The sequence below is a fragment of the Hemiscyllium ocellatum genome, chromosome 34 (genome assembly GCF_020745735.1).
Source record: "Hemiscyllium ocellatum isolate sHemOce1 chromosome 34, sHemOce1.pat.X.cur, whole genome shotgun sequence".
NCBI lineage: Eukaryota > Metazoa > Chordata > Chondrichthyes > Orectolobiformes > Hemiscylliidae > Hemiscyllium > Hemiscyllium ocellatum.
The window spans coordinates 32,950,565-33,356,851 of NC_083434.1; the positions used below are offsets into that span (position 1 = coordinate 32,950,565).

Sequence of the window (406,287 nt, forward strand, 5' to 3'; positions counted from 1 at the left end):
TCTAAAAAGAGAGGCATGTTATTAGAACCTTTTGCCTTGCACTTGTTAGGACAAATGCAAGAATGCCGAATTTCAAATGATCACAATAATGTATACTCCAGGAGAAAAAGGAACAGGTTGCTTTTTGAATTACCTAGGAATTTAGAATGGCAGTTGCCTTCTCCATGGCAAGGCCTCAGCCAATCATAGAAATATCAAAAATAGATGCAGGAGTAGGCCATTCAGCCCTTCAAGCCTGCTCCACCATTCAATATGATCATGGCTAATCATTCAACTCAGTGTCGTATTCCCGCTTTCTCCCTACAACTTTTGATCCCTTTAGTCCTCAGAACTATATCTAATTCCTTCCTGAAAATATTCAATGATTTGACCTCAACCACTTTCAGTGTCAATCTGAAAGAACTCAACAAGGTTATTGCAGATTAGATTCCCTACAGTGTGGAAACAGGCCCTTCAGCCTAACAAGTTCACACCAACCCTCTGAAGGGTAACCCACCTGGACCCATTTCCCCCTGAATAATGTACCTAACAATATGGGCAATTTAGAATGGCCAACTCATCCAACCTGCACACCTTTGGACTGTGGAAGGAAACCCATGCAGACATGGGGACAATATGCAAACTCCACACAGATGTTTGCCCGAGGCTGGAATTGAACCTGGGTTCCTGGCGCTGTGAGGTAGCAGTGCTAACCACTGTGCCAGCAACATGTCCTTTACAGCTATGCTACAGGGCAAAAGTTCTACCTGTGTAGTTAATGCACTGCAGTGAATAATGAGGAAAAAGACTGCATCAAGCTAAATTAAAAGGCTCATAAAACTGTAATGGAAGATTAAAATCCAGTCAGCTGGGTGAGCTTTGAAAAGAAGCTACAAATGGCTATAAGGTAGGAGATCAGAAATTGAATAAGAAAGACCCTGAGAAACGATTTGCTCGGCTGGGACGACCTCTTGAAAAAGATGGTACAATCCTAAAATCTGAGCTATGTCATTTAGGAGGAGAGTCTGAGAATATCTCTTTACAGAAAACATGGTGAAAATCTGGAACTGTCCTCCAAAGAATAGACAACAGACAATAGATGCAGGAGTAGGCCATTCTGTCCTTCGAGCCTGCACCACCATTCAATATGATCATGGCTGATCATCCTTAATCAGTATCCTGTTCCTGCCTTATCTCCATAACCCTTGATTCCATTATCCTTGAGAGCTCTATCCAACTCTTTCTTAAATGAATGTAGAGACTGGGCCTCCACTGCCTTCTGGAGCAGAGCATTACACACAGCCACCACTCTGTAGGTGAAGAAGTTTCTCCTCATCTCTGTCCTAAATGGCCTACCCCTTATTTTTAAGCTGTGTCCTCTGGTTCGGCACTCACCCATCAGCTGAAACATGTTTCCTGCCTCCAGAGTGTCCAATCCTTTAATAATCTTATGTGTCTCAATCAGATCCCCTCTCAGTCTTCTAAACTCAAGGGTATACAAGCCCAGTTGCTCCAGTCTTTTAGCGTAAGGTAGTCCCGCCATTCCAGGAATTGACCTTGTGAACCTACGCTGCACTCCCTCAATAGCCAGAATGTCTTTCCTCAAATTTGGAGACCAGAACTGCACACAGTACTCCAGGTGTGGTCTCACCAGGGCCCTGTACAGCTGCAGGAGAACCTCTTTGCTTCTATACTCAATCCCTCTTGTTATGAAGGTCAGCATGCTATTAGCCTTCTTCATTACCTGCTGTACCTGCATGCTTACCTTCATTGACTGGTGTACAGGAACACCTAGATCTCTTTGTGCTGCCCCTTTACCTAAATTGATTCCATTTAGGTAGTAATCTGTCTTCCTGTTCTTGCCATAAAAGTGGATAACCCATACATTTATCCACATTAAACTGCATCTGCCATGCATCTGACCACTCACCTAACCTGTCCAGGTCACCCTGTAATCTCCTAACATCCTCCTCACACTTCACCCTGCCACCTAGCTTTGTATCATCAGCAAATTTTGCTAACGTTAGTACTAATACCATCTTCTATATCATTAACATATATTGTAAAAAGCTGTGGTCTCAGCATGGATCCCTGTGGTACCCCACTGGTCACTGCCTGCCATTCCGAAGTGAAGCCGTTTATCACTACTCTTTGTTTCCTATCAGCCAACCAACTTTCAAGCCAATAGTACTTTGCCCCCAATACCATGCGCCCTAATTGTGCTCACTAACCTCCTAAGTGGGACTTTATCAAAAGCTTTCTGAAAGTCCAGGTACACTACATCTACTGGATCGCCCTAGTCCATCTTCAGAGTTACATCCTCAAAAAAATTCCAGATGATTAGTCAAGCATGATATCCCCTTCATAAATCCATGCTGACTCTGACCTATCCTGTTACTACTATCCAGATGTGTCGTAATTTCATCCTTTATAATAGACTCCAGCATCTTTCCCACCACTGAGGTCAGTCTAACTGGTCTATAATTTCCTGCTTTCTCTCTCCCAGCTTTCTTAAAAAGTGGCACAACACTAGCCACCCTTCAATCTGCAGGTACTATCGAATTCTGGAAAATAATCACCAACGCATCCACGATTTCTCGAGCCAACTCCTTCAGTACCCTGGGATGTAGACCATCAGGCCCCGGGGACTTACCAACCTTCAGACCTAACAGTCTCTCCAACACCAATTCCTGGCAAATATAAATTCCCTTAAGTTCAGGTTCTTCAGCTACTGTTACCTCAGGGAGATTGCTATAGGTTCAATTGATTGAAATGTTTGGACTCCCAAGAGATATGGAGTAAACATGGCAAAATCGGTTTGTCAGAACCAGGCAGCTCCATGTTAATTTGCCAGATTTGGTTTTCATTAATTATTTGTGCTGAATTTCCATAGGAAAAATTGTACCCCCTCTATGTTGCTTCTTATCAAGTAAGATCTGTTCATTATCAGTATGCACCAGAAGCAATTCCTGTCAGCTTGTACCTTTCTTAACATCACAAAGCTCTCTGACATTATTTCTACCAAACTGATATTACACCTGATAAAGCTACAGACATGTGGTTTCAGTAGAAGTTAGTTTGTTATATTTTGTGCAAATATGCACTGAAGTGAAAGTTCTGTTTTAAATGGGCAGTTTTCCGAGCAAAGAAGAAACCAATAGGAAACTATTGTGTAGGTTTGCCCTGAAGGTAAAGCCACCATAGTCCCACTCTCTCACTGGAGAGATATGACTGGTGATGGTTTATTCTGAGGTCACCACACCTCAGGCAAGGGGTGAAGCTGAGACTATAAGATTTTCATGTTAACTGCAGCTAGTAGTACTGAATTAAACCCATTCTATTGGCATCAATGCTACATTATAAGCCTGCTGTCCAGCCCACTGAGCTAAACAACACTGCATATATCACTTGGGGGATGAAGCTAAAATTGTGCCAAACATGTCACCTCAATCAGGACAATTGGGTGTAAAAAGCAAAATCATTTAACAAATGCAAACTAAGATCAGCTGAAGAAATGGACAGTGATGACATGACATTGTTAACAGAGGAGTGTACAAGAATTACATCTCAGCAGAACAGAAATAAGTCAAAGAAAAAGAAAGGAAAATCTGTCAAAAAGACCGAAATATAAAACCATAAAGAAACATGGCTATAAAGGATGGAATTGCTCTACAGTAAGTAAGAAGTAAAGTCAGCATATACTTGCCAGACTCTAGGGGTTGCTCTCTCATTAGAGAGAGAGAGAGAGAGGGGCTGGGGGGGTGCGTGGGGGAGGGGAGATGATTGGGTGTAGTTTAACCAGAGGGTCATCAGGCCTCAGGTGAGGGGTGAAGTTGACAAAGTTCAAATAGGAAACAGCACACTGTTGCAGCAATTGGGGACAATCTTCCCTTCTGAAGAAATGGTAACTTTGATTTCTGTCCACAGATACTGCCAGACCTGCTGAGCTTTCCCAGCAATGTCTGTTTTCGTTCCTGTCTGCTGTGCCCAAATCAAGGCGCTTGAGAATTACTCTCCCTGAACTCATTGACTTTAATTTTACTCATGCTCCAAATCACAAAGTCCAACCTTTATCGATCAGAGCAATAATACAACAGGCTACTGTCCATCGTGAGGAAATTCAGAAGCATAGATAGTTTAGTGGAGCAGGCAGACAGATTGCAGGCAACATTAAATCTGTTGAGTAATGCATTTGAGAGCACAAACAGAGAATGAGAATGTTCATTAAATACATTAGACTGATGAGAGACCCAGGAGTTCAGTGATTAAAAAGTAACAAGAAAAGACAACAGCCTCTTGGATTTTGTGAACCGAAGTGTAGATTCCTTTTTTTATTGATTCATGGGAATTCATGGGAGTTGCTAACTAAGCCAACATTTATTACTCATCCCTAATCACCCAAAGTGTAGTTCAGTGCCAACCACATTGCTGTGGTTCTGGAGTCACACCTAGGCCTGACCATTTACTCAGATTTCTCACATTGCATCATGAGCTTATATGAGGTAAATGGAATTTGGAGGTGTAAAGTCCTGGTGGAACTAAAGTGAAGCATCAGTGAGATGCTTATTAGTAAATGCTAACTGATATTTCAAAAGGAGATTGAAGTGTTGTAGCTATAGTGACAGTGCCAAAACATTTCAACTGAGAGAGAGAGACAGGGCGGCACGGTGGCACAGTGGTTAGCACTGTTGCCTCACAGCGCCTGAGACCCGGGTTCAATTCCCGACTCAGGCGACTGACTGTGTGGAGTTTGCACGTTCTCCCCGTGTCTGCGTGGGTTTCCTCCGGGTGCTCCGGTTTCCTCCCACAGTCCAAAGATGTGCGGGTCAGGTGAATTGGCCATGCTAAATTGCCCGTAGTGTTAGGTAAGGGTATGGGTGGGTTGCGCTTTGGCGGGTCGGTGTGGCCTTGTTGGGCCGAAGGGCCTGTTTCCACACTGTAAGTAATCTAATCTAATCTTAATTATAACATTTTACAAACTTCCACAGACTTGTATATACGAGAAAACCATCAGTGATTTATATTTCTCAAAGTGTGGAAACAGGCCCTTTGGCCCAACAAGTCCACACTGACCCTCTGAAGAGCAACCCACTCAGATCCCTACACCAAACACTATGGGCAATTTAGCATGGCCAACTCACCTAACCTGCCATTTTTGGACTGTGGGAGGAAACCCACACAGAGAGAACATGCAAGCTCCACACAGATAGTTGGCTGAGGTGGGAATGGAACCCAGGTCTCTAGCACTGTGCAGCAGCAGTGCTAACCACTGTGCCACCCTGCTGCCTGTGATTGCATGCAGCTTTTTGTTATGCTAGGTTGGTTTAAACAGCTGAATTTCAGAGACCAGACCCAGACTATCAGAAACGCACAAAAGGTTTGCCTGAGCATCCGGATATTCATTACTTTTTCGAAATAACTGATCACCTGCTCGATTGTCTGATCTTTGCTGCCAAATTCACAATGTTTATTTGTGAAAGATTCAGATGTTTCAAATGTCTGTAGTTTCAGCTATTGGAACTTAAAAGGGTATGGCTGATTTTATTGTCCTGCAATAGAAAATCTTTTTTGTTATTAAAAGCTCTTTTGTACATCTATCTTCACTGCAGGTTTCATGGCTTCTCTACAGTGTGTCGTGAATCTTTTGAAATTCCTTTTAATGATTCAGTCATGTAAATGATCTAAAGCGCAGTGAATGATGGCTCTTTATAAGTCTAGCTTGATTCTGTGAAAAATTGCAGGGAATAGGTTGTACCTATCTCTGCAAAGGACTCAACTAGGGAAAGTTAGATGCAGCTTTGTGACTTGAGATCCCCAACACAACTCATAGGCTTGAAAATCAGAAACTCCTGGGAATGTGGTTGAGGATCCCTGAATCAGGTCTAGCCCACCAGTTTCAAAAGTCGTTCTGACTCAGAGAAAGTTCAAGTCAAATTTGCCATAAAAGGGAGAATTCAACTGACTGTGACATCGATCAACCTTAGTAATATGTACTTCAGAGGTAATCAGCACTAAATGCGGTCTATAAGTCAAGCAGTTCAGTGGACTGTAAGCACAATGGATTTAAGGGTGAGAAAGAGGGAGGAAAGGAGAGATGCTAGCGAAGAGGTAAGAGAACAGTAAAGAAGGAGATGGGGGGCACAGTCGAGGGGAAGAGGAAAAAGGAATAGCAAGAGTATAGAAAATCAAAGAAGGAAGATCAAGATGGGCAAAGAAACCATGAGGAAATGATTCAGTGGCCTCCCACTTCACCATACAAGAGTTTTTAAAAAAAGTTCAGCATGAGCTGCGGGCATCGCTGCCCAAGCCATCATTTATTGCCCATCCTTAATTTCCCAGGATTAAGAGTCAACCACATTGCTGTGGGTCAGGAGTCACATGTAGGCTAGACCAGGAAATGATGGCAGTTTCCTGTCACACCTCCCTGGCAACCAGCATTTCCCCATCGGCAGCACAAGAGTTCCAGGGCTCAGTGTGCAGACAGAGACTTGAACCACAACCATTAAAAATGACTGACTGAGCGAGTCAATGAAGGCTTTTTAACTGTAATGCCTCCCTTGGATGGGACACACCACATTGCTTAACAACTGAGCCAACTGCAAAAATCGATGCAAGTCAACCTTTCTAGTTTACTGCAGGTCCACTCTCAACCCAAGCAATACATGAACCTTCTGTAGGTCTTCTCTGTTTCACACTTGCACCAACCAAAAAGCAGCCCACATTCCAAGTCAGCAGGAGGAGCTTAGGAGAAAGTACCGGGGAGATGAGGAAAATGCAATAATAACTCAAGGCAGGAACTTTCTAGACATAATGCAAACAAAGTGAAAATAAATAGAGAAAATAATGAAACTAAAGATGTCAGTTTCCAGGTTGCTGGTTTTTGCTCCTAGATTTTAAGAGAAGTCTATGAAAATAATGTAGGCCTGAATTTTACACTGGCAAAGGTCACCACCACAATTCCTCACCCTTGTTGTAGATGTCAGGCTGACACTCACTGCACCCTGATCTGCCGATAACCGTTAGATGGCTCCCTCCATCTGTTTATTTTTCTTTGAGACCGCTTTTGGCACTAATCAATGATTATTTGCCCAAGTGCTGATAATGTCTGATATTGATACCTCACAAATTTGGTCGATTGAGATTTTGATTGTGTTGCAGGAAAAGCAGATTTTTTTTCTCAAAAATGAATGGGTGATTTTGAAGCATTTCCGGACTTGCCATTATAACTCAAGGTTCATTGCTTTCGAGAGTGTAGACTGGGTGAATGGACTTGGAAATGCCATACGTTGGCATGGAGAGTATACGCGACCAATGGAGCATGCATATGGTCATGGATTTGTATATAGTCCAAAAGGAACCATTGAGGGTGGGTGATAGCATGAATTGCTACAGACCATATAAGGGGCCATGGGGATTTTGTGAGTGTGTGGATGGTATGAACTACCATGGAGGAGTCATGGAGCGTGTGTGTGTGTGTGTGTGTGTGTGTGTGTGTGTGTGTGTGTATAGGAGCAGGAGTTGGCATAAGCTTGTATGGAAACCATATGGTGTTATTGTTAAGGGCGTTTGAACTTACTTTTCCAGATGCACAAGTCCTTGAGCAGCTGGGATCAACTCCACAACAATGTTGGATCCTGGAGATCTGAAACCCCACAATGAACTGGCCAGCTCAGATTTGCGGGGTGGGTAAACATCACCTACCCCCTTATCCTGTGCTACCAAACAGTGAGGGCACCAAAAATGGGGCAGAAACCTCTTTGCAACCTCACAACAATCTATGTTCTTGCTATTTACCCTATCAAAACAATTAATTATATTAAAGACTCTCATCTCATCACCTCATAGTTATTATGTTCTCAAGGAAGTGGATCCAGTTAATTCAACATTTCCATCTGGGGATAATCTCTCAGTTCTGGTACCATTCTGTTAAATCTCTGATATACCTTCACTAGCTGAGAGAGAGCCAGTTAACTCAGTTGGCTGCATAGCTGGTGTGTAGTGCTAACAGTGTGGGCTCAGTTCCCACACAGACCAGGGTTACCATGAAGTTCTTGCCTTCTAACATCTCCCTTCATCTGAGGTATGAGTGACCCTCAGGTTAAGCCACCACCAGTCCTCCACCCCTCTCTCTAATGAGAGTATAGTCTTATAAATCACTGGGACTATGATAACTTGACATTCACCAGCATATCTATGCTCTTATCATTGCATAGAAACCACAACTGATCACAGTACAATTGAACCAAAGTTCTGTCAGGCAGTGAGTCTCAACCTGTTTTGGCATGCCCCCCCCCCCCCCCCCCCCCACCACCCCCCCTCAGGAGCTCTTCTCAGGTTCCAGGGCCCCACTTTCAATCAGGGATACAACACAAACAGATAGACAGAAATTAATTTATTGTTGAACACCAGGAAAACTTGAACATTCTGCCATACTGGACAAAACTTTAAAAAGACTGTATGAAATTACACATCTCTCAGGCCTTAGGCCATCCTTGAGGTTGGTGCTTTTCTACAAGTTTCATGATATCAGGTTCCAAATTGGACAATGACAATTGGAGGTCACTTCTTGTTGCAATATCAATTCTGTTCCTGTATTTTGTCAAGGGAACTACCCAGGAGGGAAGCTATTGACTCCAAAGAAGGTTGTTGATTGGATATTTCATTAGTTCAGTTACCAGAGCCTCCATAAACCCCAGGGGTTCCCCTTCCCACAGTTTTCAGTCTGTAACCCCCTTCAAATGTGCCAGGGCCCCTAAGGGGCCATTTAGTGCCCACTGAGAATGGCTGTTCTATACAAATGAAATGCGTCTTGTTTTTTTTTCTATTCATCAAGAAATGAAACTTTTTTTTAATGGCCTTATTAGCCCATGTTGCTATTTTTAATGAGCTCCCAGCTCCATCTATTCTACTATTCAAGTTCTGCATTTGTTTCCAAGAACTATGTACCCTCCTTTTCAGCAAATGTACATCTCAGTTTCTATATTGTCAACAGCTATTGCACTGAACTGTCAGGCAACTCTTTAAGTAAATCATGGTTGAAATAAATGCGTCAGTTCCAGACTTAGGTTTCAGTTGATTTTATGCTTTGACAAAGTTGGAAAGCAGCAAACATTTTGAATACACAAGAGAACAGAGTATATATACATATCTATTTACAGGCATTTCCACATTTTACTCAAACATTTGAATACTGAGCTAGATGAAAGTGGATGAGTCATGATCAGCAGAAGATTGCGAACGAATTGAGGAGGTAAAATCCCTGAAAGGAAGAGCTGTTTTATATCTCAGTGATGGGGGCAAACAGCTTTTTAGAAGGCTTTGGAGATAGAATCGAAATTTTTCACCCAGAAATGCATAAATGACTGGGTTTAGACAGCAGTGTACAAATGCAATGGATCCAGTTACTTGCTGGGCAATCAGTAGACATATTCGGAACTCACAGCCAGTTAAAACATTCTGTTCTCTCAATGACTCCAGCAACATCACAATGTTGTATGGTGTCCAAAATACAAAAAACACAATGACCACAGTAAATATTAATTTGATAGCCCTGTGTTTCTTATAGCTTCTGTTTTTTTGCAGGGTTTGAATTATTCTTGTGTAACAGAAAACCATGATAGCCAATGGAACACAAAAACCCAAAACAATGGCTTTGGAAAGGTTGAAGAGATTCCAATTTGAAACATTGCCCTGTGGAAAGAAAGTATGACAAACATATCTTTCCCCATCAGATTGGATTGTGCTAAATATCATTGTGGGAAGAGAGGCAAACAAAGCTACACACCACATCACTACACTCGAAATGATCCCATTTCGAACAGTCCTAGTCCTGACCGAGAATACAGCGTGAACGATTGCAAGGTAGCGGTCTACAGTTATCAAGATTATGAACATTGTGCCACCAATGTAGCCCAGCTCATAAGCAGCAGAAACAATCTTGCAAAAGGCTTCTCCAAAAATCCATTGTTTTGCAGCATAATATGCCCAGAAAGGAAGTGTGCTCACAAACAGCAAGTCACACAATGACAAATTTAAAAGGTAAATATCTGTCAATTTCTTAAGACGTCTATGTTTTAAAACAGCCCACAACACAAGCGTGTTCCCTAGTAGACCAAAGAGAAACACGAGGGAGTACAGGACTGGTAGGAAGGTTGCACCAAATGTTTTTGCAGATTGCGTATCACATGGGGCATACTGTTCTCCATAGTCGTAATTGTAGTCACTGAACGTGCTGAACAGATTCTCAGTTGTGTTCATCCTGTGATCCATCTTTCCATAAACTAGAGGGAAACAAAGAGCAGTAAGTGATAGTTATCACTGAATTAGTTCAAAGGCAGTTGAGGTTTCAGAGCGATGTTACTATTTGGTGAATCTTCAATTCGTCCTGGCTAGTAACAGTGATAACCAGGAATATGATGTTTCAATATATTTTAGTTAGAAAGGCTAACGCACTGAAATGGGAGAATTAATTCTTCAGATGCGTTACAGTAATAACGTTCACTAATTAATAAGGTCTTTGAAAAACTTCCAGACAAAAAAAATCAAAATAAAGTTACTTACAAGCAGCACTTAATTTCCTCTCAGACAGGCAATTATATATTCTCTCAATATCCACAGAAATGATGGCCAGAGCACTAAATGCTGCAGGGTTTCACTAGAAAGATGATATTAGTTTAAAATGACAAAGAGGAAGTGCAACATTTCCTGTCTGACTGATTTGCCAATCACCTTATAATGTTTACCCACTTGTTATGAAACCCCCCCTCAGCCACTTAAAAAAAATCTCTTTATTTCTCTTTAAAATTTCATGATTTTTATGGCTTCACCTTCTCCAATTCAATGAGAACAGGACAGCTTCCCTGATCTATCCAAATGTCTGTACTTGCTCATCCCTGAATCATAAGGTAAATCTTTGCTTTGCCCATTCCCAGGACTTTCTCCCTCCCTTCCCATTCCAATCTTACAGCCAGGCTCCCCAAAGGTTCAAATATGAAGCCATGTTTCCCATGGATTTGGAATAGCTTCTTGATTTTGTTCTCTTTGCCTCTGTTTACAAAGCTCCAAATCCCACATACATTCTCACCTGCTTCCTTCAGTTGTCCAGGCATCTTCAAACATTGGTGCACAAGCACCTCCAGGCCTCTGTCTGCTTGCAGCCCTAGAATGGTACTATTTAATATCGTCAGAGAAATAATTGTGGAAGGAATTAAATGAGAACACCCAGCCATGATGAAACTGGGCTAGAGATGTGCGGGTGAAAGGAAACCTGTCCTTCCACATGAGATGAAGCGGAAGGTAAAATTTTAGAACTTTTATTTAGAATGTTTCAGATATGGAAGGTGGGGTCAGTGGTTTACAAATTGCCACTTTTGCAGTGTATCGTGTGCTTTGTGCCTTAAATAATGGATGAATTAATGCAGATTATTATGTAATGGCTGGAGAACAATTTTCTCACTTTTTGAATTGGTATTTGTGACTAGAATGCAGGCTGCATGAAGGATTCGGATATCTGGTTACTTTGATGTGAAAAATCATACAACACCAGATTATAGTGCCAACAGGTTTATTCGGAAGCACTAGCTTATTCCAAGAATAAGATTGTAAGACACAGAATTTATAGCAAAAGTTTACAATATGATGTAACTGAAATTATATATTGAAAAAGACCTGGATTGTTTGTTAAGTCTCTCATCTTTTAGAATGACCGTGTTGGTTTCAATTCTTTCATACGTAAATCGCAAAACTTTTTAAAGTTACATTCTCAAGTGAACTTTAACAATTGGTGTACAAATTCACCTCACAAACCTGTATGTGTATGTGTGCATGTGCATGTGTTTGGACACAACTACATATATAAGTTTGTGGTGTGTATTTGTACTTGCAGAAATAAATTTTGCTTTGTTCAAATACTGTTTGAGTCAATGTAAGATTCTGTAAATCTATTTCTTAGATTAGAATCAGTGTGACCATTGTGGCACGGACAGTCTCACACAGGGCAACTCATACCTTCAATGCATTATCTGGGCCGACATGACACTAATTGTTAAAGTTCACTTGAGGATGTACCTTTTAAAAACGTTTTGCGATTCATATATGAAAGAACTGAAACCAACATGGGCATTCTAAAAGAAGAGAGACTTAACAACAATCCATGTCTTTTTCAATATATAATTTCAGTTCCATCACATTGTAAACTTTTGCTGTAAATTCTGTTTGTTACAATCTTATTCTTCACAATCCCCTGATGAAGGAGCAGCACTCTGAAAGCTAATGCTTTCAAACAAACCTGTTGGACTATAATCTGGTGTTGTGTGATTTTTAACTTTGTACAGCCAAGTCCAATACCAGCACCTCCAAATCATGGTCACTTTGAGTAATTGCTGTCTCTTTTAGCACTCATCCTCAGTTTCCTCAACTTCCTTCCCACCTCAGCAGGAAAACTTCAGAGGTTTGACCATTAGGAGGTTTTAAACTGAAGGCATTATAAAGATTCATTGCACCAATGTCAGGGTAGGATTTGAACAGGAAAGAGCTGACATGTGGATCGTATGTAACCCCTGAACTGTTGGTAAATGGGTGTAAGTGGATGCTCTTAGCACAGTGGCTCTCGCCTTTTTACAATCTTCATGCCAGGCCACGGTCACATCATTATTCCAAGGCAGCACTCTCCTTATTCTTTAATATTCCCTCAGGAATGTGGGGGTTAGGGTAGCATTGATTGCTCATTTCTTGCACTGGAGAAGGTGGGGGAAAGTCACTTTCACGAGCTACTGAAGTCCATGTTCATGTATGTTCACCCACACTGCTGTTAGGGAGGGAGTTCCTGGATTTTGACCCAGAGATGGTGAAGGAACAGAGATTTGTTGTTTCAAGTAACGTTATTGGGTTGGCTTGGAGGGTAATTCACAGGAGGTCATGTTCCCATGTAACATCTGCCCTTGTCCTTCCAGTAGGTAGAGCTCATAGGATTGGAATATCTTGCTGAAGAAGCCGTGGGTGAGGAGTTGCAGGGCATCTTGTAGATGATGCATACTGCTGCCAGTCTGCACCCAAGGGTGAAGGGAGTAAATAACGAAAGGGGTGAAAGCTGTCAAGTCTCTGGGGTATTTTTGGAGTTCACTGATCCAGGCCAGTGCTGAGTACATAGAACATTACAGCGCAGCACAGGCTCTTTGGCCCCCAATGTTGCATTGACCTGTGGAACCAATCTGAAGCCCATCAAACCTACACTATTGCATTTTCACCCGTATGTGTATCCAGTGACCATTTAAATGCCCTTAAAGTTGGTGAGTCTACTACTGTTACAGGCAGTGCATTCCATGGCCTACAACTCTCTGAGGAAATAAACTACCTCTGACATCTGTCCTATACCTGCCTCCCCTCAACTTAAAGACATGTCCCCTCATGCTAGCCATCACCATCTGAGGAAATCTTATTTCACCATAATCCTGATTTATGTCTTGTGAATGGAAGAAATGCTCTGTGGGATTCAGGCTGTGAGTCAATTGCCACAAAGTTACCAGCATCTGACCTACTTTAATGACCAGAGCATGTATGGAGATGGTCCTGTTGAGTTTCTGTGAATGTTGCCATTTATCAACCCAATCCCAAATGTTGCTCACATGCATAAAGCCATGCTGACTATCTCTAAACTGTCCTTGCCTCTCCAAATGCATGCAAATCCTATCTCTCAGAGTCCCCTCCAACAACTAATGCACCACTGATGCCAGACTCACCAGTCAAAAACTTCTCCTCGCAACCTTTCTAAAAAAACCATAACATTAACCATCGTCCACTTCTCTAGCACCTCACCCATAGCTGTATCTCTGTTCTGGACCCCACACTTTCTTCCTTAGCTTTCAACAACATCCTTGGATATCCCTGATCATGTCCTGGGGTTTCATCCACGTTTATATATCTTAAAACCTCCAGCACTTCCTTTTCTGTAATGTGGATAAACGCTCCAAAAATGGCATCACTAAAACCTATACAACTGCAACGTGATGACCTAACTCCGATACTCAATGGTCTGAACAGTGAAGGCAAGCGTGCTAAACACTTTATTTGCAACCCTGTCTACCTGTCACACAACTTTCAAAGAACTATGTACCTGAATCATAGGTCTCCCTATTCAACACACTTCCCATTAACTGTATAATCCTACCCTTGTTTGCCTTAGCACAATGCCTCTTCCTGGGTAATTAGGGATGAGTAAGAAATGTTGGCCAAGTTAGTAATGCCCACATCCCATGAATGAATAAATGGAAATGATTACGTAAAAACAAAGACTGCAGATGCTGGAAACCAGATTCTGGATTAGTGATGCTGGAAGAGCACAGCAGTTCAGGCAGCATCCGAGGAGCAGTAAAGTCGATGTTTCGTGCAAAAGCTCTTCATCAAGCCCTTCCTGATGAAGGGCTTTTGCCCGAAACGTCAATTTTACTGCTCCTCAGAATCTGCCTGAACTGCTGTGCTCTTCCAGCATCACTAATCCAGAAAATGGAAATGATTGACCATGTTAAGCTTCAGACAGGGAGCCACACCAACCTGACCTGCTTTGTGCCAGGAATTTGGCATCTCTATTTTCTGCCCCTGAACGCTTGTTGAATTATAATATTTATATCACCTCTCCTCACTTTTCCTTCCAAATTTCATCAGTTCGTCTGTAATATATCTGTCCATTTCACTAGTTTGCCTGTGTCTAGGGAGGGAAATCTAGGGTTTTAACCCACTGAAGGAACAGTGATATATTTCTAAGTCAGCATGTTAAGCAGCTATCTATCTGTTGCCCTTGTCCTTTTACATGGAAGTAGTCATGTATTTGGAAGATGCTGTCCAAGGGTCTTTGGTGAATTCCTGCAGCGCATCTTGGAATTGGTATATATTTACACATGTAAGCTTACTAGTTACCTGGGAAAAGTTAAATGATTAAAACCTACTCCATCTCATGTGTCATTACTAAATTAAATTAACCCGCCCATCTCATATCCTACCCACCTGACATCATACACACCAACCCACTTGGCTCACTACTATCCATCGCCCTACGAGCATCCAACATCCCCACCTACCTGCAGAATTCAGCCATTGCTATTGAAAAAGGGGTCAGTTGTTACGAGAGAAGAATGCCACTTTACATACCTTCCCTTCTGCGTGTCACCTCTCAGTTTTGCTATCATTCTATTCAATCTTTGCACCTTTACCAGTGACTCTGTAACTTTGTCATCTTACGGAGATGAAAGCTGTTCACAAGGATGGATAAGCCAAAGATGGATACAAGTACAATATGGTTCCAATGATGCTGGAAATGTTGAAAATACTCCACAGGTCTAGCAGCATGTGGGGATATAGAATCAGAGTTCACTTTCATGTTGTGATATTTCTTCAAAATTGGAAGAAGTTAGAAATGTACTGTAGATTCTGGCATTTAAGAGGATTTCATTTTATTGACACCAAAATGCCTGTTTAGGCTCTCACATGGTGTATAAATCAACTCCATATTTGATCCGCTAATAAACACATGTTTTGTTCAATATTGACATTAGTTGATCTTTATCTTTCAGCTCAGAAACACAGATCATGTTTAGGGTTGTACTACCTTTATAAATCAATTTATGGCATCAATCAGGCCAGGGGGCTGATGCTGGAGTTGATAAAGCATGGCGCTGGAAAAAGTACAGCAGGTCAGGCAGCATCTGAGAAGCAAGAGAGTCGATGTTTCACCCAATCCTGAAGAAGGGTTGTGCCTGAAACGTCGACTCTTCTCAGATGCTGCCTGACCTGCTGTGCTTTTCCTAGCACCACACTTTATCAAATCTGAGTCTCCAGCATCTGCAGTCCTTACTTTCTCCCGGGTAGGTGATGTCAAACATCAATAGGAGTGTACAACACAGAACAGGTAGCACGTGATGATAAATGAATCTTCCTATGTAAGGAGGTTCAAACCTAGTATCAGGTTAACCTTGACATCTGCTAATTTCTCAAATATAACTGATTTATGAACACATTGCTTTTACTATATTCTTTCATGGTATGTGGGTATCACTGGCAAGGTCAGCATTTATTGCCCATCCCTGAATACCCTTAAACTGAATAGAGTTCTTGGCTATTTCAGAGAGAACCACATTGCTGTGGATCTGGAGTCAAACGCAAGCCAGGTAAGGGTAGCAGATTTCCTTCCCTAAAGGGAATTAGCAAACCAGCTATGTTTTTATGATTAATTCTACTTCATGACACTATTAACAAAATAGCTTTCAATTTCAAATGTATCAATCTCATTTGAATTCCACCAACCACCATATTAGGCATTAAATCTATATCTCGAGAGCAGGAGTCTACCCTCAGGGTATCTACCCCTGTGATAATACCACAATGCCACCTTCACTTATTGTTGGCTAAGTACTGATGTGACAAAGGAAGAAGGAAGAATCCACCCTGGAGCAAATGCTCCAGACAAAATATGTCATGTGAAAGCAGCCTCTGGACTCATCTTCAGAACAGTGTACAGTACATGAGTGAGTCTTCCAAAGTAATAAGAAATGTTACATGTACAATATGTAAGGTATATGACAAATATAAAGTATTTTGGATGACTGGATTTTGAACTAGTGACATATGGAATTTGATGTATGTGAAGAGGATTATTAATTAACTTGTAAGCATTTCCATAGCCATATTGATTAATTTTTATAAAGCAATCTGAAAGAAGTAATTTTCAGAGATTAATGGGAACTTGTTTTCATAAGAAGAGCTGCTACAAGCAAGTAAAGTAAACAGAAGTGAATTAGGCCTGTTGTTTACAAAGTTCAGGACAATGCATTTTTTTGTTGGTTCAGGGGAAGCACAGATTGCTTGGAAAATGCTTTTGGATTTCATTTTGGCAAGTTCATAGTTGTTTTGGAACATAGAACATAAACAATACAGCACAGTCCAGGTCCTTTGGCCCTTGATGTTGTGTCAACCTTTATCTTATTGTAGGATGAAACTAACGTACATACTCTTCATGTGCCTATCCAAGAGTCGCTTAAATGTCCCTAATGTATTTGACTCTACTACCATCACTGGCAGTGCATTCCACTCACTCACCACTCTCTGTGTAAAGAACCTACCTCTGACAGCTCTCCGTAACCTTCCTCCAATCACCTTAAAATTATGTCCCCTCGTGATAGACATTTCCGCCTTCAGAAAAAGTCTCTGTTCATTCTATCTATGCCTCATTTTGTACTCCGCTATCAAATCACCTTTCATTCTTCTTCACTCCAATGAGAAAAGCCTTAGCTCCCTTGATCTTTCTTCAGAAGATATGCCCTCCAGTACAGGCAACATCCTGGTAAATCTCCTCTGCACCCTCTGTAAATCTTCCACATCCTTCCTATAATGAGGTGATCAGAGCTGAACACAATATTCCAAGTTGGTCTAACCAGGGCTCTATAGAGCTGCAGCATAACCTTGTGGCTCTTACATTCAATCCTTCTGCTAATGAAAGCCAACACACCATATGCCTTCTTAACAACCCTATCATCCTGGGTGGTAACTGTCATGGACCAGAGCAGACACCCTCAAAACATTTCAAGAAGTTAGTCCAAACCCTTCCTTTGCTAGCTGTTTTAAGCAGGTGTAAAGCAGTTATTCCAGGAGAAATGCCACAAGTCAAGCCACTTAGTTTTATACAAAACAATTTATTTACAGAATTACTGAATGAAACGCAAGCAATAGAAAACAGAATACAGAATAACTTATCCTATCCGAAATAGATTATCCCAACTTAATGATGCTGTTCCAAATACTTGCAACAATCCTCTTAAACATCTCTTGGCACATACAATAAAATCAAACACAGGGTCTTACAGGAGAGGAGTCATATAGAGAGCACCAGCCTGGACCTGCTTCTTTGAGTTCAGCAGTTTTTCCACACTACCTCTAAAATCCAAACCACACCAGAGAAAGGCTGAGCTGGGAGCACTGGCAACTCCCCTTTCATTGTACAAGTGTTCTTTTTATAAAAAACTTGAAAGCCTTCTGCCTGAGGCAGTATCTGTTAGCAATTATCAAATTGGTCCTAAAACCCTTCAACCTCCAGACTTTTCAGAGTCTGTGTCATTTATGACCTCTCTGAAAAAAAAAGTCAAGGACTGGATAACCTTGTTAAAGGAAGAGCTTCATCACACAACTTTGAGGGATCTGTGGATGTGGACCCCAAAATCCCTCTGTTCCTCCACTCTGCCAAGAATCCCAACCCTGTTCTACATTCAAATTTGACCTTCCAAAATGAATTAGTTCACAGTTTTCGACATTGAGCTTCATCTGCCCAGCTCTGCATCCTGTCAATGCCCCATTGCAACCTACAACAGCCCTCCACACTATCCACAACTCCACTCACCTTCGTGTCCATGGCAAACTTACTAACGCACCCTTCCACTTCCTCATCCAAGTCACTTATAAAAGTCACAAAGAGCAGAGGTCCCAGAACAGATTCCTGCAGAACACCACTGGTCACCAATCTCCAGGCTGAATAGTTTCCATCTACTACCTCTGTCTTCTACGGACCAGTGAATTCTGCATCCAGAGAGACAGGTTTCCCTGTATCCAATGCCTCCTTTCTTTCTGAATGAGCCTATCATGGGCATCTTTATTAAAAACCTTGCTAAATTCCATGTACACCACATCTATTGCTCTACATTGATTAATATGTTTTGTCACATCCTCAAATAATTCAGTAAGGTTTGTGAGACATGATCTGCCTCTCAGAAAGCCATGCTGACTATCGCAAATCAAAATATGGTTTTCCAAGTTATCATAAATCCTGCCTCTCAGAATCCTCTCCAGTAATTTGCCCACCACATACATAATATTGACTGGTCTGTGATTCCCTGGATTATCCTTATTCCCTTTCTTGAACAAGGGAATCACATTCTCCACCCTCCAATCATCTGGCACTATTCCAGTTGACACTGAAGACGCAAAGATCAAAGCCAAAGGCACAGTAGAAATCTCTCCCCTTGCTTCCTGTAGTAACCTAAGGTATATCCCATCTGGCCCAGGGGTTTTCTCTTTCCTCATATTTTCCAATGTTTTCAGTACATCCTCCTTCTTAACATCAAGTTGTTTGATCATATCAGTCTGTTTAATGCTGTCCTCAGAAACATCAAGGTCCCTCTCAGTAGTGAATACTGAAATAAAGTATACAATAAGGACCTCCTCTACTTCCTCTGACTCCAGGCACACGGTTCCTCCACTATCCCTGATCGCTTGCAATCCTCTTATTCCTCACATAAGTATAAAATGCCTTAGGGTTTTCCTTAATCTGACCCATTAAAGCTTTCTCATGCCCCTTCTAGCTCTCCTAAGTCCATTCTTCAGTTCCTTCCTGGCTACCTTGCAACCCTCCGGAGCCCTGTCTGATCCTTGCCACCTCAACCATAAGTAAGCTTCTTTCTTCCTCTTGACTAGATGTTCTACGTCCCTTGTCACTCAAGGATCTTTCACTCTACCATCCCTTCCTTGCCTCCGTGGGACAAACCTGTCCAGCACTTTCAGCAAGAGCTCCCTAAACAACGTCCACATTTCTGTTTTGCATTTTCCTGAGAACATCTGTTCCCAATCTAGGCGATCCAATTCCTGCTTATTAGCATTGTAATTCCCCCTCCTCCAATTAAATACTTGCCCATATCGTCTGCTCCTATCCCCCTCCATAAGTATAGTAAAGGTCAGGGAGTTGTGATTGACATGCTGTCCCCTGAGATCTGACACCTGGCATGGTTTGTTGCCAAGCACCAAATCCAATATGGCCTCCCCTCTAGTCGGCCTATCTACATATTGCATCAGGAACCCTTCCTGGACACACATGACAAAAACTGCTCCATCCAAACTATTGGAACTAAGGAGGTTCAAATCAATATGAGGGAAGTCAAAGTCACCCATGACAACAACCCTGTTATTTCTGCACCTTTCCACAAACTGCCTCCCAATCTGCTCCTCGGTGTTTCTGTTGATATTGAGGTACCTGTAGAAAACTCCCAATAAAGTAACTGCTCCTTTCCTGTTTCTGACTTCTACCCATACTGCCAAGCAGATAAACCCTCCTCGATGACCTCCCTTTCTGCAGCTGTTACACTATCTCTGATTAGCAATGCCACTCCTGCACCTCTTTTACCTCCCTCCTCTTTCTTTTTGAACCATTTAAACCCTTGAACATCCAATAACTATTCCAGCCCCTGTAACATCCAAGTCTCTGTAATGGCCGCAACATCATAGCCAAGTACTGATCCATGTTCTAAGTCCATCACCCTTATCCCTAACATTTCTCGCATTAAAATAGACACACTTCAACCTTTCACACTGACTGCAACTTTGCCCTGTTAAGTGCCTATCCCTCCTCACAGACTCTCTGCACGCTGTATTTGCCTGTTCACCAGCTACCCCATCCTCTAATCCGTAGCTCCATTTCCCAACTCCCTGCCAATCCAGTTTAAGCCCTCCCGAAGTACTCTAGCAAACCTCCCGCCCAGGGATATTGGTGCCCCTCCAGTTCAGGTGTAACCCGTCCTTCTTGTACAGGTCCCACCTTCTCCAGAAGGTATCCCAATGATCCACGTATCTGAATCCCTCCCTCCTACACCAGCCCTGTAGCCCTATGTTCATCTGCACTTGCTCTCTGTTCCTAGCCTCACTAGCCCGTCACACTGGGAGCAATCCTGTGATTACTACTCTGTTCATTCTGCCTTTTAGTTTCCAACCTGTACTCACTTTTCAGGTCCTCATCCCTTTCCCTACCTTTGTCATTTGATACTGGTATGTACCATAACTTCTGGCTGCTCTCCCTCTCCCTTAAGAATCCTGTAGACTCGATCCGAGACATCCCAGACTCTTGACTGAAGTTTGTTGTGTAAGACAGTTGGTCCTAAAGAAAGGAAAAACATTAGAAATACTAACAAATAGGTTACTTCAATGTAGGGAGTTTGGTTTTAGTTAATTCTTTGAAGCTGAGAAAGTCTATGTTCAGTTTTATGAAGGTGTGAAGACTCAAGAAACAGGCAAGAGGATTCTCCAAACTGTGGATTGAAACCACAGGTGTGTTCAGCTGGCTGTGTGAGAAAGAAGGAATTCTATCCGGTATTTGAATATTATCAAGAAATGCTGCTGGGATTATAGTATTGCAGTTTTCTATATGCTTCAGAATCTTTAAACTTGTGTTAGATGAAAATAATTGCTTTATTCTAACTGATTTTCATTTCTTCTGGATACTTCTGTTTCTTATTCAAAGGTTTAGCAGTTGACCTATACTGAATCTACTGCAACAGCTTTTAAGGAATGAAATGGGAATGATGGTGGGGGATAAAAGGGAAGGTCTGTCATAAGGTGGAAGCTTGGGGATGGCAAATGTCATAAGTTTAAATGGTGCAAGGCCAAAGAGTGCATGAATGGGAGATGTGTCCGGGGAAGATGTGAATGGCAGAAAGATGAATGACTGTAGATCAAAAAGAAAAGCCAAATTAAAAGCAAAAGCTGCACAGAGCATGAGATAACTTTGGGGTCATTGCAATCTAGAGCCCAGAAGGCTTTAAAATGTCCATACAAATGCTGACATCCTGCCCCTTGAGCTTGTGTTGAGCTTCACTGGACAGAGATGTCAATGTGAGAGCAAAGTGGGGAATTAGAATGGCAGGCCACTGGAGATTTGAGATCATGTTTGCAGACTGCATGGATGTACATTGCGAGTAGATTATTCAGTCCACCTGTGGAGACCACACTGTGAGCAGCAGCTATATTATATTCCTTGAAAGCATTACCCCACAAATCATTGTGAGCAGCTGGAAGAAGTATTTGGGGCCTTGGATAGTGAGAAAAGAGAAGGCAGCATGGAAAGTGCCATATTTCCCATATTTAAATAGAACATTGTCGTGAAAAAGAGTTGGAATTTTGGAGGTGTAGAGAAGTGGAGCAGGACATTATGGAGGGAATGATATCATTTGAACATTGAGAAGGTGAGGAAGATTTGTTAAGTAGCAGCGTCATGCTAAAGGTGGAGGATAGTCCATTGTAAACAGAGGTTGGTGGAGTAAAGATGAGAATAAGGGGAACTGTGTTACATTGCTGGGAATGGCAGGGAAGGTGAGAACAATAGATTAGACAGATGGCCTTTCAGCCATACTGAAGGACAGTGTTCATACTTAAAAAAACTGATTTGCTTCTCTGACGCTTTTACGATGTTATTTGCCCATGCCATTACTTTTAGCTCCAGCTTACTCTGTCAGTGTATGCAGTTTGAACACTTATTTCTGAGAAGTATGTGGCCTATCTATTCCTCTAAATAAAATGTACCAGACCGCAACTATCTGTTTTGTCATTGTATTTATCTAGTAGCGATAATCAAATATACCATATGAACAACAAAGGATGGGTCAGATTACAGGATGAAACCTATTGTTCCTGTAACCCACAGTTCCAGAGAAAACACATCAATTTTGTCACATGTAGGGAAAGGATTTGATATCCAAGAGCACATTGGATCACCTAGTCCTCAGTACAGGAGCAGATCACAATTGACTGGAGCTACTAAATTTGTCATTCCAAATTACAAGTTTGAATTTTGGCAAAATTGATTTCAACTGCTCCCTTTAGGCTGAAGGATAAAGTTCAAATCGGCCCGATTGGATCTTTTATTTTACTAGATTGATTACACAATAAGAGTATAAATTTTAGCCGATCCAATGTTTGGCAGAATCATTCAGCACAGGTGAAGGCCATTCGATCCACTATACCTATGACAACTCTTTGGTAGAACTTTTCCCATAATCCCACCCTCCTGACATTCCTTTTCTATTTCAAGTAGTTGTACAATTCCCTTTGGAAAGTTACTCCTGAATTTGGTTCCAACTCCCCCTCGGGCGGATCACAACTCAATGCCATATTTTTGACAGTTATATCTGTGTTATCAACCCTACCTGATTGACCCCCATCTCCTCTGTCAGCCATCTTCATATTTTGAACGTCTATTAAAATTTCATCTCGGCTGTCTCTGGTGCAAGGAGAGCAAACAGAGTCGCTGCATTCTCTCTGTTGACATGCGGCCCTCGACCCCTGGTCCTGTACTAGTCAATCTCTTCTGCTGCCTCTCGGAGGCCTGGCCATCCTTTCTAAAGTGTGGCACTTAGAACTGAATACAGCAGTGCCCTTGGGGCCGACGCAGTCTGAAACGTTTACCATAACATACCGGCTGAATAGTTTCCCTAAATACTAGGGGTCAGTTAGCTCAGTTAGCTGGACGGTAGGGGTAAAATTCAGAGTGACACCAACAGTGACTGGCTGAGGTTATCATGGCAACCCTGCTTTCTGAATCTTGCTCGAGGTATAGTGACCCTGGAGTTAAACTCACCACCCATCCTCTCTCCCTCTCTATTGAGAAGGTAATCCTGTAGACCTCTGGGACTGTGGCAACTTTATCCAAAATGTTCCTTTGTGTACGTACCAGGTTATTGATTCTTTTAGTGTGTAAGTGTTGCTCCTCTTGTTGTATCTCAGTTTGGTCTCCATGCTGGCAGGGTCACATCCATAGTTTAGCTCCATTAGACTGAAGCAAGCAACCAAACAATTCTCTTTTTGCTTCTTTCAGGAGGTACTGATTGGACAGTTGAACAAAGCTACTACTTGGCATCTGGGGCTTTGCAAATGGAATCGGCGAGAGCAAAGCCAAGAAGCTACTCAAACCAATCAGAAATGTGACTTCAGCCATCGCTGGAACTGAACACCTTTGGGTAGATTTGATGGCTTTAAAATTGGAGTGGAGGTGGGAACTGAGGGTAGGCGACCTCATGGTTCAGGGATGGGCAACTACAGTCATTTGGATAGATTAGGGAAGCTGTCCCGTTCTCATTAAATCAGAGAAGGTGATGCTATTTAAAATCATGACAGGATAAAAGAGGTTGAAATAAAAAGAAAGTTTTCTTTAGTGGCTAAGAGGGGTTTCAGAACAAGTAGGTAAACATTTTAAGGTGATTGGCAAATCAGTCAGACAGGAAATGTTACACTTCCGCTTTGTCATTTTAAATTAATATCATCTTTCTAGTGAAACACTGCAGCATTTAGTGCTCAGGCCATGATTTCTGTGGATATTGAGAGAATATATAATTGCCTGTCTGAGAGGAAATTAAGTATTGGTCGTAAGTAACTTTATTTTGATTTTTTTTGTCTGGAAGTTTTTGAATGAACTCATTAATTAAGGAACATTATTAATATTATGAATGAATTCTCCCATTTCAGTGCGTTAGCCTTTCTAACTAAAATATATTGAAACATCATATTCCTGGTTATCACTGTTACTAGCCAGGACGAATTGAAGATTCACCAAATAGTAACATTGCTCTGAAACCTCAACTGCCTTTGAACTAATTCAGTGATAACTATCACTTACTGCTCTTTGTTTCCCTCTAGTTTATGGAAAGATGGATCACAGGATGAACACAACTGAAAATCTGTTCAGCACGTTCAGTGACTACAATTACGACGAACAGTATGTTCCATGTGATACACAATCTGCAAATGTTTTTGGTGCAACCTTCCTACCAGTCCTGTACTCCCTGGTGTTTCTCTTTGGTCTACCTGGGAACACACTTGTGTTGTGGGTTGTTTTAAAACATAGACGTCTTACAAAATTGACAGATATTTATCTTTTCAATTTGTCGTTATGTGACTTGCTGTTTGTGAGCACACTTCCTTTCTGGGCATATTCTGCTGCAAATCAATGGATTTTTGGAGAAGCCTTTTGCAAGATTGTTTCTGCTGCTTATGAGCTGGGCTACAATGGTGGCACAATGTTCATAATCTTGATAACTGTAGACCGCTACCTTGCAATCGTTCACGCTGTATTCTCGGTCAGGACTAGGACTGTTCGAAATGGGATCATTTCAAGTATAGTGATGTGGTGTGTAGCTTTGGTTGTCTCATCTCCCACAATAATATTTAACAAAATTGAAAGAGTTGGGGAAAGATTTGTTTGCCATACTTTCTTTCCACAGGGCAATGTTTCAAATTGGAAACTCTTTATCCTTTTCAAATCCATTGTTTTGGGTTTTTGTGTTCCATTGGCTTTTATAGTTTTCTGTTATACAAGAATAATTCAAACCCTGCATAAAAACAGAAGCTATAAGAAACACAGGGCTATAAAAGTTATATTTACTGTGGTTATTGTGTTTCTTGTATTTTGGACACCATACAACATTGTGATGTTGCTGGAGTCATTGAGAGAACAGAATGTTTTAACTGGCTGTGAGTTCCGAAAACGTCTACTGATTGCCCAGCAAGTAACTGAATCCATCACATTTGTACATTGCTGTTTAAACCCAGTCATTTATGCATTTCTGGGTGAAAGATTTCGATTCTATCTTTGCAGACTTCTTTACAGTTGTTTGCCTCCATCACTTAGATATAAAGTCAGTGACCAATCTCCTTTGGCTTCTCGTGTTTTACCTGTTTCTGTCCGCTCACAATTCTCTGGGGACCATGACTCCTCCACACTTTTGTAGTTCAGTATTTCAGGTGCTATATTGCAATATCGACTTACAATACATTTACAGGGAATCTTTAAGTCTTTCTCTTTTGAATGAATTCTCTCTAAAGTTGTTTCTGTTTATGGAACCATTTTTGTCCTTTAAAGAGCTATTTATCATGTTAACGTCCCTATTTATCATTTTAACTTCCCTTACTTCATGTCATGTCGTGCATTACTGTGTCTGTCAGCTCATTACATCATCAGCAATGCCCCCTAGTTGTGCTATGAAAGATGGCACCATTGTATCGTTAAGATCGTTTTTCTGAATTGTTCTCTGCTCAGTGAATGAAATAAACTTTATTTTAAACTTTTCTTTAAAGAATTCTCTGTGTTTGTATCTGCACTAATAGAGGTGCTGTTGTGAATTTAATTTGAAAAAATAAGTATCTGCTGCCTTTTACTCTGCAGTATTTTACCAGTGCAGGCACAATAGATGTGGAGCTATACTTCAAATTTCTTTATAGAGTGCTTTTCATTCAAGAAAGCTGCTTTCATCATTGAAACTTCCTGTGTATTGTTTCAGTCATTTCAGCCAGGAATACACAGTGCAGCCCATATAAGGCACAATATTTCAACCTTTTAGAGGCAAAGAGTTTCTGAATGAACCTTACTCTGGCTTGAACACTGCTTCACGTGGGAAAACATGTCTTGCTTAAAGTTGTTTCACATAAGATTAGAATTTTTAATGATGGCATCCTTGATTTAAAGTGAGGTCACTATGTATATATACAACCTATCTCAAAGTTGAGCTAAATTGTGTAACTCTTAAGTCATGTGTGAAGATAAACATGACCAACAATATTCAGAGGAAGCACGATTATCCGGCATTTGATTAACTGTATCTTGGATTATCCGGACAAGATTGCAAGGTCCCAATGCTTAGCTAACAATGTTATCCGGCATTCAATTATCCGAACAAATTACTGCCCACCCGTGTCCTTTGGATAATCGAGGTTCCTGTGTAGACAGGGTGGTTACACAGGCATTTGACTAACACGCTTGCCTTCATTGCTCAGTCATTTGAGTATAGGCGTTGGGAAGTCATGCTGAATTTGCATAGGACATTGCTGAGGCTGCTTGTGGAATACTGTGCCTAGTTCTGGTCACCCAGCTATAGGAGGGATTTTACTCAGCTGGAAAGCATTCAGAAGAGATTTACCAGGACGTTGCCAGTTATGGAAGGTTTGAGTTATAAAGAAAGGTTGGATAGGCTGGGACTTTTTTCACTGGAAGAAAATAGTTTGAGAGGTGACCTTATAGAAGGTTATAAAATCAGGAGGGTAAATATAGAGTTAATGGTAGTTGTCTTTTCCATAGGATGAATTTCAAGATTAGGGGGCACATACTTAAGGTGAGAGGAGAGAGATTTTAAAAAGATATGAGGGACATTCTTCTACACAGTGTGGTTCACATGTAGAATGAACATCCTGAGGAAGTGGCAAATGTGGGTACAGTTACAAATTTGAAATATTTTTGGGTAGGTACATGAATAGGAAAGGTTTCACAGGATATGGGCCAGAAGCAGGCAGGTGGGACAAGTTCAGTTTGGGATTATGGTCGGCACGGACTGGTTGGACGATACGTTGTCTGTTTCTGTGCTGTATGACTCAATGACTCAATCTTCAAACATTTGTGTACAAACTGCTCCATGTCTCTATCCACTTGCAGCCCCAGACTGGTACCATTTAATATCATCAGAGAAATAATTGTGGAAGGAATTAAAGGAGTACTCCCAGTCATGGTGTGTGCGGGTGAAAAGAAACCTGTCCTTCAAAGTGAGAAGAAGTTGAAGGTAAAAGTTTAGAACCTTTATTTAAAATGTTTCAGACACGGAAGGTGGGGTCAGTGGTTTACAATTTACCACTTTTGCAGCGTATGGTATGCTTTGTGCCTTAAATAATGAATGAATTAATGCAGATTATTATGTTATGGCAGGAGAATTAATTATCTCACTCCTCTGAATTGGCCTTTATAACTAAAATGCAGACTGCATGAAGGAATGGATATCTGGTCGCTTTGAGTAATTGCTGGCTCTTTTAGCACTCTTCCTCAGTTTCCTCAACTTCCTTCCCACATCAGCAGGAGAACTTCAGAGGTTTGACCATTAGGAGGTTTTTAACTGAAGGCATTATAAAGACTCATTGCACCAATGCTGGGGGTAGGATTTGAACAGGAAAGAGCTGACATGTGGATTGTATGTAACCCTGAACTATTGGTAAATGGGTGTAAATGGATGCCCGTTAGCACAATGGCTCTCACTTTTTACAATCTTCATGCCAGGCTGCGGTCACATCATTATTCCAAGGCATCACTCTCCTTATCCTTTAATATTCCCTCAGGAATGTGGGGGTTAGTGCAGCATTAATTGCTCATTTCTTGCACTGGAGAAGATGGAGAGAAATGACTTTCGTGAGCTACTGAAGTCCATGTTCATGTATGTTCACCCACACTGCTGTTAGGGAGGGAGTTCCTGGATTTTGACCCAGAGACTGTGAAGGAACAGAGATTTGTTGTTTCAAGTAACGTTATTGGGTTGGATTGGAGGGTAATTCACAGGAGGTCATGTTCCCATGTAATGTCTGCCCTTGTCCTTCCAGTAGGTAGAGCTCACAGGATTGGAATATCTTGCTGAAGAAGCCCTGGGTGAGGAGTTGCAGGGCATCTTGTAGATGGTACATACTGCTGCCAGTCTGCACCCCAAAGGTGAAGGGAGTAAATAACGAAGGGGATGAATGCTGTCGAGTCTCTGGGGTATTTTTGGAGTTCACCACAATCCTGCCCTGTGTCTTGTAGTTGGGAGAAAGGCTCTAGGGGATTCAGGATGTGAGTTAATTGGCACCAAATTGCCAGCATCTGACCTACTTAATGGCCTGAGCATTTATGGAGCCAGTCTTGTTGAATTTCTGGTCGATGATGATGCCCAAGGTGTTGGTGATCAGGAATTCAGTATGGCAAAGGCAATGGCATTCAATGCCAAGAAGAGGTGGGTAGATTCACTCTGTTGCTGGCAATTGTTATTGTTCAACATGTGCGTGTGTGAATGTTGCCAGTGATTAGCCCAATCTTTAATTGTAGCTCACATCTCACTGCCTGCACGCACAAACAGCTTCAGTGTCTGAGGAGTTGTGGAAGGAGCTGAGCATTCTGTAATGAACAACTCACATTCCCTATGGCGGAGGCAAGATCATTGATGAAAGAGTTGAAGATTGGTGTGCCGAGGGTTCTACCTGGAGGACTTCCAGCAACAATAAGGTGCGACATCTTCCTCAGTAACAAGTTTGTGTTTTTTGTACTCGGTATGACTAGTTCATGGAGGGTCATTGATTTATCCCCATTGGCCTCAGTTGTAGAGACTTAGAACTTTACAGATGGAAACAGATCCTTCCCTGAGATTTATCCGCCTTTATCCAATGCGTTCATGTCAACTAGGTTTCCCAAACTAAATCAATCCCATTTACAAGCATTTGGCCCATATCCCTCTAACCATTCCTATTTATGAACCTGTCCAAATGTCTTTTTTAATGCTGTAACTATACCAGCATCTCCCATTTCCTCTGGCACTTCACTCCACAAAGAAACCACCCTCTGTGTGAAAGAATTGCCCCTCAGGTCCCTTTTAAATCTCTCTCCTCTCACCTTAAAGCCATGCCCCCTAATCTTGCAGTCCTCCATCCTAAGAAAAAGATACCCAACCACTAAAGCTATCTATAGCCCTCATGATCTTATAGACTTTGAAAAGGTCGTGCCTCAATCTCCTACACTCCAGTGGGAAAATTCCCAGCCTATCCAACTTTCCTGTATAACTCATACCTTCCATACTCGGGCACATCCTAGTAAATCTCTCCTGAACCCTCTCCAGCTTAATAAACTCCTTCCTATAATAGGCGACCAGAACTGGACACAGTACTCCAGAAGAGGCCTCACCAATATCCTGTGCAACCTGAACGTGACGTCCCAACTCCTGTACACAAAGGTCTGAGCTATGAAGGCAAGCTTGCTAAACACCTTCTTAACTACCCCATCTACCTGTGACACAAACTTCAAAAAATTATGTGCCTGAACCCCTGGGCCCCTCTGTTCTACAATACTACTCAATGCCCTACCATTAATTGTGTACGTCCAACCCTGGTTTGTTATACCAAAAGGCAATACCTAGCATTTATCCAGATTGAACCCCATCTTCCTTTTTTCAGCCCATTGACCTATTGGATCAAGGTCCCTTTGTAATCTTAGAAAACCTTCTCACTGTCTTCTATGATGTCCTCCACAAACTTACTAACCATGCCTTCTGTCTTCTCATACAAATCATTATCTTCATTTCTTTTGGGCACTTCTGTATCCTCATTAAAATCAAATCTTCGGCAATGCATGTTTGTGCTCCCGACGACTGATAAAAGTGAGAGAAATAAAAAGAAAATAAGAAATAAAAACAAACAGGAGTGTCAGACATCACAAAAAAAAAGAACTGTCACACATCCTGTTAAGGAGGAAAAAGGGTAGTGTTCCATGGTTACGTCCGTGCCCGGGTGTCTCTGGAGAAGGAGCACGCAGTGTCTACCAACACCTTCAAGCTGTTCAGGGAGAGGTGGGCACTGCAGGGAGTGGAATGCTTTACTTCCTTGCTCAACTCAGTTTTGATTTAATCCCTACCATCCCCTTCACTGTTTGATCACACAGCATTGCCTTTTGATGAAAAGGACACTGTAATTGGCCACCCTGGTGTTTCCTTTCTTCCTGGTGGTGGAAACTGAATAAAGATGTGCATACCTGTTGTCTTTCACTGTATCTCACACTGGCACCCATACAACGTGGGTGCTGGGAAAAATATAATCACAAGAAAAGAAAGAAGAAAAAAGATATAAAAGGTGAGTGTTCCGTGATTACGTCAGAGCCCGGATGTCTCTGAAGAAGGAGTACGCAGTGTCTACCAACACCTTTGAGCTGTTCAGGGAGAGGTGGGCACCGCAGGGAGTGGAGTGCTTTATTTCCCCCCCAACTCCATTTTGATTTAACCCCTGCCTTCTCCTTCATTGTTTTGATCATGCAGCATTGCCCTCTGAGAAGAGCACTACTTGTCACTGGCCACTCGAGTGTTCCCTTTCCTCCTGGTGGTGGGATACAAATAAAGATTTACACACCTGTTGTTCTTCACCTACACCTGTACACACACATGACATGGGTGCTGGGGAAAAATAAGCACGACTTCAGTTAGGTGGTAGTGTGGATTAAACAAAAAGGGGAGTGAGGTGGGAGGGACGGGTGGTATCCTGGGTTGCCAGGGGTGTATGTGTATTACACACTTTTATTGTTCAGTTTATTAAACTGTTTGTATGTGATTGCGTTCACTGTTTTCACTTTGATATGATACGATGGGATTAGAGGTTCATCCTCATTTCCCTGCAAGCTGGTTGTATGGTGGGGTTTGGGGTCTGACTTTGCTGCCCCATTCCACTGTAAATTGCTGTTTCTGTTGTACGGCTGTTCGTGATAACTGTTTGTTTGTGATTTGTACTGGTTAATAAAATAAAACAAAATATAAAGAGTGAGTGTCAGAGATACTGGTACCTGACTCTGAATGAGGCAGTACTAAAGTCAAGGTCAGTTCTTGTGTAAATAAAGGATGACTTGCTGATAGAATTCTGGCCTCTGTGGAGTTATTTCAGAGAACCTTCTGGAAGTGGCAGGTTCAACAGTAGATTACTTGAAACTTTAGACTAAAACTAAACTGAGTGAGTTAGCAGATAAATTGAAGGCAGAAATAAAAGCAGGATCTCATAAGGATGGGAGGCTTCAATTGAGAAAAACATCAAAATGAAACAATGTGAATTAGAAAAGAAAAATAGAAGACAAGAGACGTGGAGTTAAGAAAACTGGAAATTGAGAAGGAGGGAAAAGATAACAAAGGTAATAGAAATAGACTTTTTAAAAGTTTGTACTCGAGAAAAGATAGTGAAATTAAAGAATATGAGTTGGCTATGAGACAGCTTAGAACAAATAAGGGTAGAAGAGATGATTTTAGAGATAGATTGAAGGACACTAACGTAATAAAGGAGCAAGATTAGAACCAAAAAGTTAATTTGATTCAATTTTAATAACTCTGGACATAAAAAAGTCAATTGCTTAGAATAAACTATAAGGAGAGAGATGGCTTAGAAGAGTCGTGAAAATTCTTTCTTAAGTACTGGACTGACATGGTGAATCAGACTACTGGACTTTCTGAGTATTTTATCTCTTAAGGTATGGTATTTTCATAGCTTTAAAATGACCAAATAAAAATATGAGAGTTTGGATATGGGCTAAATGCTGGCAAATGGGACTAAATCAGTTTAGGATATCTGGTTGGCATGGACGAGTGGGGCCAAAGGGTTTGCTTCTGTGCAGTACATCTCCAAGATTCTATGTCAATTGAGCGACAGGGTGAATAGCGCAGTTGCAGTGGGATTCATGAAACAAATTTCCTACAGAAGGCATTGGTCTTTTTGGAAATAACCTGGCAGCTTCAAGAATATTAGCCTCACCGAGGATGGGGAAACAATCAATGAAAGCAAATGAAACAATGTTAGAACGGGATTATTCTGGATTGGTTAGTGACTGTGTCATAGCTAGATCTTAGGCCCATTGAGTTAGACAGGAAGAAAAGGAGGCTATAAAACAGGGAGGTGATCTCAGTACTGTAAAGGAGGGTTGTTGGAATTAACTCCTGTTGCAAATCTTTACAATCGTTTTACATGGGAACATAAACTATTGTTTACCATTTTGTGTAATAAATGCTTGTTAAAATCAAATTTGTACATTGCATTTATATTTCAGTGAAAAACCACCTTGTTAAAACTGCAAAAAAGACTGAAAATTATCTGTTTTGTCAATATTATCTGGGATGTGACTTGTTCAGGAATAACATTGGCTGGGATCATAACAAGGCATCAGCAAGTTAATGCATCCAATCAAACCCTGAAATGATCAAAGATTGGAGCAGCTGTTGTATGAAATGAATATATCTTGTGTTGTGATAGAAGACCAAGGTTCTCAGAATCCCTACAGTGTGGAAAGGGGCCATTTGGCCCATCATGTCTGTACCAACCTTCCAACGAGCAACCCACCCAGCCCTTTACCGTATCCTCACATTTGGCATGGCAAATCCACATGGCCTGCATGTCTTCAGATGATGGGACGTAACTGAAGCACCCAATGGAACCCCATGCAGGAACAGGGAGAACGTGCAAGCTTCACACAGACAGTCACCCAAGGCTGGAATTGAACCCTGGCCTCTGGCACTGGAAGGCAACAGTGCTTACCACGGAGCCAGCATGCTACCCTAAGAGGTGAATGGACAATGGAGTGCAAACCCTTCATGAATTGTGGCAATGCAAGTACTGCCCTGCTCAATGTTTTATGTGGTTTTAATCATCAAATTGTGGGCTGTTATAGGTACACCAACCATCATCACTGTTCAAGCAATTCAGAGCATCTGGTTCAATGGATGCGGAGGAAGGTGATTTATTGTAGAGGGACTATTCAGAAACTGAAAGCTCCACATTAGACCCAGCATCGGATCCTTACCATAGGGACCATGCCTAAGAAACCCAACATGAATCAATGAATTCTTCATGTGTAATGCTGAAGACAATGGATTTAATGGTTTTGAAAATATTATAATTGTGGTTCAAATTATCTTTGTACAATTATTTCATTAAATAAACCATGACAGACTCATTTAATTTGATGACCCATTATTTCTTTTTAAATTTTTCTGGTGGCCAATTGCACCAACACAGGAGGGTCATATGTTGCAAGCTATGTATAAGGCAAGCTCCATTTTTGAAGGATATTTCAAAGCTTCATTTTGGCTTGCGAGGGTAAAGTGACGACTGCAGATGCTGGAGATCAGAGTCGAGAGTGTGGTGCTGGAAAAGCACAGCAGCTCAGGCAGCATCTGAGGAGCAGGAGAGTCTATGTTTCGAGCATAAGCCCTTCATCAACTGTCTGACCTGCTGTGCTTTTCCAGCACCACACTCCCACAATCTACTGTCACAGCTTTTAAGAAATGAAATGGGAATGATGATGGAGGAAATAAGGGAAGGTCTGTGATAAGGTGGGAGATGGGAGCTAGCAAATGTCAAAAGATTAAGTGGTGCAAGGCCAAAGGGAGAAAGAATGGGAGAAGTGATGAAACAAGAGGAGCTGTGAATGGTAGAAAGATGAATGACTGCCAATCCAAAAGAAAAACAAGTTCAAAGCAAAAGCTGCTAACAGCATGAGGCAAATTTGATTTTATTTATTATTGTCACATGTACCTGGGTACCCTGAAAAGTTTTGTGTGCAGTATAGGCAGATCATGCCATACAAAGTGGATCAGGCTATATAATAGAGTGACGAACACAAGATTACGGCAGGACAGAAGATGCATAAACGGCAAGATCAACATTACATTTAAAATTTGAGAGGTCCATTCAGAAGTTTAATAACAGCAGGGAAGAAACTATTCTTGAATCTGTGCGTCTATGTGTTCAAACTTTTGCAACTTGACGGAAATATTTGGAAGAGTTTCTAACTGGGTAGAGAGGGATCTTCGATGATGGGGTCTGAGGCAGTGAGAGGTACACATGGGGTCAATGGATGAAAGGTTGGTTTATGTGATCGACTGAGCTGTGTTCACAACTCTCTGTAGTTTCTTCCAGTCCTGGGCAGAGCAGTTGTTGCACCAAGTCATGATGCATCTAGACTGAATGGTACATCTATGAAAATCAATGAGTCTTTATAGTCATGTCAAATTTCCTCTGCCTTCTGAGGAAATGGTGGCATTGTGCTTTCTTGACCATCAATCAGCATGGGCAGACCAGGGCAGATTATTAGTGAACATTGCTCAGTTAGAACTTGATGCTTTCGACCATCTCCACATCAGCCACCACCAATGTACATAGGAGGTCCCCCTGCACCTTGCTTCCTGAAGTCAATGACTAGCTCTTTCCATTTTTTGACATTGAGGGAAAGATTATTATCTTTGCATCATTTCACCAAGCATTCTTATCTCTCCTGTCTTCTGCATCATTATGGTTTGAGATCCAGCCTACAATATTGGAGTCATCAGCAAACTTGCAGATGGAGTAAGAATGAAATTTGACCACACAGTTGTGAGTGTACAGGGAGTACAGAGAGGAAGGGGCTGATTATACACCTTGTGGGCCCTCACTGGGTTGAGCTCTCGAAAATCATGACTTTATGTGAAACAACGTTATGAAAACATGCTCTCCCACTGGAATCAATGTTAAAGTCAGAGTTAAGTGCATGAAGAACATCTTTGCTCCAAAATGCTGATACAAACGTTGAAATACAGTGCCATATATGGGCATCACTGTGTTGTTATGACATGGTGGTGAACCCTTTTGTTAATTAAAACAAACACCAGAAGAGCTCACCTTGCCTCATAATCTGTTAAAGTATGAATAACAGAGAACTCCCAAATTCCACTATTTAAAGAGAACAATATCAACTCACTTTTTTGCTCTAAAAGTGAATATTACATAATAACTATTCACAACTCTAAGCCCCCCTTTCTCTTAACTGCTGATTATCTGCCTCCAACTCTATAACAATACGCTGTTCCAATAAAACACTTATTAAAATTGCATCAACTTAATTTAAAAACCACACAGCTGCTGTCGTCTTTAGTGTCTTTCTTCTTCAGGCTGAAGATCTCCCTGCATCATTTTCTCTATTATAGAAAGGTTTCAACATATTCACATAACATACCCAATACAGTTTTTTTTTCTATCTGGTATCTTTACCAGATAGTTTACCTGAAGAAAGTGAGGACTGCAGATGCTGGAGATCTGCAGTATTCCTGAGGGTTATTATCTTAAAGATTGAATCCTAAGATGAAAATGGAGACCACGGCAGGTTAGTGCAGAGGGGAAATGGGCTGAAGATTGTGCATCAGATTGTGTTTCCAGTAACATACAGACAGAAAATGTTACAGGTTTCACATGAATTACCAGTAGGAGGTCACCCAGGTGTGAGGAAGAATCAAACTAAGGTACAAAAGCACTTCTATTGGCCTGGACTGCACAAGGATGTGGCTAAATGTTGCCGTACATGTCACATGTACCAAATGGTAGGTAAGCCACGGGTGGTAATTAACCCAGCATTTTTGTTACCAATTCCCACATTTGAAGAACCTTTCATGTGGGTTATGATTGATTGTGTAGGTCCCCTCCCTAAAACTAAAAGCGGTGATCCGTACTTGCTAACCATAATGGATGTGTGTACCAGATTCCCAAAGACAAGTCCATTACTGAGTATTAAGGCAAAAAGGGGGGGCAGAGAAGTTAATAGCTTTCTTTACGTGATATGGGCTACCCAGAGAGATTCAGTCAGACCAGGGGTTTAATTTTACTGCTATGCTGTTTAAGGAGTTCATACATAGCTTAGGCATAAAGCACTTTAAATCAAGTGTCTACCATCCTTAATCCCAGTGAGTTTTGGAAACGTGGTATCAGAGTGTACTGTCAGGATTATCTGAATGACTGGGATAACAATATCCCATTCGTATGAACAAGAGATTCGATGGTTCGGGCATAAGCCCTTCTGAAGAAGGGCTTATGCCCGAAACGTCGAATCTCCTGTTCCTTGGATGCTGCCTGACCTGCTGCGCTTTATCCAGCAACACATTTTCAGCTCAGATAGTTTACCTGACTCAACTTTTTTCTCAATTGGATAAGGACCAGTAAACCTGGCTTTGAAGGAATCTCCTACCATTGGTAACAATACTAATCCATCATTCCCAAGGGAAAACATCTGAATTTTAGAGTTTTTATCTGCCACCAGCTTCATTCTATGCTATTCCTTCTTTAGGTGATGTTTAGCTAACTCACCTCTCAATTTAATCTCTCCCTCATCTCAGACACATAATCCAAGTGTGAGATCGCCAACTTCACTCCTGTCAATTTTTCTTTAATTAATTTCAAAGGCCGTCTGAAATTAACTCAAAGGGAGTGAACTGAGTAGATTCATTTGGGACATCTCTAATGGCAAACAATACGAATGGGATATTGTTATCCCAGTCATTCAGATAATCCTGACAGTACACTCTGATACCACGTTTCCAAAACTCACTGGGATTAAGGATGGTAGACACTTGATTTAAAGTGCTTTATGCCTAAGCTATGTATGAACTCCTTAAACAGCATAGCAGTAAAATTAAACCCCTGGTCTGACTGAATCTCTCTGGGTAGCCCATATCACGTAAAGAAAGCTATTAACTTCTCTGCCCCCCCTTTTTGCCTTAATACTCAGTAATGGACTTGTCTTTGGGAATCTGGTACACACATCCATTATGGTTAGCAAGTACGGATCACCGCTTTTAGTTTTAGGGAGGGGACCTACACAATCAATCATAACCCACATGAAAGGTTCTTCAAATGTGGGAATTGGTAACAAAAATGCTGGGTTAATTACCACCCGTGGCTTACCTACCATTTGGTACATGTGACATGTACGGCAACATTTAGCCACATCCTTGTGCAGTCCAGGCCAATAGAAGTGCTTTTGTACCTTAGTTTGATTCTTCCTCACACCTGGGTGACCTCCTACTGGTAATTCATGTGAAACCTGTAACATTTTCTGTCTGTATGTTACTGGAAACACAATCTGATGCACAATCTTCAGCCCATTTCCCCTCTGCACTAACCTGCCGTGGTCTCCATTTTCATCTTAGGATTCAATCTTTAAGATAATAACCCTCAGGAATACATTCTGATTCCTTTTTTGAGTGTGCATATATGTATTATTGTCTTGTCTTTCTGTTGCATGTCCCTTAGCCTTTCAGGACTAAACACTTCTGTCTGACCCTCTGTCTGTTCAGGTTTTTCCTACACCATTACATCAAACAAGGTATCTGCTAACTGAACTTCAACTCCTTTATCTTTCGCTTTAGCTTTTGCTTCTTGCTGTGACTTATTATCTTGTTATCACACAGTCTGGGAAAGTTCCAGAATATTTTTCTTTTAACTCGTCAGTTCCTGGCTTTGCTTTGGCTTCTCCACAACAAGTAGTGTCACTCACGCTGCTAAATTGTTCCCAAAAAACAAACTGCATTTATGGAACTGAAATTCTGTCAATCACTCCCTCTGTTACTTCCCCAGTCTTGGTTTGGCACTCCAACCTAGTCTTACACAGCGGAATGTTAAATTTATGTCCATCTATTCCACGAATTTCCACTCTCACAGGTCACATGTCAGAAAGGGTGCAAATATGTTTATCTCTTACTATTAGAGACTGATTAGATCCAGTATCTCTCAAAAGTATAACTTCTTTCCCTTTTCCCCATGTTCTTGCTAAGTAAACTTTACCCACAGAGGTGAAATCTTCATAAAGATCGGGCACTAACTCAATACCCAGCCCCTGCCTAGGCTGTGTACTCTCCTGTAGCTCCTCAACGTTTCTTGGGGTTTCCTTTAATACTTTCACTAATCCCACTGTGTCAGCCTCTTTTACCATAGCTTTTCCCATAGTGCCTTTCTTCAATGACCAGCAATGTGATTTTACATGTCCCACCTTACACCTGAGGCTTTTCACCTTCTTTTCCCCCTCTTTGGCTTCTTTTTACACCTCTGGTAAAGTATTAACAGTGTGCTCTACTCTTTGTTTTGTAGTGTAGGGTCTCCCCTTCTCCCAATTTCTCTCTTTCACAGGATGGAATTCTTGCCAGATGCTAAATTTCGCCTTATGCACCAATATGTATTCATCTGCCATCCCTGCTGCTCTTCTCACTTTTTGAACTTTCTGTTCCTCCACATGAATTCTTATCATCTCTGGAAGTGAGATTTTAAACCCCTCCAGCCAAATAATCTCTTAGAACCTCAGAGGTTTTAGCTATTTTTAAGGCCCACACCCATCTATCAATATTACTATGTTTAATTCTTGCAAACTCAATATAAATCTCTCCTGGTTTCTTCTTTCTATGTCCGAACTGCTTCTGGTACCATAAGCACTCAGAATAGCCTTTTTGACATAATCTCTTGACCTGCCATCTGACAGCGCTGCATATACCTCACTATCAGCTTTACCCACAAGTTTTCTGGTCATTCCATCTGCCCAGTCAATTCTTCAAATGAAATAAGGAAGGTTTCAACATCTTTCTTCTCAAAATATGCCAAAGTTTTAACATATTTGTACACATCACTATGTTCTCTCTTCACCTCCATCCTGTTAACTTGATTTTCGCGACTAATTCGCAACTTCTGAAGTTCAAATTTTCTCTCTCTCTGTTTTTTCTGCTCAGCTAAGAACCTTCTCTCCCTTTCTTTTTCCTCTTTATCTCTCTCTCTCTTTCTCTCTCTCTTTCTTCTCTCTCTCTCTCTTTCTCTCTCTCTTTCTTCTCTCTCTTTCTCTTTCTTCTAACATGGCTCTTCTCTGCCTTTTTTCGTCTTCTAAATCTATTTTCCTAAGTTGCAATTTTAGTTGTTTTTCTAACTCTACTGCACTTGCCTGTTTCTCTGATGCACCTAAGTGCTTGACCAACTCCATTACAATCTCAGTTTTCCTTTCATCCCTGGTTAAACCCAATTCTAACCTATTTGCTAATTCTGAAAGGATGTCCTTCCTTTGTCTTTCTAAACTTTCTTGGCAAATTTGGGAAGCATCCTCAAACCCCAGAAACTTTTTAGCAATCATAAGAGCCATTTCCTTCATATTTAATTTAACCAACCACAAGTAACTGAAACTAAACACATTTTTTCACATTTGTTTTATTTAAAGATCCGGGACACTAATCCGCAAGTGATTAAATCAGCTGGGACCTTTTGTATCCCAAAACCATTCAAATCTCACACTGGATCTGTCTAAACACATCCAAATCTATCCAAATTTCAGAACTGAGCCCCAAAACAGATACAACACGGCAGTGAACCCTTCTGTTAATTAAACCAAACACCCAGAAAAGCTCACCTCGCCTCATAATCTGTTAAAATGAGTGACAGAGAACTCCCAAACTCTACTATGTAAAGAAAATAATAGCAATTTATTTTTTCCTCAAAAGGTGAACATTAAACAACAACTATTCACAAAGTGGGGGGGGGGGGGGGGGGGGGGGGGGGGGGAGGCTTACCCCCTTTCTCTTAACGGCTTACTATCTTCAAAGTTTGGGAGAAGATTTGTAGCTCGGGTGCTCATTGTTGTGTTTCTGTTCGCCGAGCTGGGCATTTGTGTTGCAAACGTTTCGTCCTCTGTCTAGGTGACATCCTCAGTGCTTGGGAGCCTCCTGTGCAGCACTTCTGTGATGTTTCCTCCGGCATTTATAATGGCTCGTCTCTGCCGCTTCCGGTTGTCAGTTCCAGCTGTCGGCTGCAGTGGCCGGTATATTGGGTCCAGGTCAATGTGTTTGTTGATAGAATCTGTGGATGAGTGCCAATATACCGGCCACTGCAGCGGACAGCTGGAACTGACAACCGGAAGCGGCAGAGACGAGCCATTATAAATGCCGGAGGAAACATCACAGAAGCGCTTCACAGGAGGCTCCCAAGCACTGAGGATGTCACCGAGACAGGGGACGAAACGTTTGCAACACAAATTCCCAGCTCGGCAAACAGAACCACAACGGCTTACTATCTGCTTCCAACTCGATAACAATATGCTGTTCCAATAAGACACTTCGTAAAATTACATCAACTTAATTTTAAAACCACACAACCTTGGTGTCTTTCTTCTTTCAGCTAAAGATTTCCGTGGGTCAGCTTCTTTCTTTTTACTGCAAATGTGTTTCATATGAAAAGGTACCTTTGATAGAGAGTGTTTCCTAATTTCTTGGGTCTCCCTCAACAACAGTTGCTCTGTCTCCAATTTTCAAAACACCTGCATTTTTATACTCCCAACATTGGATCGTCTCATCGGTTCGATGTTGGCAAAACAATAAATTTAAACTCAATTGGATTTTAGTATCCTGGGACATAATTTAAACCAATTGGTTAAATTTGATTTGTTGTCAAAACAGTAACTGAAACCAAGGTATCCATTTCACAGTTAAACCATACATATTTTCGATTTTCTAGTACACTCTGGGAATGCCATCTAGTCATATACATAGGTGCTTGTAATCTCTCAGTTCAGAACTGTGTTCACTCTGTATTAAAGGGACAGTACACAACTTCATAACAGTGTACTCCTGACTGAAATGAATGGCAAAACAAAACACAGGAAATTTCAATGATGAATGTAGTTCTCTTGCTTGCAGAAAAGTCGACATAGAATTTAACAGTATACGTATAATACAGGCTCCTGATCTATTGTACCTGGTAAGAAAAACTACACAGTAAAATGCAACAGATAATTAATTACCTAAATTACATTCACAATAACACCTCTACTAGAGCAGGTACAAACATAGAGAATTATTTAAAGAAAAGTTTAAAATGAAGTTTACTTCATTCACGGAGCATAGAACAATTCAGAAAAATTACGATCTTAACTGTAGGACTCAGACGCAATGGTACCATCTTTAGCAGCACAGTCAGGGCGCATTGATGTAATGAGAGGGCAAAAGTGAGGACTGCAGATCCTGGAGATTAGAGTCTAGATTAGAGTGGTGCTGAAAAAGCACAGCAGGTCTGGCAGCATCCAAGGAACAGGAAAATCGATTTCCTGATGAAGGGCTTTTTCCCAAAATGTCGATTTTCCTGCTCTTTGGATGCTGCCTGACCTGCTGTGCTTTTCCAGCACCACCTCTAATCTAGACATTGATATAATGAGATGAGAGGCACAATAATGCATGAAATGACATGAAGTAAGGGACGTTAAAATGATAAGTGGCCCTTCAAATGAAAAAAATATGGTCGAGAGAAAGAAAGAACTTTAAATTGGAAAGTTCCATGAGCGAATGACTTAAATGAAGGACTCACTAGATGTCGATAAAGTGTGGTGCTGGAAAAAGCACAGCAGGTCAGGCAGCATCTGAGGAGCAGGGGAGTCAATGTTTCAGGCATTACCCTTCGTATGGGCAACTCCATATTGCAACATAGCACCTGAGAGACTGAGCTACAGAACTGTGGAAGGGTCATGGTCCCCAGAGGATGATGAACGGATAGAAGCAGGTAAAGCATGAGAAGTCAAATGAGATTGGTCACTGATTTTATATCTAAGTGATGGGGGCAAACAGCTGTAAAGAAGTCTGCGAAGATAGAATCGAAATCTTTCACCCAGAAATGCATAAATGACTGGGTTTAAACAGCAGTGTACAAATGTGATGGATTCAGTTACTTGCTGGGCAATCAGTAGACGTTTTCGGAACTCACAGCCAGTTAAAACATTCTGTTCTCTCAATGACTCCAGCAACATCACAATGTTGTATGGTGTCCAAAATACAAAAAACACAATGACCACAGTAAATATTAATTTGATAGCCCTGTGTTTCTTATAGCTTCTGTTCTTACGCAGGGTTTGAATTATTCTTGTGTAACAGAAAACTATGATAGCCAATGGAACACAAAAACCCAAAACAATGGCTTTGGAAAGGTTGAAGAGATTCCAATTTGAAACATTGCCCTGTGGAAAGAAAGTATGACAAACATATCTTTCCCCATCAGATTGGATTGTGCTAAATATCATTATGGGAAGAGAGGCAAACAAAGCTACACACCACATCACTACACTCGAAATGATCCCATTTCGAACAGTCCTAGTCCTGACCGAGAATACAGCGTGAACGATTGCAAGGTAGCGGTCTACAGTTATCAAGATTATGAACATTGTGCCACCAATGTAGCCCAGCTCATAAGCAGCAGAAACAATCTTGCAAAAGGCTTCTCCAAAAATCCATTGTTTTGCAGCAGAATATGCCCAGAAAGGAAGTGTGCTCACAAACAGCAAGTCACACAACGACAAACTGAAAAGATAAATGTCTGTCATATTCTTCAAACATTTGTGTTTTAGAAGAGCCCACAACACAAGTGTGTTCCCAGATAGACCAAAGAAAAACACAAGGGAGTACAGGACTGGTAGGAAGGTTGCACCAAAAACATTTGCAGATCCCATATCACATGGAGGAACGTGTTCTTTATAGTCATAAAAGAAGTAATTGGATGTACTGCTTGGCGTTTCCATTATGTTCATCACGTAATGCACCTTTCAGTAGACTAGAAAGGTAAAAAATAGCAGTCAGTGATGGTCATTATTGAATTAGTGCACAATTGAAATTACAGAGCTATGTTACACAATTGAGTTCAAACCTATTTGTTTCTGCTAGTAACAGTTTTAACCAACAATATTATGCAATGCTAACAAAAGCCGAAATTGCTGCAGATGTTCAGCATGTCTGGCAGTATCTGTGGAGAGACAAATACTGTTAATGTTTCGAATCCATTGACTCTTCCCCAGATTTTTCAGTAGTTTCTCATCACCTTGACCAACACCCAGAAAGTGGTTTAATCCATCCTCTAGCTTCATTTCATTAACAATAAAACAGTGACTGATGATTAATTTAGAACTGGTTACAAACAAAAATTGTAATTAAATTATTTGCCATGAACACTTACGGTTAATTGTATGAGAGAGAAGTACGCTTTCAGTCTCCACATAAATTACTGCTTCAGAGTTGCTGTTGGTCACATTTCCTGTCACTGGCTTGTACGTCAAATTGTAGAGTAAAAATTGAGGTCTGCAGATGCTGGAGATCAGAGCTGAAAATGTGTTGCTGTTTAAAGCACAGCAGGTTAGGCAGCATCCAAGGAACAGGAAATTCGACGTTTCGGGCCAGAGCCCTTCATCAGGAATGAGGAGAATGTGCCAGGCAGGCTAAGACAAAAGGTAGGGAGGAGGGACTTGGGGGAGGGGCAATGGAGATGAGAACATAACAACACGACGGCTGGAGGAGGAGCGCCTCATCTTCCGCCTGGGAACCCTCCAACCACAAGGAATGAACTCAGATTTCTCCAGTTTCCTCATTTCACCTCCCCCCACCTTGTCTCAGTCGGTTCCCTCAACTCAACACCGCTCTCCTAACCTGCAATCCTCTTCCTGACCTCTCCGCCCCCACCCCACTCCGGCCTATCACCGTCACCTTAACCTCCTTCCACCTATCACATCTCCATCTTACCTCATTACACATTATTGTTCCTAAAATAACCTAACCCTAGGTAGGTTCTGCAATAAGCAAAGAATGAAGCTTATGAAGCTTCTGAAGAAGGGCTTATGCCCGAAACGTCGAATCTCCTGTTCCTTGGATGCTGCCTGACCTGCTGCGCTTTATCCAGCAACACATTTTCAGCTCAGATAGTTTACCTGACTCAACTTTTTTCTCAATTGGATAAGGACCAGTAAACCTGGCTTTGAAGGAATCTCCTACCATTGGTAACAATACTAATCCATCATTCCCAAGGGAAAACATCTGAATTGTAGAGTTTTTATCTGCCACCTGCTTCATTCTATGCTATTCCTTCTTCAGGTGATGTTTAGCTAACTCACCTCTCAATTTAATCTCTCCCTCATCTCAGACACATAATCCAAGTGTGAGATCGCCAACTTCACTCCTGTCAATTTTTCTTTAATTAATTTCAAAGGCCATCTGAATATTAACTCAAAGGGAGTGAACTGAGTAGATTCATTTGGGACATCTCTAATGGCAAACAATACGAATGGGATATTTTTATCCCAGTCATTCAGATAATCCTGACAGTACACTCTGATACCACGTTTCCAAAACTCACTGGGATTAAGGATGGTAGACACTTGATTTAAAGTGCTTTATGCCTAAGCTATGTATGAACTCCTTAAACAGCATAGCAGTAAAATTAAACCCCTGGTCTGACTGAATCTCTCTGGGTAGCCCATATCACGTAAAGAAAGCCATTAACTTCTCTGCCCCCCCTTTTTGCCTTAATACTCAGTAATGGACTTGCCTTTGGGAATCTGGTACACACATCCATTATGGTTAGCAAGTACGGATCACCGCTTTTAGTTTTAGGGAGGGGACCTACACAATCAATCATAACCCACATGAAAGGTTCTTCAAATGTGGGAATTGGTAACAAAAATGCTGGGTTAATTACCACCCGTGGCTTACCTACCATTTGGCACATGTGACATGTACGGCAACATTTAGCCACATCCTTGTGCAGTCCAGGCCAATAGAAGTGCTTTTGTACCTTAGTCTGATTCTTCCTCACACCTGGGTGACCTCCTACTGGTAATTCATGTGAAACCTGAAACATTTTCTGTCTGTATGTTACCGGAAACACAATCTGGTGCACAATCTTCAGCCCATTTCCCCTCTGCACTAACCTGCCGTGGTCTCCATTTTCATCTTAGGATTCAATCTTTTAAGATAATAACCCTCAGGAATACATTCTGATTCCTTTTTTGAGTGTGCATATATGTATTATTGTCTTGTCTTTCTGTTGCAAGTCTCTTAGCCTTTCAGGACTAAACACTTCTGTCTGACCCTCTGTCTGTTCAGGTTTTTCCTGCACCATTACATCAAACAAGGTATCAAACAGACAAAATATAACGGAGAAACATTAGGGAATAAAATCAGAAAAATCCATGGGATTAGATTTGAAACAGGACCTTTGGCCCAACAAGTCCATACCGACCCATACCCAACACTACGGGCAATTTAGCATGGCCAATTCACCTGACCCGCACATCTTTGGACTGTGGGAGGAAACCAGAGCACCTGGAGGAAACCCACACAGACACAGGGCGAACATGCAAACTCCACACAGTCGCCTGAAGCAGGAATTGAACAGGGTCTCTGGCACTGTGAGGCAGCAGTGCTAACCACTGTGCCACTGTGCCGCCCACACCCTTGATAGCCTACACCCTTGGGCTGTAAAAGCGATGTCTCCAGCTATGATTTTCCAAAATTGTTCAGACTCAGGAATGGTCCCTTTAGGTTGAAAGTTGACAAATGTTATATTGTTATCCAGGAAAGAAAGTGGATGAAAACGTTAAACTGCAGGCAAGTTAGTTTAATATCAACAGTTGGGAAAATGTTAGAATCTATTATTAAACAAGGCTTCACAATGCAGTTACATAAACAGAGTATGATTTGGAAGAATTAACATGGTTTTACTAAAAGGCAAAAGTGAGGACTGCAGATGCTGGAGATTAGAGTCGAGACTGTGGTGATGGAAAAGCACAGCAGATCAGGCAGCATCCGAGGAGCAGGAAAATCGATGGTTCAGGAAAACATCTGAAACCTGATTTCAGATGAAGGGCTTTTAACCGAAATGTCTGACCCATGGTTTTACTAAAAGAGAGTCCTGTTTGACGAGTTTGTTGAGGTTCTTTGAGGATATAACTAGAAAGGGAGGTAAAGCAAGACCAGATGTGGTATACTTGGATGTTTGAAATGCATTCAACGTAGAGCCACAAAAAAGGATCCATGAAGTTCAGTGTAATGTATAACACAGTTCGAGGATGAGTTAACAGACAGGAAGCAGAGAGTAGGCATAAATGGGACATTTTCAAGTTAGCAGCCCAGAGCTGTTCACATGCGCTGCAAGGATCAGAGCTCAGAAATTCATAATCTATGTTAATGACAACAATCAGAGATTAATGCATCTGAGTTTGTGAATGATACAATGCTAAATGGACAGCATCAGAGTCCCAGGTTCAGTTCCAGCCTCGGGTGACTGTGTGGAGTTTGCACATTCTCCCCGTGTCTGCGTGGTTTTCCTCCGGGTGCTTCGCTTTCCTCCCACAGTCCAAAGATGGGCAGGTCAGGTGAATTGGCCATGCTAAATTGCCCATAGTGTAGGTGCATTAGTCAGAGAGAAATGGGTCTGGGTGGGTTACTCTTTGGAGGGTCAGTGTGGATTGGTTGGGCCAAAGGGCCTGTTTCCACACTGTAGGGAATCTAATCTAATCTAAACTGTAAGGCGGAAACAATGGCGTTGCAAAGAGATTGTACAGCAAGTCTGGCAGCATCTATGGAAAAAGGAACAGTGATACAGAAAAACCCATTCTGATGAAGAGTCATATCAAACTTGAAAGATTAACTGTTTCTATGTCCAGGACCAGGACCTGCTGAATCTCTGCAGCATTTCCTGTATTTGTTCAGATTTCCATCATCTGCAATATTTTGCTTTCACGCAAAGAGAAATTACCTAAATTACATTCACAGCAACACCTCTACTAGAGCAGGTACAAACATAGAAAATTATTTAAAGAAAAGTTTAAAATGAAGTTTACTTCTTTCACAGAGCATAGAACAATTCAGAAAAATTATGATCTTAACTGTAGGACTCAGACGCAATGGTACCATCTTTAGCAGCACAATCAGGGCGCATTGATGTAATGAGAGGGCAAAAGTGAGGACTGCAGATCCTGGAGATTAGAGTCTAGATTAGAGTGGTGCTGAAAAAGCACAGCAGGTCTGGCAGCATCCAAGGAACAGGAAAATCGATTTCCTGATGAAGGGCTTTTTCCCAAAATGTCGATTTTCCTTCTCCTTGGATGCTGCCTGACCTGCTGTGCTTTTCCAGCACCACCTCTAATCTAGACATTGATATAATGAGATGAGAGGCACAATAATGCATGAAATGACATGAAGTAAGGGACGTTAAAATGATAAGTGGCCCTTCAAATGAAAAAAATATGGTCGAGAGAAAGAAAGAACTTTAAATTGGAAAGATCCATGAGAGAATGACTTAAATGAAGGACTCACTAGATGACGATACAGTGTGGTGCTGGAAAAAGCACAGCAGGTCAGGCAGCATCTGAGGAGCAGGGGAGTCAATGTTTCAGGCATTACCCTTCGTATGGGCAACTCCGTATTGCAACATAGCACCTGAGAGACTGAGCTACAGAACTGTGGAAGAGTCATGGTCCCCAGAGGATGATGAACGGATAGAAGCAGGTAAAGCATGAGAAGTCAAATGAGATTGGTCACTGATTTTATATCTAAGTGATGGGGGCAAACAGCTGTAAAGAAGTCTGCGAAGATAGAATCGAAATCTTTCACCCAGAAATGCATAAATGACTGGGTTTAAACAGCAGTGTACAAATGTAATGGATTCAGTTACTTGCTGGGCAATCAGTAGACGTATTCGGAACTCACAGCCAGTTAAAACATTCTGTTCTCTCAATGACTCCAGCAACATCACAATGTTGTATGGTGTCCAAAATACAAAAAACACAATGACCACAGTAAATATAACTTTTATAGCCCTGTGTTTCTTATAGCTTCTGTTCTTACGCAGGGTTTGAATTATTCTTGTATAACAGAAAACTATAAAAGCCAATGGAACACAAAAACCCAAAACAATGGATTTGAAAAGGACAAAGAGTTTCCAATTTGAAACATTGCCCTGTGGAAAGAAAGTATGGCAAACAAATCTTTCCCCATCAGATTGGATTGTGTTAAATATCATTGTGGGAAGAGAGGCAAACAAAGCTACACACCACATCACTACACTCGAAATGATCCCATTTCGAACAGTCCTAGTCCTGACCGAGAATACAGCGTGAACGATTGCAAGGTAGCGGTCTACAGTTATCAAGATAATGAACATTGTGCCACCATTGTAGCCCAGCTCATAAGCAGCAGAAACAATCTTGCAAAAGGCTTCTCCAAAAATCCATTGTTTTGCAGCAGAATATGCCCAGAAAGGAAGTGTGCTCACAAACAGCAAGTCACACAACGACAAACTGAAAAGATAAATGTCTGTCATATTCTTCAAACGTTTGTGTTTTAGAAGAGCCCACAACACAAGTGTGTTCCCAGGTAGACCAAAGAAAAACACGAGGGAGTACAGGACTGGTAGGAAGGTTGCACCAAAAACATTTGCAGATCCCATATCACATGGAGGAACGTATTCTTCATAGTCATAATAGAAGTAATTGGATGTACTGCTTGGCGTTTCCATTATGTTCATCACGTAACGCACCTTTCAGTAGACTGGAAAGGTAAAAAATAGCAGTCAGTGATGGTCATTATTGAATTAGTGCACAATTGAAATTACAGAGCTATGTTACACAATTGAGTTCAAACCTATTTGTTTCTGCTAGTAACAGTTTTAACCAACAATATTATGCAATGCTAACAAAAGCCGAAATTGCTGCAGGTGTTCAGCATGTCTGGCAGTATCTGTGGAGAGACAAATACTGTTAATGTTTCAAATCCATTGACTCTTCGTCAGATATTTCAGTAGTTTCTCATCACCTTGACCAACACCCAGAAAGTGGTTTAATCCATCCTTTAGTTTCATTTCATTGATAATAAAACAGTGACTGATGATTAATTTAGAACTGGTTACAAACAAAAATTGTAATTAAATTATTTGCCATGAACACTTACGGTTAATTGTATGAGAGAGAAGTACGCTTTCAGTCTGCACATAAATTACTGCTTCAGGGCTGCTGTTGGTCACATTTCCTGTCACTGGCTTTTATGTCAAATTGCTGATTTTATCTATATCTTGTATGATCAGATATATTTGATCACAATTGAACCTTCTGTTTCTATCTATAATGTGATCTGCCATTTAGCTGACATCCTCCACCCACCCACACCTTGAATCTAAGGTTTTAACTAACCCTGAGGTGAAGCTCTCTTGTAAAACTTGATCATTTATAATTGTTAGAAATCTCACTGATTTGAGTTTCTTATCAGCTTTTATTCTCTATCCCTGACTGCCCTTGAGAAGGTAATGTTGAGTTGCAAGTTCCAAATCGGACAACTGATTTGGGGCAGCATGGTGGCACAACAATTAGCACCAGAGACCTGGGTTCAATTCCTACCTCAGGTGACTCTCTGTGTGGAGTTTGCACATTCTCTGGTTTCTTCCCACAATCCAAAAATGTGCAGATTAGGTGAATTGACCATGCTAAATTGCCCGTAGCGTTAGGTGAAAGGGTAAATGTATGGGGGTGGGTTGTGGGTCAGTGTGGACTCGTTGGACCAAAGGGCCTGTTTCCACACCATAAATAATCTAATCTAAAAACCAACTTTCTATTCATACTGCTGCAATTTCCCAGAAAAACGTATGTTATTATTAGATTCCCTACAGTGTGGAAACATTTTTTTTTCAATGCTTATTAAGTGCATCTAATGGGTTACTTTGTGCAAAAAGGATTGCTGCCTCATAGCGCCAGGGTATCAGGTTCAATTTCAGCCTTGGGTGACTGTCTGAATGGAGGTTGCACATTCTCTCTGTGTCTGTGTGGGGTTTTGGCTGGCTACTTCAGTTTCATTCCACTGTCAAAGGATGTGCAGGTTAGATGGATTGACCATGATATAATGCCCCAATATGTCCAGGGATGTGCAGGCTAGGTGGATTTGTCATGGAAAATGCGGGTTACAGGCATATGGTAAGGGGTCTAGATGGGATGCTCTTCAGAGAGTTAGTGTCGAGTTGATGGTTTGAATGGTCTCTTCCCACACTCTAGGGATTCTACTTAATGATTCTATACATTGCCTTGCACAGCAGAGTTGTGAACCCTAAACTTGTATCTTGAAGTGGATACACGTTAATCTCTTACTGAATCTTAAATGTGGTGCTGGGGTAGTCTCCCAACCTCTAGGTTCAAGTCTCACCTATGTTATATTTGTTGAAAATGTGTTGCTGGAAAAGCGCAGCAGGTCAGGCAGCGTCCAATATGTTATATTTGTTATATTTGTGTCATCAGCCAGCTGGAAGTTGCAAGCATTTCTTCACAACTTCTCAATTTTTATGATTGCTGTGCTCCAAATGCACATTTCATCTTGATAGTTTTCTTCAGTGTTCTGCTTTGAAAATAGAAACAATTTGAGCCTTTGACCAGCATTTAGATAATGAGCAGTCAATTCTGCAGTCATCATAGATGCATACATGGAAATGCATAAACACTTAAACGCTTCGTCTCTTTGAATATTAACAAATACAAGTTTCACACCATTTTTAAAAAAATTTGCTTTCTTGTTCCACTGCCCAAAGATTAATACCATCCCATTAGCTACAGTCAACATTATAATAACCTAGACAGGGGTCAAAACATCTGCAAATCAACTTCCTAGCTTGGCGAACATACCCACAACCACAGCAACATTATCGTCCATCCACTATCTTGCTGCCTATTCAATTAATCTATTTCTCTTTGCGTGAAAGCAAAATATTGCAGATGATGGAAATCTGAACAAACACAGGAAATGCTGCAGAGATTCAGCAGGTCCTGGTCCTGGACATAGAAACAGTTAATCTTTCAAGTTTGATATGACTCTTCATCAGAATGGGTTTTTCTGTATCACTGTTCCTTTTTCCATAGATGCTGCCAGACTTGCTGTATAATCTCTTTGCAACGCCGTTGTTTCCGCCTTACAGTTTAGATTAGATTAGATTCCCTACAGTGTGGAAACAGGCCCTTTGGCCCAACCAATCCACACTGACCCTCCAAAGAGTAACCCACCCAGACCCATTTCTCTCTGACTAATGCACCTACACTATGGGCAATTTAACATGGCCAATTCACCTGACCTGCCCATCTTTGGACTGTGGGAGGAAACCAAAGCAACCGAAGGAAACCCACGCAGACATGGGGAGAATGTGCAAACTCCACACAATCACCCGAGGCTGGAACTGAACCTGGGACTCTGGTGCTGTCCATTTAGCATTGTATCATTCACAAACTCAGATGCATTAATCTCTGATTGTTGTCATTAACATAGATTATGAATTTCTGAGCTCTGATCCTTGCAGCGCATGTGAACAGCTCTGGGCTGCTAACTTGAAAATGTCCCATTTATGCCTACTCTCTGCTTCCTGTCTGTTAACTCATCCTCGAACTGTGTTATACATTACACTGAACTTCATGGATCCTTTTTTGTGGCTCTACGTTGAATGCATTTCAAACATCCAAGTATACCACATCTGGTCTTGCTTTACCTCCCTTTCTAGTTATATCCTCAAAGAACCTCAACAAACTTGTCAAACGGGACTTTCTTTTAGTAAAACCATGGGTCAGACATTTCGGTTAAAAGCCCTTCATCTGGAATCAGGTTTCAGGCTTTTTCCTGAACCATCGATTTTCCTGCTCCTCGGATGCTGCCTGATCTGCTGTGCTTTTCCAGCACCACAGTCTCGACTCTAATCTCCAGCATCTGCAATCCTCACTTTTGCCTTTTAGTAAAACCATGTTAATTCTTCCAAATCATACTCTGTTTATGTAATTGCATTGTGAAGCCTTGTTTAATAATAGATTCTATTGTTTAATAATATATCCCAACTGTTGATATTAAACTAACTTGCCTGCAGTTTAACGTTTTCATCCACTTTCTTTCCTGGATAATAATATAACATTTGTCAACTTTCAACCTAATGGGACCATTCCTGAGTCTGAACAATTTTGGAAAATCATAGCTGGAGACATCGCTTTTACAGCCCAAGGGTGTAGGCTATCAAGGGTGTGGGTGGCACAGTGGCACAGTGGTTAGCACTGCTGCCTCACAGTGCCAGAGACCCGGGTTCAATTTCCGCCTCAGGCGACTGACTGTGTGGAGTTTGCATGTTTGTTTCTTTCAAAAAAAGGGAGAACAAGCAAACTTCTATTTGTTTATACAATTTGGTATGAAAGTTATTTGAAGGTTGATTCTCGTTCAAGGAACACCATAGATGTTTTCACCCTGAAAATGTAATATGCTCAAGGTTTGACGGATATTTGATGTTGACAGGAGACATTGTAGGGAGGCTGGTGCCAACCAACATCATAAAGAGAATGTGGAAAACGAACAGAGAGAAACCAAAGTTTGAACCTGTTTTGAACTGTGTTTGTTTATCAGAAGGATTGGGGATGCCACAACTATAGGATTGTAAGATGTTTGATTGCTCCCTGGTTATCCTTCCATTATCAACATATTGCTTGGTGAATATAATTTTGATTACAAGAATTAAATGAATATTCCCCAGAGCCTGCAGAAAGCTATTTGCATTGACCTGTGTCTTTAGAAATTAAGAATACAATTCCATGTGATACTATGCATCTTGGAACCTGTTCTTAGTGAGCTGGCCAGTTACATACTTCATTTTCCTTTTAATTTATCCCTTAACTGTATCTGTTTGTGTCTGAGTAGAGGCTTGAATCAAAGAAGATTGGGTTTAAATCATAAAAATTAGTTTGATTATCTTGTTTAACTTTGCTCTGAAAACATTACTCTATTAATAATAAATTGTTAGTTCTTTTCTTTATGCTGTTAACTTTGTATCTGGTATTAGTTATTCACAAAGTCTGGTTAGGAACCATTCGGGTCAATTTTAAGGGTCACTGAATGTTTTAATTTTGCTGCACTGTAGATATAGGAATAGAGAGACTGATTTGCTTTTGGCTGTCTGTTTGGTTCACAACAGTCCATTGCAGAACCTACCTAGGGTTAGGATATTTTAGGAACAATAATGTGTAATGAGGTAAGATTAATAAGAGATCTTGCAATTAAGAATCCTGTGGGTATAGTGATCACACCATGATAGAATGTTACATTCATTTTGAGGAAGATAGCTCATGTGTTAACTTAATGCTCTCAATGTGAATAAGGGAAATCACAGCAATACGAAAAAAGATTTATCTACGGTGGTCTTTGGAGATAGACTAAGACGAAGATCTATGAGCAGTGATTGACATTTAAGCACATATTTTATTTAAGCAGACATTATATATAAATTTATTCCAGTCAAAAAGAAGAAATTGAAGAGAAGAATGAACCATCTGCATGTAAAATGTGGTTAAGGAGAGTATCCAATCAAATAAAAGGTGTTATCCAAATCAACAAAAATTAAGATAGCCAAAGGACTAGAATTATTTTATAGGAACCAGCAGATGATGATGGTGAAGGTTGCTATGAAAAGTAAGTTGGCAAAAAATGTAAAAACAAACAAACAGAGCTCCTACAGATTTATATAATCCAAAGCTAAAGTATTTTTTGCACACTCAGAAGATGCAACTCGGAAGTTGATAATGGGGAGTAGAGAAATGGCAGATAATTTAAAACAGTATATTGCTTTTGTCTTCATGATGGAGGACAATATAAACAGATAACAGAGAAGCAAAGTACTAATGGGAGGAAAGATCTTGTAATGGTCCTCAATATGAGAACAACATATATAACAAGGTAATGGGAGATAAGTTGCTAGGATCTGATGAGCTGCATGCAGTGGTTTTCCAGGAAGTGATTGTCGTGACAGTGGAGATACTGGGTTAAAATATTCCAGAATTTACAGGATTGCTCATGTGATGCCCCTTGTTCGACAAGGGAGTGAGACAGAGATCAGGAAACTACAGTTGGATTAACATCGTTTATTGGGAAAATGCTAGAGTCCATAATTAAGGAAGAAATAAGAGGCTATTTAGAAAAACTTAACACAACAAAATAAAGTAAATGTGGTTTTGCTAAAGGGAAATCCTATATGACATTTTGCTAGCGTTCTTTGAGGATATAACAAACGAAGTTCATAAGGGGAACTTGATTTGGATTTTCAGAAAGGCATTCAATAAGGTGTCACATAGAAAGTTATTGGACAGGATAGGAGTTCACCATATTGAGATTAATGTATTAGCATGGATTAAGAACTAGTTAAATTGCAGAGGACAAAGAAGTTGCATTGATGGATTTTTTTTCAGTTTGGTTGGGCATAAGTTGTCGAGTGCCATCAGGATCATTCCTAGGAGGGGGCAGAACATCATGTCTCCAAATTTTCTGATGATACAAAAGTAGATGGGACAGCACGTTGTGATGAAGACATAAGGAATCTGAAGGGGATACAGATAGATTCAGGACATTTGCAAAATTTAGGCAAATGGACTTTAATGTAGGAAAGCATGAGGTCATGTATTTTGTAGAGAAAATCAAAAGTCATGCTATTAATTAAATGGGGAGAGACTCCAAAACATATGTCACAGAGGAATTTGGGTTTTCTTGTGCATGAAACACAAAGAGTTAGCACACAAGTACAGTAAGTAATTCTGAAGGCAAATTAAATTTTGAACTTCAATGCTCGGGGGTGGGGTCGGCAGTGGAGATTAAAAATACCAAAGTCTAGTTGTAAGTACACAGGATGTTGGTGAGGCCGCACCTTGATTTTTGGTCTCTGTATTTTGTTTTATTTGTTTAAGAGGTATGGGCATTGCCAGCATTTATAACCCATCGTTAATTGCCCAAAGGGCATTCAAAAGACAAGCAATTGCTGTGGTTCTAGAGTCACATGTAGGCCAGACCAGGTAAGGATGGCAGATTCCCTTTCCCAAAGGATATGAGAGAACCAGATGGTATTTTGCAACAACTGACAGTGGTTACATTGTTCCCATTCACCAACCTTTTGTTTCAGATTTTTATTGAATTCAAATGTCACCATGTGCCATGGTGGGATTCAAATTCATATTCCCAGAAGGATAGTCTAGGCTTCTGATTGGCTAATCCAGTGACACTGCTTAGAAATGACGCCCTGGCATTTTAAACTTTGCCAAGATGATTCCCCAGGCTAATTCTTGGGATGAAGAAGTTGACTTAGCAAGATTACGTAAGGCCTGGTCTTATGCCTTACATCCTTATTTCTAAGAAGGTTGCAGGACTAGAGAGCAGGTGTACATAAATCTCTGATGGTTAAGAGAGAAGATAATAAAAGATGTGGTTTCATGGGATTTATCAATAAGGCTACTTCAAGCAGAAGAGTAGAATTAAAATGACTCCCCTAATTCCCCCATTCAGGATGGTGAGAGCATGAGTGACTGCCCTTGATACCTGCATTTGACCAGGTGTGGTATCAAAGAGCCCTAGCAAAACTAGATTTAGGGGCAAACTCTCCACTGGTTGGAGATTTGTTTCAGCTGCAGGATATTTCTGCAGGAGTTCCTCAGGATAGTATCCTTGGCCCAACCATCTTTAGCTGCTTCACCAAAGACCTCCCCTCCATCAAAGTCAGAAGTGTGGATATTTGCCAGTGGTTGCACAATGTTCAGCATCATTCACGACTCCTCAGATACTGAAACAGACCGTGTTCAAATGCAACATGATCTGGAGAATATCTAGTCTTGGACTGTGTTGCAGGGATAAATATCAAATTGAGCTTTGTGTTCAATAGTAGAAGTGAGCTTTATTTAGAGCTCCATTGCCACACATGTGGGAGAAGCCAGAGGCTGTTCCAAATCTGGCTTTCATGTGAAGCCCAGATACCCTCTTAATTACAGCTCAAATCAGACATCAGTGACACTCAAGTTCCCCAGATGAATACATTTTTATACATTTTGTGTTATAATAATTACATGTGATATCAATATCATTGTTGACCATGTTCCCAAATCTATACATCTAATCCAGTAAACATGTAATCAGTGATGGACAACTCTATGGACAACTCTAGGTCCTGGACATAATCTCATGAAATTTACCAGACACTGTCATCATCTGTCTTTGGGATCCTACAAGGAATCAGACAGTTATACTCCTTCCCAGACATTTACTGGCTGCATCACATTAATTATCAATAAACAGATACTTATCACTAAGAACTCTTTCAAATTCTCGACTATATTTGAGTATGAAAGATTAGGAAGGATATTAATTTCTACCAATTGTTAAAAGTCTTTAAAATCAATTCATATATAAAATTGTTACAACTCTGTGACACTGACAGATTGGAACAACGCCTCTCTCACTTCAGCCTGAGAGATCAAATAACTAGTTCTTCTGACCCACAGCTGCCATTTATGAATCCTGCTATGAGGCTATAAGTGAATTTGAAATCAGAATTTAATTTCTAAATAAACCTTTACTGATTTTACTCTAACCACTTTCCATTTCTAATTTTCTTTTCTTAATATAAAGCATCGATACAAGTTTCACTAATAAGGGTAAAATTCAATCATTTATAACTTTACCAAGTCATTAAACAAAACTTGTTTAGATTCCGCAAGTAATTAGGGGATGTAACTACATCAGATCACTCTGTATTTTGTAACCTGTTTCTGTCACTCTCCCCTCGATCTTTGGATGTAAGAATCTGCACTTAAGCTGTAATTGTTTATCTTCCCATGTTTTACAATCTCTTTTGTTCTCTAAATATGTTTACATCTTTTGTTGCTTTATCTTCCCTAATAATTTAATGGCCTTCTTTACTGCCTACAAACACTTGCTGAAGGAATTTAACTAATCCTTTCACATTAATTTGGCGTTTGCATTTCTAATGTACAATTACCTAAAAAGTTCAGAATAGGATCAGACTTTTCCTTCTACTCTTCAAAGGGTTGGTGTGGACTTGGGCCTGTTTCCATATTGTAGTTCTCCAGTTGCCCTTGAGAAGGTGGTGAGCTGTCTCTTGAACTGCTGCAGTCCATGACACATAGATGTTAGGGAGGGAGTTCCAGTACTTTGACCCAGCAACTGTGAAGGAACAGCGATATATTTCCAAGTCAGGAAGATGAGTGGCTTGGAGGGGAACTTGCAGATGGTGGTGTTCCCATGTATCTGCTGCCCTTGTCCTTCTAGATGGACATGTAATGAGTTGAGCAAATGCTGTCCAAGGATCTTTGGTGAATTTCTGCTGTGTATTTCGTAGACACTACACACTGCTGCTATTGAGCACTGGTGGGTGGAGGGAGTGGATTCTTGAGAATGTGGTACCAGTCAAGCGCGCTGCTTTGTCCTTGATGGTATCAAGCTGTTAAAGTGTTGTTGGAGTTGTACCCATCCAGACAAGTGGGGAATATTCCTTCACATTTGTGACTTGCATCTTGTAGGTGGTGGACAAGCTTTGGGGAGAAAGGAGGTCGTTAACTTGCCACAGTATTCCTAGCCCTGTCATGTTGCAGTTGTATAAGACTCTGGTGCGGCCTCATCTGGAGTATTGTGTGCAGTTTTGGTCGCCATACTATAGGAAGGATGTGGAGGCACTGGAACGGGTGCAGAGGAGGTTTACCAGGATGTTGCCTGGAATGGTAGGAAGATCGTATGAGGAAAGCTTGAGGGACTTGGGGCTGTTCTCATTGGAGAAAAGAAGGTGTAGGGGAGATTTGATAGAGGTGTACAAGATGATTAGGCGTTTAGATAGGGTTGACAGTGAGAACCTTTTTCCGCGTATGGAGTCAGCTGTTACTAGGGGACACAGCTTTAAATTAAGGGGAAGTTGGTATAGGACAGATGTTGGGGGTAGATTCTTTACTCAGCGGGTTGTGAGTTCATGGAATGCCCTGCCAGTATCAGTGGTGGACTCTCCCTCTTTATGGTCATTCAAGGGGGCATTGGATAAGCATATGAAGGTTATTGGGCTAGTGTAGGTTAGGTAGGCTTCGGTCGGCGCAACATCGAGGGCCGAAGGGCCTGTATTGCACTGTATTTTTCTATGTTCTATGAAGCTTGACATTCACACATACTCCAGCCATGATTACCACCATTCACACTCATTCATACCCAATCTCCTACATCCTCACTCATGAAGTATATAACTTGTAACATCGCGCGGGAAATGTTAGAGCGATCGAGATTCGGGCCTCGGTTGGTGTCCGCCGGCGTTACATACTTCAATAAAGTTACCAATTGTCGAACCGCACTCTGGGCTCGGACTGAGATCATTTCATCCGCGCTAACAATTGCCCCCGACGCTGCTCAGTCCTTACGCCGGGCGAGTAGCTGTAAGAGCTCGAGCAGCTGCCCGCAACTGAGCTGATCCCTGTCGGGGTGGGGAAGGCTTTGGGCTAGGGCTGCGGGGTTTGTGGGGTTTTTGCGGCCGTGGGTCGCCGTTGGTTCCCTGCTTGGGGGTTCCCTGTTCGCTGGGGCGCGAGGGGCGCCGACGGTGGGCATGCCGTGGTGGGGAACGGCCCCGGTGCTGACCCGGGTTGTCCCTGCACTGGCCTGGGCTGCCCCCCTCCCAAGTCGGGTTCTCCGGGGCGTCGGAAGGAGAGCGGGCAGTTAAACGTGTGGTGACCCGTCTGACTGCAGCGGTAGCAAACGAGCGGCTCGAGAGTCGAAAGTGCCGCAACGGTGGCCGGGGCTTGGTTATCGAGGGACATGGCCCAATTCTCGAGCTCCGTGAAAGAGATGTAGGGTACCAGGCCTGTCCGGAGGACAGCCTGGTGTGTGGGGCCTAACCCGTCCTTATATAGCTGGATAAATGCAGGGTTCTGCCTGTCAGTATCGAGGATCCCGCTATGTGCCTGGAAGGCCTCGAACTTACGGCCCCCATATTCCTGAGCACCCTCGCTGGGTTTATGGGTGACGGTCACAATGGCGTTCCAGTCGATGGCGTGTGGCCGAGAGCCTCGCCGACATCGGCCTTCAAGTCTGCAAGGGCGGCCTCCTGCTCGCGACGGCTGTCGCTGAGGTCGGCGCACTTGGACCCATTCTGGTGCGCGGGTTGGAGCCTGGACCACAGGTTCTCCGGGAGTTTGGTCCGGACCAGACCGGCCACGTCCCTATTGTGGAGGTTGTGGCAGATCTGCATCTCCCTAAGCCGCAACCAAAATTCAGCATTGTTGTGGCGGGGCTTAAGGGTGGGGAGCCTGTCCAGGAGTTTCATGGTATCACCCGGGGTTAAGGAGACGTATGTCATTTTAAGGCGGGGGTTGTGGGTTTGGGACGCTGGTCTCCCCCTCTCCCCAACCCCGGGGGTATATTCTATTTTAACAGGGGTGACGCGAACTAGGCTCGTGTGTGATTCCCGGGGGGCCTGTGTTGTCCACAAGCCCCTCCCAGACCCAGGTGGGGGACGGCGGGGCGCTTGGAGGCTCAGATAATGTCGGTAGGATTGTACGGTTGGCAAGCGCCTGGGCTTCGAGGTGTTCTGAGGCCTGTTTCTGCTTATCTTGCACGTATAGTTGGACCTTGCTAGTGAGCCTAACATGTGCCTGAAGCACAAGGACGCAGGCTTTCTCGTATCTATCCCTTTTCTGGCGGGCCCACCACTCCCGCTGGGCATCCAGCGGATCGGGAGACCGCCAGCCCGATTGGAGCATAGTTTTGATGACCTTTTTATTCTCGTCGGTTATGAAATGAGTAAGGGAGCCTTCTGGCCCCCATTCTAAATCGCCGGCCGCGCAGCCAGCCATGGTGGGGTTGGCGCAGCGGGCGTAATGGAAAGAGGACTTGAAAATAACAAAGCTACCAGAGTAGGAGCGCAAGAGATGTAACTGGCGCTAACTTATTCAACTCCCAGTCGGGGAGACCACTCCCTGAAATTGGACCCTAGCCCCCCGGGTCGGCGAAGGCAGGTGTGGGTTAGGTACAAACGGGGCGCGTGTCTATACCCGATCGCGTGACCCCGGGTTACTGTGAGTCTCACTCTCACCGCCTAACGCCCAACGACTGTGCGTGACCCGCAAACACCGAGCGTGAACCGGGGGCCCGTGTGCAAAGGGGGGGGGAAACAGCGTGAGTGCCGACCACTAAAAAACAAAAATGAAATAAAAAGGGCAAGGTGCGGGCCTGTACCAGGGCGCGCAACTTAAAAAAAAACCCGTGAGTCTTTCTCTCACCGTCTGAAGTTCAGCGGCTGTGTGTACCCGCCGGCACTGGACGTGAACCAGGGGCCCGTGTGCGGGGGGGGGGGGGGGCGTGAACTCAGACCTCTCTGCTCTAATCCCACAGAGGCCACCACCCGGGACTGCGGAGGCAATGGGCGAAAGCTTGGCCCAGAGGCTCCGCTCGTCGGGCTGGTTTGGAGGACTTCCCGTCTTGTCGCGCGCGTAGGCCTTCCAGACCCTACCACGGACTCAAGGAATGGCGCCAAAATAAAAACCGGGCTCAACATACAATGGGATCCCCTAAACTCCCACTGCAGAGGTTATCCAGGAAGGCTTTGTTTGTTGGTGTTTTACACAGGGGGTCAATCTGTCGGGGTCTCGTACATAAAGTCGTCGGTCCAGGGAAATTCAGTCCATCAGTCACTAGAATTTGTGGGCGGCACGGTGGCACAGTGGTTAGCACTGCTGCCTCACAGCGCCTGAAGACCCGGGTTCAATTCCCGACTCAGGCGACTGACTGTGTGGAGTTTGCACGTTCTCCCCGTGTCTGCGTGGGTTTCCTCCGGGTGCTCCGGTTTCCTCCCACAGTCCAAAGATGTGCGGGTCAGGTGAATTGGCCATGCTAAATTGCCCGTAGTGTTAGGTAAGGGGTAATGTAGGGGTATGGGTGGGTTTCGCTTCGGCGGGTCGGTGTGGACTTGTTGGGCCGAAGGGCCTGTTTCCACACTGTAAGTCTAATCTAAGTCTAATCTAAAAAAACACGTCAACAATAAATGACAGTAAACGAAAATTAAAACAGTCTCATGCACACCTTCACCAGTGCTTCGCGACCCCAATCGCCCACCCATGAAGGATCACTCACACAGGCACACACACTTTTAAAGAGTACTCTATCGTTACCTGACTGCCGGACCCACCCTGTTCACAGGTTCAGATAACGGCCGGCAGCAGAGTCCCTTGCGGGGCTCTGGGGAACTTTTACGGGAGAGGTAAAAGAGTAAAGATACTCACCCAGAGCCTTCGCAGAGATCCAGCAGCCATCGTTATCCCGGATGAGCCCCCAATTGTTAGCGCGGATGAAATGATCTCAGTCCGAGCCCAGAGTGCGGTTCGACAATCGGTAACTTTATTGAAGTATGTAACGCCGGCGGAGACCAACCGAGGTTTGAATCTCGATCGCTCTAATGTTTCCCGTGCGATGTTACAAGTTATATACTTCATGAGTGAGGATGTAGAAGATTGGGTATGAATGAGTGTGAATGGTGGTAATCATGGCTGGAGTATGTGTGAATGTCAAGCTTCCTGCCATCCTCGGAGAGTCGGCAGCATACACAAAAGGTGTGCTGTTTATCTTTATATAAATGGGTCCTGGTGCTATCTGCTTGTCTCTCCGTGAGGGCTGGAGGCTAGCACCCCCCTTTGTTACTTCCAAAGTGTCTGTTAGGTTCATCCTGTTTGTTTGGTGTTTGCCTTTTGTGTCGGACTGTTTTGCATGATCAGGTTATGGGTGTGTGTCAGTTGGGACCTTGACGAGATTATAACCTTGACGGTCCCCTTCTCCCAATCACATGGTCGGGCTGGCAGCTGCTGTCTTAAAATGAATACTGTTTGCTTTAAAATGGATGCTGCTGGTTTTCCCGATGTGGGCCTTGCTCCACGGTAAACACGGGGTGGTTTATGCCCGCCTTCAGTTGTTATTCTTATTCAGAAGAATTTCCCTTTCAAAATCCTAAATCAGATAAAAGACAAATCTGGACAATATATTCTGATTAAAGCTCTTATAAATGGAGAGGAATGTGGGATTTTAAATTTGTTTTGCCCCCCCCGGCACATCCTTCTAAATTTATAAAGGAAGCCTTCTCAAAATTGATGGCTCTCGGTGCCCGTCATACAATTGTAGGGGGACACTTTAATTGTATTATGGATCTGGAAATAGATAGGATTCTCAAGATACTGCGGGAGTATCTCCCAGATCTAGACAATTGGTGGATTTGAACAAAGAATTAGGACTAGTAGATGTATGGAGATGTCTTCATCCACAGGGCAGAGATTTTTCTTTTTACTCCAATCCACATAAATGCCATGCCAGAATCGATATGTTTTTGCCCCCTCGATTTTTTAAAATTCCATATCATCCTGTAAAATAGGCAGTATAGCAATTTCTGATCATGCTGCTGTATAAATGGAAATCAAGGCGAGGAATAATGAGACATCCCCCCGGCATTGGCTTATGGACCCCTTCCTGATGAAAGATAGTAAATTTGTAAAGTACTTCTCTCAAGAATTTAAAACTTTTTTAGAAATTAATTCGGGTACGGCTAGCAACCCATCAATGATGTGGGAGACCATCAAAGCTTACGCGCGAGGTTTGATCATCTCATACTCAGCGACCCAGAGAACAATAGTATCTGCTCGAAGCTCGCTTAAAAGCGGCTGAAACAGCATATGCTGACAGACCTTCTATTATTAAATTACAAAGGATTACGGCCCTTAGCACAGCTCTAAACACCACGCTTACCTAAACGGCTAAGAGGGAACTATTATTTGCAAAACAAAGGTTATATGAATTTGGCGGTTGAAAATGTGTTGCTGGTTAAAGCACAGCAGGTCAGGCAGCATCCAAGGAATAGGAAATTCGACGTTTCGGGCATAAGCCCTTCATCATTCCTGATGAAGGGCTTATGCCCGAAACGTCGAATTTCCTATTCCTTGGATGCTGCCTGACCTGCTGTGCTTTAACCAGCAACACATTTTCAACTGTGATCTCCAGCATCTGCAGACCTCATTTTTTATATGAATTTGGCGATAAACCTGGCCCTACTTAACATTTCTTGCAAAGAAAAAGAAAGCCCCTCAAACTATCAGGTCTATCAAGGAAAGTAAGGGTATTTTTACTCATGATCATAAAAGGATTAACGCAATCTTTAGAAAATTTTATTCTGATTTATATAAATTGCAGGATTGCAAAGACAGGACTATGAGGATGCAGTCATTTTTTAAAAACCTGACCTTTCCGGACCTAACTCCGGATTGTTCCCCCAACAATCCAAGAAACACTTGACACAATCAGGCATCTTCAGAGCGGTAAGACACCTGGCCCAGATGGCTTTCAAGCTGAATTCTATAAAAACTTTACAGGAATATTGGCTGGTCCACTTATGGACATGTATAACTATTCATACAGTCAGGGCTGTCTCCCGCCTTCGCTGAAAGAGGCGAATATTTCTCTTAACCTCAAAAAAGGAAAGGACCCAGAAGATTGCGTGTCATACAGACCAATATCCTTGCTAAATGTGGATTTTAAAATCCTCTCTAAAATGTTAGCATTGAGGCTAGAAAGGGTATTGCCACATATTATAAAGGAGGATCAGACAGGGTTTATTAAGGGCTGTAGATCATCCAATAATGTCAGAAGGGTTTTGAATGTGATTCAAGCCTGCCATCAGGGAAAGATACAGGAATAGTAGTCTCATTAGACACGGAAAGTTGAATGGTCATATTTGTTTTACACATTGGAAAAGTTTGGTTTTGGAAGAGTGTTTACCAAATGGGTCTCAACATTAAATAGTAATCCCAAAGCAGTTGTGATTACCAATGGATTAGGCTCGGATAGCTTCAGTGTAGATAGGGGCTGCCGTCAAGGATGTCCTCTCTCGCCATTGCTATTTACGCTAATAATTGAGCCACTAGCAGAAGTTATAAGGTCTGACCCTAATATAACGACCCCGAAGATTGGTATAGGTAAACATAAAACTACCCTTTATGCAGATGATGTTCTTCTATTTCTCAGTAATCCCCTGATGTTCATGCCTCATTTAATCCAAGTTATTAATACTTTAGTGTATTTTCAGGCTATAAAATTAATTTCTCAAAATCAGAGGCTATGCCAATGGGTGGCCTTGCTAGTATAGCCCACTTATTGGATGGATCCCACTTTCCCTTTCGGTGGTCCCTGGAGGGTTTCTTATATTTAGGTATTTTTATTACCCCAGTATTTGGTCAATTATACATGGCTAACTTTGTGCATTTACTGGAAAGGATAATGCAGGACCTCCAGCGATGGGGAGACCTTCCAATTTCTTGGTTGGGTAGAATAGCATTAATTAAAATGAATGTCCTGCCCCGATTCCTATACCCTATTAGAATATTTCTGGTGATGCTGCCGAGGCTGGCACTATGTAAATTATATGGCTGGCTGGGTTCCTTTATCTGGAATCATAGACAACCCCTCATTAAGCTGAAGAAGCTACGGCTTCCACAGGCAAGGGGAGGACTGGACTTCCCAGATTTTAGGAAAAATCGGTTAAGTTCCCTATTAAATTACACAGCTGATTGGGTCTTATCTGACCTGCAATCAATCTGGCTGGACATCGAGGCTTCTCAAGTAAAATACTCAGTTATTAACCTTTTATTTTCAGACAAGAAGAAAATCATCACGGATCAATGTAAAAACCTATAATACTAAACACAATTATAGCTTGGAATATAACGTGGCAAAATGAACGCAATTCACATAAAACATTCCCCTAAGTTCCGCTAGTGGGAGAATGGGGGTTTCAACTGAGGCTTACAGATGCCACTTTCAAACTCTGGAGATCCAGGGGTATCTCTTTTTAGGGGATCTGTTTAAGGAAGGGGTCCTGATGCCTTTTGAACAGCTGCGTCAGAAATTTGGATTACCTAATGATGATCTCTTTCGATACTTCCAAATTCGAGATTACATACAGAAGAAGACTATGTTATTAGATAGTCTTTATAAATCAGGTAGAGAACATAGAGTGCTATGGCCAATGGGGGTATCTTCCGTCAGTACTATTTATCACTTATTACATGGTGAAGTATCGGGAGATATGGACAACCTGCTCAAAACATGGGATCAGGATTTGGGACTAGAAATCTCTATAGAAACGTGGAATGACAGTTGGGAAAACGGGAGAAGAATCACCATCTGCAACAGAACTCAGGCCATTCAGTTGAAGATACTTCATAGGGCCCATATAGCACCAGATCGACTGGCAAAATTTAAGGCGGGGGCATCTCCAATGTCTCCCAAATGTAAAATAGAGGTGGGCACTCTTGAACATTGCTTATGGACCTGGCATAAGATCCGTACATATTGGACTAAAGTAGCAAGTGCTCTGACAGAAATCTTAGGACCGGAAATTAAAGTGGACCCTATATCACTCCTTTTGGGCTTTTCGAACTTACCCTCCCTGGATATGCACGGGAAGAGATTATTTTCTATTCTCTCTTTCTGTGCAAGGAAAAATATTTTGGTGAACTGGGTGGCTGAGGGCCCCCCTGGACTTTCAAATTGGCACAGATTAATTATGGAATGTATTTCCCCTTAACTTCCTTACAAATATGGTACACCAAAAGACCGCATTATTCCATAAAATATGGCAGTCCTTCTTGAATTATATAAATACAGATATTTCGGCCATCCTAACAAGGACTTTTATTAAATTAAGATGGTGAACCTGGCTGGTCCGGGGCCCGTTAGGAGAGGAATCCTACACGAAAACAGGTTTTGTTACATTTGATGTTAATACATTCCGAGCATATATCTCACGACCCAATTTCTGTGTTATCCGTTGGGTTTTTTTTCTCTTATTTGAATAATGTAAGAGACTTAATTATACATTCTGATTAGTTGTAGGTTAGATTAGTAGTTAGTTGAGTTTTGTTTTTTTTCTCGGTATTTCTCTTTTGTTAAATTTTGGTTATTATTTATTTAAGATTTAATTGTATATCAATGTTTATATTTGGGGTTTCTTTATTTGTAAACTTGTAAAAATATGTTAAATTTTCAATAAAGATATCTACATAAAAAAAAGAAAAGTTTCACAGAGGTGTGAATAGATGGGGGTTTTCACATTTCCCGATGATTTTGAGTCTTAGTTTTTGTCCCACCATGGAATGCAGCGTAATGATTTATAGTCACTAGTCTGTCTGGTGTCTATCTTGTTAAGAAACACAATTGTCTGCAGGGGTCCTCTGACCTTTAACTTATCTAAGAGTTATGATGAGGAGGTGCCAGTGTTGAACTGAGGTGGACAAAGTTAAAAGCTGAAAATGTGTTGCTGGTTAAAGCACAGCAGGTTAGGCAGCATCCAAGGAACAGGAAATTTGACGTTTCGGGCCAGAGCCCTTCATTAGGAATGAGGAGAGTGTGCCAGGCAGGCTAAGATAAAAGGTAGGGAGGAGGGACTTGGGGGAGAGGCGATGGAGATGTGATAGGTGGAAGGAGGTCAAGGTGAGGGTGATAGGCCAGAGTGGGGGTGGGGGCGGAGAGGTCAGGAAGAAGATTGCAGGTTAGGAGGGTGGTACTGAGTTGAGGGAACCGACTGAGACAAGGTGGGGGGAGGGGAAATGAGGAAACTGGAGAAATCTGAGTTCATTCCTTGTGGTTGAAGGGTTCCCAGGCGGAAGATGAGGCGCTCTTCCTCCAGCCGTCGTGTTGTTATGTTCTGCCAATGGAGGAGTCTAAGGAGCTGCATGTCCTCGGTGGAGTGGGAGGGAGAGTTAAAGTGTTGAGCCACGGGGTGGTTGGGTTGGCTGGTCCGGGCGTCCCTGAGGACAAAGTTAAAAACCTAGCTACCTGACCAAGGAGCAGTGCTCCGAAAGCTAGTACTTCTAAATAAACCTGTTGGACTAGAATCTAGTGTTGTGTGATTCTTAACTTTGATCTTATATGGAATAGGACCATTAGAAATTGCACTTTCAGGGATTAAAAAATGCTTGTAACAGGGTAATGAGTACAAAAGAGTGGGAATCGGTGAAGTGCTCCATCAGAGAGTTAACACTGGGATAACAAGTTGCAACCATTCTATGATTCTATCTATTAAGTTAAACCTGTCATGGGGTCATACTGCACAGAAGAGGCCCTTCACGGTTGCACAGGCTCGTCTACACTAATCTCACTGTCACGTTTTTACATATTTCACTCGTCTGTCTATGTCCCGGAATCATAGAATCCCTACAGTGTGGAAGCAGGCAATTCAGCCCATCATGTCCACAACAACCTTCCGAAGAGCATCCCACCCAGACTCATGCCTGTAACCCTGCATTTCCCATGGCAAACTCACCTAGTCTATACAACCCCAGACAGTATGGGCATTTTAAGCACAGCCAGTCCACCCAACCTGCACATCCTTTGGCTGGGGGATGAAATCAGAGCAACCCCATGCAAACACAGGGAGAATGTGAAAACTCCACACAGTTACGCAAGGCTGGAATTGAACCCAGGGTCCCTGGTACTGTGAGGTAGCAGTGCTCACCACTGAGCCACTGTGCTGTCCTGTAGAGGTCTATTAACATTCTTCTTTTTTACTGAACTCCCAAGTTATGTCCCATTTACCAGGTCCTTAACATTTATCAGAAGCGACCCCAGGAGCAACACTGTGTACTGCTCTCCAGTCTGAAAAAATAACTGCTGTCTGCTTTCTGTCTCTTCAGCTCATTTTGTACTCACACCGCCAGAGCCATGGGTTTCAATTTTGCAAAGAGAATTACGTACTTTACAAAACACCTTTTAAAAGTCTATGCAGATGTCATCCACATGATCTGCGTCATTCTCTCCTTTCATGTCCCTGAACATTCTGACATGGTAAGTGTATGTCTACTTCTGCCGACTGACACCAGCTTTTTTTTTATATCTCAAGGTGAGAAATCAGATTAAAAATTACCGAGGTAGAAAATTCCCCTCCCCCAGACAACTGACAAGAATAGAGTGAGTGCAAAGTTATCAGCCTCGGCTTGTTCTTCCTGCTGATAACTTGATGATTTGAGAAGGTGTTTTCACCCATAGACATGGACCGCCAGTACTGTAATGAGCAAAGTAATTGTTCATGTCTGAAGACACCTTCTCTCTTTAATGAAACTTGACTATACCTTCCATTAACATTCTCACGCACATTAGAGCAGTACATCTGTTATCACTGAAATCTGCAACCACACCCCCCAATCCTCCAGCTCACTATTATCTTCCCACCACTGACTATGACATCATGTTCCACTCATTTTGCCTCCATTTTAAAATCTTTATTGCCTACCATCGAACTGAACTCCATGTCAAGCTTGAGACATTCTCACTGTGATCCTCTCTCAATCTTTCCAAAATGACTTATCAACCTCGCTGTGTAAACCTCGACCTCAGCACACCTTGCCCATTCCTCGCTTGAGTTCGTGACCTTCCCAAAGATCTCTCAAAACACAATCAAGGCCGAAGCCTTCCCTAATGACTTGCTGATTCCCCTCACAACTAAGCCCACTTCCAACCCCACTCCCTTCTGTAATGTCTCTCAAAGAAAATATATTACTCAAATTACTCACAGCAGCACATGACTATCTTTCTGCAGTAGTTGATTCACTTTGAAATATTTGAGTTCTTTCATATAAGGAGCACAAAACGTTATCATATTGCAGAGCATACAGTGAGCAACTAAGAAAACAAAGAGCAGCGTTTCCTTTATTGGTGAACATTGGAATGCAGGAATAAAGAAGCCATTCTACAAAGTGCTTTGGCGAAAACATGCAACTTATCATTTTGCCTGAATGTCTAATCTTTTACATCCTGTCTCACCTAGCAAAGACTAATTCGCCGAAAAATATCGCACTCAAATGCTGCAGACCTGTCTTCCTGAACCAATCACACGTCTTTCATCACAACAACCACACTGAAATCTAACCAATCCTGTTGAACATTATTTATTTACAGCCTGTCTACAAGAAGCAGGACAAATGCAATCTGGACCTAACATCTCTCTCTCTCTGACTAACTGCCAACAAAATGAATGAAGCAGCCCTTACTCATCAATAATCCAGTCACTGACACTCGGTTTGCTTTCTGCTCGGCCTACTCAACTCCAGAGCTCATGAGAGACCTTGGCACAAACATGGAAGAAAGAGTTACATTCAAGCTTCTAGCTGCTCTCAAGAGTGATGAGGACAATGCTGCAATTCTTCAATTCAATTCAACAGCTGCCTGGAAAGCAGACTTCCAGAAGTGTTGTCAAACAAAGAGACCTTGGGGTGTAGGTTCATAGTTCCTTGAAGGTGGTGTCACAGGTAGACAGAGTAATGAAAAAGGCAAATGGTATGCTTGCTTTTATTGGTCAGTGCATTGAGGGTAGAATGGAGGAGGTCATCTTGCAGCTGTACAGGACATTGGATAGGCCACGTTTGGAATACTGCATTCAGTTCTGGCCTCCTTGCTGTAGGAAAGATGTTGTGAAACTTGAAACAATGCAGAGAGGATTAACAAGGGAGTTGCCGGGGTTGGCAGGTTTGAGCTATAAGGAGAGGCTGAATAGGCTCAGGCTATTTTCTCTGGAGGGTCAGAGGCTGAGGATTATTGAGGTTTATAAAATCATGAGGGCATGGATAGAGGGAATAGCCAAGTTTTTTTTCATGGGGTGGGGAAGTCCAGAAGTAGAGGACATAGGTAAAAGATGAGAGGGGAAAGACTTAAAAGTGACATAAGGGGCAGGCAACATATTTTTGCAGAGGGTGGTGCATGTATGGAATGAGCTACCAGAGGAAGTGGTGGAGGCTAGTGCAATTACAAAATTTAAAAGGCATCTGGATGTACATGAACAAGATGGGTTGAGAGGGATATGGGCCAAATGCTAGCAAATGGGACTAGATTAATTTAGGATATCTGATCATCATGGATGAGTTGGACTGAGGAGTCTGTTTCCATGCTGTAAGACTCCATGATTCTAAGAGATATCACGAGAGTGGTCTGCATTTGATCAGGCAGCAATGGCTAAGGAAAATGATTAGGAATTTGGAAAAGACAGTGTTGTGTAACTGATACTGGAATATCTACTCTGATAACAAACTATGATGGACTTGTGGCTACAAAGATATGGGAGGAATATTCCAATTTCAGAGGAAGAAATTATTTGTGTTCAGTTTTGGTCACAAACTGCGTGTGGTGTAGTAAGCAGATATGTGGTCCCCATGAACAATTTTGATTATGTTACAGGTAGGATGACTCTAACTGTAAAATAATATAAATGCACACTTTTAATAGTTCATAAACAAACTGCAAAAAAGTTTGCAAAATGACTTCTGTTCAATGGATATAATGGCCAGGCTGCTCCAAGTTCCACACAGGCCCCCAGAGGAATGAAAGGGAACACCCGACTCGATATATAGCTATAGTCTTTTAGCTTTGATTGATAAATTTATCTTTAATCAACTTAAGTTGTTCTCTCACCTCACATTTATGTATCAGTTTGAAAGGACTGAAACCTGTGGATTCATCAGGGACATCCAAAATATAACAGTGGGAATTCCTTTTTCCCAATGACTAAGACATTTCTGAGAAGAGGCTTTGATCACAGTTTTTAATGCCATCGTTCCAACACTCCCTTGAGATTGTTGAACGTAAGTGAAAGATGGAAGCAGTTTTCTTCCCAAACGACTGATTATTTCTTTGAATATTTGTGATATAAAAATTGATCCTTGATCTGATTGTATTTCTTCAACAAATCCATAATTTTTTAAAAATGGTAACCTTTCCACCACTGTTGTTTTCAGTATTTTCCCTCAAAGACACTGTCTTAGGATATATTGTTGCAACATCCATAATTGTTAAAAGGTGTTAATTTCAACTCTTATTTTAAGTAGAGGCCCTGTTGGAGAACTTTGCCCAGTAGGTTAGAGATCACAAAACACAGCTCAAAGTACAATTGATAAACCGTTTATTGCAAGCGATATCACTGGAGGAGAAAATAGACTAGCTGAGACCGAACTGATAGTCTGCACAGAGAATTTGATTTCTCCTCCCAGAGCTGAGGATGAGACCAATTTTATAGCTCGGGAATTCTGGGTGCCCTGGTACAATTTGGCCAATTTGCTTTTGTGGGCCTATCGTGGATTAGCAAATCTTTTCCCACAATTCCCCCATTTTTTTGTTTTGCTTAGGGGAGGGACGAGAAGGGGGCAATGTAGCCAGTGCCAGGGGGATTGTCAGATGATTGGGGGGGGGAGCTCCGTATCGGACAGGTAGCTCTCAGTGTCCAAGACCGGCCCAGCAGAGGCTATCCCCGGGGCAGGGCTGTTCTCCCAGTGGACCTGTGCTAGCTGAGTGTTTTAATCTCTTTCCATCACTATTTTCCTTTGTTTCTCTCTTTCTGAATCAAGCTTTCTTATTTCCAATTTTCTATTTCTTCTTTTCTCCTCATTTTCACTCCATTTTTCCTCTGTTTTCATTAAAATTTAATCTTTCCTTTTTTTTCTTTCCTCTAATTCACATGTTTTCACTTCATTTTTCTCTCTCTAAGTCAGTTTTATTTTCAATTCAGACTGTCTCCTAGCCAATTCTGGGTGCAAACTCTCAATTGCAGATTCTGTCCTAATTCAAAATGCTGAATAATCATTTTATACATCTTATTCTTACTAGGTCTCATTTCAATTTCAACCTTAAATTTACCTGCTTTCTCTCAGTTTAGTCTTGGTTAACATTTCAAGTGATATTACGTGATTAAGCATTATGCCTTCTACTCTCATCAATATTCAATTCCACCTTGAATATCCAACTCATGCAAAAACTTCACAACATAGACATTTACACTTGTGTTCAGAACCTCAACATACACTATTCATGAAAAGAGTCACATATCCCTCTTAAGTTCAATGAATTCAAATCCCTCATTGTTATGATATGAACAGATGATGCTCCTAGACGATCGAGATCTCAGAATGAAACCTGGATTGATAGATTGTGTGCTTTGTTTTGTTTCGTTAATTAATGTGCTGGTTCGTCACTGAAACATATTCATAAGAGGCTACAGATTTTCTCCAACAGTAGAACAGTTTATTGAACAAAAGAAGGATTTTTTGAAAACCATGCTTTCTAAATAGAAGGTGGTCAGCAAGATCTAAAATGCCCAACAGACCAAAATTCAAAACAGCTTCCTGACACTATGCATTTCAGAGACACAAGTTCAGAGAAATCACACATCTGTTTCAACTCTTTAGACTTCTACCAACTGATCCCTTCCAGATTCTTGCCCATAGACTGCGGAGACAGTTCAGTGAGTCCTTTCCAAATTTGTTGACATGAAGTGTTTCTCAAATCTGATGGCTTAAAATTCCTCAATTCTAATAACTGCAGATTTCTCACCAAACCCTTCCGGTTTAGAAGTCTCACAAACTAAAACTTTCTGCTGAGGTGACTTGCTCCCTCAACCCTTTAGAGAGACACACAAATAGCTTCTAAACTTAACGCTGGTAATTTCAGGGCTGATTTTTTGAAAGAATCAATTTATTCATCCTAGATTTTTCTGAACTGGAAACAAAGCTTTATATTCTACCAAACCTATCATAAATACAGCAATATAAACATCTTTGCATTAATACCACAGAGATCCACAATCACTACAAGAATGCTGTCATTGTCCAGCAGAAATTCCCCACCAGATGGCAACTAGACCTTTCAATTTTGTTGCTGTCAGTGGGTTAAGCCATGAAACCTGTAGTTTTGACAAAGATATGAATAATGCTGCTTTAGTTTTAGTCTGATTCTGCAGCTTTTGTCTGATTTTGATAACAGTATTAAAACACTAACCACTTTGGTTTTGTCCTTCAATAACCTCTGCTATCAATTCATTTATATGGAACCAACTGTATTGTTACACTAAAGTAAAACAAAGAACTGCTGATGCTGAAAATCTGAAAGAAAAAAAACTGCTTGAGAAACACAGCAGATCTGGCAGAATCTGCAGAAAGAGAAACAGAGTTAACATTTTGATTCCACTGACCTTTCGTCAGAACAAATTCAAAATGTTAATGCTGCTTTATCTCCACAGATGCTACCAGACCTACTGAGTTTCTTCAGCAATTTCTGTGTTGTAATACACTGGTCAAAGCCAAGGTAGAAAGTCGAGACAGACAAAATTTGAAATTCAAAGTCAGACGGAAACTGCATTACAATCATCATGGGACAGACACTCACCCAAGAGAATCACACTTCACCTTTTATGGTTATTAACCTATCTATAAATCCCAATAACCATGAAGAGACTGGGTTTTAACAATAATTGGACTTATAAGGACTCATAAAGACAATTTTCATGTTGCTAGAATTTCACCACAGCTTTCCAACTATGTTCTGCACTCAACTGGAACAGAAGTCAAAATTATTTTCTTCTCTGAGAGGACTGTTGTGATTTTCTCGAGGGCTGTATTTTGATTTGGGGGTTGGGGTATTTTTTTTGTTTTTAAGGCATTCATTTCTCATTCTCATTTAATCGTTTATTGGATGAAGCAATCACACAGTGCCAATACCAGAAGTATTTGTGCTGGCCAGCAGAGTATTTGGACTGACACAGAATCTGAATTAGAAGAGTTCATTGATAGCTTGACTATCTCCCAGTAAAAGTAAAGGATGACAAGGAAAGCATTATTTTCTTCGACATCACAGTATTTAGACTGGCACAAGACAACAGACACAAGTTAGCAACAAATGTGTTTGCTTCAAAATAACTGACAAATCTCTACACAAAAGTCATCACGTTAACACATCATTCTTGACAGGGTTCAGGAAAGATTTACAAGGATGCTACCAGGGTTGGAGGATTTGAGCTATAGGGAGAGGCTGGGCCTGTTTTCTTTAGTGCGTCAGAGGTTGAAAGGTGACTGTATAGAGGTTTATAAAATCTTGAGGAGCATGGATAGGGTAAATAGACAAGGTTTTTATCCCAAGATAGAGGAGACCTAAACTAGAGGGCATAGGTTTAAAATGAGAGGAGAAAGATTTAAAAAGGACCTAAGGGGGAACTTTTTCATGCAGGCTATAGTATATGTATGGAATGAGTTGCCAGAGGAAGTGGTGGAGGCTGGTACAATAACAACATTTAAAAGGCATCTGGATGGGTATATGAAAAGGAAAGATTTAGAGGGATTTGAGACAAAAGCTGGCAAATGGGACTAGATTAATTAAGGATATCTGGTTAGCATGGATGAGTTGGACTGAAGGATCTATATTTGTGTTAATCTATGACTGTATTTGCAAACTGATGAGGACCGAGCTCATGCTGTTGGTGTGCCTGACACACTGTGTGTTTAACTCTTATACCTAGCAAGAAACTGCGAGACAACTCTTAATAATTGTGAATGATAATATTTATTGACTTAACATCATTAATATTATAATAAAACACTCCACAAGCTAACAATTTACTCTATAAATCTAATCAACTGTCATGTGCTTTAACTTCACTCTGGATGATCATGCTCGAAACGTCAAATTCTCTATTCCTGAGATGCTGCCTAACCTGCTGTGCTTTGACCAGCAACACATTTGCAGCTGTGATCATATCCCACCCATAGATCATGACCCTGATCCACATGGCGATGATTGTCTGGTCTTCTCCTGGTAGTCCCGGGGTGTCTTCTCTTCTCTGTGTTTGATCTTGAGTTACCACTCCTGAGAGTATTTCCACTATAAGAATCCAGTGATTCTTATACATAGGAGTCTTTGACCCCTTTTGGAAGGGTCTTCCATGTCCACCAATAGATTGATCAAAGCTTGATCACCCTGAGTGATCAAACTCAGCAGGTATTGACATGTCAATGGTAGACCAGCAGGAGACTGGAAGAACATAGCAAGCCAGGCAGCATCAGGAGGTGGAGTAGTCAATGTTTCGGATATAATCCTTCTTCAGGACTGGGGGTGGGTGTAAGGGGAGCTGCAGATAAAGGAGATGGCAGGGGGCAGGATGGTGAAGTGGGGATAGGTGAAGACAGGTAGAGGGTATGACCTGGCTGGCCAATGGGAGGAATGAATCTATTAGGTGGCTGGGAGGAATAGAAGGGAGGAGGAGGGGCTGGGTAGGGAATTGGGGGTAGGAAAGGGAGGTTATTTGAAATTGGAGAACTCAAATAAGAGTGTGAGGCACCAATTTGTCTGTTAAACAGCTCAATGTTTCTGATTGTCCTGGGGACGGCATTCAGGCCAATTCCGTCCCATTCAAATTCAAGTGTATTTTATGGTCTGCAATTGCTGGGTCAATTGCATACTATCTGTTTGTAGCTGCAGCGCGTCTGGATTCTGCAGTTGTTTATTCCAGGGTCTTTGAGCACAGTCACATTTGGCTAAGGCTTGCCTCAATTTCCCAGCATGTCTCACTTATTGTCCATTTTCATAAATCCATAATTTTGAGCAGTCTGTCTGGCCATACACAAGGCTGAACATTTTAACTAGGCAATTACAACCAAACTTACCACATCTCTGATCTCAATCCCAGATTTAAATTTAACAATTTCCACAATATTTGTTACTCCCTTTCATGACCTCCTTAGATGCACTGTCCAAACCTATGACCTCTTCCTTCTCAATGTGCAGAGGCAGCAGATACAAAGGAACACTACCACCCGCAAGTTCCCCTCCAAGCCATTCACCATCCTGACTGTCATACCATCACATCACTGTTCCTTCACCATTACTGCTCAAAATCCTTGAATTCCCTCTGGAAGAGATTTGTGGTCAACTTATAGCACATCGAATGCAGTAGTTCAAAAAGGCAGCTTACCACCCACCACCTTCTCAGCCCAGTCACTGAGGTCCACATCCTATGAATAAATACATAAACATGCCCTAGCTAATTCAACAAGAAGCTCAAGATTCCATATTCAGATTTATGGTTTTCCTGGTTTGAGTTGGCTGAAAATTCATTTGTTGGCACAAAATTGTTTCTCTGTCTTTTGCAGCCTTCATCTCCTACTCATTTCCTCTTGCAGTCTTTTCCTCACAGCCCCCTTCTGCACTTTGACCTCCCCCTACACACTGCTCAGCATGGAACTCCCCAGTACCCATTGGAACTTAGATCGAGAGTTGACCTTTTTGAAAGATAAGTGATTCTGAGAGAACTCGATAGGGTAAACGTTGAAAAGCTGTTTCCAAGTGTGCGGGAGATTAGAGCTAAAGCAAACAGTTTAGAAAGAAAGGATCTTCATGAAAAGCTGGAGATGAGGAGAAAAAATTTCTCTGAGGATTGTTAGCCTTTGGAATTCTCTTTCCCAGAGAGTGGTGCAGGCAGAATCATTAAAATTTATTTAAAAACAGAGATAGTCCATCTCTTCCCTTTCCCCCTCTTTCAGCTCTTTCTTCATGCTCCCCCCCCCACTCTCTTTTCAGCCTCCCCATTTTCAGCTCTTTCTTCATACTTGCCCCCCACTCCCTTTTCAATCTCCCCATTTTCAGCTCTTTCCTGCCCCCTCCCCTTTCATGCCCCTTTTGCTCTCTCCCCCTTCCTACACCCCTATCAACTGCCTTCTTCTCTCCCATCTTTTTCTCCCTTCTTCCTTCCCCCATTAGACCACCTCCTTTCCCCCTTGCAACCATCTTGTTTTATCTCCAACCTTTTCAGCTTCTCTTTCATTTCTCCCCTTACAGCCTCTTCTTTTCCCTCTCCCTCTCCATCTTTCAGCCCCTTCTTTCAAAACTCCTTCTTTCCTCCTGTGTTTCAGTCCCCACTTCCCTCTTGCCCTCCTGTCACCCCCTTCCTCTCCGCCTCCCCTCTAACACAACCTCCTTTCCGCTTCCCACCTCCCCTCCTCCTTATCTCTCTTGTTCAGATATAGCCTCACCCTGCAGTAACCATTCCCGCCACCCCTGATAAACAGCCCCCACTCCTGCCCCCTCCCACCCAACTCCATACCAGCCATGGGGCACTGTCTGCAGTCCAACCCTGTGCAACGGTCATACTATGTAAATGCACTCACTATTTCAAGCAAACTTTAGAATTGCCATGGACCAAAAAATGAATTTATCCCATCGTTTCCTTTAAATGATGACTTTCTGACAAACTCTTCTGCAATGGGCCTTTCACTGGCAGACAATGAGTCACACTTCCTTTCTGGATAAAGCAGTCAGTGTTGCAATCAATGGGATTCAAGATTCGTATCTGAGGATGCAATTCTTTTATTAGATAAGATGAGTTCCAAGTGCCCCTTATGTTGCTACCAATAATTCAAGAGTCCACGTCCTATTATTAACGGATTGAATCCAATTGTCAAAAGTGGATGGATGTGAATTCTGTATCCGGTCACTAATTTTAATTCCAATGACTCATATGTGTCAAGTGTCAATTTCACATATCATTTCCTGATATTTTTCTCCAATTTAGATCTTTTACCAATTGCATTTTGCAAAAGAGTTGTGCAAAAAAAAAAAATTTGGTTCATTTTTCTTGGAACTGCCTAGGAGGTCTGCTGTTTTCAGGATTAGAGCTGAAAATGTGTTGCTGGTTAAAGCACAGCAGGTTAGGCAGCATCCAAGGAATAGGAAATTCGACGTTTCGGGCCAGAGCCCTTCATCAGGATTATGCTTGGAAACCCAACAGAAACTTACAAATAATTTTGCAGCCGTTCAACAAGTGCTCAGGAATCTGCCCACTCTAGCATGGCCCTCACTCCCTGAAACTGCCGGCTGGGGCTCTCAAACTATTCTGCAAGTGTCCTTCAAGTGTCAAAAAGTGTGGCACTGGAAAAGCACGGTCGTTCAGGCAGGATCTGAGGAGTCGACATTTCGAGCATAAACTCTTCATCAGGAATCCTTCATTTGTCCAAGAGGGGAAAGAAAGAGCACTAGATTTCCTCTCAATTTAAATCATTTCGATAATATAAAATTGAGACCAGTCTTTTTGCCTGGAGAGCAACTCAGTCCCAAGCCTTTTCTGCTGATTTTCTGCTCGTAATAAATCTCCCTGGACATCTGAATCTGACATAGCCCTTCTGGTTATCTGGTCAGTGATACTGAAATTAACTAATATATCATTCCTAAACTTGCTGCTTATTAAACTTATAGAGGATAGAGTCATAGAGGTCCGCAGCATGGAAACAGACCCTTCAACCATCTGGCCCAGTTTTTTCAATTAGACTAGTCCCATCAGCCTGCATTGGTCCCTATCCCTCCATACCTATCCCATCCATATACCTGTCTAAATGTTTCTTAAATAGAAAAATTGTTCACACCCCCACCACCACTTCTGGCAGTCTGTTCCAGACACTCCACCACCCTCTGTGTTAAAAAAAATCCACCTGGACTCTTTTGTATCTCTTCCCTCTCCCTTTAACCCTTTGCCCTCTGATTTTAAACTTAATAAACTATTTGAAAATTACTTATGAATAGTCAACTGCCTACATTAGGTAACTACAGTCACAAAGTCCCCCCAAGATCTGGCAAGACCCAATATTATCCCACTTTCCAACTGTCCAGGTTCTGCAACCTCTCTATTTCTCAATGAGGAAATATTTATCCTCCCTTCCTGTACATATAGTGACGGCTCCAGTTATCCAGCTGAACTGTGCTGCCTGTGGCAATGAGGCCATTTCTCAATTTTGACAACATGGAGCAGAGTCATTTGGCACAGCCACAGAGTATCTTGTGCAATATCAGCCAGAGGGGAGTATCAGCTCCCATTTATCAAGGACAATCCAACAAAGAACTGATGCTGCTGGAGATCTGAAACAAAGACTGAACTTGCTGGAGAAACTCAACAGATCTAGCAGCATCTGTGGGAAGGAAGCTTTAAAAGAACGAATTCTAAAATATATTCTTAGGCTAGTGGCTGGCTCCTTCTATTGAGGAAACAAAGATAGTCTTCCTCTCAAGGTAATGTTCTTGATCAGGAAGCTGTCTTGGTTGTGTAACCCGAGCCCATGGTCTCGGGAGACAGGTGTACTTTCTATCAGGTCTGGGTTTCCTTTGTGCACTCCTGTCCTGAGAGATAACTGCCCCTTGGAAAATGTATTGTCTTCCAGCCCCATTCCACTCAATCTGCGTCTCCACTGATCAATAACCGTGTTAATTCCAGTGCTTCCTACCGGGTCCTGAAAGATTCAAGTGCTCACAATGTTTGTTTGTTCTTCTTTACCTTTTGTTCTTCGTCCATTCTTTTCCTGGCCATCATCTTTTGCTCTCTGTTGTGGCAAAAGAGGAGGGTACATTGGTGTGAACATTGTCCACTTTCCATTAAAGAGGCAGGACGCTGCATTGGTTTGAAGGGTTTCTACCGAGACTATTATAGGATGGAGCCGATGGCCTCATACTAACCTCAGCATCTCCCATGATGAAAGCAGAGGGTAGCCATCAGCTACATGGCCTGCCTCCTGTAGAGAGGGAACTTCTTGCTGGCTGCAATGTTTTCCCATGTTCCCCGACACACACAAAACGTATGCACACGTCTCTCCTGTGATAGGACTAACTGAATTAGGGGAAAGGTGACATAGAAGCAGGCATGAACATATAGTCAAATGAGGGACTTATTCCTTCGAGCCTGTTCCATCATTCAATAAGATCGTAGATGATCTGGTTAACAAAGTTATTAATGTTGTATTATTGCTTTCAAAGTGGTTTTACTTACTTATAAGTCATCACATGACCAGAGTCCACAGTTTCTCTGCACTGTAGTACCCAGGGTCAAAGTTGTGTCTATAGATTACTAGATGCTGTTGATATGTAGGTTAATTTGATCTTAGAGTAGGATAAAAGATTGGAAAAATGAGAAAAAAGGGCCAAAGAGCTATACTATTAGTTTTAGATGTAAATAAACCCTGAAGAAATCTTCAAATAAATGTGATTCAGATATTCCATTTGTGTTCCGTACCGAGTGCACAAGGAACTGTCATATGGTGTACAGTGATGACTGTCTCTTTAAAGAAAAAGAGAACAAAGAAAGGTTGAAGACGAACTGAAGCAGCGAAAACACCCCACAGCAATCCAGAAATCCCCGCGCTCCAGAAAGCAGAAGAAAATAAGGCTTTCGTGACATACTGAGAACTTCTGCACTTGCCAGGTCCTTGCAGGCTGTCAATTGAGTCAGGATCATGCTATTTAAAATATAAAGGGTCATCAGACACCATGCCGTGTGGGAGCTGAATATGACCACAACAGCACAGACACTGACCCAATGGAGAATCTGCATTCTCCCTCATCATTTGCTTCCAAGAGGCAAATCCAGGTTGTTGTGTTAAACTGAAACACAACAGTGTTTAACACACTGTAGTATAACAGGCACAAATGGCAGCAGGGGGATTTGAACCCATGCCTCCTAAGAGACTAGAACCTTAATCCAGTGCCTTAGACCATTCAGCCACACTGCATCAGCGATCAGATCAATTTTCCTTTGTGTGAATCCAAGGAAAGCAATGGGACCAGACGGAGTACCAGGCCGTGCACTCAGAACATGTGCAGATCAACTGGCAGAGGTCTTCTCGGACATCTTCGACCTCTCCCTGCAGCAGGCCACTGTCCCTGCCTGTTTTAAGAGGACCAACATCATCCCTAAGAAGGCTTATGCAGCATGTCTCAATGACTACCACCCAGTGGCTCTAACTCAGTGGCTCTTTCTGGGCGGCACGGTGGCACAGTGGTTAGCACTGCTGCCTCACAGCGCCTGAGACCCGGGTTCAATTCCCGACTCAGGCGACTGACTGTGTGGAGTTTGCACGTTCTCCCCGTGTCTGCGTGGGTTTCCTCCGGATGCTCCGGTTTCCTCCCACAGTCCAAAGATGTGCGGGTCAGGTGAATTGGCCATGCTAAATTGCCCGTAGTGTTAGGTAAGGGGTAAATGTAAGGGTATGGGTGGGTTGCGCTTCGGCGGGTCGGTGTGGACTTGTTGGGCCGAAGGGCCTGTTTCCACACTGTAAGTAATCTAATCTAATCTCAGTGGTCATGAAGTGCTTTGAAAGGCTGGTCATGGCATTAATCAACTCCAGCCTCCCCACTACTCTTGACTCATTCCAATTTGCCTACCAGACAAACAGATCCATGTCAGATGCCGTATCACTTGTGCTTCATTCCTCCCCGGAAATCTTGACACCAAGAACAGCTATGTAAGAATCCTACTCATCGACTACAGTTCAGCCTTCAATACTATTATCCCCTCAAGACATCCTGCCTGTTTTCTTATTTTTAAGTAAGTAAAACCACTTTGAAAGCAATAATACAACATTAAAACTTAGTGATCTCAGCCTAAGCCCCACTCTCTGCAACTGGATCCTCAGTTTCCTGTCCCATAGGCCACAATCAGTGAAGATTGGGGACAATATTTCTTCCTCACTAACACTCAACATTGGAGCCCCCAGGGGTGTGTACTCAGCCCCGAATGTACTCACTGTATACCCATGACTGCGTCACCAAATACCAGACTAATGCCATTTACAAGTTCACTAATGACACCACCATAGTCAATCGAATCTCAGATGGCAATGAAACAGACTACCAACAGGAGGTGGAAGACCTGGAAAAATGGTGCACTGAGAACAACCTAGCTCTCAATGCTGGCAAAACCAAGGAACTCATTATTGATTTTCGGTGGGATGTTACTCATGCCCCTGTACGCATTAACAGCACAGAGGTGGAACGAGGGAGAGTGTCAAGCTCCTGGGAGTGGTCATCCATAACAAGCTTTCTTAGACTCTTCATGTGGATGTGCTGGTTGCAAAGGCTCAACAACGTCTCTTCTTTCTCAGGCAGCCGAAGAAATTTGGCATGACTCTTGCCAATTTTTATAGGTGTACCATCGAAAACATTCTGTCTGGATGTATCACCACCTGATATGGCAAATGTAACATTCAAGATCAGAAATGGTTACAGAGAGTGGTGAATTCGGCCTGGACAATCACATAGGCTAACCTCCCATCTATAGAATCCATCTACCAGGCCCCCTGTCAAGAAAAGGCCGCCACCCTTCTCAAAGATCCATCCCACCCTGGCAATGTTTTTCTACAACTTCTACCATTGGGGAGAAGGTACAGAAGCCTGAACATACACATCAGCTGGTTTTGCAGCAGTTTCTATCCTACTGTTGTTAGAATACTGAATGGACTCACAAATTCACAAGCAGGGGCCTGTACCTGTATTTTTGTTTTTGCCACTGTTTACCTATTATTTACTTATCTTTGCTACCTAACTGTGTAATCTGCCTGTATCGCTCATAAGACAAAGGTTTTCAATGTGCCTCAATACACGTGACAATAAATTCAATTCAATCAAGTTCAATTCAAAGGAAACAAAAATGTGCAAATTTAATTGGGATAACAGCAACTTTTAACAGCAAATAGAAAAAAAAGTTCTAAGTGTAGTGCTGAAGGCACACAAAATTCAGAAGAAAACAAATTAAGAATCAGACAGCAGGTAGCACACTGAATACTTTGTTACAATTACAAATGAAATGTCCCCGTAACAGGAAAGGTTAAACCACCACTAGTCATCTCTCTCTGATGGAAGCGCTGTGGTGAAAGAATTGTGGTGACTGTCTTTGTCGAGTTTGCACACCCTCCCTCTGTCTGCTCTGGAATATTCCACAGTCCAAAGATGTGTAGGTTAGGTGGATTGACCATGCTAAATCATTCATTAGTATCCAGGGATGTGCAAGCTAGGTGGATTATCCATAAGAAAAGCAAGGTTACAGGGATGAGTGGGTCTGGGTGGGATGTTCTTCAGAGGGTTGGTGTAGACTCAATGGGACACACTACCCTTTGTGAGAAAAATTTCCCTCACCCATCTCTTATAAAAATGTGCCCCCCACACCTTGAACCTGTATCCCCTAGTAATTGGCTCCCCCATCCTGGAAAAAGTCTCATTGTTTCCTCTCTATCCATGCCATTCACAATCTTATAAATTTGTATTAAATCATTCTCAACCTCTTGCATTCCAGTGAAAACAAACCCAGTCTATCCAACCTTTCTTCATTGCTAAAATCCCCCACATCAGGCAACATCCTGGTAAACCTTTTCTGTACCCTTTCCAAAGCATCCACATCTTTCTTGTAGTGTGGTGACCAGAACAGTACACAATATTCAAAGTGTGGCTCAGCTAAAGTACTATAAATCTGCAGCAGAACTTGTCTATTCTTATACTCAATGCCCCTTCCAATGAAGGCAAGCCTGCCATAGGCCTTTTTTACTCCCTTATCTACCTGAATTGTCAGTGAGCTGTGGATTTGCACACTTAGATCCCTCTGCATATATACTCCTAAGGGTTTTGCCATTCATAGTATAATTTCCACTTGTACTTCCAAAATGCATCACCTCACATTTGTCTGGATTAAACTTGACCTGCCATTTTTCTGCCCATGCCTCTGACTGATCTATACCCAGCTGTATTCTCTGACAATCCTCCTCACTGTCCGCAACTCCACCAATCTTTGTATCGTCTACAAATCTACTAATTAGACCAACTACGTTTTCTTCCAAATCATTTACGTGGACCACAAACAGTAAAGATCCCAGCACTGATCTCTGTTAACACTACTGACCACTGACCTCGATTCTGAAACCACCCTTCCACCACTATCTCCTATGACTAAGCCAGTTCTGTATCCTTCTTGCCAGCTTACCCCAATACCGCGTGACTTAATCTTTTGTACCAGTCTGCCATAAGGGACCTTGTCAAAGGCTTTACGGAAATCCAATATCAACTGTTTTTCCCTCATCTATCAACTTTGGCACCTTCTCAAAAAACTTGATCAAATTAGTGAGGTACAACCCCCCCAGCACAAAACTATGCTGTCTATTACTGGTAAATCCTCTTGCTTCCATAGATCTGGTCTCTGAGAATCGTTTCCAATAATTTCCCTACCACCAACATGAGACTCACAGGCCTGGAATTTCCCAGATTATCCTTGTTACCCTTCGTAAATAATGCTACTACATTGGCTATTCTCCAGTCCTCTGGGACTTCACTTGTGGCCACAAGGATACCAAGATGTCTGTCAACGTTCCAGCAATTTGTTCTCTTGCCTCGCACAATATTCTGGGATACATCCCATCAGGACTCAGGGATTTATCTACCCGAGTACTTTTTAAGACACTCAACACCTCTTCCTTTTTAATAGCAACTTTGTCTAGAAATTCGACAATCTCTTACCAGAGATCATCCTGCACCAATTCCTTCTTTTCGGTGAATATTGACACAAAGTATTCATTTAGGACCTCAACTCCTTCCTCTGGCTCGACACATCGATTCTTTTCTTAGAGCTTGAGTGAGCCAACCCTTTCCCTGTCTACCTTCATGCTTTCTATATATGTATAAACATATATATGTGATTCTCCTTAATCCTGCTTGCTAATGACCTATCATGACTCCTTTTAGCAATCCTAACGTCTTGTTTAAATTCCTTTCTACTTTCCTTATATACTTTAAGGGCTTTGGCAGTTCCCATCCTCTTAGCCCTTATGTATGCTTCCTTTTCCTTTTGACCAAGGTCATAACATCCTTGGTCATTCAAGGTTCACGTAACCTGCCATACTGACTCTTCATTCTTGCAGGAACATGCTGCTCCTGAACTCTTATCAACTACCATTTGAAATACTCCCACATGTCCAACGTGGATTTTCCCTCAAACAGGCACCTCCAATCAAAATTCTCCAGCTCCTGCCTAATATTGTTGTCATTCGCTTTCCCCCAATTTAACACCTTCACCCAAGGACTGCTGTTATCCCTATCCATTAGTATCTTAAAATTCACAGTATTATTGTCACTACTCATGAAATGCTCCCCCACTGAAACTTCAGTCACCTGGCCGGGCTCATTTCCTAAAACCAGGTCCAGTTTAAACCCTTGCCTGGTTGGACTATTTAAATACTGTGTCAGGAAACCTCCTGAATGGTCTTTACAAATTCTGCCCCATCCAAGCCCCTAGCATGAAGTAAGTCCCAGTCAACACAGAGGAAGTTAAAGTCACACACTACAACAGCCCTGATGTTTTTACATCTTTCCAAAATCTGTCCACATATTCTGTCTATCTCCTGCTGGTTTCTGGGAGGTCTGTAGTGTTTGAAATAGGTGATTGCCTCAACACCTATGAAAAAAATTTCAAAAGGACCGCTTGGAAATAAAGAAAGGTTACATCATTAATTTACTGAGAGCAGATGGCAGAAATTCTTTTCCTGAAATTGTGATTGAGAAAATTACTTAAAGTTTAAGTACATATGAGAAATTCAGGGGGGTAAATACAATTACATTTTTAATTTTATTTTGTAACAAGAGCCAACGGAGACAGTCTTGTTGGTTTTAAGTTAAAAATCACACAACACCAGGTTATAGTCCAACAGGTTTAATTGGAAGCACACTAGCTTTCAGAGCACAACTCCTTCACTGGGTAATTCTACCATCTGATGAAGGAGCAATGCTCCGAAAGCTAGTGTGCTTCCAATTAAACCTGTTGGACTATAACCTGGTGTTGTGTGATTTTTAACTTTGTACACCCCGGTCCAACACTGGCATCTCCAAATCATGTTGGTTTTAATTTGCATCAAATAAAAGGGGAAAGTTTATTTGGGAAGAAATTAATGACAACTGATGAAGCCTATCAGCCCAATTGCACTCCTGAGGCTGAACAAAAATGAAAAGCTCAGGCCTTTTGTTGTCAATTTTAAATGTGGATTCCTGATGAAGGGCTTATGCTCGAAACGTCGAATTCTCTATTCCTGAGATGCTGCCTGGCCTGCTGTGCTTTGACCAGCAACACATTTGCAGCTGTGATCTCCAGCATCTGCAGACCTCATTTTTTACTCGAAAATTTTAAATGTGGGATAACTTTGCAGAAAAAGAAAAGTCAAGTATAACTTAGCAAATTACTTTTGAGAAAATTGTATGCTTTTTTTTGAATCTTGGCAGAATTTTGGTAATGTTTAAAATCACACAATAATATTTGATTTCAGTTTTAAAGGCATTGTGAAAACATGATTTTAAAAAAACAAATAATCTGGACAGTAAGGTTTCTCCAAAGCTTCTGGATCAGATAGAATAGCAATTGATGGATTGGCTCATTTAGAATTAATGAACAGTGATTGGGAAAAAGTGACAACGCACCATATGAAAATGGAAATTATTCTCTTGGGGTGTAGTTACTTGGAATATATCAAGTGAAAGGAAAATACTCATGAAATTAAATCATTAGATTAGATTAGATTACTTACAGTGTGGAAACAGGCCCTTCGGCCTAACAAGTCCACACCGACCCGCCGAAGCGCAACCCACCCATACCCCTACATTTACCCCTTACCTAACACTACGGGCAATTTTAGCATGGCCAATTCACCTGACCTGCACATTTTTGGACTGTGGGAGGAAACCGGAGCACCCGGAGGAAACCCACGCAGACACGGGGAGAACGTGCAAACTCCACACAGTCACCTGAGGCAGGAATTGAACCCAGGTCTCTGGCACTGTGAGGCAGCAGTGCTAACCACTCTGCCACCGTGCCACCATTAGATTACTTACAATGTGGAAACAGGCCCTTCGGCCCAACAAGTCCACACCAATCCACCGAAGCGCAACCCACAGACCCATTCCCTTACATTTACCCCTTTACCTAACACTACGGGCAATTTAGCATGGCCAATTCACCTAACCTGCACATTTTTGGACTTTAGGAGGAAACCCATGCAGACACGGGGAGAATGTGCAAACTCCACACAGTCAGTCGCCTGAGGTGGGAATTGAACCCGGGTCTCTGACGCCGTGAGGCAGCAGTGCTACCAGTGTGCCACCGTGCCACCCACTCAATCATATCAGCTTTCTCTTGGAGATACGTAAGCTTTTGCCTATGAATTTTCTACAAGAGCTGAGTTGGATGATTTGGCCATTACCAGAATGTTGGGACCAGGCAGGAAGGATACATATTCTGGATCAGTGGTGACTGATGACACTGCCAGTTCGCAAGGCGGCCAGGTCTGTCAATCAAAAGTTGGCGCAGAGGCAGAGCGGAAGAATCGGACATCGCACAGAGCCGTGGCAATAGGGGACTCCATCGTGAGAGGAACTGACCGGGGTTTTTGTGGCAGCAGACGGGATTTAAGGATGGGGTGTTGCCTTCCTGGTGCCAGGGTGAAAGACATCGCGGACAGAGTGCAGGAAATCCTCAAGGACGAGGGTGAAGAGCCAGAGGTGGTGGTACATGTCGGCACAAATAATGTCGGAAAGAAGAGGAGGAACATACTACAGCGGGACTTCGGAGAACTAGGAAGAAGGCTGAAAAGCAGAAGGTCCAAGGTGGTTATCTCCGGTTTGCTTCCAGTTCCTCCGGCTGGTGAGGTCAGAAACAGGGAGATAATGGACTTGAATGTGCGGTTGGAGAACTGGTGCAGGAAGCAAGGATTTAAGTTCTTGAATCACTGGGGTATATTTTGTGGTAAGCATAAATTCTACAAGAGAGACGGTTTGCACCTTAATAGGTTAGGGACCAGCATTCTGGCAGGCAGGTTTTCTACTGCAACACCGCTACATTTAAACTAAGTAGCGCGGGGGAGGGGACAAACTGGATGTTTAAAAAGGAAAATGAAGGGAAAGTTAGAACAGGAGAAGTCAAGAAAGACAACTGTATCAATGAAGCAGAAAATTCGGAAAGGGATCATGCTGTAAGGTTGAGTGAAATAGGGATTGATGGGAAGGGTGAGAGCAGTAACAAATTAAAAATACTGTAAATGAACGCACAAAGCATTAGACATAAGATGGATGAGCTTGAGGCTCTTTTGAAAATTGGCAGATACGATATTGTGGGGATAACTGAGACGTGGCTTCAAATGGACAGGGCCTGGGAAATGAATATTCAAGGCTACACGTGCTATCGTAAGGACAGACTGACGGGCAGAGGGGGTGGGGTGGCCTTGTTGGTAAGGGAGGATATTCAGTCCCTTGCGCGGAGGGACCTAAAGTCAGGGGATGTAGAGTCAGTGTGGATAGAGCTGAGAAATTCTAAGGGTAAAAAGACCCTCTTGGGAGTCATCTACAGGCCCCCAAACAGTAGTCTGGATGTCGGATGTAAGTTGAATCAGGAGCTGAAATTGGCTTGTGGTAAAGATGTTACTCCAGTTGTTATGGGGGATTTCAACATGCAGGTAGACTGGGAGAATCAGGATGGTATTGGACCTCAAGAAAGAGACTTTGTGGAGTGCCTCAGAGATGGATTCTTAGAGCAGCTGGTGCTGGAGCCGACCAGGGAGAAGGCAATTCTGGATCTGGTATTGTGTAACAAACCAGAATTGGTCAGAGATCTCGAAGTGAAGGAGCCATTGGGAAGTAGTGACCATAATACATTAAGCTTCAATCTGCAATTTGAGAGGGAGAGGGTACAGTCGGAAGTGACAGTACTTCTGTTGAATAAAGGGAACTATGGAGCTATGAGGGAGGAGCTGGCCAAAGTTCAATGGTGCAATACCTTAGCAGGGATGACCGTGGAGGAACAATGGCGGATATTTCTGTGTATAATGCAGGATCAGTTCATTCCAAAAAGGAAGAAAGATCCCAGGAGGAGGCATGGGCAGCCATGGCTGATGAGGGAAGTTAAGAAACATATAAAGTTAAAAGAGAAAAAGTATAACATAGCAAAGATAAGTGGGAAAACAGAGGACTGGGAAGCTTTTAAAGAACAACAGAGGATTACTAAGAAGGAAATACGCAGAGAAAAAATGAGGTATGAAGGTAAACTGGCCAATAATATAAAGGAGGATAGTAAAAGTTTTTTTAAGTATGTGCAAGGCAAAAAAATAGTTAGGACTAAAATTGGGCCCTTGAAGATAGAAACAGGGGAATATATTACGGGGAACAAAGAAATGACGGAAGAATTAAATGGGTACTTCAGATCTGTGTTCACTGGGGAAGACACAAGCAATCTCCCTGAGGTAACAGTAGCTGAAGGACCTGAACTTAAGGGAATCTATATTTGCCAGGATTTGGTGTTGGAGAGACTGTTAGGTCTGAAGGTGATAAGTCTCCGGGATCTGATGCTCTACATCCCAGGGTACTGAAGGAGGTGGCTCGGGAAATCGTGGATGCGTTGGTGATTATTTTCCAGAGTTCGATAGATTTGGGGTCGGTTCCTGAGGATTGGAGGGTGGCTAATGTTATACCACTTTTTAAGAAAGCTGGGAGAGAGAAAGCAGGAAATTATAGACCAGTTAGTCTGACCTCAGTGGTGGGAAAGATGCTGGAGTCTATTATAAAGGATGAAATTACGGCACATCTGGATAGTAGTAACAGGATAGGTCAGAGTCAGCATGGATTTATGAAGGGGAAATCATGCTTGACTAATCTACTGGAATTTTTTGAGGATGTAACTCTGAAGATGGACGAGGGCGATCCAGTAGATGTAGCGTACCTGGACTTTCAGAAAGCTTTTGATAAAGTCCCACACAGGAGGTTAGTGAGTAAACTTAGGGCGCATGATATTGGGGGCAAAGTGCTAGATTGGATTGAAAATTGGTTGGCTGATAGGAAACAAAGGGTAGTGATAAACGGCTCCATTTCGGAATGGCAGGCAGAGACCAGTGGGGTACCGCAGGGATCCGTGCTGGGACCACAGCTTTTTACAATATATGTTCATGATATAGAAGATGGTATCAGCAATAACATTAGCAAATTTGCTGATGATACAAAACTGGGTGGCAGGGTGAAATGTGATGAGGATGTTAGGAGATTACAGGGTGACCTGGACAAGTTAGGTGAGTGGGCAGATGCATGGCAGATGCAGTTTAATGTGGATAAATGTATGGTTATCCACTTTGGTGGCAAGAACAGGAAGACAGATTACTACCTCAATGGAATTAATTTAGGTAAAGGGGCAGTACAGAGAGATCTGGGTGTTCTTGTACACCAGTCAATGAAGGCTAGCATGCAGGTACAGCAGGTAGTGAAGAAGGCTAATAGCATGCTAGCCTTCATAACAAGAGGAATTGAGTATAGAAGCAAAGAGGTGCTTCTGCAGCTGTACAGGGCCCTGGTGAGACCACACCTGGAGTACTGTGTGCAGTTCTGGGGTCTCCAAATTTGAGGAAAGACATTCTGGCTATTGAGGGAGTGCAGCGTAGGTTCACGAGGTCAATTCCTGGAATGGAGGGATTACCTTATACTGAAAGACTGAAGTGACTGGGCTTGTATACCCTTGAGTTTAGAAGACTGAGAGAGGATCTGATTGAGACATATAAGATTATGAAAGGATTGGACACTCTGGCAGCAGGAAACATGTTTCCGCTGATGGGTGAGTGCCGAACCAGAGGACACAGCTTAAAAATACGGGGTAGACCATTTAGGATAGAGATGAGGAGAAACTTCTTCACCCAGAGAGTGGTGGCTGTGTGGAATGCTCTGCCCCAGGGGGCAGTGGAGGCCCAGTCTCTGGATGCATTTAAGAAAGAGTTGGATAGAGCTCTCAAAGATAGTGGAATCAAGGGTTATGGAGATAAGGCAGGAAGCGGATACTGATTAGGAATGATCAGCCATGATCATATTGAATGGTGGTGCAGCTCGAAGAGCTGAATGGCCTACTCCTGCACCTATTGTCTATTGTCTATTGTCTATTGGTGCTGGAAGAGCACAGAAGTTCAGGCAGCAGCCAACGAATCCTCTTGCAAGGATGCCTGCCTTGAAGACGTTTTCCTCCTCTTTCTACAAGAATCTCAGGGAGTCCCTCTCCCACTGCAACTCCCAGGCCATTTCCTCTGCCCTGAAGCTCTTCAACCATGTCATGGATTTCGCTGCTCATTGGATGCTGCCTGAACTGCTGTGCTCTTCCAGCACCACTGATCCAGAATCTGGTTTCCAGCATTTGCAGTCATTGTTTTTACCAGGGAGGATACATATGCATCCCCACCAATTTCGGGTATTTTGAAAAGGTCATCTGGAGGTTAAGAGTGCATGGCATGATCTTGGGATACCTATTTAAGTGTGCAGAAACAATTATTACAACTGAAATAACTAACTTGAGGAGATGCACGGTGAAATTGCATTGAAGAATGGGCCTCAGACATGTACATCTACTTAACAAAATGGTTATTGTGGCCTGGAAGAGCACAAAATTATAGTTCAAGTGATGAAGCTCATAATCCACAGAGAAACTGACTTTAAAACAATGAAAGTGGTATTGATGAGAAGGTAAAAACTAAAGTAAAATGTATCAGGACAGTCAGAGACTAAGAAGGAAATACTTAAGAAATCCACAAGATGGGTTGAGATGAAGGGTAAACTGAAGAATCATTTCTATCCAACTGCAATCCATCACTGAATGTAATATAGCCAGCTACAAAATGAGCCAATGAAGAGAGGAGAATTCCAACAATCCAAGGCAATGGTTGGTCCGAATCTATCTAGGTCAGAGACCTTGGGGCTAGACCAATGGCCAAAAAGGGGAAACTGTTATATTTTGAGGTTCCTGAAAAACTGAAGTTCCCTAATATTTACTATCTAGCATGAAATTTCTTTCTAACAGCTTCTACAGCATCACTTTTTCAAACTCTAGCATATGAAAACAAAGTCAAGAATTACAAAATACTGAGGTCACGATGCCCAACAATTCATCTGGTGCCAAATGCATCCTATCATCAGTGTGTCATTTTTTTAAAAATAAGCTACGAAAGAATAGCAAAGTTACCCTCATACTAGGACTGGCAAGGGGATAATGATCATTCAGTGTCATGAGTGTCTGTACCATGGCCATTGCTTAAAAGGGTTCAGATGATTGATGAACACAGAGAAAATAACCTGCCCCCCTGAAATGTGAGGCAACAATAAATGCCAGGCTCTGAGAGAGCAGGACAGGAGACACCAGAGAGAAGACTGGAAAGGCTACGTCGATTCCACACTGGGGTAACCACACTCGGGTAACAACACTGGAGCCAAGACAGTTCAGAAGCCAGATTCTACACCCGAGCCAGGTCAAATCCAACTGGAGTATTCATAGAATCCCTACAGCGTGGAAGCAGGCCATTCGGTCCATCGAGTCCACACCGACCCTTTGAAGAACATCCCACCCAGACCCAGACCCCTATCCTATCCCTCTAATTCTGCCTTTCCCATGGCTAATCCACCTCGCCTGCATATCCCTTGGATGCTGTGGGCAATTTAGCATGGCCAACCATCTAACTTGCACACCTTTAAACTGCGGGAGGCAACCTATGGGAAACACGCGTAGACATGGTGAGAACGTGCAAACCCCACACAGACAGTCACCCGAAACTGGAATCAAACCCAGATCCCTGCTTTGCTATTTGGGATTGCAAGATTCCAAACCGACCGGCTGGCAAAAAAAAACAGTTGTCATGGAAACCAATCACAAATTACTGGAGATGATTGACAGAAGCACCCACCTGACCCCTGGTAAAGATACAGGGAGCACAACTTTGACATCTGCTCCAACTTGCTACAAGAGTGGCCACCTGACATACACTTTGCCAAGCCCAGACAAGGATGCAAACATTGCATCGGATCCACAAGCAGACAGCACAAACACAAGATGGCTGACATGGGGGCTCCAAATGGTTCTATTTCATCAATGTGAACAATATCAATTAGAAACTGCTGATAAGCAACAAGTGGAGGTATTGTGGAGAGCACTCATAGAGGGATGGCCTGAGGATAGTAGCCCTACTCCTTGCTCTAGGCAGCCCAGCTACAAGACTCATCAGCTCCAAAGATGAATCAGAGTAACATCTCGGAACAGGTTGATTAAAAAAATATCTGGAGGGGTGGCCTGACATGATAAATGGAATGCCCATCACCCTATTTTAAACAATACTTTTATTCACAGTTATGATTTATGGTGTAAATTTGATTTTAATTTCTCCAACTGTTTTTACTACCTGGAATACACGGCAACACTTTCTGCAACAGATGGATGATGGGATTTTCTAACAGAGTTTATGTGGGAGTCTTTTCTGCAATCTTATGAATTCATTTTGTGAGGTAAGGAAGATGCAGTAGCACATTTGAGTTGTCAGTGTTTAACATAAGCATTGGAGTAAATTATCTTTATACGTAAATTATGCAGGGAAATATTTACATTTTGGATTTCTTTTAACTCATCAGCCTGAAAACCAAAGGTTGTTCTTTAACAATTATCTAGTTTTTAGTCATTTCCTCATTCTATGATGATGGGCTGTATCTTGCTGAGCTAAGAAAATGAATGTTTTGCAAGTTTCACATTGAAAGTGCACTGACTAGAAGAAGAGATACTTGAAAATGTTTGTGTTTTAAGAGGTAAGGCATTTGACCATATGTAATTAAGATATTGCTATATTTAATATGGTTTCATTGCTATTTATTAAAGTGATGTATTGAACAAGTGTTAAATTAGAAGGAAGGCCATCATTCACGGCTGTAGATGTAATGTACAAGAGGAGGTATTTGCTGTGAGTTGTATGTGCATACTTAAAGTAAAGAATCTGACAGGAAGTGACTATCTTCAACACTTTTGTCTGTGTATTTTGAAAAAGATAGTTTTTGCACAAGTTATGCATGTATTATAGGAGAAAAAGACTCTCCAAGCTTAGATATGAAATGTCTTAACAAGGATTTTAGAGGGAGGGACAATATATAAACCATGTTTGCAGATTCTTAATAAATGTGCTCATTTACTTCATGATAGAAGGAACCTGACAAGGTTTTACATATATTTTAGGAAACAAAGTACTTGGAGAGGGGTTTATGTGTGCATTAGTTGAGAGGGCATTTAAAAATGATTCCTAGACATAACTTAGAAGGGAAGATAATGTCATCCTCTTTGTAATGGCTTTTTTAAAATAAGGGATTATTGCAGGGTTTATGCAAGGTCATCAGAAGGGAAGATAATTTTCAAGGTTTGTCAATAGACTTTGGAAGTGAGAACACATAACAAAATATATATGTACATGTTATAATAATTTCAAGATAAGGTATTACATTAAAGGTTATTTTTCAAGATAGAAGGTCACAATATTGGGGCAAATGTATTAGTATGGATTGAGAATTGGTTAACACACAGAAGACAAGAGTTGGGATTTTGGGGTCTTTCTCAGGTTGGAAAGGCATAACTAGTGGAGTGCAACAAGGATTGATTCTCATGCCTCAATTATTTATGATTTAAAATCTGATTGAAGATTTGTAGCTCGGGTATCCGTTGTTGTGGTTCTGCTGCAAACGTTTCGTTCCCTGGCTAGGGAACATCATCAGTGCGGTGGGAGCCTCGTGTGAAGCGCTGCTTTGATGTTTCTTCCGGTATTTATATTGGTTTGTTCTTGCCGCTTCCGGGTGTCAGTTTCAGCTGCAGTGATTTGTATCTGGGGTCCAGGTCGATGTGTCTGTTGATGAATCATCAATGCCACACTCACAGGAATCCGATTCACACGAGAAGAAGAAAAGGATAGCCAACTCCCATTCCTAGACGTGTTAGTAGAGAGAACACCCAACGGAGAATTCACCACAAGGGTACACAGGAAACCAACACACACAGACCAAGTCTTAAACTATGAAAGTAACCACCCCAACACACACAAACGAAGCTGCATCAGGACACTATTCAAAAGGGCCACAACACACTGCAGTACACCAGAACTGCGAAAAGAGGAAGAGGAACATCTATACAAGGTATTCGCCAAAAACGGATACCCACGCAACTTTATCACCAGATGCCTAAGAGATAGACCACGGAACGAGGACATGCCACAACCAAAAGGACTAGCCACTCTACCATACGTCAGGAGTGTATCAGAACTGACAGCCAGACTACTGCGACCCTTAGGACTCATAACAGCACACAAGCCAACATCCACGCTCAGACAACAACTCACTAGAACAAAGGACCCAATACCCAGCATGAGCCAAACTAACGTAGTTTACAAAATACCATGCAAGGACTGCACAAAACACTATATAGGACAAACAGGAAGACAGCTAACAATCCGCATCCACGAACATCAGCTAGCCACAAAACGACACGACCAGCTATCTCTAGTAGCCATACACTCAGACAACCAGCAACATGAATTTGACTGGGAAAACACCACTATCATAGGACAAGCCAGACAGAGAACAGCCAGAGAATTCCTAGAAGCATGGCATTCATCCCCAAACTCCATCAATAGACACATTGACCTGGACACCATATACAAACCACTACAGCTGAAACTGACACCCGGAAACGGCAAGAACATCCATCAACAGACACATCGACCTGGACCCCAGATACAAATCACTGCAGCTGAAACTGACACCCGGAAGCGGCAAGAACAAACCAATCTAAATACCGGAAGAAACATCAAAGCAGCGCTTCACACGAGGCTCCCACCGCACTGATGATGTTCCCTAGCCAGGGAACGAAACGTTTGCAGCAAAAACTTACAGCTCGGCGAGCAGAACCACAACATCAATTATTTATGGTCTATATTAATAACTTGAAAGAGGGGCAGTGTATAATGTATCCAAATTTGCCGAAGATAGAAAAAATAGATGAGGGGACATGTTCTGATGAGGACTGAGGAATCTATAAGGCGGGAGTGCTCAAGGATCTGACAGATGGAATTTAATGTAGGAAAGTGTGAAGTCATGTGCTTTGGTAGGAAAGGTATTATTTAAAATGAAGAGAGACTCCAAGTTAAGTGCAGTGCGATGGGACCTGGGTGTGCTTGTGCATGAAACACAAAGGTTGCACGCAGGTGCATATGAATCTAAATGTAATTTTTGCAATTTTAGAGTGAGTTTAAAAAGAAGGAAGCATTGTTACAACCTTCAGGGTGTTAGTAAGTACACAGCAGAAGTAATCTATACCGTTTAGTTTCCCTGTGATAAGAAAAAGTGTATGGAAATTGAAGGCTGTTCAAAAGACACTCATGAGGCTGATTCATGAGGTGAAGAAATTGACTTATGAATGACAGCTAATCAAGTTGAGCCATTACTCATTAGAGTTTAAAAGAATGAGGGGCGCACTTGTTGAAACTGCAGGATTCTAAAGAGTTCATAGAATCCCTACAGTGTGGAAACAGGCCATTCAGCCCATCAAGTCCATGCTGACCCTCTGATGAGCATCCCACCCAAACCCACACCCCTACCCTGCCCCTGTAACTCTGCATTTCCCAGGGCTAACCCACCTAGGCTGCACATCCCAGACACTACAGGGCAATTTAGCATGTCCCATCCATTCAACCTGCACATCTTTAATTTGTCAGAAGAAACCAGAATACCCAGAGGAAGGCCACGTAGACACAGGGAGAATGTGCAAACTCCACACAGACAGTCACCTCAGGATGGAGTTGAACTCAAAAATGTGCAGGTTAGGTGAATTGGCCATGCTAGGTGCATTAGCCAGAGGGAAATGTGTCTGGGTGGGTTACTCTTCGGAGAGTTAGTATGGACTTTTTGGGCTGAAGGGCCTGTTTCCACACTGTAGGGAATCTAATCTAAAAAAATCTCAGGTCCTTGGTTGAGGAGTTATTTCCACTAGTGCAGGAGCTTCAAGCTAGGGGATATAATCACAGAGTAAAGGGACACTCATTTAAACCTGAAATGTCAAGGACCTTCAATTCAAATAGTCCACACCAACCATGTACCCAAATTAAACTGGTCCTCACTGCCTGGACTTGGCCTATATCCCTCCAAATCTTCCCTATGCATGTACTTATCCAAATGTTGCAACTGTACCTGCATCCACCATTTCCTTTGGGTGTTCATTCCCCACACAAACCACTCTCTGTGTAAAATGTTTCCCCTATTGTCTTTTTAAAATCTCTCCCTTCTCACCCTAAAATATGCCCCCTTGTCTTGAAATCCCCACCCTAGGGAAAAGACCTCTGCCATTCACCTTTTCTATACCCACATGATTGTACAAACCTCTATAAGGTCACCCCTCAACATCCTATGCTCTAGGGAAAAATGTTTCAGCCTAACCAATGTCACTCTATAACTCAAACCCTCCATTCCTGGCAATATCATGGTAAATCTCTTCTGAATCTCTCCAGCTTAATAATATTACTCCTACAACAGGGCAACCAAACTTGACATAGTACTTCAGAAAAGGCCTGACCAACGTTTTGTACAACCTCAATGTGACATCCTAACTCCTTTACTCAAAGCTCTGAGAAATGAAGGTAAGGTTCCTTAACTATCTCTATGTGAAGCAAATTTCAAAACCTCATGTACCTGAACCCCCAGGACTCTCTGATGATAGTGAGTGTCTGAAATTCTCTGTCCCAGATAGATCCTTGTGGAAGCTAGATCATTGAAAGTATTTGAAAATGAGTTGGATTGATTTTTGAAAAATCAGGGAGTTGAGGTCTATGAGGGTCCGACATAAAGGGAGAGTTGTGGTCTGGGGCAGATCAGCATGCTCTTATAGAATGGACAAGTTAAAAATCACACAACACCAGGATATAGTCCAACAGGTTTAATTTCAATGTGCTGCTCAGGTAGTTGTGGCGAATAAGACATAGAATTTATAACAAAAGATTACAGTGTCATAATATGATATATTGAACAAACCTAGATTGCTGTTAAGTCTTTCATTTTTTGGATTGGGTTGCAGGTTTCAGTTCATTAATATGTAAATCCCAGAACTTCTTTTAAGTCACATTAATTGTTGGACACCGTTCTCAAATTAAGGCAATTGGTTTAGGTGTGGTTCTGTATGTTTACTCATTGTGGAATTGGAGGCTTCCTGATTTATGTCAAGTCATCTAACCAAGATGACATTGCTTCCGATTACATATGCAAATGACATCGAAATTTAGCTCAGAGCACAAGCACCAGCACCGTTACACCCCTTGATCATGTTCTTATGGATGGATTGGGAGGAAGGCTAATCAAGTCACTTGCTCTAAATTCTGTGTGTTATGGTCCTGCTCCACAGCTACCTGATGGAGGAGCAATGCTCCAAAAGCTAGTGCTTCCAAATACACCTGTTCGATTATAACCTGGTGTTTTATGTTTTTTAAATTTGTCCCCACCCCAGTTCAATGCTGCCTCCTCCATCTTATAGAATGGGTGAGTCATAGGGGTCCAAAAGGCCACCTCTTCCGATTTCTTCTATCCTTATAACTGGTAGATAGTTAAGATGTACATAGAGATGTTAGAGGAAAAATACTTGTTAATGGCTGTAGATGCATCTTGTGTTGGATGATACCTGTCAGGATTTACTTACGTATTTCAAAGGAAATGCACTGAGTTAAATGTATACAATACTTCATTGTATCTATCCTTTAGGAAGTAAGATGCTTTAAATACTTTGAGGCACCATGTTAGAGGGGAACATGTTTGATGTTTGCACATGTTCTTTAGGAGGGAAGGCTCAGGTATTGCCTCTATATTCATTCAGAAAGGATGGAATATGGTAAGGTGTGTTCATGTATTTTATAAAGCAAGCCGACTGGCCAATTGTACCAGGTATGTGTGTGATTTAGAGGAATGCCAGTTCATAGAAACCTCTACAGTGTGGAATGGCCATTCACTCCTTCAGCCTGACCCTCCAAAGAGCAACCAGCCCCCTATCCTATCCCTACATTTCCCACAGCTAATCTACTTAGCCTGCACATCTTTGGATTGAGGGAGGAAACCGGAGTACCCAGAGTAAACCCGCAAAGACACAGCGAGAATGTGCTAACTCTACACAGTCAGTCATCCGAGGGTGGAATCGAGCCCAGGTCCCTCGTGCTGTGAGGCAGCAATACTAACTACTGAACCATCATGCCACCCTTGGTGGATTCTGTCTTTGTACTTTACAATATTAGGAGTAAGCTAAAGTTTATCCATATATTTAATTGTGTACATTAGATGAACAAGGCACTTGGAAAGGATTTCGATGTACTCTAAAATGGAGGAATCCTAACTAAATGTTTACACATGCTCAAGAAGCACAGTTAACAAATAAATTAGCATTTGACTCACAAAATGTTTTAGATTGGAAGCTCTTGATCAAGGCTTGCATCTATATTTTAGAAATGAAGTATTAGTCAAGACCAGAATATGCTATTTCAAATCACTTTTAAAAGGAGGACATTTGGGAATATTTCTTTATGAACTTTCAAAGGAACTTAATACACTCTGACAGATGGGGATGTATTTACTGTGATTTGCAAGTGTGTGATTGTAAAAAAGGTAGTTGGAAAGGGTTAGTATAACATAGGAAGAAGGGAAGTTAAGTGAAATTACTTGGCAAGTTTTTTAAAAATACTTTGTGGAAAGGGTAATCTCCAGTTAGTGTCACTACGTACTTCAGAAGCAATCATATTTGACAGTTGTAAAAGTAGATAGGAAATAAAGCTAAAAATCACACAATACCAGGTTGTAGTCCAACAGGTTTAATTGGAAGCACTAGCTATCGGAGCACTGCTCCTTCACGAAGTGGCACAAGACCTGATGAAAGAGCAGTGCTCCGAAAGCTAGTACTTCCAAGTAAACCTGTTGGACCATAACCTGGCGTTGTGTGAGTTTTAACTTTGTATACCCCAGTCCAACACCTGCACCTCCAAAAGATAGGAAATATATATTCTGCAAATATGGTTCAATTTCTGTGGCTTGTAAAAACATTTAAGCGAGACAAAGATGCAGGTTTATGGTCTATAATATAAAGATGACTGCTTATTTTCTGTGGTAATGACCTGATTACAAGGAGGTTATGGTGCCATTGTTTGGTCGCCCAAATATTGAACACCATTGATTTAAGATAAATGAAACTATACATAGTTTCCTTTTGTATTTTTCATTTAAAAAGTGATGTTTATCTAAAAGTTATCTATCCCTTTTTTAACTTGTTGATAGAAACATGGCTCATTTCCTGATCCCACCAGTGGAAGGATACATTTTGCATAGTAAGCGCAAAATAAAAAATTTGCAAGTCTCACGTTATAGGATTTCAGCAGTTTCAGCATTTCTGAAGGGAAGTTATTTTGAACACACTTAAAATTATAATTCCCAGAAATCAGGGGTTGTGTGTGGAGGGGAAACTAAAACTGGTCAAAGGAAAACCAGGAAGGCTGAAGAAGCTGTGATTCAGTCAAAACTGCTAGTAGGACATAACTCTTTTCTTCGGGCTCCAGATATTGAAAACAAAATTCCACAAACAGATTTGTTTTCCATTCTCATCCAGGAATGATCACACAAAGCTGTGCTTGAAAAATCCAGCTATGTCAACAGCAGAACCTAAAATCCATACTGACTTCGATGAATATTATGGCTACTATGACGATTATGGAAACGATTCGGAATTAATTTACTTATGTGAGAATCATGAACCCAATGCATTTGGAGCCATACTGACACCAGTTTTGTTCAGCCTCGCCTTTATTATCAGCCTGGCAGGGAACGCCCTAGTTTTGTGGGTCCTGGTGAGATATGAGAGGCTGAGGACTGTGACGGACATCTTCATTCTGAATCTGATCACTTCTGATTTACTCTTCACCTTCTCGCTCCCTTTCTGGGCTGTGGATCACACAAGAGGATGGATCTTTGGCAAGGCCATGTGCAAAATCATGAGTTCAATTTTCTTCATTGGCTACTACAGTGGGATGATGTTGCTGACACTGATGACCATCGATCGATATTTTATTGTAGTCCATCCTCTGCCTGCTGTCAGAATCAGGAAGGTCTCCTATGCCATAGCAGCCACTTCAGTCGTTTGGGGAATTAGTCTGGCAGCAACAGTCCCTGAGATGATCTTCTCTGATATTGTTGGTGATGAGGAGAACAGACTGTACTGTATCAGTGACTATCCACCTGAGAATGCTCAAATATGGGAACTGTTCGGCTATTACCTGCAAAATATCTTGTTCTTCCTCATCCCCTTTGTTGTTATTGTGTTCTGTTATTGGAGAATTCTCAACACTGTCATTAGATGTAAAGCCAGGAAGAAGCACAAGACAGTGAAACTTATCTTGTGGATTGTGGTGGTGTTCTTTGTGTGCTGGACACCTTACAATGTGGTCATCCTCTTGTTCTCTTTGGTAACATTGAAAGTCCCGGCGTTCGAAACCTGTGAGATGAACATCCACTTGACTTACATGTTTTACATTTCCCGGGACCTGGCTTATTGTCACTGCTGTCTCAACCCCTTCTTTTATGCTTTTGTGGGGACAAAGTTCAGAAACCATTTAACTTTGATCTTCAGGAAGTATTTTCCTCAGATGGGGATCCATAAGCCACCGAGACACAGACGCAGAAGTCATTATCTGAGCAGTTCAACTGACTATTCCAATGCATCTTCCACATTTAACACATATCTTTAACTTGTTCATAGACTAGTGCAAATTGAAACAAGAGATTTCAATTGTTTGCGCCCATTGATAAATCCAAACAATTCATTTTGTGTGAGGTAGATTAAACTGTTTATGATGTGAATTAACTAGGAGAAAGTGAGCACTGCAGATGCTGCAGAGCAGAGTCGAGAGCGTGGTGCTGGAAAAACACAGCAGGCCAGGCAGCATCCGAGGAGCAGGAGAATCGATGTTTCAGGCATAGAGCCAGAATTTCTGGGGAAAGATTTATGCCCGAAACATCAATTCTCCAGCTCCTCGGATGTGCCTGACCTGCTGTGCTTTTCCAGCACCACACTCTCAGCTAGTGTGGATTAATTCCAATCTAACCAATACAACATACAAATCGCAACCGCGGCAACATGAATATATCCAGCACCATTCACAAGGCAACATGCATTTATAAAGCATCTTCAAAGTTTGAGGCATTTTGCAAGTACACTACTAATCATTTTTAAAAATCATACAACACCAAATATAAACACAGGCTTATTTGGAAGCACTAGTTTTCAGAGCATTGCTCCTTCATTTTTAACTTTGTACACCTCAGTCCAACACCAGCACCTCCAAATTAATCATAATTTAACATAAAATCAAGTCAGCAAATATCATGATAGGTTACCAAAGACTTGATCAAAGAGATGGGTTTTAAGAAGCATCTTAAAGTAGGAGTGAGGACAAGAAACCCAGAGGGGAATGGGAGGAAATTCTAGAGTTTACAATCCAGGCCAAGAGTGAATGGAGCTCCCAATGACAACACGAAGGGAGGGAAGAACACAAGCTGAATCCAATCTTCTACATGGGGTAGGTCCAATCAAACCCTGTAAGCTGTGAGAATACAATTCACAATTCAAGGTCATTCCATTCAAATCCTTTACAGTGATAAGTGAGGTGATAAGGGTCCCAGCTCCATTCTAAAATCTTGAATGCATGATCTGGATTGATTCTTCACTGTAGTACTGAGGGAGCTGTCTGAATTATCATTATATATCATCAAGAGCAGGATTTTAAACACCTGGGACTCTGCTAATACCTAGTCTATACACTAAACCACATCCACTTATAACAGCGGACTACTTGCAAAAACTCAAACAATTCCATATCCAACCAAGGTCTACCTTTCTCCATTCACAGGACTTAAACTTTGAGTCCTGTCAAACACCTCCTGAAAGATTAAACATAGTCAAGTTATCTTTATCCATCAACTTAGTTACTGGCTTAGAAAATTCAACAGGTTGGTGAGAAATGGTTTTCTTTACCAAATGCCATGTTGTGGTTCTTTAATAACACAACCAGAGTATCATACCGTGCATCTCTAGCTCCTCTGCTTCATTTTAAACAGTCTGACCCCTTGCATTTTTCCACCTAGCCTGACAGAAGCTTTTGGAGTTCATTGACTTTCACATCCTGTAATCTGACACAGAGTTAGGATCAGAACTAATTGAGTCCACGAACAGCAGAATCCACCTTTGCAAACATCCCCACTGAATTCAAACAAATTAGATTTATCACAACAGCATAAGATGTTAAAAATTACTATTGTTCAATTAACTTTACTGTTTGTAGCACACTGGTTTGATAGGCCTTTTTGAATCTTAACCCATAATTATAAACCTTATTATCCTGCAGGTTGAGGAGGTAGCATTTTAAAGGCTATGGTAATCTCACTTAGCACTGATTCTACACATATGTTCAAAGGGTGTCAGAATGGTTTAAACCCCAAACTAGAGACTTTAGAAGATAATTTGAAGTGATGCTTCGGTACTATGCTTGAGCAGTGCTACATTGTTATCTCATTGCTCATATTAAAATGCACTTTATGTTATTAAACTGTAGACTAATCTACTCTTGTCACTTTACTTAGATGTTATATCATTCAGCAACATTTTCTGAACTATACAACATTTTGTTAACCATTTATTGTCTCATTAATTGGTCTCTATCTGAACAACTGTACAGTTTCTTATTAATTTGTTGGTAGAAGACATGTTATTAATTATCATAAACTCTTAAATTGTTAGCTAACTCATTGCATATTATCTCATGATATTTGATTGAGCCAATCATTATTGTACTAACTGCATTTTTCATTCAGCTGTATATTGTCTCATTAAAATTCCTATTTGTGTACTAATCATTTTCCTTATTCAACAATGCATTATACCATTAACTTATCACTATCTCAGTTATCAGATAGCCCATCAAGCTGGACATTATCTTAACAGTTGTGTGTTTTTTCAACTTCATCAAATTGCTCCTTATCTTATACATCAACACATCATAACATTACTTCTTATGTGTTGAATTATTTTTACATTATCTCACCAACAGCAACAATAATAATAATAAATACACCTTGACACAAAATCATAGCATAAGAAAATATCCCTTGGTGCTTCATAAGAAGGTAATGAATTTAAGCTTGGCACCAAATCAACAAAGAAGACAGCATGAAGATTACCATGACTGCTTCACTCTTATCTTTGTACTGATGTGCTGGGTTCCCCCATCACTGATCTGTGCTCTATCTCCACATTCTCCAGCAGACTGCTCCCCACCACCTCTGGAAGGTTATTTGTCTCTGCCTCCACTTCCACCTCCATCTATCTGCTGTTGAAGTCCTCTCACAGGTTTTTAAGATCATCAGCCAGAAGCACAGGGTGGATGATCCATCTTGGCTCTTCCACCGGGACCCTGCATCACAGATACCAGCTTTCAGCTAAATGGATCCACTCTTCGTGATATCAAGAAATGGTTAGAGCCACTGGATAGTGCAAGGTCTATGGACTCTGATAACATTCTTGCAACAATGCTGAAGACTTATGCTCCAGAACTTGTAGCACCCATAGCTGTCTGTTTCAGTACAATAAACAACACTGGCATCTACCCGATAATGTAGAAAATTACCTAGCTATGTCCTCTACACAAAAAGCATAAATCCAATCTAATCTAATTACCTCCCCATTAGTCTACTCTCAATCATCAGTAAAGTGATGAGAGGTGTCTCAATAATGCATTCAAGCAGCACCTGCTCAGCAATAACCTGCTCAGTGATGCCCAGTTTGGGTTCTGGCAGGGCCACTCAGCTCCTGACCTCATTACAGCCTTGGCTCAAATATGGGCAAAAAGAGCGGAATTCCAGAGTTGAGGTGAGAGTGACAGCCCTTGACATCAGAGGAAAACATGGGAAGATAGTTGTGATTATGGAGGTCAGGGTCATGATCATCTCTGCAGGAATTCCTCGGGGTAATGTCCTAGGTCCAACCTACTTCATCAATGTCCTTCCCTCTAACATGAGGTCAGAAAGTCGGGATGTCTGTCGATGATTGCACAATATTCAACATCACTTGAGACCCTTCAGATACTGAAGCAGTCCATGTTCAAATGTAACAAGACTTGGACGATATCCAGATTTGGGCTGATAAGTGACATATTACACTCATGCCACACAAATGCCAGGCAATGGCCATCTCCAATAGGAGGCAATCAAATCAATGCCCCTTGATATTTAATGGTGTTATTACTTTATCCCCTGCTTCAACATACTAGGTGTTACCATTGACAATACATTGAACTAAGCTCGTCAAACAAACACAATGGCTTCAAGAGCAGATCAGGGGGTAGGAATCTTGCAGCAAGTTACTACTGAATCCTGTCCATCATTTACTAGGTACATGTCAGGGGTGTGATGGCATGCTCCAATTTGCCAGGATGAATGCAGCGAATACCACTGCAATTTCTCCTCCAAGCGACTCATCATTTTGACTTGGAAATGCATCATTGTTCCTTCATTGTCCCTGGATCAAAATCCCGGTCTACATATAACATGTGGACTGCAGTGGTTCAACAAGGCAGCTCACCCAACCAGGGCCTGGCAATAAATGCTGTTCGAGGCAGCAACACCAATATAACTTTTAAAAAAGACTTCTTCATTTGACGCAAACGAAAGAGGAATGGTATAGCATGCAGTGATGACGTTGTTCAGAATGACTCATATCTGAACAAGCTGACTGCCTTCGAAATGCATTCTTTTAGTTCTGGAGAACTTTCGATAGATCATAACCCTTGCAGATGAGGGACCAGATCAGCTCATCCTTGTTTATCTATCAACATTCTGGACTAAGAAGAATCTTCTGAGGTCAGTCTTTAAATTTGCTATTTATTGGTTCTAACTTGATGATCATTGTCTCCTCCCTATTACCTGCCAGATTAGTCTGTTCACAGCACATTCTGTGGCAGTCTCTATCCAGATGATTCCAGAGACGACTATTTCAAGCTGAAATTAGCCCACCCCAAACCCCACCCCTTCCCAACCCTACTCATGGGCGTCGTTTAGATGGTGTGTGGCTGTGAGAATGGTTGACTGTTTGAAACTGGTTTAGATCAAAACAGTATGTCAGAATTTTTATCTGCAAAAGTTGAGAGAGAGAACTGGCAACAGAGTGAAGTGTTGTGCAGAGAAAGATTCAAGTATATAGGAGGAACACCAATTATGGGGGGGAAATACAGTTACTGAGGAGAAATACAGGTACAGAGCAGGATACAGATAGAGATACAAGAGTGGGAGAAGGTACAAGTCCTAAGGAAAATAAACAGGAAGTTACAGGTTTGTAGGGAGATACAGCCATGCAGAAAAATACAGCCACGCACAAAGATACAGGCATGCAGGAAGATACAGGCATGCAGGAAGATACAGGCATGCAGGAAGATACAGGCATGCAGAAAAATACAGCCATGCACAAAGATACAGGCATGCAGGAAGATACAGGCATGCAGGGAGATACAGGCATGCAGGAAGATACAGGCGTGCAGGGAGATACAGGCTGCAGGGAGATACAGGTATGCAGGGAGATACAGCCACGCAGAAAGATACAGGCTGCAGGAAGATACAGGTATGCAGGGAGATACAGGTGTAGAGGGGGATACAGATAGAGGAAGAATACATGTACAGAGGAGAAATATAAGTACACAGGAGGGCACCGGCACCGAGGGAAATATAGGGGCAGGGCGGGATGCATGGATGGAGGAGGATATAGCAACATAAAAGGATACAGATACAGAAGGAGATACAGCTACAAATAGTTTAACAGATCCTGAAAGGAATATAAATACAGAAGGGAAAAAGGCATATGGCAAATTAATGTAAGATTAGAAATTAAATTATTTATTCTTCCTTTAACACTTATTATCTGATAGACTGAGGAAATACTGAGCTGGAAGTTAAAATTCATGAATAAAATACAAGGACATAAATATAACTTTATACTAATATTAAGCGATGAGAGTCCTTTTGACTAATTGAATAAAAACTATATTAATAAAATCAAACACAGTTAAATCCAACTTATCATACGCCTTGGCATTTCGAGCAAGCCTTCTGGCTGTCTTCGCAGTAATTTATGATGTTTGCCTCTCAGCCTCTTTTTGTCATCTAACTCATCAAAGTGCTGTCAGAGCCCTCAGCACCAGAGGGAGTGCATGGCACCAGTCTGAATTCAGCTAGCACCTAGGTCTGGTCTTTGCCCTCTGATGTGGTTCTTTGGGCATTTTTCCATATTGGGACTGGGTTAGAAGGACTGTTGTCCTGAACTTTCTATATCTCTATTTTCTACTTTGTTTCTACGATTTGTGATGTTGGACTTTTTATTTCTTTATTTTTCTGATTTTGTTCCCAAAGAACTTGCACTGAAGATTCTGTACCTAGATACCTTTTGCCCAAGATAGTGCCATAAGTGACGACTTGTAAACTTTTCACTCTACTCATTTGAGTACTTGTGACAATAAAGCAAATCCTAATTCTAATAGGAGGAACCTCGTCTATCCAGGTGTCTAAATCAGCACAATCTCCATCTCCGCACTCTATTGTCACCTGCCAGCACTCAGCCCAAATCCCTCCAACCCCTTCCTATTCATGTACCCACCCCGATGCCTTTTAAATGTTGCCATTGTACCAGCCTCCACCACTTCCTCTGGCAGCTCATTCAATGCATGTACTACCCTGTGTGTGAAAACGTTGCCCCTTGGGTCTCTTTTATATCTTTCCCCTCTCACCCTAAACCTATGCCCTCTAATTCTGGACTCCCCGACCCCAGGGAAAAGACTTTGTCTATTTATCCTATCCATGCCCCTCATGATTTTATAAACCTCTATAAGGTTACTCCTCAACCTCCGATGCTCCAGGGAAAACAGCCCCAGCCTGTTCAGCCTCCCCCATAGCTCAAATCCTCCAACCCTGGCAACATCCTTGTAGATCTTTTCTGAAACTTTTCAAGTTTCACAACATCTTTCTGATAGGAAGGAGACCAGAATTGCACGCAATATTTCAACAGTGGCCTAGTCAATATCCTGTACAACTGCAACATGACCTCCCAATTCCTGTGACCAATAAAAGGAAGCATACCAAACGCCTTCTTCATTATCCTGTCTACCTGTGACTCCGCTTTCAAGGAGCTATGAACCTGTACTCCAAGGTCTCTTTGTTCAGCAACACTCCCTAGGACCTTACCATCAAGCGTATAAGTCTTGCTAAGATTTGCTTTCCCAAAATGCAGCACCTCGCAGTTACCTGAATTAAACTCCATCTGCCACTTCTCAGCCCATTGGTCCAGCTGATCAAGATCTTGTTGTAATCTGAGGTAACCCTCTTCACTGTCCACTACAACTCCAACTTTGGTGTCATTGCAAACTTACTAACTGTACCTCTTATGCTCACATCCAAATCATTGATGTAAATGACAAAATGTAGAGGACCCAGCACAGGTCCTTGTGCCTGTCCACTGATCACAGGCCTCCAGTCTGAAAAACAACCCTCCACCACCACCCTCTGTCTTCTACCTTTGAGGGATTCTGGGTAATCCAAGATGGAGGACAGGAAAAATTTCTGGCTGTAACAGCTGCTCCTTTTTGAGGTATTTAGGTGTAACTAACTGAAGAAGTTAGCAAAGATTGATAAGTGCAGAGCTGTAGACACTATTAACTTGGACTTTCATAAAGCCTTCTACAATGTTCCGTGTCGTGGACCTATTAGTATAGTTAGGTCACATGGGATTCAGGGTGAGCTTGGGAGTTGGATGCAGAATTGGCTTAATGGCAGGAGACAGGGTGTGGTGGTGGAAGGTTGTTTTTCTGACTGGAGGCCTGTCACCAGTGTTCCACAGGGAGTGGTTCTGGGTCCACTTTTGTTTCCATTTGCATAAACGATTTGGATGCGAATATTGAAGGCATGGTTAGTAGGTTTGTGAGCAACACCAAAATTGGTGGCATAGTAGACAGTAAAGAAGGTTTTCTAAGATTACAAAGGGATCTTGATCAAATGGGTCAATGGGCTAAAAAATGGCTGATGGAGTTCAACCTGAATAAATGTGCGATATTGTATTTTGGTACAACAAACAAGGGTAGGGCTTATACAATTAATGGTACGGCCTTGGATATTATTGTAGAACAGAGGGACCCAGGTGTTCCAATACATAATTCTTTGAAATTTGTATCATATATAAGCAAGGTGGCTAAAAAGGTGCTTAGCATACTTATTTTCATTGCTCAGTCCTTTGAGCATAGGCGATGAGAAACCATGTTGTACAGGACATTAGTGAGGCCTCTTCTGGAATATTGTGTCGAGTTCAGGTCTCACAGTTATAGGGAAAACATTTGCCACCCTCCAATCGTCTGATACTAATCCAGTGGACAGTGATGATGCAAAAATCATCACTAAAGGCTCAGCAATCTCTTCCTTCACTTCCCATAGAAATCTAGGATATATCTCACCTGGCACAGACAATGTATCCATCATCACCTTTTTCAAAATTTCCAGCACATCCTCCTTCTTGACATCAACCTGTTTGATCACATCAGTCTGTTTCATGCTGTCCTCACAAACGACAAGGTCCCTCTCACCAGTGAATATCGATGCAAAGTATCCATTAAGGACCTCCCCTACCTCCTCCGACTCCAGACGCAAGTTTCCTCCACTATCCCTGATCGGCCCTACCCTCTCTCTGGTCATCCCCTTATTCCTCACATAAGTGTAGAATGCCTTAGGGTTTTCCTTAATCTTACCCGCTAATATTTTTTCATGTCCCCTTCTAATTCTCCTAAGTCCATTCTTCCGTTCCTTCCTGGTTACCTTGCAACCCTCTAGAGCCCTGTCTGATCCTTGTCTCCTCTATCTTAAGTAAACTCCCTTATTCTTCTTGACTAGATGTTCCACATTCCTTGTCACCCAAGGTTCCTTCATCCTACCATCCTTTTCTTGCCTCAGCAGGACAAACCTATCCCTCACTCATAGCAAGTGCTCCCTAAACATCCTCCACATTTCTGTTGTGCATTTCCCTGAGAATATCTGCTTCTAATTTATGCTCCACAGTTCCTTCTTAATAGCATTATTATTCCCACTTCCCCAATTAACTACTTTCCCATACAATCTGCTCCTATCCCCTCTCTGTGTATATAGTAAAGATCAGGGAGTTGTGATCACTATCACCGAAATGCTGTCTCCTGAGATTTGCCAAGCACCAAATCGAATATGGCCTCCGCTCTAGTTGACCAATCTACATATTGAGTCAGGAATCCTTCGTGGATACACCTGACAAAATCTTCTCCATCCAAACTATTTTAGCTAAGGAGGTTCAAATCAATGTCAAGTAAGTTAAAGTCACCGATGACAACAACCCTGTTACTTCTGCACCTTTCCAAAACTTGCCTCCCAATCTGTTCCTCTGTGTTTCAGATGCTGTTGGGGGGTCTGTAGAAAACTCCCAATAAAGTAACTGCTCCTTTCCTGTTTCTGACTTCTACCCATACTGCCAAGCAGATAAACCCTCCTCGATGACCTCCCTTTCTGCAGCTGTTACACTATCTCTGATTAGCAATGCCACTCCTGCACCTCTTTTACCTCCCTCCTCTTTCCTTTTGAAACATCTAAATCCTTGAACATCCAATAACTATTCCAGTCCCTGTAACATCCAAGTCTCTGTAATGGCCGCAACATCGTGGCTCCAAGTACTGATCCATGCTCTAAGTTCATCACCTTTATCCCTGACACTTTTTGCATTAAAATAAACACACTTCAACCTTTCACACTGACTGCAACTTTGCTCTATCAAGTGACTATCCCTCCTCACAGACTCTTGCACGCTGCATTTGCCTGTTCACCACCTATCCCATCCTTTGATCCGTAGCTCCATTTCCCAACCCCCTACCAGTCTAGTTTAAACCCTCCCAAAGTACTCTAGCAAACCTCCCGCCCAGGATATTGATGACCCTCCAGTTCAGGTACAACCCGTCCTCCTTGTACAGGACCCACCTTCTCCAGAAGGTATCCCAATGATTCACACATCTGAAGCTCTCCCTCCTACACCAATCCTGCAGCCACGTGTTCACATGCACTTGTTTTCTGTTCCTGGCCTCACTAGCCCGTGGCACCAGTAGCAATCCTGAGATTATAACTCTGCTCTTCCTGTTTTTTCGCTTCCAACCTAATTCCCTATATTCACTGTTCAAGTCCTCGTCTCTTTTCCTAATGCATGAAGTTCACACAGAGAGGCATGGCAGACACAATGGCCTCTTTCTGTACCATAACAGTTCTGCAATCAGAGCTGCTGTTGCAGTGTCTGACAGCCTTGGTGCATGCTCACTTACTCGTTTGGCTTTTCATCAATGTGTAAATTCAGGTGCAACTCGCACTGGAGTCACCGTGTGCCTCCCATTCAAAAGGGGGTGGCTGCCTTTAAGAAACAGGGTCCAAGACATTCCCCCTCCTGGTCTGTACAGCCACTGAACAGGGCATCCATCATGCACAACAGGAGGCAGTTCAAATGTAAGATGCCCACTGTGACTCAATGAATAGGTCTGGCTTAATCACACATCACAACCGGGAGTTATGTCACTTCACTCTCTTCTCCCCAAACACCACGTTTTATATCCAGCACTTTCTGACACAAAATCCAATATTCTGTGGATTATTGACTTTGTTCAGTTATTGTGCAAAACCTTCAACTTCTGCACTAGCGTAAAACCACCTCTTACAAATCGTTGCCAACCAAACACTCATTACAGATGTCTTTCCATCAAAGTCAATATTGGGTGTGTATAGATTGGCTCTTGCTGAGGAGAGGAAATGTGACAAAATGTAAAAGGTATTTCAGTGAATGCCAATCTTCCAGTTAGACCATAATTAATGGGCACAGCTTTCACTTCTGCTTTCCCAGAACATTCAGTCGGATGAGAACTGAGGGGTTTGCCCTGCATCAGTGCAACCCCTGCACTTCTTCAAGATAACAACAAGACAAGGTCCTATGATGAATTAATCTTTAACTTTATTCTTGGTTGTGTTTCTTTAAAATAAAATGTGTTACATATAAATCTTTTTTTTTCTCCATAGTTTATTGTTCCAACCACTGCACCACACCCAGAATTTCATCTGTGTTAAGATCACAGAACAGACACCATGGAACAGTCTCTTTCAAATTATTCAGATTATTACGATCATTATGATGATGAATCTAACACAACAACAGATTATCAGCATTTTATTCACTTATGTGAGAACATTCACATTAATCTATTTGGAGCCATGTTCACACCAGTTTTGTTCAGCCTCGCCTTTATTATCAGCCTGGCTGGAAATGCCCTAGTTTTGTGGGTCCTGGTGAGATATGAGAGGCTGAAGACTGTGACGGACATCTTCATTCTGAATCTGGTCACCTCCAATTTACTCTTCACCTTCTCGCTCCCTTTCTGGGCTGTGGATCACACGAGAGGATGGATCTTTGGCAAGGCCATGTGCAAACTCATGAGTTCAATTTTCTTCATTGGCTACTACAGTGGGATGATGTTGCTGACACTGATGACCATTGATCGATACTTTGCAGTGGTTCACTCTCTGTACGCTTTCAGAATTAGGAAGGTCTCCTATGCCGTGACAGCCAGCATAGTCGTTTGGGGAATTAGTTTCGCGGCAACAATCCCTGAGATAATCTACTCTGATGTACATCTTCAGATGGAAGGACTGTACTGTTTTAGTAACTATCCACCTGAGAGTGCTGAAATATGGGAGCTGGTTGGCTGTTATCTGCAAAATATCTTGTTCTTCCTCATCCCCTTTGTTGTTATTGTGTTCTGTTACTGGAGAATTCTCAACACTGTCATTAGATGCAAAGCCAGGAAGAAGCACAAGACAGTGAAACTTATCTTCTGGATTGTGGTGGTGTTCTTTGTGTGCTGGACACCTTACAATGTGGTCATCTTCCTTTTCTCTTTGGTAACATTGAAAGTCCCGGCGTTCAAAACCTGTGAGATGAACAACCGCCTGGAGTATGCTTTGTACATTTCCCGGAACCTGGCTTATTGCCACTGTAGTCTCAATCCCTTCTTTTATGCTTTTGTGGGGACAAAATTCAGGACCCATTTAATCAGGCTTTTGAGTAATTGTTTCCCCCGTTTGAAAATTTGCAGAGAACTCAGTACCACCTCTGGCAACAGTAGCAAATGCATCAACTCCCGGAATTACTCAGATATCGACATGCCCCTGCATTCAATGGGGTCTTGAACTGTAGGCCCCAAAGTCTGGAAGCAAAATCTAATGATCCATTGGAGGGAGGGTGGGATACTCAGAGCCTCCTTCCGCCCCACTCTCAGCCATCCGCTATACGAAGGAGCAAAGTTGGAGACTTCCCATGACCGAGTTCATCTGTTCTGGGCCTTCCCGGAAATGTGTCAACAATCCCATCCTCAGAATGGGTCAGTCTGCCAACCCCACACCCCAAAATGGATCAGTCCAGCAATCTCACCCTCTCCAGAATAAGTTAGTCTGACAACCCCATCCCCCTCTCTACAATGGGTCAGTCTGACAACACCCCCCCACCCCACTTTCCACAATGAGACAGTCTGATAATCTCACCCTCCCCGTAATGGATGAATCTGACATCCCCATTTTCCCCAGAATGGGTCTTTCAACAATTCCACATTCCCCAGAATGGGTCAGGTCAATCCAAAGACCCCCACTTCCCCACAATGGGTCAGTCTGATGACACCACTCTCCAGAGTGGGTCAGTCTGGTGACCCCACTTCCCCAGAATGGGTCAGCCTGCCAATTGCACAAATTGAGATTCTCTGATGACTCCACCATCCCCAGAGTGGGTCAGTCTGACAACCCCATCCATCCCACAATGGGTCAGTCTGATGATCCCCCACTCTTCCCACAATGGGTCAGTCTGATGAGGCCCCCCTTTCCCTCCTCCCCCAGAGTGAGTCAATCTGGTGACCCCACCTCTACAGAATGGGTCAGTCTGACGACCCAACTTCTAGAATGGGTCAGTCTGATGACCCCACCCTCCCCAGAGTGGGTCAGCCTGCCAATTGCACAAATTGAGATTAGGTCAAGGCTCTTTGAGATGTGGGCCTACACATCTTTTTTATCTCTTAACTGTCAGGTGGGATTACATGGAGGTGCTGGGAAATCGTTTTGAAGGGACAGGGATGTAAGCCAAAAATGGAATGAATGAGTAGCTGTGGTCAAACAAAAGCTGGCTAGGTGGAAGTGATGCTCCTTTGCTGTTGTGGGTAAGAATCTGCTCATCAGCAGTACGCTACTTTCTGTGTTGCTATATGTGGTGAAGTTTTGGCTTGCTCCCCATTTATGTACCATAGTCATCACCCAATCTGTTTTCTGCTTTATCCAGAGGTTGAAGATGGACCATGATCAAAGCAACATGATGTATAAATCCCTAGTGAAGGGGGGAAAACACTGAACTGACTTCAACCACATCCTGCTGGCCACGTTAGTCAGAGTCATACAGCATGGAAATAGCCCCTTTGGCCCAACTAATCTACGTTGACCAGGTTTCCTAAACTAAAGTAGTCCCATTTGCCTGTGTTTGGCCCATATCCCTCTAAATATTTCCTATTTATGTACCAGGTCTTTTAAATGTTGTAACTATACTCGCCTCTACCACTTTCTCTATCAGTTCATTCTATGTACAAACCACCCATGTGTGAAAAAGTTGTTCTTCAGTTCCCTTTTAAAACTTCCTTCTTAAAAATATGCCCTCTGGTTTTGAACTCCCCTACCCTAGGGAAAAGACCTTTGCTATTCATCTTATCTGTGCCCTTCATGATTTTATAAAAATCAGCCTACAATGCTCCAGGGAAAAATGGCTCAGCCTATCCAGTCTCTCTCTATAACTCAAACCCTCCAGTCCTAGTAACATCCTTGTAATTTTTTTCTGCGCCCTTTCCAATTTAATAATGCCCTTCTTATAGCACAGCAGCCAGCACTGTATGCAGTACTCCAAAAGTGGCCTCCCCAACGCACAAACAGCTATAATATGACATCCCAACTCCAATGCTCATTGCTCTGAGCCATGAGGGCAAGTGTGCCAAATGCCTTTTTCATCACCCTCTCTACCTGTGGTGCTGGTTTCAAGGAACTATGCACCTGAACTTCCAAATCGTTCTGTTTAACAATATTCCTCAGGACCCTACCATTAACTGTGTAAGTCTGTACCTTGTTCATCTGACCAAAGTGTTTAGTGTGCAGCTGCACCAAGCTGTGCATAGACCCTTAGTAGGAGAAAGTGGGGACTGCAGGTGCTGGAGATCAGAGTCAAAAGTGTGGTGCTGGAAAAACACAGCAGGAAAAAAAGGCAGCATCCAAACAACAAGAGAGTCGACGTTTTGAGCACAAGCTCTGAAGAGTTTATGTTTGAAACGTAGACCACTAGTACGAAAACATTGGGTATCACCCCACATCATGCTTGAAACTATCACTGATGCTGTGAAAAATGAGCCTTTCCACATTTTTGCCGAATGCTCCAGTTCATTGCTCTGTGCTGAGCCCCTGGTCCTTCACTGAGATGTTAATGCACAGCTGCTTCATCAATGACCTTCCGTCCATCAAATGGTCAGAAATGGCAATGTGTTCCAATGATTGTTCAGCATCGTTCCCAAATCCTCAAATACTGAAACAGTCCAAGGGGGAACGATTGCTGTCAATGGCCTTTCGGACAGAGCATACGGAAGAGTTGAAACTGTAGAACGTGGTGTACCTTACAAAGAATATGCATTGTGAATCAAGAGTATTGAAAATGTATTGAGACACCTTAAATTGGAACATGTGTAGAGAAAACAAAATGGTTATGAATTCTCTGGTAATTTCCAATTGAGCTTGGACTGTGTAATTAACATGTAATGTATTTTGTAAATATTAAGAGTATTATAATTTGTATTGATTGAAACATTCAGTATGGGGACAAACTGAATTTCATTAAAAAATTTTTAGTAAACATGTTTTATTATTTTTTTTCCATTCTTTTTGGAAAAAAGTATATTTTTAGAAAAAAATAAAATCCCACATTCACCAGAATGTGCTGGCCTGACTGTCCCACACGTCTCAGAATGAGTCCTTCTGTCAATTTCCCCCCCATTATCGGAATGGATCAGCCCTCTCTCCACATAATGGGTCAGCCTGTAAATCCCATCCTCACTAGAAAGTGGTGGTCTGACTATCCCAATTCCCCCACCTCTTTCACCCCCACCCTCATCCCCACCATTTGAATGAGTCAGTCAGACAATAGCATCCTCATAATGCATGCTCTTCCTAATAAGTGAGAACAGACAGATTTGTTTTACACATTTTTGTAACTTGAATTTTTATTATGTCCACTTAATATATCAAATTTTGTGTGAAAAGTACATGGAGTATCAAAATGAATTTGATACACTTTTTAGCAAAAGGCATACCTGAAAATATAAAAGGCTGTAAGGTGTTAAAAGTGACAACATGCTTTGAGTAGACACCAATTACAAGTTACCTAGTTCATTTCCATTTTACACTGGATTGTCAAGGACACACTGGGTATGAGTCTGATACATGTCGGCACCATTAAGATATCTCATTGCTTCTATTGTCTAAGAACTCTGATGTAATAATTTCAATGTAAACCATTTTATTAAATGACATATATGCAAAATGGAATGTAATAAAATAATTTTCTGGAAATTGATTCAGATGTGGACAATAATGTGAAATGAAAATCTCTCCAGGAATGCGAGAAGCGAGAAGTAAAGGCTGAAATCTGCAGGGCTAGATGGCAAATGTCTACATGACTGACTGATGTTTTGTTGGATTTCAGCAGCTTTTATTAATAGATAATAACCAAGGTGCAAGCGACTAACAATGAGAAAGCATGTCAAGCTCATTGGAGGGCTCATGTTATGCAGGTATTGTCCCTGCCTCTCAGCCAGAAGTCCAAGTCTTACTTGTTTCGGAGGTGTGTCATACTGCATTTGTTCAGGTTGTTTAAAAATATATATAGCCCATAAATCTATCGTCAGATGTGACAAAGCTGTGACACAAGTCAGATACACTTGACTGTCTAATCAGCGCTAGCCTGAGTGATGCCTGCACTGATCCCCTGTGTCTGAGGTGATAGACTTCCAACAACCACAGCCATCTTTCGTTTGTGCCAGGCATGGCTGCAACCAGCTCCCTCTGATTCTTTTGTCTCTCGTTTTGCCAGGACCCCTTGATTCCATGCTCAATGAAATGCTGCTTTGATGGTGAGGGCATAAGTAAGGCCCCAAGGGATCCTTCCATATCTGCCACAAATTTACCTGCACCTCCACACACATCATTTACTGCATCCACTGCACTCGATATGGCCTCCTCTATATTGGGGAGATAGGCCGCCTACTTGCGGAACATTTCAGAGAACACCTCTAGGACACCCGGACCAACCAACCCAACCACCCTGTGGCTCAACATTTCAACTCCCCCTCCCACTCCACCAAGGACATGCAGGTCCTTAGACTCCTCCATCGCCCGACCATAGCAACACGACGGTTGGAGGAAGAGCGCCTCATCTTCCGCCTAGGAACCCTCCAACCACAAAGGGATGAACTCAGATTTCTCCAGTTTCCTCATTTCCCCTCCCCCCCACCCCCACCTTGTCTCAGTCCCAACCCTTGAACTCAGCACCACCTTCCTAACCTGCAATCTTCTTCCTGACCTCTCCGTCCCCACCCCCACTCCGGCCTATCACCATCACCTTAACCTCCTTCCACCTCTCGCATTTCCAATGCCCCTCCCCCAAGTCCCTCCTCCCTATCTTTTATCTTAGCCTGCTTGGCACACTTTCCTCATTCCTGAAGAAGGGCTCATGCCCGAAACGTCGATTCTCCTGCTCCTTGGATGCTTCCTGACCTGCTGCGCTTTTCCATCAGCACATTTTCAGATAAGAAATGGGTAACTTACCAAAGGCACATTTGTGTGCTGACGTATTTTCACTAATGATGTCTCGACAGGATGCTAGGGTGAACTCATTCCAGCATCATCAGCGAAGTCACTTCCCCCTAACATTGCAATCGATTTGGTTTCTCTGGTCTGAGCACTACATCCACATGTCAAATTATCAGCTCCCAAAGCAGTTCCTCTTTTTACAACTTAAGAATCTCGAGGACAACAGAGCAAATCTTTTAAGGAGACTCTGAAAGCCTCATTGTAAAGGGGACAAAATGGTCTTGATGGGTGGGAGGTGCTGGCTGTAGGTGGAAACCTCCACTCCAGGAAAGTTTCTCAAGTGAAAAGACCAAGAGCCCAATCCTGGCTCAGGATTTCCTCAGGATTGTTGTGCTGTCTTCCCAAAGCCCTGTCTCTCTGGGATTTGTCTGCTGAGTCCCCTCAATATCATGAAGCCTTGCAGACATCACTCTCCTCTGAAGGATTTGACAATGATCACATCAGGAAGCCTCCCATTAAGAAAATATCTTTTGTAGCCATTATTTAGCCCCATCTAATCTCGTAGGGGTCACTTTAAGTACATGATTTCACATCAAGCCATGCATTATTTGATACAAAAACAGAAGTTGCTGGAAACGCTCAGCAGGTCTGGCTGCAGCTGTGGAGAGAAATCAGAGTTAATATCTTGGGCTCGGTGACCCTTCCTCAAAACTGATGGTAGCTAGGAAAAAGAAGATAGGGTGGTGGGGTGGGCCGGAGGGGGTGGAATAGTTATGGAAGGGAAAGGAGAGTGGAAGATGGATAGGTTGGAGAGTGGGATGAGGGAATTGGGTGTGGGGAGGGCTGTAAGGGAATGAAGAAGAGAGATGGGGTAGGGTGTGTCGTGGAGATGGGCAGCCAAGGAGGGAGAGCTGGTGTGCTACTTAGCTGAAGATGGGCAATAGGACCCAGGAGTGACCCTGAAGATCGGAGTCCATGTCTTGATTGCAGAGTGGGAGACTCATGAAAAAGGTGATACTTTATTGTGCTTTCTTGACCATTGCACCGATCGGGGTGGACCATAACCGATTATTGGTGATCATCACTCCCACATTCTCAACCATCTCCACTTCAACATTATTAATGCAGAGAGGGGTGTGTCCCCCCACTCCACTTCCTGAAGTCAATGACCAGCTCCTTCATTTTGCTGACTTTGATAAAGAAAATGTTGTCTTTGCATCATGCCACTAAGCACTCAACCTCTTCCCTCTATTCTGTCTCATTGTTATTTGAGATCTGACCTACAACAGTGGCGTCATCAGCAAACCTGAGATAGAGTTGCTGCAGAGTTTGGCCACAAAGTGGTTAGTGTATAAAGAGATAAAACCATTGAAGATCAAAGGCTTTATCATGACCTCAAAACAAGAACACCAACACTTTTTGTGACTGTGGTAAGTATGGAAGATTCAGTTTTAACATCATCTGATTATTACACTGAGATATTTCATAGAATAATTTTTATTTTGTAAGAAAGGACAAAATATGGATCTAAATTGGCTGCAGTAGTCACCTGACTACAAGTTGTGACATGCTTTGTAAGACCTGGGTAGAAGAAACAAAACCATTTGTACCGAAATAACATTTTTTTGATCAATAGCATTGAGACCAGGCAATTGATGCAGCATCAAGAAATTTGTATCTTCTGTATAAAGATTGCGCCTTTTTATTTTTTCTGTAATGTTGTTTACGAACTGAAATGGGGAAGGAACTATTTTAAAAACCAAGGTTGTGACAACCAAATGCTACACTTTTTGAAAATGAGCTACAGACACTCGTTTTAAGTTCTGTTTACACTGTTGCTTGTACAATACATGGTTGGGGTGGTGGGGTTTGGTTGCAGAAAAGATAGAGCCAGGAAACGTGTACAAAATGACATTCAGTTGACAACACAGAGCTGATTGGTCTGTAGATTGATCAGTTGTTGATGATGAAGACCTTCTGCCTGCCAACAACTGTATGATTGGGAGATTCGACGTTTCGGGCATAAGCTCTTCTTCACGAATGGAGAAGGGCTTATGCCCGAAACGTCGAATCTCTTGCTCCTTGGATGCTGCCTGACCTGCTGCGCTTTTCCAGCAACACATTGTCAGCTCTGATCTCCAGCATCTGCAGTCCTCACTTTCTCCTCCAACAACTGTATGATTGATTACCAAGTAGCTGAGCAGCTTATGGGTATATACAAGTAACTGGGAAAACTTCAGACAGTCAGAGAGAAAGGTGCTGTCTATGTTTCAGCCATTAAAAGAAAACAGCTAAAGCTTGACAGAAAGCCCGAAAGCCAGAATACAGGAAGGAGATTGTGTGCTAAATGGCATAGTGTAAGGACAGCAATCTCTTTATTAATGTTAGTGAAACAAAGGAGCTGGTTAATGACTTCAGATTTATTTTCCCTCAACAATTGGACATTTTGGTCGGCATGGACCAGTTTGGGCCAAGGAATCTGTCTCTGTGCTGTGGGACTCTGTGACTTTGTGACTAATTGCTGGAAGCTGTGGGTTTTAACAAGCATTTTTCACACAATTTCAGGGAGCTGGAATGAAAGCTTAGTGCTAGAACAAACAGAGTTGTTATCTCTAGTTTGTTACCCGTGCCATGTGCTAGTGAGGTGAGGAATAGGGAGAGAGAGGAGTTGAACACGTGGCTACAGGGATGGTGCAGGAGGAAGAAATTTGGATAAAAGGATAATTGGGGCTCATTTAAGGTGGGGGGGGGGCCTCTACAAACAGAATGGTCTACACCTGAACCGGAGGGCTACCAATATCCTTGGGACGGTGGCGGTGAATTTGCTAATGTCATTATGTTGGATTTAAACTAATTCAACAGGGTGATGGGGACCTAAATTGTAGTTCCAGTATCCAAGAGGTTGAGAGTGGTGAGGTCAGAAATATAGTTTCAAGATCACAAGAGTTCATCGGCAAACAGGAAGGTGGTTTGAAGTGTGTCTACTTCAATACCAAGATCATCCAGAATAAGGTGGGTGAACTTGCAGCATGGGTTGATACCTGGGACTTTGATGTTGTGCCCATTTGGGAGACATGGATAGAGCAGGGACTGAAATAGTTGTTGCAGGTTCCAGGATTTAGATGTTTCACTAAGAACTAAGAGGATGTTAAAAGGAGGGGTGGGGTAGCATTGTTAGTCAAGGATAGTATTACAGTGGCAGAAAGAGGTTTGAGCATTTATCTACTCTGTTGGGAGTTTTCTATGTGCATCCAAATAATTTCAGAGATCTCTGTAAAGGAAAGGATAGCAAAGCTAATTCTAGATAGGAATGAGAGTAACAGGGTAGTTGTTATCGGCTTCCAAATATTCACTGGAAACACTATAGTTCAAGAACTTTAGATGGGTCAGTTTTTGACCAATATAGAGTCATAGAGATGTACAGCATGGAAACAGACCCTTCAGTCCAACCTGTCCATGCCGACCAGATATCCCAACCAATCTAGTTCCACCTGTCAGCACCCGGCCCCAAATCCCTCCAAACCCTTCCTATTCATATACCCATCTAAATGCCTCTTGCAATTGTACCAGCCTCCACCACATCCTCTGGCAGCTCATTCCACACACGTACCACCCTCTGTGTGAAAAAGTTGCCCCTTAGGTCTCTTTTATATCTTTCCCCTTTCACCCTAAACCTATGCCCTCTAGTTCTGGACTCCCTGACCCCTGGGAAAAGACTTTGTTTATTTATCCTATCCGTGCCCCTCATAATTTTGTAAACCTCTATAAGGTCACCCCTCAGCTTCCAATGCTCCAGGGAAAACAGCCCCAGCCTGTTCAGCCATTCCCTGTAGCTCAAATCCTCCAACCCTGGCAACATCCTTGTAAATCTTTTCTGGACCCTTTCAAGTTTCACAACATCTTTCCAATAGGAAGGAGACCAGAATTACATGCAATATTCCAACAGTGGCCTAACCAACGTCCTGTACAGCCACAACATGACCTCCCAACTCCTGTACTCAATACTCTGACCAATAAAGGAAAGCATACCAAATGCCTCTTCACTATCCTATCTCCCTGCGACTCCACTTTCAAGGAGCTATGAACCTGCACTCCAATGTCTCTTTGTTCAGCAGCATTCCCTAGGACCTTACCATTAAGTGTATAAGTCCTGCTAAGATTTGGTTTCCCAAAATGCAGCACCTCGCATTTATCTGAATTAAACTCCTTCTGCCACTTCTCAGCCTATTGGCCCATCTGGTCCAGATCCTGTTGTAATCTGAGGTAACCCTCTTCGCTCTCCATTGGACCTCCAATTTTGGTGTCATCTGCAAACTTACTAACTGTACCTCTTATGCTCGCATCCAAATCATTTATATAAATGACAAGAAGTAAAGGACCCATCACCGATCCTTGTGGCAGTCCTCTCGTCACAGGCCTCCAGTCTGAAAAACAACCCTCCACCACCACCCTCTGTCTTCTACCTTTGAGCCAGTTCTGTATCCAAATGGCTAGTTCTCCCTGTATTCCATGAGATCTAACCTTGCTAATCAGTCTCCCATTGGGAACCTTACTGAAGTCCATATAGATTAGATATACTGCTCTGCCCTCATCAATCTTTGCTGTTACTTCTTCAAATAACTCAATCAAATTTGCGAGACATGATTTCCCACATACAAAGCCATGTTGACTATTCCTAATCAGTCCTTGCCTTTCCAAATACATGTACATCCTGTCCCTCAGGATTCCCTCCAACAACTTGCCCACCACTGAGGTCAGGCTAACCCGACTATAGTTCCCTGGCTTGTCTTTACCGTCCTTCTTAAACAGTGGCATCACATTTGCCAACCTCCAGTCTTTCGGCACCTCACCTGCGACTATCAATGATACAACTATCTCAACAAGAGGCCCAGCAATCACTTCTTTAGCTTCCCACAGAGTTCTCGGGTACACCTGATCAGGTCCTGGGGATTTATCCACCTTTAACCATTTCAAGACATCCAGCACTTCCTCCTCTGTAATCTGGACATTTTGCAAGATGTCACCATCTATTTCCCTACAGTCTGTATCATCCATATCCTGATGCAAATCAGTAAATACTGATGCAAAATATTCATTTAGTATCTCCCCCATTTTCTGTGGCTCCACACAAAGGCTGCCTTGCTGATCTTTGAGGGGCCCTATTCTCTCCCTAGTTACTCTTTTGTCCTTAATATATTTGTAAAAACCTTTTGGATTCTCCTTAATTCTATTTGCCAAAGCTATCTCATGTCCCCATTTTGCCCTCCTGATTTCCCTCTTAAGTATACTCCTACTTCCTTTATGCTCTTCTAAGGATTCACTCGATTTATCCTGTCTATACCTGACATATGCTTCCTTCTTGTTCTTAACCAAACCTTCAATTTCTTTAGTCACCCAGCATTCCCTATCCACCCATGCCTACCAGCCTTTCCTTTCACCCTGACAGAAATATACTTTCTCTGGATTCTTGTTATCTCATTTCTGAAGGCTTCCCGTTTTCCAGCCGTCCCTTTACCTGCGAACATCTGCCTCCAATCAGCTTTGGAAAGTTCTTGCCTAATACCATCAAAATTGGCCTTTCTCCAATTTAGAACTTTAACTTTTAGATCTGGTCTACCCTTTTCCATCACTATCTTAAAACGAGTAGAATTATGGTCGCTGGCCCCAAAGTGCTCCCCCACTGACACCTCAGTCACCTGCACTGCCTTATTTCCCAAGAGTGGGTCAAGTTTTGCACTTCTCTAGTAGGTACATCCACATACTGAATCAGAAAATTGTCTTGTACACACTTAAGAAATTCCTCTCCATCTAAACTTTTAATACTATGGGAGTCCCAGTCGATGTTTGGAAAGTTAAAATCCTCTACCATAACTACTCTATATTCTTACAGGTAGCTGAGATCTCCTTACAAGTTTGTTTCTCAATTTCCCTCTGACTATTGGAGAGGGGGGGGGGGGGGGGGGGGGGGGGGGGGGGCGGTTCTATAATACAATCCCAATAAGGTGATCATCCCTTTCTTATTTCTCATTTCCACCCAAATAACTTCCCTGGATGTATTTCCGGGAATATCCTCCCTCAGCACAGCTGTAATGCTATCCCTTATCAAAAATGCTACTCCCCCTCCTCTCTTGCCTCCCCTTTTATCCTACCTGTAGCATTTGTGTCCTGGAACATTAAGCTGCCAGTCCTGCCCATCCCTGCGCCATGTTTCCGTAATTGCTATGATATCCCAGTCCCATGTTCCTAACCATGCCCTGAGTTCATCTGCCTTTCCTGGTAGGCCCCTTGCATTGAAATAAATGCAGGTTAATTGATTAGTCCTACCTTGTCCCTGCCTGCCCTGACTGTTTGATTTACGTCTGTTCTCAACTGTACCAGCCTCAGATTGATCTCTTTCCTCACATATGTGCTGGATGGTTTCCTGATACAATTTGTAGACAAGCCAACAGTGAGACCACATTAGATTTGGTACTGGGTAATTAGCCTGGCCAGGTGTTAGGTTCGGATATAGGTGAGCACTTTGGTGATTGTCACTACAATTTGGTTATATTTGCTTTAGCCATGGAAAGGGATAGGTGTATAATGCAGGACAAGGATTATTGCTGGTGGAAAGGCAATTATGATGCAATTTGGCAAGATTTAAGATGCATAGGATGGGGAAGGAAACTGCAAGGGATGGGCACAATTTAAATGTGGAGCTTATTCAATGATACTGTCAGGCAGGGAGGAAGTAGTCAAGCAAGGGAACTGTGGTATACTAATTAAGTTGTATCTCTTGTCAAGAGGAACCAGAAGGCTTATGTTAGAATGACATGTGAAGGCACAGTTAGGGCGTTTGAGAGTTACAAGCTAACCAGGAAAGACCAAAAGAAAGAGCTGAGAAGAACCAGTAGATGACATGAGAAATCATTGGCAGATAGGACCAAGGTAAACCCTAAGGCTTTCTATAGGTATATCAGGAATAAAAGAATGACTACAGTAAGAATAGGTCCAATCAAGGATATTTGTGGGAAGTTGTGTGTGGATTCCAAGAAGATAGGGAAGTGCTAAATGAATACTTTTTGTCAGTATTCACACTGGCAAAAGACAATGTTGTCGAGGAGAATCCTGAGATACAGCCTACTGGACTAGATGGGATTGAGGTTCACAAGAAGGAGGTGTTAGCAACGCTGGAAAGTATGAAAATAGATAAGTCCCCTGGGCTGGATGGGATTTATCCTAGGATTCTCTGGGAAGCCAGTGACTGCAGAGACTTTGGCTTTGATGTTTATATCAAAATTATCTAGAGGAAGAGTGCCTGAAGACTGGAGGATAGCAAATATTGTCTCCTTGTTCAAGAAACTGTAGATCTATGATCCTTATTTTTATTTGTGGATAAAGTGTTGGAAAAGGTTATAAGAGATAGGATTTATAATCATCTGGAGAGGACTAAGTTGATTGGGGATGATTTGGAGATGCCGGTGTTGGACTGGGGTGCACAAAGTTAAAAATCACGCAACACCAGGTTATAGTCCAACAGATTATTTTGGAAGCACTAACTTTCAGAGCACTGTTCCTTCATCAGGTGATTGTGGAGTACAAGATCGTAAGACACAGAATTTATAGCAAAGGTTTGCAGTATGATTTAACTGAAATAATATATTGAAAAAGACCTAGATTGTTTGTTAAGTCTCTCATCTTTTAGAATGAACATGTTGATTTCAGTTCTTTCATACGTAAATTGCAGAACATTTAAAAGTTGCATTCTCAAGTGAACTTTAGCAATTGGTGTAATGTCAGCCCAGATAATGTACTGAAGGTGCGAGCTGCCCTGTGTGAGACTGTCTGTGTCACAATGGTCAGACGGATTCTAATCTAAAAAAAATGGATTTACAGAACCTTACATGGATTCGTGCAATTTTTGAGCAAAGTACAATGCAATTCTGCAAGTACAAATTCACCCCACAGACTTATATGTGTATGTGTACATGTGGGTGGGGTGGTGGGGGGATAGCATGGTTATGAGTGTCTGTGGGAGAGTGTGTCTATGTGTGACCAAAAGAAAGAGCTAAGAAGAACCAATAGATGACATGAGAAATCATTGGCAGATAGGACCAAGGTAAACCCTAAGGCTTTCTATAGGTATATCAGGAATAAAAGAATGACTACAGTAAGAATAGGTCCAATCAAGGATATTTGTGGGAAGTTGTGTGTGGATTCCAAGAAGATGGGGAAGTGCTAAATGAATACTTTTTGTCAGTATTCACACTGGCAAAAGACAATGTTGTCGAGGAGAATCCTGAGATACAGCCTACTGGACTAGATGGGATTGAGGTTCACAAGGAGGGGTATAAGTCTAAGAGGGTGCATGTGTGAGTGTGCGAGTGTATGTGTGAGCGTCTGAAAGAGGCTTTGCATGGGTGTATGGATTTGAAGGAGTGTGTGTGTAGGAGTGTCTGTGTGTACAGTGCAATGGGATCACCTGTAGTGTGACATGAACCGAAGGTTCTGGTTGAGACAATCCCCACAGGGATGCACACACGCAGACGGACACACACACACACACACACACTGACACACACACTCACGCAGACTCTCTCTCATACGCTCACACGAACACCCCCACATTCACTCATGCACCCTCTCACAGACTTATACCCCTTTACACTCACACATGTACACACTCTCTCTCACGGACACTCATTACCAGCCCACCCACCACACATACACACCCACATGCACGCATACACATATAAGTCTGTGGGGTGAATTTGTACTTGCAGAATTACATTTTAATTTGATCAAAAACTGCATGAATCCGTGTAAGATTCTGTAAATCCCTTTTTTAGATTAGAATCAGTCTGACCATTGTGGCACAGACTGTCTCACACAGCACAACTCACATGGTAAATGCATCATCAGGGCTGACATGACACCAATTGTTAAACATCACTCAAGAATGTAACTTTTAAATGTTTTGCAATTTATATAAGAAGGAACTGAAACCAATATGTTCATTCTAAGAGATGAGAGACTTAACAAACAATCTAGGTCTTTTTCAATATATAATTTCAGTTACATCACACTGTAAACTTTTGCTATAAATTCTGTGTCTTATACTCCACAACTACTTGATGAAGGAGCAGCGCTCTGAAAGTTAGTGCTTCCAAATAAACCTGTTGGACTATAACCTGGTGTTGTGTGATTTTTAACTTTGATTAGGGATAGTCAACACGGTTTTGTGAAGGGTAGGTCGTGCCTCACAAACCTTACTGAGTTCTTTGAGATGGCGACCAAACACGTGGATGAGGGTAAAGCGGTTGAAATTATGTATATGGATTTCAGAAAAGCTTTTGATAAGGTTCTCCATGGTAGGCTATTGCCCAGAATAAGGAGGCATGGGACTGAGGGTTTTTTAGCGGTTTGGATTAAAAATTGGCTAGCTGAAAGGAGACCAAGGTTGGTGGTTGATGGGAAATGTTCATCCTGGAGTTCAGTTACCAGTGGTGTACCACAAGGATCTGTTTGGGGCCACTGCTGTTGGTCATTTTTATAGATGACTTCGATGAGGGTGCTGAAAGATAGTTTACAGATGATACTAAGGTCAATGGAGCTGTGGATAGTGCCGAAGGATGTTGCTGGTTACAGAGGGACATAGATAAGCTGCAGAGTTGGACTGAGAGGAGTTTAATTTGGATAAGTATGCTATGATTCATTTTGGAAGGAGCAACAGGAGTAAAGAGTACTGGGTTAATGGTAAGATTCTCGGTAGTCTAGCTGAACAGTGTCCATGCACATAGATCCTTGAAATGTGCCACCCAGACAGATAAGGTTGTTAAGAAGGCATATGGTGTGTTAATTCTTATTGGTAGAGCGATTGAGTTTCAGGACCATGAGATCATGTTGCAGCTGTACAAAGCTCTAATGTGGCTGCACTTGGAGTATTGCATACGATTCTAGTCAGCTCATTTTAGGAAGGATGTGGAAGCTTTGGAAAGGATTCAGAGGAGATTTACTAGGATACTGCCTGGTATGGAGAGAAGGTCTTATGAGGAAAGACTTGAGAGACTTGTGGCTAGTTTCATTAAACAGAAGAAGGCTGAGAGGTGACTTAATTGAGACATACAAGATAATCAGAGGATTAGATAGGGTGGACAGTGAAAGCCCTTTTCCTCAGATGGTGATGGCTAGCATGAGAGGACATAGCCTTAAATTGAGGGGTGATAGATATAGGGCAGATGTCAGAGGTAGTTTCTACACTTAGTGGGTAGTAGGGTCATGGAACTCACTGTCTGCAACAGTTGTAGACTCACCAACTTTAAGGGCATTTAAAAGGTCATTGGATAACATGTAGATGAAAATGGAATTGTGTATGCTTGATGGAGGTAACTACTGCTTAAAAATCAAACTGCTTATAAATACACACTCATAATTTTCACTTTAAAATTTGATTTTGTTGCAATGCTGTAAAGATGTAAAATCAAACAGATCATTAAAGTATCAATAACAGGAAGTCTGAGCATTTGACACTTCTATATCCCACATAAATGAACATTGACCCATTGGCAAGAGCGATTACAGGAAACAGCTTCTGCTAGCACCACAACACTGTCAATTAGACGAAGGTTTTCCCTTCTCCTCAGTTGTGCCAATAAAGCAATTTTATTTATGGGAGCCAGGTATCTCAGCAGAGTGTGCGGTATGAGGCCAGAATCCCATCAACAGTTGACAGGGCTGGGGATCAGCCATTTGGTGGTGATGGGGTAAGCTGGGATAGGGAAAGTAGGCTCATCCTAGCTTTTCCTGTGAGGTTAGGTGGAGGGAATGTGATGGGAGGCTGTTGCCACGGCAAACTTTTGCCCTTTTCTATGGATCTGAAATCCCACAATGCACTGGCCTGCTCAGGTTTACAGGGTGTGTAAACAACCTGCTGCTACCAAACACTGGGAGACACCAGGAATGGGGCAGAAATCTCCTTACAACTTCACAAAACTCCAGCCCATTACATGCTCGTTTGCTATTTACCCTATCAAAACAATTGATAAAATTTTAAGACCCTCATTACGGTACCTCAGACTCATTTTTCCAGAGAAAAGAGCTCTAGTTTATTCAGCCTTTCCAACTTACTCTAACCTCTCAGTTCTAGTATCCATTAAATCTCTTTTTATACCTTCAGCAGTAAATCTGTATCCTTATCATAACATAGACACCAAGATTGGTCACAGGACAGTTGAACCAATGTTCAATACAAGTTAAATATGTCTTGTTTGATTTATCCTTCTCTCCATGGTCGTATGTTTTCTAAATGGCTTCTTGCATTTTGCTACTTTGTCTCTCTCTGTTCTACTCTTCAATTAATGCATGTGTGTTTCAAGAACAACGGCCCCACAATTTGTTGTTACTTCTGAGGAAATGAGTATCATATTGTCAACTCATTGTTACAGCGTCAAATAACTCTCACGACTGTGTGGTCACATTTCACATGAATCCCAGCTTGCTGATGATGGAACTGCTGTAGGCCGGCTATCAAACAATGATGAGTCAGAATACAGAACGGAGAAAAAGTGTTTTCTGTTATGGTGCAATGATACCAATCTCTCTCCATATCAACAAAACAAAAGCACTGATCATTAACTTTAGGCAGAAAGGAGGAAGACAAGCCTCCATGTACTTCAATGGAGCTGAGATGGAGAGTCAAGAGCATCAAGTCCCTATTAGTAGCAATAACTGTCCTGGTTCTCCTACATAAATGTGATGGTCAAGAAGGTACAACAATGCCTTTTCTTCCTCAGGAGTCTTAGGATACTTGGCATGTCCATAATGACACTTACCAACCTTGAAAGCATTCTATCAGGGTGCATTAAAGTTTGGTACAGCAACTGCTCTGTCCAGGGCAGTGAGAAACTACAGCTCAGACCAACCTACCACACATGGACTCTGTCTAAACTGCTCATTGCCACAGAAAGGTTGCCAATACCATCAAAGACCCCACCCATCCCAGTAATGCTCTCTTCTAACCTCTTCTGTCAGATGGAAGATATCAAAGTTGAATATACACACCAACAGGTTCAAGAACAGCTCCTTCCCCGCTGTTATTAGACTGTTGAACGGACCTCTCTAACTTCAAATCTAATGTAGATCTGCTTTTGTGCACTTCCTCTGCAGCTGTGACTTTATATGGCTGGCTCTGTTCAAACACCCTATGATCTGTATGTCCTTGTGTGTTATGATCTGCCTGTACTGCTTGCAGATACTTAGGTACATGTGACAACAAAAATCAAATCAAAGTTTTTGTATTCAACTGTCAGGTTACTCCTTACATTAACCATGGTTGAAAGAAATGCATCACCGCCAGAGTTAGGATTGCAGATGGCTTTATACTTAAACAAAGTTTGAGAGAGGCAAAAGTTTTGAACAAACATTGGAGCAGTGTGTATATATATATCTATTTAGAGACACTTGTACATTTCACTTAGACATTTCAAGGCTGTGCTACAGAAATGTGGATGATGCATGATCACCAGAGAATTATGAACCAATTGAGGAAGTAAAATTCCAAGAAGCAAAATTGAATTTTGCCATATACTCTTTATGTAATTGGCAAAAGCACTGTAAAAATAGAGTCTGCAGAAATACAACTGAAATCATTCATCTAACAATGCAAATATTACTGGGTTTAAACAGCAGTGTACCCCAAATGTGATTAGTTTCTGCTGTTTGCTGCGAAATAATCAGCTGAAGTTGGACCAAGTGAAATATCCAAATGATAACAAAATATTGAGGATGCTGGAAATCTGAAACAAACACAGGAACCGCTGGAGACACTCAGCAGGACTCACAACATCTGTTGAGAGGGAAACAGTTAACATTTTGAACACAATATGACTTCTTTAGAATTGGGAGGGGTTGGAAAATGTAATATAACTTTGACGGAGGAGGAGGAGGAGGGACAAAAGGAACAGATGATACAGAGGCCAGGACCAAAAGGCAAAGGGGTTGTTAATTGTGACGAAAAGGAAATAGAGTTGTAACAAAGACAAGCAGAAGGTCAATGTCTTCTCTTTATGCTTTACAAAGTAAACAGGAGACAATTCAATATTGAGTCTTAGATGCTGTAAAGTGCCTCAGTGGAAACTGAGTTCTTGAGCTTGCAATGTGCTTTACTGGAACATTGCAGCAGGCTGGGGTCAGAAATATTAGCAAGAGAGCAAAGGAGTTTATTAAAGTTGTCAGCAACTGGAAGGTCGAGGTCATTGCTACAGGAGAATGGAGTTGTTCCACAGAGTGGTCCCCCAGTCTGTGTTTGGTCGCTCCAATGTAAAGGAGAACCACATTGTGAGCAGTAAGTGTAGTTGTAAGTTATCATTTCACCTGGAGGGTGTGCTTGGGGCCTTAGACAGTGAGGAGGGAGGAGGTGATTGGGCAAGCACATTCAGTGCTTGATGGGAGGGTGCCATGCGGATGAGGAAGTGTTAGCAGTGTGGAAAGTGAGCTGGAGTGTCATGGAGGGAAAAGTCCCCGTGGAATGCCAACAGTGGGAGGACGAGGGAGAAGATTTATTTTGGAGCGACATCCAACTTGAGGTGGTGGAAATTGCAGAGGATAGTCCATTGAAAATGGAGACTAGTAGAGTAGAAAGTGAGGGCAAGGAGAACCCTATAGTTGTTCCGCGAAGGAGGGGAAGGGGATGTAGAAGTGTGGGAAATGGTCGGAGATGACTAAGGGCCTTGTCAATCAGTATTGGGGAATCCTCGGCAGAGGGAAAAGGAAGCCATGTCAGAGGCAGGCTGGTGGAACATGGCGCCATTGAGCAGGTGTGATGTAGTGGAGAAACTGGGAGAATGGAATGGAGTCCTGACTGGAAGCAGAGTGTGAGGAAGTGTAGTCGAGGCTACTGCGTCGATATACTGGGTTTGTAGTGGTTGCTGGTGGACTGCCTATCCTCAGAAATAGAAACAATGAAACCAAGGAAGGGAAGTAAAGAGTCGGAAGTGAAAGTGAGAAAATTAGAAGCAAAACTGATTCATTTTTCCAGTTCCGGATGAGAGCAGGAAACAGTATTAAAGACACCTGAAGTTTTTTACTGTGTCCTCACTGTTCACCCTATCCACAAGTTCTGTATCATCTGCAAATGTTGAAATTATGACCCTATATCCTGACACAGATCGTTCATTGCCCAGAAATTCTCATCAGGAGTTTGTTGCATATTGGTGCCTAACATCCGGTCCATGCGGAAATCCCAACTTAGCTGACTCCATGAGAATTATCTGGAAAGTTGAAATTACTTGATATCAGGTACCCTCTGAAAGGTTCCCCAGTTCCAAATTAGAGTTGGCTTCAAATTTACTTAAGCTTGCTACCTAACTTGGAGAAGTTAAATGGGTAATCCTGCTCTAGCTCTGGACCATCATGTGTTAAAACATGCTATAATGCTAATACTGTCCTCTAGGGGATCATTCTGTGTATCACCTGCCAGTCTGAAACAAAACTGTTCTCTGCTGTCTTTTTTTATGCCAATTCTGTAATCACAGTCACTGCCACTTAAATCCCAGGTGCCATAAATATGCTAACAAGGTTAATGTGCTATACTTTACAATGCTCCTTTTGAAACTATTATGACCTGAGCTGAAGAACACATATACATACAGCAGGTTTGCTCTGATCAGTAGAACAGCAATTTATTACACAAATAGACAAAGGTGAAATACAACAAATTAAGCTATTTACGTATAACAGTCTTAAAGATTTCTGAACACAATGAATTAAGTCCCATCTACTCACAACACCAACAATTTACATTACTCAGATACCAAAGATAGTTCCCTTCCCAATAACACCTAGGGGTTTAATTTAACAGTATCTTTCAAATCCTGGTCTTCAGACCTTGATTGCCATTTCCCTGATTATTCACCAAACCAAGCTTAAACTTGCTTAGTTTCAAAAATTCATTTGGATTGCTGACTCAACACTTAAGTCGTAGAGACAAAATGCACAGAAACAGACATTTTGGTCCAACTCATCCCTGCCATCCAGGAATCCTAAACTGAACTAGTCCCATTTACTTGCATTTGGCCCATGTCCCTCTAAATCCTTCCTTTTCATGTACCCATTCAGATACCTACTAATTGTTATTACTGTTAATGTGACATAGAAATAGTCTTAAGATGATTTTTGATGTGTGATAAAAATGACTCTTAAACCTTCATTTTCATTCTTCTTTGGGGGAGAAGTAATGTAAAGTGTGTGGTTGACATATGTAAATATCAGTTATTTTAGAGTTTGATTTTTGAACGAGTGGCATGTGGGTTATAGTCTATGTGTATGAGGGGTTTGACTAATTAACTAATCATTCTTTCTGGATCCATGATTTTCAAATTAGTGTATATCAGAATGTAGCTAAATGGGCACCTTCTGGAGTGAAAATGTGAACTTGTTTGCTGTGTGACATCTTTTGATCACATAAAATAAACAGCATTAGCTTGCTTGGTACTCCCGATGTGGCCTTCTCTGCATCCAGGAGACCAACATAAACTAAGGTCACATTTCACCGAGCATCTCAGTCAGGCCCGCAGGTGCCGACCTGCCCTCCCAGTCACAGTCCATTTTAATTCCGCTTCCCACTCCCTTTCCGACATGACTATCCTTGGCCTCCTCCATTATCACAGCGAATCAGACTGCAAATTGTAAGTGAGCTGAAAACATGTTGCTGGAAAAGCGCAGCAGGTCAGGCAACATCTAACGAGTAGGAGAATCGATGTTTCGGGCATGAGCCCTTCTTCAGGAATTTGTAGAAAATTGTAGAAATTTATTGGAAATTTCTTCAGCAAATTGTAAGAACAATACCTCATCTTCCACCTGGGCAGCCTACAGCCTGGAGGACTCAACACTGAGTTCTCCAATTTAAAATAACCTGCTTTCCCAGCCCCTCCCACTCCCTTGCATTCCTCTCATCAATGCTTCCTTCCAGCTGCCAACTGGATTCATTCCTCCCATTGACCAACCAGGTTGTACCCTCTACCTGTCTCCACCTATCCTCACCTCACCACCCTGCCTCCCCACCATCTTTGTCTACAGCTCCACTTCCACCCACCCCCAGTCCTGAAGAAAGGTTACACCTGAAATATTGACTTCTCCACCTCCCGATGCTGCCTGGCCTCCTGTGTTCTGCCAGCCTCCTGCTGGTCTACTTTGGTTTAACAGAATAAGGAATTGATGCCCATTTAGGGAAAACCCACAGACTGGAAAGATTTTATGGGCAACTTTTTCATGCGTGTATGGAATGAGCTGCCAAAGGAAGTGGTGGGGGCTGGTAAAATGATAACATTTAATAGGTATCTGGATGGGTACACAAATAGAAAGGGTTTAGAGGGATATGGGCAGAATGCAAACAAATGGGACTAGCTCAGTTTAGGATTCCTTGTCAGCGGTTTACAATTCACACCTTCTGCTGCTGACAGTTGGGCTGATTGCTTCATGCTTGAAAAAATTGATTAATTAACATCATAGATCTGGACAATTAATTATATCACATCTGTGCATTGACCTGCAAGACTAAAACTCTTGAACATGAATGTTTAAGGTTTCCTTAAGGTTACTTTACGTAGTTGTTGCTCTAACACGCTTCCTCAGTTTGCCCATTTTTTCCACTGACTGAATAATGATCATTGATTGGCTATTTCCTATCTTTACATTGAATCAATGTGGACTATTTTACTCAAGCCAATAAGGGGGGAGGCCATATTGGATTTGGTACTGGGTAATGAACCTGGCGAGGTGTTAGATTTGGAGGTAGGAGAACACTTTGGTGATAGTGACCACAATTCGGTCATGTTTGCTTTAGTCATAGTCATAGAGAGTCATAGAGATGTACAGCATGGAAACAGACCCTTCGGTCCAACCCGTCCATGCCGACCAGATATCCCAACCCAATCTAGTCCCACCTGCCAATGGCAAGGGATGGGTATATAAAGTAGGGCAAGAGTTATTGCTGGGGGAAAGGCAATTAGGATTCAATTAGATATGATTTAGGATGCATAGGATGGGGAAGGAAACTGCAGGAGATGGGCAGATTGAAATGTGGAGCTTATTCAAGGAACTGTTATTGCATGTCCTCGATAAGTATGTACCTGTCAGGCAGGGTGGATGTGGTCGAGTGAGGAAACTATGGTTTACTAAAGAAATTGAATCTCTTGTCAAGAGGAAGAAGAAAGCTTATGTTAGGATGAGACGTGAAGGCTCAGTTGGGTCACGTGCAAGTTACAAGTTAGCCAAGAAAGGTGAAAAGAGAGAGCTAAGAAGAGCCAGCAAGGTATTTGCGAAGTCATTGGCAGATAGGATCAAGGTAATCCCTAAGGCTTTCAATAGGTATATCAGGAATAAAAGAATGACTAGAGAAAGAATAGGGCCAATCAGGTTTAGTAACAGGAAGTTGTGCATGGAGTCTGAGGAGATACGGGAAGCGTTAAATGAATTTTTTTTGTCAGTATTCACACTGTTAAAAGACAATGTTATCAAGGAGAGTATTGAGATACAGGCTACTAGACTAGACAGGATTGAGGTTCACAAGGAGAAGGTGTTAGCAATTCTGGAAAGTGTGAAGTGTGGGAAGTGTGGAAGGTGGGCCAGATGGGATTTAACTACAATTCTCTGGGAAGCCATGGAGGAGATTGCAGAGCCTCTGGCTTTGATCTTTATGTCATCATTGTCTACAGGAATAGTGCCAGAAGACTGCAGTATAGCAAATGATGTTCCCTTGTTTAAGAAGGGGAGTTGGGGGCAGATCAACAAAAAAATCTCAAAATCGCTCAGAAATCACCAAAAGTCTAACACAGAGTATAGCACAGCCTGATTGTAGGCTGAGATCATATTTATTAACGAAGCAAAAGTAAATTTAACACAGTACATTTAAAAACATTTGTGGGCGGCACGGTGGCACAGTGGTTAGCACTGCTGCCTCACAGCGCCTGAGACCCGGGTTCATTTCCCGACTCAGGCGACTGACTGTGTGGAGTTTGCACGTTCTCCCCGTGTCTGCGTGGGTTTCCTCCGGGTGCTCCGGTTTCCTCCCACAGTCCAAAGATGTGCGGGTCAGGTGAATTGGCCATGCTAAATTGTCCGTAGCGTTAGGTAAAAGGGTAATATGTAGGGGTGTGGGTGGGTTGCGCTTCGGTGGGTCAGTGTGGACTTGTTGGGCCGAAGGGCCTGTTTCCACACTGTAAGTAATCTAATCTAATCTAATCTAAAAAAACCAACCCTGGTAATTATGGGCCAGTAAGCCTTACTTCAGTTGTGGGTAAAGTGTTGGAAAAGGTTATAAGAGATAGGATTTATAATCATCTAGAGAGGAATACGTTGATTAGGGATAGTCAACATGGTTTTGTGAAGGGTGGGTTGTGCCTCACAAACCTTGTTGAGAACTTTGAGATGGTGACCAAACAGGTGGATGAGGGTAATGCAGTTGATGTGGTGTATATGGATTTCAGCAAGGCATTTACTCATGGTAGGCTATTGCACAGAATATGGAGGCATGGGATTGAGGGTGATTTAGTGGTTTGGATCAGAATTTGGTGAGCTGAAAGAAGACCAAGGGTGGTGGTTGATGGGAAATGTTCGTCCAGGAGTTCAGTTACTAGTGGGATACTGCAACGATCTGGTTTGGGGCCACTGCTGTTTGTCCTTTTTATAACTGATCTCAACGAGGGTGTAGAAGGATGGGTTAGTAAATTTGTAGATGACACTAAAGTTGGTGGAGCTGTGGATAGTGCCGAAGGATGTTGGAGATTATAGAGGGACATGGATAAGCTGCAGAGTTGGGCTGAGAGGAGTTTAATGTGGAAAAGTGTGAGATGATTCATTTTGGAAGGAGCAACAGTAGTAAAGAGTACTGGGTTAATGGTAAGATTCTTGGTAGTCTAGATGAACAGAGAGATCTAAGTGTCCATGTACATAGATCCTTGAAATGTGCCACCCAGACTGATAAGGTTGTTAAGAAGGCATACGGTGTGTTAAGTTTTATTGGTAGAGCGATTGAGTTTCAGAACCATGAGATCATGTTGCAGCTGCACAAAACTCTAATGTGGCTGCACTTGGAGTATTGCGTACGATTCTGGTTAGCACATTATAGGAAGGATGTGGAAGCTTTGGAAAGGATTCAGAGGAGATTTACTAGGATACTGCCTGGTATGGAGAGAAGGTCTTACGAGGAAAGACTTGAGAGACTTGAGGCTCGTTTTGTTAAACAGAAGGCGGCTGAGAGGTGACTTAATTGAGACATACAAGATAATCAGAGGATTAGATAGGGTGGACAGTGAGAGCCCTTTTCCTCAGATGGTGATGGCTAGCATGAGAGGACATAGCTTTAAATTGAGGGGTGATAGATATAGAACAGATGTCAGAGGTAGTTTCTATACTCAGCGGGTAGTAGGGTCGTGGAACGCACTGTCTGCAACAGTTGTAGACTCACCAACTTTAAGGGCATTTAAAAGTCATTGAATAATATATGGATGAAAATGGAATTGTGTATGCTTGATGGGCTTCAGATTGGTTCCACAAGCCAGCACAACATCCAGGGCCGAAGGGCCTGTACTGCGCTGAAATGTTCTATGTAATATAAAACTTCCTCACATCAACGTCAGTGGCATTTCTGAACAGAAAACAAATCAGCTTGCAATTTGCTGTAATCCCTTTGAAATCCATCATGCAGATGGATACCAATTAGCACAATCTATTTATTTTATCTTCGGTGATGTATTTTGCTTTGCAGGTTATTTCACTGCCAAGCTGTGTATTATTTTGATGCCAAGCAACAATCTAATCATTTTTCTAAGATAATTCTGTCATCTTATTGAACATAGAACATCGAACAGTACAGCACAGTACAGGCCCTTCGGCCCTCGATGGTATGCTGGCCTTTTATTCTACTCTCAGCTCAGACTAACCTACATACCCTTCATTGTACTATCTTTCATGTGCCTATCCAAGAGTCACTTAAATGTCCTTAATGTCTCTGATTCTGCTACCACTGCTGGCAGTGCATTCCATGCACTCCTACTCTCTTTGTAAAATCCTACCTCTGACATCACTCCTAAACCTTCCTCTAATTACCTTAAAATTGTGCCCCCTCATTTCCTCCATGGGAAAAAGTCAATGGCTATTCACTCTACCTGTGTCTTGCAACATCTTGTACACCACTATCTAGTCACCTCTCACCCGTTTTTGCTCCAATGAGAAAAGCCTTAGCTCCTTAACCTTTCTTCATAAGATATGCCCTCCAGTCCAGGTAGCACCCTGGTAAATCTCCTCTGCACCCTCACTAAAGCTTCCAGATCCTTTCTATAATGCGGCGACCAGAACTGAACACAATATTCCAAGTGTGGTCTAACTAGGCCTCTACTGAGCTGCAGCATAACCTCGCAACTCTGAAACTCAATCCCTCTGCTAACGAAAGCCAACAGACCATATGCCTTCTTAACAACCCTATCAACCAGGGTGGCAACTTAGAGGGATCTATGGACATAGATCCCAAGATCCCTCTGTTCCCCCATACTGCCAAGAATCCTGCCTTTCACCCTGTATTCTGCATTCAAATTCACCCTTCAAAAGTGAAGCACTTCACACTTTTCCAGGTTGAACTCCATGTGCCACTTCTCAGCCCAGTTCTGCATCCTGTCAATGTCCTGTTGCAACCCACAACAGCTTTCCACACTATCTACCATTTCACCAACCTTTGTGCCATTGGCAAACTTACTAACCCACATTTCCACTTCCTCATTCAAGTCATTTATAAAAATCACAAAGAGAAGAGGTCCCAGAATATCACTGGTCACCGAGGTCCACGCTTAATATTTTCCATCAACCACCACCCTCTGCCTTCTATTGGCCAGCCAATTCTGTATCCAGACAGAGAGGGTTCCCTGTATCCCATGCCTCCCTACTTTCTGAATGACCCTATCACAGGAAACCCTATTAAATGCCTTGTTAAAATCCATGTACACCATGTCCACTGCTCTAACTTCATCAATGTGTTTTGTCATGTCCTCAAAGAATTCAGTGAGGTTTCTGAGGCATGACCTGCCCCTCACAAAGCCATGCTGACTCTCTTTAATCAAACTATAGTTTTCCATGTAATCATAAATCCTGCCTCTCAGAATCGTCTCCAAGACTTTTCCTATCACTGACATAAGACTGACTGGTCTGTAATTCCCAGGATTATCCCTATTCCTTTTCTTGAACAAAGGAATAACATTTGCCACCCTCCAATCATTTGGCACGACTCCAATTGACAGTGAGGATACAAAGATCATCGCCAAAGGCACAGCAATCTCACTTCCCGTAGTAACCTTGGGTATATTCCATCTGACCCAGGGGATTTATCTATCCTTATGTTTTTCAAAACTTTCAGTACATCCTCCTTCCTAACATCAACCTGTTCAAGCATATCAGACTGTTTCACGCTGTCCTCACAATTGACAAGGTCTCTCTCACCAGTGAATATCGAAGCAAAACATTCATTAAGGACCTCTCCTACCTCCCCCGACTCCAGTTCCTTCCACTATCCCTGATCAGCCCTACCCTCACTCTGGCCATCTTCTTGTTCCCCAGGTAAGTGTAGAATGCCTTTGCATTTTCCTTCATCCTACCTGCTAAAGCTTTTTCAATCCCCCTTCTCGCTGTCCTAAGTCTATTCTTCAGTTCCTTCCTGGCTACCTTGTAACCCTCTGGAGTCCTGTCTGATCCTTGCCTCCTCTACCTAAAGTTAGCTTTCTTCTTCCTCTTGACTACATGTTCTACATCCCTTATCACTGAAGGTTCTTTCACACTACCATCCCTTCCTTGCCTCAGTGGGACAAACCTGTCCAGCACTATCAGCAAGTGCTTCCTAAACAACCTTCCATATTTCTGTTGTGTATTTCCCTGAGAACATCTGTCCCCAATTTAGTCACTCCAGTCCCTGCCTAATAGCATTGTAATTCCCCCTCCCCCAATTAAATGCTTTCCTATACTGTCTGCTCCTATTCCCTCTCCATGAGTATAATAAAAGTCATGGAGTTGTGATCACTATCATCGAAATGCTCTCCCACTGAGAGATCTGACACCTGGCATGGTTTGCTGCCAAGCACCAAATCCAATATGGCCTCCCCTCTAGCCGGCCTACCTACATATTGCATCAGGAACCTTTCCTGGGCACACCTGACAAAAACTGCTCCATTGAAACTATTTGAACTAAGGAGGTTCCAATCAATATTTGGGAAGTTAAAGTCACCCATGACAAGAATCCTGTTGCTTCTATACCTTTCCAAAATCTGCCTCCCAATCTGCTCCGCCATGTCTCTGTTGTTATTGTGGGGTCTGTTAAAAAAAACTCCCAATACAGTGACTGCTCCTTTCCTGTCTCTGACTTCACCCATAGTGGACTCTGTAGACAAACCCTCCCCAACAAGTTCTCTTTCTGCAGCTATGATACCATCCCTTATTAGCAATGCCACTCCTCCACCACTTTTACCTCCCCCCCCAATCCTTTTGAAATAGCTAAACCCCAGAACATCCAACAACCATTCCTGCCCCTGTGATATCCAAGCCTCTATAATGACCACAACATCATAGTTCCAACTACTGATCCATGCTCTGAGTTCATCAGCCTTATTCCCGATACTTGTTGCATTAAAATGGACACACTTCAACCTCAACCCATCACATTGACTGCATCTTTGCCCTATCAAGTACCTATCCCTCCTCACAGACTCTCTGCCTGCTGTATTAGCCTGTTCACCAGCTACCCCATCATCTGATCTGTAGCTCAGGTTGCCATGCCCCGCCAATCTAGTTTAAACCCTCCCAAAGAGCTCCAGCAAATGTCCTATCCAGGATATTGGTGCCCCTCAGGTTCAGGTGCAACTCGTTCTCCTTGTACAGGTCCCACCTTCCCCAGAAGGTATCTCAATGGTCCATACATCTGAATCCCTCCCTCTTACACCAGTCCTGCAGCCAGGTGTTCTTCTGCACTCGCTCTCCATTCCTAGCCTCACTACCACGGGGCACTGGCAGTAATCCTGAGATTATTACTCTGCTCGTCCTGCCTTTTAATTTCCAACTTAACCCCCTACATTCTCTTTTCAGGTCCTCCTCTCTTTCTCTACCCATGTCGTTTGGTACCGATGCATACCACGACTTCTGGCTGCTTTCCTTCCAACCTTGAGAATCCTGTAGACGCAATTTGAGACATCCCTGACCCTGGCAACTGAGAGGCAACATACCATCCAGGAGTCTCACTCACGCCCACAGAATCTCCTGTCTGTTCACAGATGTGGCTCTTTCACAGATGTGGCTGAATCAGGATTTGTTGCCCATTCCCATTTGCGCTTCAGAAGGTGAGCTGCTGTCTTGGCTGCTGCACTCTGTGTTGTAGACATACCTACTGTCCTATTCAGAAGGAAGTTCCAGGACTTTGACCTAGTGGCACAGAAGGAACTGTGATATATAGTAAGACCTCACTTCAAGCTGTGACTGTCTTACTGTAAATCATGATGTTACATGAGGTGACTTTAAGTGAAACATGGTTGACCATGAGAAAGAAGATTAAAACTTGAGTCAGGTTTCTTCAGAAATCTCTTACCTGAGCAAAATAAGTTGAAATACGGTTGTGTATATGTGTGACATTCATAGCTGAAATAACTTGAAGGGCAGCACGGTGGCACAGTGGTTAGCACTGCTGCCTCACAGCACCAGGGACCTGGGTTCAATTCCTGCCTCAGGCGACTGACTGTGTGGAGTTTGCACGTTCTCCCCGTGTCTGTGTGGGTTTCCTCCGGGTGCTCCGGTTTCCTCCCACAGTCCAAAGATGTGCGGGTCATGTGAATTGGCCATGCTAAATTGCCCGTAGTGTTAGGTAAGGGGTATATGTAGGGGTATGGGTGGGTTGCGGGTTGGTGTGGACTTGTTGGGCCGAAGGGCCTGTTTCCACACTGTAAGTAATCTAAAAAAAAACTTACAAAGCAAAATGCAATCCTCATTCTGGGTAATCCAAGAAGGAGGGTGAGAAAATTTCTGGCTGTAACAGGCTGTTCCCTTTTTGAGGTATTTTAGTTGCTGGAGGTGATTTCTTCGAATTCCAGGAGCAACATTTACTGTTGCATCGTTTTGGAACTTTGGAGAAAATAAAAAGTCAAAACAACGGCACTTTTAAAAGGGAGAGGGGAAGACAATAGGCAGCACATGGTCAGGTCAGTGCAGGAGAGAGAGAGAGAGAGAGATAGAGATAGAGAAAGAAATCCACACTGCTAACTGACAGAGCAGTGCACCTGCGCAGTTACTGCATTTGCTGATTGAATTCATGTATTGCTGGACATCGGAGTGTGTCTGAGAAAATTCACAGACAGTGAAATTCACAACTGATCTTGGAGGAACCTGTTTGGGAGAGGTCGCAGCACAGAAACAGATAAGTGAATAGTCTTATGTATAGCCTTGCTGTAAATCTCCAGTGGGGTAAAAACAATGACTGCAGATGCTGGAAACCAGATTCTGGATCAGTGGTGCTGGAAGAGCACAGCAGTTCAGGCAGCATCCTACGAGCAGCGAAATCGACGTTTCGGGCAAAAGCCCTTCATCAGGAAAGGGCTTTTGCCCGAAACGTCGATTTCGCTGCTCGTTGGATGCTGCCTGAACTGCTGTGCTCTTCCAGCACCACTGATCCAGAATGTAAATCTACAGTAGTGAGTAAAGTGTTTTCTTTCTTGATTATATGTTTTTATTGAGATATGTCTCTAGATTAAACCTAAAAATATCAACCATAAGTATTAAGTTAGCCTGGAGCAGTGTTTTGTAGAGGAATAAGACAGTGCTATTTTCTGGGTCTGTAGATTGGAAGGAACAAAAATGGCCCTTTGGAGAGTGATATGCTCTTCTTGCCAGATGTGGGAGTTTAGGGAAAATTTACGTATTACTGAGGATTATATTTGCAATAAACGCCTTCGGTTGTGAATCCTAGCAGATTGTATGGAGAGGATGGAGCGATAGTTAGAGGCAATGAGGAATTTACAAGAGCAAGGGGATGTGTTGGATGGCAGTTATAGGAAAGCAGAAAAGTCGCTGATATAGTCACACAGATGGGTTCACTCTAGGAAAGGTAAGAGAAGTATGCAGGTAGTACAGGAGTCTTCTGCGGCTATCCCCATTTCAAACAAGTATGCTGTTTTGGAAAATGTAGGAGGTGATGGAATCTCAGGGGAATGTGGCACAAACAACGAAGTTTCTGGTATTGAGACTGGCTCTAATGCAATGAGGGGTACGTCGGGTTCCAAGAGATCAATTGTTTTAGGGGATTCTCTAGTCTGAGGCACAGACAGATATTTCTGTGGCCAGCAGCGAAAAATCAGAATGATGTGTTGCCTCCCTGGTGCCAGGATCAAGACTGTCTCAGAGACGGTGCAGAATGTTCTCAAGGGGGAGAGGGCCCAGCAGGAGATCATTGCACACATTGGTACCAACAACATAGAAATGGAAAAGAATGAGATTTTGAAGGGAGATTACAGAGAGTTAGGCAGGAATTTAAAAACGAGATCCTCGAGAGTAGTAATATCTGGATTACTCCTGGTGCTGCAAGCTAGTGAGGGCAGGAATAGGAGGATAGAGCAGATGATGAATGGCTGAGGAGCTGGTGTACAGGAGAAGGATTCACTTTTTTGGATCATTGGAATCTCTTCTGGGGTAGAATTGACCTGTACAAGAAGGATGGATTGAACATCAATTGGAAGGGGACTAATACACTGGCAGGGAGATTTGCGAGAGCTGTTCTGGAGGATTTAAATTAGTAAGGTTTGGGGGCATGGGACCCAAGGAGATAGTGAGCAAAGAGATCAATCTGAGACTGTTACAGTTGAGAAAAGAAACAATTCAAACAGTCAGGGTAGGCAGAGACAAAGCAGAGAACAAGGTAGGACTGATAAATTAAACTATTTTATTTCAATGCAAGAGGCCTAACAGGGAAGGCAGATGAACTCAGATCATGGTTAGAAACATGGCACTGGGATATCATAGCAATTACTGAAACGTGGCTCAGGGATGGACAGGACTGGCAGCTTAATGTTCCAGAATACAAATTCTACATTACGGATAGAAAGGGAGGCAAGAGAGGAGGGGGAATGGCGTTTTTGATAAGGGATAGCATTACAGCTGTACTGAGGGAGGATATTCCCAGAAACACATCCAGGCAAGTTATTTGGGAACTGAGCAATAAGAAAGGGATGATCACCTTATTGGGATTGCCTTGTACACCCCCTGATAGTCAGCAGGAAATTGAGAAACAAATTTGTAAGGAGATCTCTGTTATCTGTAAGAATAATAGGATGGTCATGGGAGGGGATTTTAACTTTCCAAACGTTGACTGGGACTGCCATAGTGTTAAGGGTTTAGATGGAGAGGAATTTAAGTGTGTACGAGAAAATTTTCTGAGTCAGTATGTGGATGTACCTATGAGAGAAGGTGCAAAACTTGACCTACTCTTGTGAAATAAGGCAGGGCAGGTGACTGAGGTGTCAGTGGGGGAGCACTTTGGGGCCAGCGACCATAATTCTATTAGTTTTCAAATAATGTTGGAAAAGGATAGACCAGATCTAACAGTTGAAGTTCTCAATTGGAGGAAGGCTAACTTTGACGGTATTAGGCCTCACAGCACACAGACCTGGGTTCGATTCCAGCCTCAGGTGACAATCTGTGTGGCGTTTTCACGTTCTCCCCGTGTCTGTGTGGGTTTCCTCCGGGTGCTCCGGTTTCCTCCCATAGTCCAAAGCTGTGCATGTCAGATGAATTGGCCATGCTAAATTGCCCATATTGTTAGGTGCATTAGTCAGAGGTAAGTATAGGGTTAGGGGAATGGGTCTGGGTGGGTACTCTTCGGAGGGTAGGTGTGAACTGGTTGGGCAGAAGGGCCTGTTTTCATACTGTAGGGAATCTAATCTAAACCTTCAAATGCTGACTGGGGACAGATGTTTGCAGGTGAAGGAATGGCTGGAAAATGGGAAGCCTTTAGAAATGAAATAACGAGGGTCCAGCGACAGTATGTCCCTATTCGGCTGAAAGGAAAGGCTGGTAGGTGCAAGGAATGCTGAATGACTAAAGAAATTGAGGTTTTGGCTAAGAAAAAGAAGGTAACACAGGTCAGGTATAGACAGGATAGATCAAGGGAATTCTTCGAAGAGTATAAAGGCAGTAGGAGTATGCTTAAAAGGGAATCAGCTATGTGGCAAATAGGGTTAAAGAGAATCCAAAGAGTTTTTACAACTACATTAAGGACAAAAGGGTAACTAGGGAGAGAATAGGGCCCCTGAAAGATAGCAAGGCAGCCTTTGTGTGGAGCCGTAGGAGATGGGGGAGATACTAAATGAGTATTTTTATCAGTATTTACTGTGTAAAAGTACATGGAAGATATAGAATGTAGGGAAATAGATGGTGACATCTTGCAAAATGACCATATTACAGTGGAGGAAATGCTGGATATCTTAATAAAAGTGGATAAATCTCCAGGACCTGATCAGGTGTACCCTAGAACTCTGTGGGAAGTAGGGAAGTGATTGCTGGGCCTCTTGCTGAGATATTTGTATCATTGATAGTCACATGTGAAGTGCTAGAAGACTGGAGGTTGGCTAATATGGTGCCAGTACTAAAAAATGTGTTAAGCACAAGCCAGGGAACTACAGACCATTGAGCCTGATGTCAGGAGTGTGCAAGTTTTTGGAGGGAATCATGAGGGACAGGATGTACATGTATTTGGAAAGGTAAGGAATGATTAGGAATAGTCAACATGGCTTTGGGCATGGGAAATCATCTCTCATGAACTTAATTGAGATTTTTGAAGAAGTAACAAAGGATTGATGAGAGCAGAGCAGTAGATGTGATCTATATGGACCTCAGTAAGGAGTTTGACAAGATTCCCCATGGGAGGCTGGGTAGCAAGATTAGATTGTATAGCATACAGGGAGAACTAGCCATTTGGATACAGAACTGGCTCAAAGGTAGAAGATAGAGGGTGGTGGTGGAAGGTTGTTTTTCAGACTGGAGTGGACTGGAGTGCCACAAGGTTTAGTGCTGGGTCCACTACTTTTTGTCATTTATATAAATTATTTGGATGTGAGCATAAGGGGTACAGTTAGTAAGTTTGAAGATGACACCAAAATTGGAGGTGTAGTGGACAGCGAAGAAGGTTACCTCAGAGTACAACAGGATATTGATCAGATGGACCAATGGGCTGAGAAGTGGCAGATGGAGTTTAATTCAGATAAATGCGAGGTGCTGCATTTTGGGAAAGCAAATCTTAGCAGGACTTATACTCTTAATGGTAAGGTCCTAGGGAGTGTTGTTGAATGAAGAGACCTTGGACTGCAGGTTCATAGCTCCTTGAAAGTGGAGTTGCAGGGAGATAGGATAGTGAAGGCGGTGTTTGGTATGCTTTACTTTATTGGTCAGAGTGTTGAGTACAGGAGTTAGGAGGTCATGTAGCGGCTATACAGGAAATTAGTTAGGCCTCTTTTGGGATATTGCGTGTAATTCTGGTCTCCTTCCTGTCGGAAGGATGTTATGAAACTTGAAAAGGTTCAGAAAAGATTTACAAGGATGTTGCCAGGGTTGGAGGGTTTGAGCTAGAGGGACAGGTTGAATAGGCTGGGGCTATTTTCCCTGGAGCATCGGAGGCTGAGGGGTGACCTCGTAGAGGTTTATAAAATCATGAGGGGTGTGGATAATCAGACAAAGTCTTTTCCCTGGGGTGGGGGGGGGTCCAGAACTAGAGGGCATAGGTTTAGGTGAGAGGGGAAAGATATAAAAGAGACCTAAGGAACAACTTTGTCACACAGAGGGTAGTACGTGTAAGGAATGAGCTGTCAGAGAAAGTGGTGGAGGCTGGTACATTTGCAACATTTAAAAGGCATCTAAATGGGTATATGAATAGGAAGGGTTTGGAGGGATATGGGCCAAGTGCTGGCAAGTGGGACTAGATTAGATTAGGATATCTGATCAGCATGGTCAAGTTGGACTGAAGGGTATGTTTCTGTGCTGTATATCTCTATGACTCTGTGACTTGATAAAGTAAATGGAATATGTTAAAAATTACTACTCAACGTAACTGTACAGAGATGTTCAATTGACTAGGCTGCACCTAGTGGCAAAGGTCAGTTGGTGCAGGTAGCTGTTCACTTGTGTTTGCACTGATGGACCTTTGCCCCTAGATGGCAGTCAGGACCTCTGAGTATGTTCAAGAGCAGAGGAGAGCTGGAGTCTCCATGCAAGAACAGAAGAAAGGGGCTAGACCAGAGCCACAGCCTGGAAAGTAAGGCCAGGAACAAGACTCAGCCAGGAGCAAGACCTAGCCAGATCAAGCTGGGGATGGGTGGTGGTGGAGGGGGGTGAGGTATGGTCACAAGGTCAGAAAGAAAGGAGGCCAGTAGGAGAGGAAGATGGGAGAAAGGGAGGCAGGGTGGAGGGGAGGCAGGGAGGAGGGGAGTCAGTTGGAAGGGGGGGGCAGGGAGGAGGAGGTGAAGATGGAGATGAGGTAGGGAGGAGAAGGTGGAGGCAAGGCAGAGAGGTGTGGAGGCAAGAGCAGAGGAGGCCTCTGGCCTCAGCATTGAGTTCAATGGTTTTAGATCATAAACATTACTTCCAGCACACAGTGACCCTGCTGTGTCAGTTAAAACCCTGTGGGAGCCACCTGCGGTATTTTCTAGGTTACCATCCAAAACATCTTTCCACATTTAATCTCTCCTGCCATCTACCTGACACGGATCCTTCCCTTGGGATTTTTTTTTCATTTACCACACAATCCAAGAGTGAAATGTTTCTCGTTCCACAGATGCTGCTTGGCTGACTGAGTATTTCTAGTATTTTCTGTTTCTGCCTCACAATTTTCCAGCATCTGTTTTTTGTTATAGCATTGCTATTTAAATATTAAGAAAATAATTAATTTTATTGATCATAACTGTATCAGTAAAAATACAAAATCATGTTTTCTAAATCCCATTTGGTGAGTTTCTGTTGTGGATTTATACATTGAACTCACTTGCAGGAGGTTTGTCATATGGGTGTAACCCGGTGATGGTTGATGTCCTGTGCCATCAAAACTTCTCATGCTTGGATACACCAGCTAGCATTTATTATTGTGTATATTTTCATGGAGTCTGCAGCTGTCCAGCTTGTGCTTTCTTTTTCTGTCCTACATCTTAACTTAAAAGGGAAACTGGAAAGGGAGTATAGGAACTAGGAGCAGGAGGCGGCCATCTGGCCCTTCGAGCCTGCTCGGCCATTCAATAAGATCAGGGCTGGTCTTTTCACAACCTCAGCTCCACTTACCCACCCATTTGCCGTCACCCTTCGTTCCTTGACTGTTCAAAAATCTATCTCTCTTTACTTTAAAAACATTAAATGAGACAACCTCAACTGCTTCACCAGACAGGGAAGGGAATTCCCTTTGGGTGAAGAAATTCCTCCACAACTTAGTCCTAAATCTGCTCCCCCCTACGTTAAGGCTATGGTCCCTTGTTCTAGTTTCACCAACCAATGGAAACAACCTCCCTGCTTCTGTCTTATCTATTCCTTTCTTTATTTTATATGTTTCTATAAAATCCCCCTCAGTCTTATAACTTCCAATGAGTATATTGCCAGCCTACTCAATCTCTCCTCATAAGCCAACCCTCTCAATTCTGGTATCTACCTAGTGAACTTCCTCTGCACCATCTCCAGTGCCACTACATCCTTTCTCAAGTAAGGAGACCTAAACTGCACACAGTACCCCAGGTATAGCCTCACCAGCACCCTATACGGCTGCAACATAACCTCCCAATTTTTAAACTCCCATCCCTCTTGCAATGAAGGACAGTATTCCATTTGCCTTCATGATTACCTGCTGCACTTGCAAACCAACTTTTTTTGTGATTCATGAACAAGGACACCAGGTCTCTCTGCATGACAGCATGCTGCAAATGTTCACCATTTAAATAATAGTCCATTTTGCTGTTATTCCAAGCAAAATGGATGACCTCACATTTATCAACATTTTACTCCATCTGCCAGACCCTTGCCAACTCACTTAACCTATCTATATCCCTTTGCAACGTTTCTCAGTCCTCTGCACACTTTGCTCTAGCATTCATCTTAATGTCATCTGCAAACTTTGATGCACTACACTTGGTCCCCAACTTTAAATCGTCGATGTACATTGTAAATCATTGTGGTTTCAACACTGATCCTTGAGGCACACCACTAGCCACTGATCGCTAACCAGAAAAACACCCACTTATCCTCACTCTTTGCTTTCTGTTAATTAACCAATCTTCTATCCATGCCAAAATATAGAAGGGATACAGGGAGAGGAAACTGACCATCTCAGTTTCAAAGGAAACAAAGATTAAAACTGAGATTTGAAAGCCAAAAGCTTAGAGCAGTTTGGTCGAGGGCTGACATAACGGTACAGAGAGCCATCCCCAAACTTGATTGCAGTGGATGATAGGTCAGTTATGCAGAATGTCAGGGGCCAGATTCAAAGAAGGAGAAGTCCCTACAGCTTTTCCTGTACATCGACTTGGTAGATCTCCTCCATCCAGACCGAGCTGAGGCGTTGAGGAGCTTGTGTAGCTGTGCACCATTTCAGGTGAAGACAGTGCTCACTGACCTTACTCAAGATCACGAACCCATTCAGGTCGACCTACAAAACAGACTATGCTGAGAGACTTAGCCATTACACCTCTGGCAAACTCTTCAATCATTTCATACACCAACTCTACTCACTGAACTTAGGTGGGTTGTGCACTGTTGCCACCTGGAGGTCAGATTATACCCTAGGAGGAAAGAAACCGAAATTCTTCATGAGGAAGACAGAGCTTTGAAGGACTTATGACTGAATTATTTATAGATCGTATAGGCTGCTGGTCGAAGTTGTCAGATCTGTCTTACTTGTACAAAATTGGTTATATTTTACCGGGGAAAGTGAGGTCTGCAGATGCTGGAGTATCAGAGCTGAAAATGTGTTGCTGGAAAAGCGCAGCAGGTCAGGCAGCATCCAAGGAACAGGAAATTCGACGTTTCGGGCAAAAGCCCTTCATCAGGAATGAGGAAAGTGTGTCCAGCAGGCTAAGATAAAAGGTAGGGAGGAGGGACTTGGGGGAGGGGCGATGGAGATGTGATAGGTGGAAGGAGGTCAAGGTGAGGGTGATAGGCCGGAGTGGGGTGGGGGCGGAGAGGTCAGGAAGAGGATTGCAGGTTAGGAAAGCGGTGCTGAGTTCGAGGGAATCGACTGAGACAAGGTGGGGGGACGGGAAATGAGGAAACTGGAGAAATCTGAGTTCATCCCTTGTGGTTGGAGGGTTCCCAGGCAGAAGATGAGGCGCTCTTCCTCCAACTGTCGTGTTGTTATGGTCTGGCGATATATTTTACAGCCAATGTAATGTTCCTGTGCCTTCATGTTTACCTTACATCTGGATATTAATTTAGAAGCAAATGCTAGTACTTGCTTTGTTAGAATTTTGTAAAATAAGATAAAAATTCTGCTGTTTTCAACCACAGCTTCACTCTTTCAGTTAATAAGTGGAATGTTGGATATTCTTAAACAGAAAGTTACTCCTCAGTATCAAGATCGTAACAATATGCAATCACTTCCCAGCCACTAATCTTAATTCCTCTTTTCATCATGTGCCAATAAGACTGTTATGTTTTCATCCAATTTAAAACTGCCTCAGTAAGCGTTTTGGAATGGCATTCCCCCATATAGTGCTTATTTGGCATAGAACAAGAACATAGAACATAATAACTGGGAGCAATGTAGGCAATTCTCTTGAGGCTGAATTTAATACTATCATGGAGAAGGGGGTTGAGAAACATATCAGCCATGATCAAAGGGCAGAACAGACTCTGATGGGCCAAATGGCCTAATTCTGCTCCTATATCTCATGGTCTTATGGCTGATTTCATTTCAGCCTCACTTTTCTGTCTGCTCTCCATAACCCTTCAACCCATTACTAATTAAAAATCTCCTTAAATTTATCCATCACACTCTGTGGTTGGGAATTCCACAGATTCACTATCTTTCGAGAGAAGCACTTTCTCCTTAACTCAGTTTTAAATCTACGACCCATTATCCCAAAACAATGACTTCTCATTCTAGACTGCACCACATGTGGGAACATCTTCTCTATATCCACTTTGTCAATCCATGTTAACATCTTATATACCTGAAATAGACCTGCTCTCATTCTTTGAACCTCTAGAGAGTTGACAGACAGATCAATTTGAGAATGGTCTTTGTATTAAAAAAATATTCAAACACTTTATATTTTTTCTCTTGCACTGTCCTGACATTCTGGAGGAAATGCAAGGATAATAATTCAATGGCAGGTAATGACCATGATGATCTCTTGCTGCAGGTAATGAAGAGGAGGAAGGACACCCTTTTCCCATCTGATCAAGGTCCCTATACTACTTTGGAGGTAATTTCTTCACTGTCCACTAACTACCATTTTTGGTGTCACTTGCAAACTTACTGATCATACCTCCTAAATTTTTTATGTAGAATCATAGAGTCATAGAGATGTACAGCACGGAAGCAGACCCCCTCGGTCCAACCCATCCATGCTGACCAGATATCCCAACCCAATCTAGTCCCATCTGCCAGCACCTGGCCCATATCACCTCCAAACCCTTCCTATTCATATACCCATCCAGATGCATTTTAAATGTTGCAATTGTACCAGCCTCCACCACTTCCTCTGGCAGCTCATTCCATACACGTACTAACCTCTGCATGAAAACATTGCCCCTTTGGTCTCTTTTATATCTTTCCCCTCTCACCCTAAACTTATGCCCTCCAGTTATGGATTCGCTCAACCCAGTGAAGAGACTTTGTCTATTTATCCTATCCATGCTCCTCATGATTTTATAAATCTCTATAAGGTCACCCCTCAGCCTCCGACGCTCCAGGGAAAACAGCCTTAGCCTGTTCAGCCTCTCCCTATAGCTCAAATCCTCCAACCCTGGCAACCCTTTCAAGTTTCACAACATCTTGTGGATAGGAAGGAGACTAGAATTGCATGCAATATTCCAACATATATTCCAATATAAACGTCCTCTCCTCACATTCACCCACTCAGCGCTCTAATGAACACCACTCAGGAAACAAAGCATATCTCACACTATTCCACCATCACAGCCACATCCTTCTAGTACTTCACAAGGTTCTGATTTTCACACTATCCTCAGGAGAAAGTGGCAGCATCAGATGACAGAGTGCCATTGGAAGAGGAAGAGGTAACTCACACACCCACTGACACTGTGAGGAGAGCACGCACAGCGTCACTCCCATTGCACTATGCATGACAGACTTCAGATGCTTTCCATAAAAGCTGACCCTTGTCTCACTCCTGTGATTAAGAGCCAAGATTGTCACTGACAGCCTACTGGTGGGCTTTGTGCTCTGTGTATCAGAGCGTGAATGAGCCCACCTTAACATTGTCTGTAGAAATCACACAGAATGTGGAGACCATTCCATCAAGGACAGGCTGAGCAGACAGACACATAGGCCCTGAATAGAAACAGATGGTTGATAGAGAATTAATGTAACTGAAGGAGACCATTCAATCCATTGTGTCTGTGCTGGGTTAATAGAGAGTTACACAGCTGTAGCTCTCCTTCCTGCAGTCGGTACGTAAACTGCCAGGTCAGTGGTTAGCACTGCTGCCTCACAGTACCAGAGACGCAGGTTCAATTTCAGCCTCGGGTGATTGGCTGTGTGGAGTTTGCACATTCTCCCCATGTCTGTGTGGATTTCCTATGTGTGTTCCGATTTCCTCCCATAATCCAAAGATATGCACGTTAGGTGAACTGGCCATGCTAAATGCCCATAGTGTTCAGGAATGTGTAGGTTAGGTGCATTAGTCACAGGAAATTTAGAGTAATAGGGTAGGGGAATGGGTCTGGGTGGGTTACACTTCAGAGGGTCAGCGTGGACCTATTGGACCGAATTTCCTGTTTCCACACTGTAGGGATTCTAAGTAGAGTACTTTTTTTAAATGGAGTGTGAGTTTCTGCTTCTACCTTCTTCCAGGCACTGAACTCCAGACTATCCTTAGAGCGAAAAAAAAGCCTTGTCATCTCCATTTTACTGATTTCTTTATGTTGGAGTGATTTCTGACAATGCTGGAGACTCTGGTGGCAATGCAAATGGCTGACGTGGAAGCCCATGTGGCTGCCATCTTGGTTTTGAGGCCTAGTAGGTGGCATCAATCCAGTGCTCTAGCCTGCAGCTAAACCTGACGACTGTTGAGCTGCCATCCTGGGAAGTGTGACGTAGGTACCATGTGAAAGACACTTGCCTCCTCTCCTAGGATAGCCATGTGTTAGCTCCCCATCAGCCACTGGGCCAGACTCCTTGCTGGTATTGGTCAGCCTGCTAGTCCAGCATGGATGATTGAGGCTCGGTTGGGGACTGTGTTGGAGGATGATCAAGTGTGGCATCTGGAAACCGTATCAGGATCATTCCTGAATTACACTTCGAGTTTGGGATCACCCTCGATTTCAAAAATCAATGCTATTTCAGCCACTCCCTGTTGCTATGTGCAAGCTCTTTACCATGGGGCTTACATTAGTTCTATGTCTGACAAATTATTCTGTAATCCAATATTAGACTGCACAGTAGTTGAGTAACAAGCACAATAAGATTTTTATTTATGTCATTTTCTGAATGTAATATTTTCAACGTAAGCAAACTTAGTTTAATCAATTAAAACAGTTATCCAACCATGAAATATGGAAACAAAAAAAAACACAAGCTTTGAGAAGCAAAGTTGTTTTAGGAAGTAAATTATGAACAATTGTTAACTAAATTTGTGCTAAGAATCGGGGCTAGAAATAAAACTACACACAGATGTTTCTAAATCCTTGTAAAAATGTTGTAATGTTTGTAAAATGAAAATTGTAATTTTTTGCTGTTACTCTTATTACAATTGATCTGTCTTGATTACAGTACATTAAAAAGATTGGAATATTTAAGTTGAACAAAAAGAATACAAATTTCCTCAAACATGCATTCTGTCAGAAGCGTCAGACTACCAGTTATTTGTTGTATCGTTACCCATGGAACCATCAGAATATTCCATGTGGACATTCCTGGTGACAAATTGCCGCTGGTGAAACAGCAGACCACACGGCAAATAATGGTCACAAAAGTGAATCAAGTGTCTTCTAAACTTTTCTCCAACAAAGGCGTAAAAAATGGGATTGAGACAACAGTGAAAATAAGCCACGGTGTAGGAGATGGTGTGGGCGTAATCCAGTTGACTTTCCAAATAACAGTCCTCAAACTGCAGGATCTGAAGCTCCTCCAGGGATCTTAAGAAGATCACCACGTTGTAAGGTGCCCAACAGAAGAAGAACACCACCACAATGGTGAATATAACTCGCAGTGTCCTGTGTTTCTGGACTGTTCTGCACTTTATCAATGTCTGAATTATCCTAACATAGCAGTACACTATGATAATAAACGGAAGGACAAAGAACACTATATTTTGTTGATAAAATCTCAACAGTTTCCAAGGAACAGCTGTATCCTGGGGGTAAATATTGTCGCAGGTTTCTCTGTCGTATTCCTCATCTAAGTCAACAAAGATAAAATCAGGGATGGTTGCTAATGTACTGGTCAGCCAAACGATCACACTTGTGACTGTTGCATAGCGAACTTTTCTAGATCTTGCAGCAGAGACAGCATGAACAACTGCGAGGTACCGGTCAATTGTCATCAGTGTCAGGAACATGATGCCACTGTAAAACCCGATGTAAAACACACCACTCATTAACTTGCACATGGTCACTCCAAAGATCCATCCCTTTAAATGATGGACCACCCAGAAAGGGAGGCAAATAGCAGAAAGCAAATCTGAAATGGCAAGGTTAAGAATGAATATATTTGTAATGCTTTTTAGATATTCATATTTCACAAGCACCAGTAAAACCAATCCGTTTCCAATGAGACTGAGCATTAAAACGATCAGGTAGAAGCTGGGCATCAGTGCTGCTCCGAATGAATTGACGCTTTCCTTCTCGCACAAGTATTCATAATCTCCGGTCGGCAGCTCCGTTGTGCTGAGCATCATTCACAATCTGGAAGGGACCTGTTTCCACAACACAAAACATAATTATTTACACACCTCGCACAGGCAGTGCTATTCCTTAGAAACTCTGAAATGGTACCATCAAATCCAACATGCCTGTCCAAAACCCTTCCTCTGCCTACTCTCCACACTATTTAAACCTCCACCAAAACAGCCGAGAGATGCATTTCACCTCAAACTGGCCACGTGTTGGAATCCCATCAATTCATTTCATCTGATGGATAGTTCTGGCAGCGTCTGCTCACTTCCACAGGACAGACCACTTGGTCCCTTGAATGTGCTCCATAGTTCAAGAAGGTCAGGGATGATTTGATTGACAATCCTCAGTTCTACTTTCCCTGTCCTTTGCCCGTGGCCCTCGATTCCATCACTGATTATGAACCTGTCTCTCTCAGCCTTGAATATACTTTCAATGGCCCAGCCTTGATAGCACTATGTGGTAAAGAATGCCACACACTCATTATCCTCTGAGGGAAGAAGTTCATTCTCATCTCTGTCTTAAATGGGCAATCCCTTAAACTGAGCATCTGTCCCCTGATCCTATGCTCTCCCCAAGGGGAGACAACCTCTTTGCAACTACCCCCCCACCCCTGTCAAACTCCTTCAGAATCTTAAATCTTACAATAGGGTATCCTGTCATTCTTCTGATCTCCCGAGGGTACGAGCCCAATCAACTGAATCCTGCCTCATAAAAGCTTACACCTTCCAAGCAAATCATTCTTCTGACAAAATGCATGACCTCATGATGATCTGTGTCAAACTTCACCTGTCAATTACCTGCATGATTCTGCATGTTTATGCATGGCCTCGATTCTGTCATTAGTGGCAGCCCTCCTCAGTATTGGCTATAGTTCCCCATCCCCATTTCACATAAATGAAGAAGACATTAATCAAATGATGTAGAAAGACTGTAGAAGAGGCAATTCAGCCCAGCACACCTGGACCCCACCCTGGAAGAGCTACATATCAGTTCCAATCTCATACTGTTTCCTGGTTGGTCCGTAATCATTTTCTCTTTCAGTAAATAATTGTCATCTGCTGAAACTTAACTGCACACATGCACCAATGCAGAAACATGATTGTGTATAAATCTAGAAATGTATATGTGCAACAATCTGAAAACATGCATGTGCACCAATATGGAAACACACATGTGCACTAGTCAGGAAACATGCATGTGCAGCAATCTGAAAATCCACATGTGCACCAATCTGGAAACATGCATGTGCACCAATATGAAACACACATGTGCACCAGTCAAGAAACATGCATGTGCACCAATCCAGAAACACATATGTGCACCAATCTGGAAACATGCATGTGCACCAGGCAGGAGACATGCATGTGCACTAATCCGGAAACACACATGTGCACCAATCAGGAAACATGCATGTGCACCAATCCAGACATACGCATGTGCACCAATCCAGAAACACACATGTACACCAATCTGGAAACATGCATGGGCATCAATCCAGAAACATGCGTGTGCACCAATCTGGAATTACACATGTGCACCAATCCAGAAACACAATGTGTACCAATCAGGAAGCATGCATGTGCACTAATCCTGAAATGCATATGTGCCCCAATCTGGAAACATGCATGTGCACTAATATGGAAACACACATGTGCACCAATCTGGAAACATACATGTGCACCAGACAGGAAACATACATGTGCACCAATCAGGAAACACATTTGTGCACCAATCCAGAAACATGCATGAGCACCAATCCGGAAACACACTTGTGCACCAACCTGGAAACACACATGTGCACCAATATGGAAACACACATGTGCACCAACACGGAGACATGCATATGCACCAATATGGAATCACACATGGGCACCAGTCAGGAAACACGCATGTGCACCAATCTGGAGACTTCCATGTGCACTAATTCAGATACACACATGTGCTCCAACCTGGAAACATACATGCGCAACAGTCAGGAAATATGGACGTGCACCAACCCAGAAACACACATGTGCACCAACCTGAAGACATGCATGTGCACCGATCCAGAAAGACACAAGTGCATCAATATGGAAACACGTATGTGCACCAATCCAGGAACACATGCGCACCAATCCGGAAACAAACGTGTGCATGAATATAGAAACACACATGTGTGCACCAATCTGGAAACATGCATATGCATCAATATGGAAACATTCAGGTGCAAACATCTGGTAACACACAAGTGCACAAATCTGGAATCACGCATGTGCACCAATCAGAAAACACGCATGTGCACTAATATAGAAACACACATGGGCACCAATCCAGAATCACACACGTGCACCAAACCGGAAACATACATGTGCACCAATCTGGAAACACGCATGTGCACCAATCAGGAAACACACACATGCACAAACCTGGAAACACACACATGCACCAATCTGGAAAGACACATGTGTACCAATCTGGAAACCCACATGCAACAATCTGGAAACATACATGTGCACTAATCTGGAAACATGCATGTGCACCAGTCAGGAAACACGCATGTGCACCAATCCAGAAACACAAATGTGCACCAATCTGGAAACATGCATGTGCATCAATCAGGAACCACGCAAGTGCACCAATCCAGAAACACACATGTGTACCAATCTGGAAACATGCATGTGCACCAATCCAGAAAAACAAATGTGCACCAATCTGGAAACATGCATGTGCACCAGTCAGGAAACACGCATGTGCACCAATCCAGAAACACAAATGTGCGCCAGTCAGGAAACATGCATGTGCACCAATCCAGAAATACAAATGTGCACCAATCTGGAAACATGCATGTGCACCAGTCAGGAAACACGCATGTGCACCAATCCAGAAACACAAATGTGCACCAGTCAGGAAACATGCATGTGCACCAATCCAGAAACACAAATTTGCACCAGTCAGGAAACATGCATGTGCACCAATCCAGAAATACAAATGTGCACCAATCTGGAAACAGGCATGTGCACCAATCAGGAAACACATATGTGCACCAATCCAAAAACATATATGTGCAGCAATCCAGAAACACATATGTGCACCAATATGGAAACATACATGTGCACCAACCTGGAGACATGCATGTGCAGCAATATGGAAACACACATGCGCACCAGTCAGGAAACGCGCATGTGCACCAACTCAGAAACACACATGTGCACCAACCTGGAGACATGCCTGTGCACTAATCCCGATACATACATGTGCTCCAAACTGGAAACACACATGCGCACCAATCCAGAAACACACATGTGCACCAATCCAGAAACACACATGCGCACCAATCCGGAAACATACGTGTGCGTGAATATAGAAACACACATGTGTACATCAAGCTGGAAACAAGCATGTGCATCAATCAGGCAACACGCACGTGCACGATATGGAAACATTCTGGTGCAAAAATCTGGAAACACACAAGTGCACAAATCTGGAATCTCGCATGTGCACCAATCAGAAAACACGCATGTGCACTAATATAGAAACACACATGGGTACCAATCCAGAAACACACACGTGCACCAAACCAGAAACATACATGTGCACCAATCTGGAATTACACATGTGCACCAATCCAGAAACACAATGTGTACCAATCAGGAAGCATGCATGTGCACTAATCCTGAAATGCATATGTGCCCCAATCTGGAAACATGCATGTGCACTAATATGGAAACATACATATGCACCAGACAGGAAACATACATGTGCACCAATCAGGAAACACACTTGTGCACCAATCCAGAAACATGCATGAGCACCAAACCGGAAACACACTTGTGCACCAACCTGGAAACACACACATGTGCACCAATATGGAAACACACATGTGCACCAACACGGAGACATGCATGTGCACCAATATGGAATCACACATGGGCACCAGTCAGGAAACACGCATGTGCACCAATCTGGAGACTTCCATGTGCACTAATTCAGATACACACATGTGCTCCAATCTGGAAATACACATGCGCAACAGTCAGGAAATATGGACGTGCACCAACCCAGAAACACACATGTGCACCAACCTGAAGACATGCATGTGCACCGATCCAGAAAGACACAAGTGCATCAATATGGAAACACGCATGTGCACCAATCCAGGAACACATGCGCACCAATCCGGAAACAAACGTGTGCATGAATATAGAAACACACATGTGTGCACCAATCTGGAAACATGCATATGCATCAATATGGAAACATTCAGGTGCAAAAATCTGGTAACACACAAGTGCACAAATCTGGAATCACGCATGTGCACCAATCAGAAAACACGCATGTGCACTAATATAGAAACACACATGGGCACCAATCCAGAAACACACACGTGCACCAAACCGGAAACATACATGTGCACCAACCTGGAAACACGCATGTGCACCAATCAGGAAACACACACATGCACAAACCTGGAAACACACACATGCACCAATCTGGAAAGACACATGTGTACCAATCTGGAAACCCACATGCAACAATCTGGAAACATACATGTGCACTAATCTGGAAACATGCATGTGCACCAATCAGGAAACACGCTTGTGCACTAATCCAGAAACACAAATGTGCGCCAATATAGAAACACACATGGGCACCAATCTGGAAACACGCTTGTGCACCAAACTGGAAACATACATGTGCACGAATCTGGAATCACGCATGTGCACCAATCAGAAAACACGGATGTGCACCAATATAGAAACACACATGGGCACCAAACCGGAAACATGCATGTGCACAAATTTGGAAACATGCATGTGCACAATCTGGAAACACACAATTGCATCAATCAGGAAACACACATGTGCACCAATCCAGAAACACACATGTGCACCAATCAGGAAACACACATATGCAAAAATATGGAAACATGCATGTGCAAAAATCTGGAAACAGGCATGTGCACCAATCAGGAAACACATATGTGCACCAATCCAAAAACATATATGTGCAGCAATCCAGAAACACATATGTGCACCAATATGGAAACATACATGTGCACCAACCTGGAGACATGCATGTGCAGCAATATGGAAACACACATGCGCACCAGTCAGGAAACGCGCATGTGCACCAACTCAGAAACACACATGTGCACCAACCTGGAGACATGCCTGTGCACTAATCCCGATACATACATGTGCTCCAAACTGGAAACACACATGCGCACCGATCCGGAAACACACATGTGCACCAATCCAGAAACACACATGCGCACCAATCCGGAAACATACGTGTGCGTGAATATAGAAACACACATGTGTACACCAATCTGGAAACAAGCATGTGCATCAATCAGGCAACACGCACGTGCACGATATGGAAACATTCTGGTGCAAAAATCTGGAAACACACAAGTGCACAAATCTGGAATCTCGCATGTGCACCAATCAGAAAACACGCATGTGCACTAATATAGAAACACACATGGGTACCAATCCAGAAACACACACGTGCACCAAACCGGAAACATACATGTGCACCAATCTGGAATTACACATGTGCACCAATCCAGAAACACAATGTGTACCAATCAGGAAGCATGCATGTGCACTAATCCTGAAATGCATATGTGCCCCAATCTGGAAACATGCATGTGCACTAATATGGAAACATACATATGCACCAGACAGGAAACATACATGTGCACCAATCAGGAAACACACTTGTGCACCAATCCAGAAACATGCATGAGCACCAAACCGGAAACACACTTGTGCACCAACCTGGAAACACACACATGTGCACCAATATGGAAACACACATGTGCACCAACACGGAGACATGCATGTGCACCAATATGGAATCACACATGGGCACCAGTCAGGAAACACGCATGTGCACCAATCTGGAGACTTCCATGTGCACTAATTCAGATACACACATGTGCTCCAATCTGGAAATACACATGCGCAACAGTCAGGAAATATGGACGTGCACCAACCCAGAAACACACATGTGCACCAACCTGAAGACATGCATGTGCACCGATCCAGAAAGACACAAGTGCATCAATATGGAAACACGCATGTGCACCAATCCAGGAACACATGCGCACCAATCCGGAAACAAACGTGTGCATGAATATAGAAACACACATGTGTGCACCAATCTGGAAACATGCATATGCATCAATATGGAAACATTCAGGTGCAAAAATCTGGTAACACACAAGTGCACAAATCTGGAATCACGCATGTGCACCAATCAGAAAACACGCATGTGCACTAATATAGAAACACACATGGGCACCAATCCAGAAACACACACGTGCACCAAACCGGAAACATACATGTGCACCAATCTGGAAACACGCATGTGCACCAATCAGGAAACACACACATGCACAAACCTGGAAACACACACATGCACCAATCTGGAAAGACACATGTGTACCAATCTGGAAACCCACATGCAACAATCTGGAAACATACATGTGCACTAATCTGGAAACATGCATGTGCACCAATCAGGAAACACGCTTGTGCACTAATCCAGAAACACAAATGTGCGCCAATATAGAAACACACATGGGCACCAATCTGGAAACACACTTGTGCACCAAACTGGAAACATACATGTGCACGAATCTGGAATCACGCATGTGCACCAATCAGAAAACACGGATGTGCACCAATATAGAAACACACATGGGCACCAAACCGGAAATACGCACGTGCACCAAACTGGAAACATGCATGTGCACAAATTTGGAAACATGCATGTGCACAATCTGGAAACACACAATTGCATCAATCAGGAAACACACATGTGCACCAATCCAGAAACACACATGTGCACCAATCAGGAAACACACATATGCAAAAATATGGAAACATGCATGTGCAAAAATCTGGAAACATGCTTGTGTACCAATCCAGAAACACACGTGCACCAATCTGGAAACATACATGAACCAATCTGGAAACACACGCATGCATCAATCCAGAAACACAAATGTGCACCAATCAGGAAACACGCATGTGCACCAGTCAGGAAACACGCATGTGCACCAATCCAGAAACACAAATGTGCACCAATCAGGAAACACGCATGTGCACCAATCCAGAAACACAAATGTGCACCAATCTGGAAACATGCATGTGCACCAGTCAGGAAACACGCATGTGCATCAATCCAGAAACACAAATGTGCACCAATCAGGAAACACGCATGTGCACCAATCCAGAAACACAAATGTGCACCAGTCTGGAAACATGCATGTGCACCAATCCAGAAACACAAGTGTGCACCAATCTGGAAACACGCATGTGCACCAGTCAGGAAACACACATGTGCACCAATCCAGAAACACAAATGTGCACCAATGTGGAAACACACACGTGTACCAATCTGGAAACATGCCTGTGCATCAATCAGGAACCACGCAAGTGCACCAATCCAGAAACACACATGTGTACCAATCTGGAAACACGCATGTGCACCAATCCAGAAACACAAATGTGCACCAATCTGGAAACATGCATGTGCACCAGTCAGGAAACACGCATGTGCACCAATCCAGAAATACAAATGTGCACCAATCTGGAAACAGGCATGTGCACCAATCAGGAAACACATATGTGCACCAATCCAAAAACATATATGTGCAGCAATCCAGAAACACATATGTGCACCAATATGGAAACACACATGTGCACCAACCTGGAGACATGCATGTGCACTAATCCCAATATATACATGTGCTCCAAACTGGAAACACACATGCGCACCAATCCAGAAACACACATGTGCACCAGTCAGGAAACACACATGGGCACTAACCCGGAAATACACATGTGCACCAACCTGGAGACATGCATGTGCACCAATCCGGAAACACATATGTGCACCAATCCAGAAACACACATGCGTACCAATCCGGAAACACACGTGTGCACAAATATAGGAACTCACATGTGTGCACCAATCTGGAAACATGCATGTACACCAATCAGGCAACACGCACGTGCACCAATATGGAAACATGCAGGTGCAAAAATCTGGAAACACATATGTGCACAAATCTGGAATCACGCATGTGCACCAATCACTAAACACACATGTGCACCAATATAGAAACACACATGGGCACCAATCCGGAAACACGCACCTGCACCACACTGGAATCATGCATGTGCACCAATCTGGAAACACGCATGTGCACCAATTAGGAAACACACATTTGCACCAATCAGGGAACACACACATGCACCAACCTGGAATCACACACATGCACCAATCAGGAAACACACATGTGTACCAGTCTGGAAACCCACATGCAACAATCTGGAATCATGCATGTGCACCAATCTGGAAACATGCATGTGCACCAATATAGAAACACACATGGGCATCAATCCGGAAACACGCACATACACTAAACTGGAAACATACGTGTGCACAAATCTGGAATCACGCATGTGCACCAATCAGAAAACACGCACGTGCACCAATATAGAAACACACATGGGCACCAATCCGGAAACATGCACATGCACCACACTGGAATCATGCATGTGTACCAATCTGGAAACACACATGTGTACCAATCAGGAAACATGCAAGTGCACTAATCCAGAAACACAAATGTGCACCCAATCAGGAAACACACATGTGCACAAATATGGAAACATGCATGTGCAAAAATCTGGAAACACACAAGTGCACAAATCTGGAATCTCGCATGTGCACCAATCAGAAAACACGCATGTGCACTAATATAGAAACACACATGGGTACCAATCCAGAAACACACACGTGCACCAAACCGGAAACATACATGTGCACCAATCTGGAATTACACATGTGCACCAATCCAGAAACACAATGTGTACCAATCAGGAAGCATGCATGTGCACTAATCCTGAAATGCATATGTGCCCCAATCTGGAAACATGCATGTGCACTAATATGGAAACATACATATGCACCAGACAGGAAACATACATGTGCACCAATCAGGAAACACACTTGTGCACCAATCCAGAAACATGCATGAGCACCAAACCGGAAACACACTTGTGCACCAACCTGGAAACACACACATGTGCACCAATATGGAAACACACATGTGCACCAACACGGAGACATGCATGTGCACCAATATGGAATCACACATGGGCACCAGTCAGGAAACACGCATGTGCACCAATCTGGAGACTTCCATGTGCACTAATTCAGATACACACATGTGCTCCAATCTGGAAATACACATGCGCAACAGTCAGGAAATATGGACGTGCACCAACCCAGAAACACACATGTGCACCAACCTGAAGACATGCATGTGCACCGATCCAGAAAGACACAAGTGCATCAATATGGAAACACGCATGTGCACCAATCCAGGAACACATGCGCACCAATCCGGAAACAAACGTGTGCATGAATATAGAAACACACATGTGTGCACCAATCTGGAAACATGCATATGCATCAATATGGAAACATTCAGGTGCAAAAATCTGGTAACACACAAGTGCACAAATCTGGAATCACGCATGTGCACCAATCAGAAAACACGCATGTGCACTAATATAGAAACACACATGGGCACCAATCCAGAAACACACACGTGCACCAAACCGGAAACATACATGTGCACCAATCTGGAAACACGCATGTGCACCAATCAGGAAACACACACATGCACAAACCTGGAAACACACACATGCACCAATCTGGAAAGACACATGTGTACCAATCTGGAAACCCACATGCAACAATCTGGAAACATACATGTGCACTAATCTGGAAACATGCATGTGCACCAATCAGGAAACACGCTTGTGCACTAATCCAGAAACACAAATGCGCGCCAATATAGAAACACACATGGGCACCAATCTGGAAACACGCTTGTGCACCAAACTGGAAACATACATGTGCACGAATCTGGAATCACGCATGTGCACCAATCAGAAAACACGGATGTGCACCAATATAGAAACACACATGGGCACCAAACCGGAAACATGCATGTTCACAAATTTGGAAACATGCATGTGCACAATCTGGAAACACACAATTGCATCAATCAGGAAACACACATGTGCACCAATCCAGAAACACACATGTGCACCAATCAGGAAACACACATATGCAAAAATATGGAAACATGCATGTGCAAAAATCTGGAAACAGGCATGTGCACCAATCAGGAAACACATATGTGCACCAATCCAAAAACATATATGTGCAGCAATCCAGAAACACATATGTGCACCAATATGGAAACATACATGTGCACCAACCTGGAGACATGCATGTGCAGCAATATGGAAACACACATGCGCACCAGTCAGGAAACGCGCATGTGCACCAACTCAGAAACACACATGTGCACCAACCTGGAGACATGCCTGTGCACTAATCCCGATACATACATGTGCTCCAAACTGGAAACACACATGCGCACCGATCCGGAAACACACATGTGCACCAATCCAGAAACACACATGCGCACCAATCCGGAAACATACGTGTGCGTGAATATAGAAACACACATGTGTACACCAATCTGGAAACAAGCATGTGCATCAATCAGGCAACACGCACGTGCACGATATGGAAACATTCTGGTGCAAAAATCTGGAAACACACAAGTGCACAAATCTGGAATCTCGCATGTGCACCAATCAGAAAACACGCATGTGCACTAATATAGAAACACACATGGGTACCAATCCAGAAACACACACGTGCACCAAACCGGAAACATACATGTGCACCAATCTGGAATTACACATGTGCACCAATCCAGAAACACAATGTGTACCAATCAGGAAGCATGCATGTGCACTAATCCTGAAATGCATATGTGCCCCAATCTGGAAACATGCATGTGCACTAATATGGAAACATACATATGCACCAGACAGGAAACATACATGTGCACCAATCAGGAAACACACTTGTGCACCAATCCAGAAACATGCATGAGCACCAAACCGGAAACACACTTGTGCACCAACCTGGAAACACACACATGTGCACCAATATGGAAACACACATGTGCACCAACACGGAGACATGCATGTGCACCAATATGGAATCACACATGGGCACCAGTCAGGAAACACGCATGTGCACCAATCTGGAGACTTCCATGTGCACTAATTCAGATACACACATGTGCTCCAATCTGGAAATACACATGCGCAACAGTCAGGAAATATGGACGTGCACCAACCCAGAAACACACATGTGCACCAACCTGAAGACATGCATGTGCACCGATCCAGAAAGACACAAGTGCATCAATATGGAAACACGCATGTGCACCAATCCAGGAACACATGCGCACCAATCCGGAAACAAACGTGTGCATGAATATAGAAACACACATGTGTGCACCAATCTGGAAACATGCATATGCATCAATATGGAAACATTCAGGTGCAAAAATCTGGTAACACACAAGTGCACAAATCTGGAATCACGCATGTGCACCAATCAGAAAACACGCATGTGCACTAATATAGAAACACACATGGGCACCAATCCAGAAACACACACGTGCACCAAACCGGAAACATACATGTGCACCAATCTGGAAACACGCATGTGCACCAATCAGGAAACACACACATGCACAAACCTGGAAACACACACATGCACCAATCTGGAAAGACACATGTGTACCAATCTGGAAACCCACATGCAACAATCTGGAAACATACATGTGCACTAATCTGGAAACATGCATGTGCACCAATCAGGAAACACGCTTGTGCACTAATCCAGAAACACAAATGTGCGCCAATATAGAAACACACATGGGCACCAATCTGGAAACACGCTTGTGCACCAAACTGGAAACATACATGTGCACGAATCTGGAATCACGCATGTGCACCAATCAGAAAACACGGATGTGCACCAATATAGAAACACACATGGGCACCAAACCGGAAATACGCACGTGCACCAAACTGGAAACATGCATGTGCACAAATTTGGAAACATGCATGTGCACAATCTGGAAACACACAATTGCATCAATCAGGAAACACACATGTGCACCAATCCAGAAACACACATGTGCACCAATCAGGAAACACACATATGCAAAAATATGGAAACATGCATGTGCAAAAATCTGGAAACATGCTTGTGTACCAATCCAGAAACACACGTGCACCAATCTGGAAACATACATGAACCAATCTGGAAACACACGCATGCATCAATCCAGAAACACAAATGTGCACCAATCAGGAAACACGCATGTGCACCAGTCAGGAAACACGCATGTGCACCAATCCAGAAACACAAATGTGCACCAATCAGGAAACACGCATGTGCACCAATCCAGAAACACAAATGTGCACCAATCTGGAAACATGCATGTGCACCAGTCAGGAAACACGCATGTGCATCAATCCAGAAACACAAATGTGCACCAATCAGGAAACACGCATGTGCACCAATCCAGAAACACAAATGTGCACCAGTCTGGAAACATGCATGTGCACCAATCCAGAAACACAAGTGTGCACCAATCTGGAAACACGCATGTGCACCAGTCAGGAAACACACATGTGCACCAATCCAGAAACACAAATGTGCACCAATGTGGAAACACACACGTGTACCAATCTGGAAACATGCCTGTGCATCAATCAGGAACCACGCAAGTGCACCAATCCAGAAACACACATGTGTACCAATCTGGAAACACGCATGTGCACCAATCCAGAAACACAAATGTGCACCAATCTGGAAACATGCATGTGCACCAGTCAGGAAACACGCATGTGCACCAATCCAGAAATACAAATGTGCACCAATCTGGAAACAGGCATGTGCACCAATCAGGAAACACATATGTGCACCAATCCAAAAACATATATGTGCAGCAATCCAGAAACACATATGTGCACCAATATGGAAACACACATGTGCACCAACCTGGAGACATGCATGTGCACTAATCCCAATATATACATGTGCTCCAAACTGGAAACACACATGCGCACCAATCCAGAAACACACATGTGCACCAGTCAGGAAACACACATGGGCACTAACCCGGAAATACACATGTGCACCAACCTGGAGACATGCATGTGCACCAATCCGGAAACACATATGTGCACCAATCCAGAAACACACATGCGTACCAATCCGGAAACACACGTGTGCACAAATATAGGAACTCACATGTGTGCACCAATCTGGAAACATGCATGTACACCAATCAGGCAACACGCACGTGCACCAATATGGAAACATGCAGGTGCAAAAATCTGGAAACACATATGTGCACAAATCTGGAATCACGCATGTGCACCAATCACTAAACACACATGTGCACCAATATAGAAACACACATGGGCACCAATCCGGAAACACGCACCTGCACCACACTGGAATCATGCATGTGCACCAATCTGGAAACACGCATGTGCACCAATTAGGAAACACACATTTGCACCAATCAGGGAACACACACATGCACCAACCTGGAATCACACACATGCACCAATCAGGAAACACACATGTGTACCAGTCTGGAAACCCACATGCAACAATCTGGAATCATGCATGTGCACCAATCTGGAAACATGCATGTGCACCAATATAGAAACACACATGGGCATCAATCCGGAAACACGCACATACACTAAACTGGAAACATACGTGTGCACAAATCTGGAATCACGCATGTGCACCAATCAGAAAACACGCACGTGCACCAATATAGAAACACACATGGGCACCAATCCGGAAACATGCACATGCACCACACTGGAATCATGCATGTGTACCAATCTGGAAACACACATGTGTACCAATCAGGAAACATGCAAGTGCACTAATCCAGAAACACAAATGTGCACCCAATCAGGAAACACACATGTGCACAAATATGGAAACATGCATGTGCAAAAATCTGGAAACATGCCTGAGTACCTATCCAGAAACACGTGTGCACCAGTCTGGAAACATACATGTGCACCAACAGGAAACACACACATGTACCAGTCAGGAAACACACATGTGCACCAATCTGGAAACATGCACGTGCACGAATATGGAGGCATGCATGTGCACCAGTCAGGAAACATGCATGTGCAACAATCCAGAAACACACATGTATACCATAGAGTCATAGAGATGTAATTGGGTTGGGATATCTGGTAAGGAAACAGGCATGTACACCAATCAGGAATCATGCATGTGCAGCAATATGGAAACACATATGAACCAATCTGGAAACACACGCATGCACTAATCTGGAAACACACATGTGCACCAATCTGGAAACATGCATGTGAATCAATCCAGAAACACGCATGTGCACCAATCTGGAAACATACATGTGTACCAATCCAGAAACAGAAATGTGCTCCAATCTGGAAACACGCATGTGCATCAGGCAGGAAACATGCATGTGCAGCAATATGGAAACACACTTGTGCACCAATCCAGAGACACACATGTGCATCAATCCAGAAACACATGTGTGCACCAATCTGGAAACATGCATGTACACCAATATGGAAACACGCATGTGCACCAATCAGAAAACATGTATGTGCACCAATCCAGAAACATACATGTGCACCAATCCAGAAACACACATGTGCAACAATCTGGAAACGTGCATTTGCACCAATCTCGAAACATGCACGTGCAACAATCAGGCAACATGCACGTGGACCAATCAGGAAACATGTATGTGAACCAATCCAAAAACACACATGTGCACCAAACCAGAAACACACATGTGCATCAATCTGGAACCGTGCATTTGCACCAATCAGGAAACATGCATGTGCAGCAATATGGAAACAACTATGAATCAATCCAGAAACACGCATGTGCACCAATCTGGAAACATACATGTGTACCAATCCAGAAACAGAAATGTGCTCCAATCTGGAAACACGCATGTGCATCAGACAGGAAACACGCATGTGCATCAATCTGGAACCGTGCATTTGCACCAATCAGGAAACATGCATGTGCACTAATCCAGAAACGCACATGTACACCAATCTGGAAACACACATGTGTACCAATCCGGATCCACACATGTGTACCATTATGGAAAGATGCACGTGCACAAATCAGGCAACAGGCACAAGCACCAATCTGGAAACACGCATGTGCACCAATCCAGATACACGCATGTGCACCAATCCAGATACACACATGTGCACCAATCCAAAAACACATATTTCCACCAATATAGAAACACACATGTGTACACCAATCGGGAAACATGCATGTGCACCAAAATGGAAATACGCATGTGCACCAATCAGGCAACATGAACGTGCGCCAATATGGAAACATGCATGCATACCAATCAGGAAACATGCACGTGCCCCAATCTGGAAACATACATGTGCACCAATCTGGAGACATACATGTGCACCAATCTGGAGACATGCATCTGCACCAATCCAGAAACATACATGTGCATCAACATGGAAACAAGCATGTGCAAAAATCTGGAAATACACATGTCCACCAATTTGGGAACACACATGTGCACCGATCTTGAAACACGCATGCACACCAATATGGAAACACGCTTGTGCACCAATCCAGAAATACAGATGTGCACCAACCTGGAAACATGCATGTGCACCAATACGGAAACACACTTGTACACCATCAGGAAACACACATGTGCACCAATCAGGAACATGCACATGCACCAATCTGGACACACACACATGTGCATCAATCCAGAAACACAAATGTGTACCAATCAGGAAACACACATGTGCACCAATCTGGAAACACACACGTGTGTCAATCTGGAACCATGCTTTTGCGCCAATCTGTAAACACACATGCGCCAATCTGGAAACACAATGTGCACTAATATGGAAGCATGCATGTGCACTTGTCAGGAAACACGCATGTGCACCAATCAGGAAACACTCATGTGCACCCATATGGAAACACAAATTTGCACCAATCTGGAAACATACATGTGCGCCAATCTGGAAACACGCATGTGCACCTATCCAGAAACACACATGTGCACTAATCTGGAAACATGCATGTGCACTAATATGGAAGCACACATGTGCACTAGTCAGGAAACATACATGTGCACCAATCCAGAAACACACATGTGTACCAATCAGGAAACATGCATATGCACCAATCAGGAAGCACGCATGTGCACCAATATGGAAACACACTTGTGCACCAATCGTGTAAAACACATGTGTACCAATCTGGAAACACGCATGTGCATCAATCTGGAAACATACTTGTACATCAATTTCCAAAAAAACATTTATGCCAATGCAGAAACACACATGTTCATCAAAACAGCTACACCACATCATCACATAGATTTCTAATGTTGTTATCTGCAGTAACAAAGTTTGCAACTGAAAAAAATGTTTTGCAGGGAGGATGTGATGGGTTAAAGAGAGTGAGAGGGTGGGTATGGAGTGAGGGGAAAGTGAGGGATTCTACTGACGGTTTATGAAGACGTGGTGTCACACCTTGCCTTTTTGTTCCTGCTGCCTCACTTTTGAAAACCAGTGATTCCATTACCAACTCTATCATTAGCATGGGTTCAAATCCCTTGGTGGCAACTGCTGAATTGGGATTAAGTTCATTGATCTACAATTGAAAACTACACTGAGTGATAGTGACCAGCTCTAGCCTGCAGATGACTCCAAACACGTGTAAGATACAAAAAAAACTGCAGATGCTAGAATCCAAAATAGACAGGCATGAGGTTGGTAGAACACAATAAGCCAGGCAGTATCAGGAGGTGGAGATGTTGACGTTTCAGGTGTAACCCTTCTTCAGGTCTGGGGGTAGGTGTGGGGAGAGTTGCAGATAAATTGGGTGGCAGGGCAGGGTGGTGAAGTGGGGAAAGGTGAAGACAGGTAGAGGATACGACCTGGTTGGTCAATGAGAGAAATGAATCTAGTCGGTAGCAGGGAGCAGTGGAAGGGAGGAGGAGGAGCTGGGAAGGGAGTCGGAGGAAGGGAAGGGAGATTATTTGGAATTGGAGAACTCAGGACTGTAGGCTGCCCAGGCAGAAGGTGAGGTGTTGTTCCTCCAATAGGCATTGTGGTTTGTTGCGGCAATGGAGGTGGCCAAGGATGGTCATGTCTGAAAGGGAGTGGGAAAGAGACTGATTATGGATAATCAACAAGGATTTGTGCATGGGAAATCATTAACTTGATTGAGTTTTTTGAAGAAGTAACGAAGAGGATTGATGAGAGCAGAGTGGTTGACGTGATGTATGTAGCCTTCAGTAAGGCATTTGACAAGGTTCCTCAGGGTAGTCTGGTGAGCAAGGTTAGATCTCATGGAATACAGGGAGACCTAGCCATTTGGATATAGAATTGGCTCAAAGTTAAAAGACAGAGGGTGGTGGCGGAGGGTTGCCTTAGAGTCTGGAGGCCTGTGACCAGTGGGTCCACTGCTTTTCATTACTTATATAAATGATTTGGATGTGAACATAGGGGGTATAGTTCGTAAGTTTGCAGATTACACCAAAATTGGAGGGGTAGTAGGCAGCGAAGTAGGTTGCCTCAGATTACAACGGGGTCAGATGGGCCAATGGGCCGAGGAGTGGCAGATGGAGTTTAATTTAGATAAATGAGAGGTGCTGCATTTTGGTAAGGCAAATCACGACAGGACTTATACATTTAATGTTAAGGTCCTGGGGAGTGTTGCTTGGAGTGCAGGTTCATAATTCCTTGAAAGTGGAGTCATAAGTAGATAAGATAGTGAGGAGGTGTTTGGTATGCTTTCCTTCATTGGTCAGTGCATTGAGTACAGGAGTTGGGAGGTCATGTTGCGGCTGTACAGGACATTGGTTAGGCCACTTTTGGAATATTGTGTGCAGTTCCGGTCTCCGTCCTATTGGAAGGGTGTTGTGAAACTTGAAAGGATGCAGAAAAGATTTACAAGGATGTTGCCAGGGTTGGAGGGTTTGAGCTACAGGAAGAGGCTGAATAGGCTGAGGATTGTCTTCTCTGGAGTGTCAGAGGCTGAGGAGTGACCATATAGAAGTTTATAAAATCATGAACGGCGTGGACAAGGTAAGAAGATGAGATATTCCAATCTGTACATCTCTATGACTCTAACATCACATCAGAAATACTGCACCTCCAACAGTGCAGTGTTCACCTGTTACTGCACTGGAGAGTCAGCTTTGATTTTGATGTTCAAATCCTGGAGTCAGGCCTGAATGCAGAAGCCCCCGAGCCAGAAGACAAGATTGCTCCTAATCAAGCCACAGGCAGAAATAGGCACTATTTAAAAGAATCGTGCAGTAGTATTTGTCCACAGAAACTTATCATTCAGGTAAATCATTGAGTCACAGCTGAGTCTTGGCTGTTTTTGTTGTTTCTTCCCACCTCCTTCACCTAAACCTATCATCATGTCTTCCAGGGACCACAGTCTGAGCTAAACTACATTGTCACGTGGATAACAACACACGTGATAATTAAAGGCAAATGGGGTCTAACTCAATTGATTTCAGCTCTTTGATTGAAACGCAAAGAGGGTTAATGGAAAGGATGAAGCTTGCTTTTGTGTGAATATGGGCTTCCAAAGGCATTTGAAAAAATGTCACTTTAAAAACCATGTAGCAGAATTGAAGGCTATGAGATAACATGAATAATGAGAGGCTGGATACAAAATTGAAGCAGAGGGTGTTGTGAACTGATGCTGCTCAGACTTCTGTCCCCCAGGGGGCAGTATTACTGTGTTATTGTAACAAATGGATACACTAATACAGTTAATGATAAAGCAACAGTCAGATGATTGCCATCAGAGCAAGATGAGGGGACAGAAACAAGGGTGAAAGAACTTACAGAACCACACAGTTTACAGTTGAAACTGTACCATGGAGCTGTGTTTAATATCCAAATATCAATATTGATTTTACAGTGCAAAGAAAAGAGAGTGGGCTTGCACCATTTTTGCAATGGCTGGGCAGTGTAGTATAGACACCCAATACCCAGAGAACTTGGTAAACCATAGTAGTTACTACAGAGTTCTTGAGTAACTAAAAACACAGCACAAGACATGCTGACATCTCAGTTCAAGCAGCATCCAATGTGCAGCGAAATCAACGTTTCGGGCAAAAGCTGCCCGAAACATCGATTTCGCTGCTCCTTGGATGCTGTCTGAACTGCTGTGCTCTTCCAGCACCACTGATCCAGAATCTGGTTTCCAGCATCTGCAGTCATTGTTTTTACCATGCTGACATCTCTGACCTTGTAGCAGTGAATAGGCTCTCAAAATCATCAGATCTAAGTCCTTGAGGAAAGAGAAATAAACAAAAAGACTCCAATTGCTGGACAAAGGGACAGAGGACTTTGCAGGTAAAGCAGCAACAAATTGTCGTGAATGTACGTTAGCCTTTAAACAAACACTGTAGCACTCAAAAAGGTCATTGCAGTGTCGTAACTGAGCAGGATGGCAGCACCAGTGAAGAGCCACAGCCAGGCAGAGGTTGGGAGCTCTGGAAGTGACAGATTCAGAGATCGCAGACAACATCAGAGTTGGAATGGATGACACATTCACGAAAGGAGCATCTAGTTCCTCCCACAGGCCACTCGTTATGTGAGTGGGATTTCCTTGAATCACATCCTTATATCCAACATCCTTATATGTTCGATGAGGATGTTCGCCACTCTTCTCCTGTTTCAGTTCTCAAAAAGTGATGACTGATTTATGACTGTAGCCCAACTCATTCAATAAAAACTTCCAATCTGCTTTGGAGAATTGCGCACTTCTGGATCCCAGTCTTGGGGTTTGAGTTGCATAATGGTCCTTGAACATTTGTTCTTCTTTTCACTGAAAAATAAACGATGTTTCATCTCCTGCACCTATGCCGATGAAGTCTCTTAACTTGTCTTGTAACATTCTGTGCCTACAGTATCCTGCTAACCAACATAAGCTAATTTAAACCGATTAGGCAATCTTGCAGTCTGGCAGATCCACTTCAAAACAGAAACAAAGAATTCCCGTCAAGAGAAAAATTCTGGTCAACGTGTTTATTTTTAACAGAGAAGATCTAAGAGGTTAGAAATGATCAGAAATATAATTCAGGCCATTGCTTTCAGCTGAAATTAAAGAGTTACATCTAAAAGTTTAGACCTTTATTTTCCAAGTGAGAAGGTTTAATGTGGAATTTAAACTAGATCGAAAGCACCTATTTTAATATTGGTTGACAACTTAACCGTGGTTAAAAACAGTGAACACACAGCCAGCAAATATCCAACAAAGGGTTCAGGAGGAACACATCTTCAGCTTAGAGTTCAAACTAAAATGTCTAGAATAAGCTGTAAAGGGCAGGAATTCATGGGGGCACCATGACTTGAAGCGTCAGAAGACGCCATTGTTAAACAAAAATATTAATAGCCAGTTAGGTCACCCACTGCGAGTAAACACAGTGCCGCAAGCAGGAATTAGCAACAATTTTAACAAGAATTCCCGAAGTTCTCAGCCTTAGAGAAGCTCAAACAAGAGATAAGCTCAAATAAGAGCACCATACTATACTGCAAAAGGAGGCTAAGCCAACATGCTTGTATTGTCTATAAGATGTATCTCAAACATTGCAAAAAGGCAAGGCACAGGTTACAGCTGACACACTATCAGGGAAGACTGTGGATCAGGCTGAAAAGGACGATTGAAGTCTTACTGGAGTCGTGTTGTACTGCAATTACCAGTATGTTACCAGTTACAGAGATGACACCAAGAGATATTTGCGCAGCCCAGAAAACAATTGAGGAGTGCACAAAGATCAGACAAATTGGCATGGTGGCTCAATGGTTAGTACTGCTGCCTCACAGTGTCAGGTTTGATTCTAGCCTTGGGTGACTGCCCATGTGCAGTTCTCCCCATGTCAACATGGTTTTCCTCCCACAGTCCAAAGATGTGCAGGTCAGGTGAATTGGCCATGCTAAATTGCCCAAAGTGTTAGGTGCATTAATCAGAGGGAAATGGGTCTGGGTGGGTTGCTCTTTGGAGGAAAAAGTGAGGTCTGCAGATGCTGGAGATCATAGCTGAAAATGTGTTGCTGGTTAAAGCACAGCAGGTCAGGCAGCATCCTAGGAACAGGAAATTCGACGTTTCGGGCCAGAGCCCTTCATCAGGAAAGAGGAGAGGGTGCCAGGCAGGCTAAGATAAAAGGTAGGGAGGAGGGACTTGGGGGAGGGGTGATGGAGATGTGATAGGTGGAAGGAGGTCAAGGTGAGGGTGATAGGCCGGAGTGGGGTGGGGGCGGAGAGGTCAGGAAGAGGATTGCAGGTTAGGAGGGTGGTGCTGAGTTCAAGGGAATCGACTGAGACAAGGTGGGGGGAGGGAAAATGAGGAAACTGGAGAAATCTGAGTTCATCCCTTGTGGTTGGAGGGTTCCCAGGAGGAAGATGAGGCGCTCTTCCTCCAACCGTCGTGTTGTTATGTTCTGGCGATGGAGGAGTCCAAGGACCTGCATGTCTTCGGTGGAGTGGGAGGGAGAGTTAAAGTGTTGAGCCACGGGGTGGTTGGGTTGGTTGGTCCGGGCGACCCAGAGGTGTTCCCTGAAGCATTCTGCAAGTAGGCAGCCCGTCTCCCCAATATAGAGGAGGCCACATCGGGTGCAGCGGATGCAATAGGTGATGTGTGTGGAGGTGCAGGTGAATTTGTGGCGGATATGGAAGGATCCCTTGGGGCCTTGGAGAGAAGTAAGGGAGGTGGTGTGGGCGCAAGTTTTGCATTTCCTGCGGTTGCAGGGGAAGGTGCCGGGAGTGGAGGTTGGGTTGGTGGGGGGTGTGGACCTGACGAGGGAGTTGCGAAGGGAGTGGTCTTTGCGGAATGCTGATAGGGGAGGGGAGGGAAATATATCCCTGGTGGTGGGGTCCGTTTGGAGTTGGCGGAAATGACGGCGGATGATACGCTGTATACGGAGGTTGGTGGGGTGGTAGGTGAGAACCAGTGGGGTTCTGTCTTGGTGATGGTTGGAGGGGTGGGGCTCAAGGGCAGAGGAGCGGGAAGTGGAGGAGATGTGGTGGAGGGCATCGTCGATCACGTCTGGGGGGAATCTGCGGTCCTTGAAGAAGGAGGCCATCTGAGCTGTACGGTATTGGAACTGGTCCTCCTGGGAGCAGATGCGGCGGAGACGAAGGAATTGGGAATATGGGATGGAGTTTTTACAGGGGGCAAGGTGGGAGGAGGTGTAGTCCAGGTAGCTGTGGGAGTCAGTCGGTTTATAGTAGATGTCTGTGTTGAGTCGGTCGCCCGAGATAGAAATGGAAAGGTCTAGGAAGGGGCGGGAGGAGTCTGAGACAGTCCAGGTGAATTTGAGGTCGGAATGGAAGGTGTTGGTAAAGTTGATGAACTGTTCAACCTCCTCGTGGGAGCACGAGGCAGCGCCGACGCTGGCTCAACACTTTAACTCTCCCTCCCACTCCACCGAAGACATGCAGGTCCTTGGACTCCTCCATCGCCAGAACATAACAACACGACATTTGGAGGAAGAGCGCCTCATCTTCCACCTGGGAACCCTCCAACCACAAGGGATGAACTCAGATTTCTCCAGTTTCCTCATTTCCCCTCCCCCACCTTGTCTCAGTCGGTTCCCTCAACTCAGCACCGTCCTCCTAACATGCAATCCTCTTCCTGACCTCTCCGCCCCCACCCCACTCCGGCCTATCACCCTCACCTTGACCTCCTTCCACCTATCACATCTCCATCACCCCTCCCCCAAGTCCCTCCTCCCTATCTTTTATCTTAGCCTACCTGGCACCCTCTCCTCATTCCTGATGAAGGGCTCTGGCCCGAAACGTCGAATTTCCTGTTCCTAGGATGCTGCCTGACCTGCTGTGCTTTAACCAGCAACACATTTTCTGCTCTTTGGAGGGTCAGTATGGACTTGTTGGCCTGAAGGGCCTGTTTCCACACTGTAGGGAATCTAATTCTAAATTTGTTTGGAACAGACAGCAGATCACAGGTGGATCATGTTGTGATGAAGTATCCTGAACAGAAGCAGTGTTTAACTGTTGTAGATGACCCACTGGAATACACCCACAGATTGATCACACTGGAATCCATGAAATGAGAAATTCTAAAGCAACTTAATGGAAAACACGTGCAATTATAAATATATGGCTTGCTCAACAATCCATATGGAGGCCAAGTATATTTAAGGAATTGAGAACTTTATATTGTCTTTTGGGTGTGTGTGATCAATGGTCAGGTAGCCACAAAGCCATTAATATCTTCAACATTTACAGATAGGCTTTAGCAGAGTATAATTGACTCTAAAGGGAAGACACATTTAGTACTGGTGGGCTGCTACTCCAGATGTTTAGAAGTATCAAGACTTTGGACATCTACAGCAGACTCAACAATTGTAGAACAGAAAAGAATCTTTGCAATGTGTGGTTTCGCAGAGGAACTAGTTTTTGACAATGAACACAAATTGTGACTCAAGAGATCATGCCAGGTATACAACACCAAACAAATGCCACATTCTTTACATTATCCTGAGGCAAATGGAGAAGCAGAAAGATTGTTTCAAACCATAATGTTCTAAATGTCTAAGAACATAGATTAGGAATTAATCTTAACTAAGACCCAGGTTCACACCATGGATACTCACCTGCAGAACTAATCATGTAAAGAAGGATAAAATCAGAAATGTTTTTACTGAAATGCAATATTAGAAGAAATAGAATGTCTTAGGATGATGAGAAGATCAAAGAGACAGTCAAAGCCCTACAGAACAAAGCAACAGAAATGGTTAACACTGATATGTGAGCCATAGACACTGTGGACTTGGAAAGCAGGTCTGGACAGTCAGAGGGAACAATTGTCAGAAAGGCAGAGCTTTTGTACACCTGAGGGAATACTCAGGAGAAACAGGAAGGCATTGACCTTATTTGAGCTAAGAAGAGCAATTGAATATGATTACCTCAGGACATGAAGCAGAGGTGACACTACTTCGTTGAGTACTGCACAAGTATTGCAGCAATATTGGGAATGGAACTGTCAATTGAACCAGGTGAGGGTGAGCAGTGTAAGCACCAAATCACCTTGATAGATGAGATTTCAGATAAAGAGAAGAGGGGATGTGCTGATAGCATGATATAACACCATGGTAATATTATAATAAAATGGGGATCATGTAATAGTGATAATGTAAACTGTTAAAACAAATTGTTGAAATTTTGTAAACTTAAGCAGTAGAGATAAACCCTTGGGGGAGATGTAGTATATTATGACAAATGGATACAATAGTGACAGAATCATAGTCATTTGACTCAAACAGAACAAGACTGAGCAGCAAAGATAAAGAAACAGAACAGAGTATGGCAGATCCCTGAGAGCCCATGTAACTCAGCATTGCCATGGTGCTGGAGAGCTGTAATTAATATCCCAAAATAAGTCAAGTATTTACAGTATAATAGAGAGAGAGAGCTTTGCCTTTATTTTAGGAATATGTAGACAGTACGGTTAACACAGCGAAGCCCAGAGAATTTGGTGTAACCCAGAGAGTTACAATAGGGTTCTCTAGAAGTAAAGAAACAACACAAGGCATGGTGACAACCCAGAGCAATTAGGTCCTTTGCTCTGAATAATATAAATTGATGGCCTGACATTGGGCATGTGGTTAGAATTTTGAAATTTGCGGATGACACAAAGTTTTGGAATGTTGTAAGGAAAGTAATAGCAAACTTTAGACTTGGGGAGACTGATCAAAATGGACAGACATATAAAAGAGAAGAATTTAATATAGAAAATTATGAAGTGATGCATTTGTGAAGTGAAATTGCAACACTGTAAAAAATAAATGGTACATGGAGGAAAGTAAAATTCAGTATCATGGCGATCTGGTTCAACCTCATACTGTTACCAGGGGAATTGATGGAACTGACAGTCAGGAAATGAGTCTGAAGCACAGTTTAAGTCTTCCCAAATTTAATTGGAGGAACTTCCTGCTCAGTGAATATTGGATACTGGAAAAGCAGCAAGACAGATGAGAGACAGAGGGGGAGAATGAAGGAGATTGTGATGAGGGGGGAGCTGCATGTCATTGGTGTGTGCGTGCAATTCTGGATGTTGTTACCAAGAAACAGCACAGAAATAGAACAAAAGCATAGAGATGTACAGCACAGAAAAAGGCCACTCATCCCACCCACACTTGTGCTATCTCTAAAAGTCAAAATCCTTTTTACATCCATGACACAGAAAATTCCTCATTGTCGAGTACTCTTAAAAACATTTAAAAAGGACCCGTGGGGCAACTTTTTCACAGAGAGGCTGGTGCGTGTATGCCAGAGGAAGTATTAGTGGCTGCCACAATTACAACATTTAAAAGACATTTCTTTGGGATGGATGTATGACTAGGAAGGATTTAGAGGGATATAGGCCAAGTGCTGGCAAATGGGACTAGATTGGATTGAGATATCTGGTCAGCATGGACAAGTTGGACCAAAGGGTTTGTTTCTGTTCTGTACATCTCTATGACTCTATGACTAGTCTACATGGACTTTAACAAAGCTTTTGATAAGATGTCTTTGATGAGATAACATCAAAGACTGGTCAAAAGTGTAAAAGTCCATGTAAAATGTAAAGCAAATTGGCACATTAGATCCAAAATTAGCTGAAAGGCAGGAAGCATAAGTTAGATGGTGGAGGGATGTTTCTGTGACTGGAAACCATTTCCAGTGGGGTTTCCCAGTGCACAATGCTAAGGCCCTATACTGTTTATGATGTATATTAATGCTTTGGATTTCAATGTAAGGGGTATGTTCCAGAAGTTGACTGGTGACCCAAAAATTAGTCAGTTGGTAAGTAGTGAGGAAAATAGCTGTAAACTGCAGGAGGATACTCACAGGATGTTCTGGGGAAGATATGTGCTAAATGCAATTCAACCTGGAAAAGTATGAGGTAATGTGGAAGTCTAACAAAGCAATGAATGGTCGGAACGGTAGGATCTTGGAAAGTACTGAAGATCAGAGGGACCTTGGTGTGCATATCTGCAGATTCTTAAACGTAGCAGGGCAGGTAGCTGAGGTAGTTTGGACAACACATTGAAGACTTGCCTTTATTAGCCAAGACATTGAAAAAAGAGTCGGGACAATATGCTGGGAGGGGATAACATGGGTAGTCCATAATTGGAGCTCTGTGTACAGTTCTCGTCACCATATTATGTGAAGAATGTGATTGTACTAGAAAGGATGCAGACACTATTTACCAGAATGCTGCCTGAGCTGGAGGGTCTGAGATACGAAGAAAGATTAAATAGGTTGGGGTTGCTTTCCTTGGAGCAGAGAAGGTTGACAGGGGATCTAATGGAGGGATATAAGATTAAGAAAAGCACAGATCAATTTGATAGGAGGAAATATTTCCAATAGTATAGGGATCAATAAACAAGGAACATAGACTTAAGGTACAAGGTAGAAGGTTAGGAGTTTGAGTTGAGGAGAAAGTAACCCATTCAGAGGATGATGGGAGGCTGGATCTCTGCCTGAAAAAGTGAGTGAATCAGAAATTCTTGGAACACTTAAGCATTACTTAGGTATTTACTTTTGCTTGCAAAGCCTTTAGGACTATACGGTTGAGAGCTGATTGGGGCCTGAACAATGTTGGCTATGGCAGGAAGTGTAGCAGAATTGCATGACCCATCTTACAAGTCTTATCTCAATGTTGGAAATCCCTCGTTGCTTCTTTTGAGAAAGTTCCGGACACGAAAGTGAGGTTCTTGCTGGATAGAGACAAGTTGCCCTGTTCAGGGGGCTTGTTGCTTCTGGGCAATGGGAGGGACAGGTCAGGAAGGGTCTTCAATGATGATTTGCTCCAGGGTGATGTGGATCAGCCTAGACATCTTCAGTACTTCAGACTGCAATTTAATATATACAGTCTCATTGTGCAATAAAACAAATCAAAAGAGTTCAACCCCCAAAAGAGCTTTGAGATAGCCAAAGGAGCCCCTATGTAACCCAATTTGCCTTGAAGCACACATTCTGGCGAAAAGAAAAGCCAGATGAAAACACAGTGGCAAAAAAATATATGGGTCATAGAGTCATCAAGATGCACAGCATGGAAATAGACCCTTAGGTCCAACTCATCTATGCCAGATATCCTAATCTAATCTAGTGCCAGAATTGTCTTTATTTGTCAATTTGTTCCTAATTTGTACAGGTCTATTTTGTGCAGTAAAATGCATTGAGAAATGTTGGGTGCTGTTTCTGGAATAATTCAGTAATCGTTTTGAGCTTTCTTCAGAGGAGTCCAGCACAGTCCGTCATGTCTCAATGAGCCAAAGAGTCAAGCTCTGTATGATATGATTCTCTGCCATCTATACTGCCAAACATGGCTGGAGCTTGGCCACGGTGTCAAATGGCAAGACTATCTTTTTGCTTCACACCACAGTTATCCATTTTCAGTATCAACTGCACCTTGCCTCCAATCAACCGTACTTTTAACATTCTCATGACTTGCTGGGATGGCACTGTCAGAAAATGGCTCACTTGTGACTTCATGCTCTGAGTTTTGCTAATTTGGAGCTAGCATTTTGGATTATCACCAGTTTCACTCCGTTGGCTTTCCTACTCTGCTGCAGTAATGGATGACCAACATCACCGCAACCAAAGCTGCAGGTTATTTGAATTTGACTCATTACAATTTTGCTGTCATTCACATTCTCACTTCCTCTCCTGGCTTTGTCTAGGAAATGAGCCAAAAACTAATTGCATCAGACTGACGTACTTCTTGAATTTGAAGTGGCTGAAGAGCTCAGTGTTAACCCTTAAGAAAAGAAAATAGTTGGCTCCACATGTTATGGTCCCCTCTGTGGATTATTATAGTAAACACTGGAATCCCAGTGAGGATTTGACTGACATTACAACCACACCTCTTCAATGATATAGCTACCAAAAATATGAGGGAATATGTCAAATGATGTTAAATTATTCATGATTTATAACTAATACCATCCTCAGATGTATTCTTGGACTCTCATTTTGTAATAATTCACATTTTTATGCATCTATGAACCAATGGTGGGTTTATAGTGTCAGTTTGAAACAAGAGCCAATCCAGTCTGCAGTAAACTGTGGCTTTCAAATACAATGTGAACAATTCGAGGACTTACAATCAATGGTGACAGGGCTAATTCATGAAACCTGTTTCAGCCAGAATCAGAATAAAACCAATCTTGATGTCAAGCGCCCCATTATCAATGTCCTGGGGACAACAGTAGGGAGGAGGACACAACAATATGTATCTTGCATCTCCAAAACATAACCACATTTATCATGGGTAATCGTGGTACCATGCCAGGGTATTTCTGCAGCGGTTTCTCGAGGTAGTTGCACAATGTTCAGCACCATTCATGATTTCTCAGGTACTGAAGCAGTCCATGTCCAAATGCAGCAAGACCTGAACAACTTGGACTGATAAGTAACATTCATACTATGTATATGCAAGGTAACACCAATCTCCAACAAATAGAGAATGTAACATTTTTGCTTGATATTCAAGGCATAATCATCATTTGATCTTCAACACTCAACATTCTGAGTGTTACTATTTATCAGAAATAGTACTGGACCATACATATAAATACAATGATTACAGGAGCAGGTCAGAGGCTAGGAATTCTATCATGAACTATTCACCTCCTATTTATCCAACGCTGTCCACTGGCTATAAGATACAAGTCAGGTGTGTGATGGAATACTGTCCATTTGTTTGGTTTCATGCATTTTCGACAACACTCAAGAAACTCAACACCATCCAGGACAAAGCACTCTGTTTGACTGACACTCTAGCCAACACTGCCAGGGCAGCATGGTGGCTCAGTGGTTAGCACTGTTGCCTCACCCTCAGATGATTGTCTATGTGGAGTTTGCATGTTCTACCCATGTATGTGGGGTTGCTCTGGTTTTGTCACACTGACTTACAATCATATCACTTTTCCTCATGGTGATGAAGTCAAAACAATTGAAACTCCCTCCTTAATGGGACTGTGACCATCCCTAGACCACACAGACTTTTTCTTATTTATTTGGGGGATCTGGGTGCTGCTGGCTGGGCCAGCATTTATTGTCCATCCCTAGTTGCCCTTGAGAAGGTGATAGTGAGCTGCTGCAGTCTACCTGCTGTGGGTTTACCCACAATGTCCGTAGGGATAAAATTCCAGGATTTGGACTCAGTGAAGGTCCGGCGATATGTTTCCAAGTCAGGATAGTGCCTGGTCTGGAGAGGAACTTGAAGATGGTGGTGTTCCCATGTCCTTGTCCTTCGAGGTTGAAGTGGTTGTGGGTTTGGAAGGTCCTGTCTGAAGATCTGTGGCAAATTTCTGCAGTACATCTTGTGAATAGTACACACTGCTGCTACTGAGCATTGGTGGTGGAGGGAGGGGATGCTTGTGGATGTGGTGCTAATCAAGCGGGCTGCTTTGCCCTGGATTGTGTCAAGCCTTTTGGATATGTTGGAGCTGCACTTATCCAGGCAAGTGGGGAGTATTCCATCACACTCCTGACTTGTGCCTTGCTGATGATTTACAAGCTTTGGGGAGTCAGGATGTGAGTAACCGACTGCAGTATACCTAGCCTCTGACCTGCTCTTATAGCCACCGTACTTATTTGGTGAATCCAATTGAGTTTCTGGTCAATGGTAACCCTCAGGATGTTGATATTGGGGATTCAGTGATGGCAACGCTATTGAATGTCAAGGGATAGTGGTTGTATTGTCTCTTATTAGTGGTGTCATAGCCTGGTATTTGTGTGGCATGAATGTTACTTGCCACTTCTGAGCCCAAGCCTGGATATTGTCCAGATCTTGAATATGGACTGGCTCAGTATCTGAGGAGTTGTGACTGTAACTGAACATTGTGCAATCATCGGCAAATATCTCCACTTCTGAACTTGTGATGGAGGGAAGGTCATTGATGAAGCAGTTGAAGATGGTTAGACCGAGGACATTGACCTAAGGAACTCCTGCAGAGATGTACTGGAGCTGAGATGACTGCCCTCTTACAACCATGACCATCTTCCTATGTGCCAGGTATGACTCCAAGCAGCAGAGAGTTTGACCCCAATACATTGAGTTCAGTTTTGGGGCTTCTTAATGCCAAATTTGGTCGTATGAAGCCTTTTGTCAAAGGCTGTTATACCTCTGGAATTCAGCTCTTATATCCATGTAATGAGCTCAAGTGCTTAATAGCCCTGGTGGAACCCAAACTGGGAGTAAATGAGCAGCTTATTGCTGAGCAGTGCTGCTTGATAGTGCTGTTGAAGATGCTTTCCATCATTTTACTGATGATCCAGAGTAGACTAATGTGGTGGTAGTTGGCTGTGTTGGATTTGTCTTACTTTTTATGTACAGGACATATCTGGGCAATTTTCCCCATTATCAGAACCAGTATTGTAAAACACTTGGCTAAGGGACCCGCAAGTTCTGGAGCATAAGTCTTCTGTACAAATGGCAGAATATTGTCAAGGCCATTAGCCTTTGCATTATTAAGTGTCTCCAACTGTTTCTTGGTATCTCATGGAGTGAATCAAATTGGCTGAAGACTGTGATCTGTAAAGGTGGGGACCACTGAGGAGACTGAGATGAATCGTCCACTCAGAAGATTGCAGAGAATGCTTCAGCCTGTTCAAGAAGGCAGCTCACCACCACCTTCTCAAGAGCAGTCGGGATGAGTAATATACGTTGGCCCAGCCAATCGCAGTGATCAATTAAATATTTAAAAAATCAAACAAACCTACCACATTCCTGAATATTCTGTGGACATTTTACGAGAATTGGAATGGTTTTGGGAAAGGATTTCAGTCACCTGTCCAAATTGCCTTTGTATGATCCAGATTTTGCTGGCGTGGCTCATTTGCTTATTAACTATCAGCCCAGAGATACACCTCCAAAATGCATCGGGAGGAAAAACATTCTTGGTCACAACATTTAAATACCAGATGCACAATTTCAGTGCCAGCTGCACCTGGAAGTGACAGCAGCTTGCTGGTCGGCCAGCTCAATAATTTCAGCATCACTGTTTCACAATGTGTCAAGCAGCAAACTCCTGAACAAATTTGTTTTTGTGCTTCCTCAACGCACTTCTCAACAGAACAATGTTAAGTAACTGAGTCATGACATGTCATGTAGAGCACAAACAGACCCAACTGCTGAAAAGATCTAAGTAAGGAGCATATCACTATTACCTGTCAAATTAGGATCCCTATAGTATGGATACAGGCCCTTTGGACCAACAAGTCCACACGGACCTTCTGAAAAGTAACCCACTCCCCTACTTTATTATCCTAAATGTACCATGACTAATGCACCTAACCCACACATTATGGGAAACTTAGCACAGCCAACTCACCTAAACATGCACATCTTTGGATTGTGGGAGGAAACTAGAGCACCCAGAAGAAACCCATGCAGACACAGGGAGAATGTGCAAACTCCGCATTGTCCAAGACTGGAATTGAACCTGGGTCTCTGGCACTGTGAGACAGCAGTGCTCACCACTGAGCCACCATGCTCTGAAGCAAGGGGATTTACAGGAGGAAGCCAGTGAAATGCACAACAGGAACCACATGGAGTGGTATAAAGTGCCACCTCTCTCTTAATCTCCACCAGATGCAGTGCTGTAAAGGTTTCAATGATCTAATGAAGAGAGCAAGACCACAGCTCACCCAGAGCCTGGACCCTCTTCTGCACCAGGAGTGCAGTCATGTGACCTCAATGTTCCCCTTTGCTCCAAAATCTGGCCAACTGTATCACATTTTTAATCAACTTCTTATCACTCATCTCTGGGGTAGTTGACACTTGAACTAGGACCATTCCTGATGAAGGGCTCTGGCCCGAAACGTCGAATTTCCTGTTCCTTGGATGCTGCCTAACCTGCTGTGCTTTAACCAGCAACACATTTTCAGCTCTGATCTCCAGCATCTGCAGACCCCACTTTTTACTTGAACTAGGACCTTCTGGCTAAGAGGTAGAGATGCTGCCACTGAGCCACAAAACCCCAGCCGACTGTATCAATGACTGAAATACTGAATATTAGCTAAATGTTAATTAAACAAGTCAACAAAACACAAAATATGGTTTTGAAATGAAGATTTACATACTTAAGCAGAGTCGAATCCTTTTAATTGGACGGATGGAAATGGAAAATATCTAAAAGGAAAAATAAAACATATTAGTTAGCCATGTCATAGGGTCATAGCAATGTACAGCATGGACACAGACCCTTCGGTCCAACCCGTCCATGCCGACCAGATATCTCAACCCAATCTAGCCCCACCTGCCAGCACCGGGCCCATATCCCTCCAAACCCTTCCTATTCATATACCCATCCAGATGCCTCTTAAATGTTGCAATTGTACCAGCCTCCACCACATCCTCTGGCAGCCCATTCCACACATGCACCACCCTCTGTGTGAAAAAGTTGCCCCTAGGTCTCTTTTATATCTTTTCCCCTCTCACCCTAAACCCATGCCCTCTAGTTCTGGATTCCCCGACCCCAGGGAAAAGTCTATTTATCCTATCCATGCCTCTCATAATTTTGTAAACCTCTATAAGGTCACCCCTCAGCCTCCGACGCTCCAGGGAAAACAGCCCCAGCCTGTTCAGCGTCTCCCTGTATCTCAGATCCTCCAACCCTGGCAACGTCCTTGTAAATCTTTTTTGAACCCTTTCAACTTTCATAACATCTTTCTGATAGGAAGGAGACCAGAATTGCAAACAATATTCCAACAGTGGCCTAACCAATATCTTGTACAGCTGCAACATGACCTCCAAACTCCTGTACACAATACTCTGACCAATAAAGGAAATCATATCAAACACCTTCTTCACTATCCTATCTACCTGCGAGTCCACTTTCAAGGAGCTATGAACCTGCATTGCAAGGTCTCTTTGTTCAGCAGCACTCCATAGGACCTTACTATTAAGTGTGTAAGTCCTGCTAAGATTTGCTTTCCCAAAATGCAGCACCTCGCATTTATCTGAATTAAACTCCATCTGCCACTTCTCAGCCCATTGGCCCATTTGGTCCAGATCCTGTTGTAATCTGAGGTAACCCTCTTCGCTGTCCACGACACCTCCAATTTTGGTGTCATCTGCATTGATCAAAAGGAATATGGTAACTAGGAAGCATTATCTACAGACCTAGTGAAAATCTGAATATTTTTTATTGAGCTGTAGGACTGTATTTCTTCAGCATTTTTTTTCTAATTTTGGAAGTCTACAGAGTATGAATAAGAGAAAAATTGACAGGTAATAATCCCACATTCCCCATTGTCATCAGCAGCAGTTGTTAATCAAATATTGGTGGCCACATGTTTCTTGAATTTAAATGTGTGCATAATGTCAAGCTGTGGATAGTGGGTCTGTGGCCTGCTCACTGCTTCAAAGAGCATTAAACAATTATGGTCATACTAAGAAGAAGCTGCGCATGATGCTGGGGAACTATTCAAACCAGGCCCAAATCTTTCCTCTGTTTGACTTGATTAGGGATGAAATTTCTCACCAGCAAAATCAAAGCCAGCAGAAGAGGGAAAGCTTTGTCAAGAGCTAGGAACACCTCCTTCAGAAAGTTCAAAAATCCACCCTCACATTCATAGGATGTAGGCATCATTGACCATGTCAAATTTATTACCCATCCCTAATTCCCAGGGAGCAGTTAAGAATCAACCACATTGCTGTGGGTCTGGAGTGACACGAAGGCCACACTAAACAAGATTGGCAGGTTTCTTTCCCTGAAGCACACTGGTGAACCAGATGGATTTTTCTGACAATTGACAACTGTTTCTTGATCATCATTAGACTCTTAATTCCACATTTTTTATAGAAATCAAATTGCACCATTTGTCATGGTGGAATTCCCTGAGAACATGAACTGCTCTCCAGGCTCACAGACTAGTGATTATACCATGAGGCCATCACCTCCCCTGTTGTGTGGTGTTAGCACCATGATAAATGGGATAAACTCCAAACACTTCTAACAATTCAAGTTTGGGATATTCATGAGGTCTTTTGGGCCATCAGCGTCAGCAGGATTGTACTTCAACAAAAACTACAAGCTCATTGGTTGACATCTCCCTGACCCTAACATTCACCCCCAAGCCAGGGGCTCAACTCTGGGTCAAAGAAGAGTGGAGGAGGGCATGCCAGAGCAGCAACACCCAGACCTAAAAATGAGGTGCCAACCTGATGACACTACAAAATAGGACTACAATAGTCCCACCCTCAACCCCCACCCCCCCCCCCCCCCCCCCCCCCGGACAGTACCCACAGGGGATATGATCCTAAACCTACCATGGAAGCCTGAAACCACGGATAGGAGTGAACACATTCATTAAAATGGGAAATTTACCTTCTTGGCAGACCCCTAGCTCCAGAAGATTCCCTATAATATGTCCCGGCCACGGTAAACCGCAGGTAATTAAAACCCGCGGAAAATAAGTCTGCGGATACAGGCGCCACCCTGTATTTGAGAGCCAAGCTGCAAGTGGTAGATTCCTCAACCAACAGATCTGATCTAAGGTATGCAATCCTAGCTCAACCAGTCATGAATGGTGGTGGACAATTAAACAACTCCCTGGAGGAGGAGGCTCCACAAATATCCCTGACTCCAATGATGGGGTGCCCAGCACATCAGTGCAAAAGCATGAGGCTTTAATGTTTGCAATATCCTTGATCCATAAATGGATGATCAAACTCATTTCACATTTTTTCCACAATAAAATTGTCAAATCAATGCAAACTGCTGATTGATCTTCATATGACCTGTGGTGGAACAAATTAAAGCACACTTAATTGATCTTGGTCATGATAAATTAAGCATAAAATGGTACTTTCCTAGTTTCCTGTAGCTTGTACAATCCCTATGAAAGCAGTGGTTATGAGTCAGTCGACAGAACACTCTCCGTCTGTGTCAGACAGTTGTGGCTCCACCAAAGAGATTGAGCACAAACATATTTCCTAAGACTGCAATGCTGTACTCAGGGAGTGCTGTTTTCTCTCAAGTGGATGTTAAAATTACCCTACCACATTTTTAAAAATGTCTACAGAGTTATCCCTAATATACTGCCTGATATTTATCCCTCAATCAACATCACAAACAAAAATCAGCTCACTATCAAAATAAAAACTGAAAGAACTGCGGTTGCTGTAAATCTGAACACTCCTGAGGAAGGGTGGCTCAACCCGAAATGTTAACTCTGAGTTCTCTTCACAGATGCTGTCAGACCTACTGAGCTTTGCCAGCAACTTCTGTTTTTGCTTCTCATCACTATGACTTCGCTCTTTGTAGGAGTTAGCTGAGTGCAAACTGGTTGCTACATTTCCTGTATTGCAATGGCAACTACACTCTTAATGTTCTTTGTTAGCTATAAAGTTGTGAGTGACGTGGTATAAATGCATGGCTTTCTTTCTTCAACTTTCACTGAGGTTGATTGACTGATCACTAGCAGCCAATTGGAATCCTGCTCAAGTGGTCGTTCTTCATGTCTAACCATGTCTTTCTCTCGTGGAAGATGGACAGGCAGCAAATTGATTCCCCTTCTCCCCTCCCCCCACCTTAATCGCAGATCCAACCCTCCAACTCGGCACCGCCCTCTTGAGCTGTCCTACTTGTCCATCTTCCTTCCCACCTATCTGCTTCACCCCCCACTCCAACCCATCACCATCAACCCCCACCTTCATCTACTTATCGCATTCCTAGCCACCTTCCCGCCAGTCCCACCCTCCTCCCATTTATCTCTCAGCCCCTTGCCACCCACCCCCACATTCCTGATAAAGACCTTATGCTCGAAAGGTCGACTCTCACGCTCCTCAGGTGCTGCCTGACTGGCTGTGTTTTTCCAGTCCACACTTTTTGACTCCAGTATCTGCAATCCTCATTTTCTCCAAGTGAATTGATTCCGTTGGGGCAATTCTACATGGTGCACTTTTGTTGCTGTTTGAAGAGACCAAGGAAGTCAAGCAGGAGGCTGGAAGAACACATAGGCCAGGCAGATGAGCAGATGGAGAAGCGAACCTTTCAGATGTAACCCTTCTTCAGGACTGAGGGACGGTGTAAAGAGAGTGGGGGGGCAGGGTGGTCAGATGGTGATAGGTGGAGACAGGTAAAGGATACAATCTGGTTGGTCGATGGGAGGAATGAATCCGGTTGGTAGCTAGAAGGAAGGGTCGATGAGAGGAATGGAAGGAAGGGGGAGGGCCAGGGAAGGGAGTCAGGGGATGGAAAGGGAGGTTATTTGAAATTGGAGAACTCAATGTCGAGTCCTCCAGGCTCTAGGTTGTCCAGGCAGAAGATGAGGTGTTGTTCCTCCAATGTGCAGTTTGATTTGCTGTGGCAATGGAGGATGCCAAGGATGATCATGTCAGAAAGGGAGTGGGAAGGGGAATTAAAATTGGCAGTGACTGGGAAGTCGGGTTGACCTCTATGGGCCCAGCAGTGATACTCGGTGAATTGTTCCCTAAGTTTACATTTGGTCTCCCCAATGTAGAGAAAACCACATCGGGAGCATCAGTCGCAGTAAACTAGGTTGGAAGAGAGGCAGGTAAGCCTCTGTCTCCCCTGGAAGGACTGTCTGGGGCCCCGGTTGGAGGTGAAGAGGGTGGTGTGCTGACAGGTTTGGCCTCTTTTCCAGTTGTAGGGGAAGGTAGCTGGGGGTTCAGGAGAGTTGGTGGGGAGAGTGGCGCGAACCAAGGATTGGTGAATGGAATGGTCCTTGCCGAAGTCAGAGAGGGATGGGGAGGGGAAAATGTTCTTGATGGTGGGGTCTAGTTGGAGTTGGCGGCAGTATTTAAGGATGATCTGTTGGCTGCGGAGACTGGTGGGGTGATAGGTGAGGACAAGGGGGCCCCCACCTTTATCGTGTTTGAAGGGGGTGTGGGTTTAGAGCATTGGAATGGGGAATGGGGAATGGGGAGGTACGGTGGAGGGCTGTCTGGATGACAGAGGGGAGAAAAGCACATTGTTCAAAATAGGTGGACATCTGGGATGCTTGGGAGTGGAATATCTCCTCATCACAGGAGTTGTGGCAGAGGTGGAGGAATTGGGAGAACGGGATGGAGTTCTTGCCAGATATTGGGTAAGAGGAGGAGTAGTCCAGGTAGTTGCGAGAGTCTGTGGGTTTGTAGTAAACATTCCTCCAGAGACTGTCACCAGAGATGGAAATGGAGAGGTCAAGAAAGTGGGGAGAGGTGTCCAAGATGAACCGAGTGAATTTGAGGGCGGGGTGGAAGATGTGGAAGAAGTCGATGAACTGCTCCAGTTCCACCTGGGTGCAAGATGTGGCACTGACGCAGTCAATGATGTAACAGTGGAAGAGTTGGGGCACAGTGCCTGTGTAGGTACTGAAGAGGGACTATTCAACATAACTAACAAAGAGGCAGGGGTAGCTGGGGCCCATCCTAGTGCCCATGGCCACCCCCTGTATTTGGAGGAAATGGGAGGAGTTAAAGGAAAACTTATTAAGGGTGAGAACTAGTTCAGGACTAGTCTGTAAGAGGCAGGCATTGCCACAAGCATGCTGATGAAGTGATTATCAGGTATTGTGGGTTGTTGTTTAGGGTGTTGAGGCTTGTTGCCAATCCGCTGTAGCCACTGATCGTCATGGTGATGTGCGTTGGTCCACAAGAGATGCTGACATTTTCCTCTGCCATTGTTCAGTGTCACCCAGATGTGAAAACCAATGTTTAAGGTCTTCACATCAAACTTGCAAGCATTCTTATAGTAAGACTGGTGTTTTGAGTCTTGTTCCTTCACCAAACAGAGAATTCTTGGTACATGTTCATTGCTAAATCACGTTCATTGACAAAACCACGTTGCCTCTGTTTGATGGATGTTATCATAATGGTGAGATTGGCCTATGAGAGGACAGTCAGATTAAGGTTTTGACCTGCTATGAGACTCCCAGAATGTGCAATAAACAGTGAAAATGAAAGTCGTTAAGTTTTCTTTCTTGATCGTTGTAAGCCATACAACCAGGTACTGAGAACACAGACATCATAAACTAGCATCTTAGCCCTCAGAGTCAGCTTAACCTCGATTATCCAAATATCAATTATTCAAATTTCGGATTATCTGAAGAAAATCTCAAGGTTCCATTGGAAACATTACATCAAAGAGATGTTTCAATACTGATCGCCTCTTTTGTTTAAAGCGATTAAAAGTGAACTTGGGCTTCCTGAAATGCTGCCGCGAACAGTCCTGGACATCGAAGGGAGCCCAGGCACTGTCTCCAAATGACTGATTGCACCGCTCTCTCTCTCCCGCACTCCCCCTTCGCTCCCCCACCAACCCCCCTCCACGTTTACCGTGGAGTTCTACATATGGATGTACCCTAAACCCCCCTTCCCCAGATAATTTCTCCAACATTGTCCTGTATAGGGCAACTGTGGAACCTGTTGCAGTATAAGTTGCAGTAAAAGGGTGTGTCTGTGTGTGTATGCACTATTTTGAGACTGACCCCACCCCCCGTTGGTGTCCAGTCCGGCTGCTCCGAGATGGGGGTGCCTGGACGGAGTCTCACGGGAGCTGACGGGGGTGGGAGTGCACAGGGTGGGGGGGTTGCATGGCGGCCGGGTCAGACAGAGATGGGGTCGCGATCAGGGGACAGTGTTGCATGGGGTTGGGTGGGCAGATGAGGGGGTGGGTTGGGGAGGCTGATGCAGTTGGGGGAGTGGAGGGCGGGGGCTCACCCAAGTGCTGCTGCCGAGTCTCCTGAACGAGGAACGGACTTAGCAAGTGCTCGCTGTGTCGATCCCATTCAACTGATGGTGGTTGTGGAGTAGGGGGGGTGCTGGAGCAGGAGGCTTCAGCAATGTTGCAGGTCCCTTACACACAAATGTGTGTCTGTTCAGAACCAACACCTGAGACAGGGAGAGGGAGCAAATCAGGCAGAGCGAGGGAAAAGGAAACTTTAGAAAACTCCGAGCCCCAGAGGAGAGGCATTGAACCAATTAACTGAATAATCAATTATCCAAACCAAATAGTGCCCACCCATCTTGTTTGGATAATCAAGGTATCAGGGTTCCTCTGTATTATTTTGTGTGTCAATCAAATGCAGTAACTGCATTTCCTCTGCATGTATTGAGTTCTGCATCAAGAAACAGACTGTCACCATGGACCCAAGGGAACAGAATTTGCTCAACACTTCTACTTGGGTGTTAAGTGTGACTTGATTTGAAACTGTAACATCTTGTCCATAACCATGTAGTCATAGTTTACTTGATGCTTATATCAGGGGAAATGTTGAACATGTCTGCATGCAAATAGCCTGGTATTTTTAGCCATGCAAGATATCACATCTCAACTCAAACACATCTGCTTAAGTGAACATGCTTCAGCAATCGGTTTCCTCCCTGTTACTTGCTTGGTTTATCAAAGTGAAATGTGGCATTCCAAATGTGGCATTACTGTGATAGATTTGCTCAGCAGTGAACAGGCACTTGGACTCATGACATTCCAGTCCACAGGTTTTGGTGCCACAAAGGGCACGATTTTACTTATCAATTAGATTATCTGAGAAGTCGTGTTGTACAAATTTACCTTTAATCATAGTTGACACTAACTCACTGATTATCTTATTGGATAAATAGGAAATGATTCACAGGAAGTTCTTTAGGAGCAAGCTAAATGTGACAACATGAGAAATTGTAAATTGGCCCAAAGGGCTTAAATCATGTAACTTCTTGTTAATTATTGTGAAGAGAAAGCTAGTCGCTTGCTTCCAACAGAAATAATTTTCCTTATCAAGTATCGGATCAAATAGCAATGTTTGTTCAAGGCTACTCTCTCTTTAGGCTAAGCTTTGATAGCATCTGGAATGCTTCATTTCGTATCCCAGGCAGTGAAAAGGAAGAAGAGAGAGTCATGGGGCATGTGCACTTACACAGATGTGATTGGGTTGGGCTGTAGTTCCTACAATGGTGAAATATCCTGGGCTATTCACATAGAGACAAGTTGGGCTTAACTTAACCTTGGCTGAAAATGTGTTGCTGGAAAAGCGCAGCAGGTCAGGCAGCATCCAAGGAACAGGAGAAGGGCTCATGCTCGAAACATCGACTCTCCTGCTCCTTGGATGCTGCCTGAACTGCTGCGCTTTTTCAGCAACACATTTTCAGCTCTGATCTCTAGCATCTGCAGTCCTCACTTTCTCCTTAACTTAACCGTACCTAAATAAGAAGAAAACAATGGTTATGGTACAGGGTGTTACATCTCCATATCTGGTTATATTAGGTAAACCACAGCTGGAAGCACTGCTACTTTGGATCCACAGTGATTGACAATCTGTCTCTATTTGCAGAATTCACGCGATGGCGTGAATGTGGTAATGTCAGTGCTTGTGGTCCAGAGGTCCAGGTGAATTATCAGGGAGCATAGGCTCTAATCATACAACAACAGAATTTTAATCAAATTTTGAATCAAAGCTCATCCAGTGGTGGCCAATTGTTGTAAATAACCCATCTAGCTCATTCATGTCCATTAGTGAAGGAAATCTGCTGCCTTTACCCAGTCTGGCCTACATGTGACTCAGATCCACAGCAATATTGTTGACTCTTAACTGCATTCTAAAGTGGCCCTGCAAGCTATTCAGTTGCATCTTCCACCGACAAAAGACAAGAAAAAGATTGAAATCAGATGTACCACTCATCATTGCTAGACTGGAGTATAAAATTAGGGAGATTTTGCTAACCCTACACAACCCATTAGTCAGACTGCAAATGGAATACTATGAACAGATTTGGTCCCTTTTTCTAAGGAAATTGGAATTGGAAGCAGTCCAGAGAAGACTCACCAGGCTTATTATTAGAAATGCCTTATGAGGGGACATTCATTAGATTGGAAACAAAAATAGAAATTCCTGGAAAAACTTGGCAGGTCTGGCAGCATCCTTTGGAGAGAAGGCAGAGTTAACATATCAGCTCCAATGACCCTTCTTCAGAACTGATTGTAGCTCGGAAAAGGCTGCTATATATGCTAAGGTTTTGAAAACAAATCATTGTCAGCCTCTAATGGTCACTATTAGCAGCTATTCATTCTCCTCGACTTATCTCTAACCATTCCTCTGCTGCTAAAATGTTTTTCTTTCTTTCTGGGCTCCATCTCCTCTTATCATTTACTCTTTCCCCCTTCCTCCTATCTCATCATTAGCATATATACCAACCTTGTCCTGCTGCTGAAGAAGGGTCATTGGACCCAAAACATTAACTATCCATAAGCACTGCCGGACCTGCTGAGTTTTTCCAGCAATTTCTGTTTTTGATTCTAATTTCCAGTATCCATGTTTTTTTAAAAAAAGAATAGATTGGGCCTGTATTCATTAGAATATAGAGGTGATCTTATTGAGACATACAAGATTCTTCAGGATCTTAAGAGTAGATGCAGAAAGGTTGTCTCCCCGTGTGAGAGAGCTTAGTTCCAGAGGACATAATCTCAGAATAAGATGTCAGATATTTAAGAAAGAAATGAGGGTGAATTTCTTCCCTTAGAGTGTAATGGAACTGATAAAGTCTTCACCACAGGCTCTTGAAGCTAGTTGCAAACAATAGTCAAAGTTGAGATAGTCAGATTTTAAATTACTAAGGGAATCAAGAGTTAAAGGAAAAGGTAGGAAAGTGGAGTTGAGGATTATTAAATCATCCATGATCTCATTAAATGGCAGAACAGACGCCATGGGGCTGAATGGCCTACTTTTCCTCCTATATCTCATGGTCTTATGGATCAAAATGCTGGAACTCTCTTCTAATGGTACTGAAGAGTATATACATGCCACTTGTAGCAGTTCAAGAAAACAGCTCACCACCATCTTCTCAACTAAGGGCAATTAGGGACGGGCAATAAATGTTGGTCGAGTTAGAAATGTCCACATGGCATGAACTAATTTAATAAAAAGCAGTACCACCTTAGGCTGATTCACAAAATAGCAATAACGACAAAGCTCACAGCAATTAAAATGTATAGAGCCGAATGCTACCAACAAACATTGTTGCAAACACATCCTCCACATGGGTAGCATCAAATGTCTTTGGGCTGTTGGTAGTTGCAAAAACAGCTCTCCGAAGAGGGAAGAAGTGATGCATTTCCTGCAGCTCCTACAGGGAATGCAAGACATACTGCAGAAAGTAAGGAATATACAGGCCTTGTTCAGAAAAAGGACTTGGCCCCCAGGGAAGGAGACTACTGTCAGCTGAAGAAACTGCCATCCAAAAATAGGAAAAATATCAATTTTTAACTACCCACACATCTGGTTTATTCCTACTGGACAGGATTGAAACTGTCCTAATTGAGAAATATTTTCTGCTTTATGCCACAGTGGAAAAGGACAAGTCCTATTCCTGAGATGCTGCCTAACCTGCTGTGCTTTAACCAGCAACACATTTTCAAAAGGACAAGTCAATCAGATTGGATTATGTTTCTCCTGGAAAGATCAGTCACCAACAAGATACAGTGATGAAAAGCTCATTTGATGCTCCTGAACAACAGAATCTCACAATTCCAATGATATGCAGAAACACTTGCTATAAATTTATACGCAACAGGAAATGGCATTTTAACTATGTTTTGTTTTAATATTTGGGAACACAGGTCTGATCACTATAATCAACACTTCTGCCTCCATCCATAATAGTGACATATAGCCAACGCTTTTAGAGATCACAACAATCCAGTTAGCCTTTATTTCTAACCTGGATCTTGAAAAACAAAGCTCATCACATGCTGAGAAAACTAATATAAACTCTGCATGCTGGTCAGCAACCTATGGGAATAAACAAAATCAAATTGCCATCTAATTCATGCCAACAAACAACTATAATATTAAACAAAATAAGAACAAAGATTTGCAAACCTTACTCTGATTATATTCAGCTAGGATTCATCTGTAAGATGCCCAGTAAACAGGTTCTCAGTCACTCACTAAAATCTCTCCAAATAAGCCTTGGATTGCCTTCTCTTGAGAAGATCTTCAAAAAAGTACAAATTAAAATTTTCTCCTTTCTATTTGGGTAGCACCTTTGGATTCACTTGTGCTTTTTGCAACCACTAAACCCACTAATTTTGTTTCACAGAAATTGGTTGCTATTTTGCAGGAATAGAAACAAGTGCCCAAATTCAATGAAATTAACTCCTTACAAGGAATTTCAGCTGCAAGTGGTGTATAAGGTTTGCTGGGGATTACTGGGCAGTGGGCAAAGCACTGAGCACATCCAACCTTGAGGGTGGATCATCTGAGCAAACAAGTGGGAATGGGCAGCAGGCTGTAGGATGGGATTGGAAGTTTTTATTTGATTGGTGATGTTTTAGAGTTGGGGACCAAGCTCACAAGTGACACTAAAATGAGTGGTGGAGCAAAGTGTGCAGAGAACACAGAAAATCTGCAGTGAGATATAGATAGGTTAAGTGAGAGGGTGAGGGTGTGGCAGATGGAGTAGTGTTGGTAAATATGAGATCATCTATTTTGGCAGGAATAACTGCAAAATAGACTATCATTTGAATGGTGAAAAAATTGCAGCATGCTGCTACGCAGAGGAACCTGGGTGTCCTTGTGCATGAATCACGAAAAGTTGGTCTGCAGGTTCAGCATGTAATTATGAAGGCAAATGGACTATTCTCCTTCATTGCTAGAGGGATAGAGTGTAAAAATGGAGAGATTATGTTGCAGCTGTATAGGGTGATGGTGAGACCACACCTGGAATATTGTCCAGATTAGGTCTCCTTACTTGAGAAAGGATGTACTGGCACTAGAGAAGGTGCAGAGGAGGTTCACTAGGTAGATACCGGAATTGAGAGTGTTGGCTGATGAGGTGAGATTGAGTAGGCTGGCAATATACTCATTGGAATTTGGAAGAATGAGGGAAGATTGTAATAGAAACATATATGACTATGAAAGGAATAGATAAGATAGAAGCAGGGTGGTTGTTTCCATCAGTAGGTGAAATTAGAAAGAGGGAGCATAGCCTTAACGTAAGGGGAAGCAGATTTAGGACTATGTTGTGGAGGAACCCAAGGGGTTATGAATCTGTGGAATTCCCTACCCAGTGAAGCAGTTCACGCTACCTCATTGAATGTTTTTAAGGCAAAGACAGATAGATTTTTGAACAGTCAAGGAATTAAGGATTATGATAAGTGGGTGGAAAGTGGAACTGTGTCCATGAAAAGATCAGCCTTGATCTTATTGAATGGGGGAGCAGGCTTGATTGGCCAGATGGCCTACTCCTGCCCCAATTTCTTATGTTTTTATGTTTTAAATACCACCCACAGAAAGTTCACCAGCAAGAAGATGCTACACTTAGTGGAAATGGTCTCTTGTTATCCTCTGGTAGCCTTTGTCTGATAAGAAAGCAGCAGAACCTTCCCAGCTCGGGCCAGAGCTAAAATCAGATCCCAATCTGCATAATCTGTTTGGTCTGTTCATGCTTGGAATGTTTCCTACTCTATTGACCAATAAAAGGTTATGTCTGATATAAATCAAAGAAAATGAGGGACACCACCTGCTGAAAATGTCAGATTAAATTAGAAAACACCAGAATGTAGGCAAGACATCAGTTAGTCAACCACACGATTGCGGTCATCTGACACTTGCTTTCCATCAGGTTGAACTATTATTGTCACTTCTGTGCTCTAAATCTTCACAGCCTTGTGACCACATTGAGATGACACCAGTAGGAGAGAAGACACCAGTATAGAATGAGCTTGTGAAGAGAAGGGTCTTAGATACTACACTGGAGACCTGTATTTGATAACCTGTAATGTACAGATGTAAATGCAGGAGTGTAATATCATATCAGGAGAAGAACAGCCTTACTTCAACGTAAGAAGCAAACAGTCTCAGGGACAATATATGTGCAAACACAGACCAACATCCTCCAGGTAGCAGTATCTGCTGAAAACACAAGATAAAGCAAAATGGACAACCCAATTCCCTTGGGGTTCACATCTGATGCATTTGATTAAAGTCACCCCCATGTAGCCACAAAATGTATTGAAGTAATACTGAGGCCAGAAACTAGTGGAAGAATTACATAATATGTACTTGTACAATCATTACATAAAATTAGTCTCAGCCTGTGTTTGTCCTCGATTCAAACCTCCCCCAATTCTCTTCATCAGAGTTTATCAACCTGTCCATTATGTTCTGTTCTCCTTCATGCATTTACCTACCTTGCCTTTAAATGTTTCTTTGCTGTTCACTTCAACTTTAATTTATGGTTGAGAGTTCCCCATTCTATCACTCCCTGCGTAAAGATCATAGAACAGAGAACACAGAATATTGCAGCGCAGTACAGGCCCTTTGGCCCTCGATATTGCGCCGACCTGTCATACCAATCTGAAGCCCATCTAATCTACACTATTCCATGTACTTCCATATGCTTGTCCAATGATGATTTAAATGTATTTAAAGTTGATGAGTCTACTACTGTTGCAGGCAAAGCATTCCATATCCTTACTATTCTCCGAGGAAAGAAACTACCTCTGACATCTGTCCTATATCCATCACCCCTCAATTTAAAGCTATGCCCCCTCGTGCTCACCGTCACCATACTTGGAAAAAGACTCTCCCTGTCCACCCTATCTAACCCTTTGATTATCTTATGTTTCTCTATTAAGTCACCTCTCAACCTTCTTCTCTCAAATGAAAACAGTCTCAAGTCCCTCAGCCTTTCTTCATAAGACCTTCCCTCCACACCAGGCAACATCCTGGTAAATCTCCTCTGCACCCTTTCCAAAGCTTCCACATCCTTCTTATAGTTTGGTGATCAGAACTGTACACAATACTCCAAGTGCAGCCGCACCAGAATTTTGTACAGCTGTAGTATAACCTCATGGTTCTGGAACTTTATTAATAAAAGCTAAAACACTGTAAGCCTCCTTAACAACCCTGTCAACCTGGTTGGCAACTTCTAAGGATCTATGTACATGGACACTGAGATCTCTCTGCTCATCTACACTACCAAGAATCTTGCCATTAGCCCAGTACTTTGCAATCCGGTTACTCTGACCAAAATGAATTACCTCACACTTGTCCACATTAAACTCCATTTGCCACCTCTCAGCCCAGCTCTGCAGCTTATCTATGGCTCTCTCCAACAACCTTCATCACTATCCACAACTCCACCAACCTTAGTGTAGTCTGCAAATTTACTAACCCACCCTTCTACACCCTCATCCAGGTCATTTGTAAAAATGACAAACAGCAGTGGACCCAACACCGACCCTTGCGGTATACCACTAGTAACTGGACTCCAGGATGAACATTTCCCATCAACCACCACCCTCTGTCTTCTTTCAGCAAGCCAATTACTGATCCAAACTGCTATATCTCCCACAATCCCATTCCTCCGCATTCTGTACAATAGCCTACTGCGGGGAACCTTATCGAACGCCTTGCTGAAATCCATATACACCACATCAACCAGTTTACTCTCATCTTGGTCACCTTCTCAATGCACTCAATAAGGTTTGTGAGGCACAACCTACCCTTCACAAAACCGTGCTGACTATCCCTAATCAAATTATTATTTTCTAGATGATTATAAATCCTATCTCTTATAGCCTTTTCCAACACTTTACCAACAACTGAAGTAAGGCTCACTGGTCTATAATTACCAGGGTTGTCTCCACTCCCCTTCTTGAACAGGGGAACCACATTTGCTATCCTCCAGTCTTCTGGCACAATAAAGAAGTTTCTTCCTTATTAATGATTTGATTTATTGTGCCTTGAACCTGATAAGATGCAATGGTTTTAAATATAGTGAAACGAACTATTTTTGGAAATCCCAATCAGTTACACAGGAACCGGTTGTCATACACACAGCTTGCTAACAAGAAGCTCATGTCAGAGTACACAGAAAGATGTTTCTGTATCTCCACAACCACCTGATGAAGGAGCAGCGCTCCAAAAGCTAGTGCTTCCAAATAAACTGTTGGACTATCACCTGGTGTTTTGTGATTTTTAACTGTGTACATCCCAGTCCAACACCGGCATCTCCAAATCATGACTGTATCTTCCTCACTTAGTAACAACTGAACAGAGACAGGGGTAATAATCAGAACCTGTCTAATTCAGTGGTTTTCAAACAAAACTTGACACTATTTACATTTGTATGTCAGATTGTTATTAAATATGCAATGGATATTGTCATATGCTGCTGTGAAACCAGTTCAGAACTGATCACTTCACTTTAGAAAATCATAAGATGGTAGTCTGTGGTTTCCTAATGTGCAACTGATGGGAGAAAACCTCAAAGGGTATACAATTTCACAGACTCACTGGCTGTAGATATAAATTCAGCATCATTAAATATATGGAATGGATTAAATATCAACCTTCAAAATTGCCTCAATCTGGAAGCAAGAGGACTTATGAGGCCTGTAAAACTTGAGTGGAGGATTGAAACAGGGATGGCCTAACTAACACGTCCCTGTGAACATTCTGAATAGCAATTAAAATGTCTGCAATGAGAGTAGTGATGTATTCTTTCAGATGGGGCCAAAGAAAGTCACTTACAAACATAAAAACACTTGGCCCTTCCAGGCTTATTACCCCATTCGATAAGATCATGGCTGATCTGATTTTAACCTCAGCTCTACATTTCTACATATTCCTTGATAATCTTTCAACTTCTTGGTAATCAAGAATCGAAATACCCCTGCCTTAAAGATATTTAAAGATTCCTCATTCACTGCCTTTGAGGAATGGAATGGGTGAGTCACTATTTTTAAACTATGGCCTTTGTTCTAGATTCCCCCGCAAGAGAAAGTCAGTGTGTGCTAGAGGATGGTATCAATTTTCACTCCGCTCTCCTCTCTCCACTGCCTAAGATGACAGAAGAATGGGTTGGGTGTCTTGGCAAGAGGTGGGTGCCACATTTAAAGATAAATATGTGTCGTAGTGCCAAGGAGTAGACGGAATTGTGAAAGGTAGAAAAGACAAACATGATATAACACAATAGGTGATAATCTCCAACTATCACAACATGATACTTACATTAGCTCCATGCTATATGTATGAGATGTGGGTCAGATGTTAACTGAATAATTCAATGAACTTTTGTTACAGCACTTGATACTATCCATGTATACTACAATCCCAGGCAACTGCATGTCCAGGCACAAGAGAAGGAATTTAGCTGCACTGTAGCACATTTGCCTCAGTGTATTGTGCTGCAGGAGAACAGAGCTCGGTAACATGGAGATTAACAGGTCTATACCATTAGGTCACATGCTATTATATAGCATAGCATCATGAGCATCTTCCTTAAATATATATTGCATATATGTTCCAACATATTTCTAAGGAATACAATATCTCTATTTTTCCAGAGAAAATAAAACTCCAATTTATGAATGAAAATAAGAACATAAGAAAAGGAGCAGTATCAGACCATTTGGCCCCATAAGACTGACCCAACATTCTATAAGATCAAAGCTAATCTGTCCCAGGCCTCAATTCCTCTTTCTAAGCTCATGGCCCTCAATTCTTCAATATCTAAATCATCTATAAATAGTTCTAGTAATGGAGCCTTCACAACTGTCTGGAATAGATTTTGAGACAGCTGTTACCCTCTAGAGTATTATTACCTCCTCACCTATTTTTGTGTTGTCAGCAAATTTGGGGAATATGGAATGATCTGACCCTGGCTTCCTCCTGTTTTCTCAGTACATTGACAGTTGCTTTGGTGCTGCCTCATGCTGCCACCAGGACCTAGAAACGTTTGTTCATTTTGCCTTCAATTTCCACCCCTTTATAGCTTCCACATTATCCATTTTCGACACTTCCCTTCCCTTCCTTGACCTCTCTGTCTACATTTTGGGGAATAAACTGCCCACTGCCATCCATTACACTGGCACTTACTCCCAGAGCCACCTTCATTGCAGCTCATTCTAGCCATGTCCTTGCAGGACTCCATCCCCTTCTCCCAATTCCTTTGCCTACATCACATCTGTTCAGATGATGCCACCTTCCAAAGCAGCATTACTGACATGGCTTGCTTCTTCCATAACCATGGTTTCCTGCCCACTGTGACTCATAGGGCCCTCAACCACATCTGACCTTTCATCCGTGTTTCTGCCCTTGCCCCTTCCCATTACTCACATGATCATGATCGGGTCTCCCTTGTCCACATTTTTCATCCCACTAGCCTCCTCATTCAAAGGATCATTCTCCGCCATTTCAGACGTTCCCAGCAGAATGCCACCACCAAACACATTTTCCCTTCACTCCCCTGACTGCATTTTGCAGGGACCATCCCCTCTGGGACACTTAATTCATTCCACAACCGTCAATTCCACCCCACTTTCCACAGCACCTTCCCATGTAACCACAGAAGGTGCAATACCTGCCCCTTCCCCATCTCCCTGCTCACCATCCAAGGACCTAAACAGTCTTTCTAGGTGAAGCAGCATTTTCCCTCTACCTCCTCCAATCTTGTATGTTGTATTCACTGCACCCAATATGACCTGTTCGACATTGGAGAAACCAAAGACAGACTGGGTGACTGCTTTGCAGAACACCTCCAGTCCCCGTGCAAGAATGAGCCCGAGCTTTCCATAGCCAGTCATTTTAAGACAGCATCCTGCTAGCTGCACATGTCTGTCCTTGGCATGTTGCAGCTTTCCAGTGAATCACAGTGCAAATTGGAGGAACAATATCTCATATTCAAACTAGGCACTTTACAACCTTCTGGACTTAATATTGAGTTCAACAATTTCAGATTGTGAACCCACTCCGATTTCTTCCTTCTCTTTTCACTTTACATGTTACATTCTCTGTCACCATGTCCTCTCCACACCCCATCTCCACCTCATCCCAGGCGGTCTGTCTTCTCTTTCCATTCTGGCAAGTAAACACAACATTGTTCTGCCATTTTCACATTCCGATCACTTCATCTGAACCACTAACATCTTTTCTAGACCAGGACTTTAAACCTCACCACTGCCATACACCCCCTCCAACCTCCTTCCCAACTATAGCATAAATGCTGCCTCCACCACAGTTCAGTTTAGCTTTGAAGAAGAGTCATCTAGACTCAAAACGTTAGCTTACTCTCTCTCCATGGATGCTGGCTGGACCTGTTGTGATCTCCAGCATTTGTCTTCAGTGAATATGTTGTACTCTGCCCCTACTCCCAGTCATGAAGATGGATAATAAATAATTGAGGTCCTAGGTTTGAACTTTGTGATGCTCCACAAATTAAATCTGCCCAACTTAGAAAAGCCCTATTAACATCAGTAGAAGCCCATCCAGCTGCCATTTTGAAATAACTAATTAATAATGTAATTGAACTTGTTAACAATGCAATCATCTGCAATTTTCCATTGCCCACTCCTTTTTTTAGTGTTGAACAAGAAAATGTTTGGGAGTGTTTTATGCAGCAAACATGAGGTGACACAAGAGTGGAAGAAAAAAATCACTGGGGCCATGGTTGTTTGTAGTGGCAGATTATGCTGGGAACGATGGTGGCATCTGTATGTTTGTTTTATCTAATTTTTGACATCCTGTTGCTCTGGACTAGGCCAGACCACTCAAAACATTCTGAAGCAGGCAGCCCACACAATGGTTTCGGTAAGTGTACAGTGAAATTACCCAGAGTAAGGTAGCTAGGTTAAATATCAAGTTTTAAAACAGACAAAAGTTTATTCACAAAATTACACAATGAAACACAAAGAACAGAATGAAGAACCCTGACAAAACTTAGTCTATCCAAACTTGACTTAATGAAGAACCCTGACAAACCTTAGTCTATCCAAACTTGACTTAATTATGTTGTTTCAAATATACACACCGATCCCAATAAGCAAACCCAATTTTAAAAACAGTAAAAATGGAATAAATGCTTATATGTTGAAGCTAAAAGGGCAGAAGGAGAGAGATAGAGAGAGAAAGAGAGAGAGAGAGAGACAGAGCGAGAGAGAGACTTTAGCAGCCTGGTTCCACACAACTGAACTTCTAACTAGTTCTGGACTGAACTGCTCAGCTGGATAGCTGATCACTCCTCTTTCATTATACAAGTCACTTCTAAAACATGACCACTTTAGCCTGAAGTCTCATCTGTTTACATATAAACAAAAGGCCTCTCAATATCTTTTTCATCTCTGTACCAAACTAGTCACCTCAGAGCAAGGAGTGTTTTATGACCCCTCTGAAAAAAATCCATGGACGCAGAATTCTTAAGAAGACAAACAGCTTTTAGAAAAAAGGGTCCAGCTTTGTGACACCTTCCTCTTTTATAAAAAAAACTATCAATACCAAATGATGGCTTCATTTTTAAAACCCTTCAAAACAAACTGGTTAGTAGTCTAAAACACAGACATACACTACACTAACTATGCACATGCAATCATGCACAACCACATGCAAATTCAGGCAGTGCCACACCAGCCACTGAATGCCTCCGTATCTCATTCAAGCCTCAATAATGCATCAGCAATCACATTTTTGCGACCTGCCACATACATAATTGTCAAATTGAATGGCTGCAACAACAAGCTCCATCCAAACAGTCTGGCATCTTTTGTCCTTAAATCTTTCCATTATGATCAGTGTATATGATTGTCTCAGATGTATTGCTGGTAATATAACTACTGAGATATTGTAATGCCAACACCAAGCTTAAATCTCTTTCTCTACCATTGAATATTTCTGTTGACGGACGTTCAACATCCTGGAAAAATACCTGATGGGTCTTTCTATTCCTTTGTCATGCTCCTACAGGAACACCGCACCAAGACCTACCCATGGTATCGATAGCCAAATTGAAAGGCTTCATGTAATCCTGTGTGGCTAATACTGGAGCAGTGGTTAACACCGTTTTTCGGCTGTCAAATGTTTTTTGACAGTTCATGTCCACTGAAACCTCTTGCCTTTTTTTAACACTTTGGTCTGTGGAGCAGCCACACTGCTAACGTTCAGCACAAACATTCGGTAAAATCCACTCAATCCCAGGAACCATGGTACTACTTTTCTGTCGACGGTGTGGGAAATTCCCCAATTACTATCATTTTCACATCCCGTGGAGCCAATTGTCCATGCCCAATAATATGGCGCAGGAAGGCTTTGGCAAATTCATTTTTAGCCAGGTTTACCACCAAGCCTGCCTTCCAAAATCAATTGAACAAGTCCAATAAATGCTGTAAATGTTCCTTCCATGAGTGACTAAAAATCACCAGGTCATCAATGTAAACAACACAATTGGGTAACCTGGCAATGACCTTATTAGTCAGAGTCTGAAATGTGGCTGGAGTATTTTTCATACCAAATGGCATGACTTTGAACTGATATAGTCCATTTGGCATTACGAAAGCCGAAATTGCCTCTGCTCTCTTTGACAGAGGTAATTGCCAGAAGCCTCTGAGCAAGTCCGACTTAGATATGCAAGTTGCTTGTCCTACTTTTTCGACACAGTTCTCCAACCGTGGAATTCAATATGCACCAGTCTTTGTAACGGCACTGACTTTGCAATGGTCCACACATAACTGCTGGGTACCATTTGGCTTTGGCACTATGTACTATGGTTGAGCTTCAGTCACTGTAACTCACTTCAATTATGCCATCTTGGAGTATGCACTCTAACTCCTTCTGAGCTTGTGCCAACTTTAGTGGGTTGTGCCTATAAGGATGTTGCTTAATCAAAACAGCATCTCCTATATTTAAATCATGCACAATTAGGTTAATATTTCCCAGTTTATTTCTCCATATCACCCCATGTGATACTAATAACTCTTTCAGGTCATTTCTATTTTCTTGTGGAAGGTAACTTAATAATTTATTCTAATTTTTGACACTTCCTCATTGTCCAATTTGATTTGAGGAATGTCCAATTCAGAATCCTCTGAACATGGTTCTTCCTTCAGTGCTGTAATCATTAACACCTTCTCCTCTTGCTTTCCTTCCCTATCAAAATACCTTTTGAGCATATTCACATGACACACTCTGTGAGATTTCTTCCAGTCTGGAACCCTTATCAAGTAGTTCACCTCTCACTCAGTTTCCTCTCGATTTGATAAGGTCCACTAAACCTTTCTTTTAAAGGCTCGCCTATTACTGGAAGTAATAGGTAACCCCAATTGCAAAATTGCGATTTTGTGATTTCTTATCTGCTTCTTGTTTCATTATATGCTGTGATACTTTTAAATGCTGTTTTGCCAACTCTCCAGTTCTATTTAATTGTTCTATTAAATCTGACACATAGTCCAAAGGTCTGTCACATAGTCTGAATTCTGCCTTATTAATTTCTTCTTAATCAATTTTAATGGTCCTCTTACTTCATGCCTAAAAGTGGACTGAATTTGGTGCATCTCTGATCACAAAAAGTACGAATGGAACTCCCTTATCCCAATCATCTGGAATAGTTTGCATGGGAAGTTTGAACCTTGATCTGACTGGATGTCTATTGGTAGCCCATATCTAGTAAAAAAAATGTAAGTAATTCGTCTACAACTCTTTTAGCTGTGGTGTTGTATAATGGGTTTACCTCTGGAAATCTACTCAACACATCCACTATTGTTAATAAATACTTATTCTCACTTTTTGTTTGAGGTAGGGGACCTATGCAATCAATCAAGATTCTTGTGAAAGGTTCCTCAAATGCTGGAATAGGTATTAAAGATGCAGGTTTTGTTACTGCCTGTGGTTTTCTGATTAGCTGGCATGTATGACATGTCTGGGAAAGTTCAACTACATCCTTGTATAGTCCAGGTCAGTAAAAATGTCTTTGTATTTTAGCCTGTGTTTTCCTTACCCATAAATGACCTCCAAGTGGTAGCTCATGCACCACTCGCAGCTCTTCCTTTCTATACCCTACTGGCAAAACAATTTTATGAATCTCTGCCCATTTCTCTTCTGCTTGAATGTATGATGGCCTCCATTTCCTTATTAAGACATCATTTGTTAAGTAATAACATACAGGAATGCATTCATTCTCCTTCTTTGTATCTGCCTTTTGATACAACTGTTTTAACTTCTAATCTTTCTACTGTAACTCAATAAGCAAAGCAGAACAAAAGATACTTGCATGTTTACCTAGTTGCTTCTGCTCTGTTCCACTTATCTGCTCAAAAAATGTCCCTGATAAAGCTATGTCAGTTTTATTATTTGTGCCTTTTGATCTCTCCTGTTTCAACTTGTGCTTCTGTGATTTTGTGATCACGCAATCAGGGAAAATTCCTGGATAAACATTCTCCAGCTCTTCAGTTGCCTGTGGCTCCACTGCCTTGTCAACTGCAGTAGACAGCACGCCTACAGGTTAGTCAGATATATCATTTGTAAGGACAAATTGTATTCCTGAAGCTGAGAGTCTGTCCAGTACACTCCCACAAATTCTCCACTTTTCTCTGGACTCTCTAGCCTCACTTTATATAACTGAGCACTTTTTGTCTCACTGTGATTTCCTGTTACCAGTACCTTTTCTGACAATAGTCCCTCAGGAGTACATACCTCCTCATCCTTCAGCATCACAGACTGGGAGGATCCTGTGTCCCCTCATAACATAACCTCTTTGTCTGCTACTCCTGGCCTATGTGAATAAACTTAACTCTTGCATGTATTTTTTTAAGCAGATCTGGCACTTCCTCCTTAACCAACCTCTGATCATCTTGCTCACTCTGAGGCAGTTGTCTAACTTTCCTTGTGCGTGTTGCTACTAACCCAACAAATTTCCCAGGTGTGTCTGGTTTTCCTGCATCTAGCTTTCTCCTAGCCTATCAACACCGTGATTTCGTGTGGCCCACTTTATTACAATGAAAACACTGGAGCTTTTTAACTTCTTTGTCCCCACCAAGGGTTTCTTTTTTTACCCTGGGGTATGTTATCCTTATGATCTTCACTGAGATCTACCTTTCCCTTTCCACGTGAGGATTTCTCTTTGCCCCAATTTCTGTCCCTCATGGACTGAGATTGATTCTGGAAGCCGAACTGTGTTTTATGGACCCCGCATAATCATCAGCTGCTTCAGCTGCTAACCTTACTGTTATAATTCTCTGATCTTCCACATAAGTTCATATTACTTCAGGCAGTGAATTTTTGAATTCCTCCAAAATAATTACCTCTCTGAGGGCATCATAGGTTTGCTCAGTTTTTAAACCTCTTATCCATGTATCGAAACTACTCTGTTTGATCCTTTCAACTCAATATAGGTTTGACCAAAGTCCCTTCTCAGATTCCTGAAACATTGTCTATAGACTTATGATAGAAGTTCATCTACACTTAAAATGGCTTTTTCTCACCCCCTCAAACTCCCCAAATACCTCCTCTGATGGTGATGTGATTATCTCATTAGCCCTGCCTACAAGTTTCATTTGGATTAACAAAACCCACATTACCATTGGACACTGCATTTGTTTAGCCACCATTTGAAATGAAACGAAAAAAGCCTCCACATCCTTCTTATCAATTTTAAGCAATGCTTGGACATACTTAAACAGTTTCTCAATTGGCTTCTGAGTACCAGGGGCAAACTCATCATCACGATCATCCTCACTAAGCCTCCCCTCAGCCTTTATCTCCAACCTTTTACACTGACTTTCCTTTTTAAGTGTCAGTTTTTGAAGTTCAAAAGCTACCTTTTTTCTCTTCTGCTGTTCTCCCTTTATCCCTCTCTTCTGCTTTTATTCGTAACTCAAAGTGTTTCATGTCTGCTGTCCTTTCCTTATCTCTTTCCACTAACTCAAGCTGTTTCATTTGCAATTGAACTCTTGCCATCTCTATAGATTCTGATGGTTTCTCCAGCAAGTTTAAATGCTGAGCAACTGCTATAATTATCCCTCCTTTCCTTGCAGAAGCAGACAGGTTCAATCCCAGTTGGTCTGCTAATTCCTGTAGCTTGAACTTTTTCACCTTTTGCAAACCTTCCAAAGTCACTTCATCCACGTCCAGAAAACTTTTGGCGACTGAAAGAACTATTACTATCCCAAACTTTGTCTACCCAACCAAACCAACACCCAAAATAAAGACACTAGCACCAACACTCATTGTGTAAAATCCCACAAAGAGCCCCAATCTGTTCTGGACTAGACCAGACCACTCAAAACATTTTTAAGCAGGCAGCCCAGATCCTAACTTTGCAATTTACTTTGGTAACTGTACAGTGAAAATTACCCAGAGTAAGTTAGCTAGGTTGACTACCAGGTCTTAAAACAGACAGAAATTTATTCACAAAATTACACAATGAAACACAAAGAACAGAATGAAGAACCCCTACAGAACTCAGTCTATCCAAACTAGAGTTAAGTATGCTGTTCTGAATATACACAACAATCCTAATAAACAAACTCACTTAAAAACAATAAAAATGGAACCAATGCTAATTGGTTGAAGTTAGAAGGGCAGAAGGAGAGAGAGTTTAGCAGCCTGTTTCCACACAGCTGAACTTCTAACTAGTTCCGGACTGAACTGCTCAGCAAGAGAGCTGACCACTCCCCTTTTATTATAAGGTCACTTCTAAAACATGACCACTTTGGCCTGAAGTCTCATTAGTTTACATATAAACAATAGGCCTCTCAACACCCTTTTACATCTCTGCACCAAACCAGTCACCTCAGAGCAGGGAGGGTTTTATGACCCCTCTAAAAAAAACCACAGTTTCTTTGAGAAAAGGAACAGCTTTTGGAGAAAAGGGACCAGCTTTGTGACACTGATCACAGTCTAAACACCTACATCATGGGATCCTGATCTAGGATGCCAATTGGATGCAAGTCCATTCTTTGTCCTCCAAATAGCAGTCTGCACACCATTCAATTGGACAAGTTGAGATGGTGGGAAGTTGGGTGTGAGGATTGCGAGTGAGTAGACTCCTGTGTATCCATTCTGCCTCCCTCATTCTGCCAAGGGGGGGAAATGCAGCTCAAACTTTTAGCTTGATGGTACTTCATCGGAATAAAAAAATCTGAATTACCAGCTGTCTTTCCCGTTCCACAGTTGCTGCCTGACCTGCAGAACATTGGAAATAACTCTTGCTTTTGTTTCAGATTTCCACTATCTACAAAATTTTGCTCTTGTTGATGGTGTGCCCTGCGAATTCATGAGAAGGACGTTAGGCTTAACCCCAGGCAAACAAGGAGGCAGATACAACAGGGGTTTTCAAAAGGGAATTGGGCAAGTGTGTCTGATCATGAAAAAAATACAAAGCTACAGGGAACAGGCAGGGCAGTAGGACTTGCTGAGTTGTTACTGCAGCAAGACAACATGAATACATTGAGCCTGAACTGCGCTGTAACCCTATCTACGATTTGATCTGACTTGATGTGATTTTAATTGACTTATTTATTGCCATGTGCATTTTGTTACCACATAGTGTGAAAAGTGTTGCACAACTTTGCAAACAAAACAAAGAATATAGAGGCAGAGAAATAAAGAAATAAAGAATAAGTGTTCAATTCCACAGTCCTTCTGACTAAGTACTCTGCCATGAGCCTTGGACCTAGTGGCCCACCATGAGTACCCTTCACCGTGCTGCTGCTGGAATAAAGGTCGCCACTCTTAGCGGCATCTCACCGCCATTGATTAGTTTATGTGAGAGAATGGCTGGTTAAGTTAGACAGAATGGAGTCAAATGTTTTCACCTGATGCATGCATCACAGCAGCAGAGCCAAGAGGTATAACTGAACAGCGTGGGGCTCTTGTGATGCAGTAGTAGTGTCCCTGCCTCTGAGGTAGATAGGCCAGTATTTATGTCCCAACGGTGTGGAATAACATTTCTGAACACGTTGCTTATAAGTTATCAACTGAGTGGTGTTATTACTTCCAGGGCCGGTTTATCCTTCAGTGTATGTGCACTCTTTCTTGACAGTCTGGTGAGTAAATTGTTCTTTATTGAAACATTGTTGATTTTATGATCCTGGAATCATGTCCTGGCTTGCCAGGGGCCTGAAGCTGATTTCATCTGCAGCAGTTGCAGTTCTGCTGGCATCTGAAGACATTTGAATCTTGGTACATTCTTTGCAGTAGACTTCACATGTAATTTATAATGCTGTAAGACTGCTATTGTATTCGATACTGTCTAGTGTTGCTAGAAATGTATTTTGGTGCCTAAATTATGGATTATTTGTTACTTTAATTACAGCTACTAAGAAGCCACCAATCTGCAGCCTGTGGTATTCTTCAATCTTGCAAAATAAGGAATTACACAGTAGCAGTCAACTATGTGTTAGCTACCTTTTGGTGTGGCCCAGGAACTCTGTTGTATTTGTAGCAAAAGTAGACTGTGAGTCAGAAAGTTCATCACCCGCTGGCCTTGTACCCTCTGAGCCTTCTTCTAGGTCAGCTAAGTTATTTGTGTGGCTCTTCCAAATAGCCAGCCTCCAGATGGCATGGCCATCAGCAAAGTTCACCACCTTTATATCTTGTTGCTATAGTTTCACTACTGCATGGGTCTGAACATAAAATAAACACATACACAATGGTCAATTTACATCAGGATTTAAACAAAAAGATCTATCAACTAGCTTTCGTAATAAACATAGTTATTGCTTTATGATCAAAACAAAACTCTCTATGAGGATGCAATAGTTGATTAATATACACAGTTGATTATAAAGAATTATGTTGTGGTTCTGTTCGCCGAGCTGGGAGTTTTTGTTGCAAACGTTTCGTCCCCTGTCTAGGTGACATCCTCAAGTGCTTGGGAGCCTCCTGTGAAGCGCTTCTGTGATGTTTCCTCCACCATTTATAGTGACTTGTCTCTGCCACTTCCGGTTGGCAGTTGCTGTCCGCTGCAGTGGCCGGTATATTGGGTCCAGGTCGATGTGTTTGTTGATCCACAGATCATCCACAGATTCTATCAACAAGCACTGAGGATGTAACCTAGACAGGGGACGAAATGTTTGCAACAAAAACTCCCCGCTCGGCGAACAGAATCACAACAACGAGCACCCGAGCTACAAATCTCCCAAACTTATAAAGAATTATGTTTATCTGTCTGAATAACCTTAACACACACATACACATTCATACTCTCTCTCTCTGTCTCTCTCTGGAGAGAAAGAGAAAAACAATATTTGTTTTCAGCAGAGATTGACTTTCTGGAAAAGAAAATGCTTTGCCAATAGGTTAGTCTGGAATTCGAAAGGATAAAGCGCAGAATGTATTGATATATTGCCATGATGTCTTGCACATGTGGTCACGTTATAGAGTCATAGAATGATACAACATGGAAACAGACCCTTTAATCAAACCCGTCCATGCCAACCATGTTCCCCAAACTAAACTTGCCTGCATTTAGCCCATATCCCTCTAAACCTTTCCCATTCATATACCTGTCTAAATGTCTTTTAAATGTTGCAACTGTACCTGCATCTACCACTTCTTTTGGCAGTTCATTCCACATACAAACCACCCTCTGTGTGAAAAAGTTGTTTCTTAGGTTCCAAATAAATTTTTCTCCGCTCACCTTAAAAATATGCTCTCTGGTGTGGAATTCCCCTACCCTAGTGAAAAAGACCTTTGCTATTTATCATATCTATGCACCTTACGAATTTATAAGGTCACTCCTCATATGTGGTTGCCTCTGGAATCTTGCAGACACAGCTTGCTTGGGAAGTACAATAGTGAGATGTTCCTTCAATCACTCTTTCAGGAGAACCAATAGATTTCACCCTAAACTCAATGAGAGGAGTTTCTTTGCAAAAATGGGAAAGATCAGCTGAGTAGCCATTCCTTACAGGCTTCTTGCCTCCCCACCCCACTGAAGACTGGGCAAAACAAGTAAAATCTCGAAGCAAGTCACTGTTCAGAACAGCCCTGACAGGGGTCTACAGTAAAGCAAGCAGTTAACACCTGTCATGTGATTTATGGGAAGCCTTGCTTAAACAAGTCCACAGTGACCTTTGAACAACCTCTTTTCAAGAAACCTTTCCAGGTATTTCCACAAAACTTTAAACCAATTCATTATTCCATCGTTCAAAAGCGGAATCTTCCAAGAAATATTTAAAAAAGACATCTTTTTAACACCTTATTTTGCTCAGTTGGGATGGGCAACTCATGAGGAACCCTGCTGCAATTGTCACTAGCAGCAGGAATTGGAAAATAATAAGGCAAGAAATATACAATTCCTTGAGTGATATACGGTGGTAACCTACCTGGGAGGAACAAGATGCTAGGAGTGTAAACGGTGCACTTACCTTTTGGCAATTAAGCTGCATGAGTGAAACTGCTGGTGGGGAGTAGGTGGCAGAGTGAACACGTAGTCTGGAGGCACATGAGGTCAAGCCCCACCAGCCACAGAGGTCAGAATTTCAATTTAAATAATCAGTCTGAAATATAAAGCTGGGCTCAGTGATATTAAGCATGCAACAACATTTGATGCTTGTAAAATCCATCTGGCTTACTCATGTCTTCTCATCTGCATTCTTACCTGGTCTAGCCTGAATGTGAGTCCAGATCACCTGAAAGGGGTTGTCTTTGAATTGTCCTCTGAAATGGCCGACCAGGTAGACAGTAATGGTTCAAGAGGAGCAAATTACTGCAGATGTTGGAATCTATACTGAAAACAAAAAATGCTGGAACTCATAGAGGGTTTAAGAGGGCAGCTCACTACTACCTTCTCAAGGACAATTAGCAACGGGCAATAAATGCTGGCCAGCCAGCAATACCCACATTCCAAGAATAAACAAATAAAAAGAGGTGAACTTTACAAGAAATGTTTCTAAATACAAAAATGGGTTAGGTCTACAAAAATAAAGGTAGGCAAGCAGTCAGGATTTCTGAAATATGCTATTTTTGTTGCATATAGTCATGAAGATGAAGATAGGGTTAAAGGAGGAATTGATAGGAAATATATTGCAGAGAATGAAAGGAGATACAACTATCAATGGATGGAGATACAGCCATACAGCCTTTGCTTGCAAATCTTAATGCCAGTGCTATGTTAGGAAGCCAAACAGCTGTACAAGCAGGTTGCTCAGGACTGTGTGAGAGAAAGAGCTGAAAAGGGAAGTAGTTAGAAGATGTGAGAGGGCAGCTGTGGAGTGAGCCTGAACTGTTTGAGGAAGTGGGAAATCCAGATTGTCTGCAATATTTGGTACAAGTAGAAGGCCTCAGACTGCGAACGGCTCCAACGTCATGCTGGACTATCTCTTCAGATGAACATCGTTATCTCATGTCAATCTCCTGCTTTTACCTAGAGCCTTGCAAAACATTTCTATCCAAGTAGTCATGCCACATCCTCTTGAATGCCAACAATTAACCTGCCTCTACCGCATTTCCAGGCCAGGTGATATTCTATGAAATTGGCGATGGTTATGGTGAGAGGGGTGGGTAAGTGGAGCTGAGGCCATGAAAAGACCAGCCATGAATTTATTGAATGGTGGAGCAGGTTTGATGGGCCAGATGGCCTGCTCCTGCTCCTGGTTCTTACATTCTTGGTCCTCATGTTCTTACATTGTGGTGGTTTACTAGACAGTCAGAATTAATCAGGAGGCTCAACTGATGAATTTTTATCAGAAAATCACTTAACCACCCATATAACTCAGAAGGCCACTAAGAGGTATAAACAATATCAGAACGCTCCAAAACATCCTGGCAGACCATTGGCACTTGATCTAAAGGTCAACCCAACAAAGGCTCAGTTATTACAATCAGAGCTATGTTTTCTGGGAATTATTTTCTCTCTGTGTGGAAAGATAATGTTCCACACAATGTGAACACTATACAAAGACAAGCATCACTACTGACAAGATTGTTTTCAGCAATTCTAACAGCACCTGTTCGTGTCAGAGTTTGCAGAACTTGCTAAGCCATTACGTGATTTTCTCAAGGAAGTGAGAAGTCAGTTCAGCAGGATTGGGCGAACAGTCACTCCAATGCAATAAACAAGCTGAGGTTTCAGCAGGCTAATTGAATGCTTCTTCCTGCAGCAGAAAATGAGGACTGCAGATGCTGGAAATCAGAGTCAAGAGTGTGGTGCTGGAAAAGTCAGGCAGCATCCGAGGAGCAGGAAAATCGACGTGTCAGGCATAAGCCCTTCATTAGGAAATGGCTTCTTCCTGCAATACAGTATCCCCTGGAAGCGATGGTTATGTCTGAAAACCTAGTGACTGTACTATGCCATAAATGTATGGCAGGCTGACACCAATTGCAAGTACATCCTGCATCTTGTCAGGACTCCAGATGTTTTTTGACCCATGTGTAACATACCCCTACTGGGCATAAAAGCATTTTATCATTGAGCTATTGTAATACCTCCCCCATACTTGTTATTAAAACCAGGGACATTTTGGTCTCTTTACATTGACTTATATTGACAGTGCTGCTGCTGGAGCATGACATTTAGAGAATCTGTACAAACACCATGTCCACACTGCAGAATTTGTTGTACCAAAGGTTGTCACCCATGTGCTCTCTTGCCATCAGAATACTTGGTCTACTCAGTCTTTACGACCCTGGGAGACAATGCACAAAACGTCTACTTTGACAGCACATCTTTTATGTAAATACAGAAAAATGTACTCGCTGATTTTCATTGGCAATCAATGAAAATTTAAATTTAATTTTAATATTAATATTTTCAGCATTGTTATTATAATCCCACCATGCTCTTATCCCTCCCTATGCTACTCTACATTAAGAGAGGAATTGAACATACAAGCAAAGATGTTATGCTTCAATTATATAGGAAATTGGCAAGGCTACATCTCAAATCTTCTTATTTGAGGATATAGACGCATTGCAGGCAGTTCAGTGAAGGTTTATTTCTCATGAGGGTGTTGTCTTTTGGGGAAAGGCTGGTCAAGCTGGGCTTGTTATCACTGGAATTTCACTGGTGACTTGATTGATGTATGTAATGTCCTGAATGGTCTTGATACAGTGAACATGGAAAGCATGTTTTCATTTATAAGTGAATCCAGAACTGGAGACACTGATCTAAAATTAGGCATCACCCTTTTAGGGCAAAGATGAGGAAGATTAGATTAGATTAGACTTACAGTGTGGAAACAGGCCCTTCGGCCCAACAAGTCCACACCGACCCGCCGAAGCGAAACCCACCCATACACCTACATTTACCCCTTACCTAACACTATGGGCAATTTAGCATGGCCAATTCACCTAACCCGCACATCTTTGGACTGTGGGAGGAAACCAGAGCACCCGGAGGAAACCCACGCAGACACGGGGAGAACGTGCAAACTCCACACAGTCAGTCGCCTGAGTCGGGAATTGAACCCTGGTCTCAGGCGCTGTGAGGCAGCAGTGCTAACCACTGTGCCACCGTGCCGCCCACTTTTCTCTCTCAGAGGGTTTGGACAACCTTGAAACACAACCTTAAAAAGGTGGCAGAAATTAGGTCACTGAATATTTGCAAGACAAAGCAGATAAATTACTTTTAGGCAAGGGAATCAAGGGCTATGGTGAGGAGATGGGAATGTGGAATTTAGCATCCCATCAAATCGGCCATAATCTTATAGAATGGGCAGCAGCCTTGAGGGGTCAAATGCCCTTATTCTACTCCTGATCTGCATGTTAAGAATGACCTCTGCACTGATATCCTTCAGAAGACATTGCATCTCTCTTGTTCATGCTATTTGTGCCGAGTGATTGACAGGTCCACGTTGCTCAGTGATTGACAGCCCGGGTCCTGGCTGCCCTACAATTGACAGCCTAGGCCCAGGCACTTGCTGCCTTGTGATTGACAGCCCAGGAAGGAGAAAGTGAGGATTGCAGATGCTGGAGGTCAAAGTCAAAAAGTGTGGTGTTGGAAAAGCACAACCTGTCGTGCTGCATCCCAGGAGAGGGAGATGTCATTCCTGATAAAGAGCTTATGCTCGAAAAGCCGACTCTCCTGCTCCTCGGATGCTGCCTGAATGGCTGTGATTTTCGAGCAACAACCTTTTTGAGCCCAGGACGGAGCATATACTGCCCTGTGATTGACAGCCCAGGATGGGGCAGATACTGCCCTGTGATTGACAGCCCAGGATGGGGCACGTGCTGCCCTGTGATTGACAGCCCAGGATGGGGCACGTGCTGCCCTGTGATTGACAGCCCAGGACGGGGCAGATACTGCCCTGTGATTGCCAGCCCAGGACGGAGCACATTCTGCCCTGTGGTGGACAGTGCAGGACGGGGCACATGCTGCCCTGTGATTGACAGCCCAGGACGGGGCAGATACTGCCCTGTGATTGACAGCCCAGGACGGGGCAGATCCTGCCCTGTGATTGACAGTGCGGGACGGAGCACATGCTGCCCTGTGATGGACAGTCCAGGACGGGGCAGATACTGCCCTGTGATTGACAGCCCAGGACGGGGCAGATCCTGCCCTGTGATTGACAGTGCGGGACGGAGCACATGCTGCCCTGTGATGGACAGTCCAGGACGGGGCACATGCTGCCCTGTGATGGACAGTCCAGGACGGGGCACATGCTGCCCTGTGATTGACAGCCTAGGACGGGGCACGTGCTGCCCTGTGATTGACAGCCTAGGATGGGGCACATGCTGCCCTGTGATGGACAGTCCAGGACGGGGCACATGCTGCCCTGTGATTGACAGCCCAGGACGGGGCACGTGCTGCCCTGTGATTGACAGCCCAGGACGGGGCACGTGCTGCCCTGTGATGGACAGCCCAGGACGGGGCACGTGCTGCCCTGTGATTGACAGCCTAGGATGGGGCACATGCTGCCCTGTGATGGACAGTCCAGGACGGGGCACATGCTGCCCTGTGATTGACAGCCCAGGACGGGGCACGTGCTGCCCTGTGATTGACAGCCCAGGATGGGGCACGTGCTGCCCTGTGATGGACAGCCCAGGCCCGGAGCGGATTACCCAGCCGGTCAGGTGACAGTCCATTGTTGACAATCTGCCACACACAAACTTGATGTCCATACAATCCCACCTCCCTCGGCGGTTGATTGGTTGATTGCCCGCGTACGGCGCTGACGTCCTGGTGCTGATTGGTCTCCCGGCACATCGCTCAGCAAGTTAGTTTGGTGCGTGCCCGCTGTGGTGATGGGGGCGGGGGTTGGTGGTGAGTGATGAGCTTGTTTCCTAATGTTAATAAGGAGGGGGGGTGATGGCCGCTTTGGTGAAGGTTTGTCTTGAGGGCACTAATGTGTGGCTCCTATTGCCTCTTCTTTCGCCTCTAGATTTGTGGCCTGGCATTTCTGCTTACAGCAAACGAAGAGCTGTCAAGGAAGTGAGGCCTATGCGATCAGTGTAAGTATGGGCCTGTGGAGTAGGGAGCCTGATCATCAGAAGGTGACCATTCGGTCCATCCTGGCCCTGATGGCTCTGTGATAGAGGTATCCCTATAGTACTACTTTATTGCCCTTTCTGCGATACCCTACATACTTTGCCTTTGTTAGTCCAATTCATCTAGTACTTTGTTGAAAGGTAGCTTTGGATCTGTTACCAATATCTTCATATTTTTGAACATTTTTAAAATCTCCCCATAAGACCCACCACAACTTGCATTTATATTTTGCTCTGTTGCAGTTGCACATCGTGAGGCATTCTGCATGAAGTTTTAGACTCTGAGCTAAGTGAAAGGCCATATTACACTTAGGGCTAAATGCTTTGTTGAGGAGGTAGTGTGATAGCAGTTCTTGGGGTGGGGGATGGTGAGCACTTGATTGAGGGCCTATCTCTAGAATATGGTCAAAAGAAATTTTATTTTGAGAGCATTCCAAAGATGGGCCCTCAATAGTTGAATAGGTGATAAAGCTGCTGGGAAAGACATGGAGATTCACAAGCAATTGTTATTTGTGTTAGAGTGAAGGACCTCTGCTTTTTGGGTCTATGTATAACTGAAGTCTCGCATCCCTGGTACCACTATATGGTATGTAGTTTCTGCCAGGGTCTTTCCATGATCTTGATGCCATTCCTAAAATGTGGTGCCCAGAATTAAATGCAGCATTTCAGCTGAGGCCTAACTTGTAATTTATAAAACGTTAGCATAATAGCCTTGCTTTTGGATTTTATTTGTATCTATAAAACCAAGGATCCTATTCTAACAGCCACATCAGCATGTTAAGCCACTTTCCAATGCGTGAATCTTAGCTAAACACCGTTGCACTGAATTTGCAGAACAGAAACTAGCCTTTTGACCGAGCTCATCATTGTATGAATACACAAATACCTAGCATACAAATTCAGTGAGGAATAGAGAAACAGCATGAGTGTTAACCTTTACTTCAAAGGGAATGGAGTATAAAATAGGGAGGCTATGCTAAAATGAGGCAAATCACTGGTCAGACCATAATTGAACAACTGTAAACCGTTTTGGGCCCCTTGTCTAAGGAAAAATATACAGGCAGCCCAGGGAAGGACCCCTAGGCTGATACCACGTACGGAGAGATGGTCTTACAAGGAGATGTTTGAGTTAATTGGTCTGCACTTATTGGAGGTTGGAAGAATGAGATGTGGCTTATTGAAACATGCAGGATTTTGGGGACTTGATGGAGTATTAATATAGACAGTTTGATGTTTCCTATTGTGGGAGAGTCTAGGACCAGAGGGCATATTCTCAGAATGAGGGATTGCATATTTTGGACAGAGATGATGAGGAATTGTTTCTGAATGTGGCATTCTTCACAACAGATAGCTGGTGAGGCTGAATCATTGGGTATATTCAAGGCTGAAAGTGATATTTTTAATCAATAAGAGAAATAAGGGCTGTGGGGGAAAAGGGAAGAAAGTGGAGCTGAGGATATCTGATCAGCCATGAACTTATTGAATGGCGGAATAGACTTGATGAACTGAGTGGACTACTTCTGCTCCAATGTCTTATGGTTTTTGTAGTCATCCAAATTGGTATTTGTACTCCATAGGAACCTTCTACTATACGTTATGAAACTCTATCGACTTGTCCTTTCTATTCCTTTCTCTATCATGACCTTCTCAAGCTTCCTCTTAAATGCAACGTAGCTATTCACCTCAAATCCTACTTGTGGTAGGTTTGTAACCGCAGTCTGGGTAACAGGTTTTTTTTATTTCTTTAGTACTGTATTGAACCTTATATTTAGATTGCCTAATTTTGGACTTCTTCCATAAGTGGTAAAAACACTTGTATTTCTACCTTATCCAATCCCTCCGTAATGAAGACCTTTATTCGATCATTCTCCAGCTGCTTTGTTTTAACTGAAGGCCCGGCTCCTTAACTTTCCTTGTGACCTCTCTGGTGTCATCCTGTGTACATGTGTGTTGCATCTTCTCCAGCACCTTAGTACCTTGCTTTCTTTTTGTTATATGGAAGTTAAATCTGCTCTCATTTCTCTGTGAGGCATTTCAATTCTATTCCTCTAGAAATGAGCCCAAGTGCTTTATTTTTACATTAATTTGGTACTTTATTAACCTGAGGTACTACTTTTAATAATTGTGATTCTTTGTTCCAGATCCCTTTCTACCATCTCCAGTTTTAGATTCTTGTTTTTCTAAGCATTGTGTGAACTCCTTGTAGCCTTATGAACATGCATCACTTCACTTCTGTTGTATTGAAATTCATTTGCCAATTACATGCAGTTCTGAGGCCTCATTGACTCTTTTACTATTTTGTCGCAATCCTTCTTTGTATTAACTATCCTCAAACCCACCTCGCCGCCCACATAATTTGACAGTTGCAAATTTTAAAATTGTGGTTTAAATTCTCAGATGTGAATTGCATAAATAGCGAACAGCAGTTGTCCAAGGATCCATCTGTGAGGGACTCTGCTTCATGCTTCTTGCCAGCCTGTGTAAGAATCCTGAACTGATTCTGTTTTCTGACTTCTAGGGAACTTCCAAACCGTTTTCCAAATTGTTCATTGACTCCATGTTCACTTGAGTGCTCTTGCCCATTGTACCAAAGGCCCCTTGAAAACCCAAATATGTTTCATCTATTGAATTCTCCTTGTCTACTGCCAGTTTATTTCCAAGGAATTTTTTTGAAGACATTATGGTTGAGTCACAGCAGTAGTTCTCGAGTTGTCTTTACCACTGTCATTTTTGTTACCCTGTCTTACACTATGAATGATGAAGAAGTTTCTGATTTGCCTGTGTTAGGTTTTTTTTTCCTGATGTCTTCAAATATTAATGAGATTATTTGCTGAAATAAACACTGAATGCTATAGAAACTGAGCAGGTCTGGCAATGTCTGGAGAAGGATGGAGTTAACATTGTGAGTCTGTAATAACTCTTCTTCAAAACCAGATTATTGTTCATTTTAATGTAAATGACCAATGTTATACTTTGTTTTGAGGGATTTCTATGGGGTACAGAATTAGCAGAGTATCCCATCATTAAGTGAATTGCAGTGATACTGCCCTTGTTATCTCGTATTGTTAATCTGTTCCAATGAAGGACAAAGTACACAGGATTTTCTCACAGCATGCCATTTCTGATATTGTAACTAGAACTGAGTGCCAGTTCCGTTTTCTTTGTTTCCCCCGCCCCCCCCATTCAGTTTAGCAACTGGGGAATAAGCCACTTATGAGTGACAGTGCAGGTGGCTGATAAAAGCTTCTCCTTATCACACAGATTTTGCATCACTGCTCATAGATTTCCCCGCCCAGTTCCATTACAGTAAGACCTGAGAGCAGAAAAGTCTTTGACAAAACTAAATGTAAAATTTCACATTACATTGGTTTCACTTGGTTCATTGTACGTCATTGTCATTTGTTGCTTAACTTGGAGAACTAATTGTAATGGCAAAATGTGCAGTTAGTACATATGGATGGTTGCAAGGAAATTGGGAACATTTCCTTTATTCTGGAAGAAATTGTGCGTTCAAATTTACTGAATATCCATATTATTGTCCAGTATTAATTACAGCATTCTGTGGGGTATGCTGCACTTGCAGGCTGAGCTGATCTTCCCTTTTGTGCATTGCTGTCGGACGATGTAATTTACAATCTTGCAGGAGGTAGTTGAAATATTGCAGGTGAACTCAAAACACTGGAAGGATACTACATTGACATGGGGTCATATTTGGCTTTTAGGTCCCTCCTTGTTTTGCATTGCCTTACCAACCTCCCGGAGTTGTACGAGGATAACAGGCCTTTTCCACTTCACTCCTCCATGCCCCTTATCCACCCTGTACACTCTCCTGGAACCCTCTTCCAATGCTCAATGCTTCCAACCTCACTCTGCAACTCCCTTCACTGATTCAATCTCTTGCCAATCCTGAACCTCCATGCACAATCTAGTTTTCTCTTCTTACTCTCTCTCCTGCCATTCAATTACAATAAACTTACACCAAAAACAACTCTTGTGTCATGCTAGTTTTATTGAGAGTAAGACTTTATTGAACATTCTCTCAATACTGAAGATTCATAACATACAAATATATTTGTATGTGGTAGTGTCCCTGCCTTTGAGCCAGGATGTCTGGGTTCAAATCCCACCTGCTCCAGAGGTGTGCCATAACATAGTTGAAACAGATTGTTTGTAAATACTTTTAAAACATACATTCCCATAATATTTTAAAAGATTGATAACTCCCCCTAAACTTCTTTTGAGGGCTGTTGTGGTGCAGTGGTACTGTCCTGAACCCTGAACTGGGAATCCTGGAATTGCATCTGCCCTAGGGGTGTGGAATAACATCTCTGCACATGTTGATGTGAAAATATCTCAACTGTATTAGAAATGTGAACTCACCACAAGCTGGTGGAATGCTCAATGCACCACAAATGCACCATTGATTTTTTTTTTTATTTCTTGTTTCTGTACCTGCTGTAAGGAAAATAAAGTTTTGCATCCGCCTAAATAAGTCATCCCACATGCTATTTTTCCTGCCTCCTTGCATGTCCATAATGCTAGGAATAATGCAGTAAGCCTTGGTGCAGCAGATCCCATAATTTTCATTTTTTATTCTGCAGTCTGTTGAATTCAACTTGTATTTCTTAATTAAAAATATTTGTGCATTTAAGCAGGTTATAGACCATTGGAGTTTAAACCACAAAGATGGCGGTGTCTGTTGGAGAAAGCCAAATCCAAAGGATAATCCGAGACCTAAAGGGTAAGGATTGCTATATCTCCACACATAATCCGCTCACGTGGGAAGAGGATAAATTAATAGTGCACATTTTTTTCAATGCCACATTTGTATTTATCACCCAATGCAGAACAAGTGTTCACCTTTCTTGTAGCTGTCAGTGGAGCTTGCACCTCTCATGCTGAGGATGGAGAATAGTGACTTCTCAGGTGTCTGCCAGATCCTCCTTGACGAATCACTGGAATGTTCATGGTGGTGACACTGAAAATATCCGATACAACGCTCAAAACCCAGAGGGGAACTGTCTTCTCAATCTAGGGTGTCTATCATCTTGAACTTCACATCGGGAAGAATTAATGATCTTCCTAGTGCTCCCATATTGATTCAGCACAATACATGTAACTAGCTGTGCAATACTCAGCTGATTCAATCTGCGGTGGGTCATGAATTAGCTAATGTATCCAGGCTGACTCTAAGGGTTGTGAAAGTGGCTTGACTCTGAAAAATGAATCAGGGCACATGCCGTTGTGATGTTCGACCCTGACTTTTCTTTCATTTGCAGGTCGGAGGTGGGAGAATTCTGGGTTCCATGCATCTGACTTGTTAAAAATGGCTGCCATTTTCTGGTTGAGGGAAGAGTGGTTGGTGCAGGATGGATGAGCAGCCAGGCTGAGAAACTCAGGGGGAACTGAGGAGGCAGCTGGGGGCCATGTGGACTGAGTACAAAGCCATAGAGTCATACAGCATGGAAACAGACCTTTTTGTTCAACCAGTCCGTACTGCCCAGAATCCAAACTAAGCTAATCCCATTTGCCTGCACTTGTCCTATATACTTCCAAACCTTCCTTATTCATGTACTTATCCAATGTTTTTTAAACATTGTAACTTGCGCGCAACCATTTCCTCTGGAAGTTCATTTCACACGTGAGCCACTTTTAAAAAGAAAAGCTGCCTCAGTCCTTTTTAAATCTTTCTCCTCTTTTAAACATCTACTGCCTAGTCTTGAAATCACCCACCATAGGGAAAAGGCCTTTATCTGTACAAAGTTTGTGCGAAGATTTGTAGCTCGGGTGCTCGTTGTAGTGGTTCTGTTTGCCGAACTGGAAGTTTTTGTTGCAAACGTTTCGTCCCCTGGCTAGGAGACATCATCAGTGCTCTGGAGCCTCCTGCGAAGTGCTTCTTTGATGTTTCTTCCGGCATTTATAGTGGTCTGTCCTTGCCGCTTCCGGGTGTCAGTTTCAGCTGTCCACTGTAGTGATTGGTATATTGGGTCCAGGTCGATGTGTCTGTTGATGGAATTTGTGGATGAATGCCATGCCTCTAGGAATTCCCTGGCTGTTCTCTGTCTGGCTTGCCCTATGATAGTAGCGTTTTCCCAGTCAAATTCATGTAGCTTGTTGTCTGAGTGTGTGGCTACTAGGGATAGCTGGTCGTGTCGTTTCGTGGCTAGTTGGTGTTCATGTATGCGGATTGTTAGCTGTCTTCCTGTTTGTCCTATATATAGTGTTTTGTGCAGTCCTTGCATGGTATTTTATAAACTACATTAATATTGCTCATGTTGGGTATTGGCTCCTTTGTTCTAGTAAGTTGTTGTCTGAGCGTGGCTGTTGGTTTGTGTGCCGTTATGAGTCCTAGGGGTCGCAGTAGTCTGGCTGTCAGTTCTGAAACGCTCCTGATGTATGGTAGTGTGGCTAGTCCTTTTGGTTGTGGCATGTCCTCATTCCGTGGTCTATCTCTTAGGCATCTGTTGATAAAGTTGCGCGGGTATCCGTTTTTGGCGAATACCTTGTATAGGTGTTCCTCTTCCTCTTTTCGCAGTTCTGGTGTACTGCAGTGTGTTGTAGCTCTTTTGAATAGTGTCCTGATGCAGCTTCGTTTGTGTGTGTTGGGGTGGTTACTTTCATAATTTAGGACTTGGTCTGTGTGTTGTTTTCCTGTATACCCTGGTGGTGAATTCTCCGTTCGGTGTTCTCTGTACTATCACGTCTAGGAATGGGAGTTGGCTATCCTTTTCTACTTCTCTCGTGAATCGGATGCCTGTGAGTGTGGCGTTGATGATCCGGTGTGTTTTTTCTATTTCCGTGTTTTTGATGATTACAAACATGTCATCGACATATCTGACCCAGAGTTTGGGTTGAATTTGTGGTAGGGCTGTTTGTTCTAACCTTTGCATAACTGCCTCTGTTATGAGTCCCGAGATTGGTGATCCCAATGGACTGACTGAAGAGACACAACAAACAGTAAGACAAACGGTCGTACCTATGATGATAAGAAAAAGACAAACACATAACCTCAACACCAAGGAGAGGGAAGCACTGAAAGCACTAAGAAATGATAAGAACATAATCATACTACCAGCAGATAAAGGCAGAATGACTGTCATCCTAGATAAATCAGACTACATCAAAAAAGCACAACACCTACTAGCAGACACCAACACCTACCAAATGAAGGATTCCGACCCCACACCACAACTCACCAATAGAATAAATAACACTCTAAGGAATCTACAAAAAAACGGACAAATAACCAAAGCGGACCTACGAAGAATGAAACCAGAAAGCAACAACACCCCCAGATTCTATGGACTACCCAAAGTACACAAACCAGACATCCCACTCAGACCCATAGTATCACTACCAGGGACACCAGCATACAAACTGGCCAAAGAACTACAACAGAAACTAAAACACCTGGTCAGCGGATCCAAACACTCCATACAACCAACACAGGAATTCTTGGACACCATCAGGAATACACACATAGACAAACAAGAAACCATGATCTCATTCGACGTGACGGCACTGTTCACTTCGATTGACAAAATCCTAGCCAGAGAAACGATAGCCAACCTACTGGACATACATAACAGAAAACAGGAGGCGGAACCTATCAACAAAGACGGCATACTTAAACTACTGGACTTATGCCTCACTACACACTTTACATTCAACAATCAGATATACGAACAAATCAACGGAACACCCATGGGATCACCATTCTCGGGACTCATAGCAGAGGCAGTTATGCAAAGGTTAGAACAAACAGCCCTACCACAAATTCAACCCAAACTCTGGGTCAGATATGTCGATGACACTTTTGTAATCATCAAAAACACGGAAATAGAAAAAACACACCGGATCATCAACGCCACACTCACAGGCATCCGATTCACGAGAGAAGTAGAAAAGGATAGCCAACTCCCATTCCTAGACGTGATAGTACAGAGAACACCGAACGGAGAATTCACCACCAGGGTATACAGGAAAACAACACACAGACCAAGTCCTAAATTATGAAAGTAACCACCCCAACACACACAAACGAAGCTGCATCAGGACACTATTCAAAAGAGCTACAACACACTGCAGTACACCAGAACTGCGAAAAGAGGAAGAGGAACACCTATACAAGGTATTCGCCAAAAACGGATACCCGCGCAACTTTATCAACAGATGCCTAAGAGATAGACCACGGAATGAGGACATGCCACAACCAAAAGGACTAGCCACACTACCATACATCAGGAGCGTTTCAGAACTGACAGCCAGACTACTGCGACCCCTAGGACTCATAACGGCACACAAACCAACAGCCACGCTCAGACAACAACTTACTAGAACAAAGGAGCCAATACCCAACATGAGCAATACTAATGTAGTTTATAAAATACCATGCAAGGACTGCACAAAACACTATATATAGGACAAACAGGAAGACAGCTAACAATCCGCATACATGAACACCAACTAGCCACGAAACGACACGACCAGCTATCCCTAGTAGCCACACACTCAGACAACAAGCTACATGAATTTGACTGGGAAAACGCTACTATCATAGGGCAAGCCAGACAGAGAACAGCCAGGGAATTCCTAGAGGCATGGCATTCATCCACAAATTCCATCAACAGACACATCGACCTGGACCCAATATACCAATCACTACAGTGGACAGCTGAAACTGACACCCGGAAGCGGCAAGGACAGACCACTATAAATGCCGGAAGAAACATCAAAGAAGCGCTTCGCAGGAGGCTCCAGAGCACTGATGATGTCTCCTAGCCAGGGGACGAAACGTTTGCAACAAAAACTTCCAGTTCGGCGAATAGAACCACTACGCCTTTATCTGTACCCCTCATGATTTTAAAAACCTGATTTAAGGTTACCCCTCAACCTCCAGCACTCCACTGAAAGAAGACCTGGCCTCTCCCTATACCTTAAGACCATAAGACATAGGAGTGGAAGTAAGGCCATTCGGCCCATTGAGTCCACTCCGCCATTCAATCATGGCTGATGGGCATTTCAACTCCACTTACCAGTGTTCTCCCCGTAGCCCTTAATTCCTCGAGACAGCAAGAATCTATCAATTTCTGCCTTGAAGGCATTTAGCGTCCCGGCTTCCACTTAAACCTTCCATTACCAGCAACATTCTGGTAAATCTGTTCTGAACCCTCTCCAACTTTATACTATCTTTTCTATAACAGGGCGGTAAGAACTGTGCATGGTATGTCAGAAGAGCCTCACCAACTTTCTGTACAACCTCAACATGACGTACTAATTCCTATACTCAGCGGTCTGAGCAATGAAGGCAAGCGTGCTAAATAGTTTCTTAACCACTGTGTCTCTGCACATGAGACAAATTTCAAAGTATTATATACCTGACCCCCTAGGCTGTACCTCACTAACTGGTATCCACATTTGTGGGAGAGAAATCCAAAGTTCTATATTGTGGACCATATTCGACAGGACTATACATTCATAAAAATGTACTTGGATGTATTGTCAACCTGTGTGTTTCTTTTTAAGTAAAAATTGCTTAAACCCATTGGAACTATGTTCCCTCCAGTCAACAATGTACAAAAGTAAGTAATCCCCGAATGATACCTGACCCCCTTAAAGCTATTTGGGACTATATCCAAAGTGGTACCCTGCCAATTCAAATGAATCCACAAAGTTCAGACATGTGCTCAGTGGGTCTACTGTGTCCGGTCCAGGCTCCATACTGCATACAGTATTGCTAAAATTCCACTTCAGTGGAGGTAGCTGGTGGCGTAAATGGGCAGCTACTTCTGTAAAAATGCATGTGTAAATCCTAGCCTGACTACCTCTGAGCCAGTAAAAATGGTAAGTGTTGTGTTTTTAGGCTGTGTCTGTCATTACCACCGTTACTGAGAACCTCTTTATTGGCAAAACCTTGGGCTATTGTATTTAGTCGCCAAGCCAGTATTACCCTTCTACTCCTCACTTCTTTCATAGAAAATGCAGAGCAGAATGCCTTTCTTTTTATGACCTGTTCTTGACGGTGGGTAAAAAGGTTGCCAAGTACATTAACATCAGAAATATTCTCTTCTAGAGCGTTGCCTCTTATGGGCTTTGTGCAACAGTTTTTTTTCTGTAACCTAAGTAAGGGAACTTGGTCATAGTTGTCAGTGGAGATATTATGTGCCATCTGATTTAAAGTGGAGAAATGTTCTCCAAATAACTTTCCAAGAGTTTGCCATCTCAAGGAGGAATCGGACTAACTTGAGGTAAACTTGTGTCCAAGTTCTTTGCAACTGTGTAGCCTACCTGTGCTGTCTTCATTTAGACTGAGGTTTTGCAAATATACCCTGATGACTTCAGCTTATTGTTATGAAGGTGTGGAAGTGTTAAGAAAGTTAAAAGCTAGCAGAAATGTCTGACAGCACCAAGTGTTCTGAACAAGATACAATATAACCTGTTGGTTCAATAGCTAGTGTAGCTGGTTGCCTGGAGACAAAAAAAAAGGAAATTTGAATTGGGCCAATCAGTTTGACTTATACCTCAAAAAGTACCAAACTCCAATCAATTTTGAACTTAGTATATTGACAATCTTAAAAACCAATGACACAATCCAATGCTTTGGGGATAAAAGACCGGGAAAATGTGAACAGTTGAGAGAGAGTTGCGAAGCCTTCAGCATCTGCAGACTGCCCGGAGAATTAGCTCTCTTAAAGGTACCTGTAATGATCAGTGAGTTGTGAAACAGAAATTCCTGAGAAGAAGAAGAAAATCTACAGAGGAAGATACCAAGAGAAAATTCGACGGCTGGCTGGCTTTGAAATTTGAATTTTGCTAAACTTACTGGGGGGTTTTATTGAACTGGTATTATAGAAAGGACAGTAAAAGAGGGGTTAGAGGAAGGAATTGTAAAGAGTTATTAGTTAATTATTCATAAGATCATAAGACATAGGAGTGGAAGTAAGGCCATTTGGCCCATCGAGTCCATTCCGCCATTCAATCATGGCTGATGAACATTTCAGCACCACTTACCCGCACTCTCCCTGTATCTCAATTCCTTGCGAGATTAAAAATTTATCAATCTCTGCCTTTAAGACATTTAATGTCCTGGCCTCCACTGCATTCCATGGCAATGAATTCCACAGGCCCACCACTCTGACTGAAGAAATGTCTCATTTCCATCTTAAATTGACCCCTCTAATTCTAAGCCTGTGCCCACAGGTCCTAGCCTCCTTGTTTAAGTTTCCTTGTTTAAGAAGGACACTTCCTCCCATGGTAGGATTGGAGGCAGTTCAGAAAAGGTTCATTTCGCGATTCTTGGGATGAAGGGGCTTGTCTTAAGAGGGAAGATTGAATAGCTTCAGGCTCTTCCTTGTTATACTTTAAGAAAAAATTGTTACTCTTTACTTTAAGTAGTTCTTGGCCTCTCAAATGTTCACAGATTACAACCTGGGATAATTTTAATCCAGCAACAGAAAAGATTTAACAGAGGAGGTTTTCCCTGGTGTCGTAACATTATTGATTCTCTTAACAAGATTTGCATAAATCCATGAATGTTGTATTAAAATGAAAATAAGCTGATCTATAAAGTTCTAGTACAGAATGTTTTGCGGAGTGCTTGTGTGCAGCTTGTGCCTCTTTGGTGGAAATGCAGGATAACTGGCCTCACCATGAAATATTGGGAAACATTTGCTGTTATGTGAGAGAAAGCATGTCCTCTGGTATTTGGATCTAGAAGCCTTGACAGACTCATGAGGGCAGCAATAACTGGTGATGAGAAGGTGCAGAAAATGAAAGCACCAGTAGGGAAAGATGTCCTGATTAGGACTGCCAGGTGTTAATGCTTGAGTGTTAACGTTGAGTGATATGAAATTTCTTTTTTCTTTTTTTTAAGATGCAATTTCAGAATTAAATCGAGAACACAAGGAAAATGGTGAGCCAATCACTGATGACAGCACCAACTTGCACAAATGCTGCTTAAAATTAGAGTACCTCCTTCAGGTAAGAGGAGCCTGAAAGTTGGACAGTATGATTTTGTTAGAGCAATATTATCACTGACTTTCTTTATGCATCTTAAAGTAGATCAGTGATATGAGAGCCAACAGTGTGAACACTGATGTCCACGCTTGGTGCGAAAACAGAATTAAACCAATCCATAAACTTTTGTAAGATATTGTTTCAACCTTTTTTGTTTTTTGAGCTTGTACACTTTTTTTGAATGCAGTGAGGCTTTTTAAATACTTTGGGCTTGCAAAGTTTTTTATTACAAGAAAATGAGGCGTGGACAGATGAGTCATAACAATAAAAACAAAAGTTGAATCGGTAAAATTTATGTTCGAATACAGGAACTTGGTAGTAAATCTTGTGTGTTTTGGATAAGTGATATTTATTACAAAAGTTATTATAATACTAATTTGGGGCTGCCCCACATTTAGGGCGGCATGGTGGCTCAGTGGTTAGCATGCAACCTTCCAGCACCAGGTTCCCAGGTTCGATTGTAGCCTCAGGTGATTGTCTGTGTGGAGTTTGCACATTCTACCCGTGTCTGCGTGGGTTTCCTCTGGGTGCTCCGGTTTCTTCCCACAGTCCAAAGATGTGCCAGTCAGGTGAAATGGCCATGCTAAATTGTCCATAGTATTGGGTGCGTTAGTCAAAAGAAAATGGATCTGGGTGGGTTTCTCTTTAGAGGGTCGGCGTGGACTGGTTGGGCCAAAGGGCTGTTTCCACACTGTAGGGAATCTAATCTAATCCAATCTTTCTCTCGTTTCACAATATCCATTATTTTCATAATTTGTTTAAAATTAATTTACTCTGGTCAAAATTTAATGACCCTGAACACAGATAAGGGGTTAAGGATGCTGACTGTTGCTTCAGTTAAAGGTAGCTTCATTAAATTTACATGATTTGCATTGTGCAGCCAACATTTACTGTTCCTGTTGGGTGACCACTTGCTTTGGCTGGGGTCCAAAATCATGTGAAGCAAGCCACATTTAATGACAACTTGCAGTACTTAAAGTTAGCATGGAGTACTTAAATGAAGAATGTTCTCTGGTCATAAACCAATATGCCAGACCCTCTACATTTGACACTCAATTTGGGGAAACACTAATGGTATAAGATGGGAGTGTCAGAGCATGAGATTTTCTAATGTGATATTGGTGAGTAGAGATATCTGTAAAGCCAGGAGACCCGGGTGTCCTTCAGACAAACTTTGTCAAGGTAATGGGACAAGATAACCATTGGCAGTCGATGCCAGGAGTTGAACCACAGGAACCAGATGTGATTGCTGCACAACTTTAGTTGACTTTGTATGAGCAATTTTCTATGAATGCTATATTCCACCAACTCTGGATTTTAGCCTTGTACGCTGCTAAGCGAGCCACACTCACTTATCAAGCATCTCTTAGCAATTAGGATTCATAACAAGCATTCATTTGGTTCATTTACCTTACTCACACCTAATCAGGCATCAACACAAAGTACTGGAGAAACTCAGTAGGTCTGACAACATCACTTGGGAGTGGAGTAGTGTTAATGTTTCCGGTCCGATGATTTCAGAACTTTGGCGTACACTCTCTGAACTGCTGCATTGCTCTCTGACACACTTCATAGCTTGGCCATGCTACCAATGAGTGAATAATGACAGTCATTTCACCCAAACTGGTTGTACCACTAACACACTGCATTCTTTGCAGGGCAAAATGGAACTTAGCTTGCATTTGGCTAACTAGTTGGGACAGCTGTAGCTACCATGCTTAACCCCTGGAGGATTTGGTGTTTGATTTCATTAGAATGCCTTTTCTAGCCGTGAAGCTGAAATGGAAGGTGACAGAATGCTTATACCTCATTCCTTCACGCATCCAGCTTCCACCTTATCCCACAGCTTTTGATTTTAGAAGCTACAGCTGGTGTACATTCACACCTTTATTTTTCTGTGCCCTCACTGTAAGTTTGTGCTACCTTCTTTCAGATTTTCACAAAGTGCCACCAGACTCTAGTTGATAGAGAAAGTTTCTTTACCATAATCCTATGCCATTCACTATTACACACTCAGCTACCAGCTCAGATACTGACTCTGCATCCAATTTAGAGGATAGTATTTAGTTGGGATATGCACTTGATGAAACACTGGGCATGAGTGACAACCAAGACACAAGGTTACACACCAGTTCTGGTACCAACGACTGAGTTGAGCTCTTTGGTTCAGGCTATCGAAGAAGGTTGATGGTAATGCACAGGAAACTCTTTCTGCATTGGTCACAATGCTCATTGGCCTGTGCTTGGGCTGGAGGAAATTGGAGTCCTGCACTAACTTGAGGACTTTGCACAGAATAGACCTTCAAACCCAACATTTCCAGCATTGAAGCGGTGGCCATTTTGAAATGTAGCTCACATGAAAGCCCTTTGTTTTTGAAAACAGTGTTGGTGAGTGGGGGTTAGCTCCAGTATGTTTCACGCTTGTGTGATTAAAAGGTTGTAGCTAAAATGTGTTCTGGTGTAACATGATGTGACAGTATTGGACTGGGGTGGACGAGGTCAGAAGTCTCAACACCAGGTTATAATCTGACAGATTTATTTGAAATCACTACTTGAAATCGCAAGCCTTCAGAGCAAACCTATTGGACTATAACCCGGTGCTGTGTGACTTCCGACAGATGTAAGAATGAATGTTGCCATCAAGTCAGCATTAATTTCCACTCTGCGTACTTCTCACAGTTGCTTCTTGTTGTCTCCCAATACTCTTTCTGCAAAGGACATCTTTTGCAGTAGAAGTCTGTATGTGCTTTTGGATGTTACAGGGTAATAAATGCTCCAAATAATTGTTGCTGCATGTCTGAATGTTGTGACAGTGATCTATGGTTATAATCAGTGGTCATTTCCTTGTAACCTGAATTGGATATCTGTCTTTCTCAAATATGTTTTAATCTCTGTCTGTCTAAAGGCAGACTGGTGAAATAAGATAAGATGTAACTATTAAGTATGGTGCACAAATAAAATAGTTGAAGTGACCAGATTGAATTAATGTGTACAATTTATTCTCTTCTATTAATGCACAATAAAGAATGTACCATACCATGCCAGTCCAGTTTGTTTATTTTTTGCTTTGATTCAAACCTGTCGAGTTACGGATTAACCTCGATTATCCGACGTTTGATTAACTGAATTTTGGATTTTCTGAACAAGATCGCAAGGTTGGCTAATTATGTTATCTGGTATTCGATTAACCGAATGAAATATTCCTTCCTCATGTCCTTTGGATAATCGACATTCCTTTGTATTCTGATGTTTCAAATCTCTTGCAATCACTTAAAGCAGTTGCAACTTTCTCTCTCAGATCAGACTGGATTTAGCATTTTGATGTTTCAGCAACCCTCTCTTTGTATACACATTAAATTTATGAACAGGGAGGCCACAGTTAACCTGGCCTATATCACCTCTGCTGAAAACATCATGACTAGACATTTCTTTCTTTTCCATCCTGATTTCTGGATGCCCTGTAATTTCTTGATACAGGCAAATCTAGAAGAAACTAGGTCAATGTTGTGTTCAAAAGTAAAATCTGAAAAGCTTTCTCTGAACACCTCATGAACTCCAATCCAATCTATAAGATTGCACAGACTAATGCTTTCTGAAGTACAGCCATGGTCTCAACCAGGCTATCTCTGGAAAACGAATGGCTTAACATGGAATCTATGCTTCCCCTCCACTGTCCAAACTCTCAACCCCTGATTCTTTTTTCTGGATCTGTTAAGCTAGCATAACTTTTCTATAGGCATGATGTTCCGTTATTTCAGTTCTTCTGTTATTTTTGCAGACTATAAGGCCGGATCTAAGTCTGCTACTCTGAAGTAAATAAAGCAAGGTCCTCAACTTAGGAATGCCTGAAAGTTTCTCAAGATGGGAAAAGTTCTCATGTCCGTAAGGATACTATTTGCCCACTAAACAGAGCCAAAAGTGGACACCAGTACTGCAATCTGACCAGTAATGTACCTAGTGACAATTCTTTGAATTATGCTGATTAACTTGATTCACAAATGTATTTTTTCAAGCTATGGCCACAACTTTGTTACATTCATTGATTGATTGTGTATGACAACACCAATGGTAGGATTTTGTGGTGTGCTGAACCCAGGACCCCAGGCTAAGATGTCAGGGAGATCCGACCCTTGATTGCCTGAAGCATTAACACTGAAGCAGAATAGCAACATCAATTACTTTAAGATAAAAATTCCACTGTGCTCTGAGGGCAATCCTATCTTAGTGAGGTGCTGTCAATCTAAATGGCCAACAATACTGTGTAGTCCCAACAATATCAGTTAGGTATGATGCCCACTGTTGGAGTATAGGCTGTGTGACTAGGCCAAAATGCTAAAGAAAATATAGTGACTGCAATCTTAGTGAGGGCAACAAGGGACAGACAATAAATGCTGGCCCACCTATTACTGTCCATGTCCCATGAGTGAATACAAAAAAAAAGCAAGAACCTTGTTAGGTCCTTTCCCACACACCATTTCAGAGAGACTGGGGACAGACAGCAGAAAGGTCACCGTTGGTTTCATGTGCCTCACCCCTTGCCCATTTCCCCACAAGTGAAAACATCCAGCCCCAAGATCTTACTATCTCCCTACTACTTTGTTATTGATCGTTCAAAAAAGATGCCTGTATTTTGTCTTGGTATAACCAATATGCGTGAAACTGCATTTATTATAAATTAATTGCTACTTTCCTTTGACCCAGAATCTTTTATTGTCTATCTTTACTGTTGTACAAATGTTGGTGAAATCTAGCATACTCCCAACAGCACAATTACTAGAAACAGTGAATATTAGCCTGCCTCAGAGTAATAACTGGAGAGTATCAGTAATAACATGTCTCCTGGATGAACAATATCTGTTCGTTGCAAATGTTTAAGTGTGGACTTGAAGACAGTTCCTAATCCAGTGCACTAAATTCCTACTGCTTTCAAAAGATTCTGTTCTGAAGTAATGTCATGTGAACGTCATTATCAAGGACTTAATGAAAATTCTGGTCAACAATATCAACTGCATTTCTCTCATCCTCTCACCTCATGATTTCTTTGAAGCAGTGATGTGCATTTCTAGTAGCTCCACTTCTTTCCCAGTGATCATAAAGGCAGTCCTCCTACTTTTGGTTTTCTGTGACTCCTTCTCAGCCAACTGAGTTTTTTGTATCTGTTTGCCTTTTCCAGTGCCTTTGTAAAGAGTCAGACTCCAGGTATCACAGACATTTTTATAATTCATTCAGGTGATGTGGGCTTTGACTGGGCCAGCATTTATTGCATATTCATAGTTGTCTTAGAAAGGTGATGGTGAACTACCTCTTGAAATGCTGCAGACTCCTGGTAGTCAGCGTCCATATCGGCCATCTTCATATCTTGGTCCAGGTGTCTTTGTAGCTGAAATATGCCCAGGAGGCAATAATGTTCATCATATTGAAGATCTTTGGGTGAATAAACATCAGTTGATAAATGTGGCTATGCCAGCATAGAGGATGTTGGCTTAGCAATGAGTGGGTGTGTACTGATACAATAAGTGTGTTCCAGAACTACTGATTTGGTGACCTTGTTTTGAAAGAACTGCTGAGGATATGAGTGAAGGTGTGCAATGTGGCAAAGAACAGGTCTTTTCTCATCTGAAATATGTACAAAACACTGCTATCAGGTGATATTTAATGCAGCATCATTAGAGCCTTTGTCCCATTAGATGATGGTTTGTGTTATCACATGTCTCACTGAGGACATCTCCCTGGAGTGGATATGAGTCTGATTAGTTTTTTCAATGTAGAAATTGTGAGAGCTTGTTTTTAGTTTGAATGTCCCTACCTGTAGTTTTGCTTTTGAATATACAGACACGAAGGTTACAGAACACTCGTCTCATTTCTTTAATCACCCTAAAATGAATATTATTTGGATTGGGAGCTCTATTAATTATGTTTTTTTTCTAACCTGTGGAAAGCATTACTACTATTTTAGTATTAAATTATTCAACACGGAGCCATTATAGCTAAGTGTTTGTGAAGAGAATGACTATATATTGAAGAGCTCCCTTTGGTCATTCTTCTTTATAAGGCCTGTGTATAATTGTCAAGTTTGGTTTTGACACTTTGTTTTTCACAACTCTGTTAAAGTTTGATCAGAAGGAGAAAACTACTTTTCTCGGCACCAGGAAAGACTACTGGGATTACTTCTGCAATTGTTTAGCCAAGGTGAAAGGAGCTAATGATGGAATTCGCTTTGTGAAGTCTATCCCAGAGGTAAGATGAAATTCCCCAGTGGTCAATGAATCGTTTCTCAGTATTTTGGGTAATTATGCTATTTGTTTCATAACTTGTTCTCGATTGCAAACAAGAGATTTTCTGTATTTCTTTTTGAAAGTAGTAAAGAGTTTGCTTGAATATTTTGAAGTGACATTTCTGATGGTTTCCTAGCAATAATTTAATCTTTATTACGGTGTCTTTAGCTCTGAATTGTTTTTATGTTTTAACTCTTTACTCTGCAAAGCCCTTAGTTTAAAAAAATCGTTAAATACTGGGAAATCCTACCAGTTGCATGAATATGGTTCATTTTCAGAGAATAACCAATTTCCCTCTGCCTTCTTATAACATACACATGATTCTCACTTGTACTCATTAGTGTAATTATTAAGATAAAGCTAATTGTATTTATCTAACCAGAAACTCTAAATTTAGAGAGATCATTAATAGAGAATCTGCTGTAGGATTGGGATCTTGTTTGGAAAGCTGTGATCTCTTTGAATTCTTTCTCAGGTGACTCTGATACTTGCCTAAGACACTTCTTCAGTTATATTAGCTGTGTCTGACCATGCAATCTTTTCATCTTGTGACTTTGGAAACAAGATTCCTTTGTGTTCCTCCAATTGGACCCTCTGTATCTTGACGCTGCTTATTTGTCTGTTTTTCAATCAGTGTGGTCTGTGAAACACTTTTTTTTCCTGGAGCATTTATGGTTATTAGTTCAAGCTTTCGTTGTGCTTTCTGCTGAAATCTGGCTTTAGCTATGTGTCCAATACCTGAAATTCCCAATCTCCAGAGTAGTTGTAGCATTGGGCTTTTGGACTAATTTATCCAGGGTGTACATTATTGTGTAACCAAGCCTCACATTTACCTTTTTGAAGGTTTAACTTCTCAGAAGTCTGAAGTTTGTGTTGTTGCAAGGACACCAGTGTCTGTCTGGCACTTATATTAACTTGACACTTTGTCTGCTGTCTTCAGTGCGATAGCTACAAACCATTTATTGAATCATCTAAAACTCATCTGAATTCTCACCAGTTGCCACACTTGATTCACCCAAATTGTTGTCTGACATCTTTATAGCAATCATCTTTATCACCTTCATTGGCTTGTTTTGTCTACTTCCTAGCTAAACATTTGTGTGCAAGATAGTATAGCTTCTTCCAGTCTTTTTGCTTTTGCCTGCATTGTTGCCTGTTGTAAAGTGTAAGCTATTCTTCAGCATGGTGCACAGATCTTGGAAGTTCCTCCACATTTTTGGATAAACTTCCCTGCTCTCTCATGTACGTACTGTAGCTGTTTGTTTACAAACAGAGAGCTTCTAGCATGTTTATAATCGCTTCCAGAGTCAGATTCTATTCTTCTAGTAGTCGTGTTCTCATTGAAAGATCTCTTTTATGTCTAAGATAATTCTGTATTTTATTAGCTCATCTTTTAGGTGGACTCATTCATAGGTTTCTAGAAATTGAGTTAATTAGATTATATATAAATGGACTCCATTAGGGACCAAGGGGAAAAACATTGAACACATTCCATTCATACATAACATTCACTTGAGATTCAAAATATGCCTTCAAAGCTTTTAAAATTTCTGCTTTGTATTTTAGGGTGTAGTATATTTTGAACCAATCTCATCTCAATAGTGATAAAAATGTAGCAATATGTACCTGATTTGGTTGGCTCCACAAATCTGTAGATATTGCATAATTCTGCCATTGTGCATGAAAGACCTTCCAGTTTATCTTCCAATCCCTTGTCATTTGAACAGGAGCTTGTATGAGAAAAGCTGCAGCAGTGTTTTCTGACAGCAGCAACTGCAGGCAACTGAGCAGGTGCACTCTATGGGTAATGTGTGGTTCCAAACGTTAACGTCATCATGTCGATTTCACATGTGACGTGACTTGCAAATGCTTTCTCCTCTTCTGTCACCCTTTCTGGCTCCACTGCACTCTCTTTCCCCATTCTCTCCCCCATTCCAGCTCTCTGTTGTCCCCCTGCCATCTCCCCTCCAGTTCTCTTTCAAGTACCATTCCCCTCAGCCACCATCCTGATCTCTTCGCCCCCTCCCTGGCTGTGTTCTCCTGAAAACAGTGTGCAGATATTTAAAATGGCACAATCTCAGCAGGTCTCTATCCAGCATTTTCTCATTTGGTTTCAGATTCCAGCATCCACAGTAATTTGCTTTTAAAATGGCACAAATCTGTGTCAGCAAATCCAGAATTTCTGTGGATGAGTGTTTCAATTGCGGCATGCCTCGATCTTTGTTTCTTTCCTATTGGCAGCATGCATCTTTGCACTTATCCGTGTCTCCCTGGCAGTGGCTGTACTTGTTTACAGCACTTCAGTACTCGTCTCAATGCCTTCCCTGACTCCATATTTCGATTTGTACCATCCAGCGGTGTATTCCCGATGAGGACTTTATTGTAAAGTGCCAGCCTGAAGGGTGCGTGCCTCATGGTAGAGGTAACATGATTACAGCAAAGTGGGAAAGGAATCATTTATACACGATTGCATTTCAATTCAAACAGTGAGTGGGCGGCACGGTGGCACAGTGGTTAGCACTGCTGCCTCACAGCGCCTGAAGACCCGGGTTCAATTCCCGACTCAGGCGACTGACTGTGTGGAGTTTGCACGTTCTCCCCGTGTCTGCGTGGGTTTCCTCCGGGTGCTCCAGTTTCCTCCCACAGTCCAAAGATGTGCGGGTCAGGTGAATTGGCCATGCTAAATTGCCCGTAGTGTTAGGTAAGGGGTAATGTAGGGGTATGGGTGGGTTTCGCTTCGGCAGGTCGGTGTGGACTTGTTGGGCCGAAGGGCCTGTTTCCACACTGTAAGTCTAATCTAATCTAAAAAAAAAAGAGACAGTAGCTGCTGCCAGGAATGTAATCAGCCGAGGCCTTGGACCTCGGTGGAAGGGGAAGTCATGGGATGAAGGATTGGGGACGGGGCTAGGCTCTTACTCAGTATGCCTCACCCTCCTAATGCCAAGCCCCTTGATCAGACTCCAGTACAATCACAAAAGCTCCGCATGGGTTTCTGCTCCTTGCAAGGTGAGTTCTTCACCTTACTCTCCCCACTGCTGCTAACCCTGGCAGGGTGAGGCCATTAAATGGGCATTAATAAGCATTGATGACTATGTAGTTATGCCTTTTCATTTTGGAACTGCTTTTATCTGAGCATGGTAAATTCTTTTAATTAAATATTGCTTTTTTTAAAAAATAAAGCTGAAAACCTCTCTTGGGAAAGGACGAGCATTTATTCGGTATTCCTTGGTCCATCAACGCCTAGCTGATACGGTCCAGCAATGCTTGATGAATGTAAAAGTCACAAGGTGAGGTACAGACATTTGAATTGTTCAGATTACACCGCAAATGGGGGATTTATTAAAGCGGTTAATAATAATTCAGGTTTTGCTTCCTGTTTAAGCTTATTACAAGGAATGTTCTGTGGGCATTATTCTACATTCTTTCTCAATATCAAAATTTAAAAATCTCTCCTTACGTTGAGTTTATTGGGTATGCATTAGGGACTATATAGTAGCTACACTTAATGTTTCAGGTGTTGTTTTTGTCTAAATATGCATTAGAATCTGTGGCATTTCTTTTATTAAATAGGTGAACTATAGACTGATTCATTAGCAAGCTAACACTGACTGTATACTTGGGTTGATCTCCATTGTTTGCAAGGCTAACTGATATCCAGTGCCCTGGGCCAGGGAAGATGAAAATCAATCACAGTTATGTTCTTGTACCCAGTCGTTGTTCACTGCGGTTGCTGGAATGCACATGAGTGGATGCCGAGTGTCTGCAGACTTGGCTGTAACACCCAGTGCAGTTGGGTTGTTTGGTCACTTTCACTGTCTCGACTTGCATGTTATATCTAACCAATTGTGTGAAATACCTGTGGGAAGTATTCATCAGGATGGAATTCCAGGGAGGGACTATTTGGCAGAAAAAGGAAGTGGTAAAATCTGATATTCTGTAAGTTATGTGTTGGTGTGCATATAATGCTCCTGCCAATGATACAACCACCTAAAGGAACAAGGAAGACAGGCACATGGGAGCACCACCACCTACTTGCTAGATCCCCTCCAAGTGTTACACAGTATCCTTGTTTGAAAATACATGGGAGTTCCTTCAGTATCACTACGTCAAATTCCTGGAGCTCATTACTTAACTCTGTGAGTCAAAGTGCATCTCATAGTCGACAGTGTTTCAACAAGCTGACTCACCACTACCTTCTCACGGACAGTTAGGAATGGTGAGTAAACACCTGTCTAACCAGTGACACCCACATGCCATGATGGAATAAATTCAAAAGTTCCATTGTTCGCAGCCAGTTAGGAACGTAGGAACAGGAGTAGGCCATTCATCCTCTCGAGCCTGTTCCACCTTTAGTGAGATCCTGCCTGATCTGTGGCTTAATTTCATACACATGCCCTTGGCCCATTTCCCTTCATACTTTTGCTTTACAAAACCTATCCACCTTAGATTTAAAATTAACAACTGATCTTGCATGCACTGCCATGCGAAGAAGAGAGTTCCAAACATTACCAGAGGAAGTGGTGGAGGTTAGTACAATTGCGACATTTAAGGGTTGAAAATCACACAACACCAGGTTATAGTCCAACAGGTTTGTTTGGGGGGAAATGGGCTTTTTGTGCGCTGCTCATTCATCAGGTAGCTACCTGGCAGGGGAGCAGTGCTCCAAAGGCTTGTACTTTCAAGTGGACCTGTTGGATTATAACATGGTGTTGTGTGATTTTCAACTTTGTCCACCCTAGTCCAACACCAGCAACTCCACGACATTTGAAAGGCACCTGGATGGGTACATGAATAGGAAGGGTTTAGAGAGATATGGGCCAAATGCTGGCAAATGGGACTAAATTATTTTAGGGTATCTGATCAACATGGATGAGTTGGATCAAAGGTTCTGTTGTTGTGCTGTACAACTCTATGGCTCTAAAAGAAGACATCTTTTGAAAGGAAATATGTGCACACCTGATTCAACAATACATCACACAATAGGATATGTTATTGGATTGGTACTGAAATAAATGAACACGGTTATACATTCATTGTAAAAGTCATTATGTGGGTAAGGATTACTTTGATCCCTCTTGACACAAACAGGTTTGTTAAAAACCATAGAGTACAATTTGCAGTTATAGCTAATTATCTATAAAGTCTCCTGTTAGCAGTGTCTTGCTGGACTGCTTACGGATGTTGGTCATGTGGTTTACATTCTGGTCCTTGGTTTAATAGTATATCAAACTTGTAAAACAGCAAAGCTCTTGAAACACCAACTCAACATCCCCTTTTATCCAAGTTGCACACAGTGGAAATATGTCAATGAAGATCTGAAGCATTAGCCAGGTTATGAAGTTTCGGTTTCTCACCAATTTTGTCAAAGTCCGATACATTAGGAATTCCTTATGATCTGAAAGTTTGTAAGTAATTCTGCAGCAAATTTGAACCAAAGGACTCAGAATCTCATGAGGGTGTAGGGGTTCTTTGCATTGCTGTGGTTGGTGACTATTTGAGGCCTGCATATTCTCCGTGTCATTTCTGTAATTGGTGATCCCATGGTATTATAGTATCCTGTGCCAGAGAGCATAATCTCTCAATGTGTACATCTCCTTGATTAGGTGTGACAATATGTTATAGTGAAGAGTTATAGATGAAAAGACTTGCTTGCCTTGAAAAAGCAAACCTAGGTCATCTTTTATGGTCAAAAGCTTCTGAATGTGTTTGCCAACTGATTTATCATCTCAGCCCATGATTACATGATAACATTAATCGTACTTTCAGTTATAGATTGTTAGCTGTTTCATCTTGAGGTCAGTTGTACTCATGCTGAACATAAATCATTTGATGAACTTTAAGCACATCTTCCACCTCAATATCCACATTGTCAACTTGTTTAGTGAGTGGAATTTCTGCTTTCTTATTTGGGTTTGGCCAGCTGTTTAATGTGTTCGAGGAGAAAGTGAGGTCTGCAGATGCTGGAGATCAGAGCTGAAAATGTGTTGCTGGAAAAGCGCAGCAGGTCAAGCAGCATCCAAAGAGCAGGAGAATCGATGTTTCGGGCATGAGCCCTTCTTCAGGTTCCTGAAGAAGGGCTCATGCCCGAAATGTTGATTCTCCTGCTCTTTGGATGCTGCCTGACCTGCTGCACTTTTCCAGCAACACATTTTCAACAACTGCTTAATGTGTCCAAGATGACCTTTTGGCAGCAGATGTATCGGATACATTGATGTCATATCACTGTACTCTTACTAGAAGTTGTAATATTTTAGGTGGTGCACTACATCGTCTGTGCCAAATCATTTCCAATGGCTAATGAGCTGTTTCCATGCTGAAATGCAAACCAAACCGATACGTGTGGTGTCTTCTGATACTGGATATTAGAGCAAGTGTTTCACATACTATGTTTGAATAATTGCATTTTGGATCCAAATGCAACTAATTTTCCTCTTGCAGGAGATACATCCAAGGCCTTTGAGGTGTGCTCAGTTCTAGGATTGTCATAGAAATAATGTGATCGAGTTCTACACCACAAAAAACTCCCTTCCGCCAATTGAGCTCGCACCAGTCACAAAAACCTCCTAATTAACCTAATCCCATTTTCAAGCAATTGGCCTGTAGCCTTACATGCTGTAGCATCACAAGTGTACACCTAAATGCTTCCTAAATGTTATGAGGGTTTCTGCTCGATCACCTCTGGCCCCTGACCTTAAATCTATGCCCACTTATCATTGAACCCGCCATAAAGGAGAAACATTCCTTCCTCTCTATCCATCTGCACCCCCAATAATTTTAGGCATCTCAATCAGGTCTCTTTCCCCCCCCACCATTTCCCAGCCTCAACCTCTTCTGCTAGAAGGATCCCTCTTTTCATAACTAAAACTCAGGCAGCAATCTAATAAATCTCTTCTGCATTCTGTCCAATGCAATCACATTTACTCCGATAATATGGATTCCAGAAATGCACACAATACTCTACCTGTGCCGAATCAACGTTTTATACAGTTCCAGACTATCCTCCCAGCCCTTAAACTCCATGCCTCATGAGATTAGATTACTTACAGTGAGGAAACAGGCCCTTCGGCCCAACAAGTCTACACCGACCCGCCGAAGCGCAACCCACCCAGACCCATTCCCCTACATTTACCCTTACAACTGACTATGGGCAATTTAGCATGGCCAATTCACCTGACCCGCACATCTTTGGACTGGTGGGAGGAAACCGGAGCACCCAGAGGAAACCCACGCAGACACGGGGAAAATGTGCAAACTCCACACAGTCAGTCGCCTGAGGCGGGAATTGAACCCAGGTCTCTAGCGCTGTGAGGCAGCAGTGCTAACTGCTGTTGCCACCGTGCTGCCTCAGCTAAGAAAGACAAGGATCCCATATGCCTTCTGAATTACTTTATCTATCTGTCCTGCTACCTAAATGGAACCGGTAAACATACACACCAAGGCCCCTCTGATCTTTGGAGCTTAACATTCAACATGTATTCCTTTGCCTTGTTTTCCCAGGTTCATTTCCATTTGACACTGATCAGTCCATCTTTCCATCTTGTCTACATCCCCCACACTATGTATCAACCCACCAAAAAAAACCTGCAAGCTTATTGATCAACCCTCCTGCTTTCAAGTCTAAATTGTTTATATGCACCATAAATAGCAAGGGTCCCAACATTGATCCCTGCAGAAGGTCAGAGATGTCTACTATCTTGGGTATTGTAAAATATTAAGCTTCTGCTGGCTATGCTTGTTTGCATGATTCTTTTGCCATATGTAAGGTGTATCTCTCTGTAAGAGTTCTTTGTGAAGATACCATGTTAGAAACATTTAGTATGTTTGGTGCTACAGCACTAAAAAAATGGATCAAATTGCGGATCTTCTTTATCTTGTACATGTGCCTTATATCTCTGATTTTTGCCTGAGTCAGAATCGATTCTACAATTTAAATAAATGGAAGTTCACCTGACATCCTTCATCTGACACCTTTTGCTATTAACGATGATTCCTTCACAATTTGTTACTACCATTAGTGAGTGTAGATTTCAGTATGGTCTTGGTTGATTTTGCCCAACATCATAATATCATAAGGCCAGAGACCATAAGACATTAGACGAAATGGTCTACTTCTGCTCTATCAAATGTGGTCCACAATTCAATGAGTTCGCAGCTAATCTGATAATCCCCAACTCCACTTTCTTGCCTTTTTGCAAAACTTCACTTTCTCCATTCCTTTAATAATTAAAATATTTTCTCAACATTTAATATACTCAATGACCCAACCTTTACAGCTCTCTGTTATAAAGAATTCCACAGATTCACTAACCTCTTAGAAAGGAAATTCCTCCTCATCTTCGCCTTAAATGTGTGATCCCTTATTCTGAGTTTATGCCTCTGATCCTAGACTCTGCTATAAGTGGAAATCACCATTAATGCACATACCTGTAATACATTTATTGGAAACAATATCTTCTAAATGATGTTCTGAAGGTTGTGATTTCCCCAAATTATTTTGCCAAGGATTTGTATCATCGATAGTCACAAGTAAGGTGCTGGAAGACTGGAGGTTGGCTAACATGACACCACTATTTAGGAAAGGTGGCAAGGAAAAGCCAGGGAACTATAGACCGGTGAGCTTGACATCAGTGATGGGTAAGTTATTGAAGTGAATCCTGAGGGACAGGATTTACATATATTTGGAAAGGCAAGGACTGATTGGGAAAATTCAGCATGGCTTTTTGCATGGGAAATTATGTCTCACAAACTTGGATTTTTGAAGAAGTAACAAAGAAGATTGATGAGAGCAGAGTGGTAGATGTGATTTATAAGGCGTTTGACAAGGTTCCTCATGGTAGACCGATTAGCATGGTTGGATCTCATGGAATACAGAGAGAATTAGCCACTTGGATATAAAACTGGCTTCTAGCTTCTGTTACATATAATTTTTAAGGTTTATATATAATATGAGTTATGTAGCCCCAATTATGAGGAAATAAAATTGTATTTTAATGCAGCATGTGGTTGTAATCTGGAATGCACAGCCTGAAAGGGTGATGGAAGCAGATTCAATCATAACTTTCAAAAGGGAATTAGATTAATATCAAGTCTCTGAGAGAATGGCTGGTGATGGAACAGTGGGCTGAAACACTTCTGGAGTGGTATCTTTCTATGATTTTTATGAAGAGAATTTGTGTTTGGGTTTAGTCTGTGGAAACAAATATACTGAGGACTAGTTTACTTTCTGATAAAATAATCAATTTGTGCTAAGGCTCTGGAAGGGATCTGAATGAATTGTCATTATATATTGCTTATTTGTGCGAGCGTGATAATTACCTTCCTGGTAAACTGGGGTAACAAGAATGATCTCTTGTTAGCTTTCTAAGTGTCTCAAGAACACTTTGCAAAAACTTTTGTTTTTTATGATAGAAATTTTGTTTGTGATTTTACCAAATCATTTTCTGTTCTCAAATTTTAAAGTGACTGGTACTATGCCCGAAGTCCATTGCTGATATCTCATCTCAGTTCTGACATTATCGATCACCTCTATGAGCTGAATGAAGTGCAGTTTGACTTGGCTTCTAGAGGACATGATTTGGATGCTTCTTGGCCAACATTCGCACGGTAAGGCACACCCATTTGCATTGGATTGGATAATTGATGTTTTATCAATTGAAATTGAGTATTTGTATTGTAATGTATTAAAGTGACCTTTGTACTGCAGTGGACATTAGTCCTGTTAATGGTAGTGGCATTGTTTAGAATGATTATTAGTTATTAAGTGAAAGGTGAACCAGACCAAATGCATAGATCGCAGTATTTTAACTTTGTTAGTGGTCTTAATTAGAGTACAAAGCTTGGGGCAGAAGAGATGGGGGTTAAAGAGTTTAAGAATACTCTTGAAGCTAAAGAGCTGAAGATGCTTCCGCCATTGTTAGGAAAAGAAAGGGTGTAGTGAGTGAAACGTTTGGCAGGAGACAGAAGCATGAAGAAAATTTCAGATGCCAGCCTGATTGATCAACAAAGCAATTTAAAATTAACACCTTGAAAGGCAGATAAATGAACTGGCAACCAGAGTATTGGATATGAAGCACACTGGGTCAAATTTTTAAATGGTCATCAAGGCGGGACTGAAGGCAGAATTTCCCACAATTTTCCTCCACCAGCTTGTGGGCCAGTCTTCTGTGATGATTAATACCCCGGGCCATTTTCATTCAGGACCGTTTGAGGTTTGATTACTACCTATCCCCAAGGAGTGAGAGAATCATTAAGTCTAATAAACGGTATATGGAGGAAACACTCCACGTGCAAACTGAAAATTTTTTAGTCAGCATGCAGACCCCCACTTTCTAGGGGGGATATTAAAAATGAAGCTGAAATGCAGCCAATGGAAGAAGGCAACCTTGCAGTTTGAGACCATGGAGGGAGGAGCACGTGGTGCCGTGCCCCATCCAGCTGGGGAGACGCTTCCCATGCCATAGCGAATGAGCTAAAGCCGTAGTTGCTTGCTGTCAGTCGAGGTGATTGAGGACCATCCCCTAGAGCAGTGATCTTTTTGATGGTAAAATCTCATTGGGAGTGCCTTTATATTAAGCGTTCTCTGTTCCTTACCCACCCACCCCAATGAGCAGCTCCTGTCCCAGGCAGTGGAGCTCCTGAAGTCTTACTGTGAGGAATTTCCAGTGAGCATGGAGCTTTGGGAGTTTGTCTCCCTTCTGATTTGGAGGTGATTGCACCCTGACCAATAATTATCCAGCTCGTTAAGAATTGTGTTGGGCGTCAGGTACTGATCAGACATGATATCAGGACCTGGAAATGCACCCAACATTGGGATCCTAACAGAACAAATATTCTGCCCAATGTGTCAAACATTTTTGATGAGTTATGGAAGGAAGTATCTGGGAAGCTGGCAGGAAAATGTTGAAAATGAGAGAGTACCAATCAGACAGCAATATTTAATGCTTGCTTCGAGCAATTTCTTTCCTTTTATCTGTGTCTGTACGGCCTGTAAAGTCCAGAAGACAGGACACACTTTCAAAATGCTTTCAGCTTCTTTTGTTTCTCTTTATGCATTTGTACTTTGATGTTTGGTGATCTGAATAGCACTCAGTATGGAAGTAATGCTCTCTGTCCAACCTATTAAATCAGGAATTTACTGCAGAACAGGGAAATGATTTGTAATTATGAAAGAGGAATGTTGAATTGGGAAGTACGTCACATGAGTTATGTTTTAAAGATACATATTGTTCTGTTTTCAGTTTTGCAAAAGAAAGGTATTCAATTGTAAATAGTTAATTCAGTTGAAAAACGCATCAATGTGCATATCTATATGTATAATACTTGCTATATGGAATCCCTACAATGTGGAAACAAGCCATTTTGTCCAACAAGTCCACACTGACCCTCCAAAGAATATCCCAACGAGACCCATTCCCTTACCCTATTATTCTACATTTCCCCTGACTAATGCACCTAACCTACACATCCCTCAACACTATGGACAGTTTAGCATGGCCAGTCCACCTAATCTGCACTTCAGACTGTGGGAAGAAACCGGAGCACCCGGTGGAAACCCATGCAGACATAGGGAGAATGTACAAACTACACACAGACAGTCGCCAGAAGCTGGATTTGAACCCGGTCCCAGTGCTGTGAGGTAGCAGTGCTAACCACTGAGCCACTGTGCCACCTATATATTGCTGAAGAATTACCCTGGAAGAGTAAAATACTATAGAAATCTGAACAACAGATGAAGCTAGTGAGTTCCTGCTGCAGCTACACAGTAGCAATACAAAAGGTGTTGCTCCTGTGTAGCTGCAGCAGGAACTCACTAGCTTCATCTGTTGTACAGGATGCTTTGTCAAACCAAAATCACCCTTTGTCTACTGCACAAATGAGTCAAGTATATGAATTTCAATGCTGATGCTTTGCAGGTGGCTGTAGATCTCAACAACTGATGGATCATCTCAAACAGCGCCTCCCTTTGGCTGTTTGTAATTCGCAGAGTATTGACTACATTTGGTTAATTGTAAATGTTATATACAGGAATAAGTAGGCCAACGATAGACAAAGTGTTTGTATTGCCAAAGTGTTTTCTGAAAGCTATAATTTCCAAACTGAAAAGTGAAAGAATATGACAAAATCGGTTCGGATCTCTGACTTTCATTTAGCGAGATGTACGCTGAATTATTCCACTGATTGCGTGGATGAAATAGTGAACTATAGGGTTTGGAAGTCATACAGCGCAGAAACAGACCCTTTTAGTCCAGCTCATCTATGCTGACCATGTTTCCCAAACTAAACTAGCCCCATTTGCCTGCATTTGGCCCATATCCCTCGAAATCTTTTCCTATTCATGTACCTGTCCAAATGTTTTTTAAATGTTATAACGGTACCTGCATCTGTCGCTTCCCTTGGCAGTTCATTCCATATACAAACCACCCTCTGTGTAAAAAAAAAAGCTGCCCCTCAGGTCCCTATTCAATCTTTCTCTTCTCACCTTAAAATTATGCCCTCACTTGTTTTGAACTCCCCCACCCTGGGGAAAATATCTAACTAAGCTCCATAGAGCTAAGAGGAGAAAAAATTCAAAACAAGACATTATTCCAAGTGGTCAGACTTTAACAATAAGCAGGGGCTTCAGTATGGATCGATTCCTAGTGTGCTGGAATACTGAGAAGCACCCTGTCCTGATGGTAAGGACAATGCAGGGAAGAGCACCAGAGGGAATGTTCCTCAACTGCACAGAAGTGAGGATTTAGGGTACACTACTGTGTTGTGGTTCTGTTCGCCGAGCTGGGAATTTGTGTTGCAGATGTTTCGTCCCCTGTCTAGGTGACATCCTCAGTGCTTGGGAACCTCCTGTGAAGCACTTCTGTGATGTTTCCTCCGGCATTTATAGTGATTTGTACCTGCCGCTTCCGGTTGTCAGTTCCGGACAAATCACTATAAATGCCGGAGGAAACATCACACAGAAGCGCTTCACAGGAGGCTCCCAAGCACTGAGGATGTCATCTAGACAGGGGACGAAACAATTGCAACACAAATTCCCAGCTCGGCCAACAGAACCACAACAACGAGCACCCGAGCTACAAATCTTCTCCCAAACTTTGTACACTACTAGAAGGAGAAAACTGCTAGCATCATACAGAATGTTCTATGAGGTGCTGGAAGCATTGTTGAGGGATTTTACCACTTTGTCTGAAAGTATACAGGAGTTAGCATCTGGCTCATTGGCATACCTCAGATAACTGCAACCTGTAGTGTACTGAAGTCATTTCCAGAGACTTTGCAGATCGAAAGTTCATGTTCAACTCAAAGACAAAATGACAGCCATTTGCTGGTTCATTTCATGGGACAATTTCCTGACCTATCGGAGTCAACCTGCCTAGTTTAAATGTAAACAAAACCTGGCTACTATTTGTCAATCAGCATTAGCAGATTCTCCATGGCAACCTCTCTACCAATCAGACTCCACATGCCAACACTCTCTTCTCATACTGTATCAATGCTGGTTTTCCCCCTGAATTTGTATTCTTGTGAAATATTCTTTTGAGTGCAAAGTGAAAAGCACGGATCTTCACGTAACAAGGCCACGTTCAAGCATCACAGCTTTAGTTGAGGCTTAGATGATTACTTTACAGGATTTGAACAAATCTCCTGTTTGAAGAGGCAGACAGTTGGCATGGGCAGAATCGGTGAGGTTCGTGAAGTAGTCAGCCAACAGCTGTCTGCACTCCTGCAGAATGGTACGAGTATTGGAGCCCCCGCCCAGTGTAGTGGTATTTGTACAGTGAGAGCAGTGTTTGTTGACTATGTCAGTAGGCTTGCTCCTTCTGACAGTCAGTACCTGCCACTGTGCTAGCATCAGCTGGGATTGATGGTTGTAGCAGTAGCCATGGTGGAATGTTATGCATCTAGGTTATCAAAAGCTCAAACATCAAAAAGTCACCAACCACAATTGCCTTTAGCATGAGAAACAGCAATCTTTGAGCAGTTCGGATGTAAGTACAAGATCAGCATTGTGTGAGAAACAACTGTAAACAGCGAGAAATAATTGTAATAAATCATTTGTGTATGTGTTAAGGGAGTGAGGGGGATAGATTACAAAGATGCCATGTACTTCTGTATTTTCAATTTGGTTTCGGAGTGAGTTTGGATTCACATCATTATTTATGATGCTGGTAAACTTGGAAATAAGAGATGTAAACAAAGCTCTATGGTTCATTTCTAGAGGCAAGGAATTGAAAGCAGAGAAATTTTGCTAAACTTCTGTAGGTCATTGGTTTTGAGCACAGTGTTCATTTCCATAGTGGGAGATGCTGAAGAAGGTGCAAAAAAGACATAAAAAGTTATTACAAAAGTGGAGATAACAAATAGTCATCTAGTTGTACAGTTTTCTGGAAAATATACATTTTATTGAAGGTTTTTGTCTTGTACTGTGTAAGATGTTTCACAAGAATACAAATTTAAAGGGAAACCTAACTTTTCTGCTGTATGTGAGGAGAGTGTCGATTAGTTGGCAAGTGGAGTTTGGTGGAGACTTTTTTTTATTCATTAATGGGATGTAGGTGTCGTTGGCTGCACCAGCATTTATTACCCATCCCAATTGTCCTGGTGAAGGTGGTGATGAATTGCCTTCTTGAACTGCTGCAACTCTTCAGCTGTAGGTACAGCCATAGAGATCTGTTAATGCTGATTGACAGTTAACAGCCGGGCGTTGTTTAAATTTTGAACTGGGCAGGTTGGTTGATCAGGGCATTGACCTGAGAAATTAACCAGTGAATGGCTGTCACCTATTTTGTTGAGCTGAAACAGGAGCACTGCGTACACGAAGTCTTCTGTCTGGAATGAGAGCAAGACTGTCTGTATTAATGTATGTATAAAATTAAAACAGAGCTTGAATATTAATTGTTGATCAGCAGTAATATGTGCATTCTCCATTGCTCTACCTAGATCACATAGACTGAAGCTCCCATATTTACAGGGATGCAGAATGGGATGTGGAAGACTGACATACCAGGGTTATGAAGATCCCACTGATAGTTAACTCATTGTGGTCTCATTAGCACAAAGCCTTGTACCCAGCAGTCAATGAAATTGACAACCAGGCCAGTGGGTGGACGGGCAAGCAAACTAATGGCTAGGGGCTATATCCAGTGACTTGAGGCAGTATTCCTTGGCACTTAGAAAGGATTAACTGCACTGTAACTTGCAATCAGGGGTGTTGTCACAGTTGGGAGGGTTGGCAAGGCTGCCATTTGGAAACGCTAGTTGTGGAGGCTGAAAATTGCACCTGAAGTGAGTTGAAGGGCTGAATGGAGCATCCTGCTCCTCCTGGCCTCCGGGATTCTTAAGAGGCAGTTACAATGGAGTTGGTTTTGGATCCTGTTTGGGTCAGTTACTGGGAATCCTACAGTGCAGGCCACCCTCTCTTAGAACATAGAACAATACAGCACAGAACAGGCCCTTCGGCCTTCGATGTTGCGCCAACCCGTGAACTGTTCTCAACTTGTCCCCAACACTAACCCATCATCATCCGTGTGCTTATCCAAGGATTGATTAAATCTCCCTAATACGGCTGAGTTGACTACATTAGCAGGTCGGGCATTCATTACCCTTACCACTCTCTGCGTAAAGAACATGCCTCTGATGTCAGTCCTAAATCTATCTCTTCTCAATTTGTAGTTATGCCACCCACCCCGTATAAGCTGACGTCATCATCCTCGGAAAAAGACTTTCACTGTCTACCCTATCTAATCCTCTAGTCATCTTGTATGTCTCTATCAAATCCTCTCTTAGCCTTCTTCTTTCCAATGAGAACAGACCCAAGTCTCTCAGCCTTTCCTCACAAGACATTTCCTCCAGACCAGGCAACATCCTGGTAAATCTCCTCTGCACCTTTTCCAATGCATCCACATCCTTCCTGAAATACGGCGACCAAACTATACACAATATTCCAAGAGTGGCAGCATGAGCATTTTATATAGTTGCAGCATAATATTACGGCTCCGGAACTAAATCCCTCTACGAATGAAACCTGACACACCTTCTTAACAGCATTATCAACCTGGATGGCAACTTTCAGGGATCTATGTACGTGGACTCCAAGATCCCTCTGCACATCCACACTACCAAGAATCTTTCCATTGACCCAGTACTCTGCCTTCCTGTTATTCTTCCCAAAGTGCATCATCTCACATTTAGCTGTATTGAACTCCATTTGCCACCTCTCAGCCCAATTCTGCAGTTTATCTAAGTCCCCCTGCAACCTGTAACATTCTTCCAAACTGTCCACTACTCTACCGACTTTAGTGTTGTCTGCAAATTTACTAATCCATCCACCTATGCCTGTGTCTAAGTCATTTACGAAAATGACAAACAGTAGCGGTCCCAAAACAGATCCTTGAGGTACACCACTAGTAACCAGACTTCAGGCTGAATATTTTCCATCAATCACCACATTCTGCCTTCTTTCAGAAAGCCAGTTTCTAATCCAAACTACTAGATCACCCTCAATCCCATGCCCCTGCAGTTTCTCCAACAGCCTACCATGTGGAACCTTATCAAAGGCTTTACTGAAGTCCATGTATACCACGTCAACTGCCCTACCCTCCTCTACGTGCTTGGTAACCTTCTCAAAAACTCAGTGAGGTTTGTGAGACATGACCTGCCCTTGACGAAACCATGCTGACTATCACAAATCAAATTGTTGTTTGCTAGAAGATAATAATGTGTGTCAGCCGGCATGGTGGCACAGTGGTTAGCACTGCTGCCTCACAGTGCCAGAGACCTGGGTTCAAATCCCGCCTCGGGCAACTGTCTGTGTGGAGTTTGCACATTCTCCCCATGTCTGCATGAGTTTCCTCCGGGTGCTCCGGTTTCCTCCCACAGTCTAGAGATGTGCAGGTTAGGTGATTTGGCCATGCTAAATTACCTGTAGTGTTAGGTGTAGGGGAATGGGTCTTGGTGGGTTGCTCTTCGGAGGGTCAGTGTGGACTTGTGGGCCGAAGGGATTTTTTCCACACTGTAAGTAATACTTCTAATACTTTCCAAAACCTTTCCTACAACAGAAGTAAGGTTCACTGGTCTATAATTACCTGGGTCATCTCTGCTGCCCTTCTTGAACAAGGGCACAACATTTGCAATCCTCCAGTCCTCTTGTACTAAACATGTGGACAATGATAACTCAAATATCAAAGCCAAAGGCTCTGCTATCTCCTCCCAACTTCCCAGAGAATCCTCGGATAAATCCCATCTGACCTAGGGGACTTGTCTACTTTCACTCCTTCTAGAATTGATAACACCTGATCATAACTAACCTCAATCCTTTCTAGTCTAATATCTCGGACCTCATTCTCCTCTACACTATTCTCCTTTTTCTGAGTGAAAACCAATGAGAAATGTTCGTTTAGCACTTCTCCGATCTCCACAAAGTCCACACTCAACTTCCCACTTCTGTCTTTGACTGGCCCTATTCCTACCCTAGTCATTCTTTTATTCCTCCCATACCCAAAGAAAGCTTTAGGGTCCTCCCTTATTCTATTTGCTAAAGACTGCTCGTGTCCTCTCTTTGCTCTTCTTAACTCCCTCTCTCTTCCTAGCTGATCTTTAACTCTCTATCGCCTCATCTGAACCACCTTGCCTCATCAACACATAAGCCTCCTTCTTCTGCTTAACAATAGATGTAATTTCTGTAGTAAACCATGGTTCCCTTACCTTATCACTTCCTCCCTAGGGACATACCAATCAAGGACAGGCAATATCTGTTCCTTAAACCAGCTCCACATTTCCGTTGTCTGCATCCCCTGCATTTTGCTACCTCATTCTATGCATCCTAACTCTTGCCTAATCGCATTACAACTGCCCTTGCCCCATCGATAACTCTTGACCTGTGGCATGTACTTATCCCTTTCCATCGCTAAACTAAACGTAACTGAATTATGGTCACTCTCTCCAAAGTGCTCACCTACCACTAAATCAAACACCTGGCCTGGTTCATTACCAAGCACCAGATCTAGTGTGGCCTCTCCCCTTGGTGGCCCTTCTACATACTGTGTCAGGAAACCCTCCTGTACACATTGGACAAAAACTGATCCATCCGACTTACTAGATTTATAGCATTTCCAGTCAATGTTGGGGAAGTTACAGTCCCCCATAATGACCATCCTGTTCCTTTCATTCCTGCTGAGAATAGTTTTACCAATCCTCTCCTCCACCTCCCTGGAACTCTGCAGAGGCCTATATTAAAAAAAAACTCCAAGCAGTGTTACCCCTTCACTCCTGTTTCTAACCTCAGCCCACACTGCCTCAGCAGAGGAGCCCTTGTCAAATGTTCTCTCAGCCACTGTTATACTATCCTTGACTAACAAGGCCACACACCCCCCCTCATTTACCACCTTGCCTGTTCTTAATGAAAGATCTAAACCCCGGAACTTGCAACATCCGTTCCTCACCCTGCTCTATCAATGTCTCCAAAATGGCCACAACACCGAAGTCCCAGGTACTTATCCGTGCTGCAAGCTCACCTACCTTATTTCGGATATTTCTGGCATTGACGTAGACACACTTCAAACCAGTTTGTTGTTTGCCAGCACATTCCTGTGACCCTGAAATCCTATCCTTGTCCTCCCTACTCTCATCCTCCTGTGCACCGCAACTACACCTCAAGTTCCCATTCCCCCTACTGAGCTAGTTTAAATCCACCTGAATAGCACCGGCAAATTTCCCACCCAGGATATTAGTGCCCCTCTGGTTCAAATGAAGACCGTCCTGTTTGTACAGGTCCCACCCTCCCCAGAATGAGCTCCAATTATCCAAGTAACTGAAACCCTCCCTCCTGCACCAGCCTTGCAGCCACGTGTTTAGCTGATATCTCTCTCTATTCCTTGCATCGCTATCACGTGGCATGGGAAACAAACCAGAGATAACAACTCTGTTTGTTCTAGCTCTCAGCTTCCACCCTAGCTCCCTGAAATCCTGCCTTTCATCCCTGTCCCTCTTTTTATCTATGTCATTGGTCTCTACATGGAGCATGACTTGAGGCTCTCCCCTCAGGACCCCAAAGATAAAATCCGAGACATCACGGACCCTGGCACCTGGGAGGCAACACACCAACCGTGAGTCTCGTTCGTTCCCAACAATCCTTCTATCTGACCCTCTAACTATTGAGTCCCCAATGACTAACACTCTCCTCCTTTCCCTCCATCCCTTCTGCGCAACAGGGACAGGCTCTGTGCCAGAGACCTGGGCCCCACTGCTTACCCCTGGTAAGTCGTCCACCTCAACAGTATCCAAAAAGGTACACATGTTTTTCTGGGGAGCGACCACAGGGGATCTGTCCACTGACTTTTTCTTTCCCCCCTTCGAACAGTCACCCAGCTTTCTTTATGCCTAGGAGTAACCACTTCCCTGTAACTCTTATCTATCACAGCCCCTGTCTCCCGAATGATCCGAAGAAAACACTGACTTATATAGATGGATGGAAATAAATAAAATAAGAAGTCCCTCCTTTCCCAGAAACCTCTGCTCTTTGCCTTCAAATATAAAAGCTCAAATCAGTGACTCACCGCTCCCGGCAGGATCCTGGTCAAAGCTCCCGACTTTCGAGTTGTTGCTGCCCTGAAAAGTGTTAAATTTCAGTTGTGGTACAGATTATGTCAACGGGCATTGAATTTGGTCACTAACTTTGAAATTAGATCGTGCATTTTATTGGAGCCTCATTCAAGGTCTGATTTCTGCATTTTAGAAAATGAAGGCTGGGGCTAGGATAAAGTTGTTTGAATTTAAATTAGCTTTATTGTCACCCGTACTCTCATGAATACAGTGAAAAGTTTACAAGTTGCCACTTAGGGCGCCATTTTAGATACAAAGGTACCTAAGTACAGAATCTTGGTGTAAAGCAGAAACATAAGAAAAATGAAATTTTGAAAAGTTAAACATTGCAGTCCTTCTTATTAAAAAGTAGAAGAACAAAGAAGCATAGTTTCTGGTGTCTGGCCAGGCTGGGCAGGCATTCCTCACAAGGACATGACCCCCCCCCACCCCACTCCATGCTTGGCTTTGCCCAGTACTGCCTGCTCTCGCTCTCTCCACCAGTGGCTCATGCTGCCTGCTTTCACTGCCTTGCAACCTGTTCTTGCTATTGCTGCCACCCCAGGCTGCCTGCTATCACTTCCAGGGACCCCTCATGAGGCCATGTGGGGTGTGTTTTTCCCCATGGCAGGCTCTATCTCCTCAGTGATGATCTCCTCTGCGCTGTACAAACTTGCACCTGACATAATGGCTGATGCTGGTATGTATGATACCCGAGAATCATCATATATGAGCCCTGGGATCATCACTGGATCCCAGGTCACATGCTGTTCGGGAGAGCAGTTGGATGTCAGCGGAGGGGTATGTTGGAGGCTGGCATCAAGAGCAGGGTGTACCTCTCAGTGCCAGACCTCCAATCAGGAACTCCGTGCCTTTGAACAAGGAACTCTCTTTGGGATCCTGCAAGCAACCTCACAGAGATTTGTACGTTGGGCCCTAGTGTTAGGATGATGATGGATATTAATTGCCCACTTATAGGCCTTAACTAATGTTGAGGTAGAAAAGCCATCAATGGATCTTCTTGCCATGACTTATTCTGGGTGGAAAGCAGGAAAGCAGCAGGGTCCCAACTTGTCTTTCCAACAGCACCATCAAACTGCCCATGGAGGAGGCATTAAATGCCTCTTAAAGAGTAGCATTGGATCTGTTGTGATTCTGCTTTCATTGGAAGTGCTGTTTGTATATTTGTTGTGGTTATGAGCTCTCGCACAGTCTCTGTCCTTTCTCATCCTAGCTGGTCATGCTGTCCTTTGTCGTCTTTCTTTTGCCATCCAGCCACTCCAGACCACCCAGGACTGGAGCTAAATGGTTTTAAATTCAAGTGCCAGTCCAGCACCAGCAAATGTTTCCAAAAGAGAAAATGCTGGAAATCTCAGCAGGTCTAGCAGCATCTGTAAGGAGAGAAAAGAGCTGACGTTTCGAGTCTAACTGACCCTCTGTCAAAACCAGCTTGGTTTCAGATTCCAGCATCTGCTGTAATTTGCTTTCACCAGCAAATGTTTGACGGCCTGACTTCAGTAGTCAGCAGTGAACAACAGGCACTGTCTTTTCATTATCCTATGGATCTGTATAATAGGCCTGACTCTCCCAGCCCAGACACACCGGCTGAGCCGAGGCCCCATGTCCGCAGATAGGCCCGGGTGCCTGAAGGAGGGGAAGCAATGTCAAAAGGGAAGGACGGCGATTGGTACATCTGGAGGAGTGTCCGATGGGGAACAGGAAGTATAGAAATCATGCAACCAACGGTCTGTGGCTCTAGCTCGGACATGGAGGTCGCGGGAGTGGCAGCGACAGAGGACCAAACCCGAGACCTCCAAGCCTGTTACAGAGACCCAGGAGCCTGCTTCAGACACTCCAGCTGATGTCAAGCAGTGGAGGAGGAACATAAAGAAGAGAGAAAGATGAACTCTTGCAACTTGTTTCAAGATTGCGCCAGAGTGTAGCTGCACTTTGCATATACCACACGAAAAACACTTTTCACTGTACAGTAGCGCCTCGACTTATAAACTTAATTCGTTCCGGGACCCGGTTCGCAAACTGAATCAATTTTTCCCATTGTTCGGACAGCGTAAGAATGCTTGGATGTAACAACGAACGCTGCTCACAGCTCACTCGCCAAAGACGAACTGAATGAGATCACACGGGGCCAGAGAGCTTTTGCGTTCCACAAGCACGTAGCAAAGCAGAACAATGAAACCACGTGGTCGCACACGGGCTTTTTGCGTCCGTACCTTGAATTTCGTACGTACGTTGAAGCAAATTTTTACGTACAATCCTGTTCGTAAACTGATTTATTCATGAACGGGGTCGTTCGTATGTCGAGGCGCTACTGTATTTGTATATATATGTGACATTAAATCTAAATCACATCAAATCCATAGATGTTTGAATGCTTTAAGCAGCAACATTCAGTCATTTGTTTGCAGCATGCTGCCCTCTACAGGCTGTCTGGAAACTACAGAAATAGCAAGTGGCAATGTGCCTGTGAAGGCAGAGCGACTGTAGATTGAAGGATTCACAGTCAGACATGTAGACTGGATAAGTTTTTGGATGTGAGGTTGAGAATATTAAACTCCCGACATCAGTAGGCCATTAGCCATTGTGAGATGATGCATAAAAGTGAATGGAATTTGGTGTAGGTTAGAATATTGGTAGTGGAATTCATGAAGAGCTGAAAATTTATTAAGAGCTGAAAAAAAAGAGCAAGGGAATACTCAAACCTGGAGCCAAGTAAAACTTGGCCAAGTGTCTCAACATAAGAAGAGTTGAGGCAGAGTCACAGACGAGCTATTTAAAGTGACCATGCTTAAAATTTCGTTGAGTAGTCTGTCTTCTTTATTGAGCAAAATAGTTGTATGTGCACATTGGTTCTCTGCGAAATGTACGATGCTTTTCATGAGACTTCCAGTTGCATTGTGTTTGCACTTGACATTTGTGCTCTTTTGCATCAAGTTTCTTCTCAGAGATTTTCTAAACTTTAATTCTGAAATGAATCACACCATCCATGCTATTGTAAAACTATTATGTATTCTTATTTTCAGCACTGTCACAAATTTACATATATAATTAACTGTATCAGAGCTGAGCCTTCTTGCACACTGTAGTAGTACCTTTAATGGAATTACACTGTAAGGTGGGACATTTGGTAATCAGAATTACCATTAGCCTTGTGTAACACCGTGGAGTTTTAGATTAGATTACTTACAGTGTGGAAACAGGCCCTTCGGCCCAACAAGTCCACACCGACCCGCCAAAGCGCAACCCACCCATACCCCTACATTTAGGGGTCTATGTCTGAATATGCAATGGCAGCTGTGGCCTCATAGTGCTGGCAGTTCCCACATCTTTGCTATCCGCAAGACCCCACACAGGTTTGTTAGCAACGCCACAGTCCAGGTGTACTGATGCTGAACAGTGAAAGTGGGTCTCTGGGTTGGAGGGGAGATGGAGACTGTGGAATTCATGTCAAACTTGGGGTCTGAACCTCCAAAGAAAAGGTGAGTTTTAAAAAGATGTTATGGGAAAAGAAAACCACTGATGGTAGATAACGGACTTGCCTGGGTGGAGTGTCCCTACCCTGCCCCCACCTTTGCACAGCCCAGCAGGCTTCACAGCAGATTACAACCTGCATGTAACACTGGCTCAGATCCTCACCATTCACATGCCACTCAGAGGGAACATTCCCTTTACCTGTACATTTGGGATGGAGAAGTAGAAACCCTAAGAAAACAGATGTTTATATTTACCTTGGGGTTCGCCACACAGTTGGGTGCCTCTGTGTAAGCATTTTACTTTCTGAGGATAGTTATTTTAGTTAGTAGTCAAACAGTAAATATAAAACTGGTATGTGTATTTATTTTCAAGGAGGTCCTTCAGTTTATCTCATTCTCCATCGCATCTTTGGAAACCACCAAGTAGATGTTCAAGTGTAAGCAGTTTGGTCAGCAACTACTCACAAGTAAGTATCAAAATTATAAGCTGATATATGCACTTTGCAGAGATAATTAAACATTGCTGAATAGTACTGTTATTACTGATCTTCTCTTACTCTGATGGTAATCATCAATTTTTCTCTAACATTATGATGATCTACCATGTATTTGTTAATTTAAGTGAAACTCTACCTTAGTACACTTTATGCATTCATAAGAAATAGGAGTAGGAGTAGGTCATTTGGCCGTATAAGCCTGCCCAGCAATTCACTGAGATCATGGTTGATCAACTCCAGGCCTCAACTTCTCTAACTCCCCTTGAAATCCTTTCAATCTTCGAGTCTCCACAATCTTCTGGAGTAGAAAACTTCAGAACTCCATACCCTCTGGGAAAAGAAATTCTTTCATGGCTCCATTTTAAATGAGTGTCCTATTATTCTTTAACTTTGTCCACTACTGAAGAATCCCTCACTGGTGGAAGCATCTTTTCAACTTTTATCCAATCAAACCACCACAGAAAGTTTTGTGTTTCAATATGATCACCTCTCATTCTTTTAAATTCAAATTCTAATGTTTGAACCTTTGATTTCAGAATGTGGGTCTTGCTAACAAGATTGCATTTATATCCCACATCTGAGTAGACGGTATGATGAAGGGGGACTGACTGAAGGCGCATATAGGCCAGATCAGGCAAGGATGGCTGATTTCCTTCCCTCAGGGATTTTAGGGAACCACTTGATAAGCTGGGGAATGGTGAGAACTATTTGATTTTTTTTTGTTAATAATCATCCTGCACCCATTTAGGGCCCATTTGTTCATTTGGATTTGAGGTTTGTTTTCTGAAAAAGTAAGTTATATTGATTAAAGTTGCACCAAAGTTGTTTGCTATAACATAACTAATATCCAGATTCCATCTTTGTGTAGGCTCCAGACTCTTTATTGAATCCAGAGATAAACAACCCATTGATCACGGAGCAGCTGGAAACCTTTGATGAGTTACGTGCTGAACTTGATCAGTCTGATATAAAGCAGAGGGAGATGCAAGAGAAGATCCAGCAAATGGAACTGGAGAAGGAACAGTTACAAAGGACAATAGCTTTGAATGAGCAAACTGCAGAAGCTATGAAGAAATCAACTGCTCATACCATGGAAGAAAATCATAAACTGAGGCAGATGTTGGAAGAGTTGAATCAGAATTTTGCAGGTTCTGCTTTTGCTCAAGGAATTGTTAAGGAATTTCAAAAATCATTGCAGATTTTAGAAGACGGTTCCATTGAAAAACAGAAGGAGCTTCAGAGGAAGGTTTTGGAGCTAGAAGACTGTACAACAAAGTTTCAGTCATTAACACAAGAACTGGAGAGGATCAGGATTTCTGAAGAGGCCAAAACTGGCATTGTTAATGAGCTTCAGACCAAGCTAACTGCAGCGGAACAAAAGAATGCAGAGCTGCTCGCGAGGATAGATAGTATTTTGACTGAAAAGGGGCAACTAACAGCAACCCACTATGATTCGGCACAGAAGATCCAGGAGCTTCTTGACAAGCTGAATGAGGCTGAGTGGGAGGAAATTGGCTTGCAGAGATTAAGCAGTATACAGCAGTCTCAGCTGAACAAGTTAAAAAATGATTTGGAATCAAAAGAGACCTTAATAAATGAGCTTGAGTTGAAGCTACAAGAGGCAGCTTCGAATCTTCAGGAGAAAAATGCTATGCTTACAAACAAAGATGAAGAGATAGAAAGTACCCTGAATAAGTTGAAAGAAGTTAAAAATGTACAAGAAATGGACACTACGGATCTTGAATCAGGGCAGAAGTCTGTTCAGGAATTGAGAAAAGAGCAAGAAGAAATGCAAATCAGATATGAAGAATTAAAGATCACTTTTGAGGAACAAACCAACACTCTTTCCAACAATCTGAAAGCCAAAGAATCGGAATTATCTGCTGCTCATAACCAGGTACAAAATCTTCTGGAGATTCAGAATACGCTTTTAGGTGAGAAAGAAGATCTTACAAAAAAAACGCAAGATTTAGAAGAAATGCTCGCCAAACTGAAGACTAGGACAGAAGATCTTAATGTTGAATATCAGAAATTGAAAGTTGAGGGCGAGAAACGTCACCAGGTTGTGCAGAAACATGTTGAAAGAGAGGAAGAGTTGGAGAAGATGTGTTTAACTCTTGAAACTGAGATAGACAAATTGAATGCATCAGAGATGCAATTGCAGGGCCAAATAGCGGATACTATGGTGACAGTGGATGAAAAAGAAACAAGGTTAAGGGAAGAAAACAGGCAGTTAAATGAGAAACTGCAATGTGCTCTCAGGCAGGTTAAGAGAGCAGAAGCAAAGCTGGAAAAGAATCAGGTGGAATTTGATGATCTGAAAGCAGAAAAAAATAAATTGGACGACTGCTTGCTAAACCTCCAAGTACGTTGCCAGGCTAAGGGAGAACTGATTTCAGACCTGCAGAATAAATTGGTTGAATCAAAGCAGAATGAACATGCATTTGTTTCCCTACTAGATCAGAAGGAAGGTGCTTTGCTTGAAAAGGTTAGCGCAATAACGGAGTTTTCTGAAAAGATTGAGAAAAGTCAGGTAGCTTTTGAGGCTTTGGAGAAAGAAAAGTTGAATCTTGAGAGTAACTTTAAGCAGCAGATGGCACTTTCAGAAAGCCTAGTACTTGAGCAAAATGCAGTAGTGGAAGCTCAGCTACAGGCAAGAGATCTTCAGGAGAAAGAAATGCAGGAGATAAATGCAAAATTAGTTTCAACTAAAAATCAGCTTGAAATCCAGCAGGCAGAAGTGACCAGGTTCAAGGCAGAGAGCGAAGAGCTCAAGTCAAAGCTTAAACAGGCACTCGAGGAAAAGGAAAGTATATGCAGTAATCTAAAACTTGCAGTATCTTCCAAGGAAGAATACAGAGCTTTGGTTCAAAATCTAAAAGAACAGATACAATCAATCAATCATGATCATGCTGAGAAACTCTTGCTGATTAAAGAAAAAGAAGATTGCCTTAAAAATGAAAGGGAGAAGTCAGTGCAACAGGTAATTGAACTTGAGGAACAACTTGTGACTGCTAAGGAAGAGTTGTCCCAGCTGAAACAATATATTGAAAAGATTGATCTTGAAAGTGTGGAGACCAAAGATCTACTCCACAGGATGAACACTGAAATTGCGGAACTTGGTATGCAGATTTGTACACTCAGTGCAGAAAAAGCTGACGCTGAGAAGAAATATATTGAAGTTTCTCAACAGCAAATAGCATTCTGCGAGGAGGTCAAAGCAGAACAAAACCAACTGAATCTTGATGTTTCCAAACTCAAGAGTGAGAAGGAACAGCTGCTGGAAGAGTTAAGGAGATCGAAAGAGTCAGAAGCAACTGTCAAAGAGCTGCAGAGAAATCTAGCACAAGCCCAACAGCAAGCAAAGGGCTGCCAAGAAGCTGCAAGAGAAGAATTGTCTGCAGTCAAATTTCAGATGAGTGGAGAGATGATGGATTATCAGAATAAACTAAAGGTGATGACACAGTATTTATCTTTTGTTCTATAAAGGAAAATTTTTTTTTTAGCACTTCTTCCCCGGACTTCATGTTACCAGTAATGGACAGCCTATACCCAGCTTACAAAGGTATTGTTAAGAGCTCTTGTGGTGCAGTAGTAGTGTCCCTACCTCTCTGGGCCAGAAGGCCTGGGTATTTAGGTCTGCCTGCACCAGATATCATAGAATCCTACAATGCAGATTGAGGCCCTTCGGCCCATCAGGCCTGCACCAATCCTCTGAAGACCATCCCACGCTATCCCTATGACCCCATATTTAATCCATGTAGCCTACACAATACAGACAATTTCCCATGGTCAATCTACCTGACCTGCACATCTTTGGACTGTGGGAGGAAATCGCAGCACCCGAAGAAAACCCATGCAGGCACAGAGAATGTGCAAACTCCTGGCATGCCAGTTTCCCAAGGCTAGAATCAAACTCCTGTCCCTGAGGTAGCAGTGCTAACCACTGGGCCACCTTCATGTCATATCATGTCTGAATGGGTTGACCAAATGTATTTAGGCCCAGCTTGTACTGATGTAAGCCATGTGCTTGGAGATGAGTGGTAACATTCTGATGGAAGGCTTATGAATTTCAACTTTCTTACTCCTCGGATGCTGCTTGACTTGCTGTGTTTTGTCAGCACCATGCTTTTCAACTATGAATGATAACAGCCTGTTGATTTTGTCTATTCTGCCTGACTATGGGAAAAGCCTTTCTCAGCCTCCCCTACTTTAAATAGCTTGTCATTTTATCATTTAATAATTTTACCAATGTATTAGTATCCTTTCTATCTGCATGTGTTCCTTGTTCAGGTTAGCTGTCATTTGTTCCAGCGTCAGATGTCAATGATTAGAATTGCTTTCCTGAATTTTCCATTGGATTAATGAAACTTGTCATTTCCTAATTAGGATCAAGTTTCATTATAAATGTAATTATTGCATTCACTTTACCAAAGGATATTTTGAAGAAGTAACAAAGAGGATTGATGAGGGCGGAGCGGTAGATGTGATTATATGGACATCAGTAAGGTGCTTGACAAGGTTCCCCATGAGAGACTGGTTAGCAATGTTAGATCTCATGGAATACAGGGAGAACTAGCCATTTGGTTATAGAACTGGCTCAAAGGTAGAAGACAGATGGTGGTGGTAGAGGATTGCTTTTCAGACTGGAGGCCTGTGACCAGTGGAGTGCCACAAGGATTGCTACTGGGTCCACTATATTTCATCATTTATATAAATGATTAGGATGTGAGCATAAGAGATATTGTTAGTAAGTTTTCAGATAACACCAAAATTGGAGGTGTAGTGGATAGCGAGGAAGGTTACCTCAGATTATAGCGGGATCTTGATCAGATGGGTCAATGGGCTGAGAAGTGGCAGATGGGGTTTAATTTAGATAAATGCAAGGTGCTGCATTTTGGCAAAGTAAATCTTAGCAGGACCTATACACTTAATGCTAACGTCCAAGGAAGTGTTGCTGAACAAAGAGACCTTGAAGTGCAGGCTCATAGCTTCTTGAAAGTGGAGTCACAGTCCAAGGATAGTGAAGAAGGTGTTTAGTATGCTTTCCTTTATTGGTCAGAGCATTGAGTACAGTAGTTGGGAGGTCATGTTGCAGCTGTACAGGACATTGGTTAGGCCACTTTTGGAATATGGTGTGCAATTCTGGTCTCCTTCCTATCGGAAAGATGTGGAACATGAAAGGGTTCGGAGATGATTTACAAGGATGTTGCCAGGGTTGGAATATTTGACCTTTAGGGCGAGGTTGAATAGATTGGGGTTGTTTTCCCTGGAGCGTCGGAGGCTGAGGGATGACTTTATAAAGGTTTACAAAATTATGAGGGGTTTGGATTGGATAATTAGGCAAAATCTTTTCTCTGGGGTGGGGAAGTTCAGAACTAGAGGGTATAGGTTTAGGTGAGAGGGGCAAGATATTAAACCTGCTAGAGGCAACTGCCAGAGGAAGTGGTGGACATTTGCAACAATTAAAAAGCGTCTGGATGGGCAAATAAATAGGAAGGGTTAGGCGGGATGTGGGTTGGTTGCTGGCAGATGGGGCTAGATTGGGTTGGGATATCTGGTCGGCGTGGATGAGTTGGACTGAAGGGTCTGTTTCCGTGCTGTACATCTCTGTGACTCTGTATTGCTTTATGTTGGAATTAGAATGCAACTGCAACAAATAATGATGTGATGCAAATTTTTGATAATGATTCTTTAATTTTGACAGACTGTTAATGAAGAGTTGGAGGCTGTGAAAAAGGATCTTAATGGGCGACAAACCCAAATAATGTCAATTAATAAACAACTCGTTGAAGTTCAGGTGAGTCGAACATATGCAAACACTCAAATTGAAATTAGTATTTTAGAATTTTTGTCTCAATAAATCTCGATAATATACCTGCATTTCGTCGTGACTGAATATTTGTAATTGTTTTTTGATACATTATCATGAAGGATTGTAATCGCAAATTAATGGATGAAGTGGAACAGAAAGAACAAACAATTGTGGATTCACAATTATTGAGAAATGAAAAAGAGGAGAAGCTAAGATCCCTTTCTGAAAATTTAATCAGGTAAAAAGTTAGCCTCAGGCTCATCTGTTGCTTTCTGGTTTGTGTTTTGTGTATAGATTGCTGGAACGTGTTTGCAGATAGTTGTAATTAAACCATAAGCTGGAGGCACTGACTGGTACAGCTTTCTATTTTTCTTCCACAAGACATCAGACAGTGTGTTCTCCATTAGTTTGAGTGTGATGTTGTGAGACATCTACAAGCTGTGTGGCTAACATTTTATCTTCATAGCAACTTTAAGCACTGCTGGGTTTTGAATATACCTGCCAGTTTATTTGCAACAGTCAATATTTCTGTGATTAAACATTTAAGGAAAACAGCAATCTAAATTCCTAACTTCTTCCAAACTTCTTAGTAATGCTAGAACCCAGGAACACCAGAAGCTTTGTGCTCAGTTCTGTTGGAATGGAAATACCTTGTTTGACATGCTTATCTCCTTTGCATGGTTAAGACTCGCCTCAAATGGAGATTTTGATGTCAAGAAATAGGTCCAGAAGTACACTTTTTCTTCCCTGTGGTTCCTTCTCCAACCTCGAGAAAGTAGCAACACTATTCAGGTGCTTTGTTTCCAAGACAGTATTGTGGGTGAATGTGATACAGCCCTGAACATAGCAGAGTGTATTTATTCTATCCAGTCAATAGTGCCAGTTAGCTCAAGGTAAACTAATCTAGAAATTAGTTAACTTATAAGGTAGATGGAACTTCCAGTTCAATATTTTTTAGTTTGAGGAATGGTAGAAAATTTGATGTATCTCACTGGAATAAATCATAAATGCTTTATAAAAATAGTTGTTGATTTACAGTCAATTCTATGCTATCTTTCAAAATAACAAGCAAATCTGCGAGGCTGACGTATGAGATCATAGCATCCAATATTGCATTGAATGTTTTATCCTCAGGCATCACTTTCGTTTTACTAAATGTTAGGCATGTTGGAGGAAATGCGACCTGATTGCAGGGGCAATTAGTGAAGCTGAACATAAAGAAGCTATCCAGCATGAATACACAATATTTGTATAGTTTAATCATTTGCATAACCTGATAGCACACAGCTGGCTGAAAATTGAATTCGTTACATCCACAGAATTTCTTTGTTCCATAAAAGCCCTCAAACTTGAATAAAATTCTTCGAGGATGCTCATAAATTCATGTTGGCTCCATGAGTACTTTACTTCCTAGTAAAAAGTTCAATTTTCATGATGGAAGACTGGCCATATTTTTCATTGATCAGAAACTGAACTAGACTAGTCGTATGAAATGTTGTGGCTACAAGAGCAGGCCAGAAGCTGGGAATTCTGCAGCACCTCTTGGCTCTTCAAAGCTTGCCTGCCATCTACAAAACAAAGTCAGGAGGGTGATGTAAAACTTACTTCCCATTTGCTTCAATGAGTTCAGCATCTTCAACACTGAGAAATCTTGACACCATCTCTAGGACAAAGCAGCCCACATGGCTGGTACCACGTCCATGTGTGAGGGAATGATTGGCTGAGTGTACCATCTACAAGATGCACTGCAGAAATTCCCCAAGGCTCCTTAGAAAGCACCTTCAAAAGCCATAACCACTACCATGTAGAAAAGACCAGGGTACCAGATATATATGAGACCTGTTGCTGGATCAAAATGCTGCAAATCCCTCCCTGGCAGCCTTGTGTACCTAGAGCAAATGAACAACAGCAGATCGATAAAATGGTGCACCACCATTTTCTGGAGAACATTGAGGGGCGGGCACTAAATGTTGGCCCAGCCAATGAAACCTACATCTCCTGAATGATTTTGAAAAAAGTCTCCTTGGCAACCACAAAAAGTTCAGATCATTTGAGGCAATTGTTCATTTTTATATGTAATATTCTGAATATTTCAATAGACCACTATTGCCTTTTCCTGTTGGCTTGTAAAAGTAAATGCCCCAATTTCTCATGCCTTGTATTAAAAACGATTTAGCATGGTGAATGGAGGGGGAGGAGTCCTTTCTCAAAAATAATGAGTTAGCAATACGTCAAAATAAATCAGCATTTTAACAATGTCAATGAGAAGGTGAGGTGAGCGTTTAATCAGAATGTCTTTTTTCTCGAACATTGTTAGAACATGGAATCTTTGTCTAAGGGAGCAGTTGGGGCTTACTTCAGTGCATCTTATAAAGGGAAAGTAGATTAAATTCCCAAGTGGAGAAATGTATTAAACTGGGTATGGAAGTGTGATCAAGGTGCTGGAGCTCAAACAAAGAACTGATACATGGTGGATAAACCAAATGGCCTTTTTGTATTCTCAAGGTCTTTGGCTCTGTCCAAACTTTATTTCAATGCTGGTTATCCCGACCTGTTTGTTTAAAGAGGATAAGGCTTGTCCCAGAAGTAGTGCTGTTATCCATCAAAGTCATTAGTCCTAGCCTGGCCCCAGAGACCTGAAGATATAATTGACACTGGTACTTCAGTATGGTGAGGAGGGACTGCTGCACTGTTGGAAGTGATGTGTCTAGAATGAGATGTTAGATCGAGGCCTCATCCACACTCTGAAGATCATAAAACGCTGTTTAAGGAAGAGAAGTGGAGATGTGCCCAATAAGTTGGCCATTATCTATTGGAAAGTAGATGAGAATGAAAATAATGGGTCATCTGGTCACTATTGCCCCACACTTAATGGCTGGACCACCAGTTATATACACATTCCTTCTCCAAACTCCTCTTTCCTTTGATCCACTTTCCCAAACTCCTAACTACTTACTTTCTCAGTTGTGTAATCTCCTGAGAGCCAAAATAAAATATAACAGGGCCAATTATGCAAAAGATACTCTCAAAAATCACTCTCTGACACTCCTCAGGTGATCAAAACCAGTCCAGAAGATCACAATAGCCAAATATTGCCTTTTACTCGTTACCTAGTATACTTATTTATCTCAATCAGTTTTGCTTAAACAAGTGCTCTGGATATTAACACAGTTTGGTTTGTGAAACTTAGAGTTCAAATTGGCTGCCATATTTCCTACATCAAAATAATGACTATAATTCAAATGACACAACACCAGGTTATAGTCCAACAGGTTTAATTGGAAGCACGAGCTTTTGGAGCGCTGATCCTTCATCAGGTGGCTCCTTCGATTTTTTTAATTTTGTACACCTCAGTCCAACACTGGCATCTCCGAATCATAATTCACATGTTAATTGACTAAAGCTCTTTGAGATGTCTTGAGAGTTTGAAAGGTGCTATCTGAATGAAAGTCTTTTTAATCTCCATATCAGTGTACTGTATTAGCCACAATTCTCACAGGAATGTGTTCTCAAATTTAATACTGGGTCACAAATGGAGATTTTATGAATAAATAATTAAAAGGTTGGTCAAAGAGAGAGACTTAAAAAAGGGCCTGAGAAGAAGGCACAGGCAGATCAAGGAAAATCATTTAATGAAATCACTTCATGACATCTGCAAGAAAGGAAGCTTGTATTTATTTGTCGGAGATAGCTGGTAAACCTGTAGCCTGAGCAGTTGCGGTATTATGCACTTTACATTTACACATATTTACTTTGTATTTGCTAACCTTAGTAGTGAGTGAACTTCAGTGAAATTGCTTTTGGTTTTGAATGCTATTTAATGCATCGGATGCCCGCAGGCTTCATAAAGTTATTGATGGCCATTAAGTTGCTGAAACATATTTTTCAACAGTACTCAGCAGGAATTGGAAAATGTAAAGAAGGAGCTTGATGATTACAAAACACACCTTCAGAAGACGCAAGAAGAGACTGAGAGAAATGAACAAAAACTTGTGGCTGAATTAGCTGACTTGAACAGGACTAAAGAGTTTTTGGAAGAGCGCTTAATCGAACTCATTAAGTATGATGCAACAATCAATAAATTTTTTTATTCCAATGGTTAAATATTATTTGAAATATTTTTATAAGGTACTTCAGGTCTAACAATGTTTGTTAATTTTATTTATTTCATTGATATACATTTCATTCAACTTGTATATACAATTAGAATTTACTGCTTTTTGTGGGAAGAATCTAGGATACTATATTTTAAACTTTGCCCTTAGGTTTTTTTTTGCATCAGTTAAATATTGTCAGTTCTCTCTGAGCAGTAGATGTTCATAATTTTTCAGATTGCGTTCTAATATAAATTAGTGCTATACTTTGAACTGGATTTTGCCATCTGCAATGTGGCTCAATGCTGACTTCAATGTATACTGCCCACAAAAACCGCGCAGTTTCTGCCATATGGATTTTCTCTTTCCTGAATCAGTTTGAACGTGACACTAATTTGAAGAGATCTCCAGGTATTCAGCAACAATTAAGTCATGGCAGGACAAACTGGGCCTGTATTCTTTACAAATGAAAAGAGATTGATGGAAAAGCGCAGGAGGTCTGGCAGCATCTGAAGAGAAATCCAAGTTAATGTTTCGGGTCCTGTGACCCTTCCTCAGAACTGAAGCCTTAACTTTGATTTATCTTCACAGATACTACTAGACGTGCTGTTCTGTTCTTGGAACCTCTGTTTTTGTTTCTGATTTATAGCACCTGCAATTCTTTTGGATTTTAGTCTGCATTCTTTAGAGTTTTGTGAAATGAAAGGTAAACAGGGTAAATGAAGGGAAGCTGTTTCCATTTGTGAGTCTAGATTCATAACATTGTACAGCACGGAAACAGACCCTTCAGTTCAACTCATCCATGGTGACCAGATAACCTAAATTAATTTAATCCTATTTGCCTGCATTTGGTCCATAATCCTTTAAACCCTTCCTATTCATGTACCCCCAGATGTCTTTTAAATGTTGTAATTGTACCAGCCTCCACCACTTCCTCTGGCAACTCATTGCATACACACACCACCCTTTGCATGAAAACTTGCTTTTTAGGTCCCTTTTAAATCTTTTCCCTCTCACCTTAAACCTCTGCCCTCCAGTTTTGGACTCGCCTAGCCTGGGAAAAAGACCTTGGCTATTCAGCCTATCCATGCTCCTCAAGATTTTAAAACCTCTATATGGTCACCCCTCAGCCTCTGATGCTCCAGGGAAAATAGCCCCAACCTAGTCAGCCTCTGCCTAGAGCGTAAACTCTCTCACCCTGGCAACAAGTTTGTAAATCTTTTCTGAATCCTTTCAAGTTTTGGAACATTCTTCCTATAGCAGGGAGACTACAATTGAATGCAATATTTCAAAAATTGCCTAAGCAATGTCTTCAACAGCCATAACATGACATCCTAACTCAAATGCTCAATGCAGTGATCAATAAAAACAAGCGTACCCAACCCCTCCTTCACTATCCTCTCTATCTGTGACTCCACTTTAAAGAAAGACTGAACCTGCACTCCAAGGTCTCTTTGTTCAGCAACACTCCTGAGGACCCTACCATATGTATAAGTCCTGTCCTAGAATAATTGTTGCAACTTAAAATTAAGTGGGATGACTTTTAAGACCAAGATGGGAGACATTTATTCCTCTGAGGTAGTGAATCTTTTGGAATTGTTTGCTCCAGAAGTTTTTGAAAGCTCAGTTTTTCAGTATATTCAAAGTCAAATTTTTGATTATTAGTGGTGGTAAAGGTTGTCGGTATAGTGTTGTTAAAAGACATTGAAGTGTTCAGCCAGCCATGATAGTTTTAAATCATTAAACAGGCTGAGTGGGCTGAATGTTCTCTTCCTGTCTCTATATTCATCAAGCAGAATAAACAACTAAAAACCAAAAGAACTGTGGATGCTGTAAATCAGAAGCAGAAATTGCTGGAAAAACGTAGCATGTCTGGCAGCATTTGAAGAGAAATTAGAATTAATGTTTCAGATTTAGTGATCCTTCCTTAGAACTGAATAAATAATTAATTACATTGATCTGTTAAATAGAAAGCAAGTAAAAAGCCAGAAAGTAAAGACAATTTAAAATTTTACAGACGACTAAGTAAATGATTGAGCTATAGGAATAAGGAGAAAGCCGAAGTATTTTTTAAAATGTTAAATACATATTTGTGCCAGACACTGTTTCTGTGCTACAGTTCAACAGCCTAGCTTTTCAGTATTGTAGGTCCAGTGTCAACAATTTTTGTGAATGTGAGATATATCCATTATACATTAAAAAAAATTACTTTCAAACAAAGGTAACTTTTTGTGAGCAGTATGGTGGGCCAGTGGTTAGCACTGCTGCCTCACAACACCAGGGACCTGGGTTCGTTTCCGCCCTTAGACGACGTCAGTTTGTGTGGAGTTTGCATATTATTCTTGTGTCTGCATGGGTTTCATCCAGGTGTTCTGATTTCCTCTGACAGTCAAAGCTGAGCAGATTAGTGGGTTGGCTGTGCTAAATTGCCCATTAGTGTCCAGGGGTGTGTAGGCTAGGTAGGTCAGCCTTTGGAAATGCAGGGTTACAGGGATAGGGTAGATCTGGGTGGGATGCTTTTCAGAGGGTTGGTGTAGACTCGATGGCCTGCTTCCACACTAGAGATTCTACGATTCTTTACAGAAAAATTATATTGTGATTTCATAATCCCATGTGTAGTTCCTAATCATTTACTTTTTGCTTTGTTAACATTTTAATGAAAAGTAATTTTTAAAAAATCAGTGATTCTTTTTTAATCTTCTGATTTGTTGTCTGTAAAAATAACTCCGTTTGATTGGCTGCTTACGCTGACTAATTGCCTTATTACTATTAGCCCTTGATATGGTTCCACGTTCAAATTGATCTCCAAAAAGTGAAATCTGTGCCTTTTACAGGAGACCAAATCTTTCCAGACATTGTTTTGCAAGATAGGCAGCCAATGAAATCCACATCAGCAATACTTATGTTTCTTTGGTCATAATACATTTTGCAGACTGTTTTTTTTTAAATTTCTCAGAGACAAGGATGCCCTGTGGCAAAAAACAGATGCATTAGAATTTGAACAAAAGCTCCGTGCAGAAACCCGCTGGCTTGGTGACAAGGAGGTTCACCACTGTCTGGATTGCCAAAGTCAGTTTACATGGTGGTTACGTCGGCATCATTGCAGGTAAACCTTTAACATGATTTAAGTTGAGATCTTTCAGTGGCTCAGCAGAAAAAAAGTACTATTTAGGATTTTTGACTTTTACTCTCAACGTTCACACAACTAAGTGCAGAAGTGCAAAATCGTAACTACCATTTTCAAATGAGATTGTTGACCCCTTTACAGTAAGTGAATGGAAAATCTAGCTCATGTAGCTTCCTATGTCAGGTAGGACTTATTGGAGGATCGTTCAATAGTAGTTCTGGTACATAATTCACTGCTACAGCATTTAGGATCACACAGCACAGAAACAGACCCTGCGGTCTAACTCGTCCGTGCTGAGCAAGTTTTCCAAACTGGACTGGTCCCATTTGCCTGCATTTGGCCCATATCCTTCTAAATCTTTCTCTATTCATGTACCTGAACAATTGTCTTTGAAATTTTGTAACTGTACACCTGCATTTACCACTTTCTCTGGTTCATTCCATTTGCAAACCACCCTCTTCCACTCTATGGAAAAGTTTGCCCTTTAGGTCCCTTTTAAATCTTTCTCCTCGCATCTTAAAATTTTGCCTTCTAATTTTGAATCCCTCACTTAAATGTGTGTCGCCAACATGGCAATGCATACATCATATTATTCTGATTAATACTCATAATTATGCTTTGGTTATTCAGCCTAATGCTATTCACACGTGTGGGACATTCTGCTGTCTGAATCAGAAGATTGGTCCCAAAACCTGAATGTGTCATCTGTGCTTCCATTTAACTACTGCACTGTGGAAGCATCACGTTGGAAGTGTAGGTTGTGAGATTGGATAATACCTGAAAACAGGAGTAAGAATTATGATAAACAGCTAACCCTCACATATAGCTTCTGAAACAGGGAAGAGACGCACTTTATTGTCTGCCTGCCAATTCAGATGATCACAACATGGAGCCAGCAACATGTTGCTGGTTAGTGGCTGTACAACTCAGCAGGGTTTGCAAATTCATGAAAGGCTACATTGAGTTCAAACTAATCTGCATTGCTTAAAACTAGTCTCCACCTCTTAATGAGCAAGTGCATTTTGACTGAAGCAGATGCTAAAAGCCGTTCTAAACATGGATTTGACCTGGACAAGATATAAGAATGGCATAACACGTCAGAGAGCAGGCTCCAAGAGTCTCTGAAGCAGTACTGGCAGACTTGGCATGGGAGGTGAAGAGGAGGAGCGATGTCGACCGACCTCTCAGAAGGCATTTGGACCATCTCGATGAAAGACTGTTGCCTGGAGTCTAGCCTTGTGGACCTAATGCAGTGACAGCAAAAAGTTTAATTCCCTCGCATGAGTGGAAACTAAATCGGGTAGCTTCAACGGTCATATACACCAACTGAATCAATCATTGCTTCATGCACCAAAGCCCCATCTTTCACCAAGCAGCAATCTCTATCTAAACTCCTTCTTTACATTCATTACTAACTGTGTGAGGGTGAGATTAGCACTGTTGCAAATCTTGTATCCACATGAAGTTGCTTGCACACTCTACCAGACATTCAACCGTGATAGCCACATCGCTCATGCACTATGCTCACTGATCCTTCCTTCTCTCTTGCAGGATTAGGTGTTGCATAACCAGAGGAAGCAGCACCCTGTATATGAGGACAGGAACATCTGTAAGACCTTACTTCGATACATGTGATGTGCTTGCCATGATTGAGACTATAAGCAGCAGAGGTGCCGTAAACTAATTCTCTTTCTCTCATCTTGCTTTCCCTCTCATCCCCTGATCTCTACTGATTTATAAGCTGCAGACTGGAGGTTTGCACTTCCTGCCTTCCCCCACCACAACCTAAACCTTGAGGTTTGGTTCTCTCAAATATGCATAAACTACATGTAAAGCCACTGTGGAGAAACAAGAAGGTAGTTAGTAGGAAGAAATGCCATCAGTTGCTCTTGCACCTACATTCACTACTCAGATACTGGCATGTACTTTAGAGGATAGCTTAGGGGTGCCCATTCTGACACACTAGTCAAGAGTGACCTGCTATTCGAGCACAAGACAGGAATCGTTTAGGGGCTAGCTCCCTGGTGGACTCTAGGCAATCTAAATGAAGACTTTAGCCTACAGAAGAAGACTAATAGGAATGCAAAATGAAACACATTGAAATGGAGTACATGTTGCAGGCACCGTTTCAGATGTTAAAAAGCACTCAATGATGTGAACAATTGAGTGCTATCAAACCGAGTTTTACAGTTACAGCCTTTGGCTGGACTTTAGTCCCCGAGAAGCAGCTGCATTCCCACCATATTTCCGAAACCCATAGGAACACAAAGCCTCCACACCTACATTAGTGACAACTGCTTCAGTAACAACTACATTATACACATGCGTAATTGAAACATCCTCATTGTACCACTGACATCTCCACAGCAGTCTCACCCACAACCAATTAGCCATTTCCTAGTAACCACATCAGTACGGGATCCACATGTTCTGTTAATGATATCCACTTTAGCGAATTACTCATGAAAAGACACTGGATTTCAATGTTCCCATTGTCTTAATTCCCAAAAAACACGAACCACGTTAGTATTCCCATGTCACAATGCATTCATCAGTGACGCTTACCTTCTCTGTAGTAATTACCATATTATGATATTACAAAGACACATCAATGATAACTTGGATTACAGACTTACCTGAACATGGATTTTAGTTGCCAATTTTCAATATCTGTTTTTTAACTTTAGCTACTAAGTCTTTATTTTAAGGATAAGGGGCAAATCAGGGCGATGTTTGTTTGAAGTTCACAGAAACTAGGACAATTAATTAGAATATAACAAAACAATTCTTATAAAAATGTGTTCCAGTGGAGAGAAGTTTGCAGGGATGTAAAGCATTTTAGAAGTTAAATACATTCCTAATTTGTGTGAATGAAATACACTGTGAAATACTGATGACTGAATGTTATGCTTAAACTGACACATCACCAGCATAGCGTAATTCAGTTATTATTTAAATTCTGACAGAAACATAAAACAGTTGATGTTAAAAGTTTAACTTCACAGCTGAATTGTTACATTGCAGTTGTTGTATGCAGTTTTTTTTTCAGAAAGCTTTACACCTTCGGCTTTTAGGTGCACTTCATTTTGTCTTCCTTCCTCAAGAGATCACCACTATTCCACATAAAAATTGTCCTAAATGTTCAAATCATGATGCACATTTTCAAACCCTGTGTTTTACCTCCATTGTTTGCTTACTTGAGTCATCTGAATGTTTGATCAGTGACGTACTTCACACTTGTGCTTGAGCATGCTGCTTAATATTTGTAAGTGTTATTGCATTTTGTGGCATATGAATTAGGAATAGAAATAGGCATTTGGCTCTTCAAGCTTGTTCTTCCATTCATTAAGGTCATGGCTAATGTCTTTATGTTCTGAATTCTGCATTTTCATCCACCCATGATAACCTGTGATGCCCTTGTCTAACAAAACTCTATCTACCTCTGTCCTGAAAATATTTAATGACCTGGCCGCCTCTATCTCCTGATGCAATGTTCCAAAGTCAGACTGCCTTCTGAGGAAAAAAAAATTCTTATCTCCATCCTAAAAGGGTGATCCCACATTTTAAAACTGTTCCATAGTTCCAGGCAAACCCACGAATTATCTTTTTTATATCCGGCTTTATCAAGATCATTCTTATAAACATGAATGAAATTACTCCTCGCTGTCCTAAACTGCAGTAATAATAAGCATAGCCTGTCCAATCTTTCTTCTTAAAACAACCTGCTCATTTCACTTTCAAGCATCTACTTCCTCATTAGCCACATCTTTTTATAAGATCCTGGGATGAAATCCTTCAGGACCTAGGGACATGCCAAATAGCATCTCTGTTAGTTTGCTCAATGCTTTTTCTGTAGTGGTGTCATCAAAGTTCTTTACCACCTCCTGGTTGAGACATGCTACTGGGATGTCATTTGTACCCTCTACAGTGAAAACAGAATTAAAATATTTATTCACTGTGTCTGCTATTTCTTATCTATTAACTCCCCATTCTGGCCCTCTAAAGGAACAAGGCTCACTTTTCTTCATCTTTTCCCTTTTAGATACTTAGTGAAAATGTTGGTATCATTTTTACTTTTGTAGATAGCTTTCTTTCATTATCTGTTTGTCCTGATTGTTGTTTTAGTCATTCTTTGCCATTATTTGTACCCTGACCAGTTACCTGACCTGCAATTCATCTTTGTGCAATTGTATGCTTTCCCCTTAGGTTCATGGCTTTCTTTAAAATGTCTTTCGTTAACCAAGATGGTGGTTCCTCCCCTTAGAATTATCTTTGTAGTGGTATTGTATTTATTCTGAGTATTCTGAAATATGCCCTTAAATGCCTGCTACTGTTTTTCTACTGATGTATATCCTAGTCTCATATCCCAGTTCACCAGCTAGCTCAGCTTTCCTGACACCACAGTTTTCTCTTTTTAATTTCAAAATACTTGTCTTAGACCCACTCTCTCCCTTTCAACTGGTGATATAAAATTCAATCCGATTATAATCACTGTTATCTAGAGATGCCTTGACACTGAGGTCATTAGTTTCTCCCTTCTGTGTGTAAAATCTCTTAAGTTTTTTAATACCTTGGGTCACATTGCCTCTCTCAAGGTGCTGGAAGTCAGTTCTTATAAATGCATACATTATATTAGCATCATCAATGTGTATGTTTCATGTGTTATCACTTCAGTGTGTGTGAAAATATTACTGACTCTACACCAGACACAATTTGAAATCATATTTAGACAAATGAGAATCAATTTATTTACTGGTCAAAAATCAGATTTTTATTTACCTGAAGATTCTGGAAAAATCTGAGAATTTGTATCAATTTTGAAAATAAATCCCAAGTCTGTAATCATTTATAAAAATCATGGGAGGTAAATAGGTAACCTTTGAGTCCATCACCTAATTGAAGTTACATAGGTTGGGTTGTAGGTTCTGAAGCTTTTAACATTGACCAACAATCATTAGTCATTTTTCTGCTGCTATCTCACTATTTATCAAATAGCCGAATTCAATATCGCAAGTTGTTTTACCCCATAGAATGTAAAATCCTAATAGCATCCTTATTGATCTTATCTGAATTATGTTCTTTGAAGATACTGACCTCCATCTGAAACTACACAGACGATTTTACCAATGATCTGTACAAGGTTAGAATTGCTTACTTAGCAAGCAAGTTCATTACTGATGTCCCGTAACTCACATTAACTCCTGTTACAACTGAAGCAAAAGAAAACTCCACATCAAAGTACATATCTAGTGATGTGTGTCTTGGTGCTACCCACAGTGTAAGGCCTTTTCTAAAATGGTTAAATTTACAAGATTCACATCTGTACAAACCACATTACTGATACTCATGTCAGATTTTGATATAATTGACACCACATTAGTGCAACCCAGATTAAAATTGAAATTTAACAAGCTACAATAAATGATACCACATCCTTGACTAAGGAGGAGAAAAAAAATCCGAATTCTAATTTACTGATGTGATTCAGATTCATCTCCTTTTATTTACGGATTCTACAGAATGGCACGCAAACACAAATTAAATGGTCCAAAGATTCTTTGGAAAGCTAATAAAGCATGTGAAGTAAGTACGTGTACAGTAGCAGGTAATTGTGATGGGAATGTGATGGAATGTTTGGCAGGTAGGGGTGGAATCTAAGTGAGCAACGGCGAGTGCAGCAGCTAGGAAGGGCAGCACCTGGTTGATGGTGTAATGAAACAAGTGAGTGAGGGGTGCAGATGGCACATAAACAGGTAGAGGTGTAAGATGGCCATGCAGCTGAGGAGTAAAGTGGCAGGTAAGTGGGTAGGATGGCAGATGGATCAAAGAGACAGGAGGATTAGATTAGATTAGATTACTTACAGTGTGGAAACAGGCCCTTCGGCCCAACAAGTCCACACCGACCCACCGAAGTGCAACCTACCCATACCCCTACATTTACCCCTTACCTAACACTACGGGCAATTTAGCATGGCCAATTCACCTGACCTGCACAATTCACTGACTGTGGGAGGAAACCGGAGCACCCGGAGGAAACCCACGCAGACACAGGGAGAACGTGCAAACTCCACACAGTCAGTCGCCAGAGTCGGGAATTGAACCCGGGTCTGTAGCGCTGTGAGGCAGCAGTGCTAACCACTGTGCCACCATGTCGTCCACCAGTGGTGGGTAGAATGTTTGGCAGCTGGGTGAGGGATAGGAATGAATAAGGGGATTGGCCGGAGTCTTGGAGAGAGGAGTTGTGGGTAGTGGGGGAAGAGTCAGAAGGCTGCGGATTGTCAGTTGTCCAGTGGTGTATGCTTTTTTTAATGTACCCCTTCATGGGATGAGGGCATTATTGGCTAGGCTAGCATTTGTTACCCATCCCTAATTAAACATCAGCCACATTTTTGCAGAGGTGGGGAGTCGCATGTAGGCCAGACCAGGTAAGGATGACCGTTTTCTTCCCTAATGAACCAGATGGGTTTTTCCGACAATCAACAACATGGTCTTCATTAGATTCTTAATTCCAGATTTTTATTGAATTCAATTTCCACGACTTTCGGAACAGGATTTGAACATGGGTCCCAGAACATTAACTGGGTCTCTGGATTAACAGTCGAGAGTGTGGCGCCGGAAAAGCACAGCAGGTCAGTCAGCATCCAAGGAGGGGCTGAGAGATAAATGGGAGAGGGGCGGGGCTGGGGGGGAGGTAGCTGGAAATGTGATAAGTAGATAAAGGTTAGAGGGGAAAGTGATAGGGTGGAGTGGATAGGTGGAAAGGACAATGGACAGGTCAAGAGGGCGATGCCGAGCTGGAGGCTTGGGATTGGGATAAGGTGGATGGAAGGGAAATGAGGAAACTGCTGAAATCCACATGGATGTCGGATGTAAGTTGAATCAGGAGCTGAAATTGGCCTGTCGCAAAGATGTTACTACAGTTGTTATGGGGGATTTCAACATGCAGGTAGACTGGGAGAATCAGGAGGGTATTGGACCTCAAGAAAGAGACTTAGTGAAGTGCCTCTGAGATGGATTCTTAGAGCAGCTGGTGTTGGAGCCGACCAGGGAGAAGGCAATTCTGGATCTGGTATTGTGCAATGAACCAGAATTGATCAGGGACCTCGAAGTGAAGGAGCCATTGGGAGGTAGTGACCATAATACAATAAGCTTCAATCTGCAATTTGAAAGGGAGAGGGTACAATCGGAAGTGACAATATTTCTGGTGAATAAAGGGAACTATGGAGCTTTGAGGGAGGAGCTGGCCAAAGTTCAATGGTGCAATACCTTAGCAGGGATGACCGTGGAGGAACAATGGCGGATATTTCTGTATATAATGCAGGATCAGTTCATTCCAAAAAGGAAGAAAGATCCTAGGAGGAGGCATGGGTGGCCTTGGCTGACGAGGGAAGTTAAGAAACATATAAAGTTAAAAGAGAAAAAGTATAATATAGCAAAGATAAGTGGGAAAATGGAGGACTAGGAAGCTTTTAAAGAACAGCAGAGGATTACTAAGAAGGAAATACGCAGAGGAAAAATGAAGTACGAAGGTAAACTGGCCAAAAATATAAAGGAGGATAGTAAAAGCTTTTTTAGGTATGTGAAAGGCAAAAAAATGGTAAAGACTAAAATTTGGCCCTTGAAGACAGAAACAGGGGAATATGTTACAGGGAACAAAGAAATGGCAGAAGAATTGAATTGCTACTTCAGATCTGTGGCTGAATTTATTGGGTTGGTTGGTTCGGGCGGCCCGGAGGTGTTCTCTGAAGCGTTCCGCAAGTAAGCGGCCTGGCATCTTCCGCCTGGGAACCCTCCAACCACAAGGTATGAATTCAGATTTCTCCAGTTTCCTCATTTCCCCTCCCCCCACCTTGTCTCAGTCGGTTCCCTCAACTCAGCACCGCCCTCCTAACCTGCAATCTTCTTCCTGACCTCTCCGCCCCCACCCCACTCCGGCCTATCACCCTCACCTTGACCTCCTTCCACCTATCCCACCTCCATCGCCCCTCCCCCTAGTCCCTCCTCCCTACCTTTTATCTTAGCCTGCTTGGCGCTCTCTCTCATTCCTGATGAAGGGCTTATGCTCGAAACGTCGAATTCTCTATTCCTGAGATGCTGCCTGGCCTGCTGTGCTTTGACCAGCAACACATTTGCAGCTACTTCAGATCTGTGTTCACTGGGGAAGACACAAGCAATCTCCCTGAGGTTACAGTGGCTGAAGGACCTGAACTGAAGGGAATTTATATTTGCCAGGAATTGGTGTTGGAGAGACTGTTGGATCTGAAGGTTGATAAGTCCCCGGGGCCTGATCATCTACATCCCAGGGTGTTGAAGGAGGTGGCTTGAGAAATCGTGGATGCGTTGGTGACTATTTTCCAGAGTTCGATAGATTCGGGATCAGTTCCTGTGGATTGGAGAGTAGCTAATGTTGTATCACTTTTTAAGAAAGGTGGAAGAGAGAAAGCAGGAAATTATAGACCAGTTAATCTGACCTCCGTGGTGGGAAAAATGCTGGAGTCTATTATAAAGGATGAAATTACGACACATCTGGATAGTAGTAACAGGATAGGTCAGAGTCAGCATGGATTTATGAAGGGGAAATCATGCTTGACTAATCTATTGGAATTTTTTGAGGATGTAACTCTGAAGGTGGACGAGGGAGATCCAGTAGATGTAGTGCACCTGGACTTTCAGAAAGCTTTTGATAAAGTCCCACACAGGAGGTTAGTGAGTAAACTTAGGGCGCATGGTATTGGGGCAAAGTACTAACCTGGATTGAAAGTTGGTTGGCTGATAGGAAACAAAGAGTAGTGATAAATGGCTCCATTTCGGAATGGCAGGCGGTGACCAGTGGGGTACTGCAGGGATCAGTGCTGGGACCACAGCTTTTTACAATATATGTTAATGATATAGAAGATGGTATTAGTAATAACATTAGCAAATTTGCTGATGATGCTAAGCTGGGTGGCATGGTGAAATGTGAGGAGGATGTTAGGAGATTACAGGGTGACCTGGACAAGTTAGGTGTATGGTCAGATGCATGGCAGATGCAGTTTAATGTGGATAAATATATGGGTTATCCACTTTGGTGGCAAGAACAGGAAAGCAGATTACTACCTAAATGGAATCAGTTTAGGTAAAGGGGTAGTACAAAGAGATCTGGGTGTTCTTGTACACCAGTCAATGAAGGTAAGCATGCAGGTACAGCAGGTAGTGAAGAAGGCTAATAGCATGCTGGCCTTCATAACAAGAGGGATTGAGTATAGAAGCAAAGAAGTTCTTCTGCAGCTGTACAGGGCCCTGGTGAGACCACACCTGGAGTACTGTGTGCAGTTCTGGTCTCCAAATTTGAGCAAAGACATTATGGCTATCGAGGGAGTGCAGCGTAGGTTCACAAGGTCAATTCCTGGAATGGCGGGACTACCTTTATGCTGAAAGACTGGAGCGACTGGCTTGTAGACCCTTGAGTTTAGAAGACTGAGAGGGGATCTGATTGAGACGTATAGGATTATGAAAGGATTGGACACTCTGGAGGCAGGAAACATGTTTCCGCTGATGGGTGAGTGCCAAACCAGAGGACGCAGCTTAAAAATACGGGTTGGACTATTTAGGACAGAGCTAAGGAGAAACTTCTTCACCCAGAGAGTGGTGGCTGTGTGGAATGCTCTGCCTAGTCTCTGGATTCATTTAAGAAAGAGTTGGATAGTGCTCTCAAGGATAGTGGAATCAAGCATTATGGAGATAAGGCAGGAACAGGATACTGATTAAGGATGATCAGCCATGATCATATTGAATGGTGGTGCAGGCTCGAAGGGCAGAATGGCCTACTCCTGCACCTATTGTCTGTTGATGCCATGTGGTTGCAGAGTCCCAAGGCATTCTTCCTCCAGGTGTCGGGTGGTTAGGGTTTGGCGGTGGAGGAGGCCCAGGACCTGCATGTCCTTGGAGTTGGGAGGGGAGCTAAAGTGTTCGGCCAAGGGGCGGTGGGATTGGTTGGTACGGGTGTCTCCAGAGATTTCTCTGAAACAATCTGCAAATTGGCGTTCAGCCTCCATGATTTCGAGGAGATCACATTAGGTGCGACGGATACAATAGATGAAGTGTGTGGAGGTACAGATAAATTTCTGTCAGATGTGGATGGTTCCTTTTGGGGCCTTGGACGGAAGTAAAGGGGGAGGTGCACTTCTTGCGTTGGCAGGGGAAGGTGCCGGGAGTCGGACGTGGGCTGGTGGCGGGGGGGGCGCGTGGATCTGACGAGGGAATCGCTGAGAGAATGGTCTTTCTGAAACCAGATAGGTGTGGGGTGAGAAATTATATCCCTAGTGGTGTGGTCTGTTTGTAGGTAGTGGAAGTGGCGGAGGATGAAGTGATGTAGGCGGAGCGTGATGGGGTGTAAGGTGGGGATCAGGGGGGTTCTATCCTTGTTGCAATTAGAGGGGTGGGGTTCAAGGGAGGAGGTGCAGGAAGTGGAAGAGATGCACTGGAGGGCATCATCAAACACTTGGGGGGGGGGGGGGGGAGGTAATTGCAGTCTTTGAAGAAGGAGGCCATCTGAGATTTCCGGTGGTGGAATTGCTCCTCCTGGGAGCAGATGCGGAGGAGGTGGAGGAATTGGGAATAGGGGGTGGCATTTTTACGGGAGGCAGGGAGGGAGGAGGTGTAGTTCTGGTAACTGTGGGAGTTGGTGGGTTTGTAGTAGATGTCCATGGTTAGTCAGTTGTTGGAGTTGGAGTTGGAGAGCCCAGAAACGGGAGGGAGATGTCCGAGGTGATCCAGGTGAATTTGAGGTCAGGGTGGAAGGTGCTGGTGAATTTGATGAATTGTTCAACCTCCTCGTGGGAGCATGAGGTAGCACCGATACAGTCAACAATATAGCGGAGGAAAAGGTGGGGAATGGTACTGGTGTAGCTGCAGACGATGAACTGTTCCACATACCCAATGACGAGGCACGCACAGCTGGGGCCCATGTGGATGCCCGTGGCTACCCCTTTTGGTTTGGAGGAAGTGGAAGGATTTAAATAGTATTCAGCTCACCTACATATCCCTCTCTCTCTTTACTATTTTCCCTGCCACTATTTCCTTGTCAAAGTACATCCCTGACTTCTTAACAGTCATGATGTGGAGAGGCCAGTGTTGGTCTGGGGTGGACAAAGTTAAAAATCACTCAACCCCAGGTTATAGTCCAGCACTGTTCCTTCATCAGGTAGCTACTGTAGCGCTCCAAAAGCCAGTGTTTCCAAATAAACATGTTGGACTATGACCTGGTGTTGTGTGATTTTTAACCAGATATTTAACAGTGGGACACACATGAAGCTTAGATCTGAAACTGTTTCTTGAGAGGTCACTGCGAGCTGTGGGCTGGTGAACAGATGGTGTGAATTGTGTGTGAGCGGGCACCACACCAGCTGCCAGGTGACATGCAGTAGTGAAGTACAGGCAAGAACAGACACGTGTATAAAATCTGCCTGATGACAGGAACCAGATGAGTAGCTAAAAAGAACCAAAGAATTGCAGATGCTAGAAATCAGAAACAAAAAGAGAAATTGCTGGCAAGACTTTCTGTGGAGAGAAAGCAGAAGTAACATTTTGGGTCCAATTCTAAAGAAGGGTTACTTGTGATAAATATCAAAATAAGGACAATAAAACAATAATCACTTTATCCAGATAAAAAGGAGTCAAACAATATCTGATTGACAAGGACAAGTTGGATGAAAGGATCTATTTCCGTGCTGTATAACTCAATGATTCTCTAATTCTTTTTAATTTCACATATATTGTAATCTAGGAGGTCAGTTAGCTCAGTTGCCTGGACAGCTACTGTGATGTAGTGAGGCCAACGACATAGGTTCATTTTCAGTGCAGGCTAAGGTCACAATGAAGGTCCCACATTCTTGACCTCATCCTTCACCTGAGGTGTGGTGACCCTTAGGTTAAACCACCACCAGTTATCTCTATCTAATGAGAGAATAATTCTCCGGGACTATGGTGACTTTATTATTATAGTAATTTGGATAAAAATACTGCTTATCTCAGTTGTACCTTGAAGCTATAGTCAGTATTCTTTTCAAGTAGGTGCATGGAATAAGTAGGAACCTCTTTTAGAAGCAACTTCCAATTCTTCCACTTTTTCTCGGATTTCCTATCGACCTGCTGTCGCCTTCTTTAAAAACTAGTGCAGCTACTTACTACTCTTCTCCATCATTACCTCATTCTTGAGTTCAACTTGATGCATTTATTTCTTAAGGTGGAATCTTCCCAGCCCTTGAATGGTATGGGCCACAGTGAAAACTTTTGGGAAAAATAGGTGAGGCATCCAGCGAGGACCGTCCTGACATTGAGATTAAAGAAGTCCCATTCTCCAAGCAGGTGTGGAACACAGGATTCTCACATGAGTGGAGAGAGGCCTGTTTGTATGGGTTGTTACTCGGTCTGACCCTCATTAGTATCAAATGTCACCTCCTTAATATGTGGTATTCTCTACTCCAACCTCCCCTCCCCCCACCCTGCCCAGGTAGAAACGAGACACCAAGAATTCCCAATGTGAAAGAGCAGGTCACTGGTAGCTCCAGCTCACCACATGCTTGTTCAGGCCTCCATACTGGACACCTGGTACTAGGTCTCGTGTTGCACAGTCCATGGGGCAACAATGTACTCAGCCCACATTCACTGATCTTAGCATTCAGTACACACCAGCCTCGCTGCATCCACACAACACATGGTTCATATGCTTACAGCACATCTTTTCACTTCACTGCTGCAGTTTGGGGTGCACCACCACTTTCATTATAGTGTTGCTGCCAGGGCATTTGACCCACAGGGACAGGTACCCACCTCCTCATTTGAACTGGGCCATCCGTCAGCGATGCTCACTTGTTCTCTGAACACCTGCTGACTTTGTGCCCACTTCGGTGCTTGCAGCATCTTTGCTTTGTGCTTGGCTGCCTCAGCTAAAGCTTAAAGATTCACCATGTTCTGCCTTGACTTGCCTTTCAATGCAGCTATAAATCCACACTGCTTGCCATGGTTGTTAGTAGTCATCGTTCAAGAGGATTGACTTGTTCCCGTACACCACCATGATGCATCTGAATTGTACCATGTGCCAGCCACATATGCACCAAACACATGCATTGTGCTTTAAACAAACAGCCATGTCTGAAAGCCAAACGGGAGTAATCCCCAGTTAAGTCCAGACAGACACCTTTTCATGCTTGTCACAGTATGTCAAGGGTAGCCTCTGATATCTGTCTAAAGCAATGGGCACAGTGAGTGTTCCCATTCTTGCTTTGAATACCTTTTTCTTCTTCTTATAAATAAAAGCCTTTTGTTCTTCGCGAATTCTTATTGTGCAAAAATATTTCATGTACATAGGTAGGAAATTGTAAATTAGCAAAAAGATGTGTTAAATTTAATTTCCTCCCTGAATTGAAATTTGTTTTTACCTGGGAAATAACCATCCTGTTCTGTTTTATTTCAGACTCTGTGGACGTATCTTCTGCTACTACTGCAGCAATAATTTTGTAATGACAAAGCACAGCGGTAAAAGAGAGAGATGCTGCAGAGCCTGCTACACAGAACATAGTGCTGTGGTTCAAAGACTGAATGATCCTGGATCTTCCAGTACTCCAAACAGCCCTGATGAATCTCCCTCACGTTCAGTTTCAGAAGGACCAGCTAGCAGAAACACAGGTGATGATTACTCAGATGGTTTGGAAGCAAATTATTCCTGTAATCATGGTACAAGTTACAGTGTAGGCATTAATTACCAAAGCCATTCAGACGCACAATAATTCCACAACTAATTATTAATGTAATAGGTGCTAATTACAGAGTAAGTTCCTGGTCCTGTAGTACATGATTGAATTACACACACAAACCTAACTCCATTGATTTGAGCATATAACCTAGGCCAAACGGGATCTTGTGATGCACTGATAGTGTCCCTACCAGAAAGCCTGTATTCAACTCTCACCTTCCTTAAGGGTATACAATAGCACTGCTGAATACAGTCACACAGCATGGAAGCAGACATCATGGTCCAACTCGTCAGTGCCGACCAGTTTTCCCGAATTAAATTCATCCCACTTGCCTGTGTTTGGCCCATGTCCTCTAATCCTTTCCTATTCATGTACCTGCCCAAATGTCTTTTAAATAATGTAATTGTACCTACATCTACGACTTCCTCTGGCAGGTTGTTACACATACAAGCCACCCTCTGTAGGCCACATTTGCCCTATAGATTCTTTTTAAATCTTTCTCCTCTCAGCTTAAAAATACCTTCTATAGGTTGATTAAACTAATTATAATCGAGGATGACATTCCAGTACTGAGGGAGTGCATCACTATCGTGGATGCAGTCTTTCAAATAAGAAGTCCGCTGGTTGTAAAAGATCTTACAGTAAGGTTACAAAACAATTATCTTACTGTTCTAGCCAACATTTGTACTTCAACAATGCAAAACCGAAAGTATTGAAGGAAGTCAGCGGCATTTGTGGAGAGAGAAACAGTGTTAAAGTTTCAAGTCCGATACGACTTCTTCATACATTTTTTTTAATCTTGAAACTGTAACTGTTTCCCTCTCACAGACCTGTTATGTTTCTTCAACATTTTCTGTTTCAAACCTGCACCATCTGCAGTATTTTGGTTTTATTTCACTCAATGATAGCTCAAACGAAAGGATTAAAACATAGAAATGGGTTACGTAAGCAAGGCTTGATGCCCCTCAAATATAGGAGAGATGTTGGGAGATGATCTACTTGAGCTGTATAAGATGTTTTGAGTATCTAGCAAGCAACAATTTCTTCTGATGGGAAGGTCCAAAACAAGGGGACGTATCCTTAACATTGTTTATCGTGATGTCAGGAAGCATCCTTCCTTGTAAGGAGTATTGAAAATCTGGAACTCCCACTAAGCACCATTATGACAAGCCAGTTGAAAATTTTACAACTGAGTTTAATTGATGTACCATAACCATTAAAGTCCAAGTGTGGCTGCTAAATGTTACTGCTGTTTGTAGAACCTTACAAAGAGCATCAGGTGTCTTATCTAGGTTATTTTCATTGCTAAGCTAAACCACAGCATCCAAACACTAGACACAAGTCCAAAGCCTAATTTTTTTTAAAAATCAGCTATACTGCATTCCCTCAGCATTGCATTTCAGTGTTATTCTGAATTATGTGCTGAAGTACCTTTTGGAGAGGAGCTGGGGGAAGCAGGATCAGCTTTCTTATTTATCACAACCTTCCTCGAAGAATAAGTGTTGGTAGTATCAGGGTTTGCAGGCTGGTTATAGCCTGACAGGATTCACAGTGATCTCTCCTCCCATACCTAAATACTTGCAAGAGGGTGGTTAGATCTGGACAGCATTTGGAATTTTTATTATTTATTTGATGGATGTGGGCAACGCTGGCAGCATTTAATGTCCATCCCCAATTGGACAGAGGGCGGTTCAGAGTCAACCACTTTGCTATAAGTTTGGATTTACATTTAGACCAATTTTCATTCTGGGAACTGGGTTGGGTGAACATGAGGAGAAAGTGTTAGATGCACGGGGAGAAGCAGGAAAGAAGTAGGCGAGGTTGAGTGTGAAGAAGGTGAAAGTAAAAGTTTAAGTGAAAGACAGAATGGTATGGGGTGGGTCCCCAATTTATGAATGTCCGACTTGCAAATGTTGGTACTTGATGAATGGGACACCTTACAGGATGTATGAATATGAATTTTAAAAATCTGACATTTCCTCATTCTTAAGAATAGCTGTTCACAAACCAGGGACTGTATGTACTCCCAAACCTCTATAAACAGTTAAGTGTGGAATAGAGTTGGGTGAGTCATGGATTTCCTGATGAAGGGCTTATGCCCGAAACGTCGAATTTCCTATTCCTTGGATGCTGCCTAACCTGCTGTGCTTTAACCAGCAACACATTTTCAGCTGTGATCTCCAGCATCTGCAGACCTCATATTTTTTACCCTGAGTCATGGAATTGCAAGAAACAAGGAAAGTGTTTTATGAAACAGGTTGAGAGAGAAGTAAGAAAGATGGAGGTGAGATGATTATGTGAAAGCGGAGAATGTTTCAGAGGGAAAGGGGACTGGTTGACAGGAGGGAGGAAGGTTGAGAGTGCAATTTGCTCATTTTTTAAAAAAAAATCTATGTAAATAGTTGTTTGGTTGTGTGGAACTTGAGCATTACTCAAAAAATACACTTTGTTGAAGCATTTTAATCTTGCACTCATCGGAACAATTCACAAGAAATATCAATGTAAAAGAAAAATAACGTTTTATACTAAATGATAGGAGAGTACTGATTATTTGGCAAGAGAACTTTGGTTTGTAGAGGTATTGCCATGGAGAATGTGCAGGGCATGTGCAAAGAATTACTCTGATAATTTAGGATTTTCTGTTGGGTGCAGTGTAGTGAACTTGCATCTACTGGGAATTGCATATTAATATTCAGGCCCATGCACTTAGCAGTCAGAAAGAATGTATGTATATTGTGCCTTTTTCTTTGCAACAAAATAGGTGATAATCATTCTCTGGGTCAATTCTCAAGGTAATGCCTTGACCAGTCAGTCACCCTGCCTGATTTGAAATTTTAAGAAAGCTTTGCAGTTAACCATTAATATCACCAAACTGATGCATTCTCCTTGGCAACACTCCTACCAATCAGAGTCCAGTTGCCAACCAGTGAGAATCACTTGCCAACCAATCAGCACTCTCCTCTCATATACTATGAATATTTCTTATTTGCATTTATATTTCCTGCAGATTGCCCTGATACAAGTTGAAAGGTGTTGAGAAAATGTCATTTCCAGCACCACTCAATTTCTGATTTGCTCAACAGTGACATATATTCCCAACTTAGACCATTTAACCTTTAGCACACAACTTATCTAACTTGCTGAGCTGACTAATATTTTAAAAAACTCGCAACTGCACACACTTCCTCTGTCAACTTTGTTCACTGTAAATTGTTATGACTACACTTACTGTGGTTCTTGCCTAGTTAGTAAACTTAATATAAAAATGGACTGGTATAGAATATCAGTTTTTATCTCTCAGATCCTCAATCTGTACTGCAGATTTGCAGTACTGCAGCTTACAATGTTCAAACCCACAGGTCAACTGCATTGCTTTTGAAAATAGTTTGCACATTTTCTTTAACTTTAGATGACATAAAACTGAAGCATTGTATCAAAATAAACATGGAATCTATGTTTTGAAAATAGAAACTGAATTATGTCTTTGTATCCTGATCTGGATATCTACTGACTGCCCATTCTGCTTTTGTCTCAAGATGTTGTTTACCATGAATTCCTTTATACAATGTCTGTGTCTCTGGTTAATGACATATATATATATATTTCAGAAGGTTGTGCCATAATCCATATTGTCATAACCTTTCCCTGTGAAATCCCTTTTTCTGCAGGTGGATCTGTGTGATCTGGAACATCTACTTGGATGTACCTCTCAGCCAATTCCAAATCTCACTGTTAAATTCTAGTAACTTGTGTGCAAGTATCCATGTCATTTTCAGCACAACTTGCAGACTTAGCAATCATGGGGTGTTCTAAAATTTAAATTCCCTCTTCAGAGCCTTTAACATTTCTGAAAACTAAAAAGGAACTAAGATTTCTCATCCCCTGCATGGGTTAGGTGTAGATAGATTGAAATACTGCATGTCACTTATTTGAGATATAATACACTGTCCCACTTGTGTACTGCCTGCTTCACCAATACCCAACTTAGGTATTTTATGCATACTGGCATTTTTGTAATTGCAAGTATACACTTATAGCTAATCCATATTTCCTCCAACACTGGAAAATATGTTGAGATAAAATTAAGTGTACATGTAAAGTAACGGGTGTTAACCCTTTATTCTCAGACTGTTTACTAATTTTGGAGTGATGACACATGCCTCCAGTTGAACATGGTTGCATGATCTCTCCCTCTTCCTAACATTTCCCGGGTCCCCATGGTTCTACTGGATGCTAGGATCACTATCCAGTTGACAGAAGCCTAGGACTGTTCAGAAATAAAAGTTGTTACTACTTTCTCCAATGATACCAATTCTTGCAATTCTCTGTCTTCATTGCTGACCGAGCTTGAATTAGCAGCTCAGCTCCTGTTTCTTGTGACATTTGTAAGATTTTGTCAATTATTGTTTAGGAACTATCCACACCGTAGTATTATGATAAACAATATTGTATTACTGTCGTGTGGAAGGCTCCCGCAAGAATTTGGAAAGTAAGATTGCAACAAATAACTCCAGGATTTTAGGCATTGGAATCCCAATTTTTAATGATTAGAGGGTGAAGGCCTGTATTAAAAGAATCAGTGATAACTATGACGTAAAGGGCAATTCTGTATTCCAGGAGTGAGATGGCGAAAATCTGAGATTAGATTAGATTACTGACAGTGTGGAAACAGGCCCTTCAGCCCAACAAGTCCACACCGACCCTCCGAAGAGCAACCCACCTGGACCCATTCCCCTACATTTACCCGTTCACCTAACACTACAGGCAATTTAACATGGCCAATTCACCTAACCTGCACATCTTTGGACTGAGAAAACCCACGCAGACACAGGGAGAATGTGCAAACTCCACACAGACAATTGTGTAAGGCAGGAATTGAACCCGGGTCTCTGGCGCTGTGAGGCAGCAGTGCTAACTGCTGTGCCACCGTGCCGCTCCAGATGTAGAATCACACTTTTACTCTTCTTGGCTGTAGGAGGAAGACAAAAAACATAATTTGCCCTGAATCCGCTTTCTGTAATAGTCACTTAATAGGTCAACCATAATAGTTGCTCACTCAGCTGTATTTAAAATTGCAGCCAGTGGCTGATGTTATCTGCACACTCAGAGCTGCATACTTAAAAGATGGATTGTGCTAAATTTAGGCAGGTGTCCTTTTTGCATTATTCAGAAAGGCAGGCGAAATAAGATCAAGGAGAATTTGGGTTGTAGCAAAGCAAAACTTTATGGGAAGGAGAGAGGATGGAATCAACAACTACGGTCTATGTTGAACAAGAAAAGGTCTTACTTTCAAAAACTAGGCAGTAAATTTAAAAAGCTGGATTTAGTGGGTGTTAATTTTCAGATTACCACCAAAGGTATTTTCTAATTGTAACAAGGCTAAAGAGATCACAAAATGAATGTGTACTTAAAAGACTGGTGTTTGAAAGAGGGATGCCATTCTGTTGGTCAGTGACATCAATAAAGACAGAAGGAGCTGTATTAATGGATTGAGCTGTACCTGAACTGGAGTGGGACAAATATCCTAGCAGAAAGGATAAGTAGGACTATGGGAAGAACTTTAAGCTACAATGAAATCTGTAACATGAGAAGCCCCTTTACCCAGCATCCACAGCAGCAGAGAAACCCTTCAAATCCATGTACAATCAACCTCAGAAATCAGGGGAGGTTAGTCAACATGTGTGGAGAGAGAAAGAGGTAATGTGTTACTTTTTGAACTGGAGGCCTATAACCAGTGGTCTCCTGCAAGGATTATTGCTGGGTCTTTGTCATTTTATATAAGTTATTTGGATGTGAATATAGGAGGTACGGTTAGTACATTTACAGATGACATCAAAATTGGAGGTGTCATGGACAGCAAGGAAAGTTACCTCAGAGTAGAACAGGATCTTAATCCCATGGGCAAATGGAACGAAGAGTGGCAGATGGAGTTTAATTTAAATAAATGTGAGGTGCTCCATTTTCATCAGGCAAATCAGGGCAGAACTTATACACTTAACGCTAAGGTCCTGGGGAGTGTTGCCAAACAAAGAGACCTTGGGGTGCAGGTTCATACATGAATGAAGCGTGATGCTCACTTTAGGTTTAGACTTTGGGGTCGCTTTATCAGTCTGTTGTACTTCCCATCAGCCTTCCTGCCCTCTAAGATAGCTTACTTTCTCAGAGAGGGTCTATTCAACTGCTCCCTGACCATTGCCATCCACTGCCAGAGATCCGAGCACAATAGTTTGAGCTCCTCTGCTCCCTGCCTTCTCTCACCGCTGATGCCTGCTGCTGGAACTTCTGTTACGTTGTGCAGGGCAAGTTATGCCTGAATGTAATCTCAGGAATGATCTGCAGACCATGGTGGGTGTGCAATTTTGATTCACCAGAATGATATTGGGGAAGTGTTAATTTCAGAGGACAGAGTGTGTTGACAAGATTTGTATTCCCTGGAATCTGTAAGATAAAGAATGATCTAATTGAAGTGTTTAAAATTCAAGAACTGTTTAATAGAATAGAGTAAGTTCAGAGAAATTGTTTTCTTTCATGCCCAGAGGTGACTACCAGTGATGTTGTCAATCTTGTCAAGTATAGTACTCATGGTTTACATCTGTACTGCCAACTAGTTACCAACTTCCACTGTGAAAGCTTGTATCAATTGTTCAAGCCTATTGATGTCATCTTTGAGCAAGGTTGAGATTTTAAATTCAGGCAAAAGTGTTGAAAGATGCAAATGTACGAAATCTGTGGTTTCATTGGGATTCACTATTGAAGCTGCTGTGTTTCTTTGCTTCCCCTTAGTGTGACTGGCTCAGTATGCCCATTTGATGACAGTTTGCCACCTAGGTAGAAAACATCATCCATTGTTATTTTCTCCACAGGGAATGAATTGCTTAGAACTTTTCTTTTGAAGTTTATTCAAGTGAAGTCAAGTTCCATGTCATTCAATGAAAGGAATAGATTTAATGGCTTAACTTAGTTTATTTTACCTCCTATTATCTCATTCTGTATGTGATTTATCTGTTTCACCTGTAAGTCAGTGGGCTATTCCAATTTTGGCTCTTTCAGAAAGTTTAACCAAACCAGACGATGCAACTTTTGACATAATTACAGATGAAGAGCTGAATGAAATTGATGATAATGATTATTCTTTGGAATTGGGGAACCAGCTTCTAGCTACCCAGTCGGAATCAACAATGCCAATCGTTCATTCTCCGTGAGTAAATGCTTTACAGAAAAGCTATGGCTTTCATGTGAAACCACAATCTTGTGATGATATAATGGTGCCTGAGTATTTATTTTTTTAAAAACTACCTTAGAAGTAAGTAAAGGATTACATTGTAGTGGTAAGTAAACCTGGCTTATTATCTTAGACCTAAGAGGAAGTGTGCACTAACATTATTTGCATTAGTTAATAACAATATAAACTTTCAACACCCCATCCTGGGGGATGTCAGACTGCGTCTAGAGTATTTGTCATTTCTGTATTGCGTATTGTCTATTGTGGCTGTAAAGGGTGAACTGTCTTTTCCACAGCAGATTAATGCGTTGTCCTGGGACAGAATAATTTTTTCTTTCCTTCCGAGTGCTCTGTTTTCCATCTAGTCATTTCTTTTACCTTGTGCTTTTTAATCGGCTTGTCTCTTGGCATTCTGGTTTGCAATGAGGACAAATAGCAATTAAAAATTTCCAACCATTTAGCAGGAAGTATACTCATTTTGTTTGTATGAAAGGTGTAATAGGCAGGTGTAAAACTAAAATAATAGATGTTTAAAAGCTAGAACTTATAGATTGACCATTCTTGCTCCATATCCATGCCAATGATAACCCAATAAATCTGTGTCCCCTTCTCATACTATATAAGTTCCTTTTAGCAATGTTTAAGGTGTTTTGAGTGGAAAATAATGAATTCTAAAAAGGGTAGACAATGTAAACATGACATATAACAGACCAAGAATTTTCTTATTGTCAGAAAGCCAGGTGATAACTGTTTGGAAATTGAATTAAGTGAAAGTAAGTAAAAGACATAAAAGGATAATATTGTGTTTTTGTATCTACAGAAACAAATGTACTAAAGTTTAGTGGTGCACAAGTAAATAGGGAATATGTTGTTCACCGCATTACAAATTGTAAATTAATTCCAAGTAAGACATTGAATGTTTTAGCGTAGTTTCAGTGGCATCATAAGACTGACCAAAAAAAACTTTGCTAACCTTTTCACTTCATTCTAGAATCAAATCAATTAAATAATTACTTGAAACCCTGCATAAAGATAGTATTTTAAGTAGGCAGGTTCAGATTGGGAGCCTAAAATTCTAAACATGTGTAGGATTGCAATATCAGACTTCAAGAAATGTGATTATTTAATACTGTACAACTGTGTTTTGGAGAAAAATGTTCTGTGAGTTTTAATCAAAAAAATAATTTAAATGGTTCTTGTAACTTTTTAAAATGCTCTGTTTGTGTGGTTAGTAATGGAAGATAGATAAGATGGACAAAAATAAGGAGTAACATACTTTTTGTGGAGACATAAAATGGAGCTTGATACTGTGACATATCATCAAATCCCCATTATTAATGTCTGTGACATGCAAGTTCTGAATGAAGGTGCTCTAATAAAACTCCAGTGTTTTGATTGCTGTGTATTTTCAGTTCTTGGTGCAGCTGTTGTGTATTTTGAATCCTGGATGTAGGTTTGCTCGCTGAGCTGGAAGGTTCATTTCCAGACGTTTTGTCACCCTACTAAGTAACGTCTTCAGTGGGCCTCAGGTGAAACGCTGTACATGATTTCTCCTTTCTATTTATATGTTTGGGTTTCTTTGGGTTGATGATGTCATTACTATGGGGATGTCATTTCCTGTTCCTTTTCTCAGGGGGTGGTAGATGGGGTCTAACTTGATGTGGTTGTTCCGATTCTAAACCTGAGCTGGAACCGGAGAAAAAGAACAGGAAATGACATTACCAACCCAAAGAAACCCAAACATATAAATAGAAAGCAGGAATCATATACAGTGCTTCGCCTGAGGCCCACTAAAGATGTTACCTAATAGGGTGACAAAATGTCTGGAAATGAACCTTCCAGCTTAGGGAGCAGGCCTACATCCAGAACCTCAATCTGAGCTACAAATCTTCTCAAAACTCTCTATTTTGAAGCCTGTTCTGTTTTTAGTTCATCACTGTCTATGCTAACTACAGAGGTTACAAGGAGTAGGATGCGGAACCCTGAAAAGTGTTGAAGAACACCCTTTGAATGCGCAATATCTTCTGTTCTGAAGAAGGGTCAGTGGATCTGAAATTGAGCTTTCTTTCAACAGATCCTGCCAGACATGTTGAGTTTTTCCAGCAATTCCTATTTTTGTTGCCCATAAAGAGTGTGTTAACTCAGTTACATCTGCAGGTAACTAAGATGTGGGGGGTGGTTTAAACATTAGAAGTGCTAAGGCAAGCATGGAGATAGATGATGGAAATAAGCAGTCTTAATGACCAAAAAGTTATGTGGTTGAAAGCCAGCTTGAAGTTAAATGTGACACAAGGTCTGGCACGGTCTTAGTCATTTGCCAGGGAGAGGAACAGAATTTTTGGCTAGGGCACAGAGTTTGTAGCGGAGATCGAAGATTGTGGTTTCAGTGCGACAAATATTACATTGAAGTAAATGCTTGTGTATCTCTGTTTGCCTGACCGAGATTATTCACATCCTTTTGAAAACTGATACCATCCTTTAGACAGTATCACTGAGGGTCACATGACAAATAGAAACGAGCCAAGGATAGATCCTTGAGGGCACCACAGTTATTGATGCTGCAGCTGGATAAGAAGCAATTAGACAGTTTTCTGGATATAGTGTCACATAGCCTTGTGTCACATTTAACTTCAAGCTGGGCTTTCAACTGCACAACTGTGCAGTCATTAAAACTGCTTAAATCCATCTGTTTCCATGCTTACCTTAGCTCTTTGGTGTTCAAACCACCCCCCCACCCCCACCACCCCCACCGTCCATATCTTTGTTACCTGCAGACGTAACTGAGCTAATATACTCTTCATAGGAAAAAATGGAAATTGCTGTAAAGCTTAACAAATCTGGCAACATCTGTGGAAAGAAAGCAGAATTTCGGGTCCAGTGATCCTCCTACAGAACAGAAGATATTCTGCAATCAAAGGGTGCTTTTCAACATTCTTCAGGGGTCCCACTTCCTACTCCCTGTAACTCTGTAGTTAGCACAGACAGACAGTGATGAATTAAAAACAGACCAGGCTTCAAAGGACATGTCAGATGTGTTTGTTAGAAGCTTCAGCGATATACCACAGTGATCCTTCAACGGAATTTATGGCTGCCTTAGAAACCCAGGTTAGATCTGATAACTTACAAATAGTGATGTACCCATTAGTTTTGATATTACAAATGGTCTCTCCTCTAATATGCATCTTGAGCAGTATGTAAAAGTGGAGTTGCAGGCAAGTATGCAACAATGGTGCATAATCATTTTATTGGCTGATTTGTTAATAGGGCTTTTAATTTTTTTGTACAGCTATGCATGTGTGATTATTTGAAAAGCAAACTTGTCGATGGCCTGAATTAGAGAACATTGTAAGATATATCATTTAATACTGTGGAGGCAAATTCACATTAATCAATAATCATTCAAATGTCGCTTTGGTCATACCATAACAATTTACAGGTTGGAAAGACAATAATGGTATGCATATAATTATTTCATTGTAATAATATAATTGTATAAATTTATGCATTTGGATTCATTAGTGTGCAACATTTTTCTTGGCAGTTTATTTGCCAATGATTGTCTTCCACTCTCAGATGTAGGGGAAAGCAGGCCCCAAGTCCAACTCAGTTGGAATGGAAATCAACTCCACACTAGTAGCATTACTCTGAACTTCATGCTAGCTATCTCGTCAACCAAGCTGACAGCCCTAATATATGCGCACGTATGTACATTTTAGTGGTGCATGACCTACTAAAAGAACAATTTATGACTCTCTCTCAGGTATGTGAGCTGTGAAATCTTATTACCTGTACTCTAGTAATTAATTTCTTGTTTGTGCTTGCTTTCTAAATTTGCAGACATTCCTAAACATATAATTTACGTATTCTGGTCTTCTTCCTATCAGGAAGATGTTGTGAAACTTGAAAGGGTTCAGAAAAGATTTACAAGGATGTGGCCAGGGTTGGATGGTATGAGCTATAAGGAGAGGTTGAATAGTTTAGGACTGTTTTTTCCCTGGAGCATCAGAGGCTGAGGGGTGACCTTATAGAGGTTTATAAAATCATGCGGGGCATGGATAGGATAAATAGACAAAGTCTTTTCCCTGGGATCATGGAGTCCAGAACTAGAGGGCACAGATTTAAGGTAAGAGGGGAAAGATATAAAAGAGATCTAAGAGGCAACTTTTTCACGCAGAGGGTAGTACGTGTATGGAATGAGCTGCCAGAGGAAGTGGTGGAGGCTAGTACAATTGCAACATTTAAAAGACATCTGGATGGCTATATGAATGGGAAGGGTTTGGAGGGATATGGGCCAGGTGCTGCCAGGTGGGACTAGATTGGGTTGGGATAGTTGGTCGGCATGGACAGGTTGGACCGAAGGGTCTGTTTCCATGCTGTACAACTCTATGACTCTATGAAGAACTGAACAAATAGCTGACATAAAGAAAGGCAATGTAAATTATTGTTAGATGATGACTCAAATTACTCACATTGTATCTCAAAGTGTTACATTTCTTGCAGAAAGTGTTTAATCTGCATCTGAATTAGTCCAAAGGTAAAGACAAAATTAAAGTATGAGACAGAAGCTATGACCAGTATAAACTGAAATGCATGATACAGTGAGAAAACAGAAACATTTGGAAGAAAAAAGAGTGGATGAAAAGACAGAAAGCAAAATAAAAGCGATTCAAAAATTGGTGGAAAACACTTTGCTTTGCTTTAGACATTAGCCATATGTAATAGTTTATTCTGGATTTCTGGATACATTGGCCTTGAGGGGAACTGCATGTAGGTTTGTAAGAATGATACCTGTACTTCAGAGGTTAAGTTTGAGCAGTGATTATAGTAGTTAGGCCAGTTTTCTTTCAAATTTACAAGGTTAAGGGGTGATCTGATTGAAGTCTCCAAGATATTGACAGGGAATGACAAGTAGATGAACTATTTCCACTAGTTGGGGATTCTAGAACCAAAGGGCAAAGTATAGGTCTAACCTGTTCTGAAGGGATATAAGGAAGTACTTATACAAAGAGTGGTAGACGTTTGGAATTCTCTTCCACAAATGACAGTGGATGCAAAATCAGTTGCAAATTTTTAACCGGAGATATATACATTTTTGTTAAGGACCAGTTCAAACCCCTCAAAACCGATTAAGAAAATAGCCTAGTCCCCAACTTCTAATTTTAAAGACCTTGCATTCCAGATGCAATTTGATTGGTCAAACAATTCGGCTTTAGTCAAAACACATTTTATACACTTCAGTTAAAACACAGACAAAAGAAAAAGAAAAGAACTTGCTTAACTGCAACACTATCAAAATGTTTAGCAAAATTTTATATATATATATATATACACACACACACACACACACACACACACACCACTAATTAACTGTTTCAATAGTATAACATCCCATAAACACGCCCTTGGCACAGGTAAATTAAGTAAAATGGCATGTCTCTTGTGCAATTCTAGCAGCAGGAAGAGAACCCCAGCTTTTAGATATAACAGAGAGAGGAATAAGACCTTCTACATCCAGCACCAAGACCCCAGCAACAACTGAAAGCCAAAACTAAAATCCTGATTCTATGGAAGCCTGACCACACCCATTCAGGCTGTTTCTACTGTTGCATCTTTTAAAAAACAGCCCATGGCTTCCCAAACTGTTAGCTTTGAGCAGACTATTCGATACCTCTGTGTCAAAGTTTCTTCATAAAAAAACCAGGACAAACTATATCTCAAAGCCACAGTATCATCACAGCGAAGCTACAAAAGGGAGAAATGGGCTAAAGACTGAGGGGCTGAATGGCCTACTCCTGTCCCAATGTTCCTGTATTACTTCCAACAGCATGAATTGCATTGTCCCTCATTATTTGCTGAAGAGATCAGCTCCTTTGTTTTAAATGTGTTTTCACTAGTTTATTTTTATCCTAGTTTTCTGTCTTAATATTGAAATATGAATCTGTAACAATTCTTTTATACATTCTATTTAGATTTCAATTTTCTAAAGCCCATTCTACAGCAGTGATAATCTGATTAAACTCTAAAAATGTCTCAATGCCTTGTATTTTGCAGTGCAGTGACCAGAAGTTAGTGTTCTGCAAATAAATCTATTCTGCAAGAAGAAGTACTTTTCCCCACCTCAAATTGCTCTCGATAAAATCCCAATGCAATTTACAGGCCATGCATGTATGGTGTTTTATACAGAGCAAGGATTTTTAAATTCAGTGACTTGTTATGTCTGTGGCTAGGTTGGTTGAGAGTGGAAGTCTAGCTCCGACCTATAGCAGCTATTGAAAGGATACCAGAAAGAACAATCAGATTGAGGAGACAGAGGGTTTGGATTGTAATGAGCAAGTATACACATTCGGAAGGTTCTCAGTGATAGAGAGAAGGTGGACTGATTGTATAGTTCTTTTGGAATCCTTGAAGCAGTAATGTAGAAAACAAGAAACTACCTTAGTTGTTCATTACAATAGAACTGGAAGCCGGGCTTTATAGAAGTTAATGAAAAAATTAATTTATGGAAACGATATTCCAATGTATGAGCGGTGAAGGCCCAGATGCACTTGTTTAATTACCAGGTTTGATGCATCAATCAGGTAGGCCATTCTTTCTATGGACAAAGGCATCGCCACATTGCAATTTTTTCTCCTGTTCCAGAGGTATCCCGTTCATCAACAGCAGCAACTCCCCACCCCTGTGGTATGTCATCTGCATCTAGCTGAATAGAGTCTGAAGTGTGCTGCAATGACGCTCAGGCGACTGACTGTGTGGAGTTTGCACGTTCTCCCCGTGTCGGCATGGGTTTCCTCCGGGTGCTCTGGTTTCCTCCCACAGTCCAAAGATGTGCAGGTCAGGTGAATTGGCCATGCTAAATTGTCCGTAGTATTAGGTAAGGGGTAAATGTAGGGGTATGGGTGGGTTGCGCTTCGGCGGGTCGGTGTGGACTTGTTGGGCCGAAGGGCCTGTTTCCACACTGTAAGTAATCTAATCTAAAAAAAAAGTAGATGACTGACGTTGATTTGCCACTGCTGTCCCTGTCTCCAACATCTGCTCTCTGCCCTGCTTGTCCCACTACCGTGTGTATCTCAGAGCTAGGGTCTGCATATGTCCCGAGATTGTATATCTGCAGAAAATATATTATCTGTGGAACTGTTCTCCTGAACAGCCCTTTCCTGCAGGAAGCCTGCAATGGGAGATTAAAAACATAAATTAAAACTTGCAACATGCTTTATGTGATCATTTTGTACGTGATCATGTTTGACTTATTGATGTCAGAGTATTGCAAGTAATGTGACTGGCTTTCACTTTTGGCACTAGATTACCCAGAGTGTCACATTTCCCCATCTCTGATAGCCAAGCATGTCACTGATGCCTCATGCTGCCTCCTCTGTAGTCGCTGATTTATAGAATCCCTACAGTGTGGAAGCAGGCCATTGGCTCACTGAGTTCACAGTGACCCTCCGAAGAGCATCCCACCCAGACCCACCTTCCCTCTATCCTTGTAATTCTGCATTTCCCATGGCTAACCCACACAGCCTACACATTCCTGTGCACTACATGGCAATTTAGCCTGGCCAATCCACCTAACTTGCACATCTTTGGACTGTGAGAGGAAGTTGGAGCACCTGGTGGAAACCAATGCAGACATGGGGAGAATGTGCAAACTCCACTCAGTTGCCCGAGGCTGGAATTGAACCTGGGACCCTGGCGCTATGAGACAACAGTATTGGCTACTGAGCCATTGTATCGTCCCCAAGTTCTCTGCCTCTCCATCATGGTCTGTGCTCTCTACTCTTGCAAGGCAGAAGAGACCTATGAATTGGAGTAACGGCCTGTGTAGTACGGATGGATAGAACGCAATTGTTGAGGGTGACCAAGGGCAAGAGATGCATTAAGGTGTGCATCAGACTTGGATAGACAGATGGAGATGTGAGAAAACAATGAGAAATTGAAGAAACTACGAGGTTGGTTTCTGTGATGAATGATGTGTTACAGCAGGTTTGAGATTGCAGAAGGAGAGGTTTATTGTGACACACACAGTTAAGGTGAATGTGCAACTGGACTCATCTCACACCTCCTGTGCAAGACTTTAAGTTGATTTTTAGAATTGAATCCATGAACAAAGCACCACACCATAGTGCAGACCTTACAGTGAATCTCCAGCTAAGCCTTCTTTTCTCCACCTGGAAGTTTCTTTCTCCTGTCAGTAGGGAAGACTATCTCCTTGTGCATATTCATGCCGTTTTTGCACACTTATGTGCCTTACCAAGCCACCCATGGCAGCATGACTCAAGTGAGGTTTAGACTCTGAATGTCAGGATTTCATTTTGTTAATTCTTTTTGTTACACTCCCAATTCCAGATCGGTCAATTACATGTTCAGACTGTCCCTTTAATTGATGTTGAAATTATATGACGAAGATCATCATCATGCCTGTTGAAGCTAATTGGTCAGTGAACTGGATAATAAAGTAGTTGGTTAAAAAGCCACCAAAGGACAGGCTGCATGTGTTTTTGGAGTATGTGATTGTTCAAGAACCTAATGGAACTCTGAAATTAACACAAATTGCTGGCAAAATTCAGCAGGCCTGGCAGCATCTGTGCTGAGAAAGCAGAACCAATGAATCAAGTCTAGTGACTCTTCACCAGATGCTGAGTTTCGCCAGCAATTTCTGTTTTTGTTTCAGATCTCCAGCATCCACAGTTCTTGGTTTTATTTTACCCTATTCTTCCAAACCGTGTTCCCAATGCATTAGAATCCAGTTCACTGTTTCACACTGCTGAGTAACAGTGCCAAAAGGTGTGACAAAAACAAAAGAAAATGAGGTAAGGGAAATTTAAGGTCACACATTGCGTTGCCAACAACAGAGATATACATCTTGATTAAGGTGTTAATAGTTTTTAAAAAAGACCCGAAAGACATAGCAAGCATAAAAAGAGTAAATCATTTACAGATTACTTAGTGTGGAAACAGGCCCTTCGGCCCAACAAGTCCACACCAACCCGCCGAAGTGTAAACCCACCCAGACCCATTCCCCTACATTTACCCCTGCACCTAACACAACGGGCAATTTAGCCTGGCCAATTCACTAACCTGCACATTTTTTGGATTGTGGGAGGAAACCAGAGCACCCGGAGGAAACCCATGTAGACACGGGGAGAATGTGCAAACTCGACACAGAATCGCCTAAGGCGGAAATTGAACCCGGGTCTCTGTCGCTTTGAGGCAGCAGTGCTAACCACTGTGCCACTGTTCCGCCCACGGTGATGATTAATAGTCATCATTTAGATTTTGATGATAGTTAATTCAGTAGAAGGTGTGCTATGAAGTTTTACTAATTGAACAGAACAAAAATGATTGTCGATTATTTGGATACTTAATAAATACATTCTGCAAATCATTGAAGACCTGCCATATTCAACTCAGTACCTGTGACTGCCATGCGCTGGGCACAAGGCAGAAAAACAAGTAACTTAAACCAGCTTCTGTGCTCTCACTACCTCATCTTTATTTAATGATTTTTGGTACAGGGAGAATGTTGGCAAGTCTGCAATTACTACCTATTCCATTTACCCTCACATGATGGGTGACCTTTCTTCTCGAACCATTGCAGTGCAGCTAGTATTGCTCACAGAATGCTAGGTGGAGCACACATGGATTTGATTTAGCAACCATCGAAAAACATATATCCCAGTTGTATTGATGTATATTATGAAAGAAGACACACTTCTTTCATATTGGCACCAACAATGCAAACGAAAGGAAGAATATAGACATTTTTCAAATACTGTATGTTAATGAGGCAAAGCAGCCTATAACACACATGCAAAAGTAATTATAAATTGTGTTACATATAAACTGTACAGGTTAAGTGTCCACAAAATACTTTGAGGGTATTTTAGGGTAAATCCCAACTAAACTCAGTGAACTGAAGGAGGAAATTAGTGGTCTCTGATATTTAGCAAGCACGTAATCCTGTCTCGTCACGTCACCAAATGAGTCTCTCCTGACTTGCACATCTACACTCCCCATTGAAATGGATTTAATCCTTGACCAGATGGTAATGCTAGAGTGAGACATTTTTTTTGAACTACAGGATTACAGACTGTGGTGAATTACAACTCCGCTCTTGCTGATGGCTCTCAGCGGCTCATGGATGCCTGGTTACAAGCTGATACACCTGGTCTGGATCTATTTACTTGATGATGGTGCCACACAACACAATGGAAAGTATCCTCAGTGTAAAGTCAAGATTTCACAAGGACTATATGGTGGTCACTGCTAACAACACTATCATGGACAGATGAATCTGTTCAAAAAGAGCAAAGTCAAGGAGCTTCTTCTCTTGGTTCTCTTACTATCTGCTCCAAACCTAGTTTGGAGAGATATTCTTTATGGCTTGACCAGCTCAGTGAGTCGTGGTTCAGTAAAACCACCCTGACTACAAATGTATCCACATCCAATCGCCTGTTAAGCTAATTCAGAAGCCAAATGAAGAGTTAAAAGCATTGTTGTGGGTCTGGAGTTCTAGACCATACCAGACTTACTTCAATATGTAGCAATGTCAAGAGCAAAAATAACCTACAGTAGGTTCATCGCCCCAAACTTAAATGTTATTTACGATGAGGTGCTGCCTTATTCAGGGTGTTGCATCCTAAATTGATCCAGTGCTTGGGTAGGTTTCCTCTGGGGTTTGCCTTATAATTTGCAACATTATCTGGCTATCACACAACATAGCCCTGCATATGTATATGCCACGCGCTCCACATCACATCAACCGTAGATTAGAATTAAATTCATTATACGAGCATGAGATGCCACTTTCACGGCAATTCTACTGCTAACTCATCCATTTCTCCAACATAAAAACTGGGAAGATTGAATCCATTGTCTTTGTTTCTGCTACAAACTCCTATTATTTAACCACCATTTCCATCCCTCTCCTCACCAACTGTCTGCGGCTAACCAAATATTCACAAGCAAGGTGTCATGTTTAGGTCCAAGGTGATATTCCAACCATATCCCAATGATGGTGAGATTTTCTATCGCTTTACTAATGGTCGAGCATAGACTGATGAGGTGGTAATTGGCTGGGTGGATTTGCCTGTTTATTGTGTACAGGACATTTTTCGTGTTCTGTACTGCTGTCAGTTTTGTAGCTATGTTTTTTATAGCTTAAATAGGGAAGCAGCAGGTTCTGGAGCACAAGTCTTCAGTACTGTTGCTGAACATTATCAGCACCTACATCCTTTGCAGTATCTGTGCCTCCAACCATTTCTTGATATCACTTGGAGCGAATTGAACTGGATGAAGTCTGGCATCTTGGAGGAGGCTGAGATGGCTCTTGGCACTTCTGGCTGAAGAGTGCAGTGAACACTTCATCCTTGTCTTTTATATTGATATGCTGGGCTCTTCCACCATTGAGGATGGGGATATTTGTGGAGCTTCCTTCTCCAGTGAGTTGCTTAATTGTCCACCATCATTCATGACTGGAACTGGCAGCGCTGCAGAGCTTAGACCAGAGCTGTTGTCTGTGGCATCATTTGGGTCTATCATTTGCCAGTTGGCATACAAGTCCTGTTTGGTAACTTCACTGAGATGATACCACATTTTCAGGTATGCCTGGTACTACATTAAAAAACTTTTTGAGTAAAATGTTTGCTTTCCTAATAGCAATTGAAGGAATTTCAATGTTCTGCAGTCACCCAGCCCCTACTCCCAGGGAGCCCCACCACCCCACAATAAAAATTCAACATTCTCAGCCTCATCTTTTAGGGTCAGGCTTGCAAAGATGGGACCTTATCTGTCTCTGCCCACCCAACCAGAGAACATAAAGGCAGGTTATTGTTTCGTTCACGTTTCCTTTCCACTTGCATTTCACTCAAACTGCTTCTAAAAGGAGAGGAAATTATTTGCTCCAAACAGCAAAGAAGTCAGAGGTTGAACAAACCAATGCCTGTTCTTAAATTTTAACAGAGATGGGTGAAGAACAAGGAAGGAGAATAGGACATCAGAGGAGCTAGTTCTCTACAAGGTATTATCCCACCCAAAAGAACTTGCTGGGCACTTACTTATTCAATGGGTTTTAAGGATCTTTCTCAAACAAGGAGAACCAAACTTTAAACATTTTTGCAAAAATTGAAAAAGGGCACTTCTGCTGTTTAACCACAAACTTTCTGAACCATTTCTCAGAACTATTACTCATTTTACAATTAAAATTTGATGACCTCTTTCAACCTCAAAGCATTCCCCAAACCAGAGGCATGCTTAAAAGCTTGTCTCGCCAGCTTACCTCCTGAGAATGCACTTTTAAAAACTTCAGGAGAGCGCAAATATTTTGCTAATGCAGTGACAAAGAATTGGTACCATTGGTAAATGTACTTGACACCACTTAATTATGGTACCATGGAAACAAGAATCATATTTGCAAACAGCTTTTCAAAAATACAAACTACACTGATCCAAATATAAAGACAAGTTCTCATACTGTTACAGGTAAATACAGGCTGGTATTGAAGGAAAGGAGCAAGAGCATGGCAATATTCTTAGTAGGATAGGAATTCTCATTTGAAACAGTACTTCCTTGGTAAGGTTTCCAAGAAGTTTGGATTCCTCTTAAAGTGAAATTGATTTTTCCAATAGAAAAGAGAATTATCTCATTTGCAATACAATTCGCTATCATTGTCTTTGAAACATCACTTTTCTCAGTTCCCTATAAAATTATGATACTTCCGAAGATGCTGTTTTTTTCTAGTTGTAGTATGCACACAAACTAGGTCAATCATTTATGACTAGGTCTGCCTGTAATCATCAACTCCAGAAGAAAATATGAAGTTAGAAAATCACTAAAACTGTAATAATGCACTCATTCATACTATGCATTGCTGGCATATGTACATTTATTTTCACAAAACATTTTTTTTGCTACAATTTAATGTGCTGCATGTAACCAATCAGCAATACTTCCTGGCACAAAATGTCACTGTGCCACAACAAAGGTCAATACAATAATCATTCCAGTAGAACAGTGAACTATATTCGGTGCCTGAGAGTTGAAACCAGTTTTAAGCCCACCTCCTAAACCTGACACCAGTCACAGGTCCCTTGTCAATATTTAACTGTGACTAATCACTGTACCCAATCCAATGGCTAATTACCATTGCTTAAAGGAGACAGTGTTCTTAAAAATGCCACTGAAAAAAATTTTAATTGCATTAAGTCAGGAACAGTAGGAATGGTGATCCACACCAAAACTGGAAGTTGTCTGTTATCACTACTGCTCAACTCCTCCTAATGCTGAAAACACTCTCCATCATCCAGGACTACACAGTATTTTCTGGGTTGGAACTGTTCTTCCTTGGTCATGTAAGGCAAAAAGTCGCTCTTCCCACTATCCTCTTCTATTTTGTGAAGCTTAAAATTGCACTTTCACTATTATGTCTCAGTTTTTATACCTAATATACCATTAGCTAATTTCACACGTTATGACTGTAAAGGCTACCTCTCTTTTTATTTTTGTGCTATTCCAAATTGCGGTGTTGGATAAGGATTGCTACATGTTTGGCAAAGCAAGCAAGCTCACTCTCAGGGCGTTGCCTGTACCACAGTGGTAGTGCCTCACATCCATCTGCCAGGGTGCACAATTAAAACATAAAATGAGCTACAATACACAGCAACTCATATACGAACATGTCACTGGCCTTACATTACAGAACATGCGCATCCAATAGCTTTTTGCCAGAGATGTGCATGGTAAAAAGACAAAACCACAAAAGTGGTCTTGCGAGTTGAGTTTCATTTGGGTTCAGCTTGTTCTCTTTCCCAGTTCGGTTTGCTGGCGTTAGCCTTGCTTGGGTAGGCTTGTTGGCTCAGACAAGCTTCACTGTTAACGCTGCAAGTGTTTAACAACAACAAGCAAGACTGAATATGACTGACAGTTCTCATGATCTGATCAACATGGAGAGGCTTCACTCCTAACACTGCGAGCATTTGCACAAGGAAAGGCCTTGAATATGAAGGAGCTAAGTAACTGAAGAAGTTTGCACTCCTATGTCTTGGAGAAAGAAGTCCACCTTGCCAGGTACATGCTTCATATAATTGGAGTTCAGATTACATGCTTCCCAGTTTGGGTTACAAAACTGGGCATTTGAATATATTTCCAACAGGCTAGACTGTTAATAGGTATTCACGTCAAGCTAATGAATGCACATCAGATGGTCAGGAAAGATGACTCAACTTTTAAAGCAAAACTTTAACTCACTGTGGGAATCTGAGTTTTGCCTCCCACCAAGTTAAGTTCCCCATCCCACCCTTCCAAAATCTTTAGACAAGCCCAGAATATTCTGTCCTAAAGGTAAATGGGAGAAATATTTTACATATTACAAAATTTAAGACCTGTAAGAAATTCTTTTAAAAAAATGAAAATGAATTAAATATACAAGAGATGCAGTGTCAGGTGATGTGTTGTACCTGCATGACGTGGGCACTGGTTGACTCCATTGTGGTTCATAGTAACCACATCGTGGTAAGTCTTAGTTGCTTGAGGAACTCCAGTTCAGAGCTGATGAGCTGGAGTTCGAATGTCAAACACTTTGATACAGCAGGGAGGGGGAGGAGTTACTTGGATGCTGTATTTGAAAAGGCAGTTTACATTCCTTAGATTAACTACTTTGAAGTCGGTCAGTGGTCAGGGATTGGAGGATGAGACTCTGAGTGAGGCAGGTGGAGGGATCCAGCAGGTAGCACTGCAGGTGCCTCAACCCTTGACCTTGTCCAATAGGTTGGTGGTTCTTGCTCCCTGTGGGGAAAAAAAGAGCAGGCACTGTTGGGAGGATGAGCAAACTGACCATGGTACAGGGAGCCATTCAGCTCAGGGCAGAAAAGAGAAATGCCGTCACAGTTAGGAACAGTTCGGAGCACAGTCGCTGTTTTCTGTGACCAGAATAGAGAGTTCCGAAGGCTGTGTTGCCTGCCTGGTTCCAGGGTTCAGGATATCTCACCAAGGCTGCAGAGGACCTTGGAGTAGGAAGGGAAATATCCAGTTGTCATAGCCCACAGAGGTAGGAAGAGGGAAAAGGTTCGCTGAGGGAATATGAGTAGCTAAGGGTTAAATTGAAAAGCAGAAACAAAAAAGGTAACACTCTCCTGATTATTACCTGAGCCATGAGCTAATTAGCACAGGGTCAAAAAGGTGAAAGAAGTAAATGTTTGAATCAAAGATTTGAGAGATAGAAAGTGGTTTGAATTCAAGGGACATTGGCACCGGTACTGGGGAAGGTGAGACGGGCTCCATATGAAATCATGCTGGGACCCGAGTCCAGACGAATTAAGAAAACTCGTACAAAATGTAAAAATGGATAGCAAAAGCTTCAATAACTATATAAAAGGGAATGCAGCAGTTAAAATGAATGATGGTCACTGGAGGATGTGAATGAGAAGTTAAGTGGGGAAAAAGCAGACACTAAATCAATATTTCGCTTCCGTTTTCATGGCAGAGGACACTAGTATTATCCCAATAGTAACAGGTAGTGCAGAGGTTATAGAAAGGAGGGAACTTAGTACAATCAGAATCACTAGGGAAAAAGTACTGAGCTAACTATTGGGAATGAAGGCAGATAAGTCCCTAGGACATGATGGCCTGTATCCTAGGGTTTTAAAGGAAGTGGGAACAGAGACAGTGGATCCACTGGTTACAATATTCCAAAATTCCCTGGATTTGGGAAAGGTCCCAGTGGTTTGGAAAAACATTAATATAATCCCTCATTCAAAAAGGGAGGCAGAATAGGAAACTATAGACCATTTAGTTTAACATCTGTCAGTGGCCAATTATCAGAATCTATTATTAAGGAAATAATAACATGACATTTGGAAAGGAAAAACACATTCCATCATAGTCAGCACAGTTTTATGAAGGGCACATCGTACTTGACTAGAGTTCTTTGGACATGTAAGATGCAAATTGGATAATGGGATCCTGTAGGTGTAGTATTTCTGGACAAAATGTTAATACACAAAGTAAGATCACATGGAGTTGGGGATAAATTATTGGGTAGGGGATATATTATTAGCTTGGCTAACCATAAAATGCAGAGTCAGGATAAGTGGGTCTTTTGCTTTTGGCAAGATGTAATTAATAGAGTGCCAGTGGTTTCTGGCTCAGTGTTAGTCAGTTGCCAGGGAGAGGAGTGAAGTTTGTGGCCAGGGCATAAGAGGTTGTTGCAGAGATCAAATATGGTGGTTTCATTACAACAAATATTACATTGAAGTAAATGCTTGTGAACCTATGTCAGGTAAACAGTGTAATCATTCGCGTACTTTTCAAAACTGGTGCTATGCTTTCAGAGAATGTCGATAAGGGGCAACGTATACACAATAAACAGAAGCAGGCCAAGGAAAGATCCTTACAGTGCACTGCAATTATTGATGCTGGAGCTGGAAAAGAGGCCAATATGGGCAGTTCACTGGCAATAGTTAGATAATAATGAAATCAGACAAAAGTAGTCCTGCCCAACTGGATAACATTAAAAATCACACTACACCAGGTTATAGTCCAATAGGTTTATTTGGAACCACTAGTTTTCGAGGGGCTGCCTCTTCATCAGGTGGTTTAGGAACACTACCATACGACCCAGAATTTATAGAAAAGGGTTATAGTGTCATGGAGTTGTCATGATATAGTAAACAACTTTAATTAAAAATCACACAAGGAGGAAGCGGAGCAGTGCATTAGTCATTTGGGACTCCATTGTTTGGGCACATACAGGAGGTTCTGTGGGAATGAGAGAGACTCATGGTCGGTGTGTTGCCTCCCAGGCGCCAGGGTTTGTGATGTCTCTGATCTTGTTTTTGGAACTCTTGCAGAGGAGGGGGAGCAACCCCAAGTTGTAGTCCACATGGGCACCAAAGACATAGGTAGGAAGAAAGATGGGGATTTAAGGCACAAATTCAGGGAGCTAAGGTGCAAGCTTAGTGCTAGGACAAACAAAGTTGTTATGTCTAGTTTGCTAGTGCGTGGCACAGGCAACAAGGAGAGGAATAGGGAAAGAGAGGAGTTGAACACTTGGCTACAGGGATAGCAAGAGAAAGGGTTTTGGATTCCTGGATAATTAGGTAGGACCTCTACAACCAGGATGGTGTTCACCTGAAACAGATGGGTACTATTATCTTGGAGGGGAGGGGGGGAGGAATTTGCTAATGCTCTTCAGGTGAGTTTAAACTAGTTCAGCAAAGGGATGGGAATCTAAATTGTGTAGTTTGAGTATAGAGGAGATTGAGAGTAGGGAGGTCCGAAGTAAAGTTTCAGGGTGACGAGGGCACCGGCAAACAAGAGGTTGGTTTGAACTGCGTCTATTTCAATGCCAGGAGCATCTGGAATAAGTTGGGTGAACTTGCAGCGGAGGCCATGACCTGGGATTTTGATGTTGTGGCCATTTCAGAGACATGAGTAGAGCAGAGGCGGGAATTGTTGTTGCAGGTTCTGGGATTTAGATGTTGCAGTAAGAAAAGAGAAGATGGTAAAAGAGCTTTGGGTGTGGCATTATTAATCAAGGATAGTATTATGGCTGCGGAAAGGATGTTTCACGACTTGTCAACTGAGGTAGTTTGTGGGGAGATTAAGAAAAGAAAAGAAGAGGTCACCCTGTTGGGAGTTTCCTATAGACCTCCAAATTGTTCCAGAGGTTCAGAGAAAAGGATAGCAAAGATGCTTCTTGGTTGGAGAAGAGTGACAGGTAGTTATTATGGGGGGGGGGGCTTCAACTTTCCAAATATTGATTAGGAATACTATAGTACTGTACAAGTACTTTAGTTGGGTCAGTTTTTGTCCATTGTGTGCAGGAGGGTTTTCTGCCACAGTACGTAAACAGGCCAACAAGAGGCGAGGCCACATTGGATTTGGTACTGGGTGTTGAAGCCAACCAGGTGTTAGATTTGGAGGTAGGTGAGCACTTTAGTGATAGTGACCACAATTCGATTTTGTTTACTTTAGCGATGGAAAAGAACAGATATACGCCGAAGGGCAAGAGATACAACTGGGGAAAAGGCAATTACGATGAGATTAGATTTAGGATGCATAGGATGGGGAAGGAAACTGCAGAGGATGGGCACAATTGAAATGTGGAGCTTATTCAAGGAACAGCAACTGCATGGCCTTGATAAATATGTACCTGTCAGACAGGGAGGAAGTTGTCGAGTGAGGGAGCCGTGGTTTACTAGGGAAGTTGAATCTCTTGTGAAGAATAAGAAGACTGCTTATGTTGGGATGGGATGTGAAGGCTCAGTTAGGGCGATTGAGAATTAGAATATAGCCAGGAAAGATCTGAAGAGAGAGGTAAGACGAGTGAGGAGGGGACATGAGAAGCTGTTGGTGATAGGATCTAGGAAAACCCTAAAACTTTCTATAGATATATAAGCGATAAAAGAATGACTAGAGTAAGATTAGGGTCAATCAAGGACAGCAGTGGCAAGTTGTGCATGGGGTCAGAAGAGATGGGAGAAGCGCTAAATGAATATTTTTCATCAGTATTCATGCTGGACAATGTTGTCGAGAATACTGAGATACAGGCTACTAGACTAGATGGGATTGAGGTTCACAAAGAGGAGGAGTTAGAAGTTCTGAGTGTGAAAATAGATAAATTCCCCTGGGCTGGATGGGATTTATCCTAGGATTCTCCGGGAAGCCAGGGAGGAAATTGCTGAGCCTTTGGCTTTGATCTTTATGTCATCATTGTCCACAGGAATAACTGGAGGATAGCAAATGTCCCGTTGTTCAAGAAGAGGAATAGAAACAACCCTGGTAAATGTACACCAGTGAGCCTTACTTCGGTTGTGGGTAAAGTGTTGGAAAAAGTTATAAGAGACAGGATTTATAATCATCTGGAGAGGAATAAGTTGATTAGGAATAGGCAACACGGTTTTGTGAAGAGTAGGTTGTGCCTCACAAACCTTTATTGAGATCTTTGAGAAGATGACCAAACAGGTGGATGAGAATAAAGTCATTGATGTGGTGTATATGGATTTCGGTAAAGTTTGATAAGGTTCCTCGTGGTAGGCTATTGCACAAAATATGAAGGCATGGGATTGAGGTTTGGATCAGAAATTAGCTAGCTGAAAGAAGACAGAGGGTGGTGGTTGATGGGAAGTGTTCATCCTGGAGTTCATTTACTAGTGGCGTACCGCAAGGATCTGTTTTGGGTCCACTGTTGTTTGTCATTTTTATAACGACCTGGATGAGAGCAAAGAAGAATGGGTTAGTAAATTTGCGGACGATACTAAGGTCGGTACAGTTGTGGATAGTGCTGAAGGGTGTTGTAGGTTTGGAAAGGATTCACAGGAGATTTACTAGATGTTGCCTGGTATGAAGGGAAAGTCTTATGAGGAAAGATTGAGGGACTTGAGGCTGTTTTCGTTAGAGAGAAGAAGGTTGAGAGGTAACTTAATTGAGACATTGAAGATAACCAGAGGGTTAGATTGGATGCACAGTGAGAGCATTCTTCCTAGGATGGTGATGGCTAGTACGAGAGGGCATAGCTTCAAATTTAGGGGTTATAGATATAGGGTAGATGTCAGAGGTAATTTCTTTACTCAGAGAGTAGTAGGGGTGTGGAATGCACTTCCTGCAACAGTAGTAGACTCTCCAACATTATGGGCACTTAAATGGCCATTTGATAAGCGTAAGGACAAGAATGGAATAATGTAGGTTAAATGGGCTTCAGATTGGTTTCACAGAGTGGTGCAACGTCGAGGGCCGAAGGGCCTATACTGTGCAATAATGTTCTATATTCTAACACCAAGTTATAGTTCTTAAATTTGTGTTGCAGACATTTCGTCCCCTGTCTAGGTGACATCCTCAGTGCTTGGGAGCCTCCTGTGAAGCGCTTCTGTGATGTTTCCTCCAGCATTTATACTGGTTTGAATCTGCCACTTCCGGTTGTCAGTTCCAGCTGTCCGCTGCAGTGGCCGGTATATTGGGTCCAGGTCGATGTGCTTATTGATTGAATCTGTGGATGAGTGCCATGCCTCTAGGAATTCCCTGGCTGTTCTCTGTTTTGGTTTGTTCTATAATAGTAGTGTTGTCCCAGTCGAACTCATGTGGCTTGTCATGTGCGTGTGTGGCTACTAAGGATAGCTGGTCGTGTCGTTTCGTGGCTAGTTGGTGTTCATGGATGCGGATCGTTAGCTGTCTTCCTGTTTGTCCTATGTAGTGTTTTGTGCAGTTCTTGCATGGGATTTAGTGTCCAAAATTTGTAGTGAGCTACAAATCTTCTCACAAACTTTTATAGTTCTTAAATAAATTTAGATTAAGTCTTTAATCTTTTAGAATGGGATATTGTGGTTTGAGGTCTTTAATATATAAATCCCACAGTTACATTCTCAAGGTGGTGTCAGCTTATCTAATAATAGGTGTCATCTCAGCTCAGACACTGCATTAAATGTGTGAAGGTAAAGTCTGTACCAATGTTGAGTCATTTATATTTTTAAAGTAGAACTTGCAGAATCTTATATGGTTTAGTTTTTGAGCAAAATAAATTGTTATTCTGCAAATATACAAAAGTTGAAGTGTGTGTGTGTGTGTGTGCACGCGCGCTAGCTTGGTCAAGTATATGTATGAGTGTAATGGGGTATAAGCCCATGAGAGGTTTAGTTGGGGGGTGCATGTGAGAGAGAGCTTGTGTATGAGAGAGGGTCTGCGTGAGTGTGAGAATATGTCGGGGTGTGTCTGTGTGCTTGTGTACTTGAGAATGTATTGTGCAGTGGGGTCACCTATAGTATGACATGAACCCAAGGTCCTGGTTGAGGCCTTCGCCATGGGTATCCAACTTGGCTATCAACCTCTGCTTGGTCGCTTTGCGTTGTTGCTTGTCCTGAAGTCTGCCTTGGAGGATGGTCATCTGGAGGTCTGCAAACAGACCAAGAAAGCTGAGAAGGGACAATCTTGGGGATGTGATTTTCTTTTAAGCGATGGCTGATATTATCAAAAAAAAAGGAAAATATCCAACAAATTAGTTATACTGATGAAGGCATTCAACCTGAATAGATATGCCATAGATGCACAAAGGGACTGAGGAAAGAAAGATTGAAGGCCTTAAAACTATTCTTTCAAGGTTCAACTGAGTGTGGAATGTGCCTGACGACTGGGCAGTGGCTAACCTATTTACACTGCTTTCAACAAGAAATCCAGTGCAATTCTGACTTAACAGCCATTTTGATTAACTTTGTGTTTTGGAATATTCTTGAATCTTTGAAAATGAAATTACCAAAAATCTAGATGAAAAGAAAATAATTGTCATTTAAAGCAAAGGTCATGTTTGACAAAATTGTCTAGTCCTTTGAGATTTTATGGATGGGGAGACTGTATTGAATGTGTCATGGACATCTGTAAAGCTTGACAAGGTACAGTAGAGACAATGAGACAAGATGCGGTATGGTTTTAGTTAGGGAGAAGAGCTCAAATTAGATTAAAAATTCGACTGAAGTGAAGAAACTGTAACTCAGAGTTAAGAGCAGTTTCTCACAATGGTTAAAAGTTGGTAATGAGGTCATTTAAGATTTTGTTCTGAAATTTTTCTGTGTGGTTCTGGGTTTATGAAGATATTGTTTAAGTCTGCAAACAACCCTATGATGTATTTCAGAAATTACTCGACAAAATGAAGCCACCATTTCATAAGATGGTGAAATGGAAAAAGATTGACAGATGCAACTCAGTCTGATGGTGATCCCTTTTGATTATTAATGACAAAGAGTAAATGCTTTTGAAAGAGAGAGCCTGGAAGGGTGTAAGAACTAGGAGCAGGGGTAGGTAATTTAGCCTCTTAAGCCTGTTCAACATTCATTACGATCATGGTTGATCTCATGCTGGGCTCAACTCCACTTTTTCCCCTACTTCCCAAAACCCTTCAACCTATTACTAATTAAAGATCTTTCATTTCTATTTTAAATTTATTCAGTGTCTCAGTGTCCACTGCACTCTGAAGTAGTGAATTACACACATTCACAGCCCTTTGGGAAAAGTAATTTATTCTTATCTCTATTTTAAATCTGCAACCCCTTGTCCTAAAACTATGACCTCTGTTCTAGACTGACCTACATAGACAAAGTAGATGTAAAAACTATCCCCTTAAACATCTTGCATACTGTACCTGAATCAGGTCTCCTCTCATTCTTCTAAAGTGTAGACGGTGTGGACTAAACTACTCAATCTCTCTTCATAGGACAAACCCCACCCCTCTAGAATCAATCGAGTGTATCTCCTTTGAACTGCCTCCAATGCCACTACATTGTGGTGGCACAAAGACTCAGTGGTTAACACTCTCACCTCAGAGTGCCAGGGACCCGAGTTCAATTCTACCCTTAGCTGACTATGTGGAGTTTGCACACTCTCCTCATATCTGCATGGATTTCATCCAGGTGCTCCAATTTCCTTCCACAGTCCAAAGATGTACAGGTTAGGTGGATTGGCCGTGCTAAACTCCCATATTGTCTGGGGTACTGCAGACTAGGTAGATTAGCCATGGAAATACGCAAGGTTACTGTGTTAGTGTAAGGGATGGGTTTTGGTGGGATGTTGTTTGGAGGGTTGATGTGGACCCAATGGACCAAATGGCCTACTTCCACACTAGGGATTCTATTCTATGATATCGCCTCAAGGTGATCAAGACTGTTCACAGTACTCCAAGTCTCACTAATGCCTTGTACAGTTGCAACACCTTCCTAGTTTTGTACTCTCTGCCTTTAGCTAAAATTTCCTTTGCCTTCTTTATTATTAACATACTAATTTTCATGCACTAGGACACCCTATAGGACATTCAACATATAAACCTGGAAATATATTGCCATTCCTTCACTGTTGCTGGGTCAAAATCATGAAATTCCCTCCCTAAGGGCATTGTGGGTCTACCTACAGCACGTGAACTTCAGCATTTGAAGAAGACAGCTCACCATCACCACCTCCAGGGCAACTATTAATGGCCAATACATGCTGGTTGGACAGTGATGCCCATGTCCCATGAATAAATAAAAACAAGATCCCTCTGCACAGAATCACCCTGAAGTTTCTCTACAATTAGGTAATAATTTGCCTTTTTTTTTCTTTCAACCAAAATAGATAATCTCACACTTTGCAATATTAGACTATAATGTGCCACATCTTGGCCCTTTCACCCTAACCTATCCACATCTGTTTGTAAATTTCTGATTTTTAAAAAAAAATTTAACATATATATTTTAGCAAATTTGGCCATATTACCCTCTATCCCTGTATCCAAGTCGTGAAATAGATTGGAAATAGTTGGGGGCTATGGACAAACCCTGTGGTGTCCCACTAAGTACATCTTACCAACCAGAGAGCGACCCATTTATCCCCACACTCTGCTTTTTATCAGTTAGCCAATTCTCTATCCAAGCTAACAACGTATCCCCTGCCCAGTAATTTATCCTCAACTCCATGTGGTCTTACCTTGTGTGTTAATCTTATTAAATACTTTCTGGAAGTTCAAAAGTACTACATCTACATGATTCCCCTTATCCACTTTGCTTCTTATATCCTGAAGAATTCTAGTAAATTAGTCAAATATGAAGTACCTCTATAAAACCATGCTAAATGTGATTGATTGCATTTTGACTTTCCAAATGTCCTGTTCATTCTTCTTTAATAATGGATTCTGACAATTGCCCACTGACGGATGTTAATCTAAACGGCCTATAGTTTCCTATTTTGTCTCCCTCACTTTTTGAACAAAGACATTATATTAGCATTTTTCCAATTCACTGGAATCTTTCCCACATCCAGGGAATTCTAATATATATTATACAATGGATCCACTGTCTCTGTTCCCACTTCCTTTAAAACGTTTCAAGGCCATGACATCCTGGATAATGTAGCATCATCCTAATTTGTCTGCCTTCACTCCCAATAGTTTGCTTTCTAAATTCCTCCCTTGCTATAATCTCTACGTTACCTATTACTATTGAGATGATGCTAGTGAAAGTTAGCACCAAGCATGTCTCAGTTCACTTTGAGTGAAATTTATCAAAGTGATTGTGCTTCACATTAGAAGACTGGGAATCTGGAATGGTGTATGAGACAGAAGACCTTCACTCCTTCGTCTGCACTTTTTGTCCTATTAGGTCTTTGAACTAACAAACTCAACTTTTTTGTGAATTACAAAATATTGTGAGCTGTTGGTCAAATAGGTTTGAAAGGTTAAGTTTTGAAGAACTAAATCAGAAGAAACAGCAACTGCTTAGAGATTTTTCCCTCTGAAAATCCTCTTGGCTCAACTTTGAACTCAACATTTGCTTCAAAGCCAGTATCATAAACTGAAGAAGGGTCACGACTCAAGACGTGAATTCTTCTTTCTCTCCACAGACGCTACCAGTCTTACTGAGTTTTTCAGACAACTTCTGTTCTTTCTCTGATTTCCATATCAACCCTCTGTTTTTCTAAACTGCTATACTTGATTAAGTACTGCATCAATGTACGTTAAATTATCTCATGTTGAAAAAAATCCGCTCCACTTATTGAATTCTGTTTCTGAAAGAAGTTTTTTTTGTATTGGTGACATTTTTGCTATGTTTCCTTTCATGTGATATTGCTGATAGCAATCTTCAAAAACTGGTGATGTGAAACAATTGATTGCTCAAATGCTGTTTGTGTAAGCCTACAGAATATCATAAATATGAGAAATTGTTGATCTCTTCAACAGATGGCTTTTCTTCCGCCTGACCCATATTCTTTAGATTACTGAATGCACCAACCTCCACCCCCGTGATATCACTCTTCACCTATCTCTGCTTTGCTTCAGCCCAATTGCTACTGAAACCTTCTCTATCTCTGTAGTCTCCATCAGCTCTACAACCTTCCAATCTGCACTCCTTCCAATTTGGCCTCTTAAGCATCCCTAACTTCCTTCAATCCCCAGTATCAAAAACTATACTTTAAGCCTCCTAGGCCTTAAGTTCTGGACCTCTTTCTAAATTCCACTTTAAGCCCCTTATCCTTTAAAGTGTGTTCCTTAAACCTGTGTGTCACCTGTCCTAATGTCTCCTTTCATAGCTTGGTTTCAAATTTTATTCCTGATGAGGGGCTCTCTAGTGAAATACTTTGACACAATTTACAACAATAAAGACCCTGTTTTTGCAGCCTTTTCACTTTCTTGTTAATGGGGCGCAGGCCAACTTATTTCTCTGTTTTTCTATGACCAATAAGCTATAGTCTGAATGTTTCCACAACAAAGCCTTTTTTTCACTAAAAGTAATACTTTTATACACCAAAAGAAGGGTTTCATATTTTAATCTTGATGCATTTACTATCTTTGCATAGATTATTCTAGGTGTTGACCATATCTGGGGAGATACCAGTGTTGGCCTGGGTTGGACAAGGTCAAAAATCTCAAGACATAAGTCTAATAGGTTTATTTGAAAGCACTAGCTTTTGGAGCGCTGCTTCCCACCACTTGGTGACATTCTGAGGTTTCTCACGGGTTCTGAAGTAAGTAGTCATTAGGCTCATGCCAGAAGGACCACCAAAATATAATTGAAGGGTGAGGGGGCCATTACTTCCCACCCACTAGATACAAGCATCTTGCTGTATTTTAACACCGTTTAAATTAGCCAGAGCTCTGACCTGCTATCCATCCTCGATGAGCAAAGACTGCTGCATACCTATAGGATCTTGATATTTGCCTAAAGAGGATTTTCACTTTGGCAAGGTTAATCTCTGTGGAAAGATCCAAGGAGTTTAGTGTTGACCCTTGTCTAAACCATCAGTAGGAGAGCAGGAAGTATCACTGATGCAAAAAAAATTATTTATTTGCTTTCACATGGGTTTAAACAATTAGAATACCTGAGATTTATCGTCTCTCTGATACCACTGAATATGATTTCCTTTGTTCTGTGGTAATGTTGATCTGTGACTGATCAATCCAATAACAAATTGAAAATCACACAACACCAGTTTATAGTTCAATAGGTTTATTTGGAAGCACTAGCTTTCGAAGCGCTGCTCTTTCATCAGGTGGTTGTGGAATGTAAGATCATAGGACAAAGAATTTATAGCAAAAGTTTACAGTGTGATAGAAGTGACATTATATATTGAAGAAGACCTGAATTGTTTAAGTCTCTCATCTTTTAGAATGGGCATGTTGGTTTTAGTTCTTTCATATGTAAATCCCAGAACTTTCTTAAAGTTATATTCTCAAGTGAACTTTGACAATAGGTTCAATGTTGGCCCAGATAATGTAATTGAAGGTGTGAAGTGTCCTGTGTGAGGCTGTCTGTGCCCCAATGTTCAGACTGATTCTAATCTAAAAAGGGGATTTACAGAATCATGCATGGATTCATGCAGTTTTTGAGCAAAATAAAATGTAAAATTTGTCCCACAAACGTGTGTGTGTGTGTGCAGGGGTGTATGCGTGTCTGTGAGAGAGTGCGTGCAAGTGTGAGTTGTTATGAAGATGTGGGCGTACTGTTCCTTTGAGAGTTAAAAGCAACAGAACTGCCTAACAGAACCAACGTTCTGAGAAGAAATACAATGTAACGTTTGGTCGAACAATTCGATTAACTGGTTGCCTGGAAATGACAAAACAGTTTAAATTATACCCCGAAAAATCCTGAACTCCAATCCAGTTTGAATTTAATGTATTGACAGTTTTAAAAGCCAATGACACAATCTGATGCTTTGAGGGTATAAAACCGGGGAAAATTGAACAGTTGAGAGGAGAAGTGCCAAGCCAACGACGTCTGCACACCACCCAGAAAATAGCTCTCTTAAAAGGTACTTTTATCAATCCATAACTTGAGAAGCAGATATCCCAAAGAAGACCAAAATTCAGAAAAATACAAAAGCTGCCTGGTTTTGAGATAAGAAGTTTTGTTTTTGTAAATTGTAATTGGGAGCTTTATTGGAGTAGTATTACAGAAGGGAAGGTAACAGATAAGTTAGAGTAAGGAATTGTAAATAGTTGTTAGTTAATTATTCTCTGTTATACTTTAAGAAATAAAGTTGTTAATTTTCACTTTAACTATTTCTTGGCCTATCGAATTTTCACAGATTATTGCATGGGATAAATCTTTTCTGTGGTGCTGGTTTAACTTAAGCAGGAGAGTTTACCCCGGGTCATAACAGTGTGTAAAGGCGTGTAAGTGTGTGAGTCTATATTTGAGCGTATGAGGGTCTTTGTGAGTGTATGGATCTGTAGGTGTGTGTCTGTCTGTCTGTCTGTCTGTCTGTGGGTGTGTGTTGGCTCATAGCCAAGTTCAGTTCCCATGGGGATGGCCTCAACCCGGGACCTTGGGTTCATGTCATACTACAGGTGACCCCACTGCACTACACAAACACACGCGCGCGCACGCACACACACACACACACACACAGTCACGCAGAGCCTCTCTCAAAAGTTCATACAAACGTTCCTACACTCCCAAGCACACACACACCCTTTACACTCACACACACACGTGCACAAACACACACTCTCTCACAGTCAGTTATGTGCCCCCCACCCACATGCACGTGCACACACCTGAGTTTGTGGGACGAATTTGTACATGCAGAATTACATTTTATTTTGCTCAAAACTTGCATGAATCCATGTAAGATTCTGTAGATCTTTTTTATAGATTAGAATCAGTCTGAACATCAGGGCACGGACATACTCACACAGGGCAGGTCAGACCTTCAGTGCATTATCTGGGCCAATATGGCACCTATTGTTAAATGTTTGTGAGAGAGTGTGTGTATGTGCGCGTGTGTGTGTGTGAGTGTAAATGGTGTGTGTATGCTTGAGAGTGTGGGAACGTTTGTGTGAACTTTTGAGAGAGGATCTCCGTGACTGTGTGTGCATGTGTGTGTGTGTGTGTGTGTGTGCACATGCACGTGCGCGCAGTGGGGTCACCTGTAGTGTGACCTTGGGTTCATGTCCCGGGTTGAGACCATCTCCATGGGAACCGAATTTGGCTATCAGCCTCTGCTTGTCCATTTTGCATATGTATAATGTCAGTTACATCACACTGCGAATTTTTGCTATAAATTCTGTGTTACGATCGAGCCCTCCACAATCACCTGATGGAGCGTCGCTCCGAAAGCTAGTGTGCTTCCAATTAAACCTGTTGGACTATAACCTGGTGTTGTGTGATTTTTAACCTATTGTTAAAGTTCACTTGAGAATGTAACTTTTAGAAAGTTCTGGGATTTACATATGGAAAAACTGAAACCAACATGCCCATTGTAAAAGGTAAGAGACTTAACAAACAATCCAGATCCTTTTCAATGTATAATGTCAGTTACCTCATACTGTAAACATTTGCTATAAATTCTGTGTCCTGATCTCATACTCCACAACCACCTGATGAAGGAGCAGCACTCCAAAAGCTAGTGCTTCCAATTAAACCTGTTGGACTATAACCTGGTATTGTGATTTTTAACTTTATACACCCCTGACTAACACTGGCACCTCCAAATAATTACAAATTGGCCTTTGTAATTTATTCAGTATGAAAGTCTCATTTCAAACATTTTTGTCTTTTGGGCATCTGTAGCTAGCTGCTTAAAGTATAGCCTATTGTTTGTTTCTGTAGATTTTTCTACCTTGGTAGTAGCAGTTTAAACAAGTATTTCAGAAATTACCTTTGGGTATTTCAGGTCTTTGAAGTAATTCTCTAAGATGATCTACAATGTCTTCAGTGGATACTGAGCAATGCTTCACCTTCCCAAATGTGCACTGCTGACTAACAAGCCAGTTTAGTGTTGACTAATTGAGATCTGGCTGGAATTGGCCAGTCGGTTGACTGTTCCAAACTGAATACAGTGTACAATTCTGCATTTGATCCTACAGCAGGAAACAGCCCATAATCCTGCCCACGACCATATTTAGAGATATTAGGATAGTGGGCAGGGAGGGAGATGTTCTGAACCACCTTAAAGGAAGAAAAATGTTAAGAGGTTTAGAGAGGGAATTCCAGCACTTAGGGTTGACAGCTGAAAGAATCCCATCAGTGATGTGACAATCAGTAGTCAGTAATGATCAAAAGACCAAAATGCAGAAGTGTAGATAACTTGGAGGATTGTGGGGATAGAGATTGCCAGAGATAGAAGGCCAGGAGTAGATTGGAAAACAAGAATGAGAATTTTAAAATTGAAGCATTGCTTGACTGGAAACCAGCGTAGATCAGCAAGTGCAAGGTTAATGAATGCTTGCAGTGGGCTTGGTGCAAATGAAGAGATTTGGGTGACTTCATGTGTTTATGAGGAGAGAAATTGTGAGACTAGGCAGGAATGCATGATGTGATTTTTGGGAAGAGGACAGCAATATGATTTATGATCTCTTTGTTGCTGATACTCAAATGCCAATGCCACTGCCAAAAACGATATGAAACCATTTGTCTCTGTAACCACAAATGCAAGAGTAGCAGAACTTCTGAAATTGTTTACCATGGGCTTTGGAGAGTAATGCATCAGAAAACACCTAGATGCCAAAAAGCAACCAGAAATAATAAACCAGCAACTAAGCTCGAAAATACAAACAATTCCTTTCAAATAATTCTAGCATACCCATCAAAATGAGGGGGAATGCTTGTTCATGGAATCTGTGGCAAGTGTTTGCATGTCTTTTCAATGTGAGGAAGCTGTAGCACTGCAGTATCCTTTGTGTTATGCTGGCAAAGCATCTGCGAAAACCTCAGAATGAGGTTAGTATGTGACAGATGAATTGCTGTAGGTTATAAGTGGAAAATGTGACTGGCAAGAAACTCAAAACCCTGATTTAAACACAATATTGAGAATGTATAATACCCAAACTGTGTGTGTCTATATCTGGAGGCTTTGTGGTCTCCTTCACACTTGAAAAGGGGAATTATACATCTGAATTTGCCATCCATGACTTCTAGGCTATCACTTTATTATTCCTGGATCATTGATTTGCTGCTAAAAATAAATTTTACAAATTCGCGATCAGTATGAAATTTATCCTTTCACATCTGTCTCTCTATTCCCTTCCCAATAATTTTACATTCATAAATTATAATATGCAGAAAATTATTTGAGGTGTAAGATCTCAGTACATGTGCTTTTGATGAGTCATTCTCTGAATACTGAGATGTGTGTGTGTGTGTGTGTGTGTGTGTATACCCACACATACGCACCCCCACGCCCATGCCCACCCACCATGGATATGCATGTCAGTGCTGCAGTCTCTAAGATACCACGGATGTCACTCATAACTCCTTCATAGAATTGTGAGGCACCACACATTGAAGTCAATAGGTCAGTAAATAAAGAACATTTAGAGACCATATTGTCAGGGTGTCAATCTTTGTAAAATGTATTGTCTCAATTAGGATCAAAGGTACACAGCTAAAAGATATAGTTGCAAACTGTCAGACAAAGTTCATATGTCAGAAGTGAGAAATGTCTTCACATTCAACAGGTAGTAATGTGGTTATCTTTACGTTCAGCAGGTAGTAATGTGGTTATCTTTACGTTCAGCAGGCAGTAATGTGGTTATCTTTACGTTCAGCAGGCAGTAATGTGGTTATCTTTACGTTCAGCAGGTAGTAATGTGGTTATCTTTACGTTCAGCAGGTAGTAATGTGGTTATCTTTACGTTCAGCAGGTTATCTTTACGTTCAGCAGGTAGTAATGTGGTTATCTTTACGTTCAGCAGGTTATCTTTACGTTCAGCAGGTAGTAATGTGGTTATCTTTACGTTCAGCAGGTAGTAATGTGGTTATCTTTACGTTCAGCAGGTAGTAATGTGGTTATCTTTACGTTCAGCAGGCATTGATGTGGTTTCACTTCTGCTTTATAAAATTAGTTATATCTGCCCTTTTTTCTTATACACATGTGTTTCTTAGGGTTGACAGCTGAAAGAATCCCATCAGTGATGTGACAATCAGTAGTCAGTAATGATCAAAAGACCAAAATGCAGAAGTGTAGATAACTTGGAGGATTGTGGGGATAGAGATTGCCAGAGATAGAAGGCCAGGAGTAGATTGGAAAACAAGAATGAGAATTTTAAAATTGAAGCATTGCTTGACTGGAAACCAGCGTAGATCAGCAAGTGCAAGGTTAGTGAATGCTTGCAGTGGGCTTGGTGCAAATGAAGAGATTTGGGTGACTTCATGTGTTTATGAGGAAAGAAATTGTGAGACTAGGCAGGAATGCATGATGTGATTTTTGGGAAGAGGACAGCAATATGATTTATGATCTGCTTACATTGTAATTAGTTATCAGTTATTAGTTGTGGCCGAGTGGTCCATGGTGAAGGTTATTGTGTTGTGAATTATGCAGCAGAATCATAGAGCATGGAAAGAAGCCATTTGGAACTTTGCTCAGTGCTAGCTCTTTGAAAGAGCTGTCTAAAAAGTTTCATTCCTTTATAGGCCTAGACATATTTCCTTTCTCAGTTGAGAGTGTGGTGCTAGAAAAGCACAGCAGGTCAGGCAGCATCCAAGGAGCAGGAGAGGCAATATTTTAGGCAAGATCCCTTCAGGAATGAGGCTTTGAGCCAATGGGGAGGGGAGGGTTGGGGCTGGGGTGAAGGTAGCTGAGAGAGTGCAGTAGGTAGATGGAGATGGGGGTAAAGGTGATAGGTCGGAGAGGAGGGTAGAGCGAATAGGTGAGAAGGAAGATGGACAGGTAGGATAGGTCATAAGTTGGCTGAGTTGGAAGGCTGGAACTGGGATAAGGTCGGGGTGGAGGGGAAATGAATAAACTGGTGAAGTCCACATTGATGCTGTATGGTGGGACTGTCCCATGGTGGTAGATGAGGCATTCTTCCTCCAGGCATCGGGTAGTTAGGGCGTGACGATGAAGGAAGCCCAGGACCTGCATATCCTTGGTGGAGTAGGGGGGAGAGTTGAAGTGTTCGGCCACGGGGCAGTGGGGTTGGTTAGTGCAGGTGTCCCGGAGATGTTCTCTGAAACGCTCTGCAAGGGGATATCCTGTCTCCCCAATGTAGAGGAGACCACATCAGGAGCAACGGATACAGTAAATGACCTGTGGAAGTGTGAAACTCTGATAGACGTGAAAGGCTCCTTTGGGGCCTTGGACAGAGGTGAGGGGGAAGATGTGGGCGCAGGTTTTGCAATTCCTGCAGTGACAGGGGAAGGTACTGGGTGGGTTGGTGGGAGGCGTGGACCTGACAAGAGAGTCACGGAGGGAATGGTATTTTTGGAAAGCGGATTGGGGTGGGGAGGGAAATATTACTTTGATGGTGGGGTCCATTTGTCAGTGGTGAAAATGGCGGAGGATGATGCGACATCTGCGGAAGTTGGTGGGGTGGAAGTTGAGGACCTGGGGGTTTCTGTCATTGTTGTAGTTAGATGGTTAGGGTTTGAGGGTGGAGGTGCGAGATGTGGATGAGATGCGCTGGAGGGCATCATTGGTCTCGTGGGAGGGGAAATTGCGGTATTTCTTTGAAGGAGGAGGTTATCTGGTGGAACTGGAGCTCCTGGGAGCAGATGCGGTGGAGGAATTGGGATAACATTTTTACAGGAGGCAGGGTGGGAGGATGTTTAGTCCAGACTGGTCCTCACCCTGAATAATTTCTCCTTCGATTCCTCCCACTTCCTCCAGATGTTAGGGGGTTAGCCATGGGCACGCGCATGGGCCCCATCTATGCCTGTCGGTTACGTGGAATAGTCCACCTTCCTCAGTTACACCGGCATCATTCTCCACCTTTTCCTCCACTACATTGATGACTGTATCGGTGCTACCTCTTGCTCCCACAAGGAGGTTGAATAGTTCATTAACTTCACAAACTCATTCCACCCTGACCTTAAGTTCACCTGAACCATCTCAGGTACCTCTCTCCCCTTCCTGGACCTCTCCATCTCCATTAACAGTGACCAACACAACACGGACATCTTCTACAAACCCACAGAGTCCCACAGCCACCATGGACCACGCCTCCTCCCACCCTGCCCTCTGTAAAAACACAATCCCTTATTCCCAATTCCTCCAGCTCCGTCGCATCTGCTCCCAGGATGACCAGTTCCACCACAGAATATGCCAGATGGCCGCCTCCTTCAAAGACACAATTTCCCCTCCCACATGGCCAGTGATGCCGTCCAGCACATCTCATTCACTTCCCGCACCTCCGCCTTCGAACGCCACCCCTCGAACCGCAACAAGGACAGACCCTTCTGGTCCTCACCTTTCAGCCCACCAACCTCCGTATACATCACATCATCCTCTGCCATTTTCACCACTGACAAACAGACCCCACCACCAGAGATGTATTTCCCTCACCACTCTCCTCTCCAACCTATACCCCCATCTCCATCTACCTATTGCAATCTCAGCTACCTTCTCCCCAGCCCCCTCCCCCAAAAATTAGATGATTTTGTTCATGGTTTTGTTTTCTCTCTCTCTTGGTACTCCACTGTCTGTCTCTCCTTCAAATCTTCTGTCATCACCCCTTTCATCAAATAAATCCTTAACTCCACCATCATCGCAAACTACTGCCTTGTTTCCAACATCTCCTTGTCTCTACAAAGATCTTATCTGTGTAGTAACCTCCTATCTTCCCTGGAACTCAGTGTTTTGAACCTCTACAATTGGGTTTGTACCTGCTACAATGTTGAGATGGTTTTTATTAGAGTCACAAATGATATGCTGTATGATTGCGACAAAGCTAAATTGTTCCCTTGCATTGTTTTTCCATTAGTGTCCAGCTGGCAGAGACTGCATGTTTTGAATCTTATCTATCTAATCATAGCCAGAGAATCCCCACAATTACTTCTCATTCTCACTGTTACTTCTGATGTCCCCCAGGAGTCTAACCTTGGAATCTACACAGTTCTTATTAGCATACTGTTCCTTGGTGAACTCATCCAAAAACAGCCTCAGGTTTTGCTTGTACACTGATCGTATCCAGTCTAACTCACCACCACCTTTCTCAATGTTTCCACTGTTGCTAACTCATCCGTTTCTCTAATTAAAAATTGGAAACTCGAATCCCATTGTCTTTATTTCTGCTACAAACTCCCATTACTTCGCAACTTTTTAACAATTCATTTGTGGGACTTGGGCATCGCTAGCTGGCCAGCATTGATACCCCATCTCTATTTACCCTTGAGAAGGTGGTGGTGAGCTGCTTTCTTGAATTGCTGCAGTCCACTTGCTCTGGGTTGACCCATAATGCCATTAGGGAGGGAATTCCAGGATTTTGACCCAACGACTGTGAAGGAACAGTGGTACATTTCCAAGTCAGGCTGGTGAGTGACTTGGAGGGGAACTTGCAGGCTGCCCTTGTCCTTCCAGATGGCAGTGGTCGTGGGTTTGGAAGGTGCTGTCTCAGGATCTTTAGTGAATTTCTGCAGTGCATCTTGGGCATAGTCTGCACTGCTGCTACTGAGCGCTGGTGTTGGAGGGATTAAATGTTTGTTGATGTGGTGCCAATCAGGTGGGTTGCTTTGTCCTGGATGATATCAAGCTTCTTGGGTGTTGTTGGAGCTGTACCCATCCAGGCATGTGGAGAGAACACTCCTGTCTGAGGTTAACCAAACTATTCAGAAGCGCACTGTCACTGTTCACTCCAAGGTGAGCTTCCAGCAACATACTTTTACCGCACCAAGCCAGCCTCTTTCCTCCACTAAAACATCACTCAGTTCCCTCTTGTCTCAGCTCATCTACTGCTGAAACCACGCCTTTGCTCCCTGCATGTCAATGTTCTCCTGGCAAGCTGGCTGCCTGCATTTTACCCCAGACCAAAACTCTGCTGCTGATTTGTGTCTTTAATTGTGTCAAGCTTGGTTCACTCATTACTGCTGTTGTTTACATTGACTCGCATTTAAGCAACACCACAATTTTAATATTGTCATTCAACTTTAAAAATCTCCACTTGGCTTGTCCCTGCCTGTATCTGTAATCTCCCCTACAATAATCATTCAGGATAACTGTCCACATTGAATTCTGGCTTTTTGAGCTTCTTGATTTGGTTTGCAGTGTTAACATAGCTGTGCCTTCAACTGCCAAGCTGTGAATCTCTGGAAGTCCTTCCGTAAATCTCTCTGCTGCTGTACTTACCTCTCTTTCTTCCTTTAAAAAATAACTTTAAACCTTTGACCAAGCTTTGATAATTTACTGTAATATATCCTTATGTGGCTCAATGTAAAAGTTTATCCATTTCAGGAGATCATAAAGTACTTTTATCTGCAACCAAATCTTATCACCGACTATTTTGAGTTCTTGCTTATCATCTTGTCTTCCTTGCATTATTTTATCATTTTATCACTGCCAGTGACTTATTTTTATAACTTACTAATATCTGAATAGAAATAATGTTTTTGTATCTTAAATTACAGGAGCTAGAAACTGAATGTCTGCCAGTATACTGCATAAAACCAACATCAATTTAATGTGTTCAGAATTAAAACTCTAAGGAGTCAGTATATGTACTATTAGTACTTTAAGATGCAGAGTCATAGAACCCTCATAGCACTAAAGAAGGCCATTCAGCACATTGAATCGGCACTCAGCTGAGCGGCATGGTAGCACAGTGGTTAGCACTGCTGCCTCACAGCGCCAGGGACCTGGGTTCAATTCCCGCCTCAGGCGACTGACTGTGTGGAGTTTGCACGTTCTCCCCGTATCTGCGTGGGTTTCCTCCGGGTGCTCCGGTTTCCTCCCACAGTCCAAAGATGTGCAGGTCAGGTGAATTGGCCATGCTAAATTGCCCGTAGTGTTAGGTTAGGGGTAAATGTAGGGGTATGGGTGGGTTGCGCTTCGGCGGGTCGGTGTGGACTTGTTGGGCCGAAGGGCCTGTTTCCATACTGTAAGTAATCTAATCTAATCTTACAAAGAGCATAACACCCAGACCCTGTCTCCTACCATATCCTATAACCCCATGTTTACCATAGCTAATCCCACTTAGCCTGCACATCCCTGAGCACTATAACAATTACAGCATGGCCAATCCACCTAACCTGCACATCTTTGAATTATGGGAGGCAATTAGAGCCCCCGGAGGAAACGCATGCAAGCACAGGGACGGCGTGTAAACATAGACAGTAACCCAGGGCTGTAATCGAACCTGGGTGCCTGATGCTGTGAGGCAGCAGTACTAACCACTGAGCCACCATGCTGCACCATTTTAACATAGCACATTAAGAGTGGGTGGGAAGGCACATAAAACTGTTCAATAAGGCGAAGAAAGGGACAGACATCAGAAATGACTTGGGCATCAACTAAGTAACAAGCAATTCAACTCAGTCAATCGTGCAAAGTCTTTCTGAAATATCTCTGGCAACTGACGCCCCAAATTCTTAAATCGCCTTTGGCCACAATGGAGGTGCCAGTGGACAGGGAGACAGCTAATGTGTTTATGCTTTACAAGAAAGGTGATAGAGATAGTCTCCTGGTGTATCGACCAATTAGTGGTAGGGGAACTATTGGAAAAAGTAGTGAAGGAGAAAATTAATCTCCATTTCGAGAGACAAGGTTTATTCAGGGACCGTTAGCATGGCTTTGTCAGAGGGAGGTCATGCCGAACAAATTGGGTAGAATTTTTCAAGGAGGGGACAGTGTTTGGATGAGGGCAAGACAATTGATGTAGTTTCTATCAATTTCAGCAAGGTGTCACATAGGGAACTGATAAACAAGGTAAAAGCACACGAGATTCAGAGTAATCAGGCAAGTTGGAACCAAAATTGGCTTACTGACAGGAGAGAGACAAAAGGTGTTAGAAAGCTGTTTGTGTGATGGGAGCTTGTGTGCAGTGATGTATCACAGGGATCAGCACTAGACCCTGTATTATTTGGATTATATACATAAATGATGTAGATGAGAATGTTGGTGGGGGAACGGAGCACTTTGAAATGATGTTTGCGGATGACTAAAAAGGTTGCAGATGATGCAATGATAGGATGGATGGTTGACAGTGAGGAGGAAGGTATTCAGAATGACATAAATGGATTGGTCAAATGGGCAGGTCAATGGCAGATGGAATTTAACCCTGATAAGTGTGAAATTGTGCATTTTAGAAGACAAAACCAGACAAGGGAGAACTGACAGGACACTAGGAAGCTCAGGTGAACAGAGGGATCTTGGGATACTTTACTGATCCCCAAAGGAAGCAGGGCAGGTTAGTAGGATAGTTAAGAGTCATACAGGCCTCTTCCCTTAATCAGTCACGACATTAACTGTAAGAGCAGGAAGATGATGTTGGAACTGTACAGAACTTTAATTAGGTCATATCTGGAGTAATGTGTGCAGTCTGGCCACCACACTATAGGAAGGATGTGATTGCACTTGAGGGGGCTTAAAAGAGATTAACCAGGATGTTGCCTGGGATGGAGCAGCTATGAAGAGAGGTTGGATCAGCTTAGGTTATTTTATCTAGTGTGGAGAAGGTTGGGGGGGGCAGGAGGGGAGCCTGCTGGAGATATATAAGGATCTTGGACAGGGTGAAAACAAGTCTGCTGTTCCCTTTAGTTGAAAGGTCAGTAACAAGTGGGCACAATTTTTTAAATAGATTTTTTTATTGAAAGAAATTATAAAAACAATAACAATAAACCAACATCAACATTACTACGCATACAGTATAAAAAAGACAAAACAACAGCACAAACAAATACACAACTATACTTGTGCAAAAAATGCAAATCAGTAAAGGTAATTAATAAATAGATAAGTAAACAAAACAGCTCAGCACAACAAAACATTAACTCCTCCGAGAGCATTGAGTAATACATGAGTTTATTTGAAATTCTTCCTTCGAGGAGATCATGATCACTAAATCGGATTGTCATGGCTATGCAAAAGCCCAAGTTAAGATGGCAGAAAAATCTCCATCCACATAGTCCAAAAAGGGCTGCCACATCCGATTAAAACAATTTGGTTTTCCGGTGCACCATATTCGTAAAAAAGTCCAAAGGAATATGTTCGATGATTAGCCTATGCCAATTCAATAGACCCAGAGACTTTCAGAGACCCAACATGTTAGAATATTTTTCCTTGCACAAAAAATGTTTTTTTTTCCATGAGCGTGGGCACAGATGTAAAATGAAATGCAAGAGCTTTAAAGAGGATTCAAGAAAAATCTTTTCACCCAGAGAGTGGAGGGGATCTGGAATGCATTGACTGGGAAAATATTGAGTCAGGAAATCTCACAACATTTAGAGAGTACCTGGATGAACACTTAAAGTGTCACAGTATTCAAGGCTGTCGCCCTATTGTGGGTAAGTGGATTACTCATATAGTCAGAGAATCCTAAGAGCGTGGAAACAGGCCATTTGGCCCAATGAGTCCACACCAACCCTCCGACGAGTATCCCATCCCAACCCATCCTGTCCCTCCAATTCACATGGCTTATTTGCCTAGCCTAGCTTGTACGTTCCTGGACACTGGGCAATTTAGCATGGCCAATCCAGCTAACCTGCACATGTTTGGACTGTGGAGGAAATCCACACAGACAGTCTCCCCAGGGTGGAATCCAGTCCGGGACTCTGGTGCTGTGAGGCAGCAGTCCTAACTACTGTGCCACCCCAGGTGGGTAGTAGTTTATGTTTGGCAGTACAGACTTGATGGGCTGAAGAGCCTCTTCTGCACTGTGCTTCTGTGAGTCACAGTTGACAAGGACATTCAACACCATGTTAGCCTCCAACAAACTACAACAGTGAGAGTTTGACAACAAGTAACAAAAATATGAAGTAGTTGTCATGACCACAGATGTGCTTCAGGAAGACAACAAGAATTAAATATCAGAACTGATTTACAACAAAAAGTGTGATCATTGAAATGCTTTTTCTTGCATTAATTGCCCTAGTTATAACCATAACTTTGCTCCTCAGGATGACTGTGAGGTCACTGCAAATCTTATGGAACTTGAGAAGTGCCTAACAGCTCCCTGTTGAAGTATTAGCATGGAAACACCAACAACCATAACACTAGATGGAATTTTATCAATTACCAGAATTCATGATTGATTTTTCAATGAAATACAGAAGTACTGTATTTTGCAATTATTCACTACCAAAGGAGATGCCATTATACCGTATAACTGGTGCCTATCTTTCTGGGCTAAATTCTAAATTGTAGGACTGTGTTCATTTCTCTTCCCATTGTGACTTGGCTGAATTAAGTACTGCTCACAGCACTGCAACAACTTATTTGAACTGTCGTAGAATCCATACAGTGTGGAACAGGCCCTTTGGCCCAACGACTCCACACTAACCCTTTGAAGGCTAACCCACCATATCCAGTCCCCTACTCTATTACTCAACACTTCCCCTGACTGATGCTGCTGACCTACACATCCCTGAACACTATGGGCAATTTAGTATGACCAGTTCACCTAACCTGCACATCTTTAGGACTGTGCAAGAAAACCCACGCAGACACGGGGTGAATGTGCAAACTCCACACAGACAGTTGCCTGAGGCTGGGATCAAACCCAGGTCCCTGGCGCTGTAAGGCAGCAGTGCTAATCACTGAGCCTTCGTGCCACCCATATCAGACCTGTTATGGGCATTTGTGCCCCACACAAGGGTGAACACATTTTTCCGTTTGCAAACATTTATACATAGAACTTAATATGTTTTTAAACATTTATTTATTACACATTTCTCTGTGCATATTTATATATAAGCCACATTTTATATCTACAGATAGTAAGACATAAGCATGTGCAGTTGTAAATCACAAAAATTCAGAATAAATCAGTAAAACTAACCATATGTGCTGCTTCTTTCATTTACAATTATAGATCCATATAATATCTTTTATAAAGGATATATTGTTGTTGTTTCAGATATAACCGATACAGGTTGTGATGTCTCACACTCAGTTTTCAGAAGCCCAGCCAATTGTTTTTGACTGATGCAGCCAGTATCTTTTAAAATCTTTAGAAAACTATTTCTAAACTTCACTCCAAGAAATCCATAAAGAATAGGATTGAGACAACAGTGTACATATGCAATGCTCTCTGTTACAATAATTGTGTAGTATAAATTGCCATTATCTTCACAACTAGTTTTTTGCCTATTGAACGGTAGAATATGCATCAACAAGACAATGTTGAATGGCAACTCACAAATCACAAATGCGACTACAACTGCAATGATAATTTTTAATGATTTGTACTTCTGAAACCTGTTAGCTTGGATTAGGGTTTTTACAATGACTGAGTAGCAAATGATCATGGCCAGAAAAGGTATCAGAAATCCCACTACCATCTGTGTTACTTTCACTCCCACTTTGATCAGATTAGAAGAATCCACCATCTTACAGACAGATTTATTCGATTCATCAGTTTGAACTTGACTTAATATGAATTCTGGAAGAGCCAAAATCATTGCGAGCGCCCAAATGCCCACACAGACTAACTTACTGTGAAGTATGTTCTTTCCAGTATTAAGCATTTTTGTTGCTCGAACAATAGCTTTGTACCTGTTGATGCTCACACAGGTGAGTATTAGCATACAGCTGTAAAGATTGACAGTGTATGCACCATTCACAAGTTTGCACATATAAGTTCCAAAAATCCATTCAGAGTATGCATCAACCGCCCAGAATGGCAGGGTGCAGAGAAAGAACAAGTCAGCAATCGCCAGATTCATCATGTAGACATCTGTCATGGTCTTCAGCTTCTCATAGTAAACGTATATCACAACAACCAAAGCATTCCCCAGAAGTCCTGACACAAATAAAATGGAATAAAAGCAGGGTATAAAAACATTCTTGAAATCTGCAACTTTGGCATTCCCACAGAATTCAGAAGGTTCATAGGAGAATGTGCTATCATAATATTCATATTCTGTCATTGTTAGAAACCAGGAATCAGTCACAGGTCACACCTGAAATGAAGCACAGGATCTTGTCAAATATTGGGACATATTCTTATCTGGTTCTTCCAATGGACTTACACAATTATACCATTAACCAAAATAAAGTTATGATTTATTCAAATAATCTGATTAATGAATACTCATCCTAGTAATTTTCTTTTCTAAATGTTTTTAAGTGGCATGACCTGCCAAATTTATTTCTTACTATTCGCTATAGGCACTTAGTCCTTGTTTTGTTGCATAATCATTGCAAATTATAGAAAAGAAAATATATTTGAGCATTTGAAAAGTAAATATTTTTAAAGCATACTTTTTAAGATTCAACATTGAAAGCATCACAGAAAACTTACCTCAATTCAGGGAAATGTTGCAACTCTTGTATTAGCAGATAAGCCTGCCGGTCATTGGGTTTTCAGAACACGTCAAGCTGCATGTTACAGGTGATTTGAAACAGAACCCAGAACTGTTTATGTTTTATGTGTTGAAGTTCAAGGAAATAACGCATGCTTCAATTATAGAACAAGACTTCCTGTCACTCACTTTGTTGCAAGTGGATCTTTATCATACTTGCAGTACACTTATTTCTTTGACATAAATTCAATTGGTAAAGGGATGACACACAAAAAAAAGTCAGGCCAGCTATAACGGAATTCATCCCACTCATCTGTTGATTGCACACAGACCTGTAGATTTCTCAAATATTAGACAATTCTTTTGCGTATAGTAGTACTAAGCGTGTTCCTACAATCCTTTCCGTCAATGCATTCCTGATAATTGCAACTTGCTGCATAAGAAAGAATGCCCCTCACCTGCTGTCTTGACAAACATCTTCGATCTATATCTCTTCCAATTACTGCTCCTTCTGCTACTGAAACTTGAGGCCACAAAATTTAGTCAGGCCCAAAAAATGGGAGCACTGATTGTGATACTCAATTAACCCAGACCCACAACTTCATATCAAAGCAGAATACTGTAGATGCAGGAGGGCTGAAATAAGCACAGAGAGTGTTAGAGAAACTTAGCAGATCTGGCAGTGTCTGTGGAGAGAGAAACAGTTCATGTTTTAAGGCCATATGACTTCTTCCAAACTGAAAGAAATTGGAAAATCATTTTGACAGGGGTAGAGAAGGGGAACAGATGCTGGGACCCAGTGAAAAAGATAAAGGGATTGCTAACTGGGATGGAAGAGAAATAGAGATATGAAATGGAAATTGCTGGAAATTCTCAGCAGGTGTGGCAGCATCTGTGGAGAGAAATCAAAATTAATGTTTTGGGTGGAGTGACTCTCCCTCATGTTGCCAGAGCATTTCCAGCATTTTTTAATTTTTGTCTCTGATTTACAATATCCATGGTTCTTTCTGTTTTAATAGAGATATAAAATAATTAATTTAAGCGGTGCAATAGTGAAAATGGGTCCTTTTGGCTGACAGCACAGTAAACAGGACATAAACCAGACAAAGCTGTGGGTGTGAAAGTCAGGGGGAGAAGAATGCAAGAGATGTCTCTTGATTAAACTTAAAAGTATAAGTCATAAGTATCAAGTTCGCCTGGAGCAGTGTTTTGTAGAAGAATAAGACAGTGCTATTTTCTGGGTCTGTAGATTGAAAGAAGCAAAAATGGCCCTTAGTAGAGTGATAGGCCCTTCTTGTCGGATGTGGGAGTTTAGGGAGAGTTTACGTGTTACTGAGAATTATATCCGCAATAAATGCCGTTGGTTACAAATCCTATCAGATCGAATGGATGGGTTGGAGAGACAGTCAGAGGCAATGAGGAATTTACAAGAGCAAAGGGGTGTGATGGATGGTAGTCATAGGAAGGGAGAAAAGTCACAGATATAGTCGGATAGATGGACTAACTCCAGGAAAGGTAAGAGAGGTAGACAGGTAATGCAGTAGTCTTCTGTGGCTCTCCGTCTTTCAAACAAGCATGCTGTTTTGGAAAATCTAGGAGGTGATGGCTTCTCAGGGGAATGCAGCATGAACAGCCAGATTTCTGGTATCGAGACAGGCTGTAATGCAATGAGGAGTACGTTGGGTTCCAAGAGATCAATTGTATTAGAGGACTCTCTAGCCCAAGGCACAGACAGACATTTCTGTGGCCAGCAGCGAAAAATCAGAATGGTGTGTTGCCTCCTTGATACCATGATCAAGGCTGTCTCAGAGAGGGTGCAAAATGTTCTCAAGGGAGAGAGGGACCAGCAGGAGGTCATTGTATGCATTAGAACCAATGACATAGGAAGGGAAAAGGATGAAATTCTGAAGAGAGAATATAGAGAGTTAGGCAGGAATTTAAAAATGAGATCCTCGAGAGTAGTAATACCTGGATTATTTCCAGTGCTGCAAGCTAGTGAGGGTAGGAATAGGAGGATAGAACAGATGGATGCATGGCTGAGGAGCTGGTATATGGGAGAAGGATTCACATTTTTGGATCAATGGAATCTCTTCTGGGGTAGAAGTGACCTGTACAAGAAGGACGGACTGCACCTAAATTGGAAAGGGACTAATATACTGGCAGGGAGATTTGCTAGAGCTGTTCGGGAGGGTTTAAACTAGTAAGATGGGGGGGTTGGTATCCCAGGGAGATAGTGAGATAAGAGATGAATCTTAGACTGGTATAGTTGAGAATGGAAACAAGTCAAACAGTCAGGGCAGGCAGAGAACAAGGTAGGACTGATAATTAAACTGTATTTATTTCAATGCAAGAGGCCTAACGGGGAAGGCAGATGAACTCAGGGCATGGTTAGGAACATGGGACTGGAATATCATAGCAATTACAGAACATGGCTTAGGGATGGGCAGGACTGGCAGCTTTATGTTCCAGGATACAAATAATACAGGAAGGATAGAAAGGGAGGCAAGAGAGGAGGGGGAGTGGCATTTTTGATAAGGGATAGCATTATAGCTGTACTGAGTGAGGATATTCCCGGAAATACATCCTGGGAAGTTATTTGGATGGAACTAAGAAATAAAAAAGGGATGATCATCTCATAGGGATTGCATTATAGGCCCCCTAATAGTCAGAGGGAAATTGAGAAACAAATTTGTAAGGAGATCTCAGTTACCAGTAAGAATAATAGGGTGGTTATGGTAGGCGGTTTTAACTTTCTAAATATAAACTGGGTCTGCCACAGTGTTAAGGGTATAGATGGAGAGGAATTTGTTAAGTGTATACAAGAAAATTTTCTGATTCAGTATGTGGATGTAGCTACGAGAGAAAGTGCAAAACTTGACCTGCTCTTGGGAAATAAGGCAGGGCAGGTGACTGAGGTGGTAGTGGGGGAGCACTTTGGGGCCAGCGATCATAATTCTAATAGTTTAAAATAATGATGGAAAAGATCGATCAGATCTGAAAGTTGAAGTTCTAAATTGGAGAAAGGCCGATTTTGATTGTATTAGGCAAGAACTTTCAAAAGCTGACTGGGGACAGAGGTTCGCAGGTAAAGGGATGGCTGGAAAATGGGAAGAAATGAAATAACAAGAGTCTAGCGACAGTATATTCCTATTAGGATGAAAGGAAAGGCTGGTAGGTGTAGGAAATACTGGATGACAAAAGAAATTGAGGGTTTGGTTAAGAAAAAGAAAGAAGCATATGTCAGGTATAGACAAAATAGATTGGTGAATCCTTAAAAGAGTATAAAGGCAGTAGGGGTATGATTAAGAGGGAAATCAGGAGGGCAAAAAGAGGACATGAAATAGCTTTGGCAAATTGAGTTAAAGAGAATCCAGAGGGGTTTTACAAATACACTAAAGTCTAAACGGTAACTAGGAAGAGAATAGGGCTCCTCAGGAAGGCAGCCTTTGTGTGGAGCCGCAGGAGATGGGGGAGGTACTAGACGAGTATTTACTGTGGAAAAGGATATTACTGTGGAAAAGGATATGGAAGATATAAAATGTGGGGAAATAGATGGTGACATCTTGAAAAAATGTCCATATTACAGAGGAGGAAGTGTTGGATGTCTTGAAAATCATAAAAGTGGACAAATCCCCAGGACCTGATTAGGTGTACCCAAGAACTCTGCAGGAAGCTAGGGAAGTGATTGTTGGGCCCCTTGCTGAGAAATTTGTGAGGTGGTGGAAGACTGGAGGTTGGCTAATGTGGTGCCACTATTTTAAGAAAGGTAGGTAAGTGCAAGCCACGAAGCAATAGACCGGTGAGCCTGACGTCGGTGGTGGGCAAGTTATTGGAGAGAACCCTGAGGGACAGGATGTACAAGTATTTGGAAAGGGAAGGACTGATTACGGAGAGTCAATATGGCTGTATGCATGGGAAATGATGTCTCACAAACTTGATTGAGTTTTTTGAAGAAGTAACAAAAGGGATTGATATGGGGCAGAGCAGTGGACATGATCTATATGGACTTGGGTAAGGCATTCAACAAGGTTCCCCAAGGGAGACTGATTAGCAAGGTTAGATCTCATGGAATACAGGGAGAACTAGCCATTTAGATACAGAACTGGCTCAAAGGTAGAAGACAGAGGGTGGTGTTGGAGGTTGTTTTTCAGACTGGAAGACTGTGAACCAGTGGAGTGCCACAAGGATTGGTGCTGGGTCCACTACTTTTCATCATTAATATAAATGATTTGGATGTGAGCATAAGAGATATTGTTAGTAAGTTTGCAGATGACACTAAAATTGGACAGTGAAGAAGGTTACCTCAGATTACAAGGGGATCTTGATCAGATGGGCCAATGGGCTGAGAAGTGGCAGATGGAGTTTAACTTAGATAAATGCAAGGTGCTGCGTTTTGGGAAAGCAAATCTTAGCAGGACGTATACACTTAATGGTAAGGTCCTGGGGAGTTGGAGGATTTGAGCTATAGGGAGAGGTTGAATAGGTTGGAGCTGTTTTACCTGGAGTGTCAGAGGCTGAGGGGTGACCTTATAGAGGTTTATAAAATCATGAGGAGCATGGATAGGATAAATAGACACAGTCTCATCCCTGGGGCGGTGGAGTCCAAAACTAGAGGGCATAGGTTTAGGGTGCGAGGGCAAAGATATAAGAGACCTAAGGGGCACGTTGTTCATGCAGAGGGTGGTGTGTGTATGGAATGAACTGCCAGAGGAAGTGGTGGAGGCTAGTACAGTTGCAACATTTAAAAGGCATCTGGATGGGTATATGAATAGGAAGGGTTTGGAGGGATATGGGCTGGGTGCTGGCAAGTGGGACTAGATTTGTGTTGGGATATCTGGTGGGCATGAACGAGTTGAACCAAAGGGTCTGTTTCTCTGCTGTACATCTCTATGACTCTATAAATGAAGGACAAACATCATAAACGTCAGGTTCTAAAGCAGTGGAATTTAATATTGAGTTCTGGAGGCTGTAAGGTGCCTAAGTAGAAAATGAGGTCTTTTCTGAAGAAGAGTCACGGTGTTAACTTTGCTTTCTCTTCACAGTCGGACCTACTGAGTTTTTCCATCTATGTTTCAGATCTCCTGCATCTGTAGTACTTCCTTTCATTATGGAGATCCTTCAATTCAGAAAAAGGATCACTGGACTCAAAAGGTTAACTCTGCTTTTCCTAGCTCCATCCAGCCCAGTTTCTTGTTTCTCAGTGGTGGGACAGGGAGTAATATCAAATAACCTCAGGAGGCAAGCTGTCAAATCAAATATTGTGAGGCTAACCTGTTTTACGATTATTAACCTTGGATAGTCACGTTCAGCAAATTTGGCACAACCCCCTAAACCCAACGCAAGAATGACTATGTTAACAGCTTTTAGGCCATGGTGGGATTTGAACCCATGGTCCAGAACAATAATGCGGGGTTTTGGATAACTAGCCCAATGACACCGCTGCCTTCACCACCACCTAATCAGATGCATCAGAAGGTATAAAATTTAAAATTCAAGAGGTAATAATGAGCCCGTACGAATCTTTAATACAAGCTCAGTTAGAGCAAACGTGGGCAGTTTTGGGTTCTGTGCTGTAGGGAACACATTGAGGGGTGCAAAACACATTCAGTGATGTCAGACCTGATATGATAAAAGGGAAAGCAAGCCTCATAAAATTTGGAAGGGTAGTAGTTTCCAAATGGCAACAAAATTGTGGTATAATCTTTCATAATTTAAGATTGTGGAACAGTGGTGAGAATACCTTGCAGAGGCAGTGAGTGACCTCAACTTCCAGGCACCATCTCCTTCTGGCTGGGAACCAGTGACCTGATTTAATGTTTGTTGTGGGGCTATTAGTTAGCTCAGAACAAGACTTCAACCTCACCCGTGAAGTAGTCCTGCTTACGAGAGCTGACAATAAATCAAAAAGCTGGCTACTGAAGAAGGGTTATACCCAAAACATTGACTTCTCCATCTCCTGATGCTGCCTGACTTGCTGTGTTCTCCTAGCCTCCTGCTTGTCTACCTTGGATTCCAACATCTGAAGATTTTTTGTCTCAACTCTCTTATCACAGTAACATCACCAGGGCCAGAGTCCTTTGTTGGGCCAACAGCCAGTCCCCAGTCTGAACTGGGAACCAAATTATATCCAGTGTTTCACAGGGGCTGGTCATTTGTGGGGGGATTGGAAAGTGAATCTACAGAGATGTGCTGTACTGAGACTGAGAGATCGCTTCCATTATATCTGACAGGAGGGATCTCTCTCAGCTCGCAAGACACCATGCAAAATACCAGCAACAATTGGAAAAGACCCTTAAGTGGACATTAGTAGGCCACTTTAGAAGCTCAATTAGCCCAAGGATAGGTTGCCTGCCCATTGTACCCTGCATCCTTAGCAAAACACCAGCAGAAGCAGGTAAGCAAATGCACAACGTCCATCCATTGTTATGACCAGCGCCCAGCCATGCAAGAGGAAAAGGAGTGATAAAATTCAGGCCAATGGGACATTGTAAATACAATCTGTTTCCAGTAGTTGTTGGATCAAGGATTATGATTTCAATATTAAATCTGAAGAGATTTTGCATTGACAACAAGATAAACTGATTGCACACACTTGAGACTGTGAAATTAATTTCCGTGGTTGAGGCAGAAGCTATATTCTGAAGTCTGTTGCTTCCACATTGTGATTTAAAATGTTAGTATGCCAACCTGTGGCCAAATGGAGAAGTACATGCATTTGCTCAGAAAAGAGTGGTCAGTGTTAGCACTGGTGCCTCACAGCGCCAGGGACCTAGGTTCAGTTCCACCCACTGTCTGTGTGGAGTTGGCACATTATCCCCATGTCTGTGTGGGATTCCTCTGGGTGCTCCGGTTTATTCCCATAATCCAAAGGTGTGCAAGTTAGGTGGATTGGCTGTGCTAAATTGCCTGTGGTGTCCAGAGATGTGCAGGCTAGGTGGGTTAGTCATGGGAAATGCATGGTTACAGGGTTAGGATAAGGCGCTGGGTCCGGGTAGAATTGTCTTTGGAGGGCCATTGTGAACTCGATGGGCCGAATGGCCTGCTTCCACATTGTAGAGGTTCAGTGATCCTATGATTTCATTCATGCAGGCATTGGTCAAACCTATATGTAAAATGAACGTTAACAGCTGAGGGGTGTATCAGGCAAGGTGGCTAAATGTGCAGGTGACACAAAGGTAGAATCTATGTCATGAAGATGATATAACAATGATGCAGATAGCTTTATAGATAGGTTAGGTACATGGATTAAAATCCAGCAGATGGTATATTATGTGGGAAAGTGTAAGGTTATTCACTTTCACAGAAAATATTTTAAAAACAGCATTACTTAAATGGAGAAGGACTGTGGAATTCAAGGGTGCAGAGGGATCCAGGTGTTCTAGTGCATGAGTCATAGAGGTTAATGTGCAGGTACAGCATGTAATTAGAAATGCTAATGGGATGCTAGTCTTTATTCTGAATGAGTTGGACATAACAGTAAGGATGATATGCTTTAATACCGTCGGGCCTTGGTGAGACCACACCTCAAGTACTGTGTGCAGCTTTGGTTTCCTAGTTTAAGGAAGGATGTAAGTTGGTTGAAGACAGTTTCAAAGAGGTTTGCTAGATTGATACCTGGACTGAGCATGTTACTTTACGACGATATATTGGACCTGTAGTGGTTGTTTTTACTGGAGCTCAGAAGTAAAGGGATGCTTTGACCCTGAATGGTCTTGACAAGTTGCACTTGGAATGAATGATTCTTGTGTGAGTCCAGAACCAGAATCCAGAATTGTTCTAAAATTAGGAATTGCCTTTTTAGGACAGAAATGAAGGGATTTTTTTTATTTCTCAGAGGGTTGTGAGACTTTGCAATTCTCAGTCTCAGATGATGATGGGTCATTGAATAATTGACAAATATAGAGAGATTATTCAATTAAAATCAAAAGACTGACAATGCTGAAAATTTGAAAATAAGTTCAAAATCTGCGTGGGTTTCCTCCGGGTGCTCCAGTTTCCTCCCACAGTCCAAAGATGTGCAGATCAGGTGAATTGGTCATGCTAAATTGCCCGTAGTGCTAGATGTGTTAGTCAGAGGGAAATGGATCTGGGTGGGTTACTCTTCAGAGGGTCAGTGTAGACTGGTTAGGCCAAAGGGCCTGTTTCCACACTGTAGGGAATCTAATCATGCTGGTGAATCACAGCAGCATCTGTGGAGAGAGAAACCAAGTCAACGTTTCGAGTCTGATGTGCCTCTTCTTTGGTTCATTTTCACGTTTGAAGAATTCATGTCAGACGCAAAACATGAACTCTGTTTCTCTCTCCACTGATAGATTATTGTTTGGCAAGAGAATGGGAGAGCAGATGGGAATGTGGAATTCAAACCACAAACAAATCAGCCATAATCTTATTCAACGTGAGAGCAGGCTTGGAGGGCCAAATGGCCTATTTCTGCTGATAGATTACATTCCCTACAGTATGGAAACAGGCCCTTCGGCCCAACAAATCCACACTGACCTTCCAAAGAGTAACCCACCCAAACCCCTTCCCTACCCTATGCCATGAACAATTTTAACTTGACCAATTCACCTAACCTGCACATCTTTGGATTGTGGGAGGAAACCCACAAAGACACGAGGAGAATGTGCAAACATCACACAGTCATCCGAGGCTGGAATTGAACCTGGCTCCCTGGTGCTGTGAGGCAGCAGTACTAACCATTGAGCTACCGTGCTGCCCCTTGTTTCATGTATTCTTAATTTCCAACAAATCTTATTGCAGCCTTTGAACTGTACTGGCTAGCCTGCACTCATTAATGGTAGCTTAGAGGGCAATCAGGTACGGCAGCAGCAGCAATGCCTCATTTCTATTTCAGATTGCTTCACGCCATATTTTGATTATAAATGGAAACAATTATGACCATTCCAATGCTATCTGTGTCCAGAGGACAGGGATCCATCCATGAGAAGGGCACAGTGCTTAAATCACACAAGCCCACTGCAAACATTAGAAAAGAGGGTGCACGTACTCTGCTCTATTACTTGTACCACTAGAAATATAAGAGGTGAGGCGATGGAGGGATTTGTAACCAAGGATGAGAAGTGTAAAATGGATTGTCATTTAACAAGGATCCAAAATGTTGGGTCCGACAGTGGACAGGATGCCTTCTGGGCCTCCAACTATTTCTTCGCAGACTAAGCTGGTGGTTGACTTATGCGAGGAGTTGGGGCTGGTGGATATTTGGAGATGTCTTCAACCTACCGGCAGGGACTTCACCTTTTTTTCAAACCCACATAAATGTCACACGAGGATTGATCTCTTTCTGGCTCCCTCAGCCCCTCTGGATTCGATTATAGGTTGTAAAATTGGGGATATAGCTATCTCTGATCACATGGCAATATATTTGGAGGTTAAGGCCAAGAGTGAAGGGCTAGGTTTGTGGCAGTGGCGTTTGGACCCTTTTCTCCTTCAAGATTCCAAATTTGTGGAATACGTTTTGAAGGAGTTTCAGGAATCCTTGACAATCAACTCAGGCACAGCTAGTAGTCCATCTATGCTATGGGAGATATCTAAGGCCTTTGCGAGGTGATTAGTTATTTCCTATTCGGCTAGTCGGAACGACAGAAGGAGGAACAGCAGCGTCTACTTGAGACGCAGTTGAAAGCCTCCGAGGCGGCACATTTTGCATGGCCTTCGGTGAGTAAGCTACAGCAGATCAAGGCCCTCCTGGCTGCCTTGAATTCAATACTGTCACAAAACGCAAAGAAAGAACTTGCTTTTGCTAGACAAAGGCTGTTCGAATATGGGGATAGACCAGGGAAGAATTTAGCTCCCCAATCCATTACTGCAATCAGAGACAGAGCTGGGGTCCTTACATATGATACTAAAAAGATTAATGAGGCCTTTTGGAGCTTTTACTCGGAATTGTATCAGTCTGAAGGTTGCGAGGATAGGAGGGCTAAAATGGAAGCCTTTTTTAAGAACTTGGACCTCCCAGGGGTAACCTTGGAACAGGCCTCTCTCCTTAATGCCACCTTGACAGCTCAGGAAATACAGAAGGCAACTAAGCAACTTCAGAGTGGGAAAGATCCTGGTCCTGATGGTCTCCCAAATGAATTTTATAAGGAGTTTATAGGGATTCTGTCAGGGCCGATGTTGGAGATGTACAATCACTCCTATATGCATGAACGCCTACCACCATCTTTAAGAGAAGCTAATATTTCCTTAATTCTTAAGAAGGGGAAGGTTCCTGAGGATTGTGCCTCATACAGGCCCATCTCTCTATTAAATTCAGATTTCAAGATTCTGTCCAAGATCTTGGCACTGAGATTGTATTAATAAAGAGGACCAGACAGGCTTTATTAGGTAGGTCCTCTAATAATATTAGAAGGTTGCTGAATATGGTCAAGGTTTATCAGCAACAATTGATTCATGGGTTGGTGATTTCCTTAGATGCAGGGAAAGCATTTGACCGGGTGGAATGGCCATATCTTTTTTAAGTCTTAGAACAGTTTGGATTGGGTGGTGTCTTTGCTAGGTGGGTGGAGTTTTATATCACCACCCTGTGGCCGCAGTCATCACCAATGGGGTGAAGTCTGGGAATTTTAGGATTGGTAGGGGTAGTCAGCAAGGCTGTCCCCTCTCACCGTTGTTGTTTACGTTGGTGATAGAGCCGCTGGCAGAGGCCATTCGTCAGAACATCCACATAGCCGCTCCGGAAGTGGGATCAACGGCATACAAGATTACACTGTATGCGGATAATTCCTTCTGTTTTCATCGAACCCAATGACCTCCATACCCCATTTGATATAATGTATCAATTCATTTGGGGCAATTTCAGGATATAAGATTAACTTTGCAAAATCGGAGGCTATGCCTTTGGGGAACCATAAGGATGTGCCAGAATTTGAAAGTGGTCCTAAGTTACCTTTTAAGTGGTCACGGACAGGGTTCCAATACCTAGGCATTTTTATCAGCTCCAAGTTTGACCTGTTATTTCAGACTAACTGTGCTCACTTGCTCGACAATACTAGGCGAGATCTCCAGAGATAGGAGGCTCTTCCAATTTCATGGCTGGGCCAAGTATCTCTCATTATGATGAATGTTCTTCCTCGTTTGCTTTATCCCATGCGTATGCTCCCTATAATGTTTCCCAGGTCAATGCTACGGAAGCTTGTGGGAAGCTTCCTTTGTCTGGCATCAGGAGGTATCAATTGAGTTCCCTGCTGTCCTTTGTCTGCGATTGGGTAGGTAACGATCCAAACTCAATACGGCTGTATAATGAGGCCTCCCAAGCAAAGTGCCCTCTTACTAATCTGTTTTTCATGGATAAGATGAGGACAGTTATGGACCACTGCCAGAACCCCATTGTCATTAGTACAGTCAAGACATGGAGGGCGATGCATTGCTTATCCAAGACTTCACCACTTATGCCTATAGTAGGCATGTCAGGGTTCCGACCAGGGATGATGGACTCAGGGTTCAAATTATGGGCAGCGAGAGGAGTTTCTGGTTTGGAAGACTTATTTGAGGGGAAGGTTATAATGTCTTTTGAGCAACTGAGCACAGCAGAGACCTTTTCCGTTTTTATTTCAGGTTAGGGATTTCATCCAGAAGAAGACTACATTTTTCACTAAGCCCTATAAGCCCGATACAGAGAGGTTGTTGCTATGTTCCACAAGCACCCTTTCGGTTAGTGTCCTCTATCACCTGCTGGGTGGCAGAGACTGGAAGGATATTAATCGGTTATGTGAGGTCTGGGAGCAAGAGCTGGGAGTGGAGATCTCTTCTAAAATATGGGAGATCATAATGGGAGAATGCTCGAAAGATCTCAATCTGTAATAGGATGTGCGCTACGCAGTTACAAGTTCTGCACAGGGTTCATTTGGCACCAGACCATCTGGCGAATTTTAATAAGGGACATCTTCAGTGTGTCCCAAATGTAAAATAAGTGTAGGTACTCTTACCCATTGCTTCTGGACATGCCACAGGCTCTGTGTTTGCTGGAGCGCTGTGGCGGGAGAGATAGGGTATTGAGGACTGAAGACAAAGTAGACCCGATATTTCTCCTCTTAGGTCTACCGAATTTACCATCTTTAGACGGGCATGGGAAGAAACTATTTAATATTCTTGCATACTGTACACGGAAGAATATGCTGATGAACTGGGTGTCTGAGAACCCGCCGGGCTTGCTGGGATGGCAGACATTAATTATGGAGCACATTCGCTTGGACTTTTTTACAAACATCGTGCACCACACAACAGACCATTTTTATAAGACATGGCAGCCCTACTTGAGTTATTTGGATATAGATTTGTCATTTATCTTAACTAGGTCTTTTGTTTAACCAAGATGGTTAGGTTTGTCAAGCCCTGGGCCCTGGAGGGGATCTCCTGAGTTAATACGGGTATATATACAATGCTCCCGTTCCTCTGTTTGGGAGCTTTGCGCCGAGTATAGCTGTTCTTTATTCTGTGTTTTTTGTTTTATTTTTGCTTTTCTTTCTTTTTTTGATCTATTAGTTATTTACTTATTTATCGGTGTTGCTTTCCACAGTGTTTGTATTATAGGGTAGGTTCGTCGCTAGTAGACAGGAGTTGTATTGTAATTTGTGTTTTGTTTTCTTTTTATTATACTGATATTTGTTATTGATTGTATTTTATAATAATTTTATATGTTTGCAAAGTTAAAAAATTTGCTAAAAATATATTTTCACAAAAAAAGGAATGCACAGATAGTGAGGACTACAGATGCTGGAAAATCAGTCGATAAAATGAGGAGTTGGAGAAATCACAGCAGGGCAAGCAGCATCAGAAGAGCAGGAGAGTCAACGTTTTGGGCAGGACCCTTCAAGACTGGCTGATGAAGGATACTGCCGAAACGTCAACTCTCCTGTGATGCTGCTTGCCCTGCTATGCTTTCTCTAGCTCCACATTTTATCAACTCCAATGTAAGTCAGCAAACAAAGGGATAATGGGTGAATGGGTTTGTTGTGCCTGAAGACACAGGGTGTAGATGGTTTAAGGTTTAGAACATGGGAGGCTATCCAGAGATACACTGGAATAGTCATATCCAGGGGTAACAGGGAAGTGAATGCTGTCAGTCAATATTCTAGGCATGGCAATAGGTAGTAAAACTGATGACATAGGCACGTAGTCAGGGTCAAATATGGCACCAGTGTTGAGAACTGCCTGTGTCAACCTCATACAGTGGCCAGAGAGAATACTGGAGTTGATAGTTAGAGAATGAAATTTGTAGTGTGTTCCAAAGACGAAGGCTTCAGTTTTCTCAATATTTATTGCAGAAGTATATAAAAACTCTATAAAATCATGAGGGGCATAAATAAGGTAGATAGCCAACAGCTTTTCCCCATGGGGCATAGGTTTAAGGTGGGAGGGGAGAGATATAAAAGGGTACAGAGGGATAGTTTTTTTTTACACAGAAGGTGGTTAATGTCTGGAACAAGCTACCAGGGGTAGTGGTGGTGATAAGTATGATTTTGTCATTTAACAAACATTTAGACAGATACATGGATGGGATAGGTATGGAGAGATATGGACAAAATGCAGGTAAATGGGACTAGTTTAATTGTGAAAGTTGAGTGGCATGGACAAGTTGGGCTGAAGGGCCTGTTTCCATGCTGTAAATCTCTATGACTCTATGTCGTTACCCACACAACGCAGGATGTCTGAGAAGTTGTTTGACAAATTAGATACAGTGGAGAGACCTAACCAGGGGCTCTGTGAGATGGTGGTGGTGGATATCATCACCCTACTAAGGGAAACAGGTGTTGTTGGATGATGTTGCACAGGGGCAGTGTGTAAAAGAGAAATAGGATAGATCCATGAAGGACACCAGAGTTAACTGCAGGAGCAGAAACATAATCCATTGTAGGTGAATCTCCAACTAAGATTAGATAGATAATGATAACTTCTTGAAGAAATCAAGGATGAATCTTCTAAGTGTTTTGTGCATTATCTATGTACTCATGGATTGAATATTTTCACATTCGTGTAGATGCACAGATAATTTGAGTGATTTTTTTCACATTTTGGCAAACCTTATTAATCATGCAACCTGCCTCCAGTACTGCCTGAACATGTGTTGCTGGAAAAGCGCAGCAGGTCAGGAAGCATCCAAAGTGCAGGAGAATCGACGTTTCGGGCATGAGCCCTTCTTCCTGAAAGAAGAACATTTTCAGCTCTGATCTCCAGCATCTGCAGTCCTCACTTTCTCTTCCAGTACTGCCTGTCTCACCCTGCCTAGCACTCAGCAGTAGTTGGAAATGTTTGCTGGTGCTGGGACATTATGGCATTTATGTTGAATTGGTGTATTTAAATCACAGCCATTTCAAATGCTCCCAGCCTGGTCTGAAGTAGCCACCCAGGCCATTGCATGGCCACAGTCCTGGGAACCCGCTGCAATGAGGTTAATGACTCTTGGCCACTCCCCAAGGACTAGTACATCCATGTTCCCTTTGCTCACACTACTCTATTTCTGTCACCAAGATTCATGGTCCACCATTCTTACTATTGTATTCAGCACTTTCCTTCAATGGTTCTCACTCAACGAACCCTAGAGACACAGAGTCGTATAGCAGAAAAACAGAACCTTTAGTCCAACTCACCCATGCTGACCTGGTTTCCCAAACTAAACTAGTTCCATTTGCCTGTGTTTGGCCCATATCCCTCTAAAAGGTAAAAAATGAGGTCTGCAGATGCTGGAGATCACAGCTGAAAATGTGTTGCTGGTTAAAGCACAGCAGGTTAGGCAGCATCCAAGGAATAGGAAATTCGACGTTTCGGGCATAAGCCCTTCATCAGGAATGTGGAGAGTGTGCCAAGCAGGCTAAGATAAAAGGTAGGGAGGAGGGGCTTGGGGGAGGGGCGATGGAGATGTGATAGGTGGAAGGAGGTCAAGGTGAGGGTGATAGGCTGGAGTGGGGTGGGGGCGGAGAGGTCAGGAAGAAGATTGAAGGTTAGGAGGGCGGTGCTGAGTTGAGGGAACCGACTGAGACAAGGTGGGGGTAGGGGAAATGAGGAAACTGGAGAAATCTGAGTTCATTCCTTGTGGTTGGAGGGTTCCCAGGCGGAAGATGAGGCGCTCCTCCACCAGCCGTCGTGTTGTTATGTTCTGCCGGTGGAGGAGTCCAAGAACCTGCATGTCCTCGGTGGAGTGGGAGGGAGAGTTAAAGTGTTGAGCCATGGGGTGGTTGGATTGGTTGGTCCGGGCGTCCCTGAGGTGTTCTCTGAAGCGTTCCGCAAGTAAGCGGCCCATCTCCCCAATGTAGAGGAGGCCACATCGGGTGCAGCGGATGCAATAGATGATGTGTGTGGAGGTACAGGTGAACTTGTGGCGGATATGGAAGAATCCCTTGGGGCCTTGGAGGGAAGTGAGGGAGGAGGTGTGGGCGCAAGCTTTACATTTCCTGCGGTTGCAGGGGAAGGTGCCGGGAGTGGAGGTTGGGTTGGTGGGGGGTGTGGATCTGACGAGGGAGTCACGAAGGGAGTGGTCTTTGCGGAACGCTGATAGGGGAGGGAAATATATCCCTGGTGGTGGGGTCCGTTTGGAGGTGGCAGAAATGACGGCGGATGATACGTTGTATACATAGATTGGTGGGGTGGTAGGTGAGAACCAGTGGGGTTCTGTCTTGGTGGCGGTTGGAGGAGCGGGAAGTGGAGGAGATGCGGTGGAGGGCATCGTCGATCACGTCTGGGGGGAGTCTGCGGTCCTTGAAGAAGGAGGCCATCTGGGCTGTGCGGTGTTGGAACTGGTCCTCCTGGGAGCAGATGCGGCGGAGACGAAGGAATTGGGAATATGGGATGGAGTTTTTACAGGGGGCAGGGTGGGAGGAGGTGTAGTCCAGGTAGCTGTGGGAGTCAGTCGGTTTATAGTAGATGTCTGTGTTGAGTCGGTCGTCCGAGATAGAAATGGAAAGGTCTAGGAAGGGGAGGGAGGAGTCTGAGACAGTCCAGGTGAATTTGAGGTCGGGATGGAAGGTGTTAGTAAAGTTGATGAACTGTTCAACCTCCTCGTGGGAGCACGAGGCAGCGCCGATGTTGCGGAGGAAAGGATGAGGGGTGGCGCCAGTGTAGTTGCGGAAGATGGACTGTTCCACATATCCTACGAAGAGACAGGCATAGCTGGGGCCCATGCGGGTGCCCATGGCAACTCCTTTAGTTTGGAGGAAGTGGGAGGATTGAAAAGAGAAGTTATTCAGAGTGAGGACCAGTTCAGTCAGTCGAAGGAGGGTGTCAGTGGAAGGGTACTGGTTGGTGCGGCGGGAAAGGAAGAAGCAGAGGGCTTTGAGTCCTTCGTGATGGGGGATGGAGGTGTACAGGGACTGGATGTCCATCGTGAAAATAAGGCGTTGGGGACCGGGGTAGCGAAAATCCTGGAGGAGGTGGTGGGCGTGGGTGGTGTCCCGAACGTAGGTGGGGAGTTCTTGGACTAAAGGGGACAGAACCGTGTCGAGGTACGCGGAGATGAGTTCGGTGGGGCAGGAGCAGGCTGAGACAATGGGTCGGCCGGGGCAGTCAGGTTTGTGGATTTTGGGCAGGAGGTAGAAACTGGCGGTGCGGGGTTGTGGGACTATGAGGTTGGAGGCGGTGGATGGGAGATCCCCTGAGGTGATGAGGCTATTGATGGTCTGGGAGATGATGGTTTGGTGGTGGGAGGTGGGGTCGTGGTCGAGGGGGCGATAAGAGGAGGCGTCCGCGAGCTGGCGTTTGGCCTCAGCGGTATAAAGGTCGGTGCGCCAAACTACTACCGCGCCTCTCTTGTCTGCTGGTTTGATGGTGAGGTTGGGATTGGAGTGGAGGGAGTGGAGGGCTGCACATTCTGAGGGTGAGAGGTTGGAGTGGGTGAGAGGGGTGGACAGGTTGAGTCGGTTAATGTCGCGGCGGCAGTTGGCTATAAATAGATCGAGGGCGGGTAGAAGGCCAGCACGGGGTGTCCAGGTGGATGGGGTGCGTTGGAGGCGGGAGAAGGGGTCATCAGAGGGTGGGCGGGAGTCTTGGTTGTGAAAGTAGGCACGGAGGCGAAGGCGGCGGAAGAATTGTTCAATATCTCGCCGCGTGTTGAACTCATTAATCCGAGGGCGTAGGGGAATGAAGGTGAGGCTCCTGCTGAGGACTGATCTTTCATCCTCAGAGAGGGGGAGATCTGGAGGGATGGTGAAGATCCAGCATGGCTGGGAGCTAGGACCTGGTGTGGGACTGGAGCTGGGGGTGGGGGCGGGGTTATGGGCGGGGACAGAGATCAACGTAGGGGCGGGGTTAGACGTGGTGACGTTGCTCGGTGTGGGGGTGGGGTCAAGCGTGGGGGCGGGGTCATGCGTCGTGACGGAAATAAGCGTGGGGGCGGGGTTACATGTGGTGGCGAAAGATGGCGTGGGGGCGAGGTTATGCGTGGCGACGAAGGTTTGCGTGAGGGCTGGGTTACGTGTCGTGACGAAAGACGGCGTGGGGGCGGAGAAACCTGAGGCGTTGTGGTCCTGCAGGTTAGTGATGTCAGTGGGGGCGGAAGTGGCTGCGGCGACGGCAACCGAAGGGGTGGAAATGGTTGTGGCGACGAAAGAACCGTAGTCATTCCCGGTAGCCGCGGGGGTCGCGAGTCCGTCGGCGATCTTCCTGGCGATCGTGGAAGCGGTTGTCTGTGCGGTGATCGCCGGGGCGGTTGTTTGGGCGGCGATCGCGGAGGCTCTGAGGTCGGTGGGGGCAGAAGTGACGTCACGGTCGGCAGCGGCCGTTGGTGCCGCGGGCGCTGTAGCGGCCGTGTGTGTAATGGCGTCCGACAGAAGATTCTGGAACAGTTGAGGAACCACGAGTGTGGGGGTAAGTACATGAAAGTTTTCGGTACTTACTGTCTTTAATTTCTGATATGGCTAGGAAGAACTGTTTGTTTAGTGTGTGGATTCTTCTGTAGATGAAGAACAGCAGGGGTCCTTTGCAGGTCTGTGAGAGTGTTGTCCTGAACTGGGTTAGGGCTGATTGCAGGGAATGTAGAAAGGGGAGTGGTCAGCTGTCTAGCTGAGCTGAGCAGTTTTAGTTCAGTCTTGATCTGGTTGGATGTGCAGCAGGGAGCTGTGTGGAAACTCTCTCTCTCTTTTCTGCCCTTCAACTTTAACCTGTAAGCATGTGATCCATTTATGGTTTTTAAAGGGAGTTTTCATATTGGGACTGTTGTGTATATTTGAAACAGCATAATTAAGTCTAGTTGGATGGGTTGAATTCTGTAGGGGTTCTTTATTCTGTTCTTTGTGTTTCATTACGTAATTTTGTGAATAAATTTTTGTCTGTTTTAAAATCTAGTAGTCAATCTAGCTAATTAACTCCAGGTAATTTTCACTGTACACTTACCGAAACAAATTGCAAAATTATTGTCTGAGCTACCTGCTTAAGAATGTTTTGAGTGGTCTGGTTTAGTCCATAACACTAGACTTAGAACTACTCCTCTTAGGTTTTCAAAAGCCATTCATTTGAACAGCATGCAGTGTGTTTGCTGCATATTTGCTGTCACATCCTGTAGCTGTGACATTGACACAGCACAGTGTTTTACATTAAGGTGTCCACCTAATTGAGTGTTCAGTGCTAGCAAGTGTGAAAAGCTACCTGACATTCTGTTTGTACAAAAAAGCAAGGCAGAGATACTGCAAGCTTTCAACTAAGCGCAGAGTGAATGAATAGTAAGAAAGCAAGCTAATAGCCCTGGATGCATTCTATTCTGCTGCATGAGTGTCTGCCCCTGCGTGTAAAGTGATCTCGCAAATACAATGGAAGCTTCAAAGTGCAGTAATGAAATGCAGATCCATTATAAGTTAATCCAAGATATGCTATGATGATGTTGATATGAGGCTGGTGCTTTGCCAGTGACAACTTCTGTGGTTGGATAATGCAAGTGGTCACTGCCCATGGACTCTGAGATGTGGGGAACGCTGGTCAACACAGAGGTCCAGAGGAGGAACCAGCCAACTGTTGGCTTATTTGTCTGGTGTTCAAATCAGAAATTGATGCCATCTAATTTTTCACTGAAACCTGGGAGGATAGTTGTCTGAATGTAAAGAAGATGATGTTTGCTAATATTGAGATGTTAATACATGCAAATAGGACCCGCAAAACCTAAGTTTTGAGTAAGATTCTCATTTGTTGAAACCTTAACGGGAAAATTTCTTGACATTGAGAATCTCATTTTTACCTTCTTGCTGTGTTTTCCCGACTTTTGCCCATGTCTTTCAAACCCTGGAAAATTCTGACCTGTATTTCTGACATTGCTGCTGCGCTAGTTACCTGAAAAAAAACTCTTGAACCAATGTCTCTTGGACCTGACTGTGATATCAACGTTTATCGACTAAGCTGGTCAACTGCAAAAGCCACAGTGACCTGATCGGATTCTTCCAGTACTGTTCTGTTTTAGTATCCCGCAGAGATTTTCCACGCGTGTTTGAAAAGGGCTTGAGCTGGAGAACTTGAGGACGATGGTCCCCTTCGTTGCTGTGAAAAGGTCAGATGTTTAGCATTCTGAAGAGCATGGCTACAGATTCAAGTAGAGCAGTTCACAGAGATCCTCAATGCCAGAGCTCCCCAGAGAAATCCTCACACAGTCAGCGATGGCTGATACCCTGCAGAGCTACATTATTCTGATGTGATGTCCAATTCTCCATAAACCATAAAATTATTATCAAGTAAATAAAATGTGTAGTTCTGCATTTAAATAATATGTTACTATGGAGGAAAGAAAATTGACACCAAAATTCAAGATAAATCCAGATCCATTGTTTTGATGTACTGAGGAATAAAATAATGGTAATAAGTAATTACATATATGACAAAAATGCCTCTAAAATAATCCACATTATTCAAAATGCTGTTTTCTAAAATCTCCCGAATTTGAGATTTTTTAAATCATATTCCATATAATATTTGATTACACATTAAGTAATTTATGGAAAAATAACCTAAAATCATGACATTAAATGTTAGAAATCTGAAAAAAGTGAAAAATCACACAACACCAGGTTATAGTCCAACAGGTTTAATTGGAAGCACACTAGCTTTCGGAGCGACGCTCCTTCATCAGGTGATAGTGGAGGGCTCGATCGTAACACAAAATTTCAGTTACATCACACTGCAAATTTTTGCTATAAATTCTGTGTTACGATTGAGCCCTCCACTATCACCTGATGAAGGAGCGTCGCTCCGAAAGCTAGTGTGCTTCCAATTAAACCCATTGGACTATAACCTGGTGTTGTGTGATTTTTAACTTTGTACACCCCAGTCCAACACCAGCATCTCCAAATCATGAAAAAAGTGGTAACGCACAGCACATTAGTGTGTATTTCTAAAAATACATACAGGGTTTCCTTTGCAAATGCTGCTATTTCACATATACAGAGGAATCTCAAATATCGGAACAACACGGGTGGGGAGTATTTTGTTCAGATAATCACATGCCGGATAGCACAGTTTAGCCAAGTATTGGGACCTTGCAATCTTGTTCGGATAATCTGAAATTCGGATAATCGAATGCCAAATAATCGAGGTTCCTCTGTATACTGTAATCTTGGTCTGGCCTACATGTGTTTCCAGACCCATAGCAATGTGGTTAACTCTAAACTGTCCCCTGGACAGTAAAGGATGAGCAATAAATGCTGGCCTAAGCAGCGACACACTCATCTTGTGAATGAATTTTTTAAAAATTCCTATCCGTTTCTGATGTGCTTGGCACAGACAATAATGTCTCATAGTTCACATCTGCAACAATTGTTTTCTGGACTAATAAAATAGTGTCCAAACTCCACACACTCCAAGAAATATATAAATTATAAGACTGAGACTTCAACATATTAAACAAATCTGTCAAACATTTATGTATGTAATTATACATTTCCATTTAGTTAAACATATTTTATACTTACAGCTGCTAAACACTATTCACAATTTTGGATTAAAACATGGTAAGAAGAAACTTGTACAAAATGGAATTTAGTTTAATTAAGCCAAGATGGTCATGTTCAAAGCACTGATTTTCTGATATTACAGTCAGTCAGTCATTGAAGTTGACATTTTTGTTTGGTCGTAGTTTCCACCAAAGTTGAAAAGAGAGATTAGGGAAGCCATTCAAAAATTCAGCAATGAAGAACATAAAAATCTCTTTGTACAAAGAACAACCACTTTACTATTATTGATTTAATATATATGTGGTGTAAAGCATATTCCAGCATTTTTAATGAATGTCAAGTGGCAGAGGAATGGGAGTTAGGAGTGGGAACTAGACAATTGCAGTTTGTTGTTTTTATGGCAGGAATATGGGTGCCTAGGGGCTACTCTTGGTAAATAGAGCTGGTCCTATCCTTCCAATGGGAAAACCTTTCGTGAAATTCTAATGCCATTTCCAGCAATCAACACTGGTACAAACAGTACCTGTTATAAAGGATGTATACTTGTTGTTTCGGATATACCTGAGACAGGTCGTGATGTCTCACACTCAGTTTTCAGAAGCCCAGCTATTTGCTTTTGACTGATACAGCCACAATCTTTTAAAATCTTCAGAAAACTATTTCTAAACTTCACACCAAGAAATACATAAAGAATAGGATTGAGACAACAGTGTAGATATGCTAAACTCTCCGTTACAATAATTGCATAGTCTACATTCGCTTTGTATTCACAACTGGGAATTTCTTCGTTGAAGATCTGTAGAGTTTGCATCAACAAAATAATGTTGAATGGCAGCTCACAAATCACAAATGCAACTACAACTGCAATGATAATCTTTAATGATTTCTGCTTCTGAAACCCCTTATCCTGGAGCAGAGTTTTTGCGATGAATGAGTAGCAAATGATCATGGCCAGAAAGGGTATCAGAAATCCCACTACCAACTGTGTTACATACACTCCCACTTTGATGAAACTACTGAAATCGGAAGGATATACTACAGTACAGATTGTTTTATCAGGTAGACCAGAATACGCTTTGCTTAGTATGAATTCTGGAAGAGTCAAAATGATTGCAAATACCCAAATGCCCACACACACTAACTTACTGTGAAGTATTTTCTTTCCATTATTAAGCATTTTTGTTGCTTGAACAATAGATTTGTACCTGTTGACACTTATACAGGTGAGTATTAGCATACAGCTATAAAGATTGACAGTGTATGCACCATTCACAAGTTTGCACATAACAGTTCCAAAAATCCATTCAGAGTATGCATCAACTGCCCAGAATGGCAGGGTGCAGAGAAAGAACAAGTCAGCGATCGCCAGATTCATCATGTAGACATCTGTCATGGTCTTCAGCTTCTCATAGTAAACGTATATCACAACAACCAAAGCATTCCCCAGAAGTCCTGTCAGAAATACAACTGAATAAAAACAGGGCATAAAAATCTTCCCAAAGTTTCTGATGGCTGATGTTTCACAAGATGTTGAAACCAGTGAAGGGTCAATCATTAGAAAGTACAAGTAATCGTCAATGATGCCTGGAAACCCAGTGACAGGTATCTGAAAAATAACAGTAGTGTTTAGTGAAAACCAGATTAATTAAACTGTTATATCTAAATAAACAAAAAAAACAGAAATTGCTGGAGATGCTGCCAAACCTGCTGAGTTTCTCCAACAATTTATGTTTTTGTTTGTTTCAGTTCTTCAGCGCCCAGAATTCTTTGTTAATTCTAAATCTTATGTTGTATCTTCACAATGCTGTTATTAAAACTAAGCTGTCACATGTACTCACTTCAACAACTAGAAAAGCAGAATAAATAACTTTGTCATAAATACAGAAGCAATAGCTTGCATTTTAAAGATTTTGTTTACCTCTGCCATCTTTTTGCAGATCTAGAAAGTACATGCACAGAGTGCTGTTATGATTACAGTGACTTCTGTTCCCACTACACCGTGTCCACTGCTTGCTTCTCAGTCTGAGCTTTGTCTTTGAAGTGGAAACTTTCAGTCACACATTAGAAAAAGGAAGTGATTTTTTTTCATTTTTGACTGAATGCTGACTTACAGATTTAGTAGCTTGAGCAGTCTTAAAAGGAAATCTATCCCTCTCAAATTAGTCTTCTCTCCTATGGCCTCCTTACATTGTTATTCTTATTGTTGTTTCTTTTGTCCCAAAATGTACCATGTCATACTGGCATTGAATCTATCTGTTCCTTTTTAGTCCATTTCCCATTTTCTCAACCTATTAGCAGTGTCCTTTGGTCTTCTCAAATAGATCCTAATTTGGTAATACCTACAAATTTGAACATCTACATCAGTCTGCATCTAAATTATCGTGTCACAACCAACTTCAAAAAGTGCCTGATGCACGAGATACACTATTCCATGGTTGTCACAAAGTTAAAGGTCTACTTACACAATTCATTTGCTCAATTGAATTCCTTCAAATTGCACAAGCTCCCAATTTTCCTATCTGATGTACTCAAGTTAATAGAAAACATGAACCAGGTTTCTGTACATAACAAGAAATGCTATTTATTATGAAGAAATCAACTCCCACCAAAGGCAAACAAACCTGAGATCCTAGTGACTGAAATTCTCACCCCCTCCTTAAACCATACACACACAGGCAGCCAGGCACAGGCAAGCAAACAAATACTGGGGGAAAACAGTTCAAAAGCAACAGTTTGCAGGTTTCAGTAAAAATATCTTCATGCTTTCTAGTCTTTCTGGTATCCAAGCTTCTTATTCTTTCCAAGTTGTTGCCTGCAGATAAATTGACTCACTAATTGAAAACTGAAAGAATTGCAGAAGTGAAGGGTCACTTGACCTAGGATGTTAACTATGATTTCATTCCACAAATGCAGGCCTGCTGAGCTTTTCCAGCAATTTCTGTTTTTGACACATTAATCGTTCAATCACTATATGGAGCCAACAGTTCATAGCAAATAGTGGGAGATAGTAGCTCACTGTCTTTCAGTTTTAGTTAACTTCACAGCACAGAGAGAGAGAGATACCATGTCTGTTTTGCATTCTGGATAATTCTCCCCACCCTCAGCAATATTACTCACATTCTGTCCTTTCACCACCCAAGAGCCATTCAGAGGGTTGTTGTCATGCTGATCACGCCTGGCCTGCACAGCTGATCCTGATTGCAAAAGCCAATCCCATACCTAACACTAACAGAAGCACCTAACATTTCTGTGATTCCATATTTTAGATTTAGTTTCTGATAGGTTGTGAGAACATGGAATTTCCTATTGTTAATTCTAAACCCTCCCTTCTCCTTTTTTGTGATCCTAAATGTATTTATTTTAGTCAACACTTTCTGATCCCTAATTTTATTTAGTTCTATAGATTTATATGTATACATATATACTTTCTATTTTGAGTTATGTTGATAAAACAATTTTTCCTATTTTTTGCCTGCTGATCCTGATCACATTTCTTGCAATGTTTAGCCTTTTTACACCTTTCTACTACTTTATTCCCAACACATCTAGTGTTTATTTTTTCACTTCTAGGCTGCCTACGCATTTGTTTTCCATCCATTATGCCATATTAGTTTGAATCATGATTGACGTATTTGTTAATCTCCGTATGGATGTCACTCCTCCCAGTTCTCATAAGCCTTAGACATGTCCACTGATGCGGCATATTCATGTGCCAAATATTTTTTCAGTGTCCATGAAATCCAAACTTATTCCTCCCCAACCCTGCTGCAATATGCCACACCTCTTTCTCCCAAGCTGGACTATTCCTACGCTAGCTTTCACACCTCTTACCCACCTCACTTTGCTTAAGCTGTTCCCCTAGGCCCGTGTCCTTTCAGTCTACCTGGGCCCACTCCTTCAAGTCTTTGTCCTACACCCCAATTAGCCTGCTCCTGTGCTGTAAATGCTTTGCAAGGAATATGACCACATCCCTCATTTATTCTTGTGACTACAGGCCCATTCATGTGCACCAGCAAACATACATCCACATACTGCTAGACCCCAGTCTAACCTTGTGTTCCAACTAAAAATTTAAGCATGTCAGTGTGTTAATGCTAGTCATTGCTTCTGCTAACCAAGTAACTTTTTTCTCAATGCCTTGTTCCAACCAAAGCTTATCTAATCTTTCTCTCTTCCCTGAGCATGTTCCACACGTTCCAAACCATCAATTCACATCACCCCCTCCAACCTCAATGTGCCTGCCATATCCAATCCAAATGCCCGCATCTGACTTAAGAAACTTGAAAGCAGTTCAGAATTATTGTTAGAGAAGAGGCAGTCTGGAGATACAGAGTGATAGGGAGAGTTGAGCCCAGACAGGAAGAGGCTGTGAGGCTTTCTTTTATATGGGATGTGGACAGTGCCAGCATTTGTCGTCCATCCCTTACTGTCCTTGGACTCGGTGGCTTGCCTAGCCATTTCAGAAGAGCCAATCACATTGCTGTGGGTCTAGAGTCAAATGTAAGTTAGACTAGGTAAGCTTGGCAGATTTCTTTCTTTAAAGGGCATTCATGAACGAGAAGACAGTTGACATCATAGTCATCAATACTGATACCAGACTTTAATTCTAGATTTGTTAATTGACTTTAAAATTCACAAACTGACTTCAGTGGGATTTGAACCCATGTCCTTTGAGTGTTAGCCTAGGTTCTGGGTTATTAGTCCAGTTTCATTATTTCTATGCTATCATCTGCCTGATTAGGAGAAACAAGAAAGAAATGTAGGAAAGCTGAATGAATATCAAGCTAAACCAGCAGGAAACAGAAAGGCGTGGAAGTGGAAGAGAGCTGAGGGAAGATTATAGGAATAGATTTTCAAAGACTCTTTTTACATGTGACGTCCAGGAAATCTATTTATATTTCCCCTTAATTGGGTCATTCCAATCACATAGAGAAGGCATTGTGAAATCATTCCATGGTTTAACTTCACAAAAGTCATTTGAACAAAATTATGGTTAATGCAATTTCATCAGTATATTTTGCAACCTGCACCTCCAACAAATTGGTCAGTATTCGGTCCATGATTATCATCACGGAACTGTTGATTTGGTCCTTATTGGACGTATTAGTTATTGAGTATTATTGAAAAGGAAGAAGCTTTTTGACTTGCACTCCTCAGGGCAAATACAGAGGTGCTGAATTTTAATGATCCCAGCAAGTTATACTACAAGAGAATCAGGTGCTGATTGGTTGGGAAGTCAACCTTGATTGGGTGATGCATTACTATGGAGAAAGCAATGTGGAACTATGGACACCTCCATCCTCTGGTTAATACAAAAAAGATGCGAGGCAAGAATGCATGCTTTTTATTTGCAGAAAATGGGCTCCTGTGTATAAATGTACATCATTTCTAGCAACTATAAGTGAGCCATATATGAGTTTGACTGATTACCTTAAATTGGTTGTTAACGGTCTTTCTACAGAGCAAAAATCAACACATAATTCTTCTTGCTCTAAGTGAGTCTGCACAACCCATTTACTAGATTCGAAGCAGTCCTACCACTCACAGGTATATTCTTATCAACCTTCTTTGATAACCAGGATCCTCAGTGTTTGCATCCATCATTGCCAATGCTCACCCTCAATCTGCTATCCAGCAAATCTCCCTCCAATGAGGAAAGGTGTCCACAAGGACTTTACCCCCTGCAGTCACTGCGACCTGCCTCGTGTTGAGCTTGACATCATCTTCCACAAACGAAAGTTAGTGGCAATCAATTCAGGAATGTACAAGTGGATGCAGATATTTTTGGGTCCAAATGAATTTATAGGTCTGTGGTTTTTTTAAAACCAGTATGTGTGCAGTGTCACAGAGCAGTTTCCGTAACAATATTTTTAGAAACTGATATCTCGCATCTAAAGTTTGAAACACAAATGATAAATGCAGGGGCCACAGTTTTTAGTTACCAAATAATTTCATTTTATATCTGGTTTACTTGGTTTATTTTTGTTCAGAAGTGATGTTCAATATTAATTACAATAGATGGTTACAATGATTTGAAAGTCCCAGAAAAAGGTATACATTTATGACATTGAAACTACTGACAGTATTTCTTCTCTAAATAGGTAGAGCTTGGTTCCTTCCAAAACTTAAATCTCAATGGTTTCTGAAACCACCAGGTATATTTGGATTGTACTACAGATGTCTTCCAGCATTGATCTTGCCAGCATTTGTGAGGTCAAGGAAGTGAATGTCGCTTACATTTCCATTTAGTTTCACTTGCCTCCTTTAGCACCTGATCAGACCCTAACTCTGGTGCCTGACCAACAATAGTTGCCCGGCCCCCAAAAGTACTCAAGTACCCATTCCTGGTCCTCAAGTAGGATCTTGTTTTTAAGGCGAGCGTAACAGGAAGGTGCATTATTTGCCTGGAGCTGACCTGCAGCACAAGGGGCATATCCCCAGTGTCCAATTGCAAGTCCACCTGGAAAATCTAGTACATGTGTGCCACGTGTGTTGCTGACCACGATCCTTGGCCTTGGTCTCATTGTGCTCGTGCTTTATGTTGCAGTAATAAGGTCCTGTTTTTAACAGAAGATTCCATTCTTACAAGGTTTACTAGACTATTCTCAAGGGAGAGGAAACTAAACAAAACCTCGGCTCTGCCATTTTCCTTTGGATCCACAGTAATACCTCCCAAAGTTATGTTTTCAGCTCCTGTCAAGTTTGCAACACCCTTAACTTATTTCATGCTGCAGGTTTTCAAGGTGTCACATTGAACATCTCTGATACTAACACCTGCTCTCCTCTCCTGTGACTGTCTAGCAGGTTATAGATGCATTTCTTATGAGGGAAAATCAATTAGTTTCTAGACAGCAGAGAGCAACTAGCCTTCTTTCTGGAGACCTTGAAGCACCTAGGAGTCTAGATAGGTCATAAAAGGCTTTATGATTCTTTGGGAAAGAACAGGCGCATGTTACATAGATACCTTGAAGTGGAAGCTGGGTAAGTACATGGGGCAGAAAACAATATAAAGTTATGACGACAGAGTTGAATGAAATGTGGTGGCAGGATGCTGTTTTGGAGAAGATGGGATTATACCTCTCGAAACAGTGAAGAGATAAGCGAAGAGATGCTTAAAGTCGTGAAAGATTGAAGGGCAGAATGGCATGGACAACAGCGATAAATCTGAAAAGTTTTCATTCATGTTGTCAAGAAAATATCTCTGATTTTCCCCTTGAAATTTAAATGATTAGATGAGTGTATTGTTAGTAAGTGACAAGCACCTTGTTTTCATGTTTTTGCATCTTGTTATTAACTAACCTTGCCTTACTTACCTGCAATTTGTGATTCTCATGCTTCTGTGGGAAATCAGACAGCAGCACATCCCAATTTTAAGGCCAGAGCAGTTCCCTGGCAGATGCAGTTCACATCTTGCATCTGTGGCTTGAATCATAGAATCTCTCCAGTGTGGAAACAGGCTATTTTGCCCATCGAGTCCACACCGACCCTCCAAAGAACATTCCACCCAGACCTAACCCCTATCCTATCCCTGCAACTCTGCATTGCCCATGACTAATCCACCAAGCCTCTGTATCACTGGACCCTGTGGGCTACTTAGCATAGTCGATGCACCTAACCTGCACATTTTTGAACTGTGGGAGGAAATCAGAGCACCTGGAGGAAATCCCTGCAGACACAGGGAGAATGTGCAAATTCCACACAGACAGACACGCAAGGGTGGATTCGATCACGGGTTCCTGGCACCATGAGGTTGCAGTAATAACCATTGAGCCACCATGCTGCCCAGGGCTCTATCTGAAGGGCACTTCACCAGTAGTTCTTTGCACATTGTGGGCACGGACTGCCTTCCCCACTTTGTCTGCAGAGGTTGGCATTGGTGAAACACCAGCCTCACCATACCATCATAGCTGACCTCAAACTAACTCATACTGCATTTCAACATTTCACTACTGCACTTGTGAGCTCGCTGACACCTCATATTGCAATGGTGCTGCAAGTCACTCCGTGCACAGGGATACACACCCAACGTCTGCATCTGCACAGGAAACCTGTCATGGATCTTAGCTTACTTTCTCAGCCCTCATCCACTTTATGTTTTCTTGAACACGCACAGCATCTGTCTTGACTTGCCTTTTTGCACATTGCCATTTCAGTGAGACCTTACATGCTCACAGCCTTGTGTTGCTTTTTAGCACAGACAAGCAGCTTGCCATGGTTGCCAGCACTGAACAGTCAGCAGGGTAGATATGTTGCTGTAAAGTATCATGCTTTATCAAATTGCACCAACAGCATGTGTCAACGACTTAACCATCAAACATAGTGTGTGCGCTTCAGCCAAATGGTCCTATCTAAAAGTCAAAGGAGAACAGTCCTGAGTAGAGTAAAAAGGGCCTTCAGTCAATAAAGGATTGTTACAAATCTCAGTCAAAGGCATTATCCACTCTCAGTCCAGGGGATTGGCCATTGTTAGTCAGGGCTGAAAATGTGTTGCTGGAAAAGCGCAGAAGGTCAGGCAGCATCCAAGAAGCAGGAGAATTGAAGTTTTGGGCATGAGCCCTTCTTGGATGGTGCCTGACCTGTTGCGCTTTTCCAGCAACACATTTTCAGCTCTGATCTCCAGCATCTAGTCCTCACTGTCTCCATGGTTAGTCAGGCACTTAGTGCAACCAGGATCTGGAGAACATATCCATGCAATTAGCAGCTGAGCCAGAGTCAGCCCTGAGGGTTTGGCCAGTAATGTTAAGGAACATTATCTGGGCGGCACGGTGGCACAGTGGTTAGCACTGCTGCCTCACAGCGCCTGTAGACCCGGGTTCAATTCCCGACTCAGGCGACTGACTGTGTGGAGTTTGCACCTTCTCCCCGTGTCTGCGTGGGTTTCCTCCGGTGCTCCGGTTTCCTCCCACAGTCCAAAGATGTGCGGGTCAGGTGAATTGGCCAAGCTAAATTGCCCGTAGTGTTAGGTAAGGGATAAATGTAGGGGTATGGGTGGGTTGCGCTTCGGCGGGTCGGTGTGGACTTGTTGGGCCGAAGGGCCTGTTTCCACACTGTAAGTCTAATCTAGTCTAATCTAATCTAATTATCAAGGGGTAGTCCATGCACTGTAGTGGAAAGTGGGAAACTCAAGTCTAATTGAATGCATTATACTGGGATGCAGCGGGGCCAACTCCAAATATAAGGATGAGCTCTGGATCATAGGCAGAAAGGGGTACTATGAGATGGGGTCATCTGCAAATCAACAGCATCTTAGCTTCAGTGGATAAACAGTGGATTACAGTTGTGGGCGTGGCAATGCAGTAAACCAACGACTAAGAGGAACATTTGGGGATATTGACTCTTAACTGAAAGGGATGGAGAAGTGTGCAATAGTGAATGAACATGTACACACATTAAATAGCCATATTGTGGAACATGTATAAAGCAAAGGCCTATCACAAGACATTCATGTTAATTTTACAGTCAGCAATCTTCTCATCAAAGTACTAAGACTTGACTGCATTCACAAATGTGAGAATTGAAGGATGTCAAAAGTACTTGCTTTCAAGGATGCTTCTCTGAGATGAGCAATGCCCCGCCAGTATAATTTCTGTCCTCCTTGAGATGTACAAAAGACTGCTTAACTCTGACACTGTAGTCACGTAATCAGTGCTACAGCTAAATCAACAGTCGATCGAAGATGTGACAATAGAAGCATACTGACGTTGATGTGCCACTTTTGTGCCCTCAGAGTATTTCATTTTGCCCTCCCAGTATGTCTAGGTGCAGTCCTGAATCTGGTTCTGTAATGGATCCGACAGGCCTGGAAGCTTTGGCGGATGACCCCAGATGTTTGTAGCTAGAGGGCTCAGATGTGCTGAGAGTGTCCTACCTCGCTACTGACTCACCCTCCTCGGCAGCAACTTTTACAGGGTCGGGGATTTCAGACAGGGTGGAGGAGGACAGTCTGGGTACCTCTGGAGTAAGCTGAGAGGAGACTTCAACAGAATCTATATGTGGTCCATTCTCTGTCTGGTTGCCTGCTTGTACACCCTGTCTCCTTGGGAAAAAGGGAACTGTGGAGTGAAGTCAAGGAACCTTGTCTTCTTCTTGCCTTGCTGCTGATGCTGAGCATGAATGGTTAAAACAATGGTCTTTGTGCATTTCTGACACAATTAGTGGTCTTTTGGTGTTGGCTCCTAGGGCATCTGGCAACCTGCCTGTAGAGAGAGCTGGACATACGTGCTGGAGCTAACACGGTGCTAATAATATGGGTGGACCCCACCAACTTTGGATTCTCTTTATTGAATGTCTCTGACATAGCTGCCTGCTGCGCCTTTGCATTTCTAGGTCAGAATTATCGATGGTGGACAGCATGGGGTCATCACCTGCCTAAGGCTTAGCATGGGGCTGGCCTGTGGCTGACATCAGAGTGCCAAAGTTATAGGCCATTTCTTCCTTGACCAGCTGCAGTGACATGTCTCTGAGTTTAACCTGTGCATCCTCTGAGGGATTGGCTTCTTCAAGGCAGCAGCTGTGTGGGTGCCACTGGTACCAGCATAGGAAAAGAGAGGTAATTCATTATGCCGTAGTGGTAGAAACCCGAGTATCTTAAGAATAAATTAACAGTGGTGGTCATGAAAGAACAGTGGAGCACAGTGCATGAAGCTTACTGGGTTGCCTCAAAATAGAAGTCTTGTTAAGTCCCCATGAATGGTCTCTGTCTTTTCCATCCCATCTTGACAATCTTCTTATGAGGGGTGAGTAGCCGAATGTTGGCCGAATCTCTTGCCTCTGTTGTGTGACAGTTTCTCCTGCAGTGAAACCAAAGTGGGATGAAAGTGGATGAAAGAGCTGCAAGTGATGGTGGACGAGCAGCAGAGGTGGTAACTTGGCCCCACTGAAGAGCAGTAGGGGCAGAGAGGGTGAGTAGTTTCAGTGAGTGTGAGTCATTCAGAGTTGAGCATCATTAACCTTGGTGATCTGACTGTGTAGTGGCAGAGTTAGAGTGAGTGTGGAGGTGGAGATGGTGACATACTCCTGTAGAGCACAGAAGATTGTTAATTTCTTGCCACATGACTGCATTTCTCTTGGTCCACAACACACCACTGACTGACTGTATCCAGGTTGCTCATGTCAGGTGCCGTGGCTTTCATTGATAATCCACGAGGTGCCTTTCTTTCTCTAAAGCAGGATGCCATCTTACCTTTCTGCAACATCTCATCCAGAAAAAACGATAGAGCAGCAGGCTATGGAGGGCAGTCCTTGGCTTGCAGCATTTGAAGTGGTGCACAATGGGGTTTAAATACGGCACCCTTAGTCTGAACGCCAGAAGGTCCAGGTGAGTACCTCCGCCTCTGCTGCTGCCTGATTGAATGAGGAGAGTGAGCTTGGAGCCCCAGTGCCTAATTAGTGAGGGGAACAACAGAAGATTGGATGAAGAAAGTCACTATGGGCCCTGATGGGAAACCATCTGTCAAAGTCCCCAGAAATAGCAGAGCCAAAATGTGGAAAAATTCGCCCAGAGTTTTTAAAGGCTGAAGGATCAATAAGCAGATGACACAGATTTAAGGAAATTGATAAAAGCCTCTTTATACAGTAGTTAGCGTTCAGAATGCGCTGCCAGATATGCTGATGAAAGTAGGATGAATAACTTCATGGGAGCATTGGATAAATATTTAAACAAGAAGTAATTGCAGAGATATGGGGAGTAGAAGGCATCGAAACGATGGCATGCTCTCCGTGGATGCTGTCTGACCCGCCGTGATCTCCATTGTTGTTTTCAGGCAAGTAAAAGGTCTCTATTCTAACTGCATTACTCTTCAAAAAAGCTATGGAGATTCAATAAGACAGTGCTCTCTTATACTATGTCATACTGCAAATTCTAATAGAATCATAATTATACAGGCCTACAGCACAGGAAAAAGCCCCTCAGCCTGTCAAGTATGCCCCAGAGATCAAAGATTACGAGGAGAAGGCAAGAGAACGGGGTTGAGAGACATCTAAGCCCTGATTGAATGGGAGAGCACTCTCAATGGGCCAAGTAGTTTAATTTCTGCTCCTGTGTCTTGTGGTCAAAAAAACAAGTCACTTGAATAGTCTAATCCCATTTTCTAGCACTTGGCCCCCAGCCTTGGATGTCTTGGCATTTATAAAAATATATCTAAGTACTTCTTAAATGATAGGATGGATTATTGAAACTAAATAGGCTGTTTCTGCTTTATAGTTAGAAAAAAATGATGTTAATCAGTGCCAAGCCAGTGGGAGCCTGCTGTAACCCTTAAGCAAAGCAATTCCAGACATCATTATTGGTAAGGATACCTACAGCTATTGCTGTTGCTTACTTTGTGCTGCTGAACAAGCACTGCACAGAACAGTTGGGATACGGAATTGTAGGTAGTTCAACTGCCGAAAGGGTTTATGAGCAGATTTCCCTCTAATTAGGGTCAGAATGACTGAACACTAGGAGAAGTTAGAACTAAGCACAGAGAGATAGTAACTATTGAAGGGGTAAGACACGTTTAATGAAATTAGTTGAATCTTTTGAGGCAGTAACTACTGTCAGTAACTAATATTTACAGATGTTATTTATTAATGTTGAAAGGTAATTATCTCTGTTGCCTGAGCCATGCATTAATTGGCATAGGGTTACAGATTGTAGAATTAAACACATGGTTTAAAGAATGACTGAGAAGGGATTTTGTTTCACGGGATATTGGCAGTGGTGTTGGAGGAAGAGGGTGCTGCTCTGACAGGATGAGCTCTGAATAAATTGGACTGGGAGTGGGGGAGCTAAGCACACAGAAAGGTTTAGGTCAGTGTTTCCTGACGTATGATAGACCTAAAATTTTGGGGTCATGAGTTCCAAGAAACTGTCACACATCGCCTTCTGGAATGTACCATTGTAAAGGAAGTCTGAAGAAAGATGCAGTGGTTTTTGGCGAGCTTCATCTCAAGCAGCTTCATAACACAGGACTCTGTGCTGCCCGGTCTGTTGTATGGAACGCCTGTAGCAACTCGGTGAAAGATACTGTTGGTCTGTCCAAAACTTGTTGGTCTTCCAAAACACGAATTTACCCTGACCAGATGTTATGGACTGGCACTTTCCAAGCACCAGGGCTACATGCTGAGGAACGCACCAAAGCTTGGGGCAGCTGCTGCTAAGGCACAGTGGGAAAAGACCACTGTCTGAAGTCCTTCTACCAAAGTTAAGTTGGGATCCATTCAGTTATCGGACCCTCATGGTGCCTCAAATGCATGTACGTCTCGTCTTGTTCAAATAAGAGATATCTTTAGTTTGTTTGGAGAGAGTCAAACTGCAATGTTTGTTTTCTGCATATGCTACTGGACAGAACCAAACTGTGTTTGTGACTATATATGTGTACATATCGATATTTTGTATGAACAAAACATATTTTTGAAATAATTTTAAAAAACCAAAGTTCCAAGGCAGCAATGAGTACAGGAAGTTTGGAGAGGATGCTCCAGTTCAAAAAGGCCTTTGAACTGAGGGGATGCAACAATTTTCAAGCACTGAAATTAATCACGGTGTGGAAAAGGAGCAAAAGGAGGAGCACTGGTGAAGGGAGGGAATTCTGGAGCAACCAAATGCTTTACTGGGGATTTCTCAGTAGTCTGATTTGCAGTACTCTAACCATGACTGGATTTCTAAGATGACAAGAAGAATCCTAATTGACCCAAAAGGCAACATATCCTGAAATGACTCTGTGCATTAGGGCACTTGTTCTAATTGCTGTTGTGACTTTTTCTTGGAAATGTTGCGATATTCTAAAGGTTGTTTTGACTTTCAAGGCATCTGGGACTGTCCAGCAATGCCTGTTTTTTGCACTTATATCCATCAAGGTGAAAATGAGATTAAGTTCTGGGTAGGTGCTGTAATCTGGAGGGTATGCATCAACAATTGCTATCTATTCTAACAGACATGTGACTGTACAAAACTTGAGTATTGTTGAAGCCGATATTTTGCCTAAGTTTTTTTGTCTAGCATTCATTATGGACAGTACACAAAATGAAAGTAAAGGGGAAACAGTATTTATACTGTATATAGAGAAGAGTGTGGATAGTTTGGACTCAGATTGGTAGAGGCATGAGATGGAGAATACGCTAATGATGACTGACAGTTAAATGCCAAGCCTTATTTAATTTTTACTCATTGACTCATCACCCCTTTTTCAACACAACAAAGTAGGTGACAGCCACTCCCTCATTCATCTCTCAATGCAGTCCCTTGACTAAAGTCAACCTGCCCTGTTTAAAACTTAAACAAAGCTTATCACTCCCTTTTCAGCAACAGCTGCAATCTGCCTTTCAACCAGTTTCTGCCCTGCTGAGCTGAAGATTTTTCAGGCTCTAAGCCAAATGCGGTATTGAGCAAGGCAACCACTACTTTCTTTCTGATTGCTGATAGTTCCTCTATTCACAGAGGCCGTTACCATGCAGCTGAAGACCTAAATTACACATGATGTATGCCCAGTGTACCACTTACAAACCCCTCTTAAAAAAAACTGAGCAATAAACTATCACCCTCCTCCAACAGCTGGTCTGCTGTTGGTAGCTGTTGTGCATCAATAAGTTTCTAACATTGTTTAGTTTCCTGTTGCTTTCCACCTATTGGTGTTAGTTTTCAGTTTTTAAATTTTCACTTGATCCAGCCCTAATAGTTTTTGATGACAGTAATATTATTGGATTTATATTCACTTTGCATGAAGCATATATCAGATGTCACATTTAGACAGCTGTAGTTTTAAACTTGCTTTAAACCTAAAGCTTAAATTTTCTGTCTACCATATTGATTTCCTTAATAATCTAAAACAATTAGATCACCTTTCAAACTTTAATAAGCCAATTATTTCTAATTTATCCTCATAATTTTACTCTTTTCTAACCCCACTATCTGTTTCCAGTGACTCTTCTTCAGTACACCTATGCTAAGAAATGTCAAGAAATGAGTGCAGCATTTCAAATGCAGTTTGACAAATTCTAAAAAAACTGTGGCATAACTCCTAACATTTTATCTTATGAAGATACATCAAGGAACAAGATAAAGCCTCTCCAACCTTTGAATGTATTCCACCATTCAGTAAGATCATAACTAATCTAATTTTAATCTCACATTCCTGCATATCCCCGGTAACCTTTCATCTCCCTGGTAATCAAGAACCTACCTACTTTGGCCTTAAAATTATTGAAACATTCTGACTTTGAGGAAGGGAATTCCAAAGACTCACAATCCTCTGAGAGAAAAAAGTGTTTCCTCATCTCTGTTTTAAATGGTGCCTCCTTATTTTTAAACTATGACCATGTTCCAGTCCCATTGAGATAAAGGCTAACATCCCTTTAGCTTTTTTGATTATTTTCTGTACTTGTAAATCTATTTTGTGACTTCTGTACTGTAATTGGACCTGTAAGTATCTTTGGTCTTCCACACTTGGTCGCTACTTGCAATTCAGGAAATACCTTGATCTGACTTCCTCAGGTCAATGATGAAAACCATTTGTCAGTTTTGCCCATTGATCTAAGCAATCCATCCATACTCTGTTGCAAGTTTCTGTCATCATCTGCACTGTTTACAGGGCCATATAATTTGGTGTCATTACAAAACTTGGATAATTACACAGGTAGAACTCATCAGTCAGATGCAGGTTGACGTATTGCATTGGCTCTATACTTCCAATGTGCAGTTTATCCAGGCCAACATCTACCATATCACTTCAAAATCAGCCCTACTCTTCATCAAATCGAGCATGGACTGCCTCTGTGTGGTTCAAGAACTCCCATAGCCCCAGGCAGCTTGTTTTTCAAGCTGCTATTTTCTCTTGTGCTATTTAACAGTTGTCAGTCTGACTGTCTTTCTTGAAGTCAGTGTTGTGATTTGGAAAAACCTTGTGCAAAGACCAAAGATCAGCAAGATTTCAAACACGGGACTCCTGATAGCAACAGTAAACGGTAGCAGGAGCTGGATTTCAACTTGCCCGTCACTGAATTTGTAAACAGCGGCTGGGGGTGGGGGTTGATGGTGGTGTGGTGGGGAGAGTTACAAGACATCCAGCTGGCTGAGGTAAAGGCAGGGTCAGGCAGTATATCTTATGGTCTTATATCCAGCTAAAGTTCCCTCCCAACTCCAGCCAGGTGGGTTTCCCTGAGGGAAATTGGTAAGTGGAGAATCTCATGCTGTTTATGCTCTGGGTGAACATGTTCCCTTTTCAAGCATATATTAACTAACCTCCTCTTTTGTCCAAAAAACAAAACACTGCAGATGCAGACAGGCTGAAAAAGAAAGAGGAACATATTTGGAAGAGAGAGAAAAACTAAGTTAACCATTTGGTGACCTTATAGAAGTTTATAAAACCATGAGGGGCACAGATAGGGTGAACAGCCAAGGTCTTTTCCCCAGGGTAGGGGAGTCCAAAACTAGAGGGCATAGGTTTAAGTTGAGAGGGGAAAGATTTAAAAGGGATCTAAGGAGCAGCTTTTTCCACACAGAGGATTGTGCGTGTATGGAATGAGCTGCCAGAGGAAGTGGTGGAGGATGGTACAATTAAATGAATCTAGTTGGATACATGAATAGGAAAGGTTTAGAGGGATATGGGCCAAGTGCTGGCAAATGGAACTAGATTAATTTAGGATATCTGGTCAGTATGGACGAGTTGGAACCAAAGGGTCTGTTTCCATGCTGTACATCTCTGTGACTCCATAAAAGATTTTTCAGAACACTGTCTCAAAATTTGCTTTATTTTGGGTTCTTTGAGTCCACGTGAATGTTGAAGTTTTACATTATAACATCTCTGCTTTGCATCAAATGTATCTAATCCCTACATTTAAGAATTCCTAGAGTTTACAGAACTAAAGGGTCGAGAGAGTCAGGAGTCTCCCTACCTCACAGCCCCTTTCTGGCCAAGGCAGGATTTCAACCCCTCAGGGACAAGAAGTTGCACCTCAGAGAGTTGCTGGCCAATCAGTAACTGGCAGCTGTCCAGTACCAGCAGCATCAGTGGCAGTGGGGGGACGGGGTGGGGGTGTGTGGCATCACTGATGCTGCACACCTTCTGAACTTGACGAAGTAGGCTGTTCTGGATTGCATTGTGAGTTTTGGTGAACTTGCCAGATAGCAAGCTGACTGCACTACCATGTAATTTATAAGGTCCTAGAAGAGAGGGAAGCTCTGCAGAGGTGTTGGGTAAGGCCCCAGAAAGGAAGGATTTCCTGCTTACCACTAACCTATGCAGGGAAATCCACCTGGCTGGAGATGGGAGGGAACTTTAATTGGATATACAGTCAGATGCTACCTTTGCCTCAGCCAGTTATATGTTTTGTACACACCCTGCAGCCCCTGTTTCCAAATTCAGTGATGGGAAAGTTGAGATCCAGCTCCTGCTGCAGTTTACCGTTGCTATCAGGAATCCCATCAAAATGGTGCGTCTTTGTTACTCTTCAAATCTACCAAGACAGTTTACTGCATAAAAGACTGTTAAGTCAATGCCACTTCTGTGGCCCCTGTAACTCCCCTGCCATATCATGCCCCCAAACCGTTCTTTTTTAGTTACCACTGTTAATCTCGAATTCTCATGCTATGATAATTTATTTCATGAACAGTCGTACTCCTCCTCTTTCTAATGTTCTTTTCCTTAAAGAGATTATAGTCTTGAATATTTACTTTGCAACTATGCCCAGCTTCTTGACAATCAATTGGATTGTTTCAGCAGGGGCAGAGGCACTAAAAATAGTTTTGGTTTTTGTCAACTTTGAGTTCATTCTCACAGAAGCGTATGAGGATAACTTTTTCAGCAACAGCTTTGTGAGGAGACGCCTTTTTGCAAAATGTTTGGTTAAGGTCTGGAATATATTGCCTGAGAGTCTGGTGGAGGCATTCATTCAAAGCATTTAAAATGGAACTAAACTATTATCTGAAATGATACTGAATTACTCATTGAGACACAGTGGGATGAATAGCCTCCTGTGCTGTGACAATTCTATAATTGTCTTAGCAGGTCTCTATGGTGGCCTCTATAAAGTACAACTTTAGTGAGTTTGCATTTCTGACTGTCATGTTTCTTTTTCTTAAGCTGTATGTGTTTGTGCATAGAATTCTTATTTGTGTAACAGACCCCACCCTGCCTATTTATCCCAGAACTGTTTTTCTCACACCTTTGAACTTACCGCATTAATTGTTTTTAGTCATGCCAGTTATTTGCTATCAGTCATTTCATTAATGTTTCCTGTAATTTTATTTCCTGTAATTAAAACCTGAACTACTTAAATTAGGCCCACAATTCAATAATTCAGGGCAAATTAGACTGGGGCATATTTAGGTTTTGAATTGGTAGAAGCGCATGCACACTCAGTGCAACCATTTATCTGGGACCTTAGCAAAAAGGTGGACACCATTGATGGATTTTTGCCATCAACATGGAAAGCTCAGTTTTGGAAATTCATAATTTGTCAGATATATCCAAATGCAAACGATCTCTCCCCTCAAACCCTGAGCACAACTTTAACCAAAGCTACTCCTGTGCCTCCTCATAAGCCTCTGCCACTACCTCCCCACCTCTTCCCCCCTCCCAAGCCCTTCTTGCCTCCTCCATAGGTACTCCTCACAGGAGGTTGAACAGTTCATCAACTTTACTAACACCTTCCATCCCGACCTCAAATGCACCTGGATTTCTCAGACTCCTCCCTTCCCTTCCTAGACTTTTCCATTTCTATCTCAGGCAACCGACTCAACACAGACATCTACTATAAATCGACTGACTCCCACAGCTATCTGGACTACACCTCCTCCCACCCTGCCCCCTGTAAAAACTCCATCCCATATTCCCAATTCCTTCGTCTCCGCCGCATCTGCTCCCAGGAGGACCAGTTCCAACACCGCACAGCCCAGATGGCCTCCTTCTTCAAGGACCGCAGATTCCCCCCAGACGTGATCGACGATGCCCTCCACCGCATCTCCTCCACTTCCCGCTCCTCCACCCTTGAGCCCCGCTCCTCCAACCGCCACCAAGACAGAACCCCACTGGTTCTCACCTACCACCCCACCAACCTCCGTATACAACGTATCATCTGCCGTCATTTCCGCCACCTCCAAACGGACCCCACCACCAAGGATATATTTCCCTCCCCTCCCCTATCAGCGTTCCGCAAAGACCACTCCCTTCGTGACTCCCTCGTCAGGTCCACACCCCCCACCAACCCAACCTCCACTCCCGGCACCTTCCCCTGCAACCGCAGGAAATGTAAAACTTGCGCCCACACCTCCTCCCTCACTTCCCTCCAAGGCCCCAAGGGATCCTTCCATATCCGCCACAAGTTCACCTGTACCTCCACACACATCATCTATTGCATCCGCTGCACCCGATGTGGCCTCCTCTACATTGGGGAGACGGGCCGCTTACTTGCGGAACGCTTCAGAGAACACCTCAGGGACGCCCGGACCAACCAACCCAACCACCCCGTGGCTCAACACTTTAACTCTCCCTCCCACTCCACCGAGGACATGCAGGTCCTTGGACTCCTCCACCGGCAAAACATAACAACACGACGGTTGGAGGAAGAGCGCCTCATCTTCCGCCTGGGAACCCTCCAACCACAAGGGATGAACTCAGATTTCTCCAGTTTCCTCATTTCCCCTCCCCCCACCTTGTCTCAGTCGGTTCCCTCAACTCAGCACCGCCCTCCTAACCTGCAATCTTCTTCCTAACCTCTCCGCCCCCACCCCACTCTGGCCTATCACCCTCACCTTGACCTCCTTCCACCTATCACATCTCCATCGCCCCTCCCCCAAGTTCCTCCTCCCTAACTTTTATCTTAGCCTGCCTGGCACCCTCTCCTCATTCCTGATGAAGGGCTTATGCCCGAAAAGTCGAATTTCCTATTCCTTGGATGCTGCCTGCCCTGCTGTGCTTTAACCAGCAACACATTTTCAACTATGATCTCCAGCATCTGCAGACCTCATTTTTTACTCCTCACAATATCTCCAGTATGGGCAAAGTTCCCTCTAAACTCTAGCAATCCACAGTGGGAGATGAGTGTGCCGTTTCGGATCAAAACATTGATTGCCAGTACCAGATATCATGTACATATCTTAGAGATGTGCACAGAAGAAAAAGAGGAAATGCTATTCGAGAGCCACATGAAAATTTTAAAGTTTCAATTTCCGTCAGTCTAAGAAGGCGTCCATTCATAGTGACTTCACTTATTCAAAAACCTCAAATGCCCTCAATGGTCAAACTGTTGTAAAAATAAGCATCTCGTCATTAATTACATCAACAACAGATAATACTTTAGTAGCCTCTTCAAACTCAATAGGAATGTGAAATGATTTGAATTCTGTTGAGATATGATTTATTTTTAAACCCAACCAAACATTCATAGTGGAGTCAGCCTTAACAACAATCATTGGAAAATGTTAGTAATGAAGTCCATTGAAACTGCAGGAACAATAACTAATAGTTTTTATTCAATCTATGCTATATGGTTTGCCAAGAAATATACGAGGAGAAAGTGAGGACTGCAGATGCTGGAGATCAGAGCTGAAAATGTGTTGCTGGAAAAGCGCAGCAGGTCAGGCAGCATCCAAGGAACAGGAGAATCGACGTTTCGGACATAAGCCATTTCCTGGATAAGGGCTTATGCCCAAAACGTCGATTCTCCTGTTCCGTGGATGCTGCCTGACCTGCTGCGCTTTTCCAACAACACATTTTCAGCAGCTGCCAAGAAATATAGTCTACTCCAGCAGCACTTCTTTAACATTCCAAATGAACGATTCTATGACACTTAAATACACCACTCTTTAGGAGCAGTTATGCCTCCTCCTTTGTTCTATGAAAATCCATCCGATTCTCCCCAACTAGTAAGATCCAATGATTGAGGAATAAACGGGAAAAAGATTGTATTAGAATGAGAGAATTCAATTCCAAATCAGATACGGAAAAGCAGAAAAAAAAGAAAAAGGTTGGATGAAGAACAAAGGGGAAAAAAAAAGAGTAAATTATGATTATACTTACAAATCCCTAAAATAATATCTTTAGGCTTGAGATGTTTCATACTGCAAAGAAACAGACAGCACCTTCCTTTCCAGAGATCCAATGGCTTCTGGGTAATCATTCATACCCATAAGCAGTTTAGTTACCTGAGAGCCAATCGCAGAAGGCATTTATCGTCAACAATTGATCACCATTCCGTGGACTAATCAGCTACAAACCCAAAGCCCAGGCCATCTACAGTCCTTCTCCCACTGCTTGAACAATCACCAGTGTAAACATCTCTTACAAAGATCGTTGCTTTTAAAAAGTGCAGCAATCCCTTGGTTTTTAAAAGTCCTTTTCCCATTTCAGTCCACAATCAAAATGCATACAAATAAAAATATATAGTCTCATTACACACTTCTTTGATCTCCATCACATCATGGAGCAACGACAGAGGTGTCTCACATTCAACAAGGAAATGGTCTGAGATCTGTGCTAAGTCCTTCAAAAGATCTTGCAGTCTTATATCAAGGCACTGAAGAAGCTGTCAGTGCCGGTCAAGGTCAATGCTAACTTTCACATAACAGGATAATTTCAAGTAGGTTTAAACCACATTATGAAGTCCTCTGAGTACACTGCCCAGTGCTACATCTGGAATCAAGATGTTGCTCAATGAAACTCAATCTCCTATTTACAATTGGAACAAAGCTCATCAGCTAACTGTAAATCATCATTAACTATTGCAATCTCAATGGCACTCCCTCGAACAATCAGAATGCATTTGTTAACTAATCAGAACTCTCCTCTCAAATACTGTTTTCCATTTAGTTTAATACTTCTTGTGAATTGATCTGATGAGTACAATTTTAGTCAATTTTATCATAATACTCACTTTCTGAGCTACCGAGTAACTAATAGTTCTATAATGACTACTCTGTGGTCCTGCTTTTTAACTTAGCTCCTACCTTCTGATAATCTCTTCAAAAGTAGCACAAGGAAGTCTTAGTATGTTTTTGGATGGCAAGTCTTTAATTTTCCCTCATCAGGTGCATCTCCTGCCTCTTCTCGATTATTGGGATCTTATACGGGTAGAACTCAGTGACTCATTGCTGGTATTCTTGTATTAAATGATATATTATTGAAACTTTGTTGGTTCTTATATAACTTTCTGTTTGCTGTGATAGTCAGCCACTCATTCTGCCCTCATACCCAGAACTACGTAGATATAGCCAGCTCCTGTAACTCATGAGACTGAAGGCCATTTGAATTGTAGCTGGCTCCCTTTGAAATGCATCGCTTTCAAATGCTGCCTGAGCTGCTGAGTATTCCTAATCTTTTCCAATTTTTAATTTTTAAGAGTGCTAAGATGGTTGCAGTAACATAGGTGCACACCAGAGGGCAGGGCCATGCCAAGTTAAACTGCTGGCATTTACTGTCATGATTTGGAGATGCCGGTGTTGGACTGGGGTGGACAAAGTTAAAAATCACACAACACCAGGTTATAATTGGAATCCCTATCTTTTGGAGTGTAAAGGAGCATTTGCTGGAAACCACTGCAGTCATTCAGTTTCTCATGAAACTTGTCAAGTCATTTCAGAGAATCATTTTAAAACAAAATATGAACCAATGCATATAACGTGGACATTCGAAAGATGCCCTTTAGCTTGGTCAAAGAAGTGGGTTTTAAGGATTGTCTTAAAAGGGGAAGTAGAGAATATACCCTTCTATAGCGAGACAGGGAGATGGAGAAATTGTGGAGGAAATTCCAGATCCCTGGACTAAGCACCTGAAGGTATAGTCTCCAGCAGTGCTGTGGCTAAAATTGGAGATGTTCAGGAGGCCAGCTAAGTTTAGGTTCTGTACGACCAAGCATTTAGTTATAGTTGTTTGTGGGGCTGAAGGATGATCACAAAAATAGAGAGGAGCAAGGTCAATTTCAAAGAAGGATGAACAAGTTAAAATGAAGATGATACTTGACCTGCAACTCAAACAAATCAACAAGCACAGGATGATTGATGGAGAGAGTTAGGTGAGGGATAGGTAAGCTGTTGGTGAGAGTTAGGACCTGGACAAGGGGGTTTGGGGAGATCTCAAATCTGTGAAGGAGACAGTGTGGAAGACCAGGCATGATTACACTGGAATGGTCAAGTTTACTAATAACAAAGCATGATTGAGAGTTTCATCAACAGGTGAGCAGAGCTGGGGCAAAGCCTGGTGATGTTACAAAGATTGGGTTTAGCATCTCTTTAATACTGCAGGTAATGCGATATGAGGTCTGTACAATTGAACATGAACATTCAGAACATGATGAGTGCTGTGAGTGTGAAGACTGAAACAAAATTCAACCTTTCTTGATATCTACCTTCACTATATTGTACAGCACTTCTTTTTGATTCAATTATTATGCAGCTAGACATTGAACTAAAGCAATCAGAAATCTAGCATTGTAAAACAATGGACTTCTACAAGTCTACAATGTTGGCATTTTTACTTTAACATGACTAAAGGCTGCAGAACCACTGAGACAGATTTTCTCTTTCAGAAGTCCCACGTGTGATAATGCATCAGAACCAAGTATTCCACCTGAGGATGGATCAGCACAACCTATGCAGGATGCAGAGATTACTTTGTTGAAATGTGGAGAAATTACGTAAGCATTATACAACTATCTTGCAGCAAGATTGGAACATAGCAATACACAGGTCCAGAAAAGAAGATGACACTTCATTTGGCCAGCCTCATTCTCTAGAAAATACCCTAGAAAATAAATACTTGTTTATTAGTTTTTTTATTCTCCAGCTATTTAGCCATTTCTCTCTTACATATAGTGATTCAGTCAGGACCCCATTACTTTCTGTGCCATGGGCGGCACGGTGGCACAGTGGTTAGCACTGCTGCCTCACAGCGCCAGAGATCTGGGTTCAATTTCCGTCTCTCAGGCAGTTGTCTGTGTGGAGTTTGCACATTCTCCCCGTGTCTGTGTGGGTTTCCTCCGGGTGCTCCGGTTTTCTCCCACAATCCAAAGATGTACAGGTCAGGTGAATTGGCCATGCTAAATTGCCCATAGTGTTAGGTGAAGGGGTAAATGTAGGGGAATGGGTCTCGGTGGGTTGCTCTTCGGAGGGTAGGTGTGGACTTGTTGGGCTGAAAAGCCTGTTGCCACACTGTAAGTAATCTAATCTAACCTATTCTTTATTCCTTCAGTCAACACCTTCTGTGAAAAGTCAGTTATATTTTCATTTTCCTCTAATATAATAGAAGTTATGACCTCTGATTGACCTCGACAATGTCAAAAGTCACCTTTGTTTGCCACAGTCAAAACCATCCCCTTTTCTTCCAAGATCTTTGAGCAAGTTGTTTTCACTGATTTCCACATCGAGCTGTCTCTCCTGCAGTTCTCTAGCCAAACCTCTCTGCTGTCCTTTCGCAATACTAAGACTTCCCCAATCAAAAATAAAACAATGTTCTCAAAAGTTGCAACAATGGCAAAAGTATCTGACTTTATCAATCCCTCTGCATTATTCAGCAGAATCAATTATTCCATCCTCTTCACAGAGTATATTTTATGTCCCACCTCAATAAGACTAACCTCATCTGGGTTTTCTCTTATCTCATCTAACATATCGACAAACAGCTCCCCCTATCTCAACCCGAGAAATCTGACAATCCATCTTTGTCACCCTACTTTGCTTAGTGTAGATGTTTTTCTCAGTAATATATGTGATTACATAGCAACATGCGAACAAAGAGCAGGAGAACGCATTTCAACCCCTCGAACCTCCTCTGCTAATTGATATGATCATGGAAAATCTCACCTCAGCATCAACTCCACTTTCCTGTCCCCACTTTTCATAAGCCTTCAACCCGTTAGTAATTTAAGATCTGTCTATGTCCTCCTTAAATTTACTTAATGTCCTAGCATCAACTACACTCTGGGTTGTGAATTCTACAGATTCACAAATTTTTGAGAAAAGTAATTTCATCCCTGTTTTAAATCTTCTACCCCTTAGGCTAAAACTACAACTTCTCACTCATGGTTATCCATGACATTCTATGTCTAATTTGTCAAACCATATCAGCATCTTATGTACCTCAATTAGATCTCCTCTCATTCTTCTAAACTCCAGAGAGTATTGGCCTCCACTGCTCAGTCTCTCTTCATAAGATAGGCCCCTCATCTCTGGAATCAATCTGGTGAACCTCCTCTGAACTGCCTCCAGAATGACTACACCCTTCCATTGATTGGTCAGCAACTTCTGGAATTCTGGGACTCTGTAGCCAAGTCATGTGATAGGCCAGGAGGCATGCCAATCAGGTCTGAAACTGATTAGCTTGCAATTTGACTGGCTAGCTTGGTGATAGGGGTGGCCAATCAGCTACCACTGAATACACCATCCTCACGCTTCGCCAGAAAATAGAGCTTCAATGCTCTATTGGTGAATTTACTGTTTTGAAAAAAATACTCTGGGTGATCAAAATCTATTCACTACATTTAACTTATTTAAAAACAAGCAATTGCAATTGTACCCCCACTGCAGAGACTTCATGACCACCTTTTGTACATCTGGTGTTAAAAATACTAATACTGCACTGTGATTTAAGTTTTCGTGCCAAGCATTTCTGAAACAAGTCAAATAGATTATCAGTAGAAAATCTGAAACTCCATCATATAAACCAAATTTCTTCTTCCAAATTTAGTTTGAGACTTCTACTGCGTCACTGATTTTAATCACTCCACCATTGCCTCTCCTCTCTCTTGTGTCTCTTTTTTTCTTTTTAATACTCCTTAAAACATACCTCCTTGACCAAACTTTTTGTTGCTTGTACTTCTTTATGTGGCTTGGTGTCAGTTTTATTTGAGGATGTTCCTGTGAAGGTTTGGGAGGTGTTATTGCATTAAGAGTACAATATGATTACTCACTGTTATTGTTGGGAGGACAAACTGAGTTATGTTTCTATTTTAGACTCAAGATACCCCTCAAGGTAGATGAGATTAGGGAATTTGGAGACCACAATAGAGAGCTTTTTATTAAGGCCAGCTGCTACAGTCTCATCCCTATTGGTGTTGAAGAGTGTGGTCTGACCATCAGCTGGATCTTTTCTTCTGATCCGAAGAGCATCTCATTCAGTGTTGTTTATCAAGAATCTGAACAAACTCCATATGAACAATGCAAGGTAAGGGGGATTATGCCTTTATTTAGAATTGTTGCTCGTGCTGTTACTATACGTGCCTGATTTGGCATGTATAAGATTAAGTTCAAATGCAGAACTTAAAATAATCAGTTTAAAGTACACAAAAGTATAGTTTCATATTTATAATTTTGCATTATAGTTATCAATTTATATCTTTTCCATGTATTATATATTTATTCTGTATAATTAAAACTTGGGGATAGAATGCAGATGGTGTTTTTGCCATTTTCTGGTGTAACTTCTGAAGAAGGTTGGTGGATATGCAAGAGAAATGCAATAGGGTGGCACAGTTCGTCAGTGGTTAGCACTGCTGCTTCACAGTGCTAGGGACCTGGGTTCGATTCTGGCCTCAGGCAACTGTCTGTGTGGAATTTACACATTCTCCCCATGTCTGCGTGGGGGTCCCCTGGATGCTCCGGTTTCCTCCCATAATCCAAAGATGTGCAGGTGAGATGAATTAGCCCTACTAAATCTCCAATAGTGCTCAGGGATGTGTAGGTTAGGGGCATTAGTCAGGGATAGATATAGGTGATAGGATAGGGGAATGGGTCTGGGTGGGTTACTCTTCGGAGGGTCAGTGTGGACTTGTTGGCCAAAGGGCTTGTCTCCACGCTGTAGGGATTCTAATTCTAATTCTTAAAATAAGATAGCTGTGTGTTTATGGTGTTACCCTGGTTACTGAATTTAAGATGAGGTAAAAGAAAATACCTGTTGTGCCTAATCTGACCATAGTATCATAGCTCTCAGAGGTTTCATATTTCAAAGATATCCTGCAGCCGTGGATGAACCGATGACAGTTGCTGATAGCCATGCTGTTAAGCTCAAATCTCCAAGCCAACTTGAACTGATTAAAGCTTGTTCCATTTGTTCGACAATTTATGAGATCAGTAGCTAGTACCAATCACAGAACCAAGCAGTCAAATTGGTCTTTTTTTTGTCAAAGGTACCATTCACAAACAAACAAATATCACAAAACCAGCCAATACATCTGTTTCTGAACCACCACATAAATATATTGTGATGTAATCTGTATGATTTCTATATATTTTAACATGATTTATTTTGGATTTTAATTTATTTATTCCATTTAACTTATTTAAACTAATTAATCTCTTCTAAAAACAAGCAATTGCAATTGTACCCCCACTTCAAAGACTTCATGACCACCTTTTATAGATCTGGTGGTAAAAATACTTGCACTGTGATTTAAGTTTTTGTGGCAAGCGTTTCTGAAACAAGTTAAATAGATTATCAGTAGAGAATCTGAAACTCCATAATATAAATCAAAATCTATTTCTTCTTCTAGATTTAGTTTGGAGACATCTATTGTGTCACTGATTTTAACCACTCCACCATTGCCTCTCCTCTCTCTTGTGTCTCTTCTTCTCTCCTTTTTAATACTCCTTAAAACGTGCCTCCTTGACCAGACTTTTTGTTGCCTGTACTTCTTTGTGTTTTCTGTATGTCTGAAGAGGTTGAATTACTGAATTACTTTTAGTCATGGCGATTTATTTTGAGTAACTATATTAGAGAGAGAGAGAGTTCTTGGAGGCTAATGGGGTTTTGTTTTCATTGAGAAAGATTTACAAGCAAACAGTGTGCATTAGGTTTCAGTTAAAAGATTCTGGATTTTGGGGGTGCTTAGAGGAAACATCCAAAGCTTGAAAAAGTATTTTTGGGTTGGACAGTTTTGCAGTTTTTGTTTGCCTGAAATTGGGGGTGAAAAATACTGACTCCTAAAGAAGGGAAATAGATTAGAAATAGATTATCTCAGCACAAGAAGTTTGATTTGAAAGTTCCAGGCTAGAAATTTTTGGTTAAAACCCTGAAGGTATTATTTGAAGCTGAGAAAATCTAAGTCTGTTATATGAAAGTTCAACAAAGAGGGTATCAAATTCTCAAAACAGAGAATTGAAATCATGGTTAAATTAAGCCCAATAGATGTGATAGATAGTTCACTCTCGTGTGAGTACTGTAAAGGAGTGCTTTTGGGATTTATGGGATTATATTTTATCAAGCGCTTCCAAATCTTTAAACTTGTGTTACATGTAAATAGTTTGATTCGTTCGTTTTTTTTGCCTCATAATATCTTTTGCGTAATAACATTTTGTTTTACTTTAAACCCAAATCTGCAGCATTGCAAGATGGTGTTTCTGTGAAAGACCACCTTGTGAAAACCAATAAAAATCAAATATGATCTATCAAGCCAGATGTCAGTCTGGAATAAGATAAGGGCCCATGGTGACAGTGGAACAGTGGTGGCAGGTGTTTCTGGGAGTAATTCAGGAGACGCAGCAGAGATTCATCCCATGGAAAAAGAAGCATGGTACAGGGAGGATGAATAAAAAGTGAGGTCTGCAGATGCTGGAGATCAGAGCTGAAAATGTGTTGCTAGTTAAAGCATAGCAGGTTAGGCAGCATCCAAGGAACAGGAATCCTGATGAAGGGCTCTGGCCCGAAACGTCGAATTTCCTGTTCCTTGGATGCTGCCTAACCTGCTGTGCTTTAACCAGCAACACATTTTCAGCACAGGGAGGATGAGACAACAATGGCTGACTAAGAAAGCAGGGATAGCATAAAAGCAAAATAGAATATATATCATAGGCAGTGGGAAACCAGAGGATTGGGAAGTTTACGAAGACCATTTGGGAGAAAGTGAGGACTGCAGATGCTGGAGATCAGAGCTGAAATTCTCCTGCTCCTTGGATGCTGCCTGACCTGCTGCGCTTTTCCAGAAGACCAATTGGGGGAAACAAAAAAAGAAATAAGGAAGGAGAAGATTAACTATGAGAGTAAGCTAGCCAGTAATATTAAGACTGGAAGAGTTTGTTTAGATATACAAAGGGCAAAAGAGAAGCAAAAGTGGACTTTGGGATGCTGTAAAATGACGCTGGAGAGACACTAGTGGGGTACAAGGAACTGCGTGAGGAACTGAATAATTACTTTGTGCAGTCTTCACGGTGTAAGACATGAGTAATATCCCGAAAATTCAAGAGAGTGAGGGGGTAGAGCTGAGTAGGGTGGCCATCACCAAGGAGAAGGTGCTAGAAAAACTGAATGGCTTTAAGGTGGATAAATCACCTGGACCAGATGGACTACAATCCAAAGTTCAAAGGTAGGTAGCTGAAGAGGTAGTGGAGACATTAGTGGTGTTCTTTCAGGAATTGCTAGAATCAGGGAGAGTCCTAGCGACGAGGAAAATCACTAACGTGATACCCCTGTTTAAAAAGGGAGTAAGGCAGAAGACAGAATTATGGATTGATTAGCCTAACCTCGGGCGTGGGTAAGATCCTGGAATCCATTGTGAAGGATGGGATTTCTGAATACATGGAAGTGTATGGTAAAATAGGGCAAAGTCCGCATGGGTTTCAACAAGGGGAAGTCATGCCTGACAAATCTGCTAGAATTCTTTGAGGAAGTAACGAGCAGTTAAGACCAAGGAGAGCCAATGGATGTTAATCTACCTGGACTTTAAGAAAGCATTTGACAAGGCGCTGCACAGGAGACTACTGGGTAAGATAAGGGCCCATTGTGTTAGAGAAAAGGCGCTAGCATGGATAGAAGCTTGGCTATCTGGCAGAAAGCAGAGAGTGAGGATAAAAGGATCCTTCTCAGGATGGCTGCCGGTGACAAGTGGTGTTCCACAAGGTTCAGTGTTTGAGACCACAACTTTTCACTTTTTACATTAACCATCTAGATGAAGGAACTGAGGGTATTCTGGCCAAGTTTGCAGATGATCCAAAGATAGGTAGAGGGACAGGTAGCATTGAGGAGGCAGAGAGGCTGCAGAAGGATTTGGACAGGTTAGGAGAGTGGGCAAAGAAGTTGCAGATGGAATACAACATGCGAAAGTGTGAGGTCATGTACTTTGGTAGGAAGAACAGAGACTATTTTCTAAATGGGGAGAAAATTCAGAAGTCTGAAGTGCAGAAAAAACTTGAGTAATTCTAGTCCAGGATTCTGTCAAGGTAAACTTGCATGTTGAGTCAATAGTTAGGAAGGCAGATGCAATGATGGCATTTATTTTGAGAGGACTTGAATGTAAAAGCAGGGATGCACTTCTGAGGATCTCTTAAGGGTCTGGTCAGACCACATTTGGAGTATTGCCCAGTTGTGGGCTCTATGTCTCAGGAAGGATTTACTGGCCCCGGGGCATGTTCAGAGGAGGTTCACAAGAATGGTCGCAGGAATGACATATGAGGAACGTTTGAGGACTCTGGGTTTATACTAGCTAGAGTTTAGAAGGATGGGGGGATCTAATTGAAACATACAGTATACTGAATAGTCTGGACAGAGTAGATGTTGGGAAGATGTTTCCATTGGGAGGAGAGACCAAGACCCGAAGGCATAGCGTTAGAGTAAAGGGAAGACCTTTTTGAATGAAGATAAAGAGAAATATCTTCAGCCAGAGAGTGGTGAATCTATGGAATTCACTGCCACAGAAGGCTGTGGAGGCCAGGTCATTGAGTATATTCAAAACTAAAGATAGATAGGTTCTTGAGTATTGAGGGGATCAAGGATTACAGGGATAATGAGGTTGAGAAACTTACCAGACATGATTTAACGGAAGAGCAGCCTGGATGGGCTGAATGGCCTAATTTCTGCTCCTTTGTTCTATGGTCTTATGGAATCTTACATTTCCAGCAATAACATCAGCTGGGATCGTATCAATATTCATAAGAGATACGGTTATGTAATACGGTGCAAGTCGTTCTGCTATGATGAGCATTTCATTAATGTGAATTTGCTATAACGTGATTGATGAACTGGGACACTGTTTCTAAAGTGTGAACGTTTAAAGCTTGTATTGGTTGTATCGCGACTCTGGCCCCATTAGCTTATATGGCACTGCTATTACACAATTTTCTTATAACACTGGCTTGCATGAGAATGGAATAACCACTTTATAGCAGAACTGACTGTATATTAAAAATCTATGTATACTTTCAACCTGCTCAGTAATTTCCTGATACAGTATTTGATTTTTTTACACTTTTACCAGTTTTTTTAAATTGTAAATTCCTGTCAGTATTACTAATCAATTTGGTGCTTGTAAACTCAATACTTTGTTAGTGTGAATTCAATTCACCAAATTCCTACAAAATCTTCAAAATACTTGCAGAGAATTAATAGTTAGATTTTCTCCTCAGGAACTTAATTCAAATAACCAGAAAGAAGGATATAACCAAGCAATAAATTCTAAACTTTAACAAGAACTTAAATAAATGTACCATTGAATTGTCATTTGTGTTTTTAGAACCTTTGTTAAATGTTTTACCTGAAGACCTTTGTCCCTTATAAACATCTGGTTTTAAATGTAATGTTTGACTTGCAATTTTTTTAATTTTGCTGCAGTAAACACAATTTGGATAATTTAATCAGAAATATTAATGTTAATATTAATATTAATGTATCTTAATGTTCAGAATACATTAGGAAAGTTGAGGAAATAGTGCAGCTGGAATATTTGAATAAACCTTCTGACGGTTTCTGCTCAAACATTTTACAATTTCAGCAGGATCTTTGGAGAGAGTTAACATTTCGGGTCCTATATGACTATTCATCAGACCAGTTTGAAGAACGTCACTGATTTGCATATATTAATAGAATTGTGACTTTTATTCCAAAAGCAGTAATGAAAGTCGCAGTGTCACAATTTTCAGAGGCACAACAAACATCTGAGCTGTCAACAAATGCTCATTTTGAGCCAGACATATGCACACATTAAATTTTAAATTTAATAAATTTAGTAAACTGAATAAAAGTTGTCCCATAGCCTTTCTTCAAATAATATCAAAAGACATTTGAGCAGATAGTTCACAACAATATTTGCTGCTCCCTGAATTGCCCTGACACCACTTGGTGATTAAGACACTACATAATCTTTAATTGAAAGATCTAAATTCAGCTAACTGCATCACAATTTGAGAAATAGCAAGCTACATGTTAAGTCAGAGCTAGGCTTTTGGGAGAGAATAATGTCTTCAGTGAAAAACTTTAACTAAGCTGTTACAAATGCAAAGTAGATGTATTTATTTAAATTATTGTGAATGATTTGTTTCCTTTTTTGTCAAATTCTTAGTTGGGTACACTACTAGAAATTTTGTCACAGAGAGTGAAATGTTTATATGAAGCCATGATTTGTGAAAATTTAGTGAGCTGAATTCACAGTTGTGAAAAATATAATAAAGAATTTATCATTGGAAAAAGCTGACAGAGGTATGCAAGAATGAAATATGAGGAAATCACTGTGGAGAATAGAAGGATACATAATTTTTTAAATAAACCCACAGTCCAAAATTGTGCAGGTTAGGTGAATTGGCTAAATTGCTCGTAGTGTTAGGCGAAGGGGTAAATGTAGGGGAATGGGTCTGGCTGGGTTGCTCTTCGAGGGTCAGTGTGGATTTGTTGGGCCGAAGGGCTTGTTTCCACACTGTAAGCAATCTAATCTAAAAAAAAATCATTATACATATATTTGCGCAGCATTGTATTTTTCTTGACTGTCTTATAAACAGTTGAACTCCATTACATTTATTTCCCAATTCACATCCTCATCATTTAGATGCAGTTATCAGAAATGTAATGAGCAATTGAAATTTAAACAGCATAGGAACATTAGCAAACACTAGCTTCATGCTCTTGAACAATTTATTTTTTTGTTTGTCTGACATAAATAACAGATTTCTTATGTGCAAGCATTATGTAGGATTGTATAATCTCTTTGTTACAACTAGAGATTTCTTAATAATGGTGAGATTCACAGTTGTGCCTTAATAACTTAAACATTTTTAAGTATGTCTGCATGCAAGATAACTGCATCAATCAGGACCTCCATTCAATGTATTGTTATCCAGTCCAGGAAACTTAAAAAATGAAGGAATTGTCAGGAATTAGAAAAAGCTATTTGTTCTAATATGTCTGTCGTTTTGTTGCCATAAGTCACAAAATGACTACCTCGATAAAATTGTTAAGGATAACAAGGAAAATAATATAATGATTTCCATTTCCCATTTGAGTCAAACTAAACTAGGGCAGAAAATAAGTAGTGACTACAATATCTGATCCTTTTGTTTATATAGAATAAATATTTTGTGAAATCAGTAGAATAAGTGATGTGCGTTATTTCTTTGTCATTTTCATTTTTAATTTATTTAAGACTGCTTTTTTTTCAATATTACACTGAGGGAGTGCTGCATTGTAGCTGCTGTGTTCTAATCTTTCTGTCTATTTGCATGTAAAGGACACTATTCAAAAGAGCAACAAATTTATATAATATGTTTAATATAATAAAATGTCCCAAGGTGTTTCATGGGAACGACATCAGTCAGAAAAATGACTCTGAGCAAAAGGAGAAGCTATCGGGAAAGTGACCAAACAATTGATCAAAGAGACAGGATTTAAGGACCATCTTAAATGAGGAGAGGGAGGAAATTCCACAGTTTACAACCTCGATAGCAGAAAGCACAGTGGTAGGGAACACATAAAAGGCCAGAGTTGAAAAAACAAAGACCTCTGAATGGTTTTGTGGACTTGGAGAAGAGAGGGAGGTATGAAAGGGAAAGGCAATGCTTGGATTTTAGCACAAGGATGCAAATTTCTCATCCAAAGTGTCTCAGAGTCGAGTGAGTCAAGTCAGCAAACATAGACTTGATGGGTAAGTGAAACTTGGTTCATGCTATGTTATAAAAACAAAATTTTGGATGAACTTAATTCTCTAGAGGGTAGACAATGGCAGGCCAGTCAGCAGAACATTGGAATAGTCAAATCTTGAAGTTAAAAATAATAAAATGGGTAATAATTTTAGCAACATATGGGCATAGGTAAGGCAGACAAGTACTGTTACTAGAAATTGATAGCCTTTGTGATGGAGAGGATATGGGATCAGTAGCTCAATTTAGGGTCATGTAGGTAGCCAAGACTACAAGTAGTCTGTTCAAACTGAGGCAGAAGTCATAGAGACAGATGAAATTAATGCAAAGAAACAGAGTTCATTGACAAGGGCAAAAACGACAAAGGGCAACTGTCATGTTTAAGCCAGTTTTCTGAGCAAAACATTGATGTTTGACTATGTAATGTATTGTTGATAATAATGGCTTTTTGAGTCAGTTTATGATCTGTTCCATTTCACAAACATCCACGAGGGTTTCACAGAATCTAAACAACTTATAAAACGTTGGGCATTTTTGTAACAGGCTCATTTCATTTGCAGGGGCTGTATTTCAAAAGACGGTCAAATTAAGGAAATATGGTGTTGCTTTCTGCTATCGAGGTTGTAAACTCTGGAATCTCCTGCCTCTCCTCATTTAAGATGGTCCTTAAATCCTGTCTCTTTGATCAATTGTTTGGTCACTTTCCTGATATCTTCTCCTTTTGCTCAGAGTCATTTTTCTGACTGATGTCAAAAGACGGTCAAATTAAGGAAATATGGTGTTGTAAATGTAATTCCCCTTGTTTATAGCAAACATTAGAAGGTTTTATAAGTGGGATTAAGGGGCTCAAGGATTACTTGTTATTTACATTACACCCATCCACAAATTGAACCACTTCCTTTCGTGCCTGGTATCAATCAGTGTTAAGCAATCTCAGCATGCATTGCCCGCTCTGATCTCTAACCTCAAAAGCACAAGTAATGCGCAAACAACACTATTCAAGTAAGGAAACCAAAAATGCCTTTAAACAAATTCATATTTCAGTGGTAATAAGATGTTTGTATATCAAAACAGAATCTATGGTTGGATGTATTTTATTTAAATAATAAATGACTGAATAGTTCCTTTTTCCCGTGGGCTTTGCTTTTCTGGCCTCTGTCCTGTAAATCCCGAGGACAAATGTAAAGCCAGTATTTTTAAATTAAGGTGTAAACCTCTCGCGTAAATTGTTGGTTGGTACTGGAACACTTTTGGTGTAGCTTCTGGTGTTTACATTGGTCTTGCAGCAACTTAAACACTACCACAGTCTTGCCTATTGCTGATAGATAGAAAATAAGCGGAAGTCGTAAAGAACAGGGCTAACTCAAGTTAACATATACAAACCTTACAGAAAAAAGAGAATTTAGCAGGAAGTCCCAGAAATTCATCACATGGAAGCCATGTTTTCAAATGTCTTGCTAAGCTTCTGGTATGACAAGAAAGAAGCAGATGTTCATTCCAAGCCAAAAATGCCCTGGCCACCACATTGGGCAAAAAATTATCATGTAGTGCCTCCCCCCCAAAAAAAAACCAAAAAGACAGGCACTGGTTGTCTGCCTGTGTAAATAGGAGCCCTGGCAGCTGCTGAAAAGTATCCTTTGCAAGATTGGTTTGCCATGAAGCAGCCAGTGTCAGTAATGCTCAGGAGAAACCAAACGTGGCCTGATAGGCACCCTGTAACCAATATAAGGTAAGAATTTTCAATGTACATACCTGAAAAGGGAGGCAGGGGGAACTATAGGCTTTACCTCCCCCGTTCCTGGCTCTGCTTCATCCTGATCCAATCAACTTTCTCAGTTACCCCACTTCTATCCTCATCTGTCCTCTGTCATTTTATACCCTTTGTCTTCTGTCTCACAGTTGATCATGGAACTTGTTGAAGATTGCAAGCACTTTTCTGTCTTTACCTGTTCACTATTCTTTCCTGTTCCTCATTAGAATTGCTCCACAAAATACTAATTTATAGCCCTATGCCTGAAAACTTCTCCAGCCCCTACAACCCACCAAGTAATTTGTCGAATCATGTACCTCCCATAACCCATTCTACTCAGCCATTTCTGGCTTCTTGAGAATCCCAGATTTTAATGACTCTATTATTGGTGACCATGTTGTCAAGGCCCCCCGGTTATAGTAAATGATGTGGTGCTGGAAAAGCACAGCAGGTCAGGCAGCATCTGAGGAGCAGGAAAATCAACGTTTCGGACAAAAGCTCTTCATCAGGAATGGACTTTTGCCTGAAACGTCGATTCACCTGCTCATCGGATGCTGCCTGACCTGCTGTGCTTTTCCAGCACCACACTCTTGACTGTAATCTTCAGTATCTGCACTCCTCACTTTCGCCCCGGTTATAGTACTCCTTTCCTGAATCTCTTCCCTCCTTTAGATGCTCTTTAAAACCTACTCCCTTGCTTGTCTGTTAAAATATTCCTTCATGTGGCACGGTGTCAGGTTTTGGTGCTTACATTCCTGGGAAGCATCCTATATTCTTATCAAAAATGCTGGATAAGTATAAGCTCTGTTGCTGCCACATTGTCCTGACTGTTTCCAATGACTGGGGAATCCAGAGCAGGGGTCACAGTTTAAGGAAGCAGTACAGGCTGTTATGGACTGAGACAAGAAAACATTTCTTCATGGTGAGCCTTGGAATTCTGTGCCACAGAAGGCGTTGAGGCTGAAACATTGGATGTTTCAAAAGAGACGATAGATCTCGTTCTTAGGGCAAAAGGAATCACAAGGTATAGTGTGAAAGAGGAACAAAATATTGGATAGGATGATCAATCATGATCACACTGAATATCGGATCAGACTTGAAGGGCAGATTGGCCGACTCCTGACGCCATTTTCCTTTGTTTTTTTCTCCTTGCCTTGCTAATTCCCACAGCTTATCTCAACTGTCCTCTATGTGTGTTGTTAATATGCACAGACTCTAACATTGCCCCCTCCCTCTCATGTAAATATGTACACAGTTTTGCATTGCTTTCCCTCTGATTGATGTCCTTGCCATGTAAATACACACAGTCTACTTCACACAGCCCTCTATCTGTCCTGTTAATATACACAGTCTACCACTGTATGCTCCCTGTCGTGTACACAATCTTGCACTGCCCTCTCGCTACCTTGTTAATATGCACAGACTATCTCACATTGCCTCCTCTCTGTCTTGTTAATTCTGACGTGAATGATCTTGATTGTTTTGTATTAAGGGAATTACTATTTGTAAGGCAAAAATCATTAGTAAAAGATTTATAAATTTACCACCCCTGAACAATGTGGTTCATAGTAAGTTGTGAAAAATGGGTGATTAGACCAGCAAGGGGTTCTCGACATCGAGACTAAAATGTTCCATTTTCCAACCGAGTGGTGAAAGCCGAAAAAAGATTCTGAGCAGTAAGCAGCAGGAAGCCTACTTGCATGCAATAGCATTCATTACCTACCTCATTGTTATTAAACTGCAGTGCATAGCCAGCTCACCTGTGCTGCCATTTCACCCACAGCAGGTAAAGGACCACACCAAGCTTTAGAGACCTGGCTTTGTGTCGAGCAAAGCAAAGTGATCCGAATAACCTAGGCTGAATCAGTGCAGAGGCAGACAGGTGTTCCATTCTCCACCCTTCCACCTGATTATATGTTCAGAGACAAAAATAAAAATTGCTGGAAAAGCTCAGCAGGTCTGGCAACATCTGTGAGGGAAATTAGAGTTAACGCTTCAGGTTGAAACTCAAAGGTTCTGAGGAAGGGTCACTTGACTCAAAACAATAACTTTGATTTTTCTCCAAGGATGCTGCCAGACCTGCTGATTCTTTCCAGCAATTTATATTTTTGTCTCTAATTTACAGCATGTGCAGTTCCTTTGATTTTTATTTGATTAGATGTTCACCTGCCATTCCACTTGCTACAAGGTATTAAATTCCACCCTGGATACAGTAAAAATGTATTTAAACCCATTTTAGGATATCACAAGAATCTCTGAGACTCTTTACAAAATTGAGGTGGAATGTTAATGGATAATTTACATATTTTGATAAGTATAGCTTTTCTTATTCTAACTGAGTATTTTGCCGTTTTGAATTTCAAGGAACACTAATGTTTTACGGAGTCTTCTGTTTACACACAGGTTTTAATTCCTCTAACTCGTTGCAATTCCCACAAGGAAACAATACAAGGACAATTGAAGGTTAGGAATCCGGGGCTGTATTTGCTGATTTTTGATAACTCTTTTTCCAGGTAAGCTCTCTGATTTGGATTTAAACTCAGTACAGTAAATTGCCATTTAAAGTCAATTAAGTTAACATAGTTTTGCTTTAATGTCATTAGTAAAATAGTGGCAATATTTGTATAATGCTTTGAGAGTTAGTTTAACGTGGTTTGTCAGACTTCCTGTTCTGTGACCCTTCTCATTTCAATTACAGCAGGGAAACAGATCCTTGGACCCTACCAGTCCACACTGACCATAATCCCAAACTAAACTAGTCCCACCTGCCTGCGCTTGGCCCATATCCCTCCAAACCTTTCCTCTTTGTGAACTTATTCAGATGTCTTTTAAATGTTGTAACCGTACTCGCATCCACCACTTCCTCTGGCAGTTCATTCTACAAACAAACCACTCTCTGTGTTGCCTCTCACGTCCTTTTTGAAAACATTCTCCTCTCACCTTAAAAATATGCCCTCTAGCTTTAAACTCCCCCAACCTGGGGAAAAGACCTTTGTCATTCACTTTATCTACTCTCCTTATGATTTTGTAAACCTCAATAAGGTCACCCCTCAACGCTCCAATAAAACGAAGGCTTTCCAGTCATTTTTCATATCTCAAGCCCACCATTTCCGGCAACATCCTGGTCAATCTTTTCTGAACCCTCTCCAGTTTAATAATATCCTTTCTTTAGCAGGGCGACTAACCAGGGAGAAACCATTCACTTGCTCAGTGTGTGAGAGGGTATTCATGACGTCTTCCCACCGACTGGCTCACCTGCACACTGAGTACTCTTAACCATCCTCTTTTTCCCTCACTCTGTCTCCTATCAGTCTCTCTTCATTCTCCAACCTGAATCTCACTCCTGCCTTCTGGTCCTGCCTTTACTGTCTCCGGTGTCAATCTCTGTCCTGCCTGAATTCACACTGAAGTCCTAAGCTCCACCTAGCAACAGTTGGTCAGTACAGATAGTTATATCTGCATTGACTAGCTTTTGCCACTAGGTGGAGCTTGGTCATTTAGAACTTATTCGGGGAGTGTAATTTTCACGTGTACTTATAATCACATTTATATTGTATTTGTTCTCCATTTTAACACTTATTGAATGTTATCCTTTAATGAATGTAAGGATATGCACCATTTCCATTTAATGTCCTAATGTTGTTTTCTGCTGGGAAAGGTCCTGAAGTACCTAACTGTCCAGTATTTATTTTATAGTGATTAATTTTGCAAATTATTTCAGCAAGGAATTCACATGCACAGTGCAGTACTTCTGTGCATTGTTTATTCTGAGCAAAAAATGCCTGCACAAACCTAACTCTGTTTTTAACATTGATTCCTTTGGAAAACCACACTTCACTTAAAGTCACTTCGCAATTTTCAGGAATGCAAACAGACCTTAAATGAGCACCTACTGTATATTGTCCGTTTAAAAAAAAAACTTAATTTGGTTCTTTCACTTAAGAACAGTGTGGTTCCGTGATAACAGATAGTCATTTTTTTTCCATATGAATGCAAAACAAAAATATCAACTAAGTTACAAAGCTGGATTGAAAATCTGTGTTGATCATCTCAACCAAGAGTTGCAAGGTCATGATAGAATTTCCTGAATGCATGCAAACCTAAGGAAACAATGAAATCTGCATTAGATTGCGGCTTGCTCTTGATAATTTGAAATTGGGTACATGACCTTTCCTTCTTGATTTCCCTTCTTGATTGCACAGTAGTTTCTCAAAGGAGAGGTTACACGTTTAAAAAGGCCAGCACATTTACAGTTCTACTACTACCAACAAAACGCCACAAACGTTTAGATCCGTCTTATCAAAAGTTTGACAAGTCTTCCACTGGTAGCCTATCCAAAATGTCTTCCAGCATTCTCATCTCTGTTTGAGAATATCATTGAGCACATGACCTCAGTACTGGGGAAGTGCTGTACTGTTGCTGTCTTTTAGCATGAGACATTAAATCAAGGTCCTGACTGATCAAGCAAAATTATAAAAGATTCCAAAAGATTTCACTGGTACAGGCCATTCTGTTATAATGCACATTTCGTCAACGCAAATTCGTTGCAACGTGATTAACAAATTGGGGCATTGTTTCTCAAGCACGAACTTTTAAAACGTGTGTTGGCTATAACGCCATTACATCACTAGCACTTTAAGTGCTCTTTCTAAAGCATGATTTTTCTATAACGCGGGGTTGCACACAAACACAACCATCGTGTTATAGAACAACTGACGACTCTTCTTACCGCCTGAGTAATATTTATCACCAGTTGACATCATTCATACATTTTTCTGGCCAATATTTCGTTGCTGTTTGCTACACCTTGTTACAACATCCCTCTGAAGAAACGAGTAAGAATAATAATACTTGCACTAGTGCAGCTAAAAGACAGACTGAAGCCTGTTGAAATCAATAGGACAAGGTTGGAGAGGTACCACAGTGAGCAAGCTATCTGCTTTGCTGGATTCCTGCTCCTCCTCCTACTGGGCAACATTTAAATGTGGGGGGGTATTCATCCACATGGAAACCCTATGGGCAGAATCTTCCCAGTCCCTGGAAAATGTGGGCAGTGGTGGGTCCGTTGGGACTATATGGCGAGATCGGCAGAAATGAGATTCCAGATTTCGAGGAAAAAAAATCCGATTCTGAAACCAAGATTTGAATAACAAATTGAGAACCTCATTTGTGAGCATTGTGAAGCCTATTTGCATGCCATTTGTACCTCATCTCACCTTCATAAAATGCTGTTTTCTATTCTTCCATATGCTGAAGAGAAACTGAATAGCAGCCATTCTTAACAAGAAAGTCAGAGCAGGTACCTGGGACTCCAACACGCCATTTGCTCCCTCAGGCCTCCATCTTGGTCATTGGACATACACCATTGGCAGTGACCACCCACACCCCCTGTCAATGGAGGATGGCATCTCTGACCCAGTTCCCATTTCAGTTCTTCACTTCATTGCTGCACATTTGAGCTTACCCGTACTTTTCATTGTAATGCTGCTGCCAAGAAACTGCAGAGGGACGGGTATCCCACTCACGTGTTTGACCAAGCAGCATCTCAAGGTTTCTCAGTAGCACTCTCTGGTACTCACTCACTTTGCTCCCTGCCTGGGCCTTTTGTGTTTTTCCCCCCATGCAAAAGTTAACGACTCACAGTACTTTTCCTTGCCACTTAGCACAGTCACAGAACCAGGAAGATTGTTGTGGTTGTCAGCAGTGACATAGGTGTTATGCCTTTGCCTGTGCTGGACAAATAGGGGGTAGTGTCACTGGAGGGATGTGAGGTTGAGGTGCTGGAGACAAGCACAGAGGCATGACTTTCTGGGTTCCTCCCCACCCATCTTTTGCCAACACTGGGTTCCTCGACCAGGCACTGAATGTCTCTGAGCAAGAGGCGATCACAAAACAGTTTGCTGCATAGCCTTTGGGAGAGCCGTATGACTCCCATCGAACTGTTATTTCATGGTAATCGACATGTTCAGTGATGTTATTTCACACAGTCTGGAGCAGGTGGGACTCAAACCTGATCCAATAGTAAGGACGCGACCACTGTGTTCCAAGGGGGCCCTGTGATTCCCATCTTTTTTTAATTTAAAATACTTTTCTAATCAATCTATTCAGTGATATTATTACACATCTCTCTGGTGCAGATGGGATTTGAACTTGGTTCTCCCGGTCTAGGGGTAGGGACACTATCCACCACGTCACCCTGTGAACTCCCATCTAATTTCTGAGTCTAAATTCCGGTGCACACAGGGAGCAGGCAGGTTACTAACTTCAGTCCATTTCTGATACTGATTTATCAGAGGAATATTCCCCTACCACTAGCAGACTGAAACGTAGCTACCTGTGAGATTTCATGGGCCGAGCCACTCTGTTTCCTGCCAGGAATGTGAAAATAGTCCCAGATGTATCCTTTTAAATAAAAAGCTGTACCTGATATTAAATTCACAGAATAATGTTTGAAATCTGGAACAGAGTTCCAGTGTTCTGTTTAGTCACTCGTCTATGTCAATGAGGGTGCCGTTCCTGAAAACCTCAGTGAATGATGAATTCGCGAGTACAGGGCTTAATAACTGGTGGTAAAAATAGGGTTAGGTTCCCAGGGCCAAAGACTATTTTTGGGGTTAAATTAATAAACACTAAAACACCTGAAATAAAAGTTAACAGAATAAATATGTTAAAAACTGTTGTTGTGTATTGTAACTTACCATTAAACGTGAGAAATTCTATATAGCAAGGCCGGGCATTTTTGGGGAGATAATGGGTGGCAACTGAGTGTTGGAGGGGTTGGACAATGCAGACATGACTCCCTCCCAACCACTCTCCCCTGATGATGCACGCTTGTCCTCTACCTGCACCTGTCCTCAACCTGTTCATCCACCGAGCACCAATGCCCTTGCTCATAGAGGGTTGAAGGGGATAACCATGTGACTCCCATGTATTTATTATTTCAGGGTATGTGGTGGTCACTGGGAACCTATTTTTTCCAATCAGCCTGTTCAGAGATGTTATTACACACCTCTGGAGCAGGTGGGACTTGAACCTGGGCCTCCTGGTCCAGGGGTGAAGGTACTACCACTGTCCCACAAGGGACTCCCATCCAACTTTTGTTTTTATTTAACCTATTTTTTAATCAAACTGTTCAGTGATATAACATTGGTCACGGATGGGTGAGTTTTGCCCACGGAATTTGAATGATTGGTGACTTTTTTTTTGGTGTGAAGAGGCAAATTCGCTGTTCGTGATTTTGCAGATGCAGAGGTAAAACCGTATCCATACACACACTCTGGACATTTGCAGTTGTTAGTGTGAAGAGGATGGTTTGATTCAGTGTTTATATTTTGAGTTAAATATGTACTTACTTGTTTTTTTTGCTGATAAAACCCTCATCGCTGTTGTATCAGTGGAGGTGGTGGCATGGAAGGAGTTGCCAAAGGAAATGGTGGATGAGGTAAAATTACAACATTTACAAGGCATCTGGATGGGTATATGAATAGGAAACATTTAAAGGGATATGGACCAAATGCTGACAAATGGGACTAGGTCAGATTGGGGTGTCTGGGCAGCATGGACGAGTTGGATTGATGGGTTTGTTTCTATGCTCTATAATTCTATGATTATGATTGTTGACGATTATTTCTTTCAGGTTTACCTCTAAGAAGGTGCTTTATCACTTAACTGTTGAGAAACCAATAGTCTACGATGGAAGTGATGCTTCTGAACCCTGAAACCTGTTTGCGTGTATTTTTGAACTGTTGAAGAATAGCCAGGACTATTTGGGGCATTACTTTCCAAGGTTTGAAAACTATGCAAACAGGCTTTATATAACAGTATACACAGTAACTTTTCTATTATAGTGCTGCAACTCATAAATTACGTATCTGGGGATATTCAGGATGAAGCAGGGTTTCTGTTGTGGGTGAGCACGAAGCCTCTGTTTTGCAATAGGAATGACAGTTGCACCGTATGTTTTGTTTATATAATCGGGTGCCGATATAGTGTTTTTCCTTCTAGGGGAACCCAGTTTTGCTGTCGCCTTCTTGTCATCACTTTTACCACACTTGCCAGCTGCAGTTCATTGCAAAGCTACAAACTGTCATACAAGTGGAAAGCTCCTGCAGTGCATTATGGCATGGGGAAGGCTTAAGTGGGTTAATGTTCTCTCGTTCCCAGTGATTCGTTGGAGCATGTGACCCACAGCGATGACTGTGGTGATGACCTACTGAGTATGTGCGGTTTAAAACATGGGACAGTGTAGTTGGGGCAGTTTAACAAGAGACACTTATTTATATTAAATGTCACGAATATTTTGACTAGAGCTAGGTATATTTTGAAATGTTTGTATGCCTGGAGCTAAGGGGGCATTCATATACATTTTTAACGTTACAGCTTTGTAGTAAAGCTCATTTTAATAGTGCAATATCTAAAATAAAGTAAATTCTTTTGAAGTCACACTGCACTTCTGCGCTGTTTGAAAATTTGCTAGTTAGGCAGAGCCCATTAATTGAGGAAATCAATACACACTTCTCAACCAAGATCAAACATTTACGATTTGATTTTGTTAATGTTATTTCTTTTCATGGAAACTTACCTAATCATTGAAACCAAAATCATTTTACTAAAGATCAGAAGCACAAGTTAAATGTTCTTCTCTCAGATCACGAGTTACATCTCCAGAAGTGAGGTCTGTTACAACAGAATTCACACAAAATCAGATCTGATTGCACCCACCATATTTAAACTAAATCGGAAATAGGATGATCTGCATTGGTTCAAATCTCTGAATTTCCGCTCTGTCTCTATTGCTTTTTATACCATTGCTCTAAGCCTAACCCAAAAAGCCTGGGTCAGTAGTGTACTGGATATGTGACTGGATTGAGAACTAATAATCGAGAAGATGTAAGTTGAAATTCCACTCGGCCAGCTTTATGGACCTGAAAGATCTGTAAATGAAAATAAAACATGTTACAAGCAGTAAATGTACTCCAATTGTCTTAGAACCCTAAATGGTTCGCTCGAAGGAAGCAGGAAGAACTTGCCATCTGTTTGCAATCTGGTCTTTGTATAACTCCAATCCTGAAGTCAACTCTTAACTGCTCAGTCAGTTCTAACAAAGAATGGTAAGAAATAAATTCCCTTTTAATGTTTTGGTATCTCCACCACACATGATGCAGCAGTGCAGGAAGACAGCCCATTGCTGCCCTGTCAGGGTCACTAAGTAGAATAAATTTTTTAAAATGTTTCCAGTGATGCCAAAGTTGTGGGAATGAATAAGAAAATCATCATACAAGTGAAATTTATAGGCCACGTAATTTTAGGACATTATCTGGTACAGTTACTGTTGTCTTCATTTGTTACAATGTAAGAGGCTTCACATCTTCCTCTCCTTCGTTGGTTGCCCCATCTTTCCTTCCATTGCCAATGTCAAAGGTTGGCTGTTTTTACTCTCAGAGCAGAGGATCCACAGAATTATCATTAGTTCCATTCAATACTTACACTGCTGATCCCATCCCCATTGCCTTCTTGAGGCAGAGGGTTCCAACGTTGCACAACACTTTGAAGATAAGAAAGTTGTCCTCATTCTCAGTCCACAAAAGTGACCCTCTAACTTTTAAACAGTGTCCCCTAGTTCTGGACTGTCCCACAAGAGGAAACATCCTTTGCATGTCCACCTTGGCAAGACCATGCAGGATTTTATAGACATCAAGTTAACTCACCCCTTACTCTTCTAACTTCCAGCAGAAGCATGCAAGCTGGGACAACTTCTCGCTCCTTCCAGATACCAATCCAGTAAACCTCTTCTGAACTGCCTCTAATGCATTAAAGCCCTTCTGCACACAGTATTTGAGTCTCACCAATGCCTTGTGTTTTAGGCAATTAAGTGGCCATCATTGAGCATTCATCATGATTTTTTGAATTCATCCAGGGAATATGGGCGTCACTGACTAGGCCTGCATTTATTGCAGTCCCGAATTTCCCTGTAGAAGGTTTAGTAATCTGACTTACTTTCCTGTGCCAATACAGGTAGGTACAGGTAGAATGTCAGGAACAGATCCCTAGGATTTTGACCCATCGACAGTGATTACTCAGTAAAATAGTTCCAAGTCAGGATGGTGTTTGTGGCTTGGAGGGGAACTTGCAGCTGTTGGCATTCCCATCTGTCTGCTGCTCTTATCCTTCTAAGTGATAACGGTTTCAGATTTAGAAGGTGCTATATAAGGAGCCTTGGTGAGTAATGCATTTAATCTTGTACGCACTGTTGCTACTTTGTACAGTGGTGAAGGAAGTGAACATTGAAGGTATGAGAGAGAGAGCTGCCTTTTCCATGATGGTGTTGGGCTTCTTGAGTGTTGATGGAGCTGCAGTTGTCCAGGCAAGTGGAGAGTATCCCATCACACTCTTGACTTCTGCCTTGTGTGACCAGGCTTTCAAGAATCAGGCGCTAATTACTTGTCACAGAATTCCTAGCCTCTGACATACTCTTTTCGCCATCAGATTTATATGGCTAGTTCAGTTCAGTTTAGATCAGTGGTCATTCACCCAACCCTGCTTTGTTAATAGTAGGGGATTCATCAATGAGCAATAGTTGGGTTCTCTCTTGTTGGAAATGGTCATTGCCTGCACTTGTCTGGCACAAAAGTTACTTGCCACTTATCAACCCAAGCCTGAATGTTACACAGATCTTACTGTGTTTTGGCACACATCGCTTTGGTACCTGCGGAGTTGCAAATCGTGAGAATGTTATACATTCATCAACGAATATCTGCACTTCTGACTTTATAGAACTTTACAGCACAGTACAAGCCCTTCAGCCCTTGATGTTGCGCCGACCTGTGATATTAATCTGATGCCTATCTAACCTACACTATTCCATTATTATCCATTTGAATGTCCACTGTCCATTTATCACATCATAATTGCCTTTCCCCCCCGTTATACCACTTTCTATAGGCTATATACCTATCCCTGCCCATAACTATTGTATACATAACCAAATTGTGGAGAAAGTGAGGTCTGCAGATGCTGGAGATCAGAGCTGAAAATGTGTTGCTGGAAAAGCACAGCAAGTCAGGCAGCATCCAAGGAACAGGAAATTCGACATTTCGGGCATAAGCCCTTCATCAGGAATGAGGAAAGTGTGTGTTTCCTCATTCCTGATGAAGGACTTTATGCCCGAAATGTCGAATTTCCTGTTCCTTGGATGCTGCCTGACCTGCTGCGCATAACCAAATTGTGGTCATTTTCGCCAGTAATAATACCACCAGGCCATCACCTTCCTAGGTTGGCCAACCTTTAATGCCCATTCCTGGTTGCCCTTGAGAAGGTAGTGGTGAGCTGCCTTCTTGAACTGCTGCAGTACATGTGGGAGAACCCACAGTGTCATTAAGGAGGGAATTCCAGGATTTTGACTGAGCAATATACTTTCAAATCAGGATGGAGAGTGGCTTGGAGGGGAACTAGCAGGTTGTTCCCATGTATCTGCTGCCCTTGTCAGTCTCGATGGAAGTGGTCATGGGTTTGGAAGGTGCTGTCTAATGATCTTTGGTGAATTTCTGCATTGTATAAGTGTAGGAGTCAGCCCTCAGGAACTCTTTACAGAAATGTCCTGGAGCTGAAATGACTAATCTCAAACATCCACAATGCCTTCTTTCTCCTAGGTAATACTTCAACCACCAGACAGTTGTCCCTTGAATTCCCAGACTCCAGCTTTGCTTGGGCTCCTTGATGTCACATTAGGTCAAATGCTGCCTTAATGTCAAGGGCAGTCACCTCTTGAGTTCAGCACTTCCTTCCATGTTTGGAACAATGAGCTGATTGAGCCTGAGTAAGCCAATGAGCCCTACAATCCCACTGCACCATGCAGTATGCTCATCCAACTTGATACCCTGTTCCACTTTCTTCCCAAACCCTTTGATCATCACCCTAAGAACAATATCTGACTCCTTTCTGAAAACCTTTCGTGTTTTGGCCTCAATTGCTATCGCAACTTGCCACCACCCACTTTCCTTCCTCATCATCATATTCACCCTTCATAAGACTTCCTGGGTGGCCTTTCACAGAGGCATGAGAAAGTATCCATTAAATCAGTGAGGCACCACATGAATGAATGGATGCCGGTTGGCTGATTAGTGAGTCCACTTGGCATCCCACAGGCAGCAGCCAGGAATCCCATGTCAGCATCTAGCTCAGCGAGCTAACTTGCACATACACATGTCAGCATCTTCCAATTAGATCAGGGCAGGTTTGCTGCTGCTGGGATACTGACTCAGGATCTCTCCCACTGTGTTTCCCACCGTGACAGTCTGCATTATTAAATCTTTGTGATAATTAATCAGCAAATGTTTAACCATAAGCAAAAGAACATCTAGAAATGCAAAATATTTATGGACCAGTGCAGATTCAAAACGATAAAACAGGCCTTTCTGTCTTCCAGTGAATCTTTTCAGTCTCTTTGTACTCACTGTCTATATTGCTTTCAAAAACTCTAATATTTGTATTTTTTGTGTGACTTTAATCACTGCCAAAGAATTTGAAATTCAGTTTATAAATTTTTTTTAAGAACTGAAATGGTTTCAAATTTACTTCTTTAAGCTGGCTTTTCGAGTTTCATGCTGGCCAATGAATAATGTAACAAGCACTTGTTTCAATGTATGGAAATTCATATTTAGAGCTCTTGCTCAGATTCTAAATAAAGAATGTATTTTAAAAGTATGGGTGTGTAACATTTTTTTTTAAGTTTCGTTGTACTTTGCCAAAGAAAAGGTGACAAGCGTGCTCTGTTTGAAGTCTATGAAACTTTTATCTTTCAGTATTGTCACTAGCAGCCAACCCTGACTTCTATGGCGGTCAGTAAAGAGGCAACCCAGGTACACAGACCATAAGTACAGGCTGCTGATGGAGATCTCTCGCCACTCTCTATGAAACCTTGCCCAGCCACCAACGAATGACAGGAAGACAGAATTGATCATAACGGGCCAGAATTTGCTGAGAAAGTAACGGCGAGTTTACTGCTACGCGCCATTATCAGTGTCCAAATTGTTCAACAATCTGTGGCAGTTTGGGAGCAGTGCAACCGTGAACCGCACATTTCCACAAATTGTTGGCACGATTTTCATTACTTCATCATCAGGGGAAAAAGAAAATGACAGTTTGCCACCCATCTCCTTAAGTGATTTGAGAAATTGCTGTATTTGCACATTTGTTACCAATTAAAATCACCACAGAAACACTTGGCAGCATTAGGGTAAAAAATGAGGTCTGCAGATGCTGGAGATCACAGCTGCAAATGTGTTGCTGGTCAAAGCACAGCAGGTTAGGCAGCATCTCAGGAATAGAGAATTCAACGTTTCGAGCATAAGCCCTTCATCAGGAATAAGAGAGAGAGAGCCAAGCAGGCTGAGATAAAAGGTAGGGAGGAGGGACTAGGGGGAGGGGCGATGGAGGTGGGATAGGTGGAAGGAGGTCAAGGTGAGGGTGATA

The 406,287-nt window shown here is 42.2% G+C and overlaps 10 protein-coding genes across 15 annotated transcripts; 4 read left to right on the forward strand and 6 right to left on the reverse strand.

Moving 5' to 3' along the window:
• Positions 1-9,174: 9,174 nt before the first annotated feature.
• Positions 9,175-22,937, reverse strand: LOC132832163 (C-C chemokine receptor type 4-like). The gene is made up of 4 exons (XM_060849911.1): positions 22,923-22,937; positions 20,752-20,878; positions 11,063-11,137; positions 9,175-10,259 (listed from the first exon to the last, which is right to left on the reverse strand). Exons 1-4 carry the CDS (start codon positions 22,935-22,937, stop codon positions 9,175-9,177), a joined length of 1,302 nt encoding a protein of 433 aa, XP_060705894.1.
• A 1,482-nt stretch (positions 22,938-24,419) lies between these two features.
• Positions 24,420-25,499, forward strand: LOC132832164 (C-C chemokine receptor type 4-like). The gene has a single exon (XM_060849912.1). The coding sequence runs from the start codon at positions 24,420-24,422 to the stop codon at positions 25,497-25,499; it is 1,080 nt and encodes a 359-aa protein (XP_060705895.1).
• A 16,052-nt stretch (positions 25,500-41,551) lies between these two features.
• Positions 41,552-42,625, reverse strand: LOC132832165 (C-C chemokine receptor type 4-like). Its single transcript, XM_060849914.1, has one exon. The coding sequence runs from the start codon at positions 42,623-42,625 to the stop codon at positions 41,552-41,554; it is 1,074 nt and encodes a 357-aa protein (XP_060705897.1).
• Positions 42,626-46,964: 4,339 nt separating this feature from the next.
• LOC132832166 (C-C chemokine receptor type 4-like) lies at positions 46,965-48,390 on the reverse strand. Its single transcript, XM_060849915.1, has one exon. It carries the CDS (start codon positions 48,388-48,390, stop codon positions 47,317-47,319), a length of 1,074 nt encoding a protein of 357 aa, XP_060705898.1. The 3' UTR covers positions 46,965-47,316.
• An 11,149-nt stretch (positions 48,391-59,539) lies between these two features.
• Positions 59,540-101,148, forward strand: LOC132832167 (C-C chemokine receptor type 3-like). Its single transcript, XM_060849916.1, has 3 exons — positions 59,540-59,575; positions 60,858-61,049; positions 99,725-101,148. Exons 1-3 carry the CDS (start codon positions 59,540-59,542, stop codon positions 100,907-100,909), a joined length of 1,413 nt encoding a protein of 470 aa, XP_060705899.1. The 3' UTR covers positions 100,910-101,148.
• Positions 101,149-104,984: 3,836 nt separating this feature from the next.
• LOC132832128 (C-C chemokine receptor type 3-like) lies at positions 104,985-115,931 on the forward strand. The gene is made up of 2 exons (XM_060849861.1): positions 104,985-105,074; positions 111,315-115,931. The coding sequence occupies exon 2, from the start codon at positions 111,381-111,383 to the stop codon at positions 112,479-112,481; it is 1,101 nt and encodes a 366-aa protein (XP_060705844.1). The 5' UTR covers positions 104,985-105,074; positions 111,315-111,380; the 3' UTR covers positions 112,482-115,931.
• A 37,095-nt stretch (positions 115,932-153,026) lies between these two features.
• LOC132832212 (C-C chemokine receptor type 3-like) lies at positions 153,027-200,933 on the reverse strand. 3 transcript variants are annotated; one of them, XM_060850003.1, is made up of 3 exons: positions 200,872-200,933; positions 186,377-186,425; positions 153,027-154,282 (listed from the first exon to the last, which is right to left on the reverse strand). In XM_060850003.1, exon 3 carries the CDS (start codon positions 154,262-154,264, stop codon positions 153,221-153,223), a length of 1,044 nt encoding a protein of 347 aa, XP_060705986.1. In that variant the 5' UTR covers positions 154,265-154,282; positions 186,377-186,425; positions 200,872-200,933; the 3' UTR covers positions 153,027-153,220. The 3 variants fall into 3 exon arrangements, with proteins under 3 accessions (XP_060705986.1, XP_060705984.1, XP_060705985.1); XM_060850001.1 differs by lacking the exon at positions 200,872-200,933 and adding an exon at positions 197,119-197,209; XM_060850002.1 differs by lacking the exon at positions 200,872-200,933 and adding an exon at positions 197,114-197,209.
• Positions 200,934-219,182: 18,249 nt separating this feature from the next.
• Positions 219,183-403,882, forward strand: fyco1a (FYVE and coiled-coil domain autophagy adaptor 1a). 4 transcript variants are annotated; one of them, XM_060850197.1, is made up of 19 exons: positions 219,183-219,212; positions 219,331-219,486; positions 224,092-224,177; positions 231,309-231,415; positions 237,563-237,688; positions 240,907-241,013; positions 247,186-247,329; positions 261,163-261,256; positions 262,155-264,740; positions 266,994-267,086; positions 267,221-267,339; positions 270,994-271,161; positions 274,152-274,301; positions 287,776-287,987; positions 295,106-295,253; positions 380,768-380,875; positions 383,190-383,400; positions 395,221-395,330; positions 400,454-403,882. In XM_060850197.1, the coding sequence occupies exons 3-19, from the start codon at positions 224,123-224,125 to the stop codon at positions 400,533-400,535; spliced, it is 4,620 nt and encodes a 1,539-aa protein (XP_060706180.1). In that variant the 5' UTR covers positions 219,183-219,212; positions 219,331-219,486; positions 224,092-224,122; the 3' UTR covers positions 400,536-403,882. The 4 variants fall into 4 exon arrangements, with proteins under 4 accessions (XP_060706180.1, XP_060706179.1, XP_060706181.1 ...); XM_060850196.1 differs by having other exon boundaries at positions 219,193-219,212; positions 219,331-219,400; XM_060850198.1 differs by lacking the exon at positions 219,183-219,212 and having other exon boundaries at positions 219,254-219,486; positions 224,089-224,177.
• Positions 334,946-336,474, reverse strand: LOC132832308 (C-C chemokine receptor type 7-like). The gene is made up of 2 exons (XM_060850201.1): positions 336,392-336,474; positions 334,946-336,050 (listed from the first exon to the last, which is right to left on the reverse strand). The coding sequence occupies exon 2, from the start codon at positions 336,015-336,017 to the stop codon at positions 334,977-334,979; it is 1,041 nt and encodes a 346-aa protein (XP_060706184.1). The 5' UTR covers positions 336,018-336,050; positions 336,392-336,474; the 3' UTR covers positions 334,946-334,976.
• On the reverse strand, positions 357,162-359,276 carry LOC132832307 (C-C chemokine receptor type 9-like). The gene is made up of 2 exons (XM_060850200.1): positions 359,187-359,276; positions 357,162-358,874 (listed from the first exon to the last, which is right to left on the reverse strand). Exons 1-2 carry the CDS (start codon positions 359,193-359,195, stop codon positions 357,795-357,797), a joined length of 1,089 nt encoding a protein of 362 aa, XP_060706183.1. The 5' UTR covers positions 359,196-359,276; the 3' UTR covers positions 357,162-357,794.
• Positions 403,883-406,287: the final 2,405 nt, after the last annotated feature.

Bases quoted from the DNA above. Each gene is read 5' to 3' on its own strand.
- LOC132832163 (XM_060849911.1), bottom strand. The intron at 11,138-20,751 runs GTAGGGAAAGGG...GTACCATTCTAG, and splicing joins ACCAGTATCAAATGACAAAG to GGCTGCAAGCAGACAGAGGC. The intron at 10,260-11,062 runs GTGAGAATGTAT...GTTTCCCTCTAG, and splicing joins TGGACAACTGAAGGAAGCAG to TTTATGGAAAGATGGATCAC.
- LOC132832164 (XM_060849912.1), top strand. From the start codon at position 24,420: ATGGATCACAGGATGAACACAACTGAAAATCTGTTCAGCACGTTCAGT.
- LOC132832166 (XM_060849915.1), bottom strand. From the start codon at position 48,390: ATGAACATAATGGAAACGCCAAGCAGTACATCCAATTACTTCTATTAT.
- LOC132832212 (XM_060850003.1), bottom strand. From the start codon at position 154,264: ATGATGCTCAGCACAACGGAGCTGCCGACCGGAGATTATGAATACTTG.
- LOC132832167 (XM_060849916.1), top strand. From the start codon at position 59,540: ATGGAAAGAGGACTTGAAAATAACAAAGCTACCAGA. The intron at 59,576-60,857 runs GTAGGAGCGCAA...CCCTGTTCACAG, and splicing joins AAAATAACAAAGCTACCAGA to GTTCAGATAACGGCCGGCAG. The intron at 61,050-99,724 runs GTAACTTTATTG...TTCGGGCTCCAG, and splicing joins AGAGTGCGGTTCGACAATCG to ATATTGAAAACAAAATTCCA.
- LOC132832165 (XM_060849914.1), bottom strand. From the start codon at position 42,625: ATGAACATAATGGAAACGCCAAGCAGTACATCCAATTACTTCTTTTAT.
- LOC132832128 (XM_060849861.1), top strand. From the start codon at position 111,381: ATGGAACAGTCTCTTTCAAATTATTCAGATTATTACGATCATTATGAT.
- LOC132832308 (XM_060850201.1), bottom strand. From the start codon at position 336,017: ATGACAGAATATGAATATTATGATAGCACATTCTCCTATGAACCTTCT.
- fyco1a (XM_060850197.1), top strand. From the start codon at position 224,123: ATGGCGGTGTCTGTTGGAGAAAGCCAAATCCAAAGGATAATCCGAGAC. The intron at 231,416-237,562 runs GTAAGAGGAGCC...ACTCTGTTAAAG, and splicing joins AATTAGAGTACCTCCTTCAG to TTTGATCAGAAGGAGAAAAC. The intron at 241,014-247,185 runs GTGAGGTACAGA...CAAATTTTAAAG, and splicing joins ATGAATGTAAAAGTCACAAG to TGACTGGTACTATGCCCGAA.